The following is a 433,183-nucleotide window of genomic DNA, read 5'->3' on the forward strand; positions in this document are numbered from 1 at the left end:
GGGAATACACACAGATAAATGACTTCTCTTTTCTTATTACTACACTCAAAATTATGACATATTTTAGTTTGCTTTCTATTGAATGATGAGTTTTTAAATGCAATTTTCATTGTTGGTTTTTTGTTTTGTGTGTGTGTGTGTGCGTGTGTGTTTACTGGAGTTTCTAACTGCTTTTCTTTTTCTTCCCGTAAGCTTCTTTATCGTATCTCCCGTTGCTTTAAATCCACTCAATTCTTCTTGAAGACTTTAGGAACCTACTAGCTTTCTGCTCTAACTTAGACTAATTATTTCTGCTCTTCCAGCTGAGAGCTGATCTGTGGTTTCTTTAACCGGGTTCCTGGGCTTAAACAGACCTTTCTTGTATACATCTTGCTGGAGTACCGCTCAAGTAAACTTCTCTGTGACCATGTATAGGAGGCACAAATTTTGAGTAGCTCTGTGTTTTAAAATGTTCTTATTTTGCCCAGCCCTTTCTTATTTGCCTAGCATGGAATTCTAGGTTCAATATCAGTTTCTCTTAGATCTCAAAAGCATAGTTCGATCGATCTATGCTTCCAATGTTGATGCCCAGAAATGTGTCAATCTCCTCCAGTCTTTGCGGGAGAACTATTGTTTTCTCTTGGGAAGCTTTTGTGATCTTTGAATTGTTTATCATGTTCTGAAATGCCACCATAATCTAATTGGGGGTCTTTTTAAATTTAATCTGTTTAGCATCCGTTTGGGCCCTTCCAGCTGAAGATTCATTTCTCTCTTCCTCTCTGGAAATTTTTTTCTGTTATTTCTTTGAAATGTCTTTCCAGCCATTTTCTCTGATTTCGCACTTTCAGGAAATCTGTCAGAGGGCAGCATCCTAGGACAATTTCCTATAGGTATCTTGTTTTCCACCTCATGTATTTCATTATCTTTTTTTTTACTTAACGTTTTCGGAGATATCTTAATGTTGTCTTCCAAACCTTCTATGAAAATTTTAAGAAGTTCTGGCTATTAACCAAAAATACTGCCTAAGATCTCCTCCTTGATTACATTAGCCCCGAACTTTTGTTTGATGAGCGCACTCTTCTCAAATATCTCTGAGGATAACACTTTAAAAAAATTTTTTTTTAATGTTTATTTATTTTTGAGAGAGAGAGAGAGAGAACGAGTGAACAGGGGAGGGGCAGAGAGAGGGAGACACAGAATCTGAAGCAGCCCCCAGGCTCTGAGCTGTCAGCACAGAGCTCGACACAGGGTCTCCACCTAATAGGGGCTCCATCTCACAAACCTGGAGATCATAATCTGAGCTGAAGTCACAGGCTTAACCAACTGAGCCACCCTGGTGCCCCTCTGAGGATAACAATTTTCAGATTTCTCTTCTGTTAACTGAATTGTGTTTTCTTGTGCCCTTTTTCTGTTATGTTATCCAGTGATTTCGCAGTCACACGACTGCAGGTCTTCCTGTCTGGTGATTCTTGGTTGTTTTTTCATATTCACGCATGAAGATCCGAGCTAATTTTTCTAGATAGCCAGGGTGTGGTTGTTTTCCTCTTTTATTTGTGATGCATATTTGTTTCCTTCCTAGGTCAGCATTAATTTTACCTGGGCTGTGGGTTAAATTTCTCCAGAGGAGGTGTCCCAGTTTTGTGCCTGCGGTGTAGTCACATGGCCGCCTTTGCGGGGGCAGGGAGACGGTGAATGGCATGCTCCGGCTAATACAGTACTTGCATTGCTGGTCTCACCTCCTCACGCTGCACCTGCCAGCCCCATATCCACATAGTGCCTGGAAAGCCGATTCCCAATTCTGCTGCATATCTGTCTGGAAATTACTTTGGGCCGCAGTTTGTTTTTTTTCTGATTCACTTGTCATCATGCTTTCATTCACTTCCTCTTTTCCAGAAATTTATTTTCATTTCTTCATAATTCTCCTCTCCTTCCCTTCACTTTTGCAAGTACAGCTCTTTTTTTTTTTTTTTTTTTTTTTTGAGAGAGAGACAGAGAGCACATGCGCATGTGTGAGCCAGTGGGGAAGGGGCGGAGGGAAAGGGAGAGAAAATCCTAAGTAGGCGCCTTGCTGTCAGTGTGCAGCCTGATGCAGGGCTCAGTCTCACCACCGTGAGATCATAACCTGAGCCGAAATCAAGAGTTTGACACTTAACCAACTGAGCCACCCACGTGCCCCTTGCCAGTGTAATTATTAATAAAACACGTCCCTAAGTTCCAGAATTTTATAACACGGAAAAGGGGCCCAGGCTCCTTGGATATGTGACCTGTGCAGTAACACAAAGTTCCATGCTTAGCTGGGCCCCATGTTTGGTTTAATGCTCTGCTGTCACCATCTTGAAATGTCTAATAAGATTTGAACAAGGGGCCCTGAGTTTTCCTTTTGGACTGGGCCCTGCAAATTATGTAGACAGTCATGCATCCAAAAGTTAATATTTATCAGAGCTTAAATCCCTTCCACAGCCTCACTGCCAAGTGCTCTGTGCTTACATACAGTCTGTGCTTCAATACTTCCTTCCCATTGGGAGAAATGTTCTACCCCCTACCCCCAGCCCACAGAGTGCTCCAATCAAAGATAGATACGGAAGATGCCTGGGCCACACGAGGTACACTAGATTATGGCAACTAGCAAATTTACATAAATTATTACATGTCATTAATTTTAAAAATGCCTTTTTATTCTCTAGACTTCTATACATTTATGTATAGTTATCAAATTAAAATTTGAAAAACCAATTTTTCATGAAATATCCAATAGTTAATATATCATTTTTCTTCCAATAGCTTCCTCTTTAAATGGATAGCCATGGGGTGATTTGTAATCCCATAGGTAAAAAGTTTTTTTTTCCATTATTTTGGATGCTGTTGTATAATCTCTATTTTTTTACTAAACTAACAGCAATTACATTTAAAATTTTTTTCTAGGTCATATAACAATCTTTTTTAATAACTGTGATAGGCCTATGAAAATACTTTATAATAATATTTAATAATATCTCATATTTAATAAGTTCACACCTACTGCTTCCGGCTGAATGAGAGGCACACTCTTGGGTGGTTGTCAAGGTTAGAATCATAGCTCTGTCACTCAAGTTTTATATAAGTTTTCAAACCTCATTTTTCTCAACTGTAAAATGGGCGTGATCATTCTTAGTGTTTTATTTCAATGAGTGATATATGAGAATGACACCTCGCAGGGGGCAAGTGTTACATAGATATTTGTTCTAATTATTCTTTGGGTTTTTTTTAAGTTTATTTATTTTGAGAGAGAGAGAGAGAGAAAGAGAGAGAGAGGGAGCACCTGGGAGCAGGGGAGGGGCAGAGAGAGAGAGAGAGAGAGAATCCCAAGCAGACTTTGTACTCTCAACATGGAGCCCAATGTGGGACTTGATCCCATGAACCATGAGATCGTGACCTAAGCCAAAATCAAGAGTCAGATGCTCAACAGACTAAGCCACCCAGGCATCCCAGTTCTAATTTTTCTTAATAAATATTGTTAGTACTCCCTTGGTAAGTGTGTGGCATATTTTTACCAAATTCCTTCCAGTAAACGGAGTTGAAATGTAATAGAAAATTATGGCAAATTATGACATCCCTTAGCCCCCAACTGTCACTGGCCCCGACCATGCCCTACGGATTCACAAGAATGCCTGGAGTGACAGAATATTCCACTGGGTCCAGAAAGAGCCAGTGGTGGCCTCTTGCTGAGCTACCTCAAGGGTAAGTCTGGCCAATGACGGCTAGACTTACCCTCGAAGACTAAAAGGCATGAGGTTTGTTCTTTCTGCTAAGGTCCAGTTGTTTAGGGAGACAGAGACTCAAAGGGGAAAGAGATCAGGTAGTAGTGGATGCCTGGCTCGCCCCAGTCCTGGGTTGCCAGATATAAGCAGGTAGGGATGGGTATTACCAGGAGAACTGAAATCAGATCGTGCTGGAACAGGGTCCTAAAGCCACCTTCTATGCCAAGCATCAGCCCTTTGTTTGCTGGATCCTGGGGAGGCCGGAGGGGCAAGGTGGGTACTGGAGTTTGTCTCTTGTCCCCGCCCTGCTCTTCTCAAGTTCCCAATGTCACCTAGAGTGGGATGGGGTCAGAAGGTAACCATGAGACTTTCTCAGTTCGGTGTGTGATCAGTTGTGAACAGTAGAACTTTCCCTTGCTTTACATTTGTACTTGCTTGTATTCCTTCGGACCCATGCAGACTATCACGTTCCACTAACTTCCAAGTAAGACCTCCCCTTACCCACCCCTCAAACTCATTCATTTTATGTTATTGTTTTTTGGATTCCGCTTTATGGCCTGCAAGCAGCATTTGGGTGTATCTCGGTATTTAACAACCAGGAGGCCTGCACCAGTGTGAACTTGTTGATTGTTAGCTCTGTGCAGGGCTGATCGCTCCCGATGGAGCTCCGTGATCGTGCAGTTTGGAAGGCAGAAAGTTATCACTTGACCACCAGATCTGGGAAGGTGGCTTCATAGAAGTTTCACCAGCTAAGGAAATTAAAAATTTTGCCTCAGGACAGGCTCAGGAAACCAGACAAGATGGACGTGGGTAATGGGGTTTTTGAAGTAGGAGGACATCAGTTGTATGTATGGCTGTCTTGTTCACTACTTTATCCCTGGTTGTCCTTAGTACATGTCACGTAGTAAATGTTCAATAAGTATGTATAAATAAGTGAATTAAAACAGAACCAGCGGAAATTAGATGCATCTTATTAATGGGAGATGATGTGATCTTACATATAAAAAAACCCTAAAAATTCTACTAAGAAAACAAACTGTTAGAACTAATTAGTGAATTCAGCAAAGGAGCAGGATGCAAAATCAACATACAGAAATCAGTTGCATTTCTATTCACTAACAACAAACTATCTGAGAGAGTAAAAAAGCAATCCCAATTACAACTGCATCAAAAACAATAAAAAAAGACACTTAGGAATAAATTTAACCAAGGAGGTGAAAGACCTGTACATTGAAAACTGTAAGACAATGATAAAGAGATTGAACAAGACGCAAATAAATGTAAAGATATCACATGTTCTTGGGTTGGAAGAATTAATATTGTGAAAACATCCGTATTACCCAAAGCGATCTACAGATTCAAAGCAATCCCAATAAAAATTCCGAACTCATTTTTCATAAAAATACAAAAACAATCCCCAGATCAGTCCCCAGAAAAGATTCTACATAGCCAAAACCATTCTGATTAAAAGAAAAAGATGGGGTGCCTGGGTGGCTCAGTCGGGTAAGCATCTGACTTTGGCTCAGGTCACAATCTCAGAGTTTGCGGATTAGAGCCCCGCTTTGGGTTCTGTGCTGACAGCTCAGAGCCTGGAGCCTGTTTCAGATTCTGTGTCCCCGTCTCTCTCTGCCTCTCCCCTGCTCGCTCTCTCTCTCTCTCTCTCTGTCTCTCGCTCAAAAATAAATAAACATTAAAAAAATTACACAATAATATTGCCTATGTTTTCTTGAAACCTTTGTGCCTCCTAGATATTTTAATGTACCTCCTGGGAAAGTGCATCTCTCTGTGCATAACTCTTGTGGATACCATTACTCTCATGACGTGACCTGAGATCAAATCCTTTTACTGTCTGACAGCTGCATATGTTTGTCTTGCCTTCAGATAAAATTCCCGTCCTTTCACATGTTAGTGTCAAATTTCTCTATATCCTGTACCTTTGTGATTCATTTTCAGGTAAAAGAGCAAAATGTTGTATCTCCCCCTACAGAACTTCATCTTGAGTTTTTGTCCATTGCCCTGGCTTGTCAGGACCCTGTGGATTGGATGGTTCCGTTCGGTGCATTCACAGCTCTGGCCAATAACAGGTCGTCTGTGAAAGTCATGTATCTACCCATAACACAGAGTTCAAGGAAGCGGGAATTGTAAAGGTGAGAATGTTTTATTCACGTGGCTCTGTACTCTGTGCAGAAGCAATTTTTCTGGCACTTGAGTATCCGAGTAGGATGAAGTCACACGTTCCACAGCGTCTTCCTTTCACTTTGTCCCATGTTGTTACGAAGACTTAACTTTGCATATTTAGCATAACATGTTTGGTTAAAGGCAGCAGAAAACTTTACAAAAGCGTTGTTAAGCTATGTAGGACTTTACATACAGTGCTGGTAAGCTAGAAATGGGCAATGGTGGGACATATGTAAATCAAAGCTCGGAGAAGTTAAGGAAGCTTCAGCAAGGAGGGCTAACGGTCAATGCAGGCAGCATGGCTCCACAGTTCGTCTTCTGAAGGATCTGCGTACTTCATCCACATGTAAAAATTCAACTTGAAAACCTACACCTGCTAGTGAAGGACTAAATGCTAATGAGTTAAAAATGAGTGCAGCGTCATCACGTACAATTCATTACTGTTTATTACCCCTCATTTGACATTCATAGCGAAAATCATACTCCTGTTTTATCATTAACTTTTGACAGTTTCCGTCACGTTTGCCAGAATCATTTCCAACTTTATAAGGGATTTTAGGAACTTTTCGGCTCAAAGTGTTAGAAGGAAGGGTGACAAGCACAGCCAAGGCTAATGAAGCTACATTCTATATTAAAACAAAAATATAATGTATGCATACTGATTCCACACATACGTTGGTGAAAACAAAATTCAGATTATTCCCAGTGGCAGAGGCAGAATCCCGCATCAGGATGGCAGACTTGTGCTCATGCCCGAGGGCCCTGCAGTACAGCCACCACACCGTGTTACATAGTTAGCTGTCCCAAGTTAACCGGATGGCTGATGGCCGCAGTGCATACTCTGCATGAAATTTTACGAAGACCCGATGTGAGGAGGCCACAAAGGGAGCTATGTTCGTGTCCTAAAATTGGAAAAAAAAAAAAAAAAACCAATTACACGTTTTGCACATTTGAGCATCTTTCTGGAAACGTTAGCCTAGGAAGAAAGTACTACATAAAGAAATTTTGTTGAATTTACATAAACCTGCATATTTTTCTAGAATGAATCTTGCTAAGAATTAATATGGATACCTCAAAAAAGAATATTGGTGGTGGGAGGTGAGGATCAAAGGGAAATGGAGATTAACTGGTAGTGGATACAGGGTTTCTTTTGGGAGAAAGGAAATGTTCTGAAATTGTTTGTGGTGACAACTCTGAACTACATAACTCTAAATCTACTGAAAACAATTGAATGTACACTTTAAGTAGATGGATTCTATGGTACGTGAATTATACCTCAATAAAATTGTCATAAAGGTTGAATTTCCAATCCAACTTCGTACTAAAATTTTAATTTTTCTGACGGAAACACATACTTATTCTTCCAACTAAAACAATCATATCAGTAAAGTGTACGACTCTCCCCTGTTAACATATGCAGTTTCCTTTTAGGGTTTATTTTCATAACCTTTCTGTCTTCAATAAATGGTGCCGTGAAACATGGATATTCGCATACAATAGAACGAAACTACACCACACATAAAAATCAACTCCAAATGAATTAAAAGACCAGAGACCATGAAACTCCTAGAAGAACACATAAGCAGTAAGCTTCTTGACATCGGTTTTTGGCAATGATTTTTTGGATGTGATACCAAAAGCAAATATAAACAAAAGGATCTACATCAAACTAAAAAGCTTCTGCACTGCAAAGGAAGCCATCAACAAAATAAAAAGGCAATCTACTGAATGGGAGAAAATATTTGCAAATTATGTATCTGATAAGGGGTTAACATCCAAAATACATAAAGAATTAAAAAACAATCAAAATATATAAAGAACTCAACTCAATAGCAAAAACAATCCTATTTTAAAAATGGACATAGGACCTGAATAGTCATTTTTCCAAAGAATACAGATGGCCAACAAGTACGTGAAAAGATGCTCAAAATCACTAATCATCAGAAAAATGCAAATCAAAACCACAATGAGATATCCCTTCATACCTGTTAGAATGCCTATCATAAAAAAGACACGAAATAACAAGCGTTGGCGAGGACGTGGAGAAAAGGGAACCCTTGTGCACTGTTGGTGGGAATGCAAATTGGTGCGGCCACTGTGGAAGGCAGTATGGAGATTCCTCAAAAAATTAAAAACAGGACTACCATGTGACCCAGCAATTCTACTTCTGGGAATTTATCCAGAAAAAAACAAAAACACCAACTTGAAAAGATATCTGCACCCCTGTGTTCATCACAGCATTATTTATGATAGCCAAGACGTGGAAGCAATTTAACTGTCCATCAATGGACGAATGGATAAATATATAGGATCTATATTTATAATATTATATATTTGTATATTTATAATGTGATGATAAGGGAGTATTATCCAGCCACAAATTGAAGGGAATCCTGCCGTTTGTGACAACACGGAAGGTCCTTGAGGTCATTATACTAAGTGAAATAAATTAGAAAGAGAAAGGTAAATACTACATGATCTCACTTATTTGTGGAATCTAAAAAAACAAAATGAAATGAAACGAAAACAAAAAACCAAATTCTCAGATATAGAGAACAAACCGGTGGTTGCTAGAGGCGGGAGGTGGGAGATTGGTGAAATGGATGAAGGTTGTCAAAAGGTACAAACTCCCAGTTATAAGTAAGCCCTGGGAATGTAGTGTCTATTTGAATGTTGCTAAGAGAGTAGAGCTTAAAAGTTCTGGTCACACACACACACACACACAAAATTCATGTCGTACACCTGAAACTAATATGTTATATATCAATTGCATCTCAATTTAGAAAAACCAAACAACTCTTTAGATTTTTAGCTGCTGTAGTTCACTGCCTTATTAATTAGCAAGGATAATAAATAAAGAACAGAACGGCAAGAACTGATATTCTCTCTACTGTGGTCACATTTCCCTTACTGGAAAGCTCCGTATCTACTTTCACATAAAACGAGAAGGTGGCGAGGACAGACGCAAGCAAAATTGAGTCCCTGTCAGAATCCTATCTTGACGTTTAAGGGAGATCTATCACACCAGAACTTTACAAGAACAACTACTGGTTACTAGACCCATTTTCAATATCTCTATTTATTTCTTCAAAGAATTCCTACGATTTTCAACAAGAAGTAGATAAAATGGAGTCAGGTGTCCAAATGGTCTGTAGTTGTATTCATGGAGAAAACAATATGGGTATTCAACCCTGGGAAGTGCATTGAAATCACGTATGGAGCTTTTAAAAAACAACGTACGACAGCCCCTGTCCTAGAAATTCTGGTTCAGTGGATGGGAGTGAGCACTGGAAGTCTGGACCCCTACATGACTGCACAAAGCGATTGTGATGCAGTGGAGTCTGGCAACTATTACTATTAATTTAACGCAGTGCCCACTAGGTGGCACTCGTGCTCCCCAAATAGAAAGGAAAATCTGGAAACTGCTGAAATTTGCAAAAGGCTTGTGCTTTGTACTTTGCATGTGTCTGCCTTTAAAAGCGTACAGTTAAGTTATTTAAAAATAATAAATGGGAATTTTAAAATGTTTGTTTTACTCACTGCCCCACAGTATGGTCCAGAGGCTGGAGAATTAGCATCTGGTCCATTGTAGAGTATGAGATAGTTCTGGACACAGTCTCCGGGATCATCAATGCTGACAAAGTAAAAGCTGACTGTGACAGCTCTGCCAGCAGGGGCAATGATGGTCCATTCACAGTGAGTGTTGTTTGGGTAAGTTCCCGGGTAGCCAGGGCTGGTGAAGGAGCCACTGTGTCCGTAAAGAGTTCCACCACAGCCTACAAGGAAACCAACACAGGCCGTTATATTCAACAAAGTGGAAACCATCTCCTTGTGAGGCAGGAAGACGGTTGCAATTTTCTCAAGGTGCTGAGACACTCTGCAAGAACAGAGGTGGCAGAAAGCCCTTTCCAGTTCCTTCTGTGGGCTATATCCCTCCCACTGCCTCAACACCACCTCATCCCACCTTCCCCCACCCCTACCATGTATTCTGTTCCCTGTATATCATGACTTGGGACCACTTCCTCTAAGTCCTTTCTTTGAAAACAGTGGGTTGGGAAAACAAAGAACTTGATAAAATAGCTGTAGGCGAGAGTAATTAAAGTTGTTGTGTACTTTTGATGGCGTAGGGCTCTCCATATGCAGCAAGTTGATGATAATGAAAGGAGTGAAGTAAAATTAAAAGTGGAATTCCAGGGCTGACCCGGAAGACTGTACCCTTGTAGGTTTTGACAATAATTATTTAATTGTAAAATGACTCTCCTGGGCTTATAACTGACAGTACCGAGATTGGCATACTCAAAAACAGAGCCCTGTAAGTACTGGTGTTAATTTGCAAATGCTGTCATTATTTAGACCAGATACCCTGGGCACCCAGATATCCCACTGAACAGAAAGAAACCTCATGGTAAGATTAAATGGCGCTGGGCTGGGTGTCTGACCCCTGGAGGTTTGGTCTTGCTTTTGCCAAAATCTTGCTGCGCATTCTGGAAAACTCATTAACCTCATTTTTATTTCCTCCGCTGCAAAATCAGGGCATCGGAGATCATGTGTAAGCATCTTTAGCTGCCAAGATTTAAGTTATTTCTTGTCCCTCAGTATATTTAAGTCATTTTTATCATTCTTACTTGGAAATTTTTAGATATTTTGAAATACCTCAACGGGACTTCTCATAAAGATACTCCTCCTCTCTTGAGTGAAATATATTAACATGACTTAAATTTCCTTCAGTTACTTGATAACCAACCAACCAAACATGCAGGAAGTTACTTGACTTCCCTGAAAAAATGCACTTTCACCCCCGGGACTGCTGAAAAACGACTGGTGCTATCAAAGGCACAGCTGTTTACTTACACCCGAGTATGTGTGAGTAATTTGGCTTTAGGTACACATTTTTTTTTTTTTAATTCTCAGAGAACTACCTTGATGATCAAACCGAAAGTTAAAAATATGGCAAAATCAGAATTTATAAAGGAATTTAAAAATGTATATCATATCTATGCTTTATATGTATGTATATTCATATATCTGTACTCTTTCTATATCTCTTCATATTACAAGAAACATGTAATGTAGAAATAATGAGTGAGAGTAGAATTAAAAAGGATATCTGTACTGTCATTGTTAACAAAAATCTCTATATTTATTGGAAAACAATACAGTATACAGATGGCTAAGAGGTAAGGTCACTTTTAATTGTCCTTTTTTATGAGACACCACCGCCCCCCCCTCCAAGTTTTTCCTCCCTTGCATCAATTTCCCTTACAAAGTGCAAGTGTCTTACCAGAGGGTGATGAGGTCCAGACAATTTCATATCCAAGACCGGAAGTTGCACCATCACTCTTAAACCGTAGGTACAGTTCATTGTTTTGAGAAAAGATAGGATTTGGCTGCAGGGTTCCACAGTACGTGCCCAGTAAGGGCGAGCTGCTGTCACTGCCGTTTCTTACCTTGAAAAATGAGCCATTAATTATTATACTTAAGCATTTTATTCTTCCTTCTCTGACTTGCCATTGCCATCCACTGAGACATGAGACCATCTGAGTGACAACCTCTTTTGGAAAAGCTTTGTCTTTTTGTGTACTTAAGAATGAAGAGTTTTCTGAACATACACCCAGAAGTCACGTTCTCTTGCAAAGGAGAGAAACATCCAGCTTGTAGATCAAAAACCATTTGCATTTGAATTCAGAAATATCTGTGAAATTTCAAAAAGATTGGAGGGGGATATTGCCTGCTCCGTTTCCAGTCGCTTCTCTTGTACTTTTTTCATTATACCGTGTGTATGGTTTTTTCCCTTTGAAAATTGCTTGGCTATGAAGGGGCTATGAAAAAAAATCAATGTAGGATGTATAATAAAGTCCAAAACCAAGGAATTTCTGTATAGGAAAAGGACACAACTCAATAAATTTATAAAACTTGACTATTAGGTAATTTTAAAAACATTCTGAAGCTGAATAGTTTTTTGTTTTTGTTTTTGTTTTTTTTAGATTCACTGCTTGGAGGAGAGGCATATAAAAAATGGCAATGAGTCAGTGTGTGAGAATGGGTAACCACAGTGAACCTGACCACCTTCTGTTCCCAGTGTTCCTTCTGCACATTCACAGCCTCCCTATTCGGAGGAAGACTCTTGAGGAGTATTAAGCAAATGTTACCCAGGCAATGGAGAGCTGGAACCAGCCCAACATGTATGAGTGGAGATTTTACTGACATATGTATTCAAAATTCTTGGAAGTTCCTCCGTTGCCTTTATAATTTCACAGTTTAGCATTTGGCTAATTGCTGGCTGTCTTAAGTCATAAGAGGCACAATGGTTAGTCTTGGTGTTGATCTAAACTGAGATTCTTTTTAGGTCTATGCAGTAGCCAGTGGGAGAAAACAGTGCCTTTTTGTCCTTTTTGGATTATGCTGCTGAGTGGCCTTGCCATGGTTGGCATAGCCAGTGAACTACCTGCATTCAGAGAAGGCTGCCATATTCAAGAATGCTGGAAGGTCAGACCTGCTACCACTCTATTCTTTTTTTTTTTTATGTTTATTTATTTTTGAAAGAGAGCACAGCGGGAGAGGGGCAGAGAGAGAGGAGGACAGAGGATCTAAAGTGAGCTCTGCACTGAGAGTGGGGAGCCCAACGCGGGGCTCCAACTCAGGAACCACGAGGCCATGACCTGAGCTGAAGTCAAACACCCAGCCGACTGAGCCACCCAGGCACCCCTACCGCTCTATTCTTCCCTTTGGGTCTCTTTCCTCTGGGCCCTGTTTGAGAAGGCTGTGCTCTGAGAGTGTAAGTTCGATCTCAAGTCCCACTAGCATCCTATTCATTTATCTCTGTAGAGGGGGGATGGGGCAATGAGAGCAAGAGGCATCCTTGAGCCTGCAGACGATCCTGGAAAGGGGGGATGAAGGCACTAAAAACAAACGCAGATTCCAAATGTGGTCCAGAGCTTGGCTTTTGTGTGGTAGTAACATGGTCCGAATCCTCACCAGGAAGTTTCTGTTCCTGCCGTGGTTAACATCAATGGGATGGGGAGGTTTGCTGTTACGGCTGCCGATAAGCCCTGCTACAGTCTTGCCATCAAAAACCAGACTTGGCGGGGCGCCTGGGTGGCGCTGTCGGTTGAGCGGCCGACTTCGGCTCAGGTCACGATCTCGCAGTCCGGGAGTTCGAGCCCCGCGTCGGGCTCTGGGCTGATGGCCCGGAGCCCGGAGCCTGTTTCCGATTCTGTGTCTCCCTCTCTCTCTGCCCCTCCCCCGTTCATGCTCTGTCTCTCTCTGTCCCAAAAATAAATAAAAAACGTTGAAAAAAAAATTAGAAAAAAAAAACCAAACAGACTTGGCTACACTTTACAGGCCACACTTGTAGTTTCCTGTCTTTGCTTACTGGACAGGAAGTTTCAAACCAACTTCCATGGGATAGGAAGGGCAGCCAGGAGGAGTAGTTCCCACCTCTGGTGCTGGAGAGCTAGCCTGCACGTCCCAGCATCCAGAGGAAAATGGCAACTGTTAACTCCAGTCACTGACGGTCAGCTCAGGCTTGAGGTGGACCCAGGGTAGCTGCACTGTGACTCTGAACAGACGGGATTATTCTGTCCTTTCTCTGTATCCCCTCCTCTGGCTTCTGCCTCACACTTCACAGAAGTGGGTGAGGCACAAAGGTCTGCGTTTAATGCCCTGATTGATGCAAAAATACTGCAGTTCTCTCATTTCCTCCCTGCTACATTCATTTCCTCCTCATTTCCTACCATGACAAGTATATTTGCCATGATAAAGGCCCAGGATTCCTTCCAGCACTTGCTACACTATAGATGCAGAATATTCATTAGCAAGGGGCACCTATGTGGCTCAGTTGGTTGAGCGTCGGACGCTTGATTTCGGGTCAGGTCATGATCCCAGGATAGTGGGATCGAGCCCCGTGTCGAGCTCCACACTGAGCGTGGAACCTGCTTAACATTCTCTTTCTCTCTTCCCCTCTCCCCTGCTCTTGCTCTGACTCTCTCTCTCTCTCTCTCTCTCTCAAAGAAAAACAGAATGTTCATTAACAAAAGATTTGGATTAATTCTATAGAGAGCTTCCCAGAATAATAAAACTCCTTAACAGATGTAGAGGAGCAAATAAACTGCTTGGAAACCTTACAGAAGACTCTTGTTTACATGAAACAAAGCCCATTTAGAGCAACTTCGGGTAAGATTTAGATTCAAATTCATTTCATGGAGGAATTCAGCATTTTGTATATACAAGTCTCAGGTTTCACCTTAGTCTGCTCCCTAAGAATGAATACATTTCCAAAAGAGTGTGCAAAGAACACCCACATGAGCTCTGGGGTTTTCATGGTAAAATACAGGCGCTGTGCTCCACGTGCTGTCTGTGCTGGTAATGGGCTCATTTAGAACATCTTCCTGTGAACAATGTAATGGGTCTTCTCACTGAGTGTAGGTGGTGCAGGGCAGAAGGAATGCAGAGGGCATTCGCATGGTGCTGCTGAAGAATCACAAAAGTGCCAGCCCCCGCCCCAGGAGCGTGGCTCTGCTTCCTCCAGGTCCTTGACGGTTCTCTCTAAACCCACACATCGCCTCCCTCCACCAGGAAGCTTCTCTTCCCCAAACTGCATTAGGTCTGCTGACTGTACTGATTCTGTTAGTCCTTTCCAGGTGTGAGGGAATTGACTCTTTCCTATCTGTCTTTCCCATGGACTCTGAGCCTCGGGGGCCCTGCCGATGTCTTGTTCCCTACTGGATTTCCGGTGCCTGTACCTAGAAGGATGCTTGGTAAATATTTATGGGATGGAAGAATAATGAATAATCATGAACAAGTAAGGGATCCAAGATTAGAAGTAGCAGAGAAAGAGGGGAAAAATCTTCAGTGATCCATCTTTTAAATAGTTCCGTTAGATGCGATCAAATGTACATTACCTCCAAGAAATCGTGTGTGCATTCACTTGAGTCCTCGATGCCAAATGAATGAAAAAAGAGGGAAATGGTGTGGTTCTGAGGGGCCGTGAGAGTAACAGTGCAATCCATGTTATTGTTATAATTATCTGGCCATCCCGGACTCTTGAGATTGCCAAATGCCTGGTTATACTCTCTGTTGCAACCTTAGAGAAAAAAAAATCGCAATTAACGTAGGCATCCCAACTTTTAGTGTTCTTTCAACCTAACAGAATTCAAGATTATTAAATTTGAACACACTTTAGAGAAAAAAGCTATTTCAACCCTCTCACCTTTGGGATAACTGGGGTCATAGGAAGTGAGGTAACGGCATATAGTGCGGATGCAATGTGGTGTCTCGTTAACGTAAAACGCCCCCATGAGAAATATGAAATATGAGCATTCTCCTTTGAGGATGAACTTTCTAGAATTCTCTGTACTCTTCTGATCACATTTAAGTGGAGTCGGTTGATGTTTAGGCTTTTTTTAGGCCCAAAGACTCTGCAACCATGACTGACTTTTGTATGAAGATTTCTATTTATATCCTTTGATAAGTTACTCATTCTGATAGAATTGGTAAATTGTTCATCCTTATCATTTTGGGTGAAACCACCCAAAGCTTTTCTATTTGTTTGTGGTTTGTTTTTAGGTCGGTTCCTGCCCAGTTTGGAGCCCAACATGGGGCTTGAACTCATGACCCTGATATCAAGACCTGAGCTGAGATCAAGGGTCAGACACTTAACCGACTGAGCCACCCAGGTGCCCCACTATGTGTTTGTTTTAATCAAAAGCAGCTTTAGTTTTAATCAAGCTTGAAATGAACATCAAATAATTTCTCCTGGAAATAAACTTCTCAATTGTTACTGTAGTCAAATAGCCCTTTCAAGACTTGTTGTTTTTTGGTTTTTTGTTTTTTACAAAATAATTTCGTAAGACACAGTGATTTCTATTTGTGGCCAAGTGGATAATTAATAAAATAACTGGTATACATTTAAATTAAATTAACTACATGGATTTGAAAAATATGCTGGCATTCTAAACATTTTAATTAGTGTTATTTTCACTTTACCTCCTCAGAAACCAGCTTTAGTCATCTGCGGACGTGGGCCTGGCTTCTAGTTAAAATTTCTTACCTCGTTGTAGACATGGTTTATGGTAACAGACCCAAATTTGCTCACAGGAGTCCATTCTAGCAGGAATTGGGATGGTGGCAGGTTTTCTGAATAACAGACAAAGTTCCACGGCTCACCTGCAATCTGATACGTGAAACCCACTCTGGAGTTTCTGTCGAGAACTTCAGATTTGAAAACGACAATTGCTGTACTCGCAGAAGAATAGAACGTCGGTACAGCCGAAGCATTTCTGCCACAGAACTGAATTCCTGGATTTCCATCGCTCTGAAATGAAATGAAAGCCAAATCACACTAGATTGAGTTTCAAAAGAGAATAGACCTTAACAGAAATCGAATGCACATTAAAGGATGGCCTCAATATTCACCCACAGAAACTAGTTACAGTGTTCCAATCCTGCTGCACCCAGGCTCACGCTGGTCTTGGAATCCACAAAAGTCTCACACTCCCCGAGGGGTGCTAGGGGGAGGCCAAGCTTTTGCTGAAACCAGGAGACAGACACGAAGGACAAGACCCTTTCTCCCTCATGCAGCCTCACAGCCAAAGGCCTGTGCCGTGGCTCTGCACACACCCAGGCTGACTGAGCTCAACACGGTTGAGCTGGGGTTTTCCCATAGTCCTGAACTCCATTGAGACCAACCCAGGGGCACCTGGGTGGCTCAGTCAGTTAAGCGTCTGACTTCAGCTGGGGTCATGATCTCACGGTTCACGGGTTTGAGCCCCACGTCGAGCTCAGAGCTGGGAGCCTGCTTCAGATTCTATGTCTCCCTCTCTCTCTGCCCCTCCCCAGCTCTCTCTCTCCCTCCCCCCACCCCACTCTCTCTCAAAAATAAGCAAAAATTAAAGAGAAAAAAAAAAAGACCCACCCAGCGCTCCTCCCCTTAGCTCCCAGCTCACCACCCCTGGGCTCATCCAACCACACTCTGGCCACACTGTGAATCCCAGGAGGCAGCCCCTGCCTGCAATGAGGTCCCCATTTCCCCCTTGTAAAACCCGGGCAGCCCTCCTCGCCTCTCCAGATAGTAGGGTAACAGGGTCCAGCGCCTACCCATCCTTCCATAAAAGCCACTGGCACCGAAGTTGAGACCTTTGTGGCCTCTAACTTTTGGGCGCCTACTGACAGGCCCGCTTCCCACTCCTGCTCACAAGCTCTTGTTGCTGATGTATGTTTCTCCCCTGCACTGTCTCCTGCTGCTGGTCCTTCCCTAACCTTGCCCGCTGCCTCCTCTGAACTCTTACTGCAGTGATAGCTGCCCCCTGTATACATCCATCCATTTGCACTTTGTGGCCCTGAGTGAAGCTTGGGTCTCCAAGCCTCCACCAGGGGGCTGCAGGAGGCCATTCTTTCCCCATCCTCCACCATTCCTTGAGTAGGACTAGTGGGGGGGGGGCTGGGACGGTAGGTGGGGTTCTCCAGGCTGCATCTATCCCCGGACCAGATCCAGCTCTCCCCTGAGGGTCTCCACCTCTGGCCAAAGATTCCTCCGACCCTTCTCACCATAGCCACTTTCCCTCTGGCGTCTTTCCCTCATTAAAGACTTGGGGTGTCTCAGCTCTTGGCCATCCTCTGCACCCTTCTTCCTTTCTCAACTCATGGAGGTTTCAGTGTCTTTACCAACGATCCACTGAGCACTGTAATCTGCATTCCTCCACACCAGCGCCTTTCTGTCCACCCTCCGTGGCGGCCCCTGCCAGAGCCGGCCATGGTGCCTTTGCCACACGATTCTTGCGTGAATGTCCAATGTCTTGCCACTCTCAGACGTGGTGAGAGTTCCCGTTTCTCCTAGTTATCAGTCACCTTCCTACCTCTCCTCCCAGTCTACCCACGCTGAAACCCTTTGTTCTTTCCTTCATTCCTTCAGTCAAAGGACGTCCTTCATTCATGACAAATACGGGGTCTTATCCGAAGCCAGTCCAGCTGCGGTTATGATCCAGAGCTGACCTGTGCACTGGAAGTAGGCTTTCTGCACCCAGGTGGTGGTCTGCTCCGATCCCCATTGTCTCAGCTTCAGGAAACAATGGGAAACTGAGAGAGCTTTAACCAAAGGGCCTTGTTCCACTTGGCTTGAAGACCCTCTAGGAACGGTACCACCAGGGAATAGGAGTCTTGTTCTGAAAACCACTACCAGGGGAGTGATGGTAACCTTGCATGCGGACCATGGTGGGAGCCTAGGCTGTGTCTCCCTGTCTGCCTTCTGAAAATTCAGCAAATACGGTATCTGATCAGAAGTCAGCTCTTCTCAGATCTCTCCAATTGGAGTCAGCCAGACTGGATTTTTCTATACCCACCAAGATCCATACGTAAACGAGGGGGCCCTGGATTTATAGTGAGGAGGACCCTGAAGACTCAGGAAGTGATAGATTGGATTCTCTGCAACTGCCAGCCATCGGGGGGTTGAATATGACACTCTGGGAATGAGCTGGGGTGAATTAGTTGCTTCTCAAACTGCTAAAAGATAATCCAGGTATTCCGGGGGGTTCTCCCCAGGTATCTGGTCATGCCTTCTCACTTTACAGATGCTCCCTGAATAATCTCATTACTCGCATTGTTGTAGCTACTGACCCATATAATGATGACACCCAAATCTTCAGGCCTTCTGTGAATATTCATGCATCTATGTCCAACTGTCTTCTCAATGTCTTGGCATCTGGGCAATTCTCTCTCTCTCTCTCTCTCTCTAAAACAGCTTTTTCTTTTGTTCTCTCTCATATTACCATGAATATAGTCCCAAAGCACTGGTGCCAAACGGCCTTATAACTGACTTCCCTGTGTTCCGCGAGGACCCCTTCAGTTTGTCGTACACACAGATCCCCTTCCTGCACAAATGTTTCTCTGGGCGTGGCCCTTGGAGCACTAATGGCAGAATACTGAAGAAGTGCATTGAAAATTTAGGTTCCTGGACACTACGTAGGGAAAACAGTATCTGAGCGGGAGGTGGGGAGCCCTGGGGCATGCACTTTTATCTGGACACCCAGATGTTTCTTGTGCACATGGCAGTTCGAGAGCTCCTCACCTACAAGACCAAGTGCAAGTTTCTTAACACCTAAATAGAGGGGTTTGTATATGGCTTTGTATATTTTGTATATGTAAGTTTGGGAATTTAATTATGCCCTCATTACTTCAAGTGTTTGGTAAATACTGGTGAAAAGGCCACTAGATGTCACTGTCCTGCATCCTATCATTATTACCTCAGGTGAGTCCTGAAACTCTAAGTAGTTCTGGTCACAGTCTTGTGGGTGCAGTTGCAACGCCCACACAGTGATCTTGACCTGCTGATGTGGAGGGGCTTCGAGGACCCAAGTACACGTGGAAAATGGGATTTCTGGGTCTGATGAATTGGGTGACGAAATACTCTGGGGGGTCCAAGTTGTGTTATATGTTCCACCACAAGGCACTGGGGAAAAAAAGAAAAACTTGTAAGACAAGTTTTACTCATGTCTCTTCATACACGCAATATTTAAAATTCACTCTTCCTTATCCTTCCAGCCCAAAGAACTCTGTTTACATCATTCTATAGAGAAGTTAGGATATTCTTGACTAAGAATTGTACCAAATGTGTATGACCGATGAAACACAGAGTGATTACCATGGTGTCTAGAAACTGACATGGAGTTTACATAGGAATTAACACTGAGTTTGGTAATTAACGTTGTGTTTGCATGTAGGCATGGCATTATTTTTAGTGCATAAATATACACATGTTTCATAATAGTTAAAAATGTCTCCATTTACTCACTGTCCACAATGGTATAAGTAGCATTAAATCCTTGTCTTTCTACAGTCAGGTCACTGACAAATTGAACCGTCAGGAAGTTGCCAGAAGAGATAAAGGGAGCAGGTACAGTGGAGCCACAGAACATTCCAGCCAAGTTGGCATTTTCACTATCCCCATCATACAACTGAAAAGAAAAATAGTTCATTAGTTCTCCATTTCTCCCCAAGAAGCTGCAAGTTTTACACTAAAATGGATGCGGAGTCACAACAGGTCATGATTAAGAATCTTACACTGATGTTGTTAGAGCTAGTTTTAGCTTAAGGACAGTTGCTAATGAGTCGGTGCGATTATAATGATCTTCAGTAAAAACCTGGTATGATGCCTAGAAATCTTTCCTCACTGCAAAGGTAATACCTGATTCAAAACTATTGTGTCATTAGAGCCAGCAAACGCCTCGCTGTCTTGCCCTGCGTTGCTCTCTCTTCTACTCTGGTGCAAGCCCCTGAAATCGCATGCGTGGGTTCTCACTGTGGCTTCCGTGTGGGGCTCCCTGGTTCCACTCTTGTCCCTCCCTAGCCTGTCCTCAATATGTGAGCCAGAGGATTCAGTTCTGTACGTATGTATGCATGTATTTATATTTTTTAAATTGGCTTATTCATTTAAGTAATCGCTACACCCAACGTGGGGCTCCAACTCACAACCCCGAGATCAAGAGTCGCACGGATCAAGAGTCCGACTGAGCCAGCCAGGCACCCCCCCAGAGGATACAGTTAAAATGTTAAGTCAGCCCCGGGCACTGCTAAAACCTCTCCTACCTGCTCCCCAGTCACTCACTATAAAAGCCAAAGCCAACACGGTGGCCTTTAAGGCCTGAGAGAATCTGCTGTCCACACCACCCCTGCCGCCTTACTGTCCCCATGTCATTCTCTCTGCAGCACACTGCTGCCTCACGGCTGTTGAGTTTGTTGCTCCCTCTGCTGGAACATTCTTCTCCTATACACCCATATGGTTTGCTCTCCTTCATTCCTTCACGTCTTTACTCGAGTATCACTGACTCACTCAGGCCTTCCCTGACCACCCTACTTAAAATGCCAACTCTCCCCAAATTCCCTTTCTGACTTCCCGTTTGATTCTTCATTTAGAGCGCGCATTATCTTTACATACTACATATATCACTTAGTGATTGTCTTCCACTCTGAAGACAATGCAGGTTCACGGAAGCACAGGTTGCTGTCTGTTCTGTGCCCTGCCATGTCCCTAGTTTTTAAAGTTTATTTTATTTATTTTGAGAGAGAGAGAGTGTGAGCCAGTGGGGGAGAGGCAGAGAGAGAGAGAGAGAGGGAGACAGGGAGCTCGAACTCACTAACTGTAAGATCATGACCTGAGCTGAAGTCAGATACTTAACCGACTGAGCCACCCAGGCGCCCCTGTCCCTAGTTTTTAGAAGTGTCTGGCACATAAAAGGCACCCGGTAAGTGTCTAATAAATGAGCGATGCTTTGATTCCTCTCTCCACTACACACCCCTCCCAAACCTATCCTCCCCGTCTTCCTGATACCACTAATCTGCTCAGGCCTGAGACTTTAGTCGTCCTTGATTCCTTTCTCTCACCCCTCCTGCCCCACATCGCTTCCACTCTACCTTCAACATCCACCCCAGAGGGCTCCTCCCCGTTATGACCATCTTCGTCCTCCACCTTGGTTATGGTAACATCTTCCTAAGAGATCCGTTTCCACCAAGCAACCACAGTACCGTCTGCAGAGCTGACGGCTGAGCGTTTGCAGACTTAAACCTGATTACACTCCTGCTCGGCCTTAAACGCTCCAGTGGGTTCCCACTGCACCTGACGTGAAAGCCCATGTCTTTATGGGGGTCTGCAAGCCCCTACCTGGAGTGGCCGGTTGCTTGTTCCAGGGCCCCACTCCCTGCCCTATTCTCATACCTTCTCCTGCCAGGAGGGTTTCTGTGAGGCTGTAAGCTCTGTAAGCTCCGGAACTGGGCACCCCCCTCCCCCTTGTCATATGGTCTCAGCTCAAATGTCACCTCCTCAGAAGGACCCATCCCATCTAATGTTGCCTGGCCCCCAACATCTTCCTATTCAAAAGGCATCTTATTTGTTGCTTATTTACTTTTCCTGGTCTCTCTTCCAATAAGAGCGTAAGTCCCAGGGCGCCTGGGTGGCTTAGTCAGTTAAGCATCCAATTTTGGCTCGGGTCACAATCTCCCAGTTCGTGGGTTCGAGCTCCACGTCAGGCTCTGTGCTGACAGCTCGGAGCCTGGAACCTGCTTCACATTCTGCGTTTCCCTCTCTCTCTGCCCTTCTCCAGCTCTCACTCTGTCTCTCTCTCTCTCTCTCTCAGAAATAAACATTTAAAAAAATTAAAAAAACATAAAACAAAAGAACATAAGTCCCGTGGGTGGGAAGACTGATCATACACTGCGGTGTCGCCAGCAGCCAGAACAACTCCCAGCCTTGAGCAACCTTCTTCAACAGATACCTGTCCAAATAGTGGACGCCTGAATTCTCTTCAAGTGTGTTACCAGAAAACAGATTTCTCCAGCTGGATAATCTTCACGGTATTTCCAAAACAAGTATGAGTGTGTATAGCCAAACATTGAATTTATAACACAACTATGATGTGCTATAAACTTCAGAATAGCCGTGACCACAGACATTATTCGAAAATGCTGGGAATATAGAAGATAGAAAGAATTTAAAATAAACAGAAAATAAATTTACCACTAGGTGGCACTGTTTCTCCCACTTACGCGTGAATTTGGTAAATTTAGATGGATAATCTGATCCCTCTCATTTTAGAACACAGCAGATTTGCCAAGTTTTAGGTAATGTACCTTTTCTGGTAAACAAGTTAAAATGTTATTATAATGGGTGCCACATTTACTATCACATTCGTACCAGCATTTTTATTCTACATACCGTGTGCCAGATCCTATGTATATAAGGATGTCTAAGGCACTTTCCATACATTCAATTTACTGACTGATGCTAACTAATTAGAGAGATCCATACATTGAATATACATATCTATTTGTGTGCGTGTCAGTTATATAAAATAAAGAAAAATGAGTCTTAGAGTAAACGATGGAGTCGGGAAATACCTCAGACAGACATTTGAACTAGTGTTTAAAAGTAGGTAGAGACCTCCCGGGCCTAAAGAAGAAGAAGGGCATCATCCCATCTGGATGGACCACGGTGTGGGGGGCCACAGAAGATGTGAAAGGCAAGCCGTGTCTCAACAATCGCTCAGTGCACGTGGGGTTAAGCAGGTACATGGGACACGACTGTAAAGTTCCATTTGTCTCACGGGAGTTTGCGGCTTCTCCTGTAGGAGTTCTAGGATCTGATTTGGGTCCTGAATAGATAACCAGTAAATGTGATGGACAGAGATTACACAGTGCCTGGCACTGAGCTGCTGTCACTGCCACAGGAAGATCTCTTGGAATTGAGTTGAATAGATAGCTCGTGGCTTCTGGACAACTGACTTGGGCTCTCGGACTCCCGTGCACCCAAAGCTGATATTCTCTGCACCTGCTCCCTTGTCCCCTGATAACGCTGGATCTCCATGGAGGACTTCTGCAGGGTGGCTCCAGAGTGTGTTGGGTGAGGTGTACCGTGCAATAGTGGAGATGGGGCGTCATACGGACTGGGATGTAAATGGTGCCCTGAGGACCATGCCCTGAAGGCCTGCACAATCACATGCTGCTATAAATTGCATTCTGGGGATAGGAGGGGACCCACCAACTGGCATAACTCCTATAGACCTGGAGCTTGAGTTAGGCTCTAAGTTTTATGTAGGTAAGTGCTCAGAAGGATTTTGTGTTTTCTCAGCTGTTAAAACTCTGTTAGTGGAGCCTAGGTGCATCTACTTAAGATGCTGAAGGAACTGCTCCCACAAGTTGGTGGAAGGTAGCCTCTGACTACAATGAGTGCCAGCCCCTGCACTTTATCCAGCTGGTAATTTGAGCGGCAGGAGAAAGTGGGGAAGGCAACTTTTGGATTTTAATTTCTGTGAACTCTGAATGCAAAAGGGCAATGAGACAAGAAGGGCAACAGAGCACTTTAATTCTTTTCAAATTTAATGTCCTCATCATTTCAGACCTGGACTTCCTTGGGACTTTATCTTTAATATTTCCTTGCGAATTTGACCGCAGGAGGAGGGTTTGTATATTCTTATTTGGAGCATCCCTACATTGCCATCTTTGAGTATGTTCATGAATTCTTTGGTTTTATTGAGAAACTTCTGTTAGAGTCTGCTGGACAACATGCCTGGGCATAATTTGGGATGGGAAGAGAACAGAGGGATTTTTCAGATTTGGGGTTGAACACTGGTTCATTTCAAAACATTACCGGGAAAAATGTTAGATTTGTCCCAGGGGTCTCGGGAAGAGCCACAAGAAGCAGTGATTAGCATCAGCTCTGCAAATATAGGAATTTTATAGTATTGTTATTATTATTATTATTATTAATTTTAACTCAGTGTTTTTTCCCAGTGCTTAGAGCAGTGTCTGGAATGTAGTAGGTACTCAAATAAACATTTATTGGAACCTGATGCCTTGATAGAGTACACATCTCCCCACACTGTCTGACCACAGACTGAATGGTTAAGCCCAGTGGGTTAAGGCAGAGGTTCTCAGTGGGGGCTGTATCATCTCCCAGAGAGCATTTTTTTGCAAAAGTGTCTTGTTTTGGCGGTCATCACAATAATTTGGGGCTATGACTGGCATTCAGTGTTTAGAAGCCACCTTGCAGAATCCCATGCTGCAATTCACGGCACAGCTTTGCAAAGTGAAGACTGACTCTGTCCCACATAACTTTTCAATGTTCTGCCAGACATTTCTGTAACAAAACTGTTCATTATTGTGTGACCCTGGAACCTAACTCCGCTCTCTATATAAACACAAAAACATTTTGCATAATGCAATTACTGTGTCGGTGGAAGGAGGACTCTACTTTGTTTTGTTTGGAACTATTTTTTTTGAGTTTTTCCACTTTCTTGGAAATTCATATTGCAGATGGTGATGTTAACGGCACTTAAGTTGCAAATACAAGCCCCCCCATATTAGTTTAGATTTATGCTTTTGCATTTGCCATGATGCCACATAGAAGAATCTTGACGACTTTATCACGTGACATAAGGTAGTTGTATCAACATTTACATATTTAAGTGTGCCCTATTTTATATACTTTCCTTTTATTCCTCCTTTTTCATTGCATTTAGTATGTTAATATTAAGTTTCTGAAGCTACGGATATGGGTAGGCTATAGCGTACATGACCTCGACTTCAGATGGTCAAGGAAGCACTATGAAATACTGGCTATTCAAATGGGCAGATTAGGTTGAACAGGAAGTGCTCCTCTGCGCTATTCCTCCAAAACTCAGCTCAGCCATCGCACAGAGGAAGGCTTTCCCAAACCCCAAAATGACGTCAATCATACCTTCTTCTCTACTTCTGTTCGCGGTTCGTTTTTGTTTTGTTTTTGTCACATTGTATGATAATTTATATGCTTATGTGTCAATCTCCTCCATTTTGCTGAAAGCTCCTCGGGGAACCCTAACTTTATCCTTCTGTAACAACGGTGTGGGTAATTATGCCATGTGACTCTTTATGGAATGGATGTGATGTTAATTTCAACAGACAGGTTCAGTGAAACACACCGCCACGATGTACTGCAGCTATCTTAGTAACTTCCCGAGTCAAACCTTTCAAAAGCAAGAGTGATAGGGAGCCTGGGTGGCTCAGTCAGTCGGGCATCTGGCTTCAGCTCAGGTCATGATCTCTCAGTCTGTGAGTTCGGGCCCCGCGTCGGGCTCTGTGCTAACAGCTCAGAGCCTGGAGCCTGCTTCGGATTCTGTGTCTCCCTCTCTCTCTGCCCCTCCCCTGCTCACACTCTGTCTCTGTCTCTTTCTCTCTCAAAAATAAATAAACATTAAAAAATTTTTAATAAAAAAAGCAGTAGTGATATAATTATGAATGAATGATGGAATCACCACATTTTCACTTGTATATCTACCTACAGAAATGAATTAAATTAGCTTTTCTAAAAAGTGATTTGATTATAATATCTAAGAAACATTCTACAAGGAATCAAATGCCCCATTTATCACAGAGAGTCGCTTTAATAAAGATACCTCCAAGCCTCCACATTCCAACCAATGTTCTTTGATCTGCCAGTTTAGTAAAAGCTGGAAAAGTTGCCAGTACAGGGACATTGCTTTCCTAAGAAGGAAAGCAAGAGTAGACCTGAACAGAATTTCTTTAAAAAAAAAAAAAAAAAAAGGAATGGGAGGAGAGGACATTTTGTATTTAAGCTAGATGGTAACTTGTTTTTGATATTGCTATTTTTCTCCCAAATAACTTGAAGAAATTCAGAAAATTGCTAGTTGCTTTAATAACAGTATCAAATCACACTCAGAAAATGATGAGAATTAGGTCAATTGACTGTTCTCCTAGCAGGACCACACCCAAAACACCCTGCATGAATTTACACCTATGATAATTTCTATGTAAATCAATTATCTTTAATATTTTTTTTTCAACGTTTATTTATTTTTGGGACAGAGAGAGACAGAGCATGAACAGGGGAGGGGCAGAGAGAGAGGGAGACACAGAATCGGAAACAGGCTCCAGGCTCTGAGCCATCAGCCCAGAGCCTGATGCGGGGCTCGAATTCATGGACCACGAGATCGTGACCTGGCTGAAGTCGGACGCTTAACCGACTGCGCCACCCAGGCGCCCCAATTATCTTTAATATTTTAAGGAAAGGTGATTCCACAGCCAGCATGCCCATCCGGAATTACACAAGCTTGGGGAGGGGGAATAAATTTGTTTTTAAGTTGTATTTCAGACACAGTGCTGAACACTCCAGCATTCATTATCTTTATCCTCAAAATAGCCTTGCAAAAGAGGTATGATTATTTGATTTTCTTCACTTTTTTTTAAAAGCTCATTTATTTTGGGGGGAATTGAGGAGGGGCAGAGAAAGAGGAGAGAGAGAGCATCCCAAGCAGGCTCCAAGCTCAGCAAGGGACCCACTCGGGGCATGAGTCCATGATCCAGGGATCATGACCTAAGCTGAAATCAAGAGTTGGACACTTAAACAACTGAGCTACCCAGGAGCTCCTTCACTTGTTTTTAAAAAGATGAAATGGTGGGGCACCTGGGTGGCTCAGTCGGTTAAGCATCCAACTTCGGCTCAGGTCATGATCTCATGGTTCATGAGTTCAAGCCCCACATCAGGCTCTGTGCTGACAGCTCAGAGCCCAGAGCCTGCCTCTCTCTCTGCCTCTCCTCCACTTGCACTCTGTCTCTCTCTGTCTCTTGAAAATAAATACATGTTAAAAATTTTTTTTAAGTAGGTGAGGTGATAAAGAACTGGGGAGGTGAGGAATCTTGTGGCAAAACTGAGTTAGAGTCCATACTACCTGCCTCCAGAGTTTACTACCTTCCTGTAAAATCAGGGTAGCTCTCAAACATTTAAAAAAAATTTTTTTTAAATGTTTATTTATTTTTGAGAGAGACAGAGTGTGAATGGGGGAGGGGCAGAGAGAGAGAGAGAGGGAGACACGGAATCTGGAACAGGCTCCAGGCTCTGAGCAGTCAACACAGAGCCCAATGCAGGGCTCAAACTCACGAGCTGTGAGATCATGACCTGAGCCGAAGTCGAACGCTCAACTGACTGAGCCACCCAGGCACCGCACTCTCAAACAGTCTTGAATGTCAGCTTTGTTGTTGTGCCGGCCATCTGGTGTCGTTTTAGAAAAGAATTCAACCCGAACCAACGTCCCTTGTTATCTCCAATCTTTCACCGACTCCCTCTGATCTGACTTCTGTGCCAATGCTTTAGCTAAATGGCTGTCTATCAGTCAGAGGAGTTTCTTTTTCGCCTTTACCTTTCTTGGCCCCTAACTTGCAATTTAATGGTATCGACCACCCATCCTTGGTGGACCACTCTTCTCCCTTGACTTCAGGGATCCTCCACTATTCTGGGCTTTTACACGTTTTCCATGACTTGTCTGTTTCTCGTCCTGCGTCTTCTGTCCTCTCTGACCGCCTCGCTGCGTCCCTTTCCCAGAGTGGAGCGGAAGCCTGGCTTCCTAGTTCTATGCTGCCTTCCTGGAAAGAAAACAGCACTTCTTCTGACTGCAGAAGCAGTCCTTTGCTGTCTCCGCTCTGTGCTGCTCTCTTCTCGCTGGAGCCCTGTTCCAGCCTTTGCTCACCTGTCTGCCCTGCTGTCACCCAAACTAAACCCCTACCTTACAACACAGGGTCTTCTCCTAATCGAACTGACATTCTTTGGGCTTAGAGCTTAGCACGTAAAAATACAACAGTATATAATTAAGTGCCCAATGGGTACTCCAACTATGACTCTTCCTTCCCCCCTTTTAAAGAAAATGAATTCTTTAAAATTTAAGACAAGTTTTAAACTTAAAAGTTCTTGCACCAGCTTGTGATTTCCGTCTCTATACCCTCCTTACCTAACGGTAACCTCTCCCTGGGGTCCTAATTCCAGACTCTCCGCTCACCATCTACCTGCAGTGCTGATTCCATATTAGTCTTCCGTAAATGCTGCTTTAACCATATTACTCAGTGGAAAGCCTTCAATCCTTCTTTATTTTCAACTGCATAAAATCTGAAGTCATTAATTAGACTTTTCAAGATTCTTTGTGATCTGGGTGTATCTCCATGTAAGCGATCTTATTTCTTGCTACTTTTTCGCAATATTCCTCTCAAAAAAAAAAAAAGGTAGTCCCTTCACCCCTTCATGAACACACATATGCCAACGTCCATACTCCCCTTCTTTTTATGTGTACCTTGCCTGGAATGCCTTCTCTCCTGAGAATATGCTTTCTGGCACCCTATGAAGCCTTTCTTTTTAAAAAAAATTTTTTTTAACATTTATTTTTTATTTTTGAGACAGAGCATGAATGGGGGAGGGTCAGAGAGAGGGAGGCACAGAATCTGAAACAGGCTCCAGGCTCTGAGCTGTCAGCACAGAGCCCGACGCAGGGCTCGAACTCACGGACCACGAGATCATGACCTGAGCCCAAGTCGGACACTTAACCAACTGAGCCACCCAGGCTCCCCTGAAGCCTTTCTTGTTCAAGCCAGATCATCATGAACTTTCCTCCCTTTTAAACTTGCACATTGCTTCGAGCCTCTATCCAATGCATTAGCTGGCCCTTCAATATTGACTGTCCTGAACTGTTTATTGTAGATTTGCACGCGTCACCCACTACTTTAACAATCAGATTTAAGTTCCCTTGGGCACAAATCTTGCCACACTTGTCTTCCACCCCAAAGCGTTGTAGAATACACTGACTGATACTAATTAGACGGTTTAATCTGAAGTCATCTAGCCTGATGGGTACAGTAACTTAATATTAACGAGTCAGCAAAAATTCAGCTTCCTTTTAATGGGATTTCAGAACTAAGTTATTTTCTACATCTAAAGGTCATATGGACAGTAAAGATACAAACTTTATTCTAGGATTTGCCAAAGGTCTTTTGAGTGTCTCTTTCCATACAACCCACCTTTCCACTGATCATCTCTCAACAAAGCATGAATGAAGAGGGAATCTTAAAGCTAATGTTATAAGCCACATGCAATTTCTGGCTCATCCATCCAGATTAAAGATTAACTTGAGATGAAGATAGGACATCTGTAATAATAAATGTTATATCATTGAAGAATATGTCATTTTAACCACTAGCGGTACTCAACATTTCGTGACTTCCTGAATGGTGCCAACTGGCATGTATCATATTAAAGTCCGGGTTAGAAGACTCTGTTAAGAAATACAATGGCCTTACCTTTACATAATCATATATGCATCTTTGTGCACTACTTGGTGCCTCCAGAACAAATGTTTTGAAGGTGAGTTTAATCACTTTGTTTACAGGTGCAACTATGAACCATACACAGTTTAAATTCTTGTCATATCTTCCATTGGAGTCAGAATCAGGAGAGGCAAAGGTATCGCTTGAACCTGTCAGATAACCACCACATCCTTGCTGAGGCCCTGTGTTAAAAACAAAGACACATCAGTACGCAGACCAAAGGGAACAGATCTTAAATTTTACAGGGAGGGTTTTAAAAATCATATAGTTTCTAGTTCGGTCACACGTGCATGGACATTATCAGATGGTGCCCGGAGCTTCAGGTGGACGCTATCAGATGGCTTATGCAGGTGTTGTTCCCACTGTATTAGCTTTTTTGTTCCGTATTTCCTTTCTGCTCCTATCACCGACACGTTAGTCCCTGTCTAGTCACCTAGAAAAGTGGGGAATTGTATTTAGTTTTATGGGCATTTCGAGAACTGTGGATGGGATTTACTGAAGTTTTTCCTATCCTTGAAAAAATCCAAAAAAAAAAAATCCAATTTTATAGAAAATAAAGTATTTTGCATAACAAAATTTCTGGAAAGCATGACCATATTTTACTTTTATGTTCTGCGTTTATGAACACTATCAGATGGAAAACTGAATTTATGAAGAATTTACCTAGCACTCCAAGAAAACTGGTTCTCAAGAAACCTTTTACTAAATAATCTGTCAGAAAGAGGCTGAGGGCCATCTCATCTAACACTATCTAACACATACTAACACTAACACATCTAACACTACTAACACTCATCTAACACACATCTAACACTAAGGTCCAGTTTATATTAAAACACACTACATATGTGATTTTTATTCCAAAAAGAAAGGGAAACTGAAAAGGAACTTAATTGGGAAAAAAAAAGTCCACTTTGAAATTCATGATAAAAATACAGAAGACAGATAAAGAATACTCTCAAGATGACAGAAAGTTCTACTACAAAAAAATATAGAACAACATTATCAGAACACAGGACTTGGTTTTGTCCATTTCACAGTCCAAGGCAATTACTTCAGAAGTGACGTCAGAAGAGAGTAAAAGGAAGACAAAGTTATTGACGATTTTGAAACCGTGCACATGAGCTAAATTCAAAACAACCCTAGTAGGAATTGGGATTAAGTGGTCCAAAATAATGTTCATAAAGCTTACATTCTGCACAAATATAGATCGTTATTAGTTCCAAAGTTGAATCTCACTGACCCTGGCCTTTCATTTATCCATCTCATTGTATTTATTGATCTGTTAACAGGGAAAGGATTGCTATCGACATTAGGGGGCACTAATATTTTGGACTTGGAGCTCGGCAGGAAGTGGAAACACAGCAGCCCTCCTGAAATGAGGAGGGTATCAGTTGTGCAGTGTTTCTCAGTACAGGTGCATTATTTAGTAGGTCAGGCTGCCCTGTCCAGAGCTTCTAAGTCAGGTAAAATGATAGATTATTTGCACAGTCAGATGTTTCCTAGAGTTGAAATGCATCCAAAGGCCCAATCCCTGATAAACCCATAGATGGTATCTAGGACAAAATTATTCTGAAAAGAAAGCAATGTCCAGGACTGAACTGCATATTGCTAATGATTCTACTCGTGTGAAACAGGCCCGCAAACTAAAGAAAGAGCTGGAATTTGCACAGCTTTTGTATCCAATGCGGACTGACTGTTATTTAAGAAAACCACGTAACCTGGGTGCCTGGGTGGCTCAGTCGGTTAAGCGTCCCCCTTTGGCTCAGGTCACGAACCACGGTTTGTGAGTTCGAGCCCCGCGTTGGGCTCTGTGCTGACAGCTCAGAGCCTGGAACCTGCTTCAGATTCTGTGTCCCCCTGTCTCTCTGTCCCTCCCCTGCTCATGTTCTGTCTCTCTCTCTCTCTCAAAAATAAATAAACATCAACAAAGGAAAAAGAAAACCACTTAACCTGATTGACACGCAAAACAGGGAAGAACAACTTCCCCTAACCGGGAAGAGTTAGGGTATTAATGAACTGACAAATGTATTTATTCAATATTGTTTTAATAGTCAAAAGAAACATATTCAACATTGAGGGGGGGGAATAAATGGTAGTCCAACAGCAGTGACAAGACAGATAAATGACGATAATACAATTCAGAAAATCATAGGCGCCATATAAGAGGCAGGAAAGTCTTGTGAGTTCTGCAGGAAGGGAGAGACTACTTCAGGCTGTGAAGGATGTAGAACGTCCAAGAAAGAGGTGACATTTGACTTGGGTCTTGAAGGATAAACAGGACAAGACCGTGTGGAAATGGGATTGGTATTGGCACTTCTAGGTTCCTTCAGAACTTCACAACCAAAGGCGAAGTGTACAAGGATTTGGATTATATGCATGGGAAAGCATGGTTCTGTTAGTAACAACGATAGAGTCCATGAAGGAGAATAACACGACTGGGAAACAGGACTCGCTGTTCTGGGGAGGGCCTCAACTGTCAAGATCATTGAGTTTGACCTTGAGAACCCTGTGCATTCTGTGCATAATGGGGATGCATTCGAAAGGTTTTTGATTAGAAGAGTGGGAGGGTCAGAATGCACTTTCTAATCACATCTGATGGAAACCCTGTCTGGTGGTAGCATCTCACGCAAGGGAGCAGAACGGATGGAGGAAGATAAGACCAGGAGAGAGGACACGCCAATGGCACGGGCTGGGGAGAAGAAGGGTGTAACACGTGGAGGTTTGTATGTGGGAAACTGGTTTGCTGGGCTTTATTCTGTTCCTGTGTCAGCTTTAAAAATTAACTGTTATTTTTTAAGAGCTCCAACTGTCTTAGTACCACTTGTGTATTCATTGTTACTAACAGATTAATAAGGGCAAAATGACGACTGTACTTGGGCGGAGTGGGGGCTCTTATACACACTTAATATTCAGCAGTACTGGTGCCCCCAGGACTAAGGTCATAAGACAGACACACCCTCCCTCCAGGGAACCCAAAAGCAAACACACAAAATTCCTTGGTGTGGGCTGTCACAGACTGACTGATCGAATGGATGATTCTTAACTCTTTAGCCTCTCTCTTGGCAGTTCATTAGAATGGACAGGGTTTACTTCTCTGTGCTCTGATGTGAGGCTTGGCCAAGTGGCTTAAGAATATTAATGGGCTGGAAGTAGGAAGGGGTCTGAAGTGGGCTTTGTGGTTTTTGGCTGGTGCTCCTGTGCGCCATCCACCGGGAGCTCATGCCCTAGGTAGCTTCTGGTGAAAGACAAAGAGGGGTCACATAGAGCAGACTTGAACGCGCCCTGAAATATAAAGCCAAGTGCCGTCCTTCTGCGGCCTGGAACAGGCAGACGACGAGTCTGCTGAGCCCCAAGTGACAACAATAAATGCTGTGGGGATAAGCGCTGAATTTGGGTGATTTGTTATGCAGCATCGCTGTGGCAATAGCCGACCAAAACACAAAAAGCTGGTTCGAGTTACTAAACTGTAATAGAGTGCATTGCTTAATTCACAGAATATACACAGAATTTTAAAAAAGGAGAATTAACACGGTCTTCAGACAATCCTGGCCAAAATATTCAAATAACTGAAGTAAGCATAACATTATGTGAATGAATTCTATGATTCATACTATATTTGAATAATACGATATACTCAAATATATTTAATATTTTTTTAAATTAAATTAAATATTAAATTATATTTAATATATTTGAGTAATATATTAATATGAGTGAATATAATTGACATAAGTATAATATTATATGAGTAAACACCTTTCGGTGTTTGTTTGGTGAAGGAAATGGTTATAGTTGCCCTATCCCCCCACTTTAGTACTTAAACATGGTACAACTGTTCTGTGCTTCTGCTCCTCCTACAGCAAATGGAACCATAAATGTTTGTATTTGGGGAAATATAGAGAGAAATATTAACCAAGAAGGATCCTTTACCAAAAACGTGCTTTGCCACACTACCAGTTCTGTATTTCTTTTTTTTTTTTTTTTAACATTTAATTATTACTGAGAGACAGAGCGTGAACAGGGGAGGGGCAGAGAGAGAGGGAGACAGAAAACTGGAAGCAGGCTCCAGGCCCCGAGCTGTCAGCACAGAGCCCGACACGGGGCTCGAACTCACAAACCGCGAGATCGTGACCTGAGCCAAAGTTGGACGCTTAACCGACTAAGCCACCCAGGCACCCCCCCCCCAGTTCTGGATTTGTATAGTTCAGCAAAAACATGACATAACACTAAGAACTCTGTGACTGTGAAATAGTTTCATACACAAGAAATTAATATCTGTTTACTATATTCATATTTTTAAATCTCCCTGTCCTTTTTAACTAGTATCAACCCTTAACCTTGACATGTCGTTTAGCACCATAAATCCATCATCTTCCTTGTTACTACACACATTCTACCATCCAGCAAACTCTCATCCATCAGCACCCAGTTCATCAGTCATGTCCTGTCAGAAGCGCTCTATAACGACACTCCCTATGCCCGAGAACAAATGTCACTCCAACCGTCTTCTCCACATTGGAAACACTTCCTACAAAAGAGCTACTTCTTTAGAGAAGGAAAACGTTTGGCTACAGAAATAGTGGAAATATAAACCCATTGTAAGCAGTGAAATGTGGGTTGAGCTCTACTTAATTAAAAATCAGTAACCGAATCCTAAATTATTTCCCTCCAGGAAATTAAACCTCAGAATGAAGCTCAAGCCAGGATAAATCTGACAAAGCAAAATAGTTATATTATCTAAGACAAAACATCTTGAAGCCTTTAGTGGGGACAGATACATTTCTAAATAGTTATCATGAGGATTGACATTTTTGTGGCTGACGTTACATTGTGGCTGACATGCTCTGGAGGTCTTCTGGATAGGATCTCTGCCTGCCTCTGGACCGCTACCACTTGGACACATAGCAAACGGGAAGCCATACTTACAGATAAAGACTGGCCTGACTTCAGGCATTTTCCTGTTCCCCAGTGAGCCAGCTGGGGCTAGCCGGTAGTTAAAGGAAGCAGATAGAGGCACAGGAAACAGAACACAAACCCTTTAAAGCTGGTGCTTCAGGGAAATGGGGTGTACCAGATTAGCTTCCCTTCAACCACACAGGACACAGGGCTAGTGCTCCAGAATCCTTTCTTGGAATAAATCTCACTGTGATTTTCAAAGCTGCGTTATTCAATTGCCCTAAAGCCATGAATTCATTTTTAAAAATGCAGCTAGGTTCCAGATGAACGTGTTTCATCTTTTTCTCTAAAAGCAGATTGGATTTATTTTTCTACCCCCCTAACCTCAAACAGGCATGACCTTTTAGGTATTATATTTATGTTATACTAGAAAAACAATTTAGTGGTTTTTGTAACACGAATTGTGTGTTTTTGTTTTCATTTGTTTGTGTTTGGTAACGTGACTCAATTGGACTCATTGTAAAAATCCTAATTTGAGACCCAGCCTAATTTAACTTAGAATATGTACTTAGTCTGGTAATATTTGGGAAGCATAAAACTAAAATACTAAAAGAAGGGTAATTTCTGCAACTAATCAGTAGCTATAGTCACTAGAAAAAGAGTAATGCAATGTATAACAAACTTAGGAGAATTTTATCATTATCTTTCTACTAATTTCGCATTATTTAGATATTACTGAAAACACTTTATGTATGCATCATCAGTCTACGTGCATTTCATGAGAATTAGTCTCACTAACTTTGAAATTTTAAAAATGATTTGCTAAATCAAACGTTCTGATCATATTATCATGTCAACTGTTGCAGGAAAGGATTTAGTACATCCGACTTGCTTTCATGATAAAAACCCTCAGCAAACTAAGACTAGAAAGGAATTTTTTCAACTGGACACAAAGTATCTATAAAAATCTGCAACTAACATGATATTAATGGTGAAAAACTACATGTTTTCCTTGTAAGATGAGAAACAAGGCAAGGATACCTTGTTTTCATCACTCATGTTCTACATCATTTTGGAATTCTTGACAGTTAATAGGCAAGAAGAAATATACAGACAGACTGGAGAGGAAGAAATAAAATTGCCACTATTTTCAGATGTAGAACATCCCAAGGAATCTGCGTAAAAATTCAAAAACTAGTGAGTTCAGCAAGAACTCAAAATACACGAACAATACATAAAAGTCAGTCACATTTCTATATTTGAATAATAAACATATGGAAACCAAAATTAAAAATATGATTGCTCCAAAGAAAACTAAATCCTTAGGTATACACTTCATGAAACATACACAGGATCTACGTGCTGAAAATGACAAAATGATAAAAGAAATCGGAGGAGACCTAACTAAACGGAGGGACATACATGTTCACGGACTGGAAGACACAACATAGTAAAAATGTCAATTATTCCTAAATTGATGCACAGGTTTAATGTAATTCTTATCAAACCCCCAGCAAGATCTTTCTGTTTCTATTTAAAAATGCTCACTTAAAAAAAAACAACATGCTCATTTTAAAATTTAAATGGAAAACTATAGGCCCTTGAATATTTAAAATGATCTTGACAAAGAAGAATAAAGTTGTTCACCACCTTATATCCCAAAGCATCACCAAAGGATGTGCCGATCAGTCTGTAGCCTCTGAAATGGCACGACCTACAACATTATACATGTTTCTCCTTCTTCATAGAATGTTTTCCCAATGAATGCCTTTTCACCCTCCCAAGCTAGTACTATTTAAAGTTAAGATTTATTACATGCTAAATGAGTGCCAGGGAATTTTTTAGTCTAACCTTCACCACAACCTTATCTGGTAGTTATTATTAGCATGCCCATTTCAGAGATGAGGTAATCAAGATGTAGAGAGGAAAAGTGTCCAAGGCCAAACTTGTTGGGATGTACAAGAACTGAGTTTGCACCTAGGAAGTCTTGCTCCTGAGCTTACGCTCTTTTTTTTTTTTTTTTATAATTTTTTTTTAACATTTATTCGTTTTTGAGAGACAGAGAGAAACAGAGCACAAGTGGGGCTGGGGCAGAGAGGGAGACACAGAATCCAACACAGGCTCCAGGCTTGGAGCTGTCAGCACAGAGCCTGACGTGGAGCTTGAACTCATGAACCATCATGTCCTGAGCCAAAATCGGATGCTTAACAGACTGAGCCTGCCAGGCGCCCCTAGAGCTTACACTGTTAACGATCACACTACAGTTCAGGGTTCACACTCTGTAATGCTTTCTCTAACAATCCTGTGTCCTTTTTACTCAACACCAAAGAAACACAGGTTCTTCTTTTCTGCCTCCACTGTCCTTGGCACATTCTTCTGTCAAAAAGCATTTATTATCCCAAATTTACAATTACTTACTCTTCTACTTTAAAAAAAAATGTTTATTTTATTATTTTTGAGAGAGAGAGAAGAGAGAGAGAGAGATGGGGGAGGGGCAGAGAGAGAGACACACACACAGAATTTCAAAGCAGGCTCCAGGCTCTGAGCTGTCAGCATAGAGCCTGGTGTGGGGCTTGAACTTACAAACTGTGAGATCATGACCTGAGCTGAAGTCGATGCTTTACCGAATGAGCCTCCCAGGCCCCCCCTCCCCCAACTCCTCTACTTTAAAAAAACACAAAGCTTTATTTAATGAGAAAGAAAGAGAAAAAGAGAGAGAGAGAGAAAGCTCCTGTATGCACGAGCAGGGGAGGGGCAGAGAGGGAGAGAGGATCCCAAACAGGCTCCATGTTGTCAGCACAGAGCCTGATGCAGGGCTCAATCCCACACACCGTGAAATCATGACCTAAGGCAAAATCAGGAGTTGATACTTAACTGCACCCAGGCACCTCCTAACTTGAATCAACCTCTCAAGAATACGGACCTTGTTCAGTTCATCTTTGTATTCGCAAGAGAAGTTCACTGCCCACACAGCAAGTAGCTGGTGAACACTTTTGAATAAACAATGAAGGAATGAATAGAAAATGTAAATAGTTATTAGGTGGATCTTCGCATCTATGCTGAGTTTACGAGGGGAATTCTTGGAATTAAACATATTTCTTGATTTATAGAGTTGCTATTATATTATAAACACGTATTCGATGTATACAAAACAACGTTTTTGTCCTATGTATTAACCTGTTTTTAAAGCTAACTTAGTTGATTTTTACGGCATATTTGATTGTCAAGAGACAATTAGCAGGATAACAATAAAACATCACTGAAAGATTTACAACACCGCCTGAGCAGTGGAAATTGCTTCTGTAGCTAAAAATTTGCAATGATAAATCATGTTAGGTCTATTACTTAAGAAAATTTAATCTCTGAGTATTAGGTTTCAGCAAGCAGAGCAAATTTAATCATTTGTAAAACAGAGGATACGTGAATGTGCAAACTACACTATATAAAAGAAGTACGACTTACACCGAAAGAATGGCTATTAGCAAAAAGACGAGAAAGAATAAAGTATTGGCGAAGATATGGAGAAAAGGGAGGCTTCTTGCACTGTTGGTGGAAATGTAAACTGGTGTAGCCACTGTGAAAAACAGTACGGAGTTTCCTCCAAAAATTAAAAACAGAGCTACCCTATAGTCCACCAATTCCACTTTAGGTATTGATCTGAAGAAAATGAAAACAGTGATTTGAAAAGACACAGGCACTCCCATGTTCATTGCAACATTATTTTTTTTTTAATTTTTTTTTAACGTTTTATTTATTTTTGAGACAGAGAGAGACAGAGCATGAACGGGGGAGGGGCAGAGAGAGAGGGAGACACAGAATCGGAAGCAGGCTCCAGGCTCTGAGCCATCAGCCCAGAGCCCGACGCGGGGCTCGAACTCCCGGACCGCGAGATCGTGACCTGGCTGAAGTCGGACGCTTAACCGACTGCGCCACCCAGGCGCCCCATTGCAACATTATTTAAAACAGCCAAGTAATGGAAGCAAAAGAAATGTCCACAGATGGATGAATGGATAAAGATGAGCAATACACAGACAAAGATGCGCACACACACACACACACACACACACACACACACACTGGAACATTACTCACTCATAAAAAAATGAAATCTTGCCATTCGCAACAATACGGATGGACCTAGGAGGTATTATGCTAAGTGAAATAAGTACAGACAGAGAAGGACAAACGCCATATGACTTCACTTATGGGTTGAATCTAAAAATAAAAATAAATGTGGGGAGCCTGGGTGGCTCAGTCGGTTAAGCCACTGACTTTGGCTCAGATCACGATCTCTCAGTCTGTGAGTTCAAGCCCCACGTCGTGCTCTGTGCTGACAGCTCAGAGCCCGGATCCTGCTTCGGATTGTGTGTCTCCCTCTCTCTGTTCCTCCCCTGCTCCTGCTCTCTCTCTGTCTCTCAAAAATGAATAAATGTTAAAAAAAAACTTAAAAAATCAAAACAAATGACCAAATGAAACAAACAGACTCATAGATACAGAGAGCAAATGAATAGTTGCGGGAGTGAGGGGATTGGATGAAGTGGGTGAAGGGGACTAAGTGGTACAATCTTTCAGTTACAAAAAAAAAGTTAGACATGGGGCGCCTGGGTGGCGCAGTTGGTTAAGCGTCCGACTTCAGCCAGGTCACGGTCTCGCGGTCCGTGAGTTCGAGCCCCGCGTCGGGCTCTGGGCTGATGGCTCAGAGCCTGGAGCCTGTTTCCGATTCTGTGTCTCCCTCTCTCTCTGCCCCTCCCCCGTTCATGCTCTGTCTCTCTCTGTCCCAAAAATAAATAAAAAAACGTTGAAAAAAAATTAAAAAAAAAAGTTAGACATTGGGATGTCAAGCACAGCATAGGGAATACAGTCAATAATATTGTAACAACTTTGTATGGGGACAGATGGTAACTAGACTTACTGTGGTGACCCTTTTGTAATGTATATAAATACTGAAACACTATGCTATACACCTGAAACTAATGTAATGTCGTATGTCAATTGTTCTTCAATAAAATAATAACAGAAGGATGGCTTTATTTACTTAACATTGACAATTATAAAATCAAAGTCAGAAAAAATCTTTAAATGTTCTGTTTGGAGAGAGCAGGCTTAATAGCAAAGCAGTATTTAACCGTCATAAAATAGATTGTAATATAAAAGAATTTACGGAATTCATAAAACCAGACAAAGTTTCCCACAGCTTTTTAAAAAATCATTTAAATGGGGACACGGAACCATTTGGTTGTTCTCCTTTATATATTAGCTTGTGCACTGTGCTCAGGATATTTCAACTTTTGTTACTCTGGTGGAGACAAAATGGAGACAAGGATTACTTTCCCACTTCTGCTCAAGACTTGCTAAGTGACCCTGGCAAGTTACGTAATGCCTTTGTGACTTATTTCCTCAATTCATAAACTCATCTTTATAAGAGTACCAATCAGGGCTAAGCCATAAAAATACATGTCCAAATCACTTCATTTTGTCAGAATCCTGTGGTAAGGAATTTCACTAAGTTGGAAGGCATAATTTGGGGCTAGAAGGTTTTATTTGTTACACAGAGATTTATTACCCTTACATTCCAATGCAACTGTATTCCACATAACTGTGCTAATTCTTTATCAAAATGCCATGGAAAGCCAATAAAACAGATGTGACATTTACCTGTCAACATCAGAAGACAGTGTTATTTTATGGCATATATTCTGTGATATTGTAGAATTATATACTAATATAATATGTATTGTGAGCTATAATATGCATCTATTAAATGCATATTGCATATACATATATGTTATATATTCATACATGATATGTCATGTAAACATTACTTATAAACATTACAAATATATAGTATAAAATATATGACTATATATTTATTTATAAATTGTAAATATAGCCTAGTATAACAAAAATATAACTGTTTTAGAATATAAAATTATAATACAAATATTATATAATATTAATCTTATAGATGTAATATAATATGATTGCTGTAGTTATACACACTGTTTATGTAATATAGCCTATGGGCTAATGTACTATTTGGGGCTCGGTACAAATTGGAATGCTGTTATTAGAAAGCTGGTAGCAGCAAGAAGACGAAAGCAGAGAAAAGTAGCTCAGTCTACCCCAAACAGGAATTAGAGACATGACCTGCCTGTCAGACAACTCACCCCAGAATCCCTCTTCATCCCTGGCTATGTTTACTGACTGCCACAGAGATGATGTGGGTTGATTAGGAAAAAGGCAAATCTGGGAGACAATTACACCTGGTTCAAAGCTTGGCTTTGCCTCTTGCAACACGTTGGCCACAGACAAATAACTTAATCTCTTAACTTCCTCTTTCTTCCTTTGTAAAATGGGACCGTCCCTGTCTTGTGGGCAGTTGTGTAGATTAGATGAGACTATCCAGGGAAAGCCCCTGTGCTACATCCAGAGCATAATGGATGCTCCAGGACAGGTGGCCACTGTCATCACGCCTTGGGAGTTTGTGATGTCTTCACTTGGGAGTGAGCGGAACATACAGCTACTGCACATTAACAGATTTGTTTGTGTATAAAATGACAAGAAGAAGAATACAGTCCCATGGTCCTAGTGATGTTTTGTTTCTGAACTGATTTATAACCAAAGAATTTTTTTAAGTGTTTATTGCTGACTAGAGATAGTTTGCTTTTATGCTCCTGCAAACGCTACATCAAAGTCAAGCTGATCTGAGTAAGGATAATAATTATTATAGGGGATCTATGGTTACAAATAATGTAACTCAAAGCACCTGGCTTTGAGAACATCTGCAATGAGGCGGGGTTCCATTTTGAGAAGGGCTGATGTGGTTTAGGTTATGCAGAATAATTGCTTTCCAGGTCTTGTGCATCTGAATGTTTCCCAGTGTTATCTTACGGTTTACCACTAACTCAATTTTGTCACTCAGCTTGGTCTCCACAGCACCAACTGGTTTTATTTCCCCAGTGACAGCTCTACTCTTGGAGACCAGACACAGCAATCAGGTCATTGCAGGGGTGGGGGTGGGGGTGGGGGTGGGAGCACAGATTCTGATGTTGGAATACATTTTAATAAACATCTTTCCTTTCCTTTTACTGACCTGGAATTTTACTCCTGTCTACTTGCTTTCATAAGGTTTTGGTGAACCAAGCACTGTTGTTTTCTTTATCGAAGCCCTGCATTCCCGGCTCAGCAAAAAAACCTTCTCAGCAAAACCCACCAAGAAGAGATTGCAGATAACCTTGGCTTTGACATCATCTCTCAAGGGAAGTCCAATCAACAGTGAAATTTAGAAGGCTTAACAAGGGCGGAAATAAGCTTAGTCTAATTTTCTACAAATGGGTGTACCATTTCAGCTCATCTCATTCTCAGACTTCATCAGAGGGAGCAAATGACATTAAAAGAACAGACAAACGCCAGTGCTTTCGAGTAATACCCTCATTATTGCTAAACTGAGAGTTACTAGAGCAATGATTTATAAAATTATTCAAGTTGTAACTCAATTCTCTTATTGTATTTGTACTTTTAAAAGTAATATGGTTTGGCAGCTTTTATCAGGCTGTCAGAAAGCACATGGAAACATACCCATATCAATATTTAGAGTTACTGGATATACTTAAGTTTATTCTTTTATTGTTTAGCTACAGATTTTTAGAGTGCCTCTCAACGTCCAAACATAACACCAAAACTGTGAAACTAAGAAATAACTAGAAACCAGAGTCTGATTCTGACATGTTGTGATATTTTTCTCCATCTGTTTTGACTATATTTTCCATCTTTGGGGCTGCAACTCTCATTGCCTTTGTCAGTCTCCCTTTCCTTCTTCTCCTGTCCCCTCTTACAAACAAAGTCAAGTTCAGCTCCCTTGGCTCTCTCCCACTGCTCCTGGTGCCTTCTTTCAACATGTTAGGGAGCCGTTTTCCACACGTTACGGCAGTGGGCAAAAATCCAGAGAGCAGACGCACATGACCCAAAGGTTGAGTGTCATCTAGAAGTCCTGATTCTCTTCGTATGACAATGATCCAAGTTTCCACCCTGAGTCACAGCTGAACTGTATGAACCATGATTGGGAAGGAGGCGCATCTAGATATAATAATGTAGAGTGTATCATTTATATTACCTATAAGGTAATTGTTAAGGAGGTGCAATGTGCCCATTTATTCTTCAGAACAGTCAACCAGCCAATAGTGGTGGAGTACTATGCGCTAGACGTCTGCCAGGCACTAGCATTTAACCAGAATTTAGCTTTTGATTTCAGATATAGTTATAAAACAAACATTAGGGTTTGCTAGTTAGATTTCAGTGCAAAGTGAGTAAGAAAAAACAAAAAGATCAAGGCATCCTGGAGCGGTCCTGTTGATGATAATGACCCCAGCTGTACAGACACCTCTTCCCCACCTTGGAGATAGGGTGGGGAAGGTCACGCAACCTTGCAGAAATCCAAGACCTCAACATTACTTTCTGATGACGTAACAGCCTCTCTCTTTGACATCTAAGGAACTGTGCACAGGGATTAGCTACTTTATCCCCATCACATTCTTAAAAGAAAGAAAGTGATAATGTTTCAAACTTTTCTTTTTTCAGAGGATAAAAATGGAGCTCAAAAATGTTACAGGATCTTTCTAAAGCATCTTACTAGACAACGATGCAATGGAGCATTTATGTCACGGCCACCTGCTTTCCCGTCTATGGCTCTTCCCATCTGGGCACATTCCCATCTTGTGGAGTACGATTCAGTTTGTCCTTGTTAAACATGCACTTTGGTATTTTTGCCATTGTCTCACAGCAAGGTCTGTGAACCTGACCGTATTGTCACCTGACTAGTTCTCCATATGGTGAACACCCCAGCTAGTGACCGGGAGTGGCCTCATCCTCAGTACGTGGGCTGTGGGTAATGCGGGGGGGCTGGGAGCTTTAGTCATACATCCAGTGTTCACAGTCTTAGGGGAAGAGAACCTCTTGTCCCCAATCCTGTCATCTTCCCCAGGGTGACATCTTTGCCCTTCTAGGACATGTCATCCTGAAGGGTCACTTTTTACTCTCTCCTGGGCTACTTGCTGAGCAAAATGCCTACCAACCTCACAGCTAATTAGGCCAGGGTCAGTTTTGACCCCAACATTTTGCTGAAGTGTTATAGAAGACATTACTTTAAAACACACATGAAAGTACCATGGCATTGCACAAGTAAATGTACTTTAAATCCCTGATCTAATCAAGTATCTAGAAGCCTGACGCCTAACGTGACAAGCATGTTGTGAGTAAGACTGACTGAGCGGCACCCTGGCATGAGACCAGGACAGTAAAAGGCAACAGGGGCCTTGTTGGTTTAAAAATACATTTGCAAGCCTGAAATGCTTCGCAGGACATACATGTGAGCACAGTCATGGTCAAAGCAGCCCCTGGTGGTCAAGGAGGGACAAAAACTCTACTAGCAGAAGTGAACAGACTATAGGGCACTTAAACATGTCAATTCTGCACTATATACAGCATTCCCATTTCAGCCAAACCCACAGGACTGATGGCTTTTGAAACTTGATAAGATCATCGATACCAGTGACAATCAGAGGAAAGCAATGCACGCTCTTGAGAAAACACTCAGATAATTTCAGAGTTGCACAGATCCCTGAAGCCCAGGATGATCCCTTTCCTGGTTATCTTCTTTCAGGATGAATTATTCATGGAATGCTGGGGTGCAGGGGGAGAGAGAGGAAGGCAGATTAATGTTACAGTTAGATGTGAGCCCCCATGAAGGACCTGCCTTCCTTTCTTTTTACCTTATGCCCTGTGCATTACAGGCCTGGAATACAGAAGGAAACTCCGTTTCCCTACACATTTAGTAATTGACACAAACTATAGGATATTTCCCCCAAATTTGTTCCGACCCATCAGCAATACAAACAAAGGAGTTCACCTTATGATCACAGACTTACACGAATGGGGCTCTTTACTGACCTCTGAAACGTTGAAGTAAATTACTGTCAAGTGTATAACGTAAATAGTGAATGTGCAAAACTCCAGTGCGTGTCAAGATGAATGAAACTGGGATGTCAAAGGCTAAAATGGTCTCGTCTTCACAGCAATTATTTACTCTGTGAAAATACTGTTTTCCGGACTGACCCGCACATCCCCCGTCAAAAATTCAGTTGACTGTTGACTGTCGGGTCCACACAGGCTCTTTCCCCTCTTTACGGAAAAGTGGGGTGGCTTTCGACGGGTGAGACAGATGTGAAAGGTGCAGCTTACTGGCTAGTTTTTTTGTTTGTTTGTTTGTTTGTTTGTTTTTTAATGCAGATCTGTAACTAAAAGGTTCTATAAGCCCTAGAATTCAATGTAATGTTATTGCTCTTTCCTCCACTTCCTTACCACAAAGAAACAAACAAAAATCAAAATTGAAAAGTTATGCAGTGTGATCAGCAAGCTCACCTGTGTGGTCTTGAAAGCTTTGTGAGACCAAAGCAATACGAAAGGGTAACACTGAGGTTTTCAGTAAAAAATTACTATTAAAGATTACCTAAAATTACTTCTTAGATATTTCCAAGTGGCCAACGGCAATTACACAGATGAAAAAGAGGTCAAAGTCATCATCATGAAATGCAGTGGTCACACAACTCGGGCAACTAATGACAGTCCACTTTTTGTTCCCTGCACTTGAACCCTTCCTATAACCGTGACCAGAGGAAAGCAGTCATTGACTGATAGAGCAAAGTGCTCATACGTGAACAGTGCCTCTGACAAGGCAAGAGTTTTCCTCCTGTGCTGCTTCACTCCATCAAATCACAATAAGTCCACAGATGCCTTCTTTGTAGCTCAGAAAAACAACACGGTCATTAACGAGGCTGGGGAACACTGAGTAACTCGGGAAGCTTTGTGCAGATGACAACAGTGTGGAGCACTTTAAGACCATTTCAATGGTCATGTGAGAATATATTAGGAAAAAAGAAAAACAACTTGAAAGCAGGTAGCAAGAACAAATGCAAATATATGTCATTTGATTCTAAAGTCTGTGCTAAAGGCAAGAATGTGTGAATTCTTTCGTGTATTAAAAAATAAAATCTCCAAAAGCAAATGAATTTTTCTTTCAAAACAGCCTCTGCGTTCTGCACACCACTTCACGTAGGCAAGTCTATTGAGGCAATACTCCCTGTCTGCCCGTGAGACTGGCTCTCGAGTTATTGTTGATCGAGCCAAGTACGATAGGTGGCAAAGTGGTTTTCTGATACAATTTGTCATGATGTCTGCATTTTGTTAGGAAGCCTTCACACCACGAACGTCTAATTGCTTCCCTCAAGAAATGCACAAAAAAGCGACACATCAAACGTAAAGAAAGCTTAAGGTAAGCTTTGCTCTGTATCAGAGGGATGAAGGTGATCCACAGCATGGGGTAAAGAGAAAGAAAGAGTTTCAACAGTGACTCAGAAAGCTTATTGCAGAAAACGTCTCAGGTCTCTTTAAGTCTTCACTCACAGAGAATGTGATTCGTCTGGTGAGCTGTTCATTTGCAGAACATGAATCACATCTATATCCAAATGGAGGAATCAAAGCACTTTGCAGAGTCAAACGAAAGTTTTCTTAGACTGTGCCATTGATGCTATGAATATACATAAACAGAATGGATTAACTCATTTAGAGTTTAAGTGACTCAAAGCTCTGAGTCAATTTTATATAATTACTTCTCACACGCAGTGGGAATAAACGGTCTTCAATTTAACCTCACATCTAGCTTTTCCTTTCACCTCTAGAAGACTTCCAGATCATTCTCTCCAGCCCAAATTGCTTCTCGAGGATCAATTTCCTCCTGTATTTCTCCACTTAGGTATCTCTGAGGCCTCCAACCACAACTGCTCCAAACTAAGTCGAGTATTTCTTCCCTAAATCTTAGCCTCCTAAGGTGCCACTATCCAGAAATCGTCAAATCCTCTCCTCCTGCAATGTCACCAACTTCCACACTGTACTTCCCATGCACTCTACCTTCTCAGTTTCTCTGAATTCTTACCTTTCCTTCATTTTCCATTCCCACTGTGTCAATGTGAGCCTTCAACCTTTCCCATCTAGAATTCTGCAGTGAGCTTCTTCTTGTCAGGTCACAGGTTCCCTCCTCTCCAGTCTTCCTCCACCCTGCTACCACTGTCACCTTTCCAGAAAGAAGTCAAGTCTGGCCATGCAGTTTTTACTTAAAATCCTCCCAAGGCTCTTCATCATTTTAAAGATAAAGGCAACACAGGTCATGAGGCCTTTATTCCTTGATGGAGCCCTTGCCTGCTTTTAGGCTGAAATTCCACCATTTCTGTCAGTGATAAAATGAGGCGCAGGTCTCATTAGAGATGGTTGTGTAGGTAGAGTTTACCTTTGTATACCTAAGAGGTATATTAGTTGAGTCATTTTTTTTAATTTTATTCATTTTTGAGAGACAGAGACAAAGCGCAAGTGGGGGAGGGGCAGAGAGAGAAGGAGACACAGAATCCGAAGCAGGCTCCAGTCTCCGAACTGTCAGCACAGAGCCCGACACGGGGCTCGAACCCACGAACCGTGAGATCGTGACCCGAGCCGAAGTCGGATGCTTAACCGACTGAACCACCCAGGCGCTCCATTGAGTGATTGTTTTTTTAATCAAAATACAGCATATGTAATTTTTAAAACCAAAACTTGATGTGACCTATTCCTCAAAATTTAAATGAAAAGCAACTTTGATCAGGTGAAAAAAAATAAAGCAGAAAAGTAACAGTCATAAAAAATAGATTCATATATCCACAATTCTTACCCAGTGTCTGATAGAAAGTTATTTTCCAACCTCTTGCTGTTTGAAACGAATCTGTCTTGAATACCAGAAGCATGCTGTTATTGTTGCTCTTAATATTTGGTGGAAGAATGGACCCACAGAATTTTCCAAGAAGAGGATTACTGGTGTTAGAACCATCATAAATTGCCAGATAGTCTTGGGAGCAGAAGGTGGAGGGAACCACATCAAAATCACTAAACCTGTGGAATGAACCTTGTTAATACTGATGTTCTCCATTTGGATTTCCATTACAGTATACCTTTAGTCCTTGTAAAAGAACAAAAGGAACCAAAAAATCAAAAAATAAATAAAAATAAAAATAAAAAAAGACGAAGACAAAGTCTAGAAGCAGAATATCTATGCTTTACTTGATAGAAAATATTAGAAACAATATGCTCTGTTACTGATTTGATTGCTATAAGCGAAAACTGACATTTAAGATCACTGTGGTTGTTAACAGGAACTTCACCACACATCCCCAGCTCTCTGCCTTCCTGATGTTTGGGAGAATTGCCCATCTGTGCACACTCTGAGGTTCACCATGGCCCCAAGACTTGCTTTGGCCACAGAAATGTAAGCAGTAGTGATATGGATTACTTTTTGGAAGATGTTTTTAAAAAGTTACTACTCAGTTGGCCATACTGCCTCCCCACTACACTGATGGACCATGGATTCAAATGCACAAATGAAGCTTCTGTCAGCCTGGGCTGCTGAGTTACCAGGCCACGTTGGACATACTCATACAGGTGAGGGTGAGAAATGAGCTCATGAAGCTACTGTGCTTTGGGCTTGCTTGTTACCACTCAAAACCATCCTGACAGATACATCCTTAGTTTTACTTTTATGGCCTGAGATAGTATATGGATCTAAGCCCTACACTCTGTCATTTCAAGTAACTAACCCCAGAGTTCCCAAACAATCAAGCCTTTCCACATGGTTTATCTTTAGGATTTTAAAGTGTGTTGACGATAACATGTTTTTTCTTAAATCTATTTGAATTATTTGATATCCTTCCCTCATTGTTTTGGAAGTTCTTCTGCTTTCTCAGTTTTTTTTTTTCTTTTTGCTAGCAGCTACAATAAATAACATATCGGCAGAATAATTTGAAAATATCTAATTTGAAAATTCCTTTTAAGAGCCTGAAGGAAAAAAAAAAAGATCGGTAAATTCTTTTAAAGCTTTTCATTAGTTCAATTTTTTCCAAGCTGGTGATTAAGAACAAGATGAAAAATTCTTTATTTTCTTCAACCACATGTAATATTTAATGTCCTGATGATGATGATGATGATGATGATGATGATGATGGTGAGGGCAGAGCAATAGCCAGGTCATTTCTAAAAATACTGCATTTATTTTCATCCTCCTTGGATGACGCATTTATTTTCCACAATGTGCATTCACAAAGAAAGATAAAGATGTGAGTTTCCAAGAAGACTCAGAGAGGCTTTGGCTTTTTATGTTGTATCATTTTTCCCAGAGCACAGAAAATATGTGGAAAGTCCCATTGATAGAAAAGTTTATGTCACCAGCACACTTTGGGAGCACTGGTGGAGGAAGTCCTCTTTTACAACTGTCTACAACCTCTATAATGCCTGAGGTAGTATCTCTTTCATAGGCTTTAGGTTCTTGGAAAGAGCCTAATAAATAATTTTCCAAACATGCTAACATGGACTTTGACTATGATGAGCCCAGGGCCCAGGGAGGAAACAGAAATATACGTTATCAACATATGTAGTATATAGATCAACTATGATCCTGCGGACGTAGAAGCAAATGCCGTCGCATCATGGCAGATGACAAGACTGACTCCTTACACTTCTGTTCATAGGCCTCCTGCTCTGGACCATCTGACAGCTTTGGTTTATTCTTTTGTTCCTAGGACTTAAAGGGCTTTTTCACCCTTTGGGCACAGCTTCGTTACAAATAATCCCAGGGGAGATCGGCTTTCTTCAAGATCCAGTCTAGAGACCACTTACTGTCTGCTAGAGGAACCCAGTCAGGCTGGGTGAGACTTGTCTTTACGTCCAAAGACCCGTTTGATATATGAGGTCCCTGGAGGCAAACTGCAGAAAGGATATCGTTTTTAGGGATGAAAGTGATCACAAACATTTAGTCGGGGTGGCAGGGGCCTAGGTAGGGGAGAACCTAGCCCGTCAACCTTCTATAAAGAATTCTAGATTTCTGTGAACCACACCAGCTTTCAGAGTTTTCTGCCATAAACTGTATATCACTGAAATACAAGACTTACAAATACGTCATCTCAGATGAATGTGATTTTGAACTTTATCACTTATAACTGGAGGTCGTATTCCCTTAATCAGTCCTGCGGGGAGTAGGTAGGATTAGGGGACAGTTTTACCGATGATATAAGCGATACTGAATAGCACCAGTTTAGAGGTGTTCTGATACATGGATAAAAATACACTTCTTAAGTAGTCAGGAAATATTTGCCCTTCAAGAGATAGCACAGGGAAATATTAAGGACATGCTTTGGGAGAAAATATGACGTGAATTCAGATTTTGAGTCTTCATTTAATAGCATATCACATTGAGAAAGTTATTTGACCCTTCTAAGCCTCAGTTTTCTCATCAGTAAACTGAGTTTAATAATAAATACCTCATATGACTGTTTTCAGAATGAAAGAAAGGAATTAAGTGAAGTGTCAATTAAAGTCCCTTGCGTATATAATAAGTGTCCAACAAATGGATACCACTTTCTCTTGCTGTTCCCAAGACAGGTTTATAATTTTACAACCCATTATATGAGGCTCTTTTGAAACTGTTGGAAAATTATAATATTCATTTTCACTGGCGGAGTGCCTGCTTTTCTCCCTAATCCCTACTGGCTTGTGTGGGAGGAAGGACACCCATTTCCTGGATTTATACTTCACTCTCAACAAAAACTTCACTCTCCCTTCCTCGAGGTTCCCTTATATACCTCCAAGAAGAATCAGAGTTCTTTATCGTGAAGGACTGTCTTTTCCGTAAATAGAGCTGAACATATTTTAAAGAAGGTACATCTGTCTTACATACTTGAGCTGAATCAGTCTGTCCTCTCTGCCAATGATGGTGTACAAACAGTGTATATTGTTGGGGTAGTCTGAATGTGCATAGGCAGGGCTCCTGATGACCCCGATGGAGAAGTTGAACACACCGCCACAGGCTGCAATAGAAAACAGAGAACAAGTATTTCATGAGAACAAGTATTACTCATGAAAGAATAATTTTGAGATATCCTTTCTATTGTACCTTTTCCCCTAAGAGATATAACAATCATCTGTGTTAAAAAAAACTCAACCCCCCCCTTCATTGTTGTTTACAAATAATATTGATTGTTCCACTGAGCTCAGAGAAAGAGACAGTAAGGGAGTAGAAGCTGGGAAGAATACTTTAAGGCACATCTTGGAATAGAATGAGTCTGAGCCAAATTAATGACCAGAATGAAAATAATGAGAAAGAACCTTTCATGTGGTTGGGGTATAACTACACTTTCCTTTCCTAACGTGTTTTTTTTTTTTTTTAAGTTTTTAAAATTTATTTATTTTTTTTTTTTTTAAATTGTTGCTAGAGAGAGGGACAGAGCACAAGCAGAAGAGGGGCAGAGAGAGGAGATACAGAATCTAAAGCAGGCTTCAGGCTCCACGCTGTCAGTACAGAGCCCGACATGGGGCTCGAACTCACAAGCTGTGGGATCACTACCTGAGCCGAAGTCGGCCACTTAACCAACTGGGCCACCCAAGTGCCCCTTCCCTATGTTTAACTGACAGATTGAGAGGGATGACAGAGATAACTGGAAGCTTAGAAAAGGCATGCAGATTTGTTGTGAGCATCTGAACCCAGGAAGGATTGTGATCCGGAAATCTTTAATATAGATTAAAGATCTTAAATATAGAGTCTCCTCTGTCAAAGATAGACTATTATAAGGTGAAGTGTTGGAAATAGTTTTTAGAACTTTCAAGGTTAGTTCCTTTCATGGGCTCAGATGCATAGCTTTTGGGTCCTTTGTATTTTCATTTAGTTGCGAGACTGGTAAGGACTGTATTTGCCCAAATTTGGAGTAATGGTCTTTAATTTAGCAAGAATGAAGAGGCTAGTTCTACTCCCCACCCTAACTCCAGCAATCAACAGCCCAGAGCCCTCGGTTATTTCTATTAATCAAAAAACAACAGCCATAAAAAGAGAATCAATTCCCATTATTAAAAATATAAAATTATTATTTTTGCTTGGCCTTACATATAAGGAGGATTGGATTATGCCACACAATGATGGAAAGCGCCCCACTCCTTACAGTGAGAAAGGCTTATGTTTATATTATGATCCAAAAATTACAATGTTAGTATATTTTGATGATGTTTCTATGGTTTATATAATGTCAATAGATATATTCCATTTCCATCTCTTATAAATGACAAATTACAGCTGCCATTTAAGGTTAGTAAGGTTATTTGTTGGTTGGCTGCTTGCTTGGTTAGTTTATAGTCCCTCAGGTAAGCCCATTTTTCAAGGAAGGCAATTCTCTACATGCCCACTAGTATTCACACACTCAGACCTCTGGAGACAAATGTAGTGAATTAAACCTAAGATTTGTGTAACCATTATTTTATTTCAGCTTATACACAGTTATTTGGTCTCTGAAAGCTTATCAATGTCCCCAAGCCCCCAAATTTGTACCTTGTCAGAATTTGAAATCTTAAAGTCAACACTCTGTAAATGAGACTCTCATCATAGATACGGTAAAGCTTAGCTACAGTATTTTGGGGAAAAGGAGAGATTAAAAACTAGAAGAACATAAAGCAGCATCTAAGTCTCCAAAACACCAGTGATGCCACAAGAATAAAACAACCTGATGCTCCTCTTCATTCAACAAGACAACTGGGGGAAGGAATGCTTACTGCGCCCACATCCATTCTCTTTGTGCCCATGGACCTACGGAACCACACATAGCCACACTTCACAAATGGGGTTATTAGGACTCAGGTCACAGCTAATGTGAATGAATTATAGAAGCCTTTTTCATGAGTCAGTTTCCAGTCTTCTCTGTGGATGGGGGGCAGTGAAAGAAAACGATTTAACTTTAGCAATGACCTTTGGTCAAGTAAAGACATAACAAAACAAAGCTTTGGCCAGATTTGTGTGCCCATGTTACTGAAACTGGGATGGCATCTTAAAAATGGCCAGTGACCTGACCAAGTTTATTGCAGTAGAGGAAAAGACTATTGAAAATAAGGAAACATAATCTTATGGTTTTCAAATACATGACTAAATCGTCTATAGCGAATGAAAAGATCCTAGTAGCTACCAAGGCCATTGCTCAATCTATGACATGCCTATTCACTTTGCCTTTGAAATAAAGAAGTTGCAAATTATAACAGAGTTGAATATATCAATCTTTTCTTTTCCATTAGACCTTATGCTTTTTGTATATTATTTAAAAATTATTTCCGAACAGATCACAACGATATTCTCTTCAACTTTTTTTCTAAATCATAAAATACTACTTTTCACATTAGCAAAGTGATTTGGAGAAATGAAACAGGTATCTGAATAGTCCAGGCCAAAAGTCACCTTTATATAATATACTAAAAACTAAAGACAGCAGGAACGTTAATTCTAACTTAAATTACCAAAATAAATCCCAATCTTCCATTTGGTTTTCAAAGAGTAGTTCTACCCAAAGTTCACTGAAAAGGTCCCCTCCCCCTATTTTTTGTTTTTTGTGTTGATTTTTGAAGAAAATGCCTGAGTATTTGTAGAGCAGGCATCTAATTGATAATTTTTCCCCTTAATGTGTCTGAGTCTTCAAGTGGTGATGTATGAATCACCATTAAAACTCCTTATGGGAATGACTCAAGAAAAGAAGCAAATTCCAGACAATATCATTATAGCTACTCACGGGTTATCTTATAGTCAAGCTTGAATCCCAAGGCAGTGGTGTATGCATTTGAGTAGAAGTTGAATAGCACCGGGCCTACGATGGTGACAGGAGGCAGGATCTCGTCACCACATATGGTGGCAAAAGGCGTGGAAGAGAAGCTGGAGCCTCTGATGATGTGAAGGCCATCACTGTCACAGCTACCCGTTACAGCTGAGCGAGCTGCATAGAGCACGGAACAACCAGCGTTAGAATCAGAAACAACACGGGTGATCAGTGCTATCAATGTTCAGACAAAAATGTAATGCAGATTCATGCAATGTACATAGAAATTAAAAGAAGAGTCAAGAGCTATTTTGGTAAGTCGCTATTTAACTTGGTGCCCTGATGAAACCATGTTTACCCTAGTTATAAAGCAAGCGGTATGAGAAAACAGGTAGATCTCTACAATAGATAAATCCCGCTCTCAAACAATCCAGAATTTTCTTCCTTTATAAAATGGCTCCTTTCATTCAGTGACTATAGACTGAGAATAATTTTGCCTGCCAGGGACACTGGGCAAGACGTGAAGACAACATTTCGTTGTAACGCTGGGGTGCACTAGTGGCATGGAGTGGGGCGAGGTCAGGGGTCCTGCTAAACATGTTCCAGTGCTCAGGGCAACCCACACCTTCCCCTCCTCCCACCACGACAAAAGTCACCTGGCCCAAAATGTCAACCACACTGCTTTTGCAAAACCCTGCTCTAAAAAAATGTTTTTAATGTTTATTTACTTCTTGACAGAGAGAGACAGAGCATGAATGGGGGAGAGGCAGAATGAGAGGGAGACACGGAATCCAAAGCAGGCTCCAAGCTATCAGCACAGACCTCAACACGGGGCTCTAACTCACAAGCTGAGTGATCATGACCCAAGCTGAAGTCAGATGCTGAGTGCAGTGAGCCACCCAGGCATCCTGCAAAACCCTGTTTTAACTTAATGCATATGTACAGATAAGGGACTCCTACCATGGAGAGATAATGAGAAATTCCTTAATATTCACTGAACAACATTTTTAAATATTCACACAAACAACATTAGTTAAGAGTTTAGTGACTGTTAGATATACATATCTATATATCATTGGTTTTTTTCTAATTATATATGCATAGAAATATATACTCTAAGCCATTCCACAGAGAAATGCAAAACACTATAAACAAAATATTTAAAAGACTTATTACTGCACCCTATGCAGTCATTTTTACAGGTTAATGACACTGTGAAAACATTAATGGGATCATACTGAGCATGATCTTTTGTAACTTAATTTTTATTAACATAAAATAACATAACCACACATTTTATGTGATTAAATATTCTTTTAAAACATTGAATTTAATGCATACGTAAAACTCTAACATATAGATGTACCATATTAAGTTCAATTAATCCTCCATTGCTTGCTAATTCTATCTTTTCCACCTTATTTTGATTAAAAATACTGTTGAAACAAACACTCTTGTACATAGATATTTGCTGAAGTTTCTCATTATGTCATTAGGATACGTTTTTAGAAGTTGGGTTACTGGTACAAAGGTAAGGTTCTTTTTAGGTTTATCAAGTGGCCCCTTGGAAAGGTGTTTTTTTTTTTTTAATTTTTTTTTTCAACGTTTTTATTTATTTTTGGGACAGAGAGAGACAGAGCATGAACGGGGGAGGGGCAGAGAGAGAGGGAGACACAGAGTCGGAAACAGGCGCCAGGCTCCGAGCCATCGGCCCAGAGCCTGACGCGGGGCTCGAACTCACGGACCGCGAGATCGTGACCTGGCTGAAGTTGGCCGCTTAACCGACTGCGCCACCCAGGCGCCCGGAAAGGTGTTTTTACCTTACAGTACCACGGCAACTGAGGTATCTAACGTTGTCCCCAGTTCTACATTTGCATTCTCCTGGACATAAACTCTGCCCCATTAATAATCACTGCCCATTTACCCCTCCCTCTTTACTGCTCTCCCAACCCTAGGCAACCACGAACCTACTTGCAATCTGTATGGATTTGTCCACTCTGGACATTTCACATAAACAGAATTGTGTCATATGCAGTCTTTTGTCACTGGCTGCTTTTACTCAACGTGATGTTTTTGCGTTTCATCCATGTTGCAGCATGTGTTGGTATTTCATTCCTTCCAAGGCTGAGTAGTATTCCATTACATGGAGAGACCACAGTTTGTTTATCCATTCAGCAATTAGTGGACATTTGGTTTGTTTCTACCTTTTGGCTATTATGAATCATGCTGCAGTGAACACTCATGTACAAGGTTTTGTGTGGACATATGGCTTCAATTCCCTTGGGTATTTAAGCAGGACTAGAATTGACGACTCATGGTAACTCTCTGTTTAAGATTTTTAGGACCTGACTATTTTCCAAAGATGCTACACCATTTTACCACCCCACCAGCACTATATGAGGGTTCCAGTTTCCCACCCCCTCACCAACACTTGTTATTGTCTGTCTTTATTTAGCTATCCTAGTGGGTACAAAGTAATAGCTCATTATGGTGTTGATTTGCATTTCCCTATGACTAATGGCACTAAGCATCTTTTCATGTGCTTATTGGATACTCTCTTTGCATACTCTCTTTGAAGAAATGTCTATTCAGACCCTTTGCCATCTTAAAATTAGGTCATACATCTATTATTGTTGACCTGTAAGAGTTCTTTCATATTCTGGACACCAGCATGGTCTCAAATATCTATTTCTTTTGGATAAATACCTAAGAGTGGAATTGCTGGGTCAGAAATTATAATTCCAGGGACTATCATAATCATAATCATTGTTATTATTTTTATAGAATCCCACTATCCTGAGCACTGTTGATAGATTGATTACTTCAAGATAGGATGTCGGACCCAATCTAGACCAATCAGGTGTGTTCAAACTGTAACTGAGTAAGAGGGAGTCAATAGTAGAAGCCACAGATGTTCAACTTGGAAAACATGAGCAGCTGTCTCCTGACATGTGACAGAAGGTCCGCTGCGGTAAGAGAAAATGAAGTTGTGCGGAAAGCAACAAAAAGAGATGGGGGTGGGGCGGGAGTGGGAAGGAAAGAGAGCATTCTGAAGGATTCTTGTTCCTGCTTCCGCTTGTTCTGGAAGCCCATAACTCCCTTCTTATTTTTAAACCTCCCATTTATGAGAGAAGATAGCCCAGCATTCTTCCTATAAACTCTGTATCAATGCTAACCTGAAGATCATCTACCACTTCTAACTGAAATAAGCTTGATAAATGCATTTTCTTTTACACATCTGTATATTAAAAATCCCCCTCTCCTTTTCAGATGTATTATCTTAGAGAAAAAATTGATGGAGGACATTTGGCTCCCTAGCTATGTTTCTACCCAACTTCAATCTTGAGTATGAGTTCAAGATATTTATTAAATTAACCTCAAAGAATTTCTCCATTTTGGAAATCCTGGAATAGGAGTGCTTCTAATTGGAGATAAATCTCCTAGAAATGTGAAAGACTTAACTCCATGACAATACCATATAAATAGAAGCAATATGTTGTTGGGAAAATAGGACAAAAAAAGAAATACATTAAAGTCAGATGCATAGTTTGAATTCTGAAAGATTATGTACCCTTAACTGTAACCTCTTAATTTGTGCTCAAGCCACCAAAATCTTTATTGGAATTTTAAAAATTCAGAGTAGGTGAGTTTGAGAATCAAAAAATATTATGCATTAGCTTAAAAATATCTTTAGCCATCAACAATATATAAAGTTATAATAGCAAAATCACAGAATGAAAGGAAATATTGCCAATGCTACATTAAACGCTTGGTTCCACTTTGATCCAATAGTTTGCTATGCAGATATCTGTTAAGTATTAAAGAGTTAGTTTTTAAGTTGTTGACCTAATGATATAGACTATCACAGTGGTGGTTGTCTTAGAAAATTATGGAAAGGTTGTGAAACATGGGTAAAACGTGTCATAGAGTTGATCATGTTTCCAAAATATTAATTAAATGAACCAGTTCAGTTCTAGAAAGTTTGCCAAATAGCAGTGGTACATCTATAACAAGATACAACCAAAACTCATTAACTGTTCACAAAGATCTATGTTCAACAATAAGGACATTGGGTAGGGGAGAGGCAGAGGAAGTTGAGAGAGGATTTTATAATCTTTTTGTAGATGGCGAGAGAGTATCAAACAACTAAACCATTCAAAAAAATCTGCTCATCTGCACAGCCTGACTCAATATTATGAAAGTTATGATATTTGGCAAGTTGCTTGGTGGGTTAAGACATTCGTATATCCTTTCCAGCAGTCATTTCTTGAAGGTAGGATGTCCTTCTAAATTTTATCCATAAAAAAAATCAAACACTACATGATATAAGAATTTATAAAATTTACCTGAAGTCTAAGAACATAACAAGGATTAGCATAAACAAGGTAAAGTATAAGAAAATGAGATATAACTATCTTGATGGGGATAAAGTAATTCACACATATATATCCTTTCCTCAAGCTCTACTTATCACATCACCACACAGTCTGATTCTTGGTGACAAAGACCACAGTTATCAGATAATAATATTAAACACTCCTCCATAATCATAGGGGGAAACCAATTGAATATACAATAAAAATATACACAAACCTCTCAAATAGAATATAGTTAAATGCAACTAGCATGATAGCCTTCTAGGAAGAGAAAGGAACTTGGTCAAGGCTTGAAGAAGTTCTTCAAGGACCAAGATAAATATCCAAGTTGAGTTTATGGCCAAGAGGTAACATTTATTAGACATATGAGGACTTATCAGGAAGAGGTACCCTGAGATTGAATGATGCATTCTCCTTGGACTAGAGCCTGTATCATGAGAAAAGGAGCTCCAGTCATTCTTAATTCTATCTTTAGTAAATAATTTGATGTATATTTACTACTGAAATCTCTGAAGTGTAAAGCAATCCTCCATGATTTGTTTTGATGATTATTTTCCATCCTTCTAAAGGACTCTGAGATTGTATTGTTTGAAATGGGTAAGGCTCTATCCAATGTATTGAAATACAATTTTTATCACACTCTTCTGACTTTATTACAGAGAAATGTTCAATTCTGAATGCCATTATGATTCCAAGAATTTGGAGAGAACTGAAAGGAAACCAAGGATGAGTAATTCAGCAAATAGTATAAACTTGTAAAATTTAGATTCAGAGTGCAATTTTTCTTGAGAGCCATAGATAGAGAGGCAGAGATATCTAAGAGGACTACAGATAGGGAAAAATCATTTGGGTTGGACTATTTTAATACTGTAGATAAGATAAAGTCTTTTCAGTAAAGCAGTGAAGAGCTCTAGGAAAAGGTACATGAAGTAGGGGGCAGCAATGCCTAGTCAACATTGCTCCTAGTAGCTTGGAGACTGGATTGCCCAATGGGGGAATGACCGAGTGGGACCAAGAAGCATGTGCCAGCATAGAAGTAAGCTCTACAGGATGTGCAGGCCAAAGTCTTATAACCCAGGCAAGCAGGGAATCCCACACAACTGAACTCTCGCCTCTAGTGCTTGACCAATTTGAATAAACCATCAAGAGTAACTATTTCAAAAGAAGCATTGCCCAATGCTTTCTAAAATAATACATTGTGAAATGTGCCTCCATTCTGATTTCTTTAGAAACAGTTAAGAAAGCAAAGAGAAGAAATGGTTAAGTAGTTGAAAAATGCTATTAAAAAATAAAACCTTAGATTATATGGCAGGGGGTAACGTGAACTAAGACAATTGACAAAATCTAATCATTGGGCTTCTTTGTGCGAAAAAGAGCAAAAGGAAAAATCTAAAACTAAATTTTCTTTTCTTTTCTCTTTTAGCTTATATGAGGTATGACCTGTAAACCAGGAGCTCTCAATAAATTTTAAAAATTCAGCCAAATATTACAAAGGGCTTACCACCTGGCCACTCTGTGAACCTAGCCCTAATCTTCTTGGGGCCTTTTGAGGTCATCTTTAGAGGAGAGTGAGCAAAACATTTGCCTTTCTGTTTGTCTCCAATTTCTGTGCCAAGGTGCTACGCTACTATTTAGTTCTTATCAACTGATCTGAGAAAAACTGAATTTAGACTTTGCCTAGGGGAGCCTAGTTGGCTCAGTCGGTTAAGCATCTGACTCTTGGTTTCAGCTCAGGTCATGCTCTTGTGGTTCGTGAGCTTGAGCCCTGCATGTGGCTCTGCACTGACAGCACAGAGCCTGCCTGGGATTCTCTCTCTCCCTCCCTCTGCCCTTTCTTTGCTTTCTCTGTCTCTCAAAATAAATAAACTTCAAAAAAAAAGAAAAAAGATTTTGCCTAGATTTAGGATTTTTTAGTTAAGAATTTTTAAACTTTTCATTCTCACTAAGGTGAATCAATGTTATAATTGATTTTAATGATAAAAAATCAAGAACTAGAAGGCCTTCACTTGCCATAGGGTACCTCATCTATAGTATCTCATCTATAAGGTAGAAAATAAATCAATAAAAATAAAAATAAATGGTCTGTCATCTTCCCAGCAATGTCGAGGCATCTCCTTGGGCACATGAATAACGAAAACACAAAACTACACTTTGTGACCATTCAATATTTGGGAAAATTAAATACATATTTATTTAAGAACATCTGATTCCAAAATAAGTACAAACATTGACAGTTTCTCTCTTACACTTTGCTGTTAGCTTTTGTCTGTTTTTGGTGTTTCCTTTTTGACCAAAAGAAACATATTGAATTTGTCAATTTTCTTCTATTTTACGGCCTTTTTTTTTTTTTAAGAGATAGCGCGAGTAAGCGAGAGTGTGAGCAGGGCAGACAGGCAGAGGTAGAGGGGAGAAAGAGAAAATCCCAAGCTGGCTCCACACTCAGCATGGGGCCCAACACAGGGCTCAATCCCATGATCCCGGGATCATGAGCTGAGCCTAAGTCAAGAGTTGGATGCTCAACTAACTAACCCAGGTGCCCCTTTTTAAAAATTTTTAAATTTTATTTTTTAAATTTTTATTATTTTATTTTTTTAATGTTTATTTTTGAGAGAGAGAGAGAGAACACAAGCAGGGGAGGGGCAGAGAAAGAGAGGGAAACACAGAATCTGAAGCAGGCTCCAGGCTCCAAGATGTCAGCACAGAGCCTGATGTGGGGCTTGAACCCATGAACCGTGAGATCACGACCTGAGCTGAAGTCAGACACTTAAGCAACTGAGCCACCCAGGCACCCCTGGTTTTCATTTTTTATATTTTACAACTTTTAACACCACTGTTAAGAATACCAAGAGCCATTTCAATCTTGAGGTGACATTCAGGGAAAAAAAAATGTTGCCTTGTAAATGCTCAAACAGAAATTTTCCCCAAGACTTTTAATTGATTTCACTGCAATTTTTATATTTCATCAGTAATTATATAGAATATATATTATAGAAGATTATATATGATATAATACAGAAGATCACATAACCTCCTGTAGTGGAAGGTAGGTCACTGAACGTTTGCAGTCTCCCGATGGTGAAAGCACCAGGTTACAGTGCAGTAATCAGTATGCTAGCCTGAACAGCAATACCTTCCCTAACCAATTGTCAGTGTTTGGGAGATACAACATGCAAGTATATGGCCCCATTGTATTTTGTAGTCTGGGATGGCCCATCTTATTTTTGCCAGATCTACCTTTTATGCTAATGACCCACCAAAAGAGTAGATCTAGAACCCTCATCTCTGCCAAGGTCAACAGGGCTCTGTTGATGTGCTGGGCTCAGAAATGCTCAGACAAATGTGGACAGTCTTTCAGAAACAGTTCCTTTGGCCTAGCTAGAAAGGCTAAGTCTCCTGAAAAAAAACGAAACGAAATGAAACGAAACGAAACGAAATAAAATAAAATAAAATAAAATAAAATAAAATAAAATAAAATAAAATAAAATAAAATAAAATAAAATAAAATAATAAAAACAAACCTGCAGCTTTTTGAGGGGAACAACTTTCCGTTTTATCACAACATATGAACATGAATTCCTCAGGCTCACTTTGGAAGAGGTGGAAGGTTATTTTTACTGTAGCTAATGAATATCTGGCTTGTTAATGATATTCAGTGAATGTCAGCATTGTTATGGTTAGTGATAAGAATCTAATTACAAGATAAATTTGATTAGTGTTGCCCTTTTTGGGAATCATCATAATTCAATTAATCTATAGCCGGAAATTGCTCACTTAAACATGCTGAATACCTGCAACACTGGAAATGTCACAAGACATTATCATAAGCCTATCATCTTATTAAGAAAATCAACCTTTCAATGGGGTGAGGGTTAGCGAATAACTTAATCTGGGAAAAACAAGTATCTGTTCTAGGCAACTGGTGTTAAATTCTATCTGGAGAGCCAGAATGGTGGCAACAGCAAAAATAACAAAACAGTGGCCACTCTGATATATTATAATTCACAAAATAGGCTTCTACAAGCATTATTTGAGTTTCATAACTACTATTTTATATTTTAAAAAAATTGAGTTTGAGAAAGAAAGGTTAATTTGCACAAAGTCACCTGACTAGTACGTGGTTGACGTGGCATTGAGACATATTCTAATTTTGTTTTAATTTTTATTTATTTCTGAGAGAGAAAGAGACAGAGACAGAGCTTGAGTGGGGGAGGGGCAGAGAGAGAGGGACACACAGAACCCAAAGCAGGTTCCAGGCTCCGAGATGTCAGCACAGAGTCCGAAATGGGGCTTGAACTTGTGAACTGTGAGATCAGGACCTGAGCCGAGGTCAGAAGCCCAACCGACTGAGCCACCCAGGTGCCCCGGGATACATTCTAAAATGCTGTGCACTCTCCCACCACCCCAGGCCAGTGGTCCCAAGGATGCTTGGGGTCAGTATGGGTTCCTTTGTCATAAAACATATACCATTGGCATTGGAAGTGTTTTTGTGGCTATAGAATATGGTATATCTACCAGCGTCTCTTTTTTTAATTCTAAATGATATTAGCAGATGACATTTTTATGATTATGTAATTTAATGAGAACAAATGCACAATCCAAGCCACGTGCTTTTCTCCTGTTATTAGAACAACTTTTCCCCAATTATAAAAATAATAGAAAAGGTACGAAGAAAATACATATCACCTATAAATCTATGCATAGTGGTAAACTCTTAAAGTACTGCTTTATAGCCTTACACATGTTATTATTATTATTTTTGCTCTTATAATACTTCTATTTTTTTAATGTTTTTTTCAGGAGTAGAATTTAGTGATTCATCACTTACATACAACACCCAGGGCTCATCCCAACAAGTGCCCTCCTTAATGCCCATCACCCATGTAGCCCATCCCCCATCCCAACACCCCTCCAGCAACCCTTAGTTTGTTCTCTGTATTTAAGAGTCTCTTACGGTTTGCCATCCTCTCTATTTTTATCTTATTTTTCCTTCCCTTTCCCTTTGCTCATCTGTTTGGTCTCTTATGTTATTTTTAAATACAAAATTGGATCATTTTAGATACACTGTTTTACCTTCCCCTAATACTTCACATACTGTGAACACATTTTTATACTACAGAGATGTTGTGCCAGCAAATGCTGAAAAGATACATTTTACTTCATTTTCCATTTTCAAAGTGACAGGCATCAATTCATACTTGGCATTTTTTAGCAAACACATGTGCCAAAATTTACAACCTGTAGAGTTGTGGGAAAAGGAGGTCATAGAAAAAGGATAAAGTGAGAGAAGCTTTGTATAATTTATCAATGTAGCAGTACTGACATGTCATTCTTATCTTTATGAAACATAAATTTCCTCAATGCTGAATACTGTAGCATATTTTGCTTACTGTAGATTTTCACGGGCATGGGAGACTAACCCAAACAGAAAGAAATTTGGGTTACGCAGAGGTAGCGTGACAAATCTACAGGCTAATTATAATTTAGAAATGGAAAGTTAATTTGTAAAGAATAAACTTTAAAAAATCTTTAAAAAAAAAAACCTCTATCACTAACATGTGCTACCTTTCAAGACTTTTTTTTTCTTTAAGCAATTCGTATGATGCTTCTGTTACATTCTTAAAGCTCTTATGTTACTTTTTTCATATCTGGATGGAATATATAGAATGGTACATATGGTCTTAATATACCAAATCGAATTTTAATCATGTTTACATCAAAAATACTCTAACATTTGATTTTTTTAATGTTTATTTATTCTGAGAGACAGAGAACATGCCCGCGAGCAGGGAAGGGAGAGAGAGAGGGAGAGAATCTCAAGCAGAATCCACACTGTCAGCAGAGACCAATTCGGAGCTTGATCTCACATATCCTGAGATCTTGACCCGAGCCCAAATCAAGAGTAGAATGCTCAACTGACTGACCCACCCAGGTGCCCCCAAAATACTCTAACATTTTAAACATTTCCTTCAAGTGATGAATTTATACCACCTCTGGCTCTATTTATCACTCATTCATTTATTAAGAATCTAAATGTAATTTACATAAGAATAAACGTACCTTCCAAGTGGAAAGACACAAAAGTCAGCAGGACCAGGGACAGAGGATCAGCCTTGATGATGTAGGTGCAATTCATGTCGTTGTCATAGTGCTTTGGGTAGTTTGGAGAAAGGATGTAACCTGAAGGGTTGGTGAAATTACCTCCACATCCTATGTGGGAAGAAAAAGGCATAATCAGAACATTTGTTTTCAAATGCAGGATCTTATCAGCGAGGGAAAGACTCAAGTTCTCTAGAGACATATTTCCTGACATATTCCAAATGAAAGAAACAATAACTAAGGGGATGGGGCTCTGATTTTTAAAATACATATGCAGCCAAAATGAGTACATTCTATGTGTTTTAGAAAATGCTGCAGAGTTTGGGGCTAGGTAGTAGACATTTTACCAAAAATCCATCGCAGATCACTTAATTTGAAGATAATATGGAAAGGATAACTGGGCAAAGATCGAATATGGTTCATGTAGATAAAGACATAAAACAGATGAAGTGATTTGTACACTTACATGGTTTTGTTCATTTGTTTGTTTGCTGTTTTTTAAGGAGGCTCCATGTTCAATGTAGGGCTTGAACTCATGATCCTGAGATCAAAAGGAAAATGTTCTACTGACTTGAGCTAGACAGGTGCCCCCATTTAATGGTTTTAAAATATCTTATAATAACATTAGAAAACTATGTTATTTTCATTAATATTGTAATCTGGCCACAAAAGCAATGCCTGCTTTTAAAAATGTTGAATTTACTAATGCCAATTCTTCTCAAATTCTCACATAGATGATTCCCTGGTGTCAGAAATAGAGAACCATCCTCTTACTGATGTGGAAAACAAAGGCAAAATAAATGTAGAAAAAAGTCAAATTTGCTTACAACTTGCAGCCCATTGACAAGGACTTACGGCAGGCAGGGTGACCTTCCTCCAGGAACTCATCTGCCTCAATGGTAATACTTTGCTAGGGGCAAAAGGTAACCTTAGCTTGATATTAGCCCCGACGTCCTGTAAATCTCCTTTAACATATAAAAATCTCTTTGGGGGAGTCTGGGTGGCTCAGTTGGTTAAGCTTAAGTGTCCAACTCTTTGTTTCAGTTGAGGTCATGATCTCATGGTTCATGAGTTCAAACCCCACATCAATCCACAGGGATTCTCTCTCTCTCCCTCTCTCTCTGCCTCTCCCTCTCTCTCTCAAAATAAATAAATAAATAAATAAGTAAATAAGTAAATAAGTAAATAAGTAAATAAATAAATATTTTTTATATTTATATGTATATATTTAGAATATAATATAAAATAATACTATAATATAATATTTATTATATATAATTAATATATATATATATATATATATATATATATATATATATAGTGCCTCTTTGGAAACTTCCTGTATTTCTAACCACCCTCCCCAAGATATAAGTTAGCAATCATCCTGCAAACGTATGGCACACTGATATACATCTGAAGGGTCTCATGACTAAGGGTTTACTAGACATTAGTAAATGACCTTATCCTAACAACATCTAGCCCCTCAAGGTCCTGGAAACCTTGCTTCCAAATTCCTTAGAGACTCAGCTATCCCTAACGTCCTCCCAGCCTGAAACTATATAATCAGTCAGTCCTCACAACCCCAGTGCAGTTCTTTCTGCCTACGAGTCCTGTCTCTGTGCTTTAATAAAACCACTGTTTTCGCCCCGAAGATGTCTCAAGAATTCTTTCTTGACCCTTCACTCCCAGACCCCAACATTTTACATCAGCACCACTAAAATGACATTTGTTTGCATATAACCACTAACTAGTTAATCCACATCACTCCCTGACCTATCACATACGAAAATATCAGTATCCTTCTAAACGGATATTGAAACATACAGTCATGCACTCACACACACACGCACAAGAACCAAGCGAAGGAGGACCCGGAATTAGGCCTGGGCCGGCCTTTCCTTCCTCCCTTTCCACCACACTGTCTCTCCTTCGTGTCTGAAATACCTATTCACTGCATCACTCTCTCTAATTGTTTTCATCAGACTTGTTCCGAAACAGTGGTTTGTGTTTAGTGGCTACTCCTCTGAATGCAGCCAGCAGGCACCCATCACTGCTTCTCAGACTTGAAACCCTTTGCATTTGTCACTACTCTGATCTGTGAGTAGTCATCGCAGAAGGAAGGGAAAATCCTGAAGAAAGTGACGCAAAGTTTACTGACTTCGAGAATCATCTGGGTGAGAGTGAAAACATGCAAGTCCCCACAGGTAGAAATTGTGAGTTCCGGTGGGTCAAGTGAGGCCCCACCATCCAACACTCAGTGGGTTCAAAAAGCCCCAGGGTGATTTCCATGGAGGCCAGGGTGCCGCTCACCAGGCACACCGATTGTCTACTAATTACCAGCCTCCTGGGCTTCCCTAATTCCTGCCCCACACTGGGTTTTAGGGTCATTTTTAGACATTGGCTGGTGGCACTCAAGCCCTCTCCATCATCTCTCAGTTGGCCTCCCATTGAATTCAGCTCCAACTCTCACTGGTTTTTGAAAGAAGAGTGTGCTATCAGGATCAGGCGACCCCACCCCACCCTCTCCCCTTTGAATCCCCAGTTCCAGCCAACCCTGGTTCAGCCCCCACTCTCCCACACGCCTGCCTGCGGCAGCCCCACCCTTTGGAGGGTCACCCGGTTTGGCTTTTAGGGCTACTTACGGCTCACAAAGGATGCAGAGAAGCCCTGAGCCGGGGCTTCCTGAGACTGGAACACGGCTGTGAATGCATTTCTTGGTGTCATGATGGAAGCGGGAGCCACACTGCCACAGCTCGAGGCTAACAGGGCTCTGTCCATTTCCTCAGTTCCTGCCCACACCTAGCAGAGCCATAGACACGACTTAATGCTTGAAGTTTTCCCCTGTAGATAGTCTAATGTGCTTAGGCTGGAAAATTCACAGAACCGGGGTGTAATAGACCTACACACGGTAGTAAATGAAACACATGCAAATCTATAATATTTTCTTTTGAGAATAGTGTTTTTAAGCTGCTTTTTAATGAGATATCCCATTCTTGACTCTTGCAAAGAGACTGACCATTTTCATGTAGCTAGGCAGTGATTTCTAAAAAAAAAAAAAATCAACCACTACTCATATTCTTCTTACCTTCTCCTCATTGGCCTGATCTAGCTAAAATCATAAGGTGTCAAGGGAGACAGAGCAGTGATGTGTGCTACTGTGAGGCTTATCATTTGTCCCGGGTAGATGGCAGACTGTGGGCTGCAAGGAGACGACATGCACCAAGAAGCCCATGGAAATTAATACATTTGTAGAGCCTGAGGAAAAGGGACATGAATTCAAGTATACGCGTAATCATCATGAACTGAAATAAATCATGGAAGACTTCCTGGCAGTGTTCACCTTTAAGGTTCATTTTGAAGAAAGGGTGAGATTCGGCCTCGAGGTGCTATTTACCGAAAACTGGGTTCCTAACTCCCAAGTGGACTTAGGCTGTCATTTCATTGGTCTGGCCACTCTAAAAGGAGTAATTCAGATTTGAACCCATGAGAAAAGTCGTTGCTGAGGAATAAATTGTGAGCATTAAAATTCCAAATTGAGCCAATCCTAACCAGCCTAACCAGAGAAAAATAGTAATCATAGAATCATTTAAAAAAATTTTTAAATGTTTATTTATTTTTGAGAGAGAGAGAGAGAGAGAGAGAGAGAGAGAACATGAGCGGGGTAGGGGTGTAGAGAGAGGGAAACACTGAAGCAGGCTTCAGGATCCAAACTGGCACAGAGCCCAATACAGGGCTTGAACTCACTAACCGTGAGATCATCACCTGAGCTGAGGTTGGACACAACTCACTGAGCCATCCAGCTGCCCCCATAGAATCACTTCCAATGCAGAGTTCCAACCGTGAAAGGAGATGTCATGGAGCTAGCTAGAGTATATAACAGGGGGCTTCACCTGGGTTGGGGAGGGTGTCACTGCCTGAAGAAGCACCTGTGACAGGAAGGGGTGGGGCTATTTCAAGGAACCTAAAGCAAACTGAATGAGGAGTAAGGAGGGTTGCAGAGTCCCTGCAAGCCTCCAGACTAAGGTCCTGAAAATGGCAAGGGGCCAGTGGAAAACAGGCTCTAGGACACTTTTGAAAATCATTATGATGTGAAGGGTGCCTGGATAGTTCAGTTAAGCTTCCGACTTCGACTCAGGTCACGATCTCACAGCTCGTGAGTTCAAGCCCTGCACTGGGCTCTGTACTAACAGCTCAGAGCCTGGACCCTGCTTCGGATTCTGTGTCTCCCTCTCTCTCTCTGCCCCTCCCCTGCTCATGCTCTGTCTCTCTGTCTCTGTCTCTCTCTCAAAAATAAGTAAACATTAAAAAAATTTTAGAAAATCATTACAATGTGGAAAATAGGAGGGAGGAAAAGAGAGAATACTGGGAGTTCCTCCAGGAGAATTCTGCAGTTGTTCAGGCAAGAGATCACAGCAACTAAAATGTTGGGTGACTCAAGGAAAATATTGGTATTAGGTAATAACTATATGTTAGTGGGGAAAAGAGACCATTCAACACGTTTAACCAGGGAAGATCCCCCTCGTTGAGTGAGGCTCAACCAGGAGCAACTGTGCCCTCCCAAGGGGGCATTTGGCAGTGTCTGGGGGCATTTTTGATTGCAACATTTGGTGTGGGGGCTGGCACGTAGTAGGGGGCAGGGGCCAGGGGCCAGGGAAACTGTAAACATCCTATAATGCACAAGACAACCCCCATCCCCACCCTCAACTAAGTATTATCTAGCCCAAGAAGGTAAATGGGTTTGGATTAGTCTTACTTGACTATTCAACATTTTCTTCATATCAAATTATATGAATGAAATTATTCATTTAGAACATATTACTTTCAGGAATATTCCTCAAAGAAAGCAAAGAAATAACAAGTCATTAAAAATTATTTCTATGGACAGATCAGTCCATAGGAAGAGGTGTGAAGTAAAACTGATTCATAGCACTGATTTACTATTTCTCAGTTCTTTAAAGCCATATCATTTCCAGTGATTACATTACTGAAGTCAAATTATGTTGCCAATTATCAGATATAGAAGGTGTTTGTCATGGGAGTTACTAAGAACAAAGGCACAGATATTCTGCCAAATATCTAAAATAAAAAAAAGCATCAGGAGGGGGTGCCTGGGTGGCTCAGTCAGTTAAGCGTCCAACTTCAGCTCAGGTCATGACCTTGCGGTTTGTGAGTTTGAGCCCCATGTCAGACTCTGGGCTGACAGCTCAGAGCCTGGAACCTGCTTCAGATTCTGTGTCTCCTACTCTCTCTGCCCCTCCCCCACTCATTCTCTCCCCCCTCCCTCTCTCCCTCTCTCTCAAAAATAAACATTAAAAAAAAGTTTTAAATCATCAGGAAAGAATCACACACTTCCAAATTTCTGTAATATATCCTTTAAGATGCCCCTTTACTATCCAGGAAAATAGTATACAGAACTTTTCTATTCACATGTTTAAAAATTATAAATATGACTTAATGAGAGAGAGAGAGATTTGCATGCACTATTTTTACAGTATTACTAAAAAGGCAAAGTGACAGATAAAACTTTTTATAAAGAATCTCAAGTGCTTTAATTAAGAACTTCAAGAATGATCAAGGGCTTATACTTTCCTGAAGCCATTAATTATGGATCTGACATCCTACCTTTTGGCCCAGGGACGTAAGTGTTGTAATGATAATAATGGCAAAGAGTTATTCAATATTCATTGCTGCCTTGTCAGTCAAGAGCTCATTTCATTGCCCAGATGACCCAGGACTCATCAAAACCATATTGGATCTACAGAATGTCACAGAGCTGTCATTAAGTCAAAAACTTTCTGACTTTTGTTAAGGTTTGTATAACTCCAACTGGCTGTACATGATATCTTATCATTCAAATAGTTTTTTAAAAAAAATATTCCTTACTGGGGTGCCTGGGTGGTTCAGTCAGGTAAGTGTCCAATTCTTGGTTCAGCTCAGATCATGATCTCGCTGTTTTGTGAGTTTGAGCCCTGTATCGGGCTCTGTGCGGGCAGCGTGGAGGTTGGTTGGGGTTCTCTTTCTCTCCCTCTCTCTCTCTGCCTCTCCCCCACTCCACTGTCTCTGTCTCTCTCAAAGTAAATAAACTTAAACAAAATTATTGCCTATTAAGATACCTACAGATTCACATGCAGTTATAAGCTATGATCTAGAGAAATCTCTTGTACACATTTCCCAGTGACCCTCAACCTTGACATCTTGCAAAATTAGAGTATAATATCATAACCAGGATGTTGATGTTGATACAGTCCACTGATCTTACTCAACTTCTCAATTTTACTTATATCATATGTGTGTGTGTGCGTGTGTGTGCGTGTGTGTGTGTTCAGTTATGTACCACACATTCAAGATGATGAATAATCCCAACACCATAAGGGTTCCTAGAGTTGCCCTTTTATAATCATATACAATTTGCTCCCACACCCACATCTTTCTAACCTACGGCTGTCGTTCATTTTCAAGTATTGTTATTTTGAAAATGTTATATAAATTGAACAAAAGAGTATGTAACCTTTGGGTATTGGCTATTTTCACCTGCCCCAATGGTTATCTGTCCAAATGGTTAGTGGGTCAGTGGTTGGTTTGCTTTTACTGAGGACTTGCATTCCCTGGTAGGTATGTGACAGCTTGGCCTGTTGAAGGACATGTGCACTGATTTCAATTTTTGGCTATTACAAATAAAGCTGAAATGAACATTTGTATACAGGTTTTTATGTCAACACAGTTTTCATTCCTCTGGGATAGATGTCTAAGAGGGCAGTTGCTGGATCTTACAGCAAGTACATGTTTAGTTTTATAAGAAACTGCTGAACCATTTTCTGAGTGGCTGTACCATTTTACATTCCCGCTAGCAATGCGTAAGTGATGACAGCTTCTCCACCACCTTGCCAGGATTCAGTGTTGTGACTACTCTTTATTTCAGGCATTCTGAAAAGTGTGTCGCAATATCTCCTTGGGGCTTTAATTCTCATTTTTCCTAATGGCTAGTGATGTTGGACATCTTTCCATTGTCTATTTACCATATGTATATCCTCTGTAGTGAAATATCTGTACAAATCTTTCCCCCATAGTCCAGTTGGATTCTTTGTATTTTTACTGCTGGGCTTGACTGTTCTGTATGTATTCTAGATAGCACTCTGTTGCCAGATAGGTGGTTTGTACGTCTTTTCTCCCAGTCTGTGGCTTGTCTGTCCATCCTCTTCATAGAAGCTTTCACAGAACAAATGATTTTTAATTTTGATGAGCTAAGGTTTTATTTTAATGTTTATTTATTTTTGAGAGACAGAGAGACCAAGCACAAGTGGAGGAGGGGGAGAGAGAGAGGGAGCCACAGAATCCGAAGCAGGCTCCAGGCTCTGAGCTATCAGCACAGAGCGCAATGCGGGACTCAAACCCATGAGCTGTGAGATTGTGACCTGAGCTGAAGTCAACACTTAACTGACTAAGCCACCTAGCTGCCCCAATTGATGAGGTAAGATTTATTAATTTTTCTTTTTATGGATCACTCCTTTGATGTTTAATCTAAGAAATGTTCATCTATCTCTAGGTCCTGAAAATTTTCTGTTATTTTTTTTCCTAAAAGCACATAGCATGTACTTTACATTTCAGCGTGTGGTCTATTTTCAGTTAATTTTTGTATAAGGTATGAGGTTAAGGATCGCTCACTGGAGCTGGTCCCTCTTGCTGGTTCTGCCCACCCTGCTCAGTGTCTCCTGGCAGAAACAGGAGGCTCAGTCCTGGCAGGGAAAGAGTGCTTCCCAGGCCACTTAATTTGAGCAGGGCTCCCAGTGGATTCCACCTGCCAATTATGTTGGCTTTGCCAGAGGTCAGAGGGGTTCCCGTTTGGTCCAGAGGAGAAATGGCCTGGGGTACCTGGGTGGCTGAGTCGGTTAAGTGTCCAACTTCAGTTCAGGTCATGATCTTGAGGTTCATGAGTTCCAGCCCCGTGTTGGGCTCTGTGCTGACAGCTCAGAGCCTGGAGTCTGCTTCAGATTCTGTCTCCCTCTCTCTCTGACCCTCCCCAACTTGCTCTCTCTCTCTCTCTCTCTCTCTCTCAAAAATCAATAAGACATTTAAAAAAATTTTTTAAAAGAGGAGAAATGGGCCTAAATAACTTTTCATATTCCATTTGTACAACTGATGAATGGGAAAGGCTTTACGTATGTCTATGCATTTGCTATTGACTCAATCCCTGAGAGACAGTTCATTTGTTCCATGAAAAAAGCAATTAGGAAAACTCGTATTAAATGTGTTTTATTGTAGACATATTTTATAAAAGTATGGGATTTTTATTTAAACAGCATGGATCAGGTAGATATAAAACATAATGTGAAAGATGATGTAAAATAAGAACACCCAACAGTAAAAAGCCACTGCTATTCATTAGGTGGTTTCACATTCTAAGTACCTAGCACTGTTCGTGTTATTATATCATATTACCACTAATGTTTAAGACAGTCCCACTAAAGGGCGAATTGTTCTCTTTATTTTTAGGTTGAGTCATTTAAGGATAAATGTGTAATTAGCTCACAGAAGAACATGCAGGTAGTAAATGCAAGAGACATGAATGAAGTCTAGGCTAATGTGAACTTAAGGCCGATGTCCATTCCATTAACAGGTAGAAAGGTCTCTTAGAGATATAACATATGATATGAAAAATAGCACAGATGGAATGAATTTATCTCACTGTCATCACATTTATAAATCAGCGAGAAGTGAGGTCGGTGCCACCCAAAGTGCTTTTCTAAAGCAGTAACTTTAGAAAAAGAGAGCCTTCCTGACCGCCCCACTGCCATCATTTTAGGTGAGCCTCCCATGTTCTTCTTAGCTTGTGGGCTCTTGAAGCCCACAGTGGGGGCTGACACCAGCCACACCTCTAGCTTTCTGTCATTTTTATAGCATATTTTAAATGTTGCCTTACATTTGTTTTGTGCTGGGGGGTCTGTTAGAAAACAAAACCAAAAATGAACGAATGAACGAATGAAAGAAAGAACATAGCAAAAAAAAACCTGGCCTTCTTTCTTTAGTTTCCATGGTAAGGAAGAACCCCAAGCGCTCAAGAAGAATTTAATAAAGCCAGAAAACAATGTCCTTAGTTAAGTCACTTGCCTATGTACTCGCAAATGAAAAGTCACAATACGTTGGGTATTGTGGTTCAAATTTTAACTCCAAATAATTGAGATTTTTCATGCTTTTATTCAAGAAACCCAAGCAACAGAATTGCCTTTTTCTTACTTCTAGAGGCAATGAATCATTTCTGGTCTAAATGTTTACGTTCACAAAACCAGTTCGGCTCCCATTAAATAAACAAGCCCACTCACCTTCACAAAGCTGTTCTGACACTGTCCGTCACCACTGGGGATTAGGAAGTTGTTGTCAAAGCTGATCTCCAACTGCTTACTTTCATGAGTAATGACTGTCCAGGAACATCTGCTGTTCTCGGGAAAATTCTGAGGCCAGTGAGGGGATCTGATTGTACCATTGTCTGAATGAAGTATTCCCCCACAGCCTGAAAAATTGTCATGGAAGAAGTCATTAATTTGAGAGGAAAATAACAATTTTAGTAGCCCAAAACTTCCAGAGGAGACACATTTCTCAATGTGAGAGTTCAGTCTATTTTTCCTTACCTGTGAGTCACTGGCCTTCAGGGCAGGTATGCGACAAGAACTCCCCATAAGTGTAAGGGGCACTGAATCCAGAGGAAACTTCAGCTGTTACTGTTTTGTTACATTTCTACTGAACTCACCCGAGACCACTAATCCTTGCCATAAAAAGGATAGATTTCTATTCTGTTTTCAAACAATAGCACTATTTTTCACTCCCCTTGAAGCTATATAGTATTTGAGTAGCAACAATTCTACGTTCTGTATTTTGTTACTGTGAACACATGAGAATACAAGTCTACACTCATTTATGATTTTACTCTAACATCCAGGACTAGAGAAAATGATTTTCAGGAGGATAGATTTCTTCCATTACGGAATCTGCTTCATTCATATTGAAACATTAATGGATGAAAATAAATTACATGGATTGAAAGAAAGAAAATCTAGAATTATTTTATACTATTAAAATATGTCCTTAAGAGATGACAAAAGAAAAAATATGAGTTCCAAACAAAATGAAGTTAAGTTAAAGAGTATTCCCTGTTATCTTTTGCTTTTAAACCCTTGGAAAACCAGTGGTGCATCTAAAACTCCCCTATGACTTCAACAGATTTAATAAGATAAAGTTTGACTCATTCCACAAAAAGCTTTTCATAATAACTCTGACTCTTCTAGAAAGAATTGCCCTGTGTGATGCTGCAAGGCTTTAAAGTAATCCTGACTAAAGAGTCCAGTGCAAGTTCTTATGTTTTCTGGGAATTTCCATGAAGTTCATACTTTACATACAGAAAAACTACCCTTTTGAAATCAAATCTATTATATTTTGCCACATACAGAGCATTCACTCTAAATCACAAATCTTGTCACTTTGCTGCTCAACACTCTTCAGTGGCTCCCCATTGCTCACGGGACAACAGAGAAGACAAGGCTCTTCGTGATATGGACCACCTAGATTCCTGCCCTCAGCTTACCACCCAGCCTTCTGCCTCCAAGCTCCAAATATTCCAAACTACTTGTGATTCCAATACATATTTTCTATTATTTTCGATTCTCTGGTTATGCCACGCCCTTTTGCCCATTTAGGCAACATGGTGAAGTGTTAAGATCAAAGTTTCTGGGCCCCAGTGACTTTATTCAAATCCTGACTCTACCAATTATTAGCTTCACGACCTGGAAAAATTATCAACCCACCTACCCTCAGTTTCTATCCATGCGAAATGGAAAAAATATGTATTGATATTGTGTCTTCCTTACGAGATTGTACATGAGATGACACGGGTATAACATTCTGGGTTCAGTCTGGCAGAGAGTAGTCATAAAATGCATACTTGTTAAATTAGCTAATAAATTTTAAGAACCGATCACTTAAAAACGCATGTTCCTTTTACCTAAAGTTTGTGTGTTCCATGTAGCATAAAATCCACCATTTTGCACCGAATGGTCCGAGTTAAAAATCACCACCAGCTGGTTGGAACCAGACTGGATCGTCCTGGGGTTTGAACTTCCACAGTATTGTCCTATTAGGGGCGATCCAGGAGAACCGCCATTCCTGACGGTTACAGAGTCCCAAGCGCAGGTTGCATGGGCTTCGATATCAAAGTCACTAAACGTAAGCTGCAGGAGAGAAAAAAAGAAAGAATGAGGCACTCTGTGTTGTTCACAGACCTTTTTATTTTGTTTTGATTTATCTAATTTTGTGTTTATGTCTCTTATTTCATTCTCCCCTGCCCTCTTCTCTTTTTCCTTATTGGAGGTTCTACTGGAAATTTTGAGAGGAGGTATTCCTCCTGGAACCGCAGTCACTAGAGAGAGCGCCACAGTCCAGTGGGCTGGGCTGGACGCTCACATCAAGAATGTCATTGCAGGGGCGCCTGGGTGGCTCAGTCGGTTGAGCGGCCGACTTCGGCTCAGGTCATGATCTCGTGGTCCGTGAGTTCGAGCCCCGCGTCGGGCTCTGGGTTGATGATGGCCCAGAGCCTGGAGCCTGCTTCCGATTCTGTGTCTCCCTCTCTCTGACCCTCCCCCGTTCATGCTCTGTCTCTCTCTGTCTCAAAAATAAATAAACGTTAAAAATAATTAAAAAAAAAAAAAAGAATGTGATTGCACTTCTCTCCTGGGTGGGGAACATCGTCTACATATATGCTCTCCTATGCTTTTGCAAACTAGATTTCTTCAGTAACCGTACACTTGGAGATGCCAATGTCTGTACTCTAACGAGAGAAGACTTGGGGAAGATGATGATCTGATTGCAGGATCCAAACCTATTCTAATTGCTTGCTTATTAAAAGAAATCCGTTTCCACACAGGATGTGGTATTTTTGTTCCAGCACAGAATCAGAACTCACAGTGATGGTATGGCCTTGTGGGGCTTCTAACAACCAGGAACAGTGAGTCGAGCTGTCGTAAGAGGCTGGATAGTTGGGACTTGTGATTACTCCACTCTCACCCAGCTGTATTCCACCACAGTCTGAAATGAGATTTGTAACCTTCTTAATTAGATACAAGAAAAAAAAAATCTCTGCAAAGCCAAAGTAAGTAGGTCTTACAGCCATGATTTTAAAAAAGCAATAAATGAATAGAACAAAGTGGAAAAAGCAAAGTAAAACTGGGTAGAAGATTAGAAATTACCAGAATTCCATATAGTGTTAAACAGTATCACACAGTGAAGACAGGACCGTTTTTTAACGTTTATTCATTTTTGAGAGACAGAGAGAGACAGAGCACAACCAGGGGAGGGGCAGTGAGAGAGGGAGACACAGAATCCGAAGCAGGCTCCAGGCTCCACACCGTCAGCACAGACCCCGATGCGAGGCTCAAACTCATGAACCACGAGATCATGACCTGAGTCAAAGTCAGCTGCTTAACTGACTGAGCCACCCAGGTGTCCCAAGACAGGACCATATTTAGTACAAAAGAGAAGGAAGATAATCTGTACCTTAAGTGGAGAATAATTAGATGTGCATATAACCCACACTGTGTAATAACATTGCCCTGCTTGAAAGAAAACAAGCCACTGAAAATAAATATAAGCTTGAAGAATATGATGCAGAGCATAACTAAAGAATTTGTCATTTGATAAAAAGCATTTATGTCGGTGGTCAGCTATCAAAGTATAGATTAGCATGGCAAGTTGAAGAACAGACATATTTTTAAAACACAGGATGGTCTGACATTCTACATGAATAATACTGCTTCCTGAAACCTCATTCTTTTCTTTCAGTTCAATAAAGAAAAGTCAACTGGCAAGTGGTTGACCAATTTTACTCCCTCTTCCAATCAACTGCTTGATTATAACACAAAGCGATGTTAGATAAAACTATAACCAAAACGTATTTTGACTAATAGGTAAACTTAATAGAAAGAAAGGGGATTTCCAAAATCTATAAAAAAAATTAAGTGTAGGGGCGCCTGGGTGGCTCAGTCGGTTAAGCGTCCGACTTCGGCTCAGGTCATGATCTCACGGTCCGTGAGTTTGAGCCCCGCATCGGGCTCTGGGCTGACGGCTCAGAGCCTGGAGCCTGCTTCCGATTCTGTGTCTCCCTCTCTCTCTGCCCCTCCCCCACCCATGCTCTGTCTCTCTCTGTCTCAGAAATGAATACCTCTCACATTCTGAGACGTAATCCTCTACTGAAAGTTCATCAGTTTGAAAGGATGTAGAACGAAGATGTGGGCCCCAGAGATACGGGTCTGAGGTTGTGAACACCTGCACAAGAAGAACATATGGCCTTGGACCCTCACAAAAGGAAGGGCTGGAGTTGAGACTTTTACATAATGTTGAGGGTCTAAAAGAACGGCCATGTTAGTAGAAAGGGACTCTAGAAAAACTCTGATGGCCCAGAGAAGCAGCAAAGAACAGTGCTGTCTATCTTGGGTTGAATTTTCAGATATAAGCAGAATGTCACAGATGCAAATCCAATACAAGATTTGCTATATTATTAGCAAATAATATCTAGTAATATGTTCAAAACACATGTCACACCAACTAGGGTTTATCCTGGAAATTAAAAGATGGTTTAATGAGAAGAAAGACTTTTAATATACAATTTGTCATATTAACACATTAAAGGAGGAAAACAGAATCATCTCAAAAGATGCAGAAAAATCAGTTGGTAAAATCTTATACCCATTCAGAATTAAAAAAAAAAGTACACTAACAATTGAAGGGATTTCTTTAACCTGATAAGAAGTATTTACTGAAAACCTAACAGAAATCAATAAATTTAACAATAAAAGGTCATAGGCATTCACATTAAGGTCAGAAACAAGATGCTATCACCCCTTCTGTTCAACATTGTGATGGTGGCATAGCCAGTGAAATAAGATGAGAAAAAACATTAAGTTTTGGGGTTGAAAGAAACAAATACTATCATTTGCAGAAGACAGGATTGTTGACACAGAAAAAACACAGATAACCTACAGACAAAATACCAAAGCTAGTAAGAGTGTAGTGAAATCTCTGGGCTAAAGATCCACGTGTAAAAAATTTTAAATTCCTGGATATCGGCAACAAACAATTAGAAGACGTAATTTGGAACATCTCATTGACATTAGTAACAAAACTAATAGCTACCTAGAAATGAATCTAACAAAATAGATGTAAGATCTTTGTGGGAAAAATTGTTAACTATTCTATTGCCAGAGTTTGAGAGCTTAATCACAAGTCTTACCTGTAAAAGAATACTCCGCATGAAATCCAACATATTCTACACGTTCATTGGTGACGAAGTGTATCCACACCTGAGGATAAGGTACAACCAGGGGCACTGTAGGTTTTGAAGGTCCACAAAGTCTCCACATCAGAGGCCCATCAGCATCCCCTGAGCAAAATAATACACCAATTGCCATAATTTATGTAGCTTTTGAGAAAGACATTCCATGAATTCAGTGGGAACAAATAATAAAAAACATTTCAAGGTATTTATTGACACACATCGAAATTCTGATGTAGTAGCTGCCATTTCACAAAGTTCCTTTCTATGTTTGTCAACTGCAAAAGAAAGAGTCCCTCCAACAGGGTAAAAACAAACAACAACAACAAAAACAAAAAACAAAGGAAAAAAACCCATGCTTTTTTAGTATGGGCATCTTTCTCTACTGTAGGTGCCATTTTGTTCCAATTTGTGTTTTCATAACTATTTTAGCATACCTAAACAGAGATACAATTAATTAAAAAGAAAACAAAACCTTTTGGATGTGCCTTTTTTTAGGAAGTAAAAAATATAATACCAACAGTGATAAAATACATCATCAAGATAAAAGTGATAATTAGCTAAAATTTTAATGATTTCTTCACTGCATTCAATCAACTAAAATGAATAGAATATTCAGTACTCAGGCTAAGAGTTGAGAGAGCTGAGTATTTTTACGGAGATTATTTTTCATGGTAATTTGATTAACCTTTTTTAAAACACCTGCAGAGCTCACATTTAATCTTCTCTTTATCCTGTCAGATCAATATTATTGACCGCATAAGTCAACAAAATATAGTATTTTAACTGTCTCTAAAATGAGGGACTATAAGAAATTTAATATACAGCTACTCTGCTTAATTCAATAAGCCAGTGGTTTTGAGCCAGGTGGCAGTGGTGTGGGTTTGTCAGAATCACATGGAGAACATTCTCAAACTACAATTTCCATTTTCCTCGTAAGTCTCCTCTAGATTCATCTACCTAGAAGGGTCCAGATGATTCTCCTGCTGAGTCCCTTGGTCTGTGACCACAGACTTTATCAAGTTCTCCCTGAAAATTCTGTCCAACATGGTCTCAAAGTCAGCATTGATTTCAGTAGCCACCGTAGAACATTGCCACCACCTAATTGTACTAGTTTCTGCTGCTTTCAACCTCCTTAAAAAAATTTTTTTTGCAATGACATGGAACTCAGTGAACCTTAAATAGCATAGATGATCTACAATGTTACTTTATTTCTCTTTTTCAAGCCACAGAAAGGGTGTCAATGTAACAATGGGGGAAATTTGATGGATAACCCACTCCTCAACTGCAAGAAAGAACTAAAATGGATTCATCTTCTATGAATGCAGATTTTTAAAAATTCTGGAGACTTATGGTTTACCAAGTAAACCTCAATCCATTTCCATCATGAAAACAAAGACAAGCTTGACTCCTCTGGGGATAATTCCCCAAATAACTTCCAGGTGCTTCTCCATCTGGTACACTGAAAAACTTCTTTTGATTTCTAAGTAGAATTCCTGTAAATTTAGGATATCACTGATAGAGTTCTGACCATGCCAAGTCCCAGTCTCTGAGGAAAGAAGTCTTGAGTACTAAAAGATTATTGAAGGGACCACCTGAACTCACAAAGAGAGAACAGACAGAGGCACCTGGGTGGCTCATTCGGTTAAGCATACGACTCTCGATTTCCTCTCAGGTAGTGATCTCACAGCTCCCTTAGTTGGAGCCTTGCATTGGGCTCTGTGCTGACAGTGTGGAGCCTGCTTGGGATTCTCTCTCTCTCTCCCTCTCTCTCTGCCTGCCCCACCTCCACTTGGCCTTTTGCTCTCTCTCCCTCTCTGAAAATAGATACATAAACATTAAAAAGAGACAGTATACACACAAACCGAATCTCTCCTGGGTACGTCTCACATCAACTGAAACACCAGTCTAGTTGTAAACACTGACCCAACTCACTCACTGTTAATAAAGCATGTTACCTCAGCTGGGTGTCCACGGAATTACAGCTTTTTTCTGACCAACATTCTTTTGGATTCTATGTACATATATTGTAGGCACTTGAGTCCCTTCATTGTTGGTGGTCCCCAGGTATAAGAAGAATACCGTGGATAAATGGGAGAACAGTTGGGGCGCCTGGGTGGCTCAGTCAATTGAGCATCCCACTCTTGATTTCAGCTCAGGTCATGATCCCAGGGTCATGATCCCAGGATCATGGGATCGAGCCTGGAGATGGGCTCTGCACTGAGCATGGAGCCCGCTGAAGATTCTTTCTCTCTCCTTCTGCCCCACTCCCCTGCATGCGCTTTCTCTCTCTCTCTAATAAAAAATATAAAAAAATAAACTGGGAGAACATGCTCTTTGATTGAACTCACCCACTCGTAGCTCAAGGACATCAAACTGACAGTCTTGGTGACTTTCCAGGTAAAAATCTTCAAAATGAATGTAAATGGATGAATTTCCCTGATTTGGATTGCTGAGAGTCCATTCACAATTTAAGTTTCTTGAGTAATTACTGACTCCGTCATAGCCAGGGGAAGTGAAGTTTCCTTTGGCGGAATTTGTAAGGGACCCACCACATACTAAGAAAACAAGGGGCAACAGAGAAAGTAGCAGTGAGGTCCAGGCCATAACAGAAGATGCAAATAATACAATAACAACGAAAATAACAAGAAGATTTGTATTGCTTTGTTTTTGTAGATGACGTTAAGATTGTGGGTGAAGGGCTGGCTCGTGCACGAAGAAGTTTCTGTGAGTTTCTGTGAGTGTCTATGGAAGTTTGTGTGAATTTCTATGGAAGACGTTTCTGAGAGTTTGGAAATATGTGTAAAACTAAACAGCTTCTTTATTTTCCTGTAGGGTAGATTAGGTGGGTTTGTGGGTTTCGCTGGGCATCTGTTTCTCCTAATTTAAGCCTATTGTTCATTAATATTTAATTTGGAGAAATATCTAACTACAGTGGTGGTCTCAGTGGCTTCTCATTAGCAATTCTCCACTTGAGCCTTGTTATTTCATCAAACAAATAACATCATGGGAGTGCCAATGAATTCGCTCCTTTTCATATGGGAATGAATGTTCTATCAATGAAACAAAGATTTTTTAAACATTCAGTTCCAACTCTTTCTACTATTTAAAACTCTTAGATAATAGCACCAATCCAGAAAGTAGGCGAATATTTAGACTGGAAAGGCCATATCTTGCATAAATTTTCAATACTCTGTATCCAATGTGAACCCTCATTCATTTACACTGGAAATATATATACAGATGGCTGGCTAAGAAACCATAAAATCTGTCTATCTTCAATTAGTCACTTTCAGGGAGTCAGTTACCTTTTTAGAGATAGAAGGTCACTTTCAGCAGAAAATAATTGACCAAGGACTGTGAAATAGGCAACCAGTATTTCATGGCGACATTATACGGGATTGAGCTAGAAGCTCTCCTAACAGCATTGTTTTTTAATTCACAATGGCAGCTTTCTTTCTGAAAGTATAACTTTTTTGTTTCTGCCTGGCATGGGTTTTCTACCTGGTTATATGGGTTTTCTGCTGTAGAAGCTCTTAGGTGTAATTTTGATCTCGAAAGGGAAAATAGACGGCTCGGCGGCTATTGGTGGTAGCTGTGCGAACATCTGTGGTGCCCGTGACTGAAACAGGTGTATTTATAACGTCTTCTCTTACCTGCATCTTCACTGGATGTGTAGGAAGCACTGAAACCTCCATATGGCCTGGATCCATCAGTGAAAAACACGACTCTCATTTTGTGTCCTGAAGATTTGATCTCCTCACTTACATTCACACTGCTACACAGTTTCCCTAGCTGGGGTGAATTACTTCTAATGCCATTGAATATCTGTTGGAAAAATCATTTAACCTTTAGTCACACAGTCCATCTTACTGAATATTTCCTGGGAGATTATATTCACAGCCCAGATACACTTCCTTCTAAGGAAACTCTGGGCTAAAATGAATTACTTAACAGTCCGGGCTCCTAGCCCAGTGCCACAAGCCACTTTGTTGCCCGGAGCACATTCTGTGGCCTCAGGGTCATTTCACTAAAATGAGAGTATTACAGTAAAGCCCTCCTGCCATGTGCTGACAAATGAAAAACTGCTGTACTCTTTGCAACTGGAAACCAAGCTCTAAATGTAAATTAGACAGGCCAACGCTCTTACATCTTAGTTCACAGAGTTCACTGATGGACCATTTTTCTTAACAATGTATCAGGACCTTTCGTATTTGGAATGAAGGCTTAAATGTTAGTCTCTGATGATTTGAAGCCTATAATAACTCAAATATTTTAAAATGCCTTGAAAAGTAACTTTAAAAAATCAATATAATAGTTCTTTCCTAAGTACTTATGGATCCAAAGCCTCACTTTTCTTATTAATTTGAATTTTAAAAAATGGTTTCGAGTAGTGCTGACTCCAAAATATTAAATAATAATTCTAGTTATGCACATACTTATAATAACTGGAAAGTATTATTCCATTTCTGTGCAAGACCAAGGGAGTTTTAGCCTGCCTGGTTTTCACGGTTCAGGAAAGATCCAGAAGTAACTAAACAATAATTGACTAATTGAGTAGTTGATATTCCTGTTTTTAACAAGGATTTGAATCGTTCACAATTAAGAATAATGATTCAGAGGATGGCACTGACAGAAACGAAGGAGGAGGATGCACCCCATAACAGACGGTGTGAGCTTTTTTATTTACTATCATTGATTATGAAATTGAGCTCTGTGGGCTTCTGGTTTAAAGTGTCTTCTGACTCAAAGGACCAGACACAGCACTTCCTATTGCTAACTGGGCACCAGGCTCTGCTAGTAGCCTACTTGTATTACTTGATCCAATTAGCACAATGCCCTCTCAGACATAAAATATCATCCCTGTTTTCCAGATTAAGACAGTAGAATTCAGAAAGGGTTATGCAATTTGCCAAAGTTCAAACAACTAGTGATCATGAAACTGGATTGAAATCATCCCTCTGATTGTAAACCATGAAGTCATGTAGAAGGCAACAGAAGATCACAAAATTTCAGTAATACTGAAAACAGGAATGGGCAACATTTTGCCAGAATCAGATTATCAGCAACTACAGACTAATGGAACACGTTGGAAACCACGACCAGTGGCGGTTATCCTTGCGCCAATGTCTGCCTGAGCTTAGAATCACAATGACTGATCATGTTCAGGCATCCATTTATAACATGAGCTCCTGCTTTTAAAGGCCACCAAAGTGCTGTTTCCACTTGCCTCCTCCACTCACATATGTACGCAGAAACTGCAACTCCCAGAAAACAATGGGGCAGGAAGTAGGCATTTGAGATTCAGGACAAGCTCTAACATTTGCTATAAGCAGGAATAAAATCAGGCACATATCTCATTGTAGTGCATTTCTTCTTTATTTCTCTCTCTTCCTGTCTCTTTCTTTCTCCATCTCTCTCTTTCTCTTTCTCCTTTCTTTTCTTCTCGCTTCACCCCCAACTTTTTCAAGAAGTTCTCAAAATAAATAAGGTACGGGCAAAGGGCAAGCCACATCCCCTTATTTACAGCAGAGTGAAGAGGAAACAAAACATACAGTGAACCTATAGAAATAGATTTTGAAGAAAAAGAATGGGGACATGATATTAAAGATTCATAAAAGAAATTAATTCTGAGAGTTATTGTTGGAGTTTTAACCTCCCCAGGAAAAAAAAAGACCTGTAGACAGGACATTTGTAGTTTCCCCTCATTGATTGGTCAAGTCCCTCCCCTCCCTACCCAATGAGGACCATAAATTGACAATCCCATGCACACAGAGATTCCAAGCAGCATTTTAGTACTTCATTCTTGAATATCAATAAGCAACCAAGCGTCACCACACATTTAAGGAAACATCTAATGTAAAAGGCAGAGACCACTCAATATACATAAATAGGAAACAGGAACTTGAAAGAAATGGACCCTTCCAAAAGGAAGCAACATAAAACTTTAAAATTATGATTTACATGTTTATATCCGTAGGTGAATGTGTCAAATACGTATGGTATTTTAATGGAGAGGGTATATTCAAAGATCAATGGTAAAATAAGGATAATTCCAGGTACATCCCTTCTCAAAAAGCTTAACATCCATGCCTACGTCCTTATGGAAATACAAGAACATATGCCTCACCAAATTAGGAAATGAGCCAAGACAGGGAAATGCACCAATCATGGAGTCTGGGGCCAGCCCAGGAGAGGAATGAAGGGGCTTGCAAAGTTGCTGGTGAAGGGCATGTCTGGTTTGACAGCTGGCATCAGGCATGTAGCTGATGGAGAAAGGTTCCATCATGGAGAATATCCACGGAGAAAGGATTTTGCTAAGGAAAACGAATGAAATGGTGGGTGTGCTTTACTATACAAGGTGGGGACGTACACCAGGAGCGAGAGTGTGTGGGAGAATCAGTGATATGTGCATCAACACTAAATGTTAGAAAGCACACAATTATTGTTATTACACAGAAAAAAACAAGAAAATGCTACCATAGTATATTACTTAGTTGGGTTGGGAATGGCATCTATATAATCATAATCTTGTAAACACTGAAGAGAAATTTAAGCAAAATCTGTGACATATGTATTTTGGGAGCAAGTTGGCAGAGGCTATGAATTGTGCGTAGCCCTGTGAGCATTTGGGCTAAGGGGGTTGGATTGTGAAGAGAGCTCAACCCTCATCTTCCAGAGTTGCATGTGGATAGATAATGTCTAAGACTGAAAAGCAAACAAGGAGCAGAATAGGAATATTATTTCGAAATAATGACATATGCACCCAAGAAAAAGCTAAAAGAGTTGGAAGTAGACACCTTTGGCATATATGATTCAGAGATGGGAAAATGAAATGTGAGATGTGATTCAGAATTTGTGGTTGTTGCTGCAAATTTTATTTTCTTATTCAAGTTCTGAAACTATGACTCTTCATAATATCTTTCCTGCACAGCATGTGAAGATTCTGCTGGTAAGCATCCTAATAACCATTATAGTCAATATTTCAACTATGGAAACAATTTCAAAGGGAAATAAGCTGTTGTGTACATCAAAATTTTAGCAATGGATTGGTTGCTAATTGGTTGAAATTCAAGTATTTTTAATATTTTTTATTTTCTGAACTCTCCAAATTTTGTTCAATAGGCATCCATTATATTTATAATCAGAAAAATAGATGAAAATTAGCATGCAAATGAATTATGCCACATTATTACAACTACATGATATATTCATTGACAAGAAAATACATCAAAATATGATATACTGGGAGTGGTTAATTTTTTTTTTTCTACTTCAACCTTGCCTCTATATGTTCAGTTGTTAATAGGGAGGAAATGTTCCTTTAAAATAAGCAAGCTTACAGGCACCTGGTGGCTCAGTTGGTTAAGCATCCAATTCAGCTCAGGTCATCATCTCATGGTTCACAAGGTTGAGCCCTGCATCGGGTCGTGTGCTGACAGCTCAGAATCTGGAGCCTGCTTTGGATTCTGTGTCTCCCTTTCTCTCTGCCCCTCCTCCCGCTCTCTCACTCTCTCTCTTTCTGTGTCTCTCCCTCAAAACTAAAATTTAAAAAAACATTAAAAAAATAAAATAAGCAAACTTAGTCCAAAATTCCCCGGCTTTCAGATAGAAGAAAACACCTGGGGCCCCATAATTTTTAATATCTGATAAAACAGATCATTTCAATCCTTCAGGTGTTAGAAGGGATACAGGAGTACTGATGCATAGGGGCACTTGTACCCCAATGTTTATAGCAGCACTCTCAACAATAGCCAAATTATGCAAAGAGCCTAAATGTCCATCAACTGATGAATGGATAAACTGTGGTTTATATACACAATGGAGTACTACGTGGCAATGAGAAAGAATGAAATACGGCCCTTTGTAGCAACATGGATGGAACTGGAGAGCGTTATGCTAAGTGAAATAAGCCATACAGAGAAAGACAGATACCATACGGTTTCACTCTTATGTGGATCCTGAGAAACTTAACAGAAACCCATGGGGGAGGGGAAGGAAAAAAAAAGAGGTTAGAGTGGGAGAGAGACAAAGCATAAAAGACTCTTAAAAACTGAGAACAAACTGAGGCCTGATGGGGGGGTGGGAGGGTGGGGAGGGTGAGTGATGGGTATTGAGGAGGGCACATTTTGGGATGAGCACTGGGTGTTGTATGGAAACCAATTTGACAATAAATTTCATATATTTAAAAAAAATAAATAAAGGATTATAGCTAAACTATAAAAAAAAATCCTCCAGGTGTTAGAACCTGGAAGCAAAATTTGAAGCTTGAATATGATCATTTTAGGGCAATACGAAATATTATAGCAATGTACAAAGATGCTTTGTATTTCTGAATCTACTACCCAACAGGAGACAACTAAATTGAAAACAAAAGTGACTTGTCTTTAAAAAAGGACAATGATAGGGGTGCCTGGGTGACTCAGTCAGTTAAGCATCTGACTTTGGCTCAGGTAATGATCTCACAGTTCATGGGTTCCAGCCCTGCATCGGGCTCTCTGCTGTCAGCACAGAGCCTGCTCTGGATCCTCTGTTCCTTGCTCTCTCCGCCCCTCCCCATCTTGTGCTCTCTCTTCTGTCTCTCTCAAAATAAATAACTAAACTTAAAAAAAAGGGGGGGGGGACAATGATAGTGCTTCTACTATTCATTCATTCAATAATTACTGTTTCTATTCTGTGCCAGGCACTGGGGACTCCATGGGAATGAAACACAGGGCACATCCTGATGGAGCTTACATTCTGGCTGGGAGAGCAGACAATAAACAGACAAACAAATAAATGCGTGGGGAATGTCAGTTGGTGTGAAGTGCTGTGAAGGCAAAAATGCAGGGAGCAGGATGGGCCAGGGTGGAATCGATTTAATGTAGGGTCGCAGGGAGCAGGTTGTTTGAAGAGCAGCGAAGAAGAGAGACAGTGAACAGACAGCCGTCGGGGAGATGCAGGCCAGAGGCCGTAGCACAGGTGCAGTGGGTTGTGGAACATTCTGGCACCCAAAAGGAAGCCAGTGGGACTGGATCCTAGTGGGCAGGAGGGGAGTTTGAGAGGAGATGCAGATTCTATAGGGCCAGCTGGGCCAGTGTAACGATCTGGGATCCTCCTCTGGTGAGAGGAGAGGCCAGTAGAGGATTTTCAAGGAGAGAGGCATGATGTGCTTTACCTTTAAACCCGTCACACCAGCTGCTGTGCTGAAAGTACAGGGAGACGAGGGTGGGACTAGGGAAACAGGCTGGAAGTTATTAAATTACATCTAAGTGAGCCGTGATGGCTGTAGTAGGGGATATGGTGAGAAGGAGTTAGATTCTGGATCTCCTTAAAGATACAGGCAGTGGGGTTGATTACGCATGTAATACAAGGTGTGAGAGAAAGTTCTCCAAAACATCAATGTTTTTGACCTGAGCATCCCCAAGTTTGAAACTGTTATTTGCTGAGATAACAAGGACTGAGGAAAGGTCGAGTTGGGTAGGGAAATGTATTAATATTAATGTATAATTAATCCTGTATGTGTGTATATGTTTATATGCGTATCTGTCATTTAACAATCTTCATTCCCACTCATGGGTCTCCTTTGTTTTCCTTTGCTAAGGGAAGCTAAGAATACCGACGGCATATCCCCAAGCATTTGACCTTGGCAGCACTGACCTTGGCAGGCACCCGTGGTCTTCCAAAGGAGTCACTCAGTACCTCAGGCAGAAAACAGTAACCTTGCAGGACCACTCAATCGCTCAGAACTTTTGGTGGTGGCCCGTTCTGTGACTCTGGTCCCAGTCAGCTATGTGCTACCCACGGGCTCAGCTTTTCTCCATTTACCTGTTTTGCCATATGTAATGATCATTTGCTCTTAAAATTTATCCTGCCTATGACCCTGATGTATTTTGTGACAACAAAGAGCCTCTTAAAACAGGTCTTACAAATATCATGGCAGTTTACTGCATTTTTGTTCTATCTAAAATACTGAGCATGTGTCTGAGGTACAGTTGCACAGATGGGAATATTCCCGACCTACTTTTCTGACTACGATTGATAGGTCATTAAGCTCCTTCAACGATGGAATGTGATACCCCTGACTGCAAGGAGACACTCACTGTCACATGCTCGCTGTTGCAGGATGGATGAACTTCCAGCCTCAGGTTGTTAAACGTCAGGGTGACCCGCCTTCCTTCCTGCACCGTGATCCTCCACTCACAGAGCCGGCTGTGAGGATTTGGGTTCGGGAAGTTGGGAGAAGTGAATGTTCCGGTAGGGCCCTGTAGGTCTCCACCACACTCTGAAGGGGAAGAAACCCAAGAAATCATCTTCCAATCTGATCAAAATGACCCCTTCCACAGGGAGTGTTCTCTAAAATATTTTCTTTAGTATTCCACGGGATACTAAAATTACGGCTTTTATTTTTCACTATGTGTATGTGATGACTTAACAGAGAACGTTGGTATTCACTTCCTATCTCTAATATTTAACATTTAATTCATGTTTCCATGGATGACAGTTCACTGGTAGTATTCTATCATCATGGCCCAAGAAGCATGAGAGACCAACAGCTGTAGTAATCTCAAGAGTCAGAAGATTCAGAAGACTTTTGTAATTATCCAGTTTTTTTCAGATAAAATCTGTGTTTTACCAAAGTATTTCAGAAAGGCCAATTCTGACAACTGTGGGGCTAATGGACTGGCTTTCTTAGAATGAGTATATGTGTGTGTGTGTGTGTGTGTGTGTGTGTGTGTATGTGTGTGTATATAGTATTACTAATATTATTATATTATCTGCTATACTTAACAAATCAGTGAACTTACCTTCCATGCTAGATTCAAACCGTAGTCTAAATCCCGAAGCAGTCAGAGAGCCATCTGTGACAAACCTGACCAAAGCGATATTGCTAGAAGTGTCTATGCTGTCGGGAATGGTGTTTCCACAGTATCTGCCCAATAAATTTCCTGTGAGAGTCAAATAATTAAGTATATACACATTCAGGTGATTGATTTCATTTAACCTCTACTTGAGGTGTTCTACAAGTACAAAGAAAATGATAAAAGACAAGGCTCTGCCCACGAAGAAATGGTGACCTCTGTTGAGAGGAGGACAAACAGGAATAAAACGAAGATATTCAAGTATGTGGAGACGTGTAACAAAACTGCAACCAGTTAGGGCAAGGAGGTCTCAGCGCAACGAGGGAGCTCATTTGGTTAAGGAGATGGTTCCAGTCAACAGAGTGACAAGTGTCCAACTCACGTGACTTCTAGGATACACACCCTCTCCTCTCCTTACCCAACAGGATGCCCCTCAAATAACTGCCTATGGCCCTGGAAAGTCACAACAAAAAGAGGATGTCTTCACAATACAGTGTTCTCTCAACGTGACCTATAAAGATAAGCTATATAAGGACACCTGGGGCTCCGGACACCCACTGTTTATGAGGGGGAACCCAGGGAGGGAAAAGTTGGCAGAGGTCCGAGCTGACTGCCCTTCTATGCAAAGAATAGATGTAGTTTGGCCTTTCTTGAGGCAACTTCAGAGGTTGAATGAGTACCTGTGAATAAACACCCCCAAAAGACAGCAGACCTATTTCACTGACCAGAGGTGTGGTTTTCCCAGATCTCCACAAAGTCTTTCTCACAGTCAGAGGAATTCTGAAGGTTAAAGTCTTCAAAATGGATGGTGAGGTAGTGTCCCGAGGGACCCTCCAGATGCCACTCACACAACAAATTGTCTCTATACGGCAGTGTTGGATATCCGCTGCTTTCGATGACACCACTTTGCCCTGTCAGTCTTCCCCCACACAGGGCTGCAAAAAAAGAACAATATTCTGTTACAGCGTTGTTGTTGTTGTTGTTTTTAATTTAACCAGTGCATTTATAAACTTTCAGATGCCAATTGAATACAAGTTAATGCTTTAAAAATTTTGAAAATGTTTAAGTTAGTGTTTCCCTTATGATTTGACATCTACTATTGATGTAAAAAGAAATGATACCACAGGTCCAGTCAAATAATGAGAAATGGAAAAGTGAATGGCATATTCTGTAACATCTCATTAATCCTCATGGGACACGATGTAAGAGCTATTAGCTGCAAGAAAGTTTCATTTCAAGGACCCACTGATGGATTGATAGGGCCTGCCTACGACTCTGTGTCTGTGATTCTGAAGACTGAGTGCATGCTCCACTAGAAGGGGTGCTGTGATTGATTAGTGATGCCTACCCTTTAATTTAAGTGTTTCACTGGAGTAACTGGTATCTCAGGGCCTGGAAAATTCCTACTCAAATCTTTCTTATCAGCTGGATGTGACAGTTACATTGAATTGTACACAATTTGCCTCAGGCTACAAAACGACCTATGGTGTAGGTTCAATAAGGTTTACAATAAGGCTTTCCAACTTTTGACTCTATTAAATATGTTTGGTTAGTGTTCAGACCCACCAGGTACTAAATTCTATGTAATTGCGACCCTATTACATTACATCTTCAGTAAGCATGTGTACTGCTCATTTTTTAAGTAAGGAAATCAAAACACTGAGGAGACATATTTGTTTTTGTTTAGTGACTGATTTGGCACTAGAGACTTAGGGGGAAAACATTTTCCATTAGTGATGACTTCAAAGTTACTGTTCTAAATATAGTTATTTGAATATATATGAATAGTAAAGTGTTCTACTAGTTAAAGTAATATGATAGAGATGTCATGACAAAAGGAAAAAAAGCAAAAATTTGATTTAACTGAATATGCTTTCACAAACAAGTTAGGAAAAAATACAAAATATTCAAGTCTACTAAAAAGAGTGTCTTAAAATGGAAAGCAAGGTAAAATTTTAAACTGATAAATGACTTTGTGGTTTCAAACATTTATATTTCTTACTTATTTCTATTAAAATTAGGCAAATACAAAATCTCTAAATTTTTTAAATTTTTAATGAGTTTTTATTTCTTTTTAATTTTTTTAATGTTTATTTTTGAGAGAGAGAGAGAGAGAGAGCGTGGGGGGTGGGGTGGGTAGCAGAGAGAGAGGGAGACACAGAATCCAAAGCAGGCTCCAGGCTCTGAGCTGTCAGCACAGAGCCTGATGCGGGGCTTGAATTTACAAACCGTGAGATCATGACCTGAGCTGAAGTCAGATGCTTAACTGACTAAGCCACCCAGGTGCCCTTAATTTTTAATGAGTTTGTAATATTTTATTATAATTAGTCTGTCATAACTTTCTTACCATGTATAAAAAATGTTTTTACCTATAGCATACTTGATCTTGAACCCCACATGTGTGGGGCTGTTGTCAGATCGGAATCTCAAATACATCACCTCTCCTGAGGACAACTGGCTGTTGGGCAAAGATGTTCCGCAAACCTTGGAAAGTACCCGTGCATTTGAGTCAGCCCCATCACGCAACTCAAGGTAATTGGATGTGCAGCTACGGTGGAGAGAAAACTCCATTTAATATGTAAAGTCAATTGCTTTGACATATTTAAAAAATAAAGACTTCACCAACTTTCTCCAAGAGCATTATTAAATCATCATTTCTGCAGCAGAAGACACGATGACAGTTATTTTAAATCATATGTCACTTCAGAATACTGCACACTATTTTTCTAATCGTAATACATTCTTTCGTTAGTAGCTCAAAAAGATGGGTTTTACGTGTACGACACCAAAGAATATTTTCTTATCTTCCTCCATATTCTGTGCTTGTTTTACAAATATAAAAGTCATTCTCAAATTAACCCCCAGGAATTTCAAAAAAACAAGTACTTTGTTTCACATGATGATGAGACACATGTCACATGACAAGGAAGGACTCTCTCCCTTGACAGCCCTGCCACCCGGGGTTAATGGAGAGTCATAGCTGGAATCTTCCGTGTCCATAAAAGTGAGTATTTACCCAATATTTCTTAAGAAAGTCAGCCAATTAATGCTCACTGACTAGGACAGTGGCATTGTGTCAGGTGCCCATAAATGGTAAGCAAAAGCTCTCATACCTAAGTTTTCTTTCCTACATATATTCTTGCAAATGTATATACACGTTTGTTACATGAACAGAAAAATTCAGGTTTTGTCAGCCAGGATAGTTATTCTCTTTGTGTTCAACACAGTAAGACTCACTCCCCAGTTTGTAATCCCGTAAGCATTCTCATTAAAGAAAGACTGGGAAATTGGATTGTCCTTGCGTTAGTCCTTTTTCCGACACTGGTGACCTCTAGTGTCACGTAACACAAATGTCCATTTGTTGAACAGGCATTTTATTATTTATGACATTGAGTATGAGGCTGGGAAAATAAATATTCATCTACCAGAGACACTATATTTTTCCTGTGGGAGGAAGAATGGATAACATCAATCTCAAACAGCCATCGTCAGTGTCTCCTGGAGGATGTGCATGGTGTCAGGAGGAACAATATCTGTGTACACAATCCACTCAGCTAATGACAGAGTGGCTGGCGGGCAATGTTTTCAGGCTCGAGGTGTAATGCATGTCCCTTTTCCATCCCTAGATGTTCTACGCCGAGAAAAGAAGAGAAATTATCCTCGAACACGACGGCTGAAGAAAACGAACTCTGAGTAGGAGAAAAATGAAATGGAGTTGACTTGACATACCTGGGTGTTTCTTCAATATGGAATTGATCTTCAAACTGCAGCCTTATGAGCTTTCCAGGGGGAGCCGCTATGAGCCACGTGCAATCAGCGTGCTGGGGGTAATTGTCAGGGTGGTTGGGGGAGGTCACATATCCAGCAGAATCCGCATCGTGGATGTAGATATTGCCCCCACAGGCTGTTGAGAAACACAATGAAATCAACCTACAGTCTGGAGAAAGAGGATGCAATGCCACTAGCTGCTTCTTCTTCTTTTGTTTTTCTCTTTTTGCACTGTCTTGTGTCTTTTTTTTTTTTAATTGAAGTATAGTGGACACTCCCTGTCACATTAGTTTCAGGTGTATGACAGTGATCTGACAAGTCTACATGATTTCATTTGTATGTGGAATCTAAAAGACACAAACAAATAAACCAAAAGCAGAAACAGACCCATGAACACAGAGAACAAACCAGGGGTTGCCAAAGGGGAGGGACGTGGGAGGATGGGCAAAATGGATGGAGGGGAGTGGGAGGTACTGACTTCCAGTTATGGCATGAGTAAGTCATGGGGATAAAAGGTACAGCATAGGAAATGCAGTCAATGGTAACAGAAGAACGTTGCATGGAGCAGATGGTAGCTACAACCTGTGCTGAACACAGCATAACCTCTAGACTTGCCACTATCATTCTTAAAAGTCTCTTTGGGGTGCCTGGGTGATTCACTTGGCAAAGTGTCTGACTCTTGACTTTGGCTCAGGTCACGATCCCACAGTGCGTAAGATGGAGTCCCGCATCGGGCTCTGCGCTGACAGCATGGAGCCTGCTTGGGATTCTCTCTCTCCCTCTCTCTGTGCCCCTTCCTTGCTCTCTCTTGCTCTCTCAAAATCAATTAAAAAACAAACAAAAACACAAACAAAAATAAAGTCTCTTTATCTGTATTTCCAATCTCAACGTCCCTTCCTCAAGAATTATCCTCATTTCCTTTTTTAAGCAAATAGACTCTGAATTTGCTATTGAGGGAGCTACCCAGTGTGTCACTTTTTAATTTGCTCAACCGTGAATTCTTGCAGAGAATTTCTCTCTTCCTTTTTTTAAAAAAAAATTTTTTAATGTTTATTTTTGAGAGACAGACAGAGATAGAGTGGGAGCAGCGGAGGGGCAGAGAGAGAAGGAGACGAGACACAGAATCCGAAGCCGGCTCCAGGCTCCGAGCTGTCAGCACAGAGCCCGATGCGGGGCTCGAACTCAAGAACCGTGAGGTCATGACCTTAGCTGAAGTCGGATGCTTAACCAACTGAGCCACCAAGGAGCCCCAAGAATTTCTCCCTTCCTTAAGGCCAATAAAATGATGATGGTGCATAGAACATGCAGTAGAACATCATCGAAGCACTAAAACACATTCACCACTTAGATAAGCACATGAATGCACTAGCACTTAGGACTTCCCACTGACCGTGCAGTTGAATAGAAAGAAGCAGAGCTGTGACCTCCACGTTTAAAAGACTAAGCAAATTATATATATATATATATATATATATATATATATATATATATATATAATATTGCACAGCTCTGTGGGCATTCACTCATTATATTTCTGCAGGATTTAGATGCATTTGAAAAGCAAGGGACGAGTGGCATGAGAGAATCTGTTAGCCACTTTCTGTAAGAAGATAAATGAGTTTTTAACACTTCTTTTCTAAAAAACCCAGGTATTATGTAAAAATACTTTCCTTTTATCAATAAGCATTTTTGGGTAATCTCAGCAAACAATCCAGGCCAGAGTGAATTGGGTACTTACAATGCCAATGAAATGAGCCTACTAAGTTAGCCTCAGATCCCTGATCTGCTAAACGCTATCGGCATTTATTTCTGCTCCCATTCAGTCACTTACAGTGCTATCCTGAATTTTGCCATTCCCTAGAATGCTTTTAGTCTCTGAAACCCTAAATGGCAGATTCCTCTGACTGCCTTCAATACCCTTGCCCTTGGCCCCTCCCTTAGACTCACCTTACAAAAAAAAGAAACCAATTTCATGACTGTATGCAACTCAAACCATTTGTGGAAATCAATGCCAACAAATGTGTGTTCTCCAGGCTCGACACGGCCAAGCAACCCTGCTGTCTCACAGAGATATAAAAACCATGTGAGGCTTGACTCTATGCCGTAAACCCGTATTCTCCCCTCTTTTTTTAGCCTCAGCATGCCAACTCGTGTTCTCCTTTAGAGTGCAATGGGAGAAATCAGATGGGAACGCCTTCAATTTTTTACCATCCTAAATGAATTCGTCTGCATCGCTGCCTTCTTTATCTTTCTCTGCACACTGTCTTCCTATAGTTCGGGGTCAGTCTCGCACTCCACTGTGTCCCCAGGGATCATGCTGTGTGGAAGCCTTCCCCTTACCCTGTGCTCACACTCTCTCTCCCTCCTTCTCCCCTCCTGCACCCCTCTCTCCTTGTTCCTTTCTTCTTTCCACTCACCGTGGGCTCAGGTCACTTAAAGTCACTTTCTCTGACCTCACTGCCCTCTTTCCTCCTTCCCCCTTGGTGCCCCTTGTTGCCTCATCGTTGTGTACCCAAGGATCTTTTTGATCTTTGTTTTATATCCACAGCATTTAACCTGGTTGACCACATCTCTCTACATTTCTGTCCCCCAGCTGCTGGGACACGGAGCTCTCCTCCTCCTTTTATACCTCACACCATTCCTCCTTCGGTCCTTGGGTGTCTCTTTCCGGGTGTTTCCTAGAAACTGGAACTTTGTGTCTCTTAATCCCCGTCACCTATTTCACCCATCCCCCTGCCCCCTCCCCTGTGGCAAGCACCACTTTGTTCTCTGTGTTTAAGAGTCTGTTTGTTTGTTTGTTTGCTTGTTTTTTAGATTCCCCATAGAAGTGAAATCAAATGGCATTTGTCTTTCTATGACTGGCTTATTTCACTTAGCATAATAATCTCTAGGTTTATACATATTGTCACAAATGGCAAGATTTCACTCTGTTTTCATGGCTGAATAATACTTCATTGTGTGTGTGTGTGTGTGTATACATATAGGTGTGTGTATATGTGTATATATATGTGTGTACATACACACACACAACCCACATCTTCTTTATCTACTCCTCTAGCAATAGACAATAGATTTTGAAATCAAAAGAACTGCAAGTCTAATACTGAGGGCAGAAAGATGCGGAGAAGATCATGGCCATACAATTCTTAGATGAAAGAGGGCCCACAAAGGAATAAAAGAGTCATAACACGGGCAAATAAACGCTTAGTGAACCTGAATTATCACTAAATTTTGAAATCTGTATTGTCCAATTTTGAGAAGCAAAGGTTTACTCTCCACTAACATTACTCTTTCTTTTGAAACTATGCTTATTTACTTATTTATCCAATTAAACATTATATAAAAATAAATGCCATAAAACTAAGTCATTACAGTAGAATTAAAGATAATTATAATCAAGTATAATTAAGTAAAGGTAATTAAGTTAAAGTCCACCGCCATAATGTATAATTAAATGGGTAATAACAGAATCCCAGGAATACACGTTCATTTTAAAAGAAAGCATACAAATTATCATAAAACAATGTAATTATCATTCTTACAATGTTTCTATAACCGAACGTAACTTATAATTAGACATTTTATAATGGCAAGGACTAAGGAATTTCAGAGTATCCTTAACATCGGTTTAATTTATACTCGTGGAGAATTTACTTTGCTCATTCTCTTGATAAGAAGGCTTAGAAAAATCTAAGCCTCATTTTACTTATCTGTAGAATGGGAATGATGGCTTCCTTAAAAAAGTAGTCAGGATGAGATAGGGAATGGATCAAGCATATAGTAAGTAGTACTTAGAATAGGTAGAGTAGGTGGCTATTCTCATTAAGTTACTGATCCTAGTTTAGAAAAGAAAGGCTTACATATTTTTTTCCTTGAATTTATTTAAACAAGGAAAACCAAGAAACCGCAGGAAAAATACAGGCTTTAGTCTCAGCCAAAATGCTTACCTAAACTCTTTGCCTCATATTTGATTTTAAATCCTTGCCCTCCATTACTGCCATCAGAAATAAACTGAACAAACATTCGATTATCTGAGGTGAACAGAGTGGATGAAGGGCGACTGCCACAAAAACGACCATTTCCTCCATGGCTTCCCAAGGGTGGAGAATAGATATCAGGTCCATTTTTTAGCTAGGAACACAAAACAAAATTGCATAAATCCCTTCATCCAGAGACAGCTGAAAGCACACGAGTCCTATCAATTTATGTCCCAGGAGAGAAGATTCATTTGTCTTTTGCAAGAAGTCTGCAAAGACAGTGATGCAAAAAGGTGAGAAGCACGACTCACCACCAAGTAATCGCCCTGGCTGCACGAAGAATCTCCATTTGGAATCTGGAAGGGCTGTTCAAAATGGACAGCAATGGTCAGACCACTCTGAACCAGGACATGCCACGAGCAGTTGAGGTTGGGACCGTAGGTCTCTGGATACTGAGGTGATGTGATGATCCCCCTGTCTGCATGCAAATATCCACCGCAACCTTTCCAAGAAAACAAAGGTATTTTATTTAAGTAACATTTGCAATAAGATTTTTATGTTGCCCTGTTTTTCCTGAAGATTTTTAAAGCACAGGCAATAGAAATGTGGTTTGAAACTAATTGGGACCAAAGTATAAGAGGCAATCAGGCCAGCAGGCATTTGTTGAGCACACACGACAGGGTACTCATTTTGTGGTTGTTGCTAAGATCAGGATCTAGAAATAAGTAATAGAGGCAAATGATTCACTTTATGAAGCTTACTTTATAGGTGAGTAAGCCATACAACAAATGCATACATAATATGTGGACGGGGATAATTCTACAAAGAAAGGTGAGGGGGAGGGAGAAGGGTACAGCATTGTCTGGGGACGTTAGAGAAGGTCGCGTCGTCACAGAATCACCTCAAGAGAGACCCGGAGAAACGAGGCATCAAGCCAGATGGCGTTGCGAGAGAAGAACATTCTGGTTCAGAAAACGCTTGCTTTAAGGCTGGATGTGTCAGTGGTACATCATGCAAGTCAGAATGAATGAGACACGGGGACAGATCCCAAAGGAAGCAGGGCTGGATCAGGCGGGGAAGTGAAAGGACTTATTCTGAGGAACAGAGGAAGATATTCAGGGGTTTGGAGCGTCAGCGTGGCATGATGTGACTTAGATTTTTAAAAGCATCACTCTGTCTGTAATACCTAGACTGTAAGAGGGGGCAGAGGGAAGCTGAGCAGAGTGTCCGGTCGGAGGTGATTGCCTGGGTCCAAGGAGAGATGACAGAGCCTGGACTAAGACAGTACAGTGGCTGGGGTCTAGATGTATTGGGAAACTAGAATCACGGTGATTTGTTGACGGTGAGGACGTAGGGTGTGAGAGAAAGAGAAGGATCGAGAATGACATCAAGATTTTTGGCTTACACAACTAGAAGGATGCCCTTTCCGTCTATTAAGATTGGAAAGAGTGTGGAATGAACAGGTTTGGAGGGTGGGAGAGGGTGGGAAGCAAGAGTTCGAGTCCCACGTGTTAAATCGGAAATACTTCTAGATACGCAGCTGTCCAGGATGTAGGTGTGCGTGCGCACATGTACACATATGTACATATATACATGCACACATACATCTGTCATACCTAAGTACATGAGAGAGAGGCTGGGAGCAGAAGGAGAGAGTGGAGGGTGGGAGCAGGGATTAATTTTCCAGTTGTCAGGGACTAAACAGCTCAGGGAGGGAGTGCAGCGAGATTACACAACTACTTAATCACAGGTGGAAATTTATCTCAGGTCTGTCTGATTTCAAAGCCCGTTCTTTTAAGCAGCCATGTGACCTGCCTCCCTTGAGTGTGAAGAAGATAATTTATCTTCCATTGCTCCCTACTCTATAAAAGACATATATAATAGTGCAGGAAATATTAGATAAATGTTTAATGTCTATATCGAGAGTCGACTTTAAAATTACACCTCTTTGGTTAAAAACATCAGAGTCTTTCAATGTTCCATTTTCCATGAACTGCTTCTTTAATTTTAACCCAGTTTGGGTTTACTGGATTTATTACTGGACTTCCCATTTTATCAAGTTTTGAAAGTCTCGGTCATACTGCACATGATCGCCTCCCACATATCGTGCACATTCTCTGACTCATCCAACTCATATTTTAAGAGAAACATAGTCTTCCTGCCAACCCTCAGATAAGGGATTTAAACCAAAAGATTTCTGAAGACACCTTCTATATTACTTCCGGTATTCCTTAGATTGAAGAGGACTCTGGCTTATTGTTCCTTTGATGGGTGGTGGGTAAGGGCTGTCTAGTTCTGTTCTAGCTGAAGCCCTCAGATAGGCTGAAAAATGGTTTTAAAGATGTCACCCTTTGTGCCTACCATGGATGCACCTCCTTTTGGGGGGGAAGATGCCATGCCCAGGGACCTGAAGGTAACAAATCCTTCTGTGCAATCCTGGACACAGTTTTTTGGACCAGGACTCAGTACCTGGCATAAGGATAGCCAGCCAGAAGCTGGGCAGAGACCCGTGTGCTCTCACTTACAATCTCTGTCCTGGCATAGAAAAATAAGCAGAGTATATTAGAGAGAGAGACAGAGACAGAGACAGAGACAGAGACAGAGAAAGAGAGACAGAGACAGAGGGAGAGGGAGAGAGATGATGAGGTGAGATGATATGACATGACATAAAAAATAATGGAACTTAGTACCCTTATGAAAGGACGCATTAAAGCCCGGTCTGGTGACACTGAAGTCAGAGGTGAACCGGATGAACATGTACTCTCCAGTGGACCGGATGGGTCCAGGGATCTCTCTGCCACAGAGAACCGCTAGCTGCTGGGCCTGGTTATTGTCTCCTATGCCAAAGAAAGGAAATGTCAAGCGTGAAAATATAATGCCTTCAGAATCTCCTCCACCATCATTTGCAACCCAGACAAAGTGGCTCATATGTTTTTTACAGAATATCGCCATTCCTGAGAGATAATGAGATTTTCAAGTACAAGGACGCTCCAGGGGTTACATCATTCTGGCTCCAGCTCATGATCGAACTGCCTACCTTTCTCTTTACCCTTTATGTTAAAGTCTCCCTTGACAGTTCCCACCGTCTTTCTAAAAACGGGGCAACTGTTCCTCCTGGCACTAAAACTCAAAATCGGAGCACATGAGAGTCAGGAATGACGGAGGACCAGTGCTGATGTGTGTTAGAGACCCTGCTAAATTACTCTGATCACTGAAGGTCCAGTATCTGAAAGAGAAGAAAGATTGGCTCTTCGGCAGCAGATCCTGTACTATTGTGGCAAGGTCATTTGCCAAGAAGTGTGCAACTTTTATATGAACCTCAGCTCCAGAGAGTTTTTTGGTTGTGGCTGTGTTTTTTGTGGGTTTTTAAAACTTCATTTGTTTTATATCATTTATTCATGTTGCTATTAAACGAACACACATATGTCCACCTGTGGAGGATGAGAAACGTTTCAGCCAGGGTGCCCTCCAAGGAGAGAGGCAAAGGACCACTGGGTCACTTCATGGCTCTTTTCCTTTTTACGACTCTTGAACATAAGCAACATGGAACAAAGCCGCAACCAAAGCCAGAATGGAGCAAAGGAGATGATAAAATATTTGGATACTTTGGCTGGGATTTTTTTTCCCCCTAAGGCAAATAATTAATAAACTTCAAGCTGATAAAAACCAAAAAATAGAGTACGAGACATGAGGAAATTTTCCCCTGTAAAACAACAATCAGCAAAATTAATCCTTCCGCCATTGATCGCCACCTAAAACGCACTAGTATTAACTACTCTAGAAAACAAGGTAGTGTGTGGGATTACAAATGCAATGGTATAGCCATAAATAGGAGAGGCTTGAAAGGTATTCTTTGGAGGGTTTGTGGCCTCTGAAAATTTTTGGTACTTTATAATTCAAAAGTTTCTCTCTTTAACTCCTTTTGCACGTGTTATTTTGCTACACATTTTGCCCTAAATTGTTTTGGTGGACTTACTCTCTAATTACCAATGTCACAAAATTTGGAAGTTCATTGTATGTTGTTATTTATTTCATAGGTGCATATTTTCTCTCTCAGTGAGACTGGATAGGATCTACTGATTTGTATTTCTTTTCTAAACTTCACCTCAGACCATGTGATGAAACAGTGCTTATCTCTAAATAATTACTTAGCCATCACCTAACTGATGAGTTGGTAGATAACCCAACAACCGTAAGATGGTTTGTTTCTCCCCACAGTATCCATAATAAATACGGAGGTATGTCTAGAGCCTTCCATGACTTCACCATATGGATGGTAGCAGGCATGAATCTGATCTTTAAGGGGAGGGGAAAATCAAAGGTAAACAGCCAGGGCTAGAAGGTAGTCTGGTGATTCTCTTTCTAGTCCAGACTCCTCATTTTAGAGACGTGGACGCTGGGGCCCAAGATTACCAGTAGCTGACATTTATCGAGCAATTATTATTACCACTTTGAGTGCTTTACATACAATATCAGACTTTATCATCACAATAATGCTATTAAGTAGGTATTTTTATTATCCCCATTTTGTAAATTGGAAACAGTCTTAGGGAGGATATATAATTTGCCTGAAGGCATAGAGCATAGAAGTCATCAAGGATTTAAAACCCTGGCTAATTAACTCCAGATGCTCAAACTATACTATTATATGATTTCCCTAAGATCACAAAGTACCTTTTATATCTATAAATAGATAAAAGGATTACTGATTTTTGACTTTTTTTTCTTTTTTTTTGCCTTTTCCCCCCTTTTCACTGTTTTTTTTTTTTTTTTTTTTTTTAAATTGTATCTAGGTCCAATGTAGTTTCATGGAACCTCAATTTTGGGGAATCTTGGTATGTAAAATTTGTTGTTACATAGTCTGGAAAAAATTGATTCAGTCTTGAACCATCACCAGCCTGTAAAATGAATAAACAGGTGGGAGAGTGGCTCAGGTCTCCCAGGAAGGCTGCAGGGCCCTCTCTGGGGTGGCCCAAGAATGTTCACAGCCAGCCTTGGACCAAGGGACAAAGGCCCAAGGCCTGTGATGACTGGCCAATTGCACAAGTGGCCTGTAAGTATCATTGGTTGTGGTTAATGGCTTTAGATATTTCCTTCAGGATGGTATATACCCCTGCTACTCGGAAGGAAAAACCTGGCTGGACGAAGAACAAATAATTGAAATGGGACTTGAAATTTTATTCTAAATGTAGACAAACACTGAGCCAATGAACAAAATACCCACCAACTGCCACATAGTAGGCACTCAACAACCACGTCTCGAATGAATCAATAAACAAATGAGGAAATAATGAACCTATTCGGCACCAACTCATGTTGTAAATAAAAATCTTTTTGGACAGGTTGCACACCAATTTAAAATATTATCATTGTTTTGGCATAGAAGTCAATCTGCAGAGCTCTCCAAGTTCTATGCCTCAGCAAGAACATTCTATAAAGTGGATATGATGAAACCTATTTCAGAAATATCTCTAATAAAGTAAATTGAAATCTAAATTAAGCAATTCCAAATTCTGCATCTACAAAATGCCAGGGCTTTTGCTAGGGAATTTTGTGTTTATTATGTTCCCTAATACAACAACCTCACGAAGCAGATATCAGCCTCTCTTTCACAGACAATAAAACAGACCTGGAGCCATTTAGCAGTTTAGCAAAAACCACCTCAATAGAAAGTGATTTTTGAAAGAGTAGCCACACTTTACTTCATTAATGCAGTTACCTACTGAAGATGTTTTTTCAAAGTTTCTACTATATTCTGAACACTCAGAATATGTGTGCAAGGACACACTCATTTCATCACATGAGAAGTTTTAAATGTTAACATCCACAGGAATGCCTTGATGCGAGAAAAGACGGCAATTTCTCTGAGCAATGCGCTGGATGATGGTTGATGGAAAAGGGGGGAAAGTTAAGGTTTATCATCTCCTGTTTTGTACGACTGACTTGAGCGTTAGTGTCCAGCCTCTACAGAAGGAAAATCAAGCACCTCTGCCGTTTCCTAACTGCCTTTCACGGAAGTCTAGCGTTGAGGGGATAAGGAAGACACAAGCTTACCTGTTAGTAACCTGTGGGCAAAAAGCAAGCACATGTTCGTTTGGTCCAGAAAAGGCTCTGAAGCTTTTTTTATTAATTTCCAAAATTTAACAATTGGGAAATTCATAGAAAATTCTGTATCTTTAACATCTCTTTAAAAAAAAAAAAGGAAGCTAATAACACTGAGCCTGCCTTCCTAGTAGCTGCCCCTTCAACTCTGTGCTCCAGATTAACACTTTCTTTGCTATGTCCCCTGTTTGTCTAGGTAGGCAGGTGAGGTCGCAATGTCTGTATCTTGTGGTTCTTAAACTTTAGAGACCATCATTATCACCTGGAGGCAGGGACAAGGGTCAAGTGAGAGAGGCACTTGCCTCATGGGCAACATCCAAGGAGGTCCCAAAGACCTTAGAAAGCAAGATAAATAATATTTTACTGCAATAGTTAAAAACTGAAATTTAATGTAAAATGGTCAAAATATCACCATTTTCAACAAAGACAGAATCCAACCGTGCAGTTTGCATAATCTTGCCTTGCTTTCCTCAACCTAAACGTGGCCCCTGCCTGGAGGGCTTTTTAAATCACAGACCTAAGACCCACTTGGAGAGTTTCTACTTTGGTAGATCTGGGGCGTGGCCATAAGATTGGCATTTCTTCCCTGGTGACACTGATCCTGCTGGTCCGACGACCACACTGGGAGAAACACTGGTCAGAGGACATGGCTTGCCTCTCCTCCAGCCTTGTGAACCGTGAAGCATGATTTTGCACATGTTGCATATTAGCATTATTCTTATCCCCCATCATTACATAGCCATACCACACCTGTGCATAGAGGAAAACATGAAAAAATATAAGCCCTTAATTCTACCTATTCTACCCAGAGATTCAGTAGACAAAGAGAATTGAATACAAGCAATTATATATCTATAATAATATATATAATAATAATAAATATATATAATAATATATAATAACATATAATATATATTTTTTTTCACACTGGTATCTTAAGGTCATAGGTATAAAATATCAAAATGTATCTCCAAGACCTTTCAAAAAGAAGGCAGCACCACCTGGAAACTCAGACCATTATTTCCTACTTAAGCCAAAGATAGTATTTTCTCTTAGTAAGATAATGCTGTTCCTGAGATAGTATGTGCATTAGTTTGTTACAGGCAATTTAATATTTTCCTTATGTTCTTCAGAAATTGTAGCCAATTCTGGTATGGGATGCCTTCACTGACCCTAATGTCAGGGAACTTCCATACAAAACGGATGGAGGCAGTAAATGAGTATCACTCTAACTGAACATGACTCTGTATGTGTCAAGGTTGAAACTCGGTAGTTTTGTGTTTTGCTTGTATGTTTCTCACCATCTCTTATCACAAGTTTGTCATAGTCACATGTTCTGTGAGCTTCGATGTCCAGGGAAAGGATGTTGAGTTCCACGGTAGAATCTGGAGCCTGAATGAGCCACATACAGTCAGCGCTGTTACTGTAGCTTTCGGGCCAGCCTGGGGAGAAAAGAAAGGCTGGCGCATCTCCTGTCCTCAGGAACCCACCACAAGCACCTGTAAAATGAAAAACAACATCTATGAGATACCTCTGATGGAGGAGAATCTAGCACGTTCATTTTAAAATGGCAGCTCTGTACCAAAAGGACACAACCAATTACAACAAAGTTCTCAAAGAAACCTAGAAATATTTTATTAAACCTGCTGACTCACAAAGCTGTGATTTCTGTTCATTTATTTTTTGTGTAAGAAAAACACTGTATTCTGCTTTTTTCACCATAGCCTTGCCACACGGCCCGTTTATTAGTGTCTTAGTGTCTTTTATTTGTTAAGCATGAAGTTAGTCCACGTAGAAGACCTTCTTTTATTATCATTATTATTATTATTATTATTATTAATGTTTCCTCTGTACTTTACCTTTTTTTTGAGAGAGAGACAGAGAGAGAGCAAGCGTGCCCCAGCATGAGTTGAGGACGGGCAGAGGGAGAGAGAGAATCTTAAGCAGGCTCCACGCTGAGCATAGAGCCTGACACAGAGCTCAACCTCACGACCATGAGATCATGACCTGAGCCCAAATCAAGAGTTGGATGCTTCACCGACTGAGCCACCCAGGCATCCCTCCTCTGTATTCTAATCTTTACTTTTTCAGCATAGCTGTTCACCATGTTATTTATATGTGGGCAATTTTGAAATCATTTTCAAATTAGTAAAATGTATAACAACAGCCTTTCTTCATTTCTTATTAATTTTTTAAAAAATTAGCTTCGTTAAAGTATTCTTTGTGTGTCATAAAATGTACCTTTTAACATCTACAATTCAGGGGCTTTTAGTTATAGTCACAAAGTTCTGTAACCATCAGGGCTAATTTTAGAACACTTTTACCATTCCAAAAAGACACTTTATACCAATTACCACTGATTGCCTATTTTCCACTCTACCAGTCCATGGAAACCACTAATTTACTTTCTGTCTCTGTCTATGGATTTGCCCATTCTTGCCATTTCATATACATATAATCGGACAACATGTGGCCTTTTGTGACTAGCTTCATTCACTTAGCATAATGGTTTAAGGTTCATCCGTGGCATATTTCAGTATTTCTTTCATCTTCCTTCATTCTTTTCATTTCCTTGCTTTAAGCCTGTCCAGTACTCCACTGTATGGATATATCACATTAAGTTGTATCAGTTGTGCGATATTTGGGTTGCTTCTGCTTTTTCACTATTATGAAGAATGCTTCTATGAACATTCAGTTTATAAATTTTTGTGTGGACTATATGTTTTCAATTCCATCAGGTATATGACTAGGAATGTAACTGCAGGATCATACGGTAACCCTGTGTTTCAATTTTTGAAGAACTGCTAAACTGTTTTCCAAAGTGGTTATAACTTTTTATAATTTTACCAGCAATACACAGGGTTCTTATTTTTCCACATCCTTGCCAACCCTTGTTATTGTTTGCTTTTGCCAACCCTTGTTATTGTTATTGATTGATTAAAATCATCCTAGGGAATGTAAAATATATATATTTTTTTAGTATGCCATTTTAATTCACTTGTTCTTTTTTTTTTACTATACATACATACATACATACATACATATATTATTTTTATTGAGAGACACAGAGAGAGAGAACACGTGCAAATGGGGAAGGGGCAAAGGAGAAAAACGCAGAGAATCTTAAGCAGGCTCCAGGCTCCAGGCTCTGCATGTGGCCTGACACAGAACTCGGTCCCATGTCCGTGAGATCATGACCTGAGCCAAAATCAAGAGTCAGATGCTCAGGGGCACGTGGGTGGTTCAGTTGGTTGGGCGTCCGACTTTGGTTCAGGTCATGATCTCATGGTTCGTGAGTTTGAGCCCTGCATTGGGCTCTGTGCTGACAGCGCAGAGCCTGGAGCTTGCTTCAGATTCTGTGTCTCCCTCTCTCTCTCTGCCCCTGCCCTGCTCACACTCTGTCTCTGTCTCTCAAAAAAGTGAATAAACATTAAAAAAAAAAAAAGAGTCAGATGCTCAACTGACTAAGCCACTCAGGCACCCCTACTATGTATATTTTTAAGTTATTTTCTCAGTGGTTGTTCTGGCAGTTACAATTTACATCTTAATTTGAAACAATGTAGTTTGGGTTAATACTAACTTAATTTGAATGGTACACAAAACTTGGCTCCAATAAAATTCTATTTCCATCCCCATCCTTTGATGCTATTTTTGCCATAAAAATTACACATTTAAACATTACAAATCCATCAACATAGTTTTATAGTCATTGCTTGACGCAGCTGTCTTTAAATCAGAGAGCGGGAGAATCACAAACAAAAATGCATTTACAATGTCTTTATATTTACTTATGTCATTATCTTACTGCATGCTATTTATCATGACATTTGTCAAGACATGCTATTTGTCAAGACATGCTATGGTACTTTCATTTCAGTCTAAGGCCTTCCACTAGAATTTCTTTTAGAGTAGATCTGCTCGCAATAAATTCTCTCCATTTTCATTTATCTTGGAGTCTTTGAATTTCTCCTTAGTTTGGAGGATATATGCGCTGGGTATAGACTTTTGACTTTTAATCAACAGTCTTTTTATTTCAATACTTTGAATGTGTCATTCCACTGCTGTCTGGCTTTCATGGTTTCTGATGAGAAGCTAGGTGAGGACTCCTTTTACGTGATGGATCACTTTTTCCTGGTGCTTTGAAGATGATCCCTTTTTCTCCAGCTTTGAGAGTTGGTGACTTGTCTAGGTATAGATTTCAGACAGCTTATCCTATTTGGAGTTTACTGGGATTCTTGGGTGTGTATAATAATATTTTTCATCAAATTTGGGAAGTATTTGGACACTATATTCAAATATTCTTTGTCCCCCTTTATCTCCCTCCTTTTCTGGGGCTTTCATTGTACATATATTAGTATAATTGATAGTTTCGGAGGCTCTGTACAATTTTTTTCAGTCTTTTTCCTTCTTTCCCGTGGACAGGCCAATCTCAATTGACCTATCTGCACGTTCGCTGATTCTTTCTTCTATGTGCTCAAATCTGTAATTGAGCCCATCCAGAGAATTTCAATTATTATACTTTTCAATTCTGACATTTCTAGTTGGTTTTTTTCTTTTCATAATTTCTATCACTTTCTCGATAGTCTCTGTTTGGTGATACATTATTCCCATATTTTCCTTCAATTCTTTAGACGTGGTTCCTTTTAACTTTTCAACACATTTATAATAGCTAACTTAAAGTCTACATGTGTTGGGATATGCCTATAAAGCTCTAGTAGGCAGTTTACAACTCTGCCTCAGTCTTCACTTCCTGCTTACACAGACCCTCAAGATCACATAGAGTTGAGAGATCAGGGCCCTCACGTCCTCTCTTGGACATGTGCACAGTCCTGCACCTGTGTGTGGCTTTCTAAATTTCCAGAAATATGTCAGAGTTTTCCAAAGCTCCCTAGGGGTATCTCATTCCCCAGGATTTTCCTTTTACAGTTTTATTCACCCTCTTGTTAGCTGCACCTGGTATTACTGCCACATATAACTGTGATGTTAAACAGTCGCCACTGATTGTTTTCTACAAACACCCTGGGGATAGGGCACAGAGCAACCGCTGAGGCAGGTCAAATGAAGACAAGTCCTGAGAATGGAGCTTTCCTAGGAAGCTGCCAGATAGGTCAAATAATGGTAATTCCTTAGGAATAGGAGGTTTTCTGTAGCTCTCAACCTGTTCTACCCCTTCCAGTAGGCACTCAACTACTGGTTTCGCAGCTACTCTAGTTGAGGATTCTGCGAGGCAACTGCAAAGCTGAGGCAAGGGGAGAGATGGAAATAGGGAGAATTAAGATGCCAGAAAGCTGACTATTTTTCTGAGATTCAGCCATCATTCTTGAATAAACACTCTTTAGATTGTTGCGAGCTTTGATGAATTTCCAGGGTTCTCAAAAGCTGATCTTGACAGTTTTGACAATGTTCTCATTGTTTTCCTGCAGGAATGCTTTTTCAGAGGTCCTCACCCCACCATTCCAGAGGTTTCTGACTTTTATACCAGTACATGTTTGAATGTTACTAGGACCACCAGGAAGTGAGTGTAAACTTTTATGGGACTAGGTCCTAATTCTTGTGTCCTATTTCTACACAGGCTACAGAAGTAAAGAAAAAAAGAGACAAATGAAAGAAATTTTCAAGTGGAAGACTTTAATATTACTCAGGGTCTTCAAATGTTAAGATTTACCTTTATGTAAAATATTTCTTACCTTGAATTTATAAAAGGCAGTTATCAAACTAACCGACTTGGGGTCATTATTCTTTTTGGTCAAATATTCATTTTCCCTCATTTATAAACACATGCTGACATTGCAATTCCTGATCCTTTTGTGGTTGAGTGAGGTCATTTGACCAGTTTGAGCCAATGAATTATGAGCAAAATAATTTTGTCACTTTTAAGCTGAGCACTTTTGTACTGAGACATGCCAGAGCTCTCCTTCCTCTGGCCATGATCACAGTCAATGTCCCAAACAATGTCAGCTCCAACAGCCTGGGCTATGCAGTGATACTGATGACAAGGCACTTAGTTAATCCAAGAAGAATATGTAACACAAACCAGAAAGAAACTTTATGATTTTTCAGCAACTCAGAGTTTGGAATTGTTCGCTACCACAGCATAACGGATCATGTCCTGACTGATATGCTGACTAATCTTTTCCTACTCGATGTGTTTAATTTCCTTCAAATGATCCTCATCCACATTAAGCTCAGTTTCCTTCGCTTTCTTTTCTTCTGCCTGTACCACATGCTTTGTCATTAAATAATTTAATTACTAAATTGTTATTTAACTGACATATGAATACTTTGTCTTTCCCAACTATTTTTAAGCTCCTGGAGAGTTGAGACCAGATCTTTGTCCCTTTACTTAATTGTCTCGGTGTATCTATAGCAAATCCTCAATAAATATTTATTGAATTAAACTAAACATATGCATGTGTAAGAAATGCTGATGGTACAATGTGCAATATATAAATATATTTTAAAATTTTTTTTAGTTTTAATGAATCTTTCAGAATGCGATGCCACCCTATCATCTAGGTAACTAGTAAATTATAAAATTCTCTTATCTTCTTACTTTCACCTTCCCTTGTTCTCAAGGAAAATGAAATTTATGATATAATCACTCATCCACTTAACTCATCTAATTACAGAGCTTAAGTATGAGAAGAAAATTTGTCATTTTTGAGTACTAAATTATATTTGTTGATATAATATTTTCCCTGGGTAAGTGATTCTTTCTCTAACTTGAGATTTGTGGCTATAAAAAAAGCTTAATTCAAGTTTACTTAGAAGAGTTATCCAGAATTAAATGGATAGCTTCAAATTGCATTTGGCAATCTTGCTGATGGTTCTTTGCTCTTAGATAAGTAGATTAATATTTTAAGAAAGAGATTCATATTCAATTTTATGGAAACATCTTGTAAGGGGGGGGGGTGGAAAAAACATCTCAGAACAGAATACTCTAGGTGCATTAAATGAAAACAAGTATGAATGATACATTTATCAGTTACCTCTGCCAATACAAATTCCCAAGAAGTTAGAAGCAAATAGACTCTAATCTTTTAGGATATATTTAGTCTTAGAACAAGTTCAAAGTTTGAATATTCTTCAATGAGAACCTATGATAATGTGTCTCAGTCAAGTACAGCCGATCCTTGAGCAGTGCAGGGCTTAGGGGTGCTGACCCCCAACACAGTAAAAAATCCATATGACTTTAAGTAGCCCATGTGCCCAGCATAGGCTCAAGCTCACGACACTGCGATTAAGAGCCTCATGCTCTACTGACTGAGCCAGCAGGTTCCCCCAAAATCCATGTAACTTTTGACTCCCCCAGAACTTTATTACTAATCGTCTACCATTGACCAGAAGTCTTACAGATAACAGTCAATTAACACATATTTTGTATGTTACATGTATTACATGCTATAGTCTTATAATAAAGTAAGCTAGCTAGAGAAAAGAAAATGTTGAGAAAATTGTAAGGAAAACAGGGGCGCCTGGGTGGCCCATTCGGTTAAGCGTCTGACTTCAGCTCAGGTCATGATCTCATGGTTCGCAAGTTTGAGCCCCACATCCAGCTCTGTGCTGACATCTCAGAGCATGGAGCCTGCTTCAGATGCTGTGTCTCCCTCTCTCTCTGCTCCTCACCAGCTTACACTGTCTCTCTCTTTCTCTTTCTCTCAAAAATAAGTAAATGTTAAAAAAAAATTTTTAATAAGGAAAAGAAAACACATTTACAGTACTGAACTGTGTTTACTGAAAAAATTCTCATATAAGATTTTTTCAATCGCCTTCATTTCAAACTTGTGTTGTTCAAGGATCAACTGTATACCAAGGTTGGGAATACCCCCCAAACTGGGCTGTCAGACTTCTATGACAACCCATAAAAGCCATTCAAAATTGTTTAAATAAAATTTTAAGGAAAAATCAGTCTCCCCAAACACTGCTTACCAAGGGAATTAAGGATGTCTTAAACATAGTCAAATAAAAGTTTGACAATTAGGCTAATTTTACCTTAAAACATGAAGGTTTATGACCAACGAAGGAGAAAGTGAAGCATTTCTGAAGGCACGTTTACAATGAAATCTAGAAAAGGGGTGCCTGGGTGGCTCAATTGGTTGAGCTTCCCACTTCAGCTCAGGTCATGATCTCATGGTTTGTGAGTTCCAGCCCTGAATCGGGCCCTCTGCTTTCAGCACAGAGCCTGCTTCAAATCTCTCTGCCCCTCCCCCACTCACTCACTCTCTCAAAAATGAAAATAAACATTTTTTAAAAAACTTAAAAAAAGTGAAATCTAGAGGAAAAACAGTTACTTCTGTCTTCTAGTTGACCCATAATATTGTGTGTGTGTGTGTGTGTGTGTGTGTGTGCATGCAGAGCATTTACAAATCAAATTTTCATAGATCTCTAAAGGAGTCTCTAGAAGTTATAAGTAGAATGCCTCATGGATATCAAACCCCTAATTAATATAAAAAATATAATGGGGAAAATATAAAAAAAACCACAAATGTACAGTTTTTACAAAAGGCAGTATTTATGAAATTAAAAGAACACCTGATATATATGGAGGGTTTTAGGGCTGCACTTATTCTTAGTAATTTACATATTTGCCACCTATTATGGGAAGGACCTTTGAAACCTATTACGGGAAGGCCCATGCATTGAAACCCAAAAACAGAATTTCATTTATTACCGTTTGGTAAGACATACCTGGAGCGATTGTAGGGGAAGGTCCAACAGAGACATTCATTGCAAACCACTCCAGAAGGAATCCTTTCCCTGAGATTGAAGAGTCAGAAGAAAACTGAAATGTCAAGGAATTTCTAGAGGAGCTAAAAGATTTGGTCTGGGTACCACAGTAAGTTCCAATGAGGCGGGAATGAACACCAAGCCCATCGTAAATCTGCACGTAAAAAAAAAAAAAGATAATACAGCACTGAATTCAAGTAATTACCTCTATTTTTCTTCATAAAAAAGAAAACTAAAAGGTTGCCTTATGTTATTATAATTTCATCATAATGAAAAAAATAAACAAGTAAACACCATATGTCAGTTGAAATAGAAAGCACCATTGAATATAAAATATGACTGCAAAAAATTTTAAGGTGTTTTAAAATAATTTCATCTTTGCTGCAGAATTATGTTAATACATAAGCTGTATGCAATATAGCTCATTATTTGATCTACAGTAAAATTTAGGGGTGGAAAATTAGGAATCAAGATAGTTGTACAACAATAGAACTTATTGAATGTGCTTTGGGGCCTCAAAGGAAGGAATTAGAAAGTAACAGAAAAAGCAACAAGAAGGAGGAAAGGTTTAAACAGGCAGGTATCGGAAAGTAGAATTAATGACAACAAAAGAGTGACAGCTTGTGAGGGCTCAACACACATTCAAATCACTCAATTATTTTTTTTCATTTGGTTGAAAATATGAAGTTACCTATTTAGAGACATATTTTTATAGTTACAAACACATAGCATGGAGCACATTGTTTTTTTCGGCACATGTGGAAAAATGCCATCCAACCATATTTCCTATCCTTTACTTCATTTTGTAAATAATTTGGAACAAGTTCATTGAAATTGTTATAAATTTCTCTGCCGAAGCTAGGAGATAAGCTGTTTTTCAAACTATGTAATAATGATTTCCACACATACGAAGCATCTTTAGGTACTGAACTCTAGGTGAGGCCCTGCGGACCCAAGATGAATAAAATGGAATCCTGGCCTTTGAGAATCTGATAACATAGTTAAACTCACAGAAGGACAAAGTAGAGTAGTGGTTTCCAGGGGCTGGGGAGAGAGGGAAATGGGGAAATGTTGGTCAAAGGTTACAAAGTTTCAGTTATGCAAGATGAATAATTCTGGAGATCTAATGTGCAGCAATGTGACTACAGTTAATACTGAAATATATCATACTATTTCTGTATTATATACTTGAAATTTGCTAAGAGGGTACATCTTAAATATTTTCTTTCACACACACAGACATATACGCACACAAAATCCAAACGATAACCATGCAAGGTGATACTAGTATTAATTAGCTTGACTGTAACAATTATTTCACAATGTGTACATAGGTTACGATATCAAGTTGTACATCTTAAATATACCCAATATTTATTTGTCGAATATACCTGAATAAAGCTAAAAAAAGAAAAAAAGAATGTGACAGTGTTTTTGAAACTGATGCAGTAACCAAAATCTGGATGGCAATAACCACCACAATTTTATATTTATTTATTTTAAAATGATCCTTCAAACTTTTAACACTCTAACATAAGAATACACAAGAAAATGAGATATGAGAGAGAATACTTAACTAAGATATACATATACACATAGACAAAGCCCAAGAGGTAAATTACAATAATGCTAAAAATAAAACTTAGAGAATCCAAAGAAAATAAATATAATGACAGAATTACCTTTTCATAGGTAATCTAGAAGAGGTAATCATGATCTAGGGAGGCCACCCCATGTGATTTACAAATGCTTCAACTGACATTAACTTGATTTGTTTTTGCAAATAGAAATTCACCAAAATGTAGTAACACTGATTGCCCTTGGATACTCACCCTTAATTTGTCATAATAGCAGTTCTGAGTTGCTTCAATGTCTATCTCCAAGATTCTACCATGGATAACTTGAGACGCATCCACATTTACTATCCATTGGTAATCAGAGTTGTGGGGGTAATGTCCAGGCCATAAGGGAGAGGCGATTTTCCCATGAGTTCCCACAATATTATCATTGCCAAATACTAGGAGGGAAAACAGAGCAGTAAATCAGAAGTACTTAGAGTAGCTCTTTAATCAAATGAAAGAAACAAAAGGCAAGGGGTGTTGAAAAGGATGGACTTTTAATTGGCTGTGATTTCTATTCTGAACACTGAAAGAAATATTGCTTCCCTTTTGATTTCTGTACTATCTACTAATTCCTTGGAGAACAGTGATTTTGTGAATGGAATTTCATCTCCTAAGAAGGTGGCATGGTGTGAAAAGAGGAGATAACTTCTCATGTGAAAAGGGGTTCCCAGACCCCAGGAGACCTGATGACAAGTGAAGGGGTATTACCAGGCTCATTCTCTATTTTGTTTACCTATTTTCCTTTTTACTAAAGAATGGGACATGTTTTCAAAGTTTTGGTAAGAGAAACAGACATATTGGAATGCCATGAAAAACAGCTAATTATGGAAAAGTCAAGTTAGCAAATAAAAATATTAACATTTTATTCTATTAGAAGAAAACCCTGTTGTTATAATATCTGAGCACTTAACTCAATCCTAAAATATACTCAGTGTTTTGAATTTGAAGAATAGAGAGTTTGTGACTTCAAACGAAATACCCTTGGTATCAATATGCTCAACCTGAAATAAGTATGTTAGAAGGTTCTAACAAAATATCATGTAAAAAGTTTAATATAACATTAGGTAGAAACGAGCTTAAAAACAATTACTAGAGCCACTCTCCCTTGCTCCTGGTGGGCCATGCACATGTAATTTAGTTTTTATAATATAGTTTAAAATGAAGTAACTCCATAAATACAACCAATCTAGGAGAATAGAGTTCAGGATTCTTCACTTACTGCATTACTAAAAAATGTGTTATCCTTTCTAGTTTGTAGGATGTTCTCTGGAAACCATCGATAAAACAGAAGCAACTTACTGTTAGTAAATGTGGCTTGGAAGCCTATGCCACTGCCTGAGCCATCGGAGACAAATCGGATCCACAGTCTGTGCCCAACAATGGATGAATAATTGAGGGGGAGGACATTTCCGCAATATCGCCCCACCAAAGTACCAGTGGCGTTTCCTTCGCGGATCTCCACAAAATCCCTGTTACAGTCCTGAGAATCCTCCAACTGGAAAGTTCTAATTTGAAAAGAGAGAGAGAGAGAGAGAGAGAGAGAGAGAGAGAGTTTTGGAGGATTAAATTGATAGAATAAGCTTTGAGATTATCCCGAAACACCTGCTGTTTTCTTTATAACTGTTCTTTATAAAACTTTAACTTTAATCACGTTATCTTTGAGCCAACTCCAAAAATTTCTTTCCCCCACATTTGCTGAAATGCCTGTTGCAGAGATACAAAGGCAATTAATACACGGCCTTCAAGGACTTTTCTTTCTAGGGGGAAAGATTGGGCAAGAATACAGGAAAAGACACATTATAAGGTAGAATATCATAAAGTGCCCTCGGAGCTAGAAGGGTTCGAAGATTTGGAGGCAGACGTATCACATCGGATTGTGAGGCTCAGTCACAGCTTAACAGAGAGATTGTTTCTGAGATGGAAATGTAAACATTAGCTGGATTTAAGGTACAGAAATGGTGAGCACAAAACGCATGTCGATAAGAGCACATACACAGAAAAAGGGTGAGGCTTATTTAGAAATCTGTGAGAGTTCTAGTTTGGTTAGAACATTGAGTACTTTTAAGAAAACATTAGGAGACACAGCTGAAGCAGTATCATGGGCTAATTTTGCCAGAGCTTAAGTGACAAAGGCATCTGTACTTAACTTCTGAAAAGGCAGGCGAAATATGGGATTTGTAACAATATAGGCTAGAGTTTGGAAATACGGCCTATTCAACTTGTATTATAATCTGCAGTTATGATGACATGGGAGAATGAAAGATAGGAAACAACATCTACTCAATGATTGCCACAGATAACATATAGAGTCTGGAACATGTAAGTGTTAAATGAATGCTTTCAGAATGTAGCTTTAGTGCTTTATAAACTTGGACATAATCAAGACGGTGTGAGGGGCGCCTGTGGGGTGCAGTCAGTTAAGCACCCAACTCTTGATCTCAGCTCAGGGCATGATCTCACAGTTCATGCGTCTGAGCCATGCATTTGGGCTCTGCACTGATGGCACAGAGCTTGTTTGGGATTCTGTCTCTCCTCTCTGCCCCTACCCTGCTTATGCTCATCTCTCTCTCTCTCTCTCTCTCTCTCTCTCTCTCTCTCTCTCTCAAAATAAATACACTTTAAAAAATTGTTAAAAATCAAGATAGTGCGGTATTAGTGCAAGGGTAGACAAAGAGATGAATGGAACAAAAGAGAAAGTCCAGAGAAGAACCCACCAATACAGCCCAATCCACGCTGCCAACATAATTCAATGGGGAAAAGAAAGTCATTTTATTTTTTTAATTTTTTTTTCAACGTTTTTATTTATTTTTGGGACAGAGAGAGACAGAGCATGAACGGGGGAGGGGCAGAGAGAGAGGGAGACACAGAATCGGAAACAGGCTCCAGGCTCCGAGCCATCAGCCCAGAGCCTGACGCGGGGCTCGAACTCACGGACCGCGAGATCGTGACCTGGCTGAAGTCGGACGCTTAACTGACTGCGCCACCCAGGCGCCCCAAAAAAGTCATTTTAACACGTGGTGTTTCAATTACTGAATATCCTTATAGAGGGAAGAAAAGACAAAAAATCCTCAACCTCTACTTCTCTCCACACACAGAAAATAATTTAATATTCCTCCTAGATATACACATAAAAGCTAGAACCATAAGGCTCCTAGAATAAAACAGAGAATATCTTTACCACCTTGGGGAAGGCATATATTCCTTAGATATAATGCAAAAGGCATTAACCATAGGATTTAAAAAATTAATAATATGACTTCATCAAAAATTAAAATTTCTCATTAAAGACATGACTAAGAAAATGAATAGGCAGGTTACAGACTGTGCAGGGGGAAGAAGAGATCATTACAAAACATATATCTAACAAGGGACTCATCTCTGGAATATAAAAGGAATTCCTACCAAAAAAAAAAAACATGAAAAAAACAAATCACCAAGTTAAAAATGACAAGAGATTTGAACAGACACTTCAACAAAAGTTGAGTGAATAGCCAATGAGAATGTCCAAAATATTTGATGTCATTAGTCACCAGAACAGTGTAAATTAAATATCACAGTAAGCTATCATTTTATACCCTTCAGAATGGCTAAACTAGAAAAGACTGACAAGATCAAATGTTGGCAAGCATATACAGCAACCGGAAGTCTCATGTGTTTCTGGTGGGAATGTATACGGATAGAACCACTCTGAATAATTATTTGGCAGTTTCTTGTAATACTAAATATACATCCAGTTAATGCCCCGGAACTTCCTCTCCAAGATATTTACCCAAGAGAAATAAAAAATGCAAGAGCATACTAGTATCCTGAATATAAAAGATCTCTTACAACTCAAAAATAAAAAGACAACTCAAGTAATAGCAAAAGAACTGAAAATGTAGTGCCCCAAAGAAGATATATTATGAATGGCCAATAAGAACATGAAAAAATGCTCAGTCACTAGTTATTAGAGAAATGCAAAGGGAGACCACAATAAGGAAACACTTCACCCCCATTAGGATGGCTATTATTTAAAAAATGGAAAATAACAAATGGTGATGAGGACGATGAGAAATTGGAACTCTCAGGCATTGTAGGAATGTAAAATAGAGCAGCCACTGTAGAAAACAATTTGGCGATTCTTCAAAAAGTTAAGCATGGAATTACCATATTCTACTTTTAGGTATGTACCAAATTCTACTTTTAGGTATATACCCAAAGAAATTACAAGCACGGGCTGAAACAAACATTTGTATATCAGTATTTATAAAAGCATTATTCACAATAGTCAAAAGCTGGAAACAACTCAAATGTCCATCAGTAGATGAATGGAGAAACAAAACGGATAAACAAAAATGTATAAACAAATGACTGGACAAACAAAGCTATATATAGTTATATAATTATATATATTATATATAAATAAAATTACACATAGTTATATATAATTTGATATATATAATGTTGATAAACAAAATAAGATACAGCTATGCATTTATCTATCTATCTATAAAATCACATTTTATACACACACTGGATTATTCAGCCTTGAAGCAGAATGAAATTTTGATACATGCTGCAACATACATGAACACTAAAAACATTATGCTCAGTGAAATAAGCCAGACACAAAAGGACATGTATGATTCTACTTAAATGTGAAAACTAGAATAGAGAAATTTGTAGATTCAGGAAGTAGAATAGTTTACTGACGGTTGGGGACAGGGAGTTATGTTTAAGGAGTATAGCGTTTGTTTAGTATGATGGAAAAGTCTCAGAAAAGGATGATAGTGATGATTGCACAGAATTGTAAATGTATCTTATGTCACTGAATACAATAAGCTGAAGAAAAAAAAAACAGAAACAAAAACAAAGAAAAGAAACACCTAAAAAAAAAAATCAGTATTTAAAGTTGCCCACAGATGACACAAAACAGAAACCTGTGCCCAGATGATTTTCTGGGGGAATTTCAAAGCTTCAATGAAATCAATAGCCCAACCTCAATGTTATGCAAACTGTAACAACACATAGAAAGGGGTCTCCAACATTTCAAGGTTAGTATAATCTTGAGAACAAAACCAGTCAAGGGAAGCCAAAGAAAGAAAAGTATAGGTCAACCTCACTTAACAATATAGATGAAAAATCCTAAATAAAATATAAGCAGCATGGATCCATCAGTTTGTAAAATATATAAATCTAATCAAGTTGGACTAATAATGCTTTAAGATTAGAAGACCTAGGGGTGCCTGGGTGGCTCAGTTGGTTAAGTGTTCAACTCTTGATTTCGGCTCAGGTCATGATCTCACGGTTTGTGAGTTCGAGCTGTGTCAGGCTCTGCACCAAAAGTATGGAGCCTACTTGGGATTCTCTCTCTCCCTTTCTCTGCCTTGCCTCTGCTCATTCGCTCTCTCTCTCTCTCTCTCTCTCTCTCTCTCTCAAAATAAATAAATAAGGGGCACCTGAGTGGTTCAGTCAGTTAAGCGGCCGACTTCAGCTCAGGTCATGATCTCACAGTCTGTGAGTTTGAGCCCCACGTCGGGCTCTGTGCTGACAGCTCAGAGTCTGCAGCCTACTTCGGATTCTGTGTCTCCCTCTCTGTCTGCCCCTCCTCCACTCATGCTCTGTTTCTCTCCCAAAAATAAATGAACATTAAAAATAAATAAATAAATAAATAAATAAATCTTTAAACAATTTTTTAAAAAGATTAGAAGGTCTATAAGAAAATTCACACCACACACACACACGCACGCACACACACACACACACTTAACAGACAAAGATAGATGCAAAATATACTAAGAGAGAACCCATGACAATTGCAGGAAAACATTAGATAAAACTCAACACCCACTCATCATAAATACTCAGAAAATTAGGAATAGAAGGAAATTTTCCAAATGGGATGACAAACGTCTACCAATGCCTGCAGCAAATATACTTAGAAGTAAAAATTTCAAAGCATTTCCTTCGAATCAGAAACAACACAAGGGAGCCTGCTCTCATCACTTTGTTCCTCATTACACTACAGTGTTTTCCAGAGAGACAAGACAAGGAAACGGGGGAAAGGTTGTAAGGATTGGAAAAGAAGAGCTGTAAGTTAATATTTAGGAGAGCTCATTCACTGATAAATACTTATTGTGCACCTTAATGTGTGAGGTCTTCTTCTCGGCACTAAAAATACAGCAGTAGAAAAGAAAGAAGAAAATCTGTGTTATTCTAGAGAATACAATGGTGGCTGGATAAGACATACAGAAATCAGTAGGGATTCCTTATACCAGCAACCAAAAATTTAAAAACTGTAACTTAGTTAAGACCTACTCAACAATGTTTACTGTCTTCCATGTTGCCAGACATTGTGGGGTAGGACAGTGAAGAACATAGAGAATTTTCCGCCCTTTTGGGAGCTTCTATTCAAGAAGGAGAGATAGATAATAAATAAGTAGACATATAATGAGGTAGTGAACAATTCTAGGAGGAAAAATTAATTTGAGGTGTTATGGTTGGTAAAGCGGCCAGGTTATGTCTGTAAATTTTAACTGGATTCCCTTTGCAGTAGCAGCAGCCAAAAAAAGGTGTCTAGCCATAAGAGCTCTATTTTAAAAAATGTGAGAGTTTAACAAAGAACATAAAAGAAGAACACAATAAATGCAGAGATATTCCAAATTCAAGAATATGAAGAGTCAATAAAGATACTCCCGAAAATTAATGTATAAATTCAGTGTAATTCCAGTCCAATCAACAAGTAGGATTCCATTTCTATAAAACATAAAACAGAAAGCAATACTATGTAGTGTGTATGGAGATTTATACATGCTACTCATATTATACATATGTAATTTAGTATATGTAGACAAGCAAAGCTATAAAATTATAAAAACATGCATGAAAGTAATACATATGCAATTCAAGATACAGGGTAACTCCATGATGAGTAAGTCAGGGGGACTTTTGCTACCCTGCAACATTTTATTTATTTAAAATTAATTTTTAAAGAAAAAAAGTAAACTGTAGAGAAAGTGTATGCAAACTATTCTTTTTCCAGAAGTAATTGGAAGGAGTTTTACCTGAGAAGAGGAAAGACAAGATAAAAAGGAGAAAGAATGATCTGGAAAGACTATAGAGGAGAAACTGCCAGAAAGGGGGGGAAAAAGTCACAAGAACAGAAAACTTCCTTCTCTATTGTGTGTACTTTTCAGTCAACACTCAACATTTTGTGTTGCAAGATTTCACATGATGGTAAGTAGAGGGTTCTCCTGGGACTCTATCTCAGCTAATGGATTAGAGTGACAGATAACCAGCCTGGAGGTTCTGGGCACCTCAAGCCCTTCTATGGGACCAGTGTATCAGGCACACCTCTGAGCATTCGCTACCAGGATGCTGGAACAAAGAAGTCAGATTTGCTCTACCACTGCTTCTCAAGCCAGATGCTAGCATTGGTAGGTCTCTAGCCAGACCAACAGTGAAGCTGTCGCTCTCACGATCCTACCAAGGTGAGGTACTACAATATAGATCATCTGTATCTATATTCTAGACACAGCTTCAGCAGCAAGCTATGACCTGTCACTGAATAGCAGAAGAAATCAAGCAAAATCCACATCAAGCTAACCCAACTCCACATTTGCCCTTAGGCCCACTGTCTTGCTTGACAATTCATTCTTTGTAATACAAAGCTTCTATCTACAATCATTTCTGGCAAGGAATCATTCTGAATCCATCTTTAGGATGACTGTCATGTTTAGCACTTAAATTCAGCCTTGGTGTTATTACCCGTAATATCATCAACAATGTGATATATGCTAAAACTGTTTGGTTTTGGGTTTGCTTCCCCGAAAGTAAGAAGAGAAGAAACAGAGATCATTTTCCTCGGCAGGTGGTTTACATGAAATTGAGTCTAAACCTTTCTACTAAAGGCAATGTGTGGTCCAGCAGCACCCGCACTGCCTGAGAACTTGCTGAAATGAAGAATCGGAACCCACCAACCAACTAAATCAGAATGTGGATTTTCGCAAGATCCCAGGTGACTGGTGTGTACACTTCAGTAAGGTCCAATGGTCCAGGGGATTACTAAGTGCAGGTCTTTTCTGTTTGAGGGCCATACTGGTGCCATCAGTGCCAAGTTACAGAAAAGACATTTGATCAGAAATGATGGCAGGATGATGCCTACAAGAGTCAAACTTCTAAAAAAGCTTATTGTTTTCTTGGAAGTCTTTGTTTTAGGCCGGTACATTTTATAAGCAAATCTACCCTCTTTCCAAATACTTTGGCTGAAATCTGTTAGTAAAAATATGATGTGGAACAAAAATAGTACAATCGCTGTTTCTCATTATCCCATTTTGATTCTTGAACCAAGATCAGTCACTTTCTAAAAGTACTCTGCAAGCATAAAATATATTTTCTGTTAATTCCTTTAAATATCTGTTTTACAAAAAAACTCCTTTTTAGATTCTATTTCTCCCTCCTCCTTTTCGTTAGAGATTCAACCATAATTTCTCCGGTTTTTCTCCCTATTCAATTTCACCACAGGGTCCACAATCCAAACCCCATGGTTTTGAACTTGACGTATTCCATATGCTTCTCACACAACCCCAGGGAATGTTTCCAAGCACCCATCTGGATACAGTTTAGACCAGGGCAGAAATAACTCACAGGCCTTGCCATAAAGCCCTTCTCATTATCCTCTACATAAAGAGGAACATCTTGCATTCTACAAAATTTGTTTTACAAAGAAAACTCAAGCAAGTAACACAAAGTAACCAAAATTAACTTCTTACGGATGAGAAAGGAAAAGGCTGAGTCGTTAAGATTTGCCTATATGATAACTGGGATTTAGTGAAATGGATGAACCAGCATTTTGTGTTTATCTCCTATCTTCTAGAAAGAGCTCAGCATCGCCCTTCTTATTTAACTGTGAAATGCCACGCAAGGTATTTTAGAAAAGGCAGAGTGAGATCACTTAACATGCGCTGAGCATCTGGTATGCATCAGCCTTGTGCTACGCATTTGACATTTGACATCTTTAACGGTGGCCCTGTAGATGGAATGGATCTCTTTAGGTTTAAATAAATAACTTCTTGGCCTGAATTTATTAGTAACTCATCAAGAAATGGGATGTCTATCTTAAACATTCCCTTACCTGGCCCATTCCTGGCACCCACGGAATGTCAGATTAGTCAATAATGTGAGTATGGGAGAGACTAAAAGGAAAAAGACCAAAAAAGAAGCCCATTCATTTGGCAGTTATGAGGCCTCGTAAGCCATGGGAAGGACTTTGGGCTTTATCACAAGAACAATAATCATGTTTTATTCATCATTGTATATCAAGCATTGGGCATGAGAATAACATGTGCTAACTATGTGAGCACACAGTAGGGGCTTACACATATTTGTTGAAGAAAGGAAGACATATGTATCAGGTAAAAATTAGAGAGAGCGATCTCCCCCCCCCCCCCCCCAAAGAACTTTGAGCTTTTAGCAAAGACAAAAGCAAACAAAAACTTCTTTCCCATGTGGCAGCTTAACCTTGCTTTGCCTTTCAGGCACTCAGCGGGTGTCTTTGTTTTAACACAATGCCACTTGTTCCCTGAAGAGCACTGTCTGATTGATGGACTGAAAGAAAGCAACTTCAGATGTCTGAACATGGCCCACAAATGGGACTGTTCTTTCATTTAAATCCTTTCTTGATGCGTAGTACGGCTCCTCGAGGACAAGGGACAAGACTTTTGAATAAACAGGCCGGTGTCCTCAGAACAATCCTCTGCTCTCTACGCGAAATTGTTCTGTTCTCTTCAAAAACGGAATTAGCAATCCCAAACGATGCCCAATAATGTGGAATACGATATAACAAATAACTTTTCATTTAAAGCGGCAATGTAAACACTGAAATCTTTTCGCTTGGTGTTTGTTAAGTGGTGTTTGTCTACCACTGGTTTGGCATGTCACAGGTACTTGTCTACTGATGGATGAAGAAGTCTCATGTCTCTTACCATGTGCTTTTCACTATCTACTTCTAGGAAAAGCATATTATTGTTATTGAATGTAATCTAAGACCACTCTGAATGTGGCAGGATCCTACTATTAATTCCATATCCATAGTTTAATGAGGAACATGCCAATGATTTTACAAACCAACCACTAAGTTCCTAAAAACTTCCAAAATTATTCTTCTGTATGGAGGTGAATTGGGGTAGGGACATGGTATACGGGGTAAGGAAGGCTTGATTGTGATGGGGATTCCTGCTGGAAGAAAGAAGGTTAGTACTTCTCTGGAAGATTCTAAATGTGTCTGATTCAGAAAAAGATACAGTTACTGTTCACTGAAAATAGACATTCCACAGATTAAGGCACTAAGAGTTTAGGCATATCTTTCTCAGAATGTTAGGCAGCGTTCTAGAACCATTCTCAAGAATTTTAATACCATTTATAACCCAAACTATGACTAAACAGAGGAAATTTGGAAACAGTCTTCTTAAAGTTCCCACCATGTCCTCTAACAGTTGCTTGGACACATGCTATTAGTTGTCCATTCTATTAGTAACCGTGCTTCCTTCCTGCAGATTTATTCACACTGAAACAATACACCATAAAAAAAAAAGGGGATTTACATAAAAGACAGCTGGAGCCGGTTGCCAGGGGAACTGACAATGTTCCAGACACATTCCACGTTAGAGGGATAAACTTCCGGGTAGCCAGGGCTGTTGAAGATGCCTTCAGCCATGTGGAAGGTTCCACCACAAGCTGGAAGAAAAGAGAAACAAAGTGAGTGCCAGAGTGAAGGTCGACTATAAGATACCATAAGGGCAAGGAGAAAGAACTCTACAGGAGCTGTTAGCAGGATCAAAGGATATCCTATTTCCATTTCCAATTAAAAAACAATCCATGTCATATATAATAAGGAAAAGATTATGAAGACTGAAAATAAGCCACAGGATATGGTAGATCAGAAGGAATCTCTGTCGTTTCTCTTCTCAAAGCCATTTCTTGCTGCAAACTATAACTTCATGTAATAAAAGACTTATTTTAACTCCACAACCACTCAGTGTTTCTGGCCAGGATGATTTTCAACACCGGCCCTGAAAAGAAGGCAATGTTCCAGCTTTTGTCTTCAAGAGCACACACACACACGCACACACACACACACACACACACACACACAAACACATCTTCTAGGTGTTTTGTGCTTTTAACTGCCAATAACCGGGAAGCTGGCAGCTGACAAACAGCACACCCCTGGCCTACAGACCCAGTACCGGTGACTCCTCCTTCCCCTCCTCCCACCATGCCACCATCCATCCTGCCACCAGTGACAATACCCAGACCTGCCTGAGCCCAGCTGCGAGGCCAGGGAGACTGGAGAACAGCAGCTGTCCATTCAGAAGAGATGCCGACGGACACTGCCAGTCAGGGGCTGGCTTAACAGACATGTCACGAAGGAGCGAGCACGCTGGCCATTCCGACATCATCCCAACCCATCCTCCCCACTCCCAGAGCTCACTATTAGCATGAGCCGCAAGAGCCAAGGTAAGGAAGTACCCCAAGCGTCCACCAGTGGGTGAGCGGATAAAGAGGACGCCGCACGGAGTTTACTACTGTTAGAATTTACAAGAAGGTTAACCTCAGCTGGAAGACGGAGAGGTTCATCACAGAGGTAGGCTCAGGGATGTGACTCCTAATTCCGAAGATACGGCAGTCCCAAATAACAAACTGAGGCTTTCTATCACATCCCTCTTAACCCAGTAATGCCATTTGCTGACTCCTCTTACCTGATGATGACGCGGCGTATGTAGCATGGAAACCCTCGGAATTCACTCTAGAATCTGAGACAAACCTCAGCGTCAGAGCATTGCTAAAGGAAGTGATGGGATGCGGCATGGAGGCACCACAGTAGCGGCCTGGATAGGAAAAGGACAAAAAGAGCGAGCGATCAAGTGGCACATGGCACAGACTGTCATTTCTAGTAAACGTGCATTTATTAGAACCACAGGAGATGGAAGCAAAAAGAAGAAATCAGTATTTGGAGAATTTAAGGCAGGGTCGGTGTTTGGGACAGTGCCCGAGAGTTAAATATAAACTATAAAGACAAGCACAGGAGATATGATTTATAAACATTGAAGGGTATCGGGGGGAGGTAAGAAAGATGTAGACAACCTGGGTCCAAGCGGAACAAATGCTAAAATCTCTAGCCAAGTACGGACCCGCGCAAGTAAATGCACTAATGCTTAAAAGCAAAGCATTACAGCCAAAAAAATAAATGTGTGGATGCCGGAGCCAGAATACATGGATTCAACTCCTAGCACTGCCATTTGCTAGAGGCGCGACCTGAGATAAGTCACTGACGTTCTCTGTGCCTCAGTTTCCCCACTGGAGAAAAGAGACTATCAATAATAATGAAACCTCTATCATCAGGGTATGAGGATTGACCAAGTTGCTATTTATAAAGTTCTTTAGAATAGCACTCGGCACAAGTGAAGTGCTATGTAAGTGACTGTTAAATAATATCCCTTCATCCTTGGTCAAATGCTTACAGATAAACATCCCAAGCAATGCAATCAGGACCGCATAGAGCAGAGAGGAATCGATTGCCCACTACTGTCCCAGGCTCTGCTCTGGGCCCTGGAAATAGAGCAACTAGCAAAACAAAGTCCCTCCTCTGATGGAGTTTGTCTTCTAGTGCAGGATAAGAAACTTGTATGCCAAAGCTCAAAGATGACTACCTCATGGAGAAAGTTTAAATAACCTGAGATGATTTTACTTGAAGATACTTCAGAAACTAGACAGCAGCATTCTTTAATTTCACCGGGATGTCCTGCAATCAGAATTCCCATGTGTGTGTTTGTTGCTGTATTTTTTGCTTTGTTTATTTAGTTATTTCTTCCTTCCTTCCTTCTTTACTCCCTCCCTTCCTTCCTTCCTTCCTTCCCTTCTTGCTTCCTTCTCTCCTCCCTTCCTTCCTCCTTCCTTCCCTCCTTCCTTCTTTCCTTCCCTTCTTCCTCCCTTCCTTCCTTCCTTCCTTCCCTTCTTCCTTCCTTCTCTCCTCCCTTCCCTCTTCCTTCCTCCCTTCCTTCCTTCCCTCCTTCCTTCTTTCCTTCCTTCCTTCCTTCCTTCCTTCCTTCCTTCCTTCCTTCCCCCATTGCTTCTACTGAGGACAAAACCAGAAGGACCATGCTCAATTCGAATATAAGAACTGGTCATATACTAACAAGAAATTTCTCACGGAATGCTATCTAATGCCAGGATGGACTGAATTTCATTGCTCTCTAAAGCAGTTGCAACTTTTAAATTAAAAGAAAAATACATAAACTGTTCATGTCCTTGAGTGTGAACAAGCTGTGTTTCTTGAGCCCCACCTTCACTCTTGCTATCCTACCCTCTAACTCTCTTTACTTGGCTTATATTGCTCTTCCTATCTGTTGGAACCATTCCAACCTCCAATAACAGCATATACGTAGGTAAATATATAAATACGACCCAGCCAGGGCCACAGACGAGTGCGCGAGCGCTGCGGTACCTCGGAGGGGTGCGTCATCGTAATTGCCATCCAAAATTTCTAAAAAGTCTTGTGTACACATTGCAGTGCTTTCAAGTCCAAAGTGGCTGAAGGAGAGGGTGATGTGATTGACTGCAAGAGAAGGAGAGAGGACTAAGAGAGCCCTGGCAAACAAAACATACAGGGAGCGAGGTTTATCCTTTGATCAATTCCTTTGCAGGTTCTCCAGCAGGGAAGTGACGCATTTGGCTCCTCTGAAGAGCGACAGAATCAATGTTTTTTGAAAGTGCTTCCAGAATCTGAAATGCTGATGGTGGTAAATAAGAGGGCCCTGGGGTATGTTCATTCCACGGAGACCACGCGGAGTGCTTGTCGGAATATAGGGTCTTTACACTTTTTGCATCAGCCATTGCTGGCTGACTAGTTTGCTGACTTGTAAATGAGATGCTCCTACCCCCCTGGCACGCACAGCCTAGCTCTCTTAGTTTTACCTGCAGCCCAGAGCCAGGACCCTAGAGGTTTGGAGTCATTTATAAAGAAAGCTTTGAATTACTTGCAAAACAGCAAGTGCCTGGGTGTGTTTTTTCTTTTGCTATTCATCCAGGGTCCCTAATCTTCAGAATAGGATCTTTTCCTATTAATGTCTTTGAACCAGTGAGATCTTTCATCTAAATGCTTTACAACTCATTAGAAATTATCCTTACATGCAAAACCGCTCAGCTCAAGGCAGGGGGCTCCTTATCGGAGGCTTAGTTTCTGGCCAGCTGGCAACTTTCTTTGGCTAAGGATTACTTCGCCAAGACCCCAATCATATGCATGGTAATAAACATATTCTTTTGTCACCTCTTAACATCCCTAGTTAGAAAATATTGAAGTGTTAGAAAATATTTAAGTCGAACTTATCATTTTTTAGATTAGCTAATGGGGCCTCGCTGGATTAAGTGGATTTGCTTATTGTCACGAAAGTGATTAATCATAAAGCAGAGTAAAGAACTTAATGCCTTTCCTCCATTATGGCTGAAATCATAAATTTTTCCCGAAAACCTCAAGGAAGGAGGTTTCCCGAAAACCTCAAGGAAGGGCAGGGCCTCTCTGAAACATGCGGGATGGCCCCGGGATCACCCTCTTTGCAATCATTTCGCTTTGAGTCCTGAGAGGTCTCCTCCTTTTCTCTGTCTGCAAAGTGTGGACAGTAATTCTTACCACCAGGTTGTTACCAGGTCAAAAAATATGATTCTAGAATTCTAAAAAGGAAATTATGTAAACACTCAGTGTTTCTTCCAGGCCGTGTGCTAGAATTTTTTGTAGTACATGCATTGCACGAGAGGCCGGGTTTTATAATCAGCTTCCACTTTGATCGAAGGTCGATATGCTTATGGCATCACATTCCCAAACTATGAGTTATTAATTTTTCAGTTTGTGGTTCTTATTAATCATTTAGTCATTTGGCAACTGTCCCGAATATCTACCACACTCAACGCACATGTGTCAAAAACTATTTGTCAGTTATTTTTGCTTATCCCCAATTTCACGTGCCTGTCAATACAGCAAGGTTACAGGTTTTTTTTTTTTTCTTTTTCCTCTGTTAGGCCTTGAACCTTAAATTTTTTTTTTTTTACTTAAGAATAAACAGTCAAAATTACTTTCCTATCAGATTAGGAAGTGCTCGTTCTTGTGCACATCAGGAATGGGGACTTCCAAAAAAAGAAGAGGAAGGCCATCAACTGTTACCATTGAGGAGACGGGAACATTAGTCATAGATGGACTTTCCCACAGACACCATCCATCCTGGATTCCTTTCCTTTTTTCTTTTTTGTTACTTACATGGAGGCTGAGCTTGAATTATCCAGCTGCAGTTCTGATTGTGTGGATACTTGGCAGGGAACAATGGAGAGGATATAGTATCAGATGAGTCGGTAAGGATGTAGCCCCCACAGGCTGAGGAACACAAACACACACACACACACGCACGTCAAATACTTTTGATTTCTACTGACCGCACAAAACAATTATTTGATGAGTAAAAACACAAATGATGTTTTCCTATTTCTGAAACACATGCCCAGGAAGTACTCTGCCAAGGAAGCTGCACATAAACCATGAGAAAATGGAAATGCACCGTACGTTTATAACAATATTCTTCAATTACAGGAAGTGGGGAGGGGCAGAGGACAAAAGATGAAGTGGCTATGAACTGCTTGAGCCACTGAAACAAAACTCTAGTATGGGTCCACTTACTCTGCCCGCTCATAAATTAGAGGTATAGGGATAATCTGTTTCTGAGGAACTTTATTTATTTATTGTTTGGAAAATAAATAGTCAATTGAACAAGAGTGCATAGGATGGCTGTGGGTTATCAGAGAAATGCAAAACTCTGTGGCGGTGCAGACAGGAGAGTCTGGCCAGCTGGGGAGCGTAAGGGGTGTCTCCCGGAGGAGAGTGGCTGGAGGAGGAAGTGGGGCTGAGGAAGAGACACAGAGGAGGGTCAGGCCTGCGACTGGGCAGACTTGGCTAAAGTATGGGGCTCCTGAAGGGTGTTGGGGAAAAAAAAAGACTGGGGAAGGTTCCAGGACCCTTGGGTAACATCTGGAGGAATTTGGGGCTCCATTCTCCATGCGATGAAGAGCCAGGACAGATTCACGGAGCACACAAGGGCATGGCTGGAGTGGGGCTTTTGGGAGCTGACTTTGGAGGAAGATGGGGAAAGGGTGGGTGAGCGGGAGGAGGCTTTGTAATAATCCAGAAGAGACCTCTTGGGAACATTGTTTACTATGAAGCAAACCATAAGTAATTAATTAAATGAAAAATGAAATGCATTAAGAAACTATTCTTTTCTTTGCAGAGTGGCTGATTCATGCACTCTGTCTTGCTCCCAAGTCTACAATGCATCTTTGAGAGACCCCGACCCAGAAAACATCCCTAGCCAGGGCTCTTTGCTGTAGGATACAAGCAAGCTCCAAATAGACCAATGACTAAACAGACCACCCGTATTTGAAATGACAAGGACCATCTGAGTAAAAGTCAGAGGCAAACTGAAGCTGGCCAACAACTCCTTCCACCTTGGGCTCTATCCCTGACAATGGGAATAAAGGATTCATCTCCAGGAACGGCCGGATGAAAGGCAACGGTGAAAAAGTCTACAAGGATGAACTGAGAAGTGGTGAGTCAAGAACAGAAACAGTGGGAAACAACACCGATTCCTCAGGTGGTTCAGGGCACCACTACCTCAAGGGTTAGTTACCACCAGACTCTACATTGCACGCAAGCCTTGTGATTTATAATTGTCCCAGCAGAAAATCCTGGACAAATGCCAGATAATTTATCTACTCATGAACAAATATGGAGAAACACTTTGTTACAGTGACCCTAGTATTAAAAATGCTCTGAAATATCATTCTGAAAGCTCGAGAGACACACAGATCCAAAGGAAGTCGGCGTCGCCTGTCAGACGATCGTAAACTTAAAGGATCAACAGGTGGAATAATTGCAAATCGTAGTTCCTTTGCTCTATTTGAATTGTCGCCTGTTAAGTAGAAAGCTGGGACCGATTTCTGAGCACTGGCCTCCTTTTTCTTGCGGCACCAGGAAGGGCACTCCAGAACAGACAGCGGGTACCTCAGGGACACACACAGAGACACGTGGCACTTGCCTTGGCTGAAGTGAGCTCGGAAGCCCCTGCTCTGTCTGGAAGGGCCAGACTGAAATCGCAACGAGAGGCTGTTTCCTGAAGAAACGATGGGGTTAGCCAGCGGCTGTCTTCCACACGTTCTGGCAAGGCGGGCAGTTGTGGGGCTTACGCCATCATATACCTACAAATTAAGACAACAGGGTTAATAGTTCAGAACTTCAGATTTACATCTATGGGGCCCATGGTCCATGGGCTATGTACACATTGGTGAGCTGGTGGAAAGCAATACATTCACCGGATCTAGTGTTTTATGTCATTGTCTCGTCAAATAGCCCATGGGAGGGTCTGAATCATTGGTTATGTCTACGGAACTTATATGGATTCCAGTGGGAGTTCCTCTGTCAGAGCCCACAATTACATCCCTGGATATTTTACTTTCACAGCCCTCCCTCCTCCCCTGACCTCAGCACATCACATCAAGTGCCATGCCCACAACATGTACTGAAATGTTTGAGGCAAGAATCAAGATAGGAACAAATAGGTGAGGAAGAAGGAGGAGTAACCATTTGTTTTCAGAAACCCAACCCTTTGCCATAACTTTTTGCTTTCCATAGGATAGTGGTCAAGAAGGAAGAATATTGGCAGAGTTCTTTCAAATGATATAGTGAGTGAGCCTAACTCAGAAAATTATCTAGTTAATAAAAAAAAAAAGGTACTAGGTTCTATGTCTGCCCAGGGCTATGTTGGGACTTAGCTGACCCTCCAGACGTACTGATGGAATAGAGTTGACATTACATGTACCCAAATCACTGTATGGGTTTGTGAAATTGAAACTTGGTTAATTTCCTTGGAACTCGGTGTGTCTGGTGTGCAGTTTTTAACACAGTTATGTATAAATGGGGGAAGTGAATTCCTTTTCTTTGGATGATAACAAGAATGGCAACCATTCATTTAGTGCTCACCCTCTGCCAGCAACTGGTTCAGACCTTCACGCACACTATCCATTTCCTTTTCCCCAATTGTCCTCCATTTTTAAGAAGACAATTGCTACACAGAGACAAAATTGTGTGGCCGACTTCCCCAATTCCTAAGAGGGAGCAGCTCACGTTAAACCAGACAACTAGATTCTAAAATTCAGAATTGAAACTCTCATATTGTCTAATGCAAGATACCAATTAAGCAGGATAGGATCAACTGTCAACTACCAGAGTGGGATTAAAACATGAAGTTAGGATACGGCTGTTTCACCCAAGATAAACTGTCATTTATATTTCATAAGAAACACTTGGGGAAAAAAAAATAGAAAATTCGGGGATTGGACACAAAGGAAGTTCACACAAATTATTTTAAAATATCTAGTGAGGATTATAATAACTGTTCTCTCTAGCACATAAGTATGAGTGGGAGGCAATTCTCAGTTTAGTTCATCATAAGCACATGAATCAAACATCAATAAGATGTTTAACTCTCTACTGAGGGGCTAAAACTTTTACAGTACTGAACTTAAATAAATGTGGTTCTAGAACACCATTTCCTTCTTTTTTCTTTTTCATTGCTTTATTTAATGTCCGTATTTTAAATCCACAGGTCCAATAAATAAAACCTTAAAACTGATTTTTATTTAACATTTTTTACAAACATTTTTTTTAATGTTTATTTATTTCTGAGACAGAGGGAGACAGAGCATGAGTGGGGGAGGGGCAGAAAGAGAGGGAGACATAGAATCAGAAGCAGGCGCCAGGCTCTGAGATGTCAGCACAGAGCCCAATGCGGGGCTCGAACTCACAAACTGTGAGATCATGACCTGAGCCAAAGTCGGCCGCTCATCATACTGAACCACCCAGGCGCCCCGGCCTCTATTTAACATTTAAAGATTGATTACAAACTCAGTTACATTTTCTTAACCAAGTCAAATTATAGTTTTCAATCTAGTATGACTGCTTCTATTGAACATGTTGAACACCATCAATAATAGTCAAAACAATGTATAAATCAAGGGGCGCCTGCGTGGCTCAGTTGGTTAAGCATTCAACTTTGGCTCAGGTCGTGATCTCATGGTTTATGGGTTTGAGCCCCACATTGGGCTCTGTGCTGACAGCTCGGAACCTGGAGCCGGCTTCGGATTCTGTGTCTCCCTCTCTCTCTCTCCTTTTCCCCACTCACGCTCTCTTTCCTTGAGTAAAAATTTATTTTACTCAAAAATAAATAAAAACTTTAAAAAAAACAGTGTATAAATCAAGATTACAAAACCTCGTTACTACATTTATACTTCAACCTACTCTCAAATGTTACCAGCATTGTTTTAATCCAAGACTTTATTTTTGGTATACTTGGCTTTATACTTTCCGAAGGTGATACAGCTATAACATCCTTAGAGTTCAGTAATGTTAATACTGTCTTGCTTTAAAGAATACCTTCCTAGAACGCCTTGGGAGTCTAGAGAATATGCCAATTGACTCTTGGTCAAGACTATCCACACGAGACTATTTGCTTCTTTTGGGGTGATGTGTTTGTTTAGCACAGCATTTCTTATACTTCAGCAGAACACTGGGGTTCTGTGAGGTATACAGACTCCCCCACCAAAAAAATACCACCAACAAAAACAACACATACACTAAGAGGATTTTTACAAGTCCATACACTCACAAAGGCAAGACTCTTTTAGTCTCCTTTATCTCTCCCCAAACTCAGAGGTCTAGTGAGTAAGTAGGTATTGTTCCTTCTTTTCTAAATGGCTGCAATCCTCTTAAGGCAAAAAAGTAAGGTAGAAATTTAGGGCTAAATGGTTCAGAAAGTCATAAGAATGAGCCACTTCCCAGGGGATCCTTTGAATGGGCACATCTTCCAGGATGTCTATGTGTTTCTCAGACCTCCCTCCCCCAGAGAGCCTGGAATCAAAGGGCCTTGGTTGCAGTTCATACGGCTGGAGCATTGCTTTTCAGGAAGTGGATCTGAGGTAGAAGGTTTCCAGATGTCCCTGAATCAAAATTATATACCACTGAAACACTACATTTGATTAGCACGTTGTAATTTTATAAGGACCATCAGAAACATCCTAATCTAGTCCTCAACACCATGTGATTTTTTTGTTTGCATGAAGAAAATGAGACTTAGTGTGCTAGCTATTAAAGTATTGCCTCATCCAGTGTAAGTTAGTGACTAATCCGAGTTCATACACACAGCGAGTAGAGTCAGGAACTTACGTCCCCTGTCTCCAAATTCTATATTATATCTTGTCACTTCTCTTTAAAATGCTGGCGATAGTTATTAAGATATATATATCCAGTTGTTGCTTTATGAAAGTGCAAGACCTCAGATTAACAAGGAAACAACTGATTTTTTAAATAGTTTAGAATAGCAATTCTTTTATTTTAGATGGTTCCTAACTCTTGTAATACCAAAGAAATTTAACTTTTTTTTTTTTGAGAGGGAGAGAGAAAGGGAGAGTGTGGGAGAGGGGCAGAGAGAGAGGGAGGGAGAATCTTAATCGGGGCTCCATGCTCAGCGCAGAGTCTGACGTGGCACTTGACCTGACAACCATGAGATCGTGGCTTGAACCGAAATTAAGAGTCAGATGCTTAACCGACTGAGCCGCCCAGGCATCCCCAAATCAATTTAACTTTTAATTTATAAAATTATAAGAAAAAAACTGCAAGGAAGAAAATATGAGAAACCTTGATCCCATTTATTTAAAATTCTAAAGTCATGGAAATTATCAATATGCATTTCCCCTTACTTCCATTTAGTTCCCAAGGCAGACCTAGCAAATTATATTACTATTGGAGACACACATAACAGTCACATAACTTACAGATATATAATTCTTATTTAAGTCTGCTGCCAAGAGTTTGCTAGGCCTGAGAATTGGTTTTCTGATCTGTTGCTCAAGTGGTAAAAGTCAGAGAAATATACCACCCGCCCCCCCGCCCCCTGCAAAACCGGTATATTTCCATTAACTCATTTCTAGATGACATTAGTAAAATTTTGAAGTTGAATCCACAAAGGAAAAAGTAGCCATACCCCTGAAAGCTCCAACTACTGGGACTCTAAAAACAAAGGCATATCTGGTTGAGGGATGACCTAATTTCTACAAGAAGTTAATCGGTCCCCTCACAAAGTACCCAGAGTTTTGTCAAATTTCCGGATACAAACACACACATTCAAAATGCCTAAACTTATACTTATCACATGAAAATAGGAGACTAAGAGAGTAGACTTGGGCACATAACAGACAGTAAATATTTGATGTATGGATGAGTGCATGAATTACATAGGTAAGAGTATATGGCCTCTAAGAACAGAGGACTAAGAATGAGGGAAAGTCCAGAGTTAGGAAATAGCTGTCCTCCCTCTCATGGATTGGAATGTATAAATGCATAGCAGGCATGACAGTGAGTAAAAGAGGCTATTCACAGTGGGAAAGAGGTCAATTGGGGCTGCTTTCTGGGCAGGCTTTTTACATTTTGGCCCCAATGGGCAATGGAGGAGGGTCTAATCACAGGACATGGCTTATGCCACACACACAACTGCCCAGTGCCCTTCTTACAGGCAGTGCCAATCTTTTGCCAGCACTGCGAGAGAACACGGAAGGCAGAAGGTGGGCAGAGGACATCAGGCCTGTCCCTAGAGCCCAGAGTATTCAGGACACATGACATTATGGCGCTCTTGGGAACCCTCCGCACTCGAAGCTCTAACCAGAAGTTTGAACTGAGCCAAACATTTGTGTACTTGCACAAACATTTTAATACTTGATGCTTTAATATCTTAAGGAGATCTGAGAAACCTTTTTTTTTTTTTTTCAGAGTTAACACGTGTCGGCTCCAGCATAAAGTGACATTGGGGTGGGGAGCCATTCAGGTACAAGACTAACAGTCCTTTGTGATGACATTTATAGAGGCCTGGGTCAGGGTGCTAAGCACTGGTAGTTTGAGAAAAGAGAGGGAGCTTCTGCCGTCCCATACACTTACTGATGATAGAAATAAGTGTAATGACACAAGTGTAAAGCTCGGACTGTTCACCAGAATTAAATGAGTACAAAGATACAAAGCCCTCACAACACTTCCTGGCACACAGTACGTACTTGAGAGATATAAGCCTCTATTTGTAAAGGGAGACAAAGAGAAGGATAAATTGCTCTGTATGAAACGAACAAAAGTAGGAAGCTATTGCAGCAAAACCAAAAAGAGGTCTGAGAGAAGGGGTTTGTCCAGCAACACGGATGAGGCTGGAGCATAACCCATGGATATTACCAGCTGGGACTGTTGGGGCGGGGTGGCAGGGAGCGGGGCAGTGGGGGCAATTCTGACCTGGCTCCCAGTGATTCATGTCCCCGTGTAGTCACCCCACCCCCACCCTGCCCAGGAGTGCGGGCTGCACCTAATGACTTACTTCTTCCAAGGAAGAGATGAGAGCCACGGTGATGGGATGTCACTTCCATGACTAGGTTACAAAAGAGGGACTGTTCCATCTCGTCAGCTCTTTCTCTTGCACTCTGCACTGCCTGCTTTGATGAGTCTAGCCGCTGTGCTATGAGATACCCTGCAGAGAGGCCCTCCTGGAGAGGAGACGAGGGAGGCCTCCAGCCCGTTTTCTGCGGGGAACTGAATCCTGCTGCCGACTATGTGAGCCAGCTAGGAAAGGGCCAGGTACCCGGCACCCTCATTCTTGGTTCACAGAAACGTTCAATGTTGTTGTTTTAAGGCATTGGGGTTTGGGGTATTTGTTATGCAGCAATCGATAACTAATGCAGGAGGTGTGAAATGAGGGACCGAGAGAGAAATGAATAATGGAGTCTTAAGGATCACTTTTGAACTCGACTGCTCTGCTGCTATTTGCAGTAAACACCTGCCAGTGCTCCAAATAGTTAGTCAAAGTCTACTACACAAAGGAACCTCAAGATCGTGGTATTTTGGAGAAATTAAAAACAAAGTGTAAATTCCAATATTCTCTTAACAAGGGGGACGGAGAAAGGGAATGGCCACAAGAAGCAAGAGACAGTGGGCTTAAAATGTGAACCGCGGCAAGAAATAGCCATCTGGTTGACCTCCTTCCTTCTCTCTTCACTTTTCCTCTCTCCTCATTTCTCTACATAGAAATCCCTGAAAATATCATGGGAGAATAATGAGTTTCCTACACCCCTGAGTCTCCTTTTCCTCATCCGGAGTGATCAACCACTGAACACCACTGAGGGAGCAAACATTACTCATGAACTTAGTGGCATGGAGGTCCCTGGAGGTCTAATGAGTTGTTTGGACATAATTATGGACAGACACTAACTGAGTGGACGGAGCTGTGTGTGCAAAGGGGAGAAACAGAGGACTAAGTGTTGACACCTTCACTTCTCTTTTAACAGTTGGCTCCTCTAGGGATGGAGGAAGGAGCCATGAGGTAATATGTGCTGCCTGGCACAGGAGAAGTACTCAGTGAATCCAGTTATCCTGTTTTCTTTGTTTCTTCCTTAGTTCTTTGGAAAATACGGCTATCACAAACTGTTCGGGAATTTGTGATAGGATGCATTAATGTACCAGCTGACTTGGAGATAACAAAGTACCTGACCTCTTTGAGGAAAGGCAATGATTTCAAATATGGGTTCCTCCCCAAACACCTTCCCTACAAAACCTTCCCAGCTCCACAACACAGCTTCATAAATACTCCACAAGTGGAGCCTCAATGGATGTCCATATCCATGGTTAGTTCAAACCACACTGTTCATATCCCTTCTGTTGCATGGCCTTTGCTGACTGGCTATGCACAGGCTCCAGCCTGTCTGACATTTTCCATCAGATCAACTAAAGCCCAGGGGCAAGCACACTGACCTTCGATTAAAAACACCCGGGAAACCCAGGGACCTTATGGTCAGAACACCTGGAAGCATTCTGTTCTTAGGTCCCAACACTTGAGTCCTGGGTCCACCGAGGGTATTTGTTTTCTTGCCAAGGCACTTCAGAAGCCGCTGGTTATCGTTCCATCATCTCACAAATGGGGGTGGAGAATCTCTCCCTCTGTCTCATCATTGTAAAGATCAAGTCAGACAATGTATTGGAAGTGTCATGGAAAGAATATAGTATGAATGTGAAGGTAAGTTTCTCCCATTCATTATGGGAATCCTCATGCGTATATTTCCAGTAGGATTTGGCAATGCAGAGTAAATGTAAAAGCTAGCACTTCCACATCAATATGTCTAACCTAGGGAAACTCTTGCATGATTGCATTCAGAAATATGTCCAAGAACGTCCATTGCTATAAGAGTTGCAACAGCTGAATATTGGAAGCAATTTGCACATGCATTCACAGTGGAATGGGCATGCAACTCGTGGTATACTCATGAAATGGAGTATTGTACGATGGCAAAAAGAATGCATTAAGGGCGCGTGGGTGGCTCAGTCGGTTAAGCGTCCGACTTCAACTCAGGTCACAATCTCGTGGTCCGTGAGTTCGAGCCCCATGTCGGGCTCTGGGCTGATGGCTCAGAGCCTGGAGCCTGCTTCCAATTCTGTGTCTCCCTCTCTCTCTGTCCCTCCCCCGCTCGTGCTCTGTCTCTCTGTCTCAAAAATAAATAAACGTTAAAAAAAATTAAAGAAAAAAGAATGCATTAGATCTAAATGCATTACAGAGTAGACAAACGTTAAAAACAGAATGTTGAGTGAACAGAGCAAATAGAAGGGTATTGTATTTGCGGTATTCCTTGCTTAAGGTTTTAAAACTTGCAAAATAATATATGCTGTATATGAAAACTACAAAAAAAATGAAAAAGTATAAAAATAGCCATGGGCGCTGTAAACCCAAATTCTGATAAGCAGTTTCCTCTGTGATGAGAATAGGGAATAGTGTCAGTGCGGGTGACACATGGGACTTCACTGTCTCTTTAGTAATTCCTTTATTTTTGGGGAAAAAAAAAGAACTTGAAGCAAGTATGGGAAAATATTACAATTTGGCAAGTCTGGACAGTGAGATGACTTTGTTCTTTATACACTTCACATGTATTATATAGTCTATACTTTTTTATATACTTAAAATATTTCATAATAGAGTGTTCACTAAAGAAAAGAGCATTTAGATAAAGAAAATAATAGGGAATGTCGAGTCAGATTCACATATAAATATGGTCTTCATAGCACTATGATAATAAAGAAGTAATCAAAATGGTCAATAATAAGCTAGCGGTTAAAGAAATTCTAGTTTGTCTATATAATTGATTAAATAGCCAAGGATACTACTTTTGAGGAGAAATGTATTAAGTGTTAAGTGGGAAATGTAGGATACAAAATGATGTGTGGTATTAGCTTAACTATCTATGTGTACGTGTGTGTAAGCGTGCATGTGTGTGTATGGATAGGTATGTAAGTGTAGGAAATAAGCTAAAATGTTTCAGGGTTTGTCCTTACATTGCAAAATTATGGATGCCATTAATTTCTTTTGTTCTTCTTTCCTGTATTTTAGAAATTCAACATGAGGAGCACGTAAAACTTTTAAATACTGTATATATTTAAAATGTTTAAGGGGCGCCTGGGTGGCGCAGTCGGTTAAGCGTCCGACTTCAGCCAGGTCACGATCACGCGGTCCGTGAGTTCGAGCCCCGCGTCGGGCTCTAGGCTGATGGCTCAGAGCCTGGAGCCTGTTTCCGATTCTGTGTCTCCCTCTCTCTCTGCCCCTCCCCCGTTCATGCTCTGTCTCTCTCTGTCCCAAAAATAAATAAACGTTAAAAAAAAAAATTAAAATGTTTAAGTGTGCAGCCAGTCAGACATGTAAGGAAAGAACTCCATACAAAGACAAGACAATATGTTACTCATATGACAGTGCCGCAGTATCTAAGGCAGATGGCTATTAATGCCACTTAATCTGGTCTTTGCAGCCCGACAAGAATGTAGTTAAACAGATATGGGTTCTGTTTTAAGATCTCCAAGGCATTTGCTGGTTGGTTAATATCTCCAACTGTGGTGCAGACCTCTCTCCGAGCTCCAGGCTTATCTATCCAACTGCATTCCAGACACCACTGATCGTGTGGCCCCACAAACCTTGAGCATCGATGTCTCAAACTGAAGTCATCTTTCCTCCCCTAATTTCTCCTTCACTCTCATTTCTTGCCTCCATAAATGCCCACAGCAGGTTAGGCACTTGGTGAACATTTTCAAACCCCTCCCATATTTCCTGAATCCAATGGATCTATGTGTTTTGCCAATTCTCTCTCCGATGTATCTCCTGGACCCATGCCACCACTTTCCCGCAGGGGCTCCTCTGGGTGTCGGACCTCGTCACCTCTCCCCTTGGTCATGGCGCCTGAACTTTTCCCTGCCTAAATATGTGTCCCCTTTAACTCAGGCTCCAAACAACTGCCACTGTGGGGCACTCTTCATAAAATGTAAAATCTGATTCAATAAGAAAGCTGAATACCCCAATGATATAAAATACTGCACTAAATAAAGACAAGTAATTACTGATGCTTCGCTTTGAGGGAAAGAACAGGTGTCTGACTCGGATGCAGTGCACAGCCCTGAGCCCCAAGCCCCCTCCCCACTGATCCAAATTCTGGCTGATGGAATGACTCATGATCACATCACTGGAATAGTCAGCACGCACAACCCGAAGCATATGACCCAGGGGGAAAAACGAACAGTAGCTTCCTCAGTAATGGTTGTATTTTCATCTCCAGAAACTGGAATCTATTCCCTCAGATCGAGTTGGAGAGGGGAAGTGAGAAAATATTTCTACTGTACCTCTAATTTTCTTGTTTTACTAAGTTTCATCTTGCTCGAGGAGGAAATAAACCAACTAAATATGCATGGGCTAAAACTATTACAAACTGGAGGACGAGGAAACTATTTTAATTCAAAAGCAAAAACACACGGTGTGTTTTATAATCCGCAAAGTATGACAGCGTTTGGTCTGAGCTCCAGAGTTGAGCTTTCCCTGAAAACAAATCATGAATGTATATGAATAGATATAAATGTATATGAATATGTTTTTATTGTCATTTTCTGCACCACTACTTTTTTTTTTCTGAACTCATTTGTGAATCTTCTGGAAGGTATTAAAATAACACATTTATGAAGTAATAAAATTCGCTGAGATGATATGGTGAAGAATGTGCGAAAACAAATTGTATGTTTTAAGATTTAAAAAAATATTTTAAGATAAGACTGGCCTTTATAACTAATGATGGTAGTCAGCAATGAACTATGGATTATGGATCCAGTTCTGGGTACCTACGGTTCACAATTTTTTTTTTTTTTTTAACGTTTATTTATTTTTGGGACAGAGAGAGACAGAGCACGAACGGGGGAGGGGCAGAGAGAGAGGGAGACACAGAATCGGAAGCAGGCTCCAGGCTCTGAGCCACCAGCCCAGAGCCTGACGTGGGGCTCGAACTCCCGGACCGCGAGATCGTGACCTGGCTGAAGTCGGACGCTTAACCGACTGCGCCACCCAGGCGCCCCCACAATTTTTGAAAAGATAAGACCTTTAACATGGTTTCAGTAGTAACAAGCAATAGCAGGAAAATTGGGAGTAACAATTAACACTTATCTATACCAGACACTATGCTAAATGCTTTACCTTTTAAAAAATTCAATTTTTCTTACAATTCTACTTTACATTTGGTAAAGTTGAGGCTCAGAAAACAGAACTTGCTCACAGCCACATACTGAGTAGTATAGGCCAGTAATGAATCCCGTCCGTTGGACATCTAATCAATTATCATGAAACCAAATGAAAAGATAAAATCAAGTTTTATCCATGACCTCCAAGAAAGATAATCATGGGAGCTCAGGAAATAGAATGGAAGTGTCTCGTTTATTTAGACCTGCAATAAAGCATTCCTACAGTGGCATTTTAGAATTTGGGGCCCCCATGGATTTCAGAACAGTTGGCACCTGTCATGGATTCCATCCCACTGAACATGCATGGGATTCCCAGCATGGCTTATACAGCACATTGTGTAACAAAGGGCACAGTGTCCAGGGCCAATACATAACCCTAAGATTTCTATCCCTGATTCCTAAACTCAGTTTTATTCTTTTTTTTTTAATGTTTGGTTATTTTTGAGAGAGAACAGAGACAGAGAGAGACGGAGAGAGAGAGCGCGAGCACGAGCGGGGGGGGGGGGGCAGAAAGAGAGGGAGACACAGAATCCAAAGCAGGCTCCAGGCACAGTGCCCAATATGGGGCTCGAACCCAAGAACCGGGAGATCATGACCTGAGCACTTAACCCACGCTTGACTGACTGAGCCACTCAGGCGCCCCTCAGTTTTATTCTTAGGTTCAGATCTAAATCCCCTTCTCATCTTTCTCTGGTCTAAAAAGCCATAACCTGTCTGGTCTAGAATGGCCTCTTCCCTCACCTGGGTCCCAGCTTACTTTGGTTTTCAACCCAGCCTTTATCTTTGACTTCATTTTTGACTCCTTGCAACACGTGTCTACTGCTCTGGATCGCCCTAAAGATTATCAGGGTGAAAGGATAAGATATCTGGGGTTCAGAAGAGACGGTTTGCATTGCAGGAAAAAGTCAATTTGGAGGATGGGAGTCCCTGAAAGATTTCCACGTGCTGCACATGGTGGTGTAGCTGCTAACAGAATTCCCATTTTGGAATGGGAACTGCTCCGAGATAGAGGAAATATTCAGTGATAGGGAGGGGAATCCCTTAGGAAAATATCCAAGTTGTTAAAGTCATAAGTGTATGTGAGGAAGGAAATGAAAATATTACTCATCATAGCAGCCTTTGGTGGGGGTGGGGGGATAGGGGGAGGAAGCATGGGGTTCCTCAGGCAGCGGTGTTTGCCAGCCAGGTGTCTCTGAGGTTAAATACCAGGTGACATTCACGGTGGCACATCTCACACATCAGGACTTCATCACCCCTATTCCTTCATTCTACATTATTGCACTCAGTCCTCAATTTTTACAGATTCTAACCTCGAGCGATTTGTCATCGTTGCAAGCAGGGACTCAAAGATCCCCGGAAATGTCGATAGGCAAAGAAATCCAAGAAGCTCATTTTGTTTTCACAAATAAACAAGCATTTAGCGAGATTCTGAGCTGAAATGCAAACCGAACAAAACAAAGCCTGTGCCCACAGATTGAGAACTGTGGCTTCCGTTCAGTTAGTCTTTGCTTTGGGGATGTGAATTGTTGGCACCGTTCTTGGTGACTAATTTGGCACTGGAAGGCCAGGTTATCAAAGGCAAGTCACAGAATAAAACATTTTCAAGAAATCCGTCAGAGATAGTCCTCAAGTATCAGCTAGAAACAGAAATGAAACTTCCTGTGGGGAAAAGTGAGGGAGAAAGGGAAGACAGGGAGGCAGGGAGAGGCGGATTCTTGTCATGGATTTATTTGTAAAACAATAAATATTTAAAGAATCGCTTCCATCTTCTCTTTGAAGCACTGAGTTCTATTATTCCCGGGTCTGTTTTGGAACAGATCAATGTTTTAAAAGGAAACACATCATGGGTAGCATCTAAAACTAAATAAATAAATCAAGCAAAATACGGATTCTGCGTCCTGTGTCTGCCCTGTTCCACCCAGGGTCTTACAGTGAAACAACCTGCACAATGAGCAGACCAGACATTGTGGCTTTGGGTGGGGGGAGGGGATCTGGTTTTCTTCAAATCACACGCTTTGTTTTCTTTCTCCTGGATGGGGGCAAAAAGCTTCCAAAAGAAAACAGTTACTCATCATGTGCCCTTTTTTTTTGTACTAGGCTCGGTTCGCCCTAATGTATATTTTCTCCAAAGCAGAGAGGCTGGATCTGGACTGTGCTCCGCTTGCTTTTATCTGTTTCTGACTGATTCTCCCAAGGCAGACATTCCATTGTGCTGAGCAAAGAGGATGCTGAAACCAGAGGCGGGAGTCTCCAGGGCCCCGCTGGGGCTGCAGGACCGACCTCTCCCTCTCTCGCACTGAGCTACCACCAGCATTTCTCAGAGATCGATAAGAGCTTGCAGAGCCACGTGGTTTTAAGGCTCGGAAGAGAGACTCTAATTAAGCAATTAACTGTCAGTTGGAGGTCACTTTAATACTCAGCCTTCATGAAAGGCAACATAATGGAGCCATTTGCGTGCTGACCATACAGAGTCATGCCCAACCAGTGGGTCCCACTGCTGCCTTAGCAAGAAATACTCACAATGTGTCATTCAGGAGAGCCTGGGGTTAATTACACTAGCCACTCAAAGGGGACAGAGCGGAAAGTGCAAACATATTACCAAATTAGCTGAAACCCGAGTGCCAGTGGAGCTTTCCGATTAGCTCCCCACGATGCCCACCACTTCAATAGAAGTCAGAAAATTCCGTTTCTCTCTCTTTTTTCATCAGAGCAGCATGAAATTCTAGAAAACGGGCCTCTGCGATATTATCTAAGTTCTCATGTGGCTCAAACTAGTGAGATCGTATATCAATAATTGTGCCAGGGAGTGAACTCAGCACAACACATCCCCAAATGTGTCATCTGCAATTTTCCACTGAAGTACTGACAATTGCAGGAATAGGGACCACAAAATTCATGCATTCATTTATTCAGCCCTGCATCTATTAGCAATTTGTGTACCAAACAGACTGCTGCCTTTGGGATACAAAGACCACTGCTATTGGTTGGTCATAGGAAAGAGGATAGAGGCTGTGTATTACTGTTCCATTTTAAGATTTTCATTCGTTTCTTCTACTCGTTAAATTTTGCCTTCAGTTCCACAAAGCCAGAGGGATGGCTTGGGGTTCCCCGTGGGCTCACTCCACCTCCTTTTAGGACTGCTGGGGACCAGGGCCTGCCACAGGAAGAGCTCTCTTTTGCTCAGCAAGTGGAGTGTGGAGATGACCTCTTCCCAATGCCAGATCTTGCTCCCCAGGGCAGAACCCGAAGCTTAGCCAGTCTGTGCGAATCTGACTGTGACCTCTAGAGCGAACCCACACTGACGTCACTGGACCCTCAGGATCTGTTTTTTCATGTCCACCCTGTGCTCTTCTTCCCACCCACAGACACAACTCCTAACTGGATCCTGTTTCTGTGTGGGTCTCCCAGGCACTCGATTTTGTAAATGGGCAAACTCAGATCCCCCGGTCATGAAAAGAGGGAGTGGTGGAGCCATGCCTGGACACCAGTGCCCAGCAGGGTTGGGCGCATGGTTGACACCGAAGATTGAACGGGTGGATGGAGCCCAGGCCATCTGCCTCCAAAGCAAAGACACCTTCCTCCTCGTATCTGGAATCCTAACACTTTTCCTCATATTGACAAATGAGCTCTGGGTTCATCCAAAAGAGAATGCAAATAGTTTTATTTTTTCTCCCCCGATTTCTCAGCTGCCCGCGAGTCTGCAATTTGGTTCCTTGTGTGTAGCCTGTAATTTTTCTATTTTACCAGAATACTACCTCTTACTTTAGGCTTGCTTATGTTTTCGTGCCGGCCCTGCTATTAACATCTACCAGGTCTTGATCATGACCATCCAGACTTCACTTTTCTTATTTTTAAAATAAGAATACCACACACAAAAAATTGGGATATGGCAGTAAATTATCTCTAATCTCTCCCCCTGCAACCTTAACATTCTATGTATCTATGCGTTTGCAACTATTAGCCATAATGTCTGTTAAAATTTATATTTCTACTTCTGACAATCCAAACTGTTATAGGAGTTTTAAAAAACACGATGGCTGGTCCCATCCAACCATAATTTACCTTGGTATTTAATAATACACTTGGGCTCTATTAAAAATCCCACAAACACAAACATTACCTGGCAGCATCATTGGCAGCTGAATATTTTTCTCTTTGCTAATGACTCTGTCTCAGCACCGGGACCAAGAAATTAATCTGAATTCTCCAGAATGAATGATGGGCTTTGTGTGAACTTAAGCTGCAGAGATATTATGTAAGATACTGGACTGCTGGGTACGTTTCACACCCAGTGTCCACCTAGCTGTAAAGGATAGATGGTTGGTGCCTCAATGCTTGCGTTCATGAGCCCCCTGGACAACTAACCGTAACTTGAAGCCAAGCTTCCAGCCTCACCAGGATACTGCCCTCCTGGTTCCAAGCTCTGCAGGCCTCCTATCCCATAACTGGGTCCACTTGGCAACCACACACAGCAGATCTCTACCCCACTCTACCAGAATAGTCCTTCTCCACGTTACTTTATCTTTTTTGTAAAGGTAATTCATAAATGGTACAAACAAAAAATAACTTATGTGTGATTTCTGTAATTTTCAGCGTGAATAAATTTGCAAATAAAAATTATATGGCTTAGCATCAGTCGCGTGTTTTAATTTCGCATTCTGAAAATATGAAATTTATAGGATCCCTTTGTCTCTTCTTCAGATCGCCACCTTGAACATGACTGCATCGATTATTCCCTTTGTCTCTTATATTGAGCTGCTCCTCTTCCACCAGTGCCTTGCCTTTTTCACATGGTCAAGCTTCTCCACTTTCCATTGGTCTCGCCTTACCTGTAGGTTATATAACCTTTCATCCCCTTATATCATTCACTGCCATCACTTTAGGAAAAAGCTAAGAAGTTCCTGCCCCTTGTAACCTGTTGTGATCTAGAGTCTTCTACTACTATGCACACCCATCCTGCTCCTTACAAGGTCATCAAAGACTGAATTCAGTAGCTTTGCTCCAATCCTCTTCCTACTTGACCTCTGCTGGATTTGATACCTTCGATCACCCACTCTTAAAATTGGCTTCGCCCCACATTTCTACACTACCGCTCTCTCTGGTTCTCCACCTGCCTCTGAGTGCTCTTTCTCCGTCTTCTTTTCCTCTGTTTCTCCATTTGCCCCATAAATGGTGGTGTTTCCCAATGAGTTTATTTGGCCCTTTTCTCTTTAGAAAATACTACTGTAAGTGATCACACCTACTTTTGTGGCTTAACAGCTACCCAGATCTACAGAAATTAATCATACCTACACATCCAGCTCAGATCCCATCCTGAGCACTAAATTCTTATGTCAAACTCTGTAAGGGACATAGTATAGACCTCTAAACTGAAAAGTTTCCGAATCACACTCACGACGTCTACCCCTTTACTCACTTACTTCCGAGCGTCATCACTCACTCGTTCTTCAAGTGAATAGTCCTCACTTCTTCATCTCTAACACCCACCTCACCCTCCACCATGTCATTAGCCTATAAATTTCAGTGACTATATGACCACCATGAGTTCTCCAATACGTCTCTTTTTCTCCATGCCCAAGGCCACCACCCCTGAGTTTTCCATAGCTTCCCAAATAGCCTTGTTGCCACCTTTCTCTTCCTCTGCCAACCTAGTCTTCACACAGCTGCCCACTATCATTATAAGACACAGTGTTGAGTTTATGATTCCTCTGTTTTACAGAAAACTTTCATCAACTCATACTATCTATAGGATCATTTCAGATTCAGAGAGTGTAAAAGAGTTTGTCCAGTCCTGAGGCCACTCACGATGTCTTCTACAGACTCTTGGTCTCTGTGTGCTCCCACACATAGCTATACTCCAGGACAACATCTTTCCTATTCCCACACATCTGTGTATATTCACGCCTCTGTGAACAATTTCCCCTATTCTTTTTCCAAAACCTCTTCTCCTGGTCTCACCACCACATTTCCACTGGTGAAATTCTGCCACTCAAACGTCGTTTCCAAAGTGAAACCTTCCCTGGCTTCCAGATCCAAATGAATCCCCTCTTCTGTTTTCTCGTGATTATTACTATAGTCAGTGAGTCCAAGGTATAGGAGATGTCAGGTGCTGTGCTAGGAGAAAGATGCCTAACCGCGTTCTTGTTTCACTGAGGTCCTTGAGGCCCAGAAGGGAAGCACTGGCCCTTAAGCTCACTGTTCCTTCTAGTATTCCCTGCTGTCCCCTCTTCCAGCGTTCATTGCACATGCCTCTCTGTGGGCACTCACCATCAGCATCATTATGATCAGGGCTGGCATGAATCAATAACTTTCTATATGCATAGCAGGTCACTTAACATGATCTCAAATAGCCCAACAACAAATCTGACACAGGTACTTACTATCCCCATGTCACAGTTAAAGAAACTGCATCTGTACGTGACTGGGTTACTCCAGGGTAACACAGCTCGGGAAGGGCAAAATTCAGACTCAGCTCTAGGTCCACCCCACCACAGGGTTAGATTTCTTAACCATGGCACCATGCTATTGACGTGGTTCACTTTTTACGTGTAAGTCTTGCTCCGGTTGACTTGCATCTGTTTCCAAATGCTCTATCTGCCCACTGGCAGGGATACCCCAACTCCTTCACACAGGATTCCCTCATTTTGACAACTTGTTTGGACTACTACATTTCGTATGTTACCTTATCTGCCAGACTGAACTCCTCCCAGCCACCTGTTTTTGGGTTTATTTTCCTGTCTCCATGCCTATGACCAGTTCATATTTGAGGTTTTACTTCCTTCTATCTGTTGCCTTCTACTACAGTTTGTTAAGTCAAGCCCAGCTGCAGGCTGAGATATGGCAGTGGTTAAGAGAAAACCCCGTCTATGTATTTATATCTCATATAGGTGGAAAACTCTATTCATGACCGTAGTGGGGGGAAAATGTAGCCATGCTGGGCGTGCCTTTGACCTAGGCTTTGTTTACACTCTTTCGTAAGTTAAATTCTATGGGTTGTGGACTTTACCAAAGAGAAGAGAAGATACTGTACCTGGCACTAAGCCATTTGGGAAAGGAAGCAAATGGTGGAGAATTGCCCACCGCAAGCAAATCAATGAGGTAAACAACTTGTTTCCAGCCCATTTGAACTTCTCCTGAAGATCCCTTTTTGGTTTCAATGCTTCATTTAACCTTCATTCTTAAAGACTATTTTAGGAGAGTACAAAGTTCCTGATTGGTAGTTATTTTCTTTCTTTAGACTAAAGATAACATTCCATTGTCTTTTCTCCTTCTTTTCTGTTTTCAAGTTTATTTATTTATGTTTAGGGAGAGAGAGAGGGTGCGAGCACATGAGTAGGGGGGAGGCAAAGAGAGAAGGGCAGAGAGAATCCTAAGAAGGCACCATGCTGTCAGTGCAGGGCCCGATGTGGGACTCAATCTCATGAACCATGAGATCACCACCGGAGCTGAAATCAAGGGTTGGACGCTTAACTAACTGAGACACCCAGGCACCCCTGACTCTTCTCCTTCTAATTATCACTGTTGAAGAGTCAGAATTTAGTCTGCCACTTCCTAAAAGCAATTTGTCCCCCTACCCACTCCCCTGGCTGATTGTAACATTTTCCTTTTATCTTTAGTTTTTTTTAGATTAGCATGTCTTTCTATTTATTTCTCTATTTATACTTGCTTAGTTGTTTGGGTTCCTTGGGATTCTTGTTTTTGTAAATGTGACATCTTTCATCAGTTTTAGAAAAGTCTTAATCATTAGCATTTCAAATATTGCTTCTGTTCCATTATATCTCTCACTTTTCCTTCTGGGGTGACAATTAAATGTATATTATATCTTTTATAAGCATACTGTATGTGTCTTAACCTCTCTTCTATATTTTCCATCCCTTTGCTTATTGTGATTTTTCCCTAGATTCCTTTGACTTATTTTCCAGTTCACTATTTTTCTCTTCATCTCTATCTAATCTGCCTAAAAGACAAAACGCACACACCCACACAAACAAAAAACAAAACAAAAGAAAAAAAACCCCACTTCCATTGAGATCTAAATTTCAGCTATTCTATTTTATCCAGTTCGGAAAATTTTAGTTGGTTCTCTTCCATATTTGCAGTGTCACCTTTTATAGTTTGCAGTTCCTTGCTGAGAGTTTGAAGTTTGACTTTTATCTCCATGAGCTTGTTTACCAATCATAACTGTTTACCAATATGTGATATTAGTATGTTTGTTTCCATTGTCTGTTACTCATATTGCATCTCATTTATGTTATATCCCCTCCTCATGTACATGAATATCTTTGATAGTGTGCCGGCTATTGCATATGAAAAATTATGAATAGAAATGAAATCTAGCATGATTTTATCCCCCTTTGAAGAAGATTCTAAATTGCTTTTGCCAGATGTACAAGGATGTATTAACAATCCAGGGTCCTCTCTCAGCTAGGGTCCCCCTCAGATTTTGGGGCCACTCAGGTGACTTAAAGCTGGAATACAGTGTCTGTGAAAGCTGTTTTAATTTTGTTTTACCTAGGATATGGTTTACCAGGACTTCCACCCTGTTCCGGCTCTGGCCTCAAACTCTGATCCTCTTTACCCTGAGAGGCTCACAGAGGTGCTGCCAACCCCTTCTGAATCAGCAAATGCCCTATAGACAAAAGCTGTGTGAAATACTAGGCTCACATCTCTCTCAGATATTAACTCAAAAACTTCAAATTACCTTGTCAGTTCTTTGCTGCATTTAGGAAGATGTTTTTTAAATATCAGCTTACAAATTTTAAATTGTCTTTTTCAGGAGAGTTGGTCTGAGTTACCTTTATGGAAAGTAGATGTTCTATCCTGTATGTCTGTACAATGCTTTGACAACTTAGATCCTGAAGACTCATTTAGAAGACTAAAACAGTCATGAGTCAACTGATCTTTTAAGGAGATTACTTTTTAATCTTGTAAAACAGTATCTGAAATCATACCATGACTGCACTACTTTGAAAAATGTGAAACAACTTTTGAGTTTTCTTGAGTTAAATCTGAAAGCAGGCCAATTGGAGTTTGTGTAAGAAACTGTCAGGAAACTAAAATATAAAGTTCCATCAGCCAAGAGAATCTGGTTTATATTTGAGTGAAATGTCTCTAAATACAAATGAAATATGGAAAATCTTTTGTTTAAAAAAACAGGTAACCAAAAAAATCAATTTAAAAACAAAAAGAAAATCTCAAAATACATTCTCATTCACTCCTACATCAAGGATACACCCTTAATTTCAGGTGAGAATGCATTAAAGCTGAAAGTAGTGATAGAAACTTTGGTCATCTGACCAATTAATACCCATCTCTCTTTCCTCCACCCCCATCCCCAAATCTATTCTGTCCTAGGGGACACTGATTTGTTCAAGTAGCAGATCGAGATATCCTGAGCTCAAAAAAGTAGAACCCTGTGAAAACCCCCGGAGGCTTAATAATAATTGATTTAAAGTAGTTATGATAAATTCATTCTACTATAAATTCCCTAATCTCTCTTGCAGCCAATTCTGGCCAATGATGTATGTAAGTTAAGCGGACTTGTGTGAAAATTTTCTTCCTTGATTAAAAAAATACAAAATAGAAACAAATAGAATTATCCCTTCTCCCTTTTTCTGCATCTATACTCAGACAAGATGTTCAGAGCTACTGCAGCCATTTTTTGACCATAGGAAACAAACACAAGATGACAAATCAACACACGAAGGATGGTAGAACAGAACCTGAGTTGCTAAACAAACCGTGAGATCATCTACCTCCTGATTTGTATTTAGATAAAAACATAAACATCCTTATATTTTAAGTTGCCAGTAGTTGGGTTTCCTATGATCTGACACTGAAAACATCCATAACTAATGTATCTACTAAATATGCTCATATTGTAATGTTTGGGCCCAGGCTTGACTAGAGACAATGCTTGAAATTTGTGTCACCTACCATAATACAAGAGTCCTGAGGTTCAAGGTCAAAGTCAGTGAAGTTCAAGAGAACACGGTGATTTCTTTCCACCCGAATGATCCAGGAGCAGTCGGTGTTACTCCTATAAGGACTGGGGTAATTTGGAGAATGAATCTCTCCATTGGGAGCCTGGAAAATGCCGCCACAACCTGTAAGTAGGAAACCCAGTTCAAAAATGAGAGGAATCCCTGATGGATAAAGCTTTGCCCAATTACCTGGTAGCATAGAACAATATGATGCTTTGTTTGACCACCAGTTTTATGTAGTTGATGATATAATCAGCGTGCAGAACTGAATATCCACCATTAATTCATTCATCCCAACAAAATGAAGGATGACTAAGAAAATACTTCAAATAACTTAAACACTGGTGCCAAAAATAATTTCTAAAATACTTAAACATAAGTGCAAATAAAGCCATAAAATGCTTCTTCTTTGTTCTCTAAAAATATAATATATTGTAAGAATAGCACATCTCCTAAGAATTTTGATAATTTAGTAGGAGATGTTTTTAATAATTTAATATCTGCTTTTTAAAATTTAATATTCTGGACCTGGTATAGTTATTCAGTCTTTTTATTCTTATTATATTATCAAGTAAATACCTATCAACATCTATCTCTGTGACTTATCATTTCTTGGGTTTATGATAATACAAACCTATAATGGAAAAATGCGAGTATTTTCTAACAATTGACAATAATTGGATAATCTAAACACTATGTGTATATAATCATATATATAACCCTCACTAAATTCATGCATCATTAACTTTAGGAAAGGTCTAATATAATTTACTGTATCACCTTAGGGTTCCCAAAGTGGGGCCACAAGTTAGCCTGGGGTCACATCTCTGCTTTAGTATTTTCTACCTATGTGACTTTGGACAAATCACAAACTTCACTAAGTTTCAACTTCCTCATTAGTAAATACATTTCCCTCATAAGGTGGTCGTGAGGATGAAAAGAGGTCGTCCTTGTAGAACAGTTAGATTAGATGCCTGGCACATAGTAATCGTCCAATAAACACGGCTATTCTTAGCAGTGATAGCAGTTAACATCTGCTTAAATATTTTGTGTATTAATTTTTTATTTAAAAAATATGCAACAGTAAATGTTTTTACACGGCCTAAGACCCTGGGCAGAAAATCACTATATAACACACGGTAATTCCTTGCAATTCACAAACTTAACTTTTACAGTCTGGGCACCTGCCAAGCATCCAAAGATCTACACTATGACATGAAGTAATTTACCACTTTGCTGATGCCCAAATTTGAGGTTGGTGAATGGGCCCGAGTCCCTTGGAGGGTAAGTGAGTCTACCCAATTGCCCCACTTCTGTTTTCACCATGGACTTGCATACTTGCAAGGACTGGTTTTCACATATGAGGTGACTCTGGAAGTAAATTCTATCAGAGTTTTCAGGGAAGAGTAAATGCCAATGCAGTGTGTGCCATTTGAGGAGTCATGAAGCTGTCCCTATGTTGGCCTTTGCACCACTGTCTAATCATTTCATAAAATTTATAAGGGTTCCGCTTAAGTGTCTTGAGATACCTTCTTGGTTTACTCACCTCCAGGGACTGCCTGCCATGTGGCATTGAAGCCTCTCCCATTTATAGAGCTGTCGGTCTTAAAGCGGATGGCTAGCTCATTTCCAGTGCTGGAGACCTGCAAGGGACTCTCAGATGACCTTTGGGCACATAACTGGGCTATTCTGGGCGAGTGGAAATCAGGGCCTCCATAGACCTAAGATGGGATGCAGAAAAAAGGACTGAAATTAAGAGAGAAATTTAAGCAAGGATAACCCTTCCCCTGGCTCCGTTTACCACCATTTCTTGGATTCTATTTTCATTAGAGAGTGAAATCTCAGTCTCCTTGGGTGGGGATGAACTTTAAACTTGAGCTGGATCTTCAAAGGCACTCCCTCAGCCCTAGGAACACACAAGTTCAACCACCCATAAAATGCCTGCTTATTTTCTCAGTCAGAATTGTAGAGCTGAACTAAACAGACTCTTCCAGAATCTTCCCTATCTCCTCTCTTTCTCTTTCCACATCTTCACAGGATTTCCTGCTTTCTTTGGCAGAGGCATTGCAGATAAAACAGTATCAAGTGTGGCTGTCTAACTCTTCTAGGCGCATACGAATAGTCTGAGCATAAAGCCATGTTGTTTGTGAAAGTCAATTCTCTGAACCCTGCTGATCTCCCAGTTACATTTTGTAGGATCTTCTCCTTTGCACCCTGAATAGTGTATAAGATTAGGCATTTAAAGTAATATTTTGCTTCTTCAGAGAGAGTGGAACATATAACCTCTATCAGCGTGTTCTATGATTTCCTCAAGAAGGGACTCTCCCAGATTCTCTCTGAACCTACTCCCAGAATCCCACTGGTGGGAACATGACCAAGAGCAGCCAACTTCTTCTGGGGAATTGCCCTGGAGTCTGCCCAGTATCAGGATGGCTCCTTCTAGATGCATCTCACATGCCCTCAGGTCTCCTAGGCTACTCCAGTTTGCACCCACCTATCTGACTAGGGTCCAGTGCCTCAGTGACACATTCCTCCCAGCAAGTGCCCCTGGGGTCTCACAGCCACATCTTGCAGGCAGGTGGCACCCAGCCCAGGCCCCGTCTCTGACTCCTCACACATGGGTTCCCGGTGGGGACAGGGGACAGGAAGATAAGACTCAAACAGTATTGAACCCCCACTTCCGGGCCCTGCCAAACTCGAATTTGTAGAAGAAACACTATTTTTGATGACAGTTTTCAGGCATAATGGTGTCTGGGTCCTTCCCTCTGCCCCACATGGATAGGCTACATAATTCTGTGCTCCGGGTCAAAACTGGACCAGGGAAAGCGGCGCTGGGTGAATTTGTACACAGCGCCCTTACACCTCTGAAATCTGTGCAGCCCTCCCACCTAGCTGTGCTCTCCCCGATTCCCCAGGCCCCCAGGTCCTCGCCCACCCTCAGGGCAGCTGTTGACTGATAGGGGGAATCACTCAAGAGTTCTCTGAGAGGAGAGAGCAAGAACAAGAAGCCTACTTTTGGTGAGGAGTGTGTGATTTGAATCTATAATGATTTCTTTGTCTGATTAATTCCCCCCAGCGATGCGAGAAAGGCCAAAATGAATGAAGCTGCTGTTTCACGGAGGGCTGAGCACAAGGGCTTTAATTGCAAAGGAATGAAGCAGGCGGATGGCTTCAAGCTTATTTTCATAGGAGGAGCTATGTTTGTGTGGCCCCCTAAGTCCCATCAAAAGCAGGACTTTAGGAGGAGCCCTGTGTGGCCCTTTACACGTACACATATGCAAATGGCAGAAACAGATTGCTTCTGGTTTACCCCGTCCTTTGCTGTTTGTGGGATCTGCCTGCCCCCCCCCTCACTCCCCATCCCCCCCCGCCCAGAACACAGTCCTCAGAGCATGAAACTGACAGCCTGTGCTGCTAATCAGCCATGCTCAATAAACAGCACACATTTGGAGAGAACACTGAGCACAAGGCTTTAGTTCTGACAAAGAAAACTTGCACGTCGGCAAAATATTCTTTGTTTTCCCTGCCCAGGGTCCCCTTAAGATCACAAACATAACGGGGATGAGTCGGTGGGGCCCAGAAGCCTCCAGAAGAATCAACACTGCCGCTTTCGACATTCTTTGCTTCCACTCTAACAGGGCTGGGCTCACAACGGACCATGGCAGAGAGACCAGAGGGAATAAACTGACCACACCAAGCAATTGTCCTGATTTATTGCCCCAAGGAGTGGATTTCCTTTTCTGCTTTATGCAGGTTCAGGCTTCTTTCTCAGAGACTGAAATAAAATCAGCCCAGAGTGTTTCCATGACCCAAACAATAGAACGGTACTTTTGGCTTCCACAAATAAAACCGAGACTTAACGCGTGACTCTTCAAAAGAGGAAAAAGATGGAAAGAATTTCAGGGTGTGGTTCATTCGACTACAGCATATGACTAAACTTCGGGGGGAAAAAAACCGGGTCTGATGATCAGAGATTAAGAAACGTGTTTTTAGCAAATGCTCAGGATATAGAACATTTCAAAGCCTATGGTTTTAATCTGTTTTGAACATCGCTTTCTGCACTGTTAGCTCCATTTATTGTTACAATCAAGTCAGCATTCCAGGGTTATGAGTAACCAAACGGCTGTTGCTTTAATGCAACTGGCCACTTTCTGCACAATGAGTTTTTAGGAGAAAAAATACTGGCTCTTGGTAAAAATCTGGTGAAACCCAGGTAAGCCCCAATACCTACTGACAGAGAGGTCCTACTTGGCTGTGCTCAGAACAGGAGGGGATAGTGTGCAGGCTGAGAAGAGTGGGTCAAGAAAATCAGCAGCCTCAAGGCCACATACCTACCAGGGGTAACATTCTGAAACCTATAGCTAACGTGTTATCAGCAGCTACGGTATGAGAGATGGAAAAAATCATTTTATCATCATTAGTGCAAATTTATTACAGCACTTTCCACCTGCCATGAGCATGTGCAAGGATGTCAAATAAGGGTTTTGAACAAAAGGTAAGGGGGTGACTCATTTCAGCCTTAAGTAAGCTTTCCCAAAACACTTAAGGGGCTCAAGATTTTGAAGGATTTTGATGGAACACGGGAGACCACCTTGTCCTAATATAAATAAGCCCCAGGCTGACTTGTCCTAATATAAATAAGCCCCAGGCTGACTGTAGCCTCTTCTCAGAGCCCTTTTTGTGCAGACACAGGACCCTGCCTAAACACAGCTGTCTGGAGACCCTGCTTTGTCCCCCTGTCCCCAAGCCACTTACAGCGAGCAGCCCCAGTCTGCTTTCTCACGTAATGGGCAGGACAAAACGCAAAGCACAATGAACCCATTTACATTTTGCCAAGTGGGCAACAATCACAGGCACTTCGGAATATGAAAATGAAGGGTTCGGAACATTTCACATTACTGTGGAAAAGTCTGCTGCCAGCCCTTTGTAAGTGTTAAGGGGTTTTATGCCACCGAAAAATTCCTTGCTGGCAAGAAGGACCATTTGAACCTTCCACATGTGAGTGTTGTTCCTACTCATACTGGGAGTGTGAATTTCAAGAGCTACCTTGTTCCCCTAAAACCTTTCCTCTTCTGAGATGGAGCCATGACTTGGCAACACCCAGTACTTACATGAAGACAAGGGTAGAGGTTTTAACCCAAGGACGTACCTGCTCTGTCTCTGATTTCACTTACTGAGCATTATCCGCCTTTGGAGAGCCTGGCACTGCTAAACGCAATTCTGTGAGTCTGCGTCCACTCCGTGAGGGCACGGTTTGGGAACCCCACTTCTTTTCAAGGAAGGGACTTGTTTTATAAGTAAAGTTTTTAAACGTTAAGTTTCTTATGAGGTCTGTGCTGCTCATTCCAATAACTTGCACATTACCCACCTCTGTCTATCTTTACGTACTGGCTTACGTGCAGCACCGAGGAGCGGATGAGCTCAGTTCTTAGCTTTTCCACCCACTATCCTCAGGGTCATGGAAAGATCCATCAATATTTCCAAGCCCCTGTTTGGATAACAATAAAACGGGGACAAAATTCCCTTCATACTCTGCTGGATAATTTCACATTCAAAGGGGAAAATGGATATCACAGTCCCTTTGCAAGCCACCACCAACGCACGTTATTATGGCATGTCAGGGATGCGTATGCTTTCATTCTTTCCACAAATATACATCAAGTGTTCACTATTTGCCAAGTACTCTGCGGCAGGTATAGCAGGAAAGCAAAACCGAAGCAAACAAACAAACAAATACCCAGGCTTTCATGGAGTTTAAGTTCTACTAGATATAGAAACTTGCCATGAAACGCTCTAGCAATCTCCAGAGCTGAGGCGATAGGCGCTTTGTCTATAGGAAGCCATTCAGTTTTGCACTCAGTTTTGGTTCCTAATGACCAGGGCCCTGCCATAAATGGCTGGTTGTAATAGATTCTCAAGGTCATCCCAACTATCTGAGATAAACCCTGTGCAGTAGTGTTGCGTTTCGTGCCCTGCACCATGTTGACCCCCCTCAGATTGCAGCTGCCCCCCCAAGCCTGCCCCTTCTCTACACTCTGCCTCCTCACTGCCTTGCCTAAGGGAGTTTTCTCAGACTGAAATGGAGGGCATTAACAATCCCCAGTGCAATCCATCAATGGGGACAGGAGCTGGGGGACCAGTGCTTCAGACTCTCACCCTTAGGGGCATGGTTCTGATGAGCAGTCCCCATAGCCCCTCAGCGGGTCCCAGTGGGATAAAGCTCAAGTGGCCCACAGGGGCTCCCATCACTGGCTCTTCCTCCTTCACCCTCCCTCCCACTGTCCCCTTTCCTCCTGCTTTCTGGTACCACCTGCTAGTCCAACTGCCTGCCCCCAAGTCCTTCAAGAGTCACTGCTTTTAGGGAAAGCCAAACTGAGATAGTAATCCCATTTGCCCATAAACATCACTCACGAAGAAGTGATACTCATCAAAATGTCTAAAAATAGAACACCACTGGCCCCTGCAAATAATTTGCACAGTGATCACCAGTTCTACCCCAAACTTGGCATGCGCTAGGAAAGCAATCTAAATTCCTACCTCCAGGACGTCAAAGTTGCACCTTGCGTGATACTCCACATCAAAGTCGTGGATGGTGAGCTGAATGCTACTCCCAGGGGCTGTGTTAATGTACCAGATGCACTCCTTGTTGGGGGGGTACGTGTTAGGGTACCCGGGGCTGCTGAAGGTGCCCGTGGTCCCAGACAACTCCCCGCCACAGCCTGTTAAAACAGGAAGGCTCAGTCAGTTCAAAGTGGACACTGGCCATTAGGAAAAACTCAAACATCCAACTACGCAAAAGATAACTGAAAATGCACAATGCCTAATTTAGGGGAAAACTCATAAAGTTATAATAGAGTTATAATTGAGCAGTTATAAAACAATGAGAAAAAAATCATGGCTACAACTTACTAAATTTCTTCCTAAAAAATATATTGATTATAACATTTGGTACAAAAATTCTCAGTCCTTATTCTCACCACATCAAAACTTTGGTAACATGTTTTAAATAGAACTCCAATTTTTAGATTTTCTTCATTATATTTAGGAAAAAATTTCACAATAGGAAGTACAATGAACTACGTAAGCAGTGTTAGCGAATACCATGTCTCTCGACCTTCAGTTTCCTTGTATGCAATGTGTTATTTCTAAGTCCTTATCAGACCCAAGATCTAGAATACTAACAGCTAAAAGTTATTACCTTTGTATGGGAGACTATAGGAAATAAAAAAAAAAATAAATGATATGTCCATAGCAGCTTTATTGGTATTGCTAATTGTTTCCTCGTGGAAACAACCAAGATGTCCTTCAGTAGCTACAAGGATAAATACATTGTGGTCCATCCACACAATGGAATATTATTTGACTCTGACAACAAAGGAGCTACCAAGCCAGAAAAAGATGTGGAAGAAATTAATAAATGAAAGAAACCAGTCTGAAAAGCCTCCATACTATATAATTCCAAGTCTACGAAATTCTAGAAAAGGCAAAATTGTGGGGACAGTAAAAAGATAAGTAGTTGCCAGGGGCTAGAGGAGAGGAGAAATAAATAGGTTGAGCATAGATTTTTAGGGCAGTAAAGTTACTATGTATGATACAATAATGGTGGATATATATATATTACACATTTGTCAGTCAGGAGGGACAATGCCAAGAGTGAACCCTAATGTAAACTGTGGGCTTTGGGTGATAATGCAGTGTCACTGTAGGTTTACCAGTTGTAACAAATGTCCCCCTCTGGGTGGGGGTGGGGGCAGATGTTGATAATGGGAGAGGCACTGCATGTATGGGGACAGGGGTAAATGGGAACTCTACCTTCTACTTAATTTTGCTGTGAACTTAAAACTCTTCTAAAAAATAAAGTCTATTTCAAACAAAAACAACCAATGATATAGGTCCTGACCCAGAAAACTTACATCTAAAAACCAACTAAACAGGGGCACCTGGGTGGCCCAGTCAGTTAGGCATCTGACTCTGGCTCAGGTCATGATCTCGTGGCTCGTGAATTCAAGCCCGTGTCAGGCTCTGTGCTGACAGCTCGGAGCCTGCAGCCTGCTGCGGATTCTGTGTCTCCCTCTCTCCCTTCCCCTCCCCTGCTCGTGCTCTGTCGCTCTGTCTCTCTCAAAAATAAATAAACAATAAAAAAAGCTTTTTTAATTTTAATTGAAAACCAACTAAACAAATAGAAACTGGGTATGTAAAACCCAAACATGAAGCTTACGTTTTATGAATGTTTACACAGCATGGCTTAGAAAGTAATTAAGGCAAATGATTACAACAACAAACCAAATATTGCAACACACGGTATATAGTAAGGAAAACTGCCACCACGCACTTAGATGTGCTTTACAGCTTTTCCCCCTATTTGAATACCCATAGTCACCATGTGAAGCAGCTGGGTTATGATTATCTGCATTTCTCAAGTGAGCAAATCAATGGAAATAGAGGTCAAGTGCCTTGCCCAAGGTGACCTGGCTTATAAGTGGTTGGAGCAGGACACCAGTCCAGGAAATCTGATAGTGGCCCAAGGACTTAATTACTGAATTCTGCAGACTCACGTAGTGTGTAGAAATCCAGACAGAGATTTGAGGATGGAGAGGCAGAGAAAACTTTGTGAAAGAAGTAAAATTTGAGAAAGGCTCAAATTTTCATGACAAAATTGGAAAAAAATAAAGGTAAAATTAGGGGGAAAAGATAGATCACTTTTTTTTTCCAATAGCAATTTTTGGTGATTAAAAAACATTGCTTGCTCTGTCAACATATCAAAGTCACCTTTTTTATTTTTTCAGCATACTCTTTACTGGATGGCAAATTGTTCCAAGTATCTCCTCTTATTCCGTATCAAGGCTTTTTGGGTTTATAAAATGACAGTACCAGGGCACCCGGGTGGCTCAGTTGGTTAAGCCTCCGATTCTTGGTTTGGGCTCAGGTCATGCTCTCACAGTTTGTGAGTTCGAGCCCTGCATCATTGAGATTCTCTCTTCTTCTATCTCTGCACCTTCCCCCCTTGTTCTCTCTCTCTCTCTCTCTCTCTCTCTCTCTCTCTGTCAAAATAAATAAATTTTAAGAAATGGCAGTACCTCCTCACTCCAAGATGAACATCTGTGCATTGTCACATGAGTACAATTAACCTGCCATGACTTAAAACAAGCCCCTAAAGCTGAGGTCATGTCTACTCTCTACCCATTCAGAAGAAATACTCTCCATACAGAATCTCGACTTAGCTGAAAAGAGCTGAGGAGAATTCTAAGAAGAACCTTGATCTCAGTACAGAAATCTGATTCCAGCTCCAAATGCCACCACCTTCTGGAGTGCCCATTTCCTCCTTCTAGTTGAAAACCTGTGTTTTCAGGCTTCAAGTTTGTTGCACAGGGTAGTATCTTTCCTGGGGCCTGTAAAGTTCCAACCTTCATTTCTCATTAAAACCTCTTGGGGGGGGCAATAGTTTAAAGTTAGACGCACTGATATTGTTTATAGACTCTGGTGAATGTCACAAAAACATGAATGCCATGAAAGATTAGAAAATATTTTTCCTACTAGAACAACACATGGAAAACGTTCCTGAAGCCAAAATCAGCACAGTTTACTCAGCACCACTGCACAACTGTGGGGGGCACCGGTCACAGTAGATGCCACCACGTGATGCCCTCTGGAATCTTGTGACACAGTGGCCCCCTAAAAATTATCGGAAGTTGTAACACCTTCTATTAAAATACATCACAGGGAAGCAAAAGCGTTCCGTTACCCCACCCTCTTCCTTTCAGCCTACATTTTCAGCTTCTGTGAATCCTGAGACCGGTTGTATCAGATAAAAAAAAAAAATCCAATGAAAAAAATCTTTGGAGGAAAATACCTTGGTGGCCACATCGCATAAAAGAGAACAAGGAAATGGAATCTTGGGTATCTCCCAGTTCTCATTTTTATTTCACTCCAGTTCACCAGACAATCTAATTCCATTTTTTTTATCATAGTTGATTCATCTAAAAATCTGCCTGACATTTTCCATTGTCTTTTCCAGTGGTTTTAGGTTACCTTGTAAATTCCTTTGTGAATAACAGGATACGAATACCCTTAAACTAGTCAGTGTAAAAGCTGGAATGATAATATCAGGTTCTTGGCAGGCAGTGATGCTTTGAAAAACTACAGCACTGATTTTATTCACCCACTTACAGCTCTGGAGACCCACAGTGTACTTTTCCCCAAGATTTAAAACAAACATAAACAAGGTTTATAAAATACAAAACCAGATCGTATTTTTAAATCTGTCATGGTTTCTTCTCATCAATAGCACTTATGTGTGTGCCTTTTAAAGGCAAATTCCAGTATCATTAAAAGTACCCTATTGGAAGACCTACCTTATGACCCAGCAATAGCACTGCTAGGAATTTACCCAAGGGATACAGGAGTACTGATGCATAGGGGCACTTTTACCCCAATGTTTATAGCAGCACTCTCAACAATAGCCAAATTATGGAAAGAGCCTAAATGTCCATTAACTGATGAATGGATAAAAAAAAATTGTGGTTTATATACACAATGGAGTGCTACATGGCAATGAGAAAGAATGAAATCTGGCCCTTTGTAGCAACATGGATGGAACTGGAGAGTGTGATGCTAAGTGAAATAAGCCATACAGAGAAAGACAGATACCATATGGTTTCACTCTTATGTGGATCCTGAGAAACTTAACAGAAACCCATGGGGGAGGGGAAGGAAAAAAAAGAAAGAGGTTAGAGTGGAAGAGAGCCAAAGCATAAGAGACTCTTAAAAACTGAGAACAAACTGAGGGTTGATGGGGGGTGGGAGGGAGGGGAGGGTGGGTGATGGGTACTGAGGAGGGCACCTTTTGGGATGAGCACCGGGTGTTGTATGGAAACCAATTTGACAATAAACTTCATATATTGAAAAAAAAAAAGTACCCTATTGGAGGGGCGCCTGGGTGGCTCAGTAGGTTGAGTGTCCGACTTCGGCTCGGGTCATGATCTCACGGTTCGTGAGCTTGAGCCCCGCATCAGGTTCTGTACTGCCAGCTCAGAGCCTGGAGCCTGCTTCAAATTCTATGTCTCCCTCTCTCTCTGCTCCTCCCTGGCTCATGCTCTGTCTCTCTCTCCTTCAAAAATAAATAAAAACATTAACAAAAAAAGATATTAAAAAAAATTACCCCATTGGAGTGAAAATATTGTGTGTCGAGGAGAGAAAGAAAGTATTGGCACTTGAAAACTATGAAGCTTTCTTTTTATCCTTTGTGCACTCACTACCTCTGAGGCTTAACGTATCAAAAGGTTAAAAACTTTGATTTAAAAGTTCACATCAAATGCAAAATAGAATAAGTTAATTTAGTGATATTTCATGGTAAACGTATAAAGTACTGGAAAATAAAATTAATTCTGATAATTAAATTTAACTCTGTATTTCTACATCCTGAAAAAGATAGAAATAACTTTCCAATTACTATTTATTCAGTCAATAAATATTTATTGAGCATATGCAATACGTGATCTAGAAGTTGTGCATATTTAGTGTCTCTGGGAAAAAAAAACACACACACAAAAAAAAAACAAAATAACAACTCCATTTATAGACCTAAAAAGTGCTATCCCCATATGCCTTTCTGTAAATCACTAAACTCTTTTTGTTTTCCCTTCAGTTTGCAAAGAGTAATTTCACTATGTTTGATTTGGAAAAAAAAACAAACAAACAGTGAACTCTATTTTATCCTTTACCTGTTAATTGGTGGTAAATTACAAATAAGAATAAATAAATGACAGGGACACCTGGGTGGCTCAGTCTGTTAAGCATCTGACTTCAGCTCAGGTCATGATCTCATGGCTCATGAGCTGGAGCCCCACCTCGGGCTCTGTGCGGACAGCTCAAAGCCTGGAGCCTCCTTCAGATTCTGTGTCTCCCTTCTTCTCTGCCCTCACTTACTCACGCTCTGTCTCTGTCTCTGTCTCTGTCTCTCTCTCTCTCTTTCTCTCTTAAAAATAAAAAAAAATAATAAACAGACAAAACAAGAATAAATAAATGATCATATTGCATTGCTAAAAGATATTTTAATTTTTGTTAGTTTCAATAGGATAATGTTAGCATAATTCTCTTTTGGGACTTATTTCGAGTCCACAGATGAGAGATTTTAATCAACATTTAGCCTGCTATGCCTCACTTTCTTGGGTTTTATCACATTTTCCTTGATTTGGGGATTCTTTGACAGATGTGTAGATGATATCAGGCAAAGGAAAATCTGTCAAAATATACATTTTAAAAACTGAAAAAATGAATGATGTCTGGGGCTTTTTCTATGCTCTCTTTTAGTGACAAGAGAAAACATATTCACAAAAAAATTAAGAAAATTTCTATTAGCCAAAAAATTAAATATGTAGTGAATTTATTTGATACTTTCATAAATTCAAGCTATCATTAGGCTAAAAGTGAAACATTACAACATGAATTTGGAGTTGTATAATTATGGATGAAAATGGAAAATTAGAAAGTCACACCAAAAGCTGGACTTTTTAAATTATAAATGAAAGCAGGGACACGTGGGTGGCTCAGTCAGTTAAGCGTCTGACTTCGGCTCAGGTCTTGATCTCGCGGTCTGTGGGTTCGAGCCCCGCGTCAGGCTCCGTGCTGACAGCTCGGAGCCTGGAGCCTGCTTTGGATTCTGTGTCTCCCTCTCTCTCTGCCCCTCCCCACTCTCACTTTATCTCTCAAAAATAAACAAACATTAAAAAAATTCTTTTTTAAATTAAAAAAATTTTTTTAAATTGTGGGGTTTTTAAAGAATGTAGAATGTGAGTCTTCCAAATTTGATTTATGCATCATTTTCCACTTAATTAGCTGTGGAAAAGGGAGTCAGTTCCAATACAAGAAATGGGATTTAGAACCTATACTAGCCCATCATCAAGGAAAAGGAATATGAAGACAATTCAAAAGTCTCACTGTGTGTAATTCGAAAACAGAGAAAATGTGTGCCAGATGCTGAAATGAATCAACAGCTAAGTTTAATTCTGCCTCATCAATCAATATCTTATTCATATTGGGTGACACAGCTGTTCATTTTGATGTACTATTCTGCACCTCCTATGGAAGAGAGACAAGGTGGGTTTTTGTTTTGTTCTTAACAAGGTTTATGGAATTCAAAAATATACCTGTCAGGGAAGGTGCTCTACCTCTATAGCTGTTATCAGTGTTGCTAATGTCCAATACTAAAAACTTTCTACACAAACAATTATCCTCAGTTTACTTTCTTGTCAAATTTAAATTTGGGGGGCGGTGGGGGGCTTGGAAGAGGAAAAAGCGTTTTGTTCACTGCACTATTTCCGTTGGTGTGGGGCTTAGGTCTTGACAATCTCTTGTTAAAATACACTTTCTCCTGAAAGAATCACAGAAGGAAATGCATTTCTAAATCCATCCACCCATTCTGGAGACAGAAACAACAAGGCTTCTGGAAAATCGCACATGTCAACATGTCTTTGAGAGCAGAAATAACGGTACAGACACATGTGTGAATATCACACCTGATGCAACTATGGAGAAGGCACACAGTTGTGGGCGACTCTGCGACAATCTAACATCATGTTGCTGTCAATCACGCCCATGATTTTGAGGGGTGATGGCGGGGGGGGGGGGTCACAGGAAGGGGAAGGAAAGAGAGATGGAGGCCAGACAAGGCTGTAGATGAAGGAAGTCACATCAACCAGTCAATGGCTATCAGGAAGTAATGCAGGAGGTGATGTGTAGACTTCCAGCATCCTCTCCATCATCATGTTACCTGACCAGTCAGATGAATAATAAAATGTGACAGAAAGAAATACGTTTTCTGTAACCGGGCTTTAGGAATCTCATATAGAGGACAATGATTCAGGAGAGCACTTCAGGGGTCAACATAGGGAAAATCATAAAGCAAGGTTTTAAAAGGCTGACAAAGGAGCAGACAGTGGAGTGATGAATAAAGGGTTTTGACAGAGACGTATTTGGAAGAAACAGAAAGTGGCTCTTTGTAGCCAACTGGTAACAGAAGATTTTCGTGGAGGAGACAACATGACTTCAGAGTTGTGTAATTTGCATGCTAAGTTGCAAAACTTTTGAAAATATAATAATATTCCAAGTAAAGCACAGACTATGGCATAAGACCAACCTTGGCTCTGTTACTACTTGGATAACTAACCTTTCTATCCTCAGTTTCTTTATCTGTAACAGCACTAATACTTAATGTCGTAGGGCTGTTGCACAGATTACATGAAATAACCAAAGTAAGACTGTTAGTTAACTGCCTGGCACGTGATAGTCACTGAATACATTCTGTACGTTATAATTTAACAAAAATTCATCCAGATATGAGGTGAGATGAGAGAAAGATTTGGAGGTAGAATCACCATATCAGCTAAATAGCTTTCACGAATACTCGATGAAAGGTAAGAAATCAGTTGTTCATTAAGCTACAGCAAAGATAGTTCATATTTGCAGGGTGGCTCATGGTTTTTCAAACCAGTTTTAATGAGCACATGACGATCTTATCTGACATTCCTAACAACTCTATACAAGAGGCAAGAATGATTGTATCAGGCCCATTTTAGAGATGAACAAAGAAAGTATGAGTGCCTGGGTAGCTCAGTTGGTTGAGCGTCCAACTTTGGCTCAGGTCATGATCTCATGGTGCATGGGTTCGAGTCCTGCATCGGGCTCGCTGCTGTCAGTAAACAGCCCGCGTCATATCGTCTGTCCCCCTCTCTCTCTGCCACTCCCCTGCTCACACTGTCTCTCTTAAAAATAAATCAACAATAGAGTTGAGCAAAGTGAGGCTCCAGAGGGCTACTGGACTCACAGGTCACCTTGTAAATGGCACATTTGAGGCCACCCCCCATCTCTATCCATCCCTCCTCCACCCCTACCCCCACGCCCCTTACTCCCAGTTCTGTGTTCTTTCCACTGTGCCTTTTGGACACTTGAGCCCAAAGGCATCGGAATGGCAATGTTGAACACCACCCTCATTACTATTCTGTCCATCTAGTGAGGGGAAAATCACCACAGCAACCTGAAAAAAATAAATAAAGCAAAAACTTTTTTCATTTAATGTGGGGCAAATCTGATGAAATCTAATATATTAACATTATTAGACATCAGCTGAACTGGAATAAAATAAGGTCCTACAGAGCATCACATGTTTTTCAGTTTTAATTAGTTAATCTTTCTAAAACTTTTAGTACTGGTGACTGATAATCTATTTGATTTATTTTCCTCCAAACTCCCAGTCATCAGCTGAAAGGAAGTGCTTACCTTATCATCAGGAAGCACGTTGATCTACTGAACTCATAACAAGGAAGAGTTAAAAGCTGTTGCTAAACCTGGTTACTTGTGGAGATCATTTAAATCTTTTTCATAAAGGGACTTTGCTATCACTGTTTTTTTTTCTTGGTCTAAAACAAGCAAGTTATAAAATTTCAGAAGGCACACATAAAAATGAGGCATAATCTATGTATGTTCCATCCTCAAAGTTTTGAGTTGTTGTTTTTAAATTAAAAAGTTCTAATAAAAGCAAACCAGCAATGAAACAGGGAAATGGAATCCCAGGTACAAAGTGTTTAAAGCTCTCTCTGTATTTCCCTACGATTGCTCAGATGTAGTTGTTACTTTATACTTGGCATTTTTCTGAAACTATTTTCCATAAACCAATAGCTCTGGGAGGACTGTCAGCGTGGAACTGGTGTGTTCAAGGCCCACCGAGGCTGCAAGAAAAGGAACAGAGAACAGATCCAAACAGGACGTCTTCACACCCATATCCTTAAATTTCTGAGGGAAACACTTGAGAAGTCAGTGGTCAATGTTAAAAAGGAGCTGAAAAGCCAAAATATGGTAAAAGAATACATTTTACACACAGTAAACCATGATGCTCCATACACTTCATTAAAATAACTGATGCATGTGTTAATTGTTTTTCTATAATTAAAAATTCAAAATGTTCTCTCTGATAATACCTGGAGGGGTGCCTTACTGGGTAGCCCAACTCCCCTCTGACATGCTACAAGGCAGCGTGTGGAGGCAGTGGGGTCGCAGGAGGAAGTTGCCAGAATTCTTCTGGTGGGCCAGGTAGGATGTAAAATGGTAACTTAGGAACTCAGAATTTGGGGATGGTCCAACCCAAGGCAAGGTTAAACTGCTCCGTGGACTACAGAGGCCTCACTTCTGTTTCATCTGTGAGATATGCAAATAATGTAGTTAAAGCAATTCTGACCAGAAAAATTTAAGGATGGGGTAGAAGGCAGAGGTAGAGAGAAATGTGAGCTCCCTAAAATGGCCAAAGCTGTTCAAAGGTGCCTATGACATGTAGAAGAGCCCCAGAAAGTCAGCAATATCTGGTCTGATTTTACCAGTTAATTTCTCAGTAGTTTAAAAGTGGATGCTGTTCTCCGGGGATGCAGGAAAAAGGCAAACGGTAGGTATCTATCCTACTAAGAGAAAAACATGAAAATCTGATCACTAGACTCTTTGAAGTCAAGACCAATGGTGGAGCCCCTAGAATCCATCTGATTTTAAGGATATGATCTGATCTTAAGGACGTGCATATTAATTTTCTGGGGGATTTTGTGGGTTAGCACAAGATTGGGCAATCACAGGTGAAACCAAACAAGAAGATCAGGTAACAGAGGGACCAAGGAATGTGAGGTTCTCCTGAGAATAAAGGAAGAAGAAAGAAGACAAAGCATGGTGACTCCAAGAGAAGAGAAAGTTGTCAAAAGCTGCAGAAGCTCACGTACGAGGGTGAATAGTGTCCCCCAGACATCACATCTACCTGGACCTGTGAATGTGACCTTATTTGGATGCAGCATCTTTGCAGATGTTACTAAGATGAGGCTCACACTGGATTAGCGTGGGGCTGAAAGCCAATATAATTGGTGTCCTCAGAGGAAGATGGAAATCTAGACACAGACCCAGAGAAGGAAGAAGGCTAGATGGAGACAGAGATTGGAGTTATGCATCTAGAAGCTAAGGAAAGCCAAGCGTTGCCGGCAACCAGCAGAAGCTAGAAGTGGTAAAGAAGGATCCTTCCCGAGAGCCTTTGGAGGAACAGCCCTCCTGACATGTGCAGTTTGGACTTCTAGCTTTCAGAAGTCTGAAAATAACTTCCTGTTGTTTGAAGCCACCCTGTTTGTGGTATTTTGTTACATCAGCCTTAGGGAAGCTAATCTACCCCCATTGTTTTCCTGATAGACAGGGCGGCCAAACCCAAAGACAGACGCAAAATGATAGCCGTTCCGAGTGTAACATCTGAAGGAGCATGGGTTGGTAAGCTCTCCCTGCTCCTTCTTGTATCAATTACTTCCCATTTATCACACTGAAGTTTAGATAATGGTTGCTTAAGGATAAGGTTAGAGGATAGAAAAGGTTTGTTTCAGCCTGTTTGGGCTGCTATAACAAAATGTCACAGACCGAATAGCTTATACACATCAGGAATGCATTTCTTACAGTTCTGGAAGCTGGAGGTCTGAGCTCAGGGTACCCTCATGGTAGGGTGAGGACCTTCTTCTGGGTCACAGACATCACATGGCAGCGGGAACTCTTAGGACTAATCCCAGACCCCTCATGAGCTGATCACCTCCCAAATGCCCCACCTCCTAATACCATCACCTTAGGTAGTAGGGTTCAACACATGCATTTTGAGAGGACACACACATTCAGACTCAGGAAAGTCTACGGTTGAAGAAGCTACAGACAGACTTAGGGCTCAGTATCACATTAGGAGAAAAGCAAAGCCAAGAACTAAGGATAATGATTTTTAGCACCAAGAAATCAGTGAAGGTTTAAAAAGTTTCCTCTTCCATAAGGACCTCATCCCAACTCCATACTCTGAGATAATCATTTGTCTGACTAATTTCCATACAGCAGGGATCTGTTTTCAATGGTAGGGACAAAAAAGAGAGAGAAAGAATAAAATCATACCACGAAGTTAATGACCTGGAAAACAGATGCAAGGAGCTCAAACTTGAGTCTGTCCGTGGTTATAAAATGACTTCTAAATGACAATATAAGATGTCATAGAAATATTCACAATTAAGATTATCATAGCTCTCTGACTCTCTGAGCTATCCTGAGGCTGAATATTGAAGTATTTTGCCTTAGTACCCCACTAAAGAGAAATGAACCCAATGGAGTCACATTTTGGGACTTTTCACATAGTATAAATTTTCATTTCCTGTACATGAAAGGATAAAAATCTTTCATTTTGACCCAGAGAAGTATAGCCAATCTCGTCATCTTTTCATTTTGATTAATATGCCCTTTTTCTTCCTAATCTACTCATTCCAACCAAATTAAACAATGGTTTCTCAGTAGCAGTTCTTTGCTTACAATTCAGGAGAAGTCAATCACTCAGTCCTTTTCTCTTATACGTTTTAAATTATTGAAGATTTCTGAACAAAACGTATAAAAATAGTGTAAAATATCTTCCAAGGAAATGAAATGAGACCAAGGCGACTGGACTAATTTCCCCCCAAAAATACCTAAGTAGTCCTGCCTAAGGCTACTAATAGCTCTTTTATGAAATCCCCCACATAAGCAAAGACTGAGGGAATGTGTTCTCTTGATGTGATTTTCCAAGTTCAACACTCATACTTCTATTTAAAAGTATTCATTCTAATCCTGCTTTCTTTTGGTGTAATTGTTTTGGCCCTCAGTACCTTATAAGGAAAAGCTCAGGAGCCTCCCCTCCACCCCCCAGGGCTCCGCATCACCCTCACCACCATTTCTTTCTCTCTCTTTCCTCAACCCTGAACGTTTCCTGCACAGTGAGGGTGCTCCGTATGGACACATGGGCAGATGTGGGAGGGAGCGCCATGCCAGTGGTGGTCATGTCCTCCAACCATCCATGCTCTGTGGATCGTTTTCTGTAATTATACCAAGGGGTGCAGTCCGCTCACAAGGCAAATGCTGATTCAGGCGTCCAGCCTGGCCAGGAAGTTTCCCTGGAGGAGGGCAGAACTTTCTCGGGGCTGGGCTCCTACATTAACCAAATCAGGGGATCCACTCTGTCCCCCATTGTTGACCTCCAGTCAAACCAAGCTATTTGGGGGGCAGCCATTCTTTTACTCTTCACCTTAATAAAACTCCTCTTGTAAACTAGTTTGGGCAGCTAAACCATGGTGACAGATGAGATGATCTCTGTGGTTGATCCCAGCTCAGAAGCATATGATCCCATCAACCATATGTAGCAACTCCAAAACAAGAGCACTTTCTAAATGAGTAACAAAGCAGATATTGTGTTGAAGGACAAATAACATCAGCTATTTTGAACTAGTCATTTGCTAAGTAATATGCTTCCCCCCATTATTGCTCTTTGAACCTGAAGAAAAAAAGGAATTGTGTAGTCTAGTAGAGAGTCCTTGGAACCAGAATATTATTCACTGGGAAAGAGTGTATATGTTCATTTTAAAACATTCATTATCCTCAGTGGGAATTTAGTTGCAAAATTACCTGCTATAAACACTGGCCATTTCTGCATTGCAATATAGCTTAATCTTTTCTGGAATGAAAAGTTGTGGGGAAAACTTTCTTACTAAATAGGCGGCATGAAGCTGTTTATTCATTTTTTTTTAAGTTTATTTATTTATTTTGAGAGACAGAGAGAAGTAGAAAGGGGCAGATAGAGACTCCCAAGCAGGCTTTGTGCCGTCAGCATGAGAGCCTGACGTGGGGCTTGAACTCATGATCCTTGAGATCACGACCTGAGACAAAAAAAGGGCTGGCTGCTTAACCAGCTGAGCCACGCAGACATCCCAGAGTGCAGCTACTTAAAACATAGGCTTTGGAGTTCTACACCACACACTGTTTTTGTGTTCTAATTCCATCACTTACTGGAACTGTGAGTTTGGGCAATTTGTTTAACTTCTCTAAGACTCCTTCCTCAGTTTTCTTATCCATAATGTGGGGATGATGGCACTTACAGAAGAGAATTATTAGACAAAACATGAGATAATATTAAAAGCACTAATCACAGGGCTCAACGCATGGTAAATATTTCTTAAAATGATAGCATCAACATTTTCCAAACAACATCAACATTTTTAAAATAATTACTTGGTCCAGCAATAATAAATGAGATGTCAATTGAATTAATGGACCAAGCACTTAAATCACACTTTCGTTTATTTTTTATATGGCAATGTGGTTTACTTTTATCATAACGTCTTAAAATAAATTTAAAATTACATTACAGGGGCACCTGGGTGGCTCAGTCGGTTAAGCGTCCGACTTCAGCTCAGGTCATAATATCACGGTCCGTGAGTTCGAGCCCCGCGTCGGGCTCTGTGCTGCCAGCTCAGAGCCTGGAGCCTGTTTCAGATTCTGTGTCTCCCTCTCTCTGACCCTCCCGCATTCGTGCTCTGTCTCTCTCTGTCTCAAAAATAAATAAACATTAAAAAAAAATTAAAATTACATTACATTTAAGTGTAAAGTCTATATATCATTGAGCTTGTGAGGAGTCTGTAGGTATAACTGGGAGAAAAAAATCATGGACAAAATATATTAATGTCATGACTTACATAGAGAATATAAAATTGTATTAAATCTTCCAGAACGTAGTTACTATCCTACACCAAAGATCCCTTCTTTTTCATGTGAATTAATGCCACTGAAGGCTGGCACTGGTTTCTCTGAGTACACAGTGGCATACAAATAAAATAAGTCTTTGGATAAATATCACAGATAAATATGGCAATATTTAAGTAAATGCTCAAAAAGAGAAACCTCTGGGGACAAAAATTAATGCTCTACACCGAACACTGTGCTTGTTCTGTGTTGGTTTAGTCATTTTTGGTTGCCACAAAATTTGAAACTGTGAAAAAAAAAAAGCGTGGTTTCTTTTTTTCATGTTGTATGAAAAAGTGTGGAATCCCCTGGAAAGTATGTGCAATATCTATCAGGGATGTTGTTGCCAGGGAACAAGAACACAAATAGAAGATTCAAGAAAACCCTTCCTTTGGCCCAAATCTGAAGGACTATTATAAATTGTGCAATATGTGATTTGGGAAGGTCATGGCTGTATGGGGTTGTTTTTTTTTGTTTGTTTTGTTTTATTTTGTTTTTCTCTTTCTTTTTATAACTGATTCAAAGAGTAGCAATGGAAATAGAACTCAAAAGTTTTTCAAATAGCAGGGACATGGGAATATGGATGCAAGGCTGCTAAAAGGCCCTCCCTGGTTGCAAGACTGAGAGCCAACGTTAAATGAAGGTCAACTGTGTGTATGTGTATCTTCTGTTGTCAAGGAGGCAAATAACGTCAGGATTTAGCTTTCCCACTCATTCTGAAATGTCTGCATATGTTTACTGCTGTCTCAGATTATGAGGACCTTGGAGGAAAAGTTCTCAAGCCAATGCAAAAACAGATGCATGGTGGTTTTTTTTTTTTTTTTAGCAAATTATTATCCCAATTTAACAAACGTTGAGTTAATTTATAAACAGATTTTTTTAAATTAGCATCATCCATTAAGAGCTTCTTTGCAAAAAAGATATATGAGAATTTGCCATACATAAAAATAAGACAATGTATCCTAATGCAGAAATCTGTTCTTGGTTCTACACTAAGACTGTTCATTTGCTGTGGGTATCACAAAGATAAAAGTTCAAAATACCAAATAGGCTGAACTAGCCAGGGGAAGCAGGATAGGATATAACACATATAAATGTAAAAGAAAGCCTAGTCAGTGTTTATGGAAATAAGTTTTAACTTAAACAGAACTAATGTTTCTTAAAAGCTTCTCTTTTACTTAAATTTCTACCCAAACCGGACAGGATTTATCTTATATCACACTAAAGAATAAGACAATCACAGAAGCCTATGTTTTTACCCATTTGTCTTTACCAAGAGGTTGCTTACTGACTTCCTGAATAAAAGGCACAGTCTTGATTGTCAATGAGGCTTACTTTAAAGGCAGACAGGGACGGGTGTTTCAAACCAGTTTCTCTCTATGACATTATATCTATCACTGCCCAACAGGAAGTAACACTATGAAAGCAATTCGTCACCAGCAGAGAGAAAGGCCTCTGTCTCACATGAGGACCAGACGGTGTGATTCACATCCCGGCCTTGTGAGCGTGCCCTGGATCTCTGCTGACCACAATTCATAAAATCACTTTCACTGCGATCATCATACCTCCAGACTGTTGTGAATTCCTTCATCATGCAGAGGCAGGCTCGGGACAGGCCACAGGAAATAAAATCCAAGTTCTTGCAATGGTTCTTATCAACTGATATCTGACCACATCCCCCCATACCACCCCCCACCGCTCCCTGTGGCTCAGTGTTTCCCAACTGTTTGTTCATTATTGCCCTTCTAGGGAACCTTCCTAGATATTTTTTCCCAGGTTCTCTGCCATGGAGTGTTAACATTACAGATATACCATATGTTATGTATGATACATATCTGAGCTTTATCCGTTAAGCACAAGATTTTTTTTCACTCTCCTAAGAACCAATTTTCACGCCTTTAGAGTTGACATTGAGAAGCTGTGCTCTAACTGAAATACTTGCCCATTACAAAACTTTGGTGCTATCCCAAGCCCCCCTGCTTCTACTTAGAAATGTCCTCCTCTCCCAGATATTTGTCTGGCTGATCAATTCTTGCTCATTCTTTAAGAGTCAGCTTAAGGGGCAGAGCCTGAAGCCTGCTTTGGATTCTGTGTCTCCCTCTCTCTCTACCCCTCCCCTGTTCTTTCTCTCTCTCTCAAAAATAAATAAACACTAAAAGAAAAAAAAAAGTCAGCTCAAGTACCAAAGCTGTCAGGAGAGACTCCCACACTCCCTCAGGCTATCACCCATTTCCTCTGCTCCCACAGCATCATGGATTATGGATTTATTTCTACAGTTGGTTTATTTGTCTGTCTCCCCTACTAGATGACTAACTCCCTAAAGTCAAGGATGCTCTCTCCTTCTTCTCTGTTATGGCCTGAGCTGTCTCCCCTGAAATTCTTATACTGATGTCCTAACCCACAGTACCTAGAATATGACTGTATTTGGACATAAAGCCATTATAGAGGTGATTAAGTCAAAATGAGGTCTCCTAGGGGTGGGTCCTAATCCAGTCTGACTAACGGCTTTATGGGAAGAGGAAATGTGGATACATGAAGAGACACCAGGATGTGTGCTCACAGAAAAAAGGCCATGAGAGGACATAGAGCAGGAAGACTGCAATCTGCAAGCAAGCAGAGAGGCCTCAGGACCCAACACCTCGATTTTGGACTTCAGGCCTCCAGAACTATGAGAAGTAAGTTTCTGCTGTGTAAGCCCACCCGGTCTGTCATATGTGCTCATGGCCACTCAAGCAAACTAATACACTATCTATATTCTCAACATCATGCGCTGAACCTGGTAGTGAAAACAATATATGCTGGTTGGTTGGTAGGTTGAATGAATAAAAAACACGATCTTGATAAGTTCCTGCCTACAAAGGCTACGTGCAATGACTGTAACACGATGCACAATTGCAAATGGTCTGTTCTTTGGAAAGCAGGCCTGGATGGCCTCAGAAAGCCAGGTCTGGGGTGGCTCAGTCGGTTAAGCATCTGACTTTGGCTCAGGTCGTAATCTCACGGTTTGTGAGTTTGAGCCCCACATCAGGCTCTGCACTGTCAGTACAGAGCCTGCTTGGAATTCCCTCTCTCTTTCTCTCTCTCTCTCTCTCTCTCTCTCTCTCTCTCTCTTTCAAAATAAATAAATAAACTTTAAACAAAACAAGACAAAATAAAAAGCCAGGTTTACTCACCCTCGGACACGAAGAGGGATGACCCACCATAAGGCAAATGGATAATACGATCACAAAAGATAAAACAATTGTCCTCAAAGGATAAACCTCCCAGAAACCACAGTACACATACTCTCAGTCACAAAAGGGATAAAAAATGACCAGTGAGAAGGGATTCCCCTGAAAGACCCAAAGTAAACAAAGACCATTGAAAAGACATTTGAGGGAAAGAGAAGCGGAGGGAAGGTCAAAGAGAAACACTGCTGACCTCATGGAGGTGCTTTGCCAGGGCTCTAAAAATACATTCTTTTAAAGCCTTTTCATCCGGTGCCACACGGCCACAGGTACTCAAGGAGGCACTGGCTCATGTTCAAAGCAAGGCAGCCGAGGAGGATTTTGATAAGGGTTTTTAAATGTTTCCCCCGAGCCGATTTCTGAAAACCCTCAAGCCTTGGGAAATCTCGTCAACAGCTACAAAGAAGGTAAAATGGAACTGGCCCCCGTTGGAGAGGCTGATGTCATCTATCTCCCCAAAGAAAAGGCCACACTTTGCTTTGTGAAAAACCAGGGTGACATCACCTCCCGATCACATGCCACTTAGCCCTTCCCCTGCTATTCCCAGCTGAGGGGTTCTCTCCTTTTGCAAATGTCATTTTTTCACTCACAAAGCTCCTTGCCCTGTCTGTGCACCGGAGTCCACTGCCGGTGAAAGAGGGCCCCCGGGAGGGACAGCCGAAGAGGCGTGGGCTGTGCACGGCCGGCCGGGAGGCCTCTATTCACACAGCTTGCAGAGACCTTAGCAACCCAGATGGAGGCCCCGGAGGCCGAATGCAGCCCCTGGACAATGCTGTCAACACTGAATACCGGGAACCGTTTAGCCAGGCAGGGCAACTGTGGCCATTTCTTTCTTTCCAGAGTGGGATTCTCTTTGATGGTTCGCATAAAGGCGAGGCGGTGTGGTTTAATCTCCCATCTACAGAGCCGCTTTAAATTTGGACCCACGAATAAAGCCTGATTGTAGATCCGTGCTCTCAGAGCAAATAGGAGATCTGTGCAGTTGACAAAGAAGCACATTTTGGAAACAGGCTTATTTATTAATTGGCAAAATAAATGAAGTGTTGGGGGAAGGGGGGGGCGCAGAATTCTCCCTAAGTAGCAATGTTCGGGAAAGGATGCCAGTGTAGATTCTGAATTCTCAGTGAAGAGCTTTTGGGGGTTCTTACCGCACAGTTTGGAAAAGAGCTAGGGGGTGGGGGCCGAGAGCCTAAAATGAGACATCTCTAAAGAAGAGAGGCTAGGGGTTTAGGGGCACTTCCTTCCAGCCAGGGAAGGAAAAGGAGCCTCAGGGCTAGTGTCAGGTCTGGTGCCCTGGGCCCCGGCCATGTGATCCTCACTCTGACACCGAGGTCGGGAGGGGCTGTGCAGAGACGTACTTCTTGAAATACATTCACATAGGCACGCGCACGTGCACAAGCACAGTCAACGGTACTTTCACACTGAGACCAGTTTTTAAATGTGTTTTGGAGTTTGCATCTGTTTCTTTTGCATTTATTTGTATTTGTATCTTAGCTTGTATCTCGAATCCCACAACACGCCATGTTGCTTCGGTGCTTCAAGGTCTTATCAGAACTCCTTTCTCTGAAATCTGAAGGACTTACATGAAAGAGAGGGTGTGGCCCCATCCCAGCCTGAGCCCTTAACTGTGAGTGACCCAAATGCTGTGGCCATGGCTCAGGTCTCCGGCACTCCTCCCCTTGACCTTAAACCCCAGCCACCCCAAGCTTTGAGTCCCCCATACTGACCCTGCTTTCTCCCCCCCCACAGGGACCTTCTTCTACTGGGAAAACTTTTCCTTCTCCTATTTGCCTGTGTAACCCCTGCTCCTTCTTAGATTTTAGTTCATAGGTCCTATTCTCACGCAGGACTTCTCTGACCTCCTGTCTAGATCAAATTCCCTTTTCTGTGCTCCCATGGCTCTACAAAACCAGGAACCAGGCCTGCGGGTGGGAGTCACACACTGGCCCCAGCCCCATCACAGCACCTGGCCCAAAACAGCTCCTTAATATCTGTGGACTGAACACGCAGTCTGTGTGTTCACAGACACATAAATCTGTGAAACCAGATTTATGTCTTCAGTCTATCTCTGCTGGGTAAGAAGGGCGGGAGCCTCTCCCATCAAAGAACTCTTCTCTGACCCTCGTCTTTTCTGTTGGCCTCTCTCCTTGGGCTATCTCAAGCTAAAAGACCACATCAAAATGCAGAGTAGAAACTCTGTGTACATGCAGTGTTGTATAACTATAGTATATGATAGTTAATTTTGCACTGATCTAGACTACCAAGAATCCCTTTCCAGAAGGTTCTTCCCAGGGGCACCTGGGTGGCTCAGCTGGTTAAGCAGCCTGCTCTTGATTTTGATTCACCTTGTGAGCTCATGGTTTGTGGGATCAGGCCCCATGTTGGGCTCTGAGTTGACAGCTCAGAGCCTGCTTGGAAATTTCTCTCTCTCTCTCGCTCTGTCCCTCCCCTGCTAGCACTTCTCTCTCTCTCTCAAAATAAGTAAATAAGTAAACATTAAAAATAAAAAAAGAAGTTCTTTTGAAGTGTAATTTATGTACAGTGGACAGCATAGAGTTAAAAAAAAAAAAAGTTCAGTTCTGGTCCCAGCCATCAAATTTGGTTGTACAACTCTGATTCCAAGCTTAGCAAGTTTTCTGCAATTGGAAGAAAGTTGTGAAATAGTAAACAGGAAGAGAGAATAGACAGAGAGTGTCTTTGACCTTTCCAAAGGAAGACAGATTCAAAATAGAGCTAGTAGAAAAAATTTTCCCAACAAAAACTCAAAGCTTTCAGCAGAGGATTCAACTGTGTCTAGCATGTTGGCTAGAAGAATCCAGTGATACAATAACCCACTGTAGCCAATAACGTCCTTGAAATCACACTTCTTAGTGTGGCCTTGAGGTAGGATAGTTAGAACAGCCTGGAAGGGAGAGGAAGCAACCCACTGAGAAGAAAGATATAACCAGCATCAACAAAATCACTGCTCCTAAAACCCTCCACCCTAGATGCATTTCAGAATTCCTTAGGGAGGTGTTTTAAATTAACAATTGTCAGGGTCCCACCAAGGATTAACTGAATTCTATCTCTGAAGGCTGAAACCCAGGCATGGGTTCTCTTTACAATTCCCAGGCAATTCCAATGTGTATCTAGGGTTGAGGACCCCAGATAACCCTCCTGGTTACCATTTCCTCCTTTCCACCCTCTGTCTCACATGCAAGCTTTCTCCCCTTTGGATCTCTGAAGCACTAAGGTTCCTTCTCACAGAGGCCCTAGTTCATATCCTCCTGACATTGAGAGATTGATGAGATTTTTCTGCTGTTAGTACAACGAGACCTTGAAGCACCTTACAAGCTTTCTCTAGTCTCTAGAGATGCTGTCTTCCTACCATTTTCTTTCTCCCGCCTTAACATCTGCTCTCGCCTTGTTCCTCAAAGTGTGGTGTACAGGGTGGCAACATCAGCACAACCTAAAAGCTTTTTAGAAACACCTCAGCCTCCTGTATCAGACTCTGCATTTTAACAAGATCTCCAGTGATTCACATGCACATGAAAGTCTGAGAAGCACTGTCTGGAAATATCCCAGCCCTTGAAAATGTGGGTCATTTCTCAAGACGTTCCTGTTTCTTCTAGGTCTTTTCACACTGTCTCTAGTTACCTTAGAATCACACCATTTCTGAATCACAGAATACTAGAGGTGGACTACAGTACACAGATAAACCAATCCAGTCCCTTCACTTAACAGATCAATAAATTGACCTCCCAAGGTTAAATCTACCCACTTGATGAAGAGAACAGTCCAGAAATCCCACAGGCTTAATTATCATAGCTCATTCACTTTGGGAATTCATAATCTGTATTTCAAGCTATAAGTAGCATTGTGGATTACCACTGAATACTTTTAAATGCTGAAAGCCCCACACTTGTATTTTTAACAGAAATAGACTCTGTCTCCAGTTCATATTAACAGAACATCTAACACTCAAGTCTACAATAAGGGTACTCACTTATGTACAACGCTATGATTCATATAATAAATGGCCTATGATTTTAACAACACTCAAGCGTCAACCACAATACACATTTATGTGTGCTTACCTTGGGCTCACCCCTGACTTTGACAGTCGGGCCCAGCTTACATGTCTGCATGTGAGTCCTGGTATAATGTTGCAACTCTACCAGTGAGCCCTAAGCCCTTGGTTGAGAACTGCTATTATAATATTTACAAGGACTTATTTTGATTTTTTAAATGTTTATTTATTTTTGAGAGAGAGAGAGAGACAGAGCATGAGAGGAGAAGGGCATAGAGAGAGAGGGAGACACAGTATCCGAAGCAGGCTCCAGGCTCTGAGCTGTCAGCGCAGAGCCCAACGTGGGGCTCAAATCATGAATCATGAGATCGTGACCTGAGCCAAAGTCGGACACTTAACAGACTGAGCCACCCAGGTGTCCCGTACAAGGACTATACTTGTTAGGTGTGGATCACTCTGGGAGAGTGGATCTCAAGCTTTAATCACCAGGAAGACTAGTTAAGGCACAGATTATTGGGCTTCCACAGGTCTGGGATGGGGCCCAAGAATTTGTATTTCTAACAAGTTCCGGGTGATGCTGATGCTGCTCTCAGGGGACCACATCTTGAGAATCACCACTTTGGGGCCTACTCCCTTTAGACTCAGCCACAAGAGGTCAATCTACAAGTTTCAGAACCCTTGTTAAACATGAATTTTCATCCTCAAAGGAATAATTATCCCTACCTACTTTCTGAAGCACCAGTTCGTAGGCAGGTGGCCCTACTCTGCCTGGCAGGTACAACACACACCCTGGCTTAGTGCCGGTGAGTTCTCTACTCCTGCTCCCCTCTCAGCCCAAAGCTGGCCCTTCCCCTTCTCTCTTGGATTGACTCATTCTTGCCCCTTGATCCCCACCCTTCCTTCTCTGCTAATGTCAGAATAAGCCTGGAATCTCCTTCCATTCCACTCCCCCTGGGAGACCCCAGTGCCACCTTGCCATTTGCTTGCCACACCCATGGACAGGTCTTTCTCCTGCCAGAAACTTCACTCTGCTCCCCTCCTTTCTCTTCGGTGATGTATTGTTGCACTGACTTCAGTAGCTCTCCAAGTGCTGTCCTCTCTTAACCCTGCCGGGATTAAACCTCCAGTGTCTGAGGAAGGTTTCCAAGGCCTTGCACCAGATTGTAACCCAAGCCCCATTATTTGTGGTGGTATCATTTCCAAAGTGAGAGCTGGGAAAGGAAGAATTCTTGGTCAAGTAGCAAGCATCCAATACAACTAAGATCAGCCCAGGGCTTACCGTGAATGAACCACTGCATCTGAAATCCTCTCTCATGGTGACCGACCCCATCGGTGTGGAACAGCACTTGAAGCCTGGAGCCCGTGGTACTCCCCGCAGGCGGTAGGTCAGCTCCACAGTAGCGCCCCATCCGCTGGGGGCCGTCGTAGAGCTGGAATCAAGGAGAAACTTCCCAGGGTGGGGAGCTTTACATGGTGTGTCACAGGGAAAAAGTAAAGTCTGTTCATGTAGCAAAAGCTGTTCCTTGGCTGAGTTTAAGGGTAAATCTGCTAAGGTGGTTGGAACACAGGAGGCTTAATATAAGAATTAACAAATTAAAAATAGGTGATTATATAGAGAGACTTTATGGGTGAGTCCTAAGCCCAATAAATCTGGAAATCCAAATATTAGTGTTTGGTTTTATGTCAGCCTAGCAAGTTCCCTCGAAAGTATAATCCAGGCACAGAATAAGGAAATGGTGGTCCAGATGAGATGTGTTCACATGTTAATGACATATAAGAGATGTTCGTTGAACAGCAATCTTATAATTGAAAGATACATATATAAATATATATATAAATACTAATTTATATAAATATATATAAATACAAACATAAGCATTTAGACAGCTTAGAGAGCTATGTAAAAAATGAATACAAAATTTAATTCCACTGAAGATAACCACTGTTAATATTTTGTTAATACCGGAAGTTTCTCTTGTCAACATTTTTTTTTCATTGCTTGTGTATGTATACATATACCTATGTGTCCAGGTATATATGTGTGTGTACAAGCTTGGGCTATACATTTAAGTGTGTTCCTTATTTTTTTCTAAGCATGTCAGCAAATACTCTGTGTAAACATTTTTAACGGTGGCGTAAAATGCTTCTAATACTCTATTGTTGTTCATTTAAGGACATTTCCAATTTTTTGCCAATATGAATGTTTGATATTTTAAATGTCCCTCAGGAAAGAGTCCTATAAGGGGAATGAATCAGAGAATATAATCTTTTATGGCTCTTGATCTATATTATTAAGTCTCTTTTCAGAAAGTTTATACCAATGTATCCCCCACCAGCAATTTACTACAATGGGACTTTGGCAATTACAACTGCTATTTTTTTTTAAGTTTATCTTATTTATTTTGGAGAGAGAAAGAGCACACACACACGCGTGCATGGGATATGGGTCAAAAGAGAGACGGAGAGAGAAAGAATCCCAAGTAGGCTCCATGCTGTCAGAGCAGAGCCCGATGCGGGCTCGATCCCGCAGACTGTGAGATCATGACCTGAACTGAAATCAAGAGTTGGATGCTGAACACCTGAGCCACCCAGGCACCCCGTGACTGCTATTATTTTTAGAGCTGATACCGATAGGGAAAATATGTTTGGTTTTGTAATTGGCTCAACTTATGTTACTTTGAGGTTGAAGGTTTTTCGTGCTTATTAGGCTTATTAGTTCTTCTCTTGGAACTTTTCTGCTGTGGTTTTTGCTCACTTTCCCATTGAGGTATTTGTATATCCTGTCGTGTACGCTTTATCTGCCTCATTTATTCATTTCATCAGATATACACCTCTAAACTAAAAAACAAATAAACCTCTCTGCCATATCTCTTTCAATCAGGAAAGATCATGATAATCCAAAACAATTGGCTCCTCGTGACTCAGGCCATTATATTTTTCTTTTCCTCTACTAACGTCCACATCATTGTCTACTTTGTTCTGGTTACCCTTGGGATGAACTGTCCATGAAACAAAATTGAAAATACCTGATCATAAACTAACAGACTTCCTTGATTATTCTCCTGTAGAGTACACATATATAAGAGTATGTGTGAGTGCATGTGTTTGAATATGTCTGTAGGTACATGTGTAATCTGGATTCAATAAGTTCCAAATTGGCCAAATTATTTTTATTTACTGAAATGTTATGAGATAGTTTGAAACATATTGATGAGAGCATGGAAAACTTTACCATCAAATTCTACAAAGCACCCCATGGAGCCTTCCCTAATCCCTAGGGATTCACTCACGAATTAGTTTTCCTTTGAAACCCCTCAGCTTTTACTCGTGCTTCTTTGTAGAAATGGTTCCATTCCCCTCTGTTCTACTGCCAGCCATGTGGGCCTCATCTCCCCTACTGATTATGGGTTTCCTTAGAGCCCAGAGCACCTCTCCCAGTCTCCTCTGTCTAGTTCAGGGCTTTGTCGAGGGCACATTCCCAATACATCTTCAATGAACAAACACAATGGAACAAACACAATGATTTCCCCCACAGCTAAATTTATTTCAGTGGGATTTAATCTGCCCTATTACTTGAATCCTACATAGTTAGGTACATAGTAGGGTCTTAGAGTCCTAAATTTCAGCATGATTCTTTTAGGCAACAAAGAGTCTGGATCCTTTGTGGGCCTCTCTGTAGAAGGGCTGGTGGCAGGGATCAGGAAGGGCCTTGTTCAAGATCATAATAAATTACAGATTTCTAAATCTTGGCCTGTCTCATGGAGTTCTCAAAACTAGCTGGTCCTCAGTCATACATGCCTGTGATATTTGGGGGAAGGTCAGCAGAGATTTAAAGAGAGACATTCAGAAGTCTGTTAGATAACTCGCCCTTAGGTAGTAAACCTAAGCATTTGAAGCAAACGAATAAAGATGAAATTTATTTTTCAGGCTTATCGCTTCAGTTTCCTTTGTCTTTTTTAAGGCTGCTGCTGCTTTGACTAGGTATATTAATTAACAAGTGTCTCCTTCATAGGCTAGTTGACAGAAGCCATAATGAGGGAGCAAAAATTGGGAGAAAGAATAAAGCAACACAAAAAGAGGAGGGAAAACCCAAAGCCCTTCGTTTCTGCTCTCAGATCCCTCCATCTAAGGCGGGAGGTTTACTCCTGTTTACTCTGTTTACTCCTAAGTTACTGCTTCACTGTAGGGTATTTATCCCAGCTTCAGAGGGTTGTTTTTTTTTTTTTTTATTAAATCCAGTGTACCGATTCCAATACCAAACTAATTAATACAAAAATAAACATACTGTTCCCAGGCAGAGGTATAATAAGCAAGAAACACTCCACTATTTTCCACTCCAGAAGGCTCATTCTTAGCTCTGGGTTGTAGTTCAGTGACCAAAGCTTTAATTATTTCATCTTTATGCCACAAAACACGAGGTAAGATTTCCCCACCACCGCAATCGCTCTCAGCTTGACGGGTCTTCTGAAATGGTAGGCAGTGACATTTTGAGGAAGTGAATTTTAGATTCGCTACAAGGCCGTAAGCATTACAGTAGTCTTGCCTCCCCAGCTCAGCAAGGTTAAGAAAGCTGACATTTTCACATGACTTGGAGGGGACTTTTTTCTCTTCCTTCCGGATAGGATTACCTCATTGAAGGAGAGCCCCTGAATCCCAGTCCTTCTAAAATAACACATTGTGAATGGGATGGTGGGGGGCGAGGGGGGGCACAGGGAGTGGGGGTGGGTGGGGGGGGAACACTGATGAATGACAATTAGTTTCTTTTTGCCTTTGGAGGGGAGAAAGTGATGCACACTGAAACATCGAATAGACATTGATGAAAATGCTTAAATATGTCAAATAAACAAATGAATTAATTAGTGTAGGACAATACCTCTATACAAAAGCACCCCAACCCCCAACCCTATGTCCTTCTGAAGTTTACACTTAATTAAATCGGGGGGTTTTTTGTTTATATTCACACAGATGGCTAACGTCACCTCAACAATTCATTCCCGCGTAAATTTACCACACAAAAAGGAACAGTCATTGTTCAAAGTACACAAATACTGGTTGCCATGGAAGCCAGTAGGTGCCTGCTGCTCCTGATTCTGTTTTCAGAGCAGAAGGCTAACCACAGGACATTCCAGCTGTGACTCATTGCCACTACTGGCGAGCATTCTGGCTTGGTCCCGCGAAGGGTATGATTTCCCCTGTGTTTAGAAAGCCTAAAGATCTACAATATCTAAGCTTGGAATTAAGTCCACAGAAGGAAACGAGTAGAAATTAAGAAAAGAAAGATGGAGATTCTCACTTTAAATATGCAGATCTAAGTTGTATAACCGTGTGGAGAGGGGTGTTTCTTGTTTTTTTTTTTAAATATCTGCAATGCTGCTTCCACTTTCAGGTTGGCGGTTCAACGTATCTTCAAATGTAAATAATGTGTATATATTACAACCTCCTGTGTAGAATCCTTTCAATTATTCTCTTAAGGAGACTGTTCGTTTAGGATTTATGTGGTGTAGGTCTCTGCACCCCTGCTCCACCCTCAAGTGGACACGCAGAGAGGAAGGAAATCTCTTGCCTAAGCCACATTTACCAATTTCTATCGACTTCCTTTGCATGGGTTTGATAATTTGGCACATGCCTAGTTTCTGAGACCATTAGGGACTTCAGACTCCAGGTGCAATATGAAACGATCCGTGGACTCCTTCTAATTAAGAACCATACATGCAAGGTAGAAGATATAAAACTGAGGATGCCTCACTGACAGAAAGAGTTGAATTTTTATAAGAGTAAGGATTTTGTAGCAACTCTGGAACTCGAGTCCGGAGGAACCCAGTATCAGCTAACGTGAACCTCGACCTGTTCTCTCAATGGGAATCAACTTTATGAATTGCCAAGACCTCTCAGAACAGAAATGTGCTTTTGAAGTACTTCTTTGCTGCTAAATTTCTTTTATGATTTTGAATATTTGTGACTTTGATGAAAAAAATTATAATTATTTCATATATTTATAAGCATGGGATGTATGGATATACTACCTTTCTAAACTCACTTTAGGGGCGCCTGGGTGGCGCAGTCGGTTAAGCGTCCGACTTCAGCCAGGTCACGATCTCGCGGTCCGGGAGTTCAAGCCCCGCGTCAGGCTCTGGGCTGATGGCTCGGAGCCTGGAGCCTGTTTCCGATTCTGTGTCTCCCTCTCTCTCTTCCCCTCCCCCGTTCATGCTCTGTCTCTCTCTGTCCCCCCAAAAATAAATAAACGTTGAAAAAAAAAATAAACTCACTTTAGCATTACGGGGAGTAATAACTAGAATTCAGTTCTTTCTATTTTAGATTGGCATCTAATTCATGCTTTTTCTAATTCATACTTTTTCTTACTTCCTTGACATTTTTCTGAAATAAAACTTGCTTAGAGTGGATCATTAATTTTAAGAATTAAATATAGACCAAATAGAGAAATTAAATCAAGGGGCTCTTGGGAAGATATTACTAAAATATGGAGAAACTTCAGGAAAAAATTTTGGTCCCCCTTCTGCTACAAATCTTTAAAAACAAAAATAAGGTCATCCTTTAGAGTTTAACATGTATTGAAATATCCCACCTGCCATGAGGGAGAATTTTAGGTGCAGTAGAGAATCACCTAATGCTTATAGAAAGAACACAGTTAAACTTTCTGAGACCTATACTCAAGGAATTTTTAGATTAGCTTTGTGAAGCCAGTGTCACCAACAGACTGTATTCAAATGGAAGCCAGGAAGTAATTTTATTGTAAGAGCAGACTAGAGAGATTAATCGCGATCAGCCTGTGGGTACACAGTCCAGTCCAGCTCTAAACTTTCCTTAGAATGTAATCTTGTGAAAAGTCCTCACCCTCTCCTAGCTACAATTTCTATATAAATTTGGCACCATAATGGTATTTATAAGGTTGGTGTAAATAGCAAATGAGACACACCATGTAATTAGGTTGAGTGTGAGACTTGGCATGTGGAATGCACTTAAAATGTTATTCTAACTCTTGGCATTTTTTTTTCCCAAAGAAACCACTCTAGAAATAGTTTTGAGAGACAAAATATGACGGGTGTAGAGAACTTGAGCTGACTCATGTAAAACACTTCACGGAAATCATCCCCGGCAGACCAGATGGGAAAGCAGTGAATCAATGAATCACTTGTGAAGAGATGGACGGCCAACATGAATCGCTTGCAGCGTGTTGCTATGACAACTTGCTTCTGTGTGGACCCTGAGGCCATTCCCAAGTGTGGGGTGCGTGGCCCAGAGCAAACCATACCGTGCGGGACAGCGTAAGCCTGGTGCGCGTGCTGGGGTGGAGGGAGGTGGTGGATCCTAATGGGATGGTGGTGGAGACAGCGTTAGGAAATCTACCAAGGCTGCGCTGGCGAGGTGGGGAAGGGAGAGGCAAACGGTAGGGAAAGCGTCTCTGCACGTGTTTCTTGGTGTCACTGCCTCCTCTCCCATGACAGTCCAGCCAGCCTGCAGCTCTAGCTGCTTAGCCACCGGTGCTCCAAAAGGGTGGGAATTGGTGAATTCTTGGGGCGTTTCTTCAGATTTTCCCCCACCCCTGGAAAACAGCTCTGAAGGGACCCATGAAAAGTGCCTCATGAGAGTAGTTATTAAGAGCATTTACACAGAAATCTCTCGGATAAACCTAGAACCTTTCACATTTACTTTAAATCTGAAGGGCTTCATAATATTCCTGGAACCACAGTAAAAGCTTCCAAACAAGATTTGTGGAGTTGGGCAAAAGCTCTCCTAGTGGATGAGAAAAGGCTAAGGCAGGGGTAAAAACGTAATCAGATTGTGGAGGGTAAATTAGGCAAATGTTAAAGATGAAAACTAAGAAGCAGAGCCTGGCTCCGCGATGGCCCCGGGAGGCAGCGTCTCCACCAGACACGTGGCCACGCACAGTGTCTGATATACAGGCACACGTCTTCCCCGCAGCACAGGAAAAGCCATGCCGCCATGTGCTGACAGGGTGGGGCAGGAAATACGAAATACCCATCTAAAATTAAACAATCACTCAGAATTCTGGGCTTTGCATGACAGCAAGAAACCCATTGAAGACCACGTTCTGAGTTATTCTGTGTCACTCTGACTTAGATGTCGGTCTCACGCCCAGATGAGATCGTCTCCTTCCCATGTGGCAGCTAGCCCCTGTTCACTCTTAATAGCGCACTGACACTTCTGTTTCTGCTTTCTATACATTGCTCATTTTAGGAGCCACAAAGGCTGATTTGTTTTTTTTTTTTCTTTTTTGGCCTCTGTTTGTTTGTTTGTTTGACTTTTCAAGTCATTGTCTACACATGTATATGTGCACAGATTTAACTACAAGAATGTTTATCTCAGCATGGCTCATAATAGTGGAAATTTGAAAAAGTTCTAAATGTTTCACAAGAATAGGTGGCCGTATCGTGATGATGGGATGTGCAATGTCATAAATCATGTGGCATAGTGAACAACACAGACAAACATTCACAAGCTAGTGTGATCTGGGAAAAAGTCATTATAGGATAGTTGTGCCCAGAAGATCCCCTTTGCATATTAAAATAAAATATATAAGGAGCGACTACAGGAAATAAATACCACCAGAAATTATTAGGAGTGATGTTATTATTGAGATCATTTTTATTTTATCTAACTTTTTCTATATTTTCCAAACTCCCTGCAATGACTATGTATTCCTGTGTGATCAGTTTATTTTTTCAAGGATTATGTTTGGGGACCTATTGACATAGCATTGCATTGACATAGATATGCATTGGTAATGTTTTTCCACTCTCAGAATTCCATACCCTTTTAGGTTCGCAGATACCCAGCTGGTCTACTAAAAATATTATACTGTCTATTTCTGTAGTCTTTTATATGGATCTCAAGTTTATACATGAAAATTAGCCCATTAAAATGTTATTATATAAGGTAATCTCCTTCAGCATTAATTTAAAACCATATTTTGCCCCTAATGTTTCCTTTTTTAAAATCGTAACTAGGTTTTTATGATTAATTAGACTAATTCTTTATTTAAAAAGAATTCCTTCCGCTGTTCAGGGACTAAAGACTTCTTACAAACATAAGTTCTGAGAGTCGCTGATGGCATAGTAAATGCCTAATTCCCTCCCTGGTGGTAGCTGAGATGCACTGAGAGCCAAGCCTACTCTCCTGCGTGTACATGAACATTTAATTCCATGAACCGAGGAGTTCCCTCTGCCAACTGCATCACTACAGCGAAACACTGAACTTTTCTTAAAAAAATTATTCTGCCTCCTAAAAGCCTCACCATCTGCTAGAGATGGACTCAGAAACAGGGAGAAATCTGCTTCACAGAACAACATGAAGTCATTGAACCTTGAGCTGAAAGGATCTAGAGTGCTGCCAGGCAGACTTTTCCCAGTTCAGGGAAGAAGAGGGGAAAAGCCTGTTAAATAAAGAGTAAATATAAGGACTGAAGGGTAAACATGGCATTTATTTTTTTAATTCTGAAATGTTGCAGTTGGAAATCTTTCCTATTTTATTTATTTTTTTAATGTTTATTTTTGAGAGAGAGAGAGAGAGAGAGAGAGAGAGAGAGAGAGAGAGAGCATGAGCAGGGGCGAAGCAGAGAGAGAGAGAGGGAGACACAGAATCCGAAGCAGGCTCCAGGCTCCAAGCTGTCAGTACGGGGCCCAACACGGGGTTCAAACCCACAAAGTACAAGATCATGACCTGAGCCAAAGTTGGACACTGAACCGACTGAGCCACCCAGGTGCCCCTCTTCCTTATTTTACAAAGTGGACAATCAAGATAATTAATGAAAATCCACAACAATAATCCCTAATTTTAAAATTTAGCATTCTGAGCTATGGGTTCTCATTCAAGCCACGTGCCCCTTAGATGGTAGAAGGGAACTTCCATGCACTTGCTGATGGTCTGAGGAGAGAGCTAGGTGAGGTCCCCGAGGGAAGGAAGTGCTGATAGGGCAATTTCAATTTTTAAGCGTCCGATGTACTTCTTCCTGTCTTCAGGGTAGAGTGGAAGTTATCTGTAGGTCTGATTATTAATCATCCTCATTCTGTCTTTCACATTTGAGAGAATATTGAGAGGGGAAACACACAGAGTTTCTTTGGAATACAAGAGCAAAGGCAATCTTTTGAGGGCTAATGTGTCTGCCTCATTAACTGCAGCAAATTCATGCAATCACATGAAAATTCTTCACTGTGAGGGATGGCCAGGAAAGATCAGCATTTCCTTCTGAGGAAAGGGATTTTGATTACACTGAGATAAATAGCTCTCCTTTTAATTTTTCATGATTTAAAAAAAAAAAAATCACCCTTTGCTTGGACAACACCAGAATCTTAAATTTCTTGTAAAATGCATCTTGTTACTCTTAATGATAATATGACGTATGTGGCTTAATAATCAATGAATACACTGCATTCTAAACTTTTGCACCCAGATCATGATTGGTACAATGCAAGATTCATATCTAGTGCAGAGACATAAATTGAATTGTTTGGTATATTGTTGTCAGTTTTTATGAGTGTTTTGGGACGGCAGTTGTCCTCAGAATTAAAAGAGCTTATCTCTGAATTCTAAGCCAAATGCGAGGTGTCCCAGAAGCAAACTTCCTTTGACAGACAGTTAGAGGAAGCGTGACTCATCTGCCCAGGAAGTGTTTAAGGAGGTGCCATGATGATGAAAGTCGGCTCAGACCCGTTGTTACTAAGACATAAAATCTCAAATGCTTTTCTCCCGTTGGCAAGTGGGATACTGACTACCATACTTCTTAGATTCAGATATAGAATTCCCATGGCTTTTGTAGAAAAGCTGAGAGGCCAGGAGACAGAAGCCCTGCTTTCAATACATGGGACCAATCTATCCTCATCACAACTGGGAAGGCTGTTTTGGAAGTCATAGCTTTGCACGGACTGCAAAATATTTTAGATAGCAAAAGTTAATCCACAAAATCGTGTTTATGTTGAAATAATAATAAATAATACTTAGTAGCATTTAATAAGTAATATTTATTAGTGGAGTATTATTCTAAACCCTTCATGTATGTTTCCTAAATTTAAAATTCCTAGCAGCTCTATAATGTAGGTATACTGTTCTCTGCATTTTAGAGTTCTGGAAACTGAGCCATGTAGAAGTTTAGTAATTAAAGTCCTCAAGAATAATTTCTTTATGTTTTCTTCATGGGTAATTATATTTTAAAACAAGAATTGTCAAATTCAAGGATACAATAAAGTCCTTATTCTCTGTAATAATAGAGAAAACTAAAAATAATTTCTAGGGACACCTGAGTGGCTCAGTCGGTTAAGCGATCAACTTCAGCTGAGGTCTTGATCTCATGTTTTGTGGGTTCGAGCCCGGCATCGGGCTCTGTGTTGACAGCTCAGAGACTGGAGCCTGCTTTGGATTCTGTGTCTTCCTCTCTCTCTGTCCCTTCCCCACTCTCTGTCTCTCTCTCTCTCTCTCTCTCTCAAAAATAAATAAACATTAAAGAAATAATAGTAATATCTAAATTATAATGATCACATGCAAAACTCCATTAGTCAATGGAATCAACATATTCTTTGTTATATTTAACAGAGCTTCGAGTGAAGTAAGAGGACTAAAATGTTGGCTTCATCATTTATCCTTTGTGAGAAGTGCCAAATGCATCAGTGACGCCAGCTGCAGACAGAAAGAGGAAACTCAAGTGTCTTAAGAGATGAACCATTAATTATATCTCAGGCTTGTCTTCGCCTGGACCAGCCCCACTCCCATCCAATCATTGGTCCACTTCTGCTGATTTTACCTCCTCGGTGCTCTCAAGTCCTTCCATTACATTCTCCCTCCTCAGCTTGCAAGGAACTGGTGCCCTCTCTCTCTCGCCTGGGCTGGCGCGACCCCCTCACTGGATCTCCAGTTACTTTCACCTCCCTTCCATTTTCCCTTAAAGCCAGAGTCTTTAAAGGCGCCAATCTGAGCAGGCCATTTCAGGCTCACACTCCTGAAAGACCTCTTGCTGCTCCAGGGGAGGTCCCTGAAACTCCTCATACCCCCTCAGGGCTGGGCTATGCTCGCTCGCTCGCTGGCTCGCAGGGTCCCATCCACCCAGAAGCCCCACACTCAGCCTCAGCCACACCGGACTTCCTTCAGTTCTGACAAGGATTTTCTCCTGGGCTCAACTCTAGCCAGGCCTCTCCGAACCTTCTTCCTGACTAGGCCTCAACCTTGGCCTACAAAAAATGAGGACTCTGGGCACACGTGCTTTCATCCACTCACGCCCCCCTCCATATTAAAAGACTTAAACACTAACATGGTTTCTAATAGCTCAAGGTCACATCCCCAGGATGACCCCTGCCCCGCTTAAAGTGCCTGCCTGAGAAAAGCTCAAGGCAACCAGAAGAATTGATGGTTTGTTCCAGCCACACCTGAGGCTGGGCCCCTGAGCACCCTTTCTTAGAACACTTCCTAAAAAGGGCTTATAGGTGTGAACCCTTCCTCTGTCCCTTTGAGATGTATGTGTGCCTCCTAGGACTCAGGAGTACTTTCTCAAGGATCTGAGAGCCATGCCTTTGAAATGTAATCTTCAGGAAGGATGGGACCCTGGCTCCCAGTCTGTGTGGGAGGGCAGAATCCTAACTCCCATGGCTGCAGCCAACAGCATGCTGCAGCTGGCCTGGCCACACTGACACGGACTAACCTTTTGTCATTTCTCACTTCCCTGAGTGTTCGGGCTGCAGCCCCCTCCCAACTCCCTCATTCTCCCTTTAAAACGTCCAGTCGCCTCCCTACAAAGGGAAGGGAGTGCGGTTCGTGCTGGATCCCACTGTAGGAGCACATGACGGATTAAACTCTACCTTTGCCACTCGAACTCGCGGCTGCGTTAGCTCTGACAGCTCCTCCAACACAACTTCTCTTTGAACTTGGTAATTATTCTTCCTCAGGGAAGACAAGGAAGGGACACAGTCTATGTGTCTGAAATGTATTTGAATGACCAGATGAATGGATATGTGAATGAATAATGCATATTTAGGGTGGCTTGAGGACATACCACAGCAAATGCGGAACAAAACAACAACCCCTATTTGACTGTGTTTAATTTAGCATTTCTCAAACTGATATTTGTAAAACATCTATCGACATTTGCGGCAGAGAGAGGTATAAGGGCTTCCCCAAATCGACTTCCCTTTTGTCTGGGTTCCTGAATCACCATGTGCAAGGCAAGGAACACATGCATACTCTCCAACACGACTGAGAAATAAACTTGTAGTACACGAAGCATCTGAGAACGTATAACAACAGCGCGTGTTACCTTAACTAATCGCAATATCACCCGGGCCTGGTGTTTCACAGTCACGGTACGGAAAATTGCATGGCTCAGGCCGCAGACTTAGAAAACACAAGCGTAGGACTTGAAGACCCAGTTTGGGTCCTTTCTTTCGCTTGAAATGCATGATTTTGTAATTGGAAGAGGACACTGGAGTGTAAGTAACAATAATATAAACATCTGGTGGACAAGATGACATCAGAGAGAGGATTTGGCAAGAGATAACATCAATCTTACGAAGACTGGGAAATGCATTGGACAGAAGTCACTGACATAATCAAGAGGATTTGAGAAGGGGAAGGACCGGAAGGGTATACAGAAATGAGCTGGAGAAAAAAAAAAAAGAAAGAAATGAGCTGGAAGATGATAGTGGCAAAGGTGCCAAATAAACATGGGTGGGGGAGAAAAGTTTCGAATCAGAACACAAAAATCGCAAAGTAAACCTGATGTCTTTATATGATGAGATAAATATAATGATAGTATCACTGCGTCTTGGTGAGAAAAAGATGTGATTCATCTTATAGGAATGGACAAGTAAGACCTATTGAAAGAGAAACATTCAGTGATAGCACTTGAAGGGACATATTAGGTAGATACCTATTAAAAATATTTATAACTCCCCGAAGAGAGCTTTGAAGTGAGGGTAAAATGTGTTGTCAGAGTCAAAGTGGGCTGCAGACAGTGATCTCAAGTGCTGGCCCAAGAGCTCGGGGGGGGGGGGGGGGGGGAGGAGGGCAGTAGTGCGGTCTCTAGTGAGATTCCCGGAGACTTTGGTTAAGTAGGTCTGGGGTGAGGTCTAGGAATATGTTTTTCTAACAAGATCTCCAAGTGACTCTGGAATGCAGCCAGTTACAGGGGCTTCACCTTCACATGGGCTTCTTCCTCAGTAGAGATTCCAATTTGTTCCCAAGGAAATATGTGGACACTAGTGCAGCACAAAGAGACATGCAGGGGTGGCAAAGGGAGATAATTTCAACCATCTGGACATCTCTCAGATGTCTAAACTGGAAAAAGCATGGAATTTGATGAATTCTTTAAATGCTCTCCTCTCTCGAAAAGTAAAGTAAACAGTGAAGAGAAATGCTCCTCTGGATTAATTCTGGACAGCAGAAAAGTGGTTGTTAATGTAGAACAAAACACTAGGAGACACTGATCGGTGTCCCTGAAGACTGTGATACTGACTATACCAGCCATGGGCCTAAGGTTTTAGGGAGTCCAAGTTCAAAAGGAGATATGAGCTCATGGACCAAAACAATTCAAAATTAAAGAAAAAAGAGAAGCAATAGAGAAAAGAAAGAAAATTCAACACGGATGACAAATTCTCATAAAATTAAATTCTGCCCACAAAGTCAGGAATAACTTTTGGGGCAATAAAAAGGGAAACCTCTGAAGAAATCAATTAAGAAGGAACAATGGAGCTTATATAGTTTTCTGACCATTTTATGAGCACACAAATTGGCTCAACTTTGGGAAACTGCACAGTTAGAAAAAATGTCTACTTTCTAAAGCTAAGATTAGGGCAAATGAAAGATCAAAATATTGGGGCGCCTGGGTGGCGCAGTCGGTTAAGCGTCCGACTTCAGCCAGGTCACGATCTTGCGGTCCGTGAGTTCGAGCCCCGTGTCGGGCTCTGGGCTGATGGCTCAGAGCCTGGAGCCTGTTTCTGATTCTGTGTCTCCCTCTCTCTTTGCCCCTCCCCTGTTCATGCTCTGTCTCTCTCTGTCCCAAAAATAAATAAACGTTGAAAAAAAAACAAAAAGAAAGATCAAAATATGAATGGATCGACACTTTCAGAAAAGAGCATAATGTGATGAAGGGAAAACAGAAACATATCTAGTATAATTTTGAAACTAGAAGAAGAGACAATGAGATCCAATTTACGTGATAAGGCAGTCAATTCCTTTAAATGAATTTTTTGGGCTTGATTGAATTATATCCTGCACTACAGAAAGGTATAGTTACCACAAATTAATTGTGTAACCTTACTGAATTTATGAGTGTTAAGAAATGTTTTAACATGCCAGCAGAAACCATGCCCCCACACACAATCTATGAGCCACACTGGCCAGAGGACTGGACTTCACTTCTCCTGGCCAGAGCCGGTCATACTGCCCAGAGGGGCATGCATCCACAAGTGGGCCAGATCCATGCCTTTACTGTCAGGCTCAAAAAGATGAGACCCCGGGGCACCTGGAGGGCCCATTTCCTTGAGAGAACTCAGACAGCGAATTCATGGACTTAAACCTCTGTCTACGCTCACTCTCTGCCTTTTGTGCTTCTTCGTACTGTGGTCCCACTCTTGCTCCCCCTCCCCCCAAACACCACTTTGCCTGGAGTCACAGTGATCTCCACGGGACACTTCTTAACCCTGAGATCCCCCTTGACCCCTGGGGAGCCTCTCCCCCTTGTTGATCACTGTCACCTTCTTTATACTCTCTGCCCTTAGCCTCCATGGCACAACCACCTCAGAGTTTCCCTCTTTCCTCTACACGCCACGAACACATGCTCCCTGTCGACTTAATACAGGCTCTGGCCTTCCTGCACATCTCTGTGCTGTTGTCTCCCAAACCCATCACTTTCATTTCTATACTGAATCAGCTATTAGAAATCTCCTCCTCTGTGCAGAGACTCAGACTCAGCATAAAAATTAAGAAGTGAAATCAAGTTGTGGGATGCACAAAGAATCCTTAAGGTTGACTTCCCACAACTGCATGGACAGTATGGTCTTATTTATTCCTTTAGGCAAGTGACCCTTCCTCCCATTGAATATTTAATTTCCAAATCTGAATCATTTTGTTTTGCCCAGAGGACAAATAATAAAGGATGGTTTAGCTTCCCAATGGGCTCTCTACCAACCCACACCCCTCAGCAAGGTTGGGCACAATGTCCGACCAGCACCTAATCGAGTCCTTCCATAATCTCAGCTTTATTGATTCAAAATAACTCAATTCTGGCTGCAGTAACAGTCACTCAGCTGGGACCTGGCTCAGTTACTTGAAAAACCCTTTAACTACAAGTTATTAAATTAATGGAAACTAGATTTTGTGTTTGTGGCTTTTCTCTTCTTAAGTGGTTATTTGTGCTTTTAAAATTTTCATCATAGACCAGCCATTGTAGCAATAGCTCTGACCTTGCCCCTTGGCTTACAGAAGCGGAAAAAAATCTCCTCCCTCTGGCAACACTGTCATTCTTTGGAAGGCTGTGCTGAGCTTTTGGTTCTCATTCTGTACTTTTGCTGCTTTCACCATCAATGTTGCACAAGATAAATGGCATATCTCTCACGTCATCGATGAAGGGCCTTTAATTAGTGGCTCTGTGGTTGTTGGAAGAGGTATTTTTTGGTTGACGGTTTTCAAACACTTCCAAAAATTATCTGATGGGCCTTTCTGTTACCTTTCCATCTTCAAGTAAGCCCGAAGAGGTGGAGTCCAGTGCCTGGAAACATTTCATCTCATTTTCTCCCCATTCTTTCTTCTAAAGCTTCCTTTAAGGTCCAGGTCGGAAGCTTCCCCCCTTCCCCCCCCCCCCCTCGCCCTCCCCCCCCCCACAGCTTCCTCCATTGTACTTTTATCAAATCACTGCTACGGTGCCTAACATGTGCTTATGCACACAGCGCTCTCCAAGACCATGACTTCTCTTTTGCTTTGTGCTCAAAGTATAGAACTGCGGTGAATGTGTAGAAATTGGACAAAAAGTTCAGTTTGGAATTCAGTCCTTTCTCATTAATTAATAGCTATCGTCAGGCTGATGCTAATATATGGCAGTGATGATATTCAAGTTATAGTGAGCTCACTGGATTCCTATAGGATCCCAACTCCATAATCAATGCCTGGGTCACAAATTCAGTAGAAGACGGCTCACACCTCCAAAAAGCTCATAGTCCAGTAGAACATGTGGGCACCATCACAACTGGTAAAAATGTGGTAAGGTAACTGGCTGTGTTTGAAGTGTGAGCAAGGGGCTTTGCGAGCAAATTTCCATTTTCTCTACAGAATGCACAAGATCTTACCACGTGAAGAAAATAAAAGGATGGCTACTCCAGGTAAATGGAGTGAGACAACCATGCCGTTATTAAGCCTGTGAAGACCATCTGAACACTAGATGAAGAAAGATGACTTTAAAACCATTGTCAAGTTCATGTTTGTAAGTTTGTTTGATGTTATATCATACTTCCTTTGAAAACTAGTAAATATAACTTTCTAATGGGTAAGCACCATGGCTGCGATTTCAAAACTGTTTTGAAAAACAAAGGGGCTATTTGGAAAAGTTATGTTAACCTCAAACAGCCTCAATCAGTGCTAATTTTTTTTAAAGAACTGGTAAAAAGAAGGTGAAGAAACTTTTACAAGGATGAAGTTTTCCTAAGACTATGTCCTTAAACTTACAAGTGCTGAGGGTTGGAAGTCTTTGTAAGCAAGACTTCGAAAAGGTCAAGAGCTCACGGTTTATGGGCACGAGCCTTGTGTCAGGCTCTGCACTGATTGTGCAGAATCTACGTGGGATTCTCTCTCTTTCACTCTCTCTGCTCCTCTCGGGTGTTCTCTCCCTCTCTCTCCCTTTCTCTCTCAAAATAAATAAATAAGCTTAAAAAAACCCCAGAAACCCACTAAGACACTAGGTGGCACAGAGGGAATGAGGGGAATTTCATAATGTTAGCAGAGTGAGTACTTGTCACTCAAGAAAAGATTTTTAGTGACAACCTCATATGTGATTCAAAAGTATTATACACAATGTCAATGGATAGAATGATGATATTTTAGATGGGCTCAAAAGGGATTTTATTAATGATGAAAACTTGACGTCAAAATATATGTCAGTGGCTCCAAATTGTTTTACGAAGTGTAAAAGCAGAAACGGTAATTTCTAAATTAATATAATAGTTTATAAGCCATAAAATTTTATATACGAATACATAGTTACATTAATAGAGTAAAACAAGTAGGTCCCTAACGTTTCAATCTGTAACCCTAAAAAGCCACATGTGCAAATCAGCAAAAAATCTTTTATAAATAAAACATCTTATTGTAAAAACAGCAGATTACCTGATATTTTGGGTTGGCTAATTTTCAAGCAAGTTTCACTGAATAGCATTGTATACAGAGTTGAATAAATGCCACAGGTGGTCATTATTGTAACAAATAGAAATTTCTGTTTTACCAAAAGAAAAATGAACTGAAGTTTAAAAATAAAAACAAGAATCAAATCATGATTTCTAGTTATTGGAAAAATTCATTATTAAATAAAGCCATGGCACCCAAACATTTTCTGATCTCCTGTTTATAGGGAACAAAAGTAACAAAAAATAGAAGTTATTCTTTTACGTCTAGGATTATTGAAATAACATGAGGTCAATCAGTCCAGAAGTTATGTTGAAACCTAAAAACATAGATAATCCTTTGTGTATATAATTTAGTGGATTAAATATCCTTAGTATTAATATGATGCAGTGAAAGTGACACAAAATATACCTGTTCAAATACCATGGGTGGTTGGCATATCACAGATGTGTAGGGCAGGGTTGGAGATTCAGTTCTATGAAGCACAATAGTTTGGCTTGCCTACCTGAATCTGAAAATGCAGTAACTTATTTAGGTTCAGAATACATACCTCTAAGTAGTCTGTGGAGCAGTTTGTGTGAGTTTCCAATTCAAATGCTAAAAATGTATAATTCACCGTGTTGCCCGCTGTCACTTGGATGGTCCAGTTACAACGCTGATTGTCAGAATAGGGATTTGGATAATGTATACTCTCTAAGAGGCCATAGGATCGGTTCACAATTACCACGTTCTCACAGGCTGAAAAAAAACACCCATGATTATTAAGAACCACTATCATGTCTTTCATAATTGCCCCAAGATGTGTAAGATTTTCCTTTAAGAAAAGATCTAGATTAAAGTATATAGTTTATATATTTTATATTTGTATGTTATGCAAATGTGTATGCAAATGTATATATGTGTGTCTATATACATAGTACAGCGTTTTACAGTGAGTCTCCATTTAGAAAAGATGAGAAACAATACTTAAGTGAACTCAGAAAGTTTCAAGTGCCATGAAAATCATCGATTCCCATAAAGAGGCATCCAATTCCTGTGAACTGGTGAAAACCAGGACAGCTCAGCACTACTCAGGGTGCAGTCTGATTTGTTTACAGAAGTGTATTAAATATTCTATGCTTCTGTTTTTCTAACTTTAACGTTTGAAAGAACAGAAATCCTGACCTTTAAATTCAACGGTTTAAAAACACAAAGTTCTATGTGAGTGCTAAAAACGGACAACAACATGGCTTTGTTGAACATTCAGAAGTCAGCATGAAATTCACAATAAAGGCTCCCTTATTCCTCTGGTGAGTCATCAGGAAGTCCAGAACGAATAGAGGCAATGTAAAGGATTGGAAGAAGAAATGAACATCTTAAGTTGTGAAAAAAAGGCTTCCATTTTGAAAATACCAAAAGCTGGTATTTTCCTCAGCTGAGTTTTCAACAAAACTGTACTAGGTACCTCTAGGGGTGGCTGGTCCCCGGAGTCAGTGCCAAATTCAGCCCAAATTAATGACCTGAACAAGGCATATACATGCCTTTTCCTAAGCCTTTTCCATATTATCTCCATGATGTGTGATAAAAGAGAATGAGAGGATAAACATTATATTGAAAAAATGGTCTCTGAAAAAGGTGGTTCATAGATGCATTTCTGCTACTATACTTTTTCTGACAGGTGACTAGGACAGCGTTGATAAACTATGGTATGGAAAAGTATACATTTGTGTCTCCTCAGAATAGTCCTTTGCTGGAGCAAGGGAATACTCAGGCTATTCCTCTTTAGGTGACCTTTTTGTCCACAAAGGAATTCTAAGTAATAATTTTGTGGGTTTTGATGCCTGGGAGAAGTTACAGCTATGCAGCACAGAGGTATCGTGTTCCTCAGTGACTACAAGTCAGGGCAGAGGAAAATATACTCGCCTAAGCCATATGGCTGCTCTCTGTGCTCAGAAATTATTCTGTCTGCAAACCTCCAATTTCAAATGGCAAATTTTACAGAAAACCTCACTGGTTAGCTCTGATTTTTGCCTTTAAGGACATATATCCCACCTGCACTGAGTTACTCCTTCAGTGTTCTGAAATTATGAGGGAAAATAAAATATCAGGGGAATAAAAGGGAGGAATCCTTAATAAACAATCTGACTATAAGCAAGAAACAAATTAGCACAGCAATAATAAAATTAGAGAAATGATTATATGCTCAACCAAAAAAATGCATCCCTGAGAAAATTTAGGAGAGTTTTTCATATACTTGATGGATTTCTGCAGAATAAAGTTTTTCATCATTAAAACTCAGTTTTCAAAACTATATAGAATTCAGCCTAACCCCAAATGTAGGTGAATGTGAATATTTTCAAAATCACACCTAGTCAAGGTCAAACATTAATATGCCTTCAACTAATTCAAAGGGATATTGTATGTTCCCTTTAGATCTCAAGACTTTCAATTCTATTTTTAGGTAATGTGTCAAAATATGGATACATTTAGGTTTAGTGGGGCAAGGTACTGTGCTTTCAAATGCACAAGTAAAGTGTTTATTAAATAACAATTCAAGGAAACTTTTCTTAAACGTTCATTTTGAAACTAACATTAGAATGTATTAAATTCTAGACCTAGAAGGGAGATTTCATAATGGCCTTATTTAATCTCCTTTTTTAAGAGAAGAAATCATAGAACCCCATGGAAAAGTGACCTTCTCAGGGGTCAGGGGCCAGGGACAAACCCCTGGGGTCCTCGATTCTTTGTGCAATATTCCTTTAAATTCTACCATGTTGCCTCACAGGAAAGTAGATTTTAAAATGGCATCTCTAGGGGCGCCTGGGTGGCGCAGTCGGTTAAGCGTCCGACTTCAGCTCAGGTCACGATCTTGCGGTCTGGGAGTTCCAGCTCCACATCAGGCTCTGGGCTGATGGCTCAGAGCCTGGAGCCTGTTTCTGATTCTGTGTCTCCCTCTCTCTCTGCCCCTCCCCCGTTCATGCTCTGCCTCTCTCTGTCCGAAAAATAAATAAACGTTGAAAAAAATAAAATAAAATAAAATAAAATAAAATAAAATAAAATAAAATGGCATCTCTACAATGACAGGATTTTTCCACGGTAAAGAATGTGCTTATTCTCCATATGACTTACAAGAACTGTAGTTTCCCTTAAAAAAAAATAAGGTAACTTTTGATGTACAAGACCAAAAGAAAAACCAAAAACAAACAAACAAACAAACAAAAAAAACCCAAAAGTGTGGGAGATGCTATGTGCAGTGGAATGTCTAATTAGAAGACTGTAATGTTTGATACAAATGAAAACCCATTAGCCGTTAACCTGTTACACTGATCTTTAACTGAATGGCAACTCTCCCGGCATATTAAATACTCTATTTTCTAGAGCTTACCACATGCTTTTGTTTATGGCATTAAATTTAATGCTAAGCATTTTTCTCTCAAATAGAATTAAATCTTTCTCATAAGGAGCAAAGATTTATTTCAGTTGTTCAATCCAATGGGTTATACTTATTTCAGTCTGTTTCATTATCAGGAAATTGAAGACCCACTACGGGCACTAGGCAGCCAGTCTACATACTTACTCTGCCGGTATTTGGCCAGGAAGCCACCTCCTTGTTGACCTTCATCTGTTCTCAGTTTTAAAAACATGCTGTCTCCACTAGAACGGATGAGAGGCGGTGTTTCATCCCCACAAAGCTGACTGAGCAAATGAGAACTGGTACTTGAGCCATCATATACCTTTAATGAAACATTTTAAATGTCAGATGACCGTGGCTATAAACATCATCTAGAAGACTATACCTCTTAAAAAGTGGGGAAGAAATACATAAAAATACAAGAAATACATGACAGAACACAAGAACAGCCCTGAATCACAATATCTTTTTTTTCTATTTTTTTCAATATATGAAATTTATTGTCAAATTGATTTCCATACAACACCCACTGCTCATCCCAAAAGGTGCCCTCCTCAATACCCATCACCCACCCTCCCCTCCCTCCCACTCCCCATCTACCCTCAGTTTGTTCTCAGTTTTTAAGAGTCTCTTATGCTTTGGCTCTCTCCCACTCTAACCTCTTTTTCTTTTTTTTTTCCCAACGTTTATTTATTTTTGGGACAGAGAGAGACAGAGCATGAATGGGGGAGGGGCAGAGAGAGGGGGAGACACAGAATTGGAAACAGGCTCCAGGCTCTGAGCCATCAGCCCAGAGCCCGACGCGGGGCTCGAACTCACGGACCGCGAGATCGTGACCTGGCTGAAGTCGGACGCTTAACCGACTGCGCCACCCAGGCGCCCCATCTAACCTCTTTTTCTTTAAAAATTCTATTTAAATGTCTATAAACTTGGACCATGAACTTGAGCCACTTAGACAGGGCTGTGTATGGAGGGAAGGATGGGAACCCAGGCTGAAATCTGGAGATTAAAAATGAAAGACTAACACCTATTTTTGAGACCATAGCTGTTATCAGTAGTTCTCCTTGCTTTTTTATTTCATAGTTCATAATTTGTGACATTCTAATGCATTTTTTTACTCAGATTTTTTTTTAATGGACAAGGGTCAGTTGCTGTTACTATAAAAAGTCCCACCTTGATGACATCAAGTACCTTCTCCAATTACCAGTATAGTCCTCTACATTGCTAATTTTCAGTGCATATATATAAATTACACAGGTAATAATCAAGATAGAGCTCATAACCCCTCTGGGGAGATTTTAACCATCTCTTAACAGTTCATATTCAATATATTTTAAATACTTACAAGCTATTCAGTAATACATGCCATATTCAGAGGGCTGTCATTTTCATCAAATTTTCTTTTTATTTCTTCTTTTAAGTTTTTTATGTGGATGTTCTAAATGTTCTCCTTTCCCGAATTTCAAAGATAAAAATAAATGCATTTATGTGTGTGGGTGAGATGGGAGCAGTGAAGGAAACAACTGAACTTTATACATACGGCCAGATAATCTAAAGTGCAGTTTGGGTGGTACTCCAAGTGAAAGTCTTCAAATTCCAGCTCAAATGGGCTGCCGTGGCTGGACTTCAACCACCAATAGCATTCGGAGCTGTGGTAGTAGGGCATCGGGTAGTTGGGAGATATGAACATACCAGTGGGGGTGGTGAGATTACCCCCACAACCTACGGGAGAAAGAGACCAGGTGACACGTTTCCTTTTCTTTATGGTAAAATGGAATCTTCCTGTCTATATCCAACTGGGGCTACTGTTACTCTCCTTTTAACCAGGTCGCAAAACAAGACTGCGTCACCAAAGAGTAGCTAGCCCCTGTCAATGTCCTTTCCTTCTCTTAACCAAGACCACCAGCTTGAGGTAATATACCACGAAACAAGGATATTTCCCCTTACTTCGTCCTCAACATCAAAACCCAAACAGCGCTGTTATTCAGGAATATTTTCAGTGTTTAAGTTTAGTATAAACAGGAATGATAAAATATAGCCAGAAAAAAAAATGGATAAGAGCATGGCAGTCTAAGAATCAAGAAACCAGTCAGACAGGACTCTCCAATAAAAGACAGCTCTTTGCCATTTACCTGTTAATGATCCATCCCAGTAAGCTGAGAATCCAGATGCTGAGCCAAAGAAGTCACTCTTAAATTTTAACCATAGTTTGTTACTATGAGAGATGATTCTTGGAGGTGGATTTGAGCCACAGTATTTTCCCAGGGGTGGTGAACTTTCACTGCCTCCATCTCTGGGGCAAGACACAGATGTGGTCATTTACTCGTCACTGATAATATTACTGTATAAACATTTACTATTATTTGAACTTTGAGACTGCAAACAGATCAGTTTAGGTCGGTCCACTTTTCTTAAAAATACTCTAAATCACAATTTCAAGTTTTCAATTTTTCATCTGATTAAAAACATTTGAGTAGCTTAATAAGGAACATCATTTATGGTTTACACAACATTTGATATAACCAATCTCAAGCTGAGAGGAAGAGTTTAATCTTCTCTCTCTCAAATGAAGCATCTGGTAAATGTGTCAGAGAACATGGGATAAAGAGACCATAATTATTAACAGTATAAACAAATGTTGCTTCATTTTACAGAGAAAACTTAAATGTTTGTCTTCTAACTTGAATTTTTTCAAATTTAATGTTGTATTTGACATATTTAGCAACATTTTGAAAATAATTCTTCCCCAAGGACTTTTAGGGTCTTAAATCTACTTGGTAATCTGTAGCTTTTTCAAGCATAAAAAAAAGGACTCACTCAACATTCAAATCTAATGATTATTGTAAATCAAGAAAATTACGTTATTTTGCCATGATATGATACAACTCTGATTTATTTTAGTACCATACCTCACATTATAGAATAAAGTTTATTATAAAAGTATAATACTCTAGGCTTTTGAAAGGTCAAATAAAAATCTGAAATGAATACACACCAAATTGTGTGTGTACAAAGCCTAATTTATATCTATGTAAAATGATCTGCATAGATGGCAATATACAGGTCAACTTACCTTTACTGCAAATATAACTTTTTAAATTCATTCTCTCTAAATACCAAAGTATTAAAGAAAAAAGTTCTCACGCTGAAATTCACAAGCCCAGACTTTTATTATTTGAACACAAAAAACTTGGTGAAAACGTTACGGTTCTTATCTTATCATCATTTTTTTGGATATAATTATACCAAATGGACAAAAAACAGCCAAAAATTCTAAATTGATTTTCCATAAAGAAAGTGGGTATTCCGGGACACCTTGGTAGCTCAGCCAGTGAGGGGTCTGACTTTGGCTCAGGTCACATCCACAGTCGGGGAGTTCAAGCCCCACATGGGGCTCTCCACTCTTAGTGTACAATCTACTTTGGATCCTCTGTCTCTCTCTGTCTCTCTCTCTCTCTCTGCCCCTTGCCCCCCCCTCAAAAATAAGTAAACATTAAAACCATTTTTTTAAATGCCTGTTTAAAAAAATAAAAAAGAAAGGAAAAAAGAAAGAAAGTAGGTATTCAATAATTGCAAGTATCTAATTTCAGAGGAGTAGTACATCTGTTTACTCTGCCCAAATAAAATCTAGAGTTTATTTTCAAATATTCCCCATAAAATAATCACTTCAAAATAACCACTGAATCTTAGGCAATTTTCTGTTTTTCTTCTGTGAAGTCGGGCTCCACATGACAAACTTTGTATCTTGCAAGAAAGAGCACAACAGGGAGCTTTATAGAGAATTTCCATGCGTTTTCCTTAACTTTTCCAGGAAAGACTATGAATGAACACAAATAAGGAAAAAGGTGATAAAATAAAGGTGCTTACCTGATTTCCACAAAATCTGCTATGCACTCTCCACCAATGGCCTCCTCCAAGGAGAAGTTCGTAAAGTGCAATGCAATCTGTTGGCTGGTTTCCACCGTGATCCTATAAATGCATTTCCAGTTGTTGGGGTAATTATTGGGGAAGTTTGGAGAAGTAAAAGTCCCAGATTCTTCTGTATAGTCTGTCATGCATGCTGTGAAGAGAAACAAGAGCATAAGAGAGAAAACAGAAAACATCACGCTACATTTATAAGACATTCACTAACACACACTTCATTAATTTGTGCCAAGGGGCTTGATTTTCAATAGGCCATTCTAGAATGCTAACGAACGATTTCCTTTCAAAACAAAGTTTTTTTTTGTTTTTAATCCCAAGGCAAAAACAATTATTAATAGCAAACGTAAGCCATGTAGTGGAAACTGTTACATATATCATACGTTTCTAAATCTTGGAGGTGTTATAATCTATTAATCAATGCACATTACCATAAACATTAAACATTTAGGCTGCACCACGGAAATCCTAGAGGGAACCTAGAAATAGCTCAGCTCTGTTCTCCTTTTCCTCACCTTCCTTTAAAATGGTTTTCACCAGGGGTGCCTGGGTGGCGCAGTCGGTTAAGCGTCCGACTTCAGCCAGGTCACGATCTCGCGGTCTGTGAGTTTGAGCCCCGCGTCGGGCTCTAGGCTGATGGCTCAGAGCCTGGAGCCTGTTTCCAATTCTGTGTCTCCCTCTCTCTCTGCCCCTCCCCTGTTCATGTTTTGTCTCTCTGTCCCAAAAATGAATAAACTTTGAAAAAAAAAATTTTTTTTTTAAATAAAATGGTTTTCACCAAGCATGCATTTATGACAAATGAATGACAAAGCAGCACCTCTGCCACGTGAAGAGCAGAAGGTAAGTGTCAGGAATCAGACAGACCTTGAATCAATGCCTAGTTCAAATATTGACATGCTGTGCAACCATGAGCAAATTACTGCATCTCTGTGAGCCTCATCTCTCAAATGGGGATGGTAAGTATCTTTGTCTGTACATGTAAGGGTTAGAGATAATGCAATGAAGGGGCTTGGCACTTGGTATGTAACTCAATTAATGGTAGTGATCATTATGTTGCAAAATAATTCAGAAAAGTGTATGAAAGTAGAGCATAAATGATGAGGAATAAATCAGATCATTCATATAAAACATTAAGGTGATACTTGGACAATTTTATATTGCAAGTAAATATTAGCTTCTACTTTAAGAGTTTTTTGTTTTTTTTTTTTTAATTTTTTTTTTCAACGTTTATTTATTTTTGGGACAGAGAGAGACAGAGCATGAACGGGGGAGGGGCAGAGAGAGAGGGAGACACAGAATCTGAAGCAGGCTCCAGGCTCTGAGCCATCAGCCCAGAGCCTGACGCGGGGCTCGAACTCACAGACCGCGAGATCGTGACCTGGCTGAAGTCGGACGCTCAACCGACTGCGCCACCCAGGGGCCCCAAGAGTTTTAACTTTACCCATTCTGTCCATCAGACTCCATATTTACTAACCAACCCGCTCAATCTCCTGTGTCCTTCGAATCTGAGATATTTTCTAAAGAAAATCTTGTTTTGGGGAGCCTGGGTGGCTCAGTGGGACAAGCGCCTGACTTCAGCTCAGGTCGTGATCTCGCCTTCCGTGAGCTGGAGCCCTGCGTCCGGCTCTGCACTGACAGCTCAGAGCCTGGGGCCTGCTTCGGATTCTGCGTCTCCCTCTCTCTTTGACCCCATCCCCTACTCCCACTCTGTTTCTCCCAACAATGAATAAATGTTAAAAAAGTTAAAAAAAAAAGAAAAAAGAAAATCTTGTTTCAATGCATTTTTAATGTACTTTATCTTTGATTGTATCTAGTAATAACATAAATCTAAGGTCCAGGAGTAGACACAAGCCTCCTAAAAGGTGTTGAGGGAGAATGAACTATTATATTTCATTATAAGTAAAAAAAAAAAAAAAAAAGAAAAGGAGGATGTTTTGATGTAGAATTTCCCCATTTGCTCTGGATGATCACACTCAGAAAAGAGGCAAGGAGCCACTAGCATTGACAGCAGGATGCACAGAAAATAGTACATGTTCCACTACCTATGTATAATGTTCGAAGTAAGAGACACTCATCAAATAATTGGCTTCCTCTATTTTAAAACGTTTATTTATTTATTTTTGAGAGAGAGAAGGGGGAGGAGCAGAGAGAGGGGAAGAGAAAGAATCCCACTACCAGTGCAGAGCCTGGTGGGAGGCTCAAAAACTCACAAACCTTGTGACCATGACCTGAGCCAAAATCACGAGTCAGACGCTTAACCGACTGAGCCACCCAGGTGCCCATGGTTTACTCTATTTTAAATAGCAAGCAAACAAGGCTTTACTTTATTGAAAAAAAATTTGAAAGTGATATTTAACTTCAAAGATGAATATTGTATACTTTTATGTTTTTCTATAGTCTGCCAAGAAATATCTCTTCAAAGATCAAGGAAGGCAGGAAGGCAGGAAGGGAGGAAGGAAGGGAGGGAGGGAGGAAGGAAGGGAAAAGGCAAGAAGAAAGCAGGGGGGGGAGGAAAAAGAGGGGCAGAGAGTGAATGGGGTTGTAGAAATGGCATATTAAGTATTTCATATTCGGAATGAATATTACTAAGATAAAAATTCATGGATCAAATGGACATTAAATGAAGGTTATGACCCGGTCTCCCTGAGCTGACAGAACCAGCAGACTCGTTGACCACCCCCACATTCACATAGCTTTAGCCAGTCAATTAAACGTCTAGAGCAAATCTGTTTGTCAACTGTTCTTAGAGATAATGTTCCTTCCTTACCCACTCTACTCCCAGAAGGGAAATACAATTGTATTGAATATTTCTAGTGCAACTTGCAATTAGTCTGCAGGAGAATGGTTTATATAATCAGAATCTCATGTAAAGGAACCACTTCAACAAATATTTGAGAAGTAATGATGCATAATTTCCCTGTACCTTTGTCCATATGAAAGTATCTATTGTGGCACAATTGGTTGTTTTTCATTTCAGACTGAAATTCTGATTTATTCATTAAGTTTCTTTTCTTTTGCTGGCACAAAAGTAAACACAATCCCTTATGAAATGGTCCTCACACTGTTTACTTTGTTTGAAAGTCTTTATCTAACAACTTCCTCTTCGACCCCAACAAGCCACTAGACAAATAAGCTCACGTATCATTTAAAGCCAAATTCAATACCACCACCTCTGTGAAATTTTTCCAAATCGAGCAGAATTAATTTCCTTGTGCTCGATAAACCTTTAGGCAAATAGCAATTGGAGCCCCCGAAATATCACATTGTAATTGTTTTATGTGAGTACATTTCCTCCACTATGTTTGGAGCAATTATTAGCAATTATTAACTACCACTTACTACATTATCTGGCCCATATCTAAAAAATATTTGTTAAAATTATATTACATAATGTATTGAAAACTGAGAGGATAGGACAAGTGTCTAATTTCTTCCCATTCTCTCTACCTCCATCCTTTTATTTACCCCCTCTACTTTTCTTACCTCCTTCCTATCCCCTCTCCTGGGTAGGCTGAGATTCTTTAATATTTTATAATGCTTATTCAGTCTAAACTATAGACATCTCTGCTTCCAGCCATGACAAATAAACTAGTACTAAACTAGCCCCTCTCCATAAAAACTGTGAAACTGGGCAAAATATACGAGGCACTGGGCAATGGGCAGTTCAAGATTGTGATCCTTGGCACAAAGGAGGTGGGACTCTATTTCCTTGACTCTTTACCTGTGTGGAATTTCCTGATCCCAGCAGTTTGCTGAAGTGCAAGTAGTCAATGACAGTTCTGTTGAGCTGAGGAAGCAGGGATCAGAATTTAGGGCTGTCAAAGGAGCTGGAACTGCAGGGACATATTCCAGCAAGGAAGAACTATACAGAGAGGAGGACCAGACATCTGTGTAAAGTCCCTTATGAATTCTTGCGTGAGCCTGGGCTGGGCAGACATGAGGTGAGACTTCGAAAGCCATGCCAGAGGGTAGCTGCTAATAGGCTGGAAGCTACAGGACAGGCAATGCTCCATGGGAGACTACGGAGTTCTCCCACTGTCAGAATCCCCCCATTTACATGCCAGGCACCCAGTTGAGACACAAGAAAGGCCCCACCTTAGAAATAAAGACCATGACCAACAGGAAGGCTTTCCTATCAATGTTTAGGTCTTAACAAGAACTGCAGGAGTGATAAAACTTAGAGCTTGAGACCTACCTAGTTTGAAGGGATTAGGAAATACCTAGGTATTTTTCACAAATACACCTTAACAAATAAAAAAAATACAAATCTACACAAGTACAAGATAATCAGCTAAATATTGAACCGACGTAAACTTCAGAGAAAGAGAAGAGAATCCAGAGTCTTCATAACATATCATTCACCATATCCAGTATAAAACTCAAAACCTGCCACTAATACAAATAAACAGAGTAATAGAAATCATGGCCAAGAAAAAAGTGCAACCTTGTGACTTGAAGATGGCCCAGATAATTATATTAGCAGACAAAAATTTTAATGCAACTACTAGAAAAATGTTCAAAGCCTTAAAGAAAAATATAGCCTCAATGGTAAATAGATAGGGAATCTTGGCAATACAAAGGAAACTATTAATAAAGAATCATATAGAAATTCTATAACTTAAAAATATACTAACCTGAAACTAATATAACACTGTATGTTAACTATATTGATTTTTAAAATTTTTTTAATTAAAAAAATGTTTTAGTGTTTATTTTTGAGACAGACCGTGAGCTGGGAAGGGACAGAGAGAGAGGGAGACACAGAATCCAAAGCACAGAGCCTGATGTGGGGCTCAAACTCACAAGCTATGAGATTATGAGCTGAGCTGAATTCAGACACTTAATGAACTGAGCCACCCAGGCGCTCCTTTATTGAAATTTTAAAAAGAGTAAACTAACTGAAATTTAAAAATGCATGTATGAGCTTAATAGAAACTTTGAAGTAGAAGAAAAAGTGTCATTAAACTTGAAGGTATACCAATAGAAACTCTTTAATCTGAAAGAAAAAAAAGAAAAAAATGTGCCAAAAACAGATTCTCAAAAACCTAGGAAAAAATACCAAAGAGTCTAGCACACATATAATCAGAGACCCAGAAGGAGAATAGGATGAAAATAGTAAAATAAATAAATAAATAATATATATGTATATATATAAAATATATAAATATAAAATATATAAAATTACATATACACACACACACACACACACACACAGGCTAAAATTCTCCCAAATTTGATTTAAAAAATCAAATTAGCTATTAGCTACAAGGAGTTTAGTCAATCCTAAGCAAGATAAATAAAAGAAAATCACACTCAGGTACACTAAACCATTGAAAAACAAATACAAGAAAAATAAAGGAGTTAGAGGAAAAATAACACACTAGATACAGAAAAACCATGATATGAATAGTAGCTGGATTCTAATTAGAAACAATGAAGGCAAGAAGAATATGGAATACATTTTTACAGTGTTGACAGAAAAAAAAACAATTATCCCCAAAAAAGTATTTTCAAAATGGGAATGCAAAAAAGACATCTTTAGACAAACAGCTGAGAACTTTCACCCCTAGAAGTCCTATACTACATGATACTAACAATGTCTGTCATGCCAAAGGAAAATGACACCAAAGGTAAACATATATCTAGAAGAAGGAATGAATAACACCAGAAATGGCAAACAATTGGATAAATGGAAAGACTGCTCTTCTTCTCTGATTTCTTTAAAAGAAAACTAATCACGTAAAGCAAAAACAATAGTAAGGTGGAGTTTATAATGTACGTAGAATTAAAGATACAACTAAAATAGCATAAAGAAGAGGGCAGATAGAATTCTACTGTTGTGAAGTTATTACATTTATAAAGAGAGATGTGTGTGAAATATAGTGTCAGTTATAAAATATAAAGTGTGCAGTGTGAAGTAGCAGCATATTTACTCTAAGGAGACTTACCGATAAGCTAACAAAGTATTTTGTTAGCCTCTGAGCAAACACACAAAAAAGAGGTATAATTAAAAATCCAGTGAAGGAAATAAAATGGAATATGAAAAATATTCTGTAGAAAAAAAAGAAAACAAAGTAGTAGCAAAAGAAGAAGGGTATCTATGAAAAACCCAAAGCTAACGTGATACTTAAGTAATAAAGGACTAAATGCCTTCCTGTTAAGATTAAGAACAAGGACAATATGTTCATTCTCATCTTTTCCATTCAACATTAGGTGGAAGTCCCTAGCCATTGCAAGAAGGCAGAGAGGGACAGAGAAAGAGAGAGAAAGAGAAAGAGAGGGAATGAAAAGGGAAAAAAAATATAGCTGTTCTTATTCACAGATATGACCATCTATATGAAATATACTAAGTAATCTATTAAAATGTACTAGAACTAATAACTGAATTTAACAAGATTACAGGATACAAGGTAAATATAGAAAAATCAGTTTAAACATTTTTTTAACGTTTTATTTATTTTTCAGACAGAGAGAGACAGAGCATGAACGGGGGAGGGGCAGAGAGAGAGGGAGACACAGAATTGGAAGCAGGCTCCAGGCTCTGAGCCATCAGCCCAGAGCCCGACGCGGGGCTCGAACTCACGGACCGTGAGATCGTGACCTGAGCTGAAGTCGGACGCTTAACCGACTGAGCCACTCAGGCGCCCCTAGAAAAATCAGTTTAAATGGCAGATATGAGCCAAACTGAAAATAAAATTTAAAATATCAATTATAACAACATAAAAAACATAAGGTACTTGATAATAAGTTTAATAGAAATATGAAAAAAAAACTATAGTGCAAACTTTAAAGCATTGCTGAAGGAAATTTAAAAATATTTGAGTAAATGGAAAAGTAAAATATGTTTATGGATTGGAACACTCTATTTCAGATGCTCTTTGTCCCTTATTTATCTATAAATTCAATATAACCTCCATCAAATTCCCAAAAGGTTTTATTTTGGTTTGGTTTTTTTTTAAGTAAATATTGGAAAGCTGATTCTAAAATGTATATGGAAATGCAAAGGATCTAGGATAACCAAAACAATTTTGAAAAATCTGGAGAACTTATACTTCCTGCTTTTAAGATACACTATTATATTACATAAATATTGTAATATAGTGTCCTATGGGAGAAGAGAGATTCCAGAAGCAGACCCAAACATCCATGCACAATTTGCAACAACAATGCAAAGGCAATTTAGTGCAAAAAAAGGAGAATCTTTACAATAAATAGTATTTGAACAATTAAACACGATTCATTCCCTTAGGCACATAATTCACATGGCATAGAAAAATTAACTCAAAATGGATCATAAACATAAATGTGAAACTTCAAACTATAAAACTTGTAAAAGAATGCATAAGAAAAGAAAATCCTCACTACTTTCGGAGGCACAGATTTCTTAGACAATATACAAAAAACACTGACCATAAAAGGGTAAAAGGACATAATACACTGCTACACTTCAAAATACCATTAAGAAAAGTAAAAGGCTGGCTGCAATGCATTTGCAATGCATTAATCTGACAAGGGACATAGTTATATGCAGAATAGATAGCATAAGACAAAATAAGGCAAATAATACAAACAAAAGTGAACAGAACTATAGACACTTCATAAAAGAAGATATATAAATTGTCAGTAAGTATGTGAAAAGGTCCTCAGCACTATCAGTCATCAGAGACATGCAAATTAAAACAACAACGAGGCACTACTACACAACGAGTAGAGGTTAAAAATGAAAAGATTCAAAATACCAAGTGCTGGTAAAGATGCGGAGAAAGTGTAATTCTCATTTGTTGCAGGTGAGAAGATAAAATGGTATGATCCCTTTGGGAAAAAAGCCTGATAGTTTTTCATAAAATTAAACATAGAATTATCATATGATCCAGAAATTCTACTTTTAGGTATTTTATCTAAGAGAACTAATGATGTAAGTCCACAAAAAAACCTGTACATCAAAGTTCACAGCAGGTTTTTTCATAAGAGTTAAAAACTGGAAACAATCCAACTATCCAAAAGTAAGTGAATGGATAATCACATTATGATATATCTATACAATGGAAGGCAATTCAGCAGTAAGACAAAAAGAACCATTTATAAATAGAACCACATGAACAGATTTCAGAAGCATCATGCTCATGAAGAAGCCAGGTATTTGCTTTTGAACAGAAAAAACTAATCCACAGTGATAAGAACCAGATCTGCAGTTGTTGAGGTGGAGCATGGAGAAGGATAGATCGAATGGCCAACAGATGCATGAAAAGATGCTCCACATCACTCATCACTAGGGAAATACAAATCAAAACCACGATGAGATACCACCTCACACCTGTCAGAATGGCTAACATGAACAACTCAGGCAACAACAGACATTGACGAGGATGCGGAGTAAGAGGATCTCTTTTGCGCTGCTGGTGGGAATGCAAACTGGTGCAGCCACTCTGGAAAACAGCATGGAGGTTCCTCAAAAAACTAAAAATAGAACTACCCTATGATCCAGCAATTGCACTACTAGGTATTTACCCAAAGGATACAAAAATACAATTCAAAAGGGTACATGCACCCCAATGTTTACAGCCGCAGTATCAACAATAGCCAAAGTATGGAGAGCGCCCAAATGTCCATCGATTGACGAATGGATAAAGAACATATGGTACATATATACAATAGAGTATTACTCAGCCATCAAAAAAAAAAAAAAAAACCCACGAAATCTTGCCATTTGCAATGATGTGGCGGGAGCTAGAATGCATTATGCTAAACAAAATAAGTCAATCAGAGAAAGACAAATATCATATGATTTCACTCATGTGGAATTTAAGAAACAAAACAGCTGAACATATGGGAAGGGAAAACCAAGAAAAAAAAAGAGAAGAAAGAGAACTGAATCACAAAAGACCCTTAATGATAGGGAACAAACTGAGGGTTGATGGAGGGAGATGGTTAGGAGATGGGCTAGATGGGTGATAGGTATTAAGAAGGGCACTTAAGATGAGCACTGGGTGTTGTATGAAAGTGATGAACCACTGAATTCTGTTTCTGAAACCAATATTGCACTGTATGTTAACTAACTAAAATAAAGATTAAAAAAATTTAAGAGATGCCTGAGTGGCTCAGTGGGTTAAGCGTCTAACTCTTGATTTCGGTTCAGGTGATGACCTCATGGTTCATGGGATTGAGCCCCATATTGGGTCCCACACTGATCGTGCAGAGCCTGTTTGGGATTCTCTCTCCCTCTCTTTCTGCCCCTTCCCTGCTTGTGTGCTTGCTCTCTCTCTCTCTCTCTCTCTCTCAAAAATAAGTAACGTTAAATTTTTTTTTTTTAAAAGGGACACTAGGATACTTTCTGGAATGATAAATTTATTCTATAAATTTAGAACGGTGTGGTGATTACATGCATATACATATTTGTTGAAACTACAGAAGAATTTTACCTGAGGAAATTATGAAATAAAATCTATGTTTTATTAAAAGTTTGAAAGTTGAATGCAAAGACAGGTTGAGTTCTCGAAAGGAAAGCCAATAAATAATTCAGATATCCAATAAATAATAAATAAAACTAAAATAGAGAAATAAAAAAATATTTTGAAGGTACATCTGCTATAAATATTAAATAGAGTATTTAATATTAAAGTTTGATTGTAGCTTCATGAGATTCACATGTCTTATTTTGTGGTGAGAAAAAACAAAGGTTTTCTGAACTTATCTATTTCTGGAGAGGTTAGTAACTCCTCTTACCTAACACTGAAGTCTATACAACGTTTGTGTTCTCTTCCCTTGACTGTATAAATGTCTCTTTCTAGAATAATATTAATCCTGAGATATATTTAATGCTAGGCTTTGGTTTTGTCTTCCACTTTGCAGTAATGCACAAATAATTAAAATTGGATAAATTTCCACAGAAGGAAATTCATGTTTTGCCTGATGTTTATTATATCTGGACAAAATGCAGACATAAAAATGCCTGTTCTTTATATCTCATGTTACCAAAGGAAAACTCATATCCAATGGCAGTTTGCTTTTTATCATGGTCTCACATTGAGAAAGAGATGAAGGAGAAAAAATACATTTCTTCCATCAACTGTTTTCCACTGAGCAAGCAATGGAAAAGCACATCTCTGAAAATCAAAAACCACTACCGACAGACCTCACATATCTTTCTTTTTGACCAACACCAACACCAACCAAACACAGTGAAGAAAGGAAAGAGAAAACACTACAAATGTCTTCTGTGAACCATTACAAAATCAGAAAACTACTTTTCTAAAAATGTATCTCTGCCTCCACTAAGCATTTTCAAGTACGTTTTAATAACGTAGCATTTGGTTCGTTATCAAAAAGGAAAATCCAAAACATAGATAATCCTCCAATCCACAAAGCAATGATGACCTCAGCCCCAGAGGATCTGGGATACAGGAAGAGGATGAACTGATCCTGTGGACAGAAGCATGTTTACCTTGGGAGACCCTAGATCAAGGGTAACTGTTCCACCACCTCCCTGCTTTGCCATTTGCAATAACTTATGATTATCCATTTATATCAGGGATCAATCTACACATGGTGCTTTCTGATATCATTTATGAGACTTCTGTGTCTGCATGAATCCATATGACCTTAGACCTTCCCAATATGTGCTAAATAAATAGTCAGCCTAGGAACCTTCACCTGCTTTCCATTGGCATATTTGGTTAACATTCTTCAAAGTAAAGACTTCAGGGAAGAAAAAAAATTCATGTTTGCATTCTCCTGAAGAAAAAAGAAGCCTCCTTAACCAAAATCTAACATTTTGCTACAATTTGCTCCTAGGTGGTCACAGCCATAGCTTTTTCTTTTCACTCACAGGTGACTGGTTTAAATGAATATGAATATAAGTTAACTCACTAACACAGCTATTGTGAAATTGTACTTGGGCTTCAGCAATTCTATTTTAAACCAAGAACAGTCATGGTGCTTTGCAGCTGTTATGTAATTTTCACACTGAATGTCTCAGTTAACCTTCCCCAACTATGTGAAACAGCCAGGCGTCCCAACGTTCACTTTTTAGAGAGGTGTAGAAAAGGGATCTGAGACTCCTGGAGGTCAAGTTCTGAACACCACTTAGTTCAGACATGACAAAGATAAAATGCAAACCCAGTTCTCCCTTTCCAAATCCTGTGCTCTCCAACAATGCCTGGTTCCTCCACGCAGGAAATGTCAATTTAGACATTAAGATGCGCAGAAGACTAGGAATATCACAATGTTTCATTTAGCATCTTCATTCTAAGGATGAAGAAACATAGTAGCTTAAGAAAAATCCCCTGAGCTGTAAAGTGCTGGGATACCTGCATATACAAAAATATGAGCACACAGTGACCAATGAGAAACTAAATCTTTAAAAGATCAATAGACTTATTAAAAACCTTTCCCAGAGGGAAAATATCTGACTATCTCATAGCAGAAAACACAGAATTCAAGGTGGATGGAAAGAATAAGAGAACTGGGTACTTCTCAAAAGCAGTGTCAAGGCTGGCCTAGAAGCAAGACTCGTGATTTCGCCATCAGCCTTTCTGTATCGTGGAAAGTACTTTCTGCCATGACCATTCCAGTCCAAGTCCCACTACATCTCACTTGTAACTCTATAGCAACTTATGTGCTAAGACTTAACTTCCAGAGTCTCTGAAGAACTTCAAAGTTTTATTAGAACCACCTGAATTGGTGAAAACCCACCCTAGACATATGTGAACCAAAGTGCTGGGGTGGGGGTGGGGCCCTGATACCTGAATTTGTAACCAGAAAATCCCACTCCAAGTTTCTTATAAACACTAGAGTTTGAGAACACTGCTCTACTGGACTGAAGTTTGAAAATAGAAACAGTATTCCCTATTGATTTCTTCTGAAGAAACCCTCTTTTGCCCTTTTGGTGATCACTTCTCAACTTCTCGCTCTTATATGCCACTTCTGGGCTCATTCCAGGGTGACTGATGAAAAACAGCCTTCAACATCTGCCTTGGGGTGGATGGGAACCCTGAACTGGGAAAGAGGAGGTTGGGAAAGCCCACTTTTAATCCTATGTTGATGTGGTTCTGATACTTCCTGACCATTTCCCCAGACAACTGTAAAATCCTGCCTTTTTTTTTTTTTGCAGAAAATATTAAAAGCTCATTACAGTCCTACCATACCTCTCTGATCTGAATGCTACCAGCCACACCATCCACAGTTCATCCAGAGCATTTTAAGAGCTAATCAGGACGTGATAAGACAAATGGATTAGATGTTGGAACTGGATTCTTTTGGTTTGGCTTCTAAACCCACTCGCTGTGTATTCTTGAGAGGACTTCACTTTCTCTCATTTAAAAATAAGAAATTAAAGTGGATTTGTGTTTGGAATTTTCAGACACACCATAGAAAAAAAAAATACATTTACATTGGAGGCCCTGGATGGCTCAGTCTGCTAAGCATCTGACTCTTGACTTCGACTCAGATCATGGTCTCACAGTTTGTTAGTTCAAGCCCTGCATGGGTTCTGCACTGACAGTGGGGAGACTGCTCAGGATTCTCTCTTTCTTCTTCTCTCTCTGCCCCTCCCCTGCTCAGTCACTCTCTCTCTTTCTCAAAATAAATAAATAAACCTAAAAAAAATGCAAAAATACATTTACATTAATTGTGCACACACATGGATATCACAAACAGATTTCATGAGGGAACACCAAAGTTTGTATAATAAGCTGATACTTTCTAGTGTATTCTTTTCTATTCCATACTTTGAGCAAATTTCATGACTGACTAATGAGTCATGAATGTTTTAGTGTTTGAAAAACATTGGAATAAGTGTTATATGGGTTTTTGTCTAATGTTAAAGTAGAAAATGAATCAAGTACATTTGTCTATTCTCCTGTCCCCTCTTGGTAGGATTATATTAATGCATATGCAGTAGATACTAATATAATATAAAATTGCAATTTAAATTAGTAAAGTTAGCTAATCAACTGCATTCTTTCAAGATTCAAATATCTTGTACTTTAAGAAGACATTTAAAACAGTCTCACAATCAGCTACTAAGAAATTCTTCACAATTTCTACCTATAAACATTTTACTTGTTCCTTTTTTCTTTGTACTTCCCAGGCACATCTGGATGCGGGCAGAAACAGGGATGAGGGAGGGAGTCAAAGTAATAACCAGAAACTGATCTCTTTCCTTCCAAACACATATTTAGGGGCTGACATCATAGCCCGTGGCATGAAATACAGATGGAAAAGTAACTGGATTCAAGTCAGGAAATTTAACCTTTATCAGATAAAGACAGGAAAGCTTTCAGCAGAGAAACTCACACCTGCTGTGAACTAGAAATCACCAGCCGAATATTGTCATTATTGCTCCGAAAATAACTTCGGCTAGAGCAATAAAATAGGACGAGGGCCAGTGATTAAGCCTCCACTGACGCTTTCTCCTGATACTGTTTTCTTCTACGGTAAATACAACAAATCAGACAACTGAAAAGAAGGCATCCCAACACCTCCTAGTTGCGGTGGGCAGCTCCCTGGGACTCGGGCTGCCTGGAGGGTGAGCCCACTGGCTAACCAGCAGGGGCCCCACATCAGCCTCCTGCGCCCAGCCCCTCTCTGAGCAGTCCTGAGGGGCCACCCTCAACAATTCACGACAGCCAATCACTCACATCCTGCCGTATGGGAACCTGACACAGGCTCTAAAGTGGTAAGTTGAGTCTGCCATATGGCTTCCTGGGTCCGTGGTCTGATTGCTGTTTAGAATATCTGACTGTGTTAGTCAGACCGATGAGTTCATCCAGTCAAAGGCAGGAGCACAGGGGCCAGCCGGGCTTGGCGAAGGACGGAAAGCAAACACTCCCTTGTCTGTGATTTCAGCCCTGTCTGGGCCGAACAGAGGCCAAAGTAATGATTATCACACAGGGAGGCAGATCGAAAAGTCTTTTGAGTTTGCCATGTCAGGGTCCCTTTCTCATTTTGTCAAATCTCTTTTCATGTGTTATCTTTCTTTGTTAGTTTCCTCTCCAGTTTGCTTTTTTCCCCCCTTTTTCTCAACTTTCTTGTATGTTACTGGTCTCTTATCTCTCTGAAAACCTTTTTTAAATTAAGGTCTAGCTTCAATAGCCTTCCTGCCAGATTATTTTGGTCACTCTTGGTTCTTACTGCACTCGCTGTTGCCCTATAAGCAAGTGTGGCTACGTCTTACTTTGCATATTTTCATGCATGGTATTTTCAGGAGGCCCCAACAGCATTGTATGTTATCTAAGACACAGCTAGTTTATTCATGCAGCAAATTAGACTTGTGTTCACAGTTGATTACGGCCAGGAGACATCACAAAGATGATCAAATCCAATCCCTTACTTAATTTTACAGATGAGAATTCAAGTGGCTTGCTCCCAATCCTAACCTAATATTCAGTGTGGTTTGGGCCAAATGTATGAGACAGATAAAACTACAGACGTATGGAAAATTGTGTGCACCCTGTAATTTCTTAAAAAGCCAATTTTGGTCAATGGATGTTAAACCCTTGGACAAAGTCCAGTGAATATATCAATTGCGTAACATAACCTATTGTAATTTCTGGGGATTCAACTCCCCTGCTCTCGAGCTGGATAATAAACTGTCTCCGAGAAAGGGGCCCTCAGGACAGAAGGGTGTATGATTCACTCACACTCAGGCTTCTGGAGAAATCTAAAGCCATACTACCCAAACACAGAACTTGAACTACCAGAGAACAGCAGTTTTGCATGGAATACAGAATAGTGACTAGCCACTCTGAAAAGAAATAACTGAGAAATTGGGAAGGGATTCTGAGTGAATGTTTTTTTTAAAAAAATATTTATTCATTCATTCATGTATTTATTTATGAGGGTAGGGATTTTAAAAGATAAGCACCTAAAGATCTCTGGAGGCAAGTCTATGTTACAGGGAGCATATCCTGCACAGGAAAAGCTTCCAGTACTTTCTCAAAAGAACATCAGTGAATCACATCATGCTGTTGGGGCAGCTCAGAGGCTATGGGATGCATGAGAAGCTCAGCCACCAAAGGTATATTCTAGAGCTACACTGGATGGCATTTTTGTCCAGTAAATATCTTTCTAAATATGATGCCAAAGACCAGACTCTCTAAAAGGGCACACATCCCATCTGGGAACATGAGCCTAATAAAACATGATACCCTCATGAATTCCTTGTGCTTTTGGGGCTGGGAGCATCTCTGGTTTACAAACTACCTCAAAGACCCTGCTTGCAGAAGATGTTTATTTCCCACACTGCACTTGCAAAGAGCAAAGTTAGGATGAGAATTAAATAACAGGAAAAATAATAAAAGAAATAAATGCTAAAAAGGTTCATTTTCATTAAGTCAAATTTAGAAATACATTTTTGTTAAGATATGTTCCATTTCCTGCCACAGGGTTTCATGTAGTACTCTTTTATTCTTATGTGCTGCTGTCCTTTCTCTAATCTCTTTTTCTTCTAAGTTTTTTTTTTTTTAATTATTTATTTTGAGAGGGAGACAGAGAGAGCACATGCACATGAGTTGCGGAGGGGCGGATAGAGGGAGGGAGAGAGAGAATCCCAAGCAGGCTCCACTCTGTCAGCACGGAGCCCAGGGCAGGGCTGGATCCCACAGACTGTGGCATTATGACCTGAGGCAAAACCAAGAGTCAGATGCCCAACTGACTGAACCACCCAGACACCCCCCTTTCTCTAATTTCTTAAAATTAGTATTTAGTCTCTTAAATAATTTTCAATTTTGATAGAATTTTAAGCTTGAAGGTTTAAGAACTAGCTCCCAAATTCCTCTCACCTAGATTTACTACATATTTGTATTTTGCCCTCATTTCTTTATCTCTGTCTCTTTCTCCAACTTACTCCCTTATTATCTGAACCAATTGAGAATAATTTGGAAACACGCAATGTCTTTACCTCTAAAAACATCAATGTATCATTCCTAAGAAGGAAAACATTCTCTGACAAAACACTGTACAATTATTATAATTAGAAAATTTAACACTGATACGGTACTCTGGTCTAATCATTATTTTTAAGAAGGAAGGTACTGGAGTCACCACACTCTTTTCTACACCAGCTTTCATTGTGCACCACGGGTTCAAAGATAAAGTCTTCTCATAGTACTATTTTGTAAGGAACCAAGTTGGTACCAAGGAGACGATGCTGTTTTGTTACCTGCTGACACGTCAATTGCTTCATAGTTTATTAAAAAGCCTTCATATGCAAGGTCGGAGTCAGCCACAAATACAAGCATTAATGCATTGGTACTGCTGGTAAGAGAGGGCGGGACTGATTTTCCACAATATCTGTGCGAAACCAAGAAGGAACAGAGGTTTAAATTTTTTTTAGTATACTTGAAATGAGGTACCAAATATTAGGACATGTAAAAATAAAAATAGTATCCCCTATTAACCTTAAAAACCAAATATATTTCAGGCACAAAACATTCACAAAGTTGCTGAAGCTCATCGTATTCATGATTACTTCCCTGAAATGGTTTTAAGTGTTATACTTACCTGTGTGGCTTGTCGTACATAAGAAGTTTAGTGAAATGAGATAGCAGAAGCTCTACTACGTCACTGTGTATCATATGAATTAACTTCTTAATAAAAATGTAATAAACTTACACAACAGCGGGAAACCATATACCATAAACTACAGTTTATAAACTACAGTCAACTCCATCATTGGAGGCATTATGACTTTGAGCAGATGACTCAACCTTGGCGCCTCAGTTTTCCCTTCTCTAAAATGGGGGTCATGATAGTAACTACTTCATAGAATTTCATAGAATTGTTTTCAGAATTTTGAGTTAGTATACTGTATAGAAGAGGCTTAGATCAGTGCCTAGAATAGTGAGCCCTATAGAGGTGGACTCTATTATCTTTAAACACCTGGCCTGTGCAGAGGTAAAAGATTGATTACTGAGCCATGTTAAATTTTTGCCTAATAGAACCCATGTGACTCAGAAAAACTATTCTAATAATGCTGAAAATAGAGAGTAATGCTGAAATTAATGCTAAAAGATATTCCAAGAGCTTATTTCTAGAGAAACACCTATGAGAGTGATTAGAAAATAGAAATCTCAAATCAAAGCAAATTAACCAAATGGAATCAAAGTAAATTAACCAAATGGAATCAAAGTAAATTAACCAAATGGAATGGCATGGGAAAAATATATAAAAACAAAAATAAGAGGTAGTGTTGAATATGGGAAATAGATGAGTTAAGTTCCAAGGGAGGAAAAGAAAAATCTGCATTGTTAAAGGATTTAATATCTTGATCAAAACAAAGGTAGGTGAATGAAAAATTTACATGTCTTTTTATATGCACATATTTACCAAATTTGGGCAAGATTATTACAGCTTATGTCACTCATCAAAAATTATATATTTTGCAGTGACTATGATCAAGTCTCATGAAAAAGAAGAAAAATTGTAAAATGAAAGATTAAGAGTAAGAGAAAAAATGAAGAGGGAGAAAAAACTAGGAGAAGAAATAAGTTTAAGAAAATAATGAATAAAGGGAAAATGTTTAAAATAGATGAGAAAAAATAAAATGAAATGTAAGAAGAAATAAAAAAGAAATCATCAGATCCCCATTTCCAACAAAGATGTAATAACAGGGGCTCGATATAAACTTTTACATGAAACAACTAAAAATGTGGACAAAATATATAAAGCAATGGATCTCAAGACACTGGATAGCAAACAAGAAGGACAATGATTCTTCAGAGACAACAAACAAGTGAGTTTGAAAGCAAAACTGGAAATGATTAAGTTGTTCCCAGGTAACTTAATATATCCTTAAAGAAAGCTCAACATATGTGAAATTTAAGAAACAAAACAAACAAGGGGTGCCTGGTTGGTTCAGTCAGTTGAGCATCTGAATATTGTTTTTAGCTAAGGTCATGATTCCAGAGTTGTGGGATCAAGCCCTGTGTTGGGTTCCACACTGAGCATGGAGCCTACTTAAGATTCTTTCTCTCTCTCTCTCTCTCTCTCTCTCTCTCCCTCTCCCTCTCCCTCTCTCTCTTTCTCTCTCCCTGTCTCTATCTCTAGCTCTATCTCTATCTCTTTCTGCCTTCTTCCCTACTCACTCTCAGAAAGAAAGAAAGAAAGAAAGAAAGAAAGAAAGAAAGAAGCAAGCAAAGGGGGAAGAAAAGGAGTGAGGCAAACCAAGAAACACACTCTTAACTATAGGGAACAAACTGGTGGTTACCAGAGGGGAGGTGGGTGGGAAGATGGGTGAAATAGGTGATGAGTGCACTTGTGATGAGCACTGGGTGTTGCATGGAAGTGTTGAATCACTATATTGTACACCTGAAACTAATATGACACTGTATGTCACTAACTGGAATTGAAATAAATACTTAATAAAAAAATAAACCTCAAAAACACATATAGGAATACAATAATGTCCAGTACACAAAAATACAAATTTGAAAAAATATCTGGCATCTTATCAAATATTACCAGGCATGAAAAGTAAGAAAGTAGAATCCATAATGAGAAGAAAATTTTATCAATCAGAACACAGCAAGAAATGACATAGATGACTGAATTAGCAAACAAAAATATTAAAATAGTTATAACTGTATCCCAAAGATTTAAGAAGCAAGAGGAAAAAAATAATGTATAGAGACATGGAAGATATAAAGATGGCCCAAATTGAATCTCCAGAAATGAAAACTATAATTTCTAAGATGAAAGATACACTTGGTAGGATTAAGAGCATAAGAGACACTGCAGAAGAAAAGATTAGCACACTCGAATACACAGCAATAGAAGCTTTCCAAAATGAAACACCCAGAGAACAAAAACTCAAAATCTAATGAACAGAGTTCATGAATGAATTCTGGGAAATATCAAAGGGCCTAAGACACCTATAACCAGAGTCCCCAAAGGGGACTAAACTAATGGCCCCCAAATTTTTCAATTTGATAAAACTACTGTATTTCAAGAAAAAGTATTTCAAGAACTAATGGCCAAAAAATTTTCAATTTGATAAAACTATAATCGCTCAGATCCTAGAAGCTCAATGACAAAAAATTACGCTAAGAAAAGCCAGACCCCCCCAAAAAAGAATACATACAATATAATTCCATATTTATACAACTCCAGAATATGCAAGCTAATTTACAGCAATAGAAATGGTGGTGCTTTCCTAGGGGTGGGGATGAAGGATGGAAGTAAGGAATTATAATAGTCAGAAAGTTATGGGAGTAATGGATGTGTACATTATCTTGATTTTTGTAATGTTTTCACGGGTATGCTTAACTTACACTAAACTTAATGGCTGAAGACTAAGGCTACAGAGTAGTAAGTAGTGATGCAGAAATGGTCATTAAGAAGCGTGTTGATCTCATCTGGTTTTTATAACACAACATGGTACATTTTAACATCCTTCAACACAATAGGAAAGAAAGAAAGCAGGAAACTTTGGTGTTAAAAAAAATAAATAAAAACAAAATATTCTCACCTCCCAAGAAATGTCCCAGAACCAGTGTCATAAACTTCCAAGTAGTCATTTGTGCAATTGTAATGGAACTCCAGATGAAATCTCCTGAATATCAAATGAATCAGGTAGCCAGGTTGGACCAATATATGCCAAGTACAGTTGATGCCATGAGGGTAGATATTTGGGTGGCCAGGACTTTGAATGATTCCTGTTGATTCTGTGAGAATTTTTCCACATGCTGTTGAAATGAAAATAATAATCATTATTAGAACCAGTAACCAACAAGCTACCTGAAAATTCAAACTAAAACAATTGGACCATAACCTCTTAAAAGCTGAAAAAGAAAAATGTTCCCCATATGCCACTTAAGTGAACTTAGTTCCTCCCTTATTAATGGAAATCAGTTAACCATTGATATGTACTGATTAAGAAATATATTTTTTCTTTGGCTTTGAATGTACTTTAAAATTTTTACAATGGGGGCGCCTGGGTGGCGCAGTCGGTTAAGCGTCCGACTTCAGCCAGGTCACGATCTCGCGGTCCGTGAGTTCGAGCCCCGCGTCAGGTTCTGGGCTGATGGCTCAGAGCCTGGAGCCTGTTTCCGATTCTGTGTCTCCCTCTCTCTCTGCCCCTCCCCCATTCATGCTCTGTCTCTCTCTGTCCCAAAAATAAATAAACGTTGAAAAAAAAAAAATTTTTTTTTTTAAATAAATAAAAAAATAAATAAATAAAATTTTTACAATGTAGATAACTACACATCTACAGTGTAGATGAATTGTCTATAATTTATTTCCACTGTTTACTTTTTCTGCCAAGACACAAAGCAGGAGAAAAAATCAGTATCTTACCTAATTCTGCAGTACTGAATTTAGCCATGAAACCACGATTTTCAGTAGAAGAACTTTTCACAAATGTGACATAAAGAAAATTGTACACAGATGTTATAAATGAAGGTATGTCTGTGCCACAATATTTTTTATTTTCAGGAGAACCCAAAATGGAACTACTACCAATCTAGTAAAAAAAAAAAAAAAAAAAAAAAAAAAGATATATTTAAATTTATTTTGTTAGGTATTATTTTTGAAAATTGCTTTGAACAATTATTTTTGAAATATTTTTATCAATGCAGTAAAAATAAATTGTAGCCACCACCAACGAAACTCTATATCCATTAGCAGTCATTCCCCATTTCTGAACCCCAGGCTCAGATTGTCCATTCTGGGCATTTCAAATAAATAAAATCACACACTACATGGTCTTGTATGACTATCTTCTTTCACTCCATCTGTTTTCAAAATTCATCCATGTAACATGTGTCATTTCTTCATTCCTTTTTAATGACCTATAATATCCCATTATATGGATATACTACTTTTATTAATCCATTCATCATTTGATGGAAATTTATATTGTTTCTACTTTTTGGCTACCAAGAATAATGAGTATAGTCATTTATGTGTGAATTTTTGTGTGGACATGTATTCATTTCCTTTGGATATACACCTAGAAGTGGAATTCCTGGATCAAATGATAAATGATAATTTCTGGATCAAATGTTTATTTTTTTGTGGAACTTGCAATTGTTTTCCAATGTGACTGTACCATTTTTTTTTTAATTTTTTTTTTTAACGTTTATTTATTTTTGAGACACAGAGAGAGAGACAGAGCATGAACGGGGGAGGAACAGAGAGAGAGGGAGACACAGAATGGGAAGCAGGCTCCAGGCTCCGAGCCATCAGCCCAGAGCCCGACGCGGGGCTCGAACTCACGACCGCGAGATCACGAGATCGTGACCTGAGCTGAAGTCGGACGCCTAACCGACTGAGCCACCCAGGCGCCTCGTGACTGTACCATTTTATATGCTTACTAGCATTGAAAGTGTAAAAGATTCCAATTTCTCTATATCCTTGTCAACACTCATTATTTTATGACTTCATGATTATAGCCATCCCAGTGCTTGTGAAGCAGCATCTCATTACAGTTTGATTTGTATTTCCCTGAAGATTAGTGATATTGAGCATTGTTTCATATGATTATGGGGTATTTGTATATCTTCTTTGGAGAAATATATGTTTAGATTATTTACCCATTTTAAAAATTAAATTGCTTTTAATTTTGATGAAGTCAAATTTTTCTATTTTTTCTTTTGTTGCGCTCTTTGTGTAATATCTAAGAAGGCTTGGCCTAACCTAGGTGACAATGTTTTCTTCTAAAGTTTCATTGTTTTAGCTCCCACATATAGGTCTATGATCCATTTTTAATTAATTTCTGTGTATGGTGTAAGGAAGAGGTCTGCTCTCATAATTTTGCATGTGGATATTAAGCACCTTTTGTTGAAAATACTATTTTTTCTCACTGAAATGTTGTGGCACCCCTTTCCAGAACCATAAAGGTTGCTGGCTGTAAAGGTATGGATTTATTTCTATATTTCCAATTCTATTCTATTGTTCCATATTTTTGTCCTTACTCAACTAATATACTATCTTTATTACTGTAGCTTTGCTCCAGGTTTTGAAATTGGTCAAGTGTGAGTCTTCCAACTTGGTTCTTCTTTTCCAAAAATACTTTCTGGCATTTCCATATGAATTTTACAATCAGCTTGTGAATTTCTGCAGAACGTGTCAGCTGGGATTTTGATAGGGATTAAATGGAATCTTTAGATATATTTGGGGAGTACTACCAACTGAACAACATTAAATCTTCTAATCCATGAACATGGGATGTCTTTCCACTTATTTAGGTCTTTAATTTCCTTCAACAATGCTTTGAGAACACAAGTTTTACATGTCTTTTTAAAGACGTATTTCTCAATGTTTATTCTTTTTTTATACTGTTGTAAACGGCATTGTCTGCTTGGTTTCATTTTCAACTTGTTCATTGCTAGTGTATAGAAAAGCAAATGACTTTCATATTTTGATCTTGTATCATGCAACTTGCTGAATATGTTTGTGTGTGTGGATTCCTTCTAATAGTTTGTGTGTATGTATGTGTGGATTCCTTTTGATTTTCTATATACAAGATCATGTCACCTGTGAAAAGAGAGAGTTTTACTCCTTGCTTTTCATTTTGAATGCATTTTCACTATTTTATTTGCTTAATTGCCCTAGCTAAAATTTCCAGTATAATGTTAAATAGAAGTAGTGAGAACAGACATCTTTGCCTTTTTACTGACAATAAGGGCAAAGGATTTAGTGTTTTATCATTAAATATGATGCTAATTATGGGCTTTTTATACATGCCCATTTTGGGATTAAGGAAGTCCCCTTCTATTCCTAGTTTATTGAGTGTTTTTTATCATGAAAAGATGCTGAATTTTGTCAAGTGCTTTTTTTGCATCTATTGAGGTAATCACGTGGAGAGTTTTTCCTTTATTTTATTTTATATCACTGATTTTTGAATATATACCAACCTTACATTCCTGGGGTAAATCCCACTTGGTCATGGTGTATATTCCTCCTTATATGCAACTGAATTCAGTTAGCTAGTATTTTGTTGAGGATTTCTCCATCTATATTTATAAGAGATATTGGTCTATACAAACTAGTTTTGTTTCATATAGCTGATCTGAGGATAACATGACATAATATTTTTAATTATATTCCGCCAAATACAAATATCCAAAGTTATTTCACACTTACCTCAATATAATCTGTATCACAGTGGGCAGAATTTCCTATTTCAAAGGCAGTGAAATTGAGAATAACTACTTGGCTTTGGGGTTGGTAGATTGTCCACCTGCAGACCCTTTCTCCTGGGTACACATTAGGATAAAAAGGTGAGCGAATGACCCCTTCTCCAGTTAATTCTCCTCCACAAGCTGTAAATATGAAAACGATAGTAGAGTTTGTTCAGAGATAAATGATTTTTGCCTTCACTTTCATTGCGAAGTTTAATTCTGCATAGAAATATAAAGGAATGTGATCTTACTATTAGAATTTTTTCCTTGCCACTAAAGGACATAAAAATGACTACATTATTTCAAGAAATTAAAATGTTACAGTCAGACAAATTAGAGACTTAAAAATTTTCTTACCAACTTGATAAACAGCTCTGAAACTAGCTCTTACAACTGTAACATCTATTTTAAGCCTGATCCAGATACTATTAGTAATGGATTTAATCTGAGAGAGAGTTTCATTGCCACAGGCTTTTCCAAGCAAGGTTTGATCATCTCGAACCTAAAGAGAAAAATAAAACAGATCTGTAACCCTAATCAACAAAATTACCTTGGCAATGGTGGATTATTTGGAGATGAAAAAATGGCACTTTCAAAATAAATTATAATCTAACTTGGGTTACATATTTATATTATTTTTGAAAGTAATCAATGGGTCATTTTTTAGCACCATGCCATAACATTAAATATTGATAATATCTTAAACCAAAAACAAAGCCAAAAGCATGTAAATATTTAAACTGTTCTCCTAATAATTTCTACAATGTCAAAAGGGATATAAATGTACAACTTCTGATTATTTAGAAAGCAAAAAAATGTGAGAATATGATATACCAAAATATGCAAGTGTCAGCCACATCTGTAATTAAAGTAAGTCATAGACTAAACTGCTTTTATTAATGAAAGAAAGAGACAGAAAAGTAGATTACAGAAAGAAGATTAAAGGAGTCAACTTAAAAAATTGGAAACAGGTATTAAAATGAGAGATAATAAAGTAAAAGTGAAACCTAATAAATAAAATACAAAAGAAAGTTGAATTCAAGAATACATTCAAGAACTGTATTGGGGAGGTAGTTTGGGGGATGGGGATATTTAAGACATATCTTTGTCAATAAAGATAAAAGAAAATAAAGAAAAAATAAATAAACACAAATACACAAATCCAAAATGAGAAAGATGGTACAAATACACAGATACTGATACATTCATTTCCTATGAATAATAATTCTTTGTCAAACTCTATGCTAATACAGTTGAATGTTTGAAATAATTATTTACAGAAAAAATAGAAATTACTAAAAATATCTCAAGGAGAAGGAAAATAAAATCTGAGTAGACAATAAACCATGGATTAAATTGAAAACATTATCAAATAGCTACGTCCCACCGCGCCCCAAAAAAACTTCCAGGAGATGCTCTACCCTGTCAATTATTTCAATCTTTTAAGGAGCATATAATTGACACTTATAATTTGTTCTAAGGTACCCTCACATATGGAACAATCTCCAACTAATTGCTCTCAGAACCATCTTACTAATTCCAACAGCGAATAATACAAATGAAACTATGCATTGATCTCACCTATTTACACCGATATAAAAATCTTAAACACAATTCTAGAAAAACAAATTCGCTTCATCGTTAGGCTTATAAACCAGTCATATATGGGAATTTGAATAATGCAAGGATTATTTGAAATTACAAGTTATAAATTAAGCTCATCAATGGATCCAGTAAGATAAACCATCTGTTTCCATAGATGTAAAAAAAAAGAAAGAAAGAAAGAAAGAAAGAAAGAAAGAAAGAAAAGAAAAGAAAAGAAAAGAAATGTCAGCATTCCTGTTTATTAAAAGTAAAACTCTTAGAAAGTTAGGAGGAAAAGAAAATTTCCTTTATACAATAAAGACCACCCGTTGTAAATCAATAGTCAGTGTCTTATATTGGCCATAAGCACAGTCTATGGAGTCATACAGAGCAGGCCAAAGCCTCTGCACTCTTGAGCAATCTACTAAATCTAAGCCCAACTCATGGGCTTGTTCAAGCAAATACATGAAACACTAGGATGAATTCCTTAGCAAAATGCTTAGTAATAAAAAATGTGAACTGGGGGCGCCTGGGTGGCGCAGTCGGTTAAGCGTCCGGCTTCAGCCAGGTCACGATCTCGCGGTCCGTGGGCTCGAGCCCTGCGTCGGGCTCTGGGCTGATGGCCCGGAGCCTGGAGCCTGTTTCCGATTCTATGTCTCCCTCTCTCTCTGCCCCTCGCCCGTTCATGCTCTGTCTCTCTCTGTCCCAAAAATAAATAAACGTTGAAAAAAAAATTTAAAAAAAAATGTGAACTGAAGAATAGCTATTGCTATTGTTGACATTTTTAGAGGTGAAACAATAGAGGGTCCTCACAAAACCAGGAATTGTTCTACGAATATAGATACTACTCCTGTTACATAGAATTCTTTTGAGAGGTCTAGCCATCCAAATATTAATTCATTTCCTCAACTAACATGATCAAGGCATCAGAAAGTGCCAGACCCTGTGCAGGTGACGGTGCTGTGAAGGACAGTCAGCACGCTCAAGGATTCTAGAATAAGCAAGCACGTTTTTCTAAGAGCATTAGTGTCATGTTTGGGAAAGTACAAGAGGCTATATTACTACTTAACACGACGGTTCTCGATAGGTAGTGAGACATTTGAGAAATCTGTGAAGGCATTTTTTTGTTTTTGTTTTAATCAATCAACACAATAGTGGTAAGGCATTATTGCATTTAGTGGCTGAGGACCAAAGACACTAAACACCCTGAAAAGTGAGAGACAGACACACCCCAAAATTCTCCTATTTCCTGTGTGAACTTCACGTAGTGGCAGTTCTGTTACTAAGTATAAAACCTAGCTCTATTTTATATACTAAACCCAAAATATTTTTGCCCAATTTTAATATACACTGAATTTTCCAAGATTATAAGTTTTGTTTTGTTTTCCTGGAAATCTGACAAGAGTTGGTAGCCATTTCAGAAGATCTGTCACCAACCTACACAGCCACGTCAGCCTGGGTTTGTACGGTGGCATTCACAGTGATTCAAAGAGAACATTTAAGGTTTCATTTTGTCTTCTAGTGCAGCTTGCCCAGGCTTTTAATTTAATGACATAAGGAAACATATATTTTACATTATTTCTCCTAAATCCTACACTTCCAACTTTATTTTTTTATATATATGTGTATTCAGGCTATATCATCTATGATTTTCATTTCAGAATAAAGAAACGGGTAATATAAAAAGGCCTTAAAGGAAACTGACTTTACCCTAAAACCCTGAACTCAAACAGGGCATCAGAGATATTTGTCAGTGAAAATAACCTTTAAATTGAGATTTGAAGGATTACCCAGGCTGAGGAAAATGGGCAATAAAGGGAAGATTTTAAAAGTCTGATACTCAAAGCGGAGGGCGAGGGGAGGGATATGGTTGCTCCCATCCATAACTGGTGGAAGCATATATAAATTTCTGGAAAATAATTCAACTATGTATCAGGAAGAGTCTTCAAAATGTTCACGTGGGACTCAGTAACTTCACTCCTTAACATCTATCATTGGGAAATCATTCAAGATACAGGCAAAGACACACAAGGATTCCCACTGAAGTTGCTCTATAATTAGAATATTGAAAATACTCCCAGTGTCTAATAATAGGAGGGTGATTAAATAAATTATGGAACAGCTGTATGATAGAATCTTACACAGATGTTAAAAATCACATCCCTCTCCACTGACTCATAACCAAACCAGTTTGTTTCTATGAGCCGTAGCATGAATTTTGCATATTGTCTTAAACTTATGCTAAATATCTCTCTAACCAAACAGATCTCTGGGGGAGGAGATAACGTCTGTCATGCCTTTAGCATCTAACAGACCTTTGCAAACAGGTATTTGACAAACGTTTGTTGATTCATTAATTTTAAGGTGTGGTATGATGGTTCAATTTTTGTTAGAGACACAAACATACTGGTTCTTGGAAACCAAGAAGCATGAAACACAGAGTAATATATCACCCTCCTCTCTGATCCTCTGGGACTCCATGCTCCTCTGTTCAGACTGAAGTCTCTCTTTTGCATTTTGCCTGTTAGAAGATGACAAGAAGGGAGAAAAACGGCCAAAGAGCATCAGAGCAAGCTAAAGTGGGCCATTCCCCTGGGACCTTGCTAATGAAATTCAAGGATCTTAGCAAGGAGAAAGGCAGCTGCAGTCCAAATGTTTTAAGAAGAACTTATAGGGCTCAAGGGCCCTAAACCTCAAAGGTACAATTGATTTGGGCTGCATTTCTCTCTCTCTGTGGAAATGAAACCTTATTAATTCTAAATGGCAGTATTCTCTGTGGATCCTGGACATGACAATATCTTAACCACAAATCCTTTGAAAGAGACAAATAAAGTTCATCAAATGTTCTAAAGTGATCCCCAATATTTGTTGCAGCCCATTCTGCATTCAATATTATAGGACTTGTGAATTTGCATGCCACCACCCCCCTACAAAAATACACTCTTTTCTTTGTGCTTAGGCACCAGGATAGACTGTATTCTTTTTCCTAAATATTTATATTCCTCCCTATAAGGGGATCTAACATCTCTGCTCATTGCCATGTAACTTACAGCACCTTCCCATGGAGAATTAATACTTATTCTTTCTATTGACTGGGCTTGGCCTTAGGGTTTGCTTTGCCCAGCATAACATGAGCAGAAGTGATAATGCCATCTATCTCCAAGCAGAAGCTTTGGGAGTAACTGAAGGATTCAACCATCTTTTGCTTTCCTTTATTATTTTTTTTTAACGTTTATTTATTTATTTTTGAGAAAGAGAGAGAGAGCACATGAGAGGGAAGGGGCAGAGAGAGAGAATCTCAAGCAGGCTCCGTGCCACCAGTGCAGAGTCTGATGCAGGTCTCGAACTCATGAACTGTGAGATCATGATCTAAGCTGAAATCAAGAGTCAAGACGTTTAACCGACTGAGCCACCCAGGTGCCCCTTTTTCTTTCTTTTCTTATGAGATCAAGAACCTGGGTCCCAGGGGCGCCTGGGTGGCGCAGTCGGTTAAGCGTCCGACTTCAGCCAGGTCACGATCTCGCGGTCCGTGAGTTCGAGCCCCGCGTCAGGCTCTGAGCTGAGCTGATGGCTCAGAGCCTGGAGCCTGTTTCCGATTCTGTGTCTCCCTCTCTCTGCCCCTCCCCCGTTCATGCTCTGTCTCTCTCTGTCCCAAAAATAAATAAACGTTGAAAAAAAAAAAATTAAAAAAAAAAAAAAAAGAACCTGGGTCCCAGGGACAAATGGAACAGAGTGAACCGCCTGGCAACAGAACTGTCACTGACCCAAAACCAACATGTTTATGTGGGCAAACAATAAATGTATGCTGTTGTAAATCACAGAAATTTTTGGTTTGTTATTGTTTTTGATTTGTTGTATTGATTGCTATAGACAGTTTGTTATTGCAGTATAACGTACAGAAAAGTGATATGTATTTAAATCTGGATTATATTGGGGCGCCTGAGTGGCTCAGTCGGTTAAGCGTCGGACTTCAGCTCAGATCATGATCTCACGGTTCATGAGTTCAAGCCCTGTTTCAAGGGATTCTCTCTTTCTCTGGCTCCACCCCTCCCCTGCTTGTGCTCTCTCTCTCTCAAAACAAATAAACTTAAAAAAAAACTGGTTTATGTTAAGAGGTTTTTCTTAACAAGTCAGGTAAAGCCCTGAGCCATCAGAATAAATTCATTCTTTCCAGTGGATCTCATTTGTAAAGAAATGACTAGGGCCAATTCAAAATTCCAGTGTTCTGTGGACCTGGCCCAGGTTTCTCTTTGATTGCCTTACTTATCCAGCTCAGACTGATTATTTCAGGCCCAGAGACACAGTGTATAACCCATGACCCATGATCTCTAGCCTATGAAATAACCCAAATGGCTTCTGATTTTTGCATTCATCAGATCGAACTAGTTCTTGGAGAGAAACTACTCATTAAAACAATAACAACACAAATAGAGTTCTTACGAACGAACTATTTCCTGGAGAGAAAGCTAAAATGAACTGGGCCGAGAAACACAGTTCATATGAAATTGAAGTGTGAGCCCTTGGAGCCCAGTCAGCAGTAAGCTTTAACATCTGCAGTGGACCAGGTCCCAAAGCCACATCTCAATCCATGTGCTCAATGTGTTTGTATCTGCCATGTATCCAAATATGTTTTTATATAACAATTCCAAAAATCTATTTAAAGTATTAAATGAATTTAATTCAAAGCAACCAAATATGCAGGCATGTAAGCTCAGCCTAACTAAGAGCTGTAGACAGAACCCTTGCATGCAGCAGTCTTTGAACATGCATCGTCTTGTGAAAGGAGCTTCAGGCTGAAATGCCCCTTAGCTAAATAAAGACTTGATCCTGCAGACCAGTCTCAGTTAATTTGGGCGTGTAGGAGGGGGATGTGGCCCCACTGCAAATGAGACGATTAAAAGGTGAGGAATAGGGGCGCCTGGGTGGCGCAGTCGGTTAAGCGTCCGACTTCAGCCAGGTCACGATCTCGCGGTCCGTGAGTTTGAGCCCCGCGTCAGGCTCTGGGCTGATGGCTCGGAGCCTGAAGCCTGTTTCCGATTCTGTGTCTCCCTCTCTCTCTGCCCCTCCCCCGTTCATGCTCTGTCTCTCTCTGTCCCAAAAATAAATAAACGTTGAAAAAAAAAAAAAAAAAGGTGAGGAATAAGAAATGAGAGAAGCCACGCAGGGATTAAAAGCTATTTCCTTATGTTATTACCATTCATTATTTGTTATTATGTTTCATGATTTCATTTCATTTATTTTTTTTTTAATTTTTCTTATGTTTATTTATTTTTGAGAGAGAGAAAGAGAGAGAGAGAGTGAGAGAGACAGAGCATGAGCAGGGGAGGGGCAGAGAGAGTGAGACACAGAATCCGAAACAGGCTCCAGGCTCCCAGCTGTCAACGCAGAGCCGGACGTGGGGCTCAAACCCATGAACTGCGAGATCATGACCTCAGTGGAAGTCAGATGCTTAACCGATTGAGCCACCAGGCGCCCCCTCATAGTTATAATTTTAAAGTGTTGTATGCCTCATGAAACAGTGCCCTTTCTAATATCTCTATCAGTACAGTAAACTTATCCTTTATCTAATTTTTTAAAGAATCTCCTTTCCCCAAATCAAGAAGACTTGACTAGTTTCACCTAGAAGTGAGAACCTACATGATCTCAAACTCCATTATGTCACCTTCTCCTCCCTTTTTCTTCTCCCCAACATCACGATCATAATCATCCTCCCGTTAACTTTTAGTAACCATTCACACGGGTGCCAGGCACTGTGCTGAAAACATTCTAATTGTTTCCCTTTCCACTGAGCCAGTCTGTGTTCTTTACCTCCATCTACAAAGCCTTACAAGGTCTAGCTCCTGCCTAATTTTTTTCTCTCCCTCTTCTTTGCGATTCCAGCCACATTAGTCTCTTTACAATTCTGAGTTTGTCGAGATTTTTTTTTTCTCAATTCACTCTCAAATGTTGTGTTGGCATTTCCAGCTGGAATCATCCTTCTCTTGACTCGTGGCACTCACTGCTAACTCCTTCTCATCCTCAGACCCAAAATGTGACATCTTTGGGGAAGATATTTCTAACCATTCAATTGAAGTCATCAGCCCTATGATTTTCTCCCATGGGACTGTTTCTTTCCTTCATGGTATGTTTCCCAACCTGAAATTACATAGTTGGGTGCTTGCTTGTTTAATATCTATTTTTTTAATGTTTATTTCTGAGAGAGAGACAGAGAGAGAGAGCGCGAGAGAGCAAGTGGGGGAGGGGCAGAGAGAGAGGGAGACACAGAATCCAAAGCAGGCTACAGGTTCCAAGCAGTCAGCACAGAGCCCGGCATGGGGCTCGAACTCATGAACTACAAGATCATGACCTGAGCTAAAGTCAGACACTTAACTGACTGAGCCACCCAGGTGCCCCTAATATCTGTCTATTTTAAACACCCATTGCCAAGCACAGTGCCTGGTATCTAAGTCGTTTGATAAATATGTAGAGAATGAATAGATAAATAAATTGATGAGCCTTTTAATTCTTTTCAGAAGACTATATTACTATTCCTATTATAGATGAGGAAAACTGAGGCTTGCAGATGATACATATCTTGTCCTTAGTAAAAGAGACAGTTGAAGTCCTTTTTCATGTTTCCATGCAATACTGTGTTTGTTTATATCAGAGAGAACTGGCCATCCTCTCGATTTCTCCAGATGGTTTGTAGCACTCGAGATAGGTGCCCTTTCCAACACCCTCTGCATCTCCATGTCCCATTGGGTTTGTGATCTCCCGATGAGCATGCAACTCCTTCACATACAGCAAGGATCTGTTCTGTACAATGCCTCATACCTCCCAAACTAGGTGGGACTACCATCTCACTCTTTTCCCCGGCTCCCACTACACCAGGCTTTCACCTGAGCAATGGCGTGTTTTGTCACTCCACGACAAAAGATCAGGATGGCCAAGCAATTGTGGAAAGACCACGCTGACCACAGAGCTAAGATAGTGACCCAGTGTTTCCAGTTGCTGCCAAAACCCCAAATCCAATATGCTCAAGAAGGCAAGCTATTGAATATCACTTCATTTCCCCTTTTTTCCTGCCATCTCTAGAAAGACTATTTCTCTGAGCTAAAATTAATTTCAACATGTGCTTAACTGGAGAACAATACTCCTCGGCCTCCGCTGGTTGTTCTCTTACTGCAGCTGCCTTCCGGTTTCAGTTGTCAGAAGTCTTCCTCTGCCATTCGGGTTTTTACTCTTAAGAATTATTCGGTGAGTCACAGCCATGAGACTGTAACCAGCATGTTCCCTTGAGGATAACAAGTGTCTTCAGGCGGACCAAACGTTGTTGTAGCCCTCCCTCAACCAATCTCAAGGATGGAGATGAACAGCTTCAATGCCTAACAAAAAGCAAAAGGAAGTCTTGTGTGGAGATGTGGGAAAGCTGTGTGGGGCCAGCTGGGCAGGGTGGGGGAGGGAAGGAGTGGGAAGAAGAGGGGGAAGTGATAAAAGATCAGAGGGAAGATAGGTCTCCAGTCTTTCAGCTTGTTGTACTCCCTCACTCTTCCAATTTTTAGCTCCTTCTTTATAAGCTTGAAGATTTTACCTGGACATTGAGTTTCATCATGTCTCACAGATTTTGATACCTAGCATTTTCTCTTTCTTATTTTCTACATTGTCTTTCATTTCATTTTCTATTTCCTTCCTTAACCCAGTACTTATTTAGGAGAGAGCTTATAGATTTCCAAGTATTTGGACATTAAAAAAATTTTTTTTATCAATAATTCTAGTTTCATTACGTGGTAAAGAGATACGCATACAATTTTTGTTTTGTGAATTGGCTGGGATTGGCAAGAGGTCTAAAATATGGCTAATATGGGGGCGCGTGGGTGGCTCAGTCAGCTAAGAGTCCGACTCTTTATCTCAGCTTATGTTATGATCTCATGGTTTGTGAGTTCGAGGCCCAAGTCTGGTTCCACACTCACAATGCAGAGCCTGCTGGAGGTTCTCTCTCTCCCCACCTCTCTCTCTGCCCCTCCCCTGCTCGTACATGGAGCTCTCTCTCTCTCTCTCTCTCAAAAATAAATAAATTAATTAATTAATTAAAAAATAAAATAAAACATGGTTAATGTCATTCAATGACACTTGAAGAATAGGTACACATTCCGTATATTTCAGACAACAAATTAGTATAACTTACTTCTCTCTATCTTATTAGAGTCTTCAACTCTTCTGTGCCATTGATCTCTGTTTGCTTTCCACTTCTAAGGAGGAACAACTTTCTCAGAAGCCCTCCTATTTCCTCAGAAGGCACTTCTGCTTCCCCTTCCCTTATCTGCCTCTCTTATGTGGTTCCCTTTCCACTTACCAGAGTTCTTGGCTACCAAGGGGCCAGAGGATCCAGGACCGGTCAAGGAGATTCTATTCATTTCTTTCTATATCCCATTTCAAGCCCTGTCCTTAGCATCATACAGGCTTCTAAAATTATTATTCAGCCTACTACTTGCACTCTCTGGGATTAAAAATTAAACTTTCATGACTTCCTTATGTGTCCTTCACTTAGAGTTCTGACGGCTTAAATCACTTATGAAATATTAATGAGAGGTGCTGCTTTTTTTCCTGGAAAGATGCTTCTGCCCGATTCATTGATTTGTTCCATACAGTGTAAAAGCTCTCTTTGCCAAAAACAGATGAACTAACAGTTGATCTGTTCTTGCTGTACTCATTATTTTGTTACCAGCCACATTACATCACCCATGGGCAATGTGTGTTTTTAAAAGCAGAAACTTTAGTTGAGAGAGAGATATAAATCCAAGAATTAATTCATAAATGTGTGCTTCTTGTTAAACAAAAAGAAAAATAAAGATATGCTATACTGGGTCTGGCCAATACCACATTTATTATCTTCTATAGTTAAATTTTATTCTCAATAAAAGTTTTACAGAGCTCTCTTACTGAGCAAAAATTCTTTCAAAACTACACTATACATGAAAAAAGATAGACTAGGCAATAACATCTTCATTTAAAGGATATATTCACATGGCAAAAGCCAACTGGAACTACATAATGAGAAGATCTAGGATTTTTAGAGGGGCATCTATTCCTTCAAAAGAAAGTTTTCTGTTATCATTCTCCCAGATCTCTCTAGAATGCCCTCTCTGCTTTTCACTCTTTCTAAAATTTTGGGTGGTCTTTTCTCTCTCATAGAGTTAGTAAATGGCAAAGTCATCTGCTCTCCAAACCATTAATGTACCTAAAATACCATTATTCTTTTTTTATTCCTTTGCTTAAACATTAACTTTTTAGATATACCTTTAAAAAATGAAACCATCATTTCAGGGAGCAATATATTGATTCATAATAATGCCATTTGAATTTGGTTCCAGCACCACTTTCTTCCATGCCTACTGTCTGAAGGACATGAAAAGAAATATACGCACTTTTTAGAAATAAAATGGGTTAATTCGCAAATTACCCCAATAGAGGGATATGATTTACTGGCAAGAAATTGATGTGAGTCAACATATGTCTATCCAGAATCCCATGAAGGTGCATCTAAATCCTATTCTGACAGTAACTAGAGTTTGATCTTTGTGACCTCAATTTCCTCATTGGTAAAACTAGGAATTTAAATTAGATGACCTCTGAGGCCCTTGCTGGTGCTAAAATTCTATAAATCGATTGTATTCCTTTAGGATGGTCAAGGACATAATAGAAAATCTATTCAATTATTTAAATCACTATACATGTCCTGTCCTTCTAATGGCACTCTTGTATTTTTTTCCATCAACAACCCCTGAGGGAAATCTGATCAAGACTTTGAGTGTGTGTGCACATCAGAATGTCAATACTTCAATGGCCAGCCATGAAAGGTCTTATCCGCTGTCTCTGAACTGATAAATTCAAGGCAGGAGTTAGAAATCTGGCCTAGGAAAACCTTGCATTCTTACTATGTTTTTAATTGCTGACACTTCTTTTATCATTCACTGCCTTTACTTATTATCACAAAGTTTGAAGGATAGGTAGGGCATCTTGTGGAAGTAGAAACTGAAACATCCAGATGAAGAATTTTCCAAGCTTCTACAGTCATCAAATGACTGAAAAAAATAAATAAGAACTTAGATAAATTAACTATAATCCTCTTCTGGCCATAAAACATTCTCCCACTCTGTTTTATAAAATTAACTCTTTGGATGCTAGTTGTTGCTTTTTTTAATAACTTTCCACAGCAATTCAGAATTCATGTAACGCCTTATGGAAATTCAGTTAGAGAGCACTGCAATGCCAGAGAGGATATATCATTCCAGATGCTTTGATGACTGCTTCGAGTCATTAGAACCACCACATAGCCCCTAATAGAAAGGTACTCAGATTTCCCTAAAAATTAGAGTTATAGTTCTTCCTGTCTGAGAAAAGCATTGTGCCTGGTTCCGTATTATAGTCCTGTGACCAGGGAGCCACATATGGAATTGGGAAATTCATAAGAGCTTCCTTCTTATGGAAGGTGAGCCACCTTTTGTAGTCATAGCTACACAATTGTGTTTCTATTCTTATCAGAGAACAGTACAACTGGAACAAATTCAGCGTCCAGCTCCCCTACTCCACAGACATGTAACCACGGGCAAGTGACAACTTCTCTGGGCCTCAGTTTCCTCATATCACAAAGGAATAATAACAGTTGTTGTGAAGATTCAATGAATTAACTCACGTAAATGAGTTACTACTGTCCAACAGACAGTATAAAGTTAGTAATGGTTATCTGCTTAATTTATTAGTGTTTTATAGTAAACCTTATATTTATATTTATATTTTATATAAATTTTATAGTATTTTAAAGGCTTAGAATAGCACTTGGTACATAGTAAGTAGTCTCTAAGTGCAAGCTATTTTTACTGTTCTTAAAGTTAAAAAGCGGATGTCGGAAATTTAATTTTTATTTACATAAATGTATCTAAAATAGATAGCATAAAACTTTAACGTATTTTATGAGATACTTAAGAGAACACAAACGGAATGAGTATACACGTTTACCTCACCATCTAAGTCAAAAGTCTCTGGTTTAAAAAAAAAACAAAAAAACAAAAACAAAGAAAACAACTATGTTGCTGAATCCAGAGAAGCAGTTTAAGATGACAGCATAGAAAGTTCCTGAACTCACCTCCTCCTAGGAACACAACAAATCTACAGCTACATACAGAAAAATTCCCTCTGAAGACGGCCTGAAAAATACCTGAACAAGCTCCTCCACAACAAGAAATAAAAGGGGCACATCAAAATGGGAGACACAGTCTCTCCAAAAACACCATCTCTAGTACAGCAGCCCACAGTTGAGGCATCTCACAATCTCCCTGAGGAGCAAGGGGGTTGTCCCCACATGAGGGACCCAAATCTTGGAACCTACACCAAGGAGATGAGAGCCCAAAAATGTCTGGTTTTGAAAACCAGTGAGGCTTAGGTCCAGGAACCATATGGCTGTAAGGAGTGGAGACTTCACTCTTCAAGAGCTCACACACAGACTCACTCACCCTGGGACCTAGTACAGAAGCAGCAGTTTGAAAAGCACTTAGTAAGTAAAGGAGATTCATTTACTGTTCTTAAAGCACCCGCCAGAAGAGCAGGAGCCTAAGAAGCTCCCTCTGGGGACAGAGACACTGGCAGGTACCATTTTCAGCATTTTCCTTCTAACCTGATAGTGCTGGTGGGCATGCTCAGACTTTATGTGCTGCACCCCATGAGCCCGTCTAAGGTGGACAAGCACCCCACTCCTGTATACCACTATTCAGCAGTTTACCCAAAGTCAGCTAGGTGAGTGCCCCACCCTCATATGCCACTCCACCTTGGCCTTGCCAATGATGACCTAGTGAGCGCCCCACCCCTGCATGCTCCTTCACAGTGGCACCACCAAAGCCAGCCAGCTGATGCAATCCATACAAGGAATGTCCCATGAGAATCTGTCTGGTTCTCATGGCCAAGGGGGTTTGGGCCTAGGTCCTATGGGTCTGAAACAAATGGAAAGAAAATTCTTGGCAGGCTATCACCATAGGGCATTGCACAGACAGCAGACTGAAACACATTCCCAGACTTGCTGTGAAACACATTCCTATCTACCTGACAGGAATTTCAGGTTACGAAAGTGTTCTTGGGAAACAGAGGCTATAGGAAAGCATCTTTGAGCTCGTACTTGATCTTACTACATCTCAACAATACCTCCCAGAAAAAAGTCCAAACACTCATATGGAGCCTTGAAATTTGCAACTGTTGCTAAGGGGACACATCTAGATCACTTGACCCAGAGCCAGCAGAGGGTACAATTGAGGTCCCACAGGATTGTATATATTTGCATACCATAAAAGCTGCTGCCTGAGGATCTAGCTTCTAATCAGCCTGAAACTAAGTGCTGACTGAGTTCGCCTCTCGGGAACACTCATAGGTCTTGGCATACCCTCAACAACTGGGACCTACCAAGAAAAAGTCAGGCTGCTTAGACAATCACAAAGGTTTGAAAGACACTGAAGGCTTAGGGCAAGGTTAAATGATAAGGTTTATTTCCTACAAAAGATCATTCATATAAGACCTGGAAAGATAGCTGTTACACCTGATACATAGAAAGGGACACAGAGAGATAAACAAAATGAGGAGACAGAGGAATATGTTCAAATGAAAGAACAAGATAAAACCCTAGGAGTGCGGGGCAGGGGGTGGGGGGTGTAAGGAGGCAGGGAGAGAAATACCTTAATGAAATAAAGATAAATAATTTACCTGATAAAGAGTTCAAAGTAATGGTCATAAAGATGCTCACTGACCTCTGAAGAAGAATGGATGAACACAGTGAGAACTTCAACAAAGAGACAGAAAGTATAAGAAAATACCAAACTGAAGCCACAGAAATAAAGAACACAATAACTGCTCTGAAAAATACACTAGGAGGGTTCAACAACAATTGAGATGAAGCAGAAGACAGAATCAGTGAGCTGGAAGACAGGACAGTCCAACTCACAAACAGAGCAGCAAGAAGAAAAAAAATTTAAACCAAAAATAGCTTAAAGAACCTATCAGACATCATCAAGTAGAATAACAGCCACATTATAGGGGTCCCCGAGGGAGGAGAGAGAAAGGGGCAGAAAACTTATTTGAAGAAATAATGGCTGAAAAAGTCCCTAATTTGGGGAAAGAAAGAAACATCCAGATCCAGGAAGCCCATAGAGGTCCATAGAAAATGAATTCAAAGAGACCCACACCAAGACGCACTATAATTAAAATGTCAAAAGTTAAAGAGAGAATCTTAAAAACAGAAAGAGAAAAACGTGTTATGTATAAAGGAACCACCATAACACTGCCAGCAGATTTCTTAGCAGAAAATTTGCAGGCAAGAATTGAGGAGCATATGTTCAAAGTGCTGAAAGAAAACAACTTCCAGCCAAGAATACTCTACTCAGCAAGGTTATCATTCAGAACTGACAGAGAGATATAGAGCTTTCCAGATAAATAAAAGCTAAAGGAATTCAACACTAAACAATTTTATGAGAAAAATTAAAAGAACTTCTTTAAGCTAAGAAGAAAGGGTGCGTATCAGTTACAAGAACAAATATGAAAGTAAAAAATCTCACTGGTAAAGGTAAATATAAAGAATGAATTAATCACTTATAATATTAGTAAGAAGATTAAAAGACAAAAGTAGTAAAAAAAATAATGATAACCACAATAATTACTGAAGGGATATACAAAATAAAAAGATGTAAAATGTGACATCAAAAAGATAAAATGTAGTGGGGGTAGTAAAAATGTAGAATTTTAGAATGTGTTAAAATTTAATTTGCTGTCAACTGAAAATAAATTGTTATAAATATAGGCTGTTTTATGTGAGCCTCATGGTAACCGCAAAGCAAAAACCTATAGTAGACATACAAAAGATAATGAAAAAGGAATCCAAGCATACTACTATAGAAAGTCATCAAAACACAAGAGAATAAGCCAAATAGAAGAAAAAAGGAACAGAGAGTAACTACAGAACACAAAGAAAACAATAAGCAAAGTAGAGTAAGTACATACTTACCAATAATTGCTTTAAATGTAAATGTGCTAAATTCTCCAATACATTGAGGGGCTGGATGTATTAAAAAAATAAAAATAGAAAAACAAGGCCCATCTATATGTTGCCTACAAGAGACTCACTTCAGATGTAAGGACACACATGGGTTGAAAGTGAAGTGATGAAAAAGGATATTTCCCACAAATGGGAACCAAAAGAAAGTTGGGGTAGCTATACAAATATCAAATAAAATAGAGTTCAAAACAAAGATGCTTATAAAAGACAAAGACAGGCAATACATGATGATTAAGGGGTCAATCCAACAGAAGGTATAACATTTATAAGTATTTATGTACCCAACAGGAAAGAACCTAAATATGTAAAGCAAATACTAACTCACCTAAAGGGAAAAATTGACAATAATAGAGTTATAGTAGGAAACTTTAGTACCCCATTTACATCGATGGATAGATCATCCAAACAGAAAATTACTATGGAACATCAACCTTAAATGACACATTATACCGCATGGATTTGACAGATATATACAGAACATTCCACCCCAAAGCATCAAAACATACATTCTCCTCAAGTTCACATGGAACATTCTCCAGGTTGGATCATATGTTAGAACAGAAAACAATTCTCAATAAATATAAGAAGACGGAAATCATATCAAGCATCTATTCCAACTACAATGGTATGAAACTAGAAATCAATTATAAGAAGAAATCTTTAAAAATCACAAACGTGAAGATTAAACAACATGCTACTGAAAACCAATGGGTCGATGAACAAATCAAAGAATAAATTTTTAAAACTACCTGGAGTCAAACGAAAATGCTAATACATCATACCAAAATGTATTGAATGCAGCAAGAGCAGTTCTAAGAGGCAAGCAAGATTTAGGCTTACCTCATGAAATGAGAAAAATCTCACATAAACCACCTAAGTTTACACCTAAATGAACTAGATAAAGAAAAACAAATTATCTCCAAAATTAGTAGAAGGTAAGAAATAATAAAGATCAGAGTGAAAATAAATGAAATACAGATTTAAGAGAGCACAAATTAATCAATGAAACTAATAGGTGGTTCTTTGAAAAGATAAACAAAATTGACAAACATTTAGTGACACTAACCGAGAAAAACAGAGGGCTCAAACAAAAGAAAACCAGAAATGAAAGAGAAGTTATCAGATACCACAGTAATACAAAGGATCATAAGAAACTACTTTGAGGGGCGCCTGGGTGGCGCAGTCGGTTAAGCGTCCGACTTCAGCCAGGTCACGATCTCGCGGTCCGTGAGTTCGAGCCCCGCGTCGGGCTCTGGGCTGATGGCTCAGAGCCTGGAGCCTGTTTCCGATTCTGTGTCTCCCTCTCTCTCTGCCCCTCCCCCGTTCATGCTCTGTCTCTCTCTGTCCCAAAAATAAATAAAAACGTTGAAAAAAGAAACTACTTTGAAAAATTATATGCCAACAAATTGGACAAACTAAAAGAAATGGATAAATTCCTAGAAACTTATACCTATACTGTATCATGAAAAAGAGAGAATCTGAATAGACCAGCTATTAAAAAAGAGATTGAGTCAGTAGTCAAAAATCAACCAACAATCAAAAGTCCAGGCTTCAGTGATGAATTCTACCAAACATTCAAAGATTTAAAACTTATCCACCTCAAGCTCTTTCAAAAATTTGAAAAGTAAGGAATGCTTCCAAACTCATTTTCTGAGTCCAGCATTACCCTAATACCAAAACCAGACAAAAACACCACCAAAAAAAAGCATTCTAAGCCAATACTCCTGATGAACTTAGATGCAAAAATCCTCAGCAAAATATCAATTAACTGAATTCAACAATATATCAAAAGAATAATGTATCACAATCAAGTGTGATTTATTCCAAGGAACGCAAGGATGTTTTCGTATATGCAAATAAATTATTGTGACATACTACATTAACAAAATGAAGGATAAAAATCATACGATCATCTCAATAGACAAAGAAAAAGCATTCGAATAAATTCAACATCCATTTATGACAAAAAGCCTCAACAAAGTGGGTATAGGTAGAGTAACCTCAACATAATAAAGGCCATATATGACAAGCCCACAGTTAACATTATTCAGTGAAGAAAAGCTAAAAGCTTTTCCCTTAAAATCAGGAACAAGATAGATGCCTATGCTTGCCTCTTTTATTTAATATAATATTGGAATTCCTAGCAAGTGAATACACAAGGAAATGAAAAAAAGGGGGCAGGGTATCCAAGTTGGAAAGGAAGAAGTAAAACAGCAACTATTTGCAGAAGACATGATTTATATATAGAAAATCCTACATAGCAGACCAAAAACCATTAGAGCTAATAAATTCAGTAAAGCTTCAGAGTGTCAAATCAATATACAGAACTATGTTGCATTTTTATATACTAGTAACAAGGTCTCAGAAAGAGAAATTCAGAAAATAATCTCCATTACAACTGTATCAGAAAGAATAAAATAAATTTATTCTATAGAATAGAATAAATTTAACCAAGGAAGTAAAAGTCCTGTACATTGAAAACTATAAACACTAATGAAAGAAACTGAAGAAGACACAAATAAGTGTAAAGATATTCTGTGCTCATAGACTGGAAGAATTAATGTTGTTAAAGTGTCCACGTTACCCAAAGTGATATACAGATTCGATTCAACCCCTATCAAAATTCCAACAGCATTTTTTCACAGAAAGAGAACAAACAATCCTCAAATTTGTAGAGAATCACGAAAGATTCTAAATAGCTAAAGCCATACTGAGAAAGAAGAACAAAGCTGGAGGTAGCATGCTCCCTGATTTCAAACTACACTACAAAGCTAGAGTAATCAAAACAGTATAGTACTGGCACAGAAACAGACACAAAGATCAATGGAACAGAACAGAAAACCCAGAAATAAACCCAATTATATTGGGTTTATTATTTACAATGGAGGCAAGAACGTACAATGGGGAAAAGAAATATCTTCAATAAACAGTGTTGATAAAACTGGACCGCCCCATGCAAAAGAATGAAACTGGACCACTATCTTACACTATTCACAAAATTAACTCAAAATGGATTAAAGTCTTGGACATAAGACCAGAAACCACAGAACTCCTAGAAGAAAACATGTGGGAAGCTCTTTGACATTGGTCTTAGCGATATCTTTTTGGATCTGACTCCAGAAGCAATGGTGACAAAAGAAAAATGAACAAAGACTAAATACTAAAAAGCTTCTGCAAAGTGAAGGGAACTATGAACAAAACAAAAAAGCAACTTAATGAATGGGAGAAGACATTTGAAGATCATATATCAAATAGTTAAAAACCAAAATATATAAAGAAATCACACAATTCCATAATAACAAACAAAATCTGATTAAAAAATTGGCAGAGGATCTGAGCAGTCATTTTCCAAAGAAGACACACAAATGTTCAGCAGACTTGTGACAAGATGCTCAACCTCACTAATTGTCCAGGAAATGCGAATCAAAACTGTGATAACTCCTCACACCTGTGCGAATAGTTATTCTCAGAAAGACAAAAAAATAACAAATGTTAGTGAAGATGTGGTAAAAAAAAAAAAAAAAAAAAAGGAACCCTTGTGCACTGTTGGTGGGGGTGTAACCACTATTGAAAACAATATGGAAGTTCCTCAAAAAATTAAAAATACAAGTACAATATGATCCAACAATTCTACTTCTTAGTATTTAACCAAAGAAAAGGAAACCACTAATTTGAAAAAGATATATGCACGTCTATGTTCACTGCAGCATTATTTACAATACCCAAGATATGGAAACAACCTATGTGTCCAATGATAGATGAATGGACAAAGAAGATGAGAACGAATGAAATCTTGCCATTTGCAACAACACAGATGGACCTCATGAGTGTCGCTACCAACTTTCAGTCATAAAAGAAATAAACCATGAGGAAGTAATGTACAACATGGGGTCTATAATCAATAATACTGTACTGCAAATTTGAAAGTTACTAAAAATGAAATCTTAAAAGTTCTCATCATACGAAAAAAAGTGTTACTTTGTACGGTTACAGGTAGGTAAATACACTTATGTGGTGATCATTTTGCAACGTATACAAATGTTGAATCATTATGTTGTACACACTCAAAACTAATGTGATGTGTATCTCAACTGCGCTTCAATAAAATAAATATTGCTGTGGTGCCATGGTCAGTGTACTTCATTTTTCAGCTAAATCCAGATCTTATGCTAAGATTTTTTGTTTCCTCACTACACATAAAGGAGGGAAGAGGGCAAGGGGTTACAAAGGTTTTTCCTGGAAAAATAAATTGGGTCTAACTCCATGAGCAAACAAAACTGTCAATGCCTCTCTGAGTTTATATAAAATGATTGCACCCAACAAAAAGTGTTTTGTCTTTCTTGCTAAACACTTTAATTTGTGGCTTGACCGATAATTAAGCAAAAGAAATACCAGGCCAGGCAAACAAAAACTGCCTTTTTGTTTCAGATATTCTTTGTTATTACAATAATTACACACACTTAAATCAGAGCTAAAGTTTTTTGAGAGAGAAGTAGTGCTGATGAAGGAAAAAGAAACTAAACTCCAAAACAAGGGCTGTTCAACACCCTGACTTCTCTGCCACTGAATAACCAGCTCACCTGGGCAAATCCTTTTCCTTTTCTGGGTTGAGTTTCCAGGACAATCCATGAAAACGATGTCTTATTAGTACAACTTATTAGTCCTTCTTATTTGCACTCACCTTAGTTATTAAGGGTCAGTTTCATAGCATCTGAGTTCCTAGTCTCAGCTTACATTTCTGTCCTTTGCTATTTCATTACCAATCTCCTGTTTCACCAACTATAGATCTATTTTTGGCAAATTCTTTCCTACTCTCTAGAACAGTTGTTCTCAGACTCTAGCCTGAGTCACAATCACTGGGACGGTTGGGGTGCAGATTACTGGGCATATATCCCAAGAGGTTCTGATTCAGTAGGTCTGAGATAGGACACAGAATTGCATTCCTAACATCCAGATCATCCAGAGAATCTGCACGCTGCTAGCCCTACAACTGCTTGAAAACCACTAGACTGTAGAGAATATAAAAATGTTGATAAACATCATCTAAGGGCCTAGGAGTAGTAAAAGTTACCTCAATATAACTCTGAGCACAGCCACTCTGGCCTTCCAGCTCCACCTGGGTGAAGTTGACCTGTATTTGTTCTCCTAGGGGCTGCTTTATAATATAGATGCATTGTCTGTTGTGAGTGAAAGGTCCAGACAAGTCAGAAAAGAGAAGGCCCTCTGGGTCTGTGTAGTTTCCTCCACAATGTAGATCCGCTGAAGAGAACAGGGAAGAGAAGGGAAAGGTCATGCGAATGGCCATGCCTGTGACTCTCAGGCATTACATACCATTTTTAGAAACTTACACCCATACACACACAATCATATATCCACCTAATTCACCCTGTACAGGTTTATGTCTCCAATTATATTTTCAGTTTGTTGTGTGCTTGTGGAACATCCATGTAGAGCCTAAAGAAATAGACACAGAGATGCGTAATCTAACTTCCAATCTAACGTCCTCTTCTACAAATTGCTCTTTGATTGTTTTAAGTTTATTTATTTATTTTGAGAGAGAAAGAGAGAGCATGAGCAGGGTAGGGGCAGAGAGAGAGAGGGAGAGAGAATTTCAAGCAGCCTTGAGCCCATGAACTAAGAGATCATGACCTGAGCCGACCTCAAGAGATAGACACTTAACTGACTGAGCCACCAAGGTGCCCCTACAAATTGCCTTTTATTTATTTATTTATTTATTTATTTATTTATTTATTTATTTAAGTTTTAACATTTATTTATTTTTGAGACAGAGAGAGACAGAGCATGAACAGGGGAGGGGCAGAGAGAGAGGGAGACACAGAATCCGAAACAGGCTCCAGGCTCTGAGCGGTCAGCACAGAGCCCGACGCGAGGCTCAAACTCATGGACCGTGAGATCATGACCTGAGCCGAAGTCAGACGTTCAACCGACCGAGCCACCCAGGTGCCCCCAAATTGCCTTTTAAATACGTTTATGTTCTCCTTCATTCCAGAAAGATTTGAGGCAGTTTATAAAAGACATGTGACAAAAAATATATATACAACTAGACAAATGAATCCAGTTAAAGGAATAATGAACAGAGAATAGCAGGATGGGCTCAGGGGGAGTGACATGCACAGAGAACAAGTATGCACCGACCACACAGATTACAAAAAGTTCACTATAAATTCAGCCCGAAGGCAGAGTAAATGAAGAAAGACCTGTGGAAGGTGTTCACTGTTAGTTTTCCTGATATTGAGACTTGAAAGGTGTTTTTCCTGTGAATTCTCATCAGAGCACAATGATGTATGTTAAGAATAAAAGCCCCAAAGTAAAAATCATAGAGGGGCCACCTGGGTGGCTCAGTCGGTTAAGCATCCAACTTTGGCTCAGGTCATGATCTCACGATTTGTGAGTTCAAACCCCGCGTCAGGCTCTGTGCTAACAGCTCAGAACCCAGAGCCTGCTTCAGATTCTGTGTCTCTTCCTCTCTCTGTCCCTCCCATGCTCATGCTCTGTCTCCCTCTGTCTCTCAATAATAAATAAACATTAAAAAACTTTTTTTTTAAATCAGAGTATTTTCTTGTTTTTCATTGTTTGCTGGTTTGTTTTAAGATGTCAACACAAGCTCTAAGCATAAAAGCATAGCACAGTCCCTCACATTCATATGAAGCTCCCAGTCGTTCAGGTTACTTACATGCTGATGTTAAGTAGGTGATATGGAAGCCTTTGTCATTAATCTGGTTGTCAGAATGAAAATGAATTCTGGCAAAGGGACCTGTGGTCTGCAGTGGTGGTACAGAGAAAGTGGTGCAAAACTTTCCAAGAACGGGGTCCTGATACAGAGGACCATCTCGAATCTAAAACAAAAGAACGAACCATTAAGCACAAACAGGTCAGATGTTGACAAAACAAGTCATTTTGTACCTTAACTTCAGAAAACCTGTCATTTGAAACTGGTGGCTCTTACAGGTTTTCCCATCTCGCACATATCAGCTGCAGCTCACTAAAGGGTAGTCCCCTGCACCCATCATCCCTGATGCCGTATCTTCTGTCTAAATCCTAATTCCGAGGCTAGATGTGTACTGTGAAATCTTCTCATGAATCTTTCTCTATGTTTTCTTTCCTAGGTTCCCCCCTCACCAGGTGTTTGTTTTGAAATGATAAATTAGTTGCTAGTAATTGAGAAGGAGAAAATGAATATATTGAAAGAAAATAGAAGAAGGAATGCTTAACAATGTTGACTGATTCACAACTTGTTTCAGAAGGATCAGAGGTGGAAAGGAAGTGAAGTCAGATCAGACACAACATAAAGACAGTTTAAATGTATTTTAAAAGTATATACTTTTAAGGTACTGTGATACTTAAAAGTATGTACTGTTAAGGTACTGTGATAATGATCGTATGATCTGAGAAATTCTTTTTAATTGTTGGTTTTTAATTTCTTAAATAATCACGGTAACCTCTCTATAACTCTTTGTAACTGCAAATCCTGTACATCATAGAACACCAAACATCAGTGAACAAAATAATATTTTAACATGGCGAATTCCGTCCACTCAAATTACTTTTTCTATTGGCCGCAAAGCTATAGGACAGCATTATTCTATTCCTATATATAACTAGTTCCTTGAAATATTGTTGAGAAGTGAGAAGCATTTCAATATTATCAGAATGATTAATGCTTTCTATTATATATGTATCAAGGAATTATGTAGGAGCACAAAACAAAGCCTCTAATTTTAATATGATGAAACTCACTGAAATTAATTTCAAAAAATCCATGCTACTGTCAACATTTAAAGGATTATGTTGCCGAAATTTTCCAGGGAAGGGTAGATCTTCCAGTCATTCCCAAAGGTTTCAAATCCATTACAACTGCTAAATTACTAATGACTTTCATTTGTGGAGATCCCTGTTTGTCAGTCACACCTTTCTATCCTTTGTGAGTAATTCCAAAGCCCTCCATTCTCTAATGGACTTGGAAGGGCATATTGTCTTTTATCACTACTGCAAGGACTACTGTGATTTATGGTAACAAAAAGACAAGAGCAATGTAAAAACTCAGTCTTCTCAATGATCTTTTCAGTCTATAAATGCAGAGCAACATTTCAGATATACCTATACGCTTAGGGCATTTGAATACAACAGCCCATTTTTCTACTTGTATAATTTAAACTTTTGCTAATGGTAACCAGGAGGGACACAGATTGGCTCTTCTCCCAATGACAATTATGAGTATATTCTAGGCTCACCCTTTAGCAATGCATTACAACACAATTGCTCTTAAGTTATTTTTCTTCATGGAACACTATAGCCAGCTTGTGAAATAACATGTTGGGTTCCCATAGATAACTGAAATCTTGATTCTGCATTGGAAAAGATACCCGTTACTAAATGTTTATTTTGTTAATTCTTTTATTCCCTTATTAGGGGACTGGGCTTCCAGGAAATGACAGGGAAAAGTAAGGCAGTCTATTTCCCAGATTCAAATGAGACCCAGAAGAAGCAACAAGCTGGCACAATTAAGAATAAGGAATCAGCAAAGGCTCAGACATTGGCTGCCTACTGAAGACTATATCTAACTATTGCAAGGAAATTGAAGTCATCCACAGGTATCACCAAACCATAGCTCTTTGAGTTCTAACCATATCATGACATGTTCTATCTAATTACATTTGTTTACCTCAAGATAATCTTTGCTGCAATCATCATGGTGCTCCAGACTCAAGGTCCCAAAAGTAAATGTTATCAAGAGGCCAGGACTGGTTATAACTTTCCAGACACAATCTCTTCCTGAAGGATAGTTTCCAGGATATCCCGGAGACTTAATAGAACCATAAGTGCCTGTCAGTACACCTCCACACTCTAAAATAAGAGGAAAAAATAACTTGACATTTGTATACATGTTACAATTTATATAGCGTTACGGAAGCCTTTATTGCAAGAAGACAAGCTTTGTTGAAATATCTAAGTACAATTTGGGACACCCTCATAAATTAAACAAGGCTTTCAGTTTTCCAATTTGATACAGTTATACATCTAGGAATATTAACTGATAAATGAATGAGTCACATGATTGAGCTCTGTGCTTATCAGCTATTACATGGTGATATGATTTTAAAATACAGTGCTGAACTGTCTGAGGGATGAATAATGAGATAATAGATATATTGTTTTCACTTTGAGGGAGATTAATTTCTGCATAACTTTTACAAGTTCTGGTTCTTAAAGAGTTCTCTTTTTTGTAAAGCTTTTTTCATTTGTTTATGAGAGAGAGACTCAGAGCACGCATGCTCAAGTGGGGGAGGGGCAGAGAGAGAGGGGGACACAGGATCTGAAGCGGGCTCTGCACTGACAGCAGAGAGCCTGATATGGGGCTCAACTCATGAACCGTGAGATCACGAGCTGAGCCGAAGTCGGATGCTTAACCAACTGAGCCACCCAGGTGCTCCAAAAAGTTATTTTTAACTCTTAAAAAGTTCCAGAACTTCCGTTACCCCTATGTCTTTCAACAAACCAGATTGTTTCATACATTAGAATAGTTAAGTGCTACATACTTTTCATGTGAGAAAATGTCTTAACACTAGGATAATAGTTAAACTCTTCATTTTATAAATTGAACATATTCAAATATGCATGGGCAGTTGCCTTGCTCAGGAATGGAGTGAAAGAAAGGTGGGACCAGGCTTTGTGACACCCACTCCACTACCACTCAATTAATTACCCCCCAGAGTTGTATGTCAGTGACTGGAAGAATCTTTCCTTTATTAATACTCACATTTACTTAACGAAGAGTCTGTGATGGCTTATAAGAAATACTAATGTAAAACTGAAAAATAGAGATACTAAATAAAAATCTAGACTGTAGTAAATATAAATTAGAAAAAATAAAATAAGGTGGTTATCTCAGATATGCAAGATGTGGGATCTACATAACTACGCAGGTTACTTAGTAGACAAGTCTTTTGCCAAGGCAAAAAATGAGACAAGTTAGTTACATGATTCTCACTGTTCCTAATACAAAAACACCTCAGTTGCTCAGAGGCAGAGAAGTTTCCTAAAATTTGGAAGTTCAATTACCATATGGGTAAAAAGAATTACAATTCCATAAGCAAAGTAAAATGTTAACGGAGACCTGGGGGAAAAAATTCAATATGTAATACAAAGAATTAACATCTCTAATATATGAAGAGCTTCTAAAAGGAGTAGAGACATAAACAAAGAGTTCACTGGTAAAAATTCAAATGTCCTTTTACATGGAAAAGATGTTCAGCCTCACTCTCAACAAGGGACATACAAATAAGAACTTTGCTGAGACACCATTTCTTAGCTCTCAGAATGATAAATATCCAGAATATTGAAAACAAATTCTGGCGGTGCTGTGGGGAAATAGGCACTCTCATACATTGCTGATGAGAACACAAGAGAGTACAACTCTTACAGAGGAGACTATGGCAAAGTCTAGCAAAAAGTTAGGCATTTATTTTTTGACGAAGCAACCACACTTTTAGAAATTGATCTCAAAGATACATTGGCAAAAATGCAACAAGACAAGTTCACAAGGACTTTGTCGCAGTACTATCTGGAATTCCAAAAGGCTGGAAGCAAGGCAAATATCCGACGAGAAAGTCCTGGTTGAATAGACAGTGTATGAGATGTCTATTAATGGCACACTATGGTCTAGTTATGGACTAGTCTCTATGACACATCAAGTGAAAAAGCAAACTACAAACCAGTGTATATTGTATGTTACCTTTTTTTAAAGGGAAAAATATGATTATATGTGATTATCTGCTTATAGTTTTGAAATGGAAGGATAAATCCAAGACTAATACAAATTGTTACCTTTTTTTAAAATTTATTTATTTGTTTTGAGAGAGACAGAGACAGCTCTAGTGGGGGAAGGGCAGAGAGAAAGGGAGAGAGAGGGTCCCAAGCAGGCCCCCCATTGCCAGCACAGAGGTCAATGCCAGGCTCGAACCCACAAAGCCAGGAGATCATACCCTGAGCCGAAACCAAGAGTCAGATGCTTAACCTACTGAGCTACCCAGGTGCCCCCAAAATTGTTACCTTTTAGAGAAGAAAGGAATAAAATGGAAGGGACAAGGATAAAAGCTAGACTTCTCTAAATTTACCATGAAGTTTGATTTGGCTTTGGAACTATGAATATGTTTCACATAATGATAGAGCAAAATTCAATAAAAATGAAAAAGTGAAATCTTTAAACTCACAAGCAAAACGAAATGACTATATTAAGCTAGCAGTTTAAACAGGGAGAGGAGAAATATTCCAAGATGCTTTGAAACACTGTAAAGTTTGATTGCAGAACTGGAGTGAAACGTATATTAAGTACAAAAAGAATAATTGAGAAATGGCTTTCAGTTATCATGTTATTAGTAATAATATTAGTATTGTTATTTTGAAAATTCACACGGTAGGATTAAGTACATAGGTAATATGTGAATGTCACTGGGAACTCATTTCACGAAGTGAGAAGAAGTACAAACGTAAAGTTAAAAAACCTGTAATTTCAATATGCCAATATTTTGGAAGATCACTAAGAATACATGATATACCTTTCCTTTAAAAATAATAAAAATATTTCCCAGTTCTTTCCACTGAAAGTTCTAGAGACTTTGTTCAGTCTAGTAGCAATAGCCACTCCTAGCACCCAGGTTATGAAACCTAAATACCATTTCCCGGTAGAGGAGTATGAACTGTTCCAGTCCTAACACAATAAATATGTATGAAGAACCTGGAAAATCTTTCAGGGCAGAAAGCAAGAAAGTTTCTAAAGATAACAGAAACTTGGGTTTCTATTGGGTCAAAGAGGCTTAGAAACTAATTATCAGTTCTCCCACTAGCCAAATATGGAACATTTTAACATTAAAAAGTCTAGAATGGATTATATCAAATATGATAAAATGTGTGTTCCTGAGTATTAAAATCAATAAAAAATAAAAGAAATAATGACTAATTGTTCATTATGGAGAAAGCTAGGAAGCCAAGTCATTAATTTGAATACTAGGGAAATATTAGGAGAAAGAATCAAGCATGTATCCTGTGTTTCCTTTATGATCTATACGGGAGCGTAACCAAATAGTTGACATGAGAAAGATCAACTCTATTGAAGAACTCCAGACAATAAATAAAGAAGAAATGATAAAATTCAACTGTCATCATTTTGAAAGCCCCAGTGAACAACTAACCTAAACAACGAACCTAAGGGTTGCTAAGACCATTACAGAAAGTGTGAAGGTTTCTAATGGAAATATCAACCAGGGACAGTCAAAACACTCAAATCAACGCTGCAGTCATAACAGGGAGACAAGTGGATATCTAGTACCTTCTAATGTGATTATTTTTGTCTCCTCAAAAATAAAACTTAACTGGATCGAACCTCTAGCTTGATTTAACTACCTGTTTACAGCATGAGGAATGGCACATGGGATATAAACAGCAAAATCTAGACTCTGGGATAACAGCAGTTTCTGTAATAAATAAATGTGAGCAATGATTAGGATTCTGTAATTGTAAGGAATTATTGTTTGTTTTAGTTTTGTTTTCAGGCACTGAGAAGCAAACAGTGAAGGGCTGTGATCTTGAGGGAAGGGAAGGGCAACACATGTGATAAATCCCATGTTCCTTCCAGGATTCTCCCTGCAGGCAGCTTCCAAATTACACACAGCACAGGGCAGTGGGAGTCCAAGGAGCAGCAATCCTCTTACTGGGTGAAAGAAACAAAATTCAGAATTTGGGGCTACCAGAGTGGCTGGGATTTTCGAATAAGGTACTATAGAGAAGACAGCTGCATGACAATGGCACCCCAAAAAGGTATAGGAGTTTCTTTGGGCCCTTAGCTGAATCTTAAGCTGTATATGCACAGGGAAAGACTCTAGAAGGCCTAATAAAAATATAAGAGCTACAAGACATAGTCAAAATCTCCAGCATATGTGTAATTTGAATCCCAGAAGGAGAGGAGAGAAGAAAAATAAAAGAAGCATCATCTGATCATCTCCATAGATTTAGAAAAAGTATTTAATATACCTCAACATCCATTCATGACAAAAACTCTTGACAAGCTAGGGATAAAAAGTAAGATGGTTTAAAAGCATTCAAAATATCTTTGACACTTCTTCCATTGAGATGGGGTCTATGTCTCCTCCCCTTGAATCTGGGTGGGCTTATGAGTGTTTCAACCAATTAAAAGAATGGCAGAAATAACAATATGACTTCCAAGATAGGTCAGAAAAAGCCATGCAGCACCTGCCCATGTCTGTTGAAATGGTTGCTCTAAGAAAAACCAAGGACCACGAAAGAAGTTCCACTAGTCTAAGACCAACATCACAGAGGGGCTACAGGTAGGCACTCAAGTCAACAGCCTGGTTCAACTCTTATCCAAAAGCCAGCATCAACTGAGCGAGCTTGGGTTTCTAGCCTCACTGAGCCTTTAGGTGACTACAATCCCAGCCAACATCTGGTAATAACTGCTCACCAAATCAAATGACAATTGGTCTCTTTCCAAATTCTTGGTCCACAAAATCAGAAACATAATAAAATGATAAATGTTCTACAACACTAAATTTGTGGGTCATTTATTATACAGTAATAGTAATTTGCAGCAAACTTCCTTAATGTGATAAAAGTTATCTACAAAAACTTACAGCTAAAACATTATATTCAATGGTGAAATACTGAACATTTCCCATGAGGTTGGGAACAAGATAATAATGCCCAGTCCACCACTTTTGTTCAGCATTGTACTGGATGTCCTAGCCAGGGCAATAAATAAGTTGAGGGAAAGAAAGAAATAATAGTTACAAAGATTGGAAAGGAAGGTGTTACAAGGAAAACCACAAACCCAAAATGGTGCCACTTAGGCCAAGTCCTCAAACTTGGGCTTAATACTAGTCTAATTGTACTTTCAACCTTCCCCGGAAATATAATCTTAACCTGTCAGTCAGGAATTTTCCACTCTGCCATATGGGCTTTCTCCATCTCCCAAAGGAAGATGAGGTAATCTGCATGATCAGACCCCTTACTCTTCCCCCTAAGGGAAGACCTTGCCTGGATCAATCTTTTTCTTTTGCTAATAACTTCTTGCCTTGCCATTCCTTCCTATAAAAACTTTTCATTTTATATGATTCCTTAGGGCTCCCCTCTGTTTGCTGGATAGGATCCTGACCAATTCAAGGATTATTTCATAAAAACAATTAGATTCAAATTTACTCCATTAAATTTTGTTTCTTAACAAAGAAAAACAGGCTTTATTCATTGAGAACATAGCTGTGTATGTAGAGAAATCCAAAAGAATCTACTAAAAAAAACTATTAGAATTGATTAATGAATTTAGCAATGTGGCTAGATTCAAAATCAAATATGTTTTAAAAATACATCATAATTCTATATAGTAACAACAAATAAAAATGCCATTTTAGAAAAATGCATCATTTTACATAATACAAAATATTCAATATCTAGAAAAAGACAACAAAATATATGGAATCTATAAACCATCGCTAAGATAAATTATAAGAGGGCTAAATAAATAGAGAGATGGTCCATGTTCATAAATTGGTACGATCAATATTTTTAGGAATCCCAGAAGATTGGGGAGGGGGGAAATTTAAAAATTGATTCTAAAATTGTAATATATATATATAATATGTAAAATATAATATATATATTTAAAATATAATATATTTTATATATAATAAATATGTATATATTTTTTAAATTTTTTTTAGAGAGAGAAAGCAAATACACGAGCAGCAGAGAGGGACAGAGGGAGAGAGAAAGAGAATCTTAAGCAGGCCCCATGCTCAGCACAGAGTCCCCATGGGGCTTGATCCCACGATCTTGGAATCATGACCTGAGCCAAAATTGAGTCTAATGCTCAACCAACTGAGCCACAAGGTGCCCCATATTGAGCATATTATAAAAGACAATGTTGTAAGATTTACACTACCAGATTTCAAATTTCAGTAGTTAAGCCAATGTGCCACAAGGATAAATAGACCAATAGAAAAGATAAGAAATTCCAGACATAAATGCACAGATTTATTGATGAATGAATTGGAGCTTCAGTGTACCACTCTCTTTACTTTTTTACATGTTTATAAAGTGTATAGTAAAAAGCTGAAAAAAAAAAGTAGACCTCCGAAAGGCAAAATACCAACGCAAAGAATGAATTATCGAATGGTCACTAAGATAAGGAATACTAAGTGAAGGAGTAGACAATGTCATCAACAATATCCCTGCAGTAATTTACCAGTAAAGTTTATAAAAATGTTGTTCAGTAATTTCATAAGGGGTCCATTCAGATTCATGATTTCTCATCTTTTTCATTCATCCAAATTTTATTATCTCTGAACACAAAATGAAATTTCAATGCATTGCAGATTTATTTGATGTGAAAGGAATTACAAAAGTATTATATAATCCTTAGATCTCAAAACATGTAATGTTATCCACAAGTCTAATACTAATCAAGAAAATTTACTGATCTCAAGATTTTGCTCTATTTTTCTTCTTGTTTACACTTACCTGGTTGCTGTGTTTCCCATCTTATTGTAAAGCCTCTCTCATTTCTTAAATGTTCAGAGTAGAGATGAAAATAGAGAGCATTGTCACTACTGAGGAGTTCATGAGGGGGAACAGAGCCACAGAATCTTCCAAGTTGGAACGCCGCAGAGGAGTCTCCATCGTGAACCTGAAGAAACTCGTGTGGACAATTGTTCACTGATTCTAACTGGAAAAAAGTGAAAGTGATACGCAGCACCTAAAAACATAAAGGTCACAATACATTATTTTTCACTTCCATGTCAATTCTAAAGCATTTCTCCCAATAAGGAAGCATTCATATTAATTCACCTTTCAAGAGACAGATCTATAACTTCCCAATTATCTGCAAACACATATGACAACCGTACATATTATTAAATAACTTGTGTTAAAAATTGCTAGGGGCGCCTGGGTGGCGCAGTCGGTTAAGCGTCCGACTTCAGCCAGGTCACGATCTCGCGGTCCGTGAGTTCGAGCCCCGCGTCGGGCTCTGGGCTGATGGCTCAGAGCCTGGAGCCTGTTTCCGATTCTGTGTCTCCCTCTCTCTCTGCCCCTCCCCCGTTCATGCTCTGTCTCTCTCTGTCCCAAAAATAAACGTTGAAAAAATAAATAAATAAAATAAAAAAAAAATTGCTTAGGCTTCTGCCAATATCAAAATATATCAAAAATCTTGATGTTAACGAAATAGATTTTTAACAGCTTTATTAAGGTATACTTGATATACAAAGAACGATACATATTAAATGTGTATAATTGGATGAGTTTGGACATATACCAACACCTGTGATGCCATCACCACAGTCAGTGTGCTAGGCATATTCAACACCTCCCAGAGTTTCCTTGTGTCTCTCTTTCTTTTTTTCTTTTAGTGGTCAGAACACAACATGAGATCCACTTTCCTAGCAAATTTTGAAGTGCATGATATCGCGCTGTTAACTATAGGCACTATGTTGAACAACAGATCTCTAGAACTCACTTATCTTGTATAACTGAAAATACCCACTGAGTTGTTACTGAATCGGTTAATGAAATATATGTACCTAGATTTCATTTAACTGTCAAGTCCATTAAACGTAGGCACTTCAAATGTAGAGCTGACAATCATGCTTCGAAATCAGTAAAATACAATGGACATCTAAAAAACCTACCTTGAATTAAGTTTAACTGACAAATATTACCATTCACAAGAATGTATACCCTGATCACCTGAATTATCTGTAGTGTGCAGCATCCACACAAATGTTCACTGATCCCCGGAGATGCTGATTCCTGAGGGTTCTCTGAAGCTCTTAATGAGATACTAACAGATTGACAACTTCAGGTATAGACTGAGCTAGGCATGGTATAGATATGTGTAAAGTCCCCAAGTCTTCAGTGGTTGGATATCATTAAGAGACGGGTGACACCAAGAGTGGAGAACAGGGAAAAAGTAATCTGAAGTGTTCTGAGCATACAAGTAGAAGAGAATAAACCCAAACATACATTTCCAAGTTAAAATGTTAGAATGTACAAACTCAAATATAATGATATAATTCATATAATAAAAATTTTTTGGATAGTATCATTTAAAACAGCCAAACTGCTAAAAGGAAGCTGTTGAATTTGATATCCATCGTGATCTAAAACAACAACAGCATTCAGCTAATGAAAAAGGATATCAGGATATTTTTGAAATTCTATACTAGGGTATTTTTAAGATCTGTTACCCAACATTACATCATTTTTGTCCTTGAAGAAATTTCAATAAAAATTGAATAAATGTTCATGAACTGAACTATCCTGATTTCTATAAAATTTCTACTATATTGTGCAAATTGTGGAGATAAGATTTAAAAATCAAAACAACCAAGGAAAACAGCTGAATTTATTTCACAAATCGATAATAAAACTATTAACATTTTTTCACAAAATGACTTTTCTTGAAAGAAAAATGTTTTCAATGTCAGGAAATAGAATTCATGAACACTAAATGGAAGGAAGGAAATTCACATAACATACCCACTGGGAAACTGATTTTGGAGTTTATGCTATTATAGGGTCACCAGGCTCCAAAGAATCCTCCCTTCTCAAGGGAAAAAATGTGTTGTGACCATTGTACAATGACCCCCTGTAACATCAGTTCACAGGGAAAAGTTCACAGAATTGCAAGGGAACACCTTATCTATCCAGACACACAAGTTCATTTTAATGAGTCCAGGAGTTGGTTGAGAAATAAATATTTGGAAAAGTCTGAGTAATGAATGCTGGGGATAGAAGAACTAAAAACTTCAGGGTCAGATCTGAATTTGAGGAGTGTTCATGCAGCAGTTCAGAGTCATCAGAGTTGAGTGGCCTGGGTGTGAGTCACTGCAGGCCACTTACAAACCATGTGACCCTGGACAAATTCGTCAGCTGTTCTAGGCTCCATTTCCTCATAGTAAAATGAGAGTAACAATTCTTATCTCTCAGGGCTACAAGGGTTAAAATACAATGACACAATGTCTGTGAAGCAATTAGCACAGCACAATGGCACACCCAATGGCACAAAGAAGCACTGATAAGAAAACCATCTTAATAGCAGTCCCTATTTTTGCATAATAATCAGCAGAACGCTGAGTGGTCTTCCTCAAACACTAGTGTCTCAGTGAGAGCAGGACTTTACAAATTCCCTGCTTGCAGTCAGCCAATCCCGGCAGAGAATTATTCATACTGGACAAAGCCTGGACTTTGAAACCAGACAAACTTGACTTTGAAATCCTATTCCTCTAATTACCAGCTAAGAAATGCTTTTAAAAAATTACTTAGCTTCTCTTAGTTTCCCTTATCTTATCTACAAAATAAGGACACTATTACTTTTTTCAAAGAGTCAGTGTAAGGTTTAGGAAAGATGCATAAAATATCTAGCCCAAAGCCTGACACCGAGCAAGTCCTCAATATATGATAGTTGATTTACCACTATGTGTATTTTATGGAATATATACACATATTACATGTTCACATAGATAAATGAAATGTGCATTTAGACAGGAGCTATTACATTTACCTTTCCCTCTTCAGTTCGGATAACCCAGAAGCAGTTAACATCATGCACATAACCAACATCAGGGCTTTTATAGCTGAAGCTTCCATTCATCCCAGAGAGGGACCCTCCACAAACTGCCAAGGGAAAGATGAACTGTTCTTTACAGAGACTCTGAAAAGGAGGAGGCTAGGTATCTCTCTCTAACCTTGCTGCTGAAATATTAGAGAAGTCTGAGTGGTTAACATTGGAGACAAATGCCCTGTGGTTCTCTCTTCCCCCCAACCCTTTGTCTTTGGACACCCGCCTAAATCCCACCTCTTGTTTGAAGTCTGCTTGGGATTTCCTTGCCCCCACCACGAACCTCCTCTGCCCCTTTTTGTTTTCTCTGGCTCCCATTCTCTCCACCTCCGTGATACTTGATTTGACCCCAAGCAACTTAGTTCTTATCTACTTCTTGTCTCTCCTCTGCCATTTTGGATTAGATGTGCCTCCTCAACCAGAAGATCAGCAAGTAATATGTGGAGATAGTGTTTTATGCTTATTTTCCCACAGCATCTACCATAGTCCTGAACACATAGTGAGGTCTCAACAGACGTGCTGATTCAGAATCAAGAGTTCTGAGAGAGGACGAGTAATCAGGAGGGGCTGGATGAAGGAGATTGAAGCTTGAAGGTGAAGTACTCCTGAAGGACAGATACATTTGGATGTGAAGCAATGGAAGAATTCAGAGAAGTATGGAGAAATAAATATCTCAAATATTGGAACACAGCATGGTGGCACATGGGATCAAGTGACAAGAAAAGACATCTAGATTGGAAAGGGAGTATTATTAGGAAACTAGTGAAAAATAAGGTTGATTGGATAGGGTAAGGCCTAGTTATAGGGGATAATTGAGAAACAGTCCCAGTCTTTAACAGGCAACGGGGAGTGACTGTATGTTCTAGAGCAGGAGAGTGATACGATTTAATGAGTAATATTATAGGGAGATTAAACAGCTGCTGTAGAGAAAACTTCCCTTAGAAAATGACAATACCTTAGCATACTCTGTGTTCAGAACAGACGTAATAAAAATGGCAAATACCAATTTACTTCTTTCTTTGAAGGAAGGTTCTTCTTGGCCTAAATTGAGATAAATACTTACCTTGTAAATTCTATACTAGTCTTGAAGGAAAGACTTAGTTGGAAGCATTTGTGCAACTAGACAAGAAAGTGGAAGAATCCACAGCAGGACTCACTGAGGAATGATCCTTCTAAGCTGTGGCACAAGAGACACTGAGCATACCTTGCTGGGGAATCTGACACAGAAATCCAGTCCAGAAACGTGTGCATTCACAACTGAACGCATTGACGCCATCCACACAAGTTCCCCCATTCAAGCAGGGGTTGCTCAGACACTCATTTATATTTTCTGTACAGTTGATGCCGGCCCAACCTGATTCACACTTACAAAGATAACCAGAAACCGTTTCCTAGGGAAAGAAAACCGTAATGCCATGAAACAGATCAATGGACGATAAACGTTGAGCCAACTCAAAGAACAAAGAAGGGTTATGTGATGTATGTAGCAGGTGTTGAGCCACACACACCTTCTAGAATTCTTGTAATAATTCATTTAAATGGTAACTGCTAAGGAAGGAAGAACAAGGACTCACAATGCATTGTCCATTTAAACAGGGGCGGTTCGAGCAAATATTACTGAGCTGCACGCATCCATTTGGCCCATAGCCATTTCCAGTATATCCCGGGAGACAAGTACAGAGAGGTAAAGAACCTGTCAGAAATAAAAATGGAAGTGTAAATACAGGTCTCCTTCATTCAGACCCAGTAACAAAACTCAGGCTCTGTTGTCTAGACAAGGAATTGCCAAAATCAAGTCTGCATATCCCTAGGGGCAGACATGCCAACTATAAAGAGGAAGTATTAAGATCTTTTTCTATGTTTCATCTTAAAAATAAAGAAGGCATTACATTCCAATACTTGGTGCACAAATTGACATTGGTGCTGTCAGTCCATATGTCACAGTCCTGAGTTACGTACAAATGTGAGGTACGCTAAGGGAAAAAAGAGTTTCTCACAGAGGGGTTGAGAGAAAAGAATATTCTTATGAAAAAAGATGGTATCTGTTGCAAGCACTGGCCCTATATGGACTATAAATAGGTACTCTTTTAATGCCCGTTTATAGATGAGAACAAAACACAAAAAGGTTAGGTGGCTTGACCCAGGACACACAGCTGGAATACAGTGAAGCCAGGGAGAAAATCAAAATCCAAGCATTATTTTTCTAGAATCCATGTTCTTAACCATTTCAGTATGCTCTGAATCATGTAATAAACATTTAAATAGTCATAAATGTACATGTATGTGTGTGTATACATCTATATTCTTTTACATATGTGCTTATATATATATCACATATATCACTCGTAAAAATAAAAGTAGTATTTGGAAATAGCACGAGATATGATACTTTATTCAATAAATGAAGTTGGAGCCACCCATTTGAACAAAACTATCAAGCAAAATGTTTGATGCCATAGATACAAATAAATCTTAAAAAGACCCAAGATCTTAATGTTAAAAATAAAAGAAAGTATAAAAGAACAAGCACCTGACTATTTTTAGAGTTCGGTAGGAAAAGCCTAATTCTAAGAGGAGAAAATCCTATAAAAAAAGATTTACCTTTTTGACTACATAGAAATTTTAAGCTTCTAAATACAAAATACCATCACAAAATTAAAATAAAAACAATATGCCAAGGAAAATATATGTAAACCATAAAACAGATAATGAGATATTATTCTTAGTACATAATGAAATTTTACACATCAATGAGAAAACAGATGAACAAAGGACATAAAAAAATAGAAAAAAATAAAGGCAGTAAAATATAAAAAGTATTAATTATTAGTAATCAAAAAGGTAATTTTGATGTAGTCAAAATCAAAATAATAGGAAGGCAATTTTTGCCTGTAACTTGACCAAAATGAAAAATAACAGTAGTATCCATTTTTGCCAAGAGTGGGAAACATGTAGTTTCATACACTGTTGGCAAGTATAAACTGATACATTTCTGTGAGAAAATTTAGCAATATATATTTTTAAAAATTTTAATGTTTATTTATCTTTGAGAGAGAGAGAGTATAAGGTGGGGAGGGGCAGAGAGAGAGGGAGACACAGAATCTGAAACAGGCTCCAGGCTCCGAGCTGTCAGCACAGTCCCATGTGGGGCTCAAACCCATGAACTGTGAGATCATGACCTGAGCCAAAGTCAGATGCTTAACCAACTGAGCCACCCAGGTGCCTCAAGCAATATATATTTTTTAAATTATAGGAGGTAAAACTTCTTTTACACAGCATTGCAAACACTGTTGGTTATCCCTCTAGGTCCACTTTTCCATTCTTTCGTAGTGAATTCTTTTTTAACTGAGGGCATAAGCTCCTGAAATAAACTACATTTCCAGCCTGACTTGCAGCCGGGGTTAAGCAACAGGGCTCAGTCCTGGCCAATAGCATAGAAATGAAAGAGGCCTTAGAAGGAGTTGACAGGTGGTCCTTCCTCCTTTTCTCCTTCCTATGTGCTCAAACACAGTCATAAATTTAATTAGCTGGCTTTATTATCTTGGGAAATATTGCTAATTAGACCAGACCACAGAGAGCATAGTCTATCACATTAAAAAAAAAAAAAAAATCCAAACGTATAGTTTTAAAACATGGATTATTTTTGGTTTGAAGATCAAAATAAGAACTTTGAGGTTAGAGGATTGTGTTCAAAATGTTGATTTGTTGCAGAAGGCCATATTGAAATACCCCAAACCAGAGGCAGAGGGGAGTCATTACCTAGAATTGAGGAGCATGACGCATGTGGGTGGCAGCCTCCATTATCGACCAAGCAGACATTGACGAGCGTGCACACTCTTCCATTGCCTTGGTACCCTGATCACAGAGAGAACAGGGCATGACAAACAACATTAAGAAGATGGAAGAAGAATCCCAATCCAAGAAGCAAACATCATGAAATCCAACCAGAGAGCTTCTATCATCACAACAGAAAAGGTAAATATGAAGTGCCATAAACAAATTCCTATCGTTAAGAAAAAGGACAACCATTTGGGAAACTGACTGCAGAAACCATGTTCTAATGGTGTTTCTAAGGACAAAAAAGGAAATGAATAAAGATGAAAAGATGCATGAAACTACTGGTAGACTGAGACAGTTGCTGACACTAACCAAGTTGACATTTTCTAATTACAGTGACTTTAATGATCTAAGAGCTAAATTACTGTAGAAGTCCCAAGAACTAACTTAATAAAGCAAATAGGGTTTCAATTTATCCCTTAGAACTCCATGAACTTCTTGGATAGTCACTCAGTTTAGATCACAGAATACCAGTAATGACTTCTTTCCAGAAGAGAAGAGAAACTCTGAACAGGTATTATATGCCTACTAGTCTGCCTGTTACTGAGTAAACTTTATATGCAAAACATCTCATGAGTATTTGTGGGAACAATGGAACTGTAGGTCTCTGATCCACAGAGAAAATTTTTCAAATTCTGCATTATCTCCAGAGGCTATTTCACAATTTATAAAGTTTTGTTGTTTTCCACTGGTATTAAAAATATTTGTTATTGCTTTTTATAATGAGCTGACCTAATGTGCCCTGAATCTGTAAGTTAAATAAAACTTTCTGCACTGCTCAGTACATCTCCTTAGACAGAGTCATATTTAAAATGAAGCACAAGACCATGTTTCCAAATGTATGTTTTGCCTATAATGGTGTTGGGAAATTTGGCGTAGCACCTGGTGGACAGGCCTGACAGTGGTAAGACCCAAATGTATTCACACACGTAACAGGTGGAACCATAGAACAACCGCCATTATTTATGTCACATTCATTGATATCTTGGCAACTGTATCCGTTTCCTTGCCAGCCTAGAAAAACCAGAAGATTTGAAAAGTTAGCTCTATAGACAAGTTAACAACGAAGAAACGCATATAGCCAAAGATACATAAAAATTTGCTTCACTCTAAGAAACTACCTATTAAAATGAGATTTTCATTCTTAAAAACAAATTCTGGCAAAGAGGCGGGCAGGTGAGGTTCTCATATGCTTTTAGTCAGAAGTCTATAATTAGTAAAACCTATCTGGAAATAGATCTAGCGGTACTCATTAAAATTTTTTAAAATGTATACCTTTGGGGGCATCCGGGTGGCTCAGTCAGTTAAACGTCCAACTCCTGATTTCAGCTTTGGTCATGATCTCACGGTTCATGAGATGGAGCCCCACCCTGGGGCTCTGTGCTGACAGTGTGGAGCCTACTTGGGATTCTCTCTCTCTCCCTCTCTCTGCTCCTCCCCAATTCACTGGTCTCTCTCAAAATAAATAAACTTTAAAATATAAATATATATATATGTGTGTATATATATATACACATATATATATTTACATATATAAACATATATATATTTGACTAACAAGTCCACTTCTAAAAACTCTCTTGCAGTGATAAAACTGCCAGCATCTACAGATGTAGGCAAGCAGAGGTCTATTGCAGTGTTGTTTAAAGGGGGGGGGGGAACCCTCTTGATCATCAATATGATTAAATATATTAGGACTCATGTTTACCGTTGAATACTATACAAATATTTTAAATAACATGCACATATTTAACGTTTTTCAAATATATACATTAGCTAATAACACAAACTTTTAGAAGAATATGCAAAGAATGATCCCAATTTGGAGAAAGAATTTTTTAAAAACCTGCATATGTGTCTATGTGTTTGTAGGAGAGAAGGAAAAGGAAGAAGAGGAGAGAGAACATGTGTTCACAGTGGTCTCGTTCAGAGCATGAGACTGAAGATGAAGAGAGAGTGTCATTTTACTCTTGGTATTTCTGCTTGTATCCATTGTTACCTTGAGTTGTATTACTCCTATAATAACGATTAAAATTATAAGAATGTTTAAAACCTTTTACATTTTTAAAAAATATTTCTTGGGGCGCCTGGGTGGCGCAGTCGGTTAAGCGTCCGACTTCAGCCAGGTCACAATCTCGCGGTCCGTGAGTTCGAGCCCCGTGTCAGGCTCTGGGCTGATGGCTCGGAGCCTGGAGCCTGTTTCCGATTCTGTGTCTCCCTCTCTCTCTGCCCTTCCCCCGTTCATGCTCTGTCTCTCTCTGTCCCAAAAATAAATAAACGTTGAAAAAATTTTTTTAAATAAAAAATAATTTTAAAAAAATTAAAAAAAATATTTCTTTTCATTGACTGAAACAGTCCCTCTCTAAAACCCTACCTAAGAAAATTATTGTATTTGTGGGTGAAGAAATGAATACACAGAAGAAAGCTGGAAGGAAATACATCCACATGTCAATGGTGGCCCTCTGAGTGACAAGACTATGGGTATTCTTTGCTGTTTTATTTTCATATTTTTAAAGTTTCTTTATATTTTATAAGCAGCATGTATTACTTTAATAGGCAGGGAAAAAATAAGGTCATTAACAGGAAAACAAAAAGCTTTTGTTTTTCTTTTTTCTCTACAACGATATAAAGAAGAATCCTTTAATTCAAATAATTTATTTTTCCGATTTCTAGTTTTTAAAGACTGTCACTGGCAAATTACCTTCAAGAATGTGGTTATTTGCTAATTTTATGTGCCCCTGAGACCTAAGAGGGAAAAAGTCTTCACGCGGTTTTTTTCAATTTCTTTCCAGTTACACAAGATCTAACCATGTACCATGAAGAAAGTCACTAAACCAACACTCACAAAAGGAAGCAACGGGTGTGTGTGCTTCCCTTGATCAGACAGAACAATGGACCATTCAGCAGCTCAGCTCAGATCCACAGATCTTGGTTTGAATCCCGACTATGGGATTTGGGACAAGTTCTTTACCTTCTCCAAGTGTCAAGATCCTATCATTTAAAGTGGGAATAATACTAATTTCTAACATTTCTTGATTTTGTCACAGTTGTAAGAACCGAAATTTGCCTAGCACAGTGTCTCAGTGAGGTTTTCATGGAAGAACAGCTGCTATTACATTCTCTTACATGTTCCACCTTCTAACAACACACGAGGAGTGCCAACGGGCCTTGGAGACTCCCTGAGGTCTGGTAAACTGCTTACCTGTGCACCCAGCAAGTGCTTTCTTTGCTCATAGTAGGCTCTACAAACATGCGCTGAGTGGATGATAATGATCTCATATGGTGAGAGATGAAGCGTGGACTCAAGCCCAAGCAGTCTCTGAGTCCAGAGTCTATGTTTTCAGTGACTTGGCCTGGAGATTCGGTCTCTGGGGGGCTGAGCTGGAGTCAGACATCCCTCTTTACAGCAAGGCCACAGGGCCTTCCAGTGACGTGCCCTGGTGAGAACTACAGGGGCTCTAGAGGTGACACTATGAGGTCAACTAATCTGCCTACGTACAAACACCTGGCCAGTAAGGTGGGACGGGAGCAGGTCTAGTCAGCTGATGGCCTTAAGGATCAGATGTCTGACCTCACCACCTCCCCGGCTAACCCTGCCCCCCAGCGTTTGGCTCTGGCCCTCTGATTTCTGAGGCTGAATTATTACAGAAGGAAGACGGCCTGCAGTGCGATGTAGGGAAATAGAACCTGAGATGGGATTGGGATGCTTCCTAAGAACGGTCTCCTTATCTTTTGGCCGGGGAAGGAAAGCTGTTCTGGCACTTTGCCTGGCTGGGCGTGGCCGAGCCCACATACCTGTCGGGCAGGCCCCACAGTAGAAGGAGCCTGGGGTGTTGAAGCACTGGGCAAGTGTGGAACACGGCGCAGGCTGGAGGCTGCACTCATCGATGTCCAGCAGGCAGGCCGAGCTGTTCGGCGGGGACGTCCACCCCGCGTCACAGATGCAGCTGTACATGGGCTGGCAGAATGACAAGAGTGTGAATCAAAGCAATCAGGAAAATAAGCAAGAAAAGCTTTTGAAAATCTCACCAAGCCCCCGACTGTTTATCCTCTAGCGTTCATTTCCATAAGGCCAATTGAGTGGCTTCTCTTTTTCTTCCCATATGATTAAGCATTTAGACCCGACCACGCAAAAAGAGAAACATCTTTATTTCAGAGTAAGGAAAACCTATAATTTGCCCCAAAGATGCCAGGGAAAGAGCAACAACAATCAAGAACTGTAAGTCAATATAATTAAAGTCAATCCACTCAGCCCGCTATGTTTTTAGAGGGAAAAACACCCATGGAGGCACAGACCTTGGAAAATCCATTCTGTTTGTTTCCTTTTTGAAAGTCTTTCCTTCCCCTCCCAGCCACTCCCTCCTCCCACCAACACTGGAAAGGAACCATTTTCTATCAATGCGTTTAAAAATATACAGAGAGAGAGAACTAAAAATAAAGACCTGAAGGTCTTATACAAGGCCAAGCGGGCCTTGTATGCTGAGTGCTCTTGAGGGTCAGGAGTCAAGGTTGTCAGGATCCAGAGCACAGGGAGCAGTCAGGCAGTCTGCAGACAAACTCAGCGGCCACAGCACTCAAAGGTGCTCCGGAGCCAGAAAGAAATCCAGACCCCTCAGAACTGCGTGCTGCCACCAAGAATGGGCCTTGGTGTTTCCATGTCTCGTCACTGTTACAGCTCGCGAGGCCAAGAGAAGGTCGTGTCTCACAGAGAGATTTATGAAGTAAAAACAAAAAAGGCAGTAATTTCTATAATGATACCACCACTGGGTCCAGTTTTCTGTTTATTTATGGACAGCTCTCATCTTTTTCCTCACCTGTGCCCCCCTGAGAGCAGGAAGTACCTTCTTCTCTGGAACACTGCCAGAACGATGCTCCTCTACAGACATGCAGGCTAAGGGACTAATAGCAACCGTGACTCCCTCCACGAAGCCACGTTCCTGGAGGAACTCACCTCTCCAGCCTGCACTCGGACTAGATCCTCACAGATGCCGTGGACGCAGAGTGCTTTGGAGCCCCCTTCACAGTCATTGTATCTGGATGCACACTGGGGGCCGTGTGTCTCGGGGGAGCATAGACACCTGTTGGTTACACAAGAGCACAACATCAGCGCCTGTGCCTCAGCACAAGTGCCTGTTTCTTAGCACCAATTAAAGAAAAGTAATAAGTCCAACTACAAGTCAATGACATTCACGTGGAATCATAAACTAGAAAACCAGATCTACTGGCTGGAGCCTTAGAGGAAAATCACTCTGCTCCGCTTCAAGCAGTGGGTTGAGTGAATGCATTATCTCTCTCAAGAAGTAAGAGAGGGGCACAACTTACTATCTGGGCAAGACTGCCACCATAAATTCTTCTGGTATCAGGTCATCAAATAGCACTTTCAAAGGTCAGACATTCATAAACTAAGGGGGATGGAGTTCCTTGGGGATGGTAAAGGGAGAGATCAACAAGTCCATTCACCATCCATCCAACCAGACCCTCCAGTAAGCACAGGTGACCTCGACTGAGCTGATATATTCCCAAAGGTTCTCTGGGATTGTATAACTCCACAGACAATGGTACATCCACATCTCAGAGTATGCAATCCATATTATTGTATTACAAAGGGCAATAGTGCCATCTGTTAGAGATGTAGCTTAGATAACAACATTGCTTTCATAGCCACACTTTAACTCACAAATGCAATTTGACATAATACCCAAGCTTGCAGTGGGTGTTTTGCTTTGAGAAGATTTCAGTTCAATAACAATCAAATAAGGAAATTTGTTTTAAACTATTGTCATCCTTCAAATTGCTGAGTTAGCTTTCTATCTGTACTGCAGCTTCCAAGGGAATGTGGAAGGTATGGGAAAGGCAGGTGGGAATGGGAAGGACACAGAGGGGTCATAGAGCCTCAGCCTATTTTCGCAGGTTTGAGGGCATCCGATGGAATGGAGAGCCAGGCCTGGAGTCACCATTTGTCTGCCTTGAGCAGCACTGGCCCTCATGGGGGAAGGTGACCATAGGGGTCAAGGATCAGAGACAAGGAACACGGAGTGCCTGCATGACCATGAACTAGTTTCTGAGTATTCTGGAAAAGGGGCCATTCTATAAGGCAAAGAAGCTCTTTTAACAATCTTGCTGAGGCACAAGGGATTCATCTCACGTCCGAAGATGAAGACACATGTGTGATTGACAGTGTGGGAAATGAGAGTCTGGCTGTTTGAGAAGCATCCAGAGCCACACTGTGGGCACAGAACTTGATGGGCCCAGGGAGGGCTCCAGAAACAATTGCTGGGGTGGCACCTTTGAGTGGGTTCTAAGGAAGAAGACATCACTGAATGTGACCAGAGACAGAGAGTAAAAACATGGAATCACTCACGCACTCCCATACAGAGTTGCCAGACCTAGCAAATAAAGACACGGGACGCCCAGTTAAATCTGACTTTCAGACCAATGAATACTTTTTTGGTATGATTAAGTCCCAGGCAGCTTTCAACATCAGTATATCATTGTGTAAAACCTGTTCGTTAATAAATTGCATTTATGATCATTCCAAGGTTGCCTTTCTCATTAAGACAAGCTCATAGACTAACCACAATAGATGATTAAACTTAAAACACTTTTCAATTATTCATTCCCTATGTATAACTATTTATCTTCCTCTCATCTCTCTCTTTCCATACTCTCCCTCTCATACCCCCTTCCCTTTTCTCTTCACTCGCCCATCCTTACACAGAATATTCTTTTGGGAAATTTCATTAGATTCTTGAGATAATAGAACTTCACACTAGTTCATATATTTGAGCATTTGATCCAGCTAGCTTCCTTGCTGAAAGTTTATTCTACCACCACGGCCAGCCACCAAAAAAGATTTTTAAAAAATCTTGAAACCAACTTTACTAGCTTTCTGAGCCTATCGTATATAAGAGATCTGAGTCTCCGAGACCAGATGGGACAATGCCTGGATTTAAATCCTGATACTATCTATTAACTGTTCGCCTTAGGCAACATCATAACACCATTTCTTATAAAATAATAGTGCCCATCTATGAGCACTATTTTTACCTTGGGGTCATCTAAAGACATTTTCTGGTAGGAAGCGCTCGGGCAACTGTGTTTATCTTATCAGTAAGTGCTTTACTATTGGAAAATGACTTAAGATTTGAGAGGAGATTCTGGTTCCTGGACATGTAGGTAAATCCTATCTCCTCCTTCTCACTTGGAGAAAATGAATGAATTTTAATCGCACACTTTCTGCTAAATAACTACAAAGTATATTTCTTTCATTTAAATGTAACTTAATGTGAGAAGACGGAGGGGGGTGGGTAGAGGCAGTGAAGCGTATCACCAGCTTCCTTGCTATGATCCTCAAAGACAAGTATTAATCTCATTTTACTGGCAAGGCTCACGTTGCCCAAGGCCACGGAATTAGAAACAGGCACAAGATGAATTAAAACCTAAGTCTGTGTTACTCTTGCTCTGATGTTTTTCTGTGTCACGTTCCCACGTTGTGAAAGGTAGTTAGTTAAAGACTTTCCATTTCTGTGTGTCTTTTTAACATAACAGTGTTTGCATGCAAAATATATTCTCAAGGCGGCTGCATGTGACCTTTAAAGTGAAAGAGTGACCATCTATATACCTTCCCGCACAAGTCACTTGCATAATGGCTTTCTACTGCTGATTTAGTTCTGGCGGAACAAAACTGGGCCTGTCAGTCTTCAAAAGCACTGCGAGGGCCTTTGGCAATTGGGAAGAGGTCAAATACACTTTCAAAGTCATAGTTTAACTTGCATTAGAGTCCATGGTTCAATATTAACGTAACTGACTCACTGAAAGAGGTAATGAGTTTAATACCTAACTACCATCCGAGCTAAAACCAGATTGTCCTCATCATTTAAACTCTGCATGTTTTAAAACCCACCAGTGATGACAGTGGAAATAAATAAAGTAAAGTGTGCTAATCATCATTGCACTCCTGGAGAAAACACACAAACAACAAACTCAGCGGTTCTTTTCTAGAAAGCCTTCTAGATCTGAGTGTATATGGCACACACCATCCATGCTTAGCAAATCTGCATCCCAAGCGCCGTCTTCAATCCAGAGTAAGCAGGAGGATGATAAACATCAATTCCTCAGAACAAAGAGGCAATAGCAGAATCAGGAAGTGGCAAAATATTGTCTGTTAACTCTTTGAAGCTTTTGGGGGCAAGACTTCAGCCACGGGAATTGCTGGAAACAGAAAATGGTCTCCTTGCCCTAGTTTCATTACTGGGGAAAAAAGTGTTTCCCAGAAAATTTCCTAGGAAATAAGGCTTCCAATTAATTAGTATCTGCATAGTGCTTTATCTTTCAAAGGTCTTTGTAATTAGGAATTATTAATCTCTTTAAATAAAGACTCCTTTGTCCTTCCCCAAGTAAATGGGTTCCAAGAGTTAGAGGCTGACGTAGGTCCCAAATCCAGAGCAAACCCTTTGCCATGAACACATTTCTGCAGGTCCAGACTATTCAACAGTGGCGAATTTCCCTTTAGCAAATGTGTACTGAAGATTCCCAAATAGTTTTCTAGCCTCAGAGAAGCTACTGATTAAGGGGCATTTAATCTCACGTAATTAATAGCACACAAGAAAATATCTAAATGTTCTCTGTTTCATTACACAGATTCCACAAAGCAAGCATTTAGTCTTTCGCTCATACACATTTTTCTATTTTCTGATATTCCTCCAAAAATTCTCCATCCAATGCCTGAATAGGAGTCTTTAGTTCGTAGATATCAACTGGAATTCATGGAGCTTCGTAAACTATCCTCACATCAAGAAGAAGAAACCAGATCTAAATGTTCTGTTCTGAACTGCAAATCTATGAAGTACAGAGGCTAGAAACCAAAAACCACTTCCAGAGTCAGCATAGTGAGTTCTTGGGCATTTTTACAGGAAGGTGCAAGAGAGAATTCAATATTGCTCATTTAAAGTTGAATTTTCCCTTTAGGTAGCTCTCAACAAATAAAAATGGTTCTCTCTCTTTCTCTCTCTCTTGTTTATGCCTGGAAAAAGAACTCTACTCCTTGACATGCAGCAAATAGTTACGTTATGGTATATTTTTTTCTTTTCCATTTTTCAGGAGTAAAAATAATTTACTGGGGGGAGAACAAAACAATTTGGCTTGGTCTCTGGGTCTTCCCCCACCTGTTACACATCTTTGTTATTCTATTGGCTTGTGAGACCCCACAACACGTGATGATACAGGAAGACCAGGAGTGAAATCTAATCTCCAGGACATTCCTCGATATCAGGAAGACAGGAAAGTATTAGTTCTAGGAATAATTTTCCTCCAGTGTCTCCAAGAAGCAATTCTCGTTGATAGGTGCCCATAAACAGACATCAGGAGATAATGCTTTCAAGGGAATGAAAGATTAGACCCGCATTTTGGATCTCACCCAAACTTGAATGCTCATAAAAGCAGGAGTCAGGGGGTTCACCAAAATGGGAAACAAAGTCCTGAACGCAGAAGTCTCTGTAATAAAATAATACTTAATTTAAGTCAGAGGTGATTGATTTTGGTTCTGCACAATGGTGAAGCTCATGAAAAAATCAGAAGTTTGAATGAATTCAGTTTGTGACTTGGAATGAGCAAAAAATCTTAAGATCAGATCAAAAGAACAAAAGGGTCAGTTAAATGAAAAAGAGAAAGATTGTGACTGCCTTTTTTGACAGATGATGAGAAAATAACAAAATTACTGCACTCATTTTTGCTGGAAAGAATAGGATGGATATTGTTACAAGGGAATGGAAGAACAAGATAGCAGAGACATTAGTAAGAAAGCAAACAATTGCTCTTTACTCCAGTGAGATTATACCCCTGAGGACTGAAAGAATGTGTTCATGTTATAACACAATCAACTTTTTTCACCTTTTAATAATCACAGAATATAGGAGCCCAACCAAAATATGGGGAAAGATCATGTCTAGAGTTCTTGAGTTGTTTTTTTTTTTTTAAGTGACTTTAAGGAACTATACAAAAGTAAGTTTGATGTTGATCTGCCAAAAATTTCTAGACTTGATGAAAAGATAATGTGTCAGCCACTATAGCTTTAGTAACCAATACTTGGACAGTCTGATGGGAACGTGGAGGTGTGGTTATGCCTAACTCAGCTTAGTAAGGGAAGGGACATTTTCTTAGGGTGATGCCTGAGCTGAGCAGGAGGACTCTCTTGACAGAGTAGGTCAGAAGATAGGAACTCCGTGATGATTGTGGTAAGGGGCCTCACAGCTCCTTCAAGACAGGCAATGAGAGGTAACTACGTGGAGAAAACCTCAGTTCAGTCTCTGGTCTTGTTATGGTCAACATTTTACATAGCACTTGACTGAAGATACCCTTACTCAAGCTAGCAGCTCACTTCTCCAATGAATGAGTGCAGCAGGGGCTTGTGGGTATGGTGGGGTAGCCCTCTTCTGCTTAATGCTCTTCAACGGCAGCCCCTTCAGTGTTCTGACTTCTACTAAGTCTTCAGCCTTGTCTTCCCCATGCTGTCCCTACTCCCTGTGCCAGCCACCGGGTCCTTCTTCCCATTCCTCTGGGACTCCAGAGAAAGGGGGTAAGAGTTCATTGGGTAAGAGTTGAGGACGTACAAGGGTTTCTTCATCTAAATAAATAGTTGTGTGTCATTAAATAAGAGTCATATATTTCTCATGGATGCTCTTGACTATGGGGTGTTTAAGTCCTTCAAAAACATACCCTAATGTTAAGAAAGAAAGACAGAGGGTGGGGGGGAAGGAAGGAAGGAAGGAAGGAAGGAAGGAAGGAAAGAGAAGAAAAGAGAAAAGAAAAGGAAAAAGGAAAAGAAAGAAAAGAAAAACATTACCTGTAACTGCCTGCTGTATTTATACACGTGGATCCATTCTGGCAGCCCAAGGGTGTTTCTGAGTAAATCTCACATTCGTTCACATCAACTGAGCACAGAGGACCCTGCATTCATGTAAAGAATGAAGTCAGGTGCCATGGGTCACAGAAGCATCTGGGGCCAATATTCATACGATATGTTTAAGGATTTATATATCCACTGAAGTCCTCAGTCAAGCGAAATACAATCACGCTAATACTAATACTAGTTAATATCCAGTTATCCTTCCTCTTGAACTCAGATTTGGCCTAAGGGAGCCAAAGAGCTCTTGGTAAAATCACGCCAGTCGCACAAGAAGAATCCTTTTACGGGGGCCTGGGTGGCTCAGTTGGTTAAGTGCCCAACTTCGGCTCAGGTCACGGTCTTGCAGTTCGTGTGTGCAAGCCCCACACTGAGCCCCGCGTTGGGCTCTGTGCTGACAGCTCAGAGCCTGAAGCCTGCTTTGGATTCTGTGTCTCCCTCTCTCTCTGCCCCTCCCCGACATGTGCCCATGCTCTCTCTCTCTCGCTCTCTCTCTGTCTCTTTCTCTCTCTCTCAAAAATAAATAAACATAGAAAAAAACTTAGGCAAATCCTTATACAAAGTAATCCTCATGTGACTATGAAGCTATGCCTGGAAATATTCACTTAATTTTTTTTTAATGCACATGTCAGGAACATTTTCACCATTAATAGAAAAAGACAAGAATATTTACACAGCTATGTCAAGATTCACTTAGTACTGGGGCACCTGGGTGGCTCAGTTGTTGAGCATCGGACTTCAGCTCAGGTCATGATCTCATGGTTCCTGACTTTGAGCCCCTAGTTCAGGGTCTCTGCTGTCATCACCGAGCTGGCTTTGGATCCTCTGTCCCCCTCTTTCCTGCCCCTCTCTGCTTACGAGCTTGAGCACGCATGCATGCACTCTCTCTCTCTCTCTCTCTCTCTCAAGAAACAATTTTTTTAAAGATTCATTTAGTACTTTCAGTGCTGAACAATTTAAATTGATGCTAGCCAATATATCACGCCCTCCCATGTAGCTATGCAGCCAAGTGATCCCCTCCTTAAGACGGCTTAACGTTCAGTGGGTTATATAATCATGCTCACCACCGTTTGGATTTTGGCATTCTTGGTGTAAGTCATTTGATTCAGGAGACCACAGAATCCTAGAAACTTCGGATGGAGAATGAAACATGTCTGAATGCTTCCAAAGAAACCACTGATGCTGACTCACCGGCATTTTCAACCAAAGATGGAGTGACTCACCTCCCACTGTGAGGTGCAGATGCAAACAAAGGAATTGTGAAGATTGAGGCAGGTCCCACCATTTTGGCAGGGGTTGCTGCTGCAGACCTTTTTGTCGACCATCTGAAACAAAGACAGGGCAGTCAGCGAGACCATCGTATTCTCAGCAGGCAGCAAAGAAAGGCATGTTTCAGGGCAGGTGCGCATGCAAAGCACATTCCACTCCTCCTCCAGGGAGACTCAGCCTCCATACTTTAAAGCAATTACCCAAGTTCTTTTCCTAATCAACTCTCTCATGAAAAACAACAGCAACAACAAAGTGTTTCACATTTTCAGTCTACACATGTTCCTTCGCTATTTAGAAGCATTTAGCCAGGGATGGGATGAGGCACAAGGGGAGAAGATGCTCGCTCTACTCTTTGGAAAAGCATTGTTCACCTGGGAAACATACGTTGGTGGACAAGAGTCAAGATTTCAGACTGGGAATAATAATGGACATTCCTATTAAGAAAACCAAATGGAAATTCCGGTTCTTTTTTTGTTATTCTTATCTTTGGTACCTCCAGATAAGCATGTGAAATCTGATCATCTTTTGCTGTCACCCGTCCTCCCATGGGTAAAGATGGCTGAACTCTTCTCACCCTGAGTCCCTTTATTTGAAATGCGGGCTTATATACACCCCCCACTCCTATGCTCACGTGATGACTTTCAGACCAGAGTCACAAACAGACCTGCCTTTGTCTATATGACCTGGAGAATCTTCCCATATGTCAGCTACCAGTTCCAATCTCATAAACGTTGTAATACCTCTGGGGGGAAAGAAAACTTCTTTAGAGAGGACTTGCGATTGTGCAAGAAAACCTATTTTATTAACTTCGCCTAATCATAGTCTAATTCTCTAAAAGTGGGGCGAAAAAATAAATTTTTAAAAATTAAAGTTTTTAAACAGGGGCAAAGTAATTACTACATTCTTTTTTTATTCAGTGACTCACAGAGAAAGTCATGTCTGTTCCCCTCATTTTACAGATGAAACTGAGAGCCAGAGGGTTGCCCACTGACTAAGCACCATTTATAGCCAAACCACCTCTCTCTTCCTGTGTCAAAAGTCAGGTGACCATGCATGTGGGGGTCTCTTTCTGGAGTCTGTTTTCTTTCATTAGTCCATCTATCTTTGTGCCGGTACCACAATTAGCCCTGTTTGTCAGAGGACACTCTTAAGGAAATTAACCACAACTCATTAGAAGTTTTCTGGCATACAAAAGCAACGTTGTCTGGGGCTTTAAAACTCAAAAGCCTATGGGGGCCCAGCAGGAAATGGAATCAGTAAGCAGCCAGGAGGAAGACAATGGGGAACGATGGCTAACTATTGTACCCAGAGAGCGTTGACCTATTGGAATGCATAAAAGGCATTTATATCCAAAAATCATTAAAAAATTCCTCCTGGGGGGTGGGGAAAGGGACACAGTCTGAAGTAATTTGACCATGGCCTCCAGCTCTTGACCTTTCACAGGAATAATGAAGCACTCTAGGAGACTGGAAACTCTAGCACTGTGTCTTCTGGACAGGTATGATTCCTTGCTTGTTTCATTCATTCAACTACTCCCTAAGAAGATAAAGGTTGAGGGGCAATTGATTATCAAGATCAGGAAGAGAATACATATGTGAACTTGCCTGCCAAATTTAAAACACCAAAGTAGAGGGCAGCACTTGAAGCATCATCACAACAGACCCAGAATATTAGAAAAGGGATTCTTAACCTGGAATCTCCTTACTTTATTTTTATTTAAAATTTTTTTTAACATTTTATTTATTTTTGAGAGAGAGAGAGACAGAACACAGTGGGGAGGGGCAGAGAGAGAGGGAGACACAGAATCTGAAGCAGGTTCCGGACTCCAAGCTATCAGCACAGAGTCCGATGCTGGGCTCGAACCCACGAACCATGAGCTCATGACCTGAGCCAAAGTCGGATGCTTAACCGACTGAGCCACCCAGCACCCCTGGAATCTCTTTACTTTTATTCAAAAATTTTAATATGGGGACGTTCTGTGCATTTCTCTGGGTAGAAGGTTGTAGCTCCTATGAAAATCTTAAAAACACCAGCCAACTTCAGAACAGGTGAGAAGTCTAAAATTACAAGGACTAGTTTACAAACATGTACTAGTGAAGTCATGGAAGGGTTTCTCGAAGAAACTGCTCAAATTTAATTACCAGCAAATGTACCTGTAAGAAAGTTTGAACTATTTTGTGATACACCCCAAGCCTCTGAGTTTAATGTTGGAGAAGATGCACAGCCTTTCGACACATCAGCAAGTTGGGTGGTCACACTTACGCCCACATAACATGGTCAAAGAATGACAACGTTAAGAGGCAGCGCACGTGAAATGCTGAACTCAGAAGGTTTCACATGCTCACATGCTTCACATGCCCAGGTACCCGGGGCCCGTCACTTGATGTGACGCTTGGGTTCCTCATCTATGTCCTGGGCGGCATAAACGGCGATGAGAATTGGATCACGGGAAAGAGCCAAGTCCTTGTTACGGATCACCCATCTACCCTCAGGTGAGAATGCAGCTCCATCAGTGGTACCAGCACATTTCCAATGAAAGATGTCAGCCAAGTGGTAGTTATGGGACTTACCTGCTGTAGGCTTTGAAATTTTCTCTCCAGATCCGCAAGCTAAGCGGTGAGGAAGAGAAAGCATTGGTTAGCATTTCACATGTGCTACTGTCCCCTGGCCTATTTTCCTAACACCCTCTGCTGGGGGCTCGCTTGGTCTGTCTGTTCCTTTTTTATTGCTTTTCCCCTCCCCATCCCTCTCTCCTCCAGGCTTCCCTCCTTTCTACTCTCTTCCATCATATACATTGTTTTTTTAAGGCATTAAAAAAAAAAAAAAAAAGAAGTACAACCCACTGATGAGTTGATTCATTGCTCCTCTGCACACAGTGATGGGATTTTCATAAACGACAGTGATTCATCCCCTTCACCAATAAGAAGCTTCTATCAGAGAGGGAGCAAGACCTACTTATGCGACAAGTTCTTGTCACAGCATTGTCAACCTTCTGCCCTCGCTACCTCCACGTCCCCTGTTAGAGCTGTGTCATTTAACCAGAAAGTTCATCATCACAATGCTAAATTTCTAAAAAGGACCCAAAGTTGGTATATCGCCTGCAGAAATGGATGCTTACAAAGTTGAATGAAGGAGAGCTATTTAATGATGTAGATGTCAGACTTACCTTAGAATTAAGCTGATGGATTTGACTGGAGATATTCTGAGGCAGACTGACAGCACTCCTTTTTAAACTTGTAATATCATCTTTGTTTTTCTGGATCTAATTTTAAAAAGAAAAAGGAGGAGGAGAATGCTTGCTAGAGAAAAGATCATGCGTATGTTACAGATACAAAATTTTTAAAATTTGAGTACCGTTCTATTTTAAACACTAAGATCTTGCCCATCATTATAAAATTCAAAACAATACCATGTATAATAAATTCCAGACTAAAATAGCCATGGCATAATTCCATTTACCCCTTTCAGGAACAGCATTATCAAGGTACTTTCCATTTGCATTTTTTCTCATAACAATTTGGAGTGCTTGTTAAGAGGCCTGGCGTGGAATCAGACTGCTTGGGTTTGAAATCTTGACTCAGTCATTTACTGGGTGTCCTTGGGCAAGTTGCTGGGCTGCTGAAAGTTTCCTTTACCTCCCTTACAAATGGGGTGATAATAAAGCTCGGGTCTCTTGGGTGGCTCAATTGGTTAAGAGTCCGACGTTGGCTCAAGTCATGATCTCATGGTTCCTGGGCTTGAGCCCCGCATCAGGCTCTGGGTTGACACCTCAGAGCCTGGAGCCTGCTAAAGATTCTGTGTCTCCCTCTCTCTCTGCCCCTCCCCTGCTCATACTCTTTGTCTTTCTCTCTCTCAAAAATAAATAAACATTAAAAGAAAAATTTTTAAATAATAAAGCCAAACTCATAGGGCAGTGGCGGGGGTTGGAGGAGGTAATGCACACCAGTGCTGAGCACAATGGATAGCCCATAGAAAGCTCTAAATAATGCCAGCTTTCAACATTACAAAGGATATACCAGCATGATTTACTAAACAATGAACACTGAAAACACTCAGTAAGGCAAGAGAATAATTGACCAATTCTGTTCTCTGGCAGAAGTAAAATGTCACATCCAAACCTTTCTCTGGCCCCTCTCCTTCCTTGATCCTCATGAGAAGGAGTCCCCTGTACCACCCTGTGTACCTTCTGTGGATTAGAGGACATAAACCCACACAATGAGCCACTTCCTACTAGAATTACTCCTGCTCATCATTAACCCTAGGGCATTGTTTCTTCACTAGGACTTATCTCACCTCTGGTTATGTTCCCTGGGCTAAAGATTTAAGGTATGGATTTATATAGACCTCTTGAATTAAGTGACCATATGCAGATATACAAAATTACTTCAATATATTTCCAATGCATTACCTGATGTAAACATTGGCCGAGGTCTTCATCATTTAATTTAATTCTTCCCAGGGATCCAGTTCGAAATTCAATGTTTTGAGCAGACCCTGTAAGAAACACTAGATTTCCCTTCTCTGCAGCCATTCGAGGCCTATATAAATCAAACCAGAGAATGCAACAATAATTAGCATATAATTTTAAACAACAAAGTTTCTCACTGAATATACATAGACTGTATACACATTTGCCATGTGGTCAACTCAGCCACATTCTCCCTGCTCATCTGCCATTTTTTTCCCTGCAAATTTCCTAGAGACATCTACTAATTGCATACTTGCCTTGTTTGCAAAATGGTAAGTGAATAATTTACGTACAAGAAGATAATCCCATACATCAGTCTCAATGCTCTTCCCTATTTGTTTTTAACATCATTGTTTTCCTCAAGAAAAATTACATCTTTGCTTATCTGGCTATTTGTGGAAACTAATGACTCCACTGCCCTACACCCTCAGCAGCAATGATGCACGTGTCTACTTACTGTTGGAGGTCAGTATTTCTTTTCTGTCTCTGCAGCACAAGCTCTCCAACTTCCCCATTTGATTCAGCAAATGTCACCAAAATAACCAAACTCCATAGAAAAGGTGAGGACATATTCCTCACCAACCCTCCTAGGTTGTCAGGTAAGAAGGAAGCCAGTCCAGCCAAGTGTGGGATTTTAGAGAAAGCAAACCAGGCAGATGTACTTTGGCCTGTGGAATATCCTGCAACTTTCAGTCCTCTCTTCTTTGCCCTGGAAGGCTGTGTTACTTTTCCTTCCCGAGGGAGGTAAATGATCTTAGATCTTCAGTACTCTTCAACTTGTGAGAGGTCAAAATCTACCTTTAAGTGATGCACAATTTAATCATTATCTGTGTGACCTTTGAGACAGTAACGAACTGCTTTGGAAACATCCACTAAAACAATCCTTGCTTCAGAAGGAGCTACCTTTAATAAACATCAAAACAAAGTAGACACCCTTTCAGCAAATGATACTAAAACAACTGGATATCCACATGCAAAAAAAATGAGGTTGGACCATACTTTACACCATATACAAAAACTGACTCAAAATTAATCAAATCCCTAAATACAGGAGCTAACACTCTTAGGAGAAAACAAAGGGGGAAAGCTTCACGACATTTGACTTGGCACTGATTTTTTTTGGATATGACACCAAAAGCAAAGGCAACAACAACAACAAAAAATTGATAAGTTGGATGCTTCAAAATGAAAAAAAAAAAAACAAAAAAACAACTTTTGTTTCCCAAGGGACACCATCAACACAGTGAAAAGGCAACGCACAGAATGGGAAAAAATATTTACTAGTTATATATATGATAAAAGGCTAATATCCAGAATGCATAAAGAGTTCCCATAACTTAACAAAAGCAAAAAATAACCTAGTTTTAAAATGGATAAAGAACATAGGCATTTCTCGGAGGAAGATGTACAAATTGCCTAAGAGCACATGAAAAGACGACCAACATCACTATTCATTAGGGAAATGTAAATCAAACCCACAAGGAGACCCTACTTCACAGCCATTACGATGGCTACTACCAAGACAAACAAACAAACAAACAAACAAAAGAAAACAAAAGTGTTGGTGAGGATGTAGAGAAAGCTGAGCCCTTGTGTGCTCTTCGTGAGGATGTAAAATGGTGCAATCACTACAAAACAGTATGGCGATTCCTGAAAAAATTAAACAGACTTACCTCGTGATCTAACAATTCCACATCTGGGTATATACCCAAAATAACTGGAAAAAAAAAAAAGAGAGAGAGAGATTCAAAGAGATATTTGTACACCCATGTTTGTAGCAGCTTACTCACGATGGCCAAAATATGGAAGCAACCCAAATGAACACCCACTACAACGTGGGTGAACCTTGAGGACATCATGCTAAGTGAAATAAGCCAGACACAAAAGGACAAATACTGTATGATTCCATTGCCACAAAGAACCTCAAGTAGTCAAATGCATAGAGACAGAATGTAGCACAGTGGTTCCCTGGGGTCGGGGGAGGGAAACGGGGAGTTATTGTTTAATGGGTACAGAGTTTCACTTTGGAAAGATGAAAGAAGGTTCTGGAGATGGATGCAGGTGACCATTGCCCAACAACGAGAATGTATGTAATGGCACTGAACTTTAAAAAGGATTAAAATGATAAATTTTATGTTATGTATATTTTACACTTAAAAAGAATTGAAACCAGGGGCGCCTGGGTGGCTCAGTTGGTTAAGCATCTGGCTCTTGATTTCACCTCAGGTCATGATCTCACAGTTCATTGGTTCAAGCCCCACATCTGGCTCTGTGCTGATGGTGCAGAGCCGGCTTGAGACTCTCTCTCTTTCTCTCTCTCTCTCTCTCTGCCCCTCCTCCACTCATATTCTCTCTCTCTTTCCACCCCTCCCCGTCTCCTCCCCTCTCTCTCCCTCCCTCAAAATAAATAAATAAACTCGAAAAAAATTGTGACCAGAATTAGAAAGATGGAATGGGAATCTGTTGCTATAGGAGAAATAAAAGGCTGCTTTGCATGTAGGCTCATTGTTTTCAAAAATTTAGAAAAAGAGTCTGTGAAAAACTTGGGGGTGCCATCTGAAATTTTAGATAGTATCTACATAAAATTGCCCCCTTAAAGAAAGCGGTATACTTGATACTATGAAGAAATGTAACACTGCTTCACACCTGTTCTATTCAAACATAGCCACAAAAACTAACTGGCAAGATGTTGTTTACTTGAGACGGGTACTGAGGTCACGCAATGAGTTTTCTTGTTATTTTGTTTGTTTTAAGTGAGGGACATAATACAATAAATGGTATCTCCAGTTGAATAGTTCTTTTAAAGTTACATTTGTCGCAATTTTGTTTAAAACCTTCACAACTTGGGGGTTGGGGTAGGGGGAAAGCTTGACCTGGTGAAATATTTGTCAACTTAGAACCAGACGAAATAAGACGGATTCCAATCTTCCAACACAAAGGACATTTCTGTTCCACTGAGCTATGAACATAACTATTTTCACGATTGTATTTTCCTGAAGATCATTGTACTCGGCAAATCTTTTCTTGCAATAGAAAAGGTCTGCAGCATGATCTCGATAAGAACTTCCTGTTTTATAGGATTTTCCTGGGGTACTAATGGGCTTATTATTAAACAGAGTAAAGATAATTTCTTTGCTCCCGATCTGGGCATACAATCCTAATCGTCTCTCACTATAGGAAAACACACACACACAACAAAAACAGAAACAAAACAAGAAAGAAATATCCTCACAAGCTCTGAATGACTTGGTGAGGGGGAATTTTACGTCCAGCTCACCTACTCAGCTCTAGCTGAGATCAGTAGACAAGTCAGACCATCTGCATATGATGACTTGGGGAAGCAATATAAAAATATAAAAATCAATTGCTGTTTCCACAGCATTCGCATGCATTCTATTTACTTGCCTTATTTGGAATTTCTTCAGGAAAGAGAAATTAAAATAATCTTAGAATCCAAGACCTTCAGACTCAGAAGGTGAATAATCACCCCTCTTCCCTCCCCCAAGGTAAACTTTCTATGGACCTGAAACCCTGTCTTTCATTGACTAGCAAACCTCCCATTTCCTCCCTAATCCAGAATGCATTCCACAAAGCCTAGATGTGCCCTTTACGTATTAGCCACACTATAAAAACGACAGGAAAACAAATGAAATACATTGTGGATTCTTCCCTTCACAGTCCTATCTAGGGGGACACCATGTGGTTGAAGGGTTACGAACATGGGGTCTGAAGCTCACTCATCTGGGTTCAAGGGCTCCATCGCTTCCTAACCATGTGGCCCCGTTTCTTCATCAGGAGAAAGATAATCATCATAGCACTGGAGGTGTATAAAATGTTTAGCACATTCAGTCTCTTGGCACGTAAATACTGCTCCACTAAATAGAAAGCGCTATTGCCATGTAAATAAATATAATAATACCTCTCCTTCCTCTCCCACCACTTGGGTTTGGGTTCGTTAAAATAAGAAGTGATAGAAGAATTCACAGTCGATTTTAAAATCTTGGGTACAAGGAAAGTCAGTGGGGTCTCATCCCTCCTCTTTTGGAAGAGGATTCCAGAACAGAGACATGCATCGGTGACCTCGAGTGCAGTCTATGGAGTTAGGAGTATAGCATGCTGTGTGGCGTGCAGCTAATCCACACCCCTCCCAAACCTGCCTCGAGGTCTGGCTTCCCTACCTCTCCCTAGGGCTCCACAGCAATTCTTACAGAAGTCTCACCTCCCTCTTCTCCCTCTTTCTCCCCTGACGGAACCGCCAGAATCCAGTTGTAAGACTCAGAACTGCCTTTTCCTTTCTTCCTCCTTTAACTTCTCCAAGATGTACAACCTTTGTTCCTTCTGTGTGTCATCTGCTTCACCCCCTTCTTCTATTCTGAATCCTCAGTCCCCACCCTTCTTAGTAATTCCCAACACAATGCACAAATGAAAACCCTGTGGTCATCAAAAACATACGTGGAGGGAAAGCCCAATATACTAAAATTTCACATGAGGAAAACTGCTGGTTAACAAGGGGTCACTGTAGTCAGGACACTGATAAGGACAAAAAAGAAAAAAAGGAAAAAGAAAAACACTAATAGGAAAGAGAATTAACTCTGCCTGGGAAGAGCAATGCAGGTTTCCCTGGAGACCAGCTGTGTCTTACAGAATGAACAGTTCTCCAGGCAAACTAATAGGACTGGGAGTTTCAGACAGAGAAAATGGACACCCAGTTAGAAAAGAAGTCAACTTTTCTAAGTTAGAAGTCAACAGGACCAGAGCAGTGTGGGTCTGTGGGAGATGAAATTTCTAAAATGGACCAGAAGTCATACCAACAAGGACTTTGAAATGTCATTGCAATGAGCCCCATTATTTTAAATAATGAAGAATTGTGAGAGTGTTTTAGGCAGGAGATTAATTAACATGGTCACGTTTGTATTTAACAAGCATTCCCGCAGAGACAAGTCTCGGACCCAGAGCTAGTGAGGACGATGGTGTACAGTTAAAGAGCCATGAACTGGGAAGGCCCCACTGGATGCAGTGGCAGAGAGAGCAGGACACAGTGCAATAAATAGTTAGGAAATAGAAGTACTGGGACAGTTAAGGGGGAGGGGTTGGTGTTCAGGTTTCTTGTTTGAGAAATTGGAAGGACAGAGGTGTTGATAATTGAATAAGAGAGAATAATCAGGGGGATGAGGTTTTGGAGAGAATACCCTGAGTTCAGATTTGGAAGCACAGAGATCTGAGGGACACCTGCCATGCACTGCTGTCCCACGGCTTCACTCTGCAAGTGGTTTAGTCATCCGCGATGGGTGCAGAGATCAATCCAGAGATGGCCCAAACTACAGCCTTGCTACTTACTCAGAGCGTGATCCACAGACCCAGCACAGGTATCAGCCGGGAGCTTGTCAGAAATGCAAAACTCTCAGGTTCGTTCTTGGACTCAATGAATCTGAATCTGCATTTTACAAAGATCCTCCTTTCCTCCCCCAGGGGGGTGAGGGCATCTTCACTCAATAAGGAGTCACGTGGTCTCCAAATGCATCTTTATTTCCATTCTCCAATCTATTTCTTAGATTGACCTAACTTTTCATAACTTTCTTTTCTATTTTCTAATTCTTTATCTTCTTTGGTTCTACGTCATGAAGAGTTTTTTGGATTTATCTTTAAGATTCTTATTTTAAAAACTTTCCTATTTTTAATTTTAAAAACGCTTTCTTATTCTTGTTTCATGGTTATAACATCTCGTATTACTTGAAAAATATTATAGTTGCTTTTCTGAAGCTTTCTCCTGTTTACCACATGGTGTCTGGTTTCTCTAAGCTCTTTTTCTCCTATTTGCTTGTTAGGTCTTTCTATTCTGTGTTGGAGGCTTTCCTCAAATACCTATTGATCCTTTTGTGTCCATTTAAATTTAAGCATAAAACACTAAAGAGTGGATGATAAGCTCTGTGTGCATGGATGGTGTTCGTAACCAGTAAGTTTTAGCATGGGGGTGACCAACAGCAACCTGAGGTAATTTCACTGAGGAACTCCAAATGTCCATTTTTGAAGGTATTTTTCCCCTGGGGACATTCACTTTCTTCAGAAAAAAAATCCTCTAGCTTTATACAGGGATGAGGAAAGTTGGCGGGAAATTTTACTGCTAAGTGTATAAACTTTATTTACACCCTTGCTTTCTATCTTTTCTCCAAATTCCTGGAGAGCACAATGCTACGTTAATGTAATTCTGCTGTTACTTTATTTACCGAGGCTCATTTTTCATTCCTACCAGCTTCATCCAAATTCCATTGTTTTATAGTCTTAATAATGCTTAATAAGCACTTACTGCGGACATTATGACATTCTCGGCAATGAGGAAAATTCAAAGAAGTAAAGGTCATGACCTCCTGTAGTTTGTAATACAGGCATATGTACACATCTAGAAAGCTCTAATAGCATAACATTATAAAGATGTGCATGACAACGGGGGACAAAATATATACCAATATGCTATTAGAGAAACAGGATGTACCAAACTGAAAGAGAGGTCCTAAACCTAATCTAGGCAGACTTATAGACATAGTGGTTCTTTCTCTTTTGGAGAAAGGTGGCTGGGTAAAGGTGGGGGCATTGACTGAGGATCTCAAGTGGCAGGTTGAAAATGTGTGATTTAATCCAGAGAGCTGCTCTTATGTCTTGAGTGAAATAACACTGGTGTGGTATTTCTGGCAGGCCAGCTGAACTTATCTGTGGAGGGCTTGATCAGTGTGGGAGTGAGGAGAGGGGTGAAAAACAGAGGTCTTTGGAAGAAGGGCTAGATTCTCACACCCTGTGTCTCGTTCCCATCTCATTTTATAGCTCTAATCTGCCTTTACTGCATTCTTTGGTCCCTTTTAATTTTCATATCAGTTTAAAAGAAAACACTGTAGAATTAATCTGCATTTTTAGCCATTAATGGAAACACTGGTGAATATAATGATCTCTTGTAATCTTTATGACACTTAACTCATTCTCTTTTTCAGGGACATAACTTTGCTTAAAAGGCACATTTACATATGCTAGCTTTGTGACTTTCTACAAAATTTCAAGGCAATACAATATTGTTCCAATTGTCTATTCAATTTTCATGAAGGATTACATAAAATAACTATGGAAATTGGTGTAAGTTTAAAACCATTCATTTGCTCATTTTATGGGAAATGCATTACCTCCCAGGAAATTACCAAATCCACTACTGTGATGAACTGATCTTTTTGAAAGCAGTGTGGTCTTGACTCAGGGAACATAATCCAGGCATTTGTTCTCCACACTCATTACGATGATGGTTGCAATTATCCTTGAGTAGAATGGGAAAGAATTATGAGTTAATCATTACCATTTGAATAATTCAGGTTTGGCAGAGATTTTCCTAAGAAGGTAGATTTACACATTGTTGAGAGTTCGGAAGACTTCCCTGGGTTGTTTTTTGTTTTGTTTTGTTTTTTTTCAGATTTTTTAAAAGTATGATAATCCCTACATAACCAGGAAGGATATTACAAGAAAATTCATATCTAGAGGAAGGAATGTAACACAGGACTACAGCTCCAGGGGTGTGAATGAAAGAGGCACACACACACATACACATACAATCTGCATGTTAACTCAACCTCGTGCCACCTATTCTAGAAAATGTAAAATATGTACTAGGGGCTCTTGTGTCCTTGCGAGATGAGGACTGGCCAAAGATAAGGCACATACCAGAGGCAACATAAATTGCTAGGATTGGTGGCTCCAAAAGCCACTGAGGAAACAACACAGCTTTCTCTACCTCCAAAAGCCTCTACCTACCAGGATTTCAGCACGTCACTGGATTCATCTGAACTTATTTCCATGAAGGTGTGAAGCAGTGACATGGAGGTTACCTTTGGTGAGTACCATGGGCAAACCCTCCTGACATTCCTTTTCCAAGGTAACCTAAAAAGAACAAAATAAGTTTTCTAATTGGTGACTCCTGAAATTCCCTGAACAAGGCAGCAGAGTGGAAGATTCAGACACCGTGGTTCATACCACTGTCAGAGGAAAATGCCAGATTGCACCAACACTGGATGTGAGGGACGCGTAGGCGGCAATCGCAACTTGCATTGGATCCGATCCTTTGAAAAGGGGGAAATGCAGTTTTGTTACAATATTTTGTGTACGATGGAGGAGGAGAGCAAGTGAGGTGAGCCTGTCACCACTGAGCGGGGGCAGGGAGAAAAAGACGACTTTGGGGACATTGGCACACTACAGAATTCCGCCTCTTGTACTTCTAATTGTGGAGAAGCACACAGAAGCATCTTTCTCTGGCAATGGGAGGCTTTGCTTCATTGATGTGATTTATCATGGGAGGAGTGTTTTCACAAGGCTGATGCCTGACCAAGCACCATCATTCCCAGGAGATTCGTTAATTGAAGTGCCACACAGATCTGTGGGAAGATACAAAGTGTTGTCATCAGGGCAGGAAGAAGGATGAGATGACCTCACCTCTTGGTCTTTTTCAGTGCCCTTATTCCAAGATCTATAAAAACCAAAGCCTTTGTCCCTGTGTGTGTGTGTGTGTGTGTGTGTGTGTGTGTGTGTGTGTTTTATAGAAGCTTGGGCTATATTTATTACAGAAATACTGCTAAATCAGGTTTTGTCAACAATTCCTAGACTATGTTTATAGGAGGCATAAACAATTCCCTAGGAGTTTTCTGGTATTAAATACTTTTCATAGCAAACCTAATGTGTTTTTCTTATTTAGGCTGACTGAGAGAATGATTCCAACGATTCCCCAAGTCATCAAAAACCATAACGATTCTGCTGTGAAATGCAGCACACTCATATTCAAGTCAGATTAACTGGACAATTATTTATTAGGGACCCACCATTTGTCAGCAGCTGAGAGAGGTGCTGAGGAAACAGAACAGGTTAAGATGCAGCCTCTGTTTGAGGGGGGGAAGGGGCAGGGGGGAGTCTGGGGAGGAGACTGTATTATGCACCATCAGAATGCAAATGAAGCAGTGAGCAGTGACTTCCAAGCCAGCTTAAATGACCAGACTCCACGGTTGAGACTTGGAATCAAGTACTGCTTTTGAAATAAGAAAGTTTTTAATTATAAAAGTAATGTAACTGTACTATATTCAATTTGCAAAGTATAAACCAGAAAACTTAGAAATTCAATTACTCTCTTGTAACCCTTATCTATTACTTGATTGCAGTGTATTTTCAGATGAATCATTTCATAGTTATAATCATAGGATATACATGTATAGACTTGTCTTCGCCTTTTTTCACATGAGCCTAATCCAGTGTCACCACCTAGTCTCCTTAACAATAACCGTACAAAGCTGCATAAAGTTATATATACTCATATATTATTGATATGCTAAATTCACATACCATTTTCCCCCTTGCAAAAAGAAAAAAAGAATAAGACAATGTAAACAGTGTGAACAGTTAAAACAACATTTTATCCTCTCACTTATTTAAGATGGTGATTTATAAGTATTTGAAATCTACAATAAGAGAGTGAATTCCATTTTCAGGGCTGTTCTCGCTTCTGTCATATTAGGTTGTTATATTTATTACGTGCTTTTATGTACTATGTTGCTTTCACAAAGTGGTCTCTTCTTCTGTTGTAGCTTTTTCCTTAAGAAAACTTTTTTATTATGAAATATACCAAACATATAGAATTACAATAATACATTATATGTTTACCACAACTATATTTAATCTATTTTATTCTTTTGCCATATTTGCTTAATCTATATGCATGTGTACGTATTTTTTTCTAAACTATGTAAAGGAAGTTGCATACATAACATTTCACCCTTTCATAGTCAACCTGATCTCCTAAGAATAAATCTGCATTCTCCTATAGACTCATGATGCCATTATAACATCCAAGAACACTAACAAAAATCTTCCAAAACCGTCTAAAATCCAGTCTAACTCCATATTCAAATTCCTCCAAGTGTTCCCAACATATCTTCAGAGCTTTTTTTAAAACCAGGATTTGATTAAGTCTTTTTAGTATCTTTTAATTCTTCTTTTAAAAGATTCTAATGTACAGATACAAACATTGTACAGATGTTTATTTTTTTTTTTGAGAGAGATAGAGAACAAGCAAGGGAGGAGCAGAGAAAGAGGGACACACAATTCCAAGCAGGCTCCACAGCTGTCAGCACAGAGCCCACATGGGGCTCAAACCCACAAACTGTGAGATCATGACCCAAGCTGAAACCAAGACTCACACGCTTAACTGACTAAGCCACTCAGGCACCTCTAGCATCTTTTAATTCTGAAAATTTTTCTCACCTTTTTCATGATGCCAACTTTTTTTTGGGGGGGGGCAAATTTTAGAATTTATTTTTAAATATAATTTATTGTCACATTAGCTAACATACAGTGTATACGGTGTGCTCTTGGTTTCGGGAGTAGATTCCTATGATTCATTGCTTACATACAACACCCAGTGCTCATCCCAACAAGTGCCCTCCTCAGTGTCCAACACCCATTTTCCCCTCTCCCCCACCCCCATAAACCCTCAGTTTGTTCTCTGTATTTAAGAGTCCCTTATGGTTTTCCTCCCTCTCTGTTTGAAACTATTTTCCCCCTTCCCTCCTCCCATGGTCTTCTGTTAAGTTTCTCAAGTTCCACACATGAGTGAAGATAAATGACATCTGTCTTTCTCTGACGGACTTATTTCACTTAGCATAATACCCTCCAGTTCCATCCACGTTGTTGTAAATGGCAAGATTTCATTCTTTCTCATTGCCAAGTAGTATTCCATTACACACACACCCCACATCTTCTTTATCCATTCATCACCTGATGGATATCTGGGCTCTTTCCATAATTTGGCTATTATTGATAGCGCTGCTATAAACATTGGGGTGTGTGTGCCCCTATGAATCAGCACTCCTGTATCCTTTGGATAAATTCCTAGTAGTGCTATTGCTGGGTCATAGAGTAATTCTATTTTTTATTCACACACCATAAAGTTCACCTTACTTAAGTGTGCAGTTAAATGTTTTTTAGTGTTTTCAGAGTTGTACCATCATCACAACTCCAGAACACTTTCACCACCTCAGAAAGAAATCCTACACCTCTCTATTCTCTTCTTTCTGCTTCCCCTGGAAATCACTAATCTACCTTACCTATTCTGGACATTTCATATAGACTGAAATTGTATAACACGTGCTCTTCTGTGTTTGACTTCTCTCACTTAGCATGTTTCCAAAGTGCATCCACGTTTTGGCATGTGTCAGGCTTCATTCCTTTTTAAGGCTGAATCCATTGTACGGACAGATATACACACTGTGTTTACTTGTTCAACTGGTAAACATAGAAGTCTGTTCCATCATGAATAATGGCCCTTTGAATAATGGCCCTTATGAATAACGCTGTGAACATTCATGTACAAGTTTGTGTATCTTCAATCCTCTTGGGTCATATGGCAGTTCAAGTTTTTGAGGAATTGCCAAACTGGTTTTCAAAGGGGCTCCATCATCACGTAATGTTTGGGTTGGTTTCATCATTGTCTTATTGTTGGACATTTAGTAGGCTTCCAGTTTTTCTGGGTTTAATATCTTCATTTCTATAGCCTTTTGTCCTCTTGAATTACATCGTGAAGGTAGATTTCTCTTGTGACTCTTGTTTTTACCATCATGTTTACTTTCAACCCACCCACATCACTTAATTTGAAGTGAGTTTCTTGTAAATAGCATGTAATTAAATGCTTTTTTAATCCACTCTGCCAATATCTACATTATAATTAGTGTATTTTCACCCATTATATTTGAGGTAATTATTGATATGGTAGAGCTTGTATGCCATTCAATCACTTTTGTTTGTTTCCTCTGCTTCTCAGTCCTATTTCCCATTTCTTGCCTTCCTGTGGGCCAATGAATGTTTTTTAGGATCCCAACTTGATTTAGTTATGGTGTTTTGAGTGCATTCCTTTGTGCACTTTTTGCAGTGGTTGCTCTGGGTGTTACGATATACATCTATGACTTATCACAGTCTCCTGGTATCAGCATTTTACCACTTCCCACGAAATAAAATCTCACTTCCATTGAGGTCCCTTTACCTTCTCTTTTAAATATCATCTTGCGTGTCAGATGGAATTACAAATTTTGCTTCAATTATCAAATGTGATTCATAAAACCCATGAGTGGCATGTTTATTGTATGTATTCCTAATTCTATTCTTTCCATTGTTCTTCCTTTCTGATGCTCCAAGCTACCGTTTATCATTTCCTTTCTGTTTGAAAAACCCCATTAGCCATTGTTTACGGGTAGGTTTGCTAGCAAAAAATTCCTTCAGTTTTGCTTCACTTGAAAATATCATTATTTCCCTCTTCATTCTTGCAGGATAGTTGGGAGGGGTATAGAATTTGCACAAACAGTTCTTTCTTTTCTTCCAGAACTAGAAAATGTTGTGCCACCTCCTTCTGGCCCCCATGGTATCTGGTGAAAATCTGCTGTCATTCAAACTGTGTTCCCCCTTTAGTAATACGTCACTTCTCTCTGGCTGCTTTTGATTTTTCTTTCTTTGTTTTTAGTTTTCTTGTGTTTTAATTATGATGTATCTTGGCATGGATTTCTTTAAGTTTATTCTATTTGGTTCACTCAGCTTATTGAACTTTCACAATTGTATCTTTTGCTAAATTTGAGACATTTCCATCCATTTTTTCTTTGCATATTCTCCCAGCTCTATTCTTTTTTCTCCTCTACCTCTGGGACTTCAAATATACGAAAGTTGACACTTTTATTATTGTCCCACTGATCACAGAGGTTCATTCCCCACCCCCTACAATCTTTCTTCTCTCTGTTATTCAGATTGAATAAACTCTATTGGTTTATTTCCAAGCTACTGATTTAATCTTCTGTCATTTCTACTGTACCATTCATTAAGTTTATTTTGGTTATTGTATTTTTCAGTTATATAATCACCATTATTTCTTTTTCTAACAATTGGGATATAATGCACACATCATTGTGATTCTTTTATTAACTTTTAAAAACTTTTTGCTACCTATTTCTTCACTGAAGCCTTTCTATTTTTTGTTCCATGAGAATTTGTAATTATTTGTAGAGGCATTTTTATGATGGCTGCTTTAAAATCCTTGTCAGATAATCCCAACATCTGATTCATTTTGGTGGTGTCATAAGTTTACATTCAACTTGTGATTTTGTTCTTGTTACAACAAAGATTTTTGGATTGCGTCCTGTATATTTTGTCTATTATGTTAGGAGACTCTGGGTCTTATTTCCATCTTTTATTTTAGCAAGCAGCTACTCTGTTTATGTTTAGCATGCAGATCTTGGCCTACTTTTTGGTTTATGGTTCCAATGGCAGTTTAACTTTCAGAGCGTTTTGGTCTGCTTGGTTTATCTGTACCACTGGGGCTCCATGTGGTCCTCGGCGGTCCTACATTAGGGGGAAGAACTTCTCACCAGGCCAAGTCACTGGCACCTATAGGTTAAGGTAAGGAGCCTCCTGTCCATGGTGATGAAAAGGATTCCTGGATCAGGCCTTTTGGGGTGGGATCCCCTTGCCAGTGTCCTCTGGCTGTCCAGTGTCTCAGTAAGTGAAAGGAATCTCAGGCCTTCCAGAAAAGTAGAGTGCTTCCACTGGACACTTGTCAGTGGGGATCCCTATATATTGTACTTGCTGGTGATATCAGACTCACCTGGTGTTGGCAGCAGGACTCCAGTTCCATCTGGGATAGGAATGAGCCATGCTGGGTTCCCATGTGAGGTTCGGAGTCAGGAAGCACCCAACTTGGATCACCTCCTTCTGTTGGATGGGAGACTGTAAGACATCCTGCAACCATGTTCCCTTGCCAGTCTTGGGATTACCTAGCTGGTTTGTTTTCCTCTTCCCACCTTTAAGAGTTCTCTTTCTGATGCCTCTTGCATTATTTTATAAACATACTTACCCAGAATTGATCACTGTACTTAGGAAGGAGCAAACAGAAATGAGCCTGCCCTCTTGTCCAGACAAGAAGTCAGAGTACAATACATATTTGTTTAAATTTCTATCTGCACATCTTCCTCAAAAGCCAAAAGATCAAGCCCTATCCTAGAATTGTTTTTTAAATCATGTGTTCCAAAGTTGAGTAAATTTGGCTATTCCCCTAAGTATGGAGGAAGTGGCAGTAACAGAAATAGTTCTCAGGAGAGTGACTCTGTTTAAATTCCACAGTGTGATGGCCTTTAGACAGCTTCTATATCAATCCAGTATGGTGGCCATAGTCACTCATTTAACAAATATTTATTAAGTGCTCGCTGTGTGCCAGGTACTATTTTAGTCCCTGGGAAGGTAGCAGTGGAAAAGAAAAATCAAAAACCCCTGCCCTCCTGAAGTCTACATTCTCCAAAACATGGGATATTTTTCACTTAAAACAAATTCGAATCACAGCAACTATCCAGCTCATTGTCTAATCGTCTGTAGCATGAGCTTTTTGAACAGAAAAGTCAACTTATATCTACTATCTAAGGACTCTCACATTCCATCAGGTATTTTAATCATTTGTGTGTGTGACATTTAATTGTACTTGTGTAAGGAACTGAGTAAAATAACAACTATCTTACTAAAAGTGATATTCATGCTAGATCAAATTCAGAAGGCTGAAATTTGCTCAATGTCCAAGTGTCGACTCAAGCATACAAATCTGGTTGCAAACGGGCATATATGTCTTTAAGTTTCAAAGTGACTTCTTCTGTTTTCCTAAAGTGAATCATTGTGCAGGGAAGGCCTTCTGAGGAAGACTACTTTATTAACCGAAGCTGATAAATGGAAATAGAGTGAGAGAAAAGGTGATGATGACCTTGGGTGATGAGATTTGAATGTGGGAGACTGGGAGAGAAGCTGTGTGGTGTCATGATGAGGAATATTGAAATTAATCATGAGTGGAACTGATTTTTAAATGGAGGACGATTCACTGTTTTCAAATATGCTAAGTTTGATGTGACAGAAAGATACTCAAGTTAAAAATATCCCAGCACAAAAATTCTAGAACAGGGCTGAGGAACAATATCAGATCTGGAGTTACCTGGGTATCATGGGCAAAAAAACCCAGAAGTTGTAGGAAAGGGTGAGACCTTAGAAAAAATGGCTTGGATGGTAAAGGGTAGGGAGGCCTGAGGACTGAATCTTCAGTAACAGATAAGAATTCAACTCCAGACCTCTGCTCTCCCCTCTCTCTTTAGACTCTTCAGGTGATCTCATCTGATTATAGAGCCAACTTGGCTAAATAAACATGTTCCCTACTTGCGCGCTTATAATTTAAATCTGCTCTGATATGAATAGGCATAAAGGTGCAAACAAAATAAAATACAGAGCAAATCCTTGAAGTAAACAATGGAACTGTGCTATGTACGAGCAAAGAAATGAGAACATCCCAGAGCTATGCAGAAGAGCTCTTTGGGAAAATTACCTTCCTATCTTCTCCTTTGTGAAAATTTTTATCTAGGTTCGTATTAGTAGGAAAAATAAGTTTGAGAAAGCTTTAGGAATCAGATACAGCGTACTTGAGAGAGAGCTCTCAGTGCTGGATGTAGTTGAAAATAAGACTCAGAACCTCTGGTGACTACAACAAATTTATTTGAGTAGTTTGGGAATCAGAAGCCAAAAAAGTTCTCTGCACATGTTCATATTTACTGAACAAATACATTTAAAAAGGAATAAACTCACAAATCAAGACAAAAATAGTGAAATTGTTTGGGTCATGGTTGCAAACGATTTTGAAGAGCATGACCATCTTAGTGTAAAATGTTCTTAGAAGTCCTAAAGAGAGAAACAGACACATAGAGGTTAGGACAATGTTTTTGTTTTTGTTTTTAAAACTGAAGGTTTAGGGGCGCCTGGGTGGCGCAGTCAGTTAAGCGTCCAACTTCAGCCAGGTCACAATCTCGCGGTCCGTGAGTTCGAGCCCCGCGTCGGGCTCTGGGCTGATGGCTCAGAGCCTGGAGCCTGCTTCGGATTCTGTGTCTCCCTCTCTCTCTGCCCCTCCCCTGTTCATGCTCTGTCTCTCTCTGTCCCAAAAATAAATAAACATTGAAAAAAAAAATTAAAAAAAAAAAAAAACAAAACTGAAGGTTTAAATTTTCAGTAGCAAAGTAAAGGAATGACAGGAGAGGACAGGAAAGGAAAAAATGGTGCTGACAGCTTGACTAGTATAAACTGAAGTTGAGGAACATGTGTACGATTCTTACTGCTTTTCAATAAAATGTGCAAAGGGGCATATCTAGATATCTGGGTGAGTCTGCTGAATGGAGAAAGAGGATTGGATGGGAAGTGGATCCAAGAAAAACAAATGTTAAGAAGTTGACAGGAGAGTTGTCTGCGGTGCACTTTGACACTGGAAGCTGAGAGGGAGAGCGTTCTGGTCCAGGAACGTTGAAAGGCTGTCTTGAAAAGTTACATGAGTTCACAGGCTATAAGAAAACTGCTGAGACCATATGACCCTCACTCAATTTCAAAGTCCAAAGCTATCTGTAAATCAGTCTACCACTTGTGACCTAAAAGACTTGTAGTTCCAAGCTGAAGGCCAAATTATGAAAAGTTAGCCTTCTTTTCAATAACATAACAACCTGAGGAAAACACACTTTAACTACTTTGTCTATATGGGCTTCAAATTAGATACTCATTACGTTATCTTGGCTTATTTGGGAACTTCTTGATTCTCAATTCTGATTTTAAACTATAAACGTATCCCCTCCACCTCTCCCCCCATTATGAGATTTGTAATAAGGTTTGTCTTTAAACACATATACATAATGTAGACGTGAACACTGATACATATACACATTGGCCTATGTCCATATTTATGAGTTTTTCTGAAGAAATGGTGGTGAGGAATGACTTTTTTTTATTTAAATGTGATAAGATGTACATAACATAAAACTTGCCATTTTAAGGATTTTTAAGGATACAGTTCAGTGGCATTAAGTACATTTCCATCGGTGTGCAACCACCACCATTAACCATCTCCAGAACTTTTTTACCACCCCAAACAGAACTCTGTACCCATTCAATGCTAACTCTTATTCCCCAGGTACCCCGAACCTTGGTAACCCTTAGTTTACTTTCTATCTCTATGAACTTGATTCTTTTACATACCCCATGTAACTGGAATTATAGAAAATTTGTCCCTTTGTGTCTGGCTTCTTTCACCGACCATAATGTCCTCAAGGGTCATCCACGTTGTTGCATGTATCAGAATTTCTTTGTTTTCATGGCTGAATAATATTCCACTGTATGTATACACTATATTTGGTTTATCCAGTCTTCACCCAAGTATGTTGGCTCTTTCCTCTTTTTGGCTATTGTGAATAATGGTGCTATGAACATTAGTATACAAATATCTGTTCAAGTCCTTACTTTCAATCCTTTTGGGCATATACTCAGAAGTGAAATTGTTAGATCATAAGGTTAATTCTAGGTTTAATTTTTTGAAGGAATCATCTTCTTTCTACAGTGGCTCACCATTTTACATTTCCACCAGCAATGCACAGGGTTCTGATTTCTCCACGTCGAAATGATTGTCTTTTAAGAATAAAAATATTCTGTCTGTTGTCAGCACAGAGCCTGCTTCAGATCCTCTGTCCCCCTCTTTCTCTGTCCCTCTCCTGCTTGTGTGCACTCTCTCTCTCAAAAATAAATAAACATTTTTTAAAAAAAGAATGAAAATATTTTTTATTTTGTGATACAATTTCTGGTCTTATTTCTTTTCATTTCTCTTCTTTCTGTCACTTGCTTTTATCACTGAAATAAAACCACAGGGTTTATAATACAAACAGTCTGATAAGAAACCATAATTCCAAGAAGTCTGAGAGAGAAAGAGAAAGTTTAAAAAGCTAATTCACAGAACAGTCATATAAAATGGGGTCGGAGAGCAGAATTTCCTCCCTAAAATCTGAATGCCACACTACATTCCCTAGAATGTGATGCAAATTCAACTTACAACAAGAAGCTAAGAAGGAAGACAAAAGCAAGCTCTGATGACAGCAAAATAAAAGAAAATATTTATAAATAAAGAACGGACAATGAAGTTTCGCATTTTACATGGAGGTAGAATTAAAGATAATTGGATAATGTTTACCTACATTTTCTGTAGCTTCCTGATGGAGACATAATCAAGACTTTAGGATTATTTTTTCTGACACTTTCTTCAGACGGCTGTGTAACACTGAATGATGATAATTTGGTCTAAAACATTATATGCATTTGTTTAGATATAATTAAGAAATGTTTAAAGGATGGAATTCAGTAAACATTCAATATTTGAAACAGGCCAGAATTAGAAGCATCATTTTAAAATCAGGAATAATCAATCTGACAATAAAATAAAATAAAATAAAATAAAATAAAATAAAATAATAGGATTCATAAAGCAATTTGTTTAAGCAACATACAAAAACATAATTTCTCAGGTTCACTATACTATGTCTATCATGACACTTTGTAAAATATTCATGTAGATATTCAAACTCCAATGTTCCTAAATTTGTATATACCATAATGTTATAAAGAGAATATTTTACATGTATGTTTAGCAATTTCACATGAAAATATATTCTTGTAAAGCATAATAGCAATTTTTGCTTTACAAAATACAGTAATATAAATTTTTTTAAAAATCAGCATTTTTATGATAAATCCAAATTTCTTTTTAAAGAGAGATAAAGAGAGTTTAGTTAAATTTCAAGAGAGATAAAGAGAGTTTAGTTAAATTTCATCAAAATCAATTCAAAATAGAATTTCAGAATTACTATCTGGATATGAATAAATAATGTGACCATCTTTCAGAGTTATTTTTAAATTATTCATATAGGATTTTGATTAGTTTAGCTACTACATGCACATTGAGACTATTTCCAAGTAGACGATAACGCTGTTTCACTGTTATCTTCTCAGGAAATCCTAGAAAAGAGAGATAATAATTTACAAGACAATCATTTATAATACAAACTTCCAGAGACAAAAGGATGCATCCTTTAGTAGGAGCACAGTGGTCATTCACATAAATAAGTCCCTAAGGTCTCCACGAAGTTCAATTAAGAAATTGGAATCTGAGGGGCGCCTGGGTGGCGCAGTCGGTTAAGCGTCCGACTTCAGCCAGGTCACGATCTCGCGGTCCGTGAGTTCGAGCCCCGCATCAGGCTCTGGGCTGATGGCTCAGAGCCTGGAGCCTGCTTCCGATTCTGTGTCTCCCTCTCTCTCTGCCCCTCCCCCATTCATGCTCTGTCTCTCTCTGTCCCAAAAATAAATAAACGTTGAAAAAAAAATTTAAAAAAAAAAAAAAAAAAGAAATTGGAATCTGAAGCCAAAAATATTATCTAAAATTACAATGCCTACACCACGTGACATTATCCTATCATGTAACATATATTATGCTCAGTGCACACATAATTACACACATACCCTCCGCAAAACTCACAGAAATCTGTATATCAACACACTTTAGGAAAAACTGTGGCTACCATTATTTCACAGTTGTTTTCCTTTAGTTAAAAACAGCTTTATGGAGATAAAATTCACCCTTTTAAAATACACAAGTCAATGGTTTTTAGGACAGTCACAGAGTTTTGCATACATCTCCACTATTTAATTCCAGAATATGTTTATTGCCTCACAAAGAATGTGGCCTACAGCTAATAACATACTCAAAAGTAAAAAGCTAAACATTTTCCTCTAAGATCAGGAATAAGACAAGGATGCCCACTTTTGCCACTTTTATTCAACAAAGTATTGGAAGTCTTACCCAGAGCAATTAGGCAAAGAAAAAGAAGTAACAGGCACCCAAATTGCAAAAGTAAAACTGTCACAATTTGCCGATGACATATTATACACAAACCCCCCAAAGACTCCACCAAAAAAGCTGTTAGCACTAATACATGAATTCAGTGAAGCCTCAGGATACAAAATTAATATACAAAGATCTGTTGTGTTTCTACACACTAACAATAAGCTATCAGAAAGAGAAATTAAGAACACAATCCCATTTACAATCCCATAAAAAAGAACAAAATACCTACAAATAAATTTGATCAAGAAGGTAAAAGATCTGTATGCTAAAAACTGCAAGACACCAAAGAAAGAAATGAGACACAAATAAATGGAAAGATATCTTGTGCTCATGGATTGGAAGAATTATTATTAAAATGCCCAGTATCCAAAGCAATCTACACAGTCAATGCAACACCTATCAAAATTCCAAGGGCATTTTTGACAAAAACAGAATACACAATCCTAGAATTCATATGAAACCACAAAAGATACCAAACAGCCAAAGCAATCTTGTAAAAGAAGAACAAAGCTGGAAGCATCATGTTCTGATATACAAAAATTAACTCAAAATGGACCGAAGACTAGAATGTAAGAACTGACACCATAGAACCCCTAAAAGAAAACAGGCAGTAAGCTCCTTGACATCAGTCTTGGCGACAATTTTTTTTGAATCTAACTCCAAAAGCAAAGTCGAAAAAGCAAAACTAAACAAGTGGGACTATATCAAACTAAAAACCTTTTACACATCAAAGAAAATCATCAACAAAATGAAAAGGCAACCTACAGGATGGGAGAAAACATTTGCAAATCATGTATCTGATAAGGGGTTAATACCAAAATAATATTGAGGGCATGTATATTAATTGTGCAGCCGCTATGGAAAACAGCATGGAGGTTCCCCAATGAATTAAAAATAGAACTACCATATGATCCAGTGACTCTACTTCTGGGTATTTGTGGGATAAAAATGAAAACACTAATTCGAAAAGATATATGCACCCTTATGTTCACTGCAACATTATTCACAATAGCTAAGATATGGAAAGAACCTACACACACACACACACACACACACACACACACACGAATTATTATTCAGCCATAAAAAAGGAATGAAATATCACCATTTGCAACAATACAGGTGGACCTTGAGGACATTATACCAAGTGAAGTAAGTCAGAGAGAAAAGGGCAAACACTCTATGATCTCACTTATAATGTGGAATCTAAGAAACAAAGCAAGCAAAGAAAAAAAAATATCACACTCACAGATACGGAGAATAGACTGGTGGTTGGGGGGGGAGGGGCTAAATGGGTCAAAGAGGTCAAAAGGTATAAACTTCCAGCTATAAAATAAACAAGTCATGGGAATGTCATTTACAGCATGGTGGAGACTACAGTTACTAATACTATATTGTGTATTTGAAAGTTACTAATAGATCTTAAAAGTCCTCATCACAAACAAAAAATGTTTGTAACTATGTCTGATATATGGCAATGGATGTTAACCACACTTTTTGTGGTGATCATTTCTCAATGTATACAAATATCAAATCATCCCATTGTATACCCAAAGGTATTATAATGTTACATCTCGATTATACTTCAATTTTTTAAAAAAAGGAAAGCTGGTACCCACTAGCAATCACTCCCCAGCTCCCCTCCCTGCCCCTGAAGCACTAATCTACTTTCCGTATCTATGGATTTGCCTATTCTGGACATTCCATATAAATGGAACCATACAATATGTTGTCTTCTGTTTCTGGCTTCTTTCACTTAGCATATTTTCAAGGTTCATTCATTCATCACAACATGATGTAGCGATACTCCATCCTCTTTTTAACTAAATAATAGTCTATCGCACAGATATGCCACATTTTATTTATCCACTTATCCATTGATAGATACTGGGTTGTTTCTACTTTTTGAGTATGAATTATTCTCTTGTATACATTTTTGTGGAGACATGTGTTTTCAGTTCTCTTGGATATATACCTAGGGGTGAAAATGCTGACTCATACAGTAACTCTATGTCTAACATTTGAGGACTTGCACACTGTTCTTCAGAGCAGCTGTACCATTTTATATTCCCACCAGCAGTGTACAAGGGATCTGATTTCACCACGTCTTTACCAACACTGTTATTGTTTGTCTTTTTGTGAAGCGGTATCTTATTGTGGTTTTGATTTACATTTCCTTAATAACTAATAATGCTGAACATCTTTTCATGTGCTTATTGGCCATCTGTCTATCTTCTTTGGAAAATATTCAAATCCTTTGCCCATTTTTTAATTGGATTATTTCTTTTTATTGTTGAGTTATAAGAGCTCTTCATATATTCTGGATACAAGTCCCTCACAGTTGTTTTTTATATTCTGCTTCCACAAATGGGCTTTCTCACATTGGACTTCTATTTTGCTACATTCTTTTTCAAAACAAATGGCCCATAGATACAACATTTGCTAGAGCAGAACCTTGCAAGTATCAACATAAAAGACTGTCCGTGAAGTATACCCTGTAAGGTTAGTTACCATTTTCATATTCAGTATCCTATGGCACACAATTAAATAAAGGAAAGGCAATTTAGATAATAAGATGGAGGAAATAATTAAAAAGTATTAAGAAAACCAAAATACATATTTTGTGAGGACCAGAAGGTAGAGTTGACTGTGATAAAATTGCTTCATCAACACTTTACATTATACTTACTGCAATAAAAGAAGTGGTCACATAATAAAATTACATATGCAATTGAGCAAGATCATAAAATTGCCATTATAAAGATAATATGTCTTAGGCAAGCACATTAGTCATCTAAAAAATTATTTCATTCAAATGAGCCAAAGATGCAACTCTATCACAGACTTTTAGAATATCCCAGGGATGACCTCGTGTAATATTAAGATTATATCACAGGGCAAGAAATGTTTGAAAGCAAACAAGTGAGATTTGTAAAAATGACATATATGTAAGGGTGCTTGCGTATTTTATATACAGGTACAGCTTTTTTTTTAATTAAAAGGTGACTTTTTAGAAACTTAGGTACACTAAAGAGAATAATGATGCTCAAAAACACAGAAACATAGCATTAACAAGGTCAAGATAGCAGCTTTCATTCTGTAAGTGTAGGTCAGTGTCCGCTTCCCAAGCTCACTATCTCACGAGTGCATACCACTAGTGACAAAGAAAACCAGCACACGATGTACAGAAGGATCGATGCAAAACCCTCGTTAACAGCGCAGCTCAAACAACGCCCATTTCAGATTCAGACTCGATCATGTTGGAAGCACACGGGAAGGACATTTCTGTCACAGTGCTGCTCAGGGGTGACGTCAGGTCAATACTGATCATACAAATATATCACATATTTTAAAAGAAGGTGAAGTAATTTAAAGACTTTCGTGTATGCGCATTTGCAGAGAGCTTTGAAAAATTCTAACTTACGTATGTGAAATTTTCAAATGAGAAGTATTTATGAAGTAAAGGCTATGAGAGCAAATAAATGTCCGTTGTTTTACAAGTAAAAGCTGACATTTGAATTTGATGTTGTCTGTCAGAAAGTGTGTAAGCATTTTACACGTTACCTCATTTAACTGTCACCAGGACCCTCTGACACTGGCGCTGCGATGACCCCCGCTCCACACATGTGTAAACTAAAGCAGGGAGGGCGTGAGGTGCAGCTAGGACTCCAACTTGGCCCGTCTGACTCTGGGGTCCCTGCTGCCTTTCAGTGTTACCACAGTGACTGCCACTACTGAAAGAAACGAGCACTCAAAACGGAGGAATTTGTTATTAGACACTCAATTTCTTTGCTCTCTTTAGTACTATGGAAAGTGCCTTTGATTGTTTAGCCTAAAAAAGCAAAAAAAAATAGTAAGCAAATGAGCAGACTGGGAATTAATTTCTTGAGTCCAGTTCTCAGCTCTTTATTTGTTTTATGATGTTCTCACTTTACTGTGTGACGTAGACTAAGGCAAGGAAAGTTTGTGTTTTCCTTAAATGACACTCCCCAGAGTATTTGTGACTGAATGAGATCACCAAGAAAAAGGCAGAGAGTTACAAAATAAACCTGGTTGCCGTGACTACCCTTCAAGAACCAATTACCAAGAGGACACTCCAATTATATAGTCACTTTCTTCCCAACGTACAGAAGGATGTGCTCCAAAACCTCATCTGTAAATCCACCATTTAGAATTTAAAACATGATCTATTTAACCCGTCATCTGCTTCAAAAATAGTACTGTATTAATATTACAACAATACTGGATTCAGACAAGTTCCACTTTTCTGCTTTCAAACTCCCAGAGTTATCAAAAACACACTGTGTCCTTGTGTACTCCTGGAACACGTTAGGGAGGTCTGTCTCTCTCCGGTCGGCGCGAGCCAGGTACTGGGAACACAGCCACCCCAGCCTGAGACACTGACGGTGTCAGTATGGCCGAGAGCACAGGCACCAAGAAAGTGGGATCAGGGATGGGGCAGGGACTCTGCAAAGCCAAAGCAAAGACAACGTGTCCAGTCTCTTAACAGCATCCATCCCTGGATTTCCCGGACTACGAAGGAGCTAGGACTTTGTCCTTCTCACTCTGTATCTGCATTTTTGTTCTTGAGATTCCCTGCTTTAGTTTAGACTCCGTAATCTTTGGTCGCTTCTGGCAGCTGTGCTCCTGACCCACCACCCTTTTTTCCCATGAGGAAGACTCCTTCCTAGACCACCTCTCCACCTTCTCATTTCTCTCCTTATAGGGAGGACAAAAGGTACATAACTGATAAGAATGTATCTCTGAGAAGAAATACAAATACACTTACCACCAAGAAAACAAATTCCTCAGCCACCTTTTAATTTCTTCACAAAAAGGACAAACCTACACATTATTTCACAAGATCTATGTGGGGTTATCAGAACAGGACCTCTGGTATCAAGAAAGTAAGTTGGAAAAGGACATGCTATTAGCAACCATCGGTGGGGAGAGGTGAGGAATTGCGAATTTGGCCCTTCTCCCCCGAAAACCACTTGGGACCATGACCGGAGTAAAGGGAGAGAGAATGGAGCCTGAAAGGAAGGGGCTGAGGCAGGTCATGAACAGAAGCAGAAAGAGGAGGGAAGGAAAATGTCAAAAACGGCACCATCAGGAAAGGAAGAAGGTTTCTTACGTCCATCTGTCTGGGCAAGGGTCTATTCATCAAATACACACAAGAGTCCTTGATGAATTCTGGGACCTTAAACGAAAGCTGGGGTCTGTGTATCTCACATACCGAAGTCTGGAGGAAATCCAAGGAGATTTGCTATTTCTTTAGGAGTGAAATACCGAAGTTTAAGCATTGATAATTTTGTTATCTTTTCTTCTTGTGACAAATTGGTGAGGGATTTGTAGACATTCTCAATCTGTAAGAAAACAGCCAGGATAACTGATAAAGCAGAGTGCAAGCAGATTTGTTAAGATAAGATCATCTCTTGTGATTCAGTTTAAAAAGGATGAACATACATGTATGTATTGTATGTGCTACAATACACGGGAGCAAAACGCACAGGGCAAAACATCCCCTGCAATCAACTTTATAATTGCTTCATCAATGGCAATGTAAACTTTGAAATCGTAATGTTTAAAAATGAAAAGCTTAGGGGCGCCTGGGTGGCTCAGTCGGTTAAGCGTCTGACTTCAGCTCAGGTCACGATCTCACGGTCGTGAGTTCGAGCCCCGTGTCGGGCTCTGGGATGATGGCTCAGAGCCTGGAGCCTGCTTCCGATTCTGTGTCTCCCTCTCTCTCTGACCCTCCCCCGTTCATGCTCTGTCTCTCTTTGTCTCAAAAGTAAATAAACGTTAAAAAAAAAAATTAAAAAAAAAAATGAAAAGCTTAATGTTGAGCAAATCTGGAAACATTGTTTACCTGTCATTTTTGAGCCCTCAAAAATGAAACCGTAAGAAATAAACAATGGCAATAAGACGTGAAGAAATACGTGATCAACCAAGGAAATCAAGTTCACAATGCTAATAAGTGGATCATTAAAATGTTCAATGTTTATGATCAACTTCATCAAATTAAGATATTTTCTTAAAATGATAAAATACACTTGGTAAATTTAACTTCTCAGATTCATTCATTTGCCTCTGATAGGATTTTTACCATGGGTAAATTGTACTAATGGGAAGTTCAAATCAGGATAAAAGAAGATAATGTGATTTCAGTCCAAAATTATGCAAAAATATGATATTTTTGCAGTAAGTATATCAAGCTTGTTTGTTTTTAAACTATCTTTTTTTTTAAGTTTATTTATTTATTTTGAGGGAGCAAGAGAGAGAGAGAGTGCATGAGCAGAGGAAGGGCAGACAGAGAGAGGGAGAGAATCCACACTGTCAGCACAGATGCCAACATGGGGCTCGATCTCACAAACCACGAGGTCATGACCTGAGCTGAAATCAAGGGGCAGATGCTTAACCGACAGAGCCACCCAGGAGCCCCTCAAGCTTGTTTTCAACCATGATGCCATGAAGGGTTTACAAGTGAAGTATTAACGAAGAGTCTTGCTGAGATGTAGATTTCTGTCCCTAGAAGGCAGTTTTATAATGGGTGATCCAAAGAAAGACTCCAATATTAAGATATTTGTGCATAATTTTAGAGAACATTAACTACTGTATGCTGCATTTCAATTTACTCCTTATGGAATAAAAAGAATACCAAAGGTAAGAATAATAACAGAGAAAGTGAAACAAAATATTCTTTGTACATAAACTCACCTAGCAACGAGAAACAAAAAAGATTTATCCTATAGTAAAGAATTATTATATACACTATATTATATGAAAATATGAATAAATAACATGTATATTAATTCTGAATTAGACATGTAAAATTATTTTAATATTCTCAGATCTTAAGTCTTAAACATAGTTTTCAAGTATTTTAGCTCTAAAGCATATACGATACCTGCACGTCCTCTGAGGTCTGCAACACAGATCCTGTCCCTTCTATGTAGCTTCCATAACTGAAAGATTAATATGTATGTTATGTAGCATCTGATGTACTTGTTGATGTGAAATTTCTTAAATATTTCTTGAATGAATGAATCAATCTAAATAGTTACATCCTTCTGAAATTGTCTGAAACACATCAACATGCTTTGTAAGTGAAAAGTTGCCAGATGAGACACAAGATAATTCTATTTAAATTTCTCAGACACTAAATTTGGCATAGTTTTTGGAGTTGTGTAAAAACAACGCTGAGTCATGCATTATTACCATTTCTTTGTATTAACTGTCAATTTCTTACTGTTCATCATAGAAAGCATGAATTTGCTAGGACTTTATATCCAAAGGCTATTCAGTACCAACACTCCTGGCACATTAAACCAAATGTTATGTAGGTGAAAACAAATTGTCCCTATTTCTCATAATGCCTGAACCATCACTGCTCCTCATGAGCTGAAAACCACACTCTCCAAGACCACGACAAACACAGGCCCACTGAATGTGCGTCTCCCTCTCATCGTTAACGCAGGTTTGCACTCTTTTTCATGCAACAAATAGACCACTGTATAAGAAACTGTATTAAAAGTACAAAACCCTACAGAAATGCAAGATATTGGTAATATTTCTTCCCCCAAAATCACTGCCAAGCTAGCTGCTTAAAATATTATCATTATTTTTTTCCCTAATAGATAAAGTGAGAGAAAGTTACACCAGGAAGAATATTTTTGCAAATCTGTTTTCTCACATATCATGTATGTGTGTGTGTAGATAGATAGAAAGGAAAATGTTTATACTATTTACACTAAAAAAATACTTTTATACTAAGGCTTCCTTTATACCATCTTTATAATTACAAACGAATTTCAAGGTTGTTTTTTATTACCAAATTGATAAGTCTTGTCTTATCGGACTTGGAAACAGACAACAGCTGAGTACAGTCTTTGAAGGCAATGGAAAGTAATAAACCTGTTACCCTGGAAGTCCAAGGGCAGAGCACGATAAAAATCAGAATAAATCTGGTATGGTTTTATCAGGAGTAGAGTGTGCATGAAAGCTAGCTAGCTAGTGGGCGAAAAGAGAAGGCCTCAAGTTTCAAATCATACGGTTAACTCATCCCCAGGAGTGGAGTTAACAAAGCAGAGATAGGGGTCTTTTACAAAATTTTCTGGAAAGGCCTAATTTTCCCCTTCTTTGTAGGTTTTAAAACATTGATGAAAAATATTTTAACATTCAAAAAATAACCCAAAGGTAACCAATAAAAGACACTGTGATATATATACCATGAGAATAGAAAGTTCTTTATGTATTCATGTGTAATAATATCCAATTTATATTGCATAATGAAAAAAGTACATAATAATAGATATAGTATGTTACCATTTACTTAATAAGGTGGTAAAAATATACATGTATATTTAAATACACCCTCAGACATAATACCTTGGGAAGATTAGACAGCAAATTGAAATCACTAATTTCCTGCATGTAGGCAGGAAAACTGGATAAGCAAGAGATAGAGAAAGGAATTTCACAATCTTTGTACCTTTTGAATTTGGAACCATAAAAATATATTACTTATTTTAAAAACTGAATGAAATTTAAATATGCTTTAACGTGCATTAGATGATTTAACTTTATTTCTTGATAATAAAATTTAATGTCCTCTTATACATTTGATCATGAGAGTGGACATAAATTTTGAGGTCTGATGTGCCGTAAAAAGAAAGGTGCTAAAAAGTAGCAATTCAGTATCAATAGAAACCATGTTTCCACCATGGGTAATTAAGCTCTTATGAAGGTCACCAAACAAATGGCATTGTGTTTTATGAGCACTTTTGTGGGCTGTGCACATAATGTTCTGCCAGAAGGAATTTTTACTCGTGCATTCTATTGGAACACGAAAGCAGGCAATTAAGGGCAAAAAAAAAAAAAAAATCATTCTAGTAGAAACATTTTCTAAAATGGTCCTTATTTTGAGAAGAACTAAAAGAAACAATAACGATAAAAACCTGTCTATTTTGAATATGCCATTTTAAAAGTCTCTTTAAAACCTACCCTTTGGTAAAGCATGTGGACCTTCTGCAAGTGGGCTTAACAATGTCTAACAAAAGAGCGTATCGCAACAGTGACTTTGGTGGTAAAAAATACTGATTCGTGTCAATGTCATCTTCAAGAAAATCTTTTAGCATCTGCACAGAGAGATCACTGTCCTGCTGATGTTTCCGGTCAATTTCTTCTATAGTTTCAAGCTTAAAAAGAATGGCTTCTTTTCCAGAACACTGTCTGCCATTATCAAAGCAAATATTTGGTTCAATTTTCTTTCTTTCAATTTTATTTTCTGCAACTATTGTATTTTTTTCTGGATGTTCAGATTCAAGTTTGGGGAACTCCTTCAGCACCTGGCATTAAGTAAAAATACATGACCTGTTAAAAGCTTTATTAAAAAATAAAAGATAAATTAATAATGCCCCAACAACATTATGCAAAAAAACCTCTTTAGCCTTTACAGAGTTGTCAACAAAAATACAGAAACTGGATTTACTTGTATGTATACAAGTTATTATTATAAGTTTTTCATCATATAGCTGTAGTGTCCTCAGGCTACAGATGATTTATTTCCTGGAGTTACTGTTTCCTATATTTATTAATGAAAACATTCAACAAATAGGAAGTATGTTGAATATAGATACAGTATCATATTTAAAAAAGAAGTTTAGAAAGCAACTTTAGTTACAGAATGACTAAGTCAGCAGAATAAAAGGCATAGCTTTTAAAAAAATAAAAAGAAAAGAGAGACAGCAACATTAACATTTCCAGAAAACGTGCACCGGATCAAAATTTGCCATATTCCTTCATTAAAAAAGAAAAGCTGGAACATACCCATGATCTACAGCGAAACTAGTAATTACAAAAAGGAAAGCATGTTTCCCCCCGAAAGGTTATTTCTCTTTGTGAGTCCCATAGGAAAACTTTGTTCCTCCAAAACATATAACCATACATAATGTCCTATTTTGTGAAAGAATTTTTAATGATGATGTCTTTGTGAATATAGTTTACATACCATTTTGGGAACTGACCACCACGGAAAGGCAGATGTATTGGTATCATATTGCAAGGGATCCAAATGACACTATTGACCCCCTGCTAGTAGGACGTGGCTTTTGAGTTCTTACCTGTGATTGTTAAGAAGAGCTTCACCGAACCAGTGACACTCCCTGTTTTCCACAGCAATTTTAACAGAAATATGTACAGTTGTTTGCACAGTTAGAGATCCTATCTATAGCAATAGAGCATTTTATTCTGGCTTGTAGTAATCACTGTATTTTAATTAATGAAGGCTATATAGCACTGACCTCAAAGAAAATGCAACCAATGTGTTAGAATACTGTTAAGCCAGTTTTAAGACAGTATAATTGAGTTTTATCTGAAATAATCAATGGCTTCTATTGGGGGGAAAATAAGACGCAAAATAGTCAATGGTCAGAAGGGAAATTACAGGGGAGAAAAGGAGGATAACAGCACTAATAACAGTTTTTTCAACCTTTAACTTCTATTTTCTTCTAATAATGAAAGAAAAGTTTTTATTTTTTGTCTTGTTTAAAGCAATAAACGTCATCGGGAGAGGAAAAAGGTCTAGGAGTTGGACCTAGGTGGTGGTCTGTATTATAGGCTCAACAGGACACATGTAAGCTCCTACAAAGTCATTCTTGAAATAAGTTAGCAGACTGAAATAAAGTTACATAATAATAATAATAATAATACCACCTGACCAGGAGCTTGAAAAGGCAATGGTTCTGACTGAAGCTTTGCAATGAGGAAATACCGTAGCCTTGAATTTGGAATGCCGAGCTGCAAGTGAAGCAAGCAGTTAGTTACTGTAGGAAATTAAAGAGACATGAATCAACTGTGAGCACCCAAGTAAAAAACGACTCATACAGGAATGCATTTAGTTTCTGTCAGGAAAGTTCTATTATTGATTTGTGGAAGATATTTTTGTAGCAAATTCTCAAACCTTTTAAGTTGCTTTGTACCTTTACTTGAATGAACAGAGATTGCATGTGATGAGTCATAGGTCTCTGAGTCACTTTCATTTTGTAATTCCCAGGTAAGAAATTATATAGACATCCTTACATTCATTATTAATAGTAATCATAAAAAGTAAAATTCGACTATAGCTATTTTTGGCAATTTATTACCTCCTTTTATTAAAAAAGGAGGATACACTAATTTTAAAGTTAAAAGGCAATAAATATGAAATAAACCTAATGAGACCAGACATAATGCCAATTTCCATAGTACATGTACTTTTTAAATGGGTTTTCTTTTAATTTCAGGACAAATAACTGTATAATAGGCTAAAGATAATAAATAGGAGGTTAACAAACACAATGGCAAAAGAAAAAACAGACGGTGATACTTGTAATATAAAAGATCTACCAAATATCTTCTCTTAACCACCTACTTTGATTTCATATCCATGAAATAGAAGTCATGTTTGCATTTTGTTTTATTTTAAATCAAGTCTAGTTAACATACAGTGTTATATTAGCTTCTGGTGTACAAAACAGTGATTCAACACTTGCAAACACAACGCGGTGCTCATCAGGGTAAATGTACTCATTAATCCCCATCCCCTATTTCACTCATCCCCAACCCTCATCCTTTCTTGGTAACCATCAATTTGTTGTCTGTAGCTAAAAGTCTGTTTCTTGGTTTATCTCTCTTTTTTGTTTTCCTTTGCTCTTTTGTTTTGTTTCTTAAATTCCACATATGAGTGATAGCCTATGATATTCGTCTTTCTCCGACTTATTTTGCTTAGCATTACCCCCTCTCGCTCTGTCCCTGTTGCTGCAAATGACAACATTTCACCATGTTTGCATTTTAGTGATATGTCCCCAAAAGACTACCTAGAAAATTATCATGTGTTCATTTTGCTTTCTATTTTGGATTATTTTGAAGCATTATAAACTACAGTACACCCAATTTGGAAATACCAAATGTCACAGATTTCAAAACACGGTATCCTTTATTTTCTGTGTGGAAATAAATTTACATTTTCTGTGAGCTTCAAGCTATATAATATATATTTTCCATAAAATTTGTATATAAATGAATCTATGTGTCTGTACTACATTCTTCAGAAAGTAAGACCCATGTCTGAGCTAATTTCAAGATTTACATAAAATATTCAAAACAGATCCATTCTTTTTATTGAGTCAAATTCCCTTTGGGAAAATTTATAGAAAAATTTATAATTTTGGTACCTACAGAGGTTGGAGATAACAGAAATTCTTGGTACTGAAAACCGCAATTTTGTATTGTTTGTATTAACAGGTCTCTGAAAAGACAAAGACAAAAATAAAGAAAAAAGAAAAGCTTTCACTCTGTGGTTGGAAATGGGGTTCTTATACAATAAATTATACATAAAACTTCATTTTATGTGAAAACTGTGTCGCTACCCAAATTGTTTAGGAAGCGAATGATCCTAGGTCTTTATTAAGTGCAGTACTTGAAAAATTACATTTCTCAAAACAAGATAGAGATAATTTCTACTATAAATAAATAAAGCTGCCAGATAATTTATCCCAACTGGTGAGAGCTAGAATCACTAGTCTACTGATGATATATTTGGTATGGGGATAGAGCTCTGTAGCAAATCAGATGCGGGAGCTGTTACATACAGACAGTGGCTGATTCAAGGACACAGATACTTTCCCGCTGGGCTACCATCTGAAAGGGCTCTGACACAGGGCTTGCTTCTCCTAACTGGAGGACACAAAATGCCTGTCAACAGGGACATGTCTCACTGAAAACATTCCTACTTCTAAAGAAACAGGCAACAATATAAGCAGCTGAAATTGAGAAATACCATTCTCATTTAAATGCGTGATCATTCTGCAAAAATTCAAACATATCAAAATGGGAATCAGGCGAACTTAACTTTGTGAAACTTTACATTATTAATTAGTCAAAATCTGTATTACTGAACAAAATATATAACATATATAAAATGTCAGACAGAATGTATGTGTTTATTTTTAAGATCTTTATTTCACAACAGCTCCCACAATATACCAAGTTTAAGATGAACACAAAGCAAACACATTTTTACCTTGTAGAAGATACTTCAAAACCTTTAACATTTTCTAAAAGAATGTATTTCGGTAATTTTTGTAATCTAAAAACAAAAACAAAAACAAGTGGAATTCTGCACATGTCATTACTAAGAAGTAACAAGTAAAGAAAATCCTTACTTGGAGATATGAGGTAAGTAATTTTTCTGAATTCTTTGTTTTCATAAAAGAATTTTAGAGGGGATAGAGGCAACTCATATTTTATTCATTTTCCCCATAAAAATGGCATACCTAATGAAGCTCGCATTTGAAATGTTAATTTCCAGTGAAGTTTATCAGAAAACATGGGTTAACACAGAGGCTCTGGATTGCACAACTTGCAAAGGGCTATCATTTACATAGCATGGCAGCTTCTAGGGTTGGCCCCACGTTCCAGACCATGGGCAACAGGACTCACCAATATTAGCCTTGTTTCCATTGGTACTGTAAGGAGAGGCGATAGAATTTAACTATTAGACTCTCATTCCCTGTCACTCACTGTAGTGGCAGCCGTGGAAATGGCAAACATTTGTGTGATTCTGTCAGTTGTGGCAGAAGAAATAAACGACATGCAGAGCCTCTGAAAGCTGCATGGATAAGCTGCTAATCTCTACAGAATGACAAATGCCACATTCTTCCAGACCCAAAATTTTAAAGTTAGGGTAAGCTGGTAAAAAAAAAAAAAAATTAAATTTTTACCTTGGGAGAATATTTAGAATATGTAAGAGGCTATTTGTCCTTGGATCAGTCACATCACCTTGCAGGCCAATTCTAAAGGATAAAGAACGTTCAGATAAAATTCACCATGAATCTTACTTACAGAAAGATACCAAGTCACTTTTAAAACATAAAGACTGAGAAAACTAAAATTAGGTGGTCCTCACAAAAAATACGATCATGTTTGTTACTACAGGGAACAAAATGCATTTATTCACTTAATTAAAAAAAAAAGCCTTACCAATCTAATAAATACACTTCTTATAAAACAGTATGCCAAATGACTTACATGAAACAAAGAATAACCAATAAAGACTAAAATCAATCAACCTGTTAAAGTCACTGTGTAGGAAACACACACACACACACACACACACACACACACACACACACACGCTGGCTGATGACACCTTTTGCTCTGTCCCAGATGAGACAACAATAGTTCAGATGAATGAGCTGGTTGGGTAGGGCGGCAACCATAGAGGAATGGCATTGATAACTAATCATCCAAGCAGACCATAGTAGGAAAGACTAAGACAATCTTGTCCAATATACATTGGAGAGACCTGAATGCTTGATTCTACAAGCAGGAGTTGCAACTTGGTTACACTAACTAGGTCAGAACAGGTCATGGAAACAGGCAGTATTTGAACTAGCAATTAGATATTACAAGCAAGGTTCAATATGACCAAGAATCACGCAGATGAAGACTTGGATTGGGCTTAGGTGGTAGAAACAGAAACAGGTTTAAGACTTTGGTACTTATTAGCTCCATTGCCTTAGATGAGTTGCTCGATGTCACTTGTCAGTTTCCTCCTGACTTCCAGCAAGGCCAGAACCATCCATGGATGTGAGGCTCAGAGGGACACTTACAGTGGACTTGAATACAGGCCTCAGAAATTTTGGGTTCTTCTCACTGTGGCCCTTTCCTCTCAGCGCTCCAACGATGGCAGTGTTACCGAATCGGTTACTGCTGCCATCGGCAGCTGGAGATGGGCTATTACAGTTGGGAGTGGTAGTACAGAAGACACAGGGGGCCCAGGGCAATAATGTAGGAGGCTGCACAGTGCTGGGGCTGCTTTCTGTTCTGTAGCTCTACTTACTGTAAGTTAAACAGGCCTTATGACTGCATATGCTTGGAGGCATTTTTACATGGATTGCCCTCTGCCTTCTCTGATAAATTCCCAAACTGCTTTCAGATACAGTTCAGATACTGCCTCTAAAAGAATTCCTGTCTCCTGACAAAAAAAAAAATTGTCAAAATCCTTTCTCCTGGTATGCAGCAAGCCATTTCCTCCTCTGTGCTCTCATGGCACTTCCAGCATTCACTTATTATATAGCTTATACCACCTTATAAGAGAATTCTTTGTCAGTCATCTCCCTTAGACTATAAGCTCCTTGAGGATGGGAACTATGGCATCAAAAGCAACATCTGGCTTCCAGGCACACAATAAATCCTTGGAGAATTAATTTCCTAGAGAGTTGTTTATTAAAGCAAAACTTACGGGGTACCAGAGTGGCTCAGTCCATTAAACGTCCAACTCTTGATTTCGGCCCAGGTCACGAACTCATGGTTTGTGAGTTCGAGCCCCACATCGGGCTCCATGCAGATGGTGCAGAGCCTGCTTGGGATTCTCTCCCCCCCCGCTCTGCTCCTTCAGCACTCTCTCTCTCTCAAAATAAATAAACTTTTAAAAAATAGATAATAAAATAAATAAAGCAAAACTTAGCTGGACATTAAGCCTGAAAATACTCATTTAAATTAGAATATTTATGATATGTGATATCCCACTTAAAATTATCTTACACATTTAAATAGAAATATATAAAAGAATTGATAAATCCTTGCTCTGACATTTTCCAATTGTACGGCCTTCAAGAAGTTACTTAACTTTTCTATGCCACAGTTTCTCACCAATAAAATGATAATAGTAATGCCTATCCCATAGGCATGTTAAATTAAATGGCAAACTCCATGTAAGACAGAGGATTATCCTTATTATTTAAAATAATTAAAAATATCTAAATAAAGATAGATTGCTCAAGATTTCATCTAAGATATAATTTCCTGAAACACACAGCCAATAAATACAATAAAAAAATGAATTTCAACATAGCTATAAAAAGTCACAATTCAATGTATATATGAATTGAGAAATGTAAAATTTACTAATCCATTCTTGATTAGCTTTTAAATTTTATAGTTATTTAAGAACTGAATATTTATTATGAAAACTTACTGTATTAATCAGTTAAAAAGATACTCTTGAATGCTCATGAGTTTAATGTAAGGTACTTTGGGTCAGAAAAAAATATCATATCTTAGGTAAGTATTAAAGAGGTCCCATATAGTCTCTGCGTATCTTCTATTGACTGAATTACTTTGCTCATTTGGTAGTAACTGCTATTTCCTTTTGGATTAATGCTGAATTATAAATGAGTAGATAAAAGGCACTATTTATGACAATTTTCAAAATTATGAAAATGCAGCTGACAGTCTTCAAAGTGTCCATGCTTGAAACTATGGTATAATTTGATTTAATGAATCCCTCAAAAGTACTCTTCTTCAACAGAGAAATATTTGTCATACATACCTGGTGAATGGCTGACAGGGAGGGCTCATTAAAATCATATTGAAAGACAATTTGTCAAACTCTTCTAGTGTAATGCCCTAAGGAATGAACATGTGGGGAAAATATATAAAAACATGCATAAAATGGGGAAGAAGGAAAAATGCTAACTAATTACAACTAAATATATCAGAAATTATAATGCTTAATAGTTTTATTTAAAACACTTGAAACTTTATTATATATGTGTGTGTGTGTGTGTGTGTGTATAAATAAAACAAACTTATACACACACACATATATATATATAAAACACTTACCACTTTTCAAATCAACTTCAGTTAAACTAACTGCCCAAAGCAATCTTATGAAGAAATTGGAGAAGTAACACGAAGCTAGGAAAAGCTTAGTGACTTCCCCTAAGTCTCAGGGCTGGCCAGAGCTGAGCTGGAATGCTCCCTGAATCCTAAGCGTTTCACACCCCTGTCATACCTAAAGCCTAGCACTGCTATGTTTCTGGAGCCAAATAGGGAGAACTTCATTTTACAATTAATGAATCTTTAGCATAGTGTCCAGGAAAATGTTCAACACCTCTGTATTAATAATATTTTTTATTTAGTAAATGTGACTGACCAGTCACCATCCCTTCCAAGCATGTCTCTGCTAAAATGTCACCAGATGAAAAAACGTCCCATTTTCAGGTATTCACAATTATTATATTGTTTTACAGTTGTGTGTAGTAAAACAAAACTTTAAAATCTTACAGATAGGATCAATCAAAATAATCCCTATTGGGCTAAGTAGTTGAAAAATGTGTTATTTTGACTCTATTTTATATATCAGAAGATAAATAGGGTAGAGTAGTCCTCCCTTATTTCACTTTCACTGATTTCACTTTCCGGTTTCAGTCAACTCCAATCAGGTCCTCCTTCTGACATAGGGTCAGATCAATAACAGCCTAACCCTGCAGCCCCAACGCCTGCATCATTCACTCCCCTCATCTCATCATGTAGGCATTTTGTTATCTCACGTCATCACAAGAAGGGTGAGAGACCACATTCACCTTTTATCACAGCATATTGCTATAACTGTTCTATCATTAGTTATTGTTGTAATCTCTTACTGTGCCTAATTTATAAATTACCTTTATCATAGGTATGTATGTATGTATGTATGTATGTATAAGAATAAACAAGGTATATACAGTGGCTTTGGTACTATCTGAGGTTTCAGGCATCCACTGGGGTCCTGGAATGCATCCCCCATAGATAAGGGGGTCTGCTGTATAGAGAAACAAGTCATGGGCTTTCCAATCTTCATGAAGCTTGGCCAGAAACAAGCAACAAGCCTAGGACCACAACCTTCCTAAATATGACACATTGCTAAGAAGTTCAAGTACATGAAAAGGACAAGCTATATTCCAAGTTCTGTAAAGAGTGAATTAACCTGGGGAACCAGTTGTCTCTACTGTATGAAAAGCATAAATATATGTGCCTGTCATTTTTAAATCACAGGGTTTTAAGTAGTTTAAGGTATATATGTAAAATGAAGTCAAAATTAAATATTGAAAAGTTCCTAAAGCACCTCTGAAACTCTTGAGTTCTAGGGAAAGCAGTCTGTAAATCATACACTGACCAGTCTGTCAGAACACATGGGGCAATGCAGTACAATTAGCACATCATACTCAAGTTAAAGAGCCTGTGAGCACAAGACTATTGTGATAAGCAACTTACTAATTTCGTAACTGAAAGCAGATGGATTAAAGCTAAATTCCTAAAACTAAAGTAAAAAGAAAACAACTACCTTTTACATCAGGAGCATCCTATGTCTAAAATCTAAAGGAAGTAAACAGAGTTACTGCCTCCAATACAGCTTGGCATAAAAACTTACAATTTTAAAGTATTCTTCAAAATAGTGATTTTTTAAAAATCAAATGATAGGGCAATATGCAAGAAATAATTAATCAATTAAGCCATTTACAACTTTATTTAACGTGGCATTCTAGGTCATTAAATGTGTCAAAATTCAAGAAAGTAGTTATGGAGATACACAATTATCTTTAATAATCTTATGTTTGAAAGCTGATGGAAATCTATTCTTTTGCTATAACCGGGCCATAAAGTTATGAAAACACCTTTGCTTTCAGAGAACATTAGGTCAAATCAGTGCAGTAACACTGCTTATCACCCAACGATGAGCAGTTTAATAGTTCCCCTACTAACTTTATTACTTCTTTTTGCAGAAAGTCTCCTCTCTATTCTTATACTTAACTTTCATTTAAATTTTAGGAATAACTTGGTAGGTTAGAAAACTTTTGACTATTTTTAGTAAATTTATAGTTAACCTAAAGAGAACTGAAATTTGTACACTATTCAGTCATACTTCCATTTTTCAAATCTTTTATTCCCATGTGGGTCCTGCAGATTTCTTAAGTTTATTTCTCGGTGTTTATAAGTTTCTTGTTGCTACTATAAATAGGAACTTTCTTCTATTATATTTTCTCACAGGTCTTTGTTTACATATATAAGCTACTGGTTATCATATGTTTTGTAACCAGTCTCCTTATTAAATGTGCTAATTGTTCCTCATCGTATTTTTAGCACAGTATGTTTTCTGTTTTCCAGGCCTATACAATTATTCTTTAGAATCCTCCTTGATAGTTATATGCTATTTCCCTTGTGTGAGTATATTACCTAACATCTATAACAATATTAAATAACAATGTCAATGGTGGACATCCTTGTTTTAGTCATCATTTTAGCGAGAATGCTTTTAAAGTTTTACCATGTTACTGGACTTGGAGATATATGTGTGTGTGTGTGTGTGTGTGTGTGTGTGTGTGTGTGTGTGTGTTTAAACAGAAATATACACGTGCACACACACACGTAAAGCCACTAAATAACATACGTGTCTGTAGTAGTACACATATGTCCTAATTTTATTAAGGGAGATTAAAAACCCAAATGCAGAAAACCCTGCATTTGGTCAACTATTTTATAATACATAGTTTTGCTGTTTCCCATTATTAACATGTTGAATAGTATTAATAGAATTCCTAAGTACTAAACTATTATATTCTCCAAAACAAAATCCATTTTGGTTATGCTACATTATTCTTTTAATGTGCTTCTGTCATATTTTACTTAGAATTACTGTGTTTATATTCATAAGACAATGATTTTCCTGTATTGTGGCATATGGTAGGTATCCAATAAAAACTGAGTGGATATTTCCTACCATTTCCTGTTCTGTGAACTCTCATGTTATTTTGTGCATAAATATGACAATCCTTCTTGAGGACCGTCCTAATCATCATTATAAAGTAACTTTCTATGACTCTTAAATGCTCTGGCCTTGGAATCCATTCTAATACCAGTTCTGAAACTGTTAGCCTTTGTTTCCATTTGCCTGGTATTTGTCCTCGTTTTTAACCCAATATGTTGCTCATTCAACAATGTTCAGAAAGTAATCCACCAATATTTCAGAGGATCTACCCTCTGCCAGGCACTGTGCTGAGTCTGCAACAAGGAACAAACCAGACAAGGTTTCTGCTCATGTGAAGTTTATACAGTACTGACTACTAATTCCTCATTTTCTACCTAGATACATTAGCCTGCAGTTTTATTACTAGCTGTCTTGATAACCGAAGAGTCCTGCTCCTGCTTCTAAACCTCCCTGTGATTTTTTGGGCCTGACTGTGGGCAGTTACAAAGGCCGCCCTTCCCACTCCAGACTCCGAACACAGCCAGCACGTCGCAGGCTCTGCGAGCTGTCACAGTCGAGGATGCAGGCGCCCTGGCCAGCACGTTCTTCACAGATTTGCATGTCTGGGTCTCTTCAAGCAGCTCTGTCAAGGCCTCCTTCCCGGAGACGGTGGTGGAAACCTTGAAGACGCTTCTCCCCACTCTGAATGGTACTCAGCACTTGGCATTCCTAGCCCTCCCCTCTTACAATTTCCCCAAGGCCGGGGCTCCCTGGACAGTGAGCTGACCCCCACATCTGTGCTGACACCCCCGGCTCTCCCTCCGTACGCTGTCGCATGGGGGAAATGCAGCAGGGGGCCCTGGCGGTTCCTCTTATTGCACAGAATTGCTTATACCACCCCAGTAAGTGAAAAAGGCTTTACTCTTTCATTTTCGCCTTGCTGTTTGAATAAAAACTACTCTGACCCCTGAGAGCTCAGCTGTCTTTCCCAGCCCAGCTAAGCTCCTAACAGTAACATCAAATAATGTCCTAAAAATCCACACCTTCATTTATCTTTCAAATAGACATATTTTTTGAGTCTCACTGTCCTACTTCAATCACATTATTATCTCTACAGCGCAAAGATTCACACAGTTTTACACATCTGTTTTCTAACCCTAATGTCTTTCCCAACACGGTAGCTTTATTCCTGGGTTCTCTACTTGGATTCATCTCTTGCTTAGATTAAGTGAGTCATTTTCTCAATAAGGGCTCACAGATACTATGGCTCATGAATTGCCGTAGGTTTTATTTGGGGAATTTACCCCTCTGTTTCTGTTAATATTTTTTTCCCATTTGTCTTATTGTCTTCTCCAGAGGTTCTAATTACTTTTTTTTTTTAACGTTTATTTATTTTTGAGACAGAGAGAGACAGAGCATGAACGGGGGAGGTTCAGAGAGAGGGAGACACAATCTGAAACACGACAAGTCCAGGCTCTGAGCTGTCAGCACAGAGCCCGACGCGGGGCTCGAACTCACGGACCGCGAAATCATGACCTCAGCTGAAGTTGGCCGCTTAACCGACTGAGCCACCCAGGCGTCCCGGTTCTAATTACTTTTATCTTAGATCACTTTTGTCTTCAGCAGTTACCATTCCTTCTGCAAATTGTGATCTGTATTTCTTTTCCGTTTTAATTTGCTTTATTTTTCTCAAGCTCTCTCCTGCACAATTCTGGTTGCAGCCCTGTACACTTTATTTTTTGCTACTCTGACATGACTTTCATTTTTATAATGGTTTTATTTTTCTCCTCTTTTTTTCCCAGACTACTGGTAACTTTTCCAGCCCCAATTATTGTCTTACTGCTTTTTGAACTGTTGTATACATCTGATTGAATTCTTAGGGTTTTTTTTTTTTCAAGTTTATTATTTATTTTGAGAGAAAGAGTGCACGTGTGAGCAGGGGAAGAGCAGAGAGGGAGAGAGAGAATCCCAAGCAGGCTCTGCACTGACAGTGTAAAGGCTTGATCCCACCAGTGTGAGATCATGAGCTTAACCAAAATCAAGACTCGGTTGCTTAAGTGACTGTGCCACCCAGGCGCCCCAAGTTCTTGTTTTGAAGATGTGTTATTTAATGCTTAAAGCTCATAGAGGCATGTATGTTTGAAATTTCCTTCTGCTTCTTAATATAATTTTCTTTTGTATATTCTGCTTTTTGTTTACATTTCTTACCTTATTTTAAAATTACTATATTAATATAGCCTCAAATAGGTTCCTGTCTATTTTTTTTTTTTTGTGGAAGGGGGAGGGGCAGAGAGCCTTAAGAGAGAACCTTAAGCAGGCTCCACACTCCGCACAGAGCCCTAGGCGGGGCTTGACTCAGGACTATGAGATCATGACCTGAGCTGAAAGCAAGAGGTGGATGCTCAACTGACTGAGCCACACAGGTGCCCCTATTATTCATTTTTTGACGCAGGCCACGTGAATGGAGGAGTCTGCTGGGAAATAAGGTGAAACAGATACATGGCTGCCACACCGCTCCCAGGAAGGACCTGCAGTGGCCTCTACCCTAAGGGCTTGCCTCTGTCCAGAGTCCACGATCTCGCATTCAGGGCCAGCAAGAAGTCGGCCACGGTTACCACGGCACTTTCCGCCAGCGATCTGGGTTTTTCAAATGTCTCCTCTCCTGACTGAGAACAAACAATTGCTGGTGCATTTGGTCCTCTTCCTTGCCATTCTTTCCGTCTTGATTCTGCACAAGACATGCAAAGGTTTGCCTGCAGCTGTGCCATCTTCAATCAGTTCCGTCTCATTTCCGTGACACTGGACACTATTCTTCATAGTTTTCTTTCTTGTTTTAGCTTATGTCTAATCCCTTCATTCACTAATAATGGTTTTTCATTCCCTTTTTCCCCTTCTTTTCTTCTTTCTATCAGGAAAAGGAATAGAGTTATGTAATAGAAGTATCTTCTCAATGCCACATTTGATCAGAAATCCCAAAGAAAACCATTTACAAGTTCAAGTTCTGTACTGATCGATAAATTCTTGAAGGCAAAGACTATAGCTTCTTCAGATCTGTGCTCTGTCCAAGGGCTCAATACCCTGCATGTATTAAATGCTCAAATGATCAATATATGTTGTTTTATAAAACTGAAAATCCCTAGAGCCTCTCATCACTCCTAAGTTTTCCATTCAATTTCTACTCCCTTTTGAAACATGACTCTCAGCATAGCTCCTATATATTTGACCTAGACATGATAACACTCTCTCCACATCAGACCAGGGATATAAGGAATACCAAAGAAGAAACTGAAAGCCATAGGAAGGCAAGCTTTTTTCTTACAGACAGACTTGCAGAGCTTACAGACAGTGAGCTGGAGGTACCTACCTCCATTCTTCCCTTTTCCTAGCCTTCTTAGATCATAAGCAAATAATATGACTTATTATCATCTATTAAAAGTAGAAGTGAAGTATAATTAGCACTAAAACAGGGCAGAGTGCTAGAAAGCAGGAAGCTACACAGGGAAAGAGAGGCAGAAATCTGCATGGCATTCACTTTGAGTGTCTGGTTGGATATTATCAATCTATGAGTGCATCAGGGGACATGCCATGAGGGAGGGCAAAGAACTACTGCTGGGAAAAGCACAATTACTGGGGAGCTGTAAGCCTAAAAACTAGGACACCCAGAGTAGGAAGACCTAGTTGAGTACGTGGGCTATTTTATTATTATTATTATTATCGGAGTGTAGTTGGCATATGATATTATATTAGTTTCAGGCATACAACACGGTGATTCAATGAGGGTTCATTTTTCTCCACATCCTTGCCAACGCTTATTACTATTTCTTGTCTTTTTCATACTAACCACTCTAACAGCTGTGAGGTGATACCTCATTGTGGTTTTGATTTGCATTTCCCTGAGGATTAGTGATGTTGAGCATCTTTTTCTGTATCCATGAGGTATTTAGTAGAGATCTAAGAAAGGTCATATCTTAGTAGTGGGATGAGACTATCCTCACAGTAAAAGCTATTCAAGACCCACTTTAAAAAAATGCTTAAAAACATACCCTGAGAGAATTAAGCTGATCTGCAATTAACTGCCTGTGAGAACAAAATCCAATATTCCTTAAAGGGTTATAACAAACTGGCTACAATGCCAGGTTCCTAATAAAAAATTACGAGAATGCTAAGAAACAAGATAATGTGACCCATAAGCGGGAAGGGGGTGAGGGGCAAGAGGTGGGGGTGAGAAGGGGCGCCTGGGTGGCTCAGTCAGTTAAGCATCTGACTTCTCGCGGTCCGTGAGTTCGAGCCCCACGTCGGGCTCTGGGCTGATGGCTCAGAGCCTGGAGCCTGTTTCCGATTCTGTGTCTCCCTCTCTCTCTGCCCCTCCCCCGTTCATGCTCTGTCTCTCTCTGTCCCAAAAATAAATAAACGTTGAAAAAAAAATTTTTTTAAAAAAGAGGTGGGGGTGAGGAAATTCATCAACAGAAAGAAACCCAGCAATGAGAGAGATGATGGAATTAGCAAAGGTTTTAACAGTCATAAATACCATCAATTTTTTCAAAGGCCTAAAGAAAACAAAAACATGGAGACAAATTGAATACATGAAAAAAGTTAACTGAAACTTCTAAAAATGAAAAAAAATTGAAACAAAAAGTTACGCACTGAAAAAAAAATAATAACTTGAAGATATAACAATATAGCATGTTTCCAAATGAAGCATATAGAGAAAAGGAGAGTAAAAATGAATACCTTCAGTGACCAGCAGGACAATATGAAGGGATCTAATATACGCATAATTTGAGGTAAAGTGAAAATAGGGAACAGAGAAAATATTTGAATAATGGCCAAAACCTTCCCAAATTTGATGAAAACTATAAACAAGAAAAGCACAAGGCCCAAGCAGAATGAATAAAGAAAAACATACAAAAACATATCAAATAACATTTCTGAAAACAAGTGATAAGGACAAAATGTTAATTGTAGCCAGAGAAAGATATAATATATTAAGAGAAATGAAAATAAGAATTATTAGACTTCTAAATCAGAAATTAAGCAAACCAGGTAAAAATGGAAAGTGCTGGAAAACTTTTAATTCATAGAAAATATGAACTTATGAAAACATCTTTCAAAAATGAATGCAACCAAGGATTCAGTGAAAATTCTATTTTACAACAAAGACAAAATAAAATACTTCTGCACTCACAAAAAACTGAGAAATTTGTCACCTGCCAAATGTTCATGACAGGAAATGCTAAAGGTTTTTCAGGAAGAAGGAAATTATACCACATGCAAACTTTGATTTAAAAAAAAATGAAGAGTGTTAAAAATAGCAGATGATATGTAAATAAATATGAAACATTCCAGGTCTTTTTAAACTTTTAATAAATATTTGACTACTTAATCCAAAAACACTAGCAATATATTTGAGGTTTTAATAAACATAGGAGTAAAATGTATGACAATAATAGCAAAATATTCTGGAGAGTAAAATGGATGTATATACTGTTGAATTAATTTATGAAGTGCTATATGTTATTTGAAGGTGGGCTTCCATAAGTTAAAGATGCATACTGTAAACCCTAGAGTAGCCACTAAGAAAATAAGACAGATACAAATAGTAAGATATACCTAATAGCCATTAGTGGAGAAACAGACGGAAAAATAGAAAACAAATAACAAGGTGGTAGAATTAAAATAATATTAATAACAAAATTAAATGTAAATGTATTCCAATTAAAAGGTAGAGGTTGCCAGACTGAATAAAAAGGCAAGACCCAGCTATACACTGTCTACAGCAAATCTAATTTAAATACAAAAACATAAGTAGGATAAAATTTAAAGGATGGAAAAAGATAAACATGCAAACATTAATCATAAGAAAGCAGAAGTGCCTGTATTAATATCAGGAAAAGTAGACTTCAGAACAAGAAATACTTCCTAGGGTTAAAAAGGAACATTTCATGATGCTAAAGGGGTCAATCACAAAAAAAATTATAAAGTATGTACACTTAATAACAGAGCTTCAAGATAAAATGAAGCAAAAAACGACAACACCGAAAAAAGAGACACATTTATGACTGTAACTGGAGATTACAACACCCCTTTCTCAGCACCTGATAGAAAAAATCAGTAATAATATAGAAAAATTGAACACTAACAACCAACTTGACCTGACATTTACTGAGTATTCCACCCAACAAGAAAAGAATACATTCTTGGGGCACCTGGGTGGCTCAGTCAGTTAAGTGCCTGACTCTTGATCTTGGCTCGGGTCATGATCTCAAGGTTTGTGAGTTCAAGCCCCACATGAGGCTCTGTGTTTACATCGCAGAGCTTGCTTAGGATTCTGTCTATCGTTCTCTCTGCCCCTCCCCTGCTGTGCTCTCTGTCTCTCTCAAAATAAATACACTAAAAAAAAAAAGTTAAAAAAAAAAAAAAAGAAAAGAAAATAATACATTCTTTTCAATAGCATATAGATAGAGCATTCACTAGACAAAATGAATTCTGGCCTATAACAAAGTCACAACAAATTTAAAATAACTGAAATCATACACAGTATGACCAAAATAAAACAGAAATGAGAAATCAATAACAGAAAGCTATCTGGAAATATCATGAATATCTGGAAAGTTAAACCCATACTTATACATAATGCAGGGGCCAAAGAAGAAATCAGAAGGCAAATTGGAAAATATTTTGAACTGTATGAAAATGAACACACAACATATGACAATTTGTGAAATGTAGTCAAAACTTAGGAAAATTTACACTAAATGTTTATACAAAAAAAGGAAAACAATCTCAAGTCAATCATCTAAGTCCCACTGTAAGAAGTATTAAAAATTTCAATGCAAAGTAAGTAGAAAGAAATAATAAAGATAAACAGAAATTAGTGAAATAGTAAACAAATGAATAATAGATAAAATCAATTGCATACACAGCTGGTTACTTAAAAAGACCAGTAAAATTGGTAAACCTCCAGCTTCATTAGCAGAGGAAAAAAAAAAAAAGAAAAGATACAAATAACTAACATTAGGAATGACATACGGTACATCACTATAGAGTTCACATGTAGAAAAAGGATATAAGGAAATATGAAAAATGTCAAGCCAATACATTTGACAAATTAGATAAAATAGATAATTTCTTCAAAGATCACAAATTTCTAAAACTAAACAAAAAAATAAATAGAAAGCTTTACTGGTATTGTAACAATTAAAGAAATTAAATTCATAGTTTAAAATCTTCCCACAAAGAAAACTCTAGGCCCACATAGCTCCATTAACTAAATTCTATCAAACATTTATAGAGGAACTAATACTTGTTTTTCAAACTCTTCCAAAAAGTATAAGGCTAATATGACCCTAATACCAAAACCATACTAAAAAGCTGAGGAGAATGTAAAAATATCTAACAAAATATTAACAAATTGAAAACAAACAAATTTTTATTACATAAAAAAGATAGTAGATCATGACCAGGTAGGATTTATCCCAGGAATGCAATACTGAGTTAATATTCAAAAAAAGTTACTGATATAATCACTGTATTACCAGAATAAAAGGGGAGAATGCTATAATCATGCCAAAAGATACAAGAAAGATAGCATTTGAAAAACTAAAAATCCATTCCTCATAAAAATTCTCAGAAAATGTAATAAAAAGAAACTTAATAAAATGCATCTATAAAAATCTACAACTAACATCATACTAAATGGTGAATGACTGAAGGTTCTGCCCCTAGAATCTAGAAGAAGGCAAGGATACCCAAGGCAATCCTATTTAATCAATACTGTACAGAAGATCCTATACAATAAAATAAGAAAAAAGTAACACTGATTGGAGGGGAAAGCAAAACTCTTTATTCTCAGATAGTATTTGTGTGTATGTGGAAAAATCCTAAAAAATCAAAGCTATCAGAATAAATTATATAACAAAGTCACAAGATACAAGGTGAAGGTCAAGAAACACAACTATGTGTATTCTTATATGCTAGCAATAAACAATTAAAAATATATTTTTTAACAAGCACCACTTACAATAGCATCAAAATCCATAGGTATTTAGGGATTAATTAACTAAAATGTGTGTAAGACTTGTACACTAAATAGTATAAAATATTGCTGATATAAATTAAAGAACATCTAAATAAATGAAGAGAGATACCATATTCATGGACTGAAAGACTCAATTTTATTAAGATATCAGTTCTTCCAAAACCAATCAGTGCAATTCCAATAAAAATGTCTTTTTTTTTTTTTTTTTACTCATAGAAATTGGCAGGGTGATTCTGAAACTTACACACAAATGTAAATGACAGTGTAACCAAAATAATGTTGAAAAAGAAAAACAGAGATTCGAGAATTTACACTACCTGAATTCAATACATATTATAAAGCTATAATAATCACAAGAGTGTGCTATTGGTGTAAGGAAAAACATACAGATACTACTGAAGAGAGTCTGGAAATAGACTTACACATTTATGACTTAGTTTTTTAATAAAGGTGTCAAGGAAATTGAGGAAAGGATAATCATTTCAGAAATGGTGCCAGGACAATGTTTTATGCACTTGGAAAAAAATAAATGACTGCTACTTCAAATTGCACACAAAAAGTAACTCTAAATGAGTCAGAAATCTAAATAGAAAAGCCAAAACCATAAAATTTCTAGAAGAGGGAAAAATAGGGTAAACAAAGATTTTTTTTTAGAACACATAAAAATGTGACCCAAAAACAAAAAAGAGATAAATAACACATGCAATTTGATGAACACAGTTAAGGAAATGAAAAGACAAGTTACAGAACTGGAGGAAATCTTTGTTATATATATTCTGACAAACAACTTGAATCCAGAAAACTTAATAAGCCTTTCAACTAAATGATGATATTACAAACACACCAAGTAATAAAAATTGGGCAAGAAATTTCATCACCGAAGAAAACACAGAAATAGCCGAGAAGTACATGAAACGATGCTCAACATTATTAGCCAGCAGGGAAATGCAAATTGGAATCAGCACACACGAAAGAATCACAATACCTCTCTATGCTCACTAGAATGGCTACAATTTTAAAAATTGACAATATCAGGGAGTCTTTGGTGGCACAGTCTGTTAAGTGTCCAACTTAGGCTCTGACCATGATCTCGTGGTTTGAGTTCGAGCCCCGCATCGGGCTCTGTGCTGACAGCTCAGAGCCTGGAGCCTGTTTCAGATGCTGTGTCTCCCTCTCTCTCTGCCCCTCCCCCACTCTATCTGTGTGTCTCTCTCTCAAAAATAAATAAACATTAAAAAATGACAATATCAAGTGCTGTAAGGATGTGAAACAACTGAAACATGTACGTGGTTATGAGACCATAAGATGGTATAAGCACTAGAGAAAGCAGTTAGCATTTTCTCATAAAATTAAAGAAACCTACTATATGACCCAGAAATTCCAGTTCTGGGTATTCGTCTACAAGAAATGAAAACAAAGGTTCACACAAAAACTTGTACATGAATGTTCATAGCAACTTTTTTGTAATGGTCGAAAACTGGAAACAACCTAGATGTCTAACATCATGTGAATGGATACATACACTGTAGTGTAAAATATTCCACTGTACAGAATATGACTCAGCAATAACAAAGAGCAGACTACCAATATGCACAACAACATGGGTGAATTCAAAAAACATTATGTTACACAGAAAAGTTACACCCAAAAAAAACTCACCCTCATGATTTTATTTGTGATGTATTAGAAATGGAAATTTTAATCCGTAATGACAGAAAGATCAGTAGTTGCCCGGGGTTGGGGCACCAAAGAACACTGTAGGGGATGGGCGTTCTAAGTCCTGATTGCGGTGGTTACGCACTTGTATGTACTGGTCAAAACTCAAACTACACACCTTAAACAAGTGCAGTTTATTGTGTATAAATTATGGCTTCATGAGAAATTCATTGTAAAAGTCGTCACAACAAGAAAATGAGAGAAAAAAACAATTTCATATTATTTTAAAAATAACTATTATTTACTAACACTATTTAAAAATAGCGTTAAATACCTCTGCTGAGTTCATCACGTGTACTTTTAACCTTTAATTTTGACAGGCTTGCTAAAATAAAAAGCATTCAATAAGTAATAGCCAATGACTGCCTCTCTCTGTCTCTGTCTCTCTCTCTATATATATATACACATACATATTATAGTATGTGACTATTGCTTGAAAGTAAAGAATTAATCAAAGTTTAATGCTATTAGAGAACCATGAATTTAGGAGTCAAACATATTCTTACATTTCATTCCCTTGTCTCAGAAACCAAAATACTGAACTCTCTCACTCTCACTCTCTTAAACTGAAAATTAAAAAAAAATAAAGGCAAAATAGAGCATGCCATCTTCAGACAGAACAGAAAATGTCGATGCCCTTCTCCTAAACTTCTCATTCATATATAACTTATTCTCCAATTAACACACCATCAATCAGTATCATACAGTGGTTTTCAATCACGTTTTCCTCGCCATCTACTCATCAAAGCAATAAGCATCATTACTCACTTCAATTGTCTTGGCCAGTAACTGAGTGTGAGGAAAATTGTACGCGTACACTTCATTAGCGACAGTGTTTACGTCAATGGCAGCCACCACTTGTGCAGGAATACAGCTTTCTGTAATGATAAATGGAATATCTTAAAATGCAAAGTCCTCAGTATCAACGTGTTCACTTTACAGAGAAGTCAAAGTAGCAGAATTGTGCAGCACGTTTCCTCACTAGCCAGAGCTCAGATTTCCGTGGCTGACCAGGCTGCGGGAGTCGGGCACGAAGTGAAAGACGTGCATACTTCTGGCTCATTACTCTAAACAGCATTCTGAAGCTAAAAATGAGAATTAAATGTGTTAGTCAGTATTTCTGACCTTTGCCTTCCTCACTCCATTAAGATACACACTTACAAGTTAAATAGAAAGTTCTCGTAAGTTCAAACAAACCAAAAATAGGATAGTTAAGTATATTCTTAAAAACTGTATCACGTGGAAGTTTATATAAATAAATTAACTACCATTTGCTCTTCACCTTCTAATGTTAATATAAAGCTGCTTCCCAATATCACTACAAATGCTTTTAGTTAAATTTGGGGGATTTCTTTAACAATAATATTATTGAGATATAATTTACATTCCAAAAAAATTCACCTGTTTAAGGATAGGCAAGTTTTGAAATGAAATCAACAGCTAAGTGGTGTCCAAATGTATAAAACACATAGACTAAAAAAAAAAAAAAAAAAGAAAAAAAAATCTTGACAGCCTAGGACAGAATGTAAGAAGAGCAAGGGAATTAATTCCAAGGGCATGCCTTCACTGCCCTTCTATCTTGCTGCTAAAAAAATAATAATAATAATTTTCAGAATGGTATCAGATTCAGAGTTCTGCTATAGCCCTTCACTGGCAGTCAACAATGAGGCTATGTAAACACACATAGCTGCTGTTAGATTTTGCAATTACCACCCCCTTGCACTCTTTACTCAAACACATACAAAACTAATCATGTATATATACTGACCTAAATCAGGAGAAAATGTGAAGTTTTAAAAATAATAGTATTTGAGACTTCTGAGGAATACCATAAGAAAAAATAGTACAAAATTGCATAATACCTCCAAATAGCTATTTCTTTAATAACCATTTCTGTTAATAGTTAGCACAGGTAGACCAAATATCAAAAAATGAAAAGAAAATTTAGTGGTGAGAAGCTAGGGCTCATGCAGCAGGCACCAGAAATAAAACCCGGATCACAGAAGATGGAGTAAAGAGGAAGGCTTACACACACTCAGAAAATAATCACAGCCATTCACTGAGGCCTAAAAGTGAAGATGCCAGACACAAAACAAGGGCGTAAATGTCTTTAAGTACATATTTGCTGAAAACACTCGGCCAGGACCAGCTATCTCCTAGGTATATATCACTGGAAACTCTGAGGTCCGGTGAGTAATATCATATAGCTGACTCCAACCGAGTTTAAAAGCAGTAACTAGTCCCTTGCCTTGATATAAAGTTGGACATAATATCTTTGTCAAGGGCATCCGAGAAATCTTGAAACACAAATCAAGAAGGCTTTTAAACAAACAAGAAAATTAGTATATAAGGATCATTTTGCAAAATCACAGACCTGTTATAATTCAGGTCAAGAACTAAGTTACTACTAAGCACTGTAAGAGAACTCAGAATTAAATCAACTTTATTGAACTATTTTACTGTTCTGCTGAATAAGATATCTTATGAGCATGATGTAGCCTGCTTGCATTTCCACAATATATGCAGCAAACTGGGATTGCCTGGAGTTGATTAATATGACTTTTCTCTTTTTTCAGGCTGAATGACAATCTACAGTGATGTGCTGAATCTGTACCACAATCAATAATTAATTTTATGTTCTTGCATCATGTGCCCGAAAGACATAAAAACTTACAAAAAGTAACTGCCAAATAAATGTTTTATGTGGCTATCTAAGAACTGATGAACCGAAAATTCTCAGAAAACGAGCTTTTAAAAGTCAATAAGCAAATGCACTGTTTACACACTACTGTGGATTGTTGTAAAATTAGGATCCACTGCATGACCTAAAAAGTTACTTCCATGATGAGAAATGGATGTACCAAGATATTGCTGACAGTAATTCAACTTGCTTTTTCAAAACAGAATTGTTCTGGGGTATGGACATGTTTCTAAGGAAACATTTAGACTTATAAATAACAATTTAAAAAAGCAAACCTGTCAATTCTGTCAAAATCTGGACTTGAGATCCAAAGACAAGTTGACTAATATTTTCTACTATACTCTTGAAAAATCCAAAAATCTTTGTCAAGCCACATACACATATTTTGAAAATGTTTAACTAACAGTATCTAAGTGAATATAATTCACTTAGTGAGTTTTGTACAAGTGAGCTAGATCTATTACTTAAATCATGCAGGAGCAGGGATTCTTGAAAAGGGAATTGGGGAAAGGGAACCCATCAGGATCTTCTAGTGGGATGGAGCATGGGATGTGTTTTCAGCACTTTGGTCTATTGCTTTACCTGGATTTTATTCATGATATTTCAGTTATTACACTGGACTGTGTACGTGTCAACAGGAAACATGGGTATAAAAGGTGAGACACTCTAGATAGAGAAATGCAGTATAAATGCTGTGAAAATATTGTCAGATCAGATGTACCAGGAAAGACAAGAGGTATCGTACTATTTACATGAGGACTGAATTGAAAAAGGTAGATTTAGTTATGCCAGGAGAGATTTCTTGGGAAATGTAAGAAATGTCACTGACAATACATGCATAAGTCCTGCTCTCAAATATGTCTCAAGTAGGCAAGAATCTCTCTCTCTCTCTCTCTCTCTCTCTCTCTTTCTCTCTCTCTCTCTCTCTCTCTCTCTCACACACACACACACACACACACACACACACACCCTATGTGAATAGCAATAATTTTCCTTCTTTTTCTGATCATTCTTTCTGGAGAAGTTGTAGGAAAAACCTGTGGTTGGTAGTAGTGAAAAGGCACAAGTTCACGCTCTACCTGCCTTTCCTAACCAAATAAATCAGAAAGTTTAATTGTGCATAGTTACTAAGGTGGGGGGGAAATTCTGTTTTTAAAAATGTAAATATAAAATTAACCAGTCCACTTGGAAATAAGAAAAGTAGCTTAATTTTTCTTTGTTTTCTTTATCATTTATTTTCTGACCTGTACCTTATATGGGTGAGTAATTATTTGAATGAGCTCAGTATAATCACACCTGAGACACCGAATCAGGTATGTTAATACTGACACCTAGTTGTGAAATCAAAGGTGAGTTGAACATATCCAATGTCGATTTCCTTTCATTCAAAGTGATAGCTTAAGAATAAAAAGGTACTATGCAAAAACAGACCTGAAAGGATTCTGGATTTAAAATGATTACTAACGAGGCACCTGGGTGGCTCAATGGGTTAAGCATCAGATTCTTGATTTTAGCTCAGGTCATGATTTCACAACCATGAGTTCGAGGCCCGCATTGGGCTCCAAGCTTAGCATGAAGCCTGCTTAAGACTCTCTGTCTCTCTTCCTCTGCCCCTCTCCCCCACTCACACACTCTTTTTCTCTCAAAAACGTAAATAAAATAAATAAAATGATTGCTAAGTGTTTTATCACTATTAGCAAAGTATATTTCTTTTCTTTTTAAAGATTCTTGCATTTCAAAACTTGCAAATAAATTCTCTGAATTAAATAAAATTTAAAATAAGTCTCAATTTTTTTACAAAGTCCATTAATTTCCTTAGAAAATCGCCGTAGAAGTTTAGCCAACAGTAAACCAAAAAAACTTACTTTGGGTCAAGATATACAGTAGATCTTTGTTACCAAGACCTCACTAAATACAAGAGCTCATCAACCAGAAAGTAGACAGGAACCACTTGAGATCTGTGTACAGACCAGAGCTGGGGAAGTGGGACAAGAGAGAAAGGTGCCAAACTAATATTTAAAAAGGAGCACACTGAATTTACATGGAAAGAAAAATAAAGATGCGATGCCAGATAACAGGGCAATGTGGAGAAGAGGAGACAATGCATTCTGATTAGGACCTTGAGGACGGAAATGAAGATGTTAAGAAAAAAGAAGAACGTGATAGTTTGTGCTCTCTGGCCTTTCTCCTATCGGTTTGTTTCTACTGTGGAAAAATAAACGTAATGGCTGCACTCTAATCACCATGTTAGTCCATGAAGAGAAGGGCCGCTTTCCAGGCTGATGAGGCAAAGAAGGAGAAGGAGCGGACGTCCTGAAGGACTTCACAGAGTCGCTGTAGCAGCCCTGGATTGCTACGTCTAGACATATTTTATGTGAGGAACAAATTTTGACCTTTTGGACACTATTATTTTGGATGTCTCTATTACGGACAGTTGAACCCAATCCTAACAGTTACCCCAGCTGTTCAGCCAGGGTGTGTGTGCACACGCGCGAGGAGAGGATTTCAGGTTCAGTTCCTAGTTAGACCGGATCAAGGTACCTGGGCAAACATTTACTGAGTCGTGTGTGCAAAACATTTTGTAGACCCACAGGGATGGATACACAAAGTGTATATTTATGGAGGTCAGGGGAGTCTTAAAATTAAAACATTGTTCTTCTCTGAAGTGCAAGAATCCCTCCTGTAATGTAAAGTTTTCCTTATGAAGGGGATTCCTACTAAGCAAATACTTTCTTCATTATTTTTTAATTTTTAGTACTGAAGTACAGCCGGGATACAATATTAGTTTCAGGTGGACCACACAGTGATTCGACAATCCTGTACATGACTCAGTGCTCACCATGGTAAGTGAAGTCACCATTGGTCACCAGTTAACACTATCTCTTCATTATTTGTTAAAAGTCACATCTATGTTTCCCTGAGAACAACTCTGAAGACTTGATTGAAGGAAATATAAAAAATTTAGAAAACTAATCAAAATCATACATTAAATAAACAACTTACGGACAGCATTCCTAGCAATACCAGCACCATGATATACCTCAAAATCTCAAAAGCAAAACCGCTGAAACTCTGCAACAGTCATAATCAACCTCATGTATTTTCTAACCTCAGTAATCTCTCACTGAATACTTGTGCACAGCAAGACTTCCTCAGATGAGTTATCGTAATACTGATTAGAAGGTGACACAATAGCTCCCACTAAGGAAGTTCTGGTTTCCTTTTGGAATGATGACTTGAGTGTTACTCAACAGCCTCTGTGGCTCTTGACATAAAACAAAGGTCAAACTAAAAATATTGATAATGATTACTAAAGAGGGGACACAATCATAATTTCTTTAATTTCTCAGGCTTTCATGCAACAGATCTTTTAATGATTATAAGTGTTCATAAGCCCTTTTTATAAAAGGTGCTTGGTATTTTTAAATGATTTCTTGTCCTAATATTAAGAAATGTCTCCTTCTGGGATGCCTGGGTGGCTCAGTCGGGTAAGCGACCGACTTCGGCTCAGGTCATGATCCTGCAGTTTGTGAGTTCGAGCCCCACGTCAGGCTCTGTGCTGACAGCTCAGAGCCTGGAGACTGCTTCGGATTCTATGTCTCCCCCTCTCTCTACCCCTCCCCTGCTCATGCTCTGTGTCTGTCTCCCAGTCTCTCAGTAATAAATAAACATTAAAACATTAAAAAAAGAAAAAAAAAAGAAATGTCTCCTTCCAATTGAAGTTTGATAACTTTTTAAAACTTGGGAAGCAATATCAGATTGCTTATTTTTACATTGTTTTTTTTTTAAAGAAAAATAAACCTCCATTTGCTTTTGCTTCTTATAGAAAGTCTATATTTTAGAAACTTTATTAAGGGAGATGGTCAGTGTTCAACGGACATGTTTATTTATAAGCTACACACATCAATACATGTAACACTTGATGTCAATTTTTAAAAAAACATGAAAGCTGCTCTTTTTTCTGAACTCCTATCAGTAAATTTACACTCATGGGGTTTCCCAGGATTCTTCCTAGGTTCTAAGGAAGTCATTCTACTGCTTCCAAGTTATCTGGTACTTCACCTCTGTCTACCCAATAAAATCCACACTTCTTAGTATGATCTCATGGTGAATTGCTGTCTAGCTTTCTCTCTTGACATTGTCCCTCAATCAACCACTTTCTTTCAACTCATACCCACCACACTCATACACATACACTTTTCCCCGGGTAATACCCAACTACTTATCATGCCCCAGAGGGGCCATAACTTCTCAATCCTAATGCTTCTGTACATAGTTTAAAAGCCTATCCTACCCTGCCCAAGGTCACCATCTTTCTGGTCCTAGATCATTTTTATTGGTCCCTCAGGACCCATTCAGCTCAGGCATGACTCCTCCAGGGGGCTTTCACTGTGCCCACCGGATTGAGGTGGGGGCCGGTCCCTCAGGCTGTCACTGCACTGGGTAGTTCACACGGTCAGCACATTTATCCCAGGACACCACCTCTCTCACTAGACTATGTGATCTGATAGAGCCCATGCCATGGCTCGTGCATCCCAGCCTGACTCACAGCACCCAGACATTTCTACAACTGGCACCCAATAGGCCTTCAGTAAACATCTGAATGAATAGTATGAAAGTGAGTGAATTTGATCTCTAACTTCAACTCCTGATTATTGTTGATTACCCTCTTCAGTGTCCTGTTCCTGGGAACAGGACTAGCTTAAAAGCCTTTAATAATCCTGTACCTAAGTGTTTATCGATGTCTGAAAGACCGTGTTTAAGTAGATTGTTTGACATTCGGGTAAAATTTTAACCTCGGAAACACAATGAAGTTTCCAGAATGGCCTACAAAATTCTATTCATTTTACAAATATGTTAAAGAATAGCACCAATAGGGCTAGCGTCAGGCAGTTATAACATTTGTTAGAGTACGTATCGTGTACTAGGCACACAAGATGAGTGGACACCTGTGTTGTGCTTTGCCAGCATCCAGTACCCTTTTTTCTGGCAATAGTCTCAGAGTTTCTTTTGGGGATCTCACCTCACTCACTTTCTTTCAAGTGGTTCAGATAGCCTCAACCCCTTCCCCTAGTTTCTCCGAAAGCACGTGTCAGATGGCTGAGCCAAGACTTCCAGAGTGGGTTCAGGAAGGGCAAACAAGACAAAATAAGCAAGTAGGCACAAGAAGAGAGAACACCTGACTTTTTTTCCCTTGGGCAACTAGGAAGAGATGCTTGCTCTTTCTTACTGAGTTTAACCATGGAAGGGAAGGATATTATGTGCAGCAGCAACTACAGCCTTCTGATGCAGTAACGGGAGCATGTATATAAAAATGCACCCACTCTAGACAGAACAAATTTGAGATAGATATACAGAGAAAGAAAACTGGCTCCTGGTAACATGATGCGAGCCCCTTTAAGCTGCATCCCAAACCAAGCCTATATTTGATCTCAGTCATTACATGAGTATTTGCATCTTTTATGTAAACCAGTTTGCATTGTTTTTTGTAACTTGGAAACAACAGTCCTAATAGGCATTTAAGAGAACACACACTGAAATATCACTTGTCGCTCTGAAGAAATGCATTTCAAATTCCAACTTGGCAAGCAGAACAACATGAACTTTACCAAAAGCCTTGTGAATGAGAAATTAATTAACCAAACAGAACCAAAATTAATTTACCAAACAGAAGCACATCTCTTCATCAAACACTCCTCAGGTGTCCTAAGTTGAGACAATAATCGCAGGAGTCCCATTTTGGGGGGCAAGGACTTCATTATAGGGTTACCTAACTACCTTACCCTTTACGTGTATTCTAAAGACAACAAATATGTAGAGAGCACCTGTAAGCTGTATCTCCAAGCTCTTTCAAGGAGCATATAATATTTTCAGTTGAACGGTCTTAACGATTCCTACAAAATTCAAGTTCTAAAAGTAAAAGCAGTCAAATAGAAATTTCAATTACAGGCAATTCAAAATAAAGAATTGTGTATGATCTATTAACATATAAAAGGATGCTGCACTTCACCAATAATGACAGAAATCCACATTAATCAGTTTTACTTATCAGATTTAGGAAAGGTCTTATAAAATGAACACTGTCCAGCGCAAGCAAGTGTTTGGAAATATGTGCCCCTCCTCTTGTTGACCGTAGTATTCATGGATTCAACTCTTCTATCACTAGTCCTAGTGATTCTACTTGTGACAATTTATGCTAAGAAATACTTGGACAATGTAAGTGTAAGACTGCATAGATGTATGAGAACAACCATATTAAAAATGATACCCATATATACTAATGTGGAGTGACAGAAATTTTTAAGGACAAAAAAGTTACTAAATAATCTTGTTCAGTAATAATTCAAGTTTTGTAAAGTGTATGTGTATGTACCCATATTAAGAAAAAAAAAACAGCAAATGTCAACAGGGGCTATCTCTTTTGGTACAGAGAATTGGGGGGTAATTTTTATTTCTTCCTTTAAACCTTTTTGGATTATTTGGTCTTTTTCTTAACAGTAAGAATAGAATGCTTTTGTAATCAGTGAAAAGCAAACAAACGTAAAACTATTTTTATCTTGGAACAAAAGAATTCAAAGCTTCTCTTGGTTGTGACCCTGAGAAATCACAAAAGGAAGGTATCAAGGACAGACCAAAAAGGTTTGGATACATTCTCAAAACATGTCCAACTGACTGTAAGACACCCCCCCCACACACACACACCAGTAATATAACTCAATGTATTATTTATCCCACAAACTCAACAACAGTCAAAAGAATAAAAAACAAGAATTAAACTACATTGCCATGGTTCTTTAGAGATTAACAAGTAAATAGCATATGGCCAAAAATGTAGAGTTGAAAGCTATCAATTTATATATTTAGAATTCAAAGGATATAAATCTAACTCTGTGTTCTCCATTTTCCCATGATATTTAAGCCTTCCTATTAATCTCTTAAAGGCATGAACATGTTTAAAAACATTTATGTAAATAGTTAAGAAATAAGCAATATAAAGCACATGCTATCCACCCTATTACAGGTTTAAATAACAAAGACTTTGTTTTCCATAAGTTTGCTTTGAATGAACAAACCTCTATGAATGTTTCATCACTATAAAAATGTAGAAAATTCTTTGTTGAGATTTTCTTACAATTTAAAAGATCATTTCTGATACACTCATGGAAGTCAATGAAGAAATGATGTATGCATTAGTACTCTGTGCCTAACCAACTATGAATGAAAAAAAGAGTTGTAAAACTATTATCATGTTATCAATCATAAAAATCCCAAAGATTAAACTAAAAACTCTTCTCTAAGAAAGTTAAAAATAAAAAAAATAAAAACTCCTCTCTAAATTTGTCCTGCTATTCCGAGCCCCTCTTTGCTTTATATAAAGTAGACCTTTCTTAGAGCTTATTCTTTTCATTATTGACTTCATAATGTTTTAAACCCTATCCTGAATTTCTGCTACAGGCATCTCTAAAAGGATTAAGTTTTACAATTTGGCACAGAATCAGAAAGTATAAATTAGCCCTAAGACCTCAGGGGAAAAAGCACTTCAATTATCTCATTCCTCATTTTCCTCTTCTGCATCTCCTCCTGACTATATATTTCTTTGCAAACCTTTTTCCATTAAGCCACGGGGTATTCAACAAATACTGGCTATCATTTTTTACTCAAAACTCTCATAGGCACACCCTACCGAGATCTTTTATTCAGAGCGTGTATGTATGTGTGTATTCACAAGTCCTCAGAAAGAAAGATTTTAGGATATGGACATCTACTTATCTAGCTCTTTCTCAGCTGTGTTTGAAGTTTAGCTCTACGATTTCCAACTATGTGACTTAGGCAAGTTACTTGACTTCATTAAGTCTCAGCATCTTTATCCATGAAAGTGAGAGAACAGAGGTAATAAAGTACCTATGTCATAGAGTTTTCTGAGGATTAAATTAGCTAACACCTATAAAGCTCTTATATTTGTGCTGGCCATGCAGTAAGTACTTAATAAATGTTTTCCACCATAACTATCAAGAGTTCAAAGATTTTTTTTTAAATAAGAATATGGAATATCAAATGCTAGAAAGGACTAAGTGTAAGGACCTCTCACTGCAGGTGTATCAATCGAGGATTCAGTGTTTGAGAGGGCAGTTTGGCAGTATGTATCTAAAGCCTTCAAAACTGCTTTGGCCTTAGCGATTTTATATCTGGGCACATATCCTAAGATGTGGTAGGCAGAACAGTGACCCCCCCAAAAATCCATCCCCATCCTAATCCATGAAACATATAAAAATGTTACCTTACATGGTAACAGGGACTTTTGCAGATATGATTAAAGATCTTAAAAAGAGGAGATCATCCTGGGTTATGCAGGTAGACCCAGCCAGATCACAAGAAGGATGGAGGAGGGTTAGAGTTAGAGGAGATGTGATGAAGGAAACAGAGGTCAGAGAGAAAAACTAGAAGATACTGTATTTGCAGCTTTGAAAATGGAGGATGAAGTCATGAGCCAAGAAATGCAGGTGACCTCTAGAAGCTGGAAAATACAAGGAAACACACTGTCCCCTTGAGCTTCCAGAAGGAAACAGCTTGGACAAAACCTTGATTTTAAGATGTTTGACCTCCAGCACTATAAGATAATCAGTTTGTGTTGCTTTAAGCCATTGTTTGTGGTGATGTGTTACACCAGCAATAGGAAACCAATATGTAAGGCAACAATAAACTAACATGAAAGATTTATATACAAAATAAATGCTATTTTATTTATAATAGCAAAAGATTATAAGCAACCTAAATGTCCAAAAATAGTTAATTGCTTTGAACAAGAACTTCCATAAAATGGAATATTACACAACCATTAAAAAACAAGTTGGCAAATATATTTAATGACAAGGAAGGAAAACTTCAAGATATTCTAAGTGAAAAAAGAAAGCTATAGTTTATTTTAATGTTCACGAACACATGTTGAATAAAGATCGAAAAGCTATAAATCATGCAGTGTTTATTACTGCATGAGCAAATTTTTATTTTTAAATTTTCTTCTTCATTTGTGTAGCATCAGTTTTCTCAGTAAACCATAATCTCTGGAGAAAAAGAATACAGCTGTCTTGTTAATGCTGTATCTCCATTGCACATCAGAGTAACTGACACAGAAACCACTTAAAAATTACATGCTGAATGAATGAATACATTTTCAGTGTTTCCTAATTCCATCCCCCCACCTCAAGACTTCTGGCACTCTGGCAGAGTTATGGTTCCCAAGTCCAAATAGTACACTCTCTTACTACAATGGAAGATAAGTCTTGGTGAATCCACTATAAATGCCACATTAATGTGTATAGTCATGGGTTTGGATTGGTTAAGTGGGGGATAGCTTAAAAGTGCAAATTATTCTTTTTTATTTAAAAAAAAATTTAATGTTTATTTATTTTTGAGAGAGAGAGTGAGACAGAGTGTGAGCAGGGGAGGGCCAGAGAGAGGGAGACACAGAATGGGAAGCAGGCTCTGAGCTGTCAGCACAGAGCCCCACGTGGGGCTCGAAGTCACGGACCGCGAGATCATGGCCTGAGCTGAAGTCGGACGCCCAACCAACTGAGCCACCCAGGCGCCCCAAAAGTACAAATTATTAAACGGTGAGACGAGGAACTATTTCCTAATTTTTAAACAAATGTATTATATAAACATAAAATGAACAATAAGTGTAAAAATATGTGTAAATATTCAACTTCACTAGTAATAAAAAATTAAAATAACAATTTTATGTAGTAAACTATATATAGTTTTAAATATTACATTGGCATATTTGTGGTCAAACACTATTAGATATAAACTGGTATATCCTTTTAAAATGCAAGCTGACAATAACATCAGTCTTTAAACTGTTCGTGCTCCATGACTTAAACACTCATTCAACATCTGCTATGCAACAGGCACCATCCCAGGTACCAAGGATACAACAGTGAACAAAACTGAATAAAACAAAAAATTTCTCACCCTCCTGGACTTACATTTTAGAAGGGGAGGCAGTCAATCTTTAAAATAGTATGGTAGGCAGAAATAAGTGTTGGGGGGGAGGGGAATTAAACAGGAAGGAGGACAGGGAGGCAGAGTAGAGAATGTAATTTTTTTTATTTTTTTAAAATATTTATTTATTTTTGAAGGAGAGAAAGACAGAGTGTGAGTGGGGGAGGGGCAGAGAGAGGGGGAGACACAGAATGTGAAACAGGCTCCAGGCTCTGAGCTGTCAGCACAGAGCCCGACACGAGGCTCGAACTCACAGACCGCGAGATCATGACCTGAGCCGAAGTCTGACGCTTAACCGACTGAGCCACCCCAGGCTCCTGAGAAAGTAATTTTTGACAGTGGCCAGGGAAGCCCTGAGTAGGTGACATTTGAATAAAGGCAAGGGACTAGTCATGTGTCTATCAAGGAGACAGCATTCCAGGCAGAAGGAACAGCACAGTGGCTCTGAAGCAGGAATGCTCTTGGTATGTTTAAGCATAGCAAGGAGCTCACTATCCCTACTCCACTCTCCAGGAGCTTACACGGAGAAGAGGACAGGGTACATCCTTATTGGCCTTTTCCTATGTCCAAACTCATGTACATTATACACACACACAAACACACACACACGCATTCTGTATATACACTATATATACAAATATACATTGCCCAAGTATAAGACAACTAGAATGAAAGTCAATACCCAGGGTCTGCAGGAGAATATCCAAAATTATGTGGATATGGCCATTTTTGTTATACAGATGATGACAAGACATAGCTGAAATATTCAAATGACTTCATTTTACATAATTTCTTAATTTAGTTATACAAATATATATATATATTTTTTTAATTTTTTTAACATTTATTTTTGAAAGAGAAAGTGACAGGTACAGACCGTGAGTGAGGGAGGAACCAAGAGAGAGGGAGACACAGAATTAGAAGCAGGCTCCAGGCTCTGAGCTGTCAGCAGAGAGACAGACGTTGGGCTCGAACCCACAAACCGTGAGATCATGACCAGAGCTGAAGTTGGACATTTAACCAACTGAGCCACCCAGGCACCCCTAGTTACACAAATATATTTTAAATAGCACTATCTCATTAGTCCATCTAGAAATATTGCTTTTTCCACTCAAATTTCATGCAATAATTTTATTCTACTTTCTCAGCTGCATCTTTGAAATCAGAGTCTTCATCATCAACAGTCACTTTTAAGTCATCTAACAGTTTTCAAGAGCACATCAACTTCCCTTCCGCGTTCCTTGAGATCTAGCACTTTTTGAGTTCACAAATGATGATGTCACTGGAAACTTTATACCAACCTCAAATACCCATTAACTACTTGTGATCTCCACAAAGTAACCCCCTACCGTATTACTCTGAAAAGTAATTTCCAGGTTTGTTTCCGATGATATCTAATCCATGTAACTGCAAGGTCATCCTCCTACACTTTATTTCTAAATCTTTTAATTCGTGGGTATGATTTTTCATCAATTCCATCAAGTGACTTCAATAAGCACCCAACAATGGTATGACATTTTTTCAGGCTAATGTAACTTATCTAAGCAACATTTTATTACTTTGCTCTTCAAAATACAGTAATTGAGGAATATGAAGATCCTTCATGAAAACTAAGATATAAGGCTATACTCTCTTTTCAAAGCCTAACATTTTGGGGGAAAATGAATATACTGTATCGAAGAATTTATGACAAATATGTCTATAAAGGCATATGTATACAGGTTTGAGTTTTGTTTTTTGGTTTGGTTTTAAATAATAGAATCACAAGCCCTTTGTTTTTTATAATCACAGGAGAAATGCAAAAGATAATCTCTTCAAAGAAGCAGAACTCTGGATTTTATGTTTCCCTTGGCAAATATAAAAATGCTAACCCATAAGACAGTCTAGTAAAATGATAGATTCACATATTTTCCCCCAAGCCATGGTTACCAACATTCTGACATTTCAAATTTAATAGCAAGGGACAGACAAATGGTCAGGATTAAGTCAAATCAACAGACTGCCATTAAGTTTAAATATTCAAAAACTATAATTTAAACAACTGACTCAGCAACAATAACCACAAGAGTCAATTGAAGCCACAAGAATAAAACGCTTCTGAAGAAGCAGAGAAACTCTGCTACTTTATTAGCATTTAAATGTCAGGGTTTTCAGGAAAAATGTAAGCAAGGCGAAACTACTTACTTAGTATGTCTAATTGGATCTATGAGAGTTCAAAGTCTAACTAGATTGTATTAACTAGAAGTCCTTCATATTCTGGGTTCTTCCTGGACCAAAATTCTCCTATAATTAAGGAACATGCCAAAGCCTATGAAGGTCATGTACATGCTAAAAGGCTCAGGCACTTGTTTCTTAAATTAAGTCTCACTCACTAAGGGATTATTAAATTCACTATTTTGTTTGAACAAAAACTTACTAATGGATGCTGAAGAACTATGACCAACTTTCTGATGGAGTTGTTTTACTTCAGTCCAAGGTTTTTTGCTCAGTTTGTGGCAATTTAAAATCCCAGAATGAAAAGAATTCATGGATAACAGTAAAAGCAACTATTGGTTCACATAAAATAATGGTATTTATAGTATTTTTTTTTAATCTCAACTATATTCTACCTACCCTGCAAAAATGAGATACAAGTCTTTTGCTTTTAGGCAGGGTGAGAGCCGACTGGCACTATTTCTGAAAAGCACTTTTTGGGGGATATTACTGGATGGTCTTCCATGGGCAAAGCAAAAGGCCAAAAGAAATCCTAAAAAGGCTCTCAACACCAACAAATACCAAATTCTACATGCAACCTTAATCTCCCTGTTCTATGATAATAATCCTTCTGTAATTACTTACAGATTTGCTGTCATGTATTAACCTCTTCTATTCAATCTTCCATACAAAGAGGTAATGTTTCTTGACATGAATAAAAGGATAAAAAAAAACACTTGAACTTCATTATTTTCACCATAACTCACTTTAACATATGATTAAAATTCTACAGTGAGTTAAAACCAAACACTTGTTCCCAATACACTTGACTCTTTGGAGAAAATTTCACATTTTATCATGTAGTACAAAAAAAAAAATTATCTATTAAAATGTCACATATAGTCATGAAAACCCTTCAGGATTCTACTTATTTGTCCACAGTCCAACACATACACACACACACACACACACACACACACACACACACACACACGCACATACTGGTTTATCTCCTACGTAATTCCTATTAACATCCTTCAAAATACTATCCATGGACCACACTTTGAGAAATGCTGACTTAGCTCATTCCCCCAAAGAAAAATGACCTTTGTGACTCAGACTTAATACCTAAATTTAAACTTACCACAGTACAATGATATCTACTTCAACCTATGCATATTTCATAGCAAACATGACCCTACTACATTTATTCACTTATTCATTCAACAAATAGGTATAAGCAATGTTCCAGACAAAGGCTATCTTATTATAAAATTTACATCCTTGTGAGGTGGGGGAAGACAAATCATAAACAAATAAGTATAGAATATGTCTAACAATGAAAGTACTATGGGGGCAGGGGAAAAAAAAACAAAACAGAGTAAGCCAGATAGTATAGAAGGGATTGGTTCTATTTTTATATAGGTTGGTTAGAGAATGTCTCAACAGCAAAAACCTGAAGGAGATGAAGGAGCAGGAAAATAGATATCTTGAACTTTCTAGAACACAGATGGGAGCATGCTTGTTTTGTAAGGGGAACAGCAAGGAGACCTGTATTATGGACTGAATATTTGTGCCCCTCTTCAAATTCTTATGTTGCAAGTCTATCTCCCAATGTGCTGGTATTACGGGATGGCGCCCCTGGGAAGTAATTAGAATCAGATGAAGTCATGAAGATGGGGCCCTCAAGAATAGGATAAGAACCCTTGTAACAGTCATGAGAGAGCTTACCTCCTCCCTCTGCTCTCAGCCATGTGAAGATACAAGGTAAAGTCGGCACTCTGAAACCTGGACAGGGCTCTCACCAGAATTCAACCACACTGCCACCCCGATCTTGAACTTCCCAGCCTCCAGAACTGTGGGAAATAAATTCTACTGTTTAGAAGCCACCCAGTCTGTGGTAGTCCTTTACAGTGGCACAAACTTACTAAGACAGCCAGCAAGTCTGGAATGAAGAAAGCAAGAGGGTAGCACAAGAAATGTGCTCAGAGACGGAAAGGGGCTGGCTCTAGACCAAGGAGGATTGAAGCTCTCATTGAGTGATAGGAGAAACCTCTCAAAGGTTTTAATCAGAGGAATGACTTGTCTAATGCATTTCTAAAGGATCACACTGACAGGGTGTTGAAAAAGAACTAGAGGAGACAGAGCAGAATCAAGGACAGCAGTAAAAAGGCTGTTGCAATAACCTTTTGTCCAGGTTTCCTAAAAAAGGACCCAAGGCGAAGCTTCGCAGCAGATGCTCTTTCTGGGAGGGAAAACCCCAAAGTAGCAAGAGTACAGGACAGTGAGGCAGGGAAGGGGGAAAAGGAAACAGAAGGCAGTGCATCACTACACCGGCCACAGCTTCACAGGAAAACCCAGCCAGCTGCTCTCTCGTGAAGGACTGGTAGGGCAGGCTGTGTGGACCACCACTCCCCACAGCTGCAGGGGGAAGGATGTATTGAAGGTGACAGGAGCCCTGCAGTAACAACACTCTTTGGTTTAAAGCAACACTTCCACATCCCCACATGTATCTGAGCAGGGAACACTGGTGGGGAGACAATGACAGAGGATGTACCTGCTGACTCCTTCACCATGTCTCTTCCTGATGAGAAGTCATCTCATGAGGCACGTATAGGGAAACACTCCTGTGGTTCTCCTTTACTCACACACTACTACTATATTCACAACACTTCTGACACTAGGTGGATATCCACAATTCACTTTGACACTAACCAGAGTTAGCCAAGGCCCCTTAAGAGCCCAGACCCACAAGACTTCCCCAACGTCAGACACCAAGGGCAAGGAGTAGGTCTCTAGGTTACCGATGACTCTGTCTTACTTGGCTACAAATCAAAGGTTCCCACAACCCCTTCCTTGGATTCCATCATTTGCTAGAACAGCTCAGAGAACTCACAGCGACACTTATGTCTGACAGCTGATTACATAATAAAGGATATGATAAAGGATACAGATGAACAGCCCGCTGAAGAGATACATAGGGCAATGTATGGAAGAGCCCGAAACACAGGAGTCCCTGTCTCCATGGAGTTGGGGTGCACCGCCATTATGGCACGTGGATGTGTTCACCAAGCCAGAAGCTCTTTGAACCCTATACTAGTAGGATTTTTATGAAGGCTTCATCACATATGCACGATCAACCATCAACTTCCTCTCTAGTCCCTCTCCTTCCCAGAGAATGGGAGTGAAGCCGAAAGTTCCATGCTAATTACCCTTAGTCTTCCCAGTGACCACCCCCCATCCTGACGCTACCCAGGAGCAGATCAAGAGCCGCCTCATTAGAACAAAAGACATTCCTACCACCTAGAAAATTCCAAGGGATTTAGGAGCTCTGTGTCAGGAACCAGGGTCAAAGACCACATATGAGAACAAAACATGCTCCTAGTGCTCTTATCACTCAGGAAATTATAAGGGTTTTAGGAGCTCTGTGCCAGGAACTGGGGGCAGAGACCAATATATAAGTATTTTCTATTGTGGCAGAGGCATGACTCTTCCTCTCCTCTCCACTTCCTCCAGGCAGCTGCTGGAGCAACATTTCAGTCTGGATACTGGGGGTGAAATGAGCATTCTGGAAGTGTTAGGGAACGAGGCAACAGCGGCAGAGTTGGGGAACAACACTGAATACGCAGCTCAGGGGCCAGGGGGCAGGTGGGGCCAAGTGAGTCTGGGGTGGCACGCAAATTAAGGTTGATAAAACTTAAAAATGAATCCAGAGATTATGGATGAGGTGGTAAAGGTGAGGCTAGAGAGGAAGGATGGAAGTATGAATAGAGTTTGAAGGGAGATCCCGTGGCATTTGCCGAGATGAGTAAAAGAGAACAAACAAAGATGGCCCCAAGGCATGGGTGTGGGCTCGAGAGAAAAGGAGACACCTGATATGAGGATGAGGAAGGCTGAATGAAGGGGGAAGGAGAAGCAGGAGTTCAGTTTTGTACACCTTTAGAAACAACAGAGATAATGGGACCATTACAAAACCTGGCCTTACAGAAAAATTGCAGAGAAGCTCACTTTAGAGCCAGTCAGTGTTGTCAGCATCATCAAAGGTAATGCACATTAGTCCCTGTGCATCGCCCTGGCACTTCTCAACTCACCAACCCACTGGACCTGGCACCTTCTCCCATGGCACCATCAGGGTCCTCCTGTTGCCCAGAAGGCATTTCCCAAGACGTGCTCCAAGGAACGTTATCTTACAGGATGCTAATAAGTGTGACCCCCTTCCCCACTTAGAAAAAAAAAAATGTTCCTTACTCAAATACGTATGGGAAGTGTGGATTTAAACCACACAGCACCCTTTTTGCAGGGCTTCTCAACACTTTTGGTCTATTAACGTGTCCTGAGACTTTCATGGGACAATATCGTATGAAGAGCTTCCTAAACTTATTTGACCATCAAGGCAAACTGATTAATACCTCTCAGAAGGCTACGACGTAGGATACCAGCCAGGAAATGGCAACTAACCCAAGAATACATTTTAGTCTTTATTTTACTTGGCTTTTAATATCAAATCACTCCTTAAAATCCTCTCCTCCGTTTATTTTCATGGCACAGTGTTCTTTCAGTCCTCCTTCTCGCTCTCTAATTCTTTCTGCTCAGTTTCGCTCTGTGAATACATCTTCTCTACCTGGCCACACGAAGTCGCTGCCCCCCAGCATTCCATCTTGTTGGTCCTCTTCCCTACGCTCAACACATACACAGAAACAAATCTTTATTTCTGGTCTCATCGACCCCTCGGGCCAAAATTGACAAGCAGCTGCCCATGTGGCATCTCCGTGGGTGGTACAGACAACTCAAAACTCTGTAAGTCTAAATTGGAACCTATTATTGCTCTCCCACCTTGACAATCCCATCTGATAAACTACCCACGTCATAAACCTAGGAAACTGACACTCAAATAACTACCAGGTTTTGTTGATATTTAGATCTTGTATATAATCTAAGTCATCGTCTCCATTTATTGGCTCTGCCTAAATTCGTGATCTCTGGACAATAATCTCCTCACTGGCCACCATGCCTCTCTGCTCCACTTGCCACCACTACCACATCATGGTCACCCAAAACAATTTCTGGAACACAAACGACAGTTTCATTAACTTACCTTTCATTTGCTAACCAGACCTAGGAGATAAAAATCCAAGCATCTTATCAGGTTGTATGGCGTTGCATGATTTGGTACCTCATAAAAATCTATTTTCTAATAGCATCTATATTGCAATGATATTTTAATATTTGTATGTCTCCACACAGACCACGCTATTTCACGTCTGCGTGTCTGTACAGGATGTTCCTTCTGTCCAGTATAACTTTTCCTTTCTTGACTATCTGAAAAACTCTATCTTCCAAAATCCTGCTTGGAAAAAATATCATAACAAAATGGAATAGCAAATCACCAATTATAAAAAAAGAATAAACCAATGGCAACATGAACACAGCACAAAACAAATACAAATAACAAGTATATGATAATGTTCGACTTCCTAAGTAGCAACAGCAGTATTAGTTATGACATATTATATACTAGGAACTATACCACCTCTATGTATACAGTTCTATCAAGTCCTCCTACCAAGCCTGTTAGGTTAGTTATTATCCCGATTTTATCAATGAGGTCATCCAATGCAATTAAGTAGGGAAAGCCAGCTACAAAACACTGTGGGAAGAAGAAAAGGTGCTAAGATTTACTCAGTACCTACACTGTATTTCCTACATCCGCTGTTCCATTTAACATCATTCACAACACCCTGTGAGAAGGTATTACTGCATCCGTCTCACAGAGAGTTCAGGCTCAGAAAGTCACACAACTTTCCAGGACTTACACAGCTCATACTTGGCAGTTCGGTCTGACTCCTAAATAATGGCATTCATTTTGTCACTCAGAGAAATATATGGAGTAGTTCCAAAAACATTGAATAGGAGGCCAGGAAAATGCACAAAGTAGATCCAGTGAGGAAACCTATTCCCTAGTGGATAAGGAAGCTTTCTAGAGAATCAAGAGGGTGAAACAGAATTTTCTGCTCTCTTCATTGCCCCTCTCTTTTACCTCTTCCTACATATTCATTCCATATTATCTTCTATAGCTATAAATAATTCTTTCTTTCGCTGATCTAGTCCTGCAGAATTCAAATCTAGTCTGAAAGCTCTTTGACAACTTCAAATGCTTAATAACCAGCTTTTTCTAAAGGCCATTTTTAACAACATGTAATAACTTTCTATAACTTTAGTATTTTTAGTAATAGCTGCCCGTATTTACTGAGCACTTACCACATTCCGAGCACTAGTGACACGCTTTGTGTTTATTAATGTATAATTTTCATACCTCCGCTTTGAGGTAAGTACTATAATTGTCCCCATTTGATAGAAAAGGAAACAGGCACGGAAAGTTTAGTTTTTGTCCAAGGTCACAAAGCTAGGAAGTACCAAGGCCTTCTGACAACAGAACCGTGTCCTGTCGACGAGGAGATGAAATGGTCTCTCCCTGAAACTGTCCCACACAAACACTGTCTGATGCTACTATCTCCCAGTGCCAAACACAGGAGGATTTAAGACCAAGCTGCTACAAAAACAAACCACCGTATTTCAAATTATGCGACGCTACCAAATAACTGTCAGAGACGGTTTAAGTATCAAATATTAAAAGGCTGAGAGAGCATTTGAAAAATAGAAAAACCATGACAGCTGAAGGATTCCTACTAGCATCTGGCATGTGAAGCGTACGTGTTCCTGCTCCTGATGTTTCTTCCACGTGAGCGCTTTCTGTCCATTTTAACCCCCTCCCCCATCCCAACCCTTCACCACTTCCATGGGAAGGAAGAGTGACCGCTCTAATCAATGGGCTAATTTGAGAAGAACCAACTGGGCCTGCTGGCTCGGCTCCACCCGTCTTCCTCTTGGGAATAAGCTACCCACAGGCAACATGTGCTCTGCCTGCTTCTCCAGCTGGGCCCAAAGGTGTGCTGCCTGATCGTCTGGCTGAATATTAGCTGACCCATCTGGCCCTCTCACTAAGCTACATCCTCCGACGCAGACTTCATCAGGAATAAAAAGCATACAAATTCTTATTTCCTGTTTGCCTTCCTCCTGTTTTATTTCTCTCTTTGTTCAGAATTACGAAGAGGGATACGGTTTATTGGGCCCCTAAAAGCCCCAGTAGGTAGGTCACAACACAAATTAAACCGGTCATCTATGTGTTAGGACAGGGTAAATGATCTGATCTGTGCAAAACAGTAATAAAGACTCTGTGGTGAAGTAAACGTTCATTTTCAACACATAAACGATAGGTACTTCTATCATCCAATGGAAAGTTAGGATTCTCCTCTGTTGAATATACAAAATCCATCCTACATATTTCATCTTTGTATTTCAAGTTTGGAAAAAACAATCTGATAACTTCTATAGATAATAGAGAACCGATGATACATATTTTCAAACGGGACAAATTTTTACGTCACTTCACTTTAAATCTGGTAAGAAGTCATAAGAGTAACTATGGGGAAATAGGCCAAAAAAGAGGACATTTTTACAATCCCAAAGACAATAAAAGAGAAAAAAAATTAAGCGGCTCAAATTCTAGCCCCTTACAGCTACTGCTCCAGAAACATCCCCAGGTGACATTCAGACCTACATTTAATAATAATAAACTTGCCAGATTCAGTTTTAAGCACACCTAATTCTAAAGTGGTTTGGGAGAGTCCCAGGTTGGCATATAAGTCATTGAGAAATGAAGATAAAGAAATTCAGAAAATAACTAAAGACTGACAAATGGCTTAACATTTTAACAGAAAATATTAAGGCTGAGTAACTCCTACTAAATATGATTAAGTGTTATGTAACTAAAACTCAAAATCAACACCTTTAGAAATTATTTGGTAGAGCAGGCCTTTTTATTTTTAAGGATGTCTCAGTGGCTGACTCTCTCTCTCTCTCTCTCTCTCTCTCTCTCTATATATATATATATATGTAAGCTAAGTGTCCATGTGTTTATTGGTCATCTGTATATTTTCTTTGGAGAAATGTCTATTTATGGCTTTTGCCCATTTTGGAATTGGATTGTTTTTTATTCTGTTGTAGGGGTTCTTTATATATTCTGGATATTAATCCCTTATGACATATATCCCTTAATCCTTTATGATATATATATACATATATTTATGTATATATATCAGCTAGAGCTTTCCTTTATTCGACACTTTAAGCCACATTTTACTTTTTTCCTGATACCACATTTTATGAGAGAAACAAAATCTTATTAACAAATAAGATTTACATCTGCAGGTAAATCTTATTTACATCAGCAGCTTGCCTTGCAGGCCCCACCAACATATAACTCGCAAAACAACCTCTCCCACTGCTTTCTGAATGGAGGTATTTTCATTTCATTAGCCAAGACTTTATAGACTGTGTAGGCATAAATAATGTCAAAGCAGTAATAAGTGGACCCTATACAGTGCAACATATTTTAAATAATGTGAAAGATATTTGTTATACTTGTGGCCATCTAGAATCTCTGCCTGTGTCTTTTATGTTTGAAAATTTTACCATACTTTGAGTCCCTTCTTTCCAAAACAGAACCCAGAACTCACTCTCCCAGCTTTCTTTGCTGGCAATGGGATCTAATGTGCACCAATCAACTGCATCCATATACAGCTTTAATTCAGAAGTAGCAATGTGAGGAGGCAAATGAAAAAAATCCATCGTTTTGGTGACAGAGATGGTAGAAGCATCCACCCTTCAGGGGAAAACAGTGATGACACTTCTCACACGTGGCCCCCAGCAGTATTGGGGAAAGCGGTGATGTCAGTATGAAGCTGTGTAGGAGCAAAGCCCAGAATGTTGTTTGAGAAGTGCTCCTATTCACCTAACCTCTTTGCTGGGTGTTATGTAGATTCTGTGAGCTTCCAAATGTGTGTGTGTGTGTGTGTGTGTGTGTGTGTGTGTGTGTGTGTGTTTGCTTATGTTAGCTAGAGAATAGATTATGTGGTTTGTAATGAAGAGTTCTGTATTATATAAAAATTTGGGCTAAAAAAACCATGCTTTTATCAACATAATGGTAGAATGATTACCAACTCAATAATAAACTCAACAGCCAACCACAGACAACCTGTCACAAGTGTAGGACTGTGCTAGAAGCTATACAGGAACAAAAAGAAATACCAGAAGATATGGAGTAGGTAAACACATGGACATGCAGATAAAAAATAAAGTTAAATGAAACTCAGAAGATAAAGAAGTATCTACATAGTGACTGCAACAATATAAGAGCACATTGCATTTCCTTCTTAAGATGAAAATTTCAATTGAGGTATTAAAATGTCCATTGGTTTTCACACAAAACTATCATGCTGCCCAAGCAATTAAATTTATCTTTTAAAATTCAGTTATGTGGAAGCAAGTATCTGCAAATCATATAAGTCATAAGGGATTAATATCCAGAATATATAAAGAACCCCTACAACAGAATAAAAAACAATCCAATTCCAAAATGGGCAAAAGCCATAAATAGACATTTCTCCAAAGAAAATACACAGATGACCAATAAACACATGGACACTTAACTTTAGTTGTTAGAACAATCAAAATCAAAACCAGACTAGAATATCACTTCACACCCTTTAGGATAACTATTACCAAAAAAAATAAATTAATTAAAAAAAAAATATATATATATATATACACACACACATACCCATACACACACACACACAAATATATTGGAATAAGGAATCATTTTGATAGATGGAGAAATTGGAACCCCCCCACACACATTGCTAGTACAAATATAATGTGCAGCCACTGTGGAATAGTTTGGCAGTTATTCAAAAAGTTAAACATAGAATTATCATATGCTCCAGCAATTCCACTCCTGGGTATATATTCAAAAGAACTGAAAGCAGGGAATCAGATACGTTGAAACCAATACCCATAGCAGTATTATTCACAAGAGCCAACAGGCGGAAACAACCAAGACCATCAACAGAGAAATGGATAAACAAAATGTGGTATATGCATATAATGGAAAACTATTCGGCCATAAAAAGGAATTGAAGCACTTCTATGTTACAAGATGGATGAACCTTGAAAATATACTAAGTGAATCAGATACAAAAAGGAAGAGATGATGGGGAGTCCTTGTTTAGAGGGTACAGAGTTTCTGTTTGGGATGATGAAAAAGTTCTGGAAAGGATGGTGTTGATGTTTGCACAACACTGTGAATTTAGTTAATGCCACTGAAGTGTACACTTAAAAATGGTTAAAATGGTACCTTTTATGTTATGTGTATTTTACCACAATAAAAAAAATGTTTCGATCATAAACCTTATCTAGAAATCTGAAGTTATTATTCCTCTTGTGCTTATTATTATATAAACTGTAGATTCAAGTAGTGGATTTAAACATAAAAATGGCAGCACAGCATGGTTAAGAGGTCAGGTGCAGAAACCTGGGTTACAATACTGGCTTTACCACTAACTAGTTTATTAAATCATTAACATAGAGCCTGACATGTAAAAGGTCCTTAATAAATACTGCAGTTAGCGCTCTTACCTTTGGTCTTTCTTACTGTATAAAAACCACATGGGAAACAGCAATGCATTTTATTACAAAAAAAATTTTAAACTTTGGTGCATCAAACAAATGAACACCGGAATACAAACATGTGGGGAAAATATTTGCATCAGATATGATTAAGAGTCAATACTCCTTATAGGTAGGCCTGAAACCAAAAGGTGAGAGTCCATCAAGGTGGAGACACAGCAGGAAGGCTACTTTGAATCACAGGGTCAGCCACGGAAGGCTACTCTGAAGGGGCCACATGTGAACTAAGGCATGAGACATGAAATGCAGCTGCAGCGGAAAAGTCTGGGATTAGAGCACTCTGGATAGAGACGACAGCAAAAACAAAGGCCAGAACATAACAGGAACCTGGAGGGTTTGAGGAGCCCAGAGAAGGACCAGTGAGTCTGGATATGAGAAGGAGGAGGACAGTGGCACATAAGGTTGAAGAGGCAGACAGAAGCCAGATCTCCAAAGCAGAGGAGAAGACAGGGCTGTGATTCTAACCTCAAAGGGAAGCCACTTAAGCAGGGAAGTGACATGATCTGATTTACTGTGCAAAAGATCATTCTCTTTTGTGGAGAAAGGGTGGAGTGGGGAAGAAAAGTAGAAGCAGGGGAGCAATTGGGAAACTATTTTAATAAAGCTTACATTCAGGATGGTAGCAGTGGTAACAGAAATATGTGTACAAATTCAGGTTGCACTGGTTAATAGGAGAAAATATACTTATATTTCACTGAACAAAAAAAATGCAAGTTAAAATTATACAATTTCTCCTATCAAATTAGCAAAGGTTAAAAAATGGATATTACAATTCCTAATGAATATGTAGTTCAGGGAGGCACTTAATTGGCTGTATTATCTATCAAAAAACCTTAAAAAAGATTCTCACAATTTTGCTTTGTTAAGTGGCACACAGTCTCTTATTGTTAAACAAATTAATTTCACTTTTGGAAAAAACGGTTAAAGAGAAAATTAGAATTTATGCCCAAGGATGTAACTGTAGCACATTTATACTTGCAAAAAATTAGGGGATAATCTTATGTTCAACCCTTGAAGAGTAGTTGAGTTACAGTTTATGATAAAGTACAAAACAAGCTTTAAAATTATGTTCATTAAGGGTTTTCAAAACAAGGGGGAAAATGCTGACATTATAAAATCTTACAAAATTAACTAAGAGAATAGATAGTTCTAGAATTTTCTCTTTTTTGAAACTTTATTCATTCATTCGTGTTAAGTGATCTCTACACCCAACATGAGGCTGGAACCCACAACCCTGAGATCAAAAGCCCTGTGCTCCTCTGACTGAGCTAGCCAAGCACCCCTAGAATTTTCTTTTGTTTTCAAGCTAGTAAATTTTGATAAGAGAAGTGAACATAGAGAGCCAGAAAATAATTGTAAGTAATAAAAATTTAATAATCACTGACCTCATCTACAACCAAATATATATGCTCAGAAAACTGATCATGCTCAACTCATTATATATTCTCTGTATCTTACAGTAGTCTTTTCTTACCCTCGAAACTAAAAAAAGGAAGCAGGCAAGTTTCAGTTTTGTGGTTGTCTTAGTAATTTAAGAATAAACACGCATGCTCCAAGTCTATTTGTCACGCTGTTTCTCCAGTGCCTCGACAGTACCTGGCACAGTACAGGAGCTCAAGAATTATTTTTGAGCAAACGTCACCAAAAAACGAAACCTTTCAGCTCCAACTTATCACTAAAGAAATTTAAAATCTCAAAATCGAAGACGTACATAAAAGAGAGGTACTAATAATTTATAATGCTTTGAGTGGCTACAATGTACTACGCACTATTATTAAACATTTCACTCGCCTCATCTCTAATCCTCACAAGCCTTCTCTGAAAATAGATTATTTTTCACATTTTAAAACCAGGAAACATGTTCAAAAATGTGAAGGACCTAGCCCAAGGTCACAACGAAGTTTCAACTCCGCTCTCCTGGCGCCAAAGTATCTAGACAAGACCAGCTGTTTCTTTTCAAAGGCCAGAAAGGAGCAGGTTTTGACTCAATGCCTTCTCTCCACAGTGTATTTAGGCTTCCCTAACTTCGACCTTGAACTGCAGCTATCCCTTCGAAAGTCCATCCCCTCACCGGCCAAGACCCCCAGCGACCTCCCCTCCCTCGTCTCCACTTCGTCCAGGGCAAAAGCAGCAGGTGTCCACGCCTCTAGGTGGCAGCCACACTTAGAATTGGGGACCCGCACCAGGCAGGGGCTCGCCTCTCCCCCCTTCGCGGGTACCATTTTAGTTTGAGTTTCTAGCCTGGCCTTGCGGATGAGCACTCACAAACGGAGTCCTCTGAGACGTGGGGCCAGCCCTTCAGGCATCGCTCGGGGCGGGAGGAAAGGAGTCTCCGCCCGCAGCGCCGGGCGGGGACTGCGCGCTGGGGCGGTTTCCAAGACAACCGAGCGCCCCCTCCCCCTCCATTCTCCGCCCCCAGCGTCTCGCCGCTTCGCCCCTCCCCCGCACCCCGGCTGTGAGCAGCGCGGAGGGGTGAACGTAGGGAGAGGCGGGGTGTGCTCCTCACCTCTCAGCGCCTGGTGCATGCCCCCAATGCCGCTGTACAGCTCGAGGACCCGCAGGGGCTCCATCTCCACGCCGCTGCCGCCGCCTCGCAGCTAGGCCTGCCGGTTCCCCATCTCGTCCTTCCTCCGCCCGCGCTGCTCCCTCGCCTCTGGTTCCGCGGATTTTCAGTTCCCCCTCTCCCGCAGCTCCCGCGCTCGGAGAGCTTCAAGCAGCTTGGGGCCCCGGGGGTGACAGGGGTCAGCGGGGGGACAACGGACACAAAACAGTACGGCCTCCCAAGTGAATAGCAGCCTGATTTACGCTCCATCTTCCTGTCAGAGTGCATTCAGGGACTTTGGAGGAAAACACTAAGCCGGAGCTCCGTAGACGGGCGAAATCTACCTTTGCCTCAAAGTGAATTAACACAGACAGGTTAGAACCCAGAAAACCTCATTTTCCAGGCTCGCTGCTTCACTGTCACTTGGAAGCCTTAAGTGTCCAGACCTCACTAACGTTGGTTTTGTGCACGTACCACGTGCCAGGTTTTGTGGCTGTGCTGGGGTGACAGAGATAAACCAGCCTCCTCCCGCGAGCGGGTCCCAGAGTTAGTTACAAGTTCAGAATTCAGCGGCCATGCAGCAGAGAGCCCCCTGTGCACGCCAGGACAGAGGACGCTTGCTGTAATTGTTAGTGGGGTTCGTTGTACTTTAACGTGGAAAGTATCCTGAACAGAGGATCTGCTGTTAATATAACGCGGAAGTATTTATGTCCCTCCAAGTGCCGGGGCCTTGCTTCTCCAAGATGCTCCAGTGACCACGTCGTCAGAAGCCGGATCACAAAGTAAAACATGGCCATGTGCAAGGGAGGAAATGATCTCATGGTGTGGTGTCATATTGTTCCCATTACCACCACACGTTAACTTTTGTTAGGAAAAACTGGGGAGTGCCACTTGTAATAAGTTAAGAACTGATTTGTTAGAAACTTTGCAAGTGCCCCAATGTAATGTTATAAACAAAAGTATGACTACCCTATCTGAATTATGGAACTGCTCCATTTTGATGTTTCCTATGAAACTTTTTCATTGTAAATGTGTATTGGCCTTTAAGTGTTTTTGTTGGTCACTTATTTCAGATACGAAGGGTGGCAGAAAGACAGCAGAGAACAGAATCTTAGCCCTGACATTGGCAATAACTGATTATGTGACTTTGCACTGAGCCTGGTTTCCCCATCTGCAAAATAAAAGGGAAGGAAGCAGGAGAAATGGGTGCTGAGGGCCCTGCAGCTCTAAGATTCTAAGCCTGAATTAGTTTTTAAGAAAGCGAGTCCCCTTTTGGCCACATGTTAATTATCTGCTCAAATTGAAATTATCCAAAAGACATTTTTTAAATCTGGTGTAAACAAATGTACTCTTTTTTTTTTTAATTTTTAAAAAATATTTATTTTTCAGAGAGAGAAAGAGTATGTGAGTGGGGAAGGGGCAGAGTGAGGGGAAGACACAGAATCTGAAGCAGGCACCAGGCTCTGAGCTCTCAGCACAGAGACCAACGCAGAGCTGGAACTTGTGAACAGCGAGATCATGACCTCACCCGAAGTCAGATGCTTAACCAACGGAGCCACCCAGGTGCCCCCGAACAAAGGTACTCTTAAGCCAACTTAATTTATGGAAATCATATATACACAGTAACATACAAATATAATGCATGAAACAAACTTTTCTAGTATTTGTTACATAATATTAGTACAATAAACACATCAGCACCTATAAAGGGAGCTATGTAGTCACAATGATTTATATACGGTCAACAACCAAAATGTTACACAAACCTAGAATCTGTTTAGCATGGGTACTATAAATCAAAATAAATATGACCAACGATCTTACCCTGTAGGGGAGAGACAGGCCAAAACTATGTGGACGAGTTCGTGGAAAATGCCAATCTCCTGAGAGGGAGGGAGGTAGACCCCCATTCCCACACAGGCTGATTACAAACTGTTCACGCTGATCCTTAAGGGTCTTCACAATATAGCCCCCGACTTATGTTTCTTTCTTAACTCTGTTTTCTCTCCTTCTTCAGCTCTGCTGCAAACTGGAACAGTGGGCATTCCCCAGACATCCTTCGTGTCTCAGTTTCCCCACTCGCGTTCCTTGCTCATGTTCTTTATGTTGCCCAGAAAGGCTAGCCTTCTTCTCTAAATTCTCTGTTGAACGGATTCTTCCTTCTAGAATCCTAGGCTAGAAACCCCGACGTGTTTGGTTCCCTGATCCATACCTTGCCAGCGTCCTGAAAGAGAGATCCTACCTGTTCCTATCGTGAAATCTTTTCAATTCTTTCCAACCCAGTTTCTGCCTGATCCACCACATCCGGATACATGGTATTTCCTCTCTAAAGCATATCACGTGTGATAATCATTTCAAGACTGAAAACATTCGCCATAATCATAATGTGCAACCATCTCCGTGGAGACAACTATAGATGTTAGATCCCCTCAGATTAGGTATGCATTCATGTCCAAACCCTGGCACAAGTTGTGTGAGGTGAGGGTGCCACAGTCAGGAGTAGTTCAGGAGGAGGATAGGATGGGGAGCCCAGAGAAAATGAGGACACACATTGATGACTCTTTCCCAAAGCAAATTACAAATGTTCTTAAAGGAGAAAAACAGCTTTCTAATCCTACAGTTTCCCATAAAGTTATCCTCAGTGACATGTCCCACAGAGCTTATATTCTAATTACAGAAGCTCAACACACTTTCTGACAATACAAATATCAAAAATCAAACCTGAGGACATTCAGTGTTGTTTTCCCTCAAAACACACAAAATACGCTTGAAAAAAAAAAAGCCAAAATGCTAGTTAACATCTGGCACAAAGGAAGCATATCAGAAATAATTAAGGAGCACAATATAACACTAAGACTATGTTAAAAAAATAACAGCATATCTCAGTTATTTAAGAGCTCATCGTATAACTTGAAATCTATCATATTTTGTTCTTCCTCTCCTGCCTGCCATTCCCGTGAACATTAATATCCAACAGAACTAAGACAGTCCGCCAAATGTTTAAAATACTTTTGGCAATCATCTTTGAGTTTCATGATCCAGGCCATTCTTTATTCCCCAGTGAAACGTGATGTGGATTCTTACACAGCCTGGCCGAAGGGAGAGAATACCCTGTTTATGCAAATTTGAATGATGAATACATTACATTCTGGTTTCACCCAGCAAAAAGAATGGTCTTTATGAATTGCATGGAAAATAAAAAAAAAAAGTAGTCATGTGGGAGTAAATTGGCAATAAATGTCCTCAAGAGAGGAAATTGTATTCAGAAGGGATCTGAATCAGAAAGGCCCTGAGAATTCATCTTCCACTTGCAACGTCCTGCTTATTCAAGAAGGCCTTTACATCACAGTACCGATGCGCCAGCATTAGGCCTCAGCTGTGAGCTGTTCCTGAGGGGCACAGCATACTTCACAGAGGGAGACGTTTGCAGTGAAGGCCTTAAATTAGTAGAACATCGTTGTTTATAGTCACCTAAAATCTATTCTTTCTGCACTGATTTTGAAGACCTGTCCCTCTTCGATAATGAGAGCCAAAGAGCATAAACAGGAATCGTAGGTCTGCTGCTTCCTAGCTATGCAACTTTGGGCAAGTCACTTACCCTCTCTGAGCCTAAGCACATGTCTAAAATATGTACAAATAAGACATGTGGTGGCTGTGAGGGCTAGAGGACAATCTGAAGCACGTAGCCCAATGCCTAGCACAACATAAAAGTGTGTTTCATAAACAGCATCTATCGGATGACGTCGTCTAAGTGATTTCATTCTCGGTCCCTTCAACTGTGTCCAACAGTGTGATTCTGACCCCTGCAATTGCTCATCCCCCAATTGGGTGATGCCGGTTTTAGGAGCCACAACTGAACAAGGTCACATCAGCACGCTGCAGAGAGGTGCTTATGGCCACAGACCTCTCAGGGCCCTAAGCGGGGGTTGTGGATGGCATCTAGGAGTGGTCTGGCTTGGAGAAGTATGGATGCGAGGCTGGAAGTCTGCAAGCCAGAGGCATGACCGAGGGGGTGCGGAGCCTAGGAGCGCTGGAAGTCAGTAGACAGCAGCACACATAACCGTCTCGCTCTGAACTCCCACCAAGACCCAGGCAGCTTGAGAGGTAAATCTACAGGTCTGGCAATCTTAGGGGGAAATTGTTAGTGACCTCACCCAGGATGCATCAGATACATGAGTTGCTGAGACTGGGGGTGGAGTAAGGGGAGACCTAGTAATACCATCCGATCACTTACTGACTTTTATGTGCCAAGCACTGAAGAAATATTTAGCTTAAAATGGTTTTAAATGGAAAAACCTCTAACCTATTTCCAGCCATGAAAGTGCCAATAATAAAAACAACTTCGTGCCTTCTGTCCCCTGAACATAAGACTATTTTACCAACTGTACTGACCCTCCACACTGTCCAATAGGGTAACCGCCAGCCACATTTGCTGATCGAAGTTTAAATTAGCTTAATTAATATTGAAAGCGTAGTTTATTAGTCACGCTAGGCATGCTCCAAGTATTTAATAGCCACATGTGGCTGATGGCTACAGTAGTGCTCAGCCAAGAGAGAACACTTCCATCATCACAGAAAGTTTTATTGGAGAGAGTTGCTTGAAAGTCAGTCTCGTGAAGTCATGACCTTAACAGGTAGCCCATCAATAAATGAACAATGTTGAAGTGTGCAGCAAGTGCTTAATTATTGTACCATGAACACTGATTTAAAATAATTCCCCCAAGGGGCGCCTGGGGTGGCTCAGTCGGTTAAGGGTCTGACTTTGGCTCAGGTCATGATTTCATGGTTCATGGGTTTGAGCCCCGCATTGGGCTCTGTGCTGACAGCTCAGAGGCTGGAGCCTGCTTTGGATTCTGTGTCTCCCTCTCTCTCTGTCCCTCCCCTGCTCATGCTGTGTGTGTGTGTGTGTGTGCGTGTGTGTGTGCGTGTCTCTCTCAAAAATAAACATTAAAAAAAATAGAAATTAAATTAAAAATTAATAAATAAAATAAGTGCCCTAAACCATAAGAGACTCTTAAATACAGAGAACGAACTGAGGGTTGATGGGGGTGAGTGGGGGGGACGGGGAAAATGGGAGATGGGCATTGAGGAGGGCACTTGTTGTGATGAGCACTAGGTGTTGTACGTAAGTGATGAATCATGGGAATCTACTCCCGAACCCAAGACTACACTGTATACACTGTATATTAGCTAACGTGACAATAAATTATTCAAAAAAATCACAAAATAATCAATTCAATTCAATTCAATTCAATTCAATTCAATTCAAAAGTGTCCTAAAGAGGGGCGCCTGGGTGGCGCAGTCGGTTAAGCGTCCGACTTCAGCCAGGTCACGATCTCACGGTCCGGGAGTTCGAGCCCCGCGTCAGGCTCTGGGCTGATGGCTCAGAGCCTGGAGCCTGTTTCCGATTCTGTGTCTCCCTCTCTCTCTGCCCCTCCCCCATTCATGCTCTGTCTCTCTCTGTCCCAAAAAAAATAAACGTTGAAAAAAAAAAAAAAGTGTCCTAAAGATATAGAGGAAAAGGAACTCACACAATAGCAAACCTTGTAACCAAATATTTCAGTTCTTCCTCTGATGTCCATTCACCTTGTTCACAAACTGTCACAAAAGAAAAGAGGCAGGAAACAACAGGTGTGTTCTTTCAATGACATGATGAACTTCCAAGAGAAAAAGAACAGATGGAAAATGATGAACTTCATGGTGTCTTGAAGGAATAGTACTTTTATGAAGTGTACTCTAGGGACTTCCAGTTGTAAATACTATCTTATGCTTACCTCAGAAGAAGGAAGAGAATAAATGTGTTTTTTTTAAATCAGAATCATGAGGAAATGTAATTCTAGATTTTTCTACTGAAAAGCATAGAAACCATGCAGTTGGCCCCATAGCTTACCATCTCAAAGTACTCGGTCACAGATGTTTGACACTGATTTTTCTCTTCCAGATTATATCTGAAATGTCTAATTTAAAAATGTTTGGCAATAAATGTTAAAGATTATATTTCAGTTACATTAAGGATAAGGGGATTCTCTATCTTTAAAACTGCTCTCCTACACCCATGGAAATTTAGAGCCGGAAGAAATCTTAAGGACTATTTGCCAGTGTTTTTCCAACTATTCTTAGATGTAGAACCTTTTCTTCGAACAAAATTTCCCCTAGGATCAGGCACAGAGGGTGTGTTCAGACACACACACGGATACACACAGCTGTTGTGTTGTTAAAGCATGGGTAGTAGGGGCCCAGAAGAACTCCGGATCACCTCCCCTACCCTCACCCACCCCTGCAGCTGCCTCTGAGTGACCCCATATGACCCTGATTTCACCCAGTCTTCATCTGACCTCCAGAAAGTTGAGGTCACTTGCCCAAGCCCATGACAACAGCGAATCTGTTATTTGGGTTTCCTTCAGAGGTCTTTCTAGGGCCAGCTATATCACAAGTTAGTACAGAAGATACTCAGAAGGCTCAGCTGTCCCACGCCTGCTGGGCCTCCACCCCCAGAAGGAAAGCCAAGGATCCAAACTAAAGCAGCCCTGATTCCCAGAATACACTGCTTCCTGAGAACAGGTTGGCCTGAGGAATGAAGGCAACTTTTGAGATCCATGAAGGTTGCCTTAACTGATAGGGCAATGCGTTTTGTAAAGATTAAACAAAAAGGTTAATTCTGCTTCACAAAAAAGACACAACCTCAAAGATGCATGACTAAAATGTGTAATTGATTCTGGGCCCAGTTATTTCTACAAAGACACCTTGATGCAGTGCAAGGAACGTGGTCCTTAGAATAAATGAGTCAATATGAATCCTGCCTCTAATACTTTCTTCATTTATGTAACAAGGGTAATATTTGCTAGCAAGGTAATGTCTGTATTTAATCAATAATTAATCGACACAGGTAAAGAGAGACAGTGAGAGAGAGAGAACCTCAGTAACGTGCCTAGAACAATGAATACCGGTTTCCTTCCCTCTCTGAACAACTGTGTCATAATGTAAGTTACATTTCATTCTTTTCTAACAATTACACAGAGAGAACTGTTTTCCTGGTTGGTATGCTTTCAAAAAGGGTATATTACCAAGATACTAATTTGCATTTTCTCTACAAGATGTCTTTCCTTATTGTTTTCTATGATAGCCTTTGTTATGTCAGGCAGGAAAACAAGACTCATGATGGGAATGGAAGAGATAAAAATGAAAGAGAGCTATTCGTACTTTGCTCCTTTTCTCTGCTAATTCGTCAAACCTTCAGAACTGTTTGAAGTAACCAAATCCCCCTAGCCAGATCCAGCAAGGCCAGGAAGAGGAAAGCATGTACACACATCCGACATTCACCACACATACACACACGCTCTACAAAATACTTCATTCTTCTTCGCAGCCTTTTTATTTTTTAGTTGCTACTGTTGTCAATGCTGACAAATTAAAATCCAGATCCAGAGAAAAATCATATAAAAGCATTTTTCACCTTACCCTCGCTAGTCAGGTACTAGTTCAGATGCACGACAGTATCACTTGGGATCGTTATCACACAGTCCATTAGAGATAAAAATAAGCAAAATATAATAACATTATTACTAGGTCTATTCACTCCATAAGAAAAAAAAAACTCAACTTTGTATTTACTTAAAACTGTTAAAACTGATCTTACAGCCTTTCAAAGTCACTTCAGTAAACCTGATACAACATAAGTACCACTTAACCCCAAACTTTCTATTCATGCTGGAATGCCCCAGAAGCCATTAACCCTTCTATTACAGGTTACACTGACTCCCGAAGATCAAGATTGAGTGTTCCATTTCCATCTAAGGTAATTACTGCGAAGTTAAAATATAGTACAAGTCCCAAAGGGATTTGCTCTATGTTTAGTCATTCAGAGAATACAGAGTGACCAAAATAGACTATATTTTAGTGGATGGCAAAGTATGTTTTAATAATAGGATAGTATCCATCATACACATTCACACAGGCCTGTAAGTTTCAAAGAACTTTATGAATGTTTAAAATGCTCATGAATCCATCTAGACCCTATCTGTTTTCTTTTTGAATATTCAGGTGTTTTTTTTTTTTTAACAAAGAATCTAAAGAAGAAAACTTCATATGATTTGCTGAACATCCCATAAATCAATATTCCCCAGATGAACAGATTTATTTACAAATCACCAAAGTACTTTTTTTTTTACAGAAATCAGAAGATAGCATTAATTTTTTTAAAAAATCTAGAAGATATCAAAGGGAATGAAAGAAGAGAGCTGGTATATATTTTGAGGGGGAAAAAATCACATTAGGAGTTAAAAATCATTCTGGTTAGGAAAAAATGTCAGGAATCTGCAGGGCCATCTTTTTTTACTCCTTTCACTTTACGGCTCAATCCTACAATAGGGTGGGAAAAGAATGAAACCAAGAGCAGTATTTATGCACCCTTATAGAGCTCACAGTTTGAAAACCCAAAAGCTTCAGACCTCAGTTCAGTCCCATTACCTGTTCCCTATAGAGGTGAGACATAATTATTTGGAAAACAAATTTTTGTTTATCACCCAAAGTGAAAGGGACCTAATAAGCATACATCAGAAATGCCCAGAGTATTGAAAGCCCAATCCAACTATAAGAGAATAATTCTTTCTCTTTTTGCACTACTAATAAAATATTTATGCCCATCACACGTAATCTGGAAAACAGGAAAATATATGAAAAAAGAAAATTTTAAAAACTACAAGACATAACTATGGCCAACATTTTAGTATTTCTCTCTCTAGTCTTTGCACTAATTATGTTTTACCAAAATCATAATCTTACTGCATTTGTGTTTTTTTAATGTTTTTTCATGTTTATTTTATTTTGAGAGAGAGAGAGAGAGAGAGAGCATGAGCAAGGGAGGGGCAGAGAGAGAAAGAGGGAGACACAGAATCTGAAGTAGACTCCAGGCTTTGAGCTGTCAGCACAGAGCCTGATGCGGGGCTTGGACTCACAGACCGCAAGATCATGACCTGAGCCAAAGTCGGATGCTTAACGGACTGAGCTACTCAGGCGCCCCTGCATTTGTGTTTTATACCTTGTTTTTTTTTTCATCTAACATTGTATCATGACCAGTTCTCCATTTTGATCAAAGAGATGTATCATTCTTTCACATGTTATCTTTAGTTTTTCCCAAATTTTCTTTTTTTTTTTTCAACATTTATTTATTTTTGGGACAGAGAGAGACAGAGCATGAACGGGGGAGGGGCAGAGAGAGAGGGAGACACAGAATCGGAAACAGGCTCCAGGCTCTGAGCCATCAGCCCAGAGCCTGACGCGGGGCTCGAACTCACGGGCCTCGAGATCGTGACCTGGCTGAAGTCGGACGCTTAACCGACTGCGCCACCCAGGCGCCCCAGTTTTTCCCGAATTTTCTAAATAATGCATGCTAATTTGGAGGGGTAAAGCAAATCACAAAAGTAAAAGGAGGAAAAAGACATACCCTTCTAAAAAAAAAAAAAAAACCTTGATTTCATCCCTACCCCTAAAAAACAACCATTTTTAAACTGTTCCCTGGGTATCTTTCCTTCTTGTTTCTGTAGTCCATAAACAACCATAATTTGTGTTCCTAGTCTGTCAGTATTGAACATTTAAGAGGATCCAGTTTTTGCTACCATGAACAGTACATGAATATTCTTGCATATAAATATTCAAATGCTCTGATATTTTCATCAGCTAGAGTCTAGAAGGGGGGGTCACAGGTGAAAGTCATAATTATTACATAAGTTCCTGACGCATATTGTCAAAACCCATTTCCAGAACGATTAGAGTCCAAACTCTCATCAGCAGTGACTGAGAACATTCACCTCCTACATCCACATGAACAAGTGATGTCATTTGAAACCTTTGTCTATCTTGTAGGCCAACAATTAGGGTGTCATTTTTATTTTCCCTTTTTTTGGTTAACATCGAGCGTGAATTATCACATCTTTATGGGACATCTGTAATTTTTTCTTTTGTCAATTATTTTTCACATTTGTCCTTTTGCTTCTGGGATGATAGGAGACTCTTACTGAATTACCACAATTTTATTTTTGTTGTTATAAAGCCGTCAACCACGTGTATTGTAAAAACACTTCCCCGTTCATCAGTTTCCATTGAATTTGGATTGTAATATTTTATGACACAGAAGTATTAAATTTTCTGCCATCAAATACACATAGTTTTCCTTTGTGACTTATCCTATGTCTCTGTATGTTCTTCTCTTCCTTACGTTTCGTTTTTTTTGTTTTTTTTTTTTTCAACGTTTATTTATTTTTGGGACAGAGAGAGACAGAGCATGAACGGGGGAGGGGCAGAGAGAGAGGGAGACACAGAATCGGAAACAGGCTCCAGGCTCTGAGCCATCAGCCCAGAGCCCGATGCGGGGCTCGAACTCACGGACTGTGAGATCGTGACCTGGCCGAAGTCAGACGCTTAACCGACTGCGCCACCCAGGCGCCCCACGTTTCGTTTTTTAAAATGCATTTTGATATGGGGTGCAAGGTGAGGTTTTAAACCTAACTTTCCCGCAAATATCTAGTTTTCCCTTCCCTGGTGGTGTGTAACACTTCCTCTTTCCTCTTTCACACACTATATTCTAAGTTCGTACCATCCCCATGGGGCCTCACTCTTCTTGGGATGTGTCTGCTATTCTGGCTGACGAACCACACTTGCAATTACTGGAACTTTGTCGTACATTATCACACCTAGTAGGAAGTTCCACAATGCCTCTTCTTTTGCTAACCTTTCTTAGCTATTCCTTCCTGTTCTAAGGTCATTTTGGTATCCCCTCGAGATTTGTTACCAGTTACCCTCCCAGCTCTTTTTGGTGGCAGAGTGGCAGAAATAGGATCCCAGGCGCTAGGGGAACACATTAGATGTTCCCCACACAACTTCTGGCTAAAAGGAGTGTGATACAAGCGGCAGTCTAAACGCTTTCAGCTTCACAGGGGAGCTTTTTAGAGTCTCAAGTTCATCTTGAGGCTTCCAACTTATTTTTATTGTATTTTTTTAAGTAAGCTCTATGCCCAAGGTGGGGCTTGAACTCATGACTCCCAAGATCAAGAGTTGCTTTCTCTACCCACTGAGCCAGCCAGGTGCCCCTTAATGCTTCCAATTTATTAAAACCTTTCTAAACCTTGTTAACATACACACACATACACACACACACACACACACACACACACGCTTTGCTTTGTCTAATGTACAGCTCCTCTCAGCTCACCATCTTTGTATCAACTTTGATACACCATAGAGTGAGTTGCCACGCTAAATCCTGTTTAAATTACAGTGTCACACGTGGGGTGCATGGGTGGCTCAGTCAGTTAAGCTGTTGACTCGATTTCAGCTCAGGTCTTGATCTCACGGTTTGGTGAGTTTGAGCCCCACGCTGGGCTCCAAGCTGATAGGGCAGAGCCTGCTTGGGATTCTCTGTCTCCCTCTCTCTTGGCCCCTCCCCCACTCACACTGTTTCTGACTCTCTCTCAAAATAAATAAATAAACTTAAAAAAATAAATTACAGTGTTGCACAAGATTTAGAAGCATCTCCTTCTTTCTTTCTTTCTTTCTTTCTTCTTTCTTTCTTTCTCTTTTTTTGACTCTTGCCTCCTTATCTTCAAACTGTCTCAAAGTTTGACAGACCCAGATACTCTTTCCAAGTACCATCATCTCCCCTGAGCACATCCCCAGATATCTGGGAAAACAAAAAAAGGAAGACACAGGGAGAACAGGGAAGACGAAATGGGAGGACAGGAAAGAAAAGAACACTATGGTAGGAGGCATTGCCAATATTTACTTTAGTACAGAATTCTAATATTTTAGAAGTCCCTTTGGGGCACCTGGGTGGCTCAGTTGGTTGAGTATCGGGTCTTGATCTCAGGGTTGTGAGTTCAAGTCCTACGCTGGGCTCCATGCTAGGGGTGAACTTAAAATAGAATAAACTAAAATAAACTAAAATAAAAGGAGCCCCTTGGGTGGATGGATGCATAGATGAGTATTTAGTCATTATGTTAAGGCTTTGCTACTCTACTACGCCAATCAAGCCCATTTGAGAAAATAACCAAATTGATATTAAGAATTATTAGACAAATACCTACCATACCCAATTTTCAAATTCCCAGCAAATTTTGCGAGGTCCATATAATTTTCACAATATCATCTGGTCACTACAAAAACACATGGAAAAATGAGGCTTATGTGACATTCCAAGTCCAGGTTCGTTTTCTTAGTGTACTAAGACACCACCCCCAGAAGTACCACAAGACAGAAACAGACATTTGGGGCCTGAGTTCAGATCATGATCTCATAGTTTCACAAGTTCGAGCCCCACGTGGCTTCTGCTCCGACAGTGCTGAGCCTGCTTCAGTCTCCTTTTTTCTCTGTCCCTCCCCCACTCACACTCTCTCTGTCTCTCTCAAAATAAACTTTAAAAAAAAAGATAAAAAAGAAAAAGTTATGCCTGCAATGCAAAAAGATAATTTAAACACAATACATAAAATTTTTTGTTTGTCTCCAGATGAGTTTATTTAAGTAGAAGTGGGAATTGTATTTAACAACTGATAAAAGTTAGCAGTTTTTTAACTTCAGCTGAGCACCATTTTTAAACACATTTTTAGCTCCCAAAACAATAAGAGAAGTCAGTTCAAGGGTTAATAACGTAAGACAGGAATACTGTAACTCAGTCACTTTAAAAAACAAAAAGCTACCTATGAGGAAAAGATGAATATCTAAAAAAAAAAAAAAAAAACCCTTGCTCACATTTAAAGCTTAACTTTGGAATTATGTTGTGATTTGGGCACGCAGGAGGTTCCCAATTACATTTGCATGGACACACCATTTTCTCCCTGGCAGCGACCACAATTCTGGGGTGATTGAGGAGTGAGAGCAGCCCCAAAGTGGTCCTTTCCCTTTTTACCTTTGATAGGAGTTAAAGCAAGTTTCATGTAAAGTAGCAAAAGCAGTAGAAACCACCTGCCAAGGTGAAATACACCAGTACAACGCAAAGGAAGGGTTCCACAAAGAGTTACATCAAACTCTTACAACCAGCTATGTATCTATGTGGAAGGTATAAACAAGTTGGAGATGGTTGCAGAGGAAAGTTTTGGGAGAAAGTTGCCAGCGTGCTGTGTGGACTGACCTTTCTGCCAACAAGATCTTTGGGGCTGTTTGCTACTCACCTCAGGTTCAAGGCAAAGAGCGTCACAGGACCACCTGGGAGTTTAAAACTCTGCTCTCATCCTCCTCTGAGTTCTGGTAGGTAAAGTATTTCACTTGGACCAGATCTGAGCCATATAGGGGAGAACTTGCTGTTTTAGATTCTGAGGGAGGATGAGCCCCTGGAAAGAAGTTACCACAGGAAAAAGAAGCAGAGTGTATTTCCGAATGACTTCTTGGGACTGTGGAAGACAAATACGAATGCACCTGTGCATGTCAAGGGCACTTTGGGCAAGACAGCCCAATGATGAGAAGTTCCCACAGAAACACCTGCTAGAAAAAGGGCCCATTTCAAACACATGCCCAATGGAGCGGTGTAAACTCTAGATCACCAACAATAGTTGTCAAGAAAGAACTTTCTTTTCCCCTTCACCTCTTCTCAATGAGCCCTAACCCTAACCAGCAAGAGACCTTAGTCAGCAAGGTAGGGAAGGACGAGGAGAAACGCTCGGTAAACAGAGAGAGAGGCGGGGAGGGGGAGAGAGAAATTCAGTACTCCCTTTTCCTTGTCTCTAGCACACTCAAGCCTGGAGAGGGAAGAAACAGAAATTTAAAGCAAAACCGAAATGTTGATTATGAGGTAGACACGCAGATTATAAATCACTATATTAATTTTCTCTATGAGCAACCATCGGAGAATTGTTTGATTTCATAAGAGTGACCAGAAAAGTCATCGGACCTGAATTTTCACGTGCCAAATGGTCGGGCCATTTCACAAGCTGCCTCCTTGTCTTCTTATTTTCTCCTTCCCTCGACTATTCAGACACATTGCCCCTCTTCAAGCTATCGTTTCATAACGATAACAACACTAATAACGACCCACATTATCGAGTGCTTACCATGTACCCCTCAACTATGTATTTTATATACATCTCTCACTTCGTCTTCACACGCTTCTGTATTAGCAACACCTTCCTTTACATTGGAAGAAATGGAGACTTATCCACGACCTGTGAATTTACCCAGAATCTGACATCTTTCCCCGCAAGAATGAGTGAAATGTAGTCCCTCGGTTCAAAGGATAAAAGATATCAGGCTTGCTTTCCTTAATAAAACATATGCGGATCTCTCTCGTCTCATGAGAAAATGAAAACATTCCACTAGAGGAGAATTAATAGAAAAGTAAACATGGGTATTTTTTGTAATCATAAAATCTGCTGACATACACACTTATTCCAAACTCCTGGATGTCATTATGTCAACAATCACAAAGCCTCCCAACCCAGACACAAAATACCAACAGTCCTAACAACAATATCTAAAATGTGTAATGTTTGACCTTTACAAACTGCATTTTCATATTTTAATCTAATTTTATTCTCACAGCAATCCTCTGAGTAGGGATCACAAATGCTACATTTTTGTTGAGGGAACTAAGATGAAGAGCTTTTAAAAACCGTGATTTACTTAACATCAAAAACTAATACACGACAGAGCCAGCAGTCAAGGAGGTGTATGTCAAAGGGAAGTTGAAATATCAATCCTTTTTTGTATCAACTTCTAAACCACCTCTTTGCCATCAATATCTCTACTCATTATTCTTGATGCTTATGCTTCACATTTTTCAATAATCAAAACACTTCACACATCCTCTTACAAATTCTGAATCTCTGACTTCATTCTGATGAGATCATTTGTGGCAATTAACAACGCATATGGTTTTCAGTTAGAAACTGTGGCCTCAAGATGCAAATGAATTGGCAAAGCCAATGGAACATGAGAGTCTTCTAGGATTTTACACACCTGGGTTGAATTTATTTCCTAATATAGAAAGCCGTGCCTTTTCTCACGAGAGTTTATTCTAGAATTTCAGAACCATGCCAATATATTTCACAATTCCCTAGTCATCAGATTGCCCTTCCCTGAGAAAGCAAGGTTCTTGCAAGCATCAGTCCCCCTAATTAAATTCCAGGCTTTTTAATTTTTTAGTCTTGAATTCTAAAAGTTAAAACATTCTTTTCTATTTATTCTTCATTTCCTCATAAATGAAGAGTCATAAACATCGCCTCTCCAGCCACTATATTGTTCATGCTCTTCATGGCCACAAATATTAAGAATTCACTAGCATAGTGGTTCTCAGACCTCAGCCTTCCTCAGAATCATCTGGAAGTCTTATTAAAAAACAGATTGTTGGGCCTCTGCTCCAAAGTTCTGATTCAGTGCATCTGGGGTGGGGACTGATGGCCTTTCCCACGCCAGGTGATGCTGGTATTGCTGGTCTGGGTACCACACTTTGAGAACCACTGGACTAGTGGGTCCCCTTAAAGGGGCCCCTCGGAAAAGCGCCCAGGCACTAAGCCTCATGAATCACACAAATGGTGCTCAGTGCCCTCGCCTCACGCTGAAGGCTCCTATCTGGAGGAAAAAGAAATGGTTGTCATGACTCATTGTCTTTTTCAGGCTTTTCCAGCCACAAAATTAAAAACAGAAAAGGGCTGCATTAAAAGCAAAATGAAAACAGCTAAATTTTGAGACTCCCAGCACGATTTCTGGGGTTAGAACAAAAGATGTAATGAGGACCCAGGTAAGCCCTGTGCTGACCACACTGAAGGTTGGAGCCATAGAAATTACCAGGCAAGACACCTGGCTCCTGGTTTTCTTTGCCTGTAGGAAGTTCTCCCATATCGTTCTCCAAACACATTATCGGCCTATAACTCTTTGAATTAATTCATTTCTTCTGCAACTTCTTTACTATATTTTAATGCAGAGAAATATCAATTGTCAATAAATACTGTTGGCACATCTTTCAGGTAGACAGTTAACCTGAAAGGAGAAGCGGGCAAAGGCGTTTCCTTCAAGTCCCTTTATTTTCATAATTATCATCTCCAGACGACTCTCAGTGGAGACTTTAAGTCCAGTTTTTCATCTCCTTGAGGGACAACTAAGGCATTTTAGGTTACGGTGCAAAGTACCTCAGTATTTTGGTTTACTTGCCAAAAGTACAACCAGTCTTTTGAATAACAGTGTTGCGTTAAATAACAAAAAAGTAACCGACAAGAGATGTTGTTAATATAAGATATAACACTTCTGCTTAGAAAATAGGCTTTAGTTCTACATTTAATATAGCAATATATTGCAAGAACTACTGACCTTTTACTCTGATCACCACTGAGTCCGTTAAATTTCAAAACATGAGCCAGCCAGCGAATAATATGCTACTGAGTAATAAACCCATGCCATCCAAATGAAGCTTTTTCTGTCCCCGTCCAAAGAAAAAGGAAAACAGAAGCATAATGGTAAGGTCACCGAAAACACAGATTTTGAAAGAAGTCGTTCTGTACGAGCATGAGTCACCAAAACTATTTCCTTAGTGATAAAAGTTGTCAGAGCAACCCAGAGGCCTCCCTACGCTAACAAGTACATGGGCAGTGTGTTGAGTTTCAAACCCACCAGTCATTTCCTTTACTTAATTGCTAACTGCTCTTCACCGGCTGCATTTGGGGCCTGTGTTTTATGCAGTCACCCGGCAACTAGTTATTATGCTATCTTTTATCAGGGAGAACAAAACAGTAAACTTCATATTTCCATGGATTTCAGGGTAAAAGTCGATGTTATTTCACCAAAGCACTTTGAACCTTGGGTGGGGGCGTTATGAAACGGCTGAACTAGATCTCAATGTGGCAGCACAATCATGCAAGACAGAGAGAGAAAAAGATTGAGCAGAGAAGAGAGAAGTATTTTGGGTGCCCCCTGCGTGCAAGGAAGGTGTTTTATTCATTTCTGTGTCCTTTGCACATAACGGGGATTCTGGCACATACTAGGACTCAAATACATGGAAGGAAGAGGGTCACTGGTTGTCTTCAGAATAATCCAATCTATTAAAGTAACTGTGCCACTACGGAGTTAAGATTTCATCCGGTTTATAATACTCACATGCATTCTTTTCCCCTTGGATCTACAATGGGACTTTCTTGCTCTTGCCCTTGTATATGTGTGATGCTTTAAGGATGCTCTATTTTAAAAGAACTGATGCTGATGAGCATTACTTGGAAAAACCTGATATGCAAAAGCAATAAGATTATTATTGCGCAAGAAATGTTTTACCTGGCTAGTAAGCTTATATGTATCCTCAGTAACACTGTTTAGTCTGGCCTTGAGAATCTTGGTTGTCAGGTAATCACTGAATCTCCCATATTTCAAAACTCTCCCATTATTCTCGGCCTATGCAATGTTAGTACCCCAAACGTTAATAAATCTCCCTAAAATTCAAACCAACAAGACAGTAAGTCAAAGATGCTCTTACTTACAGAGGCTACGTGTTCCAAAAACGTTGGTTCATTTCTTCTCCACCAGCAATGTGGTTGAGGATTTTCAGTCTTGTAATTGTATGCAGGAGTCATACACCATAACTATCAAATCATTCTGGTAGGCTGACTCAGAACTAAAAACTGAGATCTCCACAGAAAGTCCCTGAAAATGTCCATGGACATCCTGATGATTCATTAAGGGCACCATATTCTCTGAATCAAAAAGTGTTCTGTTGCTGCATCAGAACAGGAACAAAAGAAATCCAAAGAGATAGGACAGATAACATGAAAAGAACGCAAAGGGTCTTGGGCACATCACCAATTGTAGTGCAAAAATACCACAGTGTGTGAAGTACTGCCTTACAGTGAATTTTAGAGTGTGGGATCTGGAGCCAGAAGTCCTGGGTTCAAATCCCAGGTCTGCCACTTCCTGGCTGTGTGAGCTTGAGTAAGCTACTTAACTTCTCCGTGTCTCAGTTTCTTCATATGTATAATAGGGCTGTTGAGAGGATTCCGTAAGTTTATACATGGCAAATAAGTTTACACTTGGCATACAGTAGGCACTCAAAATAAGCAAGGTCTCATGATTACCATTAGTTTTCCAATCTGGGCCAGACTCCAATTTTAGTAATGATATCATGGTATGTCTGGTTATTATTATCATTGTTTAGAGTCCACGAGTCAAGAACTGTGAAAAACAATCCAGAGTCAGCAAAACAAAAACTGTGATCTTGACATGTAAATCTCTCTGCACTATATTCTGCTCACACATGTCAAAACTCCCGAAATTCTGGAGATGACAGATGAAGAAATTACAATACTGTATCAGAACAATTTTTCATGATTTATGATATGACGAAAACATATTTAATCTATATTAAGCTCAAATTCCATAATATTTTTGTACTTATTCTGTATATCCACATGTGTCCCATTAGAGGGCATGTTTCCAGTACTTAGCTAATCAGAAATACAAAATCTTACTCAATATTTTGGAAACCATTGCAGTAGAATTATGGAGAAAGCTGTCAACTCAAAATGGTCTTTCTTAGTTATTTGTCATAAATTTAATGGGTTTTCTTAATCTTTTGCCTTACATAGTTTTATCATTATGCCATCTTATATTTCCTTCCATTTGCATTTAGGGTTACTTTGATTTATGTATTTACTGTTTTTCTATTACTTTGTCTTTTGAGTTTCATTTCTAATCTCTACAAATCATAATGATCTTTGTCAGCACACGTAGAGACCAGTGTTTTATGGGGCATATTTTAAACACTGTGTTTATCAAACATATCTAAAAGTAAAATGCAATAGTCATTGTTTCTGAAGAAAATAATTTTGCTGGCAAAGTTAATGTGATATACCAGAAATAAAACATCTCCACATTTGTGGAAGGATTGGTCAATTAATCAGTCAGTTTTGAGATAAGTGGGATAGAGTTCTTTGATTGGTCTCAAATATACAGGAAAGACATTGTGGCTATCCAGATAATCAATATACTTCTGTTCCAACCTCACAGGTTACCACAAAGACAAATCAGAACTTGAAAAAATTTTTTTTCAGTTCTTGAAAAGAAAACCGTGCTATTCAACTGTTACTATCATTAGACCATTAATGAAATATCTCCTGAAAAAAAAAAAACTTGCATTTGTCTCACATCAACTTGAGTTTTTTGCACTAGGTTTTCCCTCCATCTGTTAATTAATGTCTTTCTCTCCCTCCTACATACTCATCACCTTCTGTCTCCTTCATCACAGACTGTACATTAGACTTTGATGAAGCTGTAAGTAATAAATAGCTCTAGGGGGAGACTATGATCTGCTTTTATTTCCCCCAAAAAGATTCAGAAAGATTTCTAGGAATGTGTCTTAAAGCTTTTTCTCTGAACTTTAGAAACTGTTCTAGAGGGTACTAAAGAAGTCCCCAAGTTTACAAATCTGTGGAAACCAGACCAACATACTCAAATCAGATAAGGAACAATATAAGGTAATTGATATTAACTCATATGAACAGGCTAGAAGGGCCATAAAGGGTAAAACGGCATGATCCAGCTTATATCTCACCTTCCTCTTGCGGTTTTATGTTATTGTTTTTTAAAGTTTATTTATTTAGGGGCACCTGGGTCGCTCACTCGGTTAAGCATCCGACTTTGGCTCAGGTCATGATCTCGTGGTCCGTGAGTTCAAGCCCTGCGTCGGGCTCTGTGCCAACAGTTCAGAGCCTGGAGCCTGCTTCGGATGCTGTGTCTCCCTCTCTCTCTGCCCGTCCCCTTCTCCTGCTCTGTCTCTCTCTGCCTCTCAGCAATAAACAAATGTTAAATTTTTTTTTTTAAATAAATAAAGTTTATCTATTTTGAGAGAGAGAGAGAGAGAGAGAGAGCGAGCAGTGGAAGGGCAGAGAGAGGGAGAGAGAGAGAATCCCAAGCAGCACAGAGGCTGACAAGGGGCTCAGTCTCACGAACCGTGAGATCACGACCTGAGCCAAGATCAAGAGTCAGACGCTTAACCAACGGAGCCAGCCAGGTGCCCATGGGGTTTTACATCAACTACAGAAGGGAAGATACTTCCAGGTAAGAGGATACAAGTGAGTTCTCTTTCACCTGAGATTAATTTCCCACCACATATTTTTTCTTCTGTGTATACCGCATCCATTCTCTCAGTTCCTGTCCAGAAAGTTCTGAGCCCTTTGACAAGCATGTCTTCTCTCTAACTTCATGGTCTGGAACAGTCATCCCCCTGTGCCATCACAGGACACCCGCCTCTCCCCGTTCAAGGGCAGGCTCCTTTTACCATGCACCTGATCTACGGCAAACAGCCCTCAAATCACTCATCCCCCAGATGCCACAACAGTCTTCCTAAAGCACAGCCACAGCATGCCTTTCTCCCAGGCACAAATGGCAGTGAATTCTCTCTGCCCACCACATTAATTATAAACTCCTCTCTCTCTGGCATTTCATCCTCCAACGCATGGTCCCGTATTAGCTTTTGATGCCCTTTCTCCCCTACAACAGCTCCAGAGTCGGGCCATACTGGGATTCTAGTCTTCCCTCAATGCCCCCCCCGAAACCCTGCCCTCTATGCGATTTCTTCTTAGTGGGGTTCATCAGTTTCGAACATTCTTTCTCTACCACAATAAGCTATAAAAATTGCACCCATTCTCCAAATACCACCTTTTCTAAATATATTTTCTGGTCTCCCCCAAGGGGATATGATCGTTCCTCCTAAAGCCCCTAGTATTTCATTCCTCTCTCTATGGGAGCACTCACCACATTCCACTCTGCATTACAGATCTTTATGTGGTTCCTAATCCTTTTACAAGGCTAGGAGCTTCCTGGAGCCACAGGCACTTTCTTACTGACCTGAACTAACAAGCATTGCAGAAAGTGTAGAAAATGAGGACAACTGTTTGTTAAATGGAATCTGAGAAAAGGCCTGAGCATGGGGAAATGTGGTATATTCGTGGAACAGAGAGCAGCTTAGGGCCCCCCTGAAACTGCTGTCCGGGGAGGAGCAGTGGAAAGAAGGATGGATGTTCACACCGGGCATGGCTTTCCAAGGACACAGTTGAATGTTATGAGCCTCAACCTCTTCCTTTAAAAAGGTTTTATTTATTTTTGAGAGAGAGAGAGAGAGCGGGGGAGGGAGAGCAGGGGGCAGGGCAGGGGCAGAGAGAGGAGGAACAGAGGATCTGAAGCAGGCTCCATGCCAACAGCAGAGAGCCTGAAGCAGGACTCGAACTCATGAACCTCAGGTGAGACCATGACCTAAGCCAAGGTCAGGCGCTGACCTTATTGAGCCACCCAGGTGCCCCAAGTCTCAACCTCCTTTGCAGCAAGACTTATGTTTCCTTTGTCATCTTTATTACAAACTGTAATTCCTTCCTTTGTCCCTTTACCTGAGTATTGCATCTCTGGGTCACATATGTGCCCACACAACTCAAGTCTACATCCCAACCAAGGGGGCCTGCATTGCACCTGCCTTGCTCACTTTCCTCAGTGTCGAGTGGAACTCCCGGCACATGGTAAATATTCAATAAATGTATTTTGAGAAAGTGGATGAAATCTGTGGATCATAATACACTGTAGAGATTAAATACAGTCACACGTAAAGTCACTAACTAGCACAATGCTTGAACATTGAATAGAATACTAGAACATTGAATAGCATACTAGAACTAGAACATTGAATAGAACATTACAATATTACCCTCGTCTCTCCCTTCTTTCCTTCCTTCCCTCTTCTGTGAATGGCTCATGCGTTAATCCATGCACTCAACAAAAAGGCTAGTGAACCAAAGAGAGAAAAATCTCTGCCCTCATGGAGGGCATTCTAATGAAGGAACGAGTGATTCACTTTGGGTCTTCAGGGAGTCTTGAGAATGTAGTTATTAAGAAGAGGTTGTGGCTCCAAGACAGACACGTTGGGAGGGGCGCGCAGAGCCTGGGGGGAGGACAGCCAATTCCAGCATCGCAGGGGTGAGACTCAAAATGACTCGGATGAGTGACGGCCACAAAACGGAGGAATGGATACAGGAAACAACGAGCCAGGACACCCCCTGGATCCGAGTGACCTAAGAGTAAGCAGTGGCCATGGTGATGACGGTTTCCAATCCGGGTAACGTGCCGTGTTGCCCTGGACTGGGAAGTTAGGAGGGGAAGCCGTTGGGGTTGGGGGGTTTCAGGGTGTGAGACGAGCTGTGTCTGCTTTTGGATATGATGCTCTGAAGAGACGGAAAGATGGAAAGAAATCGAGGTGAAAATGTTTAACTCTCAAAATTAACGATCTAGGGAGCGAGTGAAAACCAAACTCCCTTCGTATCTACTAGGAACCACTGTTCCATCCCCTGAATAACAGAAAGCATCATAGTCTCAGCACCTGCCAAGCTCCTTTCAGAGTCCTGCTACTTCACAGCGTAATCTGATAATTAACCTGCCTCTTCAGTTCCTGGAATGCAGAAAGGCCCTAAATAATATGTGTGAATTGAATTGCTTGATAGTAAGCAAGATCTCACCCTCGAGGAAGGCGGAGAGAAAAGAAAAGTGCATTTGGAGTCTGAAAGGCCCCAGGAGGAAGTCTTGCCCCCTCTCTCCCTCCTCTCGTAGTCACGGGGCCATGAGCAAATTGTTAGCCCACCTCTCAGACTCCTCAGCTGCAAAATGCACAATCAAACCCACCTTGCAAGAGGCTGAGAGAGCATTAAGTAAAATGCATGCAAAGTTCCCATCACCCAGCAGGCACAAAAATTAAAGCGCTGATGACATTGAGTATTATTATCTTTGTTACCACGCCTTCTTGGCGTTGCCGGGTTTCTCACGTCTCCTTTTATCCACCTTCTCGCTTCTCACATTCCATGCAGGCGATCCTGCTAGCGGCTGTCCTCCTGGCGTGGCCTCCCGCCAGCCAGCTTTCCGAAAGCCCCCACGGGCCCTAAGCTCGTCTGCACATGGCTGGCTGGTCCGTCAGTTCAAATCGCCCCAACTCAACTGACATCACCACAGCTTGCAAATTCCAAAATCGCTGTGAGTGCTTTAGATTTGGTCATGTTTACGCCTGGTCTACAAGTTCTACGGCGGTGTCCTTCTTTATCCACGACCGGCACCATGTTTGAAGCAGCTTCACGGTCTGGCATTTGAACACACCGCTGAGAGAGGCTGGCGTGGCCCTCAGAAAACACATATGAAGTGAGAAAGCTACGTCTGCATACTGTTTACTTCCAAAAGGTGACTGGGAACGCGGGGTGCAGAGATAGCAGGATTACTTGTCACCCTTGAGAACGGTGGTTCAGACAGAGGGGTCTCCCACACGGATGACTGACCCACTGGCTGAGGCACTGCACGAGGCAGACGTATCTCTGAATGAAGTTGATTCTCTAAGTCTCACGCGTTCCACATGAACGATTAAAGTGTTTTTGTAATCTCCACTTTTCCACGCCCTACAGCCCGCCGCTAACTATGGCAATTTCTAATAGGAAGGACATACTGGATATTGCATATCTGTGTGTGTGTGTGTGTGTGTGTGTGTGTGTGCGCATGCATTCTATGCCAAATGCTACGGATGGATACTTTGTGCCCTCATCTCCAATGCAACCCTATATGGAGACAGAGCCTTTGGGAGGTAATTAGGTTTAGATGAGGTGTTGATGGTGGAGCCCCCATTATGGGATTAGTGCCCTTTTAAGAAGTGGAAGAGACCACAGTTTGTCTTGGCTTCGCCACATGACGACACAGCAAGAAGGCAGCTCTCTGCACAGGAGAAAGCAGGTCCTTATCAGACACTGAATCTGCTGGCACTTTGATCTCGGACTTCCTGCCTCCAGAACTGTGAGAAATGAACGCTTGTTGGTTAAGCCACACTGTCTACGGTATTTTGTTATAGCGCCTGAGCTAAAACAGACAGAGAACATACCACCGTCCTGCCCGCGAATACAGATCGCGGACGGGTTAGAAAGGAGAAGGGGTACCCTAGAAATGGTGAGGAAGGCCAGAGTCCACCCCAGAGGAAGTCACCATAGCCCCGAGGAATTTGCTGTGGTCACCGACAGGGCACCGTGCCACACCACACCAGAGCCTTGCCCTCATTTTCCATGGTGACTCAGTCAGCAAGCAGCACCACCTCATTGCCCTGGGATCAGCATTTTAGGTGGGAGTAGGGCCCACCCTCGCCTCCTCCCCTGGGGAGATGGCTTTTTTCTCATCCTAAAAATGCCAGGCGCACTCACAATGGTGACATTTGCTGAGCAATGGCTTGGATCAAGAGCTCTCATGGAGCAAGAATAAAGGAAACCCACAGCAGGGGAGCTATGCAGCGAAGGTCCTGCACCTTGACCTTGGCTGTGCCACTTGCCAGAGCGCTCTGAAATGAGGTCAACAAAATATTACCTAGCAGAGGCTTGTACAGAGAAGCGGGGATAAACCCTTAATTTGGTCCCAAACTATTTTTCTTAAATGCCGGGTAACCTCCAGTACCACACCCACAGCCTTCACCCACCCTCCCACTCCCCCCAGAAAAAGGGGGAAGGATTTTACCATTTTTCTCCAAACTATCCACTATAGACTTTTACGGTGGTTTTGCGGTGAATCCATCTGGTACTCAATGTGTCCTCTAAACACACAACAACAACCACAACAAAATTCCATGATGTTTCAATTGCTGCTTAATCAACCACAGTAAGACTGTCGGCCTTTCCTCCCTTCATCTCCCTTTGGGGGTAAGCACTGTATTCTGCATTTACTAATACCGCAACCATGGTCCTTTACCTAGAAAGATTTGGGCGGCGGAATTCGACACTCCCTGGTGCCCTGGACCAGAAGGTTTTTGCTCTGTTTGCTCTGTAGACAGTTTTATCTCCCTCACTGGAAGACCAATTGCACTAATTCTTCTTGGAAAATAGGCCAAAAGGACCGGTGACATTTCCCAGACAAGTCTCCAGAATCCCGCAATGTGCCTCGCTGAACCAAAATGAACACATAAATCTATTTCCCCCAAACATTCTGTCATTTGAGTTATATAATTGCCTTTCATTAATCAGGTCGGAGCTTTAAAGCAACACCTAATTAATTCTATAATTGGCACAGATTATGCCTTTAATGACTTCCACTATAGCAGAAAAACCAATGATCTCTCAATTTGATTTTGAAACTACGGACGGACGCCGGGTTTCCTCTTTCACCCAGAACTTTCAGATCTTGTTAAAACTCGGGTGTGGTTTCACGGGGGTGGGGGGGGGGGCACTGAGGGGAGCCCAGAGGGAAGGGTGGGAGGGAACTTTGCAAGAAAACCCTTCCCCGAGGGCATTCGTGATGCCAGAGACCGGTGTTTGGCAGCTATCTGGGGTCTGCAAGAAGTTTCCTGCTAATGGGAAGTCCGCGCATTTGGAGCAAAATCGGACTTGCGCGAGTTGTTAACAACTTAGGGGCGCTCTAGGATCCTCGCGGGCGAACCGCACACAAGAAAGAGGAGGCCCGACTAGAAGTTGGGTAAAACTTAGAATCAACAGGGCGTGCGCGGCCGAGGAGACTTGAGTCAATCTCGTCTAACGGTTTCCCGAACCGCTAGGAGCCCTCAACCTCGGCGGGCAGCAGGGCTCCGGTGACTCACTGCCAGTGACTCAGCGACCCCACCCCTCTCGCCCCCCCCGCCCCCCGCCCCTCGGGCTTTCCTCGGCCGCAGCCTCGAAGCTCGCGCCGTCCAAAGCCACACCGAGCCCGTTAGGTCCCTGAACCTAAGGAACCCCCACGACAAGAGGCTGGAAAGATTCGTGGGCCAAAGCGGGCGGTGCGCCAAGCCTGCTCGGGACCCCAGCTCCGTGTTCTGGGCTGTGCGCGCCCCCAACGCCCGCTCCAATCTCAGGCGTTCTTTGTTCCTTTCTCCGCGCCTTCCACGCCTCGGGATCCCCCCCTCTTCCTGCCCCTTTGCCCGCGGGTCTCCCCACCCACCAGCCCCGAGCAGAACACTGGCCTGCAGCGGAGCGCCCCTCCCACCCGCCCGCCTCCTCCCAGGCCTCTTTGGCCCAGTGCCTGGGGACCCCTCCGGTCCGGTCCCGGGCAGGGTTCCCTACCACCGCGCGACCCCGCCTTTTTCAGCACCCACTGGGAGCAGAGCTCAGGCCAACATCAGGAAAGCCCCCGAAAGTCCCAGCCCACCCAAAAAGTAACGGGAAGGTGCCCAGTCCCGGGCTGCAGAGGGGCGGAGAGGAAGGCTCGAGGGCGCCCCCGCCCCAACCCCCGCCCACCCTTCCCGCATCTCGTCGGGTCCCCATTGGCTGGCGCTCTCCGCGGCTGGGATGGCAGTGGGAGGGGACCCTCTTTCCTAACCGGGTTATAAAAACTGCGCCCTCGGCCCGGTCCGGTCCTCTGCCACTCTCGCTTCGGGATCCCCCGCGCCAGAGACGCAGCAGCGCTCCCACCGCCCACACCCACCGCGCCCTCGCTCGCCTGTCCTCCCCGAGCCAGTCCGCGCCGCCGCAGCCGCCCAGCCCACCGCCACCGTCTCAGCCATGTCCACCAGGTCTGTGTCCTCGTCCTCCTACCGCAGGATGTTCGGCGGCCCCGGCACCGGGAGCCGGCCGAGCTCCAGCCGGAGCTACGTGACCACGTCCACCCGCACCTACAGCCTGGGCAGCGCGTTGCGCCCCAGCACCAGCCGCAGCCTCTACGCCTCGTCCCCGGGCGGCCCGTACGCCACGCGCTCCTCGGTGGTGCGCCTGCGGAGCAGTGTGCCCGGTGTGCGTCTGCTGCAGGACTCGGTGGACTTCTCGCTGGCCGATGCCATCAACACCGAGTTCAAGAACACCCGCACCAACGAGAAGGTGGAGCTGCAGGAGCTGAACGACCGCTTCGCCAACTACATCGACAAGGTGCGCTTCCTGGAGCAGCAGAACAAGATCCTGCTGGCCGAGCTCGAGCAGCTCAAGGGCCAGGGCAAGTCGCGCCTGGGGGACCTCTACGAGGAGGAGATGCGGGAGCTGCGCCGGCAGGTGGACCAGCTCACCAACGACAAGGCCCGCGTCGAGGTGGAGCGCGACAACCTGGCCGAGGACATCATGCGGCTCCGGGAGAAGTAAGGCGGCGCCCACCTCGGGGCTGCGGGAGGGAGGGAGGGGGGTACGGGGCCCCCGCGAGAAGCCGCCACGCCCTTGGGGATGTGGCTCGGGCGGTGGCTGTCTGGGGGACAGCGGGTGAGCGGGGCGGTGGCTTCGGCGGCGCAGCCCCGCCCTGCACCCAGACCTTGCAGTTCGCATTTCCTCTCCCCTCCCCCCCCCCCACTCATTGCCCAAGAACACCCTGCTTCAGGTTACAGATTTCTTAAAACTACCACTTTGTAGCCGAAGGCCCTTAAAAGCAACGAGCGCGATCTCCCCCAAACTTTTAGAAAGTTTCCTGGCCCCTTCTGGCGTGCGGCCATCATGGGGCGGGAGAAGGGAAGAGGGGAGGGGTGTGGAGGCTGCGAGACAAAGGGATTGCAGAGGTTCCTCGGAGGCGGGGTGGGGGCGTTCGCCGTGCAGGTTGGCGTGGCGGCCGTGATTGCTTTTGCACACTGCGGGCCGAGGTCCCGCTAAAACTTGCGGAGGGCGGCAGTCCTAAAAGCCGCAGTCGCCGGCTGCCCGCAGAGGTGGCGCAGCGGCTCTCGTCTCGCGGCGCCGCGACGTGGTGGTTGGGTGTGGCCGCCCCACCCCTGGCGGGGTCCCAGTTCCCTTTTGGTTAATGCGCGACTGTTTCAGGTTGCAGGAGGAGATGCTTCAGAGAGAGGAAGCCGAGAGCACCCTGCAATCTTTCAGACAGGTTTGTAGATTCTGTTCCCACTTGCACAGCCACCGGACCCCGCCCCATCAACCCACGGGCAATTCTCAAAAGTTACTCAACCCAAGTCTAGAGAGCGCAAAACTTCACTTCTGTGCGCAAAGCCCCCTAGCGGCAGAAAGACCGCAGATCGGAAATTGTCCGAATAAAAACCCTTGAATGGGGTGAAGCCTTTCCTTAGGACATAAAGAAAGTCTTTGATTTTTTACTTTGTTTCGACGTTTTTTTTCAAAAAAAAAAATTTTTTTTTCCGTTTTGTTTTTGAAACACATTGACATTCAGATTCTGAACAGTTACAGTTTGATGTAGATAAAGGTTTGCTAAAGTCAAGTTGGCTAACTTTTACAAGGCCACCAGAAAGCACAGTTATGCCCTGTACTTTAAAATGTAAATGTACAGGGGGACAAGAAACTTAGTTTCACTGGATGGAAGCCAGCAAGTGTCTTTTCTTCTGTGCAAGTTCCATGGCGGCTTTAAAGTTATATGGAACTATCCCCAGGCACAACTATTTTGTGATCTAATAAGGGTGAAAAGGAGCCATCTGTCCTCTGGGCTGAAAGGTATTAATGGTTTCTACGGGCTTCACTATGGAATGTAGATACAGACATTCTGGCAAGTGTGGTGGCTCAGGACAGAAATAATAGGAGTCTTTGTGTTCCCAGAGAAGCTTTGCAACAGGCTGCATTCTTATTGAATATGTAATGATGTAAGCACAGTCCTGGTCGGACACAAGTATTTGCTAACATCCGTTATCTAATCTCTGGCCCAGACTTGTGAAGTATATTCTTAAAGCTACAATCATAATTCACATTTTGAAAGGCCTTTCTTGATTTGGTTTCTTAAATTCTTTAGCACATCCTCCACAAGAACCTAAGGCTGAAGAACGGATTTTCAGTAAAGGACTTTTTGCTCCAAAGTTAGATAGACTTAAAGGATTTTTAGCTTGAAATTAGAATTCAAAAGCCGGAAGAGCTGCCAGCATAGTTTTCTTCCCCTGAACACTTACTGGCATGGCTATAAAAGCTCTCCGAGGAATAGTCTAGAATAACATTTTGAAGCAGAAATACACTTACCAGATTAAGTTAAACACTGCAGTGTGTGCTTCATTTTAGTAACCGAGCATTTATGATCATCATATCTATAACGTTTTCTGCAGAGCAGTGAGTTAATATGAAACAATATTATTAGGAAAGATCTCCTGTTTAGGGATTAGGTAAAATCCCTCATAGTCTCCTCAATGAAGTAGAATGTCCCCCGTTGAACTTTTTTATAGAGGGCAGTAAATTATCTTTTGCATCTCTTTTAGGGCTTAACAAGCAAAAATGAATTTTGCCCAAGCCTGTTTTTTTTTCTTTTTTGTTATCACTCATTCCTCATTCACGTTTCCATGAAGGTGATAGAGGTGTCTTTGAAGACTGTAATGCTATAAACCATACACTGAGTACAGTTGCTTACAAAATAAGAGGTGTAAAGATTCTCGTGACGTTTCCTTGAGGGGACATAAAATCTTTGGGACGTAGCAGGTTACAAGTGGTGGAAACAGAAGAGAGCCAGAGCGGCAAGAATTATTCACATAGTTTCATTACATGCATTTTGAGCAGTCATTCTGAAACAAACCTAGTAACAGAATTTACACCGTGCTCAGCGGAAGGGATGGACACACCCTTGTAGGATGTGCTACGAGAGGAAGCAGAGAAAATACAGTCCAGAATTTACATTTCGTTTCCTTACGTGCCTGAACTGAATCTTTGCCAGTTTTGAGTTGGAGTATAAATCTAGCCTGTAACCTGAATGCCAGATGACTACACACTCGCTTTGAATTCTAAGGATAAGGTTCAGAAGTTTGAGTCGAGAAAAAATAGAGCTCATGGATCCACTGACACTTTCAAAGCACAAATTTCTGTTCTGCGTACTCTCAGGTATAATGAAGTGAGATCTGGCCAACCCTATGATCGTCACGTTATCTCGCGACATGATAAAACAAATCTTAAAAATGCTGTCACGTGGATTTTAATGACCGATGAAGTACGGTTTGCCCTGTTCAGTTTAACATTTATCTGCATCCAAATTGCTTATCAGCCACCTAGAACACAACACAGTGGGTCACAATTCAAATTAGTTAACGAAGCAAAGAAAGTAGAGTATGTTATAGTACTGGGTGACTTACGGACCTAATGCAAAAGTCATAAAATCTGTCAACAATCTCTTCACAGTGAAGAGACTAAGCTCATGTGATTGATTTAAAATGAATCCATGAGATAGGCCTTGGGCTTCAGCAGCCCCCCAATGCCCGTCTCTTCTCTTTTCCAACCAGGATGTTGACAACGCTTCTTTGGCACGTCTTGACCTTGAGCGCAAAGTGGAATCCTTGCAGGAAGAGATTGCCTTTTTGAAGAAACTACATGATGAGGCAAGTGGAGCCCCTTTTTGTGGGCGAATGTGGGTGAACGTGGGTGAAGTTGTCCCCAGATGTGGCTCGACCGACCTCCTGTCTGTTCTTTCTTCAGGAAATCCAAGAGCTACAGGCTCAGATCCAGGACCAGCACGTCCAAATCGACGTGGATGTTTCCAAGCCTGACCTCACCGCTGCCCTGCGGGATGTGCGCCAGCAATATGAAAGCGTGGCTGCCAAGAACCTTCAGGAGGCTGAAGAATGGTACAAGTCCAAGGTAGGACGCTAGTCCGTGTGGCTAGAACAAAAGAAGAGCGTTTTGCTCTGAAAATGCTTGCACCCGTCTGTGATTCCTATACATACCCATTAGCTCCAGTCAGAAAGCTGGCTTGAACGTCTTCAAACTTCTTCAACTTCTTGTTCAAGTTTAATTTGTTGCTGCAGCCTCCCCATCACTCACGCCTTCTCTTTTCCACCCCTCCTTCTTAACCCTACATCAAAGTAACTCCCAACACCATGCCCTTGACCTCCACCCTTGAACGAGGGCAGTAGATCACGTCTCTACTTGAACATATCAGTGTCGGCATTCCATCGCTCCCCCTCTGCTTTTCAGAACAGAAATGCAGACATATTCTGAGAGACAAGGAGATTTGAAGTTAAAAATACGGAGCGTGGTTTGGATTACGTGTCGTTTATTTGTTTGGTCACCATCTTTAAGATCTGCCGTTTTTCTGGGGAAGGTAGAATCTTAGAGGATTGGAAACCAAGTCGCTTGGGGGGGTCTACATTTTTTATTTGTTTTTTGACAGTTTGCTGACCTCTCTGAGGCTGCTAACCGGAACAATGATGCCCTGCGCCAGGCGAAGCAGGAATCAAATGAGTACCGGAGACAGGTCCAGTCCCTCACCTGCGAAGTGGACGCCCTCAAAGGGACTGTGAGTATCAGACCCCCGTAAAAGAGGGAACATAACCAGTCTGCACCATCCACATGGACCGAGCTAATGGCGATATCTGAACAAAACTTCAAATGAAGAAAAAGTGATTTTTTTAATCCAAAGACCATGAGTTGTCAGGACGGGTTCAAAAAAGCACTTTGGGGTCTGAAGATTTGAGCTTACATGGGCCTTATCATTCTAATACTTGAGCCTTTCTTCCCCCCCCCCTGCAGAACGAGTCTCTGGAACGCCAGATGCGTGAAATGGAAGAGAACTTTGCCGTCGAAGCTGCTAACTACCAAGACACTATTGGCCGCCTGCAGGATGAGATTCAGAACATGAAGGAGGAAATGGCTCGTCACCTTCGCGAATACCAAGACCTGCTGAATGTTAAGATGGCTCTTGACATTGAGATCGCCACCTACAGGAAGCTGCTGGAAGGCGAGGAGAGCAGGTATGGCACGAGGGTTTGTGTGCCTGAATTAATAGCCACCGTGTATTAGGTATTCTGTCACTCATTTGACATTCCTCACCTCATTTCATCTTGGGAACATATCTTCAAGGTAGCTACTGACCACTTTTTACAGATACGGAACCTTCGGTCAGGAGGTTTAGTAACTTGCCCTAGTTAGAGTTAGTCAGGGGCAGAGCTGGGATTTGAACTCTTAACTCTCTGAGCGCCAACGCTCTTCCCACTCTGTGATGCCTCCAGTTCACGCCCCTGTGGAGAAGATACTTGGGGTAAAAGATTGTAAACGTACTAATGAGGCCACTCGTAGGTAAATATGTTTGAAGCAAATCCCTCACACCATGAACTACAGGAATACGTTGTCTCCTTTGATGAAAACAAGAAGGGAATGAATTCGTGCCTTATTGTTTGAGCTGTTTTCCAAAAATTTTACTGTTTTTATCTTTTTATAGGATTGCTCTGCCTCTTCCCAACTTTTCTTCCCTGAACCTGAGGGGTAAGCATGTGATTGCCCTTTTTTGAAAAATTTTAGCAGCTTTGTAAACCAGTCTGTTCATGATAAAGCACTCATTTGTTAAATGATACTTGGAAATGCCATACAAATTAAAATCCTGTAAAATGTCCATAGTTTTTAGATCCAAGTACTGGCTTACAGTCTGTGCTTCCAGTTAAATTTAAACCACATTGACTTCTTCCTTTGGGGTGTAACTGAAATAGTCCATCTTGATGCTGGGCTTTCAAACGGGTATTAAGTCTCTAGAATTCTTTTGGGAGCAGCACTTTGAGCAATTATGAACCACAGTCATAATTCTTTGGCCAGTTACTTGTTTTTTTCAAGTGTCCTTTTTCCTCATTTGGGGCTTTTTTCTTTATTCAGAAACCAATCTGGATTCACTTCCTCTGGTTGACACTCACTCAAAAAGAACACTTCTGATTAAGACGGTCGAAACCAGAGATGGACAGGTTGGTATCTTTCACTCAAAATCGGCATCATCTCAGGCCGGCATTGATAGCCTTGTGAATCACTAAGTCTGTATCTCATATACACCTGGTTAATTGGGGGGGGGGTTCCGTTTCACCCGTGACCCCTCAAAAGAGAATAGGCCTCTTCTCCTGGCATGACCCCCAGCCAACTAATTATTTGGTTCCTCAATGTGGAGGTGAGATCACAATCTACCTATAGTCCAAAATAAAGGATTTCTTTCTATGGTCCTTAATTTAAAATGGGAGCACAGCCTCTTTCCTTTACTTTCTAGACTCGCTTCATGAGCTCCTTCATTAGAACCTCAATCCCAGGAATGTTTTGATCCTGGACATATGGCCTTCCCTGCTGACTGCCTCCTCAACGCTCCTGTGTCCTTTGACGTAGTGCAGGGACATGCCCTACGATCACTTCGTTTCTTGTTCGTTCCCTATGCCAAGAAAGAAATGGCCGAAATCTATTGTAACCTTCGTGGAATCTTCCCTTGCCCATAAACTTCAAGTGTACGTTCTGTACAATTAGAATGCCTTCATTGCTTTTAAACTTTGCTGCATAGGATGATCACAGCATCCTTCAGAAACATAGTTCAGTTTTCTTTTCTTAAACCCTAACATTCCATTGGATACTTAATCTGCTTGTAGGTGAAGAGCGGCTTATGTACGCATCTGTCCCTTCTAGCTGGGACCCTTCTTGTGTATAATCAACATGATCTGCCTGTTTTCACAATAAATTCTATTTCGTAGGGATTTTTCTTTGTCGTGCTCAATGGGGTAGCTGAATCTTTAGCATGTCGTACCGTATTTGATTTGAATTTGAATTTTTTTGCAGGTTATCAATGAAACTTCTCAGCATCACGATGACCTTGAGTGAAGATTGCACAGACTCGGTGCAGCAGTATATTACCAGCAAGAATAAAAAAAAAAAAAAAGAAATCCATATCTTAAAGAAACAGCTTTCAAGTGCCTTTCTGCAGTTTTTCAGGAGCGCAAGATAGATTTGGAATAGGAATAACCTTTAGTTCTTAAGAACCAACACTCTTAAAAGATTTAGAGAAAAGTTTACAAACATAATCTAGTTTACGAAGAAAACTTGTGCTAGGATACTTTTTAAAAAGTATTTTTGAATACCATTAAAACTGCTTTTTTCCAACAAGTGTCTGACCAACTTGTTTCTGCTTCAATAAATCTTTGGAAAACTCTTTGGCTGTGTTAACTTATTTGATAATATCTCCACAGTTCTCCAAAGTTTACGAGGATATATGTGTTAGTCAAATACTTTTTAGTCCTACTGGTTCATTTGTCACAAAAATCTAAGCTAACTTGATAAATCCAACTTATCTATGCTTGAGGTATAGTTCTTAACTGAGTCATTTACAGGTAGACTTCACTTCTTTTCAATTACATTATTTGAACTTAAATAGACGATCTATCATAAAATAACTTATACGAAAATGACAGGTCTTTTCACAAGATGAGTTCAGCAGGGTCCATGTCCAGGTGTGATTTCATTCTAGCAAACAGACTTTCTAAACCCAAAGACTTAGGCTGAATGAAAACTTCTGGGGGAATGCAGCATATGGGAAGCTCGGACTCCCCCATGGGAGTTAGAATATATGGCAATGGCAGTGCGTCGGGTGCATCTCTGTTAGCAAGAGGCAGGAAGGGACAGGTCCATCAAGTTTCAGCGAATGACACTTGCATTTCTGTGTCTAACTATATATATATGATATCTATAGGTGTACTTTTTAAATGTTTATTTTTGAGAGAGCGTGAGTTGGGAAGGGGCAGAGAGAGGGAGACGCAGAATTCAAAGCGGGCTCCAGGGTCTGAGCGGTCAGCACAAGAGCCTGACGCGAGGCTAGAACTCACAAACCACGAGATCGTGACCTGGGCTGAAGTCGGATACTTGACCGACTGAGCCATCCAGGCACCTCTATCAATAGATATTTTTAAAGACTTTGGTGTTTGCAGACAGAAAATAAGGGAAAATCCCTACCTTCTAGCTGAGGGGTTTAATACTTGCGAATCACAAGGTAAAGTGATGCTAAGCGTAATGAGCTTGCAAAACCTGGAACAGTGAGAATAAATGGTACAGTCGGGAGAAGATTCAGGACCCAGGGGATGGATAGAGGGGTAGAGTTGAGATAAAACAGGACACAGAGGGTTGGAGCACCTGGGTGGCTCGCTCGGTTAAGCATCCAACTCTTGATTGCGGCTCAGGTTGTGATCTCATGTTTGTGGGATCAAGCCCCATGTGGGGCTCTGCACTGACAGAACGGAGCCCGCTTGGGATTCTCTCACTTCCTCCCTCTCTTCCCCTCCCCTGTCCACACTCTCTCTTTCTTAAAATAAATAAACTTAAATTGGGGGCGGGGAGGCACCTGGGTGGCTCCGTCAGTTGAGCGTCCGACTTCGGCTCAGGTCATGATCTCATGGTTTGCGAGTTCAAGCCCCACATCGGGCTCACTGCTGACAGCGCAGAGCCCGCTTTGGATCCTCTGTCTCCCTCTCTGCCCCTCCCCCACTTGCACTCTCTCAAAAATAAATAAAACATCACCAAAAAAAATTTTTTTAATAGGGGACAGAGGGTATTGCCTGGAGGCAAAGGAGTCGTAATGGTTGGTAGTGTGTGTGTTCTGGGGGGAATTCCTTTGGGTAAAACCCTGTACTTCTCAACCTCCCGGATTTCCTCTATAATATGATCCCCTCTCCTCCAGGAACGATGTGGTGGGCGTTTGCTGTAACGTGCAGGCATTCGCCTCTACCTCTCTTGAGTTGCCAAGGGGAATAGTAGGTAGTGCATGCAAAGCCCGCCTCAGTGCCAGACATTGTGTGCTGAGTAACACTGGCTGCGATTGACATCGCTTTTGTTTGGGGGCCGCGCACAAGTGAAGAAAGGATTGGCTGGGGAGATGACCCCCAGCTGGGGTGACTCTACATCCCAGTTTGCCCCATGGTCTTGTTGTTTAAACATTATTTATGAAGACTGCCCTATTCAGACTCCTAACTGTATTCATTCAGTAAATCTTTTTATTTATTTTTATTTTTTTTTAACGTTTATTTACTTTTGAGACAGAGAGAGACAGAGCACAAACAGGGGAAGGGCAGAGAGAGAGGGAGACACAGAATCTGAAACAGGCTCCAGGCTCCGAGCTGTCAGCCCAGAGCCCGACACAGGGCTCGAACTCACGGACCGCGAGATCATGACCTGAGCCGAAGTCGGACGCTTAACCGACTGAGCCACCCAGGCGCCCCTCATTCAGTAAATCTTACAGAAAAGGGTGTTTACCCTGAGAATCCTTGAGCATGCCTGCCCCTCCCCCAACCCCCATATATGCACAACTGGTGTGTCGAATGGTGCAATCCGCGTTAACACAGCAAACATCCAAGACTTCGGGCCCTGAGAGGCTTTTGCTATTGGACTCTTGGTTTTGTTTCCTGTCCGTCAGCCATTCCTACCACCATGCCCCCAGCCTCCTAACCCTATTTTTCATGCCTCCTCTGTCATTTCTCCTCTACCTCTGGCTCAGGAGGGTCATCCAGGGAAGACATAAGCCCCATGTTGGTCTTCTTCAAACATGTGACCTTTTATTATTATTTAAAAAAAAAAGTCAAGCTATGGTTTTTGTCCCCGGGAGGAAAGGAACCAGGGTAACAGGGAGTTCTGCCCTTCTGCTTTGAGACTCATGGGCTCCCCAGCCTTCAAAATCCCTTCCAGCTCTTTCTCACATCACCTCCCCAAAATGGCAAAGATGAGCCAGTGTCCCTTATCTGGGACTGTCAGAAATTAGCCTCTAATGAAAAGCCTCGTAGGGGCCCACCTCATAGGAATTCAAATCTATTTAAGCCTTTTTTATTTTTATCTTTAATTATACTTCTAGCATTTTCCTTATCTTCCACTTTGAAAAACTAATAAAAAGAACCTATGTTCTCACCACCTATAGTGAAACAAAGATTAATGCTTGGTTCTTTTATATTTAACATTAATCCGAGATTAACAGAGATAAAAAAAAAAGGAGGGGGCGGGGTGAAGGAAACAGTAACATGAAGTGAGGGCTGGGAAATTTACCTGGGAGGGGGGGTGCTGGGAACCCCACAGAAATCAGGTGATAACTGAGTCCTGCTAAGTTGTCTCACAGTCGTGCCTGATGGAAGAGATGGCGGGGAATGAGAAAAATGTTTGATTTAGTCGCAAGGTGCCTAATGGAGGATACAGCTTCCGGGGACGAGCCTCTGACAAAGCACTGGGACCAGGAAACCTCACTGGGCTGTGGTGACACGTGAGTGTTGCCTGGTAATGGGGGAAGGGACGGCATGGAGAACACCAGCTTCCCCTCCTGTTTTCCCGAAGAAAGCGAGGAAAAAACCAAACACTATGCCTGCAAGAGGGCTTTCTCTGCAGGCTGCCAGGCTTCAGCTAAAAAGAAAAGGGTCTGTTTTCAGCTGTGATGGCTGCCATAACAAAATGCTACCGACTGGAGGGGGTGGGCCTTAAACCACTGACATTCATCGTCTCCCAGTTCTGGAGGCTGGAGCTCCAGGATCAAGGTGTTGGCAAGGTTGGCTTATTCCGAGGTGGCTCTCCTTAACTAACCTCTTCTTACAAGGAGACAAGTCACATTGGATTAGGGACCACCCATATGACCACATGTTACCTTCATTACTTCTTTAAAGACCCCATCTCCAAATACGGTCACATGCTAAGGTACCACCATACTGGGGTTCGAACTTCAACGTACGACTATGGAACTATGGGGGAGGGGAGCCTCCCGGGGAGGGGACACAATTCAGCCCATAACAGGGTCCCAGTTAAACATTTGGAGAACATTCTCCTCCTCTGTCTTCAAAATAAAGCCTGTGAGAGAGATTTTCAAAAGGCCCTAAGCTTCCGAAGTCACCGATGGCTAACACACTGATGACAGATTTGTGGCCGTCTGGGACTATTCAACTTCTTCACCTTTTCAAATCCCCTCTCTAGGAGGAGAGCGGTGTGAGGCAAATCCTTCGGAGACTTTCTACAAACAGCTATCGTGTAAGGCAAGCACTTCTTTAAGGGCACTGTAGGAAGTGAACACGGAACTGTGGAAAGCCACAGCTGTGGAAGAGGCAACAGAACCATTTTGTAGGCTTTCCTCGGAAGATTTTCCACAGTCCCAGACCAGTATAAAGCTACATTCTCTTGGAAAGTTCAACTCTCCTGGGTGTATCGGGCACTGTGTTGGGCACTGGCTGTACAACCACAAAGTCAGCCTCTTTACTGAGTTCATACATAGCCTATCAGTGCAGCGAAGAAGAACCGTGCTATTGACTGAAGACCGGTGTGCCCCAAATTGCATATGTTGAAATTCTAAACCCCAGTGTGGTGGCATTAGGAGGTGGGGCCTGGGGGAGGCAATCAGTTAATTAATTAATTTGGGGAGGTAATTAATGAGGTAGAGGCCTCATGAATGGGATGAGTGCCCTTGAGACAAGACACCAGAGGACATGCTTTCCCTCTCCTCTGCTTTCTGCTCTGTGAGGTACTGTGTGAGGTTGCTTTCTGCAAACCAGGAAGAAGGCTCTCACCAGACACTGGATCTGCTGGCACCTGATCTTGGACTTCCCAACCTCCAGAACGGTGAGAAGTGCATTTCTGCACTTCTGTTCAATTTAGTTCTCTTCAGCTGGAGTCAGCATGGAGAAGGGGCAAGTTCTGTCCTCAGAGTTCAGACTGGGGATCCTAATCCTGATACTGGTCATAGCGCAGTGTGGGCCTTGTCTCTTCAGCATATGAAAAATTTCCGGTCTTCTCCTTTACCTTCTTGGTTATATGAATTATAGTTATAGATATTTTTTTGTCCTTGTCTACTAATGCCAAGACATGAATCACATGTGAATCACATGTGACTTTGTTCATATTGTTTGTTTTCTCTTTTGGTTTGTGATTATTTGGTGCTGTCCTTAGGATGCCTCATAATTTTTTAACTGGATGCTGAAAATCTTTAATGAATACTCGTTCAGGCTCTGGACAGCATGCGCATCCTCTAAAGAGGAAGAAAAGTTTTCTTTGTACAGACAAACAGAGTATCAGTGGATCACCTTGATCCTGGGAAGGGTTAATCTTAGCCTTTGTGAGGGCTGGTGTATTTTAACTCCATTATCTTAATACTGTTGCTTACCTCTCAAGTGTATCTCTCAGCCCTAGTGTGGGGGACATTTCTGAGACTCAACTTTGCCATAAACTGTGTTTATGAAAGCCTTCCCACCTTGGCAGAGTTTAAACTCTAGCCTACACTTCTCCAGCACTGAACTCTCTGCTCATTTTTTTTAGCTTCCCTCCTACTGTCTCTGGTAGGCTTCTTGGTGTCTTGTCCTAAATAAATGCAGCTTCTGAGATGGCCAACAACTGGAATGAATCTCTGTCCCCTTAGCCTAATGGGAATCCATTCCATGTTTGAGTTCTCCCTCATTTAGAAATTACCCTCTTAGGAAAAAATGAGTGTGGATTTTACCTTGGATACTTTTCTTCTCTTAAGGATTATAGCCCTCCATCTCAATTCTTGACCCTGTTGGTTGCTCTCAAACATATTCAAAGAGGTGTGTGTGTGTGTGTGTGTGTGTGTGTATTCCAGCTATTATACTGGGGGAGATATTCAAGTTGTCTATTGGCACTAGGAAACATACACCTGCAAAACTCAGCTTAAACCAACAACATGTGGTTCTCTGGGTTGACTAGGCTCAGCTAGGGAGAGTTCACTTGGGATCATTTATGCAATTGCGGTCAGTTGGTAGCCGAGGCTAGGTCATCTGGAGGCTCAACTGGACAGGACATAGAAGATAGCATCTCATTATTATGCCTCTTGCCTCAGTGCTCCTTGGTTTCTTTAACTACCCTCCTATTGTCTCATAATCTGAGGCGTGGGCTTCTCACAGCGTAGTATCAGGATAGTATCCTTACAGTGTGACCCACTGCTAAGAGGTAGGAAACAGAAATGTCCGGTTTTGATAAGGGCTGTGTCTGTAAAATAACACGGCATAGCTTCCAGTATAAACTATCAGTCAAGTAAGTCACAGAAACCACCCAAAGTCAACAGTGGACAAATAGACTCTATCTTTTGGTGTGAGAGTGGCAAGGTCACAACACAGAAGAACACGTGGAATGAGAGATACTGTGGCCATCTTTGGAAAATACCATCTGCCACACAAGATCCTCTGTTAGGGTTGAAATGGGTAGTCCCAATAAAACTTAGCTCAAGAAGGTACAGAAAACTTGAGGTTTTTCTTGAAAGAAAATATCAAGAACAGATCTCCCAACAACTGAATTCTACCAAGCATTTAATGTACAGATTCCAAAGCATCACAACACTTTGAAATCATGGAAATGAGGGAATATTTTCTAACGCAGCGTATGAAGAGAGCACAACCTTGATTTTAAAAGTAGGCAAAGATACAAAATAGGACATGAATAAATTTGCAGATCAACTTTATTCATGGATATAGATGCGAATATCTTACTGAAACATCAACAAACCAGATTAGGTTGGCTAAGTTTCTTGGAAAAGCCAAAAGCAGGACGAGCTGTACAAGACATGTGTTGTGAAGGAGAAATGGAAAGACATAGGAATAGACGGGTGAGCCCTTAGGCTGCATTATAGGTCTAATGCCAGAGAAAGGAGAGGACTTTCTCAGAAGGACTGACTAATAGGAATAGTGTCAGACTGCAAGGCAGATTCAAGAAAGTTCCAGCAAAGCCTATAGGGTGCTCCTCAAGTCAATCACTGGCTAGATGAATCCCATGTGCCACGGGAATGGATCAGTGTTATTATTTCAGTATGTTCAGTCATTGGTTTGGGAGCAAAAGGTTGGCAGTGGGGCTATCACTCAATTACACTTTCTGAAACAGCAGATGCAAGTGATGTATTTCCTTGCCACTACACAAATCTAGCAATATATTTTTAAAATCCATATATATATTATAAATGTATAAAAATATAAAGGTAATAAATGCTGTGTATGGCTCAGGAATACAAGATTACTTAAATAGTAAAAATCAATTAGCATAATTTAACACGTTAACATATTAAAGGGGAAAACCATACAAACAGCATAACAGGTACAGAAAAAAATTACGTAATATGCAACATTTAATCATTATAAAAACATTTTAAAAACAGTAATATAAAGGACCGTTCTTAAATTGATATGAGGTAGCTAGAAGAAAACAGGAGTAAACATAAAAAAACAATGGTGAAATAACGTAACTATTCCTTTTAAGACCAAGAACAAGGATACCCCGTTCCTATCCAGCATCGTGCTATCGGAAAAAATAAAGAACTAAAAAGCAACGTAAAGAAGAGGGAAAACTGTCATTAATTGCAAATGATAGTGTTGCTTTTTGGAAAACCCAAAACTATCTACACACAAATCATTTACAAAGAAACGCAAAGGGCTGAGAAGAGATGAGACCCTCTTTTCGATGAATTGAGTGAGATGAACGTCAAGACGGGAAGATATCTTACCACGTAGGGAAATCGTAAAAGAGAATAATGTGCTATTGATGCAGAGATAGACATCAAGAGACATTAATAGAGTACCCCCAAATAACCCAGGTACCTTAGAGAGTTCGGGCTACTATAACAAAATGCCATAGACTGGGTGGCTTAAACAACAAACATTTATTTCTTGGTTCTGGAGGTTAGGGGCCTACAAACAAGCTGGAACTGGTGAGGGACCACTTCCTGGTTTTCAGACAGCTACCTGCATACTGTGTCCTCACAGTATGATCTCTTCTTATAAGGGCACAAATCCCACTGTAAGGACATCTCTATCATGATCTCATCTAAGCCTAATTACCTTCAAAGTCTCCTCGGTACCAAAGACCTTCCCAAATACCATCAATCACATTGGGATTTAGGGTTTTTAACATATGAATTTTGAAGGGACACAAACATTCAGTCCCTGACACCAAACATATGGAAATTTGCTCTATGATAGAGTTCGTATTGTTCTAAGATGCATAACCGGAAGAAAATCATTTTGAGAAAACCACTTAAAGGTGTTGGGAGAGGTCAGCGAGAACACGTGACTGCTAATTGACCCGAGCTGAACATCAGCCATCAGAATCTCCTCCCTTCCTTCCCTGTCCTTACAATGTACATTCTGCTTGCCTTCCCTACACCCAGAAGCTGTCTGAAGAGTACGGCCTTAAGAGGGTGATGTGGTGTTGAGATTATCTGATGGTATACCCAGTTAAGACCTCTGTATAAACGTTCGAGAGTAGTTGACAGGCAGGTGTGGAGATCTACTCCTCTCGGGGCTCCCAAGACAAGCCTTGTACATAAGTTCCCTTGCTTATTAAAACTGTCACCTATGAAGCTGATGTGGTCTGCCTCTCTTTGTGGTCTCTCCCTGCCCTCCACGCATGGGTGCAGGTTTCAGATTTTACCTAGGAAGCTTGGGAGGACAATGCAAAGCAACGTAAGGGGAGATGCCACCATTATGTACCCAAAGATTTTTCTGAAGGCTTTTTGTACAATGGACCCAATGTTTTCCTTTTGGCCACTTTCTTGCTGAACTTGAAGGGGTGGGTGCCTCTTTGAGAAAAGAGATGACGATTGGATGGTTTTAATGTCTCTATATGTCTTGCCAAAGATTTCTTTGACAATGCACAAATTCCATATCTAATTGCTCAACATCTATGAACAAAATTTATTTTCTATAAATATATAGTCTAACCTTAACTCTAGGAAGCCTACATTATGTTTGACAGTCTCAGAAGTCTTTCGTTCCTATTCATTGTCTATTTCACCACACCACACAAATCCCATCTTTCAATTCCAATTAGGTATGGATAATGCAAACTACCTCCGCATAATCTCACATGTGTAGGGTTATGGGTGCAGTCATAATTGAGTGTTCTCCCCACCACCTCCAGATAAACTCTCTTCCCCTGTGTGATTCACTGATCATAAAATGGTTTACTGCAAGAAATAAAAATGGATATGTTGAAGCTGTCTCCAGGTGGTAGATGGAATGAACTGCCCATGAAACAATGCAATCAGCTCCAGGCAGAATGCATCTCAAAATGTTTCTCCCTATGGGATTTGACAGAAACAGGCAATTTTTTGTTCCAGTTGCCATGTGCTTCAGCAAATCATTCTGGCTGTTCTGAGTAGTCACCTTTAAAGCCCACGAGTGACCATTTGAGTTCTTTTTTGCTTCAAACTGACAGAGCAATGCTGAAGCAGAATGTCATCCATGAAGTTCCAGTCTGTTCTGCTCAAGAATTGGATACGCTCAGACCTATGCTGGCTTTCCGTACCATGGGATGATGACATTTTTTGGCTTGACCAGAAAGTCCTCTTGATAATACTGGGTTGATGAGATTTTATGGTTTCCAATGAAAGCAATAACAAGTGAGACTGTGTGATGGGAAGAACCATCTAAAATGGCTGATCACAAAAATGATGAGGTCGCTGTTCCAAAGTAACTCTGCATTCACATGATTTGGCTAATCGACCTTCGTTGAAAGAGATATCTGTAAAGAAGGTTTGGGTTCATAAAGTTTGATTCAATCACAGTAACAGAAAGTTGAGTTTCGAATAGTGTTTTTTGGCGTGTCCTAAAAATAGGTTGTAAATATGTTCCTTCCAGGGATGGATTACTATCTTTAGGCCAAAGCTTAAGAAGATGAAGGAGAGCTTTCAGCCAGCTGCCCAGAAGAGAGAGAGGCATGCATTTTAAGGACACAGGATGCCCAAAGCTACCAAGTGGCCGAGGGCAGTCAGACTGTCTTGAATGTGCTAATCAGATTCAGCAGTAGCTGGACTGTTGTTGGGAAAGGTATCCATGCAACCGGGCCCGTGTGTAGCCTCGAAGCTTCCATTGTGGCCACCCTATTCATGTGTCCATGGTTCTAGTTCCTGAGTGATTGATAACCATGGTTGGCTAACGTCAACTGGCTGAATCATTTTGTCTACTCGGTTGTTCAGTGTCTCTTTTGGTGGTGAGATGCTTTGGGGTGGGCATTAATATGGGCTACAAAAATCTTCACACTTTGTGCATCTCTATCCCAGCCTCTTTAATCGTCCGGACCTTCTCTTTCTACGCCCTCGGCCAGCCAGCTATGCTATTGGTCTCAGTCTCTAGAGTCAATATGTTTTAGACCTTGAACGCTGGCTCAGAAGTGAGCGAGGCGTCAAAACTTTTTATTGGGTGATTGCCTTCTACTCCTTCATTCTTGCCTCCTTCCGGTTGTAGAAATTAAGAAATACGCTATCGGCTATTTTGCCTGTAAGGAAGCCAGGGTCTGTTAACCATTTCCACAGCCTCCTGTGGGTCAAGCCACTGTGGCTGCCCTCCCAACTTTACCACCAGTCATTATGGTTAACTCTGGCTCCTTGGCTTCTAATGGTTGAGGGACCCCTCATGGCCCCATCCTTTTTAAACATCCCATATTAAAGGCCCGGTAACAAAACCAGCTCTGTGTCTGTCTCACCTACCATCAGTCCCGCCCTGCAGAATTCATCTTACCACCTGTTTTCTCTAACTCTTCCTGGTCCCAACTGTCTGTTCAGGTCTTCCAAGAAGTAGAAGCCAAGACAGGATTAGGCCGGCTATAGCCTAGTGGCAGCAGTGGTTGGGAATGAAGACAGAAGTGGGTCCCAACGTGTGACAGCCTGAGACAATCAGCGATGTACTATAGCGAGTTTTCCTGAGGGGAGTTCAGGACCTCCATGGCTCACCTCACCCAGGACCACACAATAATTCTTGTCGAGGAAGAACCTTTCCTCAGATGCCACAGAATCTGCAAAGATTCTTCTGATCCTCCAATGAGAAGAAATGAGCTGAGATTTGAGTCCAGCTCCAAAGTGTGTGCTCTCAACCACGACAGGAGGCTAATGGAAACAAGAACAACAAAACCCCCCAAATCTGGCTGCTAAATTGGTAAGTTCTGAGAAATACTAAACTAGCTCCATCTCTGACCTTCTCGAGTGGGATGGCTCTCACCATCAATCTCCATCTCTGCTTAATTACCAACCAGGCGTTGTGAATGATGTTCTAGCACTTCTAAATTTCCCAGCCAACAACTGCTTACATCCTCTTTGCAAAGTACAACTGTTTGCTAATCAGGCCTCAGGAGGGCTTAAGTGTTCCACACAGAGTATCAGAAATGTAGAGAACCATTAAGTCATTACCTCATGCCAAAGTGAATGCTACAGCATATTTTTCCGAGATTTTAACCTGTCTAGCATCTAATGACTCAGAAAGTGTGTCTCTTATTTAACCCCTCTCAAGATGCGTTTCTCACCAAGAAGCTACTAATGACCTGCCTTGTCAGGGGAGTTAGTCCCTACAGGTACCTGTCAAATGATTTTGTGTAGTTAACCTAAAGCAAAGGTAAAAAAAAAAAAAAAAGAAAGAAAAAAGAAAAAAAGACAGTGGCAGAACAATTCTGGAAAGCAAACAAGAAAAAGCTCTCAGCTGGGAAAAGTCTAATTGTTATTAGCACATGCACTGCTGGCAGGGGCATGAAAAGCCACACAAATCAAACACCAGCGTCTAAAATCAAATGCACGTCGACTTAAATCCTAGTCTTCCATTAACCTGATAAATTATTCAGCCTTCTTACACATTTAATAAAGCTGAGAAACAGGCTCCAGAAAATATTTGCATGTAAGATATTATTTAATAAATAAAGCCTTGGTGGAAGGCTATGGTCTTACCCGACTAACTGACAGAAGTACTCAAAGGGAGCTGTCTGTCCCGCAGGTTTCTAAGTCACTTTCTTCAGAGGGCAATTCTTTTTGGATCGGTGCTTAGCATGGTGGAAGTTGCTTAACTCGTGGCGAGTGGGGTCGGCTTGATTTGCCAGCCAGAGGTCTTGATGAAATCTGGCTTTAGTATCCTCAGATGTGTTTTCCCCACCTCTGAACAGAAAGATCTCCTTGGGAGAAAATCCTCTGTTTGAGTCTTCCTCATAAAAATGTGTGTGTGTGTGTGTGTGTGTGTGTGCGCGCGCGCGCGCGTGTGAGAGAGAGAGACAGAGACAGAGAGAGGGAGAGAGATACACAAAGAGAGAGAGACACAGAAAATCCTGTTTAGGTCATGAACACCCTTGGCGATACCTAAGAAGAATCCTCCAGCCAAGTAAAATATAGAAGAAGGGACAGAGGTCCCTTCTTCAAAGACCATTGATCGCTTGGACAAAGAAAGGGGAGGCAAAACCTAAGAGGTCATTGTGGTGTCCAAAGAAATACTGACATCTACTGGTGGGTCTAGAAGTCACAGGACTTTTCCGAGGGCCACATTTCGCTGTAATGGGATTGGAGGGATTAAAAGCCAACAGACAAAACTCAGACCTCTTTAAGTAAAACATGAATTTGTTACACAGCTATTAAGAATAGTTTTCAACTTTTCTGGTATTTGTTATGGTCCTTTTGTTGCCAGATAATCACTGACTAAATCCGTTCACCTGAACGTTCAGCCAGCGAGAAGCACAGCCAAGGCAACAGTAAAATAAACCAAATTCCTTTCTTTCTCGTGATCCCAAAACGTACCTCCTGAAAACGGTGCCTTAAAAAGCAGCAGGAATGACGGGAAGTAGTGTTGCTTAATCAAAGGACACACCTATGTTTCCGGTCTAGAAACCACCATTTGGCTGTGTAATTTCTACTGCATTACTTACTCTCTGGGAATGTCAGTCTTCTCAGCTGAAAAGAGGATTAAGAATGCCTCCTCCCCAAAGGTAGTTTGAGGCAATTAACACAAAATGCTTTGCTCACATAAAATACTCCATGGGGTTGTCATCATATTTAAATAATAATAAAAAAACAAAAGAGGAAAAAAGTGGGACCATTTGGTTCTTGATGACCAACCTATGATTTCGGAGAGCGCCTCTCAAACTTTAATTTGCACACAAATCGCGAGGTAATCTTGTTACAATGAAAGTTCTGACGCGTCAGTCAGGGAGGAGTCTTTCATACCAGATTTCTAGCAAACTCCCAGGTGATGGAGCTGCTCCCGCGGGACCACGACGAGTTGCAAGGACACATGTGTCCACTGCCCCCTGGTGGTCAGGAGTGTTGAAATGGCCTCTCTCCACTGCCGCCTTTTCTGAGGGACTTTTTTTACAGAAGGGTAAATCGCTCCGAAACTTGCAGACATCCCAGTACATGGACGAAGAGAGCACAAGAAATCTCTGGGCCAGGAAGAATTTGGCTGATGTAGAAACATGGAAAACGTTTCTTCTCGTGCCTTTCCAATGTATGGATTCTGCTTCTTATAAGAGAGACGAGGCATGTGGGGTTCTGAATCAAAACCACCCTTTAAAAGGGGGTTCTGTGACTGAAAGCCCAGCAGTTAATTTGTCGGGGTGCAGCTCAAGGCTTTCTGCAGGCTCTGACAATGATGAGAAATTCAGGCTCAGACAATGATGAGAAATAGGCGAGTTTGCCTATTGGCTTTGCCACCTGCCACCGGTGAGGTCACGGGCAAGTTCCCTATCTTGTCTAGGCCTTAGATTTCTCAGCCTATATTGGGACAGCTAATCCAGGTAACACAGATAAGGCCTTAGCACATGTGCTGCTCAGTACGTGATAGTATTATTATTGTTCTCATGACAAAACAGCCCGGCTCTCATTTTTAATTTTTTTTTTAATTTTTTAAGACATATATATTTAAGTTTTTTTTATTTATCTTGAGAGAGACAGAGAGGGTGCAAGCAGGGGAGGGGCAGAAAAAGAGAGAGAGAGAGAGAGAAGCCCAAGCAGGCTCTGTGTTAGTACCACAGCGCCTGACATGGGGCTCGAACCTATGAAACTGCAAGATCATAACTTAAGCCAAACCAAGAGCAGGACGCTCAACTGACTGAGCCACCCAGGTGCCCCTCCTTTGTTTTTTTTATATATAGTACTGCTACTTTAGGGAACAGTGTGTTAGAACAGGCCGTGGGACATCACAGAAGCAGGTTTGGGAGGAAGCAAGATGTGGGTTCAAATCCTAATTCCACTACCAACTGAGATCAAAGCTATACACCATCTCCGGGTCTCTGGGTCCATCTGCACAAGAGGGGAATTCTAATTTACTGGGCTGCTGGGAGGACTAGAAATGTGAGTTGAACTGATACATACTAAGGCCATGAAATCAGTTGCTATTAATATCAGTGAGAGAAAAAACACAACAACACCACACTGTATCTGAGATCAGACTTGAGCTGTAGAGCTCTTTGTTCTCCTGAGTTTTCTACCTACACACGGTCCCCTACTTACAATTCAACTTATGATTTTTTGACTTTAGGACAGCGTGTGAGCGATACACATTTAGTAGAAGCTGTACTTTGAATTTTGAGTTCGGATCTTTTCCTGGGCTAGCGATATGTGGGAGGATCCTCTCTCTCGTGACGCGGGGCAGGGCAGCAAGCCACAGACCCCAGTCAACCCGCCAGCGCGGGGGCAAGCGACTGGTGGGCTTATGACCATTCTGTACCCATCCGACCACTTTGTTTTTTATGTTCAGTGCTGTATTCAACAAATTACATGAGATAGTCAACACTTTATTACAAAATAGGCTCTGTGTTAGAGGATTTTGCTCAACTGTAGGCTAATGTAAGTGTTCCAAGCACGGTTAGGGTAGGCTAGGCTAAGCAATGATGTTCAGGAGGTTAGGTGTGTTAAATGCAACTCAACTTGGGATATTTTCAACTTAGGATGCAACCCCATCATAAGCTGAAGAAGATCTGTAGATACACCTCATCTTAAGCAAATCAATTAATCTCACTGGGCTAATAAAATACAAAATGGAGGCAGGACTTGTGGTCCTTCCTATAGGTCAAAAGGTAACTGTGAAAATTGGGGTTTTATTTTATTTATTTATTTTTTAAGTTTATTTATTTTGAGAGAGAGAGAGAGAGAGAGAGAGTGTGTGTGTGTGTGTGTGTGTGTAAAGGAGGGGCAGAGAGAGAGGAAGAGAGAGAATCCCAAGCAGGTTCCATATTGTCAGCATAGAGCCCAACATGGGGCTCAAACTCACAAACCCTGAAATTATGACCTGAGCCAAAACCAAGAGTCGGACGCCTAACCAATGGAGCCACCCTGGTGCCCTGAAAATCAGGTTTTAAAAGCTCATTATTATTATTATAACCAATTAATTATTGTAACCAATTAAGTTGTATTTTAAATTATTTCAAAATCATATGTAATTTTTTAAAGTATGCAGAAGGCTTTCCTTACACACCATCACAATTATTCTGTACGACAATGTCCTACGTGGGCAGGTGGGCATATTTGCATTTTTGTGCAGGTAGAGTAAAGGAGGCTCAGAGAGTAGGCAAGTTGTTTAGGTCCATGAAGATGGCAAAACACACCAAACAAAAACAAAAAGTTCATCTCTTGGAAATTGTCAAAGAGATTTGTGGAGCAAAAAAATACTAGTTAAGCGAGCTACATTAACAAATGCTCCATATTTTCACTGCTCAGACTGCAACCTAACCTTGAAGGACTGTGACTCCATGACTGATAGATAAGGGCACTCTTGGTGGGCTCGGAAGACAGGAGTTCAAGTCCTGACACTGCTACTTTCTGGGGGTGATGCTGGGCCAGCCACACTTTCCCAGAATTTCACCTTAACTATAAAAGGGAGACTTTGAGCTAGATAATGTCCAAGAGTATTCTTTTCTTTTAATTGGGCATCAGGGTGGCGGTCACCGACAGAGGAAAAGAGACGGTATGAAATGTGAGAATATATTACATTCTCCTTCATAGCTAAACTTGTCCTTGAGTGTTGGGGATATATGCCATCCAAAGGGTTGTCCAACATCCAAACTACCCTTTTATTAGCTCCCTATCCTCCCTTTTAGGAAATCCCCCATGCTCTGGAAATCTTTCTACTGACTTCACACACCCAGATCTTTCCTCTTGCTAGCGAGGAGCACTCAGGGAACCAAGACTCAGCTTGGAGGTCAGGTCCGCAGCGAATGATAGGAAAGAACAGTCGTGGCCTCATCACTGGCGATGTCAGCATCCCCTTTGCTCTTTCTTCTTTGCTAAGGCTGCTGCCAAAATTCTTGGGAATACAGAGCGAATACAGTTCAAACTATAGTTCATAATGGTGCAAGTTACATGAGGGTAAGAAAGGCAGGGTAAGGAATTCAAAAGTAGTTACTCTTCCTTTCAGATGCTTAATTTGAATCCCGCCTCACTCTGTGAATCGGGCATTAATGCCCCCTTCTAAAAATGTACCACATTCGTAAATGAAATTCTGTTCAGTAAGATATATTTACGCACATGACTGGCACCTCACAAGACCGTGAGCTAGTGGAAAAGTGCTATGTGCTTCGTGAATTTAGAACCACATTTCCTAAATGTCAAGTGTTTCTTACCTGGAAAAAAGAAAGGAAAAACAACTCTGCATTTTAAAAATGTTCTGCGGCTTCCTTGATGAGACGTTTTAAGGACCATTAGCTGCCTCAACAGAAACGTGCTTTAGGGAGGGGAAGCATGTGAAAGATTGTTCTCTAGTTTAAGATTATACCCTCCACCTTGCAATAAAGCTGTAAACTCAGGGCGCCTGGGTGGCTCAGTCGGTTAAGCGTCCAACTTCAGCTCAGGTAATGATCTTGCGGTTCGTGGGTTCCAGCCACCCATCGGGCTCTGTGCTGACAGCTCAGAGCCTGGAGCCTGTTTCGGATTCTGTGTCTCCCTCTCTCTGCCCCTCCCCTGCTCACGCTCTGTCTCTGTCTCTCGATAATAAATGAATGTTAAAAAAAATTTCTTTTTTAATTTTGAAAAAAAAAGCTGTAAACTCAAGCAGGCCTTTTGCACCCTGGTTGTTCCAAATCATCTTTCTCTCTTGCCCTTAAACTTCTTTCTCCGAAAGACAAATGCATATGAAGGCATTCGGCACAGGGCCAGCCTCAAGCGAGGCCTGAAGAGGTGTGATTGCCTGAGCCTTTTCTTTTACTTCACGTGCAGGGTAAATGCTGCATCTATAGCCTAAGCGTTAAAAAAAGTTCACCTCTGAATTTCACAAAGGTGGCATATCTTACGCATAGCTTATGGGGTTCCCGGAAATGGGTTTGGTCGGAAGGCAATGATCATTTTGGAAAAAAAAAAAAAAAAGAAGTCTCCCCAAGATTTTCAGAAAGGATAAGAAGATAAAAAAGTATTGGTTTTTCTATCTCTGGAAAACTAGCAAACTGTTCTTCATCTGATTTCTTTTTCATCTTTTCTGCTTTAATTTAGGACTCCAGGGAATAGAAGCATCTAATCGTCAAGGGTTTGCTTCAGAGTTTCCAGGCCTCAGAGAAGTTCAGCTGGTTTTTGGCATCAGGATGTATGATAATGGACTATCTTTCATCAGTTACCCCCTTCATTTTTATTTCGCTTTGCTCTGTGGAATCCGGGGTGTAAGTACGCTCAGAGCTGATATTTCCTGGGAATTAGTGTCAAGAGGTTAATTGTGTAAGAGGCGCTTTCACAAGTAGGAAACATCAAGGAGAGCCATCTCTAACGGACGCGTGCTTTGTTGTAAGAACACTCACGGATGAGTAAACAAATAATCCTTTTGGAGGAAGAAAGCAGTTTGAACTGGCTTCTCTTGACCTTACTTTTGTAGATTGCAGAGCTGATTTCAGAGTGGTCCCGCTAAACCTCCGAAACTTTTCTGAAATTGGCGCTTGCCTCAAGCAACTGGAAAGCCTTCCGTCACTTGCCACTCAGGCAACATTTCCAACACCTACGATGCGTGGAAAACAACAGGGGAGGGTGCGGAACTTTACAGTGGTGACACACGTTTTCAAAAGATGCCAAAGTTCAACAACAGGGGCAAAGGGCGCTTGTATCACAGCAACTGAGGTCCTAATACCCCTTAGGAAGAGAGACAGGTTAGCGGCAAGAGGCAGGAAACCTCTCTGATGGGACTATCAGACAAAAAAGAACACGTTAGCCAGCCGCGTTCCCAGAGAGGCAATGGTCCATCCCCGCACTGGGAGAAATGGCAGATTCTCGAAGCGGGAGCATGGAAATCAGTCAGCTGGTGACGAACTTGGCCGCCAATGGTACACGGTTGGAGGATTGACTACTTTAGCAGCTGTGGTAGTTTCAAGGTCAGCAAATTGTGCCCTTATGCTTCCACATCAACCTAGTATCTCAGGTGACTTGTTGGCTCCCCTCAAGACAGCTATCTTGGCTTAAAGAATTTGGGGTCTTCTGGAGAGTCGCTGGTGCAAAGACGTCTAGTTCCCGGATCACACTGAAAGCTGAAATAGAACCCTCTTGAATGAGATAGCAGTACTCATTTAGAGGAGATGCTTCTAGAAAACCGAAGCCTTAGTTCTACATCTAGAGTGATTAACATAGATCATATCATTGCTGGCATTTTAACTGGACATCTTAAAAACCTAACAGGTGGAATAAAATAACGATGAGCCTCAAGGTCAGAGGTCCACACTGCTCCCGGCTCTGCCATTCACCATCTGTGGGGCTGACGTGGGGGTCACCAAACCTCACCGAACCGCACCTCCCCCTTCTACAAAATGGAGAGGGGCACCCCAGTGGGCTACATGAGGTGGTGATACATGTAAAACCCCTATGAAAACAACAATATTCCACTCACCGATCAATGCCTCATTTATTATTGATGACCAATAATTTGGAAAGAACAGACTCTGATATATGATCCACTGAGAGTGAAAACTCAGAGGGAAATTAATGGGGAATGAAATTTTAAATAATCAAGAATGGAGAGATGTGCCAGGGCAGGCAACCTTTTATGTTCCTTGCGAGTTCCACGTGATTGTGATACATAAAGCCACCCAGAAATGAGATGAAATCCATTTCGCTGAGGGGTTATGCAGGGAGGGCAATTATTTCCTATGAAACGCACATAACAAAGCCGGGAAGCTTCACTTCCCCTCAGAACACACCGCTGCTCTATTAGCTGGATTAATTAAAATGTTTTCTATCTCAAAACACTCCTGATATAAAAAAAGGAAGCAAGCATGTTTTATTATGATAGTGCCGGTCTTATGGCATGAGTAAAGAAGGATCAATATGAATTCTTCTTTCTTCAAGAAGAAAACGTTCATTTTAACCCGAGAAATAAAAACCACGTTACCATATAATCTATAGTTAGCCTATCAAGAACTCCATAAAAATATGCACTGTTTTGAAAAAAGCTTTAAAGCATACTGCATAGTAAACCCCATTGTCAGAAGATTAAATCCAAATTACAGCCTTATTCACAAACGGTCTCAGTCAAAATAGCTCTTTCCTGCCTAGCCCCCAAACCCTCTGATGGCTTCCTTAACCTTAACCTCTAAAGGAGCTCCATTCGATTTATGATGATGATTGAAAAGAACAGCTTTAAATCCAAATGACAGCCCTGCCTTAGTTTAAAGCTAAAGTTCTCTTTTCTGCTTATTATGGATCTTTGATAAGAAATACAATTGCTGAGAAGTCTGTTTTGCTTGCTGTTTGCTACGAGCCTTGTGAAGCCTTTCCTGAATGTAACCCGCTGTGTAGTAGAATGGGTTGTAAACCTTCCTAAACGTAGTCCGATATGTGATGGAATGAGTGATTGTACATAAACTAACCGGCATTTCTCGCTTCTGTAAACCTGCTTGCTTAGCACGTTCCTCACCTACCCTACCCCCTTCCCCCTTCCCCCTTTTTTCTCCCGCCACAAGTAACGGACAAAGCCTTCGCACCAAAGGACAAAGGACGCCCAATCAGAGAACAACAAATGTCCTTACTTTAAAATCAACCAATCAGGCCCCTCATAATTTGAAACCTCCCCTGTGCTATTTGTCTCTGTCTATAAAAATGCTGTACCAACCCTGATCGAGGCCTCTTGCGTCACCGGCGACGAGTGCGCGGGGGACCAGGTTCGAACCTGCAATAAACGACCCTTGCCGCTTGGCTTTGACTTACGACTCTGGTGGACTTTTGTGGGAGGTTTCGGAACTTCGGGCATTACAGATTTTATATAAAGTTGATAAGAAACGAATTTTGAAGTTTGAATCAGACGCTCTTACAATTCCTTCCCACTCCTCATTTTGAAGATGGAGAAAGCCCAGTCTCGTGACAGGACACACATCCCCACTCTGGTTTTTTTTTTTTTTTTTCAACGTTTATTTATTTTTGGGACAGAGAGAGACAGAGCATGAACGGGGGAGGGGCAGAGAGAGAGGGAGACACAGAATCGGAAACAGGCTCCAGGCTCCGAGCCATCAGCCCAGAGCCCGACGCGGGGCTCAAACCCACGGACCGCGAGATCGTGACCTGGCTGAAGTCGGACGCTTAACCGACTGCGCCACCCAGGCGCCCCCCGACTCTGTTTTGATACCTTCAAAAGACGATCACATAGAACAACTCCAAGTGGAAGGACAGTGCAGCCTTGTTTACCCAGAAATGTAAGCATTTCGTAACTTTTTTATTAAAGGAAATGAAACTTGTTATCCTGTTCTTTAAAATTCATCCTGAAATTCATCCCACCTATTTCCAATTTAATGTTAAAACTATATTTTATTCTTATTTTTGTTGCTTTCCAAATCTGAGGTCATAGCCACTCGTCCATCTAAAAATAAGACACAACCATCCCCTACTGATCTACATCTCTTTGTTGATTCTTGTTCCTTGCAACTCTCTTGAGCTGCACGTCTAAAAATCTCAGGTTGATGGGTATCTCAGACTTAGAGGTAAATTAGCACTGCATAGGACTGTGAAATAATTTGGCTTCTGCACACGCAGCATGGTATATATCATTTCTCCAACAGAACTCTAAAATACCTATGACTCTAGTAGATCAAAGTTATGGAGTCCATTTACGCTCTTGCATTTACTTCAAATCCATTCAAAAGACCTTAAAAAATATGATACGTTGGCCTATTTCTTTCTTACCAAACAGACAGGATCACAATACTCCTGGAATGCTAACCTCATTACAGGTTCCACTTTTATATATTTATTTCCTATTAGAGAAAAAATGAGTCATGGTGAAGTTTCCTTGGAAACCTGAAAAAAATTACTTTTCAGGATCTCATCCCCAAGACTTATATAAATGCCCTCAAGGGTGTTACTTACTCTCTCTCCTTTCACACCAGATCCTTCCTGTGTAAATTAAGGAATATTTTGTACTTGTTGCTTATTTTTCCCTAACTAAGCAATAACTACCCAAGCCTCATGGGCTCTCCTGTGAAAATAAACACTGGAAATGATATCTTTGAAGTGATAAAGCAAAATGAAGAAAAATAAGATGAAACACAATAAAGCAAGAGAAGTAAATGAAAGCTTTATTGAGAAATCAGATACATAGAGTCTACTCCCTTCTTGTTTTATTAACATCTGAAGTTTGATATGCATATTAATAGCCAGTGAGGGGGTTCTCTGTGGCTGCAGGAAAACATTAGAAAACCAAAATACATAACCCAAAATGGTAAAGCGAGAGCAAGAAAAATCACAAGAATAAAAAAAATCCATTCACAAAAATTCAAAAAATACTTCATCCCTACTGTGTGCCAGGCAGTATTTTAAGTGACAGGGATACACTATGAATGAGACAAAGACCCTGCCCTCTATGGTCACTTAATATTGCTCATATAAACTCAAAAAAATATTTCATTCTTACTTATTCCTTTCTTAGACTATAAGTTTGAAGGGAAATTTTGGAAAAAAATACACTTATGGAGGTGGACAGCAACAATATGCCAATTCTCACAAGTGAAATACTAATCACCCTCCTCTCCAGGAATGAAATCTTTTTTCTATATTAACCACCTGCACCAGAATTACTCACCCTGGTTAAATGCTCATCTGTGAGACTCCTGTGATTAATTGCTATTAACTAATTCATTGAGTGTCATATAAAAGATGCCATCAGGTGCTAGAACAGATGCATTCAAAGTCAGATGGGATAGGGTCCCCAGGTTTTTTTTTTAATTTAATTTTTATTTATTTTTGAGAGAGGGAGACAGAGCGTGAGTGGGGGTGGGGGGTGGCAGGCAGAGAGAGAGGGAGACACAAAGTCCAAAACAGGCTCCAGGCTCCGAGCTGTCAGCAGAGCCTGATGTGGGGCTCGAACTCACGGACTGTGAGATCATGACCTGAGCCAAAGCCGGACGTTTAACCGACTGAGCCACCCAGGCACCCCAATTTTTAGTATCTCCAGTTTTTAAGGCACTTGGAATTTACATGTATGAAAAACAAACAAGTAAATCTAGAGCAAATTAACATACAAACCCCAAGTATCTTTCTAAATCATATAAAGCAGAAGGTCTGCTTTGTAGATGAATGATGTATTTTGACTTAAGGTTTCTGTTTGCCTCATCCAGTTGAAGGTAAATAGGCCAGCGTCTCATAAAAATTATGTCTCCAAGGGGCGCCTGGGTGGCGCAGTCGGTTAAGCGTCCGACTTCAGCCAGGTCACGATCTCGTGGTCCGGGAGTTCGAGCCCCGCGTCAGGCTCTGGGCTGATGGCTCAGAGCCTGGAGCCTGTTTCCGATTCTGTGTCTCCCTCTCTCTCTGCCCCTCCCCCGTTCATGCTCTGTCTCTCTCTGTCCCAAAAATAAATAAACGTTGAAAAAAAAAAAATTAAAAAAAAAAAAATTATGTCTCCAAAACATCTCCGTGGTCCCCATCTCTGCCTTCAGTCCCCTCCCATTTCTGCCTCGAGAAAACTCCATAATGTTCTAAATTTCAGACACCCAGAATGCTGTTTTTTCATTCCCTCCCCACTACCCAAATCGGGAAGGTTTCCACATAAAGGAGAGACTCTGACAAAAAGCGATTCACTCTATAATGTTTGCCTAACCCATTACTGCATTTTCTTTAAATCTCATATCCTATGCCTCCCCTGACCCCCATCTCCCTCCCACTGTCCCACCGCACATTTCCAACAAAAAAGGTAGAACATTTTCAGGATCCAAGGGACCCCTGAAATCACATCAAGGCCTTTCAAGGGGTCTCAAAGGAAAACCCGATGTTGGCTTTTTGGCCAACTGTCAGGGGGAGAGTCAAAATGCAACTGGTTTTTATACCTCAATTTTTATAGCCTGCAACGTCTCTGAATTTGTTGATTAGCTCTAATGGTTTTCGGTGGCGTCTTATGGTTTTCTGCTTACAGGATCATGTTACCTGCCAACAGGTAATTTCAGGATGTGCCCCCATCAGAGCTGAAGGAGGCTAGTTCCTGTTGCTAAAAGAGGAAGGTGCTGGGTCTCTTCATCACTGACACCTTTAAAACATAAAACAACAACAACAACAAAAACAAAAAAACCCAAAGCCTAGGTAAGCAGTTTTCAATTTTGCCTTTTCAGCTGATATTCGTGGTTGAGCTGGGCTGTGTGCATAACTCCCCTCACTCTCAGGGTTACTTGGGAAACACAAATGCTGCTTGAGAGCTACAACTATCTCTTTCCCAAAGAAAGCATACCAGACCTGTTCATGGGGATGATCTTGAATCCACCCTATTTTATTTTTCAGAAAGTAAATCGTTTGTGAGCTTGAGCAATTTGTAATTGTAAATTATAAATTTACAACTGTAAATTTGTTTTTGGGGTTTTTTAAAGCTTATTTTGAGAGAGACAGAGATAGTGTGAGTGGGGGAGGGGCAGAGAGAGAGGGGGAGAGAGAGAATCCTAAGCAGGCCCACTGCTGGCAGTGCAGAGCCCGACGTGGGGCTCGAACCCACTGAACCACAAGATCATGACCTGAGTCAAAACCAAGAATTGGATGCTTAACCGACTGAGTCACCCAGGCACCCCCACAATTGCAAATTTATAAATAGTAACTTGTAAATACTGTTACTAGTTATGACTTAATCAGAATGAACCTGACAGCTAATCTCAATATTTCTATTGAGAGCTCCTATCCCTAATGAAGAGTTCCGCAAACTTCTGGAAAGGGCTAGGTTGCAAATATTCTCACCTTTGTGGATCATAGAGTCTTTGTGGCAACTGTTCAACTCTGTCGCTGAAGTGTAAAAATGCCCAGAGATGATACCTAAAGGAAGGAGTGTGCTGTGTTCGAGTAAGACTTTATTTACAATAACAAGGAGGCTGGATTGGGCCCTTGGGCCATACTTCGCTGGCCCTGCCCTCCCCAGCTCTTGCCCCCTTCACAGGCTCCCCGGACCCCGCCCTAGGGTCTTGGCCAGTCTCTGGTGGCTTTCTCTCCTTGAATGCTATACACTCTCCTCTCCCTTCCCGACAAAACTTCTCAATACAGATTTTATTCTCTCTTGAACTTTTGATGTGATTTTACTTCCTTTTCTTAAACCGCTGTTTTCCTTCAGTCGGCTATCCTGAAACATATTCCTCTGTCTTCCATTTTATTTATGACCATGGTAATACATAGTTTTGACAGAGAAGTACATTTCCCTTCATTAAATGAAAAGTGCACTTCCTCTGTTAAGAAAGAGCACTACTGCATTTATAAATTTTCCAGTCGGCAGTAATTATTGCCAAATAGAGCTAGGCTTCTAATTAACAAATTCCAAATTCAAATGGCATGCCAGTCTACTCAATTGTATCTGTTGCTTTTTAATTCCCTCTCTGGAAGTCTCGGGCTTGGCTTTATCCCCGCCGTCACGTCTTGTCTTTAGCCTAATCTCAGCTGGACTCTGGGTCACGTTAATTATCTCCACTAATTTGTTTGTTTACCTCGGGTAGAGGACCTCTTAGCCTGTGGAGTTCAGGGAATGTCAGAATCACTCTGACCCACAGTTGTACTTGTGTTACCTCCCAGGCAACAAAAGCAACACCTGACTATGGCTTTGTTTGCTTTGCTGGTTTCATTCTCTCTCTCTCTCTCTCTCTCTCTGTCCCCCTGCAGTCTCTACATCTACAACCTAACAGAACACTAAAATTCAAACAAAATGACACAGAAGAATAGTAAGTACTGCAGCGTCAGCAGAGAGTGAAGTCCAGGAGGTGAAGGTGAAGGTACGTGCTAGAGAGTGGCAGGTGCGAGGCTGAAAAGGGAAGTGACGAGGCAATTAGCAAGGTGGCACCTCGAGTGCCTTCCTGATGTCCTCGCCTCTTGACTCCACCTTCCAGCTGTTTCTGTGCAGCCTGGCACCTGTGAGCTTTGAGCAGGCCTGGACGACATGGGCAAAGTCTCCGTGCGGGTCAATAAGAGAAAGCTTAAGCGCGACTTTTTTTCCTCTTGATGTGAGGTCAACTGTATGCGTTTCCTGTTACTGCTGTCACAAATTATCACCAGCTCAGTGGCTTATGGCAGCACAAATTTATTATCTTACAGTTCCAGAAGTCAGAAGTCCCAAATGGGTCTCACTGGGCAAAAATCAAGGGGTCAGGTAGCAGGGCTGAATTCCTTGGGAGGCTTTGGGGGAGAATGTGCCTCCGTGTCTTCTCCAGCTTCTAGAACCCACCAGCGTTCCTTGGCCCCTTTATCCATCTTCAAAACATCACAGCAGCATCGTCAACCTTTTTCTGACCCTGACTTTCCTGCCTCCCTCACTCACATATGAGAACCCTAGTGATTATACTGGGCCCACTCAGAAAATCCAGAATAATCTCCCCATCTCAAGGTAAACTGATTAGCAAGCTTCATTCCAGCCACAACCTTAATCCTCCCCTTGTGGTATAATGTAATATATTCATAGGTTCGAGGGATTAAGACATCGTTGACAGTCCAATATTCTGCTTGTGGCATTAACTGAGTCTGGAGTTCAACAAATGAGGGTTCCAGAGGTGTCCCTGTGCATATTCTATTAGATTTTCTGCATTCTAAAACTAAAGTTTTACAGGACTTTAGACAGAAAATATAATAATTTTACACACAGTCTCTCGTATCAGACTGGCATTAAGTTCATCTGTAGAACGAACATGGAAGAGGATGGACATCTGCCGACTTATGGAGTAAAGAACACCCTTGCAGGAACACCTGGGTGGCTCAGTCAGTTAAGCTTTGGACTCTTGGTTTCGGCTCAGGTCGTGATCTCACTGTTGGTGGGTTCAAGCCCTGTGTTAGGCTCTGCACTGACAGTGTGGAGCCTGCTTGGGGTTCTCTCTCTCCCTCTCTCTCTGCTCCTCCCCTGCTTGCACTCTCTCTCTCTCTCTCTCTCTCTCTCTCTCTCTCTCAATAAATAAATAAACTTAAAAAAAAGAAAGAAAATAAAAGCACCCTTGCAATTCAAGAAACATGTCTCCATCTAAGACATCATTCACCCATCCTGGAAGGTAAAGATATTTGTTTATGGATATGGAAGGATTCCAAAAATACATATTCCATGAGCCTCATCCAAGGACAATATTATTCAAGAAAAAACTTCTAGGCAAGCAAAAAAATATTCACAAAAGACCTCAGAAGATAGAAAAATATGGAAAGAGAAAAGAGTGGTCAATAATGAGCTCTGAAATGTACAAATCATTAAATCTAAGGGAAGAATGGTCATAGCTGAAGATTAAAAATTAGAGGCTTACTTTATTTGACTGGTCTTAGTAACAAAAATATAATTCACATTTTTAATTGATGAGAAGCCCTGGGAGAAAAACTAGTCTTGATGACACAGGTCTTCAAGGGTTATGTTGCTATGCTTTTCTTAGCAAGACAAGAAAGAGAACGATGAAAAATATTTCCATCCTGGTGACGCCCACAGTCCTCGAAACAAGCAAACAAAGAGACAAACAGCGCTGGGAGCTACCCAGAAGGGTCCACGGTACGGAAGATTATACTAACTCGGAGATGCCGTCATTAAATTTACTCGCAGTTATGAGAAAAAGCAGGGCTTGTTGAGAAATATAAGCACCTGACAATCAGGCCTGTGAATATAATGGTTTAACCACAAAGCTTGAAAACATTGTTATAGGAAATTGATTTTGTTCACTTCAGCTGTAAATTAACTCATCAGACTTGTGATAAATAACCTACCACTCAGGATGTGAACTTTCTGGTCTTGTGAAAATGAATCCACCACTCTGCACGTTCTGTTTTTCAGAAGGCTTTGTGTTTTTTTTTGTTTAACCAGCTCTCTTCCCAACAGCTAATCAATAAGAATAGAACTATGTCACGCTGTCTCTGATAGATCTGATCCACACGCAACACAGAATTTCTGTCTTCCACACACTGTAAGGGAAATGCTAAGAATAGTCTTGAACTAAAAGTTCTAAATTCAGCAAGACCTAGGAATTGAGGGAATGGGAGAAGATTAAGTCGAGTTAGAAGTATCTTCTTTCTGGCTGTATGGAGGAAAGCAGTGGAGAAATCGTGTATCTGAACCATAAAGGAAAAATATCTTATCTTCACATAATAGTAAAGAGATGATATTTGATTATGAATGCCCTTGTTCACAAAGAGAAAAAGATGAAGACATTTCCAGAAGTTGAAATTTTAAGGACCACGTTCTTTGATCATAATCAACTGAAATTAGATTAAAAAACACACATATGCCTCTATTCCCCCGAAAAGCAGAAATTCACTTCTAAATACATCTTGGGTAGAAGAGAAAAATAGACATGAAATCATGAACTACGCAGAGAAAGTAGCAAAAGGAAGACCACTGCATCCCTAAAATCTCTGGAACACAGTGAAAAGTGTACTCAGTGGAAAATTATAACCTGGAATGATGTCTCTGGGGTTCCCAACACCACCCACAGACTCAACGATTCATGAGGACTCAGAAAAACTATTATACTCACAGGTATGGTTTATTGCAGGGACAGGGTATGGATTAAAATCAGCAAACAGTGGGGCGCCTGGGTGGCTCAGTCAGTTCAGCGTCCGACTTCGGCTCAGGTCGTGATCTCACAGTCCGTGAGTTCGAGCCCCGCGTCGGGCTCTGTGCTGACAGCTCGGAGCCTGGAGAGCCTGCTTCGGATTCTGTCTCCCTGTCTCTCTGCTCATCTCTCTCTCTCTCTCTCAAAAATAAATAAACATTAAAAATTAAAAAAAAAAAAAACAATCAGCAAAGGGAAAAGGTGCAAGGGATGAAATCCAGAAGAAGCCAGATGCAAAACTTCAGTCACTGTCTCCCAGGAGAATTACAAGGATGCACTTAATTCTCCCAGCACTGATGGTGACAACACGTGCAAAGTGTGGTCAACCAACGAAACTCACCTGGTCTTGGTGTCACGGGGTTTTGCTGGGAGGCAGAAACATAGGCACACACAAAATATTCAAATCACTCACACACACACACACACACAAATTCACACATACACAAAAACTCACACACACAAAAAATCACACTGTTAGCATAAAGCATCTGATTAAGCTGGTTACACATGGCCCAAGGCCTCAGGCATGCAAAACACTCTGATCAGGCAGAATATTCTAAGGGCTCAAAGCTCATTTCCCAGGAGTCAGCAAAGGGCCAATCCTGAAGACAGGTTTTTCTTGGCTATGTGCAGAGTTTGAGCAGCCAGACCTGCTGAGTTAGCACTTTCCTGCACAAATACCATTATGATTATAGAAAACAAAATTTAAAAATGTAATGCTAGTTTTAAGAAATTAGAAACAAAATAAAGATAAAACAGCAGAAAAAGGACTCAAGATAACAAAAAGAAATAGAAAAGAAAAACCCAAAATAGATGGAATGTATCTCAAAGCCAGTTCTTCCAAAAGACCAATAAAATAGACAAACTCTCATGGGCTCAGTCAGGAAAGAGAACATACACTATAACTGATGCCACAGAAATAAAAAGGATAAGAGACTATCATGAATAATTATATGCCAATAAACTGGGTAGCGTAGAAGAAATGGATAAATTCCTAGAAATATACAGCCTACCAAGACTTAATCATGAAGACACAGAAAACTTGAACAGACCAATAATCAGTAAGGAGACTGAATCAGTAATCAAAAACAACTTCCCAGCAAAGGAAAGCCCAGGACCAGGCGGCTTCTATGGTGAATTCTACTAAACATTTAGAAAAGAATTAATACCAATATTTCTTATACTTTTCCAAAAAAATTAAAGAAGAGGAAACATTTCCAAATACATTTTATGAGGCCAGCATTACTCTGACACCAACATCAGACAGATACTACAAGGAAAGAAACTATGGGCCAATATTCCTAATGATGAACATAGGTGCAAAAATCGTCGAAAAAATACTGCCAAAATGAATTCAACAGCATGTTAACAGGATCATACACTATGACCAACTGGGATTTATACCTGAGATGCAAACATGTTTCAACATATGCAAATCAATTAAGGTGATACACTGTATTAACAGATTGAAAGATAAAAATCACATGATCATCAAACTAGATACGCAGGAAAAGCATTTGACGAAACTCAACATCCTTTCATGATAAAGTCTCTCAACAAACTAGGTGTAGAAAGAATGTGCCTCAACACAATAAAGGCCATGTGAAAAGCCTACAGCTATTATCATACTTAACAGTGAAAAACTGAAAGCTTTCCCTCTAAGATCTGGAGCAAGTCAAGAATGGCCACTCTTGTTACTTCTATTCAACATACCATTGGAAGTCCTAACCACAACAGTTAGGGGGGAAAAAGTGATAAAAGGCATTGGAGTTGGAAAGGAAGAAGTAAGATAATCTCTGTTTTTAGATGGCATGATCATATACATAGAAAGAAAATCCTAAAGACTCCACCAAGAAATCAATCGATCAATCTTAAGACTAAATAAACAAATAGAGTTAAGTTGCAGATATAAAATCAACATACAAAAATACATCAACAACAGGGGCGCCTGGGTGGCGCAGTCGGTTAATCGTCCGACTTCAGCCAGGTCACGATCTCGCGGTCCGTGAGTTTGAGCCCCGCGTCAGGCTCTGGGCTGATGGCTCAGAGCCTGGAGCCTGTTTCGGATGCTGTGTCTCCCTCTCTCTCTGCCCCTCCCCCGTTCATGCTCTGTCTCTCTCTGTCCCAAAAATAAATAAACGTTGAAAAAAAAAATTTTTTTTTAAATTAAAAAAAAATACATCAACAACAAACTATCTGAAAAGGAAATTAAGAAGACAATCCCATTTATAAGAGCCTCAAAAAGAATTTAAAAACTTAGGAATAAACTTAACTAAGGAGGTAAAAGAGTTTTAAAGCAGCAACCACAAATCAGTGATGAAAGAAATTAAAAACAAATAAATGAAGGGACATCCTTTGTTTGTAGATTGGAAGATTTAATATTGTTAAATGTCCATACAATGCAAAGTGATCTACAGATTCAATGCAATCCCTATTAAAATATCACTGGCATTTTTAAGTAGAAAAACCAATCTTATAATTCCTACAGAACCACAAAAGACTCCAAGTAGCCAAAACAATCTTGAGAAAGAGCAAAGCTGGTGGCATTACACTTCCTAATTTCAAAATATATTACAAAGCTATAATAATTAAAACAGTATGACTTGAAACTAATATAGCATTTTATGTTAACTACACTGAAATTTAAAGAAAAAAATAGAAAACAGTATGGTACTTGTATAAAAATAGATATAGACCAATGGAACAGAATATAGAGCCCAGGAAAAAAGCCATGCATATTTAGTCAACTGATCTTTAACAAGGGGGCCAAGAATACACAATGGAAAAAGGACAGTGTCTTCAACCAATGGTTCTGGGATAATTGGATATCCATGTGCAAAAGCATGGAATTGGACCCTTCTTGTACACTATACATAATAAAACCAACACAAAATGGACTAAAGACACAAATGTAAAACCTAAAACTCTAATAATCCTAGAAGAAAACGGGTGATAAACTTCATGAAATTGGTCTTCGCAATGATTTTTTGGATAAGACACCAAAGCATAAGCAACAAAACCAAAATTAGGCTTGTGGGACTATATCAAATTAAAATTTCTCAGGGTGCCTGGGTGGCTCAGTCGGTTAGGTGTCCAACTTCAGCTCAGGTCATGAGCTTTCGGGTGAGTTTGAGCCCTGCATCGGGCTCTGTGCTGACAACTCAGAGCCTGGAGCCTGCTTCAAATTTTGTGTCTCCCTCTCTCTCTGCCCCTCTCCTGCTCATGCTCTTTCTCTCTCTCTCAAAAATAAATGGACATTAAAATTTTAAAAATTATTAATTAAAATAAAATAATTCTTCACAGCAAAGGAAACAATTATCAGAGTGAAAAGACAACCGATGGAATGGGAGAAAATATTTGCAAAAACTATATATCTGACAAGAGATTAATATCCAAATTATATAAGGAATTCTTATAAACTCAACAGCAGCAAAAAACCCAAAGAGCCCACTTAAAAAAAGTGGGCAAAGGAATGAGTAGACATTTCTCCAAAGAAATGGCCAAAAGGCATCTGAAAAGATGTTCAACATCCCTACTCATCAGGGAAATGTAAATCAAAACCATAATAAGCTATCATCTCATACCTGTTAGGATAACTATTATTTTTTTATTAAAAAAATTTTTTTTCACATTTATTTATTTTTGAGAGACAGAGAGTCAGAGCAGGAGCAGGAGAGGGGCAGAGAGAGAGGGAGACACAGAATCCGAAACAGGCTCCAGGCTCTGAACCGCCAGCACAGAGCCTGATGTGGGGCTTGAACTCACAAACCATAAGATGATGACCTGAGCTGAAGTTGACGTTTAACCGACTGAGCCACCCAGGCGCCCCTAGGATAACTATTATCTAAAAAATGATAACAAATGTTGGTGAGGATGAGAAGTTGGAACCCTTATAACTTTCTTTTGGGGAATATAAAATGGTTGTAGCTGCTACGGCAAACAGTATGGTCGTTCCTCAAGAAATTAAAAATACAACTACCATAGAATTCAGCAATCCCACTTTTTGGTAGTTCTTCAAAAGAATTGCATTTGAAATATCTCAACAAGATATTAGCACTCTTAGGCTCATTGCAGCACCTATTCACACATAGCCAACATAGGGAAACAAACTAAATGCCCACTGATGGATACATGGGTAAAGAAGGCGTGGCATATACATACACGGGAATATTAACCTTAAAAAGAAGGAAATCCTGCCACAGGCAACAACTTGGATGGGCCTGGAGCACATTATGCTAAGTGAAATAAGCCAATCAAGGAAGGACAGGTACCACCTGGTCCTACTTACATGCGGTATCTAAAACAGCCAAACTCGTAGAAGCAGTAAGTAGATTGACTGGTGGTCATGGGGAGCTGAGGGGTGGGGGAAATGGGTAGTTGTTCAATAGGTATAAAGTTTCAGTTATCCAAGATGAGTAAGTTCTAGATATCTATAGGTACCACCTGGTGCCTGTAGTTACCAATATTGTATTGCACGCTGAAAAGTTTAAGAGAGTAGATGTAAAGGGAAGTGGGGTTTTTTTTTTAACCACACACACATACACACACACACACACACACAAGATGAGGTAGGGCTAAAAGAACACTTATGAATGTGATGAAGATATTTATTACCTTGACTGTGGTGATGGTTTCAGAGGTATATGTATATATGTTCAAACTCGTCAAATGTATACATTAAATATGTGCAATTTTTTTGTAAATGAATTATGCCTCAATAAAGCTGTTAAAAAATCAAATCAAATAAAGAGCTTTCAAGAGAAAGAAAGAAAGAGGGAGGGAGGGAGAGAGACACAGAAAGGAAGGAAAGAAGAAAGGAAGGAAGGAAGGAAGGGAAGGAGGAAGGGAGAGAGGAAGGGAGGAAAGAAAGGAGGGAACAAAAATGTACAAGATTAGGACTAAGAAAGAAAACACGAAAAATAGATAACACAGATGAAGTCATTTTAAGAAAATGTTAGAAATAATTCATAGCAATCAAGTTCAAAACCTAAAGAAAATGTATATACTTTGAGCAAAATATCAACCGCCAACATTGATCCCAGAAGCTGTGAATACCACGAATAAAGAAATTACTATAGGAGGGATTGCGAAGATGAGTAAAGATTTACCATACAAGAGACAGCAGTGCCAGTAACTGTCACAGCGGAGTTCCAAAAATAAAAAGTCTAATTTTGGTGTTAAATAAGTCTAGACCAGAAGTCAATATTAAAAACTCCCAAATTCATTTTATGAAGCTATCATAACATCTATTAAAAAAACTGATGAAGGTGACACAAGAAAAAAGAGGAACATCTTACATAAATATAACCAACCTTACACAAATATAAAATGCAAAACATTCCACTAGAAAACACAATCCATCAACTTTTTCAAAGGAATAATACATTACAATCAAGATTTGTTTCACAATTTCATGGGTGTTTTACTATTAAAATATCTGTCAACATAATTTATTATGTTAACAAGTTAGAAGAGAAAAAGCATATATCATGACAATGGGTGATGAAAAGTCAGTTGGTGAAATTAAACAACTTAGTCTAATAAAATTCTAAATACTGTAGGAATAGAACTATATAAGTAAGATAAATTCTGTTTACAAAAAACAAAATGAAACATCATCCCGAATGATGTAGTGCTAAGGCCATTTTCATTAAAATCAGGAACAAGGTGAGGGTGCTGGTTATTCACATTAATATGGAATGCTGCATTAGAAGTCCTTATAAATAAAAAAATGCCAGAAAAAAAGTTGGTAATGTACTTGAAAAGAAGAGATGAAAGTTTTTGCTGTTGATAACACTGCATACCTTAAGAAACAAAAACCCTAGTTGAAAAAAAAAATCTGTTAGATTAATAAGGGAATTGGGTAAGGTGTATAGGTACAGAAAAAATATTAAAAAATCCCTAGAATAATAATTATGTCTATACCATAATAACAGCTAGGAATTGCGATAGGGGAAATTGCATTCACAATCGTATCAATAATTGAAAATATGTAGAATAAATTTATTCTAACAAAGAACCTATAATATAAACTATGAAGTTTTATTGAGAGATGTAAAGCTAGAACACAACAAACTAAAGATATAGTATCAAGGGGTGTCTGGGTGGCTCATATCATGATCTCGTGGTTCCGGAGTTCAAGCCTTGTGTCAGGCTCTGTGCTGACAGCTCAGAGCCTGGAGCCTGCTTCGGATTCTGTGTCCCCCTCTCTCTCTGCCCCTCCCTTGCTTGCTCTCTCTCTCTCTCTCTCAAAAATAAATAAACATTAAAAAAATTTTTTAAGATAAAGTATCAGAAGTCATGAAAGTGTCACCCCTTGAGCAGTTCCTTTGTAATTTCAATTCTCATGTATGATTTTGTAATATTTAATTTAGATAAATCACCTAAAGTTTACATGAAAGAACAGTGTTTAAGACTAGTCAAAAGATTATTGAAAAGAAGAGTGAGATGAAACGTAAGTATTTTAAAGTCGTTGTAGGGGCGCCTGGGTGGCTCAGTCGGTTAAGCATCTGACTTCGGCTCAGGTCATGATCTCGTGGTCTGCGAGTTCGAGCCCCGCGTCGGGCTCTGTGCTGACAGCTCAGAGCCTGGAGCCTGTTTCAGATTCTGTGTCTCCCTCTCTCTCTGACCCTCCCCTGTTCATGCTGTCTCTCCCTGTCTCAAAAATAAAATAAACATTAAAAAAATTAAAAAAAAATAAAGTCGTTGTAATGCAAATGTTATTATTTGCATTTGCTTAGACAGATTAGGGACACAGAATAGATTTCCCAGAGATGTATACATATATATATTATATATATATACATATATATGCATAGTACATATACACATAAACGTATATATATATAATTGGGTTGGATATACGGGAGTTTAATATAACATTCAATCCACTACAGGGAAAAGATGACTTAATAAATAAGTAATTTTGGCCGTGTGCCAGTTCTGGGTCTGTTTGGTCTCAAATTCATTCCTTGCCTTCCGGCTGCTCTGCTTTGAATGGCATGGGCTGACACCTGCAGGCTGCATTTTCCTGTCTCCCTCGACCAATGGCCTGGCTGGGTACCAGTCCATGGTAGACTATGAGGGGGTGTCCAGAAGTCAAGACGAAAGGAAAAGACAAGGCATTCCTCCACCTCGGGTGGCAACTCCAGCCGCAGCTGTGTCTTTTCCTCTTTAACTTCAGCTCCTGTGTGACTGGTCTTCTGGGGAATCAAGCTCCAATCAAGAAAATGTGTCAATAGACAATTACTCGAGGATAATACAAATGACTAGCTTTTGGGCCAGGTTCCCCCAGACATAGACTCTGGGACAAAGATTCGGGTGCAAGTGGCTTAGCTGGGAGTGGGAAAGTAAGACAGGGACGTTAAGGAGCCAATGAAAGGTACACCATTAAGTAAATCACCAGTTTTAGAAACTGGAGCGTAACGTTGCTGGGGAGCTCTGGGGAAAGGTTGCGGACGTGCACTTCAGAGTTACCGCACTCAAGTTAGCAGCAGTCACGGGTGGAGGGTTGCTTCCAGCGAGCATGAACTCCCCAGCGTTTTGGTTTGTCATGTGTAGGGGCTGACTGGATCCTAGCGGCCAAACAAAGCCAGAGATAGGTCAAGGCATTAATATCATCTGCTACAACCATTAAACACAAAAATCTGTCCCGTTGTCCTGGTAGACAGGAAAATGCGAATTAAAACCACGGATACCACTGTACCCCATAATACCGGCAAACTACAAAGAGGAGTGACAGACACCTACCTGCTGGGGGCCCACAGGAGAGAAGGTTCTCTTCACTTGGGAGTAGCAACAGGAATTGTCGCGATCTTCTGAAGAGCAATCTGATAAGCTCCACTACCAGTCAAAGGGCGTGTGTGTAGAATTGTGTCTACACATAATTTACATGAATATAAATGGTTGTAGCAGTCCCAATACTGGACTGCACCTCAGCCATTTCAGAAATAAGCGCCATCGTCTATAGGAATATATGCCCAGAATGATTTTTAAAGCAACACTGGGGAGGTTTAAAAAAAAAAGTAAATGCCCATCAATAGAAAATGGTCGAAGAAATACTGACACCTCCACACCATTTACACTTGTGCAGCCATTTAAAAGTGGTAGCAGGAGGATCAAGTCAGGAGTCTCTCGGTGCATTAAGTGAGAAAGCTAAGATATGGAGAAGCGTGTATGGTATGATTCTCCATTTAGTAAAAACCAAATTTAAACATTATATTTGTGTATATGTTTATACAAAAGCATGGAGAAAGGTACTGAAGATTATACGACAGGTTGTTATGACAGTTACCTAGCTGGCTGTGGAGAGAGATGGGAACAATGCCAGTATTTGGGAGGTGAGAGAGAGAGAGAGAGAGAGAGAGAGAGAAGGAGGTGCCCATGATTAAATAATATGTGTGATACTTATGTATTGTTCCATATATGTATGGGTATAAACAGATGTTTGAAAGGAAAGTCTCCAAAATCAAATGGTGTAGGATGATGGAATGTCAGGTGATTTTAAAAGAGGGATCTTCTGGGGCGCCTGGGTGGCGCAGTCGGTTAAGCGTCCGACTTCAGCCAGGTCACGATCTCGCGGTCCGTGAGTTCGAGCCCCGCGTCAGGCTCTGGGCTGATGGCTCGGAGCCTGGAGCCTGTTTCTGATTCTGTGTCTCCCTCTCTCTCTGCCCCTCCCCCGTTCATGCTCTGTCTCTCTCTGTCCCAAAAATAAATAAACGTTCAAAAAAAAAGAAAGTTTTAAAAGAGGGATCTTCTTACCTTTATTGAATATTAATTTTGATTAATGTGTTGTATGATTAGAATAAAACAAAATGTTTTAGAAATAAAAGAAAAACAAATATATACCATCTATGTATATAGAGGGGCATGTAGGACATTTTAGCTTCTTCTCTAGTCCAGAATTTCTCAAAAAAGACTAATTCTGTGAGGTATTTACATAGGTGTAGCTGAATTAAGAACTCTCTGATCAAGGAAGCTTAGGAAACACTGAAATAAATGAAATTCAAAGTCTTTCTTTGGAATTTTCAGAGCCTTCCAAGTGCTAATGTTATGGTAAGTCCCCAGTGTAGGATGTGGTGCAAAATGGTTCTTGATCTTATTTAACCACAAAATTCCCTGCCATTTTAGAAGTAGGGAGCACTGTGAGACTCTAGTATTCCTAAGGAAAGCCACTGAAAGTTTTTGAGCAAGTGAATAAATGTTTTAGGAAAATTAATGTAGAGTGATGTGCTAGATACTAATGGCTTCTCCTCTCAAACTCATAAATCCCAGCACAGTGGTTGAATATTTCACAGGCTGAGATCATTACTGGAACATTTTTTTCTTCACTTTGTCACTTAGCTGCCCCTCGTGATTTATGTAACTTCACAACCTTGGAGTCTATGGAATAGGGAGTAGGGGAGAAAAGGGGTTAACATAGACTAGCTGCTAGGATACCCGGCAGGAAAGAGACCTCACGGAATCTCACCAATGAATTTCGCTAAAATTGGTGTTGAAATAAATGGAGCATCACTAGAGCAGTCTTCATGAATGATATTAGCATTCATTATTATAAACCACTCATACTTATTTTTAAGTACACCAAAGCCTTTATTTTTACTGTCTATTTCATGGAGGTCCAACGCAAAAGGCCCCTTATCTGTGCAGTCTTTCCTAATCCCTACCAATGAATGGACTGGTCTCTTTTCTGAATCTCCAGAGTATTTTAACTTCAAATACCAGTTCCAATCCTCCAGGAAAGATTCAATTGGAACAGCAAAAGATTTAGTAGAAGAATCACCCGTGAAAGGTAAGAGGTGAGGACAAGTGTAGGCAGACTTCAGGCTGCGGTGGGAGTCTGGCACCCGTGAAAGAAAAGGAAGGAGGGCCGGCTAGAAGAACCCCAGAGTGCAGGACAGCTCTGTGGAAGTCTCACCAGGCTGGGGAGCTGGGGGGCCCTAGAGCAAAGATGGTCGGTTAAGCATCCCACATTGGGCAAGAATGGCTGTGCTCCAGGACCCCATCCATCCCTCAGGTGGGTCACCGGCCAGGGAGGGCATGGCCTCAGACATCAAGCCACGCCACCTGCAGCCCGTTACACTCCCCAGCCACAGTTTCCTTCCAGAAGGAAGATCTGTGCAGCATACCATGGCGGACACACCTCATATCTCACATGCCACATCTCACTTCCCGTCTTCGTTAGAGTTATTAACTATGTATCTTACTTCCCTAACTAGCTTGTTCGGTTCTTGAGCCTAAGGTCCCCATCTGATTTATTCTTGGAAATGTGCCCAACTATGGCATACTTGGAAGGGCCCAGAGACTCGTAACACAAAACAAGTCATCAGTAATTTATTTCTGCAGTAGTAATCATTTCTCTAATATGTAATGCCTCATGGCACGAAGTCAAGACTTCCCGAGCTACTGCAATTATTCAATTGGTTGCCCTTGGCACATTTTGAGTACAGCAGTTTACTATCCTGACAGCACTCTCTTATTTACTCAGGAATTAAAGTTTTCACCTGTTTCCCAAATACTTTTCCTTCTTTGACAGTGGCGTGAGGTTAAGCTAGTCCAGTAATCTATAGTAGTCCACACCCCATTGCCAATCCCTTCGGCACATTCCTTCTGACGCCATGCTTGTGAAACGTTCATTTCATACATTTCCCAAATTTACCGTGCACCTGGTAAGAGTTCAAGTTCGATGTAGAGTTGGCACCGACTACAGAAGGCACTCGATAAATATTTCTACTTGGAATAAACCAGATTCAACTTTTCCTTCTTACACGGTTGGGTACATAATACGAACAGGCAAAAGCAGACCACTGCTCTGTTTACTGGGGGCAGGTCCAAATTCTCTTCCTCTTCGATGCTTTTGAAGAAAAAAATATGGGGTCACTACTGCTGCAGTGTAGAGTTTTTTCCTTTTAAATGAAAATAGAAACATTATTCTTTGGCAACTCATTAAGAGCCGACACCTTGAAGACGTCATAAAAAAAATTAAAGGACAAGAAGTCATAATTCTTTTTTATAATCTCATGTCAGTGTTACTCTGGTCAAGTGGCTCCTTTTTAAAAATTCTGCTTAATGTTTTATTTTATTTTTGAGAGACAGAGCACAGGTGGGGAAGGGGCAGAGAGAGAGGGAGACACAGATTCTAAAGTGAGGTCCAGGCTCTGAGCTGTCAGCACAGAGCCTGACACGGGCCTCAAACCCACAACTGTGAGATCATGACCTGAGCTGGTCAGACGCTTACAACTGAGCCACGCAGGCGCCCCTGGCCAAAGGGCTCTTTGTAGCACAACTATTAGTGTTTTGCCAGTAACAGAATCAGTTAAAAATACAGAAGGAGGCTTACATACCTTCAAACATGCATATATACACAGAAAGAAAGAAATAGTTCCTGTGAACCACTATATTTTGGAATGACAGGTGCACCACAGGGATTAACATCTAGCCTGAGAAAGAAGGGAAGAACTCCCTGTTTACTGAGTGCTATTTTATTTAAAAAGAAACACTTATTCTTTCATTTTCCCCAGTTGCTCGCATCACATTATGAAATTATGAATCAATAAATATTTTTTAGTTCCCACTAAATCATTTATAACGCAGAGGACCCACTTCATGAAAGAGATCCAGGCTAGAATTTTTTAAATTGTCTACAATAAAGATCCCATGGGCTGAAATTTATGAACACGGGAGGTTTTACAAGCCGAAGCCGGAGCAAGCGAATCGAAGCGTCTCTTCTATTGCACATTTATTTGAGGATGTAAAACTGTCCCCATGGCGAGGAGGTGAGGATTTCATTTTATCCCACTGAACAAAAAGGGGCATCGAGCCCTGAGCAAACCAACGGATCCTCAGAAACCTTTGCAAATCAGAGGGCGCGGGTTCCCACTACTTCCAAGTCACCATTTGGCTCGGTCTAATCCTTAACGAGCCCCATTGTGGTGATTTCAGGAGTGGTGGTGCAAAGGTTTAGGCCATCCAGAGTTGATGGCTTGTGAGTAGCATTCTGTGTGCGAGACAGAACCATCCAGTAGAGCAGAGCTGTGTCCACGCGGCCGCCAGCATTCTGCATTCCGCTGGACACCTCCGCCTTCCACGGGGCGCCAACCAGCCTCACCTCTTGTAAGCTGCAGAAAATAGAAGCTTACATCAAATGGCCATTTCGGCACCTGCAATTCCCCGAATCCTTCTTTTCGGTAGAAGAGCAAATCTGATTTCGCCGCAGCACAAGTTATTAGGGGATAGCGGGGATTATGAAATTTCCATCCCCTGATAGCTACTCTCAGCTTAAAAAAAAAAAAAACAAACAATCCTTTAAGAAAATAGGACTGCACTCCCTTCCTCCGCCCTTCAAAGTATCTGTTTTGTGCCCAGCGAATGAAGTCAAATAACACACCGAAGAAAATCTCTTGACGCCAAGATTGAGCTGTAGACCTGTGTGGCCTGAAGCATTATCACTTCACCTCTCGTTCTTGGGTCTGATTGAAATGAGCTTTGGAGAGTGTGGTGCAGTCTCTAGAGGGCCCTGCAGGACAGTAAATCTATATCAAGAAGTCATCGTAGGTATGAATTCGTGCTGATTTTGTGGGACAGCCTGTTTCCATTTTAGACGGGTTCGAGCGCCACGGAACAGAATCCCTTCTTGCCTCCTCGGACGATTAAAAGTGGAAGCATGTTTTGAACGGAGTCCCCCACGTGGTATTCCCTTTATTACTTTCGTTTTCCCGGAATCATGCAATCTTTGTGTCCTGATGACAGCAAACCTTTCACCCTCCGTCACCTTCACTTCTCCTCGCAGAGAAGAAGTGTCTTAACTAGGAAACTAGCTGCCTCAAAGCACGTTCCTTCATTTTGGTTACAAAGGAGAATTACAAGGCTCCAACAATGAATCACCAGCCTCCAGAG

The 433,183-nt window shown here is 40.1% G+C and overlaps 3 protein-coding genes across 9 annotated transcripts; 1 reads left to right on the forward strand and 2 right to left on the reverse strand.

The window, feature by feature from the left end:
* Positions 1-5,855: 5,855 nt before the first annotated feature.
* On the reverse strand, positions 5,856-282,766 carry CUBN (cubilin). Its single transcript, XM_043564676.1, has 67 exons — positions 282,409-282,766; positions 281,892-282,021; positions 280,650-280,745; positions 280,054-280,092; positions 277,438-277,539; positions 276,155-276,258; positions 270,266-270,392; positions 269,110-269,272; positions 266,197-266,328; positions 265,237-265,332; positions 263,052-263,170; positions 262,682-262,868; positions 261,421-261,533; positions 258,381-258,615; positions 251,518-251,699; positions 249,529-249,691; positions 247,906-248,093; positions 227,540-227,684; positions 227,145-227,323; positions 224,355-224,520; positions 223,528-223,744; positions 220,222-220,352; positions 204,009-204,201; positions 202,274-202,434; positions 201,682-201,863; positions 200,307-200,463; positions 197,301-197,488; positions 179,682-179,832; positions 157,127-157,308; positions 152,136-152,310; positions 150,543-150,712; positions 130,033-130,192; positions 128,208-128,321; positions 126,405-126,515; positions 124,660-124,788; positions 123,502-123,634; positions 114,221-114,426; positions 113,132-113,316; positions 111,261-111,453; positions 103,874-104,071; positions 99,161-99,307; positions 96,782-96,972; positions 96,441-96,624; positions 92,455-92,629; positions 91,095-91,273; positions 89,451-89,660; positions 88,672-88,812; positions 87,967-88,148; positions 81,541-81,712; positions 80,236-80,442; positions 77,843-77,992; positions 75,521-75,642; positions 74,564-74,789; positions 72,891-73,078; positions 66,216-66,372; positions 63,535-63,684; positions 53,078-53,278; positions 50,218-50,347; positions 47,167-47,384; positions 29,490-29,698; positions 19,678-19,840; positions 19,130-19,335; positions 16,059-16,206; positions 14,795-14,976; positions 11,176-11,341; positions 9,435-9,670; positions 5,856-6,796 (listed from the first exon to the last, which is right to left on the reverse strand). Exons 1-67 carry the CDS (start codon positions 282,519-282,521, stop codon positions 6,689-6,691), a joined length of 10,863 nt encoding a protein of 3,620 aa, XP_043420611.1. The 5' UTR covers positions 282,522-282,766; the 3' UTR covers positions 5,856-6,688.
* Positions 282,767-297,499: 14,733 nt separating this feature from the next.
* TRDMT1 (tRNA aspartic acid methyltransferase 1) lies at positions 297,500-375,374 on the reverse strand. 7 transcript variants are annotated; one of them, XM_043564687.1, is made up of 11 exons: positions 359,024-362,711; positions 331,803-331,912; positions 318,101-318,177; positions 315,489-315,560; positions 314,789-314,854; positions 313,945-314,014; positions 312,442-312,525; positions 310,732-311,075; positions 308,636-308,693; positions 306,965-307,094; positions 297,500-297,704 (listed from the first exon to the last, which is right to left on the reverse strand). In XM_043564687.1, exons 1-11 carry the CDS (start codon positions 359,085-359,087, stop codon positions 297,592-297,594), a joined length of 1,188 nt encoding a protein of 395 aa, XP_043420622.1. In that variant the 5' UTR covers positions 359,088-362,711; the 3' UTR covers positions 297,500-297,591. The 7 variants fall into 7 exon arrangements, with proteins under 7 accessions (XP_043420622.1, XP_043420621.1, XP_043420615.1 ...); XM_043564686.1 differs by lacking the exons at positions 297,500-297,704; positions 359,024-362,711 and adding exons at positions 298,006-300,842; positions 375,345-375,374; XM_043564680.1 differs by lacking the exon at positions 297,500-297,704 and adding an exon at positions 298,006-300,842 and having other exon boundaries at positions 359,024-362,697.
* Positions 375,375-384,658: 9,284 nt separating this feature from the next.
* On the forward strand, positions 384,659-392,777 carry VIM (vimentin). The gene is made up of 9 exons (XM_043564688.1): positions 384,659-386,061; positions 386,723-386,783; positions 389,116-389,211; positions 389,309-389,470; positions 390,003-390,128; positions 390,362-390,582; positions 391,050-391,093; positions 391,475-391,560; positions 392,408-392,777. The coding sequence occupies exons 1-9, from the start codon at positions 385,499-385,501 to the stop codon at positions 392,447-392,449; spliced, it is 1,401 nt and encodes a 466-aa protein (XP_043420623.1). The 5' UTR covers positions 384,659-385,498; the 3' UTR covers positions 392,450-392,777.
* The last annotated feature ends 40,406 nt before the right edge of the window (positions 392,778-433,183 follow it).

This window comes from Prionailurus bengalensis, chromosome B4, assembly GCF_016509475.1.
Source record: "Prionailurus bengalensis isolate Pbe53 chromosome B4, Fcat_Pben_1.1_paternal_pri, whole genome shotgun sequence".
Taxonomy (NCBI): Eukaryota; Metazoa; Chordata; class Mammalia; order Carnivora; family Felidae; genus Prionailurus; species Prionailurus bengalensis.

Excerpts from the sequence above, each read along its gene's own strand:
- CUBN (XM_043564676.1), bottom strand. The coding sequence starts at position 282,521 with ATGTCCTCACCTTTTCTATGGAGTTTGGTTATTTTGGTGACATTTGCT. Across the intron at positions 204,202-220,221 it reads AGCAATTGACGTGTCAGCAG|CATGCATGACAGACTATACA; the intron begins GTAACAAAACAG and ends TTCTCTTCACAG. Across the intron at positions 124,789-126,404 it reads CGATGACGCACCCCTCCGAG|GCCGCTACTGTGGTGCCTCC; the intron begins GTACCGCAGCGC and ends TTTCCTATCCAG.
- TRDMT1 (XM_043564687.1), bottom strand. The coding sequence starts at position 359,087 with ATGGAGCCCCTGCGGGTCCTCGAGCTGTACAGCGGCATTGGGGGCATG. Across the intron at positions 314,015-314,788 it reads TTTGAAGTATCTTCTACAAG|AGACCTGTTAATACAAACAA; the intron begins GTAAAAATGTGT and ends TTGTCTTTTCAG. Across the intron at positions 311,076-312,441 it reads CTTTTCAAGCTCCTGGTCAG|GTGCTGAAGGAGTTCCCCAA; the intron begins GTGGTATTATTA and ends ACTTAATGCCAG.
- VIM (XM_043564688.1), top strand. The coding sequence starts at position 385,499 with ATGTCCACCAGGTCTGTGTCCTCGTCCTCCTACCGCAGGATGTTCGGC. Across the intron at positions 386,062-386,722 it reads ATCATGCGGCTCCGGGAGAA|GTTGCAGGAGGAGATGCTTC; the intron begins GTAAGGCGGCGC and ends CGACTGTTTCAG. Across the intron at positions 390,583-391,049 it reads CTGGAAGGCGAGGAGAGCAG|GATTGCTCTGCCTCTTCCCA; the intron begins GTATGGCACGAG and ends ATCTTTTTATAG.